This window comes from Geotrypetes seraphini, chromosome 13 (assembly GCF_902459505.1).
Source record: "Geotrypetes seraphini chromosome 13, aGeoSer1.1, whole genome shotgun sequence".
Lineage (NCBI taxonomy): Eukaryota > Metazoa > Chordata > Amphibia > Gymnophiona > Dermophiidae > Geotrypetes > Geotrypetes seraphini.
Window position 1 is genome coordinate 56,559,096 of NC_047096.1, and position 542,927 is coordinate 57,102,022.

At 44.3% G+C, this 542,927-nt stretch overlaps 2 protein-coding genes across 15 annotated transcripts; one reads left to right on the forward strand and one right to left on the reverse strand.

Annotated features, from left to right (window-relative positions):
- Positions 1-32,431: 32,431 nt before the first annotated feature.
- EZH1 (enhancer of zeste 1 polycomb repressive complex 2 subunit) lies at positions 32,432-268,409 on the reverse strand. 11 transcript variants are annotated; one of them, XM_033918305.1, is made up of 25 exons: positions 268,327-268,409; positions 267,600-267,688; positions 263,299-263,354; positions 233,124-233,192; positions 218,574-218,697; positions 209,048-209,176; positions 202,304-202,423; positions 196,432-196,552; positions 189,758-189,868; positions 171,145-171,306; positions 169,467-169,562; positions 156,600-156,702; positions 144,560-144,723; positions 134,336-134,427; positions 121,034-121,214; positions 118,578-118,774; positions 104,619-104,710; positions 101,976-102,016; positions 101,457-101,582; positions 85,211-85,389; positions 82,817-82,912; positions 74,689-74,770; positions 73,731-73,811; positions 57,865-57,949; positions 32,432-34,477 (listed from the first exon to the last, which is right to left on the reverse strand). In XM_033918305.1, exons 4-25 carry the CDS (start codon positions 233,162-233,164, stop codon positions 34,417-34,419), a joined length of 2,484 nt encoding a protein of 827 aa, XP_033774196.1. In that variant the 5' UTR covers positions 233,165-233,192; positions 263,299-263,354; positions 267,600-267,688; positions 268,327-268,409; the 3' UTR covers positions 32,432-34,416. The 11 variants fall into 11 exon arrangements, with proteins under 11 accessions (XP_033774196.1, XP_033774199.1, XP_033774200.1 ...); XM_033918308.1 differs by lacking the exon at positions 268,327-268,409 and adding an exon at positions 268,185-268,231; XM_033918309.1 differs by lacking the exon at positions 268,327-268,409 and adding an exon at positions 268,191-268,220.
- Positions 268,410-291,119: 22,710 nt separating this feature from the next.
- Positions 291,120-379,144, forward strand: RAMP2 (receptor activity modifying protein 2). 4 transcript variants are annotated; one of them, XM_033917503.1, is made up of 4 exons: positions 291,120-291,211; positions 361,994-362,128; positions 364,849-364,951; positions 378,139-379,144. In XM_033917503.1, exons 1-4 carry the CDS (start codon positions 291,124-291,126, stop codon positions 378,386-378,388), a joined length of 576 nt encoding a protein of 191 aa, XP_033773394.1. In that variant the 5' UTR covers positions 291,120-291,123; the 3' UTR covers positions 378,389-379,144. The 4 variants fall into 4 exon arrangements, with proteins under 4 accessions (XP_033773394.1, XP_033773396.1, XP_033773395.1 ...); XM_033917505.1 differs by lacking the exon at positions 291,120-291,211 and adding an exon at positions 332,565-332,689; XM_033917504.1 differs by lacking the exon at positions 291,120-291,211 and adding an exon at positions 334,283-334,531.
- Positions 379,145-542,927: the final 163,783 nt, after the last annotated feature.

Consider the following 542,927-nt stretch of genomic DNA (forward strand, 5'->3'; position numbering starts at 1 on the left):
TTCCAGAGAGCGTAATAGGGCAGAGTACGGTACTGGGGTTCAAGAAAGGATTGGACAATTTCCTGCTGGAAAACGGGATAGAGGGGTATAGATAGAGGATTACTGTACAGGTCCTGGACCTGTTGGGCTGCCGCGTGAGCGGACTGCTGGGCACGATAGACCTTAGGTCGGACCCAGCGGAGGCATTGCTTATGTTCTTATGATCATTGCAGCAGCATCCCTAAGAGTTTTTTTCCAGAGGAATACTACCACCACCCTCATCACTTCTGCTAGCTTTTTACTCCCCATTCTGTCCCCTTGAGCCACCCAGCATTCAACAGAAATCTTTTGCTTCGTCCGTCTCTGGCCATGCCCCTCTCGGGACAATGGAAACGCAAATAAGGACTCCCTCTCGCTTCGTGCCCCTGGCACGTCTCACACACACATTTACAGAGTGCTCACAGAATGTATTCAACACCCACCAAGGTAATACTAAAATAGCCCGAATTTCTTACCTTGGCCCATGCGCCTAAATTGCTGGGTGGTCACATGACTAGGGCTCCCACTTACTTTATCAAAGCCTCTCCTTACAAAAAAAACCCCTCTTGGACTGCTTGTCAGTACATTGCTGGACCCCATGTCGGGAACTGTGAGACCGCTGAACTCAACGGGACGCGTCTCCCCGCTGCTCTACAACGCTGTCCCAGGCAACAATGATGTCATCCTGGTTACGAGCCTCCAAGCTGTGAGAAAAGGCACTGTTCACAAGATAAGAGAGACTTTGAGCAAAGTAAGCAATATAATTTATTTACACTTTGGGCCCAAAATGGGTGCCCTGTGCACAGTAATTGGCAAGATGGACACACCTGGCACAGTTCATTCATTGAATATATAGTCTGTACAATCTTTAATTAGCCCCTCCTGCCTTTCTGCTCATTGGCTAAAGCAGTACAGTTCACAAACTCCCAAATCCTTCCCACCTATTTCCTATCTCTCCACACCTTATTCTTCAGACCCTGGCCATATTTAGAGCTGCCCATAGTTGGGCACTGTTCCCTCTTTTCACATACTCGCCCCTCACATGACATGCTTAGACAATTTTTTTAAAATAATATACGGTAGTCCTTATGGCAAATTCTGCTGATACCTCAATACACTGTTCATTTGACTGTAGGCATTGTAGTCAGTGTCCCAGGAATGGCCCCCTCCCATCTTTAGAGTCAGCAATACTTCTTACTGCACAATGTTAGACAAACTCCTTCTGGAATTTTACCAGTATTTCATTTAGTTTCCATTACCATTTTATTAATATATTCTTTATAATATTACCTCTTTAGTGACCCCTGCCTTATTCAAAATATATATATGTTATATCTTTATAGTTTCTCTGTAGTTATTTAACAATACCTGATTATATGCAAGTGTTATACAATGAAGTGTTCACCTCCTCTATGTTATTCTGCAATAATTAACATCATTAGAAAATATTAGTATTTTCATTTCTCACACTACTGAGGAAGGAACCACCTGCTAAGGACTCAATAACAAAAAGACACAGAAAGCCGTACCTAACTGAAAGAGACAGATTACCTTCTCTCTAGAGGAGGTCTCCAGAGGGAGTGATGCAGAAAGCTACATGGCAGAGCTGCACACTGATGGCGCAGCATTCAGAATCTACTGCAAAAATATACAGTGGCTAGACCAGGGGTGGGCAAACTTTTTGACTCGTGGACCACAATGGGATCTTAAATTTGACAGAAGGGCTAGGTGACCGGAGGGGGGGGGGGAGGCGGGGGATCTGATGCTGCAGGAGGAAACAGCACTCCTGTGGCTGTCAGATGCTGAATCCTCGTGAATATACACAAATCCTAAATATAACATATTCCAGTTAATACGTTCATAATAAAACACTTTTTTCTACCTTGGTGTCTGGACATTTTGTTTTTACATCATCTTGGTCCCAGTTTCTCTTTCTGCTTTTTGTCTGTCTTCTACCAACTCTCTTTCCAGTGTGTACTGTCCATTTTTTTCTTCTCTCTTGCTCCATTTCCCTCACTATGCCTGTCTCCAACATATTGATTTTTTTCCCTTTCCCATGGGTTCAACTCTCTTCCTCTTTCCTTATGGTCCAACATTTTGCTCCCTCTTTTCTATTGTTGTTGTTCTTCCCTTCCCCCTTAATGCTGAACAATGGGTTGGAGGGAAAGAGAGATGTTGCATCTCTCTCTCCCTTCCATCCCCAGACCTAACATTTCTCCCTCTCTCCCTTCTTTCCATCCCCAGATCCACCATCTCTCCCTTTCTCTTCCCAGCTAGCCTTCCCCTATCTTTCCCTCCCTCCCCAGGTTCACACTCTCCCTTTCTCTTCCCAAGTCCTCTCTTCAAGTATCTTTCCCCTTCACTCCACCCCAGATCCAACTTCTCTTTCTCTTCTCTCCATTCAGATCACTTTCCACCATCTCTCTCTCCCCCTCCTTCCTTCCATCCATCCTCTGTTTCCAGTACCATAAGCTCTTCCCCCCTTTATCTACTCCTACACTCAGTCTGCCACTTCTTTTAACTCACTCCCCTTCCCCGTTTCCACTTAAAAAAATTACAGCTAGTAACGGGGATTTCCTCACTCGTATGTCTTCCTCCTTCTATCCACACCAGAAGAGTCCTTATAGCGTTTGCATCTGGAAATCACGAAATCAATTTCTGCCTTTATTACCTTCCATCGCTGACAAATCCATTTTTGCTGCAGGGGACTTTCAGCCTTGGCAGCCAATCTGAAACGCTGCTTACAGCTCCCCTCCCTGCTTTCCTTCTGCCACGGTCCATCCCCAATGACGCAATTTCTGGTTTCCGCCTGGGAGGACCAGGGCAAAAGAAAGCAGGGAAGGGAAGCTTAGGCAGCTGTTCAGATTGGATGCCGTGGCTGGAGACCTGCAACAAAAATGGATTTGTCAGCAACGGAAGGTAAGGACAGCATCAAATCAGTGCAGATAGTTCTAACGCCAGCCCTGCTCACGCGACAGCTAAAAGTTTACAGTAGGTGCTTTGTTCAGCGGTAAAAGAAAGGGCTGCAGACATGGGCAAACTACAGCTGCCTCCGACGCCACGGGCTGGATTAAAAAAACTAAATGGGCCGGATATGTCCCACGGGGCGTAGTTTGCCCATGTCTTGGCTAGACAATAGTGAAAAACATGTTGGATATGTTTGTGGGCATTGCTCCTGTCTCTTGAATGTGTGCCATGGGGGGTCTTGGGGCAATCAGGGGAGCGGGAGGGTACCACTAGAAAGCAGGACATTTTTAAAATGTTGGCAGTAGAGGGATCAGGTTGGGGGAAAAGCGAGGGGGGGGGATTTTGGATCCAATGCAGAAAGCTATGCTGGGAAGCAGGGAGGTTAAGTAGGGGAGGGGCTCTCCTTATTCTTCTTTGTTGCTCCAGACCTGGTGGTATATTTCTCATATTGAACTTCCTTGGAAACGCCTCTGTATTATTGTGGTTTTATTAATGGCCTCCTTAGCATACAGTGTATGCTGAAATCTACAATGGGAGTAAACTCTGGTGCTGAATCTCGATTTGAATCATACAGCTGCTATCATGTCTAGATTGCCCTTGAATTGCACATTTTGCATATAGTAGCTTTTTGCTTCAGCCACACAGAGAGTAAAGCTCTGAAAGGAACTCTCATAGGGAGACAGTCCATAAAGAGAACTGGCAGAGACCTGTACGTTTTGAAACCTTTTTTTCTGCTTTACCTCTGCCTGTCTACAGTCACTAATAAGTATTAGCCCAAGTTTTGCCTGAAGGATCCAAATTAAAGTAAGCTCTTTTGATTCAGAACTAAAATACTGGCTTGTATTATTCAGAAGAAGGAAAGTGCTGAATGAGCAGCTTTACTATGTGACTTGGCCTCCCAGCTCAACCTGTCCTGGCCCTGACCCACCCCTTACAAACTATTCAGATACCCTTCCCACTCCTCCCCTCGCCATTTGCGTGCCCCCTTCCCTTCCCACGTACCTTTAATTGTTCAACATGCTCCTCATGACCGTGCTGTCTCTCCCGCTGACATCACTTCTGGGTGCCATGCATGTTATTATCCATCCACTCCCTGATCTTATCCATACAAACTATCAATTTAGTCTGCACCTGATTGATTCCCATTTCGACTGTAAAGAAAAAACAGGTGTCGTCTGCATAAATTCAATAGTGGACATCTAAGTCCTTCAAAACCTGTCCTAACAAAGCAATGTAGACATTGAACAGCATGGGTTCAGCCAAGGGAGGTCTTGCTTCACCAGTTTGCTCGACTTCTTTGAAAGTGTGAATAAACATGTGGATAATGGTAAGCTGGTTGATGTAGTATATCTAGATTGTCAGAAAGCTTTTGACAAATTTCTTCTTGAGAGGCTTCTGGGAAAACTAAAGAGTCATGGGATAGAAGGCAATGTTCAGTTGAGGATTAGGAACTGGATATTGGCTAGAAAACAGAGGGTAGGAGTTCCTCAAGGCTCCCCCCTATCACCTTCCCTATTAAATATCTACATAGCTTCACTGGGACACATGCTATCTGCCCGAAAGCTGAAATCCTATATTTATGTAGATGACATTACAATTGCCATCCCCATCTCCTCACTGTCACAAGAAACAGAACAGCACATCTCTTCAGTACTCACCATGGTCGAACACTGGACCACCCGGTTCAAACTAAAACTAAATCCAGAAAAGACTAAACTCTTCCTTGCAAGTCCCAACCACAAATTAACTACTACCACCCTACAACTCAACGGTCTAACCTACCCTATCAACCCCACCATCAAAATCCTTGGAGTCATCCTAGACCGCTGCCTGACCTTCGAAGACTACATCAACGCTCAGGTCAAAAAATGCTTTTACACCCTCTGGAAACTCCGTACCATCAAACATTACTTTGACTTCCCCTCCTTCAGACTGCTGGTCCAATCCCTAATCTTAAGCACCCTGGATTACTGTAATATCATATATTTGGGCTCCTACAAGAAAACCATCAAACGTCTGAGACTCATTCAAAACATCGCCGTCCGCCTAATCTATGGCCTCAAAATAGTCAATTCTGGAGTATGATGAGTGCGGAGGGGAGTAGAAAGTATAAATACCATTGCATAAATACCAATTCAATTTGGATGTTTACTTGAAAATCATGTTGCTTTGTCTTATGATACTATTCTGTTTGTCATGGCTATGAGGAAAAAAAAGTCAAATTTCATCTTATAATAACAAACTTCTATTAATAATGACAGGGATGGCAATTCAGCACATTACGGCTAATTGGAAAAATTATACAAATCTTAATTATTCTTTTTGGTGGAATTCACTTTGTCACATTTTTAAAATGGAAAGAGCAATTGCTGTACAGAAAGGTAATTATAACAACTTTATAAAGATCTGGGGGCCATTAGAGAATTATTGTAATGAATGAACATCGTTTTCCTTTCTGATGGATACATGTATTTTATTGGGGGGAAGGGGGAAATTGGATGATTAATATTTTTATTTAATGATTGGATTTATGTTGAAGAATTGTTGGGTGGGGGGAAAGGGTTATAATTTCTACTTTAATGGATTATATGTATAAGAATGTCAAGTGCTGTATATTTTATTAGTAATGTAATGTTTTAATATTAATCACTTGTTTGTCAGTTTTTAAATGAATAAAGAATTTATAAAAAAGAAAAAAAAAGAAAATATAAATACTATCCCTTGGATATAGGAGTCTTCACAGATCCAACATTTTTGTTCGAGACTTGAGATCTTGTATACCACACCAGGTCTTGGTTTGTCTATAAGTAAAGTGAGATTTCTTATCTCGCTTCAGATCTAAGATTTTATTGAAGTTACCACCAAGGATGCAGGGAGTATTTCCAAGTGAAGATATCAGATCTGTGATCATATGGAAGAAGGTGGGGTCATCAATATTTGGAGCGTAAATGTTGATAGCTGTAATCAGAAAATAGTCAATGGACAAATCAACTTTAATCCACCGTCCCATGTTATCTATGGTGTGTGTTAATATCTTGATGTCAGGGCGTCTTCTAACCAGTATTACAACTCCATTGTTTTGTGTTTTTTTTTACCAATGGCAGGTGAAAAAAGGGGCGGATATGCCCATTTGAGATGTATCTTGGTAGATTCTGATGCTGACAGATGAGATTCTTGGTAGACTACAAGGTCAGGGTGAAACTGTTCTGTATATTGAAGTATTTTGCAATGTTTGATTGGGTTATTGAAACCTTTTACATTCAAAGAGAAGCAGGTAAATGTCATAGCAACTTAATCGTGAGATGTATCCAGAGGCACTTGAATGCAATTGGGTTTGCGTTATTTCTAACTGTTGTCCCCACAATAATAAAAGTACAGCAGACAAATACAGGGGGATATAACAGTGGAATAAATTCATATTCCGTCAGTAGTGTAAATGTATGAGGTACCCAAATGCATAGTAGTATAGGTAGGGACAGGGGATATCGGCATAGCATAACTCTGAAATATATGTGATAGGAGATTATCAAAACGTGATGTACTCGGGTGCTTAATAATACAGGTGTTTTGGTGTTACTTATAAATCTTGAATCTTCCATATGAAAAGTACTCAAGGCATTAACAAGCAAATTGTGATGTGCACAAGTATATCAGTAGCTTGATTATGTGATGTACCCAAATGCCTGTTAAAACAGGAGGGGACAGGAAATAGAAATACAGCATGTCTCTCGTATATGTGCAGTATAAGGTGTGATGTACCCTGATGTACTAGTATACAAGTGGTATAATACATAAATTTATGTTGACAGTATTTGTAGGTGGGATCCAATAATTCCTATCTCTGTACCAACATAATGGGGTATAATCACGATACAAATAACAGAAAATAACATGTACTGTATAGAGTGCATCAATATAAGCACATAGGGCTCCTTTTTCTAAGTTGCAATAGCGGTTATAGCACACGCTAGACGCTAACGCCAGCATTGAGCTGGCGTTAGTTCTAGCTGCGTAGCGTGGGTTTAGCACACGCGGCAATTCTGCATGCGCTAAAAATGCTATTGCAGCTTAGTAAAAGGAGCCCATAGTAAAATCAATGGTGGCCATGCAAGCAATAAAAGGCTAAGCCAATGTGGGAGATAGCTAGAGTATCATAGGTTTGAGCATTGATAATGTAAAATAGTGAGAACAAAGTTAAGAGTCCTGTGCAACAGCATGCTATAACATAAATTGATAGCAATATAAATATGCTCAAATTTAGTAACTGATGGTATTTGTAGAGAGAAACCTCCAGTATTCAAAAGCGATTTGATATAGTGATATGGCGCATATCCAGTATGCAGAATCTCCTAAGTACCAGGTAGCAGTTGGAGAAACAGGGCAATGTAGACATACATCGTGATAGGGTGAGGCAGAGTAAGGATATTATATGAATAGAACAGCTGGGATGCATTGAAATTGAAGTACGCAGTGTTAGGGTATTTACAGGAAAGAAACCAATGGCATACCCAATGTTACACAGCATTCCTGCAAGAAAGAAAATGTTAGCGTGGGAATACCACTGACAACACTCCATGGGTTAGTGAGCAGGGAAGGGAGGATGCGGAGATGACTAGAAACCAGTATTACTATACTCATTATATGAAAAAAACAACAACACAGAATTCAACCGTAGTAAACACAGCAAAGAGAAATAATAATAATAATAATAACTTTATTCTTGTATACCGCATTACCATGGAAGTTGTGCTTGACACAGTCAATATTTGCTAATAACATTACCAAATCCTGTGACCCATAATTTCGGGGAAGCCACAGCACTTGAAGAAATGTATAGCCTGGAAAAAATAAAGGTAGAGTCAAGTTTTGCCTACAGAGATCGGGTGAACACTTTCGATAAAGTCAGCCAACTCAGTAGGGTTGGTATAATCACACATCCGGGCAGGATAAAGCATGCCATGTTTGGCACCCATCACAGTAAGTTTGGGCCTGTAGGATAGTAATTGTTTTCTTTTCTTGGCAGATTCCTTAGAAAGGTCAGGAACTATCAGAAGCTTACTGCCCTCAAAAGTGATCGGTGAATGCATTTTCGCCTTCTACATGATGAGCTGAATTTGAGATTGCCTCAGTAAGGTAACGATGATTGGTCTCGGGAATCGATTATGGCGCACCATGTGTTGAGGAACCCTGTACGTGGTATCAAAATCAAGCTTTGTTTCTGCAGGTATTTTAAGGAGTTTGGGCAATAAAGCCGCCAGAATGTCAGTAAGATCGCATGCTTTTCTGCCCTCAGATAATCCGAAGAGGCGAAAACGGTTGCGTTTTGCCCAGTTGTTAGCATCTTCCAGGGCGTGTTCAAGCTTGCAATACGTGAGGTTTGTTTGAAAAGAAGTTTAATAGAATCTTCCGATGCTTGTGCTTTTACCTCTAACGTATCTGTACGTTGTTTTACATTAATGAATTCTTCTCGAAGATTAGCGAAATCCTCCCTCATTTCGGAGATATCGTGCTTCGTATCCAGTATTAAATTACGGATCGACTAGAGTTCTTCCATGATGGAGGCTGCTGAGGCTTCTTCAGATTTTCCATCCAGATTTTTCTGCGGTGAAGAAGGTTCAGTGCTTTTGTGCTTGCTGAGGACATATTCTCATATCTTAGGTGTTCAGAAGATCCAAGAGAATTATCAGTATAATGTGTTTTTTCTCGAGTTGCTTAAGGTTAGTGCTGGAGCCCGATCACCATGCGTCCATCTTAGCCAGTGCACACTAGTGCCCCCTCTGGTGGAAATTTAAGTGTGAACTTGACACACCACACTTGAGTACACCTACGCTTTGCCTACCACATACCCGGTAGTTAGTCTGAAATAGTTTATGGTATGGCATAGAATGGGGTATAGTATTAGTTAGGCCTATTTTTAATAGTAACTCTCAAGCAACCAGAAACTACATTTATCTGGCATCTATCAATCCCCAAGGGTGCTGATTAACTGAGAGTCTACTGTATCTTTTTTGAGATGTGTGACCAGGATTGCATATTTATTTAAAGATTTCTAATCTGCTTAAACCTAAGCGATTTACAAAATGCAAACATAATTATCATATTACAAATATACAAATAGATAAGCCAGATTCATCTGAAGTATTGACAATGGGATCATAACTCAGTTAGGAAAAGCCCTCCAAAAACAAAGTTGTTTTCAATATTTTCTTAAATTTTTGAATATCAGGAAGCAACCCCAGCTGTCCTGTCAGATTATTCCATAACTAGTGTTTAAGCCTGTTACATTAACAGGTGCTCGAATAGATGTGTCTGTCTTTCTTTCTGTCTCTCTCTCTTTGGCTGCTGTCTGTCTGTCTTATTTCTTTCTTTCTGTCTCTCTCCTTGGCTGCTGTCTGTCTGTATTTCTTTCTGTCTCTCTCTCTCCTTGGCTGCTGTCTTTCTGTCTCTCTCTCTCTCTTTCCTTGGCCGCTGTCTGTCTTTCTTTTTTCCTGTCTATCTCTCTCTCCTTGGCTGTTGTCTTTCTTTCTTTCTGTCGCTTTCTCTCCTTTGCCGCTGTCTTTCTTTCTGTCTCTCTCCTTTGCCGCTGTCTTTCTTTCTTCCCGTCTCTCTCTCTCCTTGGCTGCTGTCTTTCTTTCTGTCTGTCTCTCTCTTCTTGGCCGCTGTCTGTCTCTCTCTCTTCTTGGCCACTGTCTGTCTTTCTTTCTTTATGTCTCTCTGTCTCCTTGGCCGCTGTCTGTATTTCTTTATGGCTCTCTCAATCCTTGGCCGCTGTCTGTCTTTCTTTCTGTCTCTTTTCTTGGCCGTTGTCTGTTTGTCTTTCTTTCTTTGTTTCTCTGTCTCCTTGGCCGCTGTCTGTCTTTATTTATTTCTGTCTCTCTCTCTCATTGGCCGCTGTCTGTCTTTCTTTCTTTCTCTCTCCCTGGCCCCCTGTCTTTCTGTGTATCGGTCTGTATTTCTCGCTGCCCCCTGCCTGTCTGTTTCTCATGTGCTGAGACGCTTCAGCTCCAGCCCCCTTCTCCTACCTACCTTGTAAAAATCAAGCAGCTCTGGCAGGGTCCGACGCAGGGAAACCGCGGCACACAAACCGCCACAGGTTCCAGCTGGAAGAAGTTTGAGGAAACTGCTGCTCGCGCCGCTAAATGCCACAGGCTCCACCGCCACACGCTGTACTGCACATGCAGCATCACAGAAGAACAAATCACGGAGGCAGGGATCATGCCGTTTGAAGTGCGCATGCGCGCTTAGGGTTTTATTATGATAGATAGTGCACCTGCAACTGAAATTATAGATGCTCTCATATTAGCATAGTGTAGTTTAGATCAGAGTTCTTCAACCTTTTTACACCTATGGACCAGTGGAAATAAAATAATTATTTTGTGAACCAGCAAACTTCTAAGACTGAAATAAAAGCCCCCGTCTTTGCCCCATCCCCATAAACCATCAGATCCCATCCGCACAAGCCTTAAATAGTAATGATTTTAAATTGAACGTATTTTATTAAAGTATAAAAAGAGACAATATTCTGTACAATTGTCAGTTTTTTGTTGTTTAAATATTTTTATTGAAAAGTTTTCATATAATCAAGCATTTCCAAAAACAACCAAAGTACACATTACAAATACAGCATCACCCCACCCTCCCAGTCACCCCACAACCCCCTCCCCCATCCAAATACCCCACACAAGCATAACAATCCATCTTCCAGAATGCATGGCTACTTATGGGTTCAATAAATGACTGCGAGTTTTACGAGTCAATGTGAGCCAAAAGGGCTCCCAAATGGAACAAAACAAACGTCCCTATGGTGTGTCCAAAGATGTCAAAGAGAGACGCTTCACAGAACCTTGATGTATCATGAGAGTACGCCAGTGAGACAAAGTGGGGGAATCCTGTACAATCCAGCAATGCAATATATTTTTTTCCCCAGCAAAATGGCTCATTCCAAAAACCCCCAGAACCCCTTCGGGGAGTACAATTGTCATTTTACAAATACAAATAATATAGAGCAAGGATCAACAAAACCTCTGTCTCCCCTCCCCTTCACATATATCCCCTCTACTATCAAAAAAACTCAATAAGCCAAATTATTACAGAATGCTACACAGAAATATCATGCTAACAGAATACCGCAGTCACACATGACAGTTACAGTGTTAGGGAAGTGCAACTAGGGCACAAAATAGAAATAAAATTCTTTTTTCTGCCTTTTGTCATCTCTGGTTTCTGCTTTCATCTTCTTTTCACTCTCTTCCTTCCAGCGTCTACCCTTTCTGTCTCTTTAATCCAGCATCTGGCCCTTCCATCCACTGTCTGCTCTCTCCCCCCTCCATATGATATCTGCCTTCTTTCTATGCCCCTCTCCCTTTTCCATCCAGCTTGCGCCTCTCTCTCCTTTTTACATGATTCATTCTCTCTTCATTTTTATTGCTCCTACACCAGATCTAGTATCTTTGTCCCTCTCTCCTTATTTCTCTGCTGACCTCCTTCCCAGCATCAATCTCTCTCTACTTTCTCCATTCCACCCTGACCCCTTCCCCTCCTCTAATCTCTTTCTTTTTTCCTCCTCCCCTGTCCAGTAGCTATTCTCTTCCCTTCCCTTCTCCCCTCCCAGCAGCATCTCTCCTTCTCCCTCCAGGTCAAGTAGCAGCTCTCCCTTTATTTTCCCTTGTCCAGCAGCTTCCCAGCCTCCAACAGTGGCTTCCTCCCCTTCCCTCCGCTCCCCTCCCAGCAGCTCTCAGTACTTGCCTGCAGCAGTGCAGCAATTCACTTAGGCAGCCTTGGGTCCTTTGATGGGTTGCACCCGCCTCTGAGGAAAGAGGAAGTTGCATCATCAGAGGTGGGCTGCGACTCACCAAAAGCTCCAGGGCTGCCTAAGTGAATTGCTGCGCTGCTGTAGGCAAGTACTGAATCAGGCCCCCCTGATCTCACTGGCCGTGCACGGACCGGCAGGAAATTTCTGTGCACTGATCTCGCCGGCCCTGCATGGACTGGCAGAAAATTTCTGCAGACTGGCACCGGTCCACGAACCAGCGGTTGAAGAACATTGGTTTAGATAATTCATCTCATGATAATCACAAAATGACCTAGCAGGCTGTTAAAGTTTCATCATTTGTGTCAAGTACCAGGGAATCTTATATAGTGATATAACAACTTAAGATGTGTGGTCTCACCATGAAACAATGCAGAGGCATTATGATATTCTCAATGTGCATCGCTTTGCACTTGTCCACATTAAGTAGCAATTGTCCTTTGGATGCCCAGGCTTCAGCCTCCCAAGGTTTTCCTGCAATTTCACAGCATTGAATAGGTTTCTCATCTGCAAATTTTATCACCTCACTCATTATTCCCTGTTCCAGATCACTTATAAATATGTTTAAAAAATGCTATTCAAATTTATTGTGTAGGAGTAAGCTTAATGTTAACAAACATTTCCTGTGCTGAGGTTATTCAGCAAAGATTTCCTGTGCGGAGGTTATTCTGCAAAGAAATTACCTGTTCCTTTTCAATAACACCATAAGGAGACAGAAAAATACAACAAATAGAGTTTTTCATAAGTGATTTACTTTATTTCAACAAAATATTACAAGCCACAGTTATGTTTAAAGTGCATTGTACTCACTGGTACTAAAACCACAACAGATACATTTCCAAAGTTTGCAGCAGACTAACAGGAAGAACCAGCAGCTGAAGATTTATTTTACAAGAAGGGATGGGTAGGAATGGCAATAAACAGGATGGTACTTCAGCTGCAGGTAGCCTTGATTTTAATTTGCAACAAAGCTGTTTTACAGTAACTTACAATACTGTCAATCCCAATCCCTCACTCACTTCAGCATTTGATTGCTACTCAATCTAACCTTACAACTGGATGATTGGTTATGGGACAGGCCATCCTGAGAATATTCAGTCTAGCGAAATTGCTTACTTTCTAATGGGGCTTTGCAATGGACTGCAGGGCATGGAGCCACAGGTCTGGGCCAACTTCTTCCTTGTATCTCCTGCTTTGAATCGCACACTCTCCTAAATTACATACCAGGAGTTCCTGTACTGCCAACAACCGCCACCCTGCCTCAGTTGATAATATCTTATATGCAAGATTAGGAACAGCGAGTTTGTGGGGTTCCATTTCTCTGCTGTTCACAAAACCCCCACTCCCCCAAACCAATCAAACCCACAATTATTAGCAAGCAACTGTCCTTTCTGTGAACAAGCAGGAAGATGGAGCCACAGGTCTGGTTGATTTCAGAGCTGAGGGTTGCTGGTTTTAGGTGAACTGGAATGTCAGTTGAGTGATGTGGCTAAGCAAGAAGGATATACAGATTGTCCCAAAACATTGGTCATACTTGGATATGAAGAAGAGTTCAAGCAGTGGTGTCATGTGAAAGTGTGGATGATCACATTGCTGCTTGCAAATCTATGTGATAAGAGCTTGATCTAAGGTTAGCAATTCTTGCCACTTTATACCAGAATCAGTGAATGTGTCTTGGAGGAGATTCCATGGCTCGGGCATAGGTTAAAGCAATACAGTCCAGTTGGGTCACTCAAAGACTTATTGTTTGGGTTGTAGGAGTGAAATAATTGGCAATCCTTTCTGATGCTCTGATTACCTTTCAGACAATACAGCAAAGCAAGTTTGCAGTTCAGTGAGTGTAAAACAGTTTTGAATGGATGGAAGTGAGGCTTGGGAAAGATGACTGGAAGAAAAATGAATCTCGGGCAAAAAGAGCCAGTGAACTACAAGCCCTTGTCTACTATTTCCCCTACAGCCATCACTTAGATAAAAAGCTGGGTATTAAGAGACCTAGCGTCGATGATTCGGAAGAAGGTATCACGTGATGATACTAAGGGAATGCAAGGCTTGGAAGAAACAAAGGACAAATTACAGGAGTCGACTAACCCAGAAGAAGTGGTTAGAAGGAGTGTACCAAAAGAGAAGACACTAAAGACCGAAACACAGGGAAAGGAAATGAAGACACTTAAATGCTAGGATCTAAACTGCATATATACTAATGCAAGGAGCCTAGGAAACAAAATGGGGGAATTAGAAGCCGTGGCCAATGCAGAAGACTTAGACATCATTGGAATCTCTGAAACATGGTGGAATGAGGAAAGCAAATGGGATACAGCACTGCTGGGATTTAAGCTCTATCGCCAGGACAGGTCAGGACAGAAAGGAGGTGGAATAGCCCTATACATAAAAGAAACCATACAATCGACAAGAATAGACACAGCGGAGACGACCAACAAGCTGGAATCGCTATGGGTTAAAATACCAGGAAGAAAGGGACATGAAATAAAAATGGGCCTATACTATCGCCCACCCGGGCAAACCGGAGATATCGATAAGGAAATGGAAACCGAGATGAAACAAGAATGCAAAAACGGTTGCACAGTTATTATGGGAGATTTCAACTACCCCGGGATAGACTGGAGTCTTGGAAACTCAAAATGCGCTAGGGAAACAGAATTCCTGGAGGCTACACAAGATTGCTTCATGGAGCAGCTTGTTAGAGAACCGACGAGAGGAAATGCCACTTTGGATCTAATCCTAAATGGGTTAATGGGACCAGCAAAGGAATTGGAAGTAGTGGGACCGTTGGGAAACAGTGACCATAACATGATCAAGTTCAAGGATGAAGCAGGAATACCAAAAGGAAAGAGAACCATGGCGACAACTTTCAACTTCAGAAAAGGAAACTATGAAGCAATGAGGAATATGGTAAGGAATAAACTTAGGAACACTTCCAAGAAATGGAGGATGGTAGAACAGGCCTGGTCTTTTTTCAAAGACATGGTGAGCGAGGCGCAAAATCTTTACATCCCCAGATTCAGAAAGGGGAGCAAAAAGAGTCGAATAAAGGACCAGATATGGATGACTAAAATAGTGAAGGAAGCAATAAGTAATAAGAAAAATTAATTCAGGAGATGGAAAAAGGACAAAACTGAAGGAAACTGGATAGAGCACCGGAAGTATCAAAAAGAATGTCACCGTGTGGTTCGAAAAGCTAAAAGAGAGTATGAAGAGAAGTTAGCCAGGGAGACTCGTAATTTCAAACTGTTCTTCAGATATGTTAAAGGGAAACAGCCAGCTAGGGAGGAGGTGGGACCGCTGAATGATGGAGTCAGGAAGGGAGTAGTGAAGGAGGAGAAAGAAGTCGCGGAAAGACTGAACATGTTCTTTTCGTCTGTATTTACAAACGAAGACACAACCAACATACCGGAACCTGAGCAATTCTTCAATGGAAATCAAGCAGAAAAATTAACATTCATGGAAGTGAGCCTTGAAGATGTGCGCAGGCAGATAGATAAACTAAAAATAGACAAATCTCCAGGTCCGGACGGAATCCATCCAAGGGTTCTGAAGGAACTAAAGGAGGAGATAGCAGAACTACTGCAGCAAATATGCAATCTATCCCTGAAAACAGGCGTGATCCCGGAGGATTGGAAGACGGCCAACATCACGCCCATCTTTAAAAAGGGATCAAGAGGTGACCCGGGAAACTACAGACCAGTGAGTCTGACCTCGGTTCCCGGAAAAATGGCGGAAGCACTGATAAAAGAAAGCATCGATGATCACTTGGAAAGAAACAAACTTCTGATAACCAGCCAACATGGTTTCTGCAGGGGGAGATCGTGCCTAACCAACTTACTACACTTCTTCGAAGGAATTAACAAACAGATGGACAGAAGTGACCCCATAGACATCATATACCTTGATTTCCAAAAAGCCTTTGACAAGGTGCCCCATGAACGATTACTCCGGAAACTGAAGAACCATGGGGTGGAAGGAGACGTACATAGATGGATCAGAAACTGGTTGGCAGGTAGGAAACAAAGGGTAGGGTTGAAGGGACACTACTCTGACTGGAGGAGGGTCACGAGTGGTGTTCCGCAGGGCTCGGTGCTCGGGCCGCTGTTATTTAATATATTCATAAATGATCTAGAAACAGGGACGAAGTGTGAGATAATAAAATTTGCAGATGTGACACCAAACTATTTAGGGAAGCTCGGACTAAAGAGGACTGTGAGGAATTGCAAAGGGACTTGAACAAACTAGGAGAATGGGCGACAAAATGGCAAATGAAGTTCAACGTTGAGAAATGTAAAGTATTGCATGTGGGAAGCAGAAACCCGAGGTACAACTATACGATGGGAGGGATGTCATTGAATGAGAGTACCCAAGAGAGGGAGTTGGGGGTAATGGTGGACAGGTCAATGAAGCCGACGGCACAGTGCGCAGCGGCCGCTAAGAGAGCGAATAGAATGCTAGGTATAATCAAGAAGGGTATTACAGCCAGGACGAAAGAAGTTATCCTGCCGCTGTATCGGGCGATGGTGCGCCCACACCTGGAATACTGTGTCCAGTTTTGGTCGCCATACCTTAAGAAGGATATGGCGTTACTCGAGAGAGTTCAGAGAAGAGCGACACGTCTGATAAAAGGGATGGAAAACCTTTCATACGCTGAGAGATTGGAGAAACTGGGTCTCTTTTCCCTGGAGAAGAGGAGACTTAGAGGGGATATGATAGAGACTTATAAGATCATGAGGGGCATAGAGAGAGTAGAGAGGGACAGATTCTTCAAACTTTCAAAAAATAAAAGAACAAGAGGCCATTCGGAAAAGTTGAAAGGGGACAGATTCAATACAAATGCCAGGAAGTTCTTCTTTACCCAACGTGTGGTGGACACTTGGAATGCGCTTCCAGAGGACGTTATAGGGCAGAATACAGTACTGGGATTTAAGAGAGGATTGGACATTTTCCTGCTGGAAAAGGGAATAGAAGGGTATAAATAGAGGATTACTGCTCAGGTCCTAGACCTGTTGGGCCGCCGCGTGAGCGGACTGCTGGGCAAGATGGACCTCAGGTCTGACCCAGCAGAGGCATTGCTTATGTTCTTATGTTCTGTTGGGAGTATTGCTTAGCCTAGAAGTCTAAAGAGGGATTTAATGAATTAGGTAAGGACAATATTGAAGTCCCAAGGGGAAGCAGCTGACAGATAGATGCTCTGACGTAGCGGACATCTTGTATGAATTGAGATTCAGAGGTATGGATGGATGTTCATTTTTCATTTACCAGTTCATGAAAGGTCGCAGTTGAAGAGAGATGCATACATACTAAATTGGTCTCAAGACTGGAATTCAATAGATGTAGGAGCTAGTCCAGATTGAGAGGGATAGGGTTGATGGGGTTTGGGAGTTTTCAGTAGACCAGGTAGCAACGTGCTTCATAAGAAAATAAGAAGTTGCCTCCGCTGAGGCAGACCAGAGGTCCATCTCGCCCAGCAGTCCGCTCCCACGGCAGCCCATCAGGCCCATTGCCTGAGCAGTGGTCCTTGACTAGCTCTATAACCTATCTCCACTCCTATCCCTATACTTGCCTCTTCTCCTATCCCTATATCCTACCTCTACACCTATCTATACCCCTCAATCCCTTTGTCTTCTAGGAACCTATCCAAACCTTCTTTGAAGCCCTGTAACATGCTCCTGTCTACCACAGCCTCTGGAAGCGCGTTCCATGTATCCACCACCCTCTGGGTGAAAAAGAACTTCCTGGCGTTTGTTCTAAAACTTTCCCCTTTCAATTTCTCTGAGTGACCCCTTGTACTTGTGGTTCCCCATAATTTGAAAAATCTGTCCCTGTCTACTTTTTCTATGCCCTTCAGGATCTTGAAGGTTTCTATCATATCTCCTCTAAGTAGGAATGATAGGATTTCATGGTCGATTGCTTCCTAGAGACTAAGAGGATTTCTAACAAGATCTGTGACACTGGCAGGGAGGAAATCTTTTACCTTTTGATACCTATGTTGTTGAAACTGTTTTTATTGAAGGAATAAAGTAAACATCAAAAGAATATATTAAAATATACAATATTAACAAAAACAATCATACTAAGTAAAGCCTAACTACACATCTTTCAAAATAAGTTTTTTAAGTTTAATACAACCTATCCCCCCTTATCTTCCAAACTCTCCACCCCCCCCCCCCCCCGGATGAAAGGTGACTTAGTCTTGGGAAACGATGAAATGATTAAAAAAAAAAAATCAACTTAAATCATTAAGAATCAAACTCCAAGCTCTAGGTGAGTTTTTTTGAATGTAGGGATCCCAAATGTGCATAAAAAGATGAGTACGCCTGGGAGAGCGACGAACCTCCCAAACCTCAAACAAAAGTATATGATGAAATTGATTCCTTCAATGCCAAATGTTTGGAGATTCTTTCTGTAACTAGTATTGCATAATACATTTTGTCCCACCATACAGGCCTTCTGAAATAAATGGCTAAGCCCCTGACCATAAACCCCGCATGCAGCTGCCTTTCCAAATATCACACCCCTTGGGGAACCCACCACTTTTCTATCCCACAAAGAACCTAAATATGATAGTATGTCAGACCAAAAAGACTTAGGGCCCCTTTTACGAAGGTGCGCTAGCGGTCTTAGCGCACGCACCGGATTAGCGCATGCCGGATTAGCTGAAAATCTACCACCTGCTCAAAAGGAGATGGTAATGGCTAGCACACGCTATTCTGCACGTTAAGGCCCTAGAGCACCTTTGTAAAAGGAGCCCTTAATGAAAGGACAATTCCAAAAAGCATATGAGAATGTGTCGAGATCTTGAGCACATTTAATACAAGTTGGAGAAGGCACTAAACCTGTATGAAAAGCTTATACTTGCGTGAAATAGGCCCTATGTAATACTCTATATGTACACTCCCTCCATATGTAATGTAATGTAATTTATTTCTTGTATACCGCTACATCCGTTAGGTTCTAAGCGGTTTTAAGAAAATATACATTTAAAATTGAAAGTAAGAAGTAAGAAAGGTGCTTAATAAATTCCCTTACTGTCCCGAAGGCTCACAATCTAACTAAAGCACCTGAAAGTTGATAAAGAACCTGTGAGAATTTTAGGTACAACAGAGCCTTGAGGGTGGGTGAAGGAGGTCACTCTCTTGTTCTATCAATAGAGAGGGGTTGAGATTCAAGGTGAAAAGGTCATTGGTAAAAATATATCCAAAAGGAAATATACAATTGAGGATAAATCAAATCCCACAGTCAAAATCCAAATCAAAGACCAGAGGATCCAAAAATATGTACCACAAAAGAAACATAATTAAAAACAAAAATATTATATTTGACCACATAAATATTGCAGAAATTGCTAAAGGTCAATTCCCAATATCACAGCCCTGAGGATACTATGTTAAACATGGGAACATACTGGAGGAGTGTTTGACACCAGCTCAGTCTTAGGACCTTTTTAAAGTACTGTTATGAAGGTTCATGCAGCTATATTTTAGTGATACTATGGAATGAGTGTCTTTGGGATGAACATTCTTCATCATCATCATTATTACACATTGGGATTGGACTATATTCAACATAATATGCTGTGAGATTGGGAAGTGATCTTTAGCAACTGCAAAATATTTTAGTAGTCAGTAGTCTGAGCGCATATATACATTTTTTTCTATATATTTTTTGTTTTAATTATGTTTTTGTTGCAATATATATTCTCTGAGGACAAACAGGCCTTCTCACAGTTGGGCAATGTCATCTGACAAAGCCTGGAATGAAGCTTCCTAGCATAAACGTATGCCGAAGTTTCTAGCAGTGCCATACCATGCATGGGCGGGTATATATACGCAAGCCATAGGTCCCTCAATCTTCATTTTTTTGCAGAGCAGAGAGGATATGTTTGGGTGTTCTCTTACCTCAGCTTTTTGCATGCAAACTTGTGCCTTCTCATACAGGTTTTTTATCTTTTTCAATTTCCTTCATTTTTTATTTTAAACTCAGCTTTCCACCTATTCTGTATATTCTTTTAATTTTTTTGTGGCCCTTCTAAGTTTTCTTTCTTTTTCGTGGTGTTAGGTCTACACTTAGACCAGAGCCTCGACCTTGAGTGTGCCCACTTTGCTTCATAATTGAGTAATTTAATTTAGCCTTGATACTTTTTTCAATGTCAAAGATGAACCTCAGTGGCTTCCAGATATGTGTCCAATGTAATTGGGTGATCTCGGCTACGGACCCGCACAATTGGTGCATCAGGTGCTTTTGACCTGCCCTTGACTCTAATACTTGTTTTTTATGTCTGCAAATGCAGCTGACACAAAGTGAGGCAAATTCAACAGAAGCTGTTTGGCTTCTCGAAGGCCAGTCCATCGACTTTGACATCAGAAGCATCATCCATGGCTGCCTAGACATCGGGAAACACTGGGAGCATACCGGCATTGAGTGGGGTCTCTATCTCACTTGATTTCAGGTGCTGTGGACCCTGGGACCAGTCTGTTTTAAGCCCAACATAGAGGATGTGTACAGGTTCAACGTCATCCTCCTTGGCACCGGCAGACCATGATGCTGAGCATCAGGAGAAACCCAAGAAGCACAAGCATTGGTCCTCCTTAATGCACAGTGCTGAGAGTGCCAGGGCATCGGAGATCTGATACCCGAGAAGTGTCGGCATCGAGAGGAAAGCTCCCCCTCTTTAGTGGAGGTGCCAGTGTGCACGTTTATGGGCAGCTAGGTTCCCACTTCCAATTCAGCACCTATGCCTTCTCAAGCTGTTGATCTACCAGCTCCCCTTTGCTGATGCCCATCTCTGATGAGCAGTACCCAAGCTATTCTCAAGCAGCAGCCAGTGCAGATCTGCAACTCAATCAAGCATTGAAGGCACTTGCATCAGTTGAAGCTCAGCCCTTGCTTCCCCTTGAAGCTTACTAGGAGCCTCAACATCAGTACCTTGAGGGGTGCTGGCTTCAGCACTGGTGCATAGAGTACTACCTTGAACATCAGGGGAGGAAGCTTCGCTGGAGTCCAATGATAGGACTTAACCTCTGTGTCATTCAAGGCATGGGCATCAACCCACTGAGCTGAGGCAAGCTGATGCCCTCTCATTGCATTCAGACTTGGGAGAGGGGGCTTCATTGGGCATGGCTTTGGGTCTCATGCCAAAAGGTTTCAAATATCCAGAGTCATGGGGTGCTAACCATCCTTCTTGCAGTCCATTTTAACCCTGAGGGACAGAATTGCAGTGCTCTTCAACATATTTATAAACGACCTGGAAATTGGTACGATGAGTGAGGTGATTAAATTTGCAGATGATACAAAGTTATTCAGAGTAGTGAAGACATGGGAGGATTGCGAAGACTTGCAGCGTGACATGAACACGCTCGAGAAATGGGCTGCGACATGGCAAATGAGGTTTAATGTGGATAAGTGTAAGGTGATGCATGTCGATTACAAAAATCTTATACACGAATACAGGATGTCCGGTGCGGTACTTGGAGAGACCCCCCAGGAAAGAGACTTGGGAGTACTGGTTGACAAATCAATGAGGCCATCCGCGCAATGTGCGGAGGTGGCAAAAAGGAGATCACGAACAGATCAGAGAGGGTTATCAAGCCGCTGTACCAGGCCATGGTACACCCTTATCTGGAGTACTGCGTCCAGCACTGGTCGCCGTACATGAAGGACACAATGCTACTCGAAAGGGTCCAGAGAAGAGCGACCAAAATGGTTAAGGGGCTGGAGGAGTTGCCTTACAGTGAGAGGTTAGAGAAACTGGGCTTCTTCTCCCTTGAAAAGAGGAGACAGAGGGGAAATGATTGAAACGTTCAAGATAATGAAGGGAACAGACTTAGTAGATAAAGACAGATTGTTCACCTTCTCCAAGGTGAAGAGAACGAGAGGACACTCTCTAAAGTTAAAAGGGAATAGATTTCGCACAAATGTAAGGAAGTTCTTCTTCACCCAGAGAGTGGTAGAAAAATGGAACGCTCTTCCAGAGGCTGTTATTATGGAAAACACCCTCCAGGGATTCAAGACAAAGTTGGATAAGTTTCTGCTGAACCAGAACATACGCAGGTGAGGCTAGACTCAGGGCACTGGTCTTTGACCTAGGGGCCGCCGTGGGAGCAGACTGCTGGGCATGATGGACCACTGGTCTGACCCAGCAGCGGCAATTCTTATGTTCTTAAGGTAGAGAACAGAGTGTCCGCAGAAATGTTTGCACAATGAAGAACTGCTGTGGATGCTAGTTTAAGTCCCTTAGGTGGGCAACAATATTAAAGCTTGTCCCTTGTGGGATTTACCTGCTTCCAATTACTTTAAGAACTTTTTGTCTCTTTTGCTTTTTTTCCACCTAGAGATTATGCTAGTCAGTCATCTATTAGGACCTGACAGATGTTGCCGAGGCAGAACAGTGGCCACTGGCAGTATGGAACTCCAATGTATGAGCAGGAGGCCTCTCCTGAACATCATGAAAGCAAGCAGTCCAAAGCAGGCACCTAGACTTATGCCTCCATCTCCCTGCTTGCACACAGTAAAATACTGCATTACACAAGAATGCAACCATTTTCACCATGGTCCGAAACAGAAGCCTGTAGCAAGGGCAGCAGTTGCATGCCTATGCCTCAGGGGTCATACAGGAACTGCCTTGGTAAGCACTGTTAGTAAGAAAAAGAGCAGCAAATCAGTACTCACTCCAGGTCACAGTGAATCAGTTTGTGAGAAATGTATAAAACATCTCCTCCCCTCCCAGCACATTGTTCTAGATGTGCCCCCCCATCCCCTTCAATTGCAGCACACAGTTTGGGCGTTTATTGGACCAAAGTGGCTTTGATGTCACTTAGGGGTCCTTTTATTAATGTGCGCTAACCAATTTAGTGTGCACTAAATGCTAAGACATCCATTATATTCCTATGGGCATCTTAGAATTTAGTGAGTGCTAAATTGGTTAGCACACCTTAATAAAAGGACCCCTTAATATCCTGAACAGCAATACTTTCAAAGTAGAATTTGAATATTGGTATAGTATTAGTACTTTGCATCAGCACTCTTGAAATACTGCAGCACATTTTTATAGTCTTTTTTTTTTCCAAGTGTACAAATCCTAAATCCAAGTCTTACTCTTTTAAAGACAAAAATATGGGGAGTGCAGTAAACCTAACTGGATAACTTATGCAATATTTCCAAGTAGAAACAAAGTACTAACATTTCTTTATTTAAAAAAAGAGATTACTGTTTGTGGGTGATTTTATAACAGGGCATCTAGGCAGGAAAGGCAGCTATGTGTATCTTTCTAAAACGAACCCAGTGACATCAAACAGATTTTTAAAATGTATTTATTCAGCTAAAAATAACATGGACATGAACACAAATTTCTATAGCCAATCAGGTTTTATATCATCACATCCATGTTGTTTTTAGGTACAAAATTAGGGGTTCTTTTACAAAGCTGTAGTAAGCATTAACACATGCTCACCGCAGGCTATAAAATCCACTATCGCAGGACGACTTAGGTGTCCCACAATACTACTGGCTTCTGGGGGGGTTGGGGGATGCCCAGCGCTAATCGGTTAGCACAGCTACATCCTCACATGCTGATTAGCATATAAGCCCATAACACAACAAAATAGGTGTAGTTAAGGGCTCATGTGCTAACAAGATTAGCATGCTGCCATTATTGCATAAATAGAAATTACAGTCATTTTACAGCCGTGCTAAAACTGACCTCAGTGCATTGGAAACCCACCCACATATCAGAGCATAGGCCACTTTTTAGTGTGGCTTTGTAAAAGGGTCCTTCAGTATTTTATAACACACATATATTACTGCTAATCCTGTCCCAACTTAACTTATTTTCTGTCCCCAGAAACGTCTACATATATAATTGCTCATATTAGTGTATATATTTGTGCATGCAGACCTTTGTGCATTTTTTAAGAGGTACTTATGCATTTCTAGAAAGCTCTTCTACACACATAGGCTGCTTATAAATCATGACCCTCTTTCTGTTCAGAAACAAACCCAGTCCCCTTTTCCAGAGGATGCAGCCTTAGATGGATAAATTTTAAAAACTCACCACAAAAAACTCTAAAAAATTGCAAGTACTGTCGGAAAGAATGTACACACTGCCAAATTTAAGCCCTGAGCTAAGCTAAGTTTGAAACAGAACAAGATTTTTGTCGATGCAAACTTTTTTTTAACTTTTTCGAGATTTTAAAATGTTTTTTTACTTTGGATTCTTTTGGGGAAAAAACTAACATTTTTGTTGTTGCTCATTATAAAGAACGTGACAGAAATATATGCTGCTTTCATTCCTCTAATTCTAAAGATTTTTTTTTATCCAAAGAGCCTCCAACTAATGATGATATAGTAATCAGGGTGGGAGATTTTTTCATTTTAAAAATAGGTATAGAACAATGCTAAAATATAAACACGTCAAAATTATTTTTTTTCTGCTTACAGGAATATTAAATTATTTTTTCTGCCACTATGTTCCCTTTTCTTCAAATTCACTGAGTTTTGGAACAACCTCCCTGCCCCGCTGCGGAACCTAGGCTCATTCCAATTATTCCGAAAGCATCTGAAAACCTGGCTTTTCTCCAAAACATAAAGCTATCTATTTAAAATGTAAAGCTAGCTATCCTCTTCATAACTTCTAATTTCTTATTATGTCCTTCCCTCATTTATTGAATTTACCTGTAAACCGTGTCGAGCTCTATCTTTATGGAGCTCTATCTTTAAGGTTTAGTTTAGTTTAGTTTACAGGAATATTAAATTGATAACAAATACATTTCCCCCCAAAGCAAAGCATAAACCTTGTTTAAAAAAATATACAAAACTTTCACTTAGTCCAGACTCAATTTTTTGTTTTGTGCATTTAGTTTAAGTGCGGGAAGGTTTTGTTAAAATATTGTTAGTCATTTTGTAGTATAAAGTAACTGAGCCCTACATACTAAAATACTATTACTTTAAGTTACAATACTGTTAACCTAATTTCAATCTGATATAGCCCATATATATTTATTTCATTTGATATTATACTTTATTCAAAAACAAAGGAGAATGCAAGACAGCAGTGGATTTCTGTATTGTGCCAAAGTAATTTAGGGCTTCTTTTACTAAGCTGTGATAGCATTTTTAGCGCGTGCACGCTAAACCCATGCTTCGCAGCTAGAACTAACGCCAGTGTCTAGTGCATGCGGCAATTTAGCGTGCGCTAAAACCACTAGCACAGCTTAGTAAAAGGAGCCCTTAAATTTTTATTTACATAAAAGCTAGATTTGAACTGAAAGACACGAAACACTGAGACGGCAGATTATATGAATCTTATGCCCCAGGGTGATTCTACTTGTTGTAACTCGGGAACTTAGAAACATGATGGCAGATAAAGGCCAAATGGCCCATCCAGTCTGCCCATCCGCAGTAACCATTATCTCTTTCTCTCTCCGAGAGACCCCACGTGCCTATCCCAGGCCCTCTTGAATTCAGACACAGCCTTTCCACCATCTCTTCCGGGAGACTGTTCCACGCATCTACCACCCTTTCCGTAAAAAAGTATTTCCTTAGATTACTCTGGAGCCTATCGCCTCTTAACTTCATCCAATGCCCTCTCATTGCCGAATTTCCTTTCAAATGAAAGAGACTCGACTCATGCGCATTTATATTATGTAGGTATTTAAACGTCTCTATCATATCTCCCCTCCAAAGTACACAGATTGAGATCTTTAAGTCTGTCCCCAAACACCTTATGATGAAGACCACTTTAGTAGCCTTCTTCTGGACAGACTCCATCCTTGCAACAAGTTCATCTGTTGCTACAGCCGATGGTGGCCATCATTTCACAGTCTTATAACTGTTTCATCAGAGCACTGCACATAAGCAAGACAATGTTCTTTCTTTAGACAGAAATCCAGAAAAGCACTGCACTACTTCAAAAGTAAACTGGATATGTGACAACAACTAGAGAAGACTGATCCCTGGCGGAACTCCACTAAGATAAACACTTTTCTACACTTTTTTGTTAAACAGTGTGTTCAACATTTATGCTTAAAATATTCACTTAAAATACACACTTGAAGAAAAGGAGGTTTCTTGCAGTCAGTGATAGAAGTGTGCAGGGGAGCTAGTGCGTTCACCAAGCGAGACTCTCCTTCACAGCCTTGCGGCTTCTGAAGCATATTTCCTACTTATGGATCAAGCGCTTATTCTAGGTAGGAAACATTAAGGTATTATGCTCAGCATTAATTAAGGGGGCTTTGGACTGTATGATTGTATTTCCTAGTACTCCAGTTCCTCCACCTTTTTGTAAATTGGGTTAATGGATGTATTTCATCTAAATGTTCTGTTTTCAGAGGGATCTGATAGGCCTGCCCCTCCTTTTGCCCCTTGATAATCTGATTAGAGAACCCTATGCAAATTCTGAGATTATGGGGGTGTGGGTGGGAGGTCATAAACCTAAACTGGTAGCTTTTGCAGATGATCTTCTCATGCATCTTACCAACCCCAGGAAAATCATTAATGATTCTCATAGAGAGTTTCACGGACTATGTAGAATTCTCAGGTTACAAATTAAATTGGCTTAAATTGGAGGTTCCTACCTTGGATGCCTCTCTTAAATCAGAATGGGGAGATTCTTTTCCACTATGTTGGGCTCTAGACTCATTCAGATACCTGGGACGGATTAAAAGGTAGGCCAGGTAGCACGTGCCTTGGGCCCGAAAACATCAGGGGGGCCCACCAGTGTTAGGGGAAGGCAAAGAAGGCAGCTGTCTGGGCATCTTTTCCTCTTCCCCTCACCTTCGTGGCAACCAGAAGGGCACTCACCCACAAAGCTTCCCCTCTGACGCGATCTTGCAAAAACTGAAAATTGCATCAGAGGAAAAGCTTCGGGAGAGCTGCGTGCATGCATTTTATTTTAAATGTGCTTTTCTCGAGTGACTGGAAATGTAGACGGTGGGATAGTTCCTGTTCAGTTTGCTGGAGTGTGGTCCGGGACTTTGCTTTCCATGGCGGTGATGGCTGAGGGGGGGTGTTGGTTGGGGTTCAGTTCGGCAGCCGCTCACTTCCTGTCGCTAGCAATTATACCGGTCTCCGCAGCACAGGTGGACAGAGCCCGAGCTGACGCTGGGAGGAGAGACTTGGAATGGGCCAGGGATATTCGAGATCTAGTTCTGACCTCCTCACCATGCTCCCCACCACTAACCCACTACTTATCAATGGCTTCCCCTTCTCAGTGCAGGTCTAAGAGAAAACTTTGCTTTTAGAAAGCTTCTGCGAAGGTGAGGGGAAAGGAGGGAGATGGCCCAATAACAGGATAAGGTGCTTTAGGTTTAGGAGGACAGACACTGAATGGAAGGGGGGAGTAGGTGAGAGAGGGGCACAGACACTGAATGGAAGTGTGTGTGTGAGGGGCTGAGAGAGGGGCACAGATGCTGAATGGAAGTGTGGGGGTGAGAGAGGGGTACAGATGCTGAATGAAAGTGTGGGGGGGGGAGGTGAGAAAGGGGCGCAGATGCTGAATGGAAGTGGGGGAAGACATTGAATGGAAGGGGGTTGAGAGAGGGGAACAGATGCTGGAAGGAAGTGAGAACGAGAAAGAAAAAAGGCACATGCTGGATTGGGAGAAGAGGATAGTTAGATACTGGAAGAGATGAGGGAAAGAGGTAGCAAGTTATAGGTAGACACAATGAAAGAGGGAAATTGGGAAATTGAGGACTGAATAGTAAGAAAGAATTTAGACAGAGGCAGAAAATAAATTGAGAAGGAAGACCAGGGAAGAAAAGGAGGAAGGGAGAGGAAAGAGAGATGCCAGAGCACAGGGGGAGTGGGAGAAGGATACCAGACCTGGGATGAGGAAAGGAGAAAGAAGACAGATGCCATATCTGAGAGGAAGAAAGGAGGAGAGAGAGATGCTAAATCTGCTGGAAGGGATGGATAGAAGGGAAGAACACAGATGCCACACCATTGGGGAAGTGGAGAGAAGTAGATGGATACCAGACCAGTGAGGGTGGGGGGGGGGGGGGGGTGGGGAGGAGGGAGAGATAGAAGGAAGAAGCAGTCAGTTTCTGGAAGAGGCATAGAAAGAGAGCAGATACCATATGGAAGAGGCAGAGAGAGGGCAGACAGTGGATGGAAGGAAGAGAATGATGAGAAGATGAGGAAAGCAGAAACCAGACAACAAAGGTAGAAAAAAAATTATATTTGTTTTATTTATTTTTTTACTTTAGGATAAAGTATTATTGTAGCTGTGCTGATTGTTTATAAATAGAAAATGGAAATAAGGTGATCCTTTTTATTGGACTAATTTTAATACTTTTTTTTAAACTAATTCAGAGACCAAAACTCCCTTCCTTAGGTCAGGACAGGGATACTGTAACAGCAGTATAGTTTACTGACCTGAAGAAAGAGGTTTTAACTAGAGAATGACACGGTGAAAAAATTGGTCCCCGTCACCGCCCCGTCCCCGTCTCACCATCCCCGTCACCGCCCCGTCCCCGTCTCACCATCCCCGTCACCGCCCCATCCCCGTCTCACCATCCTCTTCACCGCCCCGTCACCGCCACTGCCACCCCATTCACTTTTCTTTATTTACGTATAAAGGAAACATTCTTTAAAACTTTAAAACTTAGTTAAATATTAGTTAATAACTATACAAAAACAAAACACGCAGAGAAAAAATTAATTAATATAAATTCTCAAAACTGACACATTTTGATCACTAAATTTAAAATAGTTATTTTTCATACAGTTTTTCAATCACTAATCTTCCACCACCCCTGGGGCTAGCAATGCAAAAACAAACACGACATGTACTTTAAATGCTGCCGTGATTAGCATAGTGATCGCGGCTACGGCTGCAAGTCTCCCCTCCCCCCAGCGATCACGGCAGGAGGGCACCCAACCCCTCCTGTAGACCCCCCCAACGGCCCTCCCGACAATCGCAGCAGAAGGGTACCCAACCCCTCCTGCCGGTCCTCCCAATGGCCTCCCCTAAGATCGCCGGCAGGAGGGTACCCAACCCCTCCTGCTGGACCCCCCCCCAACGAACCCTCCCACCCCGTAACCCCCTTAGTCTTACTTTCCAAGTTGGACCGGACGGCTCCTCACACGTATGGCCAGCAGGCTTGCCTCCGTCCAAATGAGGCGGGCCCGCCCCTACCCTGCCCAACCCACAGGATCCTAGGGCCTGATTGGTCTAGGCACCTAAAGCCACTCTCGCTATAGGAGGGGCCTTAGGTGCTTGGGCCAATCAGGCCCTAGGATCCTGTGGGTTAGGCAGGGGAGGGGAGGGGAGGGGCGGGCCCGCCTCATTTGGACGGAGACAGGCCTGCTGGCCAGACGAGCGAGGAGCTGTCCGGTCCAACTTGGAAAGTAAGACTAAGGGGGTTCCGGGGTGGGAGGGTTCGTTGGGGGGGGGGTCCAGCAGGAGGGGTTGGGTACCCTCCTGCCGGCGATCTTAGGGGAGGCCATTGGGAGGCAGGGGAGGGTAGGGGCGGACCCGCCTCATTTGGACGGAGGCAGGCCTGCTGGCCAGACGAGCGAGGAGCTGTCCGGTCCAACTTGGAAAGTAAGACTAAGGGGGTTCCGGGGTGGGAGGGTTCGTTGGGGGGGGTCCAGCAGGAGGGGTTGGGTACCCTCCTGCCGGCGATCTTAGGGGAGGCCATTGGGAGGACCGGCAGGAGGGGTTGGGTACCCTTCTGCTGCGATTGGCAGGAAGGGTTGATCTGACAAATGAGGAGCACGGTGAAACACAGGTAAATAGCGGTTCCTAGAAGGGGGTACATTGGCCCGCGGGGACAAACCTGTTCACCGTTTCCGCGGTCGGTGAATGGCCTTGTCCCCGTCACCGCAGCGACTGCTAGTTTTCTTCCCCGTTTTCGGCGGTGACCCGCGGCTTAAATGCGGTGGCCGCGGGTAAACCGTCACCGTGTCATTCTCTAGTTTTAACCTCTGAAAGCTAATTGAGAAATGTATTAGTCCAATAAAATGGTGGGCACTAAATTTTCTTCCCGCCATGTTTCCTACCCAAATGTAAAATATAAATTGGTGGGCTTCCCAAAGCCCCGCCAGCTGACGATCTCTTCCTCTAGGAAGGGGGGATTTGTTCAGAGATGTTTGAAGGTTGCATAGAATAAAACTGTGTGTGTGTGTGTCTGTCTGTCTAGAGGCCCTCGATGAATTAATCCTGCCCTGGGTATTGCTTTCAACTTCAATGCCCACCATATACTCTGGTGGTCCTGTCCCATTTTGAGGAAAAAAAATAAATGGTCACCTTATTAAGGTGACCATAAGTCCCGTTTTGAATGGGACTGTCCCCTTTTTAGATCCCCTGTCCCGTTGTCCCTACGCACAGCTTCAGGATGCTGAAATGTCCCGTTTTCAGGGACAACGTCCCAAAGTTGTCCCTGGGGACAATGGGACAGGCGATTGCTTCCCCTCCCTCCAGCGCTGAAGCCTGCCCCTCCCCACTGGTCCCCGCTGCTGCTGCCTACCGCCACTTCAAACACTCCCCCAGTCCGCCGCTGCTTCCGACCGCCACAACTAAAGCAGTAAGGTTCAGGCACTGGCCCACAAACTTTCTCTCCGACATCAATTCTGATGTCGCAGAGGAAGTTCTGGGCCAGAATTGACGTTGGGAAGAAGGTTTATGGGCCGGCACCTGGACCTTACTGCTTTAGTTGCGGCGGTCGGCGGCGGACTGGGGGGGGTTTGTTTGAAAGGGTGGTAGGCAGCAGCAGCGGGGAACGGTCGGGGGGCAGGCTTCAGCGCTGGAGGGAGGGAGGTAGGCTGGATAGCTTCGGGGGAGGGGGTGGAACAAAGGCTGGAAAGCAGTGAGGGGGACATATGAAGGAGCACTGGGGGCACTAAGGACATGGGAAGGAGGCACCGGAGGCACTAAGTACATAGGAAGGGGTACTAAGGACATAGGAAGGAAGGAAAGAGAGAGGGAACAGAAAGGAACAATTATTGTGCCTGAGTACAGAAAGAAAGAAAGAAATGAAAGAAAGGATGAACAGTCAGAAGGAAACACAACCAGAGACTCATGAAATCACCAGACAGCATAGGTAGGAAAAATGATTTTATTTTCAATTTAGTGATCAAAATGTGTCAGTTTTGAGAATTTATATCTGCTGTCTATATTTTGCACTATATTTGTTTATTTTGCTATAGTTACTGAGGTGACATTGCATATTTTAAAGTCATCTGCCTTGACATTTTTGAAACCCCGCAATATAAATGATAATTAATATTTTCTGTGTTTAGTGTGCTTTGTAGTTTTTAAAATTTTATGGTTACCATTATGAATTAATAAGATATGTGTACATGAAAAATGAATGGAAGAAATTTGGGGTGGGATTGGGGGCAGGGCTGACAATTAATAGATGTCCCATTTTGATGAAAAAAATAAATGGTCACTTTAGTGTTACTACACTAAAATTGGTTTAAAACGGCATTACCAGCACAATCTCATGCATGCTTCTGAAAGAGCTTGTGAAGGTAAAAATGCAGTTTCAGACAGGAATATAGATTCTTTTCCCCCTCTGTACATTTTCACAGCAACATACCATAGTTCAGACTAGCTAAAACAAACCTGAAATTAATCAATAAAAAGAAAATCCAGCCAAATCCAACAGTTTGTGCTGACAAGAGGCATGGTTGCCAAGAATAATCACACAATGCAAGGTTTTCCCACAAGTAAAATACGAAAAGCCTTGCTGAATCAGAGCAAGGTCCATCTAATGCAGCATCCTGTCCTTACTAGTGGTCAATCTACAAGTACATTTCTGCAAGTATCCAGAGATCCTAAAAATTTCCTCAAATGTCTCACAGCTTTTGCATAAAACCATGGCTTTCTCAGCTCTACCTAGCTAATAATATTTTAATGCTGTTTGAAGGGATAAACAACTGTTTTCAAGTTAACCCACTTCTATCAGATCCTCTGTCATCTCTTTTCTAAGCTGAAGCGCCCTAATCCGTTTAGCTTTTCATCATTAATGGAGTATTGTAACCAAGGTCTACACAGGAGCCAATCCATGGCCAGATCTTGCACCTTTCAAATCCCTTTGACTGATATGAATTTGAGGAAGAACCAAACCAGAGAGAGGGGAGAAAACTCAGTGGCCCATATTATATGCAACACATCCATGTCGCTTCTATTTGAACATTAGTAACTACAAGTTGCACAAGCTACAAGGATCTTTCTGCTTCACACCTGCTACTTTGTGGACAGCCAAGCCAGGGCAAAATATGCTCTTTAACTCACACAACCTATCCTATGAACACCTGTTTAAGAAGAGCAATTTTCAGTCAGACCATTAGGCAGGTCAATGAACAGGTACCTGGGTGAATGGCTTTGAATTAACTATCCTTAAAAAATAAAAATAAAAAAAACGCTCAACCATTAAGTGGAAAAAAAAATCCCATCATCTTAATTAATATTCCTCCATGATAAAAATGGGTAAACTCTAGCCATTGAACTGAACTAATGTTAAAAATAGTAGAATACACCATATATTCTATGTTTTTATGAACAGCAAAATGCACTGACCACATTTTCCCACTGTAATCTAGCTTAAAGTTTTTACTAAGTTAACGGCACATAAAGTTTTTACTAAGTTAATGGCACATAAAGTTTTTACTAAGTTAACGGCACATGTATACTGGAACATACATCGTTATTTATTTATTTGTTTAGATTTCTATCCCGTTCTCCTGGGAGCTTAGAACGGGTTACAATTGACATTCACAATAAAATTACAGAACAATAAAATTATAGGCATTCAAAGAGGAGACAGGTGAGAAAACATAGAGAGAGAAGGGGAGGGGGAGTATGGGAAGGGAGGAGGGAAGAGGTGGGGAGCAAGGAGTTAAAGGAAGGGGAGCAGGGAACAAGAGAGTAGGAGGAGAAAGGAGAAAGGAAGGGGAGCTAGGAGAAGGTTGTCGGTTAGCATCATAGTCTCTTCCTGCCCCTCATCTGACTTATTGCCTTTTTCTGACTGCTTTAGTCTTGAATATGACTAGGAAACAAGGTTCAAGTTTATAATACACAGTAACACAGTAAATGACGGCAAAAAAGACCTTCATGGTCCATCCAGTCTACCCAACAAGGTGACCACAGCCCTGCCCACCTTACAATAACATTTGATTAAAGGTATCTTAAATTTCTAGAGGCATTAAATTCTCTTCTGATGGTTTTCCATCCCTGTGAGGAAGACTAATATTAAAGCTTCTCTCCACTGCTCCTTAGATTCAGCATCATAAGCTAACTGATGCAAAGCGTCGAAGGCTGCTTACAAAGTGAACTAGGAAGAAGTTTTAAAGTGAACTCAGAGGCATATACTCGTATGTAGATAAAAGTGCCTTTTTTATGACAGCTGCATATTTTTGCAGACATGCCACCTACATTTCTGCAAATGGAATCATTTAAGATTGACTGTTTCACACTTGACATCTTACACCTTCCCATCTGAGGAATCCCAATGCCCACAAAGCCAGGACCCAAGCTATGCTCCCTGTGACAACAGCAGGTGAAATACTATACTAGACACACTTCAGTTTTGCACCCTGTACTAATTTTGCCACTATCTACAGTTGCATTAATTTTGAAGATCATAGCATTATGCAGGACTCAATTAGGAAAACATTACAGGAAAATAAAGTATTTAAACAGAGGCAGCATAACATACACATTTAGTAGAATTATCACACATCAAACTATTTTCAGCTGAAGACATAGAAGCTGCATAGGGTGAGGGAGGGGTCATTTTTACTTCCCAAAGCTGGTGCATAGGACATGGATTTCCCAAACAAGAGGAGTACAGTGTTTTCAAACTTTTTGTTTCAACAGTTAAAAACTTAACGTCAGTTTGCTATTCTCACTATCTGCTGCCTTTTCAATTCAATTAGATGGTCCCACATGATTTCACTAGCTCTTGTTTGTAGAATCCTTGACTCGAGCATCAATTATGAGACCTTTTGCTGTTTCAATACAGTTCATGACAGTCTCAGTCCAAGTACAAATATTTAGTTAAAAGGTTGTGGTTTAAAAAAAAATAAATAAAAGGTTAAGAAAATTTTCTTGGTGCCACACACCATCTATAATCAGCTGCAGAGTCCATCCACACAGCTCTCTGAAAAGTGTTCCTGACAGGTTCTAACTCAATTAAAACAATGCTTACCTCCTAAAGCTGTAGCACTATGTAATAGTGCTGCACACATGCAGCTGACTATGGTCTACTAAAGTGCAAGAAACTGCTGCTTTTACTCTGTGCCTCAGGTGCTGTTTAATTTTTATTTAAAAATATATTTAAAATAAAGAGCAGCACAGGCTTTTCTCATCTCTTTTTTGATTCTCAAATTATTTTACATAACTGCTCATTCCTCAAACTGTTCCTTCTGAAATAAAACACCCTTGTTTTCCTTCAATACATTCAGAATTTCCTCATGGTGAAACATTACAATATAATGCACCCTTGGCGCATGCATAGTGTGTGTGTGTGTATGTAAATGCATTTATTACACACATTCACATATGTACAAATACACAAAAATACTCACAATGTGAAGGACATTTTAGCAGCAATGACTACAGCATTAAAGCAAATACAGCAAAGTGCTTGGAAATCTACCACGTAAAAGGGCGATTACATAATATCTGTCTCTCTTTCTATTCCGACATACTTAAGGGCATCAGCTTGGCTGTACCTGCAAAAGAAAAGAATCTCTCTGTAAAGTGGACTTAACTGATTTGGTATTCCAATAACATGCATCGTCAGCAAATTAAAATCTTTTTGTCATTTGAACTGATCCACATTAGTACATGTCTGTAAACTGTTTTAACCATCTTGATCAAGGAGAAATTAGGCTTTACCTGCTAATTTTCTTTCCTCAAGTACTCCAGACTAGACTGGACAAGATGCATAATTATACCTTCCCTTACCATCAGACCTCCAGACTGAATGGCATCACTCCATACAGAGACCTGGGCAGTCCTCAGCTAGTCAGTATTTCATCAACAAAGCCATGAGAGACAAACCCTCCAGACCGGGGGCAAGAGACAACAGTCAAAAAGCCATTATCCTTCTTGAAATGATGATAACTCTGCAGAATGAAGATACCAAACTGACTATAGGGATTTCTTGCCCAGATTAGTTGTTCTCCCCTGTGAAATATACTGTATAGGCAATTTCTGGACTGGTCTGAAGAATTCAATGAAATTTGCAAGTAAAGTATAATTTCTCCTTCCTCATTGTCCCTCTAGATCAGTCCAGATTCATGAGAAGTACCAAAGCAATATCTTCACAGAAAGGAAAACAACAGCAACTATTGACTACATGTTTGAAAACCATGTCTTGTCATGTCTGCATATCCCACCCAAAATGCTTTTTTTTAAATTGAAGTTTTCATATTATATAATTAAACATGGTAAACAGAAACTCAAGGGAATAGGAATATTATTATACTAAATTTAACCTTCAATATGAAATATGATGTTAAATGTCAATTATTAAAGTCAAATAAACACTCAATTAGTCTAAAATGGTTCGTTTTATTTAAACATACAAACTGTAAAATGTGAAATTGTCTAACAGTGAATAGAGACTATGCAAGCAAAATATGATGCTTAAAAATGCATAGAGACTAAACTTGAAAAGGTAAAAAAAATGTTAGAAAGTTAAAATCTCAGGTTGTGTGCAATTCCACAAAGAAAATCATATGAAGCTCTATTAGAAAAAATTGAAAGTAAAGCAATCTTCTCGCAGTTTTTCACTGAGTTTATGTTTCTGTCACAGCTCTCCTCTGATAATATACTCGATTCGGCTTTCTGTAATTCTGTTATGAGTTTGAAAACACCAACATGAGCAGCTCCAATGAGTGATCCTAGCCTTCTGTGCCAACGTTTGACGCAGTTCTGGGTTTGTGGTAGTCCAAGATCAACCTAAAAATATCAAGCTTGAATTTTCAGGCTTTTCGTTCAAAGGTACATCTAATTCATGCACTTTTACTATCCGAAAAGCTAGATGTTCTAACCATACTGGAGGCTTGGTTATACCCAAGGGATGAGGGTCTGCTCTAACAGGCCTGTCCCCCATTATTCAGTCTTCTACCGCCATTGCTTTCAAAGAAAGGAGGGGGGTGACCTTCTAATCTTTCTATCTAGCTCAGTTATTACTAAGGAGGATTATTGCCCCCTCTCATTCGGCAATTGAATATCTTGCTTTAAAAATTTCATTACCTTCTGAAATGTTACTTCTCTTGATCTATATTCAACTTCCCATAACTCGTTCAACAGTATAGCAGCTTCTTGATCTCATCTCTTCCTATTCTCTTTCTACCTTCTCACTTCTCATTTCTCATTCTAGGAGAGCTAAACATCCATCTTGACAACTCCTCTAATTACTTCTCGAAGGAATTTCTGACTTTTCTTCAGGATTGCTCTCTCTCACAGTTGGTCTCTGGTTCTACTCACTCTACAGACCCATTGCCAACATTCCCTTCTTCCTCAAAATCATGGAAGGCCTTGTCAACCGGGACCTCATGTCATACCTCGAGAAGTTCGACATCCTTCATGACTCCCAGTCTGGATTCCGCTCTAACTACAGCACGGAAACCGTCCTAGCGTCTCTAACCGACTACCTCCTCCAACTATTCTCCCAGGGAAACAGCGCTCTGCTACTCCAGTTTGATCTCAGTAGTGCCTTTGACCTGGTAGACCATGACATTCTGCTCAGTTGCCTCGATTCCATAGGCATTTCGGGACAGGTACTAACTTGGATCACAGGCTTCCTAAAAAACTGCACCTACCAAGTCCACAATGAGGGAACCTACTCCCATACCTAGTCAAACCCCTGTGGAGTTCCACAAGGCTCCCCCCTATCACCTTCCCTATTCAATATCTACATGGCTTCACTGGGACACATGTTATCTGCCCGAAAGCTGAAATCCTAAATTTATGCAGATGACATTACAATTGTCATCCCCATCTCCTCACTGTCACAAGAAACAGAACAGCACATCTCTTCAGTACTCACCATGGTCGAACACTGGACCACCCGGTTGTTGCCTTATTGTTCTGTATATTAAAAATTTCTCAATAAAGATGATTGAACTAAAAAAAAACTAAATCCAGAAAAGACTAAACTCTTCCTTGCAAGTCCCAACCACAAATTAACAACCACCACCCTACAACTCAACGGTCTAACCTACCCTATCAACCCCACCATCAAAATCCTTGGAGTCATCCTAGACCGCTGCCTGACCTTCGAAGACTACATCAACGCTCAGGTCAAAAAATGCTTTTACACCCTCTGGAAACTCCGTACCATCAAACATTACTTTGACTTCCCCTCCTTCAGACTGCTGGTCCAATCCCTAATCTTAAGCACCCTGGATTACTGTAATATCATATATTTGGGCTCCTACAAGAAAACCATCAAACGTCTGAGACTCATTCAAAACACCGCCATCCGACTAATCTATGGCCTCAAAAAGTCAGACCATATCAACCCTTACTACAGAAAACTTCACTGGTTGCCAATAGAAGCGAGAGTCATCTTCAAATTCGCCTGCCTCTGCTTCAAAACCTTATCTGGCTCATCCCCGATATATCTGTATCACCACTTTGCGTTCCCAGGCACCAGTCGAACGCGCAATGCCTATCTGTTTACTTACCCATCCCCAAAGGGATGCACCTACAAAAGATTCCTTAATAGAACTCTCTCATTCCAAGCTGGCAGATGGACAGATTGCCTGACCACCCTCATCTCATCTGCCCCATCGTACTCTTCCTTCAGGAAATCTCTCAAATCTTACCTCTTTGATAAATTTCTCGAACCCCTCCAAATAACCAAACTCTACGATCTCTCCTTGCATAGTAATCCACTTCAACCGCATTATACAGTCTCTTGCATCATATCTTGTTCTTAAGTCGCTCGCACTGTATTTTCATTGAATAAATATCTCCGCTGTAAATGTACAGGCTCTTGCATTGTAAATCTGCATTGTTCTTCGCTGTATAAACACCCATGCTGAATATGTACAGTCCCCTGCATTGTAAACTGTGCTCAACTGCATATTACATTCCCTTGCATTGTATCTTCGCTGTATATGTACAGTCTCTCTTACATTGTAAACCGCCCTGAACGGTTTGTGGTATTGTGGTATACAAAAATAAAGTTATTATTATTATTATTACTGGTCATTTGCTCGATGTGGTTATTGCTATATTAAGTTCTGGTATTTCTCTCCTTCAAACTATGCCTGTGCCTTGGTCTGATCACTTTCTCATTCAATTTTCTCTCTCCATTGGAATTTCAACTGCTCCGCTTGTTTCTAGTCAAACTTTGGCTAAATATGTTTGAAGCTTTCAAACTCTTACTGCAGAAAATTTATTTCATAAGTGTGCACCATTCCCCAACAATTATTCTGACCTTGGGTTATCGGACCAGAAAAAAATTTGGGATACTACTTTCGATCTCTTTGCTTCTCTTAAACCAATTACTCTAAGGCGTCATCTGTCTCAACCCTGGTTTCAGGCAGGCCTTTCACTTATGCGACATCAATTACATAGTGCTGAATGCCTATGGAGGAAGAATCCTTCTGTCTCTTCCGAAACACGCTTTAAATCTCTCTCAAGGTTTTATTCCATTTCCTTAAAGAAAGTCAAACAGAATTATTTACATAAGATTCTGCAACGTGACTTGAATAACTCTCAATTGAACTGTCTTTTCTATTCCCTTTAAGGGGAATAGCACTGTGTCTCAACCTCAGAACTAATTAACTGCTGATAACTTTGCAAAGGGTTTTTCTGATAAGGTCTCCACCTTAAGGAGCTCATTAGGGACAACTCCTCTTCCACTTTCTAGAAATGATTCATCCGCTGCCATGGTTTCTGTTTCTGATCTCTCTGCTTTTAATCAGCCACCTGCTTCTCTAGTAAGGAAGGTCATTTCTTCATCTTGAGTTACATCCTCTCCAAATTATTCATTTCCATCTTTTCTTGTTAAAAGATTTTTGGATTATCTTTTGCAATCCCTGCTAGCTATGGTCTCCAATAGTCTTAATTCTGGGATATTCCCTGCACCATGGAAACAATCAATAATCACTCCTGTTCTTAAATCTTTGTAGTATGACCCAGCCGAGGTTATTAATTACAGGCCGATTTCTAACTTACCTTTTCTTTCTAAAATACTAGAGAAAGTAGTTGCTGCGCAATTGTCTGAATATCTTGACCAAATACATGCTGGGTTGAATCCAGAGAAGCTTTGTCAGCCGAAAGCCCAAGGTGGTAATGCTGCTATACATCATGGTGAGACCACATCTGGAATACTGTGTACAATTTTGGAGGCCACACTATGGGAAGGATGTGCTAAGAATGGAATCGGTTCAACGATTGGCCACCAAGATGGTCTCAAGGCTCAAGGATGTCCCTTATGAAGAATGACTAGGTAAGTTGCACCTTTACTCTCTCGAGGAACACAGAGAGAGGGATGACATGATAGAGACGTTCAAATACGTCACTGGCCGTATTGAGGTGGAAGAAGACATCTTCTTCCTTACAGGCCCTATGGCGACAAGAGGGTATTCGCTAAAAATCAGGGATGGGAAATTCCATAGTGACACTAGGAAGTACTTCTTCACCGAAAGGGTGGTTGCCCGTTGGAATGATCTTCCACTTCAGGTAGTTGAGGCCAGTAACGTGACTGATTTAAGAACAAATGGGATCAACACGTGGGCTCACCTCAAAGAAGAACTTAGAGGGGAGGGTTATTTGAGTGGGCAGACTTGTTGGGCCAAAGTTCCTTTTCTTCCGTCATATTATATGTTTCTATGTTTATATTCGCACCAGACAGGCTTCCATCGATATCATTCCATGGAGCACTCTCTCCTTGGATTAACTAATTATGTGCGTTCAGTCTTAGATGGCAATCGTCGATGCCGCTCTGGAGAGCCAGTGTTGGTACTGCAGGACCTGATGGCCTTATGTTCAGGCTGGGTCGGTACTGAAAGGTCGGTACCGAAGGAGTGAATGTTGGGGTAAGGAGTTTAAACATATCACTCACTTGGAAAAGCTCATTGAGCTTTTTACGGAATGAAAGCACCGGTACCTTTGGCCTTTCTACTGGTACCATCGGTGCTGCCTTTTGCCTTGGCGAGGGTGACCTTGAAGAGGATGCACACCTCCATGTAGCAAAGGCAAGTTGCAAGAAAGGTTGTCGCTTGGTCGGCATCAAGGGACTCGATGCAAGGGTGACCTGCAACACCTGTTGGGAAGCTGGCTGCTTCTTAGCTGGCTTACCAGATGGAGCGATGTCTTCCGACATCGGTGTCGATGTCGGTACCTTTGACTTCAACGACTTCTTCTCTGTGTCCATGCCAGTACCAAACAATTTTTCTTGTTGAAGTTTCCGGCTCTTGATGGAACGTTTCTGCAGGGTAGAACATCGAGCACACGATTTTACACGGTGCTCCGGGCCAAGGCACTGCAAGCACAAACTGTAGGGGTCAGTGATGGAAATTTGCCTTTGGCACCAGCAGCACTTTTTAAAACCCATTAATGGCTGAGACATCGATGGAAAGAGCGCCTCAGCCAAACTGAACTCAAAGGCTGAAGAAAAGAAAAGGCCTTGTTTGGCGAAGCCCGCGTGGCGAAAAGAGAGGAAAAACATTCCCCACTTATTCTTTTTTTATTCTTTTTTAAATTAAGTAAACTTCAAAATTAAAAGAAAAAGAAAAGAAGAATAAAGCATGAGTGGGAAGGCAAAATACACAAAATTTGAACTGCATTCAAAAACACGACTTCTTAGCTCTGCGGAAAACTAAGAACTGAGGTACCGCGAGCCTGTGTCGGGTGGGATGGAACTCGCGCATGCGAGGTGCGGGCAGTTCGAACTTTCTTAAGTTCTTAAAGTGGTGATGCACCTTTAAAGCTGTTCGTACCGGAGCTCTGTGGATGATGTCACCCACATGTGAGAATATCCAGCCTGCTTGTCCTGGGATAACTGCGCTTCGCTTAATTTATGAACATTGGAAACTGTAGTAAACAGGAGGACTTTATCAGAACTGACATCTGTATTTTTCACAAGAAAAATCTCACCATTTAGAGTCTCCGTGAATTTATGAGGAATAATCAATTCATCCAAGTAATGCGGTTCAGTATAATCTTCTCTGCGAACTAGTTTGGCTGTTTACTTCAGTGATGTTGTTTTCAGAAGGTAAGGACGTACTGCCTAGTTCATCGTTGAAATTGCAGACTGGACAATTTGCACCAGCTTGTCATTGGTTTGCACTGCGCTTCTTTTAATTGCAGCCTTCACTCGAGCAACTTCTGGTCGGAACACCTCTACAGCGTGGGATGGATGATCTCTGAATTTCTGTAGTAAGTGCTTGCCACCCTGGACTATTGTAATTGCTGACTCTTTACAGTTTCTGGTTTCACATCTCCAATAGTAGGCGATTTCTCTAGTAGTTTTCCTCATAACTTTTTGTTGCAAGCATAGTAGATAACCTCTGGCAACAAAAGATTAGGTTCTTACCTTTGCTAATCTTCTTTCTTGTAAATCCTCGCTTGATTATGGGACCAGTGGATTGTTTACCTCCTCCTGCCAGGGATCTGTAGGAAACCTCAAACATTTGAAGCTTTTACCACTCCCTCTCACCACTGAGCATGCTCCTCTGGACTCCAGTCAGTTTTAAGCCACCAGGAATATCTGTAGGGGATAACAAACAAAAGAGAGAAGGGAACTCCCCAACAAGCAAATTAATTCTGCTCAAATAAACAAATGCAATAACAATGCAAAACGAAATGAAACATTGAAAACCTGAATGACAAAACAGTCCTAAGAGGAGAGACAGCCTGCACTGTCAGAAGGAGAGGTGCCTAAACTAGGGAACTCCCCCAGTCTAAGTGCAATAGTAGCCTTAAAGGCTGCCTACCTGTGCGGGCAGGACCCGCTAAAACAAACAGGTGGTCAGAGAGACAAAACTTGTTGGTAACTTCCAAATACTGCAACAAAAGCCTGCGCACCTCTAGGATCAGAGCACCCAGTTCTGGTCCTTTGAACCAGAGAAAGGAAACGCAGGAAGCCGGACTTCCTGATTCACATGGAAGCAAGAAACCACCTTCGGAAGAAAGGAAGCATCAACGCGGAATCCATAAAACGCATGAAGGGATCCCTGCAAAAAAGAGCCTGAAGCTCCAAGATTCTCCAAGCTGAAGTAATAGCCACAAGGAAGACCATCTGGACTGTGAGATCCATCAAAGATGCCTGCTCTAAAGGCTCAAACGGTGGAATAGCTACAGAGTAGAGAGTTGCGCAGGGACAGAAATCCCACCCGTCCCCTCAAAAATGTCAAAAGTGACCAGTGGAGTACCACAGGGGTCAGTCTTGGGCCCAATGCTATTTAATATCTTTGTAGGGGATCTGACTCAGGGACTTTGAGGCAAAATTACATTATTTGCTGATGACACTAAACTATGCAATATTGTGGGCAGGGCAACAGAACCTGACAGCGCAACCAGGCCCAACACTATGGAGCAGGACCTGCTTGTATTGGAAAAATGGTCCAGTACTTGGCAACTAAATTTTAATGCCAAGAAATGTAAAGTAATGCACCTTGGGAGCAGAAATCCATGCAAAACATACACCTTGAACGGTGAAAACTTAACAAGAACTACTGCAGAAAGGGACTTGGGAGTTCTCATCCGGGAAGATATGAAAGCTGCTAATCAGGTGGAGAAAGCTTCAGCAAAGGCCAGACAAATGCTGGGTTGCATCAGAAGGAGCTTTATCAGCCGAAAGCCGGAAGTCATACTACCGTTATACAGATACATGGTGAGACCTCACCTGGAGTACTGTGTCCAATTTTAGAGGCCACATTATCAAAAGGATGTGAAGAGAATGGAGTCGATACAGAGAATGGCCACTAGGATGGTCTCAGGATTTAAAGACATCCCATATGAAGAATGTCTGATCAGACTGCGCTTATATTCTCTCAAGGAGCGCAGAGAAAGGGGGGACATGATAGAAACATTCAAATACATCATGGGTCACATCAAAATGGAGGAGGAAATCTTTTTTCTAAAGGGTCCCACGGCGACAAGAGGGCATCCACTAAAACTTAAGGAAGGAAGATTTCATGGCGACACCAGGAAATACTTCTTCACCGAACGGGTGATTGATCGATGGAATGATCTTCCACGCCAGGTGGTCGAGGCCAGTAGCATGCTCGACTTCAAGAGTCGATGGGACAAACAGGTGGGAGTAGTACAGAGTAATGCTCAAACGATAGATACTCCAGGGAGGAAGGGTTCTTGAGTAGGCAGATTAGTTGGGAGGGAGGGTTCTTGAGTGGGAGGGAGGGATCTTGAGTGGGCAGACTTGTTGGGCCGTCTGCTTTTTTCTGCCGTCATACTCTATGTTTTTATGTCCCCTACGAGTAATCCCCCTCTGTCCCCACCCGTCCCCGTGAGGAATCCCCTCCATCCCCAAAAACTTCAGAAATAGTTATTTCATTTAATTATGCTACTAAATTAAAGGCTCTGGTAGAGACCCATTTACAAATAAGCAAACCACTTTATTAATTTGGAAATATTAATTGGGAAGAATACATACTTTGTAAACAAATTTCTACCAGAGCTGTCAGCTGAGGACTACCTTTGCAGCTGGCTGGGGGGTCCCTTTTGCCAAGCTTGGTAGGCAGCAGTAGCATCCCTGAGTCACAGGTGCTGGCACCTCAGTGGCTTATGGATATTGCCAGCAACTTCTGTGCTTGGTGGAGGGGAGTTCTGGCCATCTCTAGAGGAGGTCCTCTGCTGGAGGTGCTTGGGGATCCCCACCAGTCACAGCAAGGGTCAGCAAGTACTTCAACACTGTAGAAATAAAACCAGAAATGCATCTGCTATATACATTTCCCAAAGCTAACATATTTTAGTCAATAAATTCCGTTTTTTACCTTTGTTTGGAGACTTATTTTTCCATAAAGTTGGTCCCAGTTTCTTTTCTGCACTTTCCCATCTTCTGTAAATTCTTCTGTTGCTGTCCATTGGTTCCTCCTACCATGGTCCAGCATTTATCCCTTTCGCATCTTTCGCCCATGTCCACCAGCCCCATGCCCAACATTTATCCTTCTATTACCCCTCTCCAGCACCATGCCACATCTCTCCCTCCTTTCCCTTCACCACTATGTCCAACATTCCTCCCTCTTTCATCCATTTCAATCTGTCCCACAGTTCCCTTTCCACCACACTATTTCTCCCTCTCATCTGTACCTCACTCTCTCCCTCCCTATGATCAAAAATTCAACTTTCTTCCATTCCCCGTGTACACAACCATCTCTTTCCTTCTCACTGACACACTCAAGCCCAATTCTCCCTTTCTATTTCCTCCCCCACCTCAGCATCTCTTTCCCTCCCTTCCTCTCTCCCAAGTTCATGCCTTCTGTGTCCAAAAACGCATTTCCTCCCCCACCTCAGCATCTCTTTTCCTCCCTTCCTCCATCCTCTCTCCCAAGTTCATGCCTTGTGTCCAAAAATGCACTCACTTCCCCCTTTTGTGTTCCGCGTTTGCCTCCCATGTTCAACCTCCTTCTGTCCAGCATTTGCCTCCCACGTTCAACCCCTTCTGTGTCCTGCGTTTGCCTCCGACGTTCGTGTCCAGCCCTCATCTGCCAGCAACCTTATCAGCAACTTTCTCATCTAAATGGAGCTCTAAGAGGTAGCTGGAACTGCGAGGTTCCTCTTCTATTTCCTGCCTGCCCTGCAGTAGCACACATAGCCAACCGGAAGTCTTCTCCGATGTCAGTGCTGACATCAGAGGGAGGGATGGCTTTGCTTAAGCACTCCCTCCAACGTCAGCGCTGATATCGGGGAAGACTTCCGGTCGGCTATGTGTGCTGCTGCAGGGCAGGTAGGAAAAGAAGATGAGCCTCGTGGCTCGAGTTGCATCGTACCCTGCGGGATCCCCTAGACCACGAGGGGCATCCCCATGGGATCCCCGCGACCCAAGGGGGCATCCCCACAGGATCCCCGTGACCCGAAGGGGGAACCCGCGGGATTCCCATTGTCCCCATTCCCATGCAGCTCTCTACCACAGAGCGTAGAACCAGATATAGGTTCCAAGGTGGACAGGGAAGGCGCCAAGGAGACCCTAGTCATAATGCGCCTCTTAGAAACTGGACCACATGCTGGAGGTACAGCCAAGGAGCCCCTCAGTGTAGGAGGGCCCATACATGAAAGACCAAAAAGATGGCCCTGGAGTGAAGCCACAGCAAGACCCTTCTTCAGGCTGTCCTATAGATACTCCAGGACCCAAGGAATCAAAAGAAGATAATGTTCCTCCGGTCTAGGAGCTTGGTAACACCTCCAAGCCTTCACATAGGCCGCCACCACGGACTTCCAATTACGATGGAAGCATGTGGCATCACTACCGAAGATGAGCCCCAGCCCATCAAGATCACGCACCCAAGAGCCACACCTGAAGACCAAAGCGATCCGCATTCTGCAGAGCAATTGGCCCCTGAATAAGGAGGCAAAAGGGACAAGGCAACCAGAGCCTCCTGCTCCTGCTGGAGCCAAATCAGGTCAGCATATCTCGGCCACCTCAGCTAATCAGAAGCCACCAGGATCCCTGGCCCCTCATAGACTGTTAGCCGTCTCAACAGACGCCTTACCATGGCCCACGGAGGGAAGACATAATAAAACAAAACAAACATAAGACCCTCTTGGGACCAGGGCTGAACAAGAACATCCAGGCCTACACTGCTGGCCTCTCGACAATGACTTTAGAACCGATCGGCCTTCTAGTTCACCACAGTCGCCATGAGAGTTAGTTTATTAGATATACTGCTTTTCTTAACAATTATTGTCAAATCAAGGCAGTTAAAGTTAAAAACAATGGGTACAAAATAATAAAGACTAAGCTTTTATGACCGGGATCAAGTGGTCCTGTGTTGGAGGATCGCGCCTCTTTGATTGTTGGTGCCTGACAGGTTGCTGCAGGGTGGTGCAGTGGAGGACAGACCAGTAGTGATGTCGGTGGGAGATCGCTGCTCCTTCAGGTGGCTCATTTGGGCAACAAGGGCAGCACATCTTGGGGGATGCTGGGCTGGGATGAACTGGAGCTGCACAGCGGTGGAGATCTAGTGCTTCGGCTGATGCTAACTGATATTTTATGCCGGCCGAGGATCAGCTCCGAACCTGGCAATGATAAGCTTCTACTTTGGATTGATTCCTTGCTGTGCCGTGGAGTCTGTAGCTATTGTCCAGCCATCAGAATCTGCTGTCTTTAATTTCCTTGGACAGGGGCCTAGACTGTAACACTTCGGCCCTTCTTGCCAGTGTCAGGTTTGGTATGCCACTCCCCTGTAGTTGGAGATCTTGACGCTGCCAGCCAGACTTTTTGAATCCTGCCTTTTCTTCACCTCATTGTCCATCTGACTGGTCTGTCTTGCTGGGGATTATTATTATTTTTTTCCTTTTCTATTTTCCTTTTTCTATTTTGGTTGATTGTAATTTTTGTATTTATTTTGTTATTTTTCATTCTATTCTTATGTAATCTTTTTCTTTTTTTGCTTTCTCTGGGGTTTCTTCTTCTGTCCCTCCTTTTCCTAATTTATCTTTTACAAAAGCATTGTTTTCCTTCCATGCACTTAGTTTAGATTGTGAGTCCAACTGGGACAGAGAGGTAGTTTTAATGTGCCTATTATTTTAACTTTGTTAACCACATTGATCTGACAAAAATTGTTAAGAAAAGCGGTCTATCAAATAAACTAATAATAACAACTAACTAAAAAAAAAAAAAAAAAAGCAGACAGGTGGAAATACTGGGAAATAAGTATCACTAGATGCTTAGAACTTCCCTGTCTGTCCAAAAGGCTCACAATCTAACTAAAGCACCCGAATAAACATTTAACATACTAAAGATATAACAGGATAGAAAATAAAATTCTTAATCAATAAAATAGCAGAAAATTGAAATGAAAAAAAAATAAAAAATCAATAAAATTAAATTAAAAAGAAATAAGAAAAAGTACAATCTAAAAAAAAAAAAAAAGTAATATCAGTCCTGTCCTCAGGATACAGCTGTAGTCCTCTAGGAAACATGGCACAGCAGGCCAAAGACAGAGGGCCGAAGAGAGAAGGAAAGTCACAGTACCAATCCACCATTGGCAATCACAAGCCACACAGACTCCATCCCTGACTCCCAATGGCTCAGCAGTCAGGCGCATAACAACCCCACCAGCATGAGAGGGAACTGCGCCGAAACTGGAGCTCTGCCTCTGCTGATTAAAAAAAAAGCCACAGGCTCTCGCACTGGGTACCCCCACTAATGCACTATGCAAGTGAGTGCAAAAGAGAGACCACTCTCTGGGGACCAATGTCTGACGATTGCGAAAGACTGCATGAACGTCATCCACACCTGCACACAAAAAGAGCAGCTGAGTCTCAACGCTCAGAGAGGGACTCTTTGTGCCCCCCTTATGATGGATGAAAGCCACTGTGGAGGCCTTGTCCAAGAACACATGATTGAGACGACATTGGAGCTGGAGAAGAGCCAGCCAAATCACTCTCAGTTCTAGGCGACTGATCGACCACTTGCGTTCTGAAGGCACCCATTGTCCCCCATATGCACATTGCTCCCCAGCCCTTGAGATGCATCCGTCAACAGGATCACCCAATACGAGATCTGGAGTGGAAGGTCCCTGGACAGCGAGAGGGGACACAACCGCCAGGCTAGGGCACACCACCACCGGTCAGGGCAGGGGTGCATGTAACGAATCCTGCTGTGGATTCCAGTGTGAAAGCAGAGCTTCCAGCAGCAGACACAGACAAACTTAGACCCATGGGACCAACTCGATCATTGTTATCATGGTCCCCAGAACCAGGAGATATTGCCATGTCATCAGGAACTGAGTGGCCAGAAGGCCTCCAACAACCTATTGTAGCTTCTCCTACACAGGTAGAAACACAGCATTTTGACCCGTGTGAAACTGAACTCCCTGGTACTTCAAGTCCTAGGCGGGTTTGAGGTGACTCTTCCTGAAATTGCTCACCCAGATGTTGCAGCAATTGCACCACCTGTTGGACAGCCAGAAGCCCCTCAAATAGCGAGGAAGCTCTGATCAACTAGTCATCCAGATACAGATGAACCGGGACACCCAGGGAGCGAAGACAGGCCACTACCACCATCACTGTGGTGAAGGTCCGGAGTGCTGCCGCCAAACCAAAAGGGAGAGCCGTAACCTAAAATGTCACCCCAAGACATGGAACCGCAGATATTTCCGATGGTCCATAAAAAATGAGAATGTAGAGATAGGCCTCTGTCAGATCTAGGGAGGCTAGAAGCTCCCCCCAGTTCCACCAATGCTAGCACTGATTGTACTGTTTCCATGCGGAAGCGGAATACTTTCAGCGCTACATTGACTGCCTTGAGGTCCAGTCGTCGGATCCTTTTGTTGGAACGATGAAGTAAATCGAGTTATCTCTCAGGTCATGGGTTCAATTGCAGCAAAATCCAAAAGTCTGCGGACCGTGGCCTGCACCCAAACCACCTTTTCTGAGCCGCCCACAGGGGAAACCAGAAAATACTCAGCAGAGGAAATAGAAACTCTAATTTGTGGCCATATCAGAGGACCTCCAGAATCCAGAAGTCAGAGGTGATGGTCTCCCATTCTGCCAGAAAGGCCAACAACGTCCCCCAAATGCATGGAGACGGTGGCCTGGCGTCAGAACTATTTACTAGCGGAAGTCGCCACTTGTCTTGTTGCAGACTGCTGATTGCTAGACCCACAGAAGCATGGTCTGGCAGATGAAGAGGACTGCTGTTCGGAGGAAGAATCTGAGTACGGATGGGAACGTCAAAAGGGATGAAAATTAGAATGTCCTGAACTCCTAGCAGGACAGGACTGGCTCCAGGCAACACCTTGGAAACAATCCTGAACACCAACCATAAGGTCATCCAGACTCTGGCTGAACAGAAGCAGGCCCTTAAATGACAACCTGCTCAATGTGGCCTTAGAAGATGAATCACCAGACCACTACCGATCCAGAGAATCCTGCGAGCTGAGACTGAATAGGTGCCCAGCTTGGCAAACACTTTCAAGATGTCATACAAGGCATGGTAGGGTGATAGGGATGAGGTACATCGATTTGTGCAATACTTAAACCAATGTAATCCGCACCTTGTTTTCTCAGAGTCTATTCATGCTTGTCAAATAAATTTCTTAGATATTATTGTAAAATATGAACAAGGGAGATTTGATACCTCTATTTACCGTAAAAATACAGATAGAAATATCCTGCTTCATTATAAAAGTTATCATCCAAAGAATTTGAAGCAGAATATTCCGGTAGGGCAGATGTTAAGATTAAAGAGATTATGTTCTTCCGATCAAGAATTTAAACATCAAACTTATGTGATGATTGACAAATTTAAAGAAAGTGGTTACCCTGACAAATGCTTAAAGAGGGCATACAAACGGGCATCCAATGTACATCGTGAATAGTTGAATTGTAAACCTCAACAAGAAAAGCAGGGAGCTCTTATTTGTGTTCTCCCTTATTCTATGAAACCCTGCAGTTACGTGCTGTTATACAGAAACATTGGGACATTTTAAGATATCATCCTAATTTGACAGTTTACCCCGTTTTGCTTATAAACGAGGGTATAATTTGGGGGAACTGGTAAAAAGATCAAAATCTTGCAGTTTGCCTTTATATAAGAGTCGGGGTCATCAACCATGTGGGAGATGTGTTTATTGCCAGCATGCACTAACGACTACCAGTGTACAAATACTTCATGGCAATAAGAAATATGAATTATATGACCGGACTGATTGCACTTCTATGCAGGTAATTTATGCAATTATATGCCCGTGCGGCCTGATGTACATCGGTCAAACTCGTCGGGTAGTTAAGTTGAGGATTGCAGAGCACTTGAGTTGCTTGAGGAACAAGAAGGAAGAAGCGCCATTGGTGGAACATTGGCTAGCCAAATATCATCAGGAGTCTGATTTGAAATTTGTGGTGTTGAGGCAATTTCACGCTACCCATGGAGCAAATATTATTAGACAATTGGTGAATTGTGAACAAAGATTCATCTTTATGTGGGATATAGTGGCCCCCAAAGGACTGAATAAAGCTGTGGAGTGGCCGTTGGGCTGCTAAAGGTAATACACCCAATCAGTTTAAAATACGTCAGAAGTGAACAAGTGTTATAAAGGAAGTAATAAGGACGTTTGATTTAATTTATTGTTTGAAAAAGTTTGCTAGCAGTAATGCCGCTATGAAGCCCTGTGTGGGGTTTTATTCCAATAATAGGCCGTATGCTGTTTGAGAAGTTGTAAGTAACAAAGGATTTTTGAAATGAATTTTATTTTTATGGTTTAAATTTATACTGATATATGGCTGCTTTTTCTAGAGTGCTGCAAACATCTTCCTCTTGATAACGCGAATAGGGAAACATGAATTGTGTCAGCTCACCGGAGACCATATACCATATACCAGGAGGAGTGTTTGGCGCAGTGGTTGGATCTACAGCCTCAGCACCCTGGGGTTGTGGGTTCAAACCCCGCACTGCTCCTTGTGACCCTGGGCAAGTCACTCAGTCCTTCATAGCCCCAGGTACGTTAGATAGATTGTGAGCCCACCGGGACAGATAGGGAAAATGCTTGAGTATCTGATTGTAAAAAACCGCTTAGATAACGTTGATAGACGGTATATAAAATCCTAATAAAAACTTGAAAAAAAAACAACAAAACTTGATATATTGTGTCGAGGAAGCTCTGGATTTAACAGATGAACTGATTGAATTGATAAATTATAACTGGTTGAATAAACTTTGAAATGAATGAACTTGAACATTTATTGTGATTTTTGTATTTTGATTTTTACTTTTGTTTTTGATTCAATGGGGAGCACTGTGCACTTTTGGATCTGCAGCTGAGCCCAGGAGGATACAACAATTCTAATGGAGATAAGTACTCCTCTACTCTTATTTATTTACTGCTGGTTTTTACCTACTTTATTTATTGGTAGGGAGGGAGGAGTGCAATGATGGCTTAAGCTTGATGAATTAATAGAACCCTGCACTCACGTATTGTATAGTTCACTTTGGCTTTTACTGTGCACGATTATTTATAAGATCTATGTTACAGATTTTTGTTATATTGTAAATTAGCAAATTCTCTATTTTGTGTAGATGCATTAACTTGTTGGAGAGAATTAGATATATAATTTTTTTATACTTCCATTTATAGTGAGAGTGTTGATACAAGGCATCAGCCATATAATCCACTCCGGAGAAGAAAAAAATTCAAAGCATGCAGCAACACGGCTCAGTGTTTACGAGAACTCTGTAGGAATTAAGAATGGAGTCCAGAGGAGCATGCTCAGTGGTAAGGTGTGACAGGGAGGGGGGTAAAAGCTTCAAATGTTTGAGGCTTCCTACAGATCCCTGGCAGGAGGAGGTCAATAACCCAGAATAAATTGGGATTGTACAAGAAAGTACAGTTACTTACCATAACAGGTGTTATCCAGGGACAGCAGGCAGATATTCTCACATGTGGTGACGCTATCCACGGAGCCCCGATGTGGACAGCCTCGCAAGCTGATTTGCTTGCAGAACTTAGAAAGTTTGCGACTGCCGCACCACTCCTTGTATAGAGTGAGAAGACTGAGCTCGAGGTGCAGCCAAGGACTCGACTCCTTGTGATATTGCTGAGTGCTCAGGCTGGACTGCAGGAAGCAGAGTCGAGGCAGTAGCATGTTTGGCAAGAATATTGCTCAGCTGATGATCCAAAATGGTCTGGATCAGAGCCTTCAAGTAGGACTCCGAGATTGGAGGATCCAGTACTGCTGGTGGAGGAATGGTCTCCTGAGAACATAAGAACATAAGCAATGCCTCCGCTGGGTCAGACCTGAGGTCCATCGTGCCCAGCAGTCCGATCATGCGGCGGCCCAATAGGTTCAGGACCTGTGCAGTAATCCTCTATCTATACCCCTCTATCCCCTTTTCCAGCAGGAAATTGTCCAGTACCATACTCTGCCCTATTATGTCCTCTGGAAGTGCATTCCAGGTGTCCACCACACATTGGGTAAAGAAGAACTTCCTAGCATTCGTTTTGAATCTGTCCCCTTTCAACTTTTCCGAATGCCCTCTTGTTCTTTTATTTTTTGAAAGTTTGAAGTATCTGTCCCTCTCTACTCTCTCTATGCCCTTCATGATATTGTAAGTCTCTATCATATCCCCTCTAAGTCTCCTCTTCTCCAGGGAAAAGAGACCCAGTTTCTCCAATCTCTCAGCGTATGAAAGGTTTTCCATCCCTTTTATCAGAAGTGTCGCTCTCCTCTGAACCCTCTCAAGTAACGCCATATCCTTCTTAAGGTACGGCGACCAGTACTGGATGCAGTACTCCAGATGTGGGCGCACCATCGCCCGATACAATGGCAGGATAACTTCTTTCTTCTGCTTGTAATACCCTTCTTGATTATACCTAGCATTCTATTCGCTCTCTTAGCGGCCGCTGCACACTGTGCTGTCCACCATTAGCCCCAAGTCCCTTTCTTGGGTACTCTCATTCAATAAGATCCCTCCCATCGCATAGTTGTACCTCGGATTTCTGCTTCCCACATGAAATACTTTACATTTCTCAATGTTGAACTTCATCTGCCATCTCATCGCCCATTTCCCTAGTTCGTTCAAGCCCCTTAGCAATTCTTCGCAGTCCTCTTTAGTCCGAGCTCCACTAAATAGTTTGGTGTCGTCCACAAATTTTATTATCTCACACTTCGTCCCTGTTTCTAGATCATTTATGAATATATTAAATAGCAGCGGCCCGAGCACTGAGCCCTGCGGGACACCACTCGTGACCCTCCTCCAGTCTGAGTAGTGGCCCTTCACTCCTACCCTCTGTTTCCTATCTGCCAACCAGTTTCTAATCCATGTACGTCTCCTTCCACCCCATGGTTCTTCAGTTTCCGGAGTAGACGTTCATGAAGCACCTTGTCAAAGAGGAGGAAGAATGGCCCTTCAACTTGGAGATATGCTTCTTAGGTAGCTTGCCGGCACCTGACCTGAGGTAGGCAGCGAGGCAAGCGTCTTATCAGGAGAAGACTTAGCAGATTTTCCCTAGGACGAGGACGCTCCGAACGAGTCAGGCTTAATCAATGAGGTTGAGTATGAGGTAGAAGGCGGAATACTGGTGAGAGACTTGACTGGATGGAAGGTTGAGGTCGAGACAAGTGGATCCATACTGAAAAGTTTCTCCACCTGAACTTGACGTCGCTTGCAGGCTCGAGGTTGAAGGGTAGCATAGCGAGTACACAACTCCAGACGATGGTCAGGTCCCAAACATGAATACACCACTTATGTGGGTCAGTGAGGGAGATTGTGCGCTGGCAATGGCTACACTTCTTGAAGCCTGTGGCCGGCTTGGACATAGACGGAGAGATGGCTTCAGCAAAGTCGAAATCCGCCGGCAGAGGTTGCAAAGCAGGCCCTGCGTAACAGAAAAAGAAAATCAAACTCTTTAATTTTTTTTTTTTTTAAAAGAAAAGACACAAAAACACAGTGACCCTTAAAAATAACAAAACACGAGCCGCAGTGAGAGAAGGCACGAAGTTTAGAACAGTCTAGTGCAGAGCGTTGAAAAACAAGATTTCTCAGCTCCGCAGAAAACTGAGAACTGAGGAGAGACATGCCCTACGCTGGGCGGGAAGGCATTCGCGCATGCGCAGTGCAGCAGTCATGAACTTTCTAAGTTCTGCAAGCAAATCAGCTTGCAAAGCTGTCCGCATTGGGGCCCATGGATGATGTCACCCACATATGAGAATATGCTGCCTGCTTGTCCTGGGATAAAGAGGCAAGTAGAGAATGTCTCTGATGTGGATTCTGTCACTCATCCATCCCCTACTCTCCGAGGGAATTTCTAAAACTTCCCAGTTTTATCTGATATTTTGGAGGAAAGGGAGATGACAGTTGATGAGGCTGATGATCCTATAGCAGTCAGGATTTTTCATAAGGAAAAACTATCTGCTTTTATCACTAAAACTTTGGAAATATTTAACATTTTATTCTCCCGCTTCTAATCCTGTGATGGCAAGCATTAAGAAGCCTCCCAAACTTTTCCTGTCCATAAGCTATGCAGGAGTTTATTTCTGCCCAGTGGTCCATCCTCAGAGTGGCCAGGGATATGTCATATCTGTATCCCATCTAACATAGAAACATAGAAATAGACGGCAGATAAGGGCCACGGCCCATCCAGTCTGCCCACCCCAAAGACCCTCCCCTATCTTTCTCTGTGAATAGATCCCACGTGTCTGTCCCATTTGGCCTTAAAATCAGGCACACTGCTGGCCTCAATAACCTGAAGTGGAAGACTATTCCAGCAATCAACCACCCTTTCAGTGAAAAAGAATTTCCTGGTGTCCCTATGCAGTTTCCCGCCCCTATTTTTCCACGGATGCCCCCTTGTTGCCGCTGGACCCTTGAAGAAGAAGATATCTTCTTCCACCTCGATGCGGCCCGTGAGATACTTGAATGTCTCGATCATGTCGCCCCTCTCTCTGCGCTCCTCGAGTGAGTATAGCTGTAATTTATCCAGCCGTTCTTCGTACGGGAGATCCTTGAGTCCTGAGACCATCCGGGTGGTCATTCTCTGGACCGACTCCAGTCTCAGCACATCCTTGCGATAATGCGGCCTCCAGAATTGCACACAGTATTCCAGGTGGGGCCTCACCATGGATCTATACAATGGCATAATGACTTCTGGCTTACGGCTGACGAAACCCCTGCGTATGCAACCTATGATTTGTCTTGCCTTGGATGAAGCTTGCTCCACTTGATTGGCAGCCTTCATATCCTCACTGACGATCACCCCTAAGTCTCGTTCTGCTACCGTTCTAGTTAGGATCTCGCTATTAAGGGTGTAAGTCTTGCATGGATTATGGCTGCCCAGGTGCATAGCTTTTCATTTTTTGGTATTGAAGCTGAGTTGCCAGTTCCTAGACCAGCGCTCACTACATTGCCCAGTTTGGCGTCATCGGCGAATAATGTCATTTTATCTCTCAGCCCTTCTGCTAAGTCTCTTATAAAGATGTTGAATAGGATCGGGCCCAGGACCGAGCCTTGCGGCACCCCACTGATCACCTCCGTCATTTCTGAGGGAGTGCCGTTCACCACCACCCTCTGAAGCCTACCTCCAAGCCAGTTCCCAACCCATTTCGTCAATGTATCGCCCAAACCCATAGAACTCATCTTGCTTAGTAACCTGCGGTGTGGTACGCTATCGAATGCTTTGCTGAAGTCCAGGTACACGATATCCAGGGACTCCCCAACATCCAGCTTCCCCGTCACCCAGTCAAAGAAGCTGATCAGGTTGGATTGGCATGATCTCCCCTTAGTAAATCCATGTTGACGGGGATCCCATAGATTCTCCTCATCTAGGATCGTATCCAATTGGCGTTTGATTAGAGTTTCCATTAGTTTGCTCACTATTGATGTGAGACTCTGTAGTTTGCCGTCTCCATCTTGGAGCCTTTCTTGTGGAGTGGAATAACGTTAGCCGTCTTCCAGTCCAACGGGACACTGCCTGTACTGAGGGAGAGGTTGAAGAGTGCGGACAGTGGCTCCGCCAAGACCTCACTCAACTCCCTAAGCACCCTGGGGTGTAGGTTGTCAGGCCCCATTGCCTTGTTAACCTTGAGCTTTGACAGCTCACCGTAGACACTGCTGGGCATAAACTCGAAGTTACTAAACGGTCAATTGAGTCAACCCTTGTCTGTAGCTGAGGGCCAAGCCCTGGTGCTTCTCAGGTGAATACTGAGCAGAAGTATTCATTTAACAGATGGGCTTTATCCAAATCCTTTTCCACATAGTCTCCGTCTGATTTCCTAAGACGTACAATCCCGCCTGAGTTTTTACTTCTGTCACTGATATATCTGAAGAAGGATTTATCTCCCTTCTGGATGTTCTTAGCCAGAGATTCCTCCATGTGGAATTTAACCTCCCTGACTGCTGTTTTGACGGCTTTTGACTTGGTCAGGTAGTCTGCTCTAGAGTCCTGTTTCCCTGATTGTTTGTAAGAGATGAATGCTTTTTTCTTCTCCTTGATAAGGTCTACTGATAAGCTAGAGGAGTTAAAGTTGCCAAAGATGGATGCTTTAATAACCATAGTAATTAAGAAGACAACCCTCCCTGTGGAGGGAAATATAGCTCTTAAAGATGTTCAGATTAGGAAATTAGTCTGCCTTTAAACTTTTTTTGAAGTCTCTGCCTTATCTCTTCAAGCATCATTTTGTAGTTTTTATGTAGCCAGAGCTTATCTTAGTTGGGTTCAGCATGTGACTATCTAATTCTGCAATCAGGTTTACTTTGAATTGCCTACTATGAAAAACAGGCTTGGCATATTCGGAAGACTCAACATATGATCTTATCAGAGTTTTAGCTGAGCAGATAACCTTAGCAGTTACAGCTAGGCATTTATCTTGGCTCCAAATTGGGCAGCAGATGCTGTTTCCAAGCAGTGTCTTACAAAGCTACCTTCTCAAGGAAAACTCCTCCTCGGAGAGGATCTGGAAAAGTTAGTCAAGTATTTAGGGCAGTGGTTCCCAACCCTGTCCTGGAGGACCATAAGAACATAAGAATTGCCACTGCTGTGTCAGACCAGTGGTCCATCGTGCCCAGCAGTATGCTCCCATGGCGGCCCTTAGGTCAAAGACCAGTGCCCTGTGTCTAGCCTTACCCGCGTACGTTCTAGTTCAGCAGGAACTTGTCTAACTTTGTCTTGAATCCCTGGATGGTGTTTTCCCCTATAACAGCCTCTGGAAGAGAATTCCAGATTTCTATCCCCTTTTAAATTTAGATAGTGCTCTCTCGTTCTCTCTACCTTGGATAGGGTGAACAATCTGTCTTTATCTACTAAGTCTATTCCCTTCATTATCTTGAATGTTTTGATCATGTCCTCTCTCACTCTCCTCTTTTTAAGGGAGAAGAGGCCCAGTTTCTCTAATCTCTCACTGTACGGCAACTCCTCCAGCCCCTTAATCATTTTAATCGCTCTTCTCTGGACCCTTTCGAGTAGTACAATGTCCTTCTTCATGTACGGCGACCAGTGCTGGACGCAGTATTCCAGGTAGGGGTGTACCATGGCCCGGAACAGCAGCATGATAACCTTCTCCAATCTGTTTGTGATCCCCTTCTTAATCATTCCTAGTATTCTGTTCGCCCTTTTTGCCACCACCGCGCATTGCACAGACAGCTTCATTGACTTGTCTACCAGTATTCCCAAGTCTCTTTCCTGAGGTGTCTCTCCAAGTACTGCCCTGGACATCCTGTATTCAGGTATAAGATTTTTGTTATCGACATGCATCACCTTACACTTATCAACGTTAAACCTCATTTGCCTTGTCGCGGCCCATTTCTCGAGCCAGGTTCTCAGGATAGATCCAATGAATATGCATGGGACAGATTTGCATGCCTGTCACTTCCATTATATGCAAATTCCTCTCATGCTGGTGGTCCTCCAGGACAGGGTTGGGAACCACTGATTTAGGGGATTCCAAGACTAGTGTTTACCTAAGGACAAGCCTAAAGGTTCCTTTAGGTTGAGTCAATTTCATTCTAGTCTTTTGGACATGAAAATATACAGTCCTGGATGTGCTCCTTTCTTTCAGATACAAGATATTGGCAGAAGCAGTCCTTTTCATCTGACAAATGGAATTCTACCTGATCTTCCAGATCTTCACTTGCCTCTCACTGTTCACAATGATGGTGTTCTGGTCTACTCTTCACAAGTGGTGATGTTAGGTTGTCTGTCCAACTTTTACGAAGAGCAGACCAAGATTATGTCTCTTTAGCATATTCTGCACTTACACAATGAAGGGAACAACGCTGGAAAACCAGCCACAGCTATATAAAGCTAGTCCAAAAAAACATCTCACCTATAAATTGTTACTTGACAGACTTCAATCATGCTTTAGGAAGAAAGAGAGGAAGGTAACACAATGCATTTCTAAGGTATAGTCACTCTGGAAGTCCTTCCCTTTCTTTATTCCCCCTCCCTCCCAGGCCAAAATGGAGAAATTGTTTCTTCACCTGTAGTCAAAGAAGAGCTCCTCGCCTGCTTGAATTGCCCGTTTGGCAAAGATTCCTATTCGATGATCTCCATTCACCATTACAACTGCAAAAAGAAAACAATCCACTGATTATAGTGGTTCTCTAGAGAAAACACTCATCATAAGCACTAAGACAATATCTTCAAAATATCTAGCTGGGTTTCAACTCAATGCCTTTCTCATACTTCATACCTGGCATAGCTGCAAAGTGCACCAAATTTTCTAAGTGAAAACATTCACACCTCATACATTGTTCCTTTGAAAGCTCCAAAAGTGGCTGAAGAGATATATATCTACTCTTTTCTGACCAAAACAATGTGCATCCTTTTGAAAATCCAAACGCATGTGGCCTATCTCTGCTCTAGGACTGTCTCAACTACAATGCAGGTAAAAGTATATGCATTGTGGAACTATGCTCATACCATTACCTGCATATCCTGCATACCTGCTGCCTGATTTGCTGATTCACATTTGTGAATTGATTTGAATCAATTTGCTTTCTAAAAAAAAGTCAGACTCAATGAATGAGTCAGTCCTGACACCTCTGGGTCTCCAAAAGCAGCAGCAGCAGCAGTGGTTGGCGGGAAGAGGCAGTACTCTGAACAGGCTATTCTTGGCCTGCCCCACCTGGTCCTTTGGTGCACCACTGATGTTGTGGCAGAGGGAAGCCCTAGCGGGGCAAGCCAGAAGAAGCCTGTTCCAAGCACTGCCTCTTTCCGCCAGCCACCATCACCGCTGCTTTGGGAGGCCCATATGTCAGATCTTACAGTGGAGGGTGTCAGTTGGGAGGTGGATAGGAGGGAGAGATGGAAAGCTACTGCACAGAGTGATGGGAGGGAGGAATGGAAAGCTGTTGCACAGTGGGACAGGAGAGATAGAAAGCTACTGTGCATGGGGGGAGAGAGGATAGAGGAAGAATTGTTGAACATGGGGTGGAGGAGAGGAAGGGAGAGATGCAACAAAGAGGTAGAAAGGGATGAGAGAGAAAATCCTGCATATGGTAGAGGGGAGGGAGACATGCATGGAGAAGAGAGAGAGGAAGAAATGTTGGACATAAGGTGGAGGGCAGGGAGAGATGGTGCATGGAGAAAGAATATTGCATATGATAATGGAGGGGAGGGGAGGAAAGGAGAGATGCTGCATACAGGGGAATAGAGAGGTTTGACCCAGGGCACAAGGCAGGGTGAGAGAGAGAGAGAGAGAGAGATGGTAGACAGTGAAAGAAACAGAAATATTTGGATATGGCAGGGAAGGTACAGGGATGGAAGATGGATGGTGAGCACAGAGAAGGAAATGTCATATGGGCAGGAGACCCTGGCGACCAAGTTAACAGAAGACAAACAGAACCAGAGCCTGGGACCAACATGATTTGAATAATAAAATGACCAGACAACAAAAGGTAGAAAAAATAATTTTATTTTCTATTTTGTGATTACAGTATGTCAGATTTGAAATGTGTATCCTGCCAGAACTGGGGTTAGACAGTGAGCGTGAGCTAGGACCTAACAGAGAGAGGAAAAGTCTTTTTTGTTCATTTTGTTTACACCATAGCGCCGGCATGGGGTTGGAGAGGGCAAAGAAGGGTGGGGTGAGTGAAGAGGCTACAAAATAAACCCGCCGGGACATTTGGGGGGGGGAAAAACACCCGATTGGGCAGGAAAAGTGAATCAAATTGAATCGAAAAATTAATTCAATAGGCCAAATCGAATTGAATCGAATCCAAAAATGTTTCCCTGAATCGAGCAGCACTAGCCAGGAGCTAGTTGGATCAGCACTAGATAATGACACAGGGACAAATTTTCCCCCGTCCCCCCGGGAACTTATTTTTTAGTCCTGTCTAAGCAAATTCTTTTCCTGTCCCTTCCCCATTCCTGCAAGCTCTGTCCTCATCTGCACAAGCCTCAAACACTTTAAGATCATAAGTGTTCGAGGCTTGTGCGGTTAAGGCAGAGCTTATAGGAATGGAACAGGGATAGCAACAGCAACAAAACTCACAGGGATGGGGAAATTGAATTCCTGTGGGAACAGGGACAAATTTGTCCCTGTGTCATTCTCTAATCAGCACCAAATGGGAGTTGCGCATACCATCCACTGGAGATATTTTTTTAAAATAATTCTTTATTCATTTTCAAATTTAACAAGTGCACAAAATAATATAATTCAACAAGTTATTACACAATAGCACTTTGATATCTACTACATAAAAATCTAATGATACATTTAACCTCCCCTACCTCCCAACCTTCATCTATATTTTCAATCAGAATATACACATATTATAGAACATATTATAACATATTATGTAAGATTGTTCCCAACACCCTCCAAAAGAAGAAAAAGAAAAGAAGAAAGGAAGAAGTGATGACTATTCACTACAATATTTTGTCAATGGCCCTCATATTTTTATAAATTTAGTATAAGTCCCTCTTTGTATTGCTATTGCTCGTTCCATTTTAAATGTATGATATAATGTATTCCACCAAAATGTATAACTAAGGTTTCTGTGATTCTTCCAATTGTTGGTAATATCTTGAATGGCAACCCCTGTCATGACTAATAAAAGCTTGTTATTCTCTGATGATATTTGACTTTTTTTCCTCATCATCATGCCAAATAGCACTGTGTCATAAGAGAGTACCACATGATTTTTCCAATAATACGTTTATTTGAGGCCATATTGAATTCCAAAATATCTTAATATAGGGACAATAATAAAGTAAATGATCTAATGTCCTAGGCTCCAGATTACAATGCCAGCATCTATTGGACTTAGAACTATCTAATTTTTGCAAACGTACAGGGGTCCAAAACACTCTATGTAACAAAAATAACCAAGTTTGTCTCATAGATGCTGATACTGTACATCTCATTCTCCAAGACCAAATTCGTGGCCATTGAGATGCAGAAATTTGGTGCTTGATCTCAATGCTCCAAATGTCTCTCAGACCACTCTTTGGTTTTTTATTCAAGTATCCAGATAATAATTTATTCTACAATGCAGCTTGATGCCCTAGGAAGTCTGCTTGGAAGCATAAGAACTCTAAACTATATTGATTATTCAATGTTTTCCATTCAGGGAACCCAACCTGAATGGCCTGCTTTAACTGCAACCATTTAAAGCTTTGTGTTTTACTAAGACCAAATCTATGTTGCAGTTGTGAAAATTCAAGCAGTTTACCATCTGAAATAACATCCTTTAGAGTTCTAATGCCTGCAATAATCCAGTTCTTCCATAATCTTCGGTGGACATATTAAAAAAATGAACCTTCTAGGGCTGCACATTGTCCTTAAGGGGCAAATCACACAAAACTACTTTATTTTTATGTTTCTGTCTGCTGATGGGTGTACACAACAATCCCATTGGTCTGGACTGGTCTCTCAGGAAAAAAAATGGAAGTTTAGAATTATGATAGGTCCTCATTATCCATAAGGTAGAGATCGGAAGAAGAAACCACAGCAAAGGGAACAGTTTTGGAGCTTTCATTTGAACATGGTCCAGCCACAGGCTTTGAATGCCACGATGGATTGGTTCTATTTCTACAACTGATTGGATATTCCTGTTGTTTAGACCAGTGTTTCCCAACCCTGTCCTGGAGGACCACCAGCCAATCGGGTTTTTGGGATAACTCTAATGAATATGCATGAGACAGATCTGCATATAATGGAGGTGACAGGCATGCAAATCTGTTCCATGCAAATTCATTAGGGCTATCCTGAAAACCTGACTGGCTGGTGGTCCTCCAGGACAGGGTTGGGAACCACTAGAACACCATGCTGCCCTATTGGAGTGCTCAAGAAATGAAGTCTCTGTCAGATAAAGGAGTGGCCTAGTGGGTTAGAGCTACAGCCTCAGCACCCTGAAGTTGTGGGTTCATATCCCACACTGCTCTCTTGACCCTGGGCAAGTCACTTAATCCCCCCCCCCATTGCCCCAGGTACATTAGATAGATTGTGAGCCCACCAGGACAGATAGGGAAAAATGCTCAGATAACCTTGATAGATAAATAAATGAGTTTTTCTGATATTTTTGTGCATTTGAGTCCCTATGACCGATTGTGCATTTTTGCATTACAGTATACCGTGTTTGGTCTGTGACATTCCTTGATGTAGCAGTATCAAGTAACTGCGAAACGCTGGATGGATTATTGTGAGGGCATGAAGATAAGTCACTTTTTGATTACAAGCATTGGTGTTTTGCAGTGTTGTAAAGGAGGTTTATCCTAGGACAAGCAGGCAGCATATTCTCATATATAGGTGATGTCATCCATGGAGCCCGGTATGGACAGTTTGACAAGTGAAGTTGAAAAGCTTTGCGACTGCTTGCACCACGCATGCGCGAGTGCCTTCCTGCCTGACGCCAGCTCAAGCTCCTCAGTTCTTAGTTTTCCACGGAACAAAGAAGTTTGTTTTCACTGAACTTTGTTCAGTTTTTGTTGCCTTCCCGCTTCGCATCTTATTTTCTATTCTATGTTTTTCTTTCATGTTTAGTAATTCGGTTTTATTTTTGACAGGTTTTCTCTAAAAAAAAAAGAAGAAGAGAACTTTTCTGTCAAAGACCTCTTTCATCCATGGTGACGGCTTGTGCAGAGGTAGTTACATTTTTTTGTTGCTGGCCTTTCCCAAAGGTTAACAGCTTTCTTCTGTAACACCTCTTTAATTTACTTATTTAAAATAATCTCTTTCTTCCACACCCTTTTTTTCTGTCAAGAACAGTTCTTCGGCGCATGGATGATGCCAGGTCTTTGCAGCCTTTGATGTCGAAAGCATCAACATCACAGGATATTCCGGCATCAGGGAAGCTAGCTAAGAAGCCATCCATTTCCCAACAAGCGTCACAGATCTCTACAGCATCAAGTCACTTGATGCAGACCAAACGATGCCGCCACCACTCCTTAGCTTCATAGGTTGTCTCTTCTTCACAGTGTGCATCCTCACTGAGGTCACCAATACCGAGACAGCCTGCTGCACCAATGGTACCGGCTGTGGAGCCTATAGTACTGGTGAATACTTCTCTACAGCATCAAGTCAGTCGATGCAGACTACACATCGACACCATCACTCCCCAGCTTCACAGGTTGTCTCTCCTTCATGGTGTACATCAAGTTTCATGGTGTGCATCAAGGTCGACCATTCCAGCTTTGCAGGTTCTCTCTCCTCCATAGTGTGCATCGAGGTCAACCATTCTGTGACAACCTGCTGCACCGATGGTACCGGCTGTGGAGCCTTTGGTATTGGTGCATACTTCAAGGTGTTGAAGGTCTCACCAGCATCGACTCTTCATGTAGACAATACAGGAATAAATGGGTCACAGAAACATCCACCTTCACAAATATTACCTCTACAGAATTCCTTCGCTCCACTAGTGCACTGCGATACTCAGAAGGAAGGTGGGACTGGAACCAACGAAGGTAACTCAAGAGAACAAGCGCACCCTACGCACAAATAAAAAAGCCAAAAACAGAAAACTATTACTATTGGGAGATTCCATCATCAGAGGCATTAACCTTGGAACACAAGGCGAGGAGACCAAAATAGTAAAATGTCTTCCAGGATCCTCAGCTATCAGGAGTTCCAGGCAAATACAGAATATAATTAAGGAAGAAACTACGGATTTTAACACTGATGTTGTTATCCATCTGAGAACAAATGACCTGGCAACAACTCCTTGCAGCACAGAAAGCTTTTGGGGAGCTTGGTGAGGGCTTGAAACCTTTTGAAAAGACTTTAGCTTTTTCTGAAATACTGCCTGCATATGGAAAGGGAGAGCAAAGAGTGAAAAACACAGAGGACTTTAATAGATGGCTCAAAGCCTGGTGTCATCAAGAAGGCTTCAGGTATATAGGAGGATGGGGAAATACATGGAAGGACTGATGCACTGATGGGCTACATATTACTACAGCAGGAAAAAGAAACCTTGCAGAGAAATTTAGACAATATGTTTCTAGGCATTTAAACTAGAAGGTGGGGGTAGTGTATATATGAAGAACAATTATAGAGACCACCCCCGGCAAAAGAAAAGATGTGATAGTAGTAAAGATTGCAACATAAACAATATCAGCAACTCATTTCTTAGTATTGCAACGGAAAGTGAAACAAAACAAAAATCTATACGAAAAAGGAGATTACCACTGAAAAATAGCTGGAAAGCGATGACCACAAATGCTCGCAGTCTAAGCAACGAAGTTCATGATCTGCAAGCCTTGATATTAGAGGCAGATCTAGATATTGTTGCTATCACAGAGACATGGTTCAGTGAAATCACATGGATGGGATGCAAACATACTGGGATATAATCTTTTTAGGAAGGACAGAGATGGTCAAAAAGGTGGAGGTGTAGCTCTCTATGTAAAGATCAATATCCAAGCGACCGAAATGCAAGGAACCTGGGGAGAGGAAGAAGCAATATGGATCGCTCTGAAAAGAGAAGATGGAACTTCTATCTACGTGGGTGTAGTCTACAGACCTCCGACTCAATCGCAGCAAATTGATAAGGATCTGATTATGGATATCCAAAAGTTTGGAAGGAAAGAGGAGGTGCTGCTATTGGGAGATTTCAACCTGCCGGATGCAGACTGGAATGTTCCGTCTGCGGAATCAGAAAGAAGTAGGGAGATTGTGGATGCCTTTCAAGAGGCTCTGCTCAGACAAATGGTGATGGAACCCATGAGGGAAAAAGCGATATTGGATCTGGTCCTCACAAATGGAGAGAGTATCTCTAATGTTTGAGTGGGTGCTCACCTGGGAAGTAGAGATCATCAAACGGTTTGGTTTGATATAACGGTTAAAGTGGAGAGCGGCTGCACGATACTTAAAGTCCTAGATTTCAAACGTACGGACTTTAATGCAATGGGAGAGTACAGCTGTTAGGATGGGAGGACATAAGAGAAGTGGAAAGACAGTGGTCTTAGCTGAAAGGAGCGATAAAAATGGCTACGGACCTTTATGTGAAGAAAATAAATAAAAACAAGAGAAAAAGGAAGCCGATATGGTTCTCCAAACTAGTGGCGGATAAAATAAAGGCGAAAGAGTTGGCATTCATGAAATATATAAAAAACCCAAGAAGAGAAGTGCAGAAAGGTCTACAGGGTGAAACTGAAAGAAGCCAAGAGAGAGATACGTCTGGGGAAAGCACAGGCAGAAGAACAGGCTAAAAATGTGAAAAAGGGAGACAAACATTTTTTCAGATATATTAGTGAAAGGAGGAAGATGAAAAATGGAATTGCTAAACTAAGAGATGTTGGGAACAGATATGTGGAGAGTGATGAGGAAAAAGCAAATGTGCTAAACAAATATTTCTGTTCTGTGTTTACAGAAGAAAATCCTGGAGAAGGACCGAGATTGTCTGGCAAAGTTACATGAGAAAATGGAGTAGATTCTGCGTCGTTCATGGAGGACAGTGTTTATGAGCAACTTGAAAAATGGAAGGTGGACAAAGTGATGGGACCAGACGGGATCCATCCCAGTATACTAAAGGAGCTCAGAGAGGTTCTGGCGAGTCCTATTAAAGACTTGTTCAACAAATATTTGGAGACGGGAGTGGTTCCTGGGGATTGGAGGAGAGCGGATGTGGTCCCTATTCACAAAAGTGGTCACAGGGATGAAGCAGGAAACTACAGGCCGGTGAGCCTCACTTCGGTTGTTGGAAAAATAATGGAAGTGTTGCTGAAAGAAAGGATAGTGTACTTCTTTGAATCTAGTGGGTTACAGGATCCGAGGCAACATGGCTTTACAAAAGGTAAATCGTGCCAAACGAACCTGATTGAATTTTTTGATTGGGTGACCAGAGAGCTGGATCGAGGACATATGCTAGATGTAATTTACCTAGATTTCAGCAAAGCCTTTGATATGGTTCCTCATAGGAGGGTGTTGAACAAACTTGAAGGGCTGAAGTTAGGACCCAAAGTGGTGAACTGGGTTAAAAACTGGCTGTTGGACAGATGCCAGAGGGTGTGGTTAATGGAAGTCACTCGGAGGAAGGAAAGGTGAGTAGTGGAGTCCCTCAGGGTTCGGTGCTGGGGCCGATCCTGTTCAATATGTTTGTGAGTGACATTGCTGAAGGGTTAGAAGGAAAAGTGTGCCTTTTTGCAGATGATACCAAGATTTGTAACAGAGTAGACACCGGAGAGGGAGTGGAAAATATGAAAAAGGATCTGCAAACGTTAGAGGAATGGTCTAATGTCTGGCAACTAAAATTCAATGCAAAGAAATGCAGAGTAATGCATTTGGGGATTAATAATCGGAAGGAACCGTATATGCTGGGAGGTGAGAAGTTGATATGCACAAAAGGGAGAGGGCCTTGGTGTGATAGTGTCTGAAGATCTAAAAGCAAAAAAACAGTGTGGCAAGGCAGTGGCTGCTGCCAGAAGGATGCTGGGCTGTATAAAGAGATGCGTAGCCAGTAGAAGGAATAAGGTATTGATTCCCCTGTACAGGTCGTTGGTGAGGCTCCACTTGGAGTATTGTGTTCAGTTTTGGAGACCGTATCTGGCGAAGGACGTAAGAAGACTTGAAGCGGTCCAGAGGAGGGCGACGAAAATGATAGGAGGCTTGCGCCAGAAGACGTATGAGGAGAGACTGGAAGCCCTGAATATGTATACCCTAGAGGAAAGGAGGGACAGGGGAGATATGATTCAAACGTTCAAATACTTGAAGGGTATTAACATAGAACAAAATCTTTTCCAGAGAAAGGAAAATGGTAAAACCAGAGGACATAATTTGAGGTTGAGGGGTGGTAGATTCAAGAGCAATGTTAGGAAATTCTACTTTACGGAGAGGGTGGTGGATGCCTGGAATGCGCTCTCGAGAGAGGTGGTGGAGAGGAAAATGGTGACTGAGTTCAAAGAAGCGTGGAATGAACACAGAGGATCTAGAATCAGAAAATAATATTAAATATTGAACTAAGGCAAGTACTGGGCAGACTTGCACGGTCTGTGTCTGTATATGGCCGTTTGGGGGAGGATGGGCTGAAGAGGGCTTCAATAGCTGGGAGGGTTTAGATGGGATGGAGTAGGTTTTAACGGAGATTTCGGCAGTTGGAACCCAAACACAGTACCGGGTAGAACTTTGGATTCTTGCCCAGAAATAGCTAAGAAGAAAAAATGTAAAAAAAATTTAAATTGAATCAGGTTGGGCAGACTGTATGGACCGTATCTGCTGTCATCTACTATGTTACTATACATCGATGCCATTGTGACCAAGCTTCACAGGTTGACTTTTCTCTTCAGTATTATTTATTGTTTATTCAAAGTATTTGATTAAATGCTTATCCAGCAGTACAAAGCGTTGAACAAAATTTAAAAATTACAGGAAGACAAACGTGTCTGCAATGTAAAACATATATATATTAAATTATTGGACAAACCAGGACTAAACAGACAAACTCAAATCTTTAAAACAATAGGAAAAAGGGGCTGGAATACAATTTTTATAGAAAGAATATATAAAAGGAAAATACAACAGGAGAAGGGAGATAAAATAAAAAAATGATTAAGAAATTAATGGCATGGGAATAAAAAACAGTTGAATTTGTTAAGGTAGGTAGATAACTCATTAGCAATTATATGCATCCTTAAAGAGAAAACACTTTAAACCACTCTTAAATTTCTGCAAGTTACATTCTGCTCTTAAATATAAAGAAAGAGAGTTCCAGGTCAAAGGGGCGGTTACTGAAAAAATAAGGGTACGACGAGTGCCAATTATCTTCAGAGATGGAACATTGAGGGTATGCTGGGAAGCTGATTTTAAGGCTCTAGGGGGATCATAAGGGATCAAGAGTCTGTCCATAAATACCAGGGCATTTGTTTGTAGAGTTTTAAAAGTCAAGAGGGCGATTTTATATGTTATTCTGTGTAAAACGGGCAACCAATGTGCTTTTTGTAATAATGGAGTGACGTGTTCAAATTTATTTGAACCCGAAATAATTTTTATAGCCGTATTTTGAATGAGTTGGAGACGTTTTATATCTTTTAGACATATACCCTTTTAATAGTGAATTACAATAATCTATTTTGGATATTACGAGCGAATGATATTACGAGCGTCAAGGAGAGGAACTAAAGATCTAATCATCCTTAGTTTGTGAAAACAGTTTTTTACCAGTGCACTAATTTGGAGACGGAATGAAAGTTTATTATCAATTAAAATACATAGTATTTTTATTGTGGTAGTTTGTTTAAGAGGAACAATATCGATGGAAATTGGAGCTATTAACTGTAACCCATCTTTCCATGGAAAGAGCACTGTACTGGTTTTAGTGATGCTTAAAGAAAGCATATTGGCATTTAGCCAATCATGAATTTTGGTTAATTTGAGATTGATGATGGAAATATCGTTTTGGCAGGTGGGGTCGAGGGTATGCAGAAGTTGTAGATCATCAGCGTAAGCGTATACTGTAAATCCTATTGATTGGCAGAGGGTTAATAGCGGGGCTAAATAGACATTAAAAAGTAGAGGGGATAATATAGAACCTTGTGGAATTCCGAAATTCGAATTGAAAGACTTAGAGATTGAGTTGTTAAAATGTACAGAGGAACATCGATCAGAAAAACACGATTTGAACCATTGAAGGACTTGATCTGATATACCAATCGATGCGAGTCGTTGAAGACAATGATGATTTATTGTGTCGAAAGCGGCAGCGAGATCTAATGAGATCAGTAGGACAGTCTTATGTTGATCGAGGTAGTAATGTATAGTTGTGGTTAGTCCTAGAAGAGAGTGTTCTGTGGAATGGTTTTTGCGAAAACCAGCTTGATTAGGATGTAAAACCTGTGTTTTGTCACTGAAATCTGAGAACTGTTGATAAACAATTTTTTCTGTTAATTTGGCTAAAAATGGTAAATTAGCAATTGGGTGGTAATTAGAACTGTCGTTTAAGGTATTTTTTGGATCTTTAGTAATAGGGTGGAGGATTGAGTGTTTCCAGTCAGCTGGAAAGGTTGCGGTAGAAAGACTTTTGTGAATCATTTGAAGAATATAAACATAGAAACATAGAGAAGAGGGCCGGCAGCCCAACAAGTCTGCCCACTTAAGAACCCTCCCTCCCTAGTGTACCCCTCTTTCATGCATAACTTTGTAGCACTCCCATCTGTTTGTCCCATCGACTTTTGAAGTCAGGTACACTACTGGCCTCGACCACCTGGCGTTGAAGTTTATTCCATCGATCAATCACCCGTTCGGTGAAGAAGTATTTCCTAGTATCACTATGAAATCTTCCCCCCTTAAGGTTTAGCAGATGCCCTCTTGTCACTGTGGGATCTGTAAGAAAAAAGATTTCTTCCTCCACCTCAATTCGACCAGTGATGTATTTGAATGTTTCTATCATGTCTCCCCTTTCTCTGCGCTCCTCGAGAGAATATAAGCGTGGTCTGGTCAGACGTTCTTCATATGGGGTCCTGAGACCATCCTAGTGGCCATTCTCTGGATCAACTCCATTCTCTTCACATCCTTTTGATAATATGGCCTCTAAAACTGGACACAGTACTCCAGGTGAGGTCTCACCATGGATCTGTACAACGGTAGTATGACTTCAGACTTTCGGCTGATAAAGCTCCTTCTGATGCAACCCAGCATTTGTCTTGCCTTTGCTGAAGCTTTCTCCATCTGATTGGCAGCTTTCATATCTTCCCAGATGAGAACTCCCAAGTCCCTTTCTGCAGTGGTTCTTGCTAAGTTTTCACCGTTCAAGATGTATGTTCTGCATGGGTTTCCGCTTCCAAGATGCATCACTTTACATTTTTTGGCATTAAAGTTTAGTTGCCAAGTACTGGACCCGAATACAGAGAAGTATCGTTTTAAAAGAAAGGGAAGAAGAGGCTCAGCTTTAGATGTCTTAATGTTAATAGAGTGAAGCATATTTTCAATTTCCTTTAATGAGGGTAACAAGAAATTGGAACATTTAGCTGTTAGGGAGTTATTCATAATTTCTTCCTTATTGTTGTTGTTGGAGCACTTAGCACCAGGGGAATTAGTAACTTTACTGACAATGTTTGATCTTATTAAATTAATTTTTGTCTGAAAAAAATCAGCTAGACTTTGAGCTGAAGGGGCTTCTTCCATAGAGGTGGCTGGTTTATGTTTAAAATAAGTTAGTTGTTTGAGAATTATGAAAAGAGCTGATGAATTCCTTACTTTTGAGATTTTTTTGATATAAAATTGTTTCTTTATTGCATTTATCGATTGACGATAAAATTGGGATTGTTTCTTGTAATATTCTAAATTGTTTGGGGTAGGTTTGGAATGACATTTGCGTTCAGCAGAATGCAATTGTCGTTTTAATAGTAGGAGAGAAGAATTAAATCAAGGGCTGCATTGTTTTTTTGGGGAAATTGTTTGAGTAGTTATTGGTGCTATTTTATCCAAAAGGGACTTATATGTGGATCGGGGGGGGGGGGGGTTGGATTTCTATTAATAATATATATGAATGATAAGATATTATATTCATGTGGTATATTTTTTGTTGTATATGGAAGTGGGAGGGGATGGGGGTATATCTTTTTGTTGTATGATATGGTAGATTTTCAAGTGATATTGTATTCTAATTGTTTGATATTTACTGTACACTTGTGAATTATAAAATGAATAAAGAATTAAAAACAAAACAAAACACAAAAGGGACTGGCAAGTGTTGTTCCAGATAATTATTTGTTCATTTAGAGCAGCTTCGTTGAATTCTTTGGGATCGATTGAAAATGTGGCAGAGATAAGGGAGTCATTGAGGAGACAGTTTTGGATAATTCTGAAGTGACTGATGGAGACTGCAATGTATAACTTGTTTGAATAAAACTATGGTCAGACCAGGGAACCTTCTGTATGATAGGTTGTGTAAAATTTAAAAGCGATTCACTGGGGACAAAAATCGTGTCTAGGGTGTGACCCTTTATGTGAGTAGGGCCAGAATTTAATGCTACAAAATTGAGATCAATAACATGGGTTATGAATTCGGATGTAAATGGGTTAAGAACCTTATCGAAATGAAGATTGAAATCCCCAAGAAAAAGAGGAAATTGTGAAGTAGTAGAGAAGTCAGAGATAATAGCTGGGTAACTGTGGACTTGTTGTTAGGTGGAGGGATATACAATAAAAATAGGTCAATGATTGGGTTCGTTTTAATTTTAAGTTGAATATGTTCAATGAGACTTTTAGTTTGGTTGATTTCTACGACTACGGATAAGGAAGATTTGTAAATTATGGCAAGGCCGCCTCCTTTCTTAAAAGTGTGATGATTAAAACAGAAGTTAAAGCCTGGAGGGCTAGCTTAAGTAAGGTAAGCCTCATTGCCTTCGGAAAGCCAGGTTTCTACGATACAAAGAAGATCCAATGAATGATTGGTTATAAGGTCTTTAATGGCATGATGTTTGCTACGTAGAGATCTAGCGTTGATGAGACCTAAATTAAGTGTATTTGACGAAAGGGGAATTGAAGAATTATAGACTTCCCCAGAAGAATTAGGGAATAACTTAATTAAATTGGAAGGATTAGAAACAACTGAAATAGGTTTGGGGGTATGTCTATGGCCCCATAAAACTGGGATATGAGGTGGGGCAGATTCCATTAAGAAATGATTATGTCCAAGTAGCAGAAAGTGCAGTATTAAACAGGTAAAAGTTTTGGTGTAAGTTTTACCAAAAGACAGTTGAAAAGTAGTTTTAAGAGGAATTAATAATAAAGAGGAACAAGAGAAAAACCAAAAGAGTGTACAAAGTTGTGCACAAAGGAGCGAATTAAGGAGCAGGACCTGCTCCTTAATTGCGCTCCTTTGGCGCGCGCCTTTGTGGCGTGTGCCGCAAGTGGAAGAGTATTTATCGGCATACACCAGCTGATAGGTAGGTGTGTCCAGCAGACCGCTGCTTTGCGGCGGCGATTCAAGATGGAGGGGAGAGACTGAGGGAACCAGAAACAAATAATAAATTAATCAGATGAAAACCAGCTATTAGGTAACAGATATGCTAACCACATGCAGTAAAACAGTTAATAAAAGACTTGTAGCACAATAATTAATTAATTAAAAAACATTTAAAAGTGTATAATAAAACTATTAAAAAGGAAAGAAAGACAAAATATAGAAAAAGAATTAGGTCAATAAAAACAAAGGTTAAGATTATTTACATTATATCGATAAACTAATTAAACGTTACGGGAAAGTAAGTGAAAGTGTTAGAGGAAACTAAGTCTATGGCGATTTAAAGTTAAAACAATTGATTAAATGTTTGAGGTGATACAAAGCTAAAATCCTTAGCATGTATCCTTATTGAACTCATCCACTCTGAATCAACCTGCTGTACCAACCCCACCTGTGCAGTCATTAGTACTGGTGCATACTTCAGACTCCAGTTACTTGATGCAGACCACTCAACACCACTACTGTTTCTTCAGCTTTCTATGTGCATCAAGACATCCTTCTGCACTGATGGTACCGAATATCTGCTTACTGATACTGGTACATGTTTCAGGACAAGACTTCATGAGTCCTTCAGAAGGAAGTTTGGTACCCCATGCTGAAGTTAGCATATTATAGGATGCCTCTTCTCAGGGATGTTTTCAGACATTTAAGTTTGTAGTTAGCTTTTTGACATCTCAGCTTTAATCCACTTAACCACTGCAATTCATAACAGCCCTGCTCGACATAATTATACTCAGGGCCTTCCTACTTCAGCAACGGCAGGACCACCTGTTTCAACTTTCCACTCAAGTCTTTCATCTTCTGTCTATCTCAGCTAGACAACTGATGGCATTCTTGGATCACAAGGCGCTTTCAGTCATATTACTCTCTTCACGAGACTTCATTTTGAACTGCCCAGTTTTCAACCCTTTTTCACAGCCACTTTCATTACTGTGCTACTCTCTTTAGTAGGGGATGACTTTGTCCACTCTTTCCAAATAGCTGCAGCCAATTCTGACCACATACTCCTCCAAGTATTCTTGTGAACCACACCTGGACAGTATTAACACACAAGCCTGCTCTGCCAAGAGCAGATGTTTATATACATATGTCAAGATTTAAGCGAGTTGGAATACTCTCAAGTTTTTCATCACAGTATATGAGCAATCAACTTGCGTTCTACTGCATAATCAAGCATGACAGTATCAATTTTTTGATTTTTATCTCAGAAAGCTAAGAGGATTTGGAACTACTCAATTACTTGACACATTTCTAAACCTCCCTCCATCTTGACACTATGGTTACTTTGGCCAATTATTATTCTTTTATCTGGCCAACTCTCTCTCCATCCCATTACAGTAAGCTAGGGAGTCTCATATGTGAGAATATGCAGACTGCAGACTGCTTAGCCCTATGATAAAGCAAAGTTACTTACCATAACAGGTGTTATCCGGGGACAGCAGGCAGATATTCTTACATCCCATCCACCTCTCCTGGTTGGCTTCTTAGCTTGCTTATGAAACTGAAGGGCTTGCGCTGGTGTCGGGTGGGAAGGCAACTGTGCATGTGTGGTGTGGGCAGTTGCAAAGTTTTTCAACTTAAAGTGACAGTTCACTTGTCAAACTGTCCGTATCGGGCTCCATGGATGATGTCACCCATATGTAAGAATATCTGCCTGCTGTCCATAGATAACACCTGTTACAGTAAGTAACTGTGCTTTTTATGCCAATAATATGACACCTGAGCACCATCAGTTCCATTGTGGGATCTGAGACTTTTCCTCAGATTCAGGAGAGTTGGTTTTGATTATTAGATTAATATTTTAGGTTCTAGTTCTCATTTTTGTTTCATAACATCCTCATTAGGCCTACAAAAAGAGAGATGGAAAGGCTGGAAAACAAAAAAGGCAAACAGAAAAAAACTGTAGTTAACCCTGGACAGTAAACATTTTAAAATAAATAACTGACCTTTGGCATAGCAGTTTGGATTCACAGAGTGGTTTGCAAAGCGAATTTTGTTTCCTTTCCGAGTTGCATCAACAACAAAGTCTATTAGAAACCAAACAAACAAAGTTATCAAGATTGCATATTTCTCCTTCAGGACCCTGAATCTGCATACCTTATAGATATAGTATTACAGCCCCTGGGAAGTAAATATAAATATGCCATCCTGACAATGTGGCAATATTCTTGTTTCTTTATTCTAATAAATTACAGGAGGAGCAAACTTGTGGTTACTGTTCAAATCTCACTTTCAGGACCATGTGATCTTGGGTAAGTCGCTTCATCTACCCACTGAGACTATAATCTCTTTGTATCGGAATGCTAAAAATGTTATGACGCATCATGAGTAGAATCTGGGAAAAGTAGGCTAAAATCCAAGCATTATTAAAGCATTCCAAGTCAAGTCCTCACCTACTGAGGGAAAGCAGCTGAACAAATGCATAGTTAGGAGGTAGTTCTATAACTTGGTACTTTCAATTAGGTGCCCAAAGGGAATGCAGTAGGAGCCTATTTCATAACAGAGCCTAGATTTGTTTATAGAACACTAATGTAATCAGCCATCAAAACACCTAAACTTTAGATGCTCTGATGTCCACCAGCCACAGAGCAGGTATAGCATTCTTTAAGTTACATGTGTTAAGTAACAGCCCTGCCTATATTCCACTTCTGTGTATGCTCCCCTTGTAAATATGTGCCATGTAAGCTAAGCGTCCATTTGCAGAACAGCATTTAGGTACCATGCAAACATTTACATTCTAAGTGTGCACATATATACACGAATGCTAGTATTCTAAATATTTATGTGCCTAGGTTATACAGTTGTCCTTTTAATACCTGATTGGGACACAATGTTGTATATTTTCCACAACATCCCACCCCAATGTGTGCAATTTGGAAAGAGAAAGCCCAGAGGACCATGTACCATTGTTCAAATTGAAGAGGAAGCTGGACATGTACTTGTCATACACCTTCCCTCGACGATCTGCCTCGTCTTGTGAGATGAGCTGTAAAATGGACAGATTTCAAAAGTAAGAGTAGAGCGTTTTCATCAGGGAAGAACAGTGCTTCATTCCTCTCACACGTGACCCTTGAAAGATAAACACGCAAGAAGCAGGCTTTAGATTAATGTAGAGATTAACTGAGGAGATAAGTAAACACTACACTCAAAAGTACTAGAAGGAAGCCATCCTACAGCAACATAGCAAGCATGGACATATTTCAAAATTGAATAAAGGTTGGTCAAGCTTATTCTTCTTACAGACGTCTAGCAGCCTAATGCAAAAGAATAATAATAATAATAATAATTTTATTTTTTGTATACCGCCATACCCAGGGAGTTCTAGGCGGTTCACAACAGTTAGATGAATTACATACAGTGTGGAAGAAATTGAAGAACATAACAAAGCAATCATAGAGTCAAACTAGTTTACGTTTACAATTTAGGTGAGGGAAGGACTATATATATACAGAGCACATGGTAAGAGAATACATTGAATTTAAGAGAAGGGAACAAAACATAAAAGTTGAATGGAGGGAGCAACAATCTTAGAAGACAGTCTTCCATTCAGACTACTGATAAAGCACAGTTACTTACCGTAACAAGTGTTATCCAGGGACAGCAGGCAGATATTCTCTACATGTGGGTGACGTCACCGACGGAGCCCCCTAGCGGATGTTTTTGCAAGCAGACTTGCTCAAAGACCTTCAGGTTTGCGATTGGCCTGCGCATGCGCACGTGCCCCTCCCACCCTGCCTAGGGCATGCATCTCCTCAGCGTGTCCTCAGTTCAGATAGCAAGCAAAGAAGCCAACCATGGGGAGGTGGGTGGGTTGCAAAAATATCTGCCTGCTGTCCCTGGATAACACCTGTTACGGTAAGTAACTGTGCTTTATCCCAGGACAAGCAGGCAGCATATTCTCTACATGTGGGAGACCTCCAAGCTAACTAAAAAGGGACAGAGGGAGAGTTGGCAAATTTAGGAGAAAAGAATTTGCAAAACAGATTGGCCGAAATGACCATCACACCTGGAGAAAGCATCCAGACAGTAATGCGAGGTGAACGTATGAACCGAGGACCAAGTGGCAGCTTTATAGATTTCCTTGATGGGAGTCAAGCAACAGATGCCGCCATCGCTCGGACCTTGTGGCCTGTAACTCAACCCGGCAGGGAGAGACCAGCCTGAGCATAACAGAAAGAGATACAAGCGGCCAAACAGTTAGTAATGGTCCACTTAGAAACAGAGTTTCCCATGCGATTAGGATTGAAAGAGAGGAACTGCTGGGGAGCAGAACGATGAGGAGTGGTGCGCTTCAAGTAGAAGGCCAGCGCATGCTTACAATCAAGAGAATGCAGAGCCACCTCTCCAGGGTGAGAATGGAGCTTCGGAAAAAACATAGGAAGGACAATGGATTGGTTGATGTGAAACTCAGACACAACCTTAGGCAAGAACTTAGGATGGGTACAGAGGACCACCTTATCGTGATGGAAGACCGTGAAAGGTGGGTCCACAACCAAGGCCTGAAGCTCACTGACCCGATGGACAGAAGTGAGAGCAATAAGTAACACCACTTTCCAAGTAAGAAACTTCAATTGAGCTCGCGCCAGCGGCTCGAAGGGGAGTTTCATCAATTGGGCAAGAACCACGTTAAGATCCCAAACCACCGGAGGAGGTTTAAGGGGTGGATGAATGTGGAAAAGGCCTTTCATGAAGCGGGAAACCACAGAATGAAACAAGATGGGCTTCCCATTAATCGGCTGATGAAAAGCTGCGATAGCACTGAGGCGGACTCGAACCGAAGAGGACTTGAGGCCGGTTCCAGACAAGTGCAACAGATAATCCAGGACAGCAGATAAGGAGGCGGACAGAGGCTCCAGCTGTCGAGTAGTACACCAGGAAGAAAAGCGGGTCCACTTCTGATGGTAACAATAGCGAGTGGACTTCTTCCGAGACGCCTCCAGGACATCCAGAACAGGCCGGGAGAGCTCGAGGAACCAAGCTGTTAAGTGCAGAGACTGGAGGTTGGGATGAAGCAGAGAACCCTGACTCTGTGTAAGCAGAGAAGGAAAAATAGGCAGAGGAAGAGGCTCCCTGGAACTGAGTTGCAACAGAAGGGAGAACCAAGGTTGTCGGGGCCACTGAGGAGCTATCAGAATCATGGTGGCATGCAAAGACTTGAGCCTGACGAGAGTCTTCAGGATTAGAGGGAACGGAGGGAACGCATACAGGAACTCGTTCGTCCAATCCAGAAGGAAGGCATCCGCTTCGATCCTGAGAGGGGTGTAAACCCTGGAGCAGAAGCGGGGTAACTTGTGATTGAGGGGGGACGTGAACAGATCGACATCTGGAGTCCCCCAACGAGCAAACACCTGACGCAGGGTTACGGAGTGGAGAAACCACTCGTGAGGCTGCAGAAGACGACTTAACTTGTCCGGCAGACAATTCTGCTGACCCTGAATGTAGACCGCATGAAGGAATATGTTGCGGCGGATAGCCCAATCCCAGAGACGTAGCGCCTCCTGGGACAGGGATCCCGTTCCCCCCTGTTTGTTGATATAATACATGGCGACCTGGTTGTCTGTGCGGACCAGTACCACTTGGTCGCAAAGCAGGTGACAAAAAGCTTTCAGGGTGAGGAAGATCGCTCGAAGCTCCAGCAAATTGATGTGACAAAGTCTGTCGGCACTGGATCAGAGACCCTGAGTGCGAAGGCCGTCCAGATGAGCCCCCCAAGTGTAGGCCGACGAGTCCGTCATGAGGACCTTTTGCAGAGGAGGAGCATGGAATAGAAAACCTCTGGAAAGATTGGAGGAGAGCATCCACCAACGGAGAGACTGCTTCAACAAAGGAGTTACGACAATGAGTCGAGAGACAGGATCCCGATCCTGGTTCCATTGGGATGCCAGAGTCCATTGAGGAATATGGAGGTGAAGTCTGGCAAAAGGAGTCACTTGAACCGTGGAGGCCATGTGACCTAGGAGGACCATCATGAACCGAGCCGGAACCGAGGACAGATGGGTCAGCCTCCGACACAAACGGACAAGGGCCTCCTGACAAGGCCGAGGAAAGAAAGAGTGGAGACGAACCGTGTCCAGGACCGCTCCGATGAACTCGAGAGACTGGGACAGGCAGAGGTGGGACTTGGGAAAGTTCACCTCGAAGCTGAGGCTCTGAAGGAGCAAGATTGTTTGAGTCGTCGCTCGCAGGACTTCGTGGCGAGTTGACGCTTTGATCAGCTAGTCGTCGAGGTAGGGAAACAGCTGCAGGCCGCGGAGACGCAGGGCAGCAGCTACCACCACAAGACACTTCATGAAGACCCTCGGCGAGGCCGCCAGGCTGAAGGGAAGAACATGATACTAGAGATGGAGATCCCCCACCCGGAATCTCAAATACCGGCGAGAGGCCGGGTGTATAAGAATATGCGTGTACGCCTCTTTGAGGTCTAGCGAGCACAGCCAGTCCCCCTCGTCCAGGAGGGGGTACAACGTAGGAAGGGTGAGCATTCTGAACCGTTCCCTGACCAGAAACTTGTTCAGAGCACGGAGGTCCAGGATCGGGCGCAGATCTCTCATCTTCTTGGGTACCAGAAAGTACCAGGAATAAAAAACAGTGTTCCTCTGGTCTGGCGGAATCTCCTTGACCGCCCGGAGGCGAAGAAGGGCTCGAGCCTCCTGAAGAAGGAGAGGCAGCCAAGACTGAGCAGCAGGAGGCATGTCCAGGGGCACTTGACTGAAGTGAAGGGTGTACCCCTCCCAGATGATAGACAGCACCCAACTGTCAGTGGTAAGACTCTGCCACTGGGAATAGAAATGATGGAGGCAATCCATGATGGGGAGGGGGGAAGGCCCCATGAGGAAGGGAGCCCCAAGGCTCGTACTGGGATTGTCCAAAAGACAGCCCGGGCTTAGCCGGGGCCAGCGGCTGGACCTTAGCCTGACGTTGCTGCTGTTGCTGCGGCTGCTCTGAAGGAGGCCGAGAAAAGGCAGGGATGGACTTTTGTGGATACCTCTGGAGAGAAATTTTATAATGTCGAGCTAGAGGAAGCTTCGGTTTAAGTTTCACTAGAGAGGCGAAGGACTGCTCGTGGTCCGAGAGGCGCTTTGTGGCGGCTTCGATGGAATCATCGAAGAGCTCATGACCCACACACGGGAGATTGGCAAGACGATTCTGCAGATTCGGATCCATATCCACAATCCGGAGCTAAGCGAGGTGATGCATGGCAATCGCAAAGGCTGTAACTCTCAAGGATAACTCAAAGGCGGCGTAAGAGGCCTGAAACATGTACAGGCGGAGCTGGGAGAGGGTCTCCTCAAGGAGACAAAACTCTGACACCGAGGCTCTGGCACGACCTCTCGAAACGAATGGAGGGCATCCACACAGAACCGGAGGTAGGATGTGAAGATAAAATTGTAGTTAAGGACACGGTTCGCCGTCATCGAATTCTGATAAAGGTGGCAACCAAATTTGTCCATTGTACGGCCCTCCATGCCTGGGGGGGACGGCAGCATAAACCTTCGAGGGGTTAGGCTTCTTCAAGGAAGACTCAACCACCAAGGATTGGTAGGAAAGCTGAGCACTTTCAAACCCTTTCACTGGGATTGTTCAGTAACGGGACTCCAACTGGAGGGAATATGGTGACCGCATATGGTGTCTCCAGGTTCCGGCGAAATGTCTGCCGGAGAACCTGATGCCAAGGAAGGCGAAGCGCCTCACGAGGCGGACAGTCAACTCCCATTTCCGCCAGGTATTCCTGGGTAAAGCGGGAGTCGGACTGAAGATCCAAGTTCAAAACTCTGCCCATGTCAGAGATGAAACGAGAAAAGGAGGAGGTCCGAGAAAAAGATTCATCTTCCGGGGGAGACTCCGACCGGGACCTGGGTTCGGCCGAGAAAGAGGGAGAAACCTCCCTGGAATAGTAAGCCGGGGCCTCAGAGTTCCGTGAACGGGAGACCGAAGAGGTTTGACTAAGGCGTTTAGGGGGCATCGAGGAATGGCCCCGTGCCAGATTGACCGGGGAAGACCCCGGGATCCGAGGGATCTGCTGGCGAAGCCCCGGAGAAGAAGGGGTAAAGGAGAATTCCCCAACCGGCTTCAAAGCAGGCATCTTAGAGGCTGGCAATCGCCTCGATGGGGAACATACACTAGAGTCCAACTCGAGGACAAGCGTGTGTCTGGATGGCCTTGAGGTTGGAGACCTGCCCTGACAGGGCGGGGAAGACCAGGGTCTTTTAGAAGAGGCGACTCTCGCCACAATAGAGGGGGAAAAACAGGCCCCTGGCCTGGACCACCGAAAGGTCACCGGCGACTCAGGGGACGAAGAATCACTCGAGGGAACCGATGAGCTTTACGGGTGAGGCCTCGAGAGACGAGGGGACGTTCAGGCTCGTCAGACCGCGACTGGGTCAAGACCGAAGTCAAAGGCGTCGAAGTCTGGACTAATTGGCTCACCACCGAGGAAAGCTGTGTGGTAATAATAGCCATAAGCATGTCCTCAAACATAGGCACCGAGACCATAGGTAGGTGAGTCGGAGGTGCAGCAGTGTGCTCCTTCGGGGTCGACCTCGAGGAAGAGTATTTCCTACATGAGGAGGCACGCTTAGAGTGATGTCTCGAAGATGCCGATGAGGCGGCGCTGACATGAGACTCCGAGGTAGGCTTCTTTGCCGGCACACCTGAGGAGGAAAGAGGAGACTTACCCGAGGCCGGAGTAGCAGGAGGGGCCGAGGACTTCGAGGCTGAGGCACCCAACGAGGGCGCCGAGGCCAAGCTCGAGGCCTGTCCCGCAGGATCCATGGGGTCAAAGAGTTGAAGAATCTTAGCCACCCTGCGATGAAAGGCCCGCGGTTGCAAAGTCGCAAAATGGGGACACGACTCGGCACGGTGCTCAGCACCCAGGAACTCCACACACCAACGATGAGGATCGGTGATGGAAATAACCCGGTTGCACTTAGTACAGTTTTTAAAGCCGGAACAAGGCCAGGACATAAGAAAACAAGACGGCCCCGTGAGGCCAGGCGGCAAGAGAAAGACCGGGAACCCGGTCAAAATTATACGAACTGGAAACAATGAAAATAAATGAAATAAAGATGCGAGCACAGCGACTCAACAGGAACTAACCAAACAAGCCGCGGTGCTAGAGGGACAACAATATCGCGTGAAGCAAGGGAGCAGTGTTTCTGGCTCCGCAGAAAACATAGAACTGAGGACATGCTGAGAAGACGCGTGCCCTAGGTAGGGCGGGAGGGGCACGGGCCAATCGCAAGCCTGAAGGTCTTCAAGCAAGTCTGCTTGTGAAAATGTCCATTAGGGGGCTCCGTCGGTGACGACACCCACATGTAGAGAATATACTGCCTGCTTGTCCTGGGATAATAGAAGCTACTGTATAAGAAAACCATCTCATTAACATGACATCTGAGGAACAGGTTTACAAGGTCCTAAAACATGGAATAATGATTTGGAGCAGAGTGCCAACCCCCCCCCCCCCCCCCCCCCCCCAACATCTACTTGTAAGACCCTGAACATTGGCCCAAAAGAAGGGATGATAGGAAGGAGGAAAAGATTAGAGTTTCTCTCCCACAACTCTCAATCTTTCACCACCAACTGGCCTATCTAGTCTCCCAATTGCCTTCTTCACTTGTTCTCTACCACTATAGGTGAGCACATGCATTCCTGTACTTAAACCAAAACCAGGTTCCTATCCAACTTTTTCTGAACCTATCCTCTCAACTCTGTTCTTATCATTATTAGTCTTAAGAATGTTTAAATCCCCTCCCAGTGCTGGCTTCTAGCATCTCTATACAGTGCCCCTATTACAGGTCACCTAAAATTAGGTACCAAAGGGCAGGCTCAATATAGTCCGCCTAAAAATTCATCACCAACTAGTACGGCGCTAAGCGCAATTCTATAACGGCTAAGCACACTGTATGGTGTCACAATGTCTAAGTGCACCCTATTTATACAAAGGTTCTGTTGGCCTAAATGTCAACACCTGTCAAAAACAGGCACCTAACTCCAAAACATTTCCACTAACTATAGAATTGTGTTTTTCAATTAAGTCCAATTAACGTCAATTATCAACACCAATTAAGCCTATTAACCAATTAAGTTAGGCACACCGATGTAGGCATCTAACTTTAGGCAAACTATATAGAACCTGCTCCCAATCGCTATAGAATACTGTACTAGTAAACATGAAACTGTTACACGGACCTGCTAGCTGCATGCTCACAAATGCAAGGGAGCATAGGCGGGGCCAACATTTAACGCGCTTAATTTACAGAATACTGTAAGTTCTGTGCATAATTGCTGCCTGGCCTAATTCTAGGTATGGAGGTAATGGCTTACACTAGTATTCTGTATGAGCACTTATACATGTAGAACAGGTTCACAGCATATATAATTCGGACACCTAAAATGAGCACCCTGTTACAGAATTGCCCAAAATGCAGTTCCATAACTTGTCATCTATCGCTTTGGTTCTTACAAGTATCACACTTAAATACCTTCATTTTCACTGCCAGTCTCATGCCAGGGGAAGAGGCATCACCTAACAATTATCTCTCAGTCCACCTTCTTTCCCACTCTGTGAAGGACTTTCTTTTAAGGAGACACATATTGGTTGCATAGTTCTGCCTGGGCTGGCCCTGAAGCACTGCTCTCATTCAGCTGATGAAATGGGGCAAACTCAAGAACAGCAGTGTATGCTTCTGGTGTAGAGCAAAGATAGAACCAGGTTGGCACCTCCCTTAAGGTAGAGCTCTAGTTTTAAGCAGCAGATAGCCTGCTCAGTCAAATGTTTCACTTGTCAGGTACATCATTTTTTTAAGGCCCATTAGCGATGTCTCAAAATGTACAAAGACTCATAAGACCAACTGCATGCATGGTATTAATTAGAATATCTTACTCACGTAATAATTAACTAGAATATTACAAAACCTCTCACCTTTTATTTAAAAGATTGTTAATACGATCAGTTATAAACAATTAACTTGACACTATTATTGCCATATTTTGAGCTTGAATCAATTTATTCAAAGTTAACAAATCAACTGACCTCACCACAGTATTCAGAAATAAATTCATTCTTCTGCACAGATTCCTTAATGAAGGTTCCCCATCCAGCCACATCTGAAGGAGCCAGTAGCAAATGCTAAATAGGGGAAGAATTTTAAACTCCTTTTGTAATAAACACATTGTGAATGGAAACTGCAAAGAGGATGGAAAAAAGCAGCTCTGGCAAAGATCAACTATTCTGGTTTAAAACAACATACATCTGTCTAATACATATATTTCTAATACTGTATCATGTTACTCCTTAGGATTCAATTTAACATCCCCAGGCTTATCTCCTCCATTGCCCCAGCTACAAAAAAAGTACCTGTACATATGGAAACCGCTTTGAATGTGTAACCACAAGTCCCATTCCCTTTCCCCCTTATCTCATTGATTGTACTTATGCTTATGTTTAATCACTTCATAAGCATAGAGAGACCTCCCAGGAAAGGGACTTGGGCGTTATGAGCAACAAGTCAATGAAGCTGTCCACTAGTGCTGCCTGATTCACGATTCGAATTGGTTCACCGATTCACTTTGGGTGAATCAATTTGAATCGGTTCAAAACAAAACAACAACAAAAAATCGGCTTCCCGATTCGCCTGACCCTCCCCCCTCGCCCCCTAAAGCAGGAGCGGCAGCGCTACTCTTGCTGGCCAGCCGCTGCCGCACCTGCTTTAGAGGGCGAGGGGGGAGGGTCAGTCGGGATGTGCTGCTGTCGGCTTCCCCCTCCCTGGCCTCCCTGCACTGTTTACCTTCGAGGAACAGCCTGCAAACAAGATCGCGGTGCTAGCGATCTTTGTACTTCTTCAAAGATGTTTCCTCCGTCGCAGTCCCATCCCTCCTCTGACGTCAGGACACACATTTCAAATCTGACATATTATAATTCCAAAATAGAAAATATATTATTTTTCCTACCTTTTGTTGCCTGGTCATTTTATTATTCACATCGTTAGTCCCAGGCTCTAGTTTCTATTTGTCTTCTGTTAACTCAGTCGCCAGGGTCTCCTGCCCATTTGACATTTTCTTCTTTCTCCATGTTCACCATCCATCTTCCATCTCTGGACCTTCCCTTCCACTGCCATAGCCAACATCTCTTTACCACTGTCTACCATCTCTCTTCCTTCTTTCTCTCTCTCTCTCTCTCTCCTTGGGTTAAACCTTCTATTCCTTCCTTCCTTCTTTCTCTCTCTGGGTTAAACCTTTCTATTCGCCTCCATTCAGCATCTCTCCCTTCCTTCCTTCCATTATCATGTGCAACATTTCTCTCTCATCATGCACCATCTCTCCCTGCCCTCCACCTATACCTAACATTTCTCCCTCTCTCTTCTCCATATATGTCTTCCTCCCCTCCACCATATGCAGGATTTCTCCTTCTCACCCCTTTTTACCTCTTTGTTGCATTTCTCTTTTACTCTGCCCCACCCCATGTCCAAAAAGTCTTCCTCTATATTCTATCTCCTCCCTGTGCAGCAGCTTTCTATTAGAGAATGACACAAGGACATATTTTTCCCTGTCCCCACGGGAACTCCTTTTTGCATCCCACGCTGGCAAGTTCTTTTCCTGCCTCTGCCCCATTCCTTTAAAATCATAAGTGTTTGAGGCTTGTGCAGTTAAAGCAGAGCTTACAGGAATTGGGCAGGAACAGGATCGTGACAAAACTCACGGGGACGGGGAAATTGAGTTCCTGCAGGACGGGGAAAATTTTGTCCCCATGTCATTCTCTACTTTCTATTCCTCCCTCCCATCCCCCCGTACAGCAGCTTTCCATCCCTCCTATCCCCTGTGCAGCACCTCCCAACTGACACCCACCTCCCGAAGCGATCTGAAATACAGGCCTCCCAAAGCAGCGGTGGCAGTGGCTGGTGGAAAGAGGCACTGCTCAGAACAGGCTGCTTCTGGCCTGCCCCGCCAGGGCTTCCCTCTGCCACATTATCAGTGATGTCATTGGTGACGTGGCAGAGGGAAGATCCCAGAGAGGTAGGCCAGGAGAGGCTGTCCCAAGTGCTGCTTCTTCCTGTTGGCCACTGCCATTACTGTTTTGCTTTTGGAGACCCACTGAATCAGTGAGTCCGGTTTTTTTAGAAAGTGAATCGGGCAGCACTACTGTACACTGCCTTGGGTGAATCTCTTCATAAAGATTGTTAATAAATCGTAATAAATAAAATTACAATTCAATTTTAAGAGACTCAGAGGCATTGTTCAGAATACTGGAAGAAGCTAGATGAAACACCATTATTTCTACAGAGGATCATTCACAAGTTTCATGGAGCAAAAACTGAAAGGAGAAAGGCATTGGGGATAATGCTCTGTATCTTACTTTCAGCCCTGTGAAGTTTGAGTTTTCTGCCAAATTTTTCTAGTTCTGAAGGTGTTCCCTGTTTAACACAGATACCTTTTTGAGACCCCGTTGAATGCTGCAGTTCTTACAGGAGACGACCTTACAGTCCCAATGCTCAGAAGCCCCACATGTCAGACAGAGATCAGGGTCACATTCTCGCACTGCCAAATAGCATGGGCACTGCTTAGTGTTGCACTGTGTCTTACAGCGGCAGCCTGGGAAACGATTCTGGCCTGTAGAAAAGACAGAGAGTTGCAGCTTTACAGCCACCTTTGATAGCCAATTAATAAGGGCACTAAGGGCCTGTTTTACAAAGCCGCGCTAGCGGCACCGAAACCCATAGAGATTTAAAGGGCTTCAGGGCTGTTGATGCGCAGCAGCTGCTAGTGTGACTTTGTAAAACAGGCCCTAAATGAACAACCTTTGCCAAACTCCCCCATTTGCCCATGATGGAATACCCTAAAAAACATTTTTCTTTTTTTAATGTGCAGAATTCTTTCAAGAGTAATGTAATAATACATCATGAGGTCTGGTCTCTCCCTCCTCCACTACTCTCTACTTTCTAACCATTTGCTCAATTCAAATACCTTCCAACTCCACAAAACTGAAGTAGTTTAGTTTAGTTAAAATCTTGCTATTCTACTCTCCCCCCTTTTATTTATTTTTTTTGTAAAAGCCAAAGTGGTTAAAGGAGAAATTAGGTCTTACCTGCTAATTTTTTTTTAGTCCCTCCAGGCTGGCACAGATGGATGGGTTTACGCTCCTCTGACAGCAGGTGTAGAAGACTGAGAACACACTGAATTCTAGCAATATTACAAGTGGGCTATGCAGTCCCCCCTAGAATCAATTTACAAATAGTCAAGCAGAAACCTTATGAACTTGTAGAACAGAAGCTATGAACCTATGAACTTGTAGAACAGAAGCTCCAAATCCTATTTCTTTATTTTTGGGTTTGTTTTTTTTACACAACTGTTAGAGAAGAATTAGAACAGTCCCCACAGTTTGCCAGCTAAACCAGATGCCGCTGCTCCTCATTAAATAAGTACACTCCCCAAAAAGTCAAAACCAAAAGGACAAAATCAACATTCAACATTCCCAAGAAAAAGAACAGATTCTTTGCAACATCAAGAAAAAACACTGGGTGGGTTCTATGCCAGTGTGGAGGGACTAAAAGAAAGAAAATTAGCAGCTAAGACTTAATTTCTCCTTCTTTAGCGTCCTTATAGACCGATGAGACATATCAAAGCAACACCCATCATGGATGGGACCCCTGAAGGTCTGCAACAAGAAATTCGCATACAGCAGCATTTCACGGCGCCTGAACATCAACCTGGTAATGAGGAACAAAGGAATGTAGAGATGACCAAACTGCAGCCTTACAGATGTCCACTGGGGACGCCAGAGAAACTCAGGTACCGATGCCTTCTGAAGAAGACATGCTGTTGAAATAACTTCCTTAATCCAGCATGCAATTGAAGCCTTAGAAGCACTTTCACCCTTATGCCTGCCTGCCAGTAAGACAAAAAGACAATCTGTCTGCTTGAACTCTTGAGTCCTTTTCATGTAGGTGTGGAGAACTCTGCGGACATCCAACTTGTACAACTGCTTCTGCTCCAAGGACCCTTTCCGAAAGATCGGGTTGTTCCCCTTCACTGAACTGGAGGGCAGAATCGTCTTCGGTGAGAAGCCCTGCCCCCCTAGAGCCGTCTTCCCACCTTGGTCCACTTTCAGCCCTCTTAAGGGCTCAGCGGATTAGGCCACCTCCAGACCCAGCCCAGTGAAGAGGCTGTTATATTGTGCCTCCGGTTCCAGTTTAACTCTTCTTACAATTCTTTCCTCAATCACTGTTAGATTTGAATTTGCAGTTTCTCCCAGCTTTCATCATGAAACCACCATTTTGGCTCCTTCTTCTCTTACTCTATGCATCTTTCAATACCACTCACTGTACAAAATCTCCATCTCCCAATGTATTTGGCTCTACTAGTGATAGTGAGACCTGCCCTGATCTCAGAATCCCCGTACTGGTGCACCCAGAAATGATTCCTCTAAAAAATCTCCTCAGGTTGTCAATCACGCTTCTTTAAAACCTGTACCAATCACCAACTTGCCCAGCCCTGCCTCTCTCACCCCAATCCTGCTATTATATTGTAATGCTAGATCAGCAGGCAACAAGATTCAAATATTAAATGATTTACTAGGGGACTTCAATCCGAACTTCCTGTGCATTACCGATTCCTGGATTGCAAAAGATGATTTATTTACACAAAATGAGCTTTGTTCCCATGGTTATCAAGGCCTTTTCTCTTCCAGAAATTACCGGATAGGAGGCCTGGCCCTTCTCTATAAATCATTTTTTGATGTACAGCTTCTTGAAAAGGGTAGTGACACATCATTAGAATATATGCTAGCTTCTGTCAATTATGAATTCCACCGTCACCCATTGGGTATTCTGGTACTATATCATCCCCCAATTCCTTGGAATAAATCTTCCGAACTTGTCTTTGAGATTATAACAAGCGCTTTTCTAAAATTTCAAAGATTACTGTTTATTGGTGATATTAACCTCCATCTAGATCAGGAGTGTCAAAGTTCCTCCTTGAGGGTCGCAATCCAGTCGGGTTTTCAGAGATCTATTTGCATGCACTGCTTTCATTGTATGCTAATAGATCTCATGCATATTCATTGGGGAAATCCTGAAACCCAACTGGATTGCAGCCCTCGAGGAGGGACTTTGACACCCCTGATCTAGATGATAACACTAGTAAGGATGTAATTGAATTCAGCAGTTTTCTTACTTCTCTGGGCTTTCCCTCTCTTATGACCTCTCCAACCCATGAAAAGGGGCACTCTCTTAATATCATCAGCTTTCTCGACCTTACTGATTATAAAACTTTAGTTGAAGATGTTCACTGGGAACATACTTTTTAGGTGCTTTCTGTCTTCCTGTTTTCATATCCCAACTTGGGGTTCAATCCTGTGCCTCAAAACCAATTACTTTCCACAAGAAAATTGCAAGTGAACAGCTCTGGACCCAATTTCTTGAGCAGTTCACTCTCTGTCCTAAGCCCGACATCTCAGATGTCAACTGGCATAAATGGGTAATCCTCTCCAAATCTACTTACTGCTCTCTTGCCTCCCTATCTACTAACACTGTTTCTATTCCTATAAGGCCCCCCTGGTACCTTCCTTACCACAGAGAACTGAAGCAGATAAGCCGAGTACTGGAGCGGAAATGGAAAAAAATCCAAATCTCCTGCGGATAGACAGTCTTGGAAGGACAGTATCAGGTTCTATAATATAGTACTAAAAAAAAGCTAGAAAAATTTTTTATGGTGACAAAATTAACAGATCCAATAATCAAAGTAGTACTCTATTTAGCATCTGGCACTCCTTAACGTCTAACAACGATTCATCTTCGTGCGCAACTGGATGGCGTTCTGGGGAAAAAGCAAGTACTACAGAAGGGACGGACTACACCTCAACAAGGAAGGAGCAAGAGTTTTGGCAGGCAACATGAAGAAGGCAATCGAGAAGGCTTTAAACTGAAAGATAGGGGAAAGCCGACAGTCGACCACCGGTCGATGGCACGGATAGCAGGATGCCCCGACGAAGAAGCCAAGGACTACTACTCCTACACAAGAGAAGACGACCTCACAGCAAATAAGGGAGAAAAGGCAGGAAGGGACAACTCAGACACAGGAGGGGACGACCACACAGCAAACAAGGGTGATAACACAGGAGCAGTAAAGGATACCGTAATTGAAACTATAGGGACGGCCAAGAGTAGAAGGTCCAAAAAGGTAACACGAAGGGAACTTAGATGTATGTATACGAATGCTAGAAGTCTAGGTAACAAAATGGGGGAACTAGAGACAATAGCAAGACATGACATATTGGATATCATTAGCATAACAGAAACATGGTGGAATGAAGAAAACAAATGGGACACAGTACTACAGGGATACAAACTGTATAGAAGAGATCGAGTAGGGCAGAAAGGTGGAGGTATTGCTCTATATGTTAAGGAGGGAATAGATTCTGTTGAAATGGTTACAACAGAAATGAAAGAGAAGCTTGAGTCACTCTGGATCAAAATTCCTGGTCAATATGGCGCAGATACAAAAATTGGCCTTTACTATCGTCCCCCAGGACAGGCGGAGGAAACTGACTCAGAAATGATGGAGGAAATCAAACAAGAATGCAAGACAGGCAATGTAATTATATTGGGAGACTTCAATTTCCCAGGGATAGACTGGAAACTAGCAACCTCCAACTGCGGCAAGGAGGCCAAGTTCCTGGAGGTGCTAGGGGATTGCTTCCTGGAACAAATGGTAAAAGAGCCGACAAGAGGCAACGCCACCTTGGACTTGGTCCTAAATGGCCTCACGGGACCGATAACAGAAGTGGAAGTCATGGTTCCACTGGGAACGAGTGATCACAATGTAATCAACTTTAAACTTGACATCGGGAAAGGGAAACATGCCAAAACCTTAACCACCACCTTAAACTTTAAAAAGGGTAAATACGATCGCATGAGAGCCATGGTAGAAAAACGACTCGAGAAGATGGTGGACAAACTTGAAACGGTAGACCAGGCATGGTCCCTACTGAAAAATACTATCACAGAAGCACAAGATCTCTACATTCCGAGGATTTCCAAAGATCGGAGAACAAAGAGCAAAAGAGAACCGGCATGGCTTACCATACAGGTGAAGGAAGCCATAAAAGAAAAGAAGGACTCTTTCAAAAAATGGAAATGCATAAAGACAACCGAAGCTTGGAACAAACATAAAGATGATCAGAAGAAATGTCACAAGGCGGTGAGGGATGCCAAACAGGAATATGAGGAAAAAATAGCCCAGGAGGCCAAAAACTTCAAGCCCTTCTTTAGATACGTGAAAGGGAAAAAACCTGCAAAAGAGGCAGTGGGACCCCTGGACGACCAGGGAAGAAAAGGGTACATCAAGGAAGATAAACAAATCGCAGACAAACTAAATTCCTTCTTTGCGTCCGTCTTTACGAAGGAGGACACCTCAACAATACCTGAAGCGGAGAAAGTGTTTGCAGGAGAAATAGAAGACAGCCTCACCACAGTTGAAGTGGACTTAGACCAGATATACTATCAGATCGACAAACTTAAAAGTGACAAATCCCCTGGACCGGATGGAATTCACCCGAGAGTCTTAAAGGAATTGAAGGTTGAAATCGGAGAGTTATTGCAAAAACTTGCAAACCTGACAATCAGAACTGGACAGATACCGGACGACTGGAGGATAGCGAACGTCACGCCAATTTTCAAAAAAGGATCGAGAGGGGAACCGGGCAACTATAGGCCTGTGAGTCTTACGTCGGTCCCCGGCAAGATGGTTGAAGCACTGATCAAGGATAGCATAGTCCGGCACTTGGACGCACACGACTTGATGAAACCCAGTCAACATGGATTCAGGAAAGGGAAATCATGTTTGACGAATTTACTCCAATTTTTTGAGACCGTGAACGAGCAAATTGATAGTGGGAAGCCGGTAGACATAATATACTTGGACTTCCAGAAAGCGTTCGACAAAGTTCCACACGAAAGACTTCTCAGGAAACTACAAAGCCATGGCATAGAGGGAGATATACAAAGATGGATAGGCAAATGGCTGGAAAACCGAAAGCAGAGAGTGGGCATAAATGGGAAGTTCTCCGACTGGGAGAAAGTGACTAGTGGTGTACCCCAGGGTTCGGTACTTGGGCCGATCCTTTTTAATATTTATATCAATGACCTGGAAGAAGGAACATCCAGTGAGATCATCAAGTTTGCAGACGATACAAAACTATGCCGGGCAATCAAATCGCAGGAGGATAGAGAGAAACTCCAGAGCGACTTGTGTCGGTTAGAAACATGGGCGGAGAAATGGCAGATGAAGTTCAATGTGGAGAAATGCAAGGTAATGCATTTAGGCAATAAGAATAAGGAATACGAGTATACAATGTCAGGTGCAACTCTGGGGAAGAGTGAACAAGAAAAGGACCTGGGTGTACTGATAGATAGGACCCTGAAGCCGTCGGCACAATGCGCGGCAGCGGCAAAGAAGGCAAATAGAATGTTGGGCATGATAAAGAAAGGAATCTCGAGTAGATCGGAGAAAGTTATAATGCCGCTTTATAGGGCAATGGTCAGACCACACTTGGAATACTGCGTCCAACATTGGTCTCCCTACCTAAAGAAGGATAAAAAACTGCTGGAGAGGGTGCAGAGACGAGCAACAAAACTGGTGAAGGGTATGGAGAAACTGGAATACGAGGATAGACTTATAACACTAGGATTGTTCTCCCTTGAGAAAAGGAGACTGCGTGGGGATATGATAGAGACCTTCAAAATACTGAAAGGAATCGACAAAATAGAGCAGAGAAGATTATTTACATTGTCCAATTTGACACGGACTAGAGGACATGTAATGAAGCTAAGGGGGGACAGGTTCAGGACTAATGTCAGGAAGTTCTGCTTCACTCAGAGAGTGGTTGACGCCTGGAATGCCCTCCCAGAGGAGATTATTGCGGAATCGACCGTCCTGGGCTTCAAGAGCAAACTAGATGCATATCTCCCTAAGAGAGGCATATAAAGATATGGTGGACTATAAATTACGCCAGGTGTACACCTGGCAGGGCCTCCGCGTATGCGGATCGCCGGACTTGATGGACCGAAGGTCTGATCCGGAGATGGCAGTTCTTATGTTCTTATGTTATGTTCTTATCTATACATCCTTCCTCCCCAGTAGCGGATGATCTAGTAAAATTTTTTAACGACAAGGTTGCGACTATAAGAAACTTTTTCATTATTTTTTTTTTTTTTTAAGTTCAATAATTTTTATTAAGTATTTTAAAGGATACAAGAATCATTTAAAGTACATAGAAACAAAATAAAGCTTTCTGTATATAAAATATATAAATCTATGTTTAACTGTATAGGAGCAAAGGCTCCAATTATTAAAAATGTATGTAAGGGATATATAAGATAAAGATGAGAGAGAGCAGTAAAGAAAAAGGAAAGAAAAATGAAAGAGAGAAGAGAGGAGAAGAAAAGGATAACAGGAGTGTCTAAGAAGATGAGCGTACATAGGAATCTAAGAATGACCATGGAGATTTGTTGTATTTCAAGTTCATGCAGGTTCGGAATGTAACTCTCTTCTCATATGCGTAGGATTCAAATCTATGATACATACTCAGAGAGTTCCACCAAAAGGTATAATCTAATAGCGAGGGTGATTTCCAATTTTTTAGAATGTGCATGAGGGCAGTCACCAACATGGTATCAATGAGTTTGGGTGGACAATTTGATTGTGTGAAACATGGGTGTTGAGAGCGAAGGATTACAATGTCTATAGAGATTTCTTCTGAGCAGTTAGTAATAGATTGTATGGTGTTCCAGACGTAGGTCCAAAAAGAGCGGACTAGAGTACAATGAAATAACATATGATCAAGAGTTCCTTCCTCTTTCAAACAGTTCCAGCAAACAGAGTCTTGCTTTAAGTTAGCTTTCCACATGCGAAGTGGGGTCCATATTGCCTGCCACATAAGGAAGTACATTGATTGTGATACTCTAGAAGATAAGAGCGGGCGATTTGTTGATGACCAGAAAAGCTCCCAATCAATGTCAGAAAGCGGAGTGGTGCTTCATAGAGTGAGGTGAAAAAGTGAAGGAGTGATCTCTTAAAATATTGTAGAAGGATGATATCGCCTTGCCTTTTAATAGAGACAGAGAAGACCAGTTGTAAATAGTATTTTTGGAAGTCATATAGTCAAATCGTATATGTAAAGACGGCAACACTCCAGTGAGAGAACGCCATTGTGAATAAGTAGAAGGAGGCAGCGAGTATGTAGAGCACAGTATATCGAATGGAATTAACGAGTTGAGGGTAGACAATTGATGGACAAACCATATACCTGCCCGCTGCCACCTTTTCCATGATAGAGATTTGTCGTGATTTTGAATTTTGGGATTGTTCCAAAGGGACATGAGTGGACTAACCTTAACTGAGATTTCAGTCAATGTATCTATAAGATAAAGAGCATGCTGCGTTGCACCCAATAAAGAGTATCTCTTTAAGTGCCTTGGTATTGACACCGTTAGTAAGCATGAGATGTGTAAAGGCGTACATAAAAAACATTCCATTTCAAACCAGGCAGGAAGATCTTGAGTGGGAAGATTTTGAGTGGAGGAGTTAGTGAGCCAGTAAGCTCCATATTTGGCTAATGAAGCAATATAATAGTGATAGAAATCAGGAAAGTTGAGACCACCGTTGATCTTAGAGGCTTTCAATTTGGCGAGAGCAATTCGAGGTTTTTTCTTGTTCCAAATGAATTCAGATATTTTCATATTTAGCCAATGAAATAATGATTTCCGGCATAACAGAGGGAGCATAGAAAGGATATAATTAATTTGAGGGGCCAGAGTCATTTTGATGGTTTCTTATGACTCTCTGGTGTCCAGCGACACCACTTCCACCCTAGTAGACAGATCCTGGACTACCTTCGAGTATGTATCTGAGGCTCAGGTTTCAAAACTGTGTCACAAATTAAGATCTTGTAAATGCATCTTGGATCCATTTCCCTCATACCTACATGAGAAAAATTCACACTCAGGCTATCTCATCGTTCATCATACTTATAAATTCTGTCTTACTGTCAGGCCTATTTTCTGAAGAGATGGGCCACATTGTTCTGTCCCCACTACTGAAAAAAATTGACTTAGACCCTTCCTCACCATCTAACTACCAACCCATAGCAACATTCCCTTCCTGACCAAAATGTAAGAGTCTTATCATATCTGCTCAACTTTCATCATATTTAGAGAGATTTTCCATTCTGTTACCTTGCCAATATGGTTTCAGACCCAACTTCAGTACCGAATCTCTATTGGTCTCACTAACCTCAAAGATTCAGCAACTACACTCTTGTAATAAGTTTGCTATTCTATTACAATTTGACCTATCTGCGGTCTTTGACATCGTTCACCATGACATTCTGATCTACCAACTTTCTGAGATAGGTATTGATTCTACTATCTTAGACTGGTTCTCAAAATTCTTACGATCTCGCTCATACACTGTTAATATGAATGGCACCAGATCATCACCCTGGAAGCCGTTATGCAGCGTTCCACAGGGATCACTTCTGTCCCTATTCTTTTCAATATCTATATGTCCACCTTGAGGCTTTTTCATCTCTCCCCCTTTGAAACACTGTATACATATGCAGATGACATCTTCGTCCTTCTCGAGATAGATTTGAATCTTACTAACCTCACCAAGAGTATTATAGAATGCATAACGAAACCTCAATCTTGGGCCCTTACTGTACAAATGAAGCTAAATGAGTCCAAAACAAAATTACTTTGGCTTGACCCAAAGTTAGATCAACTATCTCCATTCATTCCACTGCTTCCTGGACCTTCACTGCAGATTGAATTCTCAAGCAAAGTTTTGGGCATCATTATAGACTCAACACTTTCATTTACTGATCATCTTAACTCTCTACTAAAAAAATGCTTTTTTAGCCTCCATATATTGAGGAAAGTGAGATCCTGTTTCCACCAATAATAATTTGCTGTCCTTGTTCAATCAATCATTCTTTCAAGGCTGGACCTACTGCAACTTGGTTTATTTAAGTCTTACCAAGAAAAGTCTTCAAAGACTTCAGCAGATCCAGAATATTGCAGCTAGGTTGATCTTTGCAAAGAGCAAATTTGACCATGTTTACCACTCTTGCTTCAACTCCACTGGCTCCCAGTAATTTCCAGGGTCTACTTTAAATGTGCCTGCCTAACTTTCAAGATCCTGCATGGCATTCTTCCCCCTTTAATTCCTCTATCTTGGAATGCTGTGAGACCTGACATCACCAGATCTATCCAAAAGCTCAAATTATCTTTCCCCTCACTAAAAGGTGTTATCTACATTGAAAAACTAGGGAAATCTCTTCACTTCAAAACTACAGAGCTTTGGAATAACTTCCCTGCCCAGCTGCACAACCTGGGCTCTTTCCAACTATTCTGAAGATACCTGAAAACTTGGCTATTTCTGCTGCCCCCTACCACCAACTCCCACTATACTTCCCTTTTAATTTTTGTAAACCATGTCAAGCTCTATATTTATAGAGAAGATGCGTTATATAAGCTTAAGGTTTAATTTAGTTTAGTTTGCCCAAGACTGGGAGAGAAACAGTCTGTAAAGAGGACCGGGCAAGGCTCTCTCAAGTTTATCTTGCAAAAAATCCAAGATGAGAGGAAAAGACACACGAAGGAGAACCACTACCTGAGCAGAACACCACTCCTCAAAGAGGCGCCAGATGAGCACATAACCATGGGACATCAAGAATCTTCTAGATCCCAAGAGAATAGAGACCACTTTTTTTTTTTTTTTCAAATTCTTTATTCAATTTTTCATCTTACAAGTACACAATATTACATCATTTAAAACTTTTACACATCACTTGAATTTCTTTCTATTGTCATCGTAAATACATAAATTTATTCCCTCCCCACCCTTCCCTCAAATATTTCAATCAAAAATATCATATAAATATTGCATTCTTATTTATTGATTAACCTTTAAATAGAACTTTATGCCATCCCCCCTATGTATAAATATACTGTCAGTGGAAAATGATGTCTAATCATTACAATAATTTGCCAATGGCCCCCAGATCTTTTTAAAATTATTATAATTCCCTTTCTGCAAAGCAATTATTCTTTCCATTTTGTAAATGTGGCACAACGAATTCCACCAGAATGTATAACTAAGATTATTGTAATTTTTCCAATTACTGGTGATATGTTGCATGGCGACTCCTGTCACAATAGAAGTTTGTTATTGCTTGATGAAATTTGACTTTTTGTTCTCATTGACATACATAACAGAATAGTATCATATGATAAAGCTACATGGTTTTCTAATAAACAATTTATTTGAGACCACCTTATCTGAATATCCATTCTTGCTTAGGCACTCCCTTTCTAAAGCCAAGCCGTTAAGACAAAAGGGACCCGTTTTTAACATGGGAATGGGATCCTGAGTCAGAAGGTTGTTCGACAGGGGGCAGAGGAAGGGGCTCTGCAACAAGGAGATGAACCAGATCCCCATACCATGGGTGTCTTGGCCAATCTGGAGCCACTAATGCCTACCAGAGGCCACAGAGGAATGACATATAGCAGACCATCAATTGGCCAATACAGTGGTGCCTCGCATAAAGAACGCCTCGCACAGCGAACGCTGCACACAACGAACTTCATGTCATGATTCATACAACGAACTTCGTTTCACACAACGAAGTCGCCCGAGCTTCCACGATCGCTGCCGATGTATTGCATCCTTCCGCGCAGGCACTGCAGGCAGTCGTTAGTCACTGCGCTTAACGCGTTTCACATAACGAACTTTTCGCATAACAAACTTGCTCCTGGAACGAATTAAGTTCGTTGTGTGAGGCACCACTGTACTACACCAGAGCATCCATTCCCTCGGCCTGACAATCTCTGCACCAACTGAAGAACCTCTGCACCTTGGAGTAGAAATGCATGGCCATGAGATCTATCATCGGCCGACTCCACAACTTAACATCAGATCAAAGGCTTCTATCCCCAGACATCACTTACCGGGATCCAGCACATGTCGACTGAGGAAATCTGCCTGGACATTGTCCACCCCAACTATATGGGATGCTGAGATGTTGTGCAGGTGGATCTCTGCCCACTCCATGGGAAGCACCGATCCCTGTGTTACCAGATGAATCTGCTGATTTGCATAGGCCACCGCCATGGCATTGTTTGAAGAGCACCCAAACTGCTTTGCCCACCAGGAGGGACTGGAAGGCTGCAAGCACCAAAACAATAGCCCTTGTCTTTAGCAGGTTGCTCGACCACAAAGCCTTCTCTGGAGACCAGCTGCCCTGAGCAGACACTGGGCTCCCCTGCCGAGGAGACTGGCATCTGTAAGAAATGTCCACTGAGGCTGATCTAGATCCAGATCCATTCCCTGGACCAGATTGTGGGATCAAAGCCACCAACACAGATTGTGGCGAACTAGTCAGCAAAGCAGAACCTGTGTTTCCAAATCATGGGACTGATGAGACCTCATTTGAAGAAGGGGATGCATGTGAGTACACATCCACTGAACCATGTCCAATGAGGCCACCATTGAGTCCAAGACCTGAAGAAATTCCTGTGTCTGGGGTCAATGAGAGCCCAAAAGAGAAAAAATCTGCGACTGCAACTTCTACATCCGGGCCTCGGGAAGGAACACCCTCCCCAGACCGGGGTCAAAGAGAAGTTTGAGATACTCCAAGTGTTGAGACGGAGTCAATAGACTCTTGGAAAGGTTGGCTATCCAGCCCAAGTACTGCGGCTACCCAGCCCAAGTACTCCAACAACTCTATTACACGGACCATAATTAACGTGACCATTTATTTTTTTTCATCAAAACGGGACATCTATTAATTTTCAGTCCTGCCCCCATTCCCACCCTAGCCCCGCCCCAGCCCCGTCCCCAATATCTTCCATTCATAATGGTAACCATTAAAAAAACCCCACAAAGCACACTGTACGCAGAGAAAATATTAATTATCATTTATATTCCGGGTTTTTTTCCAAAGATGTCAAGGCAGATGACTTTAAAATATGCAAATATGTACCTCAGTAACTATAAAAAAAATAGACAAATGTAGTGCAAAATATAGACAGCAGATATACATTACCTTTGTTGTTTGGTGATTTCATAAGTCTCTGGTTGCACTTCCTTCTGACTGTGCATCCAATACATGCATACATACATCTTTCTTTCTTTCACAATCCAGCCCCATCCCCTTTGGGTCCAGGTCTCTCTCTCTTTTCCCTCTGTTACCCTACCCAGATCTAGTGTCAGTTCTCCTTTGTACCTTTGTTCCAGATCTCCCTCTCTGTTATGATCTTGCATCTCTCTGTTCTTCCTCAGGGTCTCTCCCCCTCTGCCTGCACCTCCCATAGTCCTGAATCTGCCTGCTGTCTTCCTCCTTTGGTCCAGACCTTTCTCTCTCTAGTCTTTCTTCTGCTTACAACCCCCCTTCTCTGCCTCTTTCTCTCCTTCCTTCCTCCCTTCCTCCTTCCTATGTCCCCCTTACTGCCTTCCAGCCTTTGTCCCACCCACTCTCCCGAAGCAAGCCAGTCAGCCTTCCTCCCTCCCTACTGCGTTAAAGCCAGCCTGCCTGCTTGTCTGCCTCCCTCCCTCCAGCACCGAAGCCTGGCCTACCTCCTCCTGCTTATAACCCCTCCAGGTCTGCTGCCACTACCTGCCACCCGTTGATGCTTACCACCTGCCGCTGTAACTGCCAGAAGGGAAGGGCCAGGCACCGGCCCACAAGCCTTCGTCCGAAGTCAATTCTGACGTTGGAGAGGAAGTTCTGGGCCAGCCAATCGGGGAGGCTTGTGTGTCGGTGAATGGCCCTTCCCTTCCGGCAGTTGCAGTGGCGGTAGGTGGTTTAGAGAGATTGTAGGCTCCACTATCCCCTGTCCCGTTGTCCCCATGCACAGCTTCGGGATGCTGTCTCTGAAAAATGGACATTTCGGCGTCCCGAAGCTGTGCGTGGGGACAACAGGACAGGGGATCTAAAATCAGGACATATGGTCACATTAGCCATAATGCATGTGCTCTCCTGGAAGGACTTTGCTCAAATCAATCAGTAATCCAGGTATGAATCAACCAAAATGCCCTCCTTGGGTAAGGCTGCTGCCACCACTACCATAATCTTGGAGAAGAGATGGAGAGTCATGGCCAGACCAAATAGAAGAGCACAAAACTGATGGTGCTGTCCCAAAATCGCAAGTGAAGGAACCGCTGATGAGACTCCTGGATTGATCAAACAGGACTGCACAGGCTTACCATCTCCACCTGCTGGAGACTGAAACTAATCTATCATACAAAAAAATTTGACCATGTTACTCTTCTCCTCCGTAAAGCACACTGACTGCCCATCACACATCGTCTTACATATAAAATACTACTACTTAATTTTAAAACAAAACATTCCCACCAACCAGCTTTCATTGATAAACTTCTAATTCCATATGCATCTTATAGGACTCTTTGATTTAGTAATCAAAATCTACTTATCATCCCCTCGATAAGAGAACTCTTCTACAACACTACTCGCGAATCCATATTCTCTTTTACAGCTCCCACCTTGTGGAATGCCCTTCCTGCCGACCTTTGTTTAAAATACTCTTTAGATAAATTTAAAATCAAACTCAAAACTTTCCTTTTTAAAGACGTCTAAACCTTGTTATGTAAGCCCTGATTTCCACAACTATTGTTCCTCTTTTGTAGAACCTCTTTGACAATCAAAACGCTTCTTTTCAAGTGACCCTTCCCTATCCAAATGTACTTCCCTTTCTATTTTGCTTCCCTTTATTTTTATTTTCCATTTCGATGTATTTAATAATTCTCCTCTCCCTATTGCTTCCCTCCTTTTAGTTTAGCCATGTTTTTTATTTTTATTTTTTTTTTATATTCTATTTTATTGTTAACTGTTTAGATACCTGTATGATAAACGGTATATCAAAAATAAAGAAACTTGAAACAGATAGATTCTAAAGGGGACTGCACAGCTCACTTGTACTACTGCTAGAATTCAGTGTGTTCTCAGTCTCCTTCTGCTGGCAGAGGAGCATAAACCCATCCATCTATGCTGTTCTGGAGGGACGTTAAAAAATTATCTTTAGATGTAGGTTGAATGCCCGATGTGAACTTTAAAATAATTCCTCTTTAAATCATTTTATTTTCAAATGTTTCTATTGGTTTTAAAGAGATATACTTCCAACAAACCCATTTAAAAATTAAAACATGCTTGCATTTGGAGGAGACTTGGCCTAATCATTAATGCAAATGACAGCATAAATATTAGAGCAGGTTACAACCAACAGACCCATCTACGAGGTATGATTAAAAAAAAATACAGTGAATGCTGCTGCTGAGTGGCATCCAATGGAAAGGCAGGGATCTTCAATATGAGAGATGCAGCGTGTCAAACCTTATTTTATTTAATTATTTAAAAATTTGTATCCCGCTTAGAGCTAAGTAGTTCAAATTATACATACACAATCAATATAATAATATGAAAACCAAACAGCATTCACCTAAAATTCTTCAAAACACAATAAAATTTCATAAAAAAGCCTCTGTAAATAGAGTTGTCTTTTTTCATACTCCTAAATTTCTGAATATCAGAAAGCATTCTTAGCGATCCTGTTAGATTATTCCAAAAAAGTACTCCTGCCACAGTGAACATTGAGGCCCTCATCTTTGCATAGTGAACATTACTAAGACCATCACTGACCAAACTCACACTCCTCTCTGATCTTAATGGTCTACTTGGTTGATACACTTTCAGCACTTGAGTCAAATACCAAGGTATCGCATAATGTAATACTTTGAATATCAACACCAAAACTTTGTACACAATCTGATATTTGATTGGTAGCCAGTGAAGTTGTTTCAATAATGGTGTCACATGATCAAATCTCCAACTTGTTCAGTGCAGTCGGTTGTGAGCTAAGAAACACACAAAATGTTAAAATTAGTTTATGGTGATGCTGCAGTGACCATGAAGATGGCTTACAAGTGGTTTGAGCGATTTCATAATGGTTGTGAATCAGTTGAAGACTAGGAGAGATCAGGATGTCCTTCAACATTAAAAACCCAAGAAAATGTTGAAAGACTAAGCAAAATGATTCGATCAAACAAGTGATTGACTATAAGGGAAATTTCTGAGGATCTGAACATCTCTTATGGTTCCATTCAAAACATTTTAACAACAGATTTGAACATGAGGTGAGTGAGTGTAACCTGAGAAATGGTCAAACAGTTTCATTCTCCATCATGACAACATTCCATGTCACGCATTGTTTCTGGTACAGCAATTTCTGTCAAATAAAACCATTATGGTGTGTCCTCATCCACTTTATTCACCAGATCTGGCACCATGCAACTTCCAGCTCTTCCCAAAGTCAAAATGACCATGAAAGAAAAATGTTTTGAATCAATTCAGGATATTGAAGCAGCCATGACAGCGCAACTAAAGACATTCACGAAAGAGGACTTCAAGAACAGATTCAGAAAGCAGCAAGAATAATGGAATAAGTGTGTTTGAAGCGAGGGGAGTATTTTGAGGGAGATTAATGGCAATGTGCCTTTTACTGTAATAATATATATATATTTTTTTAACATTCACTGTATTTTTTTTTTAATCACACCTTGTAGTTTGCCTACACAGGAATGAAACTAGGTTTGCTGCTTACAGTCTGGGTTGCACTGGCAGAACTTTTCACAGAAATTCTGGGTCATGATGCAGGGGCATGTGCTGTCACATGGGTGATCAGGGTGATCACATGGCTGATAGTTGTACACTTGGTTGGCTGAATTATCTGAAAAAAGGGAAGGAGAACAAAATCCATGGAGATTAAACTGTTTGTACAAATATATTAAAACTATGTCTGTACACACACATACTGTATATACCAAGGCAATTACATGCATGATAAAAAGAAGAAATCAAAGCAAAAACTCAAAAAGTACATTGAAGTATAAATTTCAAACATCTAATAATTTCAAGATACAACTGCTATTGTGTACAAAGAAGTCTTCCAATGAGCCAATTCAATCTTTTTTTTACAGTTAGTATTAAGTAGATGTAACAGGAAAAAGGTGGTGATTGATTTACTTGTAGAAAATCTAATAGTTGAGCAAACTGAACAGCTTAGTCTGCATTTTTTTTATCTGAGTACATCATCTGAACTAGCTTCTGGGTACAGTTTTACCTTTCTTTAGTTGAATTTTTCGGCAGTGAGCAGCCCATAGTCTGAAACACAAACACAGAAAGATGGGTTCTCTAAAAAACTGCTATTTTCCTGCTTGGTATAGTATAGGCAGCATTTTTATTGCCATAACCCAATGTTATCTGCACTTCTTTTTTTTTTTTTTTTTTTTTAATTTTTTATTCAGTTTTAACTCTTGCAACAAGTGTACAAAATTCAATCAGATAATTCATACAAATCACTTGACATTCTAACAATTATTGTCAAATGCATATAAAAAGACCCCTCCCACACCCATCCCATTCATCAGGAATAAACCCATTAAATCACATAACATACCTCCCCATCCCCACATTAAATATAGTCCTATGTAATAAAAAGGTGTCCAAGGTGTCTAATCATTAGAATATGCAATCAATGGCCCCCAAATCTTTTTGAAACTATTATAATTTCCTTGTTGTATAGCAAGCACTCTCTCCATTTTATAAATATGACAAACTAAATTCCACCAAAAGGTATAATTAAGTTTAGTATAATCCTTCCAATTTCCAGTAATATGTTGAATGGCAACCCCCGTCAGTATTAACAAAAGTTTATTGTTATTTGCTGAAATTTGACTCTTGAATCTCATAGGTCTCACCATGGATCTGTATAATGGTAGTATGACTTCTGTCGAGTCATAGAATAGCATGAGTTAATTGCAGTGGTTATCAAAGTGGGCTACTGTTAAGGCATTCTATTCTACAATTAACTCATGCTATTTAAGTAAAAGTCCCATTTTATACAATTAGACCTAGATACATTTTAACAATAGCCCACACCGATAACTTCCCCCTCAGCTTCGTAAATGTATTCAGGAGAATCAACAAAAGGTTAACTATCCATTATTTCCCCTTGTGTACAGTTTCACCCAAGAGTAGATAGTTAACTTTGAGTTAAAAAATGTGATTATACTACCATTCTACAGATAAAACAGCGGTTTTCACTAAAAACAAAGATAAAATTGAAAATTGCAAAATAAAAACAACAAAGCCCTTCAAAATTACAATGTGAAAAAATGCCAAATCCCATATGTATGCCAAAAAGCAGCACTCAGAGCTCACAGAGAATCCACCAGTATTTCCTAGGGCACTCAAATGCACAATGGCTAACGTGACCATTAATTTTTTTCATCAAAATGGGACATCTATTAATTGTCAACCCCGCCCCCAATCCCGCCCTAGCCCCACTCCAATCCCACCCCCGATCACACCCCCAATTTCTTCCATTCATTTTTCATGTACACATATCTTATCCTCTATAATAAAACATTAAGCGCGCATGCGCACTTAGGAGACCGTGATCCCTGCTGCCGTGCTATGTGCTTTCGTGGCCGTATTCAATTTGCGGCGTGTGTGGCATGCGTTGGCTTGTGGTGCATGCGGCAATTTGAGCACGCCAAGAGCAACAGCATGAGGGTGTCCTTCGGCCTGGACGAAGCAGACAGGGTGCAGGTGCTGTGAGGCGTCCGGCTGCTATTGCTGCACAGGGAAATGGAGGAGGAGAGGGAAAGGGAGCTGCTTTGGGGGGAGGGGTGTGCTGGAGGGCAGGCAGCAATCTTGGCTTGCTCCGAGGGGGGAAGACAGAAAGGGGCCACGGAGAAACAGGCAGGCATGACACAACAGAGAGAGATAGGCAGGCAGGGGGCCAGGGAGAGAGACAGACAAACAGAAAGAAAGACAAATAAACAGGGGGCCAGAGAGAGACAGAAAGAAAGACAGAAAGAAAGCAGCCAAGGAGAGAGAGAGAAAGAAAGAAAGACAGACACATCAATTCTAGCACCCGAGTTAATTAATAATGGTAACTATAAAATTTAAAAAACCACAAAGCACACTATACACAGAGAAAATGTTAATTATCATTTATATTTGGGGGGTTTCAAAGATGTCAAGGCAGATGACTTTAAAATATGCAATGTCACCTCAGTAACTATAGAAAAATAGACAAATATAGTGCAAAATATAGACGGCAGATATAAATTCTCAAAACTGACACATTTTGATCACGAAATTGAAAATAAAATCATTTTTCCTACCTGCTTGGCTGGTCCGAACTTCCTCTCCGATGTCAGATTTGACGTCAGGAAGAAGGCTTCTGGGCAGCAAGAAGAAGGAGCAGTGGCGGCGGGCGAACGGGGGTTTGATTCAGCGCTGGAGGGAGGGGAAGCGATCACTTATCCCGTAGTCCTCACACACAGCTTTGGGACGCTGTCCCTGAAAACTGGACATTTCAGCGTCCCAAAGCGGTGGGTCAGGACAACGGGACATATGGTCACCTTAACAATGGTTCAAGCAGGAAAGATACCCTACCTGCAGCAATGAGAACACAGTGCTGCACTCGTGTGCCACTACAAACCAGTTGTACAGCAGGGCCAAAGATAAGATGGATGATGAGATCACAAGAACTGAATGAAGCAAAAAATTTTTTTTCTTTTTCTAGTGACACCTGAAACCGTATGCTGTCCAGATCCTAATACTTGATGAAAGCAGCAACCACCAGCATTGCTTCCACCAAGATAAGGAGGAAAATGAAATAAAGAAAAAAAGGTATAAACGTGTGTGGAATCTTACATTACCATAGGAATGAAAGACCTTGCAAATCACTTGCCTGTGTTTCCTTTTTTTCTTCTGAGATGTATTCATGAACTCCTTTACTGGAACTTTCAGTATAAGAGAGTCTTTAACTGCAAACTGAAAGACCTACACAATAAGAAGGGATAAAAAGGTAACAGCTCCATCCTTTGATCTTTAGAGAAAAAGAAAAGTGAAGTTACTTATTTGCGGCAGGTATTCCCTGAGGACAGCAGGCCAATATTCTCACATGTGGGTGACATCCACAGATCCTGATATGGAAACACTGCCCATCATACTGTCTCTTTAAGAGCTTAAGGAAGTGCTCTCGCCATGCATGCTTTCCTGCCCAATTTATGACCACGGGACCAGCAGTACAATAAAATAGATTGTATAGATTAAGTGAACTTGGTATACGAGGTATGGTATGCAAATGGTTTGCTGAATTTTTGCAAAAGAGTACATATGAAAGGGAGTCATTGTCAAAAGGGATTATTTGGTTCATTCCCTTTTCTTTGGAAGGAAGATGGGATTAAGTACTTAGGGATTTGGATTCATAATACACTGGATGAGTCAATTAAAATTAACGAAAAGAAACTATTGATGAAGGTCACGGAAATGTGTGAGCAATGGAACCCTTTACATTTGTCTTGGTGGGGGAAGAGTCCATACAGTTAAAATGATGATTTTGCTTGTAGTTTGTTACCAAATGGGAATGTTGCCAGTATATTTTCAGAGGTCCTTTTATAAAAAGTTAAATAGTATTCTCACTAAATTTATTTGGCTAGGGAAAAAAGCAAGAATTGCTCTAGTATCTACAAAAATCAATTGCGGAGGGTGGGGTAAATTTTCCAAATTTCTATAGGTATCATCAAGCCTATATTATGCGGCAAGATATGTATTGGATCCTCCCTGAGCTCATGGAAACTCTGCCTGATTGGTTATGGTTGGAATGGCAACTCCTGTCGCCACTGAGATTATATCATGTTATGAGTATTAAGATGCCTAGATTATATAAGGACAATAGAATTTTATTAGATACTTGGGAAACTATAAAATTTGTAGATAATTTACCACTTATTCCTACATATATTAAATCTACGTCTCAGACTATATGGCTGAACTCCAAGATTAAAATTGGTGGATTTTTTTTTTTTTTTTTAATTCTTTATTCATTTTCAAATTGAACAACAAGTGCACAAAAGAATATACTATACAAGTTATTTCACAATAGCACATTAATCTCTACCACATAATATTCTAGTGATATAATAACCCCCCCAACCACCCATCCTTTCTCACATTTTCAGTAAGAATAAACATACATATTATATAGCATATTTTAACATATTATGTATAAATTATTCCCAACTCCCTCCCCCCTTTAGTGTGCTAACAAGAAAAGGAAAAGAGAAGAATCGATGACTAATCACCACAATATATTGCCAATGGCCCCCATATTTTTATAAAATTAGTATATGTCCCTCTTTATACTGCTATTGCTCGTTCCATTTTAAATATATGGCATAATGAATTCCACCAAAATGTATAACTAAGATTTCTGTGATTTTTCCAATTATTGGTTATATGTTGGATGGCAACCCCTGTCATAACTAATAAAAGCTTGTTGTTATAGGATGATATTTGACTCTTTTTCCTCATCATCATGCCAAATAACACTGTATCGTAAGAAAGTGCAACATGATTTTCCAATAATAAGTTCACTTGAGACCAGATTGAATTCCAATATATATATATATATATATATATATATATATTTTTTTTTTTTATGCAAAAATTGGCGGATTTAAGATCATCTGGAAATATTGGATGATTAAAGGCTTACGCACTTTAGATGATGTTATTTCTGATGGTAAGCGGCTTGATTTTTCACAATTACAACATAAATTTGGTCTTAATAAAACACAAAATTATAGATGGTTGCAGTTGAAGCAAGAAGGGTTCCCTGAATGGGAAAATTTGGAGGTTCAAAATAGTCTGCCGGTCTTATGTTTTCAGGTAGACTTCCTGGGTCCTGCTCAGTGATATAAATTAATATCTGGATTTTTGAATAAGAAACCAAAAAATGGTTTGCGTGACATTTGGAGCATTGAGATAAAGCATCAAATTACTGCATCTCAATGGCCATGAATTTGGTTTTGGAGGCTGAGATGTACAATGTCTGCATCTATGAGACAAACATGGTTTTTTAAATTACATAGAGTATTTTGGACCCCAGTTCGGTTGCATAGAGTAGATAGTTCTAAATCTAATAGATGTTGGCATTGTCATCTGGAAGTTGGGACGTTAGATCATTTACTATACTATTGTCCTTTGATACTAAAATTCTGGAGATCGATTTGGGATCAGGTTAATAATTTATTAGAAAATCCAGTGGCACTATCATATGATACTATTTTATTTGGAACATCTATGAGGGCGAAGTCAAATTTCGACAAAAAATAACAAACTTTTGTTTATAATGATGGGAGTTGCCGTGCAGCTTATTTTAAAGAATTGGAAAAATAGGGATAGATTAAATTATTCATTCTGGTGGGAATCCCTATGTTATATCTTTAAAATGGAAAAGTTTATGGCCATTCAGAAGGGTTATTATAAAAAATTTATGGAAGTTTGGGAGCCATTAACTAAATACTGTAAAGATTGATTTATTTGTATAAACTGAGAGAAACATGCACATCTGGGGAGGGAGATATGTTTTGGCATTTGTTAAGAAATATAGAAGGGTTGATTACAAGTATTTTTATGATGTGTTTGTAAATTGGAAAGTGGGTGGGAGAAAATAAGTCTTGTTTTTATTCTATTACGTATATTGTGCTGTAATGATAATAATTTATGTAAATGCATCTTCTTTTGTGCACAATTGATGTTCTAAAAATGAATAAAGAATTAAATTTAAAAAAAAAGAAAGGGGGTCCTTGTAAATCACAGCCTTGGGGATCACTCTGTGGTGTTCCCCAGGGTTCGCCACTGTCTCCCTCCTTATTCAACGTCTATTTAAGGGCTTTAGGTAGTATGTTTACCCACCCAGATACCTTCATTTATTCATATGCAGATGATATTTTATTTACTGTGTCTTGCAAAAGTTATCTTTGAAGATACATTAGATTTTTTTGAAAGGTTTAGTTGAAGATTTGAGTTTATGGGCCCGTGCTAATTTCCTAAAACTGAATAAATCAAGAGAGTGGTTTGGCACTTATGATAGGTTACCGAGAAAAGAACAGATATTGTCATGTGGGAAAAAATTGCAAATAGAAAATACCTCTAAAGTACTGGGGGTTACTGTCGAGTCTAATCTTATTTTCGAGTAACATGCCTTGGTGGAAAAAAAATGTTTTTCAGGATGAGGCAACTGAGAGCAATGGGCTCTATTTTATGTCATCAAGGTCATAAGGTGTTGCTCAAGCTATCTTGCCTTCTTACCTTGACTACTGCAACTCTATTGTGGAATAACTGAGAAATTATATATATACTAGTCTTATAGCCCGTTAAATTAACGGGTGCTAGAATATGTGTGTGTGTCTGTCTTTATTTCTTTTTCTCTCTCCTTAGCCGCTTTCTGTATTTCTATCTTTCTTTCTTTTTTTTCCTTGGCTGTCCACCACCACCCCTTGTCTGCTCCCCCCTGTTCATTCTCTCTTCCTTTTATCTCCCCTGTGTCCTCCCCCACCCCATCACTGCTCACCTTATCCAACAGCAGCCCTTCTCCCTTTATTTTACCTCACCCCTCTTCCTGCTCCCTCGTCCATCAGCACCTCTTCCTGCTCCCCCTGTCCAGCAGTAGGCCTCCCTTCATTCCCCCCCCTGTCCATCAGCACCTCTTCCTGCTCCCCCTGTCCAGCAATATGCAGTTCAAAACCAGAGAAAGAGAAAAAACACTATACACTTTGGAATATAAAAAGAAAGCAGTGCAAATTTACAGTAAAACTGCATTTTCTGTTAATGAAATTTCTACTTTTATTGTCTGGCCATTTTATTCATGTTTATCTCAGTTTCTGCTCTCTTCTCTCAATTTTCTTACCAGGGTTTGCATTCTATTTGGCTCTTCTCTCATTCCTGTCTTCACTTCCTCTCCTACATCCATCTCAGACTTTAACCTTATCTTTCAGTTTTCCTCCATTTATTTTTCTGCATCTCTATCTTCTTCTATTTCTCCAGTTGTTTGTTTTTTTGGGAGGTTTTTTTTTTGCTAACTCCTCCCTTCCAGCATCTTCTCTTTCTCTCTCTTCCCCCTTTATTTTCAGTCTTCTAACCAGTATCTGTCTTGCTCCCTCCATCCAGCATATCCTCTCCCCTTTGAGTCGCGGGTCAGGCCTGAGATATGAGGCTGGAAGCCGATTACTCCCGGAAGCAGTCCTCCATGTTGTTTGCCGGCCGCTGAAAGGAGGGGGGAGTGCCGCCGCTGCCGCTCCTGTTCAAAGCGGCCTGCTTAGGTTCATGGGCGGCTGTTTTGAACATCGCAGGCCGCTCTCCATATATGGTAGCATGTTCCTTCTGACGCGATTGCGTCAGAGGGAACGTGCTTCATGTGGAGAGCGGCCTGCGAGGTTCGCTACAGCCGGCTGCGAACCTCATCAGGCCGCTTCAAACAGGAGCGGCAGCGGTTGGTGCGGGAGGGGGGAGTCGTCGACTTGTTCCGCGCTGTGGAGGCGATCGTTGGCTGTGTAGGGCGGAAGCGGGAGGCGGGTCCTCAGCACCGGCCGGGCGGCTCTCGCCGCCGGCCCCCAGGAGCTCAAGGCCGGCGGCGGACATGGCTGGCGTGGCAAGGTGGAGGAGGAACAGAGTTCGGTGACGTAAAACCCGCGCATGCGCAATCGTGTTTCCGCGATGGGATCAGGGAACACGATTTTTTAGTGCGCATGCGCGTCCTACCATTTTATTATATTAGATATATATATTTTTTTTAAATTCTTTATTCATTTTATAATTCACAACAAGTGTACAGTAAATATCAAACAATTAGAATACAATATAACTTGAAAATCTACCATATCATACAACAAAAAGATATAACCCCCACCCCCTTCCACTTCCATATACAACAAAAAATTTAAGGATGTGTGGGGGCCATTTTTAAATTATTATAATGAATAATTTACACTTTTCCCAATTTTTAATTTTTACATGTGGATCAGCGGGGAGGGGGGGATGGATTTCTATTAATAATATATATGAATGATAAGATATTATATTCATTTTTTAAATATAATTTCTCAGTATACAACAAAAAATTGTATACTGAGAAATTATATTTAAAAAAATACAGTTATTACAAAATATAGCAGCAAGGTTCATTTTTGGTTGGGTAAGTTTGAGAAAGAAACTCCATTACTGATGAGTTGCAATAGCTCCCAGTAAGGATGAGACTTAAGAGAATGGCACGGTGACAGAATTTATCATCGTCTCTGTCCCAACCAATAAGTGCGGGAAATCATCCCCATGTCATTCTTTAAGGAGAGAGGGCAGAATAAGAGTATGAATGGGCACAGCCACTGACTCTCAAGCCTTGCATTGAAGAATGCTGGTGTAGAAGGACTGGCCAATCGGAAGAAATCGACCGGGACCTGGAGACGGAACTGCGGCAGGTATGCAAGAATGGAAGTGTGGTGGTGAGGGGGGACTTCAACTACCCTGGGATAGACTGGAGTATTGGGCACTCAAGTTGCGAGAGAGAGACCAAATTCCTGGAAGCCACGAGGGACTGCTTCCTGGAACAGCTGGTCACTGAACCTACACGAGGAGAAGCTGCTCTTGATCTAATCTTCAGTGGACTGGGGGGACCTGCAAAGGAAGTAGCGGTATTAGACCCACTGGGGAACAGCGATCACAACATGATCCAGTGCAGACTAGAACTGGGATCATCCAGGGTGAAAAGAACCACAACAACAGCGCTCAACTTCAGAAAAGGGAATTATGATGCAATGAGGAAAATGGTGGGGAAGAAACTCAACGGCAGCACAAGGAAGATAGAGTCCGTAGAAAGCGCCTGGACCCTGCTCAAGCGTACGGTGCACGAAGCACAGAACCTGTACGTCCCCAGGTTCAGAAAAGAGTGCAAGAAAAATCGAATAAAGATCCCAGCATGGATAACGGCAGCTGTAAAAAAGGCGATCAGTAACAAGAAAGCATCGTTCAAAAAATGGAAACAGGACCAAACGCAGGCTAACCAAAAGGAACACAAGGAAAGCCAGAAGGAGTGCCACCGAGTGGTTAGGAGAGCAAAGAGGGAATATGAAGAGAGACTAGCGGGAGAGGCAAAAAATTTCAAATCATTCTTCAGGTACGTAAAGGGAAAGCAACCAGCGAGGGAGGAAGTGGGGCCCTTGGATGATGGGGATAGAAAGGGAGTAGTGAGGGAGGAAAAAGAAATAGCTGACAAGTTAAATGACTTCTTTACGTCGGTCTTCACGAGGGAGGACACATCCAACATTCCAGAACCAGAGGAAATAGAAAATGGAGATCAAGATAGCAAGCTGGTCCAATTAGAGGTGAGCCAGGAGGATGTCCTCAGGCAGATAGACAAGCTAAAGAGCGACAAGTCGCCAGGTCCAGACGGCATTCACCCAAGGGTGCTCAAGGAATTAAGGAATGAAATAGCAGAGACACTTCAGCAAATATGCAACCTATCCCTAAAAACTGGAGAGATCCCGGAGGACTGGAAAATAGCTAATGTCACGCCCATCTTCAAGAAGGGTTCGAGGGGCGACCCGGGAAACTATAGGCCGGTAAGCCTCACATCGGTCCCGGGAAAGATGATGGAGGCACTGATTAAGGACAGCATCTGTGACCATATCGAAAAAAATGGACAGCTAAGGTCGAGCCAGCATGGGTTCTGCAAGGGTAGGTCGTGCCTCACAAACTTGTTGTACTTCTTTGAGGGGGTAAATAACCAGGTGGACAAAGGTGAACCCATAGACATAATTTACCTAGACTTCCAGAAAGCCTTCGATAAGGTACCACATGAGCGGTTGCTCAGGAAGCTATGGAATCATGGGGTGCGCGGGGAGGTCCACCGATGGATCAAAAACTGGCTGGCAGACAGGAAGCAGAGGGTTGGTGTAAAGGGCCATTACTCGGACTGGCAAGGGGTCACGAGCGGGGTTCCTCAAGGATCGGTGCTGGGACCGCTCCTGTTTAACATATTCATTGACGACCTGGAGGCGGGAACAAAATGCGAGGTCATCAAATTCGCAGATGACACCAAACTATTCAGCAAGGTTGAAACCACGGTTGACTGCGAGAATCTCCAAAGGGATCTTACAACATTGGAAGAATGGGCGAAAAAGTGGCAAATGAGCTTCAATGTAGGGAAATGCAAGGTCATGCATATAGGGAGAAGGAACCCGATGTTCACTTACAAAATGGGGGGATCAATGCTAGGGGTCAGTAATCTGGAAAGAGACTTGGGAGTGATGGTAGACACGACATTGAAGGCGTCAGCACAATGCGCCACAGCCTCGAGGAAAGCAAACCAAATGTTAGGTATCATTAAGAAAGGTATCTCGACCAGAACGAAGGAAGTCATCCTGCCACTGTACCGGGCTATGGTGCGCCCGCATCTGGAATACTGTGTACAGTACTGGTCACCGTACCTCAAAAAGGACATGGCAATGCTTGAGGGAGTCCAGAGAAGAGCAACTAAACTGATTAAGGGTATGGAAAACCTTACATACACTGACAGACTGAAGAAGCTGGGGCTGTTCTCCCTGGAAAAGCGGAGACTCAGAGGAGATATGATAGAGACCTTCAAGATCCTGAGGGGCATCGAAAAGGTTGACAAAGACAGATTTTTCAATTTGAAAGAAACCACAAGAACAAGGGGTCACTCGATGAAATTGAAGGGGGACAGGTTTAAAACAAACGCAAGGAAGTTCTTTTTCACACAGAGGGTGGTGGACACATGGAACACCCTTCCGGAGGCCGTGATAAGAAATAGCACAGTACAGGGTTTCAAGAATGACCTGGATAGGTTCCTGGAAGACAAAGGGATTGAGGGGTACAGATAAGAGCAGTGGAAGGTTTAGAGATAAGTGTAGAGGTAGGCATAAAAATAGTCAGGGACCGCTGATCAGGCAATATGCCTGATGGGCCGCCGCGTGAGCGGACCGCTGGGCTGGATGGACCTCTGGTCTGCCCCGGCGGAGGCGACTACTTATGTACTTACTACTACTTATGTACTTATGTACACACTAAAGAATGATACGAGATGATTTCCTGTAGTTATCTGCAGGGACAGAGACGATGACAAATTCTGTCACCGTGACATTGAGAGTACAGTTCAAGATAGCTTGTTTGGCTTATAAGGCCATATATCATCTTTATTCTTATGGACTGGTTCATGCTTTGAATGTTTCAAATGTATTTCTCTCTGCTACAGCATTTCAAATTGAATTTCCCCTCTATTAGCATATATATCATATATACTTTGCATATCAGGGGGCTAAAATTTGGAATAGTCTACCACTAAAAGTAAGATGACTGAACTTCATCTTTTTTCATAAGGCGTTGAAGCCTTATTTGATAATGCTTTTTGTTTCTATTGTATCTGTTATTAAGCGTTTTTAATCATACTCTCCTAGGATGAAGAATCATCTGCTTTGTGATTCACACTGAATCTATGGAATATAAGTAATATAGTGTAGAAATTAAACAAAATACAACAACAAACTTGAAGGATTGTTTGACCAAACTGTCTGTCTCATTGGATATTCTGTTTAAGGTAATAGTGGGATGTGAATGTGTGGAATGAAGACCACATTGCAGTCTTGAAAATCTCTTCAATGGAGGCTGAACTTAAGTGGGCCACTGATGCTGCCATGGCTCCGACACTGTGAGCCTTGACATGTCTCTCCAGAGTTAACTCAGCCTAGGCATAAGCAAAAGAGATAAGAACATAAGAACAGAAGCAATGCCTCCACTGGGTCAGACCCGAAGTCCATCGTGCCCAGCAGTCCGCTCACGCGGCGGCCCAACAGGTCCAGGACCTGTGCAGTAATCCTCTATCTATACCCCTCTATCCCTTTTTCCAGCAGGAAATTGTCCAATCCTTTCTTGAACTCCAGTACCGCACTCTGTCCTATTACGTCCTCTGGAAGCGCATTCCAGGTGTCCACCACACGCTGGGTAAAGAAAAACTTCCTAGCATTCGTTTTGAATCTGTCTCCTTCCAGCTTTTCTGAATGCCCTATTGTTCTTTTATGTTTTGAAAGTTTGAAAATCTGTCCCTCTCTACTCTCTCTATGCCCTTCATGATCTTGTAGGTCTCTATCATGTCTCCTCTGAGTCTCCACTTTTCCAGGGAGAAGAGCCCCAATCTCTCCAATCTTTCAGTGTATGAAAGGTTTTGTAATATGGTAGCCAACTGGAAAAAATGTGTTGGGATCAAAAAGCTGGGTGGACTGTCTGTAGGACCTAGTCCACTCCAGATAGAAGGGCAATGCTCATTTGCAGTCTAAGATGTGCAGTGTGCTTTCTGCAAAACGGGCATGAGATTTGGGAAATATATTGGCAGGACAATTGGCTGGTTCAGATGGAACTCTGACATCATATTGGGAAGGAACTTAGGGTGAATGCAGAGAACCACTCTGTTCTGATGAAATTTAGTGTAAGGTGGAGCCACTACCAGGGCTTGAAGCTCACTGAACAAAGGGGATCCTCTGCAGCACCAAAAAGTCTTGCAAACGGTAGTGAAAAAGACTGAGTTTAAAATTAAAATAAACACGAGCAGAAAAGACAAGCTCCTACTGTCTCTTTTGTAGGAAGACAATTGAGGAGTAGACAGCCCAGATGTAAGGGATGGAGGAGCAAAATAAAATACATAAGAAGCTCCCTACAAGAGCTCTCATGAGCAGAAGGGTTCAGGAATAGAGTGTCGGTCGTACTAGAAATACCATAAGAATAGCCATACTGGGTCAGACCAATGGTCCATCTAGCATAAGAACATAAGAATTGCCACTGCTGAGTCAGACCACTGGTCCATCATGCCCAGCAGTCCGCTCACGCGGCAGCCCTCTGGTCTAAGACCAGCACCCTAACTGAGACTAGCCCTACCAGCACACGTTCTTGTTCAGCAGAAACTTGTCTAACTTTGTCTTGAATCCTTGGATGGTGTTTTCCCCTATAACAGCCTCTTGAAGAGCGTTTCAGCTTTCTACCACACTCTGGGTGAAGAAGAACTTCCTTACGTTTGTACGGAATATATCCCCTTTCAACTTTAGAGAGTGCCCTCTTGTTCTCCCTACCTTGTCCTTATCTACTAAGTCTATCCCCTTCAATACCTTGAATGTTTCGATCATGTCTCCTCTCAATCTCCTCTGTTCAGGGAGAAGAGGCCCAGTTTCTCTAATCTTTCGCTGTACGGCAGCTTCTCCAGCCCCTTAACCGTCTTAGTCGCTCTTCTCTGGACCCTTTCGAGTAGTACCGTGTCCGTCTTCATGTACGGCGATCAGTGCTGGATGCAGTACTCCAGGTGAGGGCACACCATGGCCCGGTACAGCGGCATGATAACCTTCTCTGATCTGTTCGTGATCCCCTTCTTTATCATTCCTAGCATTGTTTGCCCTTTTTGCTGCCGCCGCACATTGTGTGGACGGCTTCATCGACTTGTCGATCAGAACTCCCAAGTCCCTTTCCTGGGAGGTCTCTCCAAGTACCACCCCAGATATTCTGTATTCGTGCATGAGATTTTTGTTACCGACATGCATCACTTTACACTTATCCACGTTGAACCTCATCTGCCATGTCAATGCCCATTCCTCAAGCTTGATTATGTCACGTTGTAGATCTTCGCAATCCCCCTGCATCTTTACTACTCTGAATAACTTTGTATCATCCGCAAATTTAATCACCTTGCTCGTCGTACCTATGTCCAGATCATTTATAAAGATGTTAAAGAGCACGGGTCCAAGCACCGAGCCCTGTGGCACCCCACTGGTGATGATCTTCCAGTCCGAGTATTGTCCATTTACCCCCACTCTCTGTTTCCTATGCTCCAGCCAGTTTTTAATCCAAGTGAGTATTTCACCCTCAATTCCATGGCTTGCAATTTTCCGAGGTAGTCGTTCATGCAGAACCTTGTCGAACGCCTTCTGAAAATCCAGATATACAATGTCGACCGGATCGCCCTTGTCTATCTGTCTGTTTACTCCCTCAAAGAAGTGTAGCAAGTTCGTCAAACACAATCTGCCTTTGCTAAAACCGTGCTGACTGGTCCTCATCAGCCCGTGTCCATCAAGGTGATCAATGATGCTGTCCTTTATCAGTGACTCTACCATCTTTCCCGGTACCGAGGTCAGACTCACCGGTCTGTAGTTCCCCAGATCTCCCCTCGAACCTTTCTTGAAGATCGGTGTAACATTCGCCACCTTCCAGTCTTCCGGAATCTTTCCCGATTTGATCGACAGATTGGCTATTAGTTGAAGCAGTTCAGCTATGGTCCCTTTCAGTTCCTTGATGACCCTTGGATGGATGCCATCCGGTCCTGGGGATTTATCGCTCTTAAGCCTATCAATCTGCCTACATATCTTCTCTAGACTGACCGTCATTCCTGTCAGCTTTCCATCTTCGTTTCCAGCATATAGCCTGATGGGTTCCGGTATGCTGTGTACATCTTCTTTGGTAAATACAGATGCAAAAAATGTGTTCAGTTTGTCAGCGATTGCTTTGTCCTCCTTTAGCGCTCCCTTTATTCCATAGTCATCCAACGGTCCCACCACTTCCTTTGCGGGTCGTTTCCCTTTAATATATCGAAAGAACGGCTTGAAGTTCTTCGCCTCCTTGGCTATTTTTTCCTCGTAGTCTCTTTTGACCCCTTTTACCGCCTTATGTCACCTGCGTTGATGTTGTTTGTGCTTGTTCCAGTTTTCATCCGTTTTTGACCTTTTCCATTCCTTAAATGAAGTTTTCTTGTCTCTGATCGCTTCCTTCACATCTACAGTGAGCCACGCCGGTTCTTTGTTCTTTTTCTCTTGGATCCCTTGTTGATACGCAGTATATATAGATTTTGCGCCTCGGTGACTGTGTCCTTAAAAAGGGACCAAGCTTGCTCTAGCGTTTTTACAGTGCTTATCCTCTTCTTAATCTTCTTCCCTACCATGAGTCTCATCCCTTCGTAATTCCCTTTTCAGAAGTTCAGTGCCGTGGCTGTCGTTTTGGACCGATGTTTCTCCCCTGCGTCCAGATCAAAGCGGATCATATTGTGATCGCTGCTTCCCAGTGTCCCTTCTACTTCTACATCTTGTGCTGGTCCTCGCAGGCCATTTAGAATTAAGTCCAGAATTGCATTTCCTCTAGTATTTTCCTTGACAAGTTGTTCCAGGAAGCAATCGCCTACAGCATCCAAGAACTTGGTCTCTCCAATGCAGCTGGAGGTGCCTAGATTCCAGTCTATTCCCGGATGGTTGAAGTCACCCATGATAACTGTATTGCCTCCCTTGCAGTTGCGTTTAATCTCGTCTGTCATTTCTCCATCAATTTCTTTGGACTGCCCTGGGGGTCGGTAGTAGATGCCGATCTTCATTTCCAGGCCATTTGTTCCTGGAATTTTGACCCATAGAGATTCTAACTTATCCATCAGTTGTGGCGTGTTCTCTCCAGCAGATTCAATTTCCTCTTTGACGTATATGACAACTGATTCCAAAAAAAGAATTGCCAACGAAACTTAAGAGAATCCAACAATGAGGCAAAAAATGGTCAAAAGGCCTCATTGTTGGATTCTTTGACGTATATGGCAACACCCCCACCTTTTTGAGCCACTCTGTCTCTGCGGTATAGTTTGTATCCCAGTAGCACAGTGCCCTAGACGTTTTCCTCAGTCCACCATGTTTCCGTGATGCCTATGATGTCAATGTTATCTTTTTGTGCTATGGCTTCTAATTCACCCATCTTATTTGTAAGGCTCTTTGCGTTTGTGTACATACACTTGAGTTTGCAGCTTTTTCCTTTCTTGCATTTCCTACCCTCGTGTCCTTTTCGATCTCTCTTGCCTGTAATCCGGTGAGTCTTTCCCTCTATCTTCTTGCACGGTATTCTCTGGGTATACCGGTTCCCGAACCATCGACTCTCTCTCTCTGTCGACTGTCGGCTTTCCCCTTCTTCCTAGTTTAAAACTTGTCCACTTCTCTCTTGATGTTGCTTGCAAGTAGCCTCGTTCCTTTTCCAACAGTAGCTAAGAATCTGGCAGAAACCCAAATAGTAGCATGATTCCATGATACTGATCCCAGGGCAAGAAGTGGCTTCCTCCATGTCTATCTCAATATCAGACTACAGATTTTTCCTCCAGGAACTTGTCCAAACTTTTAAAACCCAGTTTCACTAACTGCTGTTACCACATCCTCTGGCAACGAGTTCCAGAACTTATCAGTTATAAATGTCAGCCCAGAGACAGTCTAATTGCACTGAGAGCAGCACGTAAAGCCACTGGGAACCTTAGCTGACATGGAAGAGAAAATAGCCACAGCACTCAATGGTGAGCGCAAAAAGGGGCAACTGCTCATTTTAAAACAAGGGCAATTCCCATGCAATGCTCGAGCCTAAGAGGGCCCCAAAAGCTGAAAAAAATCAAGGAAACTTAAAAGAAGGGAAAACCAAAACTAGAGACTAAGGGATAAACTGAAAGGAAAAAAAATATCCTGAAGGAACTACACACAAAAAATCCTGTGAGAAAGTCACCCAACTCACTTTTAAAATGGTGACGTGAGGAGCCGCTAAAAATGTATCTTCCACTTACCATAGATCAAAGGAAACTGTTGGTCTCACACTTGTGATTTGGGCAACAAGGCACCTGTGCATGCAAGGTGGGAGCACTTTAAGGCATTAACCTCTTAAAGAGTGAAGGGCAACGTTTCCATACCAGGCTAGGCAGCATTTCCGCACTGAGCTCTTTGGATGATGTCACCCACATGAGAATATCTTGGCCTACTTGTCCTTGGAGAGAAGACACTATCAGATCACTAGCTATTTTTGCCTTAATTCATACCTGCTTGCAGGTTTTAGTCCCCATCAGCCTGGCAATCGAACAGAAGTTGTTGAAATAGGTCCCATGGAAGACTCGGAAGAGGGATTCCTCAGCCCCTGACCACTCTACAGGCTCAGTCGGCTCCTCCACCACGGAGAGATCAGAGGTTACACTGCTGACTCTCTGCTTTGTGGGCGTCTGGCAGCGGGAGTTTGCTTCTGTAAAAGATTACAACAACCACCAAAGAAAACAGTTTCTGTAATGGTTTTTTGACAAAAAAACTAGGCCGACTCAGTTTAGGGGCTCTAGTGCAGTTCAAATTCCAATCTCATCACTATTAATTAAATAACTGAGATGTTAGCTGCTCCTTCCAAGCTCATAAGCAGGCAGTATATTTTTCATGTAAGGACTATCTGTGCCTCTTAAAAAGAATGGTGAGAACTATGAAGGGAGATGGCCAGAGCCCTCAGCATGGGCAATCGGCATTCCAAGAATATTTTACCTGCAAAAAAAGGGCTCTAAACACTTCCTATCTTCTGTGCAGATATATTGTTTGCAGCAGTTCTACAGGCAGGGTTAGATTAGTAGGGATTGAAAAACACAGAGTTTTTACATTTTGAAAACTACATGAATTTGTCTGGCTGAAAAAAGTACAAGCTGAAAAAGCAGCAGGTTTAATCTCAGTAGGTCCTTTTACTGAGATAACAATAAAGTTAAATCTACTAAGTTTTCCTTTCATCACTGGTGCAAAATCCATAGGTATAAACTACCCTTGGAGTTTACAATGAGCATAAGATTAGCCATAATGGGTCAGACCAATGGTCCATCTAGCCCAGTCTCTTGTTTCCACAGTGGCCCTTGCAGCACCAAATAGTAGCAACATTGCACGTTACCGATCCCAGGGCAAGCAGTGGCTTCCCCCATGTATGTCTCAATAGCAGACTATGGACTTTTCATTCAGGAACTTTTCTTTTAATTATTTTTTATTGAACGTTTAACAATTACATATGCCGTGAACATACTAACGCCAATAGTATCACAATGTAAAAGGCGCATGTGGTTTCTTCAGTGCACCTATTCTATATACAGAAAAATCCCACCATGGTTAGAACATCCCCAACCCCTCCCCCTCCCTAATACAACCCAAACTGTACCCACCTCTAAAATCCCCCAAACATGCTATCCCCCATCCTATTTAACCTATTCATGAGCTTACTCGGGCACATCAAGCTAGAAGATGAAACCATACTGTCCTATGCCGACGACATTCTACTCCTCATTCCCATAACCTATAACCAACCAGAGGACACCAAAAAAATATCAAATAATATAACAAAAATCTAAAACTGGGCAATCATAAACAAGCTAAAGCTAAATGCCACCAAAACCATGGCAGCAACCATAGTGGTGGTTCCCTGGGTGAAGCTCATATGCATCCACTACATTCCCGCAGACAGAACCCCTTCAGATGCAGTTGGCCTAGATGGAGGAAGCACGGCACAGCTTGCATTGGTGGCTTCGGCCAGTCTCCATTGAGGGGCAGGCCCTTCCAGATAGCATCATGGATGATACTGACCACAGATGCCAGTTTTACGGCTGGGGGCCCATTGCAATGGCTATCTGATTCAAGGATGATGGACTTCCTCTCAAAGGAAATGGTCGTTAGACAGGAACAGAGAGCCATACGGTTGGCATTGCAGACCCTGGGGAGATCCTGGCCGACTCGAAAAACTTGTACCTAGCCTCCCGCCTCCCCCATGTACTTTTAAAATTCCTGGTGGTCCAGCAGAAATCCGAGACAGGTGGAATCCCTCCCGCCTCTTGTTCTGGCCGACTGTACCTTCCTTTACCTCTCTCCCACCTCCTCCAGGTAATTTTACAATCCCCAGTGGTCCAACAGTGAACCAGAGCAGGAGCGGCCTTCCCGCGCTCCTGCCCCGTGGAGAGCCGCTAGTGATTGGCTGCCGTGAGATCCCACATGCCTCAGGTTCACCGCTGGACCACAAAGGATTGTAAAAGGTACCCGGAGGAGGCAGGAGAGAGGTAAAGGAAGGTATAGTCGGCTGGGACAGGAGGGATCCCTCCTTTCCCAGCCCACTACTGGCCCACCAGGTCTTACAGCAGGCCCAGCAGAGGCCTGCAATAGGTCTGAGAAGGGGGCGGGGGGCACTGATCCAAATAAAAGCAGAGACCCTCAATATTGGGGAACAAAATCTCTGCTTATATTCAAATATATACGGTAAACTGAACTCTAAGAAAGGAAATGTATTCTTTACTTTACACAAGACATCCTCTTTCCCTCAACAGCAGCATTACCATTCCAATAAGGCATGGAGTTGAGAGGCCAGAATCCAACCCCTAAGCCTGCATTAGAAACTTATAGATACCAAGTGTTAATTCCTAGTCCTATCAACCTCCTTTCTTAAATAAGCTACCCACTAACACCCCCATCCCTCCCCAAATAAAAACACTCTTACCTGATGAGCTTGAAGCCCATTCATTGCCCGTGTCTCTGTCACTGTCTCCTTCCTTTGTTTCAGTGGTGGCAGATGCTGAGGTGCTTGAACAAGGAGTACCAATGATCTGCTTCCTCTTGCGTCGTCGGCCAGAACATTTGGATCTTGGATTGTTAAGCATCGCATACTCTTTGGCTCCATCCTGGGATTGAAACATATGCAAAGATGAAATCTACATTAAAAGTTCTTACATTAATAAAGGGAAAGATCCAAGAGGTGAAATCCCAATTTGCACACCAGGTCTAGGTAGAGTTTGGGAAGTCCAGGTTGGGACATTCACTATTCCCACCAGTATTTTATGGCAGGCTCCACTGAACAGTATCAATGCAAACTGATGGACAATGGTTATTAAGGTCTTTTCTTCCATTTTTCTGGAATATAATTTGGAGCCATTTTAATACTAGATAGTAGCAAAATAGCTATATAAACATCTCATATTTCTCATCAGTAACATATGCTGCAAGATCCAGTTTGGGTTTCATTATCATCCTTTTTATACAAAAGGTGCAAAGAAACACATTCTCAAGGCACGTGTCAAGCCATGCCATACCATAGAGAAAAAAAAAAAATTTAATGGAAGGATTGCTTGTTTCTCTAGGACTTCCTAGTGCTACAAGATACATTTTAATATCACACTAAAGTTATAAAGAGGAATAAACTATATAATCTTACTAGCAAAGCCTAAAAAATATAGAGAGTATAACCAGAAAACAGGCTAAGCACATTACCGAGGTGAAAGTTATTGATGATGTTCTTTTGGTATACGAGTCATTAACTATCTTAGGTGTAAGGCTTGACTCTGGCCTAATAATGAAGCTCCAAGTAACTAAGACCATACAGGCATGCTTTGCACAAATGCATTTGTTATACCGATTAAAACCAGTGCTGGTACCACATGATTTTCGAACGGTTGTTCAGGCCATGGTCTTGTCGAGAATTGATTACTGCAATACCCTGTACCTTGAAATAACAAAAGCAAGATGCAGAGCATTGCAGGTCATACAAAATGCAGCAGCTCGTTTGATTACAGGTTTGTCAAAATATGATCATATCTCACCATATCTCCAAAAATTACATTGGCTTCCAGTCGCCTTCAGAGTATAGTATAAAGCATTGATGATTTGACATCAATTTTAGCATGGAAACATCCCAGAATTGCTTAAAAGTAATATATTCAGTAATACACCAAAAAGATCTTTGCGTTCTGAGAATTTAGCTTTACTGAAGACATCTGTGAACCCAAGACTTGTTGAGACCAGTAAAATGACTTTCTGCTGTGCAGGAGTTAAGTTATGGAACTCCTTGGTGGGTCAGATATGAAATTGCTGTGAAAAAGGCAAGTTTAGAAAATTCCTTAAGATGCAGCTATTCGTAGATGCCTTTTTTTTTTTTTTTTTTTAGCTATTTCTGGTAAAGTTGACACTAACATTAGCGATCTTATGCAGGCTGATGAAATGAGGTAAATTGAGGCCAGGGGGAACACGCAGGCCTTCCGGAGGAGATGGGGGGGGTTGTACAAGCCTTCAGGAGGGACAGGCAGGCCTTAGATGCAGGCTTTCAGTGGGGACAGGCAGGCCTTGGATGCAGGCCTTCAGGGGGGAACAGGCAGGCCTTGGATGCAGGCCTTCAGTGCGGACAGGCAGGCCTTGGAAGCAGGCCTTCAGTGGGGACAGGCAGGCCTTGGATGCAGGCCTTTAGTGGGGACAGGCAGGCCTTGGATGCAGGCCTTCAGTGGGGACAGGCAGGACTTGGATGCAGGCCTTCAGTGGGGACAGGCAGGCCTTGGATGCATGTCTTCAGGGGGGACAGACAGGCCTTGGATGCAGGCCTTCAGGGGGGACAGGCAGGCCTTGGATGCAGGCCTTCAGAGGTGGGGTGCAGGCCTTCAGGAGGGATAGGCACACCTTGGGTGCAGGCCTTCAGGGGGGGCAGGCAGGCCTTCAGAGGAGAGACAGACCTTCAGGGGAATGAGCCCTGGTGTGGAAGTACACGGAGGGAGGGAAGGGGGGGGGGGGGTTCAAAGAGACGTGCATATACTGTACTTTGGGAGGAAGAAATAATGGGACTAAAAATAGAGGAGAGGGAGAGAGATGATGGGCAATGGGATTTAGGGAGGGAAGGAATAGAAAGGGAGAGAAGTTGGGCACAAGGAATGGTGTGGAGGGGGGATAGAGATACTGGAAAGGAGGGTATTTGGGAAAAGAAAGGAAGAGACGGTGGACCCTGGGGTGGTAGGGAAGGAGGGAGAGATGCTGAATGAAAGGGTAGTTGAGAAAAGGTGGATCTGTGGATGAAGACAAAAAAAAGAAAAGATGCCAGACCTCCGGGGGAGGGGGGGGGGAGGAGGGAAGGGGAAGGGGAGGACAGAGATGGATGGTTAGCATGGAGAAAGAAGGAGACCCCGGCAAGCAAGTTATCAGAAGACAACCAGAGCCTGGGACCAACAAGATTGGAATAAGGACCAGACAACAAAAGGTAGAAAAAATCATTTTATTTTCTGTTTTGTGATTACAATATGTCAGATTTGAAACATGTATCCCGCCAGAGCTTGTGTTAGACTGCAAATGTGAGCTAGGATTTAACAGAGAGAGGAAAAGTCTTTTTTGTTTGTTTACACCAAAGTGCCACTGTGGTTAGGAGAAGGCAAAGGGGATGAAGAGGCTATAAAAAGGGTGAAGAGGTTATAAAATAAACCCACCAGGATGTTTAAAAAAAAAAAAAAAAAAACACAAAATACCCAATTGGGCAGGAAAATCGAATCGAATAGGAAAATCGATTCAATAGGCTGAATCAAATCGAAATTTTTTTTCCTGAATCGGGCAGCACTAGTGTGTATTAAGTCCTTTTCTCCTGAAGAAACGGAATGGAGTGAAACAAGGCTCTTGTAGAGGAAGGGATTTGTTTTGAATTTTTTGGCTTCTTGCCAGAAGTACAGATGGAAGCTGCACATGAGCCTCGGGACTGAGTGATTTGTTTAAGGAGGAGATGTGTGCCCTCAGTGGTTTGAAGCCTTTCAGGGATCTGTGAACTTTGAATTTGTGTGTGGAGATTTGCAACTGTGAACTGTGAACTATGATGAAGAGGAGATTCAGTGTTTGCAGATCTGCTGTGTGAAAACTTTGTTTTTGTTGAGGTCCCGGGACTGAGCAGCTAATACTTGGCTTGTCTGTGTGTTTGTTTTGTTAAGTGTTTGTTCTTTGTATTACCACACCCTTAGACACTGGGGAGTTTAGTGCTTTTGGTTTGATTTTGTCTCTACAGCTAGCAATACCTTAGTTTTTTTTTTTCTCCCATGGGTGGAGTTTTTTCCTGGGTAAGTGCTGGCTGTAAGAGGAGCTGATGATTATAGCAGGTCAGCTGTATAGCTGAATACAGAGGCTCTGGTGTTCCTGGCAGGGCCTGTAGCTCTGAGGCTCGTTTTGGATAAAAGGATTGTTTAACTTAGGTGAAGCCTACTCTCCCGGGTGTCTAAGTTATTTTGTCAGAGTAGGTTTTTGATGTAATTTATTTAGCTGACATAAAGTTACCTTGTGTGTTGTGCAAGAAAGTTGATGAATTATCCATGCTCTTTATTGTCCACATCATGGTATATTTCTGAGGATTGTTTGTATGTCAATTTTATCACATATCTATTTTATTATGATTTGTTTATCAAGTGTTTATTTTAAATATTACGTATGTAAATTATGTAAACCGTTTAGTGTTAAATGGTATATAAATTTTTTAAATAAATAAATATCAATAGATACTGCACTAGTTTCAAATAGTGGAGAAAACCCCCCTCAAGATATCTTGTTCCAACAAGTTTCAACTTGATGAGACTAAATATATCTTATATATAGAAGCTTCTTCAGTCATTGGTCAAAAAAACTCCACTGCATGTCACTCAAGCAGTCTTCAAAAAAATTGCAAAATGTGTTTTTAAGCACAGTTTTCGTAGACACGATCCCATATCATTCATAACTCACAACCATAACAGTTAAAAAAAAGCAAAGTCTAGCTGTCTTTATCTCGCATTCACAAAAAAGCCCATAATGGCCCTGTTTTGCCTCCAGCTTTCACCAAACACAAAATTCTTCACCCTCACTATGGGATTGCACCAAACGGCTCAAAACACAGAAGAAACTTTGCTAGTAACATTTTAATAACAGACATCCTGGGGAAATATTTCAGTCTCAGGCAACTGTTCAGGTTTGCAAGTCTGAAGAACCAGAAATCTTCAGGATATAACAATAAACTTCTGCTCTCAATTTCCTATAGCTGCTCAAAAGAAAGGAACAGGGAATCCTGATTAAAAGCACTGGCACAAACAGGAGGGAGTGGGCATTCCTCCTGCTTTTATTTTTTTTTTGGGGGGGAGGGGGGAAGGGTAGGGTAGGGGATGTATTTATGTTATTTTTGCATCCTTATTTTATTTATTTTTAACATTTTAGATTATTTTTTTCTTATTCTTTTAATTTAGTCTGATTTTTTATCATTATTTATTCATTTTATGTCCCTAACCATAACACCCATTCTTGGCTGCATTCTACAACCTACTCACCGCTGTGGTTCAATTCAGGTCATTCCCTTAATGTTCATGAGGTCTGCGGTGGGATAGATGAGAGCGGCGAGAAATTAGGGTGGCAGCAGGAGATCTCCACTCATCTGTGCTATTGGCCTTGTCATCAGGTCCTGCTCTTGATGTCGGGCGGGGCCTGCTTCAATGGCGGCCCGCTGGCTTGTTCTAATGCCGGAGCATCTGATGTCAGATCGCTGTGGAGTTGCATTCCAGAGGATCGGCCTTAATGGAAGCAGATGGTTGTGTGTCCCTAAGACTTCCCCTCTGTTGGCAACACTGGACTGCATCGTCGTCTTGAGTCCTCCTTCTGCTGATGGTGGTTTGACGGCGAGAGATCATCTGGGGCCTGCCCTTATATCTTTGGCCTGCCAGCTGTGCTGGATGGACTCGGTGTGTTTGTCAGCTGTGTCATCCTACCCCCGATTGCCTTTTATTGAACTAAGCTGAACTATTGAGTTTTATTTTAATTTCAGTAACACTCTTGCTTTCTTTACTATTCCATTTTTCTCTTCTTTTCAGTGATTTTAATACTGTTTTATTCTTCTATTCTCCTACCATTTACTGTTTAGACCACTAAGTATAGACGGTGATCCCGTTTGGGACAGAGAGGGAATATCTACGTGCCGTGGTATGGTTGAACCAGTCTTCAATGCTAACAATTTTTCCTTAAGGAGAGAGAAGAGAGAAGAGATATTAAGGGGTAGCAGAATGAACACACTTGTAGGTCAGCAATAAGAGATTGAACTGTATGCAAAGGCAGATAGGGAGCCAGTGAAGTGATTTAAGGATAGGGGGTAACATGAATGTAGCGAGGCCAGTAGAAGATGAGTTGTACAGCAGAGTTTTGCACAGATTGCAGAGGTGGGGGGGGGGAGGTGGAACTCTGGGAGACCAGTTAGAAGTACATTGCAGTAATCTAAACGTGAGGTTACGAGAGTGTGGACAAGGGTCCAGGGAGTGTGCTCACAGAGGAAGCGGCAAATTTTGCTGATATTATGGAGGTAGAAGTGACAGGCCTTAGCAGTTTGTTGGATATGCGTAGAAAATGAGAGGTCGGAATCGAAGACTCCAAGATTGCAAGCAGAGGAGACTGGAACGATGACAGTGTTATTTACCGAGATGGAAAATGAAGGAAGAGGAGCAGCTCAGTCTTGGACATGTTTAGTTTCAGATGATGGCAAGACATCCAGGCAGCAATGTCAGCCAAACAGGCAGAGACTTTTTCTTGGATTTTAGGTGAAATTTTGAGTGTAGATAGGTAGATCTGGGAGTTGTCAACAAATAGGTGATACTGGAAGCCATTGGAGGAGATCAGGGAACCGAGGGAAAACATGTAGAGAGAGAAAAGAAGAGGTCCTAAGACAGAACCCTGGGGTATGCCAACCGCTAGTGGGGTAGCAGCAGAAGAGGACCCACCAACACATACACTAAACGTGTGATGGGAGAGGTAGGAGGCAAACCAGGAGAGGACAGATTCACGAAATCCAAGCAAGGACATTATATCATGGAGTAAGCTGTGATTAACAGATCAAAGGCAGCAGTCAAGGAAGATGAGGATTGAGTAAAAGGCCCTTAGATCTGGCCATGAACAGTTCACTGCAGACTTTGGTGAGGGCAGTCTCTGTGGAATGTTGGGGGTGAAAGCCTGATTGTAGAGGATCAAGAATCTGTCGAGTTGAATGGAAGTCCAGGCAATGACAAGAGGACAGCACAGCACACTTAAATAGCTTGGATAGGAATAGAAGAAGGGAGACAGGACAATAGTTGGAAGGGCAGCTGGGGTCCAGCAAAGGGGTTTTTTTGAGAAGCAGCTTAACTACCACATGTTTGAAGGCAGCAGGGACAGTTGCAGTGGAAACGGATAGGTTGAGAATATGGGAGATGAGAGGGATAACAATATGTGAGATGGAGTAAAGTAGAGGGGTGGGAACAGGGTCTGAGGAGCATGTAGTATACTGCTGACAGAAGTTGCACAGCTTCTTCCTCTGTGATTTCAGAGAAGGAAGAAAAGTCAGTGGTAGTTGTTGGAGGATCAAGAGGGTGGAACCAGGCAAGAGGAGCTTCCTGTTTGGGTGAAGAATGAAGGGGTGGTGTGAGTTTGAAGGTCAGGAGAGTGGATGGTGGATAGGGGAGAAGGATGTGACTTTGTAGCGAATTCAAGGATGATTTTGTGGACCTTGTCTTGGAAGTAATCAGCTATAGTCTGGGGAGAGAGAAAAGGAGGTGTCGGAGGTGGGGGCACTTTGAGGAGGGAGTTCAGCATGGTAAAGAGACAAAGGGGGCTGGAAGAAAGGGAGTTAGTTACTTGGATGTAGTAGTCTTGCTTGACCCATGTAAATGCAGAATTAAAGGATGTCAGCATAAATTTAAAGTGAAGAAAGTCAGCATGTGTGTGAGATTTTTGAGCCAAAGGTGCTTGACACAGTGAGTACAGGAATGTAAGTAGCAGATACTGGGAGTGAGCCAAGATTGAGGTTTGGTTAAGACTGACAGAGAGGGAACAGGGGGAGCAAGGGTGTCCAGAGCAGAGGAAAGAATAAAGTTGTACAACAAGACAACCTTGTAGACAGACTTGAATAACATAGCGGAGACAAGGAGAGGTGAAACAGTGGTTGAGAGTGTGGAAGGATCGAGAGCTTGAAGATTTTGAAACCTGTTGGTGACGACTGGGTGTGGCTGTGGGGGAGGGGGAGTAATTGTGAAGGTTATCAGATGATGATCAGAGATGGGGAGTAGTGAGGTAGATACATTAGAGAGAGAGCAGTGGCCATCCCGGTGAGTGGGGGTAGTGGAGCACCTGGAATGACCTCACTGAAACGACCAGAACAGAAATCAACTACACCACATTCCGGAAAAAAATGAAAACCTACCTCTTTGATACTTGAAGAACTCAGATCTTCCCCTGCCCAATGTATCTCCCCCTTTCTCTCTTCCCTGCCTCTCTCCACTTCCTCTCACTTCTCTTTGTAAGTCGCCTTGAGCCTGCATAGGTATGCGCGACGCAGATATAGAAGATTAGATTAGATTAGACCCTCAAGGTAGTCATCCCTGTTCAGCTTGAGGCTCAGTTCATCAGTTGGCCCACCAACCAGTTCAGAAGCTGCATGATTTACTCATCACCATTTACTAGAGAAAGAGAAATATTGAAGAAACAAGATTGCATGGTGCGCTTATAGGGCAGCTGTTTCCATCTCTGGTTGGCAGGCAGTAACCACAGGTTCTGGACTAGGCTGATGCAGATACTAAGGAAACTACTTTTAGAAAATGTATTTGTTATTGAAACCCAAATTAATCCCCCCAATTAAATAGGTGCCTTTAATGAATGTTCCCTCCTACTCAGTCACCACTAGGAATCATAGGAGACAATTTTTCCAAAATGATTGGGGGTGCCGCACACAACACAAATGAATGCTCCCTCAAAGTATTGGAATTTGCTCAATACGGGGAGTACTGAAGCACCAATACCCATAGAGCTTGCTCCAGTGCTAGGAATCAAAGCAAATCAGTGTTTGGGGGAAGGGTGAGAAGAATAAGAGAGATATGTCTGAGTTAATTTTTTTATCAAAACCATATACAGAACACAGACAACTGGGGAACAGACAATCTTTCTAGTACTCCCCTCACCTAAAATGGCTCATTATGAATCAACTCATAATTCTGCATTTTTCTTTTTATCCCCATTCTTAGGAAAAATAATATCCCACAAGTTAATCATAATGAACTTTTATTTCCTAAATTTAAGTCTTTGTTGAAAACGAATTTTTTTAATCTGGCATTCAATCCGGCTTAGTAACATAGTAACATAGTAGATGACGGCAGATAAAGACCTAAATGGTCCATCCAGTCTACCCAACCTGATTCAATTTAAATTTTTTAATTTTTTTCTTCTTAGCTATTTCTGGGCAAGAATCCAAAGCTTTACCCTGTACTGTGCTTGGGTTCCAACTGCCGAAATCTCTGTTAAGACTTACTCCAGCCCATCTAAGCCCTCCCAGCCATTGAAGCCCTCCCCAGCCCATCTCCCCCCAAACGGCCATATACAGACACAGACCGTGCAAGTCTGCCCAGTACTGGCCTTAGTTCAATATTTTATATTATTTTCTGATTCTAAATCCTCTGTGTTCATCCCACGCTTCTTTGAACTCAGTCACAGTTTTACTCTTCACCACCTCTCTCGGGAACGCATTCCAGGCATCCACTAACCTCTCCGTAAAGTAGAATTTCCTAACATTACCCCTGAATCTACCACCCCTCAACCTCAAATTATGTCCTCTGGTTTTACCATTTTCCTTTTTCTGGAAAAGATTTTGCTCTACGTCAATACCCTTCAAGTATTTGAACGTCTGAATCATATCTCCCCTGTCTCTCCTTTCCTCTAGGGTATACATATTCAGGGCTTCCAGTCTCTCCTCATACGTCTTCTGGCACAAGCCTCCTATCATTTTCGTCGCCCTCCTCTGGACTGCCTCAATTCTTCTTACGTCCTTCGCGAGATACGGTCTCCAAAACTGAACACAATACTCCAAGTGGGGCCTTACCAATGACCTGTACAGGGGAATCAACACCTTCTTCCTTCTACTGACTACACCTCTCTTTATACAGCCCAGCATACTTCTGGCAGCAGCCACTGCCTTGTCACACTGTTTTTTCACCTTTAGATCTTCGGACACTATCACCCCAAAGTCCCTCTCCCCGTCCGTGCATATCAGCTTCTCTCCTCCCAGTTTAATTTTTAACCTTATTCCTGTTGAAGATGGCTGTTTCCGGAGACAACATCAAAAGGGGATTGGGGGGAAGGGTTATTTTTACTTTTAATATGGCGTTATTTTCTTGGTTTTATTTGAGCGTTTTTAATGTTTTATAAACTGCATGTATCTACTGTAAATTGCAGAATATCAAATTTTAATAAACCTAATGGACAGCAACAGTCATAACAAGTTATGCATATCTTTTATCAAATTAAACTCCAAGACACTCCACTTGTATAAGTATTAAAGGAAGAGGTAATAATATCACATAAGCTTCCAATATATATGGTTGTAAACCATATACATATACACCTCTTTCATTTCCAAAATTACCAATTCACTCGATCCTCAGCGAGGCCACCTCCCCACTCAGCATACCCTCATGGTGGGCGGCTTTATGCCTCAACTCGTCATTGGATCCTTCTTATAATTTTACTTTTTTTGACTTTTTATCTAAAAAACATTTTCTTTTACTTATTACTTTTTAAATATCTATTAAGGATAATTCACTTAGCTTTATAGCTCAGCTTCTGATCGCTATTCACAGAACGGGGGATAACCGACATGTTTCACCCATGTGATTTACCACGGTTTTCTCAAGGCTATCACTCCATCCTGAACAGACCAGTTCACTCTCCAAAGATCTCTGGAGAGTGAACTGGTCAGTTCGGGATGAAGTGATAGCCTTGAGAAAACCGTGGTAAATCACATGGGTGAAACATGTCGGTAGGATGTCTAAGTCTGACATTGGATATTCCCTGCAAGACGTCCAAACAAGTTGGAGGCAGAAAAATGGCCATTTTTGAAACTGGCAAAACCACTAGACGTCCACATTATTAAAAAACCACCTTAGACGTCTTGGCTGCTAGGATGTCCAACTTTGTTAGCAATTTTCGACGACAAAAACATCCAAGTTCAAAATGTCCAAATCCAAACCATTTGGACGTAGAAGGGGCCAGCATTGTAAAAGACTGGCCACACAGACATGCCAATAGAGCAGTGGGGCACTGCTGTGGACTTTTCATAAAGGGTGCCAGAAGTACATCTCACCATAACCCCATTCAAATGTATGGTAAGCTCTCCAAAACTCCCCCTAAACCTATTAAACCCACATGTTTACTACCCCTAATAGCCCTTATGACTGCAGGTGGCACCTATATGGCAGTATAGTAGGATTTTGGTAAGCTCACTCTTTCCACCATAAATGTTGGTTAAAGTGGCTTATGGGTCTAGGTCCTCCTCAGTATGGCTCACTGGCTCACTCACCAGGCTACTGAAGACACCTGTATGATGCTCTACTAGGATTTCCCATACTAAGTGCTGCTGTTCTACAGACAGGTATGTACTATTTCATTCTGATTTTGGGGGTGGGCGGGAGGGGGCTAATGACCACTGGGGGGGTATGGGAATGTCATAACTTAATCCCTTCAGTGGTTATCTGGTCAGTTTGGGTACCTTTTGGCACTTAGATGCTTTTAAAACAGGTCTAGCACAGAATGTCTAAGTTCCGACCAGGACATCTTGGGAAGGTTTGATTAGGAATACTATGAGTGTCGGAGCATTTAGCGCTCTGGGTCGTGGTAGAAACCTCTACCACGGCTTAGTAAAAGAGGGCCTTAATTGGTAAGATGTCCCTGGTATTAGCAGCAACTTTGAATATGCATTAACCTGCAAAAGCTTTACGCTCATGATGTTCCCCCTTTTCATGTGATTTATTTAGAGCAGGAGTGTCCAACCTTTTGGCTTCCCAGGGCCGCATTGGCCGAAAAAATTTTTTCTGGGGCCGCACAAATGCTGCAGCACGACAGACGAGGGAGCCGGCAAAACGGTAAACATCCGGGGGCAGCAAAGGAAAACACTGCATCGCCATACAAAATACTTCACGGGGCCGCAGGTTGGACACCCCTGATTTAGAGGAATGGAGAAGTTCTGTTTTTTAGGTAACAGGTCTTCAGTGGTGGAATCTGCTCCCAGAATAGCTTTCACTCAGAGAATAGTTAAGCTCTGGAATGCGTTGCCAGAGGATGTGGTAAGAGTAGATAGCTTAGCTGGCTTTAAGAAGGTTCAGACAAATCTTGGAGGAAAAGTCCATAGTCTGTTATTGAGAAAGACATGGGGGAAGCCACTGCTTGCCCTGTATTGGTAGCATGGAATATTGCTACACCTTGGGTTTTGGCCAGGTACTAGTGACCTGGATTGGCTACCATGAGAACGGGCTATTGGGCTTGATGGACCATTGGTCTGACCCAATAAGGCTATTCTTATGAAGTATTTAATTGCTGTTATTTTGGATTTCATCTATCCTAAATTAATCTTTCGGTTTTCTGTATCCTATATTAATGTTTCAGTTTTAAGTATTGTTGCTTTTTTGGGGATGATGAAATTGAATTTTTTTTAAAGATATGATGATATTGTTTTCTGAAATATGTATGTTAATATGTAAATTGCTTAGAAACTAATTGAAAGGGCAGAAAGTAAATAAATAAATAAATAAATAAATAAATAAGAAAGATACAACCTGAAGGTATTCCTTCAATAGCAGAAGAAAAGTGGAAATCCCATGGTGTGCATTCTGAGCTGTATGGGGTAAAACTGAGACCTATCTTTGTAATTATCTCTGTAGTGTTTTATGCTGTGTGAGAACTAGTGTTGTTATGTTGCAAAAATAAATTCCTTCTTGTGTTTTCAAGCTTTTTTTTTTTAAGTTTCAGGCTTAAAAATGTAACACTCTGAGCTAAAACCAGAGGACATAATTTGAGGTTGAGGGGTGGTAGATTCAGGGGCAATGTTAGGAAATTCTACTTTACGGAGAGGGTAGTGGATGCCTGGAATGCGCTCCCGAGAGAGGTGGTGGAGAGTAAAACTGTGACTGAGTTCAAAGAAGCGTGGGATGAACACAGAAGATTTAGAATCAGAAAATAATATATAAATATTGAACTAAGGCCAGTTACTGGGCAGACTTGCACGGTCTGTGTCTGTGTATGGCCGTTTGGTAGAGGATGGGCAGGGGAGGGCTTCAATGGCTGGGAGGGTGTAGATGGGCTGGAGTAAGTCTTAACAGAGATTTCGGCAGGTGGAACCCAAGCATAGTACCGGGTAAAGCTTTGGATTCTTGCCCAGAAATAGCTAAGAAGAAAAAAAAATAAAAAAATAAAAAATTTTTAAATTGAATCAGGTTGGGCAGACTGGATGGACCATTCGGGTCTTTATCTGCCGTCATCTACTATGTTACTATGTTATGTTACTATGTTACTGATGGCTGTACCAGATTCAAGGAAATCCATGCACCACCATCCATGACCCAAAAAATTATACCGCAATTCTTCCTCCAGATGGCAGTGTTTTGAATTTTTTTCTTTGCAGGTGAATTTTTGTGATGATACTCCACAGATTGGCACTTTGTTTCTGGCTCACAACGATGAGCCCATATTTCATCAACTGTCACAATCTTGCAAAGAAATTTCTCACCTTCATTCTCATATTGAGATAACAACCAAGTTTTGCCCATTGCATGCTTCTACCTCTCGAGTGATAACAAAACAGCCTCTTCACATAGACACTATTTGTCAACTGAGGTGAAGGAAGAGATTTCAAAGAAAAATTGACACATTTAACACATCAGTGTTGCCATCTGTTGATGTATTATGGATGTGGAGGCCTTACTTTTCATTCAACCATATAGCCAAATTAAAGAGATCTAGAAATAATATTTCAAAAGGTAGCATATGAGTGAAGATGCAGACATGTGAGTATATATATTTGTAGAAGTGAAAACACTTATTACTATATTTTTACCAAGGTTATATATCTCATGACAGGAGGAAGCCATCATTTATTGTAGGCTACCTAAAATGTCTGAAAATCTCCCAATTAGGATGTTAACTGGTACAATCCATGGAGCATTCTTCCTTCATATGATTGACAGGTAAAAATTTAAGTTTCATATAGACCTACCAGCCACAAGAAACAGTGTGTTCCACAGGGTTCAGTCTCAATTTTTATTTCTTTGTTGCTCCGCCTGTATACATTAGGACTGGCATGAAAGGCTAAAAAAAAAACAACCAAAAAACAAGAAAAAGCTGAGGAAACAAACAGGTTGCAACACAGCCATGATTTCATATTTTTGATTATTTGGTATGATCAAGGCAGCAAGCATATAGCCAAATATAGTAATAGATCAATCATTCAGGTTCTTACCGAGTATACAGTATATCACTCGGGATACTAGAATATTGTTGAGTATTCTTGTGTTAAGGAATAGTGGATCTGTCCCCCCAAATGTCCTAACCCAGGAAGCTGTACCTACAAGGAGACTTTCTTGATTCAGCACCAGCTCTTGTTTGGATTGGTGGCAACAAACCTTTTAACAGAAAACCCAACACCTTGGTTTTTTTCCCATCTAAATCCAACAAAACACCACAGAGCCAGAACAGCCAAGTTAAATTTTAAGCCAGTAAAATAAAGCCTGTATGGAGACTCTTTTCCTTATTCTATAATCTGGTGCCTAAATTTATTACCAACTGAACATGTGGAACAGCATAATAATAATAATAATAAACATCCTAGTCACCCAAAGTCAGAAACATCCAAAGTCCATTCTCGAAAAATATGTCCAAAATATTTTTGGGGGGAGAATCGTCTACTTGTACGTCCAGCCATTTGATCAGCCAAACTGCTAAGTCATCTACATAGCAGGAGATATAGAAATTGTAATTTAGTACTCTGTTCGCCAACATGGCATTTTGTTACAGGCGACGACCAAATTTGTCCATAGTGCACCCTTCACATGGCACAGACAGACTCTTGATGGAGTAGATTTTTTCAAAGTCAACTCCACCACTAATGACTGGTGCTGAAGCTGTGGTTTGTCAAAACCCGGTGAAGAAATTATTTTATACAAAGAGTCCAATTTTCTGGGAGCCACTGTAATGGTGAGGGGTGTTTCCCAATTCTTATCAAGTTTCAAGTTTTATTAAAATTTTGATGTATCGCAATATCATTAATTTAAAGTGATTTACAATTTATGAAGAGTCTCTTTGAGAATACCATGTAATGGTTGTCTGAGAAGTTCTTTAGGAGGCTCATCATAATCTAAGACCTCCAAGTATTCAGCACTGTAGGAACAGTCAACTTCTAGCTTGACTGGTAGCTCTTTTCCTAACTGCCTAATAAATTTAGTGAAAGAAAGTCTTTCAGTAGGAGATTTAGCCCTTGGGGGAGACTTTTGTGGAGATTTTTCCGAGGGAGTATCATAAGCCTCTGTTGTAGAGTCAGAGAAGTTCTCAGCTTAATCAGACTGTAAGTTAGAATCATAAAAGGGCTTTGGTGAAGGAATGCGTCAAGAAGATTGATGCTTAGATTGAGTCTGGTGCCAATCTGATGATGATGAGGTATGAAGTGAAGCTCTTTATCTTCAAAGAACGTGAGAGAAAACAATGTTTTCTTTTTGAAGCATGTGAAGAACGATGCTTACTAAACTTAGAGCATCGAGAGGGGGAGGAGGAACGACGATATCTCGATGAGCTGGATCAGTGTCTCGACAGAGATCGATGACTAGGCATGGAGCGTCGATGCCGTTCCGGAGTGCCAATTGCAGTACCACTGGATCTGATAGCTTTATGCTGAGGCTGGGCCAGTACAAAGGGAGTCAATACTGGGGTAAGCAATTTGAACGTAGCAACCAACTCCGCTTAGAAAAGCACATCAAGCTTTTCACAAAAAAGAAAGCATCGGTACCTCAGGCTTATCTGCCGGTACCATTGGTGCAAACGCTTGCCTTAGAGAAGGTGGCCTCGATGAGGATGCACACCTTGATGTTGAGGCAAGCCGCAAAAGTGATCGTCGCTGCTTGGTTGGCATCAAGGGACTTGATGCAAGATCGACCTGCAACGCCGGTTGGGAAGCTGACAGCTTCTTAGCTAGCTTACCGGACAGAGTGAGGTCTCCTGACACCGGTGTCGATGTCTTCGATGTGATGTCTTTTTGGTGTCCATGCTGGTCCCAAACAACTTCTCCTGTTGGAAGTTTCCAACTCTTGATGGAACGTTTCTGCAGGGTAGAATACTGAGCGCAGGATTGCATCTGATGTTCAGGCCCAAGGCACTGCAAGCACCAACTGTGTGGGTCAGTGATAGAAATTGGCCTTTGGCACCTGCAGCACTTTTTGAAGCCTGTTACTGGCCTGGACATGGATGGGAAGACCGTGTCAGCCAAGTCAAGCTCAAAGGCTGAGAGAAAAAACGAAGTCCTTGATGACAAAAAGCTGTGAGGAAAAAGAGAGAGAGAGAAAAAAAAAAAGATTCCTCTCTTTCTTTTTTTAACTAATGAAGATGTTTTAAAAGAAATATATTAAAAGAAAAAACGTAAGAGCGGGAAGGCAACACGAAAAAACTGAACAGTGTTCAGAAATACAACTTCTTAGCTCCACGGAAAACTAAGAACTGAGGTACTACAAGCCTACGTCAGGCAGGAAAGCAATTGCACATGTGCGGTGCAGACAGTTCGCACACTTTCTCAAGATCTTAAAGTGGCGATGCACTTTTAAAGCTGTCCATATCGGGGCTCCGTGGATGACATCACCCACATCTGAGAATATGCTGCCTGCTTGTCCTGGATAAAAGAATGTATCGATGCCCCTGTATAAGGCTCTGGTGAGACCTCATTTAGAATATTGTTTATAATTCTGGAGATCACATCTTCAAAAAGATATAAACGGTATTCCCTGGAAGTAGTTACAGAAAGGATAACTTTATTGGTAACGTTTGCCTTGGAGCATGACAGAGACTTTGTATTTAAACTTTACTTCAGACACATGAATGATAAGTTCTTTGGATCAGCAATCCGGATTTTCTCAAGTGACACAGAAGAGACGGAAAGAATGTAGGCTCCAGTGGTAAGAACATAAGAGCCTTACTGGATCGGAGGCCAATCCAGGTCCCTAGTACCTGTCAAAAACCCAAGTAGCATTCCATGCCACCGATCCAGGGCAAGCAGCGGCTTCTCCCATCTCTGTCTCAACAGCAGTTTCTGGACTTTTCCTCCAGGAATTTGTTCAAACCTTTTTTAAAATAAGCTATATTAACCGCTCTTACTACATCCTCTGGCAACGCATTCCAGAGCTTAACTATTCTCTGAGTGAAAAAACATTTCCTCCCATTGGTTTTAAAAGTATTACTCTGTAACTTCATCAAGTGTCCCCTAGTCTTTGTAAATCTTGATGCAGTAAAAAATTTGATCCACTTGTACCCATTCTACACCACTCAGGAATTTGTAGACTTCAATCATATCTCCCCTCATTCGTCTCTTTTGTATGCTGAAGAGCCCTAACCTCTTTAGTCTTTCCTCGTACGAGGACTTCCATCCCTTTAATCATCTTGGTTGTTCTTCTTTGAACTTTTATAGTGCTGCTATTTCTTTTTTGAGATAAAGAGACCAGAACTGAATTCAATACTCAAGGTGAGATCGCACCATTGAGCGATAGAGGCATTATAACATTCTTAGTCTTGTTTACCATCCCTTTTTTAATAATTCCTAGCATTTTGTTTGCTTTCTTGGATGCTGCTGTACATTGGGCGTAAGGTTTCAGTATACTGTCCATGTTAGTGCTGCTCGATTCAGAGAAAAATATTTCGATTCGATTTGTTTCACTGTTACTGACACAGCTTTTTTTTTTTTTTTTAAATTTATAAATTTAATAATTAACAATATTAAATGATATCAAGGATATAAAGGTTTCTAACACAAAGTTTAACAATACTTATACAACACAAAAATCCTTTTCAAGCCCACAATAATGGGGAGACATGCTTCTTACAAACTAACAAATTTAAAGGAAAACTAAGAAATTGTTCTTGATTCATATGAATCTTAACCATTCCCTACTATTTGGGACTCTAACATCCTACCATTTTCTCAGTAATGAATCATTTAAAGGCAAAAAAGAACTAATAAAGGACACATTGGAGAAGCGAGAGTTCCCACGGAGGATCTCTACGGACTTTCTTTTGCAGTTGGCCCGGTGGGTCATAAATTTAAATTATTTTGAATTCCAGGGTCAGTTTTTTAACCAGATCCAGGGGGTGTCCATGGGGGCCACCCTGGCACCCTCGGTGGCGACCCTATTCATGGCGAATTATGAAGATCAATTTGTGTATTCTTCCAGTTATTTTAAAGATGTCCTCTTTTGGACTAGATTTCTGGATGATATTTTTCTGATATGGAGGGGATCTGAGAAGGGGTTAATGGAGTTTATAGAGTATTTAAACTCGAGGGACCCTCAGATTAGGTTCAATTATTCTTACCATCACAATAAAATTGAATTTTTGGACCTTTCAATAAGACACACATTAGAGGGGTTTACCACCACAGTTTATCGGAAACCCATGTCTCGTAATACCCTGCTCCATTTTTCTAGTCACCATCCAGAAAAATTAAAATTGAATTTGCCCATCAGCCAGTACTTTAGAATTCGGAGGAATTGCTCCGAACTTCCAGAATTTAAACGTCAGGCTGCAGTACTTGAGGATAGGTTTTTGAGTAGGGGATACCCGAAGGGCACCCTGAGGAAGGCTTACCTGAGATCACGGTACGCCGATAGGGATTTAATGATCATGGAACGGGAAAATAAAGATGAGCAAGATCGTCTCATATGTGTATTGCCTTTTTCAGGGGCTACCAAGGTGCTTATTGAAATTATGAGGAAGCATTGGCATATATTGAGCCTGCATAATTGTTTGCAGGAGTTCCCCATGATAGCTTTTCAGCGGGGTAGAACTATTGGACAAATATTAAATTTTTAAAAATATCATGAGTATGTGACAACGGAAGTTGGATACCATCAAGCCTGTGGTAAATGCCAATGGTGTAAAAACACTATTGAGGGGCATAGTTGGGAAGCTCCGGGCAAACACACAAAGATTGATTCTAGATCCATCACTGACTGTAACAGTAGAGGGGTGGTTTATATAATAATATGCCCTTGCGAATTATTGTACGTAGGGAGAACCACCAGACCAGTGAAAGTTCGCTTAAACGAGCACAAATCTCGTATATTGAACAGAAAAATTGAGGCTCCAATGGTTCAACATATGATAAATGAAAAACATGAAGTATATGAACTGAAGTGGAGAGTGATTGATAGTGTGAGTGAAGGGAGGGTGGGTGGAAACAGAGAGGCGGCTTTGAATGTGAAAGAACAACGGTGGATTCACCGTCTTAACACAGTGTTCCCTGGGGGTTTAAACATGGACATAGAATGGCAAACGTTATTTTAAAAGGGTTTGGGGTTGGTTCCTCCTTAAAATGGGTAGTACAAGCTGAGAGGAGAAAGAGAGGATATAGGGGGCGTGGTCTGTTGTAACAAGCCCTTTAAATAAAGATATTCAAGCCGCCACCGCCATCTTTGCGATTTAAAATTAGAGCGGGGTGGACGCTAGCGGTTTGGTGAGTAGAGAGTTGGGGTGTGATTTCAGAGTAGGACATTAATGTTGTACAATAGCATTGATTAATGTGGTTTTTTTATACACAGCTTGGATCCCTGACGAAGCGACTGCGAAACATGTCGGGTCCTGCCGCTGTACAAATGAGAAAGCTAAGTACAAATTGAAGCGTATATAAAAAGTAGATATATAAAAATTAACAAAGTGGTAAAAAATTGCTAAAATTTGTGAGTAATTACTATGGGCCAGTGAGGACAATACACCTGAGAAGCTCCCCGTTTTAGAGCACGAAAATAACGGTTGGAGGAGGTGGTTCTGAGGTCCAAAGTAACCAAATATTAAAGCAAGCAAATATTAAAGTATAATATGAAGGTCTGAAATGATGTGACTTACTAATAAAAGGAAGAAGAGTTACTTGGAAGAGGGTGCAGTGAGATTTGTTATGTTCCAAGTTTAAAGTTATTAGCCTTCATTTGCTGGTATTACAGCACATAGAGATAAGCCATGAGGATGTCCTCAAACAGATAGATAGGTTGAAAAGCGACAAATCACCAGGCCCGGACGGAATCCACCCAAGAGTACTAAAAGAACTAAGAAACAAGATAGCAGAAACACTCCGACAAATTTGTAACCTATCCTTGAAAACTGAGGAGATCCCGGAGGACTGGAAAATTGCAAACATCACACCTATTTTCAAAAAGGGATCGAGGGGTAACCTGTGGAACTACAGGCCGGTAAGCTTGACTTCAGTTTCAGGCAAGATGGTAAAAGCACTGATAAAAGACAGCATCAGTGAGCACATAGAAAAAAATGGACAACTGAAAGTGAGCCAGCATGGCTTCTGCAAAGGAAGATCGTGCCAAACAAACTTACTGCACTTCTTTGAAGGGATAAACAGCCAGATGGACAAAGGGGAACCCATAGACATCATTTATCTCGACTTCCAAAAAGCCTTTGACAAGGTACCTCATGAGCGGCTACTTAGGAAGCTGTGGAACCACGGGGTGGAAGGGGACATATACAGATGGATTAAGCACTGGTTGGCAGGCAGAAAGCAGGCAGAAAGGCACTGGTTGGTGTGAAGGGCCACTACTCGGACTGGAGGAGGGTCACGAGTGGTGTCCCGCAGGGGTTGGTGCTCGGACCGCTGCTGTTCAATGTTTTTATAAACGACCTAGAAACGGGGACAAAGTGTGGTGAAGTCCTAAAATTTGCTGATGACATGAAACTATCTATGTAGCAGGGTTAGAACCGCGGAATATTGTGAAGACCTACAAAGGGACCTAAAAAAACTAAAAGAGTGGGCAAAAAAATGGCAAATGAGCTTCAATATAGAGAAATGCAAGGTCATGCATATAGGGAAAAAGAACCCGATGTTCAGCTACAAAATGGGGGGATCAGTGCTAGGGGAAAGTACCCTTGAAAAAGACCTGGGTGTGCTGGTGGACACAACAATGAAATCAACAGCACAATGTGCGGCAGCCTCAAAGAAAGCAAACCGAATGTTGGGTATTATTAAGAAGGGTATTACAACAAGGACGAAGGAAGTCATCCTGCCGCCGTATCGCGTGATGGTGCGCCCACATCTGGACTACTGTGTCCAGTATTGGTCACCGCACCTCAAGAAAGACATGGCGATACTTGAGAGGGTTCAGAGAAGAGCAACAAAAATGATAAAAGGTATGGAAAACCTTTTATATGCAGACAGGTTAGAAAGGCTGGGGCTCTTCTCCCTGGAAAAGCGGAGACTCAGAGGAGACATGATAGAGACCTTCAAGATCATGAAGGGCATAGAGAAGGTAGAAAGGGACAAATTCTTTAGCCTACTGGGAACCACTAGAACAAGGGAGCACTCAGAAAAATTGAAAGGGGACAGGTTTAGAACCAATGCTAGGAAATTCTTTTTCACTCAGAGGATGGTGGACACCTGGAATGCGCTTCCGGAGGTTGTGATAGGACAGAGTACACTACCGGGTTTCAAGGAAGGATTGGATAAGTTCCTGAAAGATAAGGGGATTGAGGGATACAGATAGAGGTAGAGATAGGCTATGATAGGGCATAGACAGAAGGACAGGGGGGCTTAAATGATTTAAACATGGATCACTGCTGCTGGGCACGATGGACCTCTGGTCTGACCCAGCAGAGGCAACTTCTTATGTTTTTAGACTATTCTTCCCAATGTGCATTACTTTGCATTTGTCCACATTAAATTTCATCTGCAACTTGGACACCTTGTCTTCCAATTTTCTAAGGTCTTGCTGCAGTGTTTCACAGCCTGCATGCGTTTTAACAACTTTGAACAGTATAGTGGAGAGCGACCCGATGATGATGTCTGGCGTATCTTGGAGGATCTGGCTGATGTTTGGTCCGAAGATGTTTGGATGAGGATTAGCTCTGGGAGTCTGTGTCCCGTTATCTGCTGCCTTCAGTTGCCCCTGACCAGGGCCCTTCTTGGCAGTGTCTGGCATGGTATGCTGCTCCCCTGTATTTGGAGATCCTGATGCTTCTGGCTGGACTTTTTGAATCCTGCCTTTTCTCCACCTCAACTGTGCTTCGGACTGCTTTGTTTGATTCTTAGTGAATTTTTTTTATCTTTTACCTTTATACTTTAATTTTCTACTTTGATTGATTGGAATTTATGTATTTATTTTGTTATTCTATTCTTATGAAAAAAAATTTTTTTCTTTATATACTGGGTTCTATATAATTATAACATATCCTTTTTCTGGGGGTTCTTTTTCTTTCTTTTTCCTAAACTATTCTCAAAGGCACTTAGGGCCTCTTCTCTCAAACTGCACTAGTAGTTTTTAGTGCAGAGAGCCGCGCTCTCCCGACGTTCATAGGAACTCTATGAGCATCGGGAGCAGCTCGGCTCACTGCGCTACAAACTGCTAGTGCAGTTTGACAGAAAAGGCCCTTAGTTTAGATTGTGAGCCAACTGGGACAGAAAGTGAAGTTTTAATGTGCCTATTATTTTAAATTTGTTAACCTTATCAATTCTTGCATTGTAAACCGCTTAGGTCAGTGACATGCTGGAGCAGTATATCAAATCTTAATAAACAAACATAGCATCATCTGCAAATCTAATCACCTCACTCGTAGTTCTAATTTCCAGATCATTTATAAATAAGTTAAATAGCACCAGTCCCAGTACAGATCCCTGCAGCACACCCCTATTAACCCTCCTCTATTGAGAAAAATGGCCATTTAACCCTACCCTTTGGTTTGGGGTTTTTTTTTTTCCTTTAATTCTTTATTTAATTTTAACAATTGGCAATCTAAAAAAAAAAAGTCAAGAAGCAATAACAGTCTGTATATCAAAAGAATATCACTACAAAATATTTCATATTACAGGAAATAATGAGAAATTATACAGATTGTAGTTAGTCCACCATACATATAGTGAAGAAGCTGAAATAAAATGAAGACATAAATATTAAAGGAAAACTCAAGATGAGGCGATACAGATCCTAAACCTTTCTTTCTTTTGAGCTAACATACTGGAATAACTCAGGAAGCTTCTACAAGTTGTACTTTAGAGGAAATAAATTTGGATAATTGCTGTGGCTCATAAAATCTATTCCCATTAAATACCATAAAAACACTTGCAGGGATATCTCAAAACAAAGGTTGCTCTCAACTGAATCCCTACCCTTTGTTTTGTTTTCTTTCCAATAACAAATTCTTAATCCACAATTGAACATTGATTTCTATCTCATAACTCTAATTTTCTCAGGAGCCTTTCATAAGGAACTTTTATCAAAAGTTTTCTGGAAACTTAGATACACTACATCAACTTGCTCACCTTTATCCATATGTTTATTCACACCTTCAAAGAAGTCAAGCAAATTGGTGAGGCATGATCTCCCTCGGCTGAACCCATGCTGACTCTGTCTCATTAAATCATATTTGTCTACATGTTCCACAATTTTAGATTTTATAATTGTTTAGACTATTTTGCCCAGCACGGAGGTCAGGCTTACTGGTCTGTAATTCCCCGGATCTCCCCTGGAACCCTTTTTTAAAAATACCGGTGTCTTCTCCGCTCCATGGAAAAAAAAGAACTGATGGTCCTGCGAGCTGGCAGCGGGTGGAAAGGCACTCGTGCACCTACAGTACAGGCAGATCAAGATTTTTTCATTTTAAAAGTAACAGATATTTGCACTGTCCGTACCGGGCTCTATAGATGATGTCACCCACATGTAAGAATATGCTGCCTGCTTGTTCTTGGATAATTGTATAAATCTGTGCACATATTCTATGCATACTTTAATATATTTTATAAAATACATAAACTCACAGTAACTCTGCCTCTACTCTCTTCAAACTATGCCCCCATGAATTCCTTGTGCATATACAGCTGCATAATTTTATAAAAGCCCTTTTTTCTATGTGAAACATGGAAACCCCTTAACAAAATTATCTCCTTTGTGCCAAAAACTGATCTACTAATCAAATATTTTCCAAAATATTTTATTGGCAAAGTTTCTGATTACAAACACTGGGTATTTCACCAAACATAAGCTTTCATTGTAGGGGAAGACAGCATGGCATATTATGCCCAGTCTTGACCATAGATTTCAAGGAAACATGAAGATAAATGAACCCGAAGACAATACTAGGTACATAGAACAAAACAAATTAATGGTTGGGAGAAGCATGAAGGGGTCATTTATTCCATCCTTTGTACCTCAAGTGTGTTAAAGAAATAAGAGAAAAGGTTTTAAATTTTACAACTCACGGTGCAAAAAGCAGTCATATTTAAAGCATCGCCGACAGAAGAGTGTGTGGAAGGAATGCAATGATTGCTCTCGCTGCACAGATTTTGCACATGGCCCATCAATATTTGGCGTGCACTGTAGGGGCAGTACATTAGGGTCAGTTTCTTCAGTCAGTTCTCTGTACCTGCCAAAATAAGATCGCATTTCAAAGAACTCCACAAAGAAAAAGCAGACTGAGTAAATATTCAAACTCAGCTGAAAGATTTGTAACCCATTCTGAGCTCTTTTGAGAGGATGGGCAAAAAAAAAGTGTAAATAAATAAATACATAAGTTGCCTGTTATTACAGTAGAATCTCAGCTAACCAGCACTCTCACCCAACCGGCAAAAGAATCGTCGGTGAAAAAAAGTCCCCTGAAGCATCAACGGTAGTGGTCCTAAGCCACAAAGCCCCCCTCCCTCCCTCAAGCCACAAAGAGCTTGAAGCGGCGGCAGTCCTGAGCCGCAAACCCCACCTACCTACTGAACCAAAGCACCAGTGCAGCAGCGTCCTGAACCGTAAATCCCACCTTCCTCCCTCAAGCCCCCAAGCAACTGAGACAGGAGCACCCCCCCTTCCCCATCCTGAAGCACCAGCATGGTAATGGTCCTGAGCCACAAAGCCCCCTCAAGCCCTGAAGCGGCAGAAGCAGGTGGCAGTCCTGAGCCATGAACCGCCTCGCTTGCTCCCTCCCTTCCTTATCTGAAGCGCAGCTGGTCAGCAGGAGGCAGCCTCAAAACAGGCTGCTTGCGGCCAGCCCTGGCAGGGCCTTAACTCTTAATGTGTCGACACGTCAGAGGAAAAGCCATGCCAGGGCTGGCCACGAGCCACCTGTTTTGAGGCTGCCTCCTGCTGACTGAATGCGCTTCAGGTAAAGAAGGAAGAGAGGGAACGAGCGAGAGGTTTGTGGCTCAGGACTGCCGCCTGCTTCAGCCACTTTGGGGCTTGAGGGAGGGAGGAGGGCTTTGCGGCTCAGGACTGCTGCCACATTGGTGCTTCGGGGCAAGAGGGAGGGGAGATTACATTACATTAGAGATTTCTATTCCGCCATTACCATGCGGTTCAAGGCGGATTACAAAAGAGTTATAGAAGGAGGGTTACAAAGTAAGATCACAGGTCATTTCCAAAGAGTAGATCGGGTAGTATCAGTGAGTTAGGAAGAGGAAGGGGAGAAGGAAGGTACTCGTGGTATTAGGCTTTTTTCAGGGATTTCTTGAAGAGCATAGTTTTTATTTCCTTTCTGAACATCTTGTAGTCTGGGGTTATCAGTAGATCGGAGATTTAGTTATCTAATTTTGCTGCTTGAGTGGCTAGGAGGCCATCGTATAATTTTTTCCGTAACTTCTTTGATTTGGGGGGGGGGGGGGTGTTTTTCTATGTCTGGTTGAGGTAGTTTGGATGAGGCGGTTGTTTAAGTAGGTTGGGCTGTCTCCGTTGAGATCTGTATTCTAACACAGCACTTTCAATCAACCGGGAAAAAAGATATCCGGCATCCACAATCCCCATGGGTGCTGGATAGCTAAGATTCTACTATAATTAGATTGTAAACTCTATTGAGCTGGGATTGTACATATTTAGTGTACAGCGCTGTGTACGTCTAGCAGTGCTATAGAAATGATAAGTAGTAGCAGTTTATTTTACATGCTACTTCTCCCTTCAAAACCAAGGTTTCAGTATCCGCAGATTCGGTTATTCGCAATTTTTTTTAAAGAAACAATTTCCATTTTTGGGCTATATTTTAGCCGTCTGAGCCTTCCCAGAACCTTACCTGGTGGTCTAGCGGTGAAGCTGGGCAGGAGCAATGTTCCTATGCTCCTACCCTGTGCAGAGCCGTCACCAAAATGTAGAGACTACAATGGGAATTCACGGCAGCCATTTTGGTGACAGCTCTGCAGGGGGCAGGAGCATAGAAACATCGCTCCTGCCCTGCTTCACCGCTAGACCACCAGGTAAGGTTCCGGGGATGCAGGAGGGAGGCGGGGGTGGGTCAGAGCCAGCTGAAAAGTTATTCGCGGTTTTCCACACTTCGCGGTCCGGCTCTGACCCTAACCCCCATGGATACGGAGGGAGAAGTGTACAGTACATCTGTTCAGTGCTCCTGTCTGAACAGGCAGCACAAATGAATCAGTCACACTATAGCTACCATTTCTCTATAGATGGCAGCTTAATAGGCCCACGCTTTCATTCTGGTCACCAACCAGCAAGGATATGTCCAACAGAAGAGAGATTCAGTTACAGTAGCTAGCATAGGAACTTGTGTGCAGTCCCAGTAGCTTTTCCAAAGCTTTCTGACAATCTTTGGAAAACTATTTCGGACAGGCTCCATCCCAATGACATCACCCATTACTGTAGCTGTTACAATCTTCACTGTCCTCAGAGAAAATGAGCTCTTTGTGTTGGCTCTGTCAGTTCTACAAACTCAATCTCAAAATCTTTTCCAAAAGTCAACAGGAATATATATGAAGAGAATAAAAATTTATAAAAGTAAACATCTAGGGGGCAATAATCAGCCATCAGTAGTGAGCATTTTGCTCACCATTGACAGTATTATTCCTAGATATTCAAAGCCGGGACCTGTTTGGGCTTCAGCTTTGAATGTCAGATTATTTTTAAGCCAGCCAACATAATAGTCACTTAAGTCGCCAAGGGTTACTGCATAAAATTAGGACTTTTATGCGATCCCATTTATTCCTTAAACCTGGCTGTTTAAAGGCTGAATATCAGCACTTAAGTGACCAAGTGCTGACTCTACCAACAGAACACCCCAATAGAGCCAGCTTTGTGTTTGGCACTAACTGTATTATTCAGCGGCAGTTAGCCAGTTAAGTGCCACTGAATATTAGCAGCTAGTCCTGACCAAGTGATATAACTGGTCAGCAGCCAGCTAAATCACTTTGAATATTGGGCCCTTAGTGGTTGATATTCATTGGCACTTATTGGGATAGGAGGCAGCTCCAACTGCCCCAGTTCTATCTGGACAGTGCTGGAGTGGGTTGAGGGATGGAGTTAAGGCACAGCTGGGAACTACCCTGTGCAGCAATATTCACTCCACTAACCAGGTAACTATCCGGATACAGTTAAGACAGCAGTTATCTGAGTATCAATCTAAATATCACTGGTACCTAGATAAGTGACAGCAGCTGTTGTGCCCAGATATTCAGGACCACTATTAGATTCTTACCTTTACTAATCTTCTTTCTTGTAAATCCACACTTTATTCCAGGACTGGTGGGTTATTTCCATGTACCCCCCCAGGACTTTGTAGGAAACCTCAAATTTCAGAGACTTAAACCCCTCCCCCTCACACCTCATCACTGTCACTGGTTCTGTAAACATTAGTCAGTAGCAAAGCAGCCAAGAACATCTGTAGAAGATAATAACAAAAGAGAGGGGAACAGGGACACTCCCCAACAAGTAAGTGTATTCTGCTCACAATTAGAAATGTAAAACAGCAACAAATAAACATAATTGAATCAGGATATGAAACATTAATAACCTGAACGATAATAACAGTACTATAAGTACATAAGAATAGCCTTACTGGGTCAGACCAATAGTCCATCAAGCCCAGTAGCCCGTTCTCACAGTGGCCAATCCAGGTCACTAGTACCTGGCCAAAAACTAAGGAGTAGCAACATTCCATGCTACAGATCCAGGGCAAGCAGTAACTTCTCCCATGACTTTCTCAATAACAGACTATGGGCTTTTCCTCCAGATAAGATAAGAAATAGCACAGTACAGGGTTTCAAGAATGACCTGGATAGGTTCCTGGAAGACAAAGGGATTGAGGGGTACAGATAAGAGCAGTGGAAGGTTTAGAGATAAGTGTAGAGGTAGGCATAAAATTAGTCAGGGACCGCTGATCAGGCAATATGCCTGATGGGCTGCCGCGTGAGCGGACCGCTGGGCTGGATGGACCTCTGGTCTGCCCCGGCGGAGGCGACTACTTATGTACTTATGAATTTGTCCAAACCTTTCTTAAAACCAGCTACGCTATCTGCTCTTACCACAACCTCTGGCAATGCGTTGTAGAGCTCTGAGTGAAAAAATATTTCCTCCTATTGGTTTTAAAAGTATTTCCCTATAACTTCATTGAGTACCCTAGTCTTTGTAATTTTTGATGGAGTGAAAAATCGATCCACTTGTACCCATTTTACTCCACTCTGGATTTTGTAAACTTCAATCATATCTCCCCTCAGCTGTTTCTTTTCCAAGCTAAAGAGCCCTAACCTTTTTAGTCTTTCCTCATGTGAGAGGAGTTCCATCCCTTTTATCATCTTGGTCGCTCTTCTTTGAACCTTTTCTAGTGCCGCTATATCTTGAGATAAAGAAACCAGAATTGAGCGTAATACTCCAGATGAGAACATAAGAATTGACGTTGCTGGGTCAGACCAGTGGTCCATCGTGCCCAGCAGTCCGCTCCCACAGCAGCCCCTAGGTCAAGGACCCAAGCCCTAACTGAGTCTAGCCTTATCTGCGTACATTCTGGTCTACCAGGTCACACTATGGAGCGATACAGAGGCATTATAACATTCTCAGTCGTTAACCATCCCTTTTTAAATAATTCCTAGCATCCTGTTTGCTCCTTTGGCTGCCGCCACACATTGAGCGGAAGGTTTCATCGTATTGTCTACAATGACACCCAGATCCTTTTCTTGGGCACTAACCCCCAAGGTGGACCCTAGCATCTGGTAACTGTGATTCAGGTTATTCTTCCCAATGTGCATCACTTTGCATTTGTCCACACTAAATTTCATCTGCCACTTGGACACCCAGTCTTCCAATTTCCTGCCTGCAATTTTTTTATAATCTGCATGCATTTTAACAACTTTGTGAACAGTTTAGTGTCATCTGCAAATTTAATTACTTCACTCATCATTCCAATTTCCAGATCATTTATTAAAAAAAGTTAAACAGTACCGGTCCCAGTATAGACCGTTGTGGCACTCCATTGTTTACTCTCCTCCATTGAGAAAAATGACCATTTAACCCTACCCTCTTTTCAATCCCATAACCAATTCATAATCTACAACGGCGGCGCCGACGACTCCTCCCATAATTCTTTGCTGGTAACTGCCCCTATAAATTTCACTGCCTTGCGGCGCACGCCGCAAAGGCGCGCGCCAAAGGAGCGCACCTAAGGAGCAGGTCCTGCTCCTTTATGCGCTCCTTCATGAAGCTCCTTCATTTACTACTAACTTCACGTTCTAACCCTCTCTTTACTTCATTCTCGTTTGCTCTTCCCTCCCTCCATAGATTGTTTTATTTCACTCTCAACTTATATTTCTTTTTTCTCTTGAATTTTCATAGCTCAGTACTTGATTTCTATATTTTTCCATCCATTACCCCAAATTCCATGTCGTCCATCCCAACTATCTGGGGCCGTCGCCATACTGAACCCATAACTTACAAGCATCAACTCAAACCTCACCTAAGGCAACTTATTTCCATCCCACTTCATCCCCCTTCCAATCCCTGCTCTAATCAACCCCACCACCCCCTGACAATTAATTTTGGCCTCATAAATGTTCGTTCTATAAAAAACAAACATCATCTAATCCATGATATTATTACACAACACAAGCTTCATATTCTATGTCTTACAGAAATCTGGCTAACTCGGGGAGATGATGCTTACATTACTCAGGCCTGTCCACCTAATTATAAAACATTTTTTCAACCCCGTTCTAATAAAAAGGGAGGTGGACTAGCAATTATATATCATGCCTCAATTCCACTTCAGGTCAATACTTCCACCTTCTTTTCTCACTTTCCTATTGAATCTCTCCAATTTTCAATCAAACTCTCCTCCTCTCTTAACTTTCTCCTTATCTATGCACCTCCGCCAATAACTAAAATCTCTCTCTCATCTCTTATCTCCACTATAACTGAATTCAATATTGCATATCCTGAGTCTATAATTCTTGGAGACTTTAATATTCATTTCAACTCCCCTAATCACTATAACACTTCCGAACTCCTAACTCTAATTTCTGATTTATCACTGTCTCCTCTCATTCATACGCCTACACATACCGCAGGAAATATTCTAGACATGATCTTATGCCCAACCACTATGACTGATTCTTTCTATAATTTTGATTTCATTCTAGTACCCTGGTCAGATCACACCTTAATCACTTGGCAATCTAACATACCAACCCATCCAAATATCATCAAACCGATAAACAATTCTTTTATCAACCGTAATTTAAATACCATAACTCTTCCTGCCATTCAATCCTCCTTTGACTTAAATCTCAATGATTTTTCATCACTATCTATCACAGAACAATTTTCTAATTGGGAAACCGCTACAACGTCCCTACTAGACTCATTAGCTCCTAAATCTGTCAAACAAAAAAATAAACCAACTTTCAACTCTACTTCCAAGAAACACCAACCCTGGTTTAATGAAAACTTGATTCTCCTCCGTCGACAGGTACGGTCAGCAGAAAACAAATGGCGAAAACATCATTATAATAGTGACCTTTTGTCATATAAAGATAAAGCTACACACTACAAAAAAATCATTCAACAAACAAAAAAAGACTATTATTCAAACCTTATCTCCAGCACTAGTAACTCATCCACTCTTTTTAGTATTGCACAATCTCTTTCTAAATACTCAAAAAAAAACCTCCCCCCTCCAGATTCATCTCTACCATCTGCCAAGGAACTATCCCTCTTCTTTGACAACAAAGTCACTACTATCCGAACTCACCTCGGACCTTCTCTTCCAGCTTTTTCGCTCCCTACTAATAATGATATAACTTTCTTACCTCTCAGTTCCTTCTCTAATTTCAAACTACCATCTTTAACTCAACTATCCTCTATTTTACATTCTATAAATTCCTCCAATAACTCTATTGAAAGTTTTCCTCCATCTCTTCTCAAAAAATTCTTTTCTTTCTTTGGTCCCTATATAAGGGAAATGATTTCCAAATCTTTTACTGACTGCTGCGTCCCTACTACATGGAAATCAGCTCTAGTTTTCCCTAAACTTAAACAACACAACTCTGATCCCTCTATACCAAATAACTACCGTCCCATAGCCAACTTGCCATTTATCTCCAAAATTGCCGAAAAAATTATCCATTCTCAATTATCAGAATTTTTTGATCAAACACATGCTTTACATCCTTATCAGACTGGTTTTCGAACTTCACATTCCACAGAATTATCTTTACTTGGTCTAATTACAACCATACAATACTCTCACGATCATCTAAAATCAGTAATATTAATTTCCCTAGATTTATCTGCAGCCTTTGACACTATCGATCATTCCCTCCTCTTATCCAGATTAGCTGAATGCAACATTACAGGTCACGCTCTCAAATGGTTCACATCCTATTTTCATCAACGTAGCTTTACAGTTCATGCAAAAAGTCAAACTTCTTCTCCGATAACTCAAACTTTTGGAGTTCCTCAAGGCTCTATTTTGTCGCCACTACTGTTCAATATCTTTCTTTCCCCTCTTCTTTCTCTCGCCCAATCACTAGGATTCTCAATTTTCGCCTATGCTGACGATATACAGTTACTCTTCCCAATAAATACTTCAAACCCTTTAGAAATAAATGATCTAAATACCAAATTAGATATTGTAAGTGATTGGCTTTTTTCTAACAAACTTTCACTAAACATTGATAAATCTTGTGGTATTCTGCTCCCCATCAAAAAATCTGAAACTATACCTGGAACTGTTTATATCAAATCCACACCTTTAGCAATGGATACTAAAGTAAAACTATTAGGAGTAATTATCGATAGAGATCTTTCCTTTCATGACCACATAAGCTCAGTAGTAAAAACCTGTTTCTTTAAATTACGCATCATCCGTTCACTCAGTTCTATTCTAAATAATGATTCAATTAACATCCTCATTCATTCCCTAGTCATTTCGCATTTAGATTACTGTAATTCTTTGTTAAATGGATTACCTCAAAAAGAACTTCGACGGTTGCAACTTATACAAAATACTGCAATAAAACTAGTCTACAAAATAGGTAAATTTGAACATGTCACCCCTCTTCTTAAAGAAGCACATTGGCTCCCAGTCACACATCGCATAACCTATAAAATCTTACTGCTTATCTTCAAAATCAAACAATCTCACTTACCTTTATTCCTCGATAAATTATTAATTCCCCAAAGCTCTCCCCGATCCTTACGATCCACCGATCAAAAACTTCTTTTTGTTCCGTCTCTAAAAGAGTCCTACTATACTAGGAAAACTAACTTTGCTATTACTGCTCCAACCTTATGGAATTCTCTCCCTCAATTTCTTCGTGACGAAAATCATCTACAAAAATTCAAAACCAATCTTAAAACTTTCCTATTCCAAGATGCTTTTACCAAATCCTAATCCTTACTTCATCTATTAAATTTTCAACACTCTCACGATTCTCATCTTCTTCATCAGGGCATCTCATAACATCACGCACAATTACCCTTCATGTTCTTTCCCTCCCCACTATATCATTTCTTCTAATATCATGTAACTTTTCCCCTCCTCCCCATTCATCCTCACGGTCGTGTTTGTCTGTATATGTTTAATATGTTTCCCCTATACTCTTTAATACACTATTAACTAGTTCTTACTCTTTTATTTTAAATTTTTATTGTTAACCGGTCAGATATTTGCTTTATGATCGGGATATGAAAAACTAATAAACTTGAAACTTGAAACTTGAAACTAAACTTTACCATCTATCCCAGGGGTGTCAAACTGAAATCTAAAATGCAGGCTAAGTCGTGGGCCAGATTTTTTATTAAGATACTTGCCCCCTCCTTTCCTGACGTGCAGTGTGAGCCCCAGCACCGGTGGTGGCTCTGATGCTCACAGGACTTCTGTGAGCGTCGGATCAATCGCCGGCGCCGGCACCAAAACCCACTTTGTGCGCCAGCAAAGAAGGGGGTTAGTCTTAGTAGAAGTATAGGGATGCAACCTCTCCAACCCCACGCCAGCTACAAAATAAATAAAAAAGACTTTTCCTCTCTTTCAGGTCCTAGTTCATTCTAGCTGTCTAACATCAGCTCTGACAGGATATATATTGTAATCACAAAATAGAAAATAAAATGATTTTTTTTCTACCTTTTGTTGTCTGGTCATTTTGCTTTTGGTCCCAGTTTCTCTTTCTGATTTTGTCTATCTCCTAATTCTCTTTCCAGTGTCTGCTGTCCATTTTTTTCTCCTCCTCTCTTGCTCCAGTCCCTGTCTCCAACATATTGATTTTTCCCTTTCAACTTTTCTCCTTTTTTCTTTTCTGCCTCTGTCCACACAAATCTTGGCCTCTTTCTCATCCTTCTCCTTTTAAAATTTTCAGCTACCTATCAATTTTCCATCTTCTCTTATTCTGTAGCTCTCCCATTTCCCATCTCACTCCTTTCCCAGCCTATTTCCTTCTATATCTCCTCCTCTCTCCTCTTGGTCCAACGTTTTGCTCTGACTCTTTTCTATTGTTATTCTTCCTTCCCCCCTTGATGCTGAACAATGAGATGGAAGGAAAAAAAAATATTGATGCTGCATCTCTCTCTCCCTTTCACCCCCAGGCCTAACATTTCTCCATCCCTTCCATCTCCAGATTCAACTTCTCTCCCTTTCTCTTCCCAACTGCCCCCATCCCATATCTCCCCCTGTCTGCCTACCTCTTTCCCCCCAGGTCCACCATTTCTCCCTTTCTCTTCCCAACGGTTCTCCCTCTTTCTCCACACTACCCCAGGTCCAACCCCTCTCCCTTCATCTCGCTCTCCTCATAGCCTGTCGTGCCTTTCCCTCAGGCACCAATCTGATGTTGCTGCCGGGCCGGGGAATCTGCCAGCCTTGGCGATTCGGGAGTGCTGTGTATGGCTCCTGCTTTTTGCCTGCCGCGGTCTGTCTCCAATGACGAACAACTTCCTGTTTCCGCCAGGGTGGACTGTGGCGGACAGAGGGCAGGAGGGGGAGCCACGAACAGCACTGCTGTCGCTGCCAAGGCTGGCAGACTTTCCGGCGTGGCGGCATCGGCGCGGCGTGGAGGGGAGGACATGCTGAGATCAAAGGGGAAGATCGGGAACGTTGCTGCGGGCCATATAAAAAGGTCAGGCGTGCCAGATTCGGCCCACGGGCCTTGTGTTTGACACATGTGATCTATACCATGACTCTAATTTTCTCAAGAGCCTCTTATGAGGAACTTTATCCAAAGCTTTCTGAAAATCTAGATACACTACATCAACCGGCACATCTTTATCCACATGTTTATTCACACCTTCAAAGAAGTCAAGCAACTTGGTGAGGCAAGATCTCCCTTGGCTGAACCCATGCTGACTCAGTCTCATTAAATCATGTTTGTCTATGTGTTCCACAATTTTAGTTTTTATAATTGTTTCCACAGCATGCACTGATAGAAGGGGGCGCCTTAACTAGGAACCCCCCAAAACTGAGTGCTAAACCCAAACAGTGCCCTCCTGCAAAAACAGAGATATGCAAAGCGAAACTAGCGCAACAGAGGGCACTATCTGCATACCTGCAAGCACCCCCTAGGGGAGGCAAGAGAAAATACCCTGGACCACAGTTGCAGGGGGTCCCTGTGCCTGGTATAGAGGCCAGTGAAAGGGAGACAGGCAGAGACTATTTTTTTTCTCCTCCTAATTATGCCTGACAAAGCATATCAACAAAATCCAGGGAAAACCCAATCATCTGAAGCCGACCTTGTGCTCCAGTTGGGGACTGTTTGGAGTATTTACCAGGTTTATCTCCTGAGACACGATTGTGTTTCGCCGTAGTGTCGCCTGCTCACTCCCCAGGGCCCCCCCCCCCCTGCCATTTTCATGGGAGTCAAGACAGAAGGTGCTAGAAGACCCTAGAGGTCGAAGGCACCGAATCCAGGCAAGTCTCTCACACCCTGCATGGGCTGCAGCACATGTGGAATACAGCTGCACATCTGACAGCCACCCACTGCAAATGAGGCACAAATCCATGACATCCTGCCCTGGAGAGGTCATCTTTGCGGTTTTCTTTCAAAAATGAAGCTGACAATTATAAAATATAACTTTAAAATCAAATCTGGAAAAATCCAAGATGGCCACTGAATGCCTATTTTGACTAAAAAAAACCCCGAGAAAACCACAGAAAACCCTCAAAAACAACAATTTTAGGATATTGGGGGGGGGGGGGGGAGGTAGGGCATGCAGAAAAACCACCTAAAACTCTCTTTTTAAAGACCTCCCAAAATCTACAATCAAACTGTTAGCTGGTACTCACAGGAAAACACTGCAGTTAAAAGAAGCTCACAGGGAGATCCTCTGCCTCAACTTGCTGGAAAGCTGAACTTTGAATCTTCTGACTGCCCCACCAGCCTAACTTCCATGGCCAGTCACCTCTGCCATCCTTGGACTTGTCACGCAGCACACCTAGTGGAGGAATGCAGTCTAGCTCTGATCCTGGGTGCACCTCCACAAAACCATGCAGCTTGCGCTCGACCTACTAGCAGACGAACCTGGGGTGAGCTAGCTCTCAAGGGAACAGTCCCTGAGCCCTGATCTGCAGGTTGTCCAGAGGGCTTACTGACAAGCAGGGAACCCTGCAAAAATAGACTTTTCCTCAAAGTTGGAGCTTTCCCCATAGGAAACCTCCATAGCACGAGGGCGAAAACCACAAACACAAAGACTGAAATTACACAAAATAAAACATGAGCAGAAAAGACAAGCTCCTACAGCCTGGCTTGTAGGAATAAAGACTGAGGTTTATAAAATATGAGGGGGGGGTTAACTCTCTGAATTTTGAGGCTTCTTACAAAGTCCTGGTGGGTAGACAGAAATAACCCACTGGTCCCAGAATAAAGTGGGATTGTACAAGAATATCCGGTTGTAAACCCCCCCCACAGTGGCCAGTGTTTAAAGAAAAATGTTGGCTGCCACAGGCAGAAGAATATTGTCCCCTTAGGGTTTCATAGCAAGAGAAAAGCTTTTTATGGAGGAATCACAGAACACTCCACTTCAACATATATATCAACATACTTCCCAGAATTAGATCCATACCTTTCTTTCAACTCCTCGGGAAAGCCACTATCAGGGAAGAGAGAAGAAATTGCCTTGAAGATCATGTCATTTGGGAAATGGCTCTTCAAAACATTTTTGTTGCCTAAAAGAAAAAAACGAAGGGAAACATTTTGCCTTACCTGCAAATGTTCTTTCCTTGATTAACATAGTAACATAGTAGATGATGGCAGATAAAGACCCAAATGGTCCATCCAGTCTGCCCAACCTGATTTAATTTAAATTTTTTCTTCTTAGCTATTTCTGGGCAAAGATCCAAAGCTCTACCCGGATTCCTATCATACTACTCCAAATGCACATGTTTTGCCTGCCCCCTCCCTCCGTCCCTCAGCATATAGAGACAGAGAACAAAAGCTTGAAGAACCGACATCATGCAACTTGCAGTTCCTCAGTATTTATGTAACTGAGTAACATCATTGAATCCTCTCCTGGAGTGTAAAGTCAGGGGTCCCAAAGGACCATCCCCATGCTCAAGAAGAATCATCCAGAATGCAATCAAACCATAATAGAACCTGAGAACCTGCCACTATGACACTAAACCAGGGGTGGGCAACTCCGGTCCTCGAGGACTGGCATCCAGTCAGGTTTTCAGGATTTCCCAAATGAATATGCATGAGATCTATTTGCATGCACTGCTTTCTATGCATATTCATTGAGGAAATCCTAAAAACCCGAATGGATTTCAGCCCTTGAGGACCGGAGTTGCCCACCCCTACACGAAACATTACAGAAACAGGTGATCCCCCAACTAGTCTGGAAGGAAAGAAAATGAGCAGGACAGACCATATTTTTCCTTTCTTCTTATCCTATCAAGCCAGTACAGACACACAGAATGTTAAAGAAAAACCTTCATTGCCTTTAGCATGCCTACTCCAAAGCCAGTGTCTCTCCTGACTTGAATATCCAAATAGCACTGCTTCATAAAAGATTGCAAGAATGATCATGTAGCTGCCCTTCATATATCAGCAGGAGAAATGGAGTGCAATTAAGTCCAAAAGATCAATTGGGCTCTGGCTAATGGCCCCTCATCCCTTTAAGAACTTCCAGTACTTCAGAATACAAGTCAAAGAGACTGTCTCCTTCAGTCATTGAGCAATTATGGCCTTTGCTGCTGCCGCCACTTTCTTCATTCTCTCAAACAGCACAGATAAATTATTGATCTTCTGAAAATTATTCATCACCTCCAAGTACCAAATTCAGACTCTGTAAATATTACATTCTGAATTATATTCTGCCAAAGCTCTTATGACAGATAACAATATATTTCTATTACTAGGATCAAACCCAGTAAAAGATAATGCAATGACAAATATTCAAATACAATGGAATGACGATTATCTGGACTAACCTCGGCACAGAGTAGTCCGGATAATTGGATGTTAATTTTTTTTCTTTTGGTTTTAATTTTAAAAAAATACCTTCATTGCACTCCCCTCCTTCCCTGAAGAGGCACCACCAACCCCCTTGCGGATCCACAGGAAAGACCCCAGGCCTACCTTGTTTCCCTTGCGAGACTGCCCTTGGAAGCTATTTTTGTTGCTGACAGAGCATGATCAAGTAGGATCGCTCCTGCCCCAGCGCTGCCGCTAGACCACCAGTGAAATAAGGTAGGCCTGGAATCTTTCCTGTGGGTCCAGGAGGGGTTGGTGGTGCCTGCTCAGGGAGGGAGGGGGCATGCTACATTTTCTTGTCCGGGGGGGGGGGGTGCACTGAAGGCATTTTTTAAATTAAAAACAAAAGAAAAAAATAACTTCCAATCATTGCAGGGGGGTGCTGATGGTGGGGGAAAGTCTCCTGGTTCGTGGGGTGCTCAGCTGGGCTGATGGTAGCAGCGGCTGAACCAGAGAAGGAGCACTAGTGGCAGGGAGAGAGATAGGAATAGTACTCTGGGAGGAACTCAAATATAAACTGAGACCCCATCACCGAAACAATCTGGATAATTGGAGTTCGGATAATTGGCATTCCACTGTAGAACATTAACAGTAGAAGATGATAAATTTCAATCTAAAATTTTTTAAAACAAGAATGTCTTTAAAAATTTTCTAAAAACAGTATATTGGGACTTGTATACTGCCTTTTTGTAGTCTTACAAACACATTCAAAGCGGTTTACATACAAGTACTTCAAGTATTTTTCCTATCTGTCTCTTTGGGCTCACAATCTATCTAATGTACCTGGGAGTGGAGGATTAAGTGACTTGCCCAGGTTCATAAGGAACAGCACAGGGTTTGAACCCACAACCCTCAGGGTGTTGAGGCTGTAGCTCTAACCACTAAGCCACACTCTCCTCTATATTGGCCTAATGATCTTATTAAAATAGGGAGATCATTTCAAATTAAAGGAGCCTGATAAAAGAAGAATGCCTTCTATTGAACAAATGATTTCTTTGGTGAGGGAAATTGAAAATAGAATTGCTTCCATACAATATGATTTGATCTTCCTACTAATAATGAAATCAATTCCACTAACTAATAAGGCACTTGGCCATATAGACTATTAAAAATCATAATACAAAGTTTAAAATAAATCCTTGCATTTACTGGCAACCAAAGTAATTTAAATACAGTATTCTTTCATATTTAGAGATGGGAAAAATAATCCTCACCGCAGTATTCTGCACAGTCTGTAATCTTTTCAACAAACCTTTAGTACATCCTAAATAAACAATATTACAGTATAATCGATTGAACCATAAGTGCAAAAACTGACTTATCAAAATATTTCTGAACTACCCATAATTTCCTTAAAAGAAAAAATGATTTTTTACTTAACCAGATTAACTTGATGAGGAACTCAAAGTACTCCCTATGACAGGAACAGTATGAAACAAGACCACTGTGTGTCTTTGCTTTCATGTGATATCCCTGCGGAATAAGAAACCAATTCCTGGACATCAGTAAGAACATAAGAATAGCCTTACAGCAAGATGGCGAATGATTGGTTAGCTGAGCGCTTCGCTTCAGAGTGCTTGCCTACTATCATTTTTTTTCTCTTCAATAAAATAACCTGCAGCTTGCCGAAGCGGAGGGGCTGTAGCACCGCTGGAGCCTCGCGGTGTTCGGGCCCGGCCGATCTCGGCAACATTAACGAGCTTTTGCGCTGAATGCAGGACATCACGGGAGAGTCGGCACGCCCGCTGGAGACGTGCCAGGGCGAGACAGAGGCGTTCTCCCTGGGCTTGGAAACCACCATGAGTCCCAACGCCAAAGTGCCTCCTCCTCCTCTTCCTCAGACTACCAGCTCCCCGCGGGTGGAGGAGCCATCGTAAGGCGGTGAAGGACTCTCCCTGGAGGCCAATGGGAACACAGAGGGGAGCATGGAGCTCATCGCTGTTTGGAAAAAACAATGTTGATGCCCTCCTTCATCGGGCCCCCCTGACCATTTTGGGCCCTAGGCACGTGCCTACTTGGCCTATTGGTTAATCCTGCCCTGCATAGATTATTCCGGAGCCTATCACCTCTTAACTACATCCTATGCCCTCTCATTGCAGAGCTTCCTTTCAAATGAAAGAGACTCGACTCATGCGCATTTACATCATGTAGGTATATAAACATCTCTATCATATCTCCCTTGCATCTACAAGGGATCCCTTGCATCTACAAGGGACTCCTTCAGAACCTGAGGATTTGCCAACATCACGGTTTATCCCTGAGCATGAGAGCCGCAGCCAGGAGGGAGCTCCAGTTGGTGAGAATATTGATTCTTCTAAAAAACTTTCCTTTACACTAAAAAAACCCCAAGAGGTACCTCTTGAGGCCATTTAGGACCTTGTGCCGGATCTCGCTAAAACAATTAATCCCCAACTGTCTCAGCTAGAGCTTAAGGTTAATACTCAAGAAAATGAAATTAAGAATATTAAAGTTGACCTACAAGATTTGAAAAATTCAACACTGAATTCTTCCCAAAAAATTAAAGTTTCTAAACAAATTACAGAAACACTGGTGAGAGATAATATAAATTTAAGGAGAAAATTGGAGTCTTTAGAACATTTTTCCTGTAACAATAATTTCAGGCTTTTCAGCAAATTGTAGCTCTATCCTTCCCCCCTTTCTCTCCCCCCTTCTACACATAAGTTCATGTAATCCTTTTTCTTCTTCTCTACCCACTATTTTAAGTTCTTGTAAACCGTGTCGAGCTCCATTCTCATGGAGATGATGCGGTATATAAACTTAAGGTTTAGATTAGATTAGATTAGATTAATTAATTTTCCTAGAGTTGCGGCAGTAACTCCTAGAAACATGTTGAAATGTTATATGATGGAGGTGTTAGAAATTACTGAGGAACTGTTACCGCCATTGACCCAAGTGTATTATTTACCTATTAAAAGGGAAGAAAAACTAAAGGAAGATGACCAACAATTGCTTATTTCTACAATGCTGGAACTTTCAGACAGGGAAGTCACAATGCTGGCAACACTTCTTCTTACAGTTGCCTTAGCACCAGATAAGAATTGGCTATTAAGACTTTTCTTCAAAAATAAACAGAAAGAATTTCTTGGGTTCAAAATACAAATGTTTCCAGATATGTCACAAGATATACAAAAACGTCGATGTGAATTTTTGTTGTTAAAGCCAGATGTTATCGCTCTTGGGGCGACATTTTTCCTTCGTCACCCATGTAAATGTGTGATATTGTATCAAATGCAAAAATATGTGTTCTTTGATCCCAGCCAATTGACAACCTTCTTGTCAGCAGCTCGCCTGAAAAAAGGAGGGGAATATGAGCACTCTTAGATTGTTTGATTTCCTTTCTCAGCTAACATAATTGCTAGTTTTTGCTTTTATTTCTTTGTTATATTCTCATAGGGGTGAGGGGGTCTTTCCTGGGGGGGGGGGCATCTTTCAGAATGGATATTACACCTGGGGAATAGAGGACCCACCTATGGGGCTTAGATGCTGCCCCTTTAAGAGATGGCCCAGAAGCACTGAGCTATGGCTTTGCAGCCCGATGCTCTTGGGCTGTATGCAAGGTGGCTCGCAAGCAGCATTCATTCATTACCATGGGAGTCAGTAACTTTTGTATAGAGATATTGCAGGTTGCTAACTTAAGTGGTAAATCAAGGTGTAGCAAATGTACTCTTTTTGCCACACCTTCAATAGTTTTTAAAAAATTATTAAAGAAACATCTGTTTGTAAATGCATTTATGTGAGAGAGAAAGGTGCTGGGTAGCAAGGCAGTTAATAGACAGTATTTTTAAATATGTATGTTTTTTTAATAAACTGATTATGTATGTTTCTTGGAAACTGCCTAGATCCCTAGGCTGGGTATACATTTTTAAATAAATAAATGAAATACTTTCAAGTTTATTGGATATTTGATATACCATCTATCAAGATTATCTAAATGCTTTACAATACGATCATTAATAAATATATGAAAACAAAGCTCTATTAAAATTATAGGGGTTTCACAGACATACTGAACTAACATGAGACCAAAAGGAAGGAGGGGAATATACAATTACATTGAGATTAAAAAAAGAGAGAGGAAGGGGAAAAACACAATTGGAGGGGGCTGTACTTATTTAGATTAGATTGTCATCCTTGGAGGGGATAATCAGTGTCACGTGTTGAAAGCATTTTTAAATAAGAATGTTTTGAGTTTTGATTTAAATTTTGTTAACGAAGATTCCAGCCTGAGGTCTAAGGGCAGAGCATTCCACAGCGACGGAGCCATGACTGAAAACATTTTTTTCCGGGTAGTGTCGTAGAATATTTCTCTTATAGAAGGGATTACCAGGAGATTCTGTGCATTAGATTTCAGCATTCTCGTTGACTGATAAGGGATGAGGATTTTGTCTATAAAAGCTGGAGTGTTTGTGATGCTAGTTTTGAAGGTAAGGAGGATTTTATAAGTGGTGTGATGGGCAGCCAGTGAGTGTTACGGAGTATAGGAGTGACATGGTCAAACTGTTTTGCTTTATAGATGTTTTATTGCAGTGTTCTAAAGTATTTGAAGATGATGAATTTCTTTCTGTGTAATACCTTGGTATAGTGAGTTACATTAGTCAAGGTGAGAGACAACCCCTAGTATCTTTCTCCAATATTATGAGGTCACCATCTGCTCCATAGATTCTACCTTCTGCCTGCTCTAACCTGAAGCCATATCTGTAAGAACTATATGAATAATAAAAGTTGAGTGTTTCCCTGCAAATTTCCCTTGATGAGGCAGGTTGTTTACCAGGAGAAGCAACTAATGGCACTGCTGCTGTATTAAACTTGTGTAGGAGCAATTCTCATCATCCATTCCATACCTGATAGCTGATGTCTGGAATGCACTACCTTTCACGCTAAGATCCTGTAGCCACTATCTAAGGCTCAGGAAAAAGTTGAAAGCATTCTTCTTTTGTAAAATCAGTCTATCAGATTATGTAAAATTATAATTTTAAACCAATCCTGAAGATGTCGTTGTAATTCTTGGCTAAACTAGTCCGATCTCTGCCCCAAACTGACAAGGCAGCTGGCAGAATAGAAAACCTGGTAGAATATAACATGACATGTTGCAGATACTCAAGCATTGTCTGCTGCCAGGTACCATGGTAAAATTATGTTCTTACCTGTTAATTTTCTTTCCTTTAGAAGCAGCAGATGAATCCAGAGACTAGTGGGTATAGCTCACATCGACCAGCAGGTGGAGATAGAGAACTGATTAACAGTTGGCCTTATAGCCTGGTGTTCCTCCTGTTGATTCAGTTATGCACCTTGCCCAAGCATCCCGAAAGGAGAATGAGCATCCACAAAACTTCATTCCAGTAGTAAATGTGTAACTCAGAAATGTAATAATACAATTACCAACCATACCCCAACTGAAAAATACAAACAAACACACAGACAGACAGTCCACTGGGGAGGGGCTCTGGATTCATCTGCTGCTTCTAAAGGAAAGAAAATTAACAGGTAAGAACATAATTTTACCTTCCTTAGCAAAGCAGCAGATGAATCCAGAGACTAGTGGGATGTAGCAAAGCAAACTCAAACTGGGTGGGAAGCCAATGCCGCCTCTGCCAGCACTGAAGCGCCAAAACATGCCTCCGTACGGGCCACTACGTCTAAACGGTAATTCTTCGAAAAGGTATTCCCAGACGACCAAGTGGCCGCCCGGCAAATTTCCTCCAAAGACATACCCCCGGACTCCGCCCAAGACGTAGCCAATGCTCGAGTTGAATGAGCACGAAGGTGCTCCGGTACTTGCTTCCCCGTCAACAAATAAGCCAAAGCAATAGCCTCTTTGACCCAATGAGCAATGGATGCTTTAGACGCAGCCATACCCTTGTTTTTGTCCGCGAATAACACGAAGAGATGATCCGACCGACGAAAATCGTTAGTCACTCCCAAATAATGTAGAATCATCCGTCGTACATCCAGTAGACGCAAGGACGAAAATCATTTTCCCCAATCCTCCTTCCGGAAGGATGGGAGGAACAAACTCTGGTTCACATGGAATGAAGAGATCACCTTAGGAAGGAAGGACGGCACAGTCCGCACCGACACTCCAGCCTCCGAAAAACGTAAAAAGGGTTCCTTGCAAGAAAGCGCCTGTAGTTCCGATACACGTCTTGCAGAAGCCATAGCCACCAAAAACACTGTTTTCAACATGACATCCTTCAACGTTGCCGCCGACAGAGGCTCAAAAGGCGCCGTCTGCAACCTCCCAAGGACAAGTTTAAGATTCCATGTTGGACATATTCGCTTTACCGGAGGGCGGATATGGTGAACCCCCTTGAGGAAACGGACCACGTCAGGCTGTGAAGCGAGCGTCGAGCGAGATACCCGGCCCCTGTAACAGGCAATGGCCGCCACCTGAACTTTTAGAGAGTTATAGGCTAACCCTTTAGCTACACCCTCCTGCAGAAAAGCAAGAATAGCCGACAGAGATGCTTGGAAGGGCGCAATCCCCTGCCGTCCGCACCATGACTCAAAAATTCTCCAGACTCTCGCATAGGAGGCAGAAGTCGAAATTTTCTTAGCTTGAAGTAGAGTGGCAATAACCTGTTCCGAATAGCCCCTCTTTCTCAGCCTCGACCGTTCAATAGCCAGGCCGTAAGACCAAATTGGGCCGGATCTTCCATCGAGATTGGACCCTGAGTCAGTAAGTCCGGAGTCACCTGGAACGTTACCCATCGCCTGCTGATAGCTGAATCAGATCCGCGTACCATGGCCGACACGGCCAATCCGGAGCCACCAGAATCACTCTGCCCTGAAAGAGAGAGATGCGTTGTAACACTCGACCTATCATGGGCCAAGGCGGAAATACATAAAGAAGGGAATTTGGAGGCCACGGGAGAGCTAACGCGTCCACCCCCTCCGAGCCCCTCTCCTTGCGTCTGCTGAAGAACCGAGGCAGCTTTGCATTGCATGATGAGGCCATGAGATCCATCTCTGGCAGCCCCCAACGAAGGACTAGCAGGTCGAAAGCTCGAGCAGACAACTCCCATTTGCCTGGATCTAGAAGATTTCTGCTGAGGAAGTCCGCTTGCACGTTTTCGTGACCCGCAATGTGTGCCGCTGACAGCAGCGGAACATGCACCTCCGCCCACCGAAACAGCATCATTGCCTCTTCGGCCAACTGAGGACTCCGGGTACCCCCCTGACGATTGATATATGCCACCGCCGTGACACTGTCCGAAAAGATCCTGGTCGGACGGTCCTGAATCAGGGACTGAAAAGCCCGCAGCGCAAGTCTGATCGCTCTTAACTCCAGCAAATTGATTGACCACTGGGCCTCCTCCGAGGACCACACCCCCTGCACTGAAGCTTGCAGGCACTGGGCCCCCCAGCCCAGAAGACTGGCATCCGTTGTAATCACTACCCATTCCGGCGTAGCTAACGGCATGCCCCGCCAAAGATGCAACTCGTGTAGCCACCACTGCATGCTGCGAGCCGCCCGAGGACTCCATTGGAGACGCAAATTGTAGTCCAGAGATGCTGGGGACCAACGAGAAAGAAGAGACTGTTGTAAGGGCCTCATGTGGAACCGAGCCCAGGGAACCACCTCCAGAGTCGCCACCATTGAGCCCAGAACCTGTACATAATCCCAAACCCGAGGTCTGGGCGACCCGAGAAGTAGCCGAATCTGAGACTGCAATTTCTCTCCCCGGTCTCGGGGTAGAAACACTTTCCCCAGACAAGTGTCGAACCTGACCCCCAGATGCACCAAAGACTGTGACGGGGACAGAAAACTCTTGGGAAAGTTGACAATCCACTCCAACGACTGAAGGAGAGAGATTACTCTCTGAGTTACCGACAAACTCTCCTGTCTGGAAGAGGCGCGGATCAACCAGTCGTCTAAGTAAGGGTGTACCCGAATTCCTTCCTTGCGTAGAAAAGCTGCCACAACCACCATCACTTTGGAAAAGGTGCGGGGAGCCGTTGCAAGGCCAAAGGGCATTGCCCGAAATTGATAATGCTGGCCGAGAATCGCAAACCGCAGATACCGCTGATGCGGAGGCCAGATCGGAATATGGAGGTACGCCTCCTTGAGATCGAGGGACGTGAGGAACTCTCCCGGCCTTACTGCCGCAATGACTGAGCGAACCGTCTCCATACGGAAATGGCGAACACTGAGAAATCTGTTGACCCCTTTGAGATCCAGCACTGGTCTGAATGACCCCCCCTTTTTTGGTACAATGAAGTAAAGGGAATATATACCGCGCCCCACCTCTTCCGGGGGCACCGGTACCACCGCCCCCAGATCCAGAAGCACCTGAAGAGTTATGCGGACCGAGTCTCCCTTGGCCGCCCCATTGCACGGGGACACCAAGAAAGAATCTACGATGGGAGAGGCGAACTCTAACTTGTACCCTTCTTGAATAATGCCCAAAACCCACTGATCTGACGTGATTTTGGCCCACTCCGCCAAGAACGCCGACAGCCGTCCCCCTAAGGGAAAGGCGGAGGGAGCCAAGACCCCGTCATTGTGGAGTGCGACTTGCTGGGGCACGTGCTGGCTGCCCTGAAGAGGGTTTCGTCGTACGAAAGGAACTTTTCTGCTGAAACCTAGGTCTCGAAGAAAGAAAGAACCAGATGCGGATCTGAAGAATGGTTTACCGGACCTGTATCTCCTAACATCCCTGAAGCGTGTTCTAGACGACGAGGACTTCACAGGGGGCCTAGCCCTATCTTCCAATAATCGCTGTGTTTTGGTATCCCCAAAATCCTTCACCAATCTATCTAAATCTTCCCCAAACAATAAACCCCCTTTAAAAGGGAGTTTCACAAGCCGAAGCTTGGATGCTGCATCTGCCGCCCAATGACGGAGCCATAAAGATCTGCGAGAAACAACTGAAAGAGACATCTGCTTCGCAGAAGCCCGAATAATATCATATAAGGAGTCTGCCAAATAAGCCAAACCCGACTCCAAATCCGCCAGTTCCGAAGGGACAGAACCCCCGGACTCCATTAAATTATCCGCCATGCCTTGCGACCACTGCAGACACGCTCGCGCCGCATAAGAGCTGCAAATTGCGGCCTGTAAGGTAACCGCAGCTACTTCAAAGGACATTTTCAGTGAAGATTCAATCTTCCTATCCTGTGCATCCTTCAGCGTAACTCCCCCTTCCACCGGCAAGGTAGTCTTTTTAGTCACCGCTGCCACCAATGCGTCCACCCTGGGCAACCTAAACTTCTCGAGTTCGGTCGGATCAACCGGATACAAGAGCCGCATGGCCTTTGCCAATCTTAGACTGGCCTCCGGCGTATCCCATTGCGCCGAGATCAGCTCCTGCATGGCTTCATGCACCGGAAAGGACTTAGGTGGCCTACGTGTTCCTGCCATAAGGGGGTTACCCAACACCTTAGCATCTTCCTAAGAGATGTTTAAACCCTGCAATGCCTTTGAAATTAAGGAAGAAAGTTCTTCTCTATGAAAAAGACGGAGAGCGGAAGGGTCATCCACTTCCCTACCCGGGGGATCCTCTGCTTCCCAATCCAAGACCTCACCTTCCTCCAAAGATTCAGGAAGAGAAAAAGGGGACATTGGAAAATTATCCTCCGCGTCCGCGAGTCTGCGTTTCTTCGCTACCTGCGACCGCCCTGGAGATACCACATTACCCGCAGTCGGTCTGGCATTATTACAATTCAAAAAAGAAGAGGTAGAAGGCACAGGAAGGGACGGACAGGTCACAGGCACCGGCTGAGCAGGCTGCGAGCCCTGCAACATGAATGCCCGGTGCAACAGCATAATAAATTCAGGTGAGAACGAGCCCAACCTAAGTGACGCTGAACCGACCTGATCCACGCCTGGGAGCGGAGCCACGACTTCTCCTAGCGCTCCCGACTCCCCGACTGCCGCCGAACTCCCCTCAGCCGTGGAAGAGCCCTGCAGCAAAACCGAGTCGACCTCGAGAACCGGGGACTTCGAACGTGCCTCCCTGACACGGGAAATGGCGACATCACATGCCTGCAGAAAAGCATCTTCTGCCGGTGTGTCAGAACAACCGGCAGAGCAGAAGCCCGATAGTGTTCTGCGCTTCCCACAGCGCGAACACCGCTGACTAGCCTCTGCTGCCATCCCTCGTTCCAGCAAACAAAACTTTTTTTTTTTTCACACGTGGAGAAAGCCGCCGACCGCCAACGCCGCCCACCAACTAAACCGGCACTCGGGAACGAAACACAGTACAACGAACGATCAAAGAGTAAGCAGAAATCACTCACCACCAAATTCTTCAACCGCCCCACCGGAAGCCAGGTTACAGCTGGTAATTGTACTGAAAGCCAACTCAAAAACGGCACGGCTCAGCACAAGCAGGAAGTCTTTTTTTTTTTTTTTTTACTGGAATGAAGAAAAAAACTCCCGCAGCGTCCAAGGCAACCCCTCAATCAACCGGAGGGGAGGGTGGAGAAGGGACCTGGGAGGGCCCAGGTGTAGCTCCCAAAGCCGGCACCGCTCAGCCAGGCACCCCTGTCCTGCTGAAGAGAGCTAGTCTCAACAGAGGAATACAAAGGAACACCAATTTACCCGGCACAAGCCAGAATCCAGGAGCTAGAGAGCTAGCTCAACCCCTGCTGGGAGATAGAGCAAAACTGAATCAACAGGAGGAACACCAGGCTATAAGGCCAACTGTTAATCAGTTCTCTATCTCCACCTCCTGGTCGATGTGAGCTATACCCACTAGTCTCTGGATTCATCTGCTGCTTTGCTAAGGAATTTTTGTTTTTTGCCTCTTGTACCATTGATGATGATGTTGTTTGCTTTTGTTCAGATAGCATGAGTGCTGCTTTCCCTTTTTGTTAATGTAACTTTTACATACCAACCCAGGCTATAAATATACTTTAAAGACAGGATGCCCAGGAGCTCCCATGATAGCTGATTATCATGCGACTCCCACTCCCTGCTTTTACATTTGATCCCTTATTCTCCTTTTTATGCTCGCTGCTTTTAATCATTTCTCATTAATAAATGAAACTCCCAGATCTTTTATTTGTCCTGGTTCAATGCATTCTGCAGTGTGTGCTTATTCCAGGCTTTTCTACAGCTCTGTATATAGAACAGGTCCTATAAACTTGTATTCTTGATCTCAGTAAAACCCCTGCATCTCAGCTGGTCTGGTGGAACAATAATGAAAAAACTCAAAAACAAAGTTATGCAGAAGGGACAATGAAAAGTGTCTTCTCAAGCTGCAATCTTTACTGAATCATTGTGTGCTATACACACATGTTCACAAATTATACTTGTGTAATAGAAACTGATTAAAATCCACAAACAGGAGAGGATCATTTCTCTCTTGATCAAATTCACCTTAATGTAAGTTAAAGGGGTGATTTTCAAATTGTCGACACCAAGAAAACAGAAAAAAGGGTAGGATCCTATCCATCCCAGTCATCTCTCCCTCCTCTGGTCTTCTTTTCTTACCTCCACTTTGGCTGGAACCAGGTACCTTCTCTTTTCCCCCTGGAAGTCCTTTTGGGGAATTCAGATCAACTCCAGTGATTATGTGGGTATCGACAGCTGATATGGAAAGAGAATTAACAAGCAAAATCATTTACACAATTAATTTACCACAATTGAGGAATCTCTTAGCTTATTTAAAGATATACTGTGTGACTGTAAATAGATGCTTAAGGGCTCCTTTTACAAAGGTATGCTAGCGTTTTTAGCGCACGCACAAGATCAGTGTGCGCTAGCCGAAAAACTACCGCATGCTTAAAAGGAGCCTTTGTAAAAGGAGCCCTAAGTGTTTTTATTATATTTTTATTACATTTTTCTGTGTTTTGTTGCCATTGGATTGTTTGTTTGTCTTTCACTGATTTTGAATGTTTTTACTATTCCTCGCTTAGATTTGTAGATAGGTGGGTTACAAATAATTTTTAAATAAATAAATTTCATATGCTGATTTGAAATCTTTTAAGCATACGTGTTTGTATTACACTCGTCATCACCCAGTCTATGTAATATTTCTACTTATTAAATTTTAGGCTGTATTAGATATGATTAATTGCCTAGAGTCAGACTTTCAAGGTGAAGTAGAAACAAACATATCAATAAAATAAGAGGTAAACATGTAGAAGGGGTGTTCAATAATTTATGTACCTCAATAAGAAAAAGTTTAAAAAAAATTTTGTTCTATTTTTCAATATAGACCCCTGATAGCTCCATACACTTCATCCACTTTTTCTGCAGTGACTTTTAAGCCCTTTGAAAATAATTCTTCTGTTTGACCTTCAAACCAGGACATCACAGCTTCCTTGACATCTTCATCACTTGAAAACCGCTGTCCACAGAGAGATTTCTTCAAAACTCAGAACAGGAAATAATCCAAGGGAGCCAGGTCAGAACTGTAGGGTGGATGGTTCAGCTGCTGAAACCCATATTCTCGGATGGTGGCCTGTGATTCTTGCGACATGTGCTCCAGCGTATTGACATGAAGAAGCAGCATGCCTGCTGTGAGTTTTCCTCATCTTTTCTCCTTGACTCCTGCAAAGCGATCATTGTGTAGGTGTAACTCACCACTGTTATGGTTGTCTTGTGTAGCATGAACTCCAGAAGATAAAGTCCTTCATAATCCCACAAGACAGTTGCCATAAGTTCGATTGCAGATTTTTCTGCCTTGAACTTTTTGGGGGTGGGGGATGACTTGTGCTTCCACTGCATTGACTCCATTTTGGACTCAGGATCTCTGTGATTGATCCAAGTCTCTTCTCCAGTCACCAAATGTTGAAAAAAAATTCACTTAGTCTTCACAGAGCATCTCCAAGTTCTCCTAACAGCACTGGAGCTTCATGTCCTTCTGTCCAGGGATTCAAGACAAAGTTAGACAATTTCCTACTGAACAAGGACGTACGCGGTAGGACTAGTCTCAGTTAGAGCATTGGTCTTTGACCAAAAGGGCTGCCGCGTGAGTGGACTGCTGGGCATGATGAACCACTAGTCTGACCCAGCAGCGGCAACTCTTATGTTCTTATGTTTGCCCTTACAGAGAGTAATGCAATTTTTTCTATCAGTGCTCCCTTCCTTCTTTTCTCTTATTTGCATCTTAAGCTATCCTTTCTGTAAAAAGCTCCCTTTTATACCCCAGTGCCATAAACCCTACCTTCTACAGCAATTCGTTTCCTCTTCCGAGTGACAGGTCCTTCTTTCACTTCTTCTTCTCTACTCTCTTTTGAATCATGGTGATCATCCTGCTCTTCATCAGAGTACTGGTTCAGAGAATCTACCAGCTCCACGAAAGTAGCATCATCAAGCAAACCAGTCCCTATAACAAAGTCAAAAATATATTTCTTAGATCAGAAATTTTCTCCAGAGTCTACAAGAATATCACCAATGGCTGAAGATCTGAACAGTTTGCTAAAGTAGGTGATATAATTGTCTTTCTTTTTAACTTTTTTTAGTTCAGTACTCTGCCTTTTCAGCAAAGTAAGTTTAGACAATAGTGTAGACTTTAGAGACTTTTAGGATTTTATATAAAAAGTGTTTGTCTAGATTAGTATTGTACGTTGCTGTTAAGGAAATTCTCTGTTTAGTTTTTTAAATATTAGTTTAAAGTACAGCTAGAAAAAGTAGCCCAACACAGTACATTTTTTTTGCAAAGGTCTTTCAGTTAGAAACTGCTCTAATGTTCAGTTATCTTCCAGTTACACAATAGTGCCTGATTAAAGAGAAAAGCTAAAAAGGCAGGGTAAGTGCAGAGTGACACACCCAGGAGGTGTAGCTGATATCACTTTCAGGTTAGAGGCACTTCTAGAAAATGTTAATCTAGAACTCAATTGCTCCTTGATCTGAAGAGGTGCTGAGTGAGGATCTACTAAGGGGAAAAAAATCTCAATTAGAATATCCTACCTGCTGGCATTCAGACTTGGGAAAAGGTAAACTTGGGCTTCAGTAGGTTATACGATTCTCTTTCTTTTTAACTTGTTTGGGTCAGTACTCTGCTTTTTCACCAAAGTCAGTTTAGACAATAGTGTAGTCTTTTTAGAAGCTCTTTTATGGTTTTAGATAAAAAGTTACAGTGTTTTAGTCTAGATCAGGGGTAGGCAATTCCAGTCCTCAAGAGCCACAGGCAGGTCAGGTTTTCAGGATATCCACAATTAATATATATGCAATAGATTTGCATGCACTGCCTCCTTGAGATGTAAATCTCTCTCATGCATATTTCTTGTGGATATCCTGAAAACCTGACCTGCCAATGGCTCTTGAGGAACGGAATTGCCTACCCCTGGTCTAGATTATCATCTTAAGAACATAAGAAATTAAGAATTGCAATACTGGGACAGACCAAAGTTCCATCAAGCTCAGTATCCTGTTTCCAACAGTGATCAACCCAGGCTTCAGTTGAGGAAAGATTCTGTTTAGTGTTTAATTCTCTCCCACGCCCCCACCTACCCCAAGGTTGATCTTTTGAGGATATTGCTTTGGTAGGATTTTTTTTCTGCTTTCTCTTTTTTTCCTTCATCAGGTGTGAGCACTTCTGCAACCACAGTATGGTTGAGAAACATCATGTTGCCAAACCTGTTGTCCAGGTTATAGTTTCTGTGCAGACAGAAAATGTAACCCAAGCAGAGGGGATGGTTCCATGTGTAAGCTGTCTTCAGCTTGAATCCTTCATGAAGGATGTGATCATAGAAACATGATGGCAGATAAAGGTCAAATGTCCCATCTAGTCTGTCCATCCGCAGTAACCATTATCTCTTTCTCTCTCTCAGAGATTCCACGTGCCCATCCCAGGCCCTTTTGAATTCAGACACAGTCTCTGTCTTCACCACCTTTTCCGAGAGACTGTTCCATGCTCTACCACCTTTTCCGTAAAAAAGTATTTCCTTAGATTACTCTGGAGACTATCACCTCTTAACTTCATCCTATGTCCTCTCATTGCAGAATTTCCTTTCAAATGAAAGAGACTCAACTCATGCGCATTTACATTACATAGGTATTTAAACGTATTGTATTCTAAATGAGGTCTCACCAAAGTCTTATACAGAGGCATCAATACCTCCTTTCTCCTTTTAGCCATATCTGCAATCTAGCATCCTTCTAGCTTTTGCCATCACCTTTTCAAACTGTTTGGTCACTTTAAGATCATCACATACAATCACACCCAAGTCCCGCTCTTCTGTCGTGCACATAAATTCTTCACCCCCTAAACTGTACCGTTCCCTCGGGTTTTTGCAGCCCAAATGCATGACCTTGCATTTCTTAGCATTAAATTTTAGCTGCCAAATTTCAGACCGTTCAAGGTTCGCCAGGTCTTTCTTCATGTTATTCACACCATCCACTCTATTGCAGATTTTGATATCATCCGCAAAGAGGCAAATCTTACCCGACAACCCTTCAGCAATATCGGTTATAAAAATGTTAAAAAGAACAGAACCTTAAGGCACACCACTGGTAACAACCCTTTCCTCAGAGCAATCTCCATTGATCACTACCCTCTGTGCCTTCCACTCAACCAGTTTTTGACCCAGCCCGTCACTTTGGGACCCATCCCGAGGGCACTCAGTTTATTTATTAGATATCTGTGTGGAACACTGTCAAAGACTTTCTTAAAATCTAAATACACCACATCTAGCACACATCTTCTATCCAATTCTCTAGTCACCCAGTCAACAAAATTGATCAGCTTTGTCTGACAAGACCTACCTCTAGTGAATCCATGTTGTCTCCGGTCCTGTAATCCATAGGATTACAGAAATTTGACCATTTTCTGTTTTAGTAGGCTGTCCATACAGACCTCCCAGCAGAGCAGTGGGGTACCTCTGCGGTGAACTACACATAAAAGGTTCCAGGTACACACCTCACCATAACCTCATTATACTGTATGATGAGCCTTCCAAAACCCTACCAAATGCCTACTGTTCCCAACTATACATCACACAACAGATCTAGCATCAAATGTCCAAATTGTGCCCTTAATCCATACTAGTGGTATGTATAATCTCCTTACTCACAGTCATTATTACAATACATTAGTGATTTTTATTTCGCCATTACCTTGCGGTTCAAGGCGGATTACAGAAGAGGATTTCTGGACATGTCCAGAGGTAGAGCGGGTTGCTTCAGAGGATTGAAATGTTTCATACAGTGTTAGTTAGTCTTCATGGATTTCTATCCCGTTCTAATTCACATACCACATTTTGTTCTTGTTTTGAAGGTCAATAATGTCATATCATTCCCAACTGTATTTAGTTTAGTAATATATTTTCACAAGGCATCTGTTTCCAGATATTATTTAACTTCATCCTTCGTTTGTCTTTTTTTCAGGATTCACACACCATTATGCCTTAGAGCATAACTTAGCTTTGTGGTAATCAGCATCCGGTATGTTTTCATCCATATGTTTTGGTACATAACTCTTCACCTATTTTCTCCAACGTTCTCTTTATTTATATTTCAGCATTTTATATACCACTGCATGTTTTCATGCATAATTATATCTCATACATATAATCTTTTCTAGTTAGCTGCTCATTCTATTTTTGTATCTCACAATTTCACATTTGTATCCTGTTATTCTTCCACATATCTATTATTACTTATAGTTGAAACATAACAAATCCATTAACAAACATATTTACATTGATGATTCGCCATCCACTTACATAAACTGATAATCAATCCTTCATATTTCATTCTTATATACTCTATTCATTTACAATATCTCATTTTGGCTACTATCTTATAGGGAAATACCAAGCAGCTGTCTGTATTCTACTTCTCCTGCTGTTTCTCTCTCTCTCTTTACTCTTGAACTCCTGGATGTTAATGCCATTGGATAATTCACTCCGTGTTGCTATATCAACTCATCGCTTTAAATCATAAATGGAACCATTCAATTTCTGCATTACAGTTCCATTTCATCTACTTCATTTTATCTATAACATTTTATCTACAACATTTATTTATTTAAAAAATTTCTTCCCCGCTTATCGCCTATGCAGGTTACAGTAGAAAACATACATATTCGGGACATACTCAAACATTATAATATATGCATCCTATCCTATTCTTCCAAATATAATAGCTAAAACTAGCATAATGGTAATAAAAATGTTCATCCTGTATGAACTATAAAATACAATATTCTTTAGAGCAGGGGTGCCCAATAGGTCGACCGCGATCGACTGGTAGCTCACCAAGGCAAAGTGAATCGATCCCAGGACTCACTTTGCCTTGGCGATCTATTGAGCCGATCAATCTTCCTCTCCCCGACGTCAATTCTGCCGTCGGAGAGGAAGTTCGGGCCAGCCAATCGCTGCCTGGTTGGGCGGAACTTCCTCTCCGACGGCAGAATTGACGTCGGGAAGAGGAAGATTGATCGCCCGAAGCAGAGAGAGCATGGTGTGGCGTCGGCATCGGGGCCTGTTATCCATTGGTGGCGTTTGGGTCCTGTTCCCCGATGGCAGCGGCAGTGGCTTGGGGAAGGGCAGGCAGAAAGAAAGAAAGGGGGCAGGCAGGGAGACAGAAGGAAAGAAGAGAAACAGAAAAAAAGAAAGGGGGCATGACGAAAGAAAGAAAGGTCAGGGAGAGAGGAAGAAAAAGCTGAGGGAGGGAATGAGGTGTGGAGGAGAGGAAGCATACAGGCTGAAAGAAAGATTGGATGCACAGTCAGAAGAAGAAAGTCCAACCAGAGACTCATGAAATTACCAGACAAGGTAGGAAAAATGATTTTATTTTAAATTTAGTGATCAAAATGTGTCTGAATTTATATCTGCTGTCTATATTTTACAATATGGTCCCCTTTTACTAAACAGCAATAGTGGTTTTTAGCGCAGGGAGCCTCTGAGCGTCGAGAGCAGCGCTGGGCATTCAGCGCAGCTCCCTGCGCTAAAAAATGCTATTGTGGTTTAGTAAAAAGGGAGGGGGGTGGGTATTTGTCTATTTTTGTATGGTTGTTACTGAGGTGACAGTGCATAGAGTCATCTGCTTTAATCTCTTTGAAAAAACCCCGGAATAGGAATGATAATTAACAATTCTATGCGTACAGTGTGCGTTGCGTTTTTTTAAAAATTTTATTGTTGGTAGATCATTTTGACTTGGTCATTTTAAAAGTAGCTCGCGAGTCAAAAAAGTGTGGGCACCCCTGCTTTAGAGTTAATAGAAAGCTTTAACAAATAAAAAAAGTTTTCAACTGCCTCTTAAATGACATTTTCTCTCTACATAAGTGTTTTCCTATTAAGTTTGATCCTTCACTTTCCATAGACATTTTACATCCATCTCTCATTTTCATTCACATCTTTTTTCTCTCAATTAATTTATACACACATATATACAAAAACAGTACATATATATATATACTAGTGTTTTAGCCCGTTACATTTGTTACAGTAACGGGTGCTAGAATAGCCCCACCTATACCCTGACCTTGACTCTGACCCCCACCCATGCCCCGCCTCTATCATGCCCAGACCCTGTTTCCCACTGATCCCAGTCCCACCACCTCACCTTTCACCATTTCCTTTGTACCTTTTTGGCCCTCCTGACAGGGTCTTTTCTTACCCGAGGCAGCAGCAGCAGTCCTGATGAAACAACCTTTTCTCCCTCAGTGCCCCAAAGCAGCAGTGGTCCTACCATTTCCATCTCTCCCTTTCCCCCTTTCACACCCTCTACCATCTCTCTCTGACCCTGTTTCACCTCTTTTGCCATCTTTCCCTTTCCTGTCCCCCTCTGTCCTTCCCAATAAGAAGGAGCACGATGCAAAACCCATTTTCCCAATATAATTTTCTTAGCCACTAATCCAGCCTTCCACAAAAATAACCGACCTACTCCAGGGGGAAAGTGAAAAGCTTCATATTTATCTAAAAGAAACCCCGCTAGAGTGAGAGGTATACAGCAGCCTAACAAAAGCTCCAAATAGCGAATCACCTGTCTCCAAAAAGCTCGAACCGCAGGGCAGCTCCAAAAAGCATGGAAAAAGGACTTAGGAACAATAGTGCATTTCTCACATTGCTTCGACTCTGCTAAACCTGAATGAAATAGTTGAACTCGCATAAAATAAGAACGATGCAACACCCGAAATTGACATTCCCGGAGCTCAGCCAAAACCGAAAGGGTCAGGATACGCTTAATAAGACATGCCATATCCAAATCAGTAGGCTGCAAGCCTAAGTCCGGAGCCCAACAAGCACACAGGGAGTCCCATAACCTGGGCAGGGCAATACAGTACGCCTTATGCAACACCAAGACAGACAGGCCATCCTCTGAAAAGGGATCAAAAAAGGCAAGGAGCATACCTCCCAAACCCAACTGTAGACCCTCCACCTCTAAAGAGCGCACATAACGATCCAATTGTAAGTAAGCAAAAAAAATTCAGCTCCGCAAATCTCATCGCGGAGCTGAAAAGTGTGCCATGGTGGAAGCGTGCCTTCTGAGGTAAGGATGTGCTCCAACACAGTTAAACCCAAGTGGGTCCAGCGTCTGAAGGGGGCAGGTGTCCGGCCAGGCAAGAACTGAAGATTCCCCTGAAGAGGCAGCAAATCAGACACTCCCGAGTTCCCCCCCAAGCTGATTACCAAAACCTCTCCAACAGTCACGTAAAGAACCCAGTAGATGACTAGGTCTCAAGTGGGTAGGGAGAGAAGATCGAGGAGCATGTAACAAAGAAGATAAACACCATGGATGATAGAAAGCCTATTCATAATTATAACAGGTATAATCGTGTTGCTCCAAGATCTAAACTCCCAAGTAGCAAAGTAAGCAGGCCTGATTATATTTCCGCAGATCTGGAACCCCCATGCTTCCCCTCGACCAGGATCCCAGCAAGTAACAAAAACCCAAAGAAACCGAGAGACAAGCTGATACAGCGCATGGAGATCTTTCTGTAGGAGACGAATGGGCAGCACCTGTAGGACGTAAAGCCATTTAGGAAAAATTACCATATTAAAAAAGTGAATATGGGGAGCTGCTTCAGTTATCTAGCCGGGACGTTGGAGGAGACTTTGTATTGCCGCCCCGTGTCTCCCGCAGCAGCAGCAGGGCTCAGTGGTGAAATAGGGCAGGCACTGCAAGAGATGGACCTCTGACGTCATTGGGTCCGTCTCTACTGACTAATTTTCATTAAATTGATACTGCTGATGCTGTTGCGGCCGCAGCCGCGCGGCCAAAGGGCATGCCCTAAGGGGCAGGTCTCGCCCCTTGAAGCAACGAGGAGCCGGGGAGCGGGAATTCAGGTCGTATAACATTAATCTGTCATATCATGGGAAAAAGGAAAATTAAGCCTAAGAGTTCAACACCTGCTGTATCTGGTCCCATGGACAGGCATTTGACTTTTGCTACAGATAATCCACCACAACTTGATATGAACTCTCCCATATCGGGTGCATCAATGAGCCCCCTAGAAAAGACTCCCCCCCTTCACCCAATATCAAGTGATAGCAAGAAAATTACCCCCACTATTTCTACTGAATATGTGGTATCCTCTACTCAAATAAGTAAATTAACCTTTACTGAAATACCTAAACCACTTGAATTTTTAGGTGTAGTAGAGGATCAACCACTAGCAGTGGAAAAACAAGATATTACCCTTAAAGATTTGTGGTTAAGTATTTCTAGAGTTGAAGGGTTTCTCAGAGAATCAGTGAAACAAACATTGGACTATTCACAATCTGTGTCTCAAAAATTTGAAAATGTGGACTCCAATTTAAATTGTTTGGACAAAAGATTAAGTATGGCTGAAACTCAAAGTAATACACTGCAAGCTGTCTCAATATCTGCTGTTAAGGATTCTACGATGTTACATTCCAAAATGGAAATGATGGAAAATATGCATAGAGCGAGGAATTTCTGCTTGGTTAATTTCCCAGTGACTCATCTGTTATCTCCTGAAATTTTGTAAAAAAAATTTTTTAAAGAAATACTGGGATTACCCAATGCGGAAAATTTCCCAATAAATAATTATTATTATATTCCGCAAAGGAAAATACAATCCGCCCAGGAGGTGGAACATCTGGTTACAAATGAAATAAATTTGACAGAATTTTTGGAAGATAGTTTCAAGTTTTATTCATTATTTGATCAATCGCCTATCAATAATTACTAAGCGATGTACATAAAATATTAATATTGGGTAAACAAGAACAAAATTGAGTAAAAAGATAAAATCTTTAAACATAGACAAAATACATAGAAACATAGAAACATAGAAATAGACGGCAGATAAGGGCCTACGGCCCATCTAGTCTGCCCACCTTAATGTCCCTCCCCTACCTTTGCCCTGTGAATAGATCCCATGTGCCGATCCCATTTGGCCTTAAAATCAGGCACGCTGCTGGCCTCAATCACCTGTAGTGGAAGACTATTCCAACGATCAACCACTCTTTCAGTGAAAAAGAATTTCCTGGTGTCACCTCGTAGTTTCCCGCCCCTGATTTTCAACGGATGCCCTCTTGTTGTCGTGGGACCCTTGAAAAAGAAGATATCTTCCTCCGCCTCGATGCGGCCCGTAAGATACTTGAACGTCTCAATCATGTCTCCCCTCTCTCTGCGCTCCTCGAGCGAGTATAGCTGTAATTTGTCAAGCCGTTTTTCGTATGGTAGATCCTTGAGTCCCGAGACCATCCGGGTGGCCATTCTTTGCACCGACTCCAGTCTCAGCACATCCTTGCGATAATGCGGCCTCCAGAATTGCACACAGTATTCCAGGTGGGGCCTCACCATGGATCTATACAATGGCATAATGACTTCCGCCTTACGACTGACGAAACCCCTTCGTATGCAGCCCATGATTTGTCTTGCCTTGGACGAAGCCTGCTCCACTTGATTGGCAGACTTCATGTCCTCACTGACGATTACCCCCAAGTCTCGTTCTGCTACCGTTTTTGCTAGGATCTCGCCATTAAGGGTATAAGACTTGCATGGATTCTGGCTGCCCAGGTGCATAACTTTGCATTTTTTGGCATTGAAGTTGAGTTGCCATGTCCTAGACCATCGCTCCAGTAGGAGTAGGTCGTGCATCATGTTGTCAGGCATTGAATCTTCGTCTGTTGTGCATTTGCCCACTACATTACTCAGTTTGGCGTCATCGGCGAATAATGTTATTTTACCTCGAAGCCCTTCTGCCAAGTCTCTTATAAAGATGTTGAATAGGATTGGGCCCAAGACTGAGCCCTGTGGTACTCCACTAATCACCTCCGTCATTTCGGAGGGGGTGCCGTTCACCACCACCCTTTGGAGCCTACCTCCAAGCCAGCTCCCAACCCATTTCGTCAATGTGTTACCTAATCCTATAGAACTCATCTTGCTCAGTAACCTGCGGTGTGGTACGCTATCGAATGCTTTGCTAAAGTCCAGGTACACGATGTCCAGGGACTCCCCAATATCCAGCTTCCCTGTCACCCAATCAAAGAAGCTGATCAGGTTGGATTGGCAGGATCTCCCCTTAGTAAATCCATGTTGTCGGGGATCCCGTAGATTCTCCTCCTCCAGGATCTTATCTAATTGGTGTTTGATTAGAGTTTCCATTAGTTTGCTCACTATCGATGTTAGACTCACTGGTCTGTAGTTTGCTGTCTCCATCTTTGAGCCTTTCTTGTGCAGTGGAATGACGTTAGCCGTCCTCCAGTCCAACGGGACGCTGCCTGTACTAAGGGAGAGGTTGAAGAGCGCGGACAGTGGCTCCGCCAAGACATCACTCAGCTCCCTAAGCACCCTGGGGTGCAGGTTGTCCGGCCCCATTGCTTTGTTAACCTTGAGCTTTGACAGCTCACCGTAGACACTGCTGGGCGTAAACTCAAAGTTACTAAACGGGTCAACTGAGCCAACCCTTGCCTGTAGCTGAGGGCCGAGCCCTGGTGCTTCTCGGGTGAAGACTGAGCAGAAGTATTCATTTAATAGTTGGGCTTTTTCCGAATCCTTTTCCACATAGTCTCCATCTGGAGTCCTAAGACGTACAATCCCGCCTGAGTTTTTTCTTCTATCACAACATGAAACATTAGGATGGAGGGGAAAGAACTACATTGTCTGATAGAAAAGCAAGAACAATTAAGGGTAATATACAAAGGGTAAGGGTAACCAAATTAGTTTATTGGGAGTAGAATACACAATTGAGTAGTATGGATTACTACTATAAAGAGCAATTGGCTTTTCAATTAAACATTGAAAGCGTCTTTAAAAAGAAAGCTCTTGAGTTGGCTTTTAAATTTATCAAGGTTTTTCTCCTGTCGTAAGTATAGCGGGAGGGAGTTCCATGTTTGTGGTGCTGTAACTGTAAAAATGAATTGCCTTTGTGTATTGATCATTTTAAGGGTAGGAATAACCAATAGAAGTTGTTCGTTTGATCTTAAGGTTTTTTGAGAGGAATATGGGATTAAAACTTTATGAATAAATGAAGGGGTTTTATATAGCAATGATTTAAAGGTGAGTAAAGATAGTTTATAGAGAATGCGATGTGCCACAGGTAACCAATGTGCTTTTAGAAGTAACGGGGTGACATGATCAAACTTTTTTGCCCAGAGTAGGTCCACTATGGTAATAACATGCATGAGTGAGATAGATAAAATGCTAATAATGAAACTTTATTTTAAAAATAGGTTGACAAAATTTTGTGGAGATTTGGTTAGAATTTTTCCCGATGTTTCAAGAGCTACACAATTAAGAAGGAAAGAATTTTTGAAATTAAGAACAAGAGTTTTAGCTCTTGAGGCATCGTTTTATTTAAAATTTCCTTGTAAATGTCTTGTTAAATTACAGGACACTGAATATATATTTTGGGATCCCATTCAATTGCAACAGTTTCTAATAGCTCGAGAACAGAAATGAGTTTTCTTTTTAAATGTTTCACTACTGAGAAAATTGGAGGATTTAAGAATCCCAAATAGTAGGGAATGGTCAAAGATTCATATGAATCAAGAACCAATTCTTAGTTTTCTTCTTATTTTTGTTAGTTGAAAATGTAGCGCGTCTCCCCATTGTTGTGGGCTTGAAGAGGAATTTTGTGTTGTATGTATAAATATAGTTAAAATTTGGTGTAAGAATCCTTTTTTTCTTGGCATCATCTGATATTGTAATTATTAAATGTGTATATTTAAAAAAAAAAAAGGTGAATATGACCGTGCACCGAAAGGGGAAAAAACTTCTAACCATTCAAGCTGCGACGTTTTGTTTCAAAAAGCAAATGCAAATTAGCCTGTTTAATGGAAGAAACTGAAGGAGTCAATTGGATGTCAAGATAACGGAAGGCCCTGTCAACCCATTTCAGCAGGAATACCATCGGCCAGGTGTCCCTAAGCTCTGGAATTGTAGGAAAGGTCAAGGACTTCTCTAGATTCAGCCGAAAACTCGAAAAGTCCCCATATTCAGCTATTACCATCAAAAGAGTAGCCAATACCTGGACAGAATGGTAAGATGAAGCAGGAGATCATTCGCAAACGCCGATAATTTGAATTCCACCGTACCAATGGTCACCCCATGAATGTCCAGATTTTGCAAAACATCTCGCACTAAAGGATCCAAGGTAAGAACAAACAGCAGGGGGGACAAAGGGCAACTCTGACTAGTACTCTGCTGAATGGCAAAGGGGTCAGAAAGCAGCCCATTAACCCAAATAGCCGCCAAAGGCAAAGCATAAAGAGCAGAGATAGCGTCAAGAAAAAATCCAGCAAAACCATAATAACGTAACATAGCAAACAAAAATGTCCAGGAGACGCTATCAAAGGCCTTCTCTGCATCAAAGCTAACCAGCAGAGAAGGCAGATGACAATGAGCCATGGATTCCATAGAGGTTAAAATGCGGCGAATGTTGCTTGCCACCCGATGGTTGCGGACAAATCCTATCTGAGGGTCACCGATAAGATCAGGAAGATCACGTGTCATCCAGTTAGCCAGGATCTTAGCGAAAAATTTAGCCTCAGTATTAAGAAGAGATATAGGCCGATAAGAACTAGGCAAGGTGGGATCCCGGCCCGGTTTCAAAAGCACCATAATATGCACATCCTGTAAAGACTGTGATAAAGACCCTCTCACAATATACTCATTGAAGGTGGAAGTCAGCACCGGTGTAATTTCCATGGAGAGCAATTTCCTCTCTCGCTTTTAATGACCAGATAAATTCCTTAGCAAAGAAATGTTTCTTTAGTTTGCGCATGCTGAGGAAAGTCAGGGCATTATTTTATCAAGAACATTATTTATTACTGTGTTGGCCCAGTTGGACTACTGTAATTCTATTTATTTGGGTATTAAACAGGGCAGTTTAGATCATCTCCAGTTAATACAAAATACAGCGGCCAAACTTATTTTTGGAAAGAGAAAGTACGACCATGTTTCCCTATTGCTGAGAACTCCATTGGCTTCTGGTCCATCATAGGATACAGTTCAAGTGTGCATGTGTGGTTTTCAAACTCCTTTATGGGATATTTACATAAGAACATAAGAATTATCAATAATTTACTATGCTTTCAGGCAGACTTCTTGGGTCACCAAGCTGCGCAGTGGTATAAATTATTATCTGGCTATGTAAATAAGAAACCAAAAACTGGACTTAAGAGATATTTGGAGCATTGAAATTAAGCATCAAATTAATGCATCTCAGTGGCCACGTATTTGGTCCTGGAGGTTGAAGTGTTCAATGACTGTTTCTATGAGGCAAACATGGTTTTTCCTGTTGCATAGAGCACTCTGGACGCCTGTTCGTTTACAAAAATTGGATTGCTCTAGGTCTAATAGATGTTGGCATTGTAACCTTGATGCTGGAACTTTAGATCACTTGTTGTTTTATTGTCCATTCATTAAAAATTTTTGGATCTCTATTTGGGATCAAATAAATCATTTAATGGAAAATTATGTAGCATTATCATACAACACAATTTTATTTGGCATGCTGATGAGAGCTAAGCCTCAAATATCTGCTAATAATAATAAGCTTTTGATGATATTGACAGGAGTTGCCATTCAACAAATAATGTAAAACTGGAAAGATTGTACAAGGTTGAATTATTGTTTCTGGTGGAATTCAGTATGTCATGTGTTTAAAATGGAAAGAGCGTTGGAGGTTCAAAAAGGTTACTATAATAAATTTAAGGATGTGTGGAGACCATTTTTAAATTATTATAATGAATAATTTACACTTTTCCCAATTTTAATTCTTACCTGTGGATCGGGGGGGGGGGTTTGGATTTCTATTAATAATAATAATAATAATAATAAAATAATAATAATAATAACTTTATTTTTCTATACCGCCCTAGTCAGGCGACTTCTAGGCGGTTTACATTGTAAGAAGGCTGGACATTCAGCGAATAACAAAAGGTCTTAATACAATAAGTCTATTTACAATACCGAACAATGAGTCTCAATACAATACAATACATTACTATGAGTCTAAATACAATACAATACAGTAAGTCTAAGTACAATACCATACAATGAGTCTAAATATTAAACAATAATCTAAAAGGGAAACTTACGTATTAATTGGAGTTCTATGGATAGTGAGTACCTGAATGCTTTGGTACTAACATATTAAGTGGAGTTCTACGGGTAGAGAATACCTAAATATATGAAAGGAGCTTCTTGAGAGAAAGAAAAGGCGTTTACAGCGGGGAAGTCCTAGTGGGGGAGGGGACAGTTTTAGTCAATGAATTTGGTGAAGAGGGCGGTTTTGATCGCTTTTCGGAATGCACTGTATGTCAGATTGGGTCCGTTTATGTAGTTTTTCAGCCAAACTTGCTGTCTGTTCGCTTGGAACTTAAAGGTTCTGTCCAGGTATGATTTGTATCTGCAGCCTGTAATCTTTGGGTATGCAAAGATGTTTTTGTTTCTGGTTGTACGGGTGGGGTTGTGTAGGATGAAGTGAGATTGTAGGTAGGAGGGTGCTAGTCCCCAGGCTTGCCTGAAACAGGTGCAAGCAAATTTGAATAATATTCGAGCTTCTATTGGTAGCCAATGCAGCTTTTTATAGTAGGGGCTGATGTGGTCACTTTTTCTTAGTCCGAAAATTAGGCGAACGGCGGTGTTTTGTATTAGTTTCAGTTTTTTTATTGTTTTTTGTGGGATACCCAGGTAGATGATGTTGCAGTAGTCCAGGATGGATAGGATCAGTGCCTGTACCAGCAGCCTGAATGATGTTGGATCAAAGTATTTTTTTATGGTCCTTAGTTTCCATAGCGTGAAAAAACATTTTTTCACTAGTGAGTTTGTGTGGTCAGTCATAGTTAGGTGTGTGTCTAGAGTGATACCGAGTATTTTTATGTTTTTGGATATTGGGTATTCGTGATTGTTTATTTTTATCGATGTTCTCGTAATTTTGTCATTAGGACTAGCCAGAAAGACTTTTGTTTTCTCTGCGTTTAGTTTCAGTTTGAAATTGGTGGTCCATTTATCGATTTCGGTCATTATGTTTGAGAGGTTGTCTACAATTTCTTTTGTGATGTCGTTTAAGGGGATTAGAATGGATATGTCGTCTGCGTAAATGTAATGTATTAAGTTTAGTTTTTGTAAGAGGTGGCCTAAGGAGGCGATATAGATATTGAAAAGGGTGGGCGATAGTGGGGAACCTTGAGGCACGCCTGACAGGTTTTTCCATGGTTTGGAGTAGTTTCCATTGCTGATTACTCGGTAGGATCTGTTTGTTAGGAATTCTTGGAACCATTTCTTTGCCTTTCCAGAAATTCCCATTACTTCAAGGCACAGTAGCATGATTTCATGGTCTACCAGGTCGAACGCGCTGCTGAGGTCTAATTGTAGAATCAGTGCGCTTTTGCCTTTGCTAAAGAGCTCATAGAGGTGGTTCAGTAAGGAGGCTAAGACAGTTTCTGTGTTGTATCCTTTCCTGAATCCTGATTGGTGTTCACTAAGGATGTTAAATTTGTCCAGGTAGTTTACTAGTTGAAGGTTGACCAATCCTTCCTGTATCTTTGTGAAAAGGGGAATGCTTGCTATGGGTCTGAAATTGGATGTCAGTGCTGAAGAGGTTTTCTGATCTTTAGGGATTGGAGTGATTAGTATGTGACCCATTTTTTTGTTTAATGTTCCGCTTGTAAGGGCGGTTGTTAGCCATGCGAATAGTTCCTTTTTAAATTCTGGAGGGGCAACTGTCATAATTTTATATATAATAATATATATGAATAAGATATTATATTCATGTGGTATACACCTACGCAGACGACATCCTTGTCCTTCTCGAGACCGATTCTAACCTCACCAACCTCTCTGATAACCTCTCTTGTATAACGAATCTCCAATCCTGGGCGCTCACCGTTCAAATGAAACTAAACGAGACCAAAACAAAACTACTCTGGCTCGGTCCAAAATTAGATCATCTACCCACCCTCATCCCACTATCCTCTGGCACCAAACTGCAGCTTGAGCACTCAAGCAAAGTTCTGGGAATCATCATTGACTCTACACTGTTCTTCAATGATCACCTAAACTCCTTTTTCAATCTTCACATGTTAAGGAAAGTAAGATCCTGCTTCCACCAACAACACTTCGCTGTCCTCGTTCAATCCATTATTCTATCCAGACTGGATTACTGCAACTCCATCTAATTAAGCCTAACAAAGAAAAGTCTTCACAGACTTCAGCGGATTCAGAACACCGCGGCTAAACTAATCTTCGCTAAGAGCAAATTCGACCACGTCTCCCCGCTTTTGTCTAAGCTTCACTGGCTCCCAGTTATCCTCAGGGATCACTACAAATGCGCCTGTCTAGCCTTCAAATCTCTACACGGCATCCTTCCTCCCCTCTTTCCTCTATCTTGGCTCTCCTCGAATCCTACCTCCACCAGATCCACTCAAAAATTCAAAATATCCTTCCCCTCTTTAAAAGGCATATCCCATACAGGAAAACTTGGGACATCCCTCCTCTTCAGGATCACCGAGCTGTGGAACAGCTTCACTGCCTCTCTTCGGAGTTCGACCTCCCTCCAACGCTTCCGAAAACATTTGAAAACTTGGCTTTTCGCTAAAATGTAACTACTCCCTCCCTCTCCATTATACTAAGTCCCCTCTTTCTTTCTCCATTATACTAAGCCCTTCTCCTTTCCATTGGAGTTCCTTTCTATATTAATTCCTGTAAACCGTGTCGAGCTCCACTTTTGTGGAGATGATGCGGTATATAAACTTAAGGTTTAGTTTAGTTTATATTTTTTGTTGTATATGGAAGTGGGAGGGGGTGGGGGTTATATCTTTTTGTTGTATGATATGGTAGATTTTCAAGTGATATTGTATTCTAATTGTTTGATATTTACTGTACACTTGTTGTGAATTATAAAATGAATAAAGAATTAAAAAAAAAAAAAAAGAACATAAGAATTGCTGCTGTTGGGTCAGACCAGTGGTCCATCATGCCCAGCAGTCCGCTCACATGGCGGCCCTCTGGTCGAAGACTAGCACCCTATCAGAGACAAACCCTACCAGCGCACGTTCTTGTTCAGCAGAAACTTGTCTAACTTTGTCTTGAATCCTTAGAGGGTGTTTTCCCCTATAACAGCCTCTGGAAGAGCGTTCCAGCTTTCTACCACTCTCTGGGTGAAGAAGAACTTCCTTACGTTTGTACGGAATCTATCCCCTTTCAACTTTAGAGAGTGCCCTCTTGTTCTCCTACCTTGGAGAGGGTGAACAACCTGTCCTTATCTACTAAGTCTATCCCCTTCAACACCTTGAATGTTTTGATCATGTCTCCTCTCAATCTCATCTGTTCGAGGGAGAAGAGGTCCAGTTTCTCTAATTTTTCGCTGTACGGCAGCTCCTCCAACCCCTTAACCATCTTAGTTGCTCTTCTCTGGACCCTTTTGAGTAGTACTGTGTCCTTCTTCATGTACAGCGACCAGTGCTGGATGCAGTACTCCAGGTGAGGGTGCACCATGGCCCAGTACAGCGGCATGATAACCTTCTCTGATCTGTTTGTGATCCCCTTCTTTATCATTCCTAGAATTCTGTTTGCCCTTTTTGCTGCTGCCGCACATTGCATGAACGGCTTCATCGACTTGTCGATCAGAACTCCCAAGTCCCTTTCCTGGGAGGTCTCGTCAAGTACCACCCCGGACATCCTGTATTCGTGCATGAGATTTTTGTTACCGACATGCATCACTTTACACTTATCCACGTTGAACCTCATCTGCCATGTCGATGCCCATTCCTCGAGCCTGATTATGTCACGTTGCAGATCTTCGCAATCCCCCTGCGTCTTCACTACTCTGAATAACTTTGTATCGTCCGCAAATTTAATCACCTTGCTCATCGTACCTATATCCAGATCGTTTATAAAGATGTTAAAGAGCACAGGTCCAAGCACCGAGCCCTGCGGCACCCCACTGGTGACGCTCTTCCAGTCCGAGTATTGTCCATTTATCCCCACTCTCTGTTTCCTATGCTCCAGCCAGTTTTTAATCCACGTGAGTATTTCACCCTTGATTCCATGGCTCGCAATTTGACTCTTTAATTCCCCTTAGTGGGAATTCCTTTAGATCCTGCTATTCAAGAATTACAACAATTCACAAATTAGCATTTCCTTCTCTGAAAGGTATTAAATGCACTGGGAAGCTTAGTAAATCGTTTACTTTTAAATTGGTAAGAATTTGGAATGGACTTCCAGATTCTCTAAGACTGGTAGATCAATTATTTCAATTTAGAAAAAGTTTAAAAACCTGGTTGTTTTCACAATAGTTAATTTGATTCTAGCTGTCATATAGTAATTTTAAGCAATTCAACATACTTTTTTATAACTTTTTCCATCCATCTAATCTAACCAATTTCTGTTTTTATCCCACAGTTTTTACTTGTTATGTTTCATTTTTTAACGAACTGTAAATCAAGTCGAGCTCCTTAGGGAGTAGATTTGGTATATAAAATAAAGATTAGATTAGATAGAACTCAGCATGAAAACCGTCGGGTCCCGGGACTTTCCAAAGGGCACTAGACTGGATCACCAAAGTAACCTCCTCAGCCGAGATAGAAGCATTAAACTTCTGTTGATGAAGAGCAGACACTCGAGGAGTTTGGATATTGTCGAGATACAACTCGCTTGGCATCTCCAGTGCTACAGAACGAGCATACAACTTCTGACAGAACTGACGAAAAACCTTCGCAATCGCCTCATCAGAACAAAATGGCCCCACCCCCTCCTCCAGCACTTGGAGTATCCAGATACGATTGAAGTTTATAAAATCCTGAGTGGTGTAGAATGGGCACAAGTGGATCGATTTTTTTACTGCATCAAGATTTAAAAAGACTAGGGGACACTTGAAGTTAAAGAGTAATACTTTTAAAATCAATAGGAGGAAATATTTTTTCACACAGAGAATAATTAAGTCTGGAATGTGTTGCCAGAGGATGTGGTAAGAGCAGTTAATGTAGCTGGTTTTAAAAAGGTTTGGACAAGTTCCTGGAGGAAAAAGGTTTGGACAAGTTCCTGTTGAGACAGACATGGGTCATAGCATGGAATGCTGCTATTATTTGGTTTTTTGCCAGGTACTTGTGACTTAGATTGGCCTCTGCAAAGACGGGATACTGGGCTAGATGGACCATTGGTCTGACTCAGTAAGGTGATTCTTAAGTTCTTACCTCAACTCCACAGTTTTCTTGCTTTTAGCTCTCCCTTGGTATTCTGTGGAACTTGTTGGTGCTTTTTTTGTCCAAGACAACTAACACCTGTTCTCTTGGTACAGAACATTAACTGCATGTGGGAGAATACTCGAGGGGGTGGGAAATGGACATGGTACATAAATGCTCTCACTAATGACAGTCAGATCCCCTGTTTAAAAAAAATTACAAAGCAGTTACCTAATTTCAAGTCACAGTTTCTCCCAACAGAGAATGATTGTCCAAATTTGAAGACTCGCTCCTGATCATTTACTCGTGCACCTGGTGATGCAGGTAGTGGAGGATCCAGCTCTGTGAAGAGGTAAAAAGTGCAATCATAATGAAACAGCAATCAACTACTAATTTCCAAGTCAGAAAACAATTTACTTGTATTTTATTTATTTTAGTATTTATAGACCACTTACAGCCTAAGTGGTTTACATTCAGGTACTCAAGTATTTCTCCCTATCTGTCCCGGTGGGCTCACAATCTGACTAACATACCTGGGGCAATTAGAGCCCATTTACAAATAAAGGTTTATAAGTGTGCTCTATAGCGCACACCACTTAAATAAAGAGAAGGGAATTTGTCTTCACTTTTTTTCTCTCTCATTTATACAGATTTTATTTACATACTTTTTTATTCAGATGAAATATTTGTACCCTACTGGAAGTGGAAATTCATCATATAAAAATCAAAACCAAATACAACACTGTTGATTTCATGAAAGGCTCACACAGAAGAAAGGATTAGGTTCTTACCTCAATAATCCTCTTTCCTGTAGAACAGCATACGATTCCTTACAGATGAGTTATGCAACCCAACTCGCAAGTTGCTTGCAAAAGATATCAATCATTTTCTTCTCTCTGCCCCCTCGTCTCTCTGGGAATGCCCCCTCTCCTCAGTCTATTCCAAAGCAAGTGAGAACCCTAGGAGAGGAAATACAGACAAGGGGTGGAGGGAACTTGGGGAGCTATGTTCCTCTGGTGATCTTCTTCTTGTAGTTCCCTTTTTACGACTGGTCCAGCTAGAAACTTATAGACGATCTCTCTTTAGTGTCATAGGACCTAAACTTTGGAACGCTATGCCTTCAACTCTCTATACATTTCCCAGCTTTGGATCTTTCATAAAAAAAAAAAAGTTCAAGACTACCATATATACTCGAATATAAACTGGGATTTTGGGGCCAAAAAAACTGGCCCAAAAATGGGGGTCCTGGTTTATATTCGGGTCAATGCCCCCTCCCAGAATTTTTTAAGGCCGCCGCCACCAGGTTCTGCCCCCTCCTCCTCCCTGGAGGAGGGGAGGAAGGAAGGGTGCTGGGTGCAGAGCCTGACAGGACCACTCCCCCTTCACTAGGCAAAGAAGTTCTCTTAGTAACTTGTGCCACCTGAAAATCCACTTTAGGCATTGCAAACAATTGCTGGAAAGCAGAAGCCATGGGATATAATTTCACCATCACCCTGGCCCCCAACAGAGGACTCGTTATCATCCTGGTAATCTCTGGATATGAAGGATAGAATGTATGCTGTGACTTAGTACTGCTTACAGTGAGAGCTGAGCAGCAGAACTTTGCGGGGACTCTAAATCCTGCTCCCGCAGATAGACTGTAATAAACTTAGTTAGAGCCGCCAGTTTAAATAGACTGCACAATGTCGGATCCTCTCCCTGGTCTAGGGCTATCACCGACCCCTGGTCGCCTGTCCCAAACTGAAATCCAGAATCTTCCAAGGATACAAAATGGGAGAATAGCAGAATCGCATCAGACCCCAAATCTTCTCAGTCCTTTTCCAATTGGACCTCTGGCTCCTGCAGCTCTAACAGCTACTGCAAAACCTCGCTCTGAGCACTGACTGGTTGACTCACAGACTGAGCAGACAACTCTTTATGCTTCTGGTATGCTGCATACATACAAGACACAAAATCCGGGTCAAAGACCTGACTTGGAACCTCCGGAGACCTCTGTCAGTCTATTACGTCTCCTTTCTGGGTTAGGGACATCTGCACAAAAGCGCTCTGCTAGTGACGCCGAGCCATAGTTTAGAGGCTCTAACAGGCTTTATGAACCAGATCTCGAGCTTTCTGCCCCTCAAAAATTGATTACTACAACTCATTATACAAAGGAATATTTCTGAAAGAAATTAGATGCCTTCAGCTAATTCAAAACACAGCCATTAAAATCATCACTAATTCTAAGAAATACAATCAGGACACTCCACTTTTAAAGAATTCCCATTGGCTACCGATACCACAGAAAATCTTATAAAATTGGTATGTTAATATTCAAAACCCATAAAACCAAGGAACCAGCCTTTATTGATAGACTTCTCATTCCGTATGAGCCTCCTAGAACTCTAAGATCTACCACCCACATCTATTCTTCGTGCCTTCATTAAAGATTATTAGCACATGCTGGGCCACAACTTTCTCAGTAACTGTTCCCATGATCTAGAACTCATTGCCAACTAATATTAGAGAAGAGCAAAATCTGGATAAATTCAAAGGTGCATTAAAATGTTTTCTTTTTAAAGACGCCTTTGAACACTGGCCTTTCCTTTTCTGATTTTCAGGTGCCCAACAGTAAACAAGTTACTCCCTTCGTTCCTTTTGATTTTTCCTTCAATGTTTTCTTTTCTATAACTTATCATAGTTCTCCCCCTTACCTCTTATTTAATTGTACGTTGATTCTATGTCTTGATTATATAAGTCCATTGTTTAATTTTTGTCCTCTCCTTTTATTATTGTAAAACGCCTAGAATTTCGGATAGGTGTTTAATCGAATTTTAAATAAAACTTGAAACTTGGCATGAACAGAGGGAGCTAGGCCCATGGCTTCCACCTCCCCCCTCCGCATGCCCCATGGGACAAGGATGTTCCTCAGCTGATCATCCAGCACAAAGCTGGCATGATATGGGGTCTAAACCAGTGTTTTTCAACCTTTTTATACCTATGGACCGGCAGAAATAAAAGAATTATTTTGTGGACCAGCATCGGTCCGCGGACCGGCTGTTGAAGAACACTGGGCTAAGTCGTGGGCAAGACCCCGCCCATCTCTACCCAATCTCCACCCCAGACCTCGCCCCATAATAGTACTTTTTCCATTCATTTTTAATAGCTACACACAATATAATCTTATTAACAACACATAATAATAACTTTAATAATAACTTTATTCTTATATACCGCCAATAATCTTGCGACTTCTAGGCGGTTTACAATGAGGTGAAACTGTACAGACAGCGAATTACAGAGTATAACAGTGAACATCTGATATTAACAACATTAATAATAACAACAGTTTATATACTGCCGGAACGGGAAGTTCCGTGCTATTTACAATGAGTTAGAAAAGTTTCATAAATTGATTGGAACATTCATAGTTTAGAGATTAGAGGTTAACAGTTTGCAAGATCAGATGTGGGTGGAATTACGAAGGGGGCTATTGACCTTATTCGTTACCTATGTAATTCAAGAACAGGTATGTTTTTAGGTGTTTCCTAAATTCGCTATAGTTGTTTGAGTGTGTGATTAGTTTTCCTAGGTCTTTGCCCCATAAGGCTGCTTGGTACGATAGAAGTTGTTGGTGATGTCTCTTATATCTGCATCCTCTAGCCGGTGGGGAAACAAATTTCAGGTGTGTGCTTCTCTCATGTCTGTTAGTTGGGAATGAGAAGAGGTCTATTATATATTTAGGGGCTAGGCCTGATAATACCTTAAAACAGAGACATCCTAGCTTGAACTTCGTGCGAGCCTCCATAATGGTTAACCACAAAATTAAACTACACAAAGCACACTGACAGCAGATGTAAATTCTCAAAATTGACATAATTCAATCACTAAATTCAAAAATAAAATCATTCCCCCCTACCTTTGTTGTCTCCCTCCTTCCATGCTATGCCTTACCTTCTGGCCTGCTCCCGCCTGGCCATTTTATGCCGCCACCGGTGTTATCTTCAGGCCAGCTCCCTCTTCCTCACTGATGCAGTGGCTCCTTGCGCATCCCATGCCTAATCTGGAAGCCAAGGCTTCCGGTACAGACGCAAGACGCGCATATGAGCCACTGCCCGTGGCTTTGTTCACTGAATCAGTGAGGAAGAGGGAGCTGGCTCCAAGATAACGCCGCATCGATCACACCATGGACCGGCAGTTGAAGAACACTGTTTTGGGCCTGATGCACGTGCCGGTACCTATGGACCGGCAGGAAATTTCTGTGGACCGGCACCGGTCCACAGACCAGTGGTTGAAGAACACTGGTCTAAACCACCTAAGGAGTCCATAAAAATTGATTTTTACCAAAATCAAGGCAAATTGAGACAGAAGGAAGCTTTGAAAATAATAATCGGGAAATCCAAGTTGATTGCTCCTGCAGCGTTCTGGTGCCAAAAAAATGGTCCATGGAAGCAAAACCAAAAGTTCAAAAATACTCAAAATAGGATTTTAGGGTGACCCTTGGGACAATCCTAGAAACCTTTGGTGTTTCCTTAATTCATACCCACCCTGATTTTCCCATAGACAGTAATGAGCATTTTTTGCCATCGCGCCAACTTTATGGAACTCTTTACATTATATTACACTACATTAGTGACTTTTATTCCGCCATTACCTTGCAGTTCAAGGCGGATTACATTAGAGGTTATCTGGACATTTCCAGACGAGTTGAGTGGGTTACTTTGAAGGATTGAAATGTTTCCTGTGGAGTTAGTTTGTCTTCATAGATTTCTTGAATAGCAGGGTTTTTATTTCATTTCTGAAAGTTTTGTAGTCTGGTGTCGTGATCAGTAGATTGGCTAGTTGGTGATCAAGTTTCGCTGCCTGCGTGTATATTTTTTTGCATTTGACGTGTCTGATTGGGAGATGCGTGAATGGTGTATGGGTTCTCCTTTGCCTGGTTGTGGTAGTTCAGATAAGGTGGTTGTTGAGGTAGGCTGGGATGTCTCCATTCATGGCTTTAAATAGTAGACAGTAAAATTTGAATCATATTCTTGCTTGCATTGGGAGCCAGTGTGAGTCGAGGTATGCAGCTGTGATGTGGTTGTATTTCTTCAGCGAATAGATCAATCTCAGGGCTGTATTTTGTATTGTTTGTAGTTGTTTTATCATGACTGTGGGCAAGGGAGATAGAGGATGTTGCAGTAGTCTAGAAGTCCTAGGACTAGGGATTGGACCATGAGCTGGAATTGTTTTCTGTCGAAGAATTTTCGGATTTGCCTTAAGTTTCTCATGACCATGAATGATTTCTGTATTGTTTTGTTGATTTGTGGTTGCATGGTACAACATCTATCATCACTCCCAGAAATTTTAGGGTGGGTTGAATGGGGTATGCAATTGAGTTTATTACTAAGTTTGTTATGGTTGGAGTTTTGGTTTTTTTGAGACGTATAAATTTTGTTTTGTCTGGGTTCAGTTTTAATTTGTGTTCTTTCATCCATGTAGCCACTGTTTCTAGTGTTCTATGTAGTGTGTGTCTGTCATGGAGTGTGTTAGTTGATCAAAAGGAAGGAGGATGGTGATGTCGTCTGCATAGCTATAAGAAGTTAAGCCTAATTTGTCTAGGCAGGTGCCGAGGGATACAATGTAGAGATTTTTACATTTGGAATCTTCATATGCTCAGTTTCATGTACTATTGAAGACTTATCTCTTTGATGAGCTTTTTCTTAACAGTGGAAATTAGTAGAGAGCAAATTTTGCAGTGATGGACTGTGAATGTTTTTATGTTTTCTGTATGAAAGTAGTGTACTATCCCATTTTAATAGTGTCCTTTTTTTTTCCTTTTTCTATTTTTTTTTTATAGATGTATTTCTGAAACTAAGGTGGTATATCAAGTTTAATAAACAATAAACGATGTGTTGTGCTTGCATCAGCTTCTTACTGCAGCTGGAAATGGGTACAGAATTTCTGCCTCAGACAAGCAAGGGCTGTTCCAGCAGTTTGTCACTTTGGGCTGACTTTTTTTTCAGATTCCAAAAATGTGAAACCCTCGATCCCTCACGATTCTTTGGTTGGGGGGAAGGCAGGATGCAACCAACCTCCACCAAGCCTCCCATCCAGATGCAAGATCAAATCAACCTGCACTCAAGCGCCTGACTCCACAGGGCAAGCACCATTCCCAGGGGGCCTAACCCCAAGCTCCCAAGTGTTAAGGCAGGCTGGCCAAGCAGATACTCTTTTAAAAGTGTGGTCCTCCTGGCTGCAGACCCCAACGTCCGACCCTTCTCCTAGACAGAGCTGTCCTAGGACTCCTGGGAGCCTCTTAGCACAGGGAAGCCTCAAGAAGACTGAATTAAAATGTGAAAATGGAAAAGTATTGTAATGAGTAGACATCATTTTTTAAGGGAGATTATATTTACACATTGGGGGGGGTGGAGGACGATATAATTTTTATTTGAAAGTTTGTTTTACTTACTTTAAGAAGGGTGGGAAGGAGGGGATTTCTATTTTTGTTTTTGAGGATTTGATTAAGAATTTTAAGTGCTGTATTGAAATTATAATGGATATATTTATGTACATTTATTGTCTGTTTTAAAATGACTCAAGAAATTTAGTTACTTTAAGAAGGGTGGGGGTGGGGATGTATATTTTTGTTCTAGATGATATGATTAAGAATTTCAAGTGTTATATTGAAAGTTTAATGGATATTTTATTGTACACTTGTTTAAGATTTAAAATGAATAAAGAATTTAAAACTAGAAAATAAAAAATCTAGTGCAGAGCAGATGAAAGGACATCTACTCAACTCGCTTGCAGAGTTAAATCTGAGGAAAAACTTGGAAACTTGTGCTGCTCAGAGAGACAAGGTGGCAGAAAGTAGAAATCGTACGCTGTTTACACAAGAAATGAAGTTGAGGAATAGGGTGACCACTGAAAAGGAAACTTACCTTCTTCACCATGAACCTTCCCATCATAGTTGTTAATAAGTTCTTCAATGAAGGTTTCATCTTCCTCTCGTACTTCATCTCCCATATATGGGATGTTGCATAAAACTGTTTCATCTTCCACCTACAAGGAAGAGATATGTCAGAAACACAGTGCACAAATGAACTGAAAGATTCTGGAAGAGATGTTTCAGCTTGTCTTGTCTTGAGATGTGGTTTAGTGGTTAAAGAAATGGGCAGAGAACCAAGGTTCAAACTGCACACCACCCCCACCCCACTCTATAATGCCAAAGGAGAAATTAGGTTCTTTTTTGTAAATCTTTATTAAATTTCCAAACTACCATAGTGCAAACAAACAATTTCAATATATATAAGTTTATACTTAAGTTTATAGGTCCTTACCTGCTAATTTTCTTTCTTTTAGTCCCTCCAGACCGGCACAGAATGGATGGGTATACGCTCCTCTGTCAGCAGGTGGAGACCAAAACATAAGGACTTTTAGCAGTAGTACAAGTGGGCTTTGCAGTCCCATTTACAATCAGTCTGATGAATAGCCAAGCAGAAACTAACTAGGCTGAAAACGCACAAACATACCAACTCCACTCTCACATGGAAAAGACAAAGTAAGAGTCTGGATCGGACCTGGAAAACACTGTTGGATACTGATTAGAACAAGAACCTTCAAAAACTTCCCCACAGTTCGCCAGCTAAACCAAACAAACCAAATGCTGCTATCCTTATTATATTTCCCAACAACCAAGACCAAGACCAAACCATACTCTTTGCGCAAAAACACCAAACAACTGTGCCAGTCTGGAAGGATTAAAAGAAAGAAAATTAGAAGATAAGAACCTAATTTCTTCTTCTTTAGCATCTCATCAGACCAGCACAGAACGGATGGGACGTATCAAAGCAGTACCCATCATAGGTAAGACCCCGGAAGGACCGCCACAAGAACACTCCCCGAACACCACATCCTGACACCCCTGAACGTCCACACAGTAGTGAGGAACAAAGGAATGGAGAGAAGACCAAACCGTCACTTTACAGATATCCACTGGAAGCATAAGTGAACTCTCAGCCCAAGAGGCCTCCTGACCCCAAGCAGAATGAGCTTTGAGAAAATCCGGAACAGGCTTCTTCTGAAGAAGGTATGCTGACGCAATAGCCTCCTTGATCCAGCGTGCAATTGTAGTCTTAGAAGTAAAGTCCCCCTTACGAGAACCCACTAAAAGGACAAAAAGACAATCCAACTGACGGAACTCATGGGTCTGCTGGACATAAGCGCAAAGGACCCTACAGAAATCCAACTTGCAAAACTGTCTCTTCTCCAAAGAGCCTCCCGGCTACCCAAGAACAGAAGGACAACAGACTAGTTAACATGGAAAAGCGAAACCACCTTTGGAAGAAAGGAGAGAACCGGCTGCAGCATGACCCACTCCCTGGAGAACTACAAGAAGGGAGGCCTACACAAAAAGGAAGTAATGTCTCACGGAAGTAATGGCCACCAGGAATACTGCCTTAAGAATAAGGTCCTTCAACATGCAAGAGCCAAAAGGCTCAAAAGGAGAACGAACATAGAAAGAACCAGATTGAGATCCCAAGCTGGAACCAAAGGATGAACTGGTAGCCGGAGCAATTTTGCCACTCTCAAGAAGCGAACCACATCTGGAGAAAAGGCAAACGCTGACCATGCAAAAGACCATGAAAGGAAGACAAAGCCGCAACTTGTACCCTGAGGGAGGACCATGCAAGGCCCCACTCCAGGCCATCCTGCAAAAACTCCAAGATATGCGGCAAGGACTCGTGAAGGGGAACCACATCACGCATGGAACACCATTCCTCAAAAAGACACCAAGGCCCTGATTCTACAAAGTGCGTCCCGATTTTAGGCAGCTGTAGGCGTCCTACAGCTGTCTAATCAACCAATCGGGATGCACGTTTTTTAAAAAAATGCTCCCCAGGCAGGCCACCTATATTGAAGGCGCCTCCGGGAGCCTAGGGAGGCCCGCAAGATGCCTAAGCTCGCCTAAAGGCCTTAGGCGGGCCTTAGGCGAACCTAGGCGGCCCTAAGCGTCTCCCTAGTAGAGGAAGAGACGCTTAAAATGTAGGCCAGCAAAATGCTGGTCTACATTGTAAGTAGACACGGCCGCTATACTGATCGCGGCAAGGGATCTCCCTGCAGCAATAAGTATAGCGGCCGCGGCCGCCTGTCCCATCACCAGCAGGAGGATGCCCAACTCCTCCTGTCGGAACCCCGAACCCCCCCTCCCCCCCAAACTGGTAATCGCCGACAGGAGGATGCCCAACTCCTCCTGTCGGAACCCCAAACCCCCCCTTCCCCCCAAACTGGTAATCGCCGACAGGAGGATGCCCAACTCCTCCTGTCGGAACCCCGAACCCCCCTCCCCCCAAACTCGTAATCGCCGACAGGAGGATGCCCAACTCCTCCTGCCGGAAAGCCCGACGACCCCCCCCCCCAACTAATCTCCCTCCCCCAACTAACCTTTAAATGTTGGTCGGCTGGACGGGTCTTGCTGCCGTCCAGCCGACAGGCCCGCCTCGTGGAAATGAGATGGGCCCGCCCCTTCCCGGCACATCCCCACTAAATCTAAGGCCTGATTGGCCCAGGCTCTAGAAGCCTGGACCAATCAGGCCTTAGGCATAGCGAGCCCACCCATCCCCACTAATCCTAAGGCCTGATTGGCCCAGGCTAGGCACCTGGGCCAATCAGGTGCCTAGCCTGAAATGGGAATTTACTGAGTTTAGACTTAGAGGTCTCGTCCGCTGACCAACCCCGGGTACGGTAAGTTGATACACCGAGGGCCACGGACTTCGCTGATGCCCTCAAAACATCATAGAAACATAGAAAATGACGGCAGAAAAGGGCCACGGCCCATCAAGTCTGGCCACTCTAATGACCCACCCCCCTAACTTCTTTCCCTAAGAGATCCCACATACCTATCCCATTATTTTCTTAAAATCTGGCATGCTGCTGGCCTCAATTACCTGCAGTGGAAGATCATTCTAATGATCACCCACCCTTTCGGTGCCGAAATACTTCCTGGTGTCACCATAAAATTTCCCGCCCCTGATTTTCAGCGGATGCCCTCTTGTGGCCGTGGGTCCTTTAAGAAAAAAGATATCATCTTCCACCCCGATACGGCCCGTGTTATATTTGAACATCTCAATCATGTCACCCCTCTCTCTATGTTCCTCGAGTGAGTATAGCTGCAATTTACTCAGCCTTTCCTCATACGGGAGATCCTTGAGTCCTGAGACCATCCTGGTGGCCATTCGCTGAACCGATTCAGCTCTCAACACATCTTTTTGGTAATGTGGCCTCCAGAATTGTACACAATATTCCAGATGAGGTCTCACCATGGATCTGTACAACGGCATTATGACTTCGGGCTTCCGGCTGACGAAACTTCTACGGATACAACCCATCATTTGTCTAACCTTGGATGAAGCTTTCTCCACTTGATTGGCAGTTTTCATGTCTTCACTAATGATCACTACTAAGTCTCGTTCTGCTGCAGTCCTAGCTAAGGTCTCACCATTTAGGGTGTAAGTTCTGCATCAGAGAGATAAGAAGTGCCAAGCTCAATTTAGCCAGTTCCTAATCCACCAAAGACCAGTCAGCAGAATCCCGGTCAAGAACCTGCTCAGATCACCGGAAACAAGCCCAGGCCACAAGACTGCCACATATCACCACCTGGACAGCCAAGGCAGCCACATCAAAACTCTGCTTAAGGAAAGCTTCCAATAAAAAATATAAATAAATAGCGAGCGTGGCTTGGCAACGCATCAAAATGGTCGGGTGAGTGTTGAGCTCCTCACTGACAGGCATCATTAGTACTAAGTATAAGTTACTAAGTAAATTTTTTCTCTTAAAAATGAGTAGTTTTGATTCATAATGGCTACTGGGAGGCAAGCAAAAATCGATTCGGCTTTTGCGGCCGTTACAGGCAGTGCAAAACGCTCAAAAACCGAGCCAGCTATCCCTTCAAAAGTTCCACTGCCTACGGATCCCCATGATAACAACGAAGTTTTAGTTGAACTTCGGGGGATAAGAGAAATTGTACTGGACAACACACAAAAACTGAAGGAAGTAAAAGAAGAGGTTGCTAACCTCACAAACCAACTGCAGATCGCTAACTTGAAAGTGGAACAGCTGGAGAAGAGAGTTGAAGTAACTGAAACGGAGATGCTTCAATATAAGCTGGATCGTAAGAGAACTGAAGTCCTGACAAGGGATTTGGAAGATTGTGCCAACAGGGAAAGAAGAAATAATTTGAGGATTTTGGGATTTGGCAGAAGGGATTGAGGGGAGAAATCCAATATCGTTTTTGGAAAACCTTTTGCCCAAAATTCTGCCTCTCAACACTAAATATCCTCCAGAGTTTGAGCAGGATTCCAGCAAGTGATGTAAGTTTTTAAGCTGAAGTGAAGTGGGAATGCACTGCTGAAGAAAAAAGCAGAGGAAGCAGAAATCGGCAAGGTCGAGGGCCAGACACTGCAAGAAGCTGCGGTGGATGGCGGTGACCACAAGTGCCCGAGCACAGCAACAGTCCATGTTGAGAACAATCGACGGGAGGGACAGTAACGGTAAGACAGCCATAGGAAAAACAAACTTTAGGGTGATCCATAAAGGCCCGCCAAACCCAAGCCCACAAAAGTAACTATAAACTCTTTTTCGGGGGGGGGGTTACTAAAATGGAAAAAGAAAAGAGAACTGACTGAAAAGTCAGAAGCCGCGAGAATGGGAAGGCGACTTAGCTCTGCGGAAACTAAGAAACTGAGGGACCACATGCCCTACGTCGGGCACTCGCGCATGCATCGGTGACCTCACCCATACGTGAGAATATGCTGCCTGCTTGTCCTGGGATAAACATATTTAATTTAATAGGAATCTGGTTCCAGTTACTCCATCAATCACGCCTGAAAAGACCCACCTGCTCCTCTAGCTTCTCCTCATGCTCTCTCAGCTTTATGTACCCACAAAAAAATAAAATTCCATACTGGAATTAAATTCCACAACCAAAACTATGTGCTTTCAGACTCTCCTGCACATGCCCATAGGTAAAAATCAACTTGATTTCTTTCCTAATTTATGAATTAATGGATTTCATTTTCTCCTATATAGTCTGTAAACTGCTCTGTACGTTCCTAGTTTGGGCAGTAGATTAAAAACTTAACAAACATTATAACTCCCCAAATCTAACCTTATGCAAGCTGCCAAAATGTGGTTGAGATGTCATGTATATGAATATACCAGAAGCAAAAGAGAAACAGTCAGAATGTGCACAGCACAATTAAGCACCAACATTCAAAGTCCAAAGTGGCCAGGAAGCAACCTACGTGCAAGAAGATACAGAGCACTGCTGCCACCATAAACTCTAGTAGTAACAGAAGAAATCCAAACTGCTTACACTAGGGGAGAACACCCACTTCTGTATCTGAGAACCATTTATACACAAGGAGGGTGAAGAGTGTGCTGGGTGGAGAAGAACAAAGTTGAGATAAGCCTGGTGAAGATGAGAGAGTACTAGAGTCTAAATAGGAGTAGGGAGCATGGGGCAGGAAATGCTGCAGGATGCTTCTTTTATCTCCGATTTCTGATGGGCAATTTCACAAGTCCAATTTATATTCATTTATATTGCCTAAGTGTATAACAAGGCTACTTGTAAAGGTTTCAAGTGGCACCTAAGTTATGAAAATCAGTACAGTGATTGCAGAAAGCCCACAATGCCCACATTCCTGCCTACTTAGTTTAATTTCTAAAAAGACATTGTCAAGATTTTCTTTCTTTTGTCACATCCCACCATTAAGAATCCCAGAAAAAGGTTGTGGAAAAAATGTATACTATTACCATGAAATTTTGCTGAAGAGGAGACCAAGAGTACATAATAGGCACCAAGGCAACAGTGTTCAGGGAGCGCATAACTGTAGATTGACTTGCAAATCCTGGGAAGATGCTCTCAACAGTGCACTGGGAGCAGAATCAAAAGAATACAAGCGTCAAACATAACAGTACAGCCTTGTCTTTTATGGTGACATGCCTGGCTAACACTATGGGGCTGATTTTCAAAGCATTAAGACACACAAAGTACTATACGGCCATGAGTTTGTAAGTCTTGTAAGGTTGCCATGTGAACTCGGGGCAGCCATTTTTACTGAGACTACACGGGCAGGAGCATAGGAGGATTACTCCTGCCCTGACTCACTGCTAGATCACCAGAATTTAAGGTATGCACAGGGAAAGGCCTGCGCTGGGTCCAGGAGGGGAGCACAAAGGGTGCAGAGCTGGCCAGGCCAGCACCCAACATCTCATCTAGGGGGAAGGAGGGATCGCTCCTGTCCTGGCTCAGCATTGGACTACCAAGGCTTAGGGTAGGCCCAGGAAGAGGCCTGCACTGAGTCTGGAAGGAGACTCGAACATAAACTTGAGACCCCCCTGGATGTTGTACTTTTCCTTGATTGCAATAAAAAGATTTTAAATAAACTTGAGAGCTCCATTTCTGGGCCATTTTTTTGTCCAAAAATCTCTGTTTATATTCAAGCATATATGCTAACAATCCTACATATTTTTATAGAACAAATGGGTGAATAAGATGTTTAAACAAATGTTTTCAACTGGTTTTCCTCAATGTTTTGCTTATAAACACAAAAAACTTGCTAATTAACCCAATTCCATCATCTAATTGAAATACTGTTTTTAAACACTATTCACTTTCATAATACCACATAAAACTTTCCTTTGAGCACTATACTTATACTGAGAATGTATTGGGAAATCAGATCATAGGATCTCTTATGATCTATATATCATTCCAAGTCCACTTCCTGTGTTTTTGTTTCCATAATTATTTATGCTCAGCCACAGGATGTGTGTAGGAGCCACTGCCTGTGGCTTTGTGCAGAGAAACGACTGTGGCTGGAAGGAGGGAGCTAGCCGCGGGAGGGAGGCACGTACTTGGGGAACAAAATAGAGGGAGGGAGGGAGAGAGGGGCACACTGGAACTCGGCAGGGGAGAATTGGGACTTGTGAGGGGCGTGTTGGGACACCGAAGGTAGAGCAGGATCCCCGTTTGTAAGCGGCTACCGTGCAGCAAAACCCCCAAAGCCCTTTAAATCCCTATGGGCTTTGGGGCAGTTACTGCAGCGGCAGCCGCTAGTGCAGCTTTGTAAAAGGGAGCATAGGTGAAGGCTCTTTGTTTTCTCTAGTATAACTGAATGAAAACACTAAATTGCACTGAAATTCTGAAGAATAATTAGCAGACAAATTGTTTAAATGTTGTCAAATAAACTTACAGTATTTGCTAATTTTGTGTGCAGAATTTGGATTTTTTTGCATATAATTCTGCCAGGAATGAGATTAGTTTAATAGATCTAAACAACTTGTTATAAAAGCATGGATCAATTTTATCAGATTATCTTTAGACAGCAAAGGCTTTAACTGGCACACAGCTTCATGTGAAAAATTACCATCCTGATCCCCCTTTTTCTCAAATCTATGTTGTTGCTGTTAGGTGCCATCGACTCATGCTTGAGTCCTAGCGACTTGATGAATTGCAGATCTAAAAGGAAATCGATTTTGTGCTAGTCCGGAAAGGTCCTCCAGCATCATCCCCATGGTTGTTTTCAATGTGTCCAGCCATCTGATTGCAGGTCGCCCTCTTTGCCTGGTTCCTTCGATCTTCCTAAAAATGTCCTTCTCCAGTGATCTTTCTTCTGATGGTGTGACTAAAATAAGACAAGTCGTAACTTTATCATTTGGACTTTGAGTGATGTAGCAGGCTTGATCTCTTCCAGAATCAATTTGTTAGTTCTTCTGACGGTCCATGGCACACCAAAAATCCTTCTCCAGTACCAACTATAGAGGGATTCACAGGGTTATCTCATAAGAAGAAAAGAGCGTTCATCATCTACAAACAATCAGGGAAGCGAGAATCCAAGGAAGACTATCTGGCCAAGTCAAAAGCAGTCAAAATGGCAGTCAGGGAGGCCAAACACCGAATGGAGGAGAATCTTGCGAAGAACATCAAGAAGGGCGATAAATCCTTCTTCCGGTATATTAGTGACAGAAAAAGAAACACAGATGGGATAGTATGCCTTAGGAAACCTGACGGGAACTATGTAGAATCGGACTCCGACAAAGCCAAACTTTTTTTTATTTTTTTTATTCTTTATTTATATAATTTTACATTTTCATCAAGCATTACAATCTTGACAAAAGATCAGAATATACATAGGAAATAAAAATTAATATATGTATATGCACAAATGTATATGAAATACAAAACAATTATTTAGTCCACAAATAATGGATTCAAGACATGGAAATAAAAAATAATATATGTATATGGACAAATGTATATGAAATACAAAACAATTATTTAGTCCACAAATAATGGATTCAAGACATGGAAATAAAAAATAATACATTTCACTGTAATAAGAAAATTAACCTAAATAGAGTAACAGCTCTGGTTATCAACGCTACAGCCGACGGTCAGATCATAAATCAATGGAATAAGCAGACCCCTTCCTTTGGTCCCAAAAAATCTATTAATTGTTTAGACTAAAAAAAAAAGAAAATTTTTATTTTGATAGGATATAAAACATTTCGCTGGAAACTTTAACAAAAAAGTAGCTCCGAGGGCTAGGGTTCTAGGCCGCAAGGCCAAGAACTCCTTCCTACACCTCTGAGTTTTTTGTGATAGATCAGGAAAAATCCTAACATTTGAACCCAAAAATGTATCATTTAAATGACGAAGGTATAAACGTAATATATATTCCCTATCACTTTCCAGAGCTAGAGTCAGCAAAAGAGTAGATCTATCTGTAACTACCTCAAGAGAACTTTCCAAAAATAAAGACAAATCTATATTATCCTTAGATATTTCCTTAGGGGTCGACTCCCCTTGAGGTCTCTTTATATCCAGGTAATAAGCCCTAACTATTGGAGGTAAATTTTCCACCGGAATGGCTAGGATTTCACGAAAATATTTTCTTGCCATCTCCACTGGGGATATGAATGGACATTTGGGAAAATTCAAGAGTCTCAAATTATTTTTTCTAAGTGAATTTTCAAAGTTCTCCAATTTACGTGAAATAAATGATTTTTCCTTTACCAATTCCAACTGGACAGTCTTTACTTCATTCATATTTTCTTCCTGTTTCTCCAATTTTTCAGTTAATTTAGATAGACATAAACCTTGCTGTTCCACTTTGGAATAGATAGTTCCATAATCATTTTTAATTGTTGAAAGACTCAATTTCAGGTTAGCGTCCATTATAGATATGGCCTGCCACAGCGCTTCCATATCTATCTTTGCAGGTCTTTTCAATTCCCCAAAGCCTATGTTGTTCTCACTGGAAGTTCCTCTCACCTCTACTTCACTGGCGGTGGGGGTTAATTGATCTTCCAAGCCAACACCATCCTCCTGAGTTCTTAGGGTTGGCTTCCCTCCTCTACTGGAATCCAGACTCCTCTCTTCGGACTGCTGGGCTCCTGCAGCTCCCTGCACCACCAAACTTCCGGGCTGGGGAGGAGTTGACCTTTGCTCCGGACTCAGAATTGTCCGGAGTACTCCAGCGCCGAGGTCTCCCGACAGCTCCGGGCTCGCCTCCGAAGTAGCATGTGTCTCCACACCTGAGCGGGCAAAGGCAGCCAAAATCGTTTGCTGACTTGTCATCTGCGGGGCAACAGATGCCGGAGGGTTAGGACGAACTGTCCCCTTCCTTTTCCCCATTGCGGGTCAGTCTTTATTGAGGTAAATAACCGAGAAAAAAGTCAGCGATTCTCTGCCTCCCAATCAAGCGTCCGTCCTCGACGCCATCTTGAATCCTTATCCTAAAGCCAAACTTTTAAATGAATACTTCTGCTCGGTCTTCACTTGCGAGGTGACGGGATCCGGCCCTCAGCTGCCGACGAGGGAAAACTTGGAAGACCCATTTTGAAATTTTGAGTTTACGCCCAGCAGTGTCTACGAGGAGCTATCAAGACTCAAGGTGAACAAAGCTATGGGACCGGACAAATTACACCCCAGGGTGCTCAGGGAGTTGAGTGACGTCCTGGCGGAACCGTTATCCACGCTCTTCAATCTTTCCCTAAGTACAGGAAGAGTCCCATTGGATTGGAAATGGCTAATGTCATTCCACTCCACAAAAAGGGATGCAAGACGGAGGCTGAGAATTACAGACCGGTGAGTCTCGCATCGATAGTGAGTAAACTTATGGAAACACTAATCAAACGTCAATTGGATACGATCCTGAACGAGGAGAATCTACGAGATCCCCATCAACATGGTTTTACGAAGGGAAGGTCCTGCCAATCAAATCTGATCAGCTTCTTTCGCTGGGTAACAAGAAAGCTGGATATAGGGGATTCCCTGGACATCGTGTACTTGGACTTCAGCAAAGCGTTTGATAGCGTCCCAAACCGCAGGTTATTGAGCAAGATGGGTTAGATGGGACTGGGTGAAATATTAACCGCATGGGTTAGGGACTGGCTTAGAGGTAGACTTCAGAGGGTAGTGGTAAATGGTACCCTCTCCGATACGACGGAGGTGATCAGCGGAGTGCCGCAGGGCTCGGTCTTGGACCCGATCCTATTTAACATCTTCGTAAGAGACTTGGCTGAGGGACTTCAAGGTAAAATTACATTATTCGCCGATGACGCCAAACTATGCAATATGGTAGGCAACCGCACAACAGATGAAAGCACAATGCCCAACAAAAGCTCAATGCCCGACAGTATGACGCAGGACCTACTCCTGCTGGAGCATTGGTCAAAGACTTGGCAACTAAGTTTCAATGCCAAAAAATGCAAGGTCATGTATCTTGGCGGCAAAAATCCATGCAGGACTTACACCCTAAATGGTGAGATCCTAGCAAGGACTGTAGCAGAACGTGACTTGGAGGTGATCATTAGCGAAGACATGAAGACTGCCAAACAAGTGGAGAAAGCTTCATCCAGGGCTAGACAAATCATGGGCTGTATCCGTAGAAGTTTCGTCAGCCGTAAGCCCGAGGTCATAATGCTGTTGTACAGATCCATGGTGAGACCCCATCTGGAATATTGTGTACAATTCTGGAGGCCACATTATCAAAAAGACGTGCCGAGAGTTGAATCGGTTCAGCGAATGGCCACCAGGATGGTCTCAGGACTCAAGGATCTCCATATGAGGAACACCTGGGTAAGTTGCAGCTATACTCACTCGAGGAACGCAGAGAGAGGGGAGACATGACAGAGACGTTCAAATATGTCACGGGCCGTATCGAGGTGGAAGAAGATCTCTTTTTTCTCAAAGGACCCATGGCAACAAGAGGGCATCTGTTGAAAATCAGGGGAGGGAAATTTCATGGCGACACCAGATATTTCTTCACCGAAAGGGTGGTTGATCGCTGGAATAATCTTCCACTACAGGTAATTGAGGCCAGCAGCATGCCAGATTTTAAGAAAAGATGGGATTGGTATGTGGGATCTCTTCATCGAGGAAGTTAGGAGGTGGGTCATTAGTGTGGGCAGACTAGATGGGCCGTGGCCCTTTTCTGCCATCATTTTTTATGTTTCTATGTTTCTTAAGACGCTTAAGTCGCGTCCAGCTAACTCACATCTATTTAATGTCCCAAAATAGACCTGGTTTTGCAACGCCTACATTTTAGGTGACAATGTAGACACGTAAGGATGCTGAGCAGCATGCGATTCTGTAAATGGACGTCCATATAAAAGCCACACCCACACCTATCCCGTTAGGCGTGGCTTTTTCCAGTGGGTGTCTACAAAATCGGATGCCTATTTTGTGAATCGTGCACAGCCTTTGGACGTCTAACTTTAAATTATTGCTTGTTAAAGTCGTTAATTGGGCTTATTATCCAGTTTATTTGGACGCCTAATTCACTGGACATCCATATTGTGAATTTGCCCCCAATAGTGCAATTTTTGGGCTTATGAGATTTTTCCTCCTGATTGTTAAGTCTACTAAGATTGAAACAATTTTGGACAAGACTGAATAAAGTTGGTATGTTGCGAGAAGACTTATTACATACAATCATGACTCTAGAACACTGCAAAGCTGGATGGCAACATCCTGCTCGTTGGTGTGCATTTCAACTGATCTGGGAACCATTGAGGGCGCTTTGACTCACAGGCCATGAAGTTGGATTTTGAATTGTTGATTGTTCTGTTTTTCTCCACATTTGGACCTTATTCCTGCTGTGCTTCTCCGGACTTGGATAAGAAACCACTGAGACCAGTGGTCATCCAAGTCCAGAGTTCTTTTTGTTTAGTTTGCAGGGGAGAGGAAGAAAAAAAAAGAGGGGGTGTTTGGGAGGATTGGGATTATGTTCAACAATGTGGTGGGGTTTTACGATTCTTGGAATGTTTCTTCTTCCTGCGTTTTTGAATAAATATTATTTTGCATATAAAAAAAATGCTGGGATAGAAATGTTAACAATAATTGTATTTACTTTAGTCATCATACTTTTACTTAAAAAGTACTATATTAGGCAATAATGTCTTTACTTTCGCTTAAGTTAATTCTTTAATGTATTCTTCCCTGTACTTTTACTGTGTTACAACAAGCAATTTTACTTCAACCACCACTACCTTTTTAATGAAGTGATGCCCATTGCTGGGTTTCATCAATGGAATTGGCTGAATTCGAAGTTTCTGCCAGTCCTCATTTAAAATTTTCGTTCTTTCTTGGACTTTGGCAAAACTGACCATGTATAGCGTCTAGAAAACAAAAGAGCAAATGTGAAAAACAAATAATCTTGAGTTGAGAAGGCACTGTTAATGGTCAATGGTTAAAAGATAACATGCTGGCACTAAATCCATCTAAATCTTCAATGATGTTCCTACCATGGAAAAAGGACATTACATTTGCAGCACAAACTTTTTTGGACAATTTTCCACTACAAAAAGTGACAACGACTAAAATATTGGGAATATTATTGGACCATGAACTATCATATCATGATCAGATCATGTAGTTAAAAGTTGTTTCTATAAACTACGCCTCATCAGATCCTTAGCCAAAGTCTTAGAACCAAAAGCTCTTAATGTCCTAATTCACTCTTTGATAATTTCTAAGCTAGATTATTGTAATACATTATACCAAAGCATAACACAGAAAGAAATACGAAGACTACAAATTATACAAAACACAGCAATAAAAATTATTACTAACTCTAAAAAATATGATCACGTCACTCTTCTTTTGCAAGAAGCACACTGGCTACCTATTTCACATAGAATAACATATAAAATCGCATTGTTAACATTCAAAATTCAGAAAATTAATACTCCAATATTCTTATATCGATATTTAATACCCTACTCCCCAGTTAGATCTCTTAGATCAGGGGTGCCCAATACATCGATCGCGATTGACCAGTAGCTCAGGAAGGCAACGTGAGTCGATCGCGGAGCCCATCCCGGGCTCCATGATAGACTCGTGTTGCCATCCTGATCTACGGGCCAATCAGCCTTCCTCTCCAGTGTTCTCCCTAGGGCCTTTTAGCTGGGCGGTCCGCCCAGCTGTCATCTGCCGCTGCTGAACATTAAAAAAACCAAAAAAAACCAGGCTTGGAGATTTCAGCCCATAGCGAACTTATGCTCCGGGTTCTAACGTGTGCGTGCTGGCTTCTCTTCTCTTCCCTCCGAAACCAGAAGTTATTTCCGGGGGGGGGGGGGGGGGAGAAGGGAAGCCGGCACGCATATGTTGAGAGCCCTGAAGCAAGTGTTCGCTACGGGCTAATGCGGGAGACAAGTTAGTGATGCATTTGTTATCATTCTTATTCCAGGGTTTTTCAAAGAGGTCAAAGCAGATGACTCTATGCACGATCACCTCAGTAACAACCATACAAAAATAGACAAATATACCCCCCTCCCTTTTTACTAAACCACGATAGCAGTTTTTAGCACAGGGAGCTGCGCTGAATGTCCAGCGCTGCTCTCGACACTCATAGGCTCCCTGCGCTAAAAACCTCTTGTGGTTTAGTAAAAGGGGACCTTAGTGTAAAATATAGACAGCAGATATAAATTCAGACACATTTTGATCACTAAATTTAAAATAAAATCATTTTTCCTACTTTGGCTGGTGATTTCATGAGTCTCTGGTTGCACTTTCTTCTTCTGACTGTGCATCCAATCTTTCTTCCCTTCTTTTAGCCTGTATGCTTCCTCTCCTCCAGACCTCATTCCCTCCCCCAACTTTTCCTTCCTCTCTCCCTGCCCTTTCTTTCTCTCTGCCTCCCTTTCTTTTTTTTCTGTTTCTCTTCTTTCCTTCTGTCTCCCTGCCTGCCCTTTTTCTTTCTTTCTCCCTGCCCTCCCCCAAGCCACTGCCACTGCCATTGCCATCGGGGACCAGGACCTAAACGCCACCAATAACAGGCCCCAAGCTCTCCCTGCTTTGGCCAACCAGCATTCCTCCCCCCAACATCAATTCTGCCGTCGGGAAGAGGAAGGCTGATCAGCCCAAGATCATGATCAACCTATTGGGGGAAATGCTGCCGGGTCCTGCCTTCGCGGAAACAGAAAGTAGGCAGGACCCGGCAGGAAGAAGAATTAACATTTTCTATGCGTACAGTGTGCTTTGTGTTTTTTTTTAATTTTATTGTTGGTAGATCATTTTGACTTGGTCATTTAAAAAGTAGCTCGCAAGCCCAAAAAGTGTGGGCACCCCTGTCTTAGATCAACAGATCAGTATTTGTTGACCATTCCATCATTGAAAGTAATTGGCACCAGAAGAACCAAAATTTTTTCTATTTTATGGACCTCAGCTTTGGAACAAACTTCCAATCTATTTGCGCGCTGAAACCTCCTTAGAAAAATTTAAAAGTAATCTAAAAAGCTATCTTTATAAAGATGCTTATGAATCTTAGATCAGACAATCCTTTTGATTCTCCTATTCACTTTTAGATCAGGTCTCTCCTTAACAATTACTCTTAGACTAAGTCTTCATAAAAAATTGTTCTTCCCTAATTTTTATTCTATTTTAATTGTTTATTTTAAATCAAATGTAATTTAACCTCTAATTCTTTTACGTATCTTTAATGTAATTTTTAACTGAATGGTATTAATTTGTTACCCACTTAGTAGATAAGTGGGATAGAAATTTTTAAAATAAATAAATAGATTTGCTTTTCAAACAACAAACTGGTACTACTATGTTCTTCAAAAATAACAATGCTTCTGATATTTAAACCCAGCCTTTAGTGGCACTATCCAGATAGCCATGATGACTACAGGTGTCACAAAGATGATTCATTTAAAAACAGACCAGACATGGACATGTTTCATATGTCAGGAGACCCATCATAAAGCATAACAAATGGAAGAAAAAATAGCTGAAATGGTAAAACGGGGAAACAAGACATTTTATAGATATATTAGTGATAGGAAGAAGTGCAAAAGTGGCACTGTGAGACTCAAAGGTGAAGGGGAGGAATATGTAGATGCTGATAAAGAAAAGGCTGAATTGCTTAACAAATATTTCTGCTCTGAGTTCATGGCTGAAGCGCTGGGAGTGGGACCACAGAAGACGAACATGAATAGGGATGGAGGAGAATGGTAAACCCTGATCAATTTTCAGAGGGTCGTGTTTGTGAGGAGCTAGCTAAAATAAAAGTAGACAAAGCGATGGGGTCGGATGGTGTACACCCTAGGGCAGCGATGGCGAACCTATGGCACGCATGCCAGCTGTGGCACGCGAAGGCCTTGCAGCTGGCACGCAGGAAGGTCCGCAATTAAGATATGCGGCGCGGCGGGAGGCGAGTGTGCCGGTGTCTGCTTTGCAGCTCACCTGGCAACAGGGCCGGACTGGCCATTGGGAGGACCGGGCATTGTCCCGGTGGGCCGCGGCCCATCCTCCTGTGCTGGCTGCAGTCCTGTGAGTGGATGTTTAGCCTGCCTGTCTTCCCCTTAGTATCCTATGAGCCAGGCAGTGTGTGAGGGGAAGTGGGGGGAGGAAGAGAAGCTTCACACTGAGTCTGTCACAGGAACTCAGTGAGGCTGTAGTGTGACTCCACATGTGACATCTGTAATCAGGAACAGTTCCTAGTGCTCCCATGCTAGAGAGGTGAGGATATGGGGGGATGTTAATGTGTCTAATAATGTGCTCCTCTGTAAAAACCTCTGTATCTTCCATGGGGGACATGCTAAATTCGAGGAAATAAAAAAGCTGCTTATGATGATTGCATAGAGAAGGTCAGTAAGCTGAGAGGAGGGCTGGGCTCTGTGTGAACAACCAACACACTGATCCTCTGCGCTGTACCTTATGGAAAACTCAATATAGCAAAAAACAGTAAAGTGTATATGTGGCCCTTCACAGTGCTTTTGTAAACATCATAATAAAATAACAAAGGCTCCAATAATGAAAAATAAAAGTCCTTTTCCCATACACTCAGGTCACCTCTTAATTAGTTGTTATTGTCATTAATGCGATTAACCGCCCAGGTACTCGCCTACAGCACCGAGCGTTCTTCTGTCACACCCTCCCACCCTGGCGGGAGACTTGAGGAGAACAGGAGACGCAATCTGCATTCTACATCATTTATTATTAGGTAAACTTCTACTTTGCCCTACCTGTGCTGCCTAAGTTTAATTGGACCAATAATACTAATGTTAATTATAAATTTACCTGGGCTCCTTTTTAAAAACCTATTAAATTATCTGGCTATTTGTCTAGGTGTCCAGGTTAGGGTTGCACAAGTCCGGTTTTCACCCGGACAGTATATTTTTTTACCAAAACGGATGTCTACAATTAGTAAAATTCCCCAATCACATATTTTTTTAAGGGGACGGATTTGTATACAGCACTTCATTAGATTTTTTTTTATTATACAAATTTTATCTTTTTGTAGACTTGAAGTCTTGAACAAAGAAAATGAGTACAGCAAAAAAAGCAAAAACAGATAGTGGAAGACCATTCCAAGAGGCCTGGACAGAGACATATGGAGTGATTGAACGCAGTGGGAAAGCATTGTGTATTTTGTGTAATGAAAGTGTTGTGTCTCGCACATCAAGTGTCAAACGTCACTTTGAGACCAACCATAACAGTGTTGCTGAACTTGGTTTAGCTCAAAGAAAAGAGTTCCTTGTAAGAAAATTAAAGAAATATCACTCCCAGTCTCTTAGTTTTAGCAACTATCTTTCAAAAACTAATCATCTTACAGTTGCCAGCTTTCAAATTTCACTGTGCATGGCAAAACATGGTAAGCCCCTCTCTGATGGAGATTTTATCAAAAAGGCAATTTTGGCTGGGAGTAATTCACTCTTCCATGATTTCCAAAACAAGGATAAAATTGTGCAGCGCATCTCTGAGATGCCGCCAAGCAGAAATACTGCAAAAGATAGGGTTCTGCGAATGGCTGCTGATGTTAGTCAACAGCTTACTTGCGACTTACAAAAAGCACCCTTCTACTCCATGTGCTTGGATGAAAGTACAGATTTTACTAACCATGCAAGACTAGCGCTCATTTTGCGTTATGCTACTGGTGACATCATGAGAGAAGAGCTGGTAAAACTGCTGTCTTTGCCTGGAAGAACACAAGGGATAGATATCCACAATGCTGTGATGGAGGCTTTTTCATCACTAGACATAAGTCCAGAAAAAGTGGTTTCAGTTACTAGCGATGGAGCACCTAGCATGGTGGGGACAACATCAGGATTCATTCATTTCTTTGCTAAGGAAGTAAAACATCCACTGATTCAATTTCACTGCATAATACATCAAGAGGCTCTCTGCGCCAAAGAAAGCAGCAAAAAACTTGACAATGTCCTCAAAGATGTAACAAAAATGGTGAACTTCATCATGGCGCGTGCTCTTAATTTTTGACAATTTCAAGCCCTTCTTGATGAGGTTCAGGCACAATATAACACTTTACTGATGTACAATAATGTCCGGTGGCTGAGTAGAGGACGAGTGTTAGAGAGATTTGTGGCCTGCTTGGAAGAAGTTAGTCTATTTATGAACGAAAAGGGGGAAGACTATCCTCAACTCACCAACATGGCCTGGCTTACCAACCTCATGTTCTTTACAGATTTTACTAACCACTTTAATGTACTAAACAAAAAATTACAAGGCATGGGAAAAACAGCAGAAAGCATGTTTAGTGACATCAAAGCTTTTGAGAGAAAATTGCATGTTTTTGAAAAAGACCTTGAGAGTGGACAGCTAAAATATTTTCCCAACCTAAAAATACATTTGGATAATTCTACAACATTTGTGGAGTCATAAAAAACACCAGGATATCCAGAAAGCATATTCCACCATTGTAGCCGAAGCAAAGGAGAATTTTAGTAAAAGATTTTCTCAGTTCCGTAAGATGGAGACAACCTTTTCATTTATAACTTCCCCAGAAAAGTCCACATTTGAAGATCTTGATCTTTCCTGCTTACAGTGGTTGGATATTCAAAATTTGGAAATGGAGCTACTGGAATTTCAAGAAAGCTCTATCTGGAAAAGTAAATTCAATGACCTGCGTGCGGCTCTTGAACGTATTGAGTGTGAAAGGGTGACAAATGAAATCACTGCTAGCAGTTCTGAAAATGAAATCCTAAAAGTGTGTAATTCTCTGCCAGACAATTTTAAGTCCATGAAAGCACTTGGGATTGCTCTTCTTACTTTGTTTGGGTCATCCTATGCTTGTGAGCAGCTGTTTTCGGCTTTGAATCATATAAAATCTGATGCTAGAAACAGATTAACGGATGACATGAGTGCTGCATGTGTTGCTCTGAAATTAACGCACTATGAGCCAAGGATTGACAAGTTATCAGCATGCATGCAACAACAAAAATCACATTAATTTTTTTCAGAGCATGCCCAATGCATATGTTTACATGAAGCAGTGTTTTCAGTTTGCAGTTAAGACACTTTCTAAGTTATTTAAATATTATTTAAAGATGTTATTTAAAAAAGGGACTTTACATGGCCCTGTTGTATTCCAATCTGGAATTTCCAATAAAAACGGTTGGTTTAATTGAAAGCTCTTTTGTTTTCTTTACATCATATTATTAGAAATGTAATGATTTAACTATTTTCTAATTTGATTGTAAATTTTACAAAAAAACATGTATAGACTCTTTGGGAATACACACCGAGTCTTGACACAGTTAACAGTTTTAAGAAGTTTATCTTTTTTTTTACTCAGGATACATTTGACATGTTATGTGAATAATACATTTAAAATATATTGTGTAACTGAATCAAATTCTTCCTAAATTCATTAAATTGAATGAAATCATTAAAACATTATAAATTGCCAATAAATTGAAATGAAAACCAAAGGATTGTGAATCAAATTGATTCTCTGACAATACAAAGATTCCAACCTTTAAAAATGATGTTACATAGTTCAGGCAACTTTATAAAGAGTTTTTAGATACTAAAATCTTGTTATTAAAGTTTAATTGATGTGCTGGCACTTTGAGGAAATTCTTTGGTTTTGTGCGGCAGTTTGGGCACTCGGGCTCAAAAAGGTTAGCCATCACTGCCATAGGGCGATGAAGGAACTTAGGGAAGTTTTGGTAGTTCCGCTGACTGACCTTTTCAACAAGTCTCTAGAGTCAGGAGTGGTACCGGAGGACTGGAGAAGGGCTGATGTGGTCCCTCTCCACAAAAGTGGAAGTAAGGAATTACAGGCCAGTAAGTCTGACTTCTGTGGTAAGTAAATTAATGGAGATGCTTTTAAAACAGCATGTTCAAGTAGCTTGGATAAGAAGGCAAGGAGGGAGATGGGGCAATAGGTGGAAGGGCAGGTAGGGTCAAGCGAAGGGTTTTTTTGAGAGCACTGTAATAATGGCATGTTTGAAGGCATCGAGCACAGTTGCAGTGAAGAGTGATAGGTTGAGGATTGGAAGATTAGGTTCTGACCTGGATAATCTTCTTTCTGAAAAAGGATATAGGAATTTGGACTCTAGGTGATCAACCCATGAGTTGCTTCCCATGAGCTCCTCCTCCATCCCCAGTAGGCTGTAATGCCACATTCAGTTTCTACCAAAGCAGTCGATACTCACTACAATAAAGGAAATCAAAAGTTATGGATCACAAACAAAAATGAACAGACCTTTAAATCTCTTGTTTCCTTCCTTTGGAGTAACAATCAGCTTTGCCACCCTGTCCTTGGATAAACGGCAGGGTAGACTGAATCTCCCCGATATTCGATTGTACAATATCACTTCCCTGATGCGCTTTGTCCATGAGGACATCTCAGGTCATTATAAATACTCCCTCCCTGGCTGGTTAACCGAGTGGTGCGCACCTCATTCCTTCGTATCCTTACTGCATGTGTACCCACGGACTTCGCCAGGGGCTGCTTTCCGATTTCATTTTCTGAAACCCCTTTGCCAGGCATGGTGGTGGTGGCGGAGGAAACAGCAGCGCACTCCCCAGTCATCTCCATTCTTGCCCTTGGTGGGTAATGTAGACTTCCTCCCAGGGATGGGTTCCAATTGTGGGAGTCCCAGGGCTATGTCAGCCTGCGGCATCTTTACACAACTACAGTCCTGTTGGGAGCTCCCTACTACACAGTTTTGGGCATATTTGCAGGTGCGACATTATTATCTTTCCTTATCACACAGGTGGGGCGAGCAGTGGTCTTTTGGATGGCCGAATGCCCATCTGGCTTTGTTACCCGTCCAGATGAATACCTTAGCCACTTGGTACCAGATCCTTAAGACTACTCTCCCCACCCCTTATTTGGCCCGGATTGTAGCCCAATGGTCCCGAGACCTGGCTCTTGACTATACCAGCACGCAATTCTTGGACCTTTTTGCTAACCTTATTCAATTAATGGGATCTACGGATCTCAGGGAGATGCAATTTAAGATCATACACCGCGCTCACATCTCCAGGGCCCGGGGCAAAGTCATGGAAGTCGAGGCCGTCCCCGAAGCCAAGGTCGAGACCCTCTCAGCAGACTGCTCCATAGTGCCAAACAGGGCTGTGGAGTCAGAGTCGAGGAGTCGGAGTCAGAGATACAAAAAACTGAGGAGTCGGAGTCGGAACATTTATCTACCAACTCCATTTTTGAACTTGTCATACCAATCACGAGCGATTCTTTCAGCTATAGCACACACTATATACACAGCACAAATGTTGCAAGCAGCTTCTGCGGTCTTAGAACCTTGATTAAAAGCAAAAAGAAGATGGTGTCGAAAATGCTCATTTCTTTCAACTTGACATTCCATTTTAACGATCTGAAAATTAACCAGTGCTGTGGAGTCGGAGTTGGAGTCGAGGAGTCGGAGTCAATTTTGGGTACCTGGAGTCAGAGTCGGAGTCGGAACATTTATCTACTGACTCCACAGCCCTGGTGCCAAATAGTTGAAGAATTTTAGCACGGCGTCTGCGAAGAGCTCGAGGTTGAAGAGTAGCACAGCACGAATAAGTGTCAGGACAATATTCGGGACCCTGGCAAACAATACACCAACGATGAAGGTCGGTGATTGAAATGACCCTGCCGCACTGGCTACACTTTTTGAACCAGGAAGAGGCCGGGACATAGAAAAAAAGAGAGACCGGTGAAAGAACGAGGTTCAGGGGCCTGGCCTAGGCCCAAAGGCCGCCGGCCGAAAAAAAGGCAAAATAAAAACTTTTTTTTTAAAGAAGAAAAAAGATAAAATACATGCGGGCACAGCGACTAAAAGAAAATAACAAAGCGACGGTGCGAGAAGGCAACGAAGAAGTGCAGAGCTGAAGTGAACAAGACTTCTCGGCTCCACAGAAAACGCTGAACTGAGGTACTTCACAGGAGACGCATGCTCTAACTCAGGCAGGAAGGCACTCGTGCATGCGCGGTGCAGCACTCATAAGCTCTTAAAAGATCTTCAAGCAAGTCTGCTTGCGAGGCTGTTCGCTGCGGGGCTCCATTGGTGACGTCACCCACATGTTGAGAATATGCTGCCTGCTTGTCCTGGGATAAATATAGATTTAAAAACAAGCTAAAGAACTACAACCAGAAAGTTAAACTGAAGTCAAACAGGAAATTCAAGGCTCAGTTTGAAGTGCCTTCTTTTTTGCTCTAATAAAGGTCAGCATGAAGACAATGTATTATGATGCATTTAGCTAAAAGGGAAGAAATACGATTATTATCTGAGGTTATCAAAAGCCATGCAGAAACTTTTCTACCTTTGCTCCAAGGCTAGCTTGAAATCGCCTGAGCTGCCGAACACGCATGTATTCTGATTTAACTCTCTTTTTCCAGCAAATCATACTTCTTGTGGTTGGAGGATTTGGCACATCCACTGTGCCGCTATTAAAGAGAAAAGCAGTGTTCTGAAATTCTTTTACTATTGTTCATGCAAAATATACAGTCAATATTCAGTGGCATGGCTGCCATTCAGCTTTAAATGTCTAATTTACCCTTCTTCCCAGCCCCCCACCCCACACACTCTTTTTACTAAGCCATGGAAAAGGTTTCTACCTTAACCCGGAACACAAAATGCTCCAACACTGCTCTGATGGCTCACAGAATTCCTATGAGCTTTGGAGCACTTCATGCCCCAGGCTGCAATAGAAACCTCTACCACAGCTTAGTAAAAAAAAAAAAAAAAAGGGAGGGGAGAGGGGATGTAAATGTTTAAGTTGCACATATTTTCAGTGACACTATTCATATTAATTGCTGGTTTTGAAAACCCATATACAGTGGTACCTTGGTTTACGAGCATAATTCGTTCCAGAAGCATGCTCGTAAGCCAAAATACTTGTATATCAAAGCGAGTTTCCCCATAGGAAATAATGGAAACTCGCTTTGATACGTTCCCCCCCCCCCGAGGCCAGCGGCGCTGCTCTATCCCCCCCCCCCCCCGAGAACCGGCATTGCTCACCCCGAAGGCCCCCCCCTCCCCCCGCGATCCGGAACCCTCCCCCTGCGATCTGAAGTCCCCCAGACCCACCCAAACCCGCTTCTTACTTTCATCTCAGCCTCGGCACCGGCATGTCCTGTGCGTTGGTGCTGGTGCCCAAAGATCGGCCTCCTCTTCTATGCTGGAGCCTTGAGCATCTGCACATGCTCAAGGCCTGCGAGTTCATGCTCTCTCCGAGATTCTCAGAGATCTCAGAGAGAACATGAACTCGCAGGCCTTGAGCATGCGCAGATGCTCAAGGCCCCAGCATAGAAGAGGAGGCCGATCTTTGGGCACCAGCACCAACGCACATGACATGCCGGTGCCGAGATGAAAGTAAGAAGCTGTTTCGGGTGGGTCTGGGGGGACTTCAGATTGCGGCGGGGGGGGGGGCCCAGATCGCAGCGGGGGGTGCCGGATCGTGGGGGGGGGAAGGGTGCCAGTTCGTGAGGGGGGGGGGGGGCGCTTGTAAATCGAGGCACGCTCGGTTTCCGAGGTGCTGATTTTGCAAATGTTTTGCTCGTCTTGCAAAACACTCACAAACCGGTGCACTTGTAAACCGAGGCACCACTGTATATATCTTTAAATATTCAGAATTATTATTGCTGTTTACCCGACACTTCCCACAGGTAAGTTACACATTCAGCAACTGAACATGGTAAAATTATGGTCTTACCTGTTAATTTTCTTTCCTTTAGAAGCAGCAGATGAATCCAGACTAGTGGGTATAGCTCACATCGACCAGCAGGTGGAGATAGAGAACTGATTAACAGTTGGCCTTAAAGCCTGGTGTTCCTTCTGTTGATTCAATTATGCACTCTGCCCAAGCATCCCGAAAGGAGAATGAGCCGCCACAAAACTCCATTCCAGTAGAAAATGTGTCTTTCTCTTCTTATCCTTATCATATGTTTCTCTTTTGTTCTTTTTTTTATTTTTATTTTTTTCAGTAATGAAATAATACACTTACCAACTATAGCCCCAACTAACCCAATCAACTAAACACCCTACACACAACCAGTGCCTTTGGGGAGGGGCTCTGGATTCATTTGCTGCTTCTAAAGGAAAGAAAATTAACAGGTAAGACCATAATTTTACCTTCCATAGCAAAGCAGCAGATGAATCCAGACTAGTGGGATGTAGCAAAGCAAACTCAAACTGGGTGGGACGCCAATGCCGCCTCTGTCAGCACTGCCGCGCCAAAACTCGCCTCTGACCGGGCCGCCACATCCAAACGATAATGCTGTGAAAAAGTATTTGTCGACGACCAAGTGGCCGCTCGGCAAATCTCCTCTAAAGACATCCCCCCGGACTCCGCCCAAGAGGTCGCCAAAGCCCGAGTGGAATGAGCATGAAGGTGCTCCGGTACCTTCTTCCCCGACAACACATACGCCGAAGCAATAGTGTCCTTGACCCAACGCGCAATGGACGCTTTAGACGCCGCCATCCCTCTGTTTTTACCCGCGAAAGCGACAAAGAGATGGTCCGACCGACGAAAATCATTCGTCACTTCCAAATAATGGAGAAGCATATGGCGTACATCTAGCAGCCGTAAAGACAAAAATCGTGACCCCCAATCCTCCCTACGAAAGGATGGAAGGAACAAACTCTGGTTCACATGAAAGGAAGAAATAACCTTCGGCAGGAAGGATGGCACCGTACGCACCGACACCCCAGTCTCCGAAAAACGCAAAAAGGGTTCTCTGCAAGAAAGCGCCTGCAGCTCCGATACTCGCCTTGCTGAAGCCATTGCCACCAAAAAAACTGTTTTCAGCGTGACATCTTTCAACGTGGCCGCTGCCAGGGGCTCAAAAGGTGCCCCCTGCAACTTCCCAAGGACGAGTTTAAGATTCCACGTTGGACAAATACGCTTAACCGGCGGGCGGATATGGTTCACCCCTTTGAGGAAACGGACCACGTCCGGCTGCGACGCGAGAGCCGAGCGATCCACCCGGCCCCTGTAACAGGCAATGGCCGCCACCTGAACCTTTAAAGAGTTATAGGCTAACCCTTTCTCTACGCCCTCCTGCAGGAAAGCAAGAATAGCCGGCAGAGAAGCCTTGAAGGGCGCCACTCCCTGGCGACCGCACCATGCCTCAAAAATCTTCCAGACTCTCGCATAGGAGGCTGACGTCGAAAGTTTCTTGGCTTTAAGCAGAGTGGCGATCACCCTCTCTGAATAGCCCTTCTTTTTTAGCCTTGACCGCTCAATAGCCAGGCCGTAAGACCAAAGCGGGCCGGATCTTCTATCCATATTGGACCCTGAGTCAGTAAGTCCGGCGTTACCTGGAATGTCACCCGCTCGCCTACCGAAAGCTGAATCAGATCTGCGTACCACGGCCGACGCGGCCAATCCGGAGCCACCAGGATGACTCTGCCGCGAAAGCGAGAGATGCGCTGTAACACTCGCCCTATCATGGGCCACGGCGGGAACACATACAGAAGGGAATTCGGAGGCCATGGGAGAGCTAACGCGTCCACCCCCTCCGAACCCTCTTCCTTGCGTCTGCTGAAGAACCGAGGCAACTTCGCATTGCGGGACGAGGCCATGAGATCCATCTCCGGCAAGCCCCACCGACGGACTAGCCGGCTGAACGCTCGAGGAGACAACTCCCACTCTCCCGGATCCAGAAGATTCCTGCTGAGAAAGTCCGCTTGCACGTTTTCGTGACCTGCAATGTATGCCGCCGACAGAAGCGGCACATGCCTCTCCGCCCATCGAAACAAATTTCTTGCCTCTTCTGCTAACTGCGGACTCCGGGTACCCCCCTGCCGATTGACATAGGCGACCGCCGTGACACTGTCCGAAAAGACTCTGGTCGGCTTGTCCTGAATCAGTGACTGAAAAGCCAGCAGCGCCAGCCTGACCGCTTTTAATTCCAACAAATTGATGGGCCCCTGGGCCTCCTGGAAGGACCACATCCCCTGCACTGACGCCTGCAGGCATTGGGCCCCCCAACCCCGCAGACTGGCATCCGTGGTGACCACTACCCAGTCCGGCGTGGCCAACGGCATGCCCTTCCACAGATGCAACTCGTGGAGCCACCACTGCATGCTGTGAGCTGCTCGACGACTCCATGGGAGACGCACATTGTAGTTCAGAGAAGCTGGGGACCAGCGAGAGAGCAGAGACTGTTGTAAGGGCCTCATGTGGCTCCGCGCCCAGGGGACCACCTCCAGAGTCGCCACCATGGAACCCAGCACCTGTACATAATCCCAAACTCGCGGTCTGGCCGTCCCGAGAAGTAGGCGAATTTGAGCCTGTAATTTCTCCCCCCGGTCTCGGGGTAGAAACACCTTCCCCAGAGCCGTGTCGAACCGCACCCCCAGATGCAGCAACGACTGCGACGGGGACAGAAAACTTTTGGGAAAGTTGACAATCCACCCCAACGACTGTAGGAGAGAAATCACTCGCTGAGTAACCGCCACACTCTCCTGTCTGGACGAGGCGCGGATTAACCAGTCGTCTAGGTAAGGGTGTACCCGAATCCCTTCCTTGCGGAGGAAGGCGGCTACCACCACCATGACCTTGGAAAAGGTGCGGGGGGCCGTTGCCAAGCCGAAGGGCATTGCCCGAAACTGATAATGCTGGCCTAGAATCGCAAACCGCAGATACCGCTGATGCGGAGGCCAGATCGGAATATGGAGGTATGCCTCCTTGAGATCGAGGGACGTGAGGAACTCTCCCGGTCGTACAGCCGCAATCACCGAGCGCACCGTCTCCATCCGGAAATGGCGAACACTGAGAAATCTGTTGACTCTTTTGAGATCCAGCACCGGCCTGAAGGACCCCCCCTTCTTTGGCACAATGAAGTAAAGGGAATATATACCTGTGCCTACCTCTTCCGGGGGCACCGGTACCACTGCCCCTAGCTCGAGCAGCCCCTGAAGAGTCATCCGGACCGCGTCTCCCTTGGCCGCCCCATTGCACGGGGACACCAAGAAAGAATCTACGACGGGAGAGGCGAACTCTAACTTGTACCCTTCTTGAACAATGTCCAACACCCACTGATCTGACGTGATCGTGGCCCACTCCGCCCGGAACTCCGAAAGCCGGCCCCCTAAGGGAAAGGCGGAGGGAGCCACGCCCCCGTCATTGTGGAGTGCGAGTGGCTGGGGTACGTGTGGACTGCCCCGACGAGGGTCTCGTCGTACGAAAGGACCCCCTCTGCTGAAACCTTGGTCTCGAAGCCGAGGACAAACCAGCAGCCGATCTGAAGAAAGGCTTACCAGACCTGGATCTCCGAACATCCCTGAAGCGCGGTCTCGACGATGAGGGCCTCACCGAGGGCCTAGCCCTATCCTCCGGTAAACGCTGAGTTTTGGTATCCCCAAAATCCTTCACCAGTTTATCTAAATCTTCTCCAAACAATAAACCCCCTTTAAAAGGGAGCCTAACCAGCCGAAGCTTAGAAGCAGCATCGGCCGCCCAATGCCGTAGCCATAGGGATCTGCGAGATACCACTGAAAGAGACATCTGCTTCGCAGACGCCCTAATAATATCATATAAGGAGTCTGCCAAATAAGCCAAGCCGGACTCCAAATCTGCCAGCTCCGAATGGACAGCACCTCCAGACTCCATTAAATTATCTGACATCACCTGCGACCACTGCAGACATGCTCGTGCCGCATAAGAACTGCAGATGGCTGCCTGCAAGGTAACTGCCGCGACCTCAAAGGACATTTTTAAGGAAGATTCAATCTTCCTATCCTGCGCATCCTTCAATGTCACTCCCCCCTCCACCGGTAAGGTAGTCCGTTTGGTTACCGCGGCCACCAAAGCATCCACCCTGGGCAATCTAAACTTATCCAGTTCCGCCGGGTCAACCGGATACAAGAGCCGCATGGCTTTTGCCACCCTTAAACTGGCTTCCGGCGTATCCCATTGCGCCGAGATCAGCTCCTGCATGGCTTCATGCACCGGAAAAGACTTAGGTGGTCTACGCGTGCCAGCCATCAGGGGATTACCTGATACCGCAGTATCAGCCTGAGAAATATTCAGCCCCTGTAAAGCTTTCGAAATTAAGGAAGACAGTTCTTCTCTATGAAATAACCGTAGAGCGGACGGGTCATCCACTTCTTGACCCGGGGGATCCACAGCATCCCAATCCAAGACCTCCCCCTCCTCCAACGATTCCGGCAGAGAAAAAGGAGATCTAGTCAGAATATCCTCTGCTTCCACGGTCGCGAGCCTGCGCTTCTTTGCACCCAGCGCCCTCGCTGGCGACCCCACCGTGCCCTCAGCCGGTTTGCCTGTCTCCCCAGGCACCACCGCCGACGTCGAGGGCACCGGAAGGGACACATCGACCACCGGCACCGGCGGGGCGGGCTGCCCACCCTGTAACAAAAATGCCCGGTGCAGCAGCATCACAAATTCCGGCGAAAATGAACCCCACTGAAGGGCCGCTGAACCACCTTGCTCCGGGCCGGGGAGCGGGGCCGCGACTTCCGCAATTGCTCCCGCCTCCCCCACCGCCGCTGAACTCCCCACTGCTATGGTAGAGCCTCGCAGCTCTGACTCACCCTTGCGTGCCGGGGACATGTCCCGTGCCTCTGTGACCCGGGCAATCGCCTGCTCACAAGCCTGCAACAAGGCACCTTCAGCCAGTGCAAGCTCACACTCGGCCGAGCAAAGGCCCGACGGTGTTCTGCGCGCTCCACAGCGCGAACACCTCTGACCGGCCTCCGTTGCCATGCCGCGTTTCTTTTTTTTTTCTTTTTTTTTTCACACGCGGCAAACGCCGCCGACTGCCGACTCCGCCCCCCAACCACCCCTACCGTCGGCAACGCGACACCCAAGCCCCGAGGCAGGGAATACACTCACCCCTCTGCTCCCGCGAACCCAGACGCCAGGACACAGCTGGTAAGTGTACTGCAAGCAAATGCACAGATTGCAGAGCTCAGCACAAAACAGGAAGTCGATTCTTTTTTTTTTTTTTTTTTTTACTGGAATGAAGAAAGAAGACTCCTGCAGGACAAACAAACCCTCAATCACCCGGAGGGGAGGGTGGAGTAGGGACCTGGGGGGGCCCAGGTGTAACTCCTAAAGCCGGCACCACTCAGCCAGGCACCCCTATCCTACTGAAGAGACATAGTCTCAACAGAGGAAGTCCACCGAACACCAATATCTCCGGCAGCATCCAGAATCCAAGAGCTAGAGGGCTAGCTCAGTCCCTGCTGGGAGATAGAGCAAAACTGAATCAACAGAAGGAACACCAGGCTTTAAGGCCAACTGTTAATCAGTTCTCTATCTCCACCTGCTGGTCGATGTGAGCTATACCCACTAGTCTGGATTCATCTGCTGCTTTGCTATGGAAATAAACTTTATCCACTACCACTGCCCTGCCCCAAACCATACGCCTTTTCTGGATGGATACATTTTGGCTGATCTACACATAACAAGGTCAAATTCGTCTGTAGAACTATTGCACATTTACCTTGAGACTCATTCATACAGTCAACACTACTGTTAATCCCACAATAACTTCTGAATATCAACTACATTTTTAGATAGCCTCTATGATTTGTAAGAAATTAAAAAATGAATCTCAGAGAGAGCGAGAACTAGAAGGCCTTGAGCATGCGCAGATGCTCAAGGTCCAGCACAAGGAAGAGAGCAGAACTTCGGGCATCGGCATGTCCTCTGTGTTGGTGCTGGTGCCAGATGGGGTAAGACAATGTGTTTGGGTAGGTGGGTGAGTGAGTGGGGGATGCCAGATCGTTGGGGGGGGGGGGGTGCGACACGAACAGGGGGGGATGCCGGATTGCGGGGGGCGCTCATAAATCGAATCAAGCTCGGTTTCTGAGGCGCCGATTTTGCGAATGTTTTGCTCATCTTGCAAAACACTCGTAAACCGAGGTTTGACTGTATTTGGGAAGAGTGAACAAGCGATTCACATCTATCCTTTCCACACCACTCAGTATTTTATAGACCTCTAACATCTAGTTTCAAGTTTATTAGGTTTTTTATACCGCCTATCAAGGTTATCTAAGCGTTTTTTTACAATCATATATTCAAGCATTTTTCCCTATCTGTCCTGGTGGGCTCACAATCTATCTAACGTACCTGGGGCTATGGAGGACTGAGTGACTTGCCCAGGGTCACAAGGAGCAGCGCGGGGTTTGAACCTACAACCCAGGGTGCTGAGGCTGTAGCTCCAACCACTGTGCCACACACTCCTTCCCTGAGCTGTCTCTTCTTCAAGTTGTAGAGCCCTAAGTGCTTTAGCCTTTCCTTATAGGGAAGTCATCCCAACCCTTTTATCATTTGTGTCATCCTTCTCTGTACCTTTTCTAATTCCGCTATATCTTTTTTTGAGGTACGGCGACCAAAAAGCACAGTTACTTACCGTAACAGGTGTTATCCAGGGACAGCAGGCAGATATTCTTAACACATGGGTGACGTCACCGACGGAGCCCTCGGTACGGACCTTTTTAACTAGAAGTTTCTAGTTGGCCGCACCGCGCGTGCGCGAGTGCCTTCCCGCCCGACGGAGGAGTGCGTGGTCCCCAGTTAGGATAAGCCAGCTAAGAAGCCAACCCGGGGAGGAGGGTGGGACGTAAGAATATCTGCCTGCTGTCCCTGGATAACACCTGTTACGGTAAGTAACTGTGCTTTATCCCAGGACAAGCAGGCAGCATATTCTTAACACATGGGTGACCTCCAAGCTAACAAAGAGGGAGGTGGGATGGTTGGCCATTAGGAAAATAAATTTTGTAACACAGATTGGCCGAAGTGTCCATCCCGTCTGGAGAACGCATCCAGACAGTAGTGAGTAGTGAACGTGTGAACTGAGGACCAAGTGGCCGCCTTGCAGATTTCCTCGATGGGCGTGGAGCGGAGGAAAGCCACAGAAGCAGCCATAGCTCGGACTCTGTGGGCCGTGACAGTTCCTTCCAGTGAGAGACCGGCCCGAGCGTAGCAAAAAGCAATACAGGCAGCAAGCCAATTTGAAAGTGTCCGTTTGGAGACAGGACGACCCAAACGGTTGGGGTCGAAAGACAAAAAGAGCTGAGGGGCTGTTCGGTGAGCTCTGGTATGATCAAGATAGTAAGCAAGGGCACGCTTACAATCCAGCGTGTGCAACGCCTGTTCCCCAGGATGCGAGTGAGGCTTAGGGAAGAAGACGGGCAGCACAATGGACTGGTTGAGGTGAAAAGCTGAGACCACCTTGGGGAGGAATTTAGGGTGGGTACGCAGAACAACCTTGTCATGGTGAAAAACAGTGAAAGGTGGGTCGGCAACCAGTGCATGCAGTTCGCTAACCCTCCTGGCAGAGGTGATGGCAATTAGGAAAAGCACCTTCCAGGTAAGGAGCCTGAGAGAAGTTGTGGCAAGAGGCTCAAACGGAGGTTTCATGAGAGCTGAGAGAACCACATTCAGGTCCCAGACGACAGGAGGAGGCTTGAGAGGCGGTTTGATGTTGAAGAGTCCTCTCATGAATCTGGAAACCAGAGGATGAGCCGTGAGGGGTTTTCCGAGAATAGGCTCATGAAACGCAGTGATGGCACTGAGGTGGACTCTGATGGAGGTAGTTTTGAGGCCAGCGTTGGACAGAGAGAGCAAATATTCCAAGACAGTTTCCACCGCTAAGGAGGTGGGTTCTTGATGATGCCGGAGACACCAGGAGGAAAATCTGGTCCACTTCTGATGGTAACATTGGAGAGTGGCCGGTTTCCTGGAAGCATCCAAAATGAGGCGGACCGGTTGAGATAGATTCTCCGGAGAGGTCAGCCCGAGAGAAACCAAGCTGTCAGGTGGAGCGAAGACAGATTGGGATGTAGCAGAGACTGATGCTGTTGTGTAAGTAGAGTAGGAAACACAGGAAGTAGAATGGGTTCCCTGGAGCTGAGCTGGAGCAGGAGTGAGAACCAATGTTGGCGAGGCCACCGAGGTGCGATAAGAATCATGGTGGCGTGGTCTTTGCGGAGTTTGGACAAGGTCCGCAACATCAGAGGAAGTGGAGGGAAGGCATACAGGAACCGATCCCTCCAATCGAGCAGGAATGCATCCGGGGCCAGACGGTGAGGAGAGAAGAGTCTGGAGCAGAATTGGGGCAGCTGATGATTGTGAGGTGCTGCAAAGAGGTCCACCTGAGGAGTGCCCCATCGAGCAAAGATGGAGAGCAGAGTCGGAGGGTCCAACGTCCACTCGTGGGGTTGAAGGATGCGACTGAGATTGTCGGCCAGAGAGTTCTGTTCGCCCTGGATATAGACCGCCCTGAGAAAAAGATTGCGGTCCGTGGCCCAGGTCCAGATGCGCAGAGCCTCCAAACAAAGGGGGCGAGATCCGGTGCCGCCTTGCTTGTTTATGTAGTACATGGCGACTTGATTGTCCGTGCACAGGAGGAGGACTTGAGGGCAGAGAAGATGTTGGAAAGCCTTGAGGGCATAGAACATGGCTCTGAGTTCCAGGAAATTGATGTGATGACGACGCTCTTGTGGGGTCCAAAGTCCCTGGGTGCGTAGATCTCCTAGGTGAGCTCCCCACGCGTAGGGGGACGCATCTGTGGTGATGATCATAGAGTGGGGGGGCAGATGAAAGAGCAGACCCCTGGAAAGATTTGAGGAGTTCAACCACCATTGGAGAGATTGCTGAAGAGATGATGTCACAGAGATGGGATGAGAAAGAAGATCCGTAGTCTGTGACCACTGGTTGGCGAGAGTCCACTGAGGCGTACGAAGGTGGAGACGTGCCAGAGGAAGGACATGCACCGTCGAGGCCATGTGACCCAGGAGGACCATCATCTGTCGGGCAGGAATGGAGGGATGCATGAGCACCTGACGACAGAGGTGGAGCAGGGTCCGCTGACGATCGGAGGGGAGAAAAGCCCTCATTAGTGTGGTGTCCAGGACTGCTCCAATGAATTGAAGTCGCTGGGTGGGAAGCAGATGCGACTTGGGGTAGTTGATCTCGAACCCCAGGAGGTGGAGGAGAGAGATGGTGTGATGAGTAGCCTGTAGCACAAGTTGAGACGTAGGTGCTTTCACCAACCAATCGTCCAAATAGGGGAACACCTGGAGGTTGTGAGACCTGAGGAAGGCCGCTACCACTATAAGGCACTTGGTGAAGACCCTGGGTGAGGAAGCGAGGCCGAACGGTAGCACCTTGTACTGATAGTGATGGTGCAGTACCTGGAACCGCAGGTAGCGGCGAGAATTGTGATTGATGGAGATGTGAGTGTAGGCCTCTTTGAGGTCCAGGGAACATAGCCAGTCGTGTTGAGAAAGAAGAGGGTAGAGCGTGGCAAGGGAGAGCATTCTGAACTTCTCCTTGACCAGACATTTGTTGAGGTCCCTGAGATCGAGAATGGGACGGAGGTCTCCCGTCTTTTTGGGTACCAGGAAGTAGCGGGAGTAGAATCCCTGCCCCCTTTGATCTGGAGGTACTTCTTCGATGGCATTGAGAAGGAGGAGGGATTGAACCTCCCTCAGGAGGAGGGGGGTTTGAGATGAGTTTGAAGCAGACTCTACGGGAAGGTTGTCCGGAGGTAGAGTCTGGAAGTTGAGAGAGTAGCCGTGGCGGATGATGTTGAGGACCCACTGGTCCGATGTGATGATTTCCCAACGGCTGGAGAAAATGGTGAGACGACCTCCGATGGGTTGTGGAAGAGGTAGCAAGGGTGGATGACTGGCTATGCCCTGGAGAGAAGAGTCAAAAGGGCTGAGTTTGTTTAGTAGGCTGAGGAGGCTTAGAGGGTTGAGAGGCCTGAGATCGAGCCTGAGCGTGATGTTGCTGTTGACGGGGCCGCCTAGATTGCTGGGGAGGCGGATTGAGTGGCCTGGCTGAGAACCTCCGTTGATAAGATGTTTGTGGCCGATAAGGTCGGGTAGGCGGTGCCTTCTTTTTCGGCTTGATCAGGGTGTCCCACCTGGTCTCATGGGCAGAGAGTTTCTGGGTGGTGGAATCCAGTGACTCTCCAAAAAGCTCATCCCCGAGACAGGGGGCGTTGGCCAGACGGTCCTGGTGGTTGATGTCCAGGTCGGAGACTCTGAGCCAGGCCAAGCGACGCATGGCTACAGCCATGGCAGAGGCCCGAGAGGTGAGCTCGAAGGAGTCGTATATCGAGCGGACCATATATTTGCGCATTTGGAGAAGGCCAGAGATGTGCTGTTGGAATAGCGGGACCTTGCGCTCAGGTAGGTACTTCTGGAGGGCAGACAGCTGCTGGACCAAGTGTTTGAGATAGAAGGAAAAATGGAAGGAATAGTTGTTTGCCCTGTTGGCAAGCATGGCATTTTGGTAAAGCCTCTTGCCAAACTTGTCCATGGTCTTACCTTCTCTGCCAGGAGGGGTAGAGGCATAGACACTGGAGCCCTGAGTCTTTTTTAAGGTGGATTCCACCAGAAGGGACTCATGGGGCAATTGAGATTTGTCGAATCCAGGAATAGGGATGACACGGTAAAGGTTGTCCAGTTTACGGGGAGCTCCCGGTACCGTGAGGGGATTTTCCAAGTTTTTGTAGAATGTCTCCCGTAGGATGTCATGCACGGGAAGCTTGAGAAACTCCTTAGGAGGTTGCTCAAAGTCTAAGGCTTCTAAAAAGGCTTGAGACTTTTTGGAGTCAGATTCCAGGGGAAGGGACAGAGCAGCAGACATTTCCCTCAGAAATTTAGAAAAAGAGGACTGTTCAGGTTTAGAGGTGGCATCAGGTGCCGATGGTTCCTCATCAGATGAGGAGGGATCCTCCTCGGTACCGAGAGGAGTCTCCTCCCATAAATCAGGATCCCTGACCTCTGGTGCATGTCGGGACACCGGGGTGGAGGGTGCGGTGTGGCGAGTCTTGGACAAAGATTTACCAGAGCGCACCGAAACGGTACCAGGGGAGGACGATCGGCGTCGTTCTCGGTCCCGAGAAGAGTGCCGTACCGCCTGGTGCCGAGGAGGATCCACTGTGGGTTGAGAATGAACCACTGGATCATCATGAAGTTGTTGGGCCGAAAGGATCGGCATCGAGGTGTTTACCGGTACCGAAGGAGTGGACACCGGGGGCTCGGTGCGGGGCTCGGGCTGGTCTGGTACCGGAAGGAGCGGTGCCAGGATAGAGGGTAGCAGTTGTTCAAGTTGTTTCTTCAACTGCTCCTGAAGCTGAGTTTGTAGAATGGCCGAGATACGGTCATCTAGGGGTGGCATCGGAACCGCTTTCTTTTTCTTCGGTTCCTTGGATGCCGCTCCACGCCCCGGCGATGAGGAGGCCGATGACGAGGCACTCACCGATATCGGGGCGGAGCGTTTACGGGACCGGTGCGATGCCGGTAGGGACGGTGTCGCCACCGTAGCAGGAGGGCGCTCGAGGGAAGAGGAAGGCTTCTTAGCCGGCTTACCTGGCGCCAGTGGCGCCGATGCGGGGTCGGTCGGTGTCGAGCTTGACGGTGCCGATTTTTGCGGTACCGCCGTTGAAGGTGAGGAATCCATCGCCGACTCGGTGCCGAAGAGAAGGGTTTGCTGGATTCTTCGGTTTTTAAGAGTTCGTTTTTGCAAAGTGGCACAGCGGGTGCAGGAGTCCGCCCGATGCTCCGGACCCAGGCACTGCAAACACCAATTGTGTGGGTCAGAAACGGAGATCGGGCGTGCACACCGCTGGCACTTCTTAAAACCGACCTGCGGGGGCATGAAGGGGAAGATAGCCTCCGCAAAATCGAAGTCCGAGGCCTGTATAATGGCAACAGGCCCCGCCGGGGCAAAAACGAAAGAAACAGGAAAAAATCAAAGTTTTTTTTTTTTTTTTTTGCAATTCAAATAAAAAGGAAACCCGAAGGTAGAGGGAGAAAAATTTAGAACAAAAGCGCGAGCGGGAAGGCAAAAAGTGATTTCAACGGCCGTTGAAAAAATACACGCGTCTTCTTCGCTCTGCGGAAACGAAGAAACTGGGGACCACGCACTCCTCCGTCGGGCGGGAAGGCACTCGCGCACGCGCGGTGCGGCCAACTAGAAACTTCTAGTTAAAAAGGTCCGTACCGAGGGCTCCGTCGGTGACGTCACCCATGTGTTAAGAATATGCTGCCTGCTTGTCCTGGGATAACTGCACACAATATTCAAGATGCGGCTGTATCATAGAGCAATACAAGGGCATTATAACATTTTCATCTTTGTTGTCCATCCCTTTCCTGATAATTCCTAACATTCTATTTGCTTTCTTAGCCACCACCACACATTGAGCTGAGGATTTCAACGTATCCTCAACAATGACATCTAGATTCTTTTCCTGGGCAGCGATTACAAACATAGAACTCGGCATTATGTAGCATAGTTCGAGTTCCTCTTTTCCACATGCACTTGCTTACATTAAATGTCATATGCCATTTTGACACCCCATCTCCTAGTCTCACAAGGTCCTCTTGCAATTTTTCACAATCCTCTTGTGATTTAACAACTTTGTGTCATCAGCAAATTTAATTATCTCACTAGTTATTCCCATCTCTAGATCACTGATAAATATGTTAAAAAGCACAGACCCCTGGTGAACCCCATTATTTACCCTTCTCCATGGAGAATATTGACCATTTCAACCTACTCTGTTTTCTGTCTTTCAACCAGTTCTTAATTTATAATAGGACATTATCTCCTATCCCATGACTTTCTAATTTCTTCAGAAGTCTTTCATGAAGTACTTTGTCAAATGCCATTTGAAAATCCAAATACACAGCATCAACCAGTTCACCTTTATCCACATGGTCATTCACCCCTTCAAAGAAAGGCAGCAGATTGGTGAGGCAAGATTTTCCTTGACTAAATCCTTGTTAGTTTTCTCTTATTAATCCATGCTTCTGTATGTTCTGTCATTTTGTTCTTTATAATAGTCTCTACCATTTTGGCTGGCACTGACATCAGACTCACCTTTTGGTAGTGGCACCTTGTTTTGACACTACACACCTCATTTCTTTACTGAAGGAGTGGAACTTCAATCTGTACAAAATTCAACAGCCAGAAAATAAAACTAATTTAGTGCAAGAGTAAAATATGCAGATTTTAAAAAATATATATATCTTACAATAGTTCAGTGTAAAAAAAAAAAGACTTGTTGCCCGGAAAAAACCCCCTTCCCCATTAAATACATAGAGCATACTTAACAGTAACACCAAGAAGCTAACCTCACAAGTAGGTGCTACCATCAGAATGGGAATATCTATCAGGATCTAAGAAAATAGCTTCATCAGGCCAAAAACGTCCCTGTGCGGTGCAGAGCAGTTAAATATAGTGACATTCACTAGACAGTGATATTTCACACTTTGGGGGCAAAACATTATAATGTAGTGTGGTTGCTATGTTAATCCATTTGAATGTAAAGAAATACAAATAAACAAAAAGGAATATCTTTGATTGGACTAAAATATTTTTTGGCTACATTTTGGGAGCTAATCTCCCTTTGAGTCAGAACAAAGTACCGTATTTTTCGCTCCATAAGATGCACTTTTTCACCCCAAAAAAGTGGGTGGAAATAAGGGTGTGTCTTATGAAGCAAATATACCACATACACACACACACATCCCTGGGCGGTACCTTTAAATTGTGGAGGTCGGTGGATGGCTGCCTGCTGACTGTCGAGACCCGCAGAGCGTGCTAATGCCTGGACCCGCGACACTTCCTAATTGTGCCGGTCGCTGGTGCTTCGCTGGACAGCTGCTTGCTGTTTACCGGCATGTTTGGGACAGCAGCGTACAAGCGCGCTGCTGCGTGGGTGCGCGCCACTTTTGAATGGCTGCCTCAGTTCTCGCTAGCTCCTCACGAGAACTGAGGCAGCCATTCTGACTCAAAGGGAGATTAGCTCCCAAAATGTAGCCAAAAAATATTTTAGTCCAATCAGGCAGCCGACCACCGACCTCCACAATTTAAAAGTACTGCCGGGGGGCTGTGACGGAATTTAAAGGTGCTGGGGGGTATGTAAAAGTGATGATTGATTGGGGGGGGGGGTGGCTGGGACGAAATTTAAAGGAGCTGGGGGTATATAAAAGTGATGATTGATTGGGGGGGCTGGGACGGAATTTAAAGGTGTCGGGTATATATTAGTATACAATTTGGTTCAGAATGGTTTTTTTTCTTGTTTTTCTTCTCTAAATCTGGGGTGCGCCTTATGGAGCAAAAAATACGCTAGTTTGATTGCTGTGTTAGCCCACTTTAAAGTTTAATAAATACAATTAAAACAAAAAAGGAAAAAAAGAAAATTACAGTTTTATTACTGGATTAATATAATAAATTTTCATTTTTTTTTTACTAACTTTCAAAAGTCAAAGCTACCTTCTTCAGACAGAATGAGCAAAAGTTAACTATATCAGAATAAGCAGGGGTCACGTGATGCATCTGACCTGAGCAGACGCATGCTCTCGAGCTCTCCGACCCACGGTCTCCAAAAATCGGCTTAGCTTCCTGCAAAATACCGGGAGACCGGTCCTGCTGCTCTCGGAGTCTTCCGTACGGAGCTGGGAGGGAGCGCTGCTATCTGCACACCTGTTTCGGCGAGGAATGCCGGTACGATCGGCAAAAACGCCGAAACATAAGCTCACTCTTCCTGTGGCCAAAATGGCGGCATCGCCGAATAATGCTGCTGCGGTCCCAGCGCAGTGGGGAGAATGGGCCCAGGAAATTTCCCGCATGGTAACAGCTGCCCTGGAAGTCCGTCTACACAAACTGCAGTCGGCTGTGGACTGTATCCATGAGCGCTTTGAAGCACATGCTGGCAGGATCGCGGCGGTGGAGCAGTGTGTATCAGATGGTGAGGACGCGGCCCAGCAAGATCGCACCAGCGTGGCCACATTACAAGCTCAGGTGGCTGCCTTGACCAACCGGCTAGATGACCAGGAGAACCGCCAGCGCCGGAATAATTTAAGAGTGGTGGGACTTACGGAGCTGCGGGCGGACCAAGACCTTTACCATTTCTTTCAGGTCTGGCTCCCATCCCGGCTTGGCCTTGAAATACCGGCAGCTGGCATTATATGTGAAAGAGCGCATCGTTTGGGTCCGCGTTTGGAGGATAATAATCGATCCCGAGCAGCAATAGCACGCTACATCAATTGGAAGGAAAAGGAGCGCATCATGCAAGCCTTTTGGAAATCAGGGCAGTTGGACTAGAGAATGACACGGGGAAAAAATCTGTCCCCGTCACCGCCCCGTCACCGGCCCACCATCCTCTGCACCGCCCCGTCACCGCCGATCCCTTCACCGCCCCGTCACCGTCACCGCCATCCCTTTCACCGCCCCGTCACCGCCACTGCCGTCCCATTCACCGCCCCGTCACCGTCCCCGCTGCATCCATATAAGCCTTTTTCCTTTCACTCCCTCCTTCCAATTTGAGCCGGGAACACTAGCGATCGCACGGTCCCCGCGGCCACTACCTGCCTGCCCGGTCGATCCTGGTGTTTGGCCGGCTCTCTCCCTTCTCCTCACCTTGGTTTGTGGGTTTTCTTTTTCGGCAACCTGCGCGCTTTCCCAGGGAGCCGCACACGCGCGGCTGCTCAGTGTTCGATCTTCTGCTCTGCTGCAACTTCCTGTTTCCGGTTGCGTCAGAGCAGAAGATCGAGGCTGAGCAGCGGCGGGTGTGCGCGGCTCTCTGGTAGCGTGCGGGTCGCCGAGGAGGAGGATCTGCGGACTGGGGTGAGGAAAGGGGAGAGAGCTGGCTGGACACTGGAATCGATTGGGCGGGCGGGTGTGAGCTGCGGGGACCGCGCGATCCTTCATGCCTCACTGCGGGGGACAAGACCATTCACCGCCCCGCGGGCGGTGAATGGCCTTGTCCCCGTCGCCGCAGCGACTGCTAGTTTTCTTCCCCATTTTCGGCGGGTGACCCGCGGCTAAAATGCGGTGGCCGCGGGTAAACCGCCACCGTGTCATTCTCTAAGTTGGACTATGAGGGGAAAAAGCTGTTGCTGTTCAACGATTACTCCCTGCACGTGGCTTCCCTTCGTAAGGAGATGGCGCCTCTTTGTACCACGCTCCATTGGCGGGGAGTACGGTTTGCGCTCGAAGGGGAAAGCAGAAATCCAAACGGTTGATCAAGCATGGTCCCTACTGAAAAACACCATCACAGAAGCACAGAATCTTTACATACCGCAGATATCCAAAGGAAGGCGAAAAAAGATCAAAGGAGAACCAGCTTGGTTATCTAAAGAGGTGAAGGATGCAGTGAGGGATAAGAGGAATTCGTTTAAAAAATGGAAACAGGAAAAAACAACGGAGGCCTGGAACTGTCACAAAATCGATCAGAAAAAGTGTCATAAAGCGGTAAGAGAAGCCAAAAAGGTCTATGAGGAAAAGATAGCGCAAGAAGCCAAAAACTTCAAGCCCTTTTTTAGATATATAAAAGGAAAGAAACCAGCAAGAGAGGCAGTAGGCCCTCTCGACGACCAAGGAAGAAAAGGGTGCATTAGGGATGAAAAACAGATTGCTGATAGGTTAAATTCATTCTTTGCCTCTGTCTTCACAAATGAGGACACTTCAACAATGCCAGAAACAGGGACGATATTCAACGGAGGCATAGAGGAAAGCCTCGCAACATTAAATGTGGAGTTGGACATGATATACCTTCAGATTGATAAACTAAAAAGTGACAAATCCCCTGGACCGGATGGAATTCACCCGAGAGCTATTAAAGGAGCTTAAGGTAGAAATTAGGGAACTATTACAAACCTTAGCTAACATGGCAATTAGAACCGGGCAAATACCAGATGACTGGAAGATAGCAAATGTCATTCCAATTTTCAAAAAAGGATCCAGAGGAGAACCAGGAAACTACAGATATGTGAGTCTCACATCGGTTCCTGGGAAGTTGGTTGAAGCACTAATTAAAGATATCATTGTGCAACACCTGGAAAATCACAACCTAATAAGAGCTAGTCAACACGGCTTCAGGAAGGGGAAGTCATGTTTGACAAATTTACTTCAATTCTTTGAGAAGGTGAACAAACAAATTGATAGTGGAGATCCAGTGGACATAGTTTATTTGGACTTCCAGAAAGCGTTTGACAAGGTCCCTAAAGCAAGGCTTATGAGGAAATTACTAACTCATGGAATAGGAGGAGATGTACACAGATGGATCGGCAAATGGCTAGAGAACAGAATGCAGAGGGTATGCATAAATGGGAATTTCTCGGACTTGGAGAAGATGACTAGCGGCGTGCCCCAGGGCTCGGTTCTTGGGCCCATCTTGTTCAATATTTTTATAAATGACCTGGAAGAGGAAACAACAAGCAATATAATCAAGTTTGCAGATGACACGAAACTATGTCAGGCGGGTTGGCTCTGAAAGGGAGTGCAAGGAGCTTCAGAAGGATCTGAACCAGCTGGAGAAGTGGGCGAAAAAATGGCAGATGAATTTTAACATCGACAAATGCAAGGTGATGCATCTGGGTAGGAAAAACAAGGAACATGAATATAGTATATTGGGTGTGACTTTTAAGCAAATACGAACAAGAAAGGGACTTGGGGGTACTGATAGACAGGACCCTAAAATCATCGGCTCAATGCGCGGCGGCGGCGGCAAAGAAAGCAAACAGGATGTTGGGGATGATAAAGAAGGGGATCACGAGTAAATCGGAGGACGTTATAATGCCGCTTTACAGAGCAATGGTCAGACCACACTTGGAATACTGTGTCCAACACTGGTCTCCATACCTTAAGAAAGATATATCTCTGCTGGAGAGGGTGCAGAGGCGAGCCACAAAACTGGTCCAAGGTATGTAGAATTTGAGCTACAAGGATCGCCTAAGAAAACTGAGACTGTTCACCCTCGAAAAGAGAAGACTGCGAGGGGATATGATAGAGACTTTTAAAATATTAAAAGGATTTGACAAAATAGACCAGGAAGCATTATTACTGACTTTTTCAGATGTGAAATGGACAAGAGGTCATAGCCTGAAACTGAGTGGCAGCAGGTTCAGGACAAATGTTAGGAAGTTATGTTTCGCACAGAGAGTGGTGGACGCTTGGAATGCTCTCCCGGAGGAGGTTGTGACAGAGACTACTGTTCTGGGTTTCAAGCACAAGTTGGATGCACACCTTCTTGCAAATCATATCGAGAGATATGGGAAATCCGGGTCTCCAATAAGGAGCACCTAATTGGGCCTCCGCGTGCGCGGATCGCCGGACTAGATAGACCTAGGTGTGATCCGGTGAAGGTGTTTATGTTCTTATGTTCTTGTATATCCAGCGTATCTGGAGAGAAGGGAAGCCCCACACTTTCACCGACAGGGTAGCTGCACAGCATTTTCTGGACTCTCTGCCAGCGATAACGGACGGTGGAGCACCGGCGGCTGATCCAGCTGTTTAACTCTGCCATTTGCCCTCCCTGCTTATTCAATGGAAGTCTTCTCCTATTGGTGCCCCTTCTTGGATATCTTGGAGTGTTGAGGACAGCTCTGCCCGGATCCTGTTCACCTGAGTGGGGGTGAGTTGCTCTGTTCGGGATGTTCCGGGCCTGGTATTCTGCCCAGTGCCAATGGTCTGCTTCTGGTCCTCAGGGGTGGACTATCTGCTTCTGGCCGCACCGCTTTTTCTTCCAGCCTTATGCAAATTTCTCAATGTTGGTGCCCTTTTGGACTGGACTGCTGGCGTGAGACTGTTGGGCCCAGGAGAGGGCAGACTTCCCCATAATACTAGCAGTAGTGGTCTTTGTGGGAGACTGTGGGGCCCCGAGAGTTCGGACCTCGATTTTAGGTTGCTCCAGTCTTTGGGAGCAGTTTTTTGTTTTATTTTTTTCTGTTGGGGGTTGGGGTTGTGGGGGGGCCTCCGGAGATGGTTCTCTCTGGGGAAGGGGGTGGGGTTGGTTGGAACTGTGGGGAGGAGGGGTTAGGGAGTGGGGAGGGGGGGCGGTGCTTGATGTATGTGCATGTTGGTATGTGTGGTGGGTGTGTATGTTGATAGAGGGGAGGGATGGATGTGTTATGGTGCAGCCTACCTGGGAGGAATTTGCTCTGCTTCGGAGACACCTGAACTCTTTTGGGGTTCTACTGGCCCTGAAATTTTGGCTGGGAGGCCTAGCTGGGGGGTCTTCCTTTTGCTCTACTGTTTTTTTACCGACTATTACATCCAGGGGACTGTTTCCTATATGACTAAGCTAACTATAGGTACTTTAAATGTAGACGGGATCCACTCTCCTGTTAAGAGGAAGAAAGTATTAACTTGGTTCCGGAGGAGGGGGACGGATGTTGCTTTTGTGCAGGAAACCCATCTCTCTCCGGCTGAACATCTCAAGCTTCGTAGAGATTGGGTGGGCAAGGTCTGTTTTTCCTCCTTTGGAACCCGTAAGCGAGGGGTTGCAATACTTATTCACAAACAACTGCTCTTCCACATTCATAAGGTCCTCCAAGACCAAGAGGGACGTTATGTTATAGTGTTGGGGGAATTATGGGGGCACAACTGGTTATTATGCAATCTGTATGCTTCTAATGTGTATAACCATAATTTTTTTTCAGCTTTGCTTGCCAAGATAGCCATGTATCCCAATTACCAACCCCTAGTGGGAGGGGACTTTAACATCACTGTGGATCCTACATTGAACTGTAGTCCAGCAAACGAAGGGGCAAGGGATCATGGAGCCAAGGGGGTAAATTTTTTGCTTAGCCAGTTGCAGTTATTGGATACCTGGAGGATTTTGCATCCTTCGGAACGCACCTATACCTTCTAGTCCCATCTCCATAATGTATATGCCCGGTTGGATTACCTGTTGGTCTCGCCTTCTCTGCTCCCTAGCGTGTCTGTGATAGACATTGAAGAGGTCCCCTTATCGGATCACTCGCCAGTTGTCATGGAAATTCAGTTTACGCCGGAGTCCGGTGAGAGGCACTGGAAATTCCCCTGCTATCTATACAGAGATCTCGACTTTCATAAATATCTTTGGGAGCAATGGTTGGAGTATAGTCATCATAATAAAACTGCTGACGTTCACACGGTGACATTTTGGGAGGCCTCCAAGGCGGTTCTGCGGGGGTTCATTATTGCTTATCTTTCTCGCAAGCGGAAGCAATTGGATGCTGATTTATTGGCTCTATCCGGGGAGCTTCGCCAATTGAGAGTGCGCCATTGCATTTCCCTTACTGTGGACGATAAACTCAGCCTGGTGGCGGTGCGGCGACAGATTGATACCATTTTAGCGCAGAGGGCTTCCCATGATATTTATTTTCAACGGTATAAATTGTATTCCTGGGGGGGTAAGTCGGGCCGTCTATTGGCCAATCTGGTCCGACCTCTGCGTACTCACCAGGTTATTTTGTCTATTCAAGACCAGAAGGGTAATCGTTTCACTCAGGCGCAGCAGATTCAACAACAATTTGTTCACTTTTATGAATCTCTCTATGCTAACTGACCATTCTCGGACTCTGCTAGAGATGCTTTCTTCCAGGGGCTCATACAGCAATGTTACTTACCGTAACAGTTGTTATCCAGGGACAGCAGGCAGCTATTCTCACTAGTGGGTGATGTCATCCGACAGAGCCCCGATACGGACATCTTGAAAGCATGTCTTGCTTGAAGAAACTTAGAAGTTTCGAGATGCCCGCACCGCGCATGCGCCAGTGCCTTCCCGCCCGATGTACCGGGCGTGTCTCCTCAGTTCAGGTAGCTAGCCTGAGAAGCCAACCCAGGGGAGGTGGGTGGGACGTGAGAATAGCTGCCTGCTGTCCCTGGATAACAACTGTTACGGTAAGTAACATTGCTTTATCCCAGGACAAGCAGGCAGGTATTCTCACTAGTGGGTGACCTCCAAGCTAACCCCAATGGGATGGAGGGAGAGTTGGCAACTTAAGAAAACAAATTTTGTAATACAGTTTGGCCAAACTGTCCATCCCGTCTGGAGAAAGTATCCAGACAATAATGAGAGGTGAAGGTATGAACCGAGGACCAAGTGGCAGCCTTACAAATCTCCTCAATCGGTGTCGATCTGAGGAAGGCTACAGAGGCTGCCATTGCTCTGACCTTGTGGGCTGTGACCTTACAGGGAAGGGATAATCCAGCCTGGGCATAGCAGGAAGAGATACAAGCCGTCATCCAGTTAGAGATGGTGCGCTTCGATACAGGTCGTCCCAACTTGTTTGGATCAAAGGAGACAAAAAGTTGAGGTGCAGTTCTGTGTGGCTTTGTGCGATCCAAGTAGAAAGCCAGAGCACGTTTACAGTCCAGAGTGTGCAAAGCAGATTCCCCAGGATGAGAATGAGGCTTTGGAAAAAACACTGGAAGCACGATGGATTGATTGATGTGAAATTCAGAGACCACTTTAGGTAAGAATTTTGGATGAGTACGGAGAACCACCTTGTCATGATGGAATACAGTGAAGGGTGGATCTGCCACTAGGGCCTGAAGCTCACTGACTCGGCGAGCTGACGTGAGGGCCACCAGGAAAACCACCTTCCAGGTGAGATACTTAAGGGGAGCCGTTTTGAGAGGTTCAAACGGAGGCTTCATAAGATGAGACAGGACAACATTGAGATCCCAAACCACAGGAGGAGGTTTGATAGGAGGATTGACATGAAAAAGTCCTTTCATAAATTTGGAAACCACAGGATGAGCAGACAAAGGTTTCCCCTGTAGAGGCTGATGGAAAGCCGCAATAGCACTCAGGTGGACTCGTATAGAAGTAGACTTGAGACCAGACTGGGACAGGTGTAGAAGATAGTCCAATACAGACGATAGAGAAGCTTTCTGAGGTTCTGTAGCATTGGAAATACACCAGGTCGAGAATCTCGTCCATTTTTGGGAATAGCATTGTCGAGTAGCAGGCTTCCTGGAAGCCTCCAAGACCTCCCTCACAGCCTGAGAGAACTGGTGAGGGGTTATGTTGAAAGGAACCAAGCTGTCAGGTGGAGAGACTGCAGGTTGGGATGAAGCAGTGAACCTTGATGTTGAGTAAGCAGTGAAGGAAACACTGGAAGAAGTATTGGTTCCCTGCTGCTGAGTTGAAGTAGAAGGGAGAACCAAGGTTGTCTGGGCCACCGAGGAGCAATCAGGATCATGGTGGCACGGTCTGATCTTAACTTGACCAGAGTCTTCTGAATGAGAGGAAAGGGAGGAAACGCATAAAGGAAGCGATTCCCCCACTCCAGTAGAAAGGCGTCTGCCTCGAGGCGGAGAGGAGTGTAGATCCTGGAGCAAAACTGAGGCAGCTTGAAGTTGTGGGGGGCTGCAAAGAGGTCTATCTGAGGTGTCCCCCATTGTGCAAATATCTGATGAAGGGGTTTGGAATTGAGCGTCCATTCGTGAGGTTGGAGAAGACGGCTTAATTTGTCTGCCAAGACATTGTCCTTCCCCTGAATGTAGACAGCCCTGAGGAAGGTGTTGTGGCGGACCGCCCAATCCAAGACTCGAAGAGCTTCCTGGCAAAGGGAGGCCGAGCCCGTGCCTCCTTGCTTGTTTACATAATACATGGCGACCTGATTGTCGGTGCGAATAAGGACCACCATGTCGTGAAGGAGATGTTGAAAAGCCTGAAGAGCATTGAAGATGGCTCTGAGCTCCAGAAGATTGATTTGATGGAGTCGTTCCGCACTGGTCCAGAACCCCTGAGTGCGAAGACCATCCAGATGAGCTCCCCATGCATAGTTCGATGAATCGGTCGTGAGAACCTTCTGGTGGGGAGGAGAGTGAAACAGCAAACCTCTGGATAGATTCGAAGAGGTCATCCACCAAAGAAGAGACTGCCGTAGAGCAGGAGTGACTACAATGTGTCGGGACAATGGGTCGGAGACCTGAGTCCACTGAGATGCCAAGGTCCATTGAGGAATTCTGAGATGTAGTCTGGCAAAAGGCGTCACATGAACTGTGGATGCCATGTGACCCAAGAGGACCATCATGTGTCTCGCTGAGATGGACGGGCGAGAAGACACCGACTGGCAGAGTAGAAGAAGAGCGTCCATGCGCTGAGGAGGGAGGAACGCTCGAAGTTGGATGGTATCCAGGACCACCCCGATGAAGGGGAGAGTCTGGGTGGGCTGAAGATGTGACTTGGGAAAGTTGATCTCGAAGCCCAAGCTCTGCAGAAAACAAATCGTGGTCAAGGTCGCCGAAATGACCTCTGGGGCCGACGGGGCCTTGATGAGCCAGTCGTCGAGGTATGGAAACACCTGAAGACCCATGTTCCGGAGTGCAGCGGCCACCACCACCAGACACTTCGTGAAGACTCTGGGCGAAGAGGAAAGGCCAAATGGGAGCACTCAATACTGCAGATGTAGATGTCCCACCCGAAATCTGAGGAACTTGCGGGAGGCCGGATGAATCGGGATGTGAGTGTAGGCCTCCTTGAGGTCCAGAGAGCATAACCAATCGTTCTGCTCGAGTAGGGGGTAGAGAGAGGCAAGGGTCAGCATGCGGAACCGCTCCTTGACCAAAAACTTGTTGAGGACTCAAAGGTCCAAAATGGGACGCAGATCGCCCGTCTTCTTCGGAACCAAGAAATACCGGGAGTAGAACCCCCGGTTTTGCTGATCTACTGGCACCGGCTCGACGGCTCGAAGCCGAAGCAGAGCCTGCGCCTCCTGTAGAAGAAGAGCGGACTGCATCGAGTTGGAAGGATACTCTCTTGGAGGGTGGTCCGGGGGGACCCGTTGGAAATGAAGAGAGTATCCCTCTCTTACGATGGTAAGGACCCAAAGGTCCGAGGTGATCAACTCCCATTGATGATAAAAATGGTGGAGTCGACCCCCGATGGGAAAAACAAGGGAAGACAGAACGTCGGTTATGCTCCCTGGAAGAGAGTCAAAAGGGCTGAGTGGCCTTGGGTGCAGCCGGCATCTGAGGCTTCTGCTGAGACTTCTGTGGAGGCTGCCTCTTCGCAGGCTGTCTCGCTAGGGGAGCCTGTCTTGGTTGATAACGCCTCTGGTAGATTTGAGGCGGTCTAGATGGACGAGACTGTTGAGGCTTAGGCTTAGGATGCAGAATGGATTGAAAAGACTTCTCGTGGTCCGAAAGCTTTTTAGTGACAGTCTCGATAGACTCATCGAATAGATCCGCTCCCGCACAAGGCACATTAGCCAATCTGTCTTGGAGGTTCGGATCCATATCAATAGTGCGAAGCCAGGCCAGGCGACGCATGGCGACTGAGCAGGCCGCAGCACGTGCCGAGAGCTCGAAGGCATCGTAGGAGGATTGCATCAGCTGCAGCCGCAACTGGGACAGGGTTGCCACCACCTCCTCAAACTGGAAACGAGCTTCAGCATCGATGAAAGGGACGAACTTGCGGAGGACCGGCAAGAAGAAATCCAAATAAGAAGAGAAGAAGAAATTGTAATTGAGCACTCGAGTCGCCATCATCGAATTTTGGTAAACTCGTCTACCAAACTTGTCCATCGTTCTCCCCTCCCTGCCCGGAGGCACAGAAGCATAGACCTGGGAAGGGTGAGAACGCTTGAGAGAAGACTCGACCAGCAGAGACTGATGAGAAAGTTGAGCTCCCTCAAACCCCTTGTGGTGAACGATGCGGTATCGAGCATCCAGCTTGCTGGGAACCGCAGGGATAGAATACGGTGTCTCAAAACAGCGCATGAAAGTCTGGTCCAGCAATTTATGCAAAGGAAGCCGAAGAGTCTCCGCCGGAGGGTGAGGCAAATGCATCGTATCCAAATACTCTTTAGAATATTTAGATCCAGTATCCAAAGTCACATCTAAGTCATCCGCCATCTGTCGGAGAAAAGATGAGAAAGACAATTGATCCGCCAAGGCCGGCCGCCGAGACGGACTAGACGAAGTGGAAGCCTCCGGGTCTAGGGAGAGCTGAGACCGGCATGGAGAATAAGAGGTAGATGGTTCCTCATACTCTGGTCCCTCCGGTTGGGAAACATCGGACGATGAGTATCCCAAACGTTGCATCTTTTTCTGTGGGGACACTTCCGAATGACGTGAGGAGTGTCGAGATGAATGACGAGAACGATGCCCCTCCCGGTGCCGGGATGGGGAGCGAGAACTTCTGTGCATCGCACGATCCCCCGAAGCCTCTAAGGAATGGATGGGGCTCGAAGCGGTGGATCGCAGAGGTGGCAAGGACACGGACTCACGCAGCGCCACCCAAGTCTGGTATGGAGTGCGGAAGAACTCTTCCTGCGATGCAGTATGCCCAGGACTCCGAATATCAGGGACCGTCCCAGCGCCCTGTTGCCTTGGAGGAGTAATGGGCTCTAAAGGTGGCATATCAGGAAGGGAAGCCCTCCTGGAGGCATCCGCCGCCCTCCGCCGATCCCCCTCGTCGAGCAGCGAGATCGAGCGGCGAGGGGGAGGGGGAGGGGGCGGACCGCCCTCAGGGACCGGTGCTCGGACTTCACCCTGAATGTTGGCGATAAGCCGGGGTCCCATAGTTTGCATAAGCTCGACAAACTGAGCTTCCAGCAGGGATCGAAGCGAAGCCGATATGGAGGGATCCGCACCGAAAGGGGGTCCTCCTGCACGGTCTTCGCGCTCCTTCGCGGCCAAGTGCTTCTGCTTAGTAGCTTTGGGCACCTTGATGACCACAGGAGGGACAGTGGAAGGCGGTACCTGAACCGAAGAGACAGAGGCAGGCGCCGCAGCGGAACTGGAAGCCGCAGCTGGTGTAAACGATGCTGGCTTCACGATGCCGGATGCGGAAGTCGTCGATGCAGGTTTCGAGCGAATCGGTGAAACCTCAGCAGATGTAGAAGCAGACAGATCCTTGGCAGTCTCCATCTTGAACATCGACTCCCAAAGTAAGCAACGCCGCTTAAACGAGCGCGCAGTGAGCGTGGAACAAGGCCTGCACGATTTCGGAACGTGGTCCGGACCAAGACACTGAAGGCAGCGTCGATGCGGGTCCGTCAACGAAATCGCACGCTGGCACTTGCTGCACTTTTTAAAACCGGTGATTGGCCGTGACATAGGCCGGAAAATCGACGCTGCAATGTCGAAAGAGGTAGGCCGCAGCCACGAGGCCGGGCCAGCCGAACCGCCGGAAGAAATAATTTTGAACTTTTTTTTTTTTTTTTTTTAAATAAAGTAAAGTAAAGTGAATTCAAAGAAATAAACCAAAACGCAGGTCAAAGAAGGCAAAGAAAAACTGAAATTCAGTCAGCGCAGATTGAAGATAACTTCTCAGCTCCGCGGAAAGAAAAGAACTGAGGAGACACGCCCGGTACATCGGGCGGGAAGGCACTGGCGCATGCGCGGTGCGGGCATCTCGAAACTTCTAAGTTTCTTCAAGCAAGACATGCTTTCAAGATGTCCGTATCGGGGCTCTGTCGGATGACATCACCCACTAGTGAGAATACCTGCCTGCTTGTCCTGGGATAATTCCTAAACTGACGGGTGAGCAGTTGGAGCAATTGAATGTACCCATTACGTCTGGGGAGGTACAGGTTGGTATTAAGAAGCTCAAATTAACTAAAGCGCCGGGTCCTGATGGGTTTGGCTCTGAGTACTATAAAATCTTGTCGGATCAGGGTCTACCCTGCTTTGACAGAGGCGTTTAATGCGCTTTCCGAGGAGAGCGGTTTGGGGAACCCTAATATGGCACACGTTGTGCTTTTGCCTAAGCCCGGCAAGGATCCGGCTCAGGTGGGGTCTTATCGGCCTATTTCTCTTCTTAACCAGGATGCTAAGCTTTTTGCCGCGATTTTGGCCCATAGATTGAATGCCTTTTTGCCGTTCTTGATACATGAGGACCAAGCCGGCTTTGTGCCGGGACGCTATGCGTCGATGAATCTAGCACGTGCTCTGATGGCCCTTCATTCCAGACGTGGATTGGTGGGAGACTCGGCTATTGTAGGATTGGACATGGAAAAGGCATTTGACAGCATATCCTGGCAATATCTCTTCTGGGTTTTGCGGCAATTTGGCACTGAAAGCACTATTCATCGCTGGATTTGTAGCTTATATAAGCGACCGCAAGCCCAGCTTTTAGTAAATGGTCAGTTCACTGATCCGTTTGACTTGGGCAGGGGGACACGACAGGGATGCCCGTTGTCTCCATTACTTTTTGTGTTAGCCATTGAACCATTGGCCGCTAGGATCCGTGGCGACCCAGTTCTTCAGGGCATCCGCCTGGGGGACAAGGAGAGTCGCATTAATCTTTTGCAGATGATATTCTCCTTTATCTCGACCAACCTCGCCGGGATCTGGGGAGGGTCCTTGATCTTGTTCGCTCCTTTGGAGATCTCTGGCCTGCGAGTTAATTGTGATAAATCTGAACTGCTATCGTTACGATCCTCTAAGGTAGAGCCCTGGCATGCGGGTCTAGAGATTCCCCCAGTGAAGGGACCGATGCGTTATCTTGGTGTGTATTTAAGTCCCTATCTCAATATAATGTGACGCGCCATTTGGAAGCGATTCAGCGTTTGTGTGAGAAATGGAAGGATCTTCCGCTGGGCGTTTGGGGCCGTGTGGCACTGGCTAAGATGGTTCTTCTCCCTAAGATTCTGTTATCGCTTGCAAACTATTCCCCTTTGGGTTACTGATAAAGAAGTACGCTTGTTTCATTCTACAATTTCCTCTTTCATTTGGCATCATAAGAGATCTAGGATTAGCTATGCCATTTTGGCTTTGGATAAATCTAGGGGCGGTTTGAACCTTCCTGATCTTCGATATTATAATGTCGCAGCTTTATTTCGTTTTATCCATGAAGGATGGTCAGGTTGTTATAAATTTTCTTCCCGGGGCTGGGTGGAAGCATGGTGTGCCCCTCATTCAGTTCTGTCCCTTCTTCATATTCTGCTGTCTGTTATACCAGGAGGGGGGGGGCAAAGTTTGCGTTTCTTTTACCCTTGCGCCGTGCGTGGAGGTGGTGGCGGCGTCGGCAGGGGAAAGTTCCGGCAGCCTCCCTTCTGCTACAACTGTATGGGAATGTTGATTTTCCACCGGGAATGGGTAATTCTTGGTTTCAACAGTGGGAGCAGAGGGGGTGTAGAACTCTTTAGGATCTCCTACACGTGTGTGTGTGAGGGGGGGGGGGTCAGTTCCCTACTTTTGCTCAACTGAAAGACCGCTGGCACTTGCCCCAGAATCACTTCTGGACCTACCTTCAAGCCCGGCATTATTATTTATCCCTTGGTCGTAAATGGGGGGATGCTTGGCTCTGTGGTCCCTTGGATGTTCAGTTTTTTCAGGTGCCATCTGCTTTCAATAAATTAGCCACCTGGTATCGGATTCTGAAGAATGCTTCGGATTTGGGGCCCATGGATTGCTTGGCTTCCCAGTTGCAATCGGAACTTGGTCTTGCATTGGACCGCAGGGCCTTTCTTGATCTTTTTGCCGCTGTGCAGGCCTTGGGGGGGCTCCACGGATTTTAGGGAAATGCAATTTAAAATTCTGCATCGAGCTTATATCTCCAGGGCACAGGGGGCACGCATGGGCCTCTGGGAGGAAGCAGTCTGTACCAAATGTAATCGCTCTTTAGGTACTCTTCTGCATCATTTTCTGGAATGCCCGTCTTCCGCTATATGGTTGCGAGTTCTTCCATTCTTGGAGCACATTCTTCAGCGAACTGTGCCCTGGACCTATGGCTTCTTGCTATTGGGAGATCAACGCGCTTTGATTGAGGGAGGGCTTACGCTACCTCAGCGCAGGGTTCTTTACATAGCTGTCTTGGTGGTGAAAAAGTTCTTGTTGCAACATTGGGTGGCTGAGTCAGTAGGCTCTTTCCCGCAGTGGATTGCTCATTTTACCGAGGTGGGGGCGATATGAACTTCAACCCATTCCCAAGCCTGGGACTCTTGCCCTCCGGTGTTATTCCGATTTATGGAAGCGGGCTTTAAATTTATGTCCCAGTTCGGAGTTGGAGGACATGAACCTGAGTACTTGATTTTTCTCGGATGGAGGCCGCGTCCTCTCTATGCTACCTCCCGGGGTGTCTGCATGGGTGGGTGTTCGTGTGTGTTAGGTGTGGTGGTTGTTTGGTGGTATGCTTGTGGGATGTTTGTTGTATGATTGTTGCGGCTTGCAGCCGGGTGTTTGAGGCTTGTGTGTGTTTGTTGGGGGGTTTTGTATATTAAGCACAAAATGTCAATAGTGTTTGACATCCGGCCGCTTGGTTTTGATACTGTGAACTATTTGATGTCACCGTTCTCCATTGCTGTTTCACTACTTGTTCTGTTTTTATGCTTTCTTCACTACTGGTTGTATGTTCAATTCCCAATTGCTAATAAAGACATATTAAAAAAAAAAAAGAAGAACCAAGACGCAAGGTATTTCAATAGGAAAGGTAAGGGGGGAATACTTAGAGAGATGTATGAGTGGTCAGGTGAATAAGCAGCATCATTTTCAAGTTTCAAGTTTATTAGTTATTTATATAGGGGAAAATTCTATAAACCGCGTCCCAATTGTAGGCAGCGGAATGCGTCCTACCGCTGTCCAACCAACCAATCAGGATGCACGTTTTCTACAAAAAAAACCAAAAAACCCAAGGCAGGCGCCCACACTGTAGGCGTTTATCACGGCTAAGGGAGATGCATCGGGCTTTAAACTGATAACAAGGGGAAAGCCGATAGTCGATCTGACCTCGACACATCGGACCACAGTATCAAGCAAGGATACTGAATCAGGAAATGGCAATAGAGGGCTCGAGACTGTGTGGATATTTTCTGGACTAAAACCCAAAGACGCCTTGCAGGGATCAAAGGAACTTAAGGAATTAAAGAGCGACAAAATGAAGAAACAGCCGGAAACAGAGGGCTATCCAAAGTCGAAGAAGCGGACGGAGGACGGGATAGACACACCACAGGAGGAAGGTGAACAGAACGAGGCTCGGGGACTGGCAGACCGTGAGGGGATCGACAGGAGCACCAAACCACGAGGAGAACCAAATGAGAAGGTAACCAACCGGGACTTAATTTGCCTATATACAAATGCCAGGAGCCTAAGGACAAAAATGGGAGAGCTAGAAGTTATAGCCAGTAAAGAGGACTTGGACATAATAGGAGTCACAGAGACATGGTGGTCCGAGGACAACAAATGGGATGTGGCCCTGCCAGGGTACAAACTCTATAGGAGGGACAGGACACACAAGAAGGGTGGAGGAGTAGCACTGTATATAAAGGACTCCATTCCTTCAACCAGGATGGAAATGACAGTAAGGGCGGACAGCTTGGAATCAATATGGGTTAAACTGACAGGAGGAAATGGAGCAGACATCAAATTGGGACTGTACTATCGCCCACCAGGACAGCCAGAAACAAACGACCAGGACCTGGAGGACGAATTGAGGCAGGTATGCAAACTTGGAAGTGTGGTGGTTATGGGGGATTTCAACTACCCTGGAATAGACTGGAACACTGGACACTCCAATTGCACGAGAGAAACTAAATTCCTAGAGGCAACGAGGGACTGTTACATGGAACAGCTGGTCACGGAACCAACGCGAGGGGATGCCACTCTGGACCTAATCCTCAATGGGCTAGGGGGACCCGCAAAGGAGGTGGTAGTACTAGCACCATTAGGAAACAGCGATCACAACATGATACAGTACAAACTAAACATAGGAACACAAAAGGTGAAAAGAACCACAACGACAGCACTCAACTACAGAAAAGGAAATTACGAGGCCATGAGGAAAATGGTGGGAAAAAAGCTCAGCAACAGCTCAATGAAGATGGAGACCGTAGAGGAAGCCTGGGCCCTACTCAAGGGCACGGTGCACGAGGCACAAGACCTGTACATCCCAAGATTTAGGAAAGGGTGCAAAAAGAATCGAGCTCAAAACCCGGCGTGGATAAACAATGCAGTAAAAAAAGGCGATAAGTGACAAGAAATCATCTTTCAGAAAATGGAAAAAAGACCCAACAAGGGACAACCAGAAGGAGCACAAAAGGCACCAGAAAGAATGTCACCGAGAGGTTAGGAAAGCAAAAAGAGAGTATGAGGAAAGACTGGAGGGGGAAGCAAGAAACTTCAAACCATTCTTCAGGTATGTGAAGGGGAAGCAACCAGCCAGGTAGGAAGTGGGACCATTGGACGACGGAGACAGGAAAGGAGTGGTAACAGAGGAAAAAGAGATAGCTGACAGATTAAACAAGTTCTTCTCGTCAGTCTTCACGAGAGAGGACATATCCAATATCCCAGAACCTGAAGAGATCATAAATGGACACCACGATGAAAAGCTGGTCCAATTAGAGGCGAGCCGAGAGGATGTCCTCCGACAGATAGACAGACTGAAGAGCGACAAATCACCGGGCCCGGACGGCATCCACCCAAGGGTAATAAAGGAACAGAGAAACGAGATAGCGGAAACACTTTGCCAAATATGTAATCTATCCTTGAAAACTGGGGAGATCCCAGAGGACTGGAAAATAGCAAATGTCACGCCCATCTTTAAGAAGGGATCAAGAGGAGATCCGGGAAACTACAGGCCGGTGAGCTTGACCTCGGTCCCGGGAAAGATGATGGAAGCACTGGTCAAGGACACAATCTGCGAGCACATAGAAAAAAATGGACAACTGAAGGCGAGCCAGCACGGCTTCTGCAAGGGTAGGTCGTGCCTCACGAACTTACTGTACTTCTTTGAGGGAATAAACAGCCAGATGGACAAGGGGGAAGCCATAGACATCATCTACCTCGACTTCCAAAAAGCCTTCGACAAGGTACCTCACGAAAGGCTGCTTAAGAAGCTGTGGAATCACGGGGTGCAAGGGGATATACACAGATGGATTAGACACTGGCTGGCGGGCAGAAAACAGAGGGTTGGAGTAAAAGGGCATTACTCAGACTGGCAATGGGTCACGAGCGGAGTCCCTCAGGGATCGGTGTTGGGTCCACTCCTGTTCAATATATTTATCAACGACCTGGAGACGGGGACGAAATGTGAGGTCATTAAATTTGCTGATGACACCAAACTCTGTAGCAGGGTCAAAACCAAGGAGGATTATGAAGACCTGCAGAGGGACCTGACGAGACTAGAGGAGTGGGCAAAAAAATGGCAAATGAGTTTCAATGTGGACAAATGCAAGGTCATGCATGTAGGGAAAAAGAACCCGATGTTCAGCTATAAAATGGGGGGAATATTGCTAGGGGTGAGCGACCTTGAAAAAGACCTGGGGGTGATGGTGGACGCAACATTGAAGCCATCGGCGCAGTGTGCAACAGCCTCAAAGAAAGCAAACAGAATGCTGGGCATCATCAAAAAGGGTATCACAACCAGGACGAAAGAAGTCATCATGCCACTGTATCGTGCAATGGTGCGCCCGCACCTGGAATACTGTGTCCAGTACTGGTCGCCGTACCTCAAGAAAGACATGGCAGTACTCGAGGGAGTCCAGAGAAGAGCGACAAAACTGATAAGAGGTATGGAAAATTTTTCATACGCTGACAGGTTAAAAATGCTGGGGCTGTTCTCCCTGGAGAAGAGGAGACTTAGAGGGGACATGATAGAAACCTTCAAAATCCTGAAGGGCATAGAGAAAGTGGACAAGGACAGATTCTTCAAACGGTGGGGAACCACAAGCACTAGGGGTCACTCGGAGAAATTGAAAGGGGACAGGTTCAGAACAAATGCTAGGAAGTTCTTTTTTACCCAGAGGGTGGTAGATGCATGGAATGCTCTTCCAGAGGTTGTGATAGGCCAGACCACAGTACAGGGATTCAAGGAAGGTTTGGATAGGTTCCTAAAGGATAAAGAGATTGAGGGGTACAGATAGAAGCAGAGGTAGGATATAAAAATGGTCAAATCACTTCACAGGTCAAAGGACCTGGTGGGCCACCGCGGGAGCGGACCACTGGTCTGACCCAGTGGAGGCAACTTCTTATGTTCTTATGACACTTAAGCTCACCCAAAGCTGGGCATGGTTTCACCTGGACGTGGCATTGGGTGAGCTTAAGCAGCCCTAGGCATCCCCCGAGGGCCACGACAGACGCCTGAAATGTAGGCCAGCAAAATGCTGGCCTACATTTCAAATAGATGCAGCTTCTGAGCTGATTGCGGCAAGGAAATAACTTTGCCATGATCAGCTGACTGTGACTGTGGCAAGGACCCCCCCCCCCCCGGTAACATCAGCCGGTAGGAGGGCCCCGAACCCACCCTCACAAGAAGTCCCCTGGCAGGAGGTATGCCCACTCCTTACCGCTGCCACCCCACCCGGAACTCACCCCAACACTCCTAAGCCTACCCCAACAACCTCCCCCCCCCAACCCCAGTACCTGTACCAGCCAAAAAGATGTTTACACCCTCCGGCCAATAGGCAAGCCACTCCAAAATGGCTGGCCTTCACCTTCCTGGTGCATTCTGGGATGTGCCAGGGAGGGGCCTAAGGCTCTGATTGGCTAAGATGCCTAAGGCCCCTCCCATAGGAGGGACCTTAGGCAGCTGTGCCAACCAGAGTCTTAGGCCTCCTTCTCAGTGCATTCTGGGAAGATATCTGTCTGGCTGGACTTTATTTGTACAGGTACAGGGGTTGGGGAGAGATTATCAGGGCAGACTTAGGTCCTGCGTCGGGGGTGGGGGAGAGGCTGTTGGGGTAGACTTAAGTGTATCGCGGGGGGGTTTCAGAATTGAAGATTTTCAAATTGCCAGGTGGCTGGACACCGACTGTACCTCCGCCGCCATGCAATCAAGGGCAGGAAACCAGCCTGTGCCCTGAAACCTGGGCAAGTTTCACTCCACTCATACATCCTGCACTTAAACCCCTGACAAAGTCAGCGGGCAAGCAAACTCCCAGGGGAATGGACCCCAAGTCCATGAAAGGTGGCACATGGCAGGCTGGCTCCACAGATCCATCAAAGATTCTCCGTAAAGCAGCAGTCCATCACCTTGGGACTGTGTCCTTTCCTCAGACAGAGGACCTCTGCAAAGGGGTCTCAAGGCACTGAAGCTACCGAAAAAGAAACAGAGCAATTCAAAAGACTTCTGCACGGATTGCTTGCAGAAATTGAAACCGTCCATGGCTGTAGCTCTCAGTCTAAGGGGGAGGAGCATGTGCTCAGAAAAGTGTTGGATTTCTGCAACTCCTAGATTGCGGGTTGGGGAAGGGACTTAACAGAATCCACATTGTCCATCACTAGCTGGGGACAGGCATCTATGTCTGCAGAGTGCACACTGTGCAATCTCGTGTGACAGGCACACACCACAAAAGAAGATGATATCTGAAGAAGCCACTTCAAAAATTTGCGATTCTGGGAGTCCTTTAGCACTACTCCCCCAATACTAGGGAGGGCTGTGCTTCTGGTAACCTGCGCTATGGCGGAATCCAATTTAGGATGCCCAAACACTGCTGAAAATCAGGAGCCAGGGGATAAAGGTTTAGAGAGCTGGAAAGAGCTTTCTGGGATATCCCATTGTTCTGTAACCAGACCAAGAAGCTGAGGATGGGATGGAAAAAAAGGAGGACAGCACATTAGAACGGTCCATGACTGAACATTGAGATGTGGAAGGTGGAGATTCCAATTTGAAATCTTTCAGAATCTCAGCAATAAAATGGTGGACAAAACCAAGCTTAAAAAGTCTGTGGACGGAGGGATCTTCATCCAAATCGACTCTCAGAGCGACCGCATTGACTAGTCCCAGCAAGGTTATCAGCTAGATCCAAAACAAAAGCAGTGTCAGGAGACACAAGAGGCATAGTATCCACATAGCAACCAATGCAATTGAGCTCTGCCATATCTCTGCCACTGGTGAAACCAGCAGAGAAGAAACAGAAGCACCCACAGGCTGCATTAAATGAGCTGGATCTGAAAAATGCGCTTTCCAGAGGAGCCAAATAACGTCCAGTGAAAATTCATACTCCTTGTCCATTGGAGGGTCTTGCTGAGGCGCCTGCACCAAACCAAAAGAGTCCCCATCCTAAAGCAATACTTCCCGATTTTTGGTCCATTCATTCTTAAACTAATAAACAAAAGCCTCAACACATCTACAATGCCCACAGCCTAGAAATACTCTATTATCTACCCTACAATTAAAAACAACAAAGAAAGTATTCAAGATTGCTCCAATTACAGTGGAACTTCAGTTTGCGAGTAACACGGTTTGCAAGTGTTTTGCAAGACGAGAAAAACACTCAGCAAACTTTTTGTCTCGCAAACTGAGCACCGCCCCAATAAATGAGCACTTACACTTCAGGAAGCGCCGCTTCAGAGGGATTCCTCTTCCGTCCGCCAGCCAGCTTTCCACACCGGGTGCCTTCCGCATGTTGGAGAGCCTCTATCAGCCTGCACAGCCGAGTGCCGTCCCACCTGCACGTTGCATATGATCACGAACAACGTCAATCATCGACGTTGTGCGTGTCAACGTGCAGGTGGGACGGCACTCAGCTGCGTAGGCTAAGATAAAGGCTTTCCAACATGCGGAAGGCACCCTGTGTGGAAGGCTGGCTGGCGGATGAAAGAGACATCTCTCCGAAGCGGCACTGCGGGGTTTTTCAGCGGATGACAAACGGAGGCGGTGGATGGAGGAGACGATGCTGCAGCACCCGGCAGGCACAGACCCCTGGGCCACCTTTTGGGTTATGTAACGAATCGTCTACATTGCCACTATTTTCTATGGGGCACTTTGCTTTGATATACGAGTACTCTAGATTACGAGCATGCTTCTGGAACAAATTATGCTTGTAAACCATGGTACCACTGTATAGGCCAATCTCAAACCTCCCATTCCTCGCAAAATTAACAGAAAAAAATTGTATTTAACCAAATCTCAGATTTTTTTGACAAAACTCAAGCTCTTCACCCTAATCAAACTGGCTTCCGCAAAAATCCTTCTACGAAACAGGCACTAGAAGGTTTAACCACTTCCATACAATACTTTCTGGATCAGCATAAATCAGTTATTCTTGTTTCTCTGGATCTTTCAGTGGCTTTTGACACAATAGACTATCAACTTCTACTACAAAGATTAGCTACGGTAGGGATCTCCGAACAAGTCCTTGAATGGTTTACTTCTTATCTCTCAAACCGCACTTCCGTCATCTCCTTCAATAACCACATCAACAGCAATCCAAAATAACTTTGGCATCCCTCAAGGATCCATACTGTCTCCCCTACTCTTTAATATTTATCTGGCCCCTTTACTGACATTATGCCAGTCTATTGGTCTCACCGCCTTTGCCTACGCAGACAATATACAGATTATCCACTCTATCGATGCTTCCAGCCCCACGGACATTAATCTCATTAATTTGAAATTAGACAAGATTAGTCATTGGCTAAGTGAAAATATGCTTTCACTTAACATTTCCAAAACCAACTGTCTGCTGTTCCCTTGGAAAGAAAATATACAACTTACATCTCCTATATCCATTAACAATGCACCAATCAATTCCGTTAGTTCAACCAAAATACTGGAAGTAATAATAGATAGTAAATTGTCCTACCGTCCACAGATCGTGCAGTAATAAAGAATTGTTTTTTTTCAAACTTAGAATGATAAGATCTTTAGCAAATATTCTGGACCCTCAATCTCTTAACATTCTAATCCAGTGATCCCCAACCCTGTCCCAGAGGACCACCAGGCCAATCGGGTTTTCAGGCTAGCCCTAATGAATATGCATGAGAGAGATTTGCATATAATGGAAGTGAGAGGCATGCAAATCTGCTCCATTCATATTCATTAGGGCTTTCCTGAAAATCCGATTGGCCTGGTGGTCCTCCAGGACAGCTGGGGACCATTATTCTAATCCACTCCCTTATCATACACAAATTTGACTACTGTAATTCATTGTATAAAGGAATCTGCCAAAAAGACATTTGACGCCCCCAACTGATACAAAACACAGCCATCAAAATTATTACAAACATGAAGAAATTTGATCGCATCACCCCCCTACTAAAAATTTCACATTGACTGCCTATACCACATCAAATCTTATATAAAATAGCTATATTTTCAATCAAAACCCAAAATACCAAAGAACCTGCTTTCATTCATAAGCTCTTCATTTCACACGATCCCCTAGAGCCCCAAGATCCTCCTCTCAGCATCTCCTTCACATACCATCCTTAAAAATCATTAGTACGCGTCGGGCCTCTTCATTCGCAATTATGGCTCCCATAGTTTGGAACTCTTTACCATACTATATTAGGGCTGAACAAAACTTAGATAAATTTAAAGGAAATTTTAAATGCTTCCTTTTTAAAGATGCATATGAATGCTGATTTGGTTATATGGTTGCCTTGGTCATTTAATAATCTGATCTCCTATACCTCCCTTCTGTTATTTACTTTCTATTTCTTCTTTTCTTTCAAACTGTAGTTCTCCCCGCTTTCCTTTTGTTTCTTCGTCTATCAAGTTTGTCCAGTCTATATTTAGTCTGTTAAATGTTTCCCCCTTTTTTATTGTAAAACACTTATAATTTATGATTAGCATTTTATCAAAATTTTAATAAACTTGGAAACCCAGACTCGTAATGCCGGCATTTGGCGCCAGACTCCAGAACAGACTCTGGGTGGCATTTTTTCCTGAAATCATGGACCCAGCCCTGGAATCCCCAAAGGAGGCAAAACCCGAAGCTTCCGCACCCTCCTCCACCATGCCGTGGCACACAGTACATGGTCATGGAGCCAATTCAGCACAATCACTGCACACATTCGACAGATTAGGGGCTGGGGAGTCCATCCCAAATGATTTTTAATCAAATTAAGGAGTTCTGAGGCTACTATCTATATCCTCTTATCCCTATATAGTTAGTAAACTGTCCCCTTGTATGCTTCTATTGGTATCCTCTCATCCTTTTATAGATCTTTTGTCCTCTGTAGTCCCTGTCTTTAGCTTCATGTCCTCTTCCTACACTGTGAATGTCCTTTTGTAACCCGTTCTGAGCTGCTAGGAGGACAGGATAGAAATCTAAATAAATAAATAAAATTTTGGAAAAAAGCACAATAAAAATCCAAGAGGGCCGCCGCCAGCGAATTCACACCAAATATGGCAAAAATAAAGAAAATCCAAAAATATAAAATAGCGGTTTGGGGAGGTAGAAGGCCTGAACCCTACCCTCAGAAACTCTCAAAAATTAGTTTTAGAGAGTTTCACAGACCACCCTGAAGTTCCCTTAGGAAATAATGGAAGTGTACTCACAGTCTCCGAGGTGTTGTCAGCTCTGTAAATTACAGCTGAATCGACAAAAGGGATTTTCTGCTTCAGAACAGCTCCAAAATAACCAGACTTGAAGATCTTCGGACTGTCAGTTGGACAGACACCGATTGTAACCTCCACCACCACAGATCCTCTCCATGCAACCGGAGGCGGGAAACGCAGCCTGCACTGTGGAGCCCGGATGATTTTTTTTTACTCGGAACACATACAGCCTGCGCTTAAACCCCTGACAAGATCAAAGGGCAAGCGAGCTTCCAGAGGAATAGACCCTGAGTCCAGGAAGGGTAGCACACAACAGGAAGGCTTCACAGATCCACTGAAGTTTCTCAATGAAGAAACAGTCTGGCTCTGCGGGACTGCATCCTTTCCTCCGACAGAAGACCACAGTAAAGAGGTCTCAAGTCACTCAAGCCACCAAAAAAGACCAACTTTAAGTGAAAAAATTAGAAAAAGATGCAGATCAGAAGAATTCTGCAAGGGCTCCAGGGGAGATCCAGGAAATTACAGACCGGTAAGCCTCACTTCAGTGCTGGGCAAAATGGTAGGAACGATTATAAAAAATAAAATTGTGAAACCCAGAGACAAACATGATTTAATAAGACGGAGTCAGCATGGGTTCAGCTGAGGGAGATCTTGCCTCACAAATTTGCTTGACTTTTCTGAAGATGTGAATAAACATGTGGATAAAGGTGAGCTGGTTGATATAGTGTATCTAGATTTTCAGAAAGCTTTTGATAATGTTCCTCACGAGAGACTCATATGAAAATTAGTGTCATGGGATAGGTGGCAAAGTTCAGTTGTGGATTAGAAATTGGTTATCGGATAGAAAACAGAGGGTAGGGTTAAATGGTAATTTTTTTCAGTGGAGGAGAGTAAATAGTGGAGTGCCACAGGGGTCTGTACTGGGACCGGTGCTATTTAACTTATTTATAAATGATCTAGAAATTGGAATGACAAGTGAGGTGATTAAATTTGCAGCGGAGCAAGCTTTTTCTGTCCATTTGGGCCTCTTATTTGGATACTTTGCCCCCAGTGATCAAAAGCCAGGTGGTCAATCGGTTGCGGAAGCCAGCAGTTCATGTATTGCCAGTGGATTGAGGGGTTTTTTTTTTGTTTTTTGTTTTTTGGGGTTGGGTTGGGGTGGGGGGGCGGGATGCTTTTGGGATGGAATTTGGGGAGTCCCAGGCTAGCAGAACACAGGCCTGGACTTTCAATGTTTCTAGGGATTCATGTTGGGTGTTGGAATTTGGTTATGTACCGAAAATTGTGATTCTTATGTTATGCGTGTCTTTCAATGCTCTTGTGAATAAACAGTTTATACAAAAAAAAAATTTGCAGATAACACTTTGACCAATTCTAACATACTAATGTATCCTCAAAAAGCTTTGTTATATCGCTGCTTGTATACAGTCTCTTCCTTTGTAAACCACTTTGAACTGTTTGTGGTATAGCAGTATATAGAAATAAAGTTATTATTATTATTATTATTATTATTAAACTGTTCAAAGTTGCTGAAACACATGCGGATTGTGAAAAATTGTAGGCGGTCCTTAGGAAATTGGAAGACTGGGCATCCAAATGGCAGATGAAATTTAATGTGGACAAATGCAAAATGAGGCACATTGGTAAGAATAACCTGAATCACAGTTAACGGATGCTAGGGTCCACCTTGGGGGTTAGCACCCAAGAAAAGGATCTGGGTATCATTGTAGACAATACAATGAAACCTTCTGCCCAATGTGTGGTGGCGGCCAAAAAAAAAGGATGCTGGGAATTATTAAAAAAGGGATGGTTAACAAGACTAAGAATGTCATAATGCCCCTGTACCACTCCATGCTGCGACATCATCTGGAGTGTTGTGTTCAATTCTGGTCTCCTTATCGCAAGAAAGATATAGTGGTGCTAGAAAAGGTTCAAAGATGAGCGACTAAGATAGTAAAGAGAATAGAACTCCTCTCGTATGAAGAAAGACTAAAACGGTTAGGGCTCTTCAGCTTGGAAAAGAGACGGCTGAGGGGAATATGATTAAAGTCTACAAAATGCTGAGTGGAGTAGAACGGGTACAAGTGGATCGATTTTTCACTCAGTCAAAAATTACAAAGACTAGGGGACACTCGATGAAATTACAGGGAAATACTTTTAAAACCAATAGGAAAAAAATTTTTTTCACTCAGAATATTTAAGCTCTGGAACGCATTGCCAGAGGATATGGTAAGAGCAGATAGCATAGCTGGTTTTAAGAAAGGTTTGGACAAGTTCCTGGATGAAAAGTCCATTGTCTGTTATTGAGAAAGACTGGGGAAAGCCACTGCTTGTCTTGTATTGGTAGTATGGAATGTTGCTACGCCTTGGTTTTTGGCCAGGTACTAGTGACCTGGATTGGTCACCGTGGGAACAGGCTACTGGGCTTGATGGACCATTGGTCTGACCCAACAAGGCTATTCTTATGTTCTTATGATTTCTTGCAGAAATTGAAAACTATAGGGACTCTTAACTCTCTAAGGTGAGAGGAGCATGTGCTCAGAAAATTGTTAGGATTTTTGCAACGCCTGGATTGCGGGAAGGAACTGAACACCAAGCATACTGAATCCGGAAGGAACATAACAGAATGAGGCTTCTTACAAGAAATCTCACGAGATGGGACTGATTACCCAAGTGTTCAGAAATAGAGTGGGTTTTGTACAAGAAAGAATGCTAATGATGTGAGGTTAATTCGCTGTGTTGTAGAGTTCTTACTTTTTATTGGAAACCACACTAAACCATGAGGTATTCTGGTATATAAATAAATTTATTATTATTATTACAAGAATTCTCACGAGAAGGGATTCACTACCCAGATTCAGGAATAGAATGTCTGTTGCACTAAAAGTATGAGCTTCTTTAAATATGGCTATTCTTGCTTAGGAAGTGTTTTCATAAGATTTTTTGACTGTTTAGTATAATTTGTGCGAGTTCTTCAGTTTCCTATATTATGTGTTGTCTGAGAGCTGTCCATGTCCTTCTTGAATATATTTTTGGTATCCATGATCACTACAGAGCCTCCTTTGTCTGCAGGTCTGCTGACAATGTTTTTGATTATTTTGTAAGCTTTTTATGGCGGAGAAAGGTTGTACAGAATTTTCTTCTGTTTGCTGGAAAGTAGTGCTTGAAACCAGTATTTTTGTTAGCCATAGGAGAAAAACTGCACTGGCACAGTCAAAATGCTAAAGAAAGCTGTACATGATCTTGGCAAGAAAAACCCTAAAGGCTCAAACTGAGGTAAGGAATCCTTCCTGTGGTCCTAACTGTACTGCTGAAAAAGATAAATTGATTGGCATGCACTAATGCAAGGGTTTTAATACTAATTCCTTTGGGCAGGAATTCACACACACACATAAAAGTTTCTTCTAGAAACTTCTTGCTTGGAATCCTCTCTCCAGCTGGCTCTGTCGTCATGTGATCGAACTATCAACAGAGAATTTATGCCACAGAGGTATCTCCCCTTTTCTGCCTTTCTTCTAAAGTATACAAATTGAGATCTTTAAGTCTGTCCTCATGCACTTTATGAGTAACACCACTTATCATTTTAGTAGTTGTCCTCTGGACTGACTCCATCCTGTTTATGGGCTCCTTTTACTAAGCTGCGATAGCGGTTTTAGAGCGCGCTTAATTGTTGCACATACTAGACCTTAACGCCAGCATTGAGCTAGGTTCTTTTTATTAAGCTTTGGTAAAAAGCAGCCTTAGAACACCCTTACGCAAGTTCTTCCTGCATGCTAAGGTCATTTTTACCACAGCCATAAAATGGCCGATTTTCTATTTTTTGTATTAATGGCCATGTGCATTAATGTCGTGAGCATTTACTGCCACCGATTTTGTAGGCAGCACCTGTTTGTGTCCTATTCTTGCACTAACCAGTTAGCACACGCTAATGTAGAGGTTACTGCAGGAATGCCCATTCTCCACCTCCTAACACACTCCTCAAAAAACAATTTTCTTTTTTGCATGCAGTTAGCACACACTCATGTGGCAGTAACCACAGGACGCCTGAGCGCATCCCATGGTATGCCATTTTAAGCTGTTGGCATCTAACACAGCTTTGTAAAAGGGCCCCTAAATGAGTCACTGGAGACCTTAAAAAGACAAGAGGCATTATTGCCTCCTTCTTCCTGCTGGCTATTTTCCCTATGCATCTTTCTGGCTTTTGCCATCGCTTTTCTACTTATTTTGTCACCTTAGGATCATCTCATATAATCACCCCTAAGTCCCACTCCACTTTCATTCACAGCACAGTACTTCATCCCTACCTCATCTTTTTGGAGCCCAAATGCATGGCTCTGCATTTTTTAGCATCGAGTCCTAGTTGCTAAATTTTCTATCATTCTTCAAGCTTTGCTAGGTCCCTCTTCATGTCATTCACACCATTAAGGGTGTCTACCATATTGCAGATATTGGTATCACACACAAAGAGGAAAACCTTACCAGACAGACTTTTGGCAAAATTGCTTACAAAAATGTTAAAAAGAACCGGACCAAGAATCAAATCTTAAAGCACAGAACTGATAACATCATTTTCTTCAGAGTGCTCTCCATTTCCCACTACCCTTTTGTTGCCTTCCCTATTCCAGTCACTTTAGGCCCATACCGAGGGTACTTAGTTTATTTATTAGTTGACTAAGAGGAACCATGTCAAAGGCTTTCCTAAAATCTAAGTACACCACATCCAGCACTCTCCCTCGATTCAACTCCAGTGAAAGACATTAATCATATTTGATAAGACCCATCTCTAATAAAACCAAGCTGCCTCAGGTCCTGCGATCCATTGGATTCTAGAAAACTCACTATTCTCCGTTTTTGAAGCATTTCCATTAATTTACTTACCAAAGAAGTCAGACTAACTGGCCTATAGTTTCCAACCTCCTCCTTACTTTTACTTTTGTCCACCCTTCTTCACTCCTAACTCTAGATAAGCATTAAAAAGGTCAGAAAGAAGACCCACTAGACCTTCCCTAAGTGCTTTCAGTACCCTATGATGTATGCCATCCAGCCCCATCACTAGTTTAGCTAGCTCCTCTCAAATGTAGTCCTCTGAAAATTGTTCAGTCTTACCACATGTCCATTCCTATTTGTATTTGTCTTCTGTGGTTCTACTCACATCCCTCCATCTGTGAACACAGAACAAAAATATTTTTTAAACAATTCTGTCTTATTCTCGTCAGCTTCTACATAGTCCACCCCCTTCACTCTCGAGTCTCACAATGCCACTTGGCATTTCCTCCTACCACTAACATATCTAAAAAAAATTCTTGTTCTCTTCCATTCCCATTTTACTGTAATTGCTATTTTCCTCTTGCATTTGCATATTTGCTTTCCTGACTAGTTTACCAGCTCTTTTAGTTTTTCCAAATGTTGTTGCCCTTCTTCCTCTTTCTGCACTTTCTTGTGGTTTATAAATGTTAACCTCTTTTGCCTTTATTTACTTTCTTTATGAAAAAGCTTGTTGCCCTTAAAATATCTCCTTTCAATTTTGCCTATTGCTTTCTTACTTCTTCCAGATGTTCCCATTCAGCTAACAATTCCTTGAGGTATTCCCCCATCTCAATAAAGCTAGTATTTTTGAAGCCTTAAACCTTCATTTTTGAATGGACCCTCTCCACATATGTCTTAACACTGAATCACACCATCTGATGATCACCCACAATAATGATAAAAACATTAACCACTATAGAAATGTTAATTTGAACATTAAGTTGGTGATCATGTATTAATTTGTGTGGCTGTTAGGCAAACTGGATGGACCATTCAGGTCTTTATCTGCCATCATGTACTTCCCATTTGTAACCACTAAGTCCAATATGGCCCTATCCTGAATGGGTTCCATTGCCAACTGCTGAAATAATTCTCCCTAAAGAAAATCCAGGATGTTCCTAGTTCTACCAGAGGCCGCTGAAAAGTTCTCAGCCCAACCAAGAAGAGAATGATTTGGAGTCGTGAAACTTACAAGTTATTCTTTTTTTTCCGAATAAAAGCTTTTTATTTAGACATGTAAAAAATGTCATCAACAGCAAAAACACATAACAGCATAGAAAAAGTACCGGAGGTACCAACAGAATAATGGACAATAGCAATATCCCAAACTAGACAAGCAAAAGCTATATAACCACCCACAACACAGCAAAATCCCCTCCCCCCCTCCCCCTCCCCCCCCCCACAGGGACAAATCACAGATCCCAAGCCACAAAGAAGGATAAAAGGGTCTCCAGACACCAACCTAATAAAAAGAAGGGGTAAAAGAACACCCAGGCTCAAAGCCCCCCAAGCCCCAAACTCAACTCCCAACTCCAACCCCATTAAAAGCCCTTACAAAGTAGACTCCTGGAAGCGGCGCCAAATACAAGCATAGCCATGCTGTTTACCATGCTGCATAGCCGTCAGCTGGTAAAGAAGCTGCCAGTTAAGCAAGCGCTGCTCCAAACTTACAAGTTATTCCACCCTTTTCTTGACACTTTTCATTTAATTTCATATCACTGAAACGAAAAGTATCAAGAAAAGTGTGGCATAACTTGTAAGTTTCATGGCTCCACATCATTCTCTTCTTGGCTGGGCTGAGAAATTTTCAGTGGCCTCTCACAGATGACCCCGCAAAACAGATGCCCCAATCAACATCTGGCATTTCTCCTCATTTGAAGGGGTAAGAGGCAAAACCCCCTCGCAAATAAGAAAAAAATTGACAAATAACTTTAGGGCCAACTTAACAACCCCCGCCTCCTTCCCATCCCCCAGACCTCTCCAAACCTTACTTTTAAAGCCTGATGGTCTAGCAATGAAACAGGGCAGGAGCGATCTTCCTACGCTTCTGCCCTGTGCAGAGCCACGAACAAAAGTGATTGCTGTGAGTTCCCACTTTAGTACAGCTAGACCACCAGGCTTTAAAAGTAAGGTGTGGAGAGGTCTAGGAGGCGGGGTGGTTTAGAGACTCACAAATATCCAAATTTGCAAATATATGGAGAGGGGAGTGTATTAGTAGTGCTTCACCTTTCATAGTTATATTTTGAATACCTTCAATTAAATCAATGTCCATTTTAGGGCTATATTGGATTTTAGGGCATTTGATTTGGTTCGTCTTGAACAGAGCACTGAATACATGATTCGTATTCTCCAAATAATGATTTAAATTCAAATATGAATATTCTAGGGCTCTTCAGTGCTAAACCCTACTGAAATAAACGCTTGATCTCTGATTTCACATTGCTTCTTTTATTATTATGTTTTTAATTATTAGTATTCAGCTGAATAGAAAAATATGCTATTTAGTACAGCTCTAATCCATTTCTTCAGGCTGAGGATGCCTATACATCAAACCAATATAAACAGACTTTCCTTTTCTTCTTTCCAGATTATCCCACAAATATATCTAGCTTACTCTCAAGTCCTGCAATTCTAACACTTTAATATTATAGTTAACGTTACTTGCCCTCACTCCTCCTCCCCCAACCCTGTCCTTCCTGAATAGATTATAACCTGGTATTAGGGCTGCCCAATTCGCCGATTCGAATAGATTCATTATCTGAAAAAAATCGGACCGATTCAGAAAAAAACAACCCCCCTCTCTCCCGGTGAGGCCCAACATATCTCCAGGTCTCCTAAAGTAGCAGCGGTGGTGGCAGGTCAGCAGAGGCAGCACTCTCAATGGACTGCTCACAACCTGCCCTCCACTGGGGCCTTCCCTCTGCTGCATCACTGATGATGTCACTGATGATGCAGCAGAAGGAAGCCCTGGTGAGGCAGGACGCAATCAGCCTGTTGACAGCACTGCCTCTTCAAGACTGGCCACCACCACACTGCTGCTTTAGGAGGCCCGGAGGTATGTCGGTATGTGGGAGGGTTGGTGGGGTGCTGCTGCACAGGGGGATGGAAAACTACTGCACAGGAGGATAGGAGGGAAGGATGGAAAGCTGCTGCACAGGGGGAGGGGGGGAGAGAAGGAAAGCTGATGCTCAGGGGGGATGGGAGGGGAGGAAAGCTGCTGTACATGGGGGGGAGAGAGAAAGAATAGTTGGGGTGGATGAGAGGAAGGGATAGATGAAACAAAGAGGTAGAAAGGGGTGAGAGGGAGAAATCCTGCATATGGTAGAGGGGATGGAGCATACACGGAGAAGAGAGTGAGAACTGTTGGATATAGGACAAGAAGAGATGGTGCATAGGGAGAGAGAAAGAAATATTGCACATAATGGAGGGAAAGATGCTGCATGGAGGGAAACAGAGAGGTTTGACCCAAGGCACAAGGTGGAAAGAAAGAGAGAGAAATGGTAGACAGTGGGAAAGAAACAAATGTTGGATATGACAGTGGAAGGTAGAAAAAAATAATTTTCTATTTTGTGATTACAATACATCAGATTTGAGATGTATGTTTACATCACAGCACTGGCGTGGGGTTGGAGAGGGAAGCTCAATACGATTTTGCAACTCAGCTTTACCGCTTGGATGTAAGGCGTTATTTCGAAACGTCAAAACAGGGATCCTTGTTGGGACTCTTAACCTTTGTTCATTTTAATAAAGACTTTTTTTTTTTTTGAAAATCATGTTTATTAAGGAGTCAACAAGAGAAATAAGTACATTATAGAAATAGAATAGGCAACAAATGAAAAAGAATACATGTCCAACAGTAAAAACCCAGAGCGCACCAAGAAGCCACAAAGATAACCTGAAGGAAGAACAAGTCTTTTCCCCCATCAGCTCCATATATTTTTTCAATTGGTTGATTTAGATATCCACCTTTTCTTTTTTTGTTGTACAAAATAAACCCACCAAGATATTTGAATTAAAAAATGCCCGACTGGGTGAGAAAATTGAATAATAAAAATAAAATTTAAAAAAAAAAAAAAAAAATCAATAGGCCAAATCGAATCAAATTGAAAAATGTTTCCCTGAATCAGGCAGCACTATCTTGTATACTACCTTGTACCAGCTCACTACATACTACCAGCTCATTCTTAGTGTTATCCTTCTCCTCCACTGCCAATTCAAGACTTCATTCCTTTCATCTAGCTGCCCCATATGCTTGGAATAAATTACCCGAGTTTGTTCGTCAAGCCCCTTCCCTTGTTCCCACCTTTTTGATATAGCTTTCAATACAGCCTGCTGATTAACTGTTCCCCCTAACTGTATCCATGACATCTTATTTATCTGTCTGTTTAGACTGTAAGCTCTTTAGAGCAGGGACTGTTTTCTTACTCTTTGTGACTCTGTGCAGCACTGCTGTGTGTCTGGTAGTGCTATAGAAATAATTAATAGCAGTAGTATTATACTGGTGTATTTTCAGGGAAGTGGGTGGGAATCAAAACAGAGATACACAGTTTCATTTTCTTGTTACCATCATTTCGGCACAGCTTTTACATTTTGCAACTCACCAATGAGCGCAGGATTTCTTTAGTGATCTATTCCTTATGATCAGCAGATGGGTTTCATACAGCTGGGAGGTAAAGACATTTTCTTTAACCTTAGCATAAGAAAAACAAGAAACATCTAAATCAGTGGTACCCTTGCCTTTTCAACAGATGAGGTCAAGTACGACATTGTGGTTAAAAGGAAACTAAATGGCAGGTTAGCACCAGCAGCTCCATGTGACATCCCTCCCATCCACCAGAGACACATAAACACAGCAACCGGGTCACACCAGCAGGAGGGGGCGGGAGGAGAGAGCGATTTGCCCCAACCTTCTTTTGGGCTGAATCAGAACACCCGCGGAAAGTGGGGGGGGGGGGGGATGGGGGCTGTAAATATCAGCCTCATGCGGAGGTAGGAAGAGTCAGACCCTCCTCCCCCCCTCAAATTCCCGAATCCGTCATCTTAAACCGCTGCTCCTCTCCCCCGCTACACCAAATACTCACCAGCCACGCCTACTACACCCCCTTTAATCCTGTCAGAACTCGTCTTTGAACCACTACCTCCACTTCCCCCACTCCCCACCGTAAGTGTTTATTATCTGCCCTTACACACACCCCTCGCTTTCAGTGGGAGGGGTCGGTTCCCGGCAGTGTATGAGGGGAGGGGCTCCGGGCCCTGCCTGTTTATGGCACCCCCGGGGAACTCTGGGACTATGCGCGCGCATAACTGCGGGAAATCGCCGAATTTTACCTGAGCTTGGGCACCCGACGCCGCAGGACGCCCTACCACAGAGCATAGAGAGCAGGCAAGACAGAGCGGTAGATCATAGAGAACGACTGTGCAGCTGGACGCTGCACGAGCAGGCACAAGCGATTGGCTGTTAGCCTGAGCCAATCAGTTTGCTGCGCTTGCTGTCGCAAGAACGGCTGAAAGAGAAGCACGTGGAAGGATGTTGCTGCTTGCTGAGCTTCCCTGGCTACGGTACAGAGACTCGTGGAGCGCCCCGCGGAGGAGATGCTTAGATGCTAGTTCTGTGGGTGTGTTTGAACAGTCCAGTACTGGATAATCCTGATTTTGGTTTGCATTGAAACCAAACTGAAATTTTGACTGTTAGATCAATTATGGTAGAAAATATTTAATTCAGACATCTCAAAAATGAAAGCAAAACACATACTCCTAGGAATGGTATTGACACTATGTTTGTGATTCCTGATTGATCTAATTCTGATCACCATGTAGGATTTCTATTTTGCAGGATTTTTGATATATTTATATATATCCCACGTCATAGCTAGCTATTGGAACCAACTGCTATCTTCCCATAAATAGCACCTGTGTAAATTAACTGAAGAAAACAACTGTGTTAACTTAAAATGATCAGATTGTATGCTAACTTTGACTCTGTATATGTCAAATCAAGACGACCTAAGACTACTGTACACATGTAAATTCACAATCTGTTTGTCTATGCATTATGTAACCTTGTAACCCGTTCTGAGCTAGTTGGGGAGGAGGGATAATAAATAAATTTGCACCGAGCTGAGCACACTAATTTTTTGGGGAGAAAAGCAACATACAGTCGACTGCTTAATCCCTTTGGACCGGATTGCCATGTTTGCTTAAACCAGGGGTGTCCAATGTCGGTCCTCGAGGGCCGCAATCCAGTCGGGTTTTCAGGATTTCCCCACTGAATATGCATTGAAAGCAGTGCAAGCACATAGATCTCATGCATATTCATTGGGGAAATCCTAAAAACCCGACTGGATTGCGGCCCTCGAGGACCGACATTGGACACCCCTGGCTTAAACAGAGTGTGCGCTTGATAGGAGTACCACTTTTTTTTTTTTCTTAGTAAATATTTTATTTTCTAATACAGTAATTTTAAAATTGAATATCTAAAAGTATTGAGAGTTGCTAAAATTGTATTCTTTAAAATAAAAAATACCAAAATGCAAAAGGTTAATTAGTACTGCTGCCACCCTTAAGTAAAGGAGATGAACTTGCAGTTGGGGAAGAATAGTTTTAAGTGGATAACTTACCCATTTAAAATTAGGAGTACCACTTTTAGTCATGAAAAATTACAGTACACTGTAGTCAAATGCAATAAAACTTTTATTCAACCAAAAACACACCGAATACAATGTAATACAGTACAGTTAGAAGGAACAGTACTGTTCGGTCTAATGCCATAAAACTTTTTTAAACTAAAAACACACTACAGTACAGTAGTTGTCAACCGTCCCAACATTCTACATTTTACTAAAATAATCAGTCATTGTTTTCTGCATGCAGATTGCATGATTCAGAGTGTGCTTCTGAAAGACTGTCCATAGTCGTGACAGCCATTTATCTCCAGATAACAACGCAGTGTGTGTAGGGACTTTAGCGCATCCAGGAAGAAAACAATCTCTGCAAGTGGTTCATTAGTCATGATGACAGCAGCAGCATCTCTGTCATCATCAGACTCTTGGTTGTCTGCAGCATACTTAATGACTGTACAGATATCGGAATTAGAGCTATCAGATGATGTGGGCAGATTGTTGTCAACAGCAACATACAGCTCAAATTCTTGTGACGAGAGTCCAACTGGGAGTTCAATGGGCGAAGTGTCTGCTTCAGTTGTCTCATCAGATGCATGAACGAAGCTCGCCTATCGATAGCAATTTGAAATCATTGATGATGAGACTCAACTCCATGTCTCCCGTACCATATGAAGAGAGTTGAATACCATCATTTTTCTTGGCAGCTCGAAGTCTGGATTCCATGCTTGCATCAATCACTGCCATTACATATCGTAAGACGAGTGACCTGTAATGATGTTTGAAGTTTGTGATTATCCCTTGGTCCATCAGCTGGATCAAAGAGGTCATGTTTGGCAGCAGAAACACAAGTTTAATGTTGGTTAGTCTTATGTCATTGCTGTGTACTGCACAGTTATCACACAGCATTACAATGTGCCTCCTACGCCTTCTCATCAGATTGTCACGCTTCTGTAACCATTCAATCCACAATGTCACTGTCATCCATGCGTTTTTGTTGCTTTCAAATTGAACAGGCAGGTGTTTAATGTTTTTGAAGCACTGAGGATTTCAATTCTTCCCAATTACCAGTAGCTCAAGCTTTTCACTACCGTCCATATTGAGCAGCAATGTCAATTGTTCCTTTGGCACTTTGAACAGCTTTGCTGCATTTGAAAGCCAATGTTCCATCAGGGATGGCACCCCAGTAGAGGCCCATCTCGTCGGCATTATACACGTCACATAGTTCATATCTACCAATGACTGATGGCAACACTTCCATGACCCATCTTTCAGCACCAAATTCATCTGCATCTTTTCGACATGTGCTTCTTAAATTTTATGCCATTACAAACTTTCGAACTCTCTAACATCTGTTTGTCGGTTTGAAGTCTTCTATGCCCAGTTCTTCAGATAACTGTGCTGCTTTCTCCATCAGCAGAGGTCCACTGATTGGCAGTTGTCATCTTCTAGCTTCCGCAAACTATTGCAGCAACGCCTGTTCAATGTCTCCAGCCTTCCCAATTCTTTTACGTTTTCTAGTAGGATTGCTGTTATTTTGCCAGTCTTTCATTATTGCTTCCTTTTTTTGTAAATCCAAAAAATCTGGCTAGGATGAATTCTGTAATGTTTTGCAATAAAGACCTGACTCTCCATTTAGTCAAGTCTCTTTAATACATCAACATGTTCAGCCAAAGACAATGATTTTTGCCCACACGGCGCCATGGTACAGTAATGTAGTTCCAAAAGTTTGAACACCTAGCTAGGCCTATGCTGTAGTTCTGAAACACATGGCTCATCCAATATGTACGAACGTGTGCATGTGTGCAAGGGCGGATTGTGTGCTTATCAGAAGTGCAAATATCTGGAGTTTATGTCCATTTAATGTAAAAATAATAGGACTGTGCAGGTCACGTGCAGATAACCAAAGCATGCGCTTAGGTGGAGTTGACTGTAGTTTGAGGTATTTGCTGAGTCCATTTTCTTCTCTGAGCAGTTCCCCGTGAGACTTTTTTTCTTATGCTCTTCTCCTACGTAGATGCATTTTTCTACTTAGTTCCAATATTGTGGAACAATTTACCAGTAGAGTTAAGAAAGGAAGAATCATTTCAAAATTTTAAGAGACATCTAAAAGCACATTTTTTTCAAATGGCTCTCCCGAATTGAATAATGGAATGGGGACCGCAATCTGCATTAATTTGTACTAATTTGTGTTGATTTGGATTTATTTATTTCATTTAACAGTTTTAGTGACTATGTTTTAGAAATGTTAGTTTCTTTGATGCTCTCAAGCTCTGCCAGTGACGGATCTGTGAAGTATGCTGTGCCAGGAGTTGTATTAAGATTTGCACTAAAATATGACTGTTTGCTATCAGGCTGCTTCAGAGACTTTTCTATCTCTTAAATTTGTTTTATTTTATTTTTAATTTTTATTTAATTTTTAATTTTTTTATCTTCTTTCATTATTTCTATTTTCTATTTGTTTGATTTTTTGATCTTGGAAATGTATTATATGTTGTTGTTACATATTTTTAGTTTATCAGGTACTTTAGCTAGATTGTGAGCCTTCAGGACAGATAGGGTAGTTTTTCTCAAGTACCTAATTTCATTTTAGTTTGATACATTGTAAACCGCTTAGGTCAGTAAAATGCAGGAGCGGTAGATCAAATTTTAAATAAACATAAACATAATGGCTGTCTGCATCAATGGTCCTGGAAGGAAAACAGTGTCTCCAAAGAAGAAAGGAGAGAGAGTACATGAGAAAGAAGGGGGCCCCTTGATTAAGGTTGGCTCCAGAAAAAAAAAGAGGACGGATTAAGACATCCGGGTTTTATTTCCATTGCTTTCCATATGCCCTTTTCAAAGGAATCTCCTTAAGTGAAATAAAACGATTACAGATCATTCAAAACGCTTCCATTAAACTTATAACCAAAACTAAGAAATTTGATCACGTAACACCTCTTTTAAAAGACGCACACTGGCTCCCAGTCTCCCACCGGATAACATATAAACTATGCACACTCACCTTCAAAACCCTTCTTAATAAAACTCCAGTGTTTATTTACAAATTATTGATACCATATTCTCCAATCAGAACCCTTAGATCTAATGAACAGAATTTATTAACTATTCCATCCCTTAAGGTCATCAATACAAGACGACAATTTATTTTTTCTGTTACGGCACCTCAGTTATGGAACGCCCTTCCAATTTATTTAAGGGAAGAGAAGAATCTTGAGAAATTCAAAAGTAACTTAAAAACATTTCTCTTTAAAGACGCTTTTGATAATTGACGAAACTTACTGCAGCTTAGAATATTTTATTGTATTATATTACACTGTTTTTTTGTTATTCATTTTGTATTTTTCCTTTTTTGTTCTACTTTCCTATAATGATTTGTATTTCATCTCCCTCCTTTCCTTGTGTTTTTAAGTTTGTTATCGTAATTTTTTTTTTTTTTTAATATTGTAAGTTAATATGTATTGTTCTGTTTGTATTATTCCCCAGAAATTGTAATTTTAAATTGTTCATCGCTTTGAAATACGATTAAGCGATTAATCAAAACAACTATTAAACTTGAAACTCTCCATCCTCCTTTTTCTGGAGCCATATGGTAACTCTTTGATAAGATACCATAAGAATAGCCATACTGGGTCAGATCAATGGTCCATCTAGCCCAGCTCCCTGTTTCCAACAGTGGCCAATCCAGGTCACAAGTACCTGGCAGAAACCCAAATAGCTGCATTCTATGCTACTGACCCCAGAGCAAGCAGTGGCTTCCCCATGTCTGTTTTAATAGATGATTGACTTTTCCCTCCAGAAACTTGGCCAAACCTTTTTTAAACCCAGAGTTAGGACAAGGTAAATGCTATAATAGGCTCCAACAAATGTAGTTTGGGGTTTTTATCCTGGGCTCCCATTTCCTTTTGTCATCCACCCCAACTGCATCACATTCACTCTGACCCTGAGTTTGCTGTCGAGGGCCTACCCCACATCAACCACACCTCACTTCTCCAGAACAAGCATGGAAAAACTGGAGGAACTAGTTCTGAGTGTGGAGGCCATAGCAAGTTATGAGTGGCCATGGACACTCTGTCCAAACATGCAACATTTGGAGTAGGCCTAGTGGACAGAGCAGTGTCTCAAACACTCTAGCACAGTAAATGAAGCAAATGATTTTCACTGCACATTATAATTGACATGAAATTTCAAAACCAACAAAAATTTAAATTTGAGAGTTATTTAAAGTTCTTTAAGCTATGTATGGGCAATTGTAACAGTGGTGTAATCAATGCAATGAATGTGCTTGTTTTTTTAGTGCAAATTAACTCAAAACACGGCTCAGTAGTTGCCAAGCAAACATGCATTTCATCATCCACCATCTGCAGTTGTTCTCTTTTTTTCAACTGAATTAACTGTCAGAGCTGAAAATCCAAGTTCACAAAGATAACAGTAATAAAGCCTTGATGGCTTTGCTGCTCAAGGGCTAGATTCACTAAGCTAACCGATCGTATACCAATCGGTTTGCGACCCCTTAGCGACCTGTTTTCCCTCCGGCCCGATTCACTTACCTCTCCTGCATCTTCCAATCCATGCATCACTAAACAAATTTCCCGATCCGACTGGGCTGGCCGATCAACCCAAAAAGCGACTGCTGGGGCCCATTTGAAAATGTCTTTTTGACTCTCCAGCTCCATTAAAAAGCCCTGCTCTCTGCTGCCCCGAATCTCTCCTGCCCTTACCTGCACTGTGAGCCTGTGGTTTTAACTTACGGGTTAAAACTACGGGCTCCCTGGCCTAAATGTAAAAAAGTTTAAATTTTAAAAAAACTTTAAAAATGCCCCTCCCCCGCGCTGATGCCCCACAAAAGGCAGGAGGGATGCCAACAATTCCCTCCTGCCATGTGAAACTCCTCCTCACAGGCGGGCCAGGCCGACCTCCCTCCCTGTACCTTAACCTCGGCTGGGCCAGGCCCACCCCCTTTCCTTACCTTAGTATATCGTTGGGTGCTCAGTCCCTCCTGCTCCAGGCCTCCTCTGAGGCTGACTGGATGACTGGGCAAGGCCCACCCCCTCTCCGGACCTTAGTAGATCGTTGGGAGCAGGAGGAGTGCTCAGTCCCTCCTGCTCCACGCTTCCTCCGCCACAAGTGTGGCCTTAGGCCATGCCAAAACAATTGCCAATAAAGGACTTCCCTAGACTTCTCCCTAAGGAAGTCCCTGATTGATTGAGGCGTCCCAGGCCCCTCCAAAGGGAGGAGCCTGAGGCACCTCAGCCAATCAGGACCTTAGGCCCCTCCCCGTGCATCTGATATCTGATGATGCATCAGGGCGTGGCCTAAGGCCGCACTTGTGGCGGATGAGGCGTGGAGCGGGAGGGACTGAGCACTCTTCCTGCTTCCAACGATCTACTAAGTTATGGGGAGGGGGTGGGCCTTGCCCGGTCAGCTGGGTGGCCTCGGAGGAGGCCTGGAGCAGGAGGGACTGAGCACCTCTCCTGCTCCTGAAGATATTGGTACGGGGAGCAGGTGGGCCCGGCGGGAGGGCTGTGCCGGTCAGGGAGGGATGGGGTGTGTGCGGGTTCGGGTTAGCATGTGTGGGGTGTGCGCAGCACAGAAGAGGCTTTTTTTTTTTTTTTAAATAGACCTGATATTTTGCGGCCTATTAAAAAAAGAAAAAAAAAAAAAAAAGCGGGCAGAGCCCTGACAGTAGTGACAGGAGGTGGCTTCTTCTGTCACTACTGTCAGGGCTCAATCCGATCCGTGCAGTCGATTAGGGGCGTGCCTCCGATCGCCCCCATTTGCATGCAGATGGTTGGTGAATCGGTCGGCCTGCCTCCAATCGCACACAGAGCGGATATGGATCGAATCCTGGCCCAAGTTAGGATAACTACTGCATAAAAAATAAGTTTACTTGCTGTTAGTTTTCAAGGACCAATTACATCAAAGAATGATGCCTGTCTGGGCATCCTTATGCACACAGATGCTCATAACATTGACAAACTCTTGCGTATGTGATGTATATGTTGTATATTCTAGTGTATACTTTTGAAAGGAATTTTTAAAAATAAAGCAAATTCTGGAATTTCTCGTGGCACACCTAGAATCTCTTTGGGACACACAGTTTGAGAGACACTGGGATAGAGCTATAGGTGAGAACTAGAGAAGCTAGAAAAGTCATTTTCACTCTGCCAAGGACATACTGTCTCAGCGAGATTTACAGGCAATTCCCCATAATTCTATAAAGTTGAGTGCAAAGTTGCACACACAAGTTATGGAATAGTGCCAGCTATCTACATAATTGTTCAATTACAGTAGCTGCTAATTGACATTAACAGCCAATAATTGGTGCTGACACTAATTTTCAATTACCTGTGTAACTGACCTGACTTGGCATTCTACAAACTGAGCACCCAAAATCTATGCAACCACAAGAGCAGCATGGACCTGGGTTATGTGCCTAGTTTATAGATTATTTTCAAGCTTATTAAAATTTGATTATCACCTATCGCAATTTCTAGGCGATATACACTAAAAAAAGGAATACATGTAATCGACAAGAAAACATAACAGTAACTGTCAAGACATTAACAGACAGTACTCTAAACAAAGTAGGATGAGGTAGAACTACAATATTTCCAGAAAAGCAGCTATAAAAGGCAAAAACAATAGGACGGGGCGGAAAGTTTCAGCCGTTAGCCAAGAAAAAATAAGAGCAGGAAAACTGGAGAGGCTGAAAAAAGCCTAGGACTTGAAAGCTTCTTGAATTTGTCTAGGTTTTTTTCCACCCTTAAGTGGATGGCTAAAGAATTCCATATAAGAGGAGCCGTTACTGAAAAAATGGTTGTACAACGGGTGCAGATGACCTTTAGGGAGGGCACGAATAGTAGGTTTTGTCCAGTGGATCTAAGTGATCTGGATGGTAAATGAGGAATGAGAATATTGTCAAGAAAACTAGGGGCCTTTGAAATCTGGTTTTGAAAGTTATGCACTTGACAACAGTTAGGTGCAAGCATTTACTGTACATTAGTTATTGAACTAGTGTAAGTGCTTTTCTCTAACTCTGGCTGAGTAACTATGGACTGAAGCTAGTATTCTATAATGGCAATTACATACATATATGTAGTTGCTATTATAGAATTTACACTTAGCATACCTAATCCTGGCACCTAACTGTAGGTAACTTGTAGAGAATTACCCCCAATATGTCTGCAGTATAAATCTAGAAAAACGTAAATGTCAATAAGGCTTCATGAATGAAAGAAGCATCAGAAAATGACATTCAAAGATACTGCTACTATTTATCATTTCTGTAGTACTACCAGACATACGCAGCCCTGGAAAGAGCTTACAATATAGTTAAGACAAACTGGACAAAAAGGTGCATTTATATAGACAGAAGAGTTTTGAGTTCAGAGAATGAGTACGTTCCCTTGAGGCTAGAGTAGCAGACTTGGAGGAGCTGAGGGAGACAGAGGAGACCTACAGGGATGCTGTAGAGAAGTCCCACGTCCAGTCTGGTAGCCCCTGTGCTGCCTTAGAGGAGAGAGGTCTCCTAAAAGGAGAGCATCACCCTGGTAAAGCACAGTTACTTACTGTAACAGGTGTTATCCAGGGACAGCAGGCAGATATTCTCACTGATGGGTGACGGCACTGACGGAGCCCCAGTACAGACAATTTAGAGTGAATTGCACTCTAAGAACTTAGAAAGTTCTGGCTAGCCTACACCGCGCATGCGCGATTGCTTTCCCGCCCGACATAGGCGCGCGGTCCCTCAGTTAAGATAAGCCAGCTAAGAAGCCAACCAGGGGAGGCGAATGGGTTGTGAGAATATCTGCCTGCTATCCCTGGATAACACCTGTTACGGTAAGTAACTGCTTTATCCCAGGACAAGCAGGCATTGATGGGTGACCTCCAAGCTAACAGAATGGGATGGTGGGAAGGTTGGCCATTAGGAAAATAAATTTTGTAATACAGATTGGCCGAAATGCCCATCCCGCTTGGAGAAAGACTCCAGACAGTAGTGAGAAGTGAAGGTATGAACTGAGGACCAGGTGGCAGCTTTACAAATTTCCTCAATAGGAGTAGATCTGAGGAAAGCCACAGAAGCTGCCAAAGCTCTAACTTTATGGGCAGTGACACAGCTCTCCAGAGCCAGTCCGGTCTCAGCATAGCAGAATGAGATGCAGGTGGCAAGCCAGTTGGAAATTGTTCTCTTGGAAACAGGATGCCCCAATTTGTTTGGATCAAATGAGATGAAGAGTTGGGGAGAAGTTCTGTGAGGCTTTGTGCAATCAAGGTAGTAAGCCAAAGCTCGTTTACAATCTAAAGTATACAAGGCTGCTTCTCCATGATGAGAATGAGGCTTAGGGAAAAAACTGGTAAGACAATCGACTGATTGAGATGAAAGTCAGAGACAAGTTTTGGCAGAAACTTTGGATGTGTGCACAGAACCACCTTATCATGATGGAAAACTGTGAATGGTGGATCTGCTACTAGTGCTTGTAACTCACTGACCCTCCTAGCAGAGGTGAGAGCAATAAGAAAGACCACTTTCCAGGTAAGAAACTTGAGATGAGCTGTGGCGATTGGTTCAAATGGTGGCTTCATCAAACTGGAAAGAACCACATTAAGATCCCAGACTACAGGTGGAGGCTTGAGAGGTGGTTTCACATTGAAAAGCCCCTTCATGAATCTGGATACCAATGTAAAATGTTTTCCCTGTTCATGATAAGCAGTAATAGCACTGAGATGGACTCTAATGGATGTAGATTTAAGATCAGAGTCAGACAAAAACAGTAGATAATCCAACACCAATTCCACTGCCAAGGAAGTTGGATCATGATGATGAAGAAAACACCAGGAAGAAAACCGAGTCCACTTTTGTTGGTAACATTGCTGTGTGGCCGGTTTCCTAGAGGCATCAATAATTTGACGAACAGGCTGAGAGAGGATAAATTGAGAGGAACTCAGCCCGAGAGAAACCAAGCTGTCAGGTGTAGAGACTGCAGGTTGGGATGTAGAAGCGATTCCTGAATCTGAGTAAACAGAGTAGGAAAGATTGGCAGAAGTATGGGTTCCCTGGAACTGAGTTGAAGTAGAAGGGAGAACCAATGTTGTCTGGGCCACCGTGGTGCAATGAGAATCATGGTGGCTGCTTCTCTCTTGAGCTTGAACAGAGTTCTCAACATGAGAGGAAGTAGAGGGAAGGCATAGAAACTGACCCGTCCAATCCAGAAGAAAAGCATCCGCCGCTAGACGGAGAGGAGAGTGAAGTTTGGAGCAAAATTGGGGCAACTGGTGATTGTGAGGGGCTGCAAATAAGTCCATCTGTGGAGTGCCCCATTGAGCAAATATGGACTGGAAAGTTACAGAGTCGAGAGTCCATTCGTGAAGTTGAAGGATTCTGCTGAGGTTATCCGCTAGTGAATTCTCTCCTTGAATGTAGACAGCCTTCAAGAACAGATTGCGAGCTGTTGCCCAAGTCCAAATATTTTGAGCCTCCTGACACAACAGGAGAGAACCCGTGCTTCCTTGCTTGTTGATGTAGTACATTGCTACTTGATTGTCTGTGCAAAGGAGGAGGACTTGGGGACAGAGAAGATGTTGAAACACCTTGAGGGCATAAAACATTGCTCTGAGTTCCAGGAAATTGATGTGAAATTTGCGCTCCCTAGCAGTCCAAAGACCTTGAGTCTGCAGATCGTCTATGTGTGCTCCCCATGCATAAGGAGACGTGTCTGTCGTGATGATTTTATGATGAGGAGGTAAATGAAAAAGAAGACCTCTGGAAAGATTGGATGAGGTCAACCACCATCGAAGTGACTGCAGAAGAGACGATGTCACAGATATGTGTTGTGAAAGACGATCCGTTGCCTGAGACCACTGAGAGGCCAGAGTCCACTGAGGAGTATGCAGATGGAGTCTTGCCAATGGTGTGACATGAACTGTGGAAGCCATGTGGCCTAGAAGAACCATCATGTGTCTGGCAGAGATGGTCTGAAGTGGAAGCACTTGTTGACAGAGACGGATGAGAGTCTGAAGACGATCTGGTGGGAGGAACGCTCTCATGAGAGTGGTGTCCAGGATTGCCCCAATGAATTGAAAATGCTGAGTTGGAATGAGATGCGATTTGGGGAAGTTGACTTCGAATCTCAGAAGCTGAAGAAAAGAAATGGTGTGAGATGTTGCATTGACCACTTCCTGAGATGAGGGAGCCTTGATTAACCAGTCATCCAGGTAAGGAAAGACCTGGAGGCTGTGAGAACGGAGAGATGTAGCCACTACAATCAGGCACTTCGTGAATACTCTGGGAGAGGATGCCAGACCGAAGGGGAGTACCTTGTATTGGTAATAACAACGATTGATCTGAAACCTGAGGTATTGCCTGGAAGCCGGATGAATATGTGTATAGGCTTCCTTGAGATCTAGGCAGCATAGCCAGTCGTTCTGATTGAGGAGAGGATATAGCAGGGTGAGGGATAGCATTCTGAATTTCTCCTTCACCAGAAATTTGTTGAGATCTCTGAGAGCCAGGATGGGTCTCAGTCCTCCGGTCTTCTTGAAAACCAAGAAGTAACGGGAGTAGAATCCCTGACCTCACTGATCGAGAGGAACTTCCTTGATGGCATTCAGCAGAAGCAGAGATTGCACCTCCCACAGAAGATGGGAGGACTGTGCAGGGTGTAAAGCAGACTCTTTTGGAAGACTGTTTGGTGGAAGAATCTGAAAGTTGAGAGAGTAACCCTGACGAATGATGTTGAGGACCCAAAGGTTTGAGATGATGAGTTCCCAACGATTGATGAACCACTGAAGACGACCCATGATGGACTGAGGGCAAGGTGAAGAAATGAGAAGACTGGCTATGCCCCGTAGAAACATGTCAAAAAGGCTGTGCCGCTTTGGGTTGCACAACTTGCTTGATCTGTTGCTGCTGACGTGGTTGCTGCTGCTGTTGTTGCCTTTGTCTACGAGGTTGAGGCTGAGAGGTCTGTAGAGGACGCGCAGTGAAACGCCTCTGATAGGAAGACTGTGGTTTGAAAGGGTGAGCAGGTGAAGGCTTTTTCTTGTTTTTAATCAAAGTGTCCCACCTGGTCTCATGAGCTGATAACTTCTGAGTAGTGGTATCTAAAGATTCCCCAAAAAGCTCATCACCCAAACAAGGAGCATTGGCTAAGCGATCTTGGTGGTTAACATCCAGCTCGCAGACTCGAAGCCAAGCTAAGCGCCTCATAACCACAGCCATGGCAGTGGCGCGAGATGTAAGTTCAAAGGTATCATAAATGGAGCGTACCAAAAACTTTCGCAGTTGTAATAAACTGGAAGTATATTGTTGCAAAAGAGGTACCTTGCGCTCAGGAAGATACTTCTGTAGAGCAGAGACTTGCTGAACCAAGTGCTTGAGATAAAAGGAGAAATGGAAAGCATAATTGCCAGACCGGTTGGCAAGCATGACATTTTGATATAAACGCTTGCCAAAGTGGTCCATGGTCTTACCCTCACTGCCAGGAGGGACAGAAGCATATACACTGGCCCCCGCAGACTTCTTCAGAGTGGACTGCACCAGGAGGGACTCATGAGTAAGCTGAGGCTTGTCAAAGCCTGGAATAAAAATTACTCTAGAAAGGGCGTCAAGTTTACGAGGAGCACCAGGAACAGTCAAAGTAGTTTCCAGATTTTTATAAAAAGTCTCCCGTAAAATATGAAGAGGGAGCTTGAGAAACTCTTCAGGTGGTTGATCAAAATCTAATGCATCCAAAAATGCTTTAGATTTTTTGGAATCAGACTCTAGAGGGATAGAAAGTGTCTCTGACATTTCCCTCAAAAACTTTGAGAAAGAAGTCTATTCTGGTTTAGGAATAGGTTCTTGGGAGGAACGATCTTCATCCGAGAAGGCCTCATCATCTGAGACAAGTGGCTCTTCAGAATCTTCCCAAAGATCCGAGTCCCGCACCGGTGGGAGATGATCCCGAGAACCCGGCGTCGAGGACTTAATATGTTTGGTCTTCCGCACCGATTTTCCTGATCTGACCGACATCGTGTCAGGAGAGGTATGGGCAGAAGAACGATGTCGAACTGTCTCCAACATCGACTCTAGAGCGTGCGTTACCGAAAAAACCCTTTGTTGAGGGACAACTGTAGACACCGGTTCCATAAACATCGGTGTCGGGGCCGGAGCCAAAAAGATCTGGATCGATACCACAGAGGTAGAGGTTATTGGTACCGCCAGGGTCGCTGCCGATAACACGGGCTCAGACCGGACCGGCACAGGGGGAGCCGGTGGCAGCAAGGCAGGTAGAATGAGCTGCAACTGCTCTCGAAGTTGGACTTGCATTACCGCTGCAATTTTATCGTCCAATTCGCTGGTACCTTCGGTGCCGCTCTGCGCTCTGGAGATGAGGAGGCCGATGACGAGGCACTCACCTCAATAGGAGCCGAGCGTTTTTTGGGGCGCCTCGAAGTCTGCAGGACTTGGCTCACTGCTGGAGTGACCTGAGGGCCCGAAGGAGTAGGGGAAGGCTTCTTAGCCGGCTTACCTACTGTGTGCAACACTGATGAAGAATCTTGCGATGTCGAAGGATGTGACACCGATTTCGGCGTGGAAGCCGATATCGGAGCCGATGTCGAATCACCCTCCATACCGGAGCCGAATAGTAACCGCTGCTGAATCTGACGGTTTTTGAGGGTCCTCTTCTGGAGAAGAACAACGGGTGCAGGAATCAGCCCTATGATCTGGACCCAAGCACTGGAGGCACCAGCGATGCGGATCCGTGAGGGAAATAGGGCGAGCACACCGTTGACACTTCTTAAAACCCGATTGTGGACAGGACATGAAGGGAAACATGGCCTCAGCAAAATCAAAGGTCGAGGCCTGAATCGTAGCAACAGGCCCTACCGGGCCGCAGCCGTGAAAAACAGCTAAGTTGGGTTTTTTTTAAATGAACCAAAAAGAATCCAAAGAAAATGAAAAAAAAATGAAGAAAAAAAATGCCGCGCAATCGGGAAGTCAGTGAGTAAAGCTCAACAGCCATTGAAACGCGACTTCTTAGCTCTGCGGAAACTAAGAAACTGAGGGACCGCGCGCCTATGTCAGGTGGGAAGGCACTCGCGCATGCGCGTGCAGGCTAGCCAGAACTTTCTAAGTTCTTAGAGTGCAATTCCACTCTAAATTGTCCGTACCGGGGCTCCGTCGGTGCTGTCACCCATCAGTGAGAATATGCTGCCTGCTTGTCCTGGGATAAAGTAGGAAATAATCCTGTAGCTTGGACCTGCCCACCAGAGGATGCAATATCCTCTCGCACTGAGAATGTATCTCCAGGGGCTTCTACCCAGGAGGGAAGGGTTAGGACAACTGTTGTAGTTGGTGATTCGATCATTAGGCATGTAGATGGCTGGTGGGCGTGAAGATTGCCTGGTCACTTGCCTGCCTGGTTTGAAGGTGGAGGACCTCACGCGTCACATAGATAGGATTTTAGATAGTGCTGGGGAGGAGCCAGCTGTCTTGGTACACGTAGGTACCAATGACATAGAAAAATGTGGGAGGGATGTTCTGAAGACAGGGCTGGATAAAACATAAACGGATGTAGTTTGGCCATTTGATTTTTTTTTAATAAAAAAGAGATAGAGCAGCTTTTAAACAGATGCGGAGGAAAGCTGACAGTAGCCCAGGAGCAGATGGTTCGGTGTGAGGTATCCTTGAAAGATGCTATTGAAACAAGATATTTAGTGAGTCCCAGTAGAGAGGTTTCAATAATGGTGAAAGAAAGCCAGGCAGGTTTAAGAGGAAGGCAGAATAAAAGACTCAAATTTTCCCTGTCTTCTCAGCAGCCTGTAGTTACAAAGAAAAAACACAATTTGAAGTGTCTGTATAGAAATGCTAAAAGCCTAAAAAGTAAAATAGGAGAGTTTAGAGTATATAGCACTGAATAATAAGGTAGATATACGGTAATAGGCATCTCAGAACTTGGTGGAATGAGGGCAATCAATGGGACACTCTGTCACCTGGGTACAAATTATATCACAAAGATAGAGTGGATCAAACTGGGGGGGGGGGAGAGGGGGTTGCATTATACATTAAAGAGGGAATTGAACCGTCTATTACATGTCAAATGTATAGCACTGCTTATGCCTTTTAGTGCTAAAGAAATGATAAATAGAATAGTAGTAACGCCAGCATTCATCCTTTTCAAAGTTCGCTCTTAGGAGTTCCTGTCTAATCTAATCTAATCTAAACCTTAAGTTTATATATCGCATCATCTCCATGAGTATGGAGCTCGACACGGTTTACAAGAACTTAAAATAGTAGGTAGAGAGGAAGAAAAAAAAGGATTACATGAATTTATATGAAGAAGGGGGGAGGAAAAGGGGGTGAAGGATAGAGTTACAATTTGCTGAAAAGCCAGGTTTTCAGTTGTTTGCGGAATAACTGAAGGGAGCTCAGGTTCCGCAACGGGGAGGTGAGGTCGTTCCAAAGACCTGTGATTTTGAAGAGAAGGGATTTTCCCAGTTTGCCGGCATAGTGGATGCCGCGTAGGGAGGGGAAGGCTAGTTTATACCTTTGGGCAGTTCTGGAGGAGTCGGGACTGGAGGAGTTGAAAGACAGTGGGATAAGAGGAGGGAGGATGCCATGAATGATCTTAAAAGCCAGGCAGGAACATTTGAAATGGATTCTGGGGATTATTGGGAGCCAGTGAAGTTTGGCAAGGAGTGGGGAGGCATGGTCAGATTTGCGTTTTGAGAAGATCAGTTTGGCTGCAGTATTCTGGATTAGCTGGAGTCTTAGAAGACTTTTTTTGATAGATTTAAGTAGATGGCGTTGCAATAATCTAGTTTGGAGAGGATGATGGATTGGACAAGGATGGCAAAGTGTTGTTGGCTGAAGTAGGATCTAGCTTGCCTCAGCATGTGGAGGCTGAAAAAGCATGATTTTGCCAAGGAGTTGAGGTGGTCATTAAGGGAGAGGGAGGAATCGATAATGATACCAAGGACCTTGCATGAGAATTCGAGCTGGAGTGTATCGCCTGTGGGTAGTGCGAAAAGGGTGGGCAGGTGTTCGAATTTTGGGCCGAGCCAAAGTAGTTTTGTTTTTGATTTGTTTAGTTTCATCTGTACCGAGAGGGACCAGGCACGGAGTCTCATTATGCAAGCTGTAATGTTTTCATGGAGGTTTGTGAGGTTCTGGTCAGTCTCAAGGAGGACAAGGATGTCATCTGCGTAAGTGTAGATTGTTTCCAGGGGGGATAGTTGAAAGAGTTTCAGGGAGGACACTCCCTCACTTGTCTTTCTGTGCTCCGGATCTTGTCTGCAAGCTCCTATTTCTCTCGGTGTGAGATCAGCTCCTGCTCGGAGTGAGATTTGCTCCAGAATTGATCGGTGATATGAGGGTCCGCGGGGACCAAGGTACTGGTAGACCCAAGCAACCAGTAGTGTCCAGAAGAGACCCAAGTGACCGGTGGTAGCCTGAAGAGACCTGAGTGAACGGTGTTGACTAGAAAAAACTACAGACCAGAGATGCCGAAGTGACCAGTCGGCAGTCTCTGCCAACATCAACAAAGTGACCACTTGACAATCACCAGACCACAATAGTCCTAGTGGAGCTTTACCAATGACCTGTACAGGGGCATCAACACCTCCTTTCTTCTACTGGTTATGCCTCTCTCTATACAGCCTAGCATCCTTCTGGCTACAGCCACTGCTTTATCACACTGTTTCTGTACCTTCAGATCCTCAGACACTATCACTTCAAAGTCCCTCTCCTCTTCAGTGCATATTAGCCTCTCAGCTCTCACCTCCCAGCACATATGGCTTCTTTGGATTTCTACTCCCCAAATGCATCACTCTGCACTACTTTGCATTAAATTTTAGTTACCAGACCTTAAACCCTTCTAAGTTTTGCAGATCCTTTTTCATGTTTTCCACTCCTTCTGAGGTGTCCACCCTGTTACAAATCTTGATATCTGCAAAAAGGCAAACTTTGCCTTCTAACCCTTCAGCAATGTCACTCACAAACATATTAAACAAAATCCCTGAGGCACTCCACTACTCACCCTTCCTTCCTCTGAACGAATTCCCTCTGATGTCTGTCTGTCAACCAGTTTCTAATCCAGTTCACAACTTTGGGTCCTAAATTCAACCCGTCAAGTTTATTCAGGAGCCTTCTTGTGAGGAACCATGACAAAGGCTTTACTGAAATCTAAGTTAATTACTTCTAGTGCATGTCCTCTATCCAGTTCTCTGGTCACCCATTCAAAGAATTCAATCAGATTTATTTGGCATAGTTTACCTTTAGTAAACCCATGTTGCCGGTAGAGTGGCTATTCTGAAAATATTTGCAGAATACACTATTTAAAATTACCAAAACTCTGGTTATATTTCTGTGTATACTTCCAATGGTCTCAGGGGGAGGGGGTTGAATAAAATTCAATGATGAACTACAGGATGCCCACCCCTGTGTTAATAGAGCATTAAAAGGTTATCATGCAACTGGATGTACAGGACAATGCTACAGTAGTTGCATCTGGTGTAATCCCCATGTCTGACACTAGAAGGCAGCAACATGTCAGAATAATTTTTTGGGATAGAACTTAGGCATCCCTACCAGCTATATGCAGTGCTTGCAACATTGTAATATACCATAATAGATAATAGCAGATAAAGACCTACATGGTCCATCTAGTCTGCAACACTTAGAGGTATATAAAATAAAAATAATTTTAAAAAAGGCAAACAAACAACAAATAAAGAGGGAAGGTTAAAACAGGAGAACCGACTAGAAGATCTGAAATGTGTGAGTTATATTTATTTATTTGTTTAAAACATTTATAGCCTGCATATCAAACATCTATGCAGATAACACCATTACATGCATAATAAAACTTAAATAGAACAAAGTAAATCATCACGATATAGTATGCAATTAAAAAACTTCAAATCAGTAACTCTAAATAATAATCACATTATAAAATTCATTTGGTGAATGATGAAGGACAGATCAAATCCTTTGCCCAACTATGTGAGGAGTTTGCTCTTCCTCCTACCGATGGCTTTGCTTATATGCAAATCCATCATTATATTTCATCTTTGCCTCGTAGCCACCTAACGACTTCCCGTAGGGAGTTGCTGTCTACAGCATTTACATTTGGCTCCCAACTGCCTGTACCTCTGAAATTCCACCATAGGCATTTGAAAGATGAGTCCCCCTTGCTTGATTCTGTCTGATTACGAGATGCTTGGGCTCATGATCTTAATGTGGAATTATCTGAGGATGTGATATTGAAAGCTATAAAAAAATTGCCGATTTATGGCAAATATACCGTATTCTGGGAACAACACTACAAATTGGTTCTCCGCTTGTATATCTCTCCTAAGCGAGCTCACCTAGTGGGGCTTCGCCCAACAGCAGCCTGTCAGTGTTGCAACACTCCTGAAGCTGGCCTAGGCCACATGTTCTGGACTTGTCCTTCTATGCAATCTTTCTGGGACTCTATTTTCCTCTTTGTGGATCGCACCTGGAACATTACTGTTCAGCGCTCATCTCTAGTGTTATTTGGTGCTTCTCCTCATTTTTATCCTCGTCGACCTGAGGCAGCAGCTTTTATATGATGGACTGTTTTGACGGCTATAAAGTGTATCCTGATTAAGTGGATGGAATTGGAGGCTCCGAACTACTCCCTCTGGCGATGTCGCCTGATCATGCTAATGTCGTGGGAACGCAGAGGAGTACAGGATATCTCTTCTTTGCCTGGACTGGCTTTACAGTGAACTTGGGAACCCTTCTGGACCACGATGGCACCGGCTGCCATATTGATGGCACTTATTGAACTGTTAGACTTGTCAGTTTTGTAGCTTGGGCTTGGTCATTGTCTATGCTTGGCTGGTTGGTGTTTTCTTTTGTTTGGGTACTCCTTTATGAGCGTGAGGGAGGACTGGGAGGGAGGGGGGTGGACATGGGGGGTGGGGTGTTTCTGGGTGAAATTTTGAGCCAGTTTTGCTGTAAATTTGTGCCTTTGTTTCTGGTTGTTTTTGTTGTGCTCAATAAAATACATTTGACAATAAATGGAGTTCCTTTCTAGCATTTATGTCAATCTAGATATTTTTAGATTGTATGCTGCCTTGATGCAATTGCCAAAGGTAGTATACCAAATCTGGATCAAAGATATTTTGGTGCCCTGAACCATCTTGCTTATGTGTGTTCCCCCTAACCCCACACCCTGCATTGCCTCCATCCCCACCTGGCAAGTTGGGCTTCTTTCCCTCCCTCCCTTTGTTCAAATCTCTTTCCTTCTCTGCCCCACTTGGACTGGTCTCTCTGTCCCTCTGCTGACCCCCACCCCACAAGTCCAAAATCACCTCCCACTCACCATGGTGCTGTAAACTCACCCACCATGGTGCTGTAAACTTTACTTGGTTGCCAGCAACAGCAGCAGTGTGAAGACAAGCTATTCCAGACAACCTTTGAGTTTTCCCATCTCATCTGATATCATTTCTTGTTGGTGGAATGTGGCATAGGGAAAACCCAGAGGCTGTCATGATGCAGCTTGTCTTCATGTATAATGTTTACAGGACCACAGGGGGGGGGGGGAGGGAAAGAGGGGAGTGATGCCAGACTTGCAGGGAGGAGGGCAGCAGAAGAGAGAGGGAGTGAGGAGAAAGATGTTGGACCAAGAAAAAGAAGGGAGACCATGAAGGGGGGGGGGAGAGGTGAGGCACTGGCATTGGCATTAGAGACTGGGACATTTGGAACCCTGAGCCAGTGTTTATCTGGTACAGTGGTTAAGCCACTCCTATACCCCTGCTTTTCTCTATTTTCATTTCTGAATTATCTGAAAATTGATTACAGGTGCCATAATAAGGAATGGATATGGTTCACTTCCTGATCACCTGAAGCATACGCCCTAGAGCTTAGAAATATGCATCAGTGATCTACAATTGCATTTGTTTAACTGCCTCTCACCAAAGCTATTATGATGGTTTGCATGAAAAAAATACAGAGCTCGATATTCAGACACACTTATCCGGATAACAGCACCTGCTCTCTGGATAAATACCGCTGATTGGGGTCCTCTGTTGATTTTTAGTGGCACTACCTAGAGAACATTTTTAAAAATGTAGAACTTTTCTTGAAGGCAGGAGTGACAAATGTCCTATCTGGAACAGGAGAGCTTGCAACACCACTCAGTCTCACTAGCACCCTAAACTGCCTTTAACTGCATCATCTAAAGCCCACACAGAAGGGATGGAGAAGCCTGGCCAGAGATTAACTACTGGACAAGGACACAGAAGAGTTTCCAAAAATTCTGAAACAAACAATTATTTCTGTTTCTAAGACTCTGCATATGCAGGACTCCTAGTGGTCCCTCTGGGTCTTTGATTACCTCACAGTCTTTTGTTATGTAATGCTGAGAACAGATAATAGTAAACACATGGCAATAGAGCACAAATTCAATCAATTCAGAAATATAAGTAAGCTTTAAATCATACATTGATGTCAGGAAAATTCTAAAAGGCAATTATCAACTGAAATACACCTTAGCGTAAGAAGGCATTGGCAAATAATTGAGTTTTCAGCATTTTCTTAAAATTCATCCTCCCCCATACCCAAGCTTAATGGTCAGCTGCATAGCTAAGATTTTACTGTCAGACTACTGGATTATGAAGAGTCTATATAGGATTACAAGGGAGGAATGATTGAGCTTCATGAATGTTCGGGTTTTTTACATTTCATGCTTAACTTGTATTTTCTTACATTCATTGTTCCTCTCAGGCTTACTAATGTTTTATCGATGAAGCCGTCTGCACAATGTGCTGCGGCAGCGAAAAGGGCAAACAGAATGCTAGGAATGATAAAGAAGGCGATCACAAACGGATCGGAGAAGGTTATCATGCTGCTGTACCGGGGCATGGTGCGCCCTCACCTGGAGTACTGCATCCAGCACTGGTCGCCGTACATGAAGAAAGACACTGTACTACTCGAAAGGGTCCAGAGAAGAGCGCCTAAAATAGTTAAGGGGTTGGAGGAGTTGCCGTACAGTGAGAGATTGGAGAAGCTGGGCCTCTTCTCCCTTGAAAAGAAGAGACTGAGAGGAGACATAATCGAAACATTCAAAATACTGAAGGGAATAGACTTAGTAGATAAAGACAGACTGTTCACACTCTCCAAGGTAGGGAGAAAGAGAGGGCACTCTTTAAAGTTGAAAGGGTACAAACATAAGGAAGTTCTTCTTCACCCAGAGAGTGGTGGAGAGCTGGAACGCTCTTCTGGAGTCTGTTGTAGGGGAAAACACCCTCCAGGGTTTCAAAACTAAACTGGACAAGTTCCTGCTAAACTGGGACGTACACAGGTGAGGCTGGACTCATTTTAGAGCACTGTTTTTTGACCTGGGAGCCGCCGCGTGAGCAGACTGCTGGGCACGATGGACCACTGGTCTGACCCAGCAGTGGCAATTCTTATGTTCTTATTACTGTTTCTTCAGTGATTCTTTTAAATTCATCTGAGCAGATCAGACACCTGGTTCAAAAATGCATGGGATAAACACAAAGGATCCCTAAACAGAAAGAGGAGTTTTGACACAAAACTCGAAGATCAAAAACTGTATCTTCAATTATGATGGAGTGGTGCTTAACTAGAAGCCCATCATCGGAGAAGGAAGATGATATCGGATGGACTTCTATAGTCTGTGTCCTGTATATGGCAAGATGAATCGGTTGGGGGAAGGGCCGGAGTTAGCTGTTACAACAATTGCAGTGTGGGGCAGCGTAGCCAATGTCGGACAGACTTCTACAGTCTCCGGTCCATATGTGTCAAAAAGGATCAAGAGAAATTATAAGTATTTTATACCACATTCGAATCATCTGAGTACAGGTCTTACCTATCTCAGTGGGGGATAGAGGGAATCATCTTATACTGAAACTTAGCGATTAAAATAAATAATTACTGGTTTGTTGCCTTGAGAATGAATGTGACTGTTGGGCAGACTGGATGGATCACATATGTCTTTATCTGCTGTCATTTATTATGTTACTATGGTTTTGGGGAATTCCCCATATCTCTCCTTCTCCTGTCTTCTTCTATAGGGCTGTTGCCGTTTTGGGGATGAACTGAAGGAGGCAGCAGAGACCATGGAGAAGGAGGAGTTGAAAAGCTGTGATTGACATCTGCAGTATGCTCGTGAGTACAGATGGACAACCCTATGGTTCAGCATACCATCCCTATCTACTGGAAAAGATATTATCAAGGTAAGAACCTAATCTCTTTTTACACACTAATGTGACATTATTAATTGAGAATTCATAAAGGTGTTTTTCAAGATATAGGGAGATATTTTGATAGTTGGAATACAGTCTGATTACTGCATATTTGGAATTGAGCTCTGGCAACAATCCTAACAATAAGAGAAACTTAAGGCATCTTGTCTCTTTCCTTATGTGAACTGCAGGCCATAATTTTCTGGGTTGTTCAGTCTTGTTTCCAACTGAGTAGAAAAACAAAAGGAAATCCTGTCTCCTTCCTGTGCGTGGAAGACTCTGGGAACTGATGGTGTTGCTGAAACTGAAGGGAAGGGGGCTGCTCTGCACCTCTGAAGATAAAGCTGAGTGTGTTCCACTTGCTGAGGAAACAAAAGGTACTGAGACTCCACTAGCATAGGAGGAAATTAGGTCAAAGAAATAGAAAAGGTCTATTTTTATCTCTCTGGATCTGAAAGAGCAGGCTTAATTAGCTGTTTTGGCTCTAGGCCATTCCTATAGTTGCTGTTAACATAAGAACAGCCATACTGGGTCAGATCAATGGTCCATCTAGCCCAGTTTCCTGTTTCTAACAGTTGCCAATCCAGATCACAAGTACCTGGTAAGATCCCAAAAGAGTAGTAATCCTAGAAATAAGCAGTGAATTTTCCTGTCCATCTTAATATTGGCTTATGGACTTTTCTTTTAGGAAAGTATCCAAACTTTTTTTTAAACCACACTAAGCTAACTACTTTCATCATATTCTCTGGTAATGAACTCCAGAGTTTAAGTGAAGAAATATTTGTTTGTTTTAAATCCACTATTTAGTGGCTTCATTGTATGCCCCCTAGTCCTAGTATTTTTGTAAAGGGTAAACAAGTGATTCACATCTACTCAGTATTTTATAGTTCTATCATATCTCCCCTAAGCCATCTCTTCTCCAAGCTGAAGAGCCCTAGCTGCTTCAGCCTTTCCATATGGTGAAGTCATCCCATCCCCTTTATCATTTTCATCGCTTTTATCTGTACCTTTTCTAGTTCCACTATGGGGCGCATTTCCTTTTTTTTTTTTTTAAGTAAATTTTTATTGTAAAAATAGCTGTTTAAGTTCTACCCTGTTTATGTCTTACTAGTAGCAATTGGGTGCTAAGTTTTCAACTGACTTAAGTTTTTCCTCCGATTGTCTTACTAGAAGCAATTAGGTGCTAGGTCTTCTTTCAAGTTTTATCTTACTAGATTCAAGTCTTACCAGAAGCAATTGTCTTTTAGGTCAATATGTTCTTACTAGAAGCAATTGGGTGCTAAATTTTCATCTGATTTAGTTTGTACCTCCGTTTTGTCTTACTAGAAGCAATTAGGTGCAAAGTTACTAGAAGCAATTAGCTGCTAAGTTTTACCTCCGCTCATGTCTTACTAGAAGCAATTGTGTGCCAAGTTTTTCATTCTGATTTAAGATTTTACCTCCATTTAAGTTTACCTGATTTAAGTTTTAACCTCCGTTCTTTCTTTCTAGGAGCAATCAGGTGCTAAGTTTTCATCTGTTTTAAGCCACTATTCAGAGAATCAAACAAGTCCTAAGACATCTACCATCAAATACCCAACAAGAACCATACCTCTAATTCCAGATCCCCACACAATAAATAAACAGGTTCTGCCTTCAGCCCTCTTATTGGTTCTCCTAGATCTCACCATGAAGCCACCTTCCTGGCTCCTTCTTCTCGTACTCTGCTCATTTACCAACACTACTCACTGCCTGAAACCTCTCCCCCCCCAATTTACCCGACTCCACAAATGTCAGTAATACTTGCCCTGGCCCTAGTGCACACCAGAAATCACCCCTTCAAAAAAACCCCCCCGAGGAGTTAACTACTCCTCTTTAAAGCCCGTTCCTCCTGCCAATTTACTCAACCTCACCTCTGACTCTCTCACCCCAGTCCCAATACTCTACTGTAATGCCAGATCAGCTTGCAACAAGACCCAAATACTAAAGAACCTACTTGGAGACTTCGATCCCGGATTTCTGTGCATCACAGAATCATGGATCAAAACGATGATATATTCACACAAAATGAACTCTGCTCCTATGGTTACCTTGGCCTCTTCTCTCCCAGATTAAATCAAAAAGGAGGAGGCCTGGCACTCCTCTATAAATCATTCTTCTACGTTCAGCTCCTCAAAAAGGGTAGCTACACTTCACTAGAATATATGCTAGCTTCAGTCAAAGACGAACTCCACCCCTACCCATTAGGTATCCTATTACTATACCGGCCACCAACCCCCTGGAATAAATCCTCCGAACTAAAATTTCAGAGACTACTGATCATTGGCGATATTAATCTCCACCTAGATGATAACACCAGCAAGGATGCAACCGAATTCAACAACTTCCTCACTTCTCTAGGTTTCCCCTCCCCTGCGTCCTCCCCAACCCACGAAAAGGGGCACACACTAGACATCATCAGCTTTCTCGACCTGACCGAGCACAAAACTTCTGCTGAAGATGCTCGTTGGGAACATATCCCTTGGTCCGATCACTTTTTAGGTTCTTTCTGCCTCCCCATTTTCATGTCCCACCTTTGATCTCCATCCCGTGCCACAAATCCTATTACCTTCCTCAAAAAAATCGCAAGCGAACTGTTCTGGACTCAATTTCTTAACCAACTTCCCTCATGTCCTAAGCCTGTTGACCCAGAATCCAACTGGCGCAACTGGGTAAACCTGTCAGACTACCTATTGTTCTCTTGCCCCTTTATCTACTAAATCTATCTCCTACTCCCATAAGGCCCCTTGGTATCTTCCGTACCACAGAGAACTGAAGCAGAAATGTTGAGCACTGGAGTGTAAATGGAAAAAAAATCCAAATCCCCTTCAGACAGACAATCCTGGAGGGACAATATCAAGTTCTATAACTCAGTACTAAAAAAAGCAAGGAAGAACTTCTATGCTAATAAAATTTCCAGATCCAACATCTGGCGCACTTTAACTTCTAAAAACGATTCCACCATTCCCCCCTCCTCCCCATCAGCAGACGACCCAGCAAAATTCTTCAACGAAAAGATCACTACCATAAGGAGCTCCTTCCCTCCAGCAGTCTCTTACAATTCTCTGGCCCCCAACGACTCTAACCCTATCCCAGCAGACAGATCCTGGACTGCTTTTGAACTCGTATCCAAACCCCAGATCTCTAAACTCTGTCTCAAACTGAAATCCTGCAAATGTGCCCTGGATCCATTCCCTTCCTACCTGTACATTCAATATTTGGCTAATACTCTTCTCTACTTTGATGAGGAAAAATGTAACACACCTTCTAATTATTATATCCTCATTAACCCATACTATCAGAACTTCTTTAATATAAGTAATCTTCTAAGTCTTCTGGTATACTATAATTTTCTGGTATATTGTGATAATTATTTCCTTTCATATATCATTTTCTCTAGCTTTCATTATTTTTCTGTTCATACATTGTTCTATTCTTGGGATATGGCCTCAGTGGCTACTTCTGTACAGAATAAATCTGTTGAAAGTACAGAATTTCAATGTAGCTAGCCTCCTCATTGGCCTAATCCTCCTGCCTTCTATTCAGATCTATTTCTTTATCATTTTATAAATACTTTAAATATTTTAACTAGCTTAATAAATAGTTTAATGTATAACTTAGCTTAAAGTGCTTGAAATATTTCCCGTTGAGATGAGTCCCGTTTTAATATCTCTACTAATTGTCATTTTTCTAGGTACTTTAGTTAGATTGTGAGCCTTCGGGACAGTAAGGGAATATCTAAGTACCTATTTTACTTATAATTTTAATGCACCCTATTGTTTATTTTTTCTGTAAACCGCTTAGAATCCTAACGGAGTTTAGCGGTATATAAGAAATAAATTACATTACATTACATTACATTTACATTACTTATATTAAAGAAGTTCTGATAGTATGGGTTGAGGATATAATAATTAGAAGGCAAGAATATTCCCATGCAGGCCATCTCATCCCTTACCAGACTTATAAACTCTGCTTTTACTATTGGGCTTATTCTCCGCAGAAATGGGACATATTGCCTTGTCCCCATTACTGAAAAAAGCTGATCTTGATCCTTCCTCACCTTCTAACTACCGTCCCATAGCAAATATCCCTCTCTTGACTAAAATGCTAGAGGCCATCATTTACATCCAGCTCTCATCTTATCTAGAGAGATTCTCCATTCTCTTACCTTACCAATATGGCTTCAGACCCAACTTCAGCACCGAATCCCTACTGGTCTCATTAATTTCAAAGGTGCAACAATTACACTCTCGAAATAAGTTTGCTGTCCTATTATAATTCAATCTCTCTGCAACTTTTGAAGTCGTCCACCACGATATTCTAATTTATCAACTTTCCGAAATAGGCATTGACTCCACAGTCTTAGAGTGGTTTTCGAACTTCTTACATTCCCACTCCTACACTGTCAACACAAATGGCACCACATCCGCTCCTTGGAAACCAACTTGTCCCACAAGGATCACCCCTATCCCCTATTCTCTTCAACATCTACATGTCTTCCCTGAAACTTTTCCATCTATCTTCCCTTGAAACAATCTATACATATGCTGATAACATCCTTGTCCTTCTCGAGACAGACTCAAACCTTACCAATCTCTCTGAGAACATAACAGCTTGCATAACGAAACTCCAATCCTGGTCCCTCTCAGTTCAAATGAAACTGAACGAATCCAAAACGAAACTACTCTGGCTCGGTCCAAAATTAGAACAGCTGCCCACCCTCTTCGCATTGCCCTCTGGCACCACACTGCAGCTTGAGTTCTCAAGCAAAGTTTTAGGCATCATCATCAACGCTTTTCTCTTTCCTTCAACGACCACCTCAACCCCTTGGTAAAATCATGCTTTTTTAGCCTCCACATGCTGGGGAAAGTGAGATCCTGCTTCCGCCAACAACATTTTGCCGTCCTTATTCAATCCATCATCCTCTAGACTATTGTAATTTCATCTACCTAAGTCTAACTTTAAAAAAGTCTTCAACTAATTCAGAACACTGCAGCCAAGCTGATCTTCACAAAATGCAAATTTTATCATGTTTCCCCACTTTTGTCCAAACTCAACTGGTTCCCAATAATTTCTAGGGTTCATTTTAAATGCGCCTGCCTAGCTTTTAAGATCCTACACGACATCCTCCCTCCCCTAATCCCACTATCTTGGAACTCCTCGAGTCATGACACCACCAGGCCCACCCAAAAACTTAAACTATCCTACCCCTCACTAAAAGGTATCCTTTATGTGGGAAAATTGGGAAAATGTCTCTTCTTCAGAATCACAGGGCTTTTGAATAATCTTACTGCCTCACTACGGAAACAGGGCTCCTTCCAACTATTCCGTAAGCACCTGAAAACTAGGCTTTTCACAAAAATGTAATGCTCTTCTCCCCCCTGTACTCAACCTCCAAACCCAATATGATATTCCTTCCTATATTAAGCTCTTGTAAACCGTGCCGAGCTCTATAATTATGGAGAGGATGTGGTATATAAACTTAAGGTTTAGTTTTTGAAGAGGATAAACACTGTACAGACGCTAGAGCAAGCATGGTCCATTTTTAAGGACACGGTCACCGAGGCGCAAAATCTGAATATACCGCGTATCAACAAAGGATCCAAGAGGAAAAAGAACATGGAACCAGCGTGGCTCACTGTAGCGGTGAAGGAAGCGATCAGAGACAAAAAGACTTCGTTTAAGGAATGGAAAAGGTCAAAAACGGACGAAAACTGGAAAAAAAGCACAAACAGCATCAAAGCAGATGCCATAAGGTGGTAAGAGGGGCCAAAAAGACTACGAGGACAAAATAGCCAAGGAGGCAAAAAACTTCAAGCCGTTCTTTCGATATATTAAGGGGAAACGACCCGCGAAGGAAGCGGTGGGACTGTTGGATGACCATTGAATAAAGGGAGTGCTAAAGGAGGACAAAGCTATCGCCGACAAACTGAACACATTTATGCATCTGTGTGTGCCGAAGAGGATATACACAACATACCTGAAGCCGACAGGCTATACCCGGGAAACAAAGATGGGAAACTGACAGGGTTGACGGTCAGTCTAGAAGAGGTATGCAGGCAGATTGATAGGCTTAAAAATGATAAATCCCCTGGACCGGATGGCATCCATCCGAGGGTAATCAAGGAACTGAAAGGGGCTATAGCTGAACTGCTTCAACTAATAGCCAATCTGTCGATCAAATTGGGGAGGATTCCGGAAGACTGGAAGATGGCGAATGTTACGCCGATCTTCAAGAAAGGTTCGAGGGGTGATATGGGAAACTACAGACCAGTGAGTCTGACCTTAGTGCCGGGAAAGATGGTAGAGGTGCTGATAAAGGACAACATCATTGAGCATCTTGACGGACACAATCTGATGAGGACCAGCCTGCATGGCTTCAACAAAGGAAGATCTTGCTTGCCGAACTTGCTGTACTTCTTCGAGGGAGTAAACAGGCAGATAGACAAGGGTGACCTAGTCGACATTATATATCTGGACTTTCAGAAGGTGTTCAACAAGGTTCCGCATGAATGACTACTTCGAAAAATTCCAAGCCATGGAATCGAGGGTGAAGTACTCACGTAGATTAAAAACTGGCTGGCGGATAGGAAACAGAGAGGGGGTAAATGGACAATACTCGGACTGGAAAAGCGTCACCAGGGGAGTTCCGCAGGGTTCGGTGCTTGGACCTGTGCTCTTCAAAATATTTATAACCGATCTGGAAATTGGTATGACGAGTGAGGTGATTAAATTTGCGGATGATACAAAGTTATCCAGAGTAGTGAAGATGCAGGAAGACTGTGAAGATATGAAACTTGACATAAACACGCTCAGGAAATGGGCCGCGACATGGCAAATGAGGTTCAACGTGGATAAGTGTAAGGTGATGCATGTCGGTAACAAAAATCTTATACACGAATACAGGATGTCCGGGGCGGTACTTGGAGAGACCCCCCAAGGAGAGATACTTGGGAGTACTGGTCGACAAGTCGATGAAGCCGTCTGTGCAATGTGCGGCGGCAGCAAAAAGGATGAACAGAATGCTAGGAATGATTAAGAAGGGGATCACGAACAGATCGGAGAAGGTTATCATGCTGCTGACCGGGCCATGGTACGCCCTCACCTAGAATACAGAACTGGTCACTGTACATGAAGAAGGGTCCAGAGAAGAGCGACAAAAATGGTAAAGGGGCTAGAGGAGTTGCCGTACAGTGAGAGATTAGAGAAACTGGGTCTCTTCTCCCTTGAAAAGAGGAGACTGAGAGGGGACATGATAGAAACATTTAAGATACTGAAGGGAATAATAGATAATGACAGATTGTTCACCCTCTCCATGGTAGGGAGAACAAGAGGGCACTCTCTAAAGTTAAAAGGGGATAGATTCCATACAAACGTAAGGAAGTTCTTCTTCACCCAGAGAGTGGTGGAAAACTAAAACACTCTTCCGGAGGCTGTTATAGGGGAAAACACCCTCCAAGGATTCAAGACAAAGTTAGACAAGTTCCTGCTGAACTGGAGCGAACATAGGTAGGGCTGGTCTCAGTTAGGGCACTGGTCTTTGACCTGGGGGCTGCTGTGGGAGCAGACTGCATGGTCTGACCCAGCAGCGGCAATTCTTATGTTCTTAATTCATCAGACCTGCAACACAGAGGTTAGAACTGCAGCCTCTGCACCCTGAGGTTGTGGGTTCAAACCCATGCTGTTCCTTGTGACCACAGCAAGTCACCTAATCCCTCCATTGCCCCAGGTACATTAGATAGATTGTGAGCCCACCAGGACAGACAGAAAAAAAATGCTTAAGTTCCTGAATAAATTCAGGTAACCATTCTGAGCTTCCCTGGAAGAACGGTATAGAAAATTGAACAAATGAATAACTAATTAAATGCCTTCATAAAACATCATTTCCATTAGTGGCAGCAAGAGGTGACATTTTATGAAGACGATTCATTGCAGCTGTTTCATTGCGAGATGTTTTAGCTCAGCTGCCATAAAACAGTCGCGATGAATCATTCCCTTCCGGTGGGAGTGCTTGTTTTGGAAGTTGACTTTTTAAGGGCTCTACTGTATTTTCCATGTGTTACTCGATCAGAATAGGAGAAAATCTTTACTAAATAAATTGTAGTGAAAGGAAATAAATGTAAAATAAGAGGGGGGAAGAGAGTGTGACCTCTCTTCATGTAGGCTTTGATGGATAAGACTATGCCTGCCCAGGTCAGAAACTCAGAATGGCTTAGGGTTGTGTAATATCCCTCTCAAAGCTATTACATGGTTAATGAAACTAATAAATCAAATTTTGTTGAAGGGTTATTTCTCTCATGATATGGGTCATAGTCTTAACCTCTTTGTTGAAAGGGCCAGATTTGGACCTACAGTTACATCGCATTATCATCCAATAGCGAACATACCTATATTGACAAAGAAAGTTGAATCTATTGTTGCCAAACAACTTTCAACATATTTAGATAAATTTTCAATTCTATTGTCTCATCAGCACGGATTCTGCCCTAACTTTAGCACTGAAACCTTATTGATTTCCTTAATCTCTAATATCCAAAGTATACTCACTCAGAATTAAATTTGCAGATGACACCAAACTCTGCAGTAGGTTAGAACCACGGAAGACTGTGAAGACCTGCAAAGGGACCTTGCGAGACTGGAAGAATGGGCAAAAAAGTGGCAAATGAGCTTCAATGTAGTGAAATGCAAGGTCATGCATGTAGGGAAAAAGAACCTGATGTTCAGCTACAAAATGGGGGGATCACTGCTAGGGGTAAGTAACCTTGAAAGAGACCTAGGTGTGTTGGTGCATACAACAATGAAAGCATCGGCACAATGTGCAGCAGCCTCCAAGAAAGCAAACAGAATGCTGGGTATCATCAAAAAGGGTATCATGACCAGGACAAAGGAAGTCATCATGCCGCTGTATCGGGCAATGGTGCGCCCGCATCTGGAGTACTGTGTCCAGTACTGGTTGCCGTACCTCAGGAAGGACATGGCGGTACTTGAGGGAGTCCAGAGAAGGGCAACTAAATTGATAAAAGGTATGGAAAACCTTTCATATGCTGACAGGTTGGAAAAGCTGGGGCTCTTCTCCCTGGAGAAGCAGAGACTTAGAGGAGATATGATAGAAACAGTGGCGTACCTAGGGTATGTGGCACCCGGGGCCCATCATTTTTTGACACCCCCCCCCCCCCCCCCCCATGTAAAATTTTTTTTTTTTTTTTGCAATAACCATGAAATGGAATAAATGGTCAGAATAGAAACAGGCAGTGAAAATTTTCTTTTATTGAACCTCATATATGTAACCATTATTCCAAACATAACACAACATAAATTATGTCTAAATTGTCATGACATTAGAAGTACATATGGAGTAGTTGCAGGTGATGCTTGGGACAGTTCTGATTGTGTTAGTTCGGTTTTATGTGTTTTTTGAATAGAAGAGTTTTTATTTCTTTTTGAAGGTTTTGCAGTCTGTGGTTGATATCAATTGGTTGTAGAGTTGGGGGTCGAGTGTTGCAGCTCGAATGGCTAGGAGGTTGTCGAACAGTTTTTTTCTTTTGACGTTTTTGGTTGGAGGGTGTGTGAATGGTGCACAAGTTCTCCTATGTCTGTTTGAAGTGGATTGAATTATTTAGCTGAAGAAATTAGTTACCCCCCCATTCCACACACATTAATTCTCTTCCATTATTGTTCCCATTATAAAAAAACACTGATAAGTTCCCAGGAAAAAAATACATTAAAATAAGAAGTGAAAACAAAGGCCCCTACAGATGAGAACATAACATAAGAATAGCCTAACTGGGTCACACCAATGGTCCATCATGCCCAGTAGCCCATTCTCATGGTAGCCAATAGTGCTGCTCGATTCAGAGAAAAATATTTCATTCGATTCGATTCACCCTGTTGAATCGATTTTTCGATTCGATTCACTGTTAATGACACCGCTTTTTAAGCTTAAACAAAGTACAACAATAAATTTCACAACAACAATAAATTTCACAAAGTACTTAAAAAAAAAATCACATTTTTCCATTAAAGCAGTTCTGGAGACATTTGCTTGAACAGTCTTTTTTCCCAGTCCATAAGCAAGCAATATGAAAAAGATTTCCTTAATTATCTACTCAAACATTTTTGCTATTTACTTTCATTGTACCTAGACTATTATTCAGTAGAAAAAATTTAGTTTGTTCAATCAAGCAGAACATTCACTCATAGAAGTCCAATGTCCACACAGGATTTGATTGAACAAACCAAATTTTTTCTACTGAATAATAGTTTAGGTATACTGAATAGCAAAAATGTTAAAGCCACACAGAAAAGCAGTAAAAGTCAATAGGTTCTCCAAGTGGGAACAACCTGATGTCTCAGCACTTGAGGAAAAGACCACGTAATAATGTTTATAAGATAAATCATATAAATGATTATACTGAAGCAGGGTGTCCTCAGCGTGAGAGGTAAGCGAGAGGAGAGAATTCTCCAGCGCTTTACACAATAAGGCACAGGTTAATCACCCTCTGCCTGCAGTGCACACCGTCATAGGACACCTCAGGTGTGCTCAAATTAATCAATGTGATAAATTAAACAGTAATAAACAATTGGTCAATCACAAGAGTGCAAGATCAAACAGGTTGTTCCCACTCAGAGAACCTATTGACTTTACTGCTTTTCTGTGTGAGTAGATAATTAAGCAAATTTCTGATAGCCTACAGAACTGATTCTCACCTTCCATCCCCAGCCCCCAAGACTTACCAGACCCCCCCCTGCCGATGTATTTACTTACTGCCTGAACTGGATATTAAATCGTGGGGAAGAGAGGAGAAATGCGGGGAAAGAGCCAGCCAAAACTAGTATTTGTTGCTGCTGAGTGCACCAATCCAGGGCAAGCAGACGCTTCTCCCATGTCTTAATAACAGACAATGGACTTTTCCTCCAGGAATTTGTCCAAACCTTTCTTAAAACCAGCTACGCTATCTACTTTTAACATAACTTCTGGCCACTTCATTTTTAAGCTTAGATCTTTCCTTCCAAACAGAGACCTTGCTAGATGTCAAATACAGCACAAGGTAACTTCACACGGACTTAACTGTGCAGGAAATGAATCTCCTCATACACCCACCATATAGTGCAAAAATGTGCAAAGGTCTGTTTTTTTTCTTTCGATCACTACATAGCCTAATGCCACACAAGCAGCGCTGTTACAAACATATTCTGAAGGTCAATGCTAAGGTTGACAAAGTTTCCTTCCTTGGACCAGAAGGAGATACTGACAAACCACTGGAAGAGATTCTAAAACAACTACCCAGAAATAACACCCAAAGACCCACTCAGTGTGTGATCCAGTTGAGTGGAGTGGACTAACTGGGGGTGGAAATGGGCCCAGAGTTTGCTCAGCAGAATTTCCCAGACTACCTCTTCCTCTCAACACACTGACATGCTACCACCACCACCAACACTAGGAACACCTCACCGAGTATGCCAGCAATGCTTATAAACTTTATAAAACACATTATTATATTTTCTTATAAAGCATATATTTTAACTGAACTCAGCCTTGCCATTCACAAAAATAGAAAAGTTCCCATTTCAAGCTGTCTCATGTACACTTTTCAAATCTAACATATTGTAATCACAAAACAGAAAATAAAATTATTTTTTCTACCTTTTGTTCTCTGGTCAATATTCAAATCTTGTTGGTCCCAGGCTCTTGTTGTCTTGCTTGCCAGGGTCTCCTTTCTCCGTGCTAACCATCCGTCTGCCATCTCTGTCCTCCCCTTCCGTTTCCCTTCCCTCTCCCGGAGATCTGGCATCTTTCCTTTTTTTGTCTCGATCCACAGATTCACCTTTTCTCAACTCCCCACCACCCCAGGATCCACCATCTCTCCCTTTCTGTTCCCAACTATCCTCCTATCCAGTATCTCTATCCCCCCTCCACACCATCCTCTGTTTCCAAGTTCTCTCCCTTTCTGTTCCTTCCCTCCCTAAATCCCATTATGCACCATCTCTCTCCCACTCCTCTGTTTTTAGACCCATTATTTCTAACCCACAAAGTCTGGCATATGCACGTATCTTTGAACCCCCCCTTCCCTCTCTCCCTCTGTGTACTTTTACACCAGGACCCCCCTCCCCCGAAGGTCTGTCCCCCCTCCGAAGGGCTACACCCCACCCCTGAAGGCCTGCACCCCACTGAAGGCCTGCACCCCCCTGAAGGCCTGCACCCCCCCTGAAGGTCTGCACCCCCCCACCCAAAGATCTGTCCCCCCCTGAAAGCCTACACCCCCCCGAAGGTCTGTACCTCCTGAAGGCCTGCACCCCACTGAAGGCCTGCACCCCCCTGAAGGCCTGCACCCCCCCTGAAGGTCTGCACCCCCCCACCCAAAGATCTGTCCCCCCTGAAAGCCTACACCCCCCCGAAGGTCTGTACCTCCTGAAGGCCTGCACCCCACTGAAGGCCTGCACCCCCCTGAAGGCCTGCACCCCCCCTGGAGGCCTGCACCCCCCCTGAAGGTCTGTACCTCCTGAAGGCCTGCACCCCACTGAAGGCCTGCACCCCCCTGAAGGCCTGCACCCCCCCTGAAGGCCTGCACCCCCCCACCCAAAGATCTGTCCCCCCCTGAAAGCCTACACCCCCCGAAGGTCTGTACCTCCTGAAGGCCTGCACCCCACTGAAGGCCTGCACCCCCCTGAAGGCCTGCACCCCCCCTGAAGGCCTGCACCCCCCCACCCAAAGATCTGTCCCCCCCTAAAATGCCTACACCCCCCCGAAGGTCTGTACCTCCTGAAGGCCTGCACCCCACTGAAGGTCTGCACCCCCCTGAAGGCCTGCACCCCCCTGGAGGGCTGCACCCCCCCTGAAGGCCTGCACCCCACTGAAGGCCTGCACCCCCCTGAAGGCCTGCACCCCCCCTGAAGGCCTGCACCCCCCCACCCGAAGATCTGTCCCCCCCTGAAAGCCTACACCCCCCCGAAGGTCTTTACCTCCCACCCAAAGGTCTGTCCCCCCCCCTTAAGGCCTACACCTCCCTCTTAAGGCCTACACCCCACCCCTTAAGGCTTACACCCCCCATCTAGTACTGTCTAATGCAATTAGGTACGGGTCAGGAGGCCAGAGGGGAAGCAGGACATTGCAGCAATTCCCAACTGACCCTCCCCCCTCGCCCTCTAAAGCAGGAGCAGGCTAGCAAGAGGAAATTGCCGATCCTGCTTTAGGGGGGGAGGGTCAGTTGATGATTCGGGAGGCCGATTTTGGGCTTTTTAAAAAATTGATTCGGGCAGAAATAAAATAACAATAAAACCACCACCAAGCAGCCCAGCGATACTCACCCTCAGTTCCTGCCTTAATTGCAGTGTCCCACGCGGCTCGGGCTCCCTTTCTTGCTTCCACCCAGCCGGAAACCGGAAGTTGCTGATCAAGCTCCGACGGCGACGGGGGGTGTGGCCGTGGGTGAATGGAATTTGAGAGAGGGCTCAGGCAGGATCACTTCGGGGACTCGCGGAAGCCTTGGAGTCGGGCCATAGCAGGGAAGTTCCCGGGCCATGACTCCAAGGCTCGAGCACCCCTAATGAGCTGGTACCCGGGGCGGCCCGCCCCCCCCCTAGGTACGCCACTGGATAGAAACCTTCAAAATCCTGAAAGGCATAGAGAAGGTAGACAGGGACAGATTCTTCAGACTGTGGGGAACCACAAGTACAAGGGGGCACTCTGAGAAATTGAAAGGGGACAGGTTTAGAACGAATGCTAGGAAGTTCTTCTTTACCCAGAGGGTGGTGGACACATGGAATGTGCTCCCGGAGGTTGTGATAGGGCAGGGCACGCTACGGGGGTTCAAGGAAGGTTTAGATAAATTCCTGAAGGATAAGGGGATTGAGGGATACAGATAGAATTAGAGGGTACAGATAGATTTAGAGATAGGTTATAGGAAAAGGCAGGAACCACCTAACAGGTCGTGGACCTGATGGGCTGCTGCGTGTGCAGACTGCTGGGCGCGATGGACCTCTGGTCTGACCCAGCGGAGGCAACTCTTATGTTCTTAATTGTTGTGCAATACTACTACAATTTGATCTATCAGCAGCTTTTGACGTGGTTCATGATACAATTGCTGTCTGATATTAGTTTAGAGCCCATTAAGTATTGAGTTGGTTTAAAGGTTTTCTAATCACGAGAGCTTATCGGGTACATGCTGAGGGTAATTTTTCCTTTGTATGGAAATCAATTTGTGGTGTTCTGCAGGGATCCCCTTTGTCCCCTCTTCTTTTAAATATATATATGATTACTTTAAAGAAACTTAAGTTAACAAGCTCCGAAACAATTTACACATATTTAGATGATATCTTCATCTTACTGGAGGTAGACCCAGCATTGACTAACTTAATATCTGTCAATTCATGTATTTTGAGACTTCAAGACTGGGCTACCTCTGTTCAGATGAAGCTTAATGCTGCAAAGACCAAATTACTGTGGCTTGGTCATAAACCAGATTTTCTCCCTCCCTATTGTCTGGAGACCACTTGACAATTGAATTTTCCTCTAAAATATTAGGTTTTGTGCTTGATTCTTCACTTTCATTACAATCTCAGGTCAATAATTTAGTTAAAAAATGCTTTTTCAATCTTCATATGTTGAAAAGGGTATGACATTTTGTCTACCAACATCATTTTGCTGCATTGGTGCAGGCGATAATATTGGCACAGTTGGATTGTTGCAACTCTTTATATGCTTGTCTGAGCAAGGGTAATTTAAAGAGATTGCAATTAGTCCAGAACAAGGCAGCAAGATTGATCTTTGGAAAAAAGAAATTTGAGCATGTTTCTCCTTTACTAAAAAACTAAAAAACTAAAACTAAACCTTAGGTTTGTATACCGCACCATCTCCGCGTGCGCAGAGCTCGGCACGGTTTACAGAGTTTGAAAGGAAAGGAACTACAAAGAAGGATATAGGAGAGGGACTGAGGAGATAGAGGGGGACAGGATACTAAAGCACGGGAGGTGATTAGATTTTTGAAAAGAGCCAAGTTTTCTCCTTTATTGAAAGCGCTCCATTGGTTGCCAGTTCATTTCAGAATTAAATTCAAATGCACCAGTATAATTTTTAAAATAACACATGGGATCTTTAAACCACTGGTAACTGTTTCTCTGAATTCTTCACAACCTGTAACTTCAAGACTGCCTTGCCCAAATGAGGGCCATTAATAAATTATTGTAATGAATAGATATCATTTTTCCCTGATTAACATAAATGAAAGAATGGGGAGGGGGATGGGTTTTTGATTTTCATTATTTGTTATGAAGGGAAGGAAAGAATTTATTATATGTATTATTTGATATTAGAATGGTGGGTGGGAAGGGGCTAAATCTTATTTAATGAGAAAATTTGTGGAATTTCAAGTGATGTATTACGTTAAAATGTTGTTACTTTCTGTGCACTTGATGTAAAATATAAAATGAATAAAGAATTAAAAAAATAAAAAAAAGAGCGCCCCAAATATTTAAGCTTTCTTTCCCTTCTGTCATGGGTGTTAAAACCATGGGATATATTTCTCGATCCTTTACATATATTTTTTGCGACTATTTGGAATGCATTTCCTTATGAAATTAGATCTTTTGTATCACTTAATTTATTTAGGAAATCAGTGAAAACTTATTTTTCCAACAAGCCTTAGATGACTATAAAACTGATCTTATCTAGTATTATGGTAACATAGTAACATAGTAGATGACGGCAGATAAAGACCCGAATGGTCCATCCAGTCTGCCCAACCTGATTCAATTTAAATTATTATTATTATTTTTTTTCTTCTTAGCTATTTCTGGGCGAGAATCCAAAGCTTTACCCGGTACTGTGCTTGGGTTCCAACTGCCGAAATCTCTGTTAAGACTTACTCCAGCCCATCTACACCCTCCCAGCCATTGAAGTCCTCCCCTGCCCATCCTCCTCCAAACGGCCATGCACAGACACAGACCGTACAAGTCTGCCCAGTAACTGGCCTAGTTCAATCTTTAATATTATTTTCTGATTCTAAATCTTCTGTGTTCATCCCACGCTTCTTTGAACTCAGTCACAGTTTTACTCTCCACCACCTCTCTCGGGAGCGCATTCCAGGCATCCACCACCCTCTTCGTAAAGTAGAATTTCCTAACATTGCCCCTGAATCTACCACCCCTCAACCTCAAATTATGTCCTCTGGTTTTACCATTTTCCTTTCTCTGGAAAAGATTTTGTTCTACGTTAATACCCTTTAAGTATTTGAACGTCTGAATCATATCTCCCCTGTCTCTCCTTTCCTCTAGGGTATACATATTCAGGGCTTCCAGTCTCTCCTCATACGTCTTCTGGCGCAAGCCTCCTATCATTTTCGTCGCCCTCCTCTGGACCGCCTCAAGTCTTCTTACGTCTTTCGCCAGATACGGTCTCCAAAACTGAACACAATACTCCAAGTGGGGCCTCACCAATGACCTGTACAGGGGCATCAACACCTTCTTCCTTCTACTGACTACGCCTCTCTTTATACAGCCCAGAATCCTTCTGGCAGCAGCCACTGCCTTGTCACACTGTTTTTTCGCCTTTAGATCTTCGGACACTATCACCCCAAGGTCCCTCTCCCCGTCCGTGCATATCAGCTTCTCTCCTCCCAGCATATACGGTTCCTTCCTATTATTAATCCCCAAATGCATTACTCTGCATTTCTTTGCATTGAATTTTAGTTGCCAGGCATTAGACCATTCCTCTAACTTTTGCAGATCCTTTTTCATATTTTCCACTCCCTCTTCGGTGTCTACTCTGTTACAAATCTTGGTATCATCTGCAAAAAGGCACACTTTTCCTTCTAACCCTTCAGCAATGTCACTTACATACATATTGAACAGGATTGGCCCCAGCACCGAACCCTGAGGGACTCCACTAGTCACCTTTCCTTCCTTCGAGCGACTTCCATTAACCACCACCCTCTGGCGTCTGTCCGACAGCCAGTTTCTGACCCAGTTCACCACTTTGGGTCCTAACTTCAGCCCTTCAAGTTTGTTCAACAGCCTCTTATGAGGAACTGTATCAAAGGCTTTGCTGAAATCCAAGTAAATTACATCTAGCATATGTCCTCGATCCAGCTCTCTGGTCACCCAATCAAAAAATTAAATCAGGTTCGTTTGGCACGATTTACCTTTTGTAAAGCCATGTTGCCTCGGATCCTGTAACCCATTAGATTCAAGGAAATACACTATCCTTTCTTTCAGCAACACTTCCATTATTTTTCCAACAACTGAAGTGAGGCTCACCGGCCTGTAGTTTCCTGCTTCATCCCTGTGACCACTTTTATGAATAGGGACCACATCCGCTCTCCTCCAATCCCCAGGAATCACTCCCGTCTCCAGAGATTTGTTGAACAAGTCTTTAATTGGACTCGCCAGAACTTCTCTGAGCTCCCTTAGTATCCTGGGATGGATCCCATCTGGTCCCATCGCTTTGTCCACCTTCAGTTTTTCAAGTTGCTCATAAACACCCTCCTCCGTGAACGGCGCAGAATCTACTCCATTTTCTCGTGTAACTTTGCCAGACAATCTCGGTCCTTCTCCAGGATTTTCTTCTGTGAACACAGAACAGAAGTATTTGTTTAGCACATTTGCTTTCTCCTCATCACTCTCCACATATTTGTTCCCAGCATCTTTCAGCCTAGCAATTCCATTTTTTATCTTCCTCCTTTCACTAATATATCTGAAAAAATTTTTATCTCCCTGTTTTACATTTTTAGCCATTTGTTCTTCCGCCTGTGCCTTCGCCAAACGTATCTCTCTCTTGGCTTCTTTCAGTTTCACCCTGTAGTCCTTTCTGCTCTCCTCTTCTTGGGTTTTTTTATATTTCATGAACGCCAACTCTTTCGCCTTTATTTTCTCAGCCACTAGGTTGGAGAACCATATCGGCTTCCTTTTTCTCTTGTTTTTATTGATTTTCTTCACATAAAGGTCTGTAGCCATTTTTATCGCTCCTTTCAGCTTAGACCACTGTCTTTCCACTTCTCTTATGTCCTCCCATCCTAACAGCTCTTTCTTCAGGTACTTTCCCATTGTATTAAAGTCCGTACGTCCGTCCGCTCTTATGATGAGTAAATAGATTTGATTTCTTCTATGTCCTATTGTCCTTTTATAATATAATGTAAACCAAATTAAGCCCCAAATTTTGGGGATGACTCAGTATACAAACTTAAAGATTTGATTGGATTGGAGAGATACATCACTTGCAGTGTGCAAGGATTAAATTGCTTTTTCCTATAATATTAGCTTTTTGAACATACACTGCAATCCCAGCGGGCCTCACAGAGGTCTTATTTGGGCAGGATTAATGCATAGGCAAACTAGGCAGATGTCTAATATCCAAAATCAACAGAGGCCGGCAGACCTGCCAAGTCTTCAGCATAAGAACAGTAAGTTCCTCACAGATGTGCAAAACTTGGAACCAGAGGAAAACCACAACTAATTAAGGAAGACCAGTGGCTAGAAGAATTAAACAGTATCTAGCAGTAGACATGCTCTATTGTCCTGTTCCCCTGTCTAAGACTACAGTCCCTCCCCAAGCTCCTGGCTCCATATTTTCCCAGCCTATCTCCCTCCTCTCTTGTGCAGACCCCCACTCCCTCCTCTGGCTTCCTGCCTTCACACCCTGTTTCAAGCTGCCAAGGGGCTGGTCCTGAATAAGGCAGTAGGTTGTGAGTACAATCAGTGGTGCACTCACAGAATGCATAGTAGCCCTTCCTGTACCTGCTATTGTGTGGAAGTCAGGACCTGCGATCTTAGTCCCAATGCTCATTCACAATCTACTGCTGTTGCCACCCAACCAGCCCTAACCCAAGCCTCAGCCTTTCTACTTTCCCCCAAGCCAGTGCAGGAGAGATGGTCTGGGGGAAGGACAGCAGACAATGGATCAGAGATCCCAGGAGGGGGAAGTATAAAATGAATGAGGCCCATAAATGTCTCTCTGCCTAGGACCCAGTAGCAGAAATGTGGCCCCGAGTCTAATATTCAGGAATCCTGCAGTGAGTAATCAGATTTTTTTTCACTCAGAGAATAGTTAAGCACTGGAATGCATTGCCAGAGGTTGTGGAAAGAGCAGATTGCGTAGCTGGTTTTAAGAAGGGTTGGACAATTTCCTGGAGGAAAATTCCATAGTCTTATTGAGAAAGACATGGGGGAAGCCTCTGCTTGCCCTGAAATGGATTTTGGCCGGGAACTAGGGAACTAGGCTACTGGGTTTGATGGACCATTGGTCTGACCCAGTATGGCTGTTCTTATGCTCTTATGTGTGCCAAGTTTAGGACAATCAGTAACATCATTGATGAGGTTGGCTCTGAGGCACTGCGGAATGAGGCATTATGACATCACAGTCTCAGCTCCGGAATCTTGCTATTCTTTGAGATGCTGGAATGCTGATACTCCTTGGGTTTTGGCCAGGCACTAGTGACCTGGATTGGCCACCGTGAGAACGGGCTACTGGGCTTGATGGACCATTGGTCTGACTCAGTAAGGCTATTCTTATGTAATCATGCTTTAGGTCTTAGAACAAAGTTAACCTGAAAAGCAGATGTGAGGGAAGCAAAGGGAGAAGAAAGAGAGGCTCTAGGATGGGGCAGGGAACCACTGGCTTGGAAAACAACACTGCTAGAGCTCTTCAGTGTGCTAAAGCCTGAGCTCTGTGGGTTACATCAGTGGGTGTTCCTCTAAAAGGAAGCGCCAGCTGCTCAGCTCCAGCTGTCCAGTGTAACAGAGTCATAACACACCCGGAGGCCCTGCCTCTTCACTGGCTTCCTCACTATAGTATACACACAATCTCTGGCCCCCATCCAGTCTGCTGCAGGGACTGTACAAAGAAAGGCTCAGCAAAATCTGTTTTCATATTCAACCAAATTCCCTAGCACTTTACAACTAATCTAAGACCTTTGGAGGATTTTTTTTGCAAATGAATTTAGCACTTATGAAAGATGCAGCATCGACTATTAGAAATAATAATAAATAATAATAATAACTTTATTCTTGCATACCGCATTACCATGAAAGTTCTATGCGGTTAACAGAAGAAGAGACTGTACAATTACAGCGAAGATACAATTTCGTTAGAGTTACATTAACATTTTAGACTATGCATTTTTCAATCAAATTTGATTTACATTTTAGGCGATACATTTACGGAGAAGTTAATTTTTGCAGGTAGGTAGTATATTCGGAGTAGTTATGTTTGCTATGAGTTATATACAGCAGAGTTACAAATAGAAGTGTTACATACGGCGGAAAAGAGTCTGGGGAGGGTCGAGGTCAGAGGAGGGGGAGGGAGGGGAGGGGAACGTTTAGAGGAATTTGTCAAAAAGGTAGGTTTTAGTTAATTTCCTGAAAGTTTGATAGGGGGGGAATTGGAGATGAGAATGGAGTCCTCGATCCACAGCACTTATAGCAGGGGCAGCCAGGGCTGGCGTTAGGGGTGGGCCTCAAACCTGCCTGAAGTTGAAAGAAGGACAACCTGCAAACATGCTTTGAGGGCCCCCTCCCTAGTGTCCGCCCTGGGCTCCATCACTTCTAGTACCGGCCTTGGGGGTAGCAGTAGTGTAAACTATCCAACTACACTACTGGCACAGTGCATGCAGTGGCGTCACAAGCTTCCCACAAATACACAGGTTTGGTCCTAGCAATGAGTTTCTCCCACTGTCCAGCTTTTCATTCTCTACTTCCTTGGCCTTATATCCATCTGAATTCCCCACAGGCCACACATGCATCCCGGGCAACACGGCAGGCCATCTTTTCCTGTCTTGGGGCTCTAGGACCAGAAAACGTTGAAGGTCCCCATTGTAACATCAATGAGATAAAGGAGGAGGGGTGGAAGGAAACATAGAAACATGATGGCAGATAAAGGCCAAATGGCCCACCTGCAGTAACCATTTTCCTCTCTCTAAGAGATCCCATGTGCCTATCCCAGGCCCTTTTGAATTCAGGCACAGTCTCTGTCTTCACCACCAACTCCGGGAGACTGTTCCATGCATCTACCACCCTTTCTGTTAAAAGTATTTCCTTAGATTACTCCAGAGCCTATCTCCTCTTAACTTTATCCTATGCCCTCTCATTGCAGTTTCCTTTCAAATGAAAGAAACTCGACTCATGCGCATTTACATTACGTAGGTATTTAAATGTCTCTATCATATCTCCCCTCTCCCGCCTTTCCTCCAAAGTATACAGATTGAGATCTTTAAATCTGTCCCCATACGCCTTATGACGAAGACCACACACCATTTTAGTAGCCTTCCTCTGGACAAATTCCATCCTTTTTATATCCTAATGCCCTAGTGACACCCTGTGCAGAGGGAGAAACCCTTACTCCTAGGCAAAGGAGGCTTCCCCCTTGGAGAATTAAGGATGAACAGGGCAACCAGGACTGCTATAATCCCACCTTAGCAGAGAGTAAAAGAAAAGCATGGTGTTTGCCCTTTTCTCCCCTTACAACTCCATTATCTTGGAAGCCTTTAAGAGATGCTGGTAAACGCAAGCTGGCTCCCAGACCCTGTGCTGGTTTTACTTATGCTGCTCCTGTTGTTCAGATCTCTCTGGAAAATGGATTTTGGTGTCTTGGTTGAGATCAAGAAGTGCAGCAAAGATGGACTGTAGGAAAATAACCAAGGGGAGTTTTTCAAATTATTCCCCTAGTCTACCCCTCTGCCTTCCCCCAGATCCCCACTTTCTCTTCTTTGCATGGGGCATCTCTTGCCCACCTCCCACCCACTCAATCCCCAGTCTCACAGACTGGTGCTCAGAACCTAATGCTGGTGTCAGAGCCAATTAGCGCCAGCATTAAGCTGCCCAGAATGTTCAGAAGACATTAGTGCTGAAAACAACCCACCTACCAAAAATTAGTGCTAATCGTATTTAAATGTAGACAAACGGATACAACAGAGGTCCTTAGGTATTTCCTTCCAAGGATCAGAGGAACAGTGCACAGAAACCCATTGCCCTACCACCAGCTCCAAGGTGGTGTTAGGCTGATAAAAATGTCCTATAACCGAAACCGACAGGAAGGAAGGGTGGTTTCACAGACCTGGGACAACCTTCAGCTTCTATAAAACCGTGATTGGATTTGTTGATTTAACTGCAAAATTCATTTTGTCTTTAGTCTGCCTTTTGTCTGAGAGAACTAGCTGCTTTTTGCAAATTCCTTGGTGCCTACGACAAGGTTCTTACTTACTATCAACAACTTGTATTCTCTTCTCATCCTCTCCTTTTGTTTCAATATGTTTTTGTTAGGTTAGTTCTAAGTGTTTGTTCTGTTTCCCCCTAAAATTTTGTAATTTTATTGATTTGTACATCGCTTAGAATTTTGAATAAACAATTAATCAAATTTATAATAAACTTGAAACTTGAGTTGGATCAAGATGAGATGAGCCCTGGCATGTGAATAATTCCTTGAATAAGGAAGAGATTTTACCATATGAACAGGAGGAACAGGACCAACCACAGCTGACATAGAAACAGAGAAACATGATGGCAGATAAAAGTCAAATGGCCCATCCAGTCTGCATACCTTTAGTATCCACCATCTCCTCCTCTCCCTAAGAGATCCCAAATGCCTGAACTACACTTTCTTGAATTCAGACACAGTCTCTGTCTCCACCACCTCTACCCGGAGACTATTCCACACATTTACAATCCTTTCAGTAAAAAAGCATTTCCTTGGATTACTCCTGAGCCTATCACCTCTTAACCTCATCCTATGCCCTCTCATTTCAGAGCTTCCTTTCAAATGAAAGAGACTCAACTCATGCGCATTTATGCCATGTAGGTATTTAAATGTCTTTATCTTATCTCCCCTCTCCCGCCTTTCCTCCAAAGTATCTTTAAGTCTGTCCCCATACACATTATGATGAAGACCACCGACCATTTTAGTAACCTTCCTCTGGACCATCTTCATCCTTTTTATATCTTTTTGAAGGTGTGGACTCCAGAATTGTACACAATATTCTAAATGAGGTCTCACCAAAGTCTTATACAAGGGCATCAATACCTCCTTTTTCCTACTGGCCATACCTCTCCCTATGCACCCTAACATCCTTCTAGCTTTCGCCGTCACCTTTTCAACCTGTTTGCCCACCTTAAGATCATCACATACAATCGCACCCAAATCTCGCTCTTCTGTTGTGCACTTAAGTTCTTCACCCCTAAACTCTACCGTTCCTTCAGGTTTTTGCAGCCCAAATGCATGACCTTGCATTTCATAGCATTAAATTTTAGCTGCCAAATTTCAGACTATTCTTCAAGCTTCACTAGTTCTTTCTTCATGTTATTCGCACCATCCAGGGTGTCTACTCTATTGCAGATTTTGGTATCAGCAGAAGACAGCCCTTCAGCAATATCGCTTATAAAAAGTTAAAAAGAATAGGCCCAAGACCCGAAACTTGAGGCACACCACTGCTAACATCCCTTTCCTCAAAGTGATCTCCATTAACTACTATCCTCTGTCGTCTTCCACTCAACCAGTTCCTGACTCAGCCCATTACTTTGGGGCCCATCCCAAGAGCACTCAGTTTATTTATTGGATTGTGATTGGGTGTTCCTCCCCCCATTTGTGTTCCAGCGCTGTTCCTGTGGTATTGGATGGGTGCTGTCTGCTCTAGTACTGGAGTTCTGAGCATCGGCCCAATTTGCACTCTCTTACCCTTTCCCTGGATCAATACTCTCCTCTTTCCACCCCGGCGTCTCTGTCCCCCATTTAATTTCCTGATTCCTATTTGCTCCTGCAGTTACTGAATATCCAGAATGGGACAATTCATTACGGCCTTTTCAATGCGGGTTGTTTCATCATGACCGCACTGAATCATCCCCTCCACTTCACTGTCAGTTCCCCTTCTCCTCTCCGCTCCAGTGGTGTAGAAGAGGGGGGGGGGATGGAATGCCCGCCTCAGGTGCCATCTTGCTAGGGGCACTGGTGCTTCTCCTCTCCGCCCCACTGTAACTGTTGAAATGTTTGCTGGCGCGAACAGCACCTTACACCCTGTGCTTACACCAGCCATGGCTCCCTTCTGACATTACTTCCTAGTCACGGGCCTAAAATGTTATCACCCTGAGTGGTCCAAATAGACACTATAACATAACATATAATCAGTGGCGTACCTAGGGTATGTGGCACCCGGGGCCCATCATTTTTTGACACCCCCCCCCCCCCCCCCCCTCATGTAAAATTTTTTTTTTTTTTTTTTTTTTTGCAATAACCATGAAATGGAATAAATGGTCAGAATAGAAACAGGCAGTGAAAATTTTCTTTTTTTTTTTTTTTTTTTTTCCAAAGTATTTTTATTGAGAATGGCAAAAGGTCCAGACAAGCAACCATGGTCTGTACAGAAACTTATACATTATCAAAAAGAACACAGAATGAGAGTAACAGCAACAACAAGCATGAACAAGCCTCTCCCAAGAGAAAATTGCCAATGAGAGGCATAGCAATACACAACAAAAGGCCAAAACTTGGGGCAAGCAAACAAATCCCACCCCAGAACCCACAAGAATAATAAGCCGGACTAGACCCTCAGCCATATTTTATAATGAAAAAAACCCCCACAAGCAACAACACCCAGACCGCTCACCAGACACACCAATCCGCACAACAAGCACCCAAGAAACACCCAGCCACCACCCAGACAAAACTACCAGACACACCTACCCCACCAAGCCCAGACCCAACCCCCCCTCCCCAGAGAGTGCAAGCGCAAAGTGGACCGTGAAAAGGGCAGCTGCAGAAGTGGAAAGCCCCAGATAAGTAGGTTAGCTAAAGAAAGCCCACAGATAGAAGAAATCAGGATAACAGAAGTTCCAACAAATGCTCCCACAGAAAATTTTCTTTTATTGAACCTCATTTATGTAACCATTATTCCAAACATAACATAACATAAATTATGTCTGAATTGTCATGACATCAGAAGTACATATGGAGTAGTTGCAGGTGATGCTTGGGACAGTTCTGATTATGTTAGTTTGGTTTTATGTGTTTTTTTAATAGAAGGGTTTTTATTTCTTTTTTTAAGGTTTTGTAGTTTGTGGTCGAGGTCAATAGGTTGTAGAGTTGGGGGTCAAGTGTTGCAGCTCGAATGGCTAGGAGGTTGTCGAACAGTTTTTTTCTTTTGACGTTTTTGGTTGGAGGGTATGTGAATGGTGCGTGAGTTCTCCTATGTCTGTTTGAAGTGGATTGAATTATTTAGCTGAAGAAATTAGTTACCCCCCCCCCATTCCACACACATTAATTCTCTTCCATTTTTGTTCCCATTATAAAAAAACACTGATAAGTTCCCAGGAAAAAAATACATTAAAATAAGAAGTGAAAACAAAGGCCCCTACAGATGAGAACATAACATAAGAATAGCCTAACTGGGTCACACCAATGGTCCATCATGCCCAGTAGCCCATTCTCATGGTAGCCAATAGTGCTGCCCGATTCAGAGAAAAATATTTCATTCGATCCGATTCACCCTGTTGAATCGATTTTTCGATTAGATTCACTGTTAATGACACCGCTTTTTAAGTTTAAACAAAGTATAACAATAAATTTCACAACAACAATAAATTTCACAAAGTACTTAAAAAAAAAAATCACATTTTTCCATTAAAGCAGTTCTGGAGACATTTGCTTGAACAGTCTTTTTTCCCAGTCCATAAGCAAGCAATATGAAAAAGATTTCCTTAATTATCTACTCAAACATTTTTGCTATTTACTTTCATTGTACCTATACTATTATTCAGTAGAAAAAATGGACTTAACTGTGCAGGAAATGAATCTCCTCATACACCCACCATATAGTGCAAAAATGTGCAAAGGTCTGTTTTTTTCTTTCGATCACTACATAGCCTAATGCCACACAAGCAGCGCTGTTACAAACATATTCTGAAGGTCAATGCTAAGGTTGACAAAGTTTCCTTCCTTGGACCAGAAGGAGATACTGACAAACCACTGGAAGAGATTCTAAAACAACTACCCAGAAATAACACCCAAAGACCCACTCAGTGTGTGAACCAGTTGAGTGGAGTGGACTAACTGGGGGTGGAAATGGGCCCAGAGTTTGCTCAGCAGAATTTCCCAGACTACCTCTTCCTCTCAACACACTGACATGCTACCACCACCACCAACACTAGGAACACCTCACCGAGTATGCCAGCAATGCTTATAAACTTTATAAAACACATTATTATATTTTCTTATAAAGCATATATTTTAACTGAACTCAGCCTTGCCATTCACAAAAATAGAAAAGTTCCCATTTCAAGCTGTCTCATGTACACTTTTCAAATCTAACATATTGTAATCACAAAACAGAAAATAAAATTATTTTTTCTACCTTTTGTTCTCTGATCAATATTCAAATCTTGTTGGTCCCAGGCTCTTGTTGTCTTGCTTGCCAGGGTCTCCTTTCTCCGTGCTAACCATCCGTCTGCCATCTCTGTTCTCCCCTTCCGTTTCCCTTCCCTCTCCCGGAGATCTGGCATCTTTCCTTTTTTTTGTCTCCATCCACAGATTCACCTTTTCTCAACTCCCCACCACCCCAGGATCCACCATCTCTCCCTTTCTGTTCCCAACTATCCTCCTATCCAGTATCTCTATCCCCCCTCCACACCATCCCCTGTTTCCAAGTTCTCTCCCTTTCTGTTCCTTCCCTCCCTAAATCCCATTATGCACCATCTCTCTCCCACTCCTCTGTTTTTAGACCCATTATTTCTAACCCCCACAGTCTGGCATATGCATGTATCTTTGAACCCCCCCTTCCCTCTCTCCCTCTGTGTACTTTTACACCAGGACCCCCCTCCCCCGAAGGTCTGTCCCCCCTCCGAAGGGCTACACCCCACCCCTGAAGACCTGCACCCCCCGAAGGACTTTACCTCCCACCCGAAGGTCTGTCCCCCTCTGAAGGCCTAAACCCCACCCCTGAAGGACTGCACCCCCCCCCCGAAGGCCTGCACTCCCTTGAAGGTCTGCACCCCCCCGAAGGCCTGTCCCCCCCTTGAAGGCCTGTCCCACCCCCTTGTAGGCCTGTCCCCCCTTTAAGGCCTGCCTGCCTGCCTTTCCCCCCCTTGAAGGCCTGTCTCCCCCTTGAAGGCCTGCACCCCCCTTGAAGGCCTGCACCCCCCCTTGAAGGCCTGCACCCCCCCTTGAAGGCCTGTCCCCCCCCTTGTAGGCCTGTCCCCCCCCCTTGTAGGCCTGTCCCCCCCCCCTTGTAGGCCTGTCCCCCCCTTGAAGGCCTGCCTGCCTTTCCCCCCTTGAAGGCCTTTCCCCCCTTGAAGGCCTGCACCCCCCCTTGAAGGCCTGCACCCCCCCTTGAAGGCCTGCCTGCCTTTCCCCCCTTGAAGGCCTGCACCCCCTTGAAGGTCTGCACCCCCCCCAAAGGCCTACACCCCCCCCCCCGAAGGTCTGCACCCCCCTGAAGGCCTGCCTGCCCCCCTTGAAGGCCTGCACCCCTTGAATGTCTGCACCCCCCCCCCCCCGAAGGCCTGTCCCCCCTTGAAGGCCTGCCTGCCTGCCTGTCACCCCCTCCCCCTTGAAAGCCTGCTTGCCTGCCCGCCCGCCCCACCCTGAAGGCCTGATGCCCCGACCCACCCCGAAGGACCGCTCGCCCCCCTGGCCTCCCCGCACCACCTATGAACAGCCGCAGCAGGATCGCGAAGTCAGCGTCGGGTACCAGCCCTAAGGGGGTGTTCCCGGCCTTGCCGTTCAGTCCCCCGCCACCCCCGAAGGACCGCTCGCCCCCCTGGCCTCCCCGCACCACCTATGAACAGCCGCAGCAGGATCGCGAAGTCAGCGTCAGCGATCCCTGCTGCTTCCTGCGCCACGGTCCCGCCCCTCCTCTGACGTCAGAGGAGGGGCGGGATCGCGTCGTAGGAAGCAGCGCAGGGATGCTGACGCTGACTTCGCGATCCTGCTGCGGCTGTTCATAGGTGGTGCGGGGAGGCCAGGGGGGCGAGCGGTCCTTCGGGGGTGGCGGGGGACTGAACGGCAAGGCCGGGAACACCCCCTTAGGGCTGGTACCCGGGGCGGCCCGCCCCCCCCGCCCCCCCCTAGGTACGCCACTGCATATAATATATACCACTCAATATAGGAGGTGCATCAAAGGTGTTCTATTCCATACAATAACTGCTGTCTATTCAGGATAAAGGCCTCAGAATTGGAGCCTACGCACAGTCTTATCATAGACTGAACAATCAGCGTAGTTTTTTCTGCTCCATGCTCCAGTCATTGGCCAAAAAACTTGAAATTTATATTACTTCTTAGTACTTTAATTCTTACTTTTTTATATTTTTTTAATATATTTTTTAAATATTTTATATAACTTAAACCATACTTTAAAATACCATCTATCACTTAAGGTCACCAAAGATACATTGCTCCCTTAGTTTGAAAAATAATTGACAGTTAATCACTTATCTCAGTCAAGTTGTTCAGTATTTTTCCATTATTTGTTTGTTAGATGCTGCTGCTTTATAATGCCTGTATAATGCCGACGCAACCAACATTTTGCGGTTTTATTTTTTATCCACTGCTTCAGGGCCAATATCAAAGCATCAAGACATTTTCCCGCTACCAACTGCCAATGATTCTTAAACATCGCCGCTGGCCGCATCGGCATTATACAGGCATTATAAATATTAAAAAAAAAAAAAAAATGGCACTGCGTACACACAACCTCATTCTTGCCCTCATACTAATTGCCACATTTATAGCAAAATGGAAAACCACAGGCCACCAAATACAAACCATCCCTATCCTAACAACAACACACAGACCTGTTCAACATACCAGAAAACTGCATACCACTAGAACACTAACTCCATGCCCACTATCCAGCCAAGCCAGCATCCCCACCATCTGGGGAAAAAGACCCCCACCAAAACCTAACTCAAACACACAAAAATACCAAACCTCACCAAGAACTATCATCAATACAACCACTACACCAACCACAAAATACACTACAATTGCTTGCGCATATATGAACATCAGATCCGTCAGCCCAAAGGCAGAATTAATCAAAGATTGGCTGACCAAAGACAATCTAGGCTGTCTCTTCCTAACCGAAACATGGCTCACCTCTGAGTCAGATCCAAGCATCACAGAATTCTGCCCCAAAGGATATAAACTTGAAGTAGTATGTCGAGAAAACAGAAGAGGAGGAGGTCTAGCAATCATAACAAAAATCAATCTCAACATCGACGTACTAACCAAGCACTCCACCCCTTATCTTGATCTGCTAGCCTGCCAAATATCTGACAAATCACTCAATGGAAACCTGAACTGTCTTATTTGCTACATTACACCAGGTAAATGGAACACTTCAAAACAAGAACTTGAAGAATTCATCTTCCAGAACTCACTCTCCTCCACACATAACTTGATCCTCGGAGACTTAAATCTCCACTTAGAAGATCAATCATCCAAACAAACAACAGATATACTCTCATACCTCAACACTTTATCCTATCAAATTCTCAACCCAGAACCCACACACGAAAAAGGTCATCAACTTGATATAGCAGCTTACTCATCTCCAAATCAAAACACACAAAACATCTACATCTCAAACGGGTCCTGGCACCCTACTCTATGGTCAGACCATTTCAAATATTCATTCACCATCAATTGGGCTCAAAATAACAACAAACCCATCCCAAAGAAAACACTCATCAAATTCAGACCGAAAATCGAACCTCACACATTCTGGAACACAGTCGACCCCGAAATCGACCCCAACAACCCCAAAGAATTCATAAACAGCTGGTGGACCCTCAGTGAATCTACACTAAACGAACTTGCTCCAATAAAAAACAAAAACAAAATAGACAGACCATCTAATAAATGGTTCGACGACGAACTTCTACAACTAAAAAGAAAATGCAGACAATTAGAAAGGTCATGGAAAAAACAAAAACACAACCACATCAAAGATGAATGGAAAATCCTAATCAAACAATACAATACCAAACTGAAGGAAAAACGAAAAAACTACTACTCCAAACTCATCAGCACCGAAAAACCAGACACAAGAATACTTTTTGACATCTTAAGAAATCTCACCGATACCAAACCATTTCTCGCCACCCAAGGAAACCAAACTCCCACAGCCACCCAATTAGCGGATCACTTCAAACACAAAATCATCACAACCAGATCCACATTCAACAATTCAAGAATCAACATAGAAGAAATACGAATCAATCCCAAAACAGATGAAGCAATCCCAGCAGACAGGATATGGACAAACTTCCCAAAGATACAATGGTCAGACTTGAACAGGCTTTACAAAAAATACAGCAAATCCTCATGTGACTTGAACAACTGTCCCTCATACTTACTAGCAACAGCTTCCACCAAATTTAAAGCTAGCCTCACACTATGGCTTCAAACAACACTAAGTGAAGGTCATTTCCCACCGGAATTAGGAGAAATCATAATTACACCTATCCTAAAAGATCCCAAAGGTCCTATAGATAATCCTGCAAACTATAGACCAATCGCTTCAATCCCTCTATACATTAAAATAACAGAAGGCCTTGTCGCACAACACCTCTCCAACTACCTTGAAGACCATCACATACTACATCCATCACAATCTGGATTCAGATCCAACCATAGCACAGAAACTCTACTGGTATCACTATTAGACATTGCCCGACAACACCTCAGCAAAGGAAACAAGCTGCTTCTCAATCAACTCGATCTTTCTGCGGCATTCGACCTAGTTGACCATCACACACTACTCCAGATATTAGACGCAATAGGAATCTCAGGTAATGTTCACAAATGGTTCCAAAGCTTCCTCAAAACACGAACATACAAAGTCAAATCAAAAGAGCACATATCCGACCCATGGTCAAACCCATGTGGAGTACCACAAGGATCACCATTATCACCCATATTATTTAACCTCTTCATAGCATCCCTAGGCATAACCCTAGACGCCCTAAACACAGTATCATTCAGCTACGCAGATGATATAACTATCCTCCTCCCCTTTAATATTCAAGACCCCTTATCCACAAACCACCTGAAAATGATAATGGAAACGGTAGAAAAATGGATGTCAAGTCATAAACTAAAACTGAACTCGGAAAAAACTAAATTCCTACTACTGGAAAGGGAAAAAAAACCATCTCTCACAGAACTAGAAGTAAATACAATCAAGTACCCAATGCAAAGCACACTCAAGATCCTGGGAATCCTACTAGACAGAAACTGCACAATGCAGTCGCAAATCCACAAAATCATCCAAAGAGCATTCTTCACAATACGTAACCTAAGAAAAATAAGAAAATTCTTCAACAAAGATCAATACAAGATATTAGTACAATCCCTAGTACTGAGTATTGTAGATTACTGTAACAGCCTATACCTATCATGCCCAAATTACATGATAAAACAATTACAGACAGTTCAGAACACAGCCCTCAGAATCATCTACTTACTAGGCAAATATGACCACATCACCAAAGCATACTTAGACTCACACTGGCTACCAATAAAAGCAAGATCCCAGTTCAAATTCTACTGTCTACTATACAAAGTAATACATGGAACAGCACCCAGCTACCTAAACAACAGACTACACCGTAACCTCTCACACAGATTAAGGAGAACCCAGAGCCTATTCACTCACCCCCCTCTCAAAGGAACACGACGAAAGAAACTATATGACAGCCTTTTAGCGACACAGGCAGCAAAGATCGATACTACCATCACCAATCTACTGACCAAATCAATAGACATTAAAGCATTCCGAAAAGAAATCAAAACTCATCTCTTCAAAAAACACTTCCCATCATCATAACCTCACAAAAGTATTAGAAAATGCTCTCATGACTACCCAAACACCACCACCAGCAACACCCGAATCCGGACAGTATTATCTCTACTCGTCTAAACAACAGAATCCGGACAATATTATCTCTATTCGTCTAAACAACCTATCACTATCTACTATCTACTACCAATTTATCCTGGAAAAGTCCAGAACAACAATTGTAACTTAACGCATTCTTGATTATATGTACTGCAATGCTACTGGAAATGTCCAGTCTTCTAACTTGTAATCCGCTTAGAACCGCAAGGCACAAGCGGAATAGAAATCACTAATGTAATGTAATGTAATGTAATAAAGCAGCAGCATATAACAAACAAACGATGGAAAAATACTGAACAACTTGACTGAGATAAGTGATTAACTGTCAATTATTTTTCAAACTAAGGGAGCAATGTATCTTTGGTGACCTTAAGTGATAGATGGTATTTTAAAGTATGGTTTAAGTTATATAAAATATTTAAAAATATTAAAAAAAATATATAAAAAAGAAAAAAGTAAGAATAATTAAAGTACTAAGAAGTAATATAAATTTCAGGTTTTTTGGCCAATGACTGGAGCATGGAGCAGAAAAAACTACGCTGATTGTTCAGTCTATGATAAGACTGTGCGTAGGCTCCAATTTTGAGGCCTTTTTCCTGAATAGACAGCAGTTATTGTATGGAATATAACACTGTTGATGCACCTCCTATATTGAGTGGTATATATTATACGTTATGTTATAGTTCCTAGTCACGGGACCAAGACATCATGTCAGAGGGGAGCCGAGGCAGGAGGAGGAAGATGCTTTTCGCACCAGTGAACTCTTCAAAATATGCAGCGGCAGTGGTGGCGGTCACTCAAGTGGTGGGGAACAGTAAGGGGGCATCCCTAGTTTGGGGGTGGGTGGGTGATGCTTTACCCCCAAACAAGGTCAGGTACTGCTATGATGCACCTGAGCAGTCGGGTGTAGGAAGATTTATTGTGGCTGATTCGGCGCTGAACAGCCTAGACCAGTGGTCTCAAACTCGCGGCCCGGGGGCCACATGTGGCCCGCCAGGTACTATTTTGCAGCCCGTGGTCTGTACTAGTGCTGCCCACTCTTTGCAGTGTCCTCCGACTTCCCCCCTGGCCTCCCACTCTTAACTTCAGATTATTACCGCAGCCTACAGAGAGGATTGTCGGTGCTGTAGCGATCCTTGCAGGCTGCCGTCATCCTCAGCAGCACGTTCCCTCTGCCACGATCCTGTCCCTGACGTCAGAGGAGGGGCAGGATCGCGACAGAGGGAACATGCTGCGGAGGTCGATGGCAGCCTGCAAGGAATGCTACAGCACCAGTGATCCTCTCTGCAGGCTGCGATAATTAGCAGAAACTAAGACTGGAAGGCCAGGGGGAAGCTGGAGGACGCTGCAAAGAAGAGGGGAACATGCAGGCCTTCGAGGGGGTAGTGGGAGAGAAGATTTATAAACTATAAAGAGTTCTACCTCATGCAAAATTGTGATTTCTTTAATAAGATGTTAACTATTTTTTCTGCGGCCCTCCAAGTACCTACAGATCCAAAATGTGGCCCTGCAAAGGGTTTGAGTTTGAGACCACTGGTCTAGACCCCTGAATATCTGCTCTTTCCCACTGTATCCTCCCCTAGCTGCTCTTCGCTATCCTCTCCCTCAGTCAGTCCCTCTCTCCCCCTCCCCTATCCCTGAGTTCCCACTCAGGATCTTGTTTTCTTCCCCACCTGCTCCTCACTTTTGGGTCTAGGACAATTCCGCGTGGCCAATTTTAAGCATTTCAGTGCTGAATCGGCCACAATTAATTTTCTTACATCCGGCTGTCAGCTCAGGGGCATCATAGCAGCCCTGACCTCATTTGGGGGACAATGCCCCCCCAACACCTCCAAACTAGGGATGCCCTCTTCCCCACTGCTCGAGTGCCCCCTCCCCCTGCTGCTGCCACCACAAACCTCTTGAAAAGTTTGCATCTTCCTTCCCTCTGACATGACGTCCTGGTCCCCTGACTAGGATGTGATGTCAGACGGGAGCCATGGAACAAGGGGTGGAAGATGCTGCTTGTGCCAGCAAACTTTTCAAGAGGTATGTGGGGGTGGAGAGACACTGATGCCCCTGGCAAGATGGCACATGGAGGGGGAGCACGGTCCACACACCCCTATCCCCCTTACTATGCCATTGAGGAAGAGAGACACTGACAGTGAAGAGTATGATTCAGCGCAGCTGCGATGAATTCTCCCTTTCCCTCTTTTATCTCAGTCTCCTTCTCTTCCCATCATCCAGGCCCTTTCTAACACCTTTTTCCTTCATCAGCCTAAATTCCACAGCCCCAGCTTACCCCTCCCTATTCTCAGCCCTCTCCCCAGTAATTTCACATCCTAAACCCACCAATGATCCTCAGACACAGATCACCCTTCCTTCTTTTCATGTTACATTACATTAAAATACATTTCTAGACCGCAATACCTTCCAGATTGATGTGGTTTACATCATCAAGAGAATGTACATCACAGTGAAATACAAGAGAAATATCTTCTTCCTTACTTTCCTAACAATTTTACAAAAAGAGATGTCTTTAATAGTTTTCGGAAATGCATATATGAAATCGAAGAAGCAAACAAAATACGCAGTTCTGAATCCCAACTAGCAGCCTGATATACAATTGTTCAATGCAAAAATTTCTTTTAAAGACATCCATCACTGTGGCCCAAATAAAAAGCTTATTCCTTCCACCCAAGCCATTTTATCTCTTTCAGATAGTGTGAATCAAGGGGGTGTCCAACTCCCATATTGTTTTCAAAGTCTCAAATTCTCAGAGCTCTGTGGTGTCTGCTGGGAAACACCACATAAGCAATTGGCGGCTCTTCTGTTTTGGGCCTGCTACTGCCAGGGCAAGATTAATTCTTTGAGTGCCCCTAGGCACACAAGTACACTGGGCTCCCCTGGCCTTGCTCCGCCCCTGCCCTACCCCCATTTATCTATTTTCTTATTTACTTCTTTATTTCCACTTGTATTTCTTTCTTTTTTTAAATTCAAAACAAGCAAAGGTTAGCATACCAGTGCACAGTTTTCTTCTATGCCACCCCCAAACATCTCTGAACAAATTCCCCTTCCTTCCCTTCCCACCTACTTACCCAGTACTTTAACTCTGAACCCTTTCCATACATATATAAAAGTGTTCAAATATATTGTAAAGCAGTAATATTATCCAAAATATAAGTCTATATTAATAACCATTTTACAACGCCTCACTCTATGTCAACCAACTGTAACCCATATGTATGTATAAACAACCAAATTTGTAACTCCTCTAGTACGTTCCACTTCATGTATGTTAACTTGTAATGAAACAACAGGCAAGCGGTCCACCAAAGAATCCAACATGAATCAAAAGAAGATGGGTAGAAAAAAAAGGAGATTCAAATTAGGTTTATTCAAGGTATTCCCAAGAACCATGCCTGATGCATTTCATCAAATAAGGCTAGTCAACGCTAACAGAAAACCCTTAGAGCCCCTGCCGCTCCAGCAACCGCGGATCACCGAACGCAGACCGACTTCTGAGTCGGACTTTTTCTTCAGCCCTTGAGGGCCACCGAAAGCCTCCCCCACCCAGCGACTTCCTAGGCAGAGGAAGGAGGAAGTTTCTGCCATCTTGTCCCTCCTTCCTCCGCCCGACGCCGTGCAAGCAGGAGGACTCTGCTCTCCCTTAGAGCCCCTGCCGCTCCAGCAACCGCGGATCACCGAACGCAGACCGACTTCTGAGTCGGACTTTTTCTTCAGCCCTTGAGGGCCACCGAAAGCCTCCCCCACCCAGCGACTTCCTAGGCAGAGGAAGGAGGAAGTTTCTGCCATCTTGTCCCTCCTTCCTCCGCCCGACGCCGTGCAAGCAGGAGGACTCTGCTCTCCCTTAGAGCCCCTGCCGCTCCAGCAACCGCGGATCACCGAACGCAGACCGACTTCTGAGTCGGACTTTTTCTTCAGCCCTTGAGGGCCACCGAAAGCCTCCCCCACCCAGCGACTTCCTAGGCAGAGGAAGGAGGAAGTTTCTGCCATCTTGTCCCTCCTTCCTCCGCCCGACGCCGTGCAAGCAGGAGGACTCAGCTCTCTCTTAGAGCCCCTGCCTCTCAAACCACCTCTCCAGCGAATTCTGAACACAACCCATACATCCACTCTCACAACCAACTCAAATAACTACCAAACCGCAATCCTCACAAATTTAAAAAAAAAAAAAATAAAAAAAAAAAAATAATGGCACTGCGTACACACAACCTCATTCTTGCCCTCATACTAATTGCCACATTTATAGCAAAATGGAAAACCACAGGCTACCAAATACAAACCATCCCTATCCTAACAACAACACACAGACCTGTTCAACATACCAGAAAACTGCACACCACTAGAACACTAACTCCATGCCCACTATCCAGCCAAGCCAGCATCCCCACCATCTGGGGAAAAAGACCCCCACCAAAACCTAACTCAAACACACAAAAATACCAAACCTCACCAAGAACTATCATCAATACAACCACTACACCAACCACAAAATACACTACAATTGCTTGCGCATATATGAACATCAGATCCGTAAGCCCAAAGGCAGAATTAATCAAAGATTGGCTGACCAAAGACAATCTAGGCTGTCTCTTCCTAACCGAAACATGGCTCACCTCTGAGTCAGATCCAAGCATCACAGAATTCTGCCCCAAAGGATATAAACTTGAAGTAGTATGTCGAGAAAACAGAAGAGGAGGAGGTCTAGCAATCATAACAAAAAACAATCTCAACATCGACGTACTAACCAAGCACTCCACCCCTTATCTTGATCTGCTAGCCTGCCAAATATCTGACAAATCACTCAATGGAAATCTGAACTGTCTTATTTGCTACATTACACCAGGTAAATGGAATACTTCAAAACAAGAACTTGAAGAATTCATCTTCCAGAACTCACTCTCCTCCACACATAACTTGATCCTCGGAGACTTAAATCTCCACTTAGAAGATCAATCATCCAAACAAACAACAGATATACTCTCATACCTCAACACTTTATCCTATCAAATTCTCAACCCAGAACCCACACACGAAAAAGGTCATCAACTTGATATAGCAGCTTACTCATCTCCAAATCAAAACACACAAAACATCTACATCTCAAACGGGTCCTGGCACCCTACTCTATGGTCAGACCATTTCAAATATTCATTCACTATCAATTGGGCTCAAAATAACAACAAACCCACCCCAAAGAAAACACTCATCAAATTCAGACCGAAAATAGAACCTCACACATTCTGGAACACAGTCGACCCCGAAATCGACCCCAACAACCCCAAAGAATTCATAAACAGCTGGAGGACCCTCAGTGAATCCACACTAAACGAACTTGCTCCAATAAAAAACAAAAACAAAATAGACAGACCATCTAATAAATGGTTCGACAACGAACTTCTACAACTAAAAAGAAAATGCAGACAATTAGAAAGGTCATGGAAAAAACAAAAACACAACAACATCAAAGATGAATGGAAAATCCTAATCAAACAATACAATACCAAACTGAAGGAAAAACGAAAAAACTACTACTCCAAACTCATCAGCACAGAAAAACCAGACACAAGAATACTTTTTGACATCTTAAGAAATCTCACCGATACCAAACCATTTCTCGCCACCCAAGGAAACCAAACACCCACAGCCACCCAATTAGCGGATCACTTCAAACGCAAAATCATCACAACCAGATCCACATTCAACAATTCAAGAATCAACATAGAAGAAATACGAATTAATCCCAAAACAGATGAAGCAATCCCAGCAGACAGGATATGGACAAACTTCCCAAAGATACAATGGTCAGACTTGAACAGGCTTTACAAAAAATACAGCAAATCCTCATGTGACTTGAACAACTGTCCCTCATACTTACTAGCAACAGCTTCCACCAAATTTAAAGCTTGCCTCACACTATGGCTTCAAACAACACTAAGTGAAGGTCATTTCCCACCGGAATTAGGAGAAATCATAATTACACCTATCCTAAAAGATCCCAAAGGTCCTATAGATAATCCTGCAAACTATAGACCAATCGCTTCAATCCCTCTATACATTAAAATAACAGAAGGCCTTGTCGCACAACACCTCTCCAACTACCTTGAAGACCATCACATACTACATCCATCACAATCTGGATTCAGATCCAACCACAGCACAGAAACTCTATTGGTATCACTATTAGACATTGCCCGACAACACCTCAGCAAAGGAAACAAGCTGCTTCTCATTCAACTCGATCTCTCTGCGGCATTCGACCTAGTTGACCATCACACACTACTCCAGATATTAGACGCAATAGGAATTTCAGGTAATGTTCACAAATGGTTCCAAAGCTTCCTCAAAACACGAACATACAAAGTCAAATCAAAAGAGCACATATCCGACCCATGGTCAAACCCATGTGGAGTACCACAAGGATCACCATTATCACCCATATTATTTAACCTCTTCATAGCATCCCTAGGCATAACCCTAGACGCCCTAAACACAGTATCATTCAGCTACGCAGATGATATAACTATCCTCCTCCCCTTTAATATTCAAGACCCCTTATCCACAAACTACCTGAAAATGATAATGGAAACGGTAGAAAAATGGATGTCAAGTCATAAACTAAAACTGAACTCGGAGAAAACTAAATTCCTACTACTGGAAAGGGAAAAAAAACCTTCTCTCACAGAACTAGAAGTAAACACAATCAAGTACCCAATGCAAAGCACACTCAAAATCCTGGGAATCCTACTAGACAGAAATTGCACAATGCAGTCTCAAATCCACAAAATCATCCAAAGAGCATTCTTCACAATACGTAACCTAAGAAAAATAAGAAAATTCTTCAACAAAGATCAATACAAGATATTAGTACAATCCCTAGTACTGAGTATTGTAGACTACTGTAACAGCCTATACCTACCATGCCCAAATTACATGATAAAACAACTGCAGACAGTTCAGAACACGGCCCTCAGAATCATCTACTCACTGGGCAAATACGACCACATCACCAAAGCATACTTAGACTCACACTGGCTACCAATAAAAGCAAGATCTCAGTTCAAATTCTACTGTCTACTATACAAGGTAATACATGGAACAGCACCCAGCTACCTAAACAACAGACTACACCGTAACCTCTCACACAGATCAAGGAGAACCCAGAGCCTATTCACTCACCCCCCTCTCAAAGGAACACGACGAAAGAAACTATATGACAGCCTTTTAGCGACACAGGCAGCAAAGATCGATACTACCATCACCAATCTACTGACCAAATCAATAGACATTAAAGCATTCCGAAAAGAAATCAAAACTCATCTCTTCAAAAAACACTTCCCATCATCATAACCTCACAAAAGTTTAAGATAATGCTCTCATGACTACCCAAACACCACCACCAGCAACACCCAAATCCGAACAGTATTATCTCTACTCGTCTAAACAACAGGATCCGGACAATATTATCTCTATTCGTCTAAACAACCTATCACTATCTACTATCTACTACCAATTTATCCTGGAAAAGTCCAGAACAACAATTGTAACTTAACGCATTCTTGTTTATATGTACTGCAATGCTACTGGAAATGTCCAGTCTTCTAACATGTAATCCGCTTAGAACCGCAAGGCACAAGCGGAATAGAAATCACTTATGTAATGTAATGTAATACACATGAAATATAGATACACCCCCACCCAGTATGGAATAAGTAATCACAAACCAAAAATAGAAATATGTAGATAAAGGTTAAACTGAACCACCAAGAAGCCAATCTGCAAACAGTGAAACACCACAGAAACAATGACACATAGCCCCCTAATACTCTGCAAAATATAAATATAGCAGATGTAAATTTGAAGAAACTGACACATTTTGATAGCTGTTGAAAATAAAATCATTTTTCCTTCCTTTGTTGTCTGGTAATTGCATGAGTCTCTGGTTGCACTTCCTTCTGACTGTGCATCCTTTCTTTCTTCCTCCTACATGCTTCCTCTCCTCCAGACCTCATCCCAACCAACATCTCTCTCTGTCCCTCCATGAGTCCAACTTTTTCTTCCTCTCTCCCTGTCCCCTTTCTTTCTTTCAGGCTTTCTTTCTTCCTGCACCTCCCCTTTCTTTCTCTCTCCGCCGCTGCTGCTGCTGCTGATTTCACCAAGCCACCGCCCTCTATTTCCTCCTGCTTCCCTGATGCGACGGGCCCACAAGCCTTCCTGCCCGACGTCGGAGAGGAAGTTCTGGGCCAGCCAATCACTGCCTGATTGGCCCAGAACTTCAGAATTGACGTCGGGGGGGGGGGGGGGAAGGAGGGGGAGGAGAGGAAGAAGGCTTGTGGGCCCACCGCGTCGGGGAAGCAGGGGGAAAGCAGACGACCATTGCGGCTCAAAAGAGAAGGCAAGGGCCCGGGGCAGCTGCTCTCCTTGCTCCCCCCTAATGCCGGCCCTGCCTTGGGGGGGGGGAGATGAGGCATTCTGACAGTACGGGGGGAGGAGGAAGCGAGGCAAGAGATCGCTTCTCTCCTGCAGCCAAAATTGTCCTTTTCAGATGGGCCCCGACATGGCAGTTGTTCTCACAAGCTGCTGGCAGCTGCCCAAAGTTTTCCCTCTGCCGCAACTTCCCGTTTCCGACAGGGCAGATCACGGCAGAGGGAAAACTTCGGGGCAGCCGCCAGCAGCTTGTGAGAACAGCTGCTGTGTCAGGGTCCCTCTGAAAAGGACAATGTAGGAGGTAAATCAAGAAGTTTGGACCGCAGGGCCCACTGGATCTGTTGGGCTCAGTTTGCTCCCCCCTAACGCCGGCCCTAGGGCCCCCCTGACAATTCCAGGCCCTAGGCACGTGCCTCCTGTGCCTATCCTTTAATCCCGCCCTGGCTACTGCTGCTGCAGCACAGTGAGGGAGAGAAATTTTGCTGGATCCCTAAACAAGCAATGTCATTGCCTAGAAACAAACTGGCAACAGCAGTGCCAAGCTGGGAGAGGTCAAAGATTGATTGAGTCCAGTATTCTGTTTCTAACAGTGGACAATCCAGATCCCAAAGAGTACATCCATTTCTTAGTGCTCACCCTAGGGATAAGTAGTGACTTTCTGTATACTGCCTTTTTTGTAGTTATGCAATGACACTCAGAGCAGTTTACTAACAAGTACTTCCAGCATTTACCTGTCTGTCTCTGTGAACTCACAATCTATCTAATATACCAGGGGCAGTGGAGGATTAAGTGACTTGCCCAGGGTCACAGGGAGCAGTGCAGGAATTTCAACCCACAACCTCTTCTGGAATTTTTTCCTTAAATCCAGTCATGCTAGATAGATGCTTTCTCTCATGCTGTAGCAATGAATTCTGTAGTTTAATCTCCCACACACACATAATTCATCCTTATTACAGAACAGGTACACTAAAAGAAGCAACAGGAGAACATCAGTTAATTGGTCCACCTATGATAACTTGGAAGCAGTAGAGCTTAGACTGTCAATGACAGAAAGCATTATACATTTACACCCCACATGACTGCAGAAAAAAAGGAGGAAAGCAGAGCAAGTAAACCCCAGATGTCTCAATCTGCCCTCCTTTTTCTGGAGCAATATGGTAACCGTAGTTTTATCTCCTGTTGATGGCCCCTCGTACCGGAGCATATAAGTACTACTATTAATCATTTTAATAGCACTGCTAGACATCAGAACACAGGAAAGAGAGTCCCTGCTCCGAAGAGCTTACAGTCTAGTCAAGAGAGACGTACTGGACAAGAAAGTGCATCAGGTGGTGGGTTGGAGTTTGGATTTGAAAGCAATTTGCCCGTGTTTTCTTTCACTACTCAACCGCAGCACAAGCTTCCCTCTCCTCCCCTCCCCTTCCCAGGTAAGCCCAAGTCAGTTGTGCTGCGAGGGAGCTGAGAGCTGCTTCCTGTCCTTCTCCATTCATCGCCCTTCAGGGATGGCGCTGCGGCTTTTCGGCTTGCTCGTGTGCTGGGGTAAGTGTCGCTTTTCGGTGCTTAAGCTCTTCCTGGAACCGTCTTCTCTTTTCAGCGGGGAAACATTTGGTTTGCAGCGGACTCTTCAAGTCTTCTTTGAAACCCTCTCGCTGCCCTGATCAGACAGAAACTGCGAAATGTGGGGGCTGCTTCTCAAAATGACTTTTTCACCTCTCAAAAGGGAAGGGGATAGTTGTCCACTAATGGATCCAATGCGTTACTTAAGAACAGCCTTTCTGGGTCAGTAACTGGGAAAACCCCAAATAGCAGCAACAGTGGATCCAGGCTAAGCACTGGCTTCCCCCATGTCTGTCTCAACAGCAGACTATGGACTTTTCCTCCAGGAACTTGTACAACCTTTTTTTTTTTTATATATATATATAAATTAGCTACATTAACCTCTCTCACTTCATCCTCTGGCAACCTATTCCAGAACTTAACTATTCTCTGAGTGAAAAATATTTCCTCCTATTGATTTTAAAAGTATTACTCTGTTACTTTGAGTGTCCCCTAGTCTTTCTAAATCTTGATGCGTTAAAAATCGATCCTTTTGGTTTTGGACTCCTCAGTTTGTGCATGAGCTTTTCCTGACTTAATTCTTGCTTTTCCTTCTCTAAGATTTGGCAAAATCCACTCACTGTTCATTATTTAGTTATACTGTACCTTACCCTAGAACATTGATCTCAAACTCAAACCCTTTGCAGGACCACATTTTGGATTTATAGGTACTTGGAGGGCCGCAGAAAAAATAGTTAATGTCTTATTAAAGAAATGACAATTTTGCATGAGATAAAACTCTTTATAGTTTATAAATCTACCCCCCCCTCCCCCGGAAGGCCTGCATTTTTCCCCCTTCTTTGCAGCATCCTCCGGCTTCCCCCCGGCCTCCCGGTCTTAGTTTAAGCTGATTACCGCAGCCTGCAGAGAGGTTCGCTGGTGCTTTAGCGTTCCTTGCAGGCTGCCATCGGCCTCCGCAACACGTTCCCTCTACCACAGTCCCACTCCTCCTCTGATGTCAGGGGCAGGATTGCAGCAGAGGGAAAGTTCTGCTGAGGTCAGGGGGGAAGCTGCTCCTGCCCATGTTCTTTCAGCGACAAAAAGAGCTGCCAAGAGTTCCAGGGGCAGTCTCATGAGGCTATGAGTAGCCCCGTGAGACTGCCGCTGGAAATCTCGGCAGCTATTTACATCGCTGAAAAAGCATGGGTAATAGGGAGTAGAAATCACTCCTGCCCCAGCATGCCACTAGACCATTAAGGAAACATGGTAGGCCTGGGGTCCTTCCACTGGGTCTGAGAAGGGGGTTGATGATGTCTGTTCAAGGAGAGAGGTGGAACGCTCTCTTTTCATGTAGGGGGCGTGCTGATGGTGGGGAAAAATCTCCCTGTTCATAGGGGGGGAGGGGGGGAACTGGGCTGGGCTGGGCTGATAGCAACGGTGGCAGAAACAGAGAAGGAACATTAGTGGGAGGGAGAAAGATAGGAATGACACTTCGGGGGGAACTCATATATAAACTGAGACCTTGAAACACTGAACATAATTGAACATCCAGATAATCAGCATTCAGATAATTGGCATTTTACTATATATAAATATATATACAGGGTGTCCACAAAAACACTCAGATTTTAAATGGTTACAAAACCAAAATTTATTGGAATATTCTTTCACCTTTGAAGCCACAGTTTCATCAACTCATAAAGTTTTATATGGTGTCTGTTACTCGGCAAACATTGACGTGATAATCGAGCTTGGACTGGACTCTCCGAAGCATATCCAGCATGATCGCGTTTATAGCTTCAGTGATGCGTTTCTGCAGATCATCCATAGTTGCAGGTAGTGGAGGTACGTACACTCTGTCTTTTGCGTATCCCCAATGGAAAAAGTCACAAACAGTAAAGTCCGGTAATCTCGGGGACCACTTGAGGAACACCAGGTCATTTTGTCGCATTGCATTGTCTGAAGGTTGTAACTTCTGTACCAATTGCAGCTTATAAGGGTAAAAGTGCAAGCGATTGTGTAAGATCTTGCTAACCGTGCTTTTTTGGGACTTGTATTTGCTGTCATCTTATTTATAAACATATTCCAATAAGTTTTGATTTTTTAACCATTTTAAATCAAGGAGTGTTTTTGTGGCCACCCTGTATATAAATACAGACATGTAAATATGGGACCCTCCCTGTAAGAAACAAGGACTTTTTAAAGACCTGTATGTGCTGCTCAGCAGATGTAAAACCAGTGTGGACCTTTACTGATATCTTGTAAAGAAGATAGGAACACAGTGTTTTATTCTTAAATGTATTCCACAATTAATATGTAAGAGATAAGAGATAAGCCTGCATATCCCATGGCCCTCAAACTACACCAATTCATCTTATACAGATTCATTGTGGATATCTTGAAAACCAGACAACAGCCCTGCCCTATATCCTTCCTGCTAGGTGGGGTGCCTTGAGTTTGATGTCCTGTGTCTGTTGGATGCCCTTAATCTGACCTTGTATGACATTCACTCTGGCCGGACGTTCCTGCTCTTCCTGTTCCAATTGCTGAATCAGTTTATATATCACATTTGCAACCCCTGAATCAACAATTTAGAGAATAATTCAGGAATTGCAAAAAAGCATCTTAGCAGTTTAATGGGGGGAGAGGTAGGGTTACCATATTTGAGAAGTCAAAAAAAGGGAAACATGGCCCTGCCCCACCTCTGCCCCTGGCATCATCCCTGCCTCCCACCAGTCTTACTCCTGCCCCGTCCCACACCCCCATCCTTCACCCATTTTCTTAGTCTCCCTTCCCACCCTCTGTACCCTTATTGTGCTGTCTTTCTCTCCACCCCCTCCCCCTTTGGGGGAGTTAAAGCTACAGCCTCAGCACCCCGAGGTTGTGAGTTCAAACACACACTGCTCTTTGTGACCCTGGGCAAGTCACTTAATCCCTTCATTGCCCCAGGTACATTAGATAGCTCACCAGGACAGACAGGGAAAAATGTTTTGAGTACCTGAATAAATTCATGTAAACCGTTCTGAGCTCCTCTGGGAGAACAGTATAGAAAATTAAAGAAATTTCTCGCTCCCCCCCCCCCCCATTCCAGCAGTATCCAGGGCTCTCTTTGTCCAGCCTTTATCCCCCACCTACCTCCTCTGTTGAAATTTTCAATCTTTGGGCAGACTGAAGTCAGCGAGGTGAGCCTGTTGCCATCAGCCTGCCCCAGTAGCTTTCTGCAGCTGCCCAATGACTGAAAATGTCAGCAGAGAAGGTAGGTGGGGGACGGTTGAGGCATACCCAGACAAACTCCTCCAAAGTTATCAAACCGTCTGGATACCTGGACATGTCCAGGGAGAAGGAGTCTAAGAAAAGATAGAAGTTCTAATCTAAAGAGTACGGTAGTTGCCTTGTTTTACAAACCGTCACCTTAAGTGCTACCAGTTACGTAGTGAAGCAGCAATTTTAAAGTAGTTTTCTCAAAAGGGGATGAGATTTGATGTCTTGCCTTTCTGTGGTTACAGTCAAAGCAGTTTACATATTTTATACAAGTACTTATTTTGCACTTGGGGCAATGGAGAGTTAAGTGATTTGTAGTGGGAACTGAACCCAGTTCTCCTGGTTGTCAGGTCCCCTATACTTGCTATTAGGCTACTTCTCCACTACATGGGATTAAAGAGCAGGACCCCCTCAAACCCTTGGCTAAAACAAGCACATTTTAAAAACCTAAACATGCTGCTGAGCAGATGTGAAAGCCGACATGTATTAAAATCAAGGCATGCAAATCTCCATTTCACAAAGGAAATAGATCAGTGGTTCAACTCGAACCCTTTGCAGGGCCACATTTGGGATTTGATGGTACTTGGAGGGCCTCAGAAAAAATAGTTAATGTCTTATGAAAGAAATGACAATTTTGCATGAGGCTCTTTATAGTTTATAAATCTTCCCTTTTGGCTAAGTCTTAATAAGAATCTTGTCATTTATAGCTAACGAGACATATGATCAAGAAACTGTTTCATTTTACTTTTGTGATTATGATAAACATACCGAGGGCCTCAAAACAGTACCTGGCGGGCCGTGTTAAGGGGAACGGTTAATGTGCTGGCTGGGTTGGAGGGCAGGGGGGGAGAAAAGGGCAATCAAGCCATTGTGACATCACTGATGAGGTTGGCTCTTATTGGTGGAATAAGGCATTATGACATCACAATCTTGATTCTGCTTCCCAAAGACAAACAGGATGTCATGGATACAGTTAAACCAAAAATAACTTCAAAAAGCCTGCCAAAGAAACTTAACAAGATACCAAAAAGGAGGCAGTAAAGATCAAACGGTTCTCGGAGAGAATGCTTGCTGACCAAACATTTGTGAGCACACAAATAGTAAGAAATCAAGATATAATTAATATAATTTGATAGTGGAGTGCTCTCAGTGTGACAAGGCAGCGAAGGGAGCAATACTCCTACGCTTCACATCAAGAGACAAGGACCAACCAGTCCCTGCCCCACACCATCATGGGGTACTTCCAAGGTGTGTGAAATAAATCAAAAACGTGAAAAGTGCAAAATAAAGCACAAAGCAGTAACACAAGTGAGGTCAATCAAGCAGTCTCTCAGAGAACCTTCCCCAGAGAACTCCCAATAGAATCAAAAAGCAGACTTAGCTGAAAATGAAGGCAGGTGATAAAGCGGTCTCCCGAAAGCGGCCCTGCAATAATTAGGGAATGTATTAGTATTTTGAGAGATGATGACAGATAAAGACCTATACGGCCCATCATACTTATGCTATGGGTTTATGGTTTTATATTGTTATTATTAATAATAAACCATAAACTCATAGCATAAGTGTGCGATGTGATATTACATATGCATACTTGATCTTGATTTGTCCTTGCCATTTTCTCAGCAGACTGTAGAAGTCTGCTATGCTCTACTCTTGTTCTCCAACTACTGAGGCTGCCATTGAAGCCCCCTCTGGCCCTTCTAGATCTCTCCAGCCATAACCGGGACACAGACTGTAGAAAGTCTGGCTGGCACTGACTTTGCTTGCGTGGTTCTGTGTATGGTTTCTTCCTCTGTCACACAACACCATAATAGAGTAAATTTCAAAAGAAATATCATACATAAAATAAATAAATGTCAGCACAACACCAATAAAACACTTAATAATCACACATTAGAATATTAAATAACATAGATATGATGCTGATGCTTTTCTACAGTACATAAGACTAGCGATACTGGGTCAGACTAATGGTCCATCTAGCCCAGTTTCCTGTTTCCACAGTGGCCAATCCCAAATAGTAGCAAGATTCTGGAACCCCAAAGAGTAGCAACATTTCAGGCAGAATCTGAAACAATATTCCGTGTAGAATCCCAAAGAGTAGGAACTTTCCATGCTACCGATCCCAGCATAAGCAGTGGCTTCTCCTAAGTCTGTCTCAATAGCAGACTATGGACTTTTCCTCCAGGAATCTGTCCAAACCTTTTTATTTATTCAATTTTCTATACCGTTCTCCCAGTGGAGCTCAGAATGGTTTATATTAATTTATTCAGGTACTCGAGCATAATTCCCTGTCTGTCCTAGTGGCTTCACAGTCTACCTAATGTACCTGGGGGGGCGAAGGGTGAGTAGTTGACCTGCCCAGGGTCACAAGGAGCAGCATGGGCCTGCACACACAACCTCAGGGTGCTCCAAACACGGTGCTGCACTCTCAGACATAGTATGGCAACACTATTTGATAAATTCATTTCTTAACTGAAGTCTCATAACAATACTTTCAATCTGCCTGTACTTTAAATAATATGCTGTACTTCTTTTCTCAATACTTTGTACTTCGCTGATTGACCAGTTTCTCTTCTGTGTAAACTGCCTAGAAGTCATTTGATTGTTGGCGGTATAGAAGAATAAAGTTATTATTATTATAGCATTGCAACTTTAGACAAGATATAACAGCATGGTAAAAACATAATATGGTAAAACATGAAACACTGAGACATAATATGGCGAGTATGGTTCTGCAAAACAGCATGGCAAACAGATTTACAAAGCGTGGTTAATGGCTTGGCAAATTGGTAAGGCAAGCGTGCATAACAGACATAGCATGGAAGACATGGAATGGCAAACATTGTGCGGCAACCATGGCTTGAGAGATTGTAGCATAGCAGACAGTGTGGCAGATACAGTATGGTAAATATGGCGTATAGTATGGTATAGGAGGACAGTGACGAAACAGTTTGACACCATGTGGTAGAACATTGTATGGTAGAATGCGGTTTGGTCAGACATAGGATGGAGCACATCAGCTTGCAAGACTCGAGATAGTGAAGCATTTGGGGCCCTTTGTCAGAGGGTCCAGGGGATTTGGATTGGCACAAAGTCATCTGCATTAACCGCTGATACCACATCCTCTGACAAGTGTTTAAGTCAAGTTTATTACATTTGATATACTGCCTAATTAAATCCAAGGCAGTTTACATAATAAAACAATTTTTACAAATACAGGGGGGTACTTATATAGACTCAAAAAACCCAAATACAATAAGAGATATCACTAGACACAAAAGGGAAAACAGAAAAAGGATACATCCATATGAAAAACAAAGGAAATGGCAAAGGAAAAAACCAGGAGGGTGGGAAAAACGAGAGAAAGAAGGAAAAAGCCTGTTCTAGAGCTTAACAATTTTTTGAGTGAAAAAATATTTCCTCCTATTGGTTTTAAAAGTATCTCCCTGTAACCAGTGGTGTAGCAAGGGTGAGAGGCTCCTGCCCCGCTCCTCCTTCCCCGCACATGCCCCCCTTCCTTTCTCTTGTACCTTTAGTTCAGGGCTGCCCAAGTCCGGTCCTCGAGATCTACTGGCAGTACAGGTTTTCAGGATATCCACAATGAGCATGCATGAGAGAGATTTGCTTACTAAGAAGGCAGTGCAATCAAATCTCTCTCATGCATATTCATTGTGGATATCCTGAAAACCTGGCCTGCCAATAGATCTTGAGGACTGGACTTGGGCAGCCCTGCTCTAGTTGTTCACTGCCGTGAGCAACAATGACTTCAGTGTGCTTCTCACAACCCCGTCGGCTCTCCCTGTGACGTCAGTGGGAGAGAGAACACGGTTATGAGGAGCACATTGAAGTTGTTGCTCAAGGCGGTGAATGACTAGAGCAGGGGTAGGCAATTCTGGTCCTCGAGAGCTGGAGCCAGGTCAGGTTTTCAGGATATCCACAATGAATATGTATGAGATGGATTTGCATGCTCTGCCTCCTTGAGATGCAAATCTACCTCATGCATATTTAGTGTGGATATCCTGAAAACCTGACCTGGCTCCGGCTCTCGAGGACCGGAATTGCCTACCCCTGGACTAAAGCAGGGCTGCCCAAATCCGGTCCTCGAGATCTACTGGCAGGCCAGGTTTTCAGGATATCCACAATGAATATGCATGAGAAAGATTTTCCTGCACTGCCTTCTTGGTATGCAAATCTCTCTCATACATATTCATTGTAGATATCCTGAAAACCTGGCCTGCCAGTAGATCTTGAGGACCGGATTTGGGCAGCCCTGGACTAAATGTACAGAGGAAGGGAAGGGGGGAGGTAGGCGAGGGGAGTAGTGGGAAGAAGTGGGAAGGAGGGGTGCAAGCAGGGCTGGCGGACCGCCAGCACCTGTAACTTCTTTGAGTGTCCCCCTAGTCTTTGTAATTTTTGAAGTAGTCGAGGGCCCAAGTGCACATATATAAACGTGGACCAGATAGGTAGTATAAAGTCAATTGGGATAAATAGAGGGATGGCTAAACTCAAGGCAAGTTAATTAACTGGATGAAGTCTTTTGCTGGACCTTTTCCCTTTCCCTTTCTAAGTTTATCTAGGCAGCCATGTGGACTGAATAATCCTACTAGCTGAGGAACTAGGAAGTCCTCACAAGCCCTGTTCCTGAACCATACTCATATTACCCAAATAGTGCAGGGGCTTTCAAAGGATTTTCAGTGGCCTCAGTGTTTATTAATGCTTGATATATTGCCTTTCACAATAAATAATCAAGGAGGTCTAGAGTAGAGAATGACACGGTGACTGTTACCCATGGGTAGCTGCAGGTAACCCGCAGGAACGGGGGCGAAAGATTGACTGCCACAGGTACAGGGACAAGGCCATTCACCGCCCCGTGGAACAGTGAATGGCCTTGTCCTCATAGTGAAGTATCTGCCGCAAGTTGCCTCTGTGCCATCACGGGTGCAGCAGCAGCCCCCCCTCACGAGTCCAACAGCCCCCCACCCTCACACCTTCCCAATGGCAGACAGCAAAATAAAACAAAAAAAATCTCCCTGCGAGTGTGACTCCTGGGTCAGCCCCTTCGCGCCTCCTGGGGTGGGCATACCAGCCTGTTGGAACGGAAGCATCCTGCTTCTAGTCGGAAGTTACATTGGAAGGAGGGACTTAGTGGCAAGAAGGTTCAGTCCAAGCAGCCCTGTGTGCAGGAAGCTTCTGTTCCCACAGGCTAGTGTGCCCGCCCCAGGAGGCACAAAGGGGCCAACCCAGAAGTCTCACTTGCAGGTTTGTTTGGGGAGGTTTTAGGGGGGTTGCCATCGGGAGGTTATGAGGGTTGGGGGAGCTGTTGGATTGGCGATAGGGAGGGAAGGAGGGGAGCTGCTGGACTCACAAGGGGGGGCTGCTGCTGCACCCATGAAGTGGGGAGGGAGTTGCTTGGGCTACTGGATGTGGACTGGCTGGAGTTGAAGGGAAGGGAGACAGTTGCTGGATCTAGTCTAGGGATTGGGAAGGGAAACAGGTGGTGGGTGGAGTGGAGCTGGGGGGAAGAGAGAGGTGCCAGAACCACATCTGGGCACTGAAGGGAGGGGATAGAAGTGGTGGACCCAAGGGAAGGGGGCTAGAGGAAAGGGAAAGAGCTGCAGGGAGGAAGAGAGAGAAGCAATGGGAAAGAGAAAAGCTGAACCAAGGGGATGAAGGAAAAATAAGTGAAATATTGAACATAGCAGAGGGAGGGAGGGAAGAGAGTGTGTGAGAAACACATTGGTCTTAGGGAGTAAGAGAGAAGAGAAGCTGGACACAGGGAGATATACAAAAAGAGGGAAAATGGGCATGAATGGGAGCATAGGGACAAAAAGGGGAATGCTGCATCTGCATGGGGGTGGTATATGGAAATAGAGGGATAATGCTAGACATGGGAGAATATATGGACAAAGAGAGAAAATGGCTAGACATAGGGGAGAATAAGAATGCAGAAGGAATATGCTGGACAGGTGGGGCATAGGGATATAGAGGAGTGATATTGTACACAGGAGGAGGGTATCATAGAATGGTGAGATGATGAAGGCAGGGAGATGGGTACAGGGGAAATGCTAGAAAGGGAATTATAGGAGACATAGAAGGGGAACATGGGGGGAAAAACATACACAGAGATGAAAGATGAATGGTGAGCATGGAGAAAGAAGACATGTCAAATGGTCAGGAGACCCTGGCAAGTGAGTTAAGAGTAGACAGAAGGAAACAGAAACCAGAGCCTGAGACCAATGTGATGTGAAGAATAAAATGACCAGACAACAAAAGGTAGAAAAAAAAATTATTTTCTATTTTGTGATTACAATATTTCAGATTTGAAATATGTATCCTGCTAGAGCTGGTATTAGTCATATCTGGGGACTATAAAGCCCAGGCTGTGTTGTTTTAGCTTCCAGGTGGCTTTGGGCTCTCTCTGACTGGGGGTAGTTGCCCTAGTTGCACTCTCCTAACACTATTCCTGTCATGTGTGACTGTGGTATTCTGTTAGCATGATTTTTCTGTGTAGCATTCTATAATAATTTGATTTATTCTGTTTACTTGATAGTGGAGGGGATATTTGTGAAGGGGAGGGGAAACAGGGTTTTTGTTGATCCTTGCTCTGTATTATTTGTGTTTATGAAATGACAATTGTACAGAATATTGTTTCTTTTTATACTTTAATAAAATAAGTTCAATATAAAATTATAACTATTTGAGTCTTGTGCAGAAGGGATGACGGTTTGCGGGGACGGGGCAGGAACGGGGACCAAGCTCACGGGGATAGGGATTGAGCTGATGGGGACAAATTTTTTCCCTATGTCATTCTCTAGTCTAGAGTATTAACTTATTAGAGTCGTACGATGGAGATCTTGAGAACATCATTTTGGTCACCTTGGACATAGATGCGTTTTATACTAATATTCTGCAATTGGAATCTCTCAGTATTGAAGAAATGGGATACATATAAAAGAGTCCCTAATCTTTTTATTCTAACACTGGCAACCATTGCATTAACAAACAATTATTTTGGCTTTCAAGGGAAATTTTTTCAGCAGATATGTGACATGGCCATGGGGTCATCCAATGGCACCTAATCTTGCCAACCTTTACATAGCAGAATTCAAAGAGATCCACCTAGAGAACAATCCCTTTGCGGATGAAATAGCAATGTACAGAAGATATATAGATGATATTTTCATCTTATAGAGAGGCAACGAAGAATGATGGAAGATGTTCCATTCATGGTTGAATTTGTGTGATACCAATTTGAGATTTAAAATGCAGTTTGACAATATGGAAATTTCCTATTTGGGTATCAAAATCAAAAAGACGAGATACCGGTTTGAAACCACTATTTGCAAAAAAGAGACTGATAGTGTAGTGTAAATATGTATTCTGTGTCGCCTTCTAGACCAGTACAGTTCTTTACTGATGGGTAATAGCTCATCATGACCAGCAGGTGGAGACTGAGACCAAAACTTTGGTATAGTACATAATAGCTGACCCTCCCTATATACCTCAGTTTTCTCTCAGTCTCCAGCAGGTGTGAGCTGTACCCATCTTCCTTTGGTAGGGCTGTTGGAATTTGTTTAGGGCTCCTAGTCCCTGTTTTGGAGCCGGACTGAGCTTGGGTGTGCCCTGTTTGGGGGTCCATTTGACCTCGGGGGTGTCACACCTAGCGGGTCTCATGCTGGGTCCTTCCCCCCCCCCTTTCCTCCACATCCCCAAATATTTTGTAGAGGTGCCTCAGCAGTAAGCCTTGCCACCAATACAGGCAAGGCATAGAAACATAGAAGATGACGGCAGATAAGGGCCATAGCACATCAGGTCTGCCTACTCTACTGACCCACCCCCAAATCTACTATCCTAGGGATCCCACTCCTGGTGACAGGTTCCCTTGGCTTAACCCTCTAAGGGATCCCACTGGGCATCCCATTTGCTCTTAAATTCTTGCACACTGTTTGCCTCGATCACCTGCACTGGGAGCTCGTTCCAAGGATCAACCACTCTCTTGGTGAAGAAATATTTCCTGGTGTCGCCATGAAATTTCCCGCCCCTGAGTTTGAGCGGATTCCCTTTTGTGGCTGAGGGTCCTTTGAGAAAGAGAATCTCTTCTTCCATCTCGAAACGGCCGGTAATATACTTAACGTCTCGATCATGTCTCCTCTCTCCCTACGTTCCTCGAGTGAGTACAGCCGCAAATTTTTCAGCCTTTCCTCGTACGATAGATCTTTGAGCCCCGTGACCATCCTGGTGGCCATCCGTTGCACCAACTCTACTCTCAGCACATCTTTTCGGTAGTGTGGCCTCCAGAATTGCACACAGTATTCCAAATGAGGCTTCACCATGGTTCTGTATAATGGCATTATGACTTCAGGCTTCCGGCTGACGAAACTCCTGCGGATGCAACCTAACAATTGTCTTGCCTTAGATGAAACCTTCTCCACATGATCAGCAGTTTTCATGTCTGCGCTGATGATCACTCGCAAGTCTCGTTCTGTTGAAGTTCTAGCTAAGGTCTCACCATTCAGGGTGTAAGATCTGTACGGATTTCTGCTGCCGAGATGCATGATCTTGCATTTCTTAGCGTTGAAGCCCAGCTGCCAGGTCGAGGACCAAAGCTCCAACAAATGTAGGTCCTGTGTCATACTATCGGGTAAATTGCCATTTCTCACTATATTGCATAGTTTGGCGTCGTCAGCGAATAACGTTACCTTACCTTGAAGCCCCTGAGTTAAGTCACCTATGAATATGTTGAAAAGGAGCGGGCCCAAGACTGAGCCCTGCGGTACTCCACTGGTCACCTCCGATGTTTTAGAGAGGGTACCGTTAACTACCACCCTCTGAAGTATGCCAGTCATTGACCCATGTAGTTAGTTTTCTCCCAGCCCCATTGATTTCATCTTGCTCAACAGCCTGCGATGCGGGACACTACTGAAAGCTTTGCTGAAGTCTAGGTATACAACGTCCACAGATTCTCCCAAGTCTAACTGTTTTGTTACCCAGTCAAAGAAGCTGATGAGATTGGATTAGCAGGACCTACCCTTGATGAATCCGTGTTGACTGGGATCCCGTAGATTCTCCTCATCCAAGATTGCGTCTAATTTACGTTTGATTAGTGTTTCCATGAGTTTGCATACTATTGATGTGAGACTCACCGGTCTGTAATTTGCAGCCTCTGCCCTGCAACCCTTTTTGTGCAGTGGAACGACGTTAGCTGTTTTCCAGTCTATGGGGACTCTCCCCGAACTTGGAGAGCCAGTGGAGTCTGTTCTGTAAAAAATAAATAAATCCTGAGGCAGTGCTGTATTTTACTGTATTTTTCATCTAACTGGCACTTTCTTTCAGTTAGGTCACGTGTGGAGCAATGAGCACTTTGCAGGAGGAAAAGTGCTCCAGACGCGAGGTACTCGCGGTCGGCCTGTGCAAGCGCAGTGCAGGCTGGAGCAGTGGGGGATCCTTGTCGGCATAGAGTCCTAATCATAAGAAAGAAATTGAGCATCACAGGTCACCTTTTCTGTTTTTCTTGTGTCTACCATGTGAAGGTAGGATCTCTTATTTTGGTATGGTCCTGGTGAGCAGCATTTATCTAACTAGAAGCCACTGACCCGACAATTTATAATGTCATGTGGCGTCCCTCCAGCCAACCAAACTTCAAATCCTTTGCAGATGTTGAGAGAGTGACTTTAAAGCATAGCTAATCCCCTGCATCAGCACAATTTGGCTTGGGCTCCTGAGCCCTGAGCTCTACCGAAGTAGAAACTGTTTGTTTTTCTACTTAAGTTTCAAAAGAGTTTGCAGAAAGGACAGGGAGCTCCAGGGCTGCTGAACTCAGGGGTTTCATTAAGGATTTATGTGTTTCCTTCTCATACATACAGCACAGATAGATGAGCCCCACCAGGGAGGGTTTAACAGGAACCCCACAAGTTACGAAATGCAGCTTGCAGTATGGAAGTAATTACAGTAGTCCAGCTTCTGATGTTATCAGAGGACACATTATAATATGGAAGTTATTATACACAAGCCAAACCAATAATAAAAAAAAAGCTTTGTGGACATTAGACTCCAGGGTCACAAGTCACCGGGGGGAGGGAGGGGTGGCACCTGAAAGCGTCCCAGTTAAAAATGGCACAGTGATGAAGTGTGCATACTGAACCTTTTGTTTTACCAAGAAGAGCAGATCTGGGACAGATCTCCAGATGTTAAGTAAGGTTAGTTTAGTTGGGTGTAGGCCACTCCAGCATGATCGTGGCCCTTTCAGCACAACTTTTTCAATGCTGCTGTTTCAAAGCAGCCTATTTCATTGTGGCTGTTTGATTGTGACCATTTCAGCAGGGGCCCCTTAAGTCTGCTGTTGGTCCATTTACCGGTACCTCTTGTTTAGAGTGCCAGGTGTTGAGAAACGGAGTCTAGTACATCTGATGACTGACTGGGGGACGCTCTGCCCCCACTCAATTCCCCCCATACATCCAGTAACTAGATTGATCAGCTACTCATGACTGGGGTGAGACATATTTTACAGCACCTTTACCTTCCCCACTGAAGCCATCATTAACACATAAAGGAGCGAAATTTGTCAACAGACAGACATAGCAACCAATTTCCTTTTCCTTAGACCATCCCCCCATATCTTTCTCATACATCCATTTACTGGAGTCTAATATATCCGATGACTGGGGGTTTGGGGCTCTGCTCACCTAACTCCTATAAAATCGCTGAGTGGATTGAATGCAATGATGCTGAGGTCTATGTCATCCCAATGAGATCAGGCACTCATGACTGAGGGATGGGGCTTGGCTGAGACACAATTGACATCTTTACCCTCCCCATTGATGCCTTCATTTAACACGAAAGGAGTGAAACAGTCACAGCAACCAACAGGTTGCTTCAGTGAGTTGGAAAGCATTTAATTGCAATAAAAATTCCAGCAAAAATGCTTGCTCTGTCTCTTAAATGCTTGAACAGTCACAGCAACCGACCCAGCGCTGAAACGGTCATGCAGCCGACCCATATCTTGCTTAAATGAAATGGCCGCAATGATGATGATGGGGCTCTGCTGAACTGGCCACACTGAATTGTCCCATTCCAAGTTCAGTTTTCCCTATCCTGAATCGTCTCAGGCAAAGGCTTGCTAATTCTTTTTTTTATCCCTCCCTTCTTTCCTATCGAAGATTGTAGTTCTACTCCTTTCTCCTCCTGGTCATGTCTTGACTATCACACCCTTCTCCTCTCTAGAATTATAAGCTGCTTAGACATATCCCATGAAAGGTGGAATAACAAATCTGAAATAACCTTGGAAACTTAGAACCCTCCTCCTAATTAGGAAATTTTTCCTTGTGTCCACCCTAGAAAAATTTCACCTACTTTTATTCAACTGTACATATAATTTGCCCTCAATCTGTAAGCCTACTTATTTATCACATGTTGCCTTTGTCTTACACATCTTCCCCCCAGATTCTATATTAAAAATTGCACACATAAATTTGAGTGCACGCCCAGTTTGCAGGCAAATTTTAGGCTCCAGTTAGGATTTGCATGCGCATCTTACTAAGCAAGTTCTATGAGGTTGCATGTACAGATCCTTGTGTGCAACTGATAAGGGGGCATGGGCGGGCCAGGGGCATTTACTAAAGATGCATGCAGTATGAAAGAATTCAGGGGATCCACACCTAACATATGTATATGCCAGGATTTACACCAGGTTTCAGTTTATGTAAATCCAATGAGCTATTTAATAAATGGTGCCCAACTCAGAGCTTAGATACTGATCCCACAGAGACTCTTCAAACAGAAATTTCTGACGTGGTCATATTTGCTTTTGCAGCAGGATATTTGACTGATAAAGAGAGAGATTTTCTTATTACGAAGACACCTGTCATTCCCAAAAATTCATAAATCCATGCTTAAGCTATCTGGGAGGCCTATAGTCTCTGGTAACAGTTTGGTGTTGGAACCCCTCTCTATATTTGTGGATTTTTTTTTAAGACCATATATCCCTCAGATGCAGTCTTATGTAAGAGATTCGTCACATTTTATTAATTTGCTAAATGACTATAAAGGTGACCTATCCAACATCCGTCTTGTCACATTAGATATAGTATCATTGTACACTAATATTCCTCAATTAGAAGCTCTCATTGTTATAGAGAACACAATTAGGAATAGAAATACATCCCGTAGGATCACTAACCGTTTGGTGCTCACCATAGCACTATAGCACTCACCAAGAATTATTTTATGTTCCAAGATCAAATATATCAACAGATCAAGGGTACTGCCATGGGTGCCACGATGGCACCCAATATTGCCAATTTGTATGTTGCTAATTTTGAATCTATTTATCTACAAGATCACCCTTTTAAAGAGAATGTCCAATTCTATAGAAGATATATAGATGACATTTTTATGTTGTGGAAGGGTGATATTGATACCTTGGAGGCATTTCTGGTCTGGTTAAACACACGTGATTCTAATCTCAAGTTTCAAATGCAACATGATTCCCTTTCAATTTCCTTTTTAGATTTGATGATTAAGAAAGGAGACCATGGATTCACTATTTCTTTGTAAAGGAAACCAACACAGAAATGCTTTCCTTCATTATGAAAGTTTTCATAATCAATCTTTAAAGAAAAATGTACCCTTTTCTCAGTTTTTAAGGTTGAAGATTTGCTCTGACAATGAAGACTATACACGGCAGTCTATCACTCTCCACGAGAGATTCAAAAATAGGGGTTACCCAGATAAATGTATAAAAGAGGGTTTTAAGAAAGAAAATACATATCATCGGGAAGATTTGCTTACATCACGAGCACCAAAAGCACCACCAGACATTGTTTGTACATTGAAATTTTCGCATTTGGCAAATGACATTCAGAAGATTATTAGACAGTATTGGCATGACATTCAGAAGATTATTAGACAGTATTGGCACATTCTGGAAGGACATACTTGTTTTAGAGATAAGCATACTCCAGACAAAAGAACTTGAAGGAACATCTAGTTCCATCTTTGTTGCCAACTCTAGAAGTTAATACTTTGACCCCCTCGGGGCCATCGCAAATGCGGTAGATGTACTGTCTGCAGACATTGTTTAGAGATCTCAGAATTTGTACATCCTAAAACTAGGAAAGTTTTTATCCTTAGACATAGTTCAGAGATTGCAATACTGCTCAGGTGATCTATCAAGTTTCAAGTTTTATTTTAATTTGATGAGTCACTTAATTTAATTTTTACTAAGCGAGTTACAACTTAGAAAGAAATAACATTTATTTTAACATAATGTTAAAAAAATTTTAAAACTATGTCATTTTATGTCCCTGCAATCTTTTGTATATAGGAAAAACAAAACGGTTAGTCAAGACCCGCCTGATTGTACATCGTAGCTGCATACTAAACTAAACTAAACTAAACCTTAAGTTTAAGTTTTGAATCTCACTTTGGCCGACATCGCTGGACCCAGGAGCAGGCAGGGAGGCTTGCCAGTGTGGGAGCGCACTTCGCCCCTCCTCCCCACCCGACGGGACTACGCTGAACCAATAAAAGATTCAGCGCCTAACAGCACGCTGTCTAAGACGCTCATAGCACCTTTGTGAAGCGACCAAGAAGCGATCCACCCCCACAACACTACCAAACGTAAAACCAACCGAAAAACAGCAGCCAAACCACCAAAGACCCTTCTACCACCTTTCACCAACCACCAACCACCAAACAAACAAACAAACAAAAACCCCAAAATGAAGCTAACCTCACGAGCCCAGCACTTCATACTGTTAATCCTTCTTTTAAACAGCAGGAAGATAGCAGCAAATAACCTCCTCCCTACACCCGCTACAGATATAAATAAATCTCTCTTCCAAAATAGGAGAACATCAAGTGTCAGAAACTCAAACCTACAATCTAACACTCTACACTCCATTACCACAGCATGGGGAAGAAGACCAAATCACACTAAGACTAAACCACACCGGCAAATCACTTATATATCCAAACACAACCCACAACTATCACACAGAGATATCCACACTCAAATGCGCCTACTTAAATATCAGAGCGCTAGGTCCAAAAACAGAGCTTATAAAAACCTGGATAACACAAGAAAACCTGGACTGTCTTTTCCTCACAGAAACCTGGCTAACCTCTGACTCAGACCCCAGAATAACTGAAGTCTGTCCACAAGGATACAAAATTACAGTGGTCTGCAGAGAAAAAAAAAGAGGCGGAGGCCTAGCAATCTTAATCAAACAAGATCTAACCCTTAATATAATTGAGAAAACATCTAACCCATACATGGACCTTTTAGCTTGCCAACTTTCAAGCACCACACTAAAAGACTCACTAAACTGCATGCTCTGCTACGTAGCGCCGGGAAACTGGTCTTTAGCAAGAACCGAAGTGGAAGACTTCATATACCAAAACTCACTAATAGCAACCTACAACCTACTCCTAGGAGACCTAAATCTACACCTAGATGATCAATCATCCAAACAAGTAGACAACTTTCTCTCATTTCTCAAAGCCTTATCCTTCCAAATGCTAAATCCACAAACAACTCATGAAAAAGGCCACCGATTTGATATTGCAGCCTTCATGACCCACCAACCATCCTTAACAGAAATTCATACATCTAATGGAACATGGTCCAGATCCATCTGGTCAGACCACTACATCTACACTTTCAACATCAACTGGACCAAAAACAACAAAAAAACTATAACAAAACTCAATAAAGTAACATACACCTCACGCAAACACATCGAAACCCTCCATATTCTGGTCTAAAATAGATGAAACTATTCTAGAAAACAACCCCGAGGACTTCATCTTACATTGGGAAAGACTTTGCTCCAACACCCTTGATGATTTAGCCCCACTGCAAACCAAATCCAGACCCAGCAGGAGATCAGATAAATGGTTCGACTCCGAACTGCTACAACTCAAAAGACAATGTAGACTAGAGAGAAAATGGAGAAAGTCGAACTCGGATCATACAAAATCCGCCTGGAAAAAAATCAACAAACAATACAAATCACAATTAAAGGACAAGAGAAAAGCACACTACACCAACCTAATAGGCACTGAAACCCAAGACACCAAAAAAACTATTCCAAATTCTAAAAACCCTAACCGACACCAAACCCTACCTGACCACTAACAATACTACCCCACCTCAGCCACTCTATTAGCAGAACACTTCCAAAATAAAATTACCAATGCAAGAGCTACCCTCAATGACACCTCTACCCATCCTAACGAATTCACAATTCTCCCCATAGATAGAGATTCTACTGCAGCAGATAGAATATGGTCTCAATTCCCCAACATACAATGGCCAGATTCAACAAATACTACAAAAAATACAGCCATGCATCCTGTGACCTCAACAACTGTCCACCATATCTCCTAAAAACATCCAGCACAAAATTCCGCACTCTTCTTCTAAACTGGATACAAATCTCGCTAATAAACGGCCACTACCCTACCAACTTCAGTGAAATCATCATCACCCCGATCCTCAAAGACCCCAAAGGACCGATAGACCAAACAGACAACTACAGACCCATTGCCTCTATTCCACTCTACGTCAAGATAATAGAAGGACTAATTGCCAAATTCCTCTCCAATTACCTAGAAAACCATAACATACTCCATTCCACACAATCCGGCTTCAGAAACAACTTCAGCACGGAAACACTACTAGGATCTCTCTTGGACACAGCCAGACAACATCTCAGCACAGGAAAAAAAATGATGCTCATACAACTAGACCTTACCGCTGCATTTGACTTGGTGGACCATAACATTCTACTACAAATCCTGGATACAATAGGTATCACAGATAAAGTATACACATGGTTTGAAGGATTCCTTAAATCAAGAACCTATAGAGTAAAATCAGACAAACAAAAATCTGAACCTTGCTCAAACCCCTGCGGAGTTCCCCAAGGATCCCCTCTATCCCCGACTCTTCAATCTCTATACAGCCTCCCTCAGCTCTCACCTGGACAAACAAGGCATAACCTCCTACAGCTATGCCGATGACATTACCATTCTCATACCCTTCGATCAACCTGAACTCTCCATGACGAACACAATATACCAAACACCAAAATCAATAGCAACCTGGATGAAAGATCACAAACTGAAATTGAACCCAGATAAAACGAAATTCATCCTCCTAGAAAACAACAAAATACCAACCATAACCAACATTGAAATCAACGCAATCAACTACCCCATACAAACCACTCTAAAACTGATAGGAATAACTATCGACAGATGCTGCACCATGCAACCGCAAATCAATAAAACAATACAAAAGTCATTCTTAGTCATGAGAAACTTAAGACAAGTTCGGAAATTCTTCGAGAAAACTCAATTCCAGCTCATAGTTCAGTCCTTAATACTAGGCCTACTTGACTACTGTAATATCCTCTACCTCCCATGTCCTACAACCATAACAAAACAACTACAAACTATCCAAATCACAGCACTAAGACTCATCTACTCATTAAAGAAACATGATCACATTACAGAAGCATATCTTCAATCGTACTGGCTTCTGATCCCAGCAAGAATACAATTTAAATTCTACTGCCTACTATTTAAGACTTTATATGGAGACAGTCCAAACTACCTGAACAACCGCCTCATCCACAACACCGCAACCAGACATAGGAAAACTCACACCCCATTCTCATACCTATCAAGTCCACAGCAATGGAATCTTCTCCCATCAATGGCGTAATTCCTGTGGAGTCCCACAAGGCTCCCCACTCTCCCCCTCCCTCTTTAACATCTACTTGGCACCTCTAGCACGTACACTAGCTGATTTAAACCTTAAATCATTCATCTACGCTGATGACATCACCATCATCATCCCCTTAACTTCACTCACCCTACAGACGGAACAACTCACATCCTCCATCCTCACCAAATTAGAACAATGGACCTCACAATTTAAATTAAAATTGAACACCGAAAAAACCAAAATCTTCCTAGCAAGCCCTTCCCACAAAATAACAAACACCTCCATAAAACTAAACGGCCTAGATTATCCTATCAACCCCTCCATAAAAATACTCGGAGTCATCCTAGATAGATGCTTAACATTAGAAGACCATACCAATGCCCAGGTCAAAAAATGCTTCTGTACCCTCTGGAAACTCCGCACTTTTAAACACCACTTCGACCACCTCTCCTTCCGCTTACTGGTCCAATCATTAATCTTAAGCACATTGGACTACTGTAATATCATATATCTAGGAGCCTACAAAAACGCCATCAAACGCCTAAGAATAGTACAAAATGCCGCCGTCTACCTCATCTTCGGCCTCAAAAAATATGACCACGTCAGCCCCTATTATGCTAAACTCCACTGGCTGCCGGTGGAGGCAAGAATCACCTTTAAATTCGCCTGCCTCTGCTTCAAAACCTTAGCAGGCTCCTCACCAATCTACCTATCCGAACACCTTGAAATTGCACGCCCCTCTCGCACACGAAACACCTACCTGTTCTCCTTCCCCTCCATGAAGGGCTGCCTCTACAAAAAATTCCTCGACTGATCTCTAGCATTCCAAGCGGGCAAATGGAACAAATGCCTCTCTACCCTCATCTCCAATTCCCCCCACTATCAAACATTCCAGAAGTTAACCAAAACCTACCTCTTTGACAAATTCCTCTGATCAACCCTCCCTCCTCCCCCCTCCCCTCCTGACCTCTCCCCCTAAACCCTTACCACCTCATGCAACACTGCAATCTGTAACGCTGCTGTATCTAACTATAGCAATTGTAACCGTTCTGAACATATAACCTAGCTGCTAAAATAACTTCACAAAATAACTTCACAGTATATTTATTGTCAAAAAATGTAAAGGTAACCTGACCAAATTTGTATCGTCCAAAATTGTAAATCTAACCTTAACGAAATTGTAACATCGCTGTAAATGTACAGTCTCTTCTTCTGTTAACCGCATAGAACTTCTATGGTAATGCGGTGTACAAGAATAAAGTTATTATTATTATTATTACCCCCCAATTAAGGAGGTAAAACGGAAAAAACTATATGATGGCCTCCTGGCCACTCAAGCAGCCAAACTAGACAACCAAATCGCCAATCTACTGACAGGATCCCTCAACTACAAGACTTTTATAAAAGAAATAAAGACCATACTCTTCAAGAAAACTCTGAAAAAAGAAATAATACCGCAAGTCTCGAACTCCACCTCTCACTAAAGCCAACTACCCCAAACAAATAACCTTACCCATTTCTTACTCTTTTTGAAAATGACCAATTTTTTTTTTTTGTAAGTTCTTGTTGTAATACATCTTGGATAATTCTTTTCTAATCCACCTTGAACTGCAAGGTAATGGTGGAATAGAAATCCCTAATGTAATGTAATGTAATATATACTGCATCATCTCCACGGATGTGGAGCTCGGCACGGTTTACAAGAACTTAAAATATAGGAAGAGAAGCAAAAAAAAAAAGGTTTACATGAACTTATATATAGAAGAGAAGAGGTAAGGGGGGATAGAATTACATTTTTAGTGAAAAGCATAAATCAAAATATACAGACAGCACCATTAGTGGAACATTGGGTTAAGGAAGGGCACACCATAGAGGACATTAAGTTTTTTGTACTTAAAGTTATTAACAGTAGTAGCAGAGGAGGTGATTTGAATAATATACTTTGCAAGGAGGAACAAAAATGTATTTTTCAATTTGATACAGTAATCCCTCATGGACTTAATTTAGAACTTGATTTTCATCCGTTTCTTTAAGACTTCTCCCCTTTTTTCTTTTCATTTTTTTTCTCTCTAGCTTTTCCTTTTCTTTTGTTTTCACCCCCCTTTTTCCCTTTGTTCATGTGGAGGGGCATAATCGAAAGGGACGTCTAAGTCCGTTTATGTCCATCTTGCAAGTCGTCCAAAGTTAAAAAGAGCTACAAATTCTGAAAGAAAGAGTTAAGGGGAATACATTGGGTATTTTGTATTTTGCATAATACCATTGGCGTAGTCAGTAACGCCAAATTTAATATGTATTGGAGAAGAGAAAAGTTTTCAAATCCAATTTAAACCTATCGACCGAGGTTAGTGATCGAAGAGATATTGATAAAGAATTCCATAACTTTGGGGCACTAACTGAAAAGATAGTTTCTCTAACATGCTGATGGCTGTGGTAGAAAGAAAAGCTGGACTAAAAAATATTGAGAGAGCTGGAAACCCTCATATGGGATCCAGTTCATCCCAAAGAGGCTGATTCATTCCTGTTGATTTTTGGCCTGCATGCTTGAAGATGTAGTTTCGGTTTCCTGAACAAAAGCACAGAACCACAACTCCTGGCATGCAAAGAAGCAAAAGTGGGACTAGCAGAGCTACATGAACTGGTGATGCAGCACAGGGTTATTGCAAAGAGCATTAGGGGGTCCTTAAAAAAAAAAAAAAAAAAGTTCATGCAGTTCCAGGAGATGCTCCGTAAGTCAAGTCAGTCTGTAAAGTGTACAATGTAGCATGCTTGGCAAAAGCTTTTTATTATTGGGAAATTAAAAAAATAAGTCCCTTCGAAAGCCAAGTCAGAGTTTTATTAAGTCAGCAAAATTTGTGCTTGGCCGGCTCTGGTTCCCAGCCCTGTTCTGGAGGCTAAGAAAGGAGAATGAAACAGTTATGTCTCTCAGGGAAGGGATGAGGGCCTAATCCTTTTAACTAATACTGTGTTTGGTCCTACAATATGATGGGAACAAACAGTGGTACTTGCCAGTAGCTGCAGAATTATTTATTTATTCAATTTTCTATACCGTTCTCTCAGGGAAGCTCAGAACCGTTTACATGAATTTATTGAGGTATTCAATCATTCTTCCCTGTCCCGTGAGCTCACAATCTAATGTACCTGAGGGAATGGGGGGATTAAGTGACTTGCTCAGGGTCCCAAGGAGCAGTGTGGGTTTGAACCCACAACCTCAGGGTGCTGAGGCTGTAGCTTTAACCACTGCACCTCTCTAGAAATCAAAATGTAGTAGAAGTGAGCCAAGTATAGGACAATCAAGCTATTGTGACATCACTGATGAGGTTGCCTCTTAGGCATTGGTGGAATGAGGCATTATGGCATCATAATACCAGCTCTGGCTATTAGAGGCTGAAACTTTTCACACTATTTATTCAGTTTTCTATACCTTTCTCCCAGGGGAGCTCAAAACTGTTTATATGAATTTATTCAGGTACTTCAAGCATTTTTCTCTTTCTTTCCTAGTGGACTCATAATCTATGTAAAGTATATGGGGCAAAGGGGGGAAATATTTTTTCACTCAGAATAGTTAAGCTCTGGAACATGTTGCCATAGGATGTGGTAAGAGCAGATAGCGTAGCTGGTTTGAAGAAAGATTTGAAGAAACTACTAAGACATGGAATAGGAGGGGAAGTGCACAGATGGATCGGTAAATGGCTGGAGAACAGAATGCAGAGGACTGGGTGAAAGTGACTAGCGGCGTGCCCCAGGGCTCGGTTCTTGGGCCTATCTTGTTCAATATTTTTATAAACGACCTGGAAGAGGAAATAACATGCAATATAATAAAGTTCGCCGATGATACAAAACTATGTCGGGCGGTTGGCTCTCAAAGGGACTGCGAGGATCTCCAGAAGGATCTGAGACAGCTGGAGGCGTGGGCGACTAAGTGGCAGATGAATTTTAACATAAATAAATGCAAAGTGATGCATCTGGGAAAGAAGAACAAAGAACACGAGTATAGAATGTTGGGGGTGACATTGGCAAAATGCGATCAGGAAAGGGATTTGGGGGTTCTGATTGATAGAACCCTAAAGCCATCGGTGAAATGTGCGGCGGCGGCGACGAAGAAAGCAAACAGGATGTTGGGCATGATTAAGAAGGGGATCACGAGTAGATCGGAAGATGTCATAATGCCGCTTTATAGAGCAATGGTTAGACCGCATTTGGAATACTGTGTCCAACACTGGTCTCCTTACCTCAAGAAGGACATAACTCTGATGGAGAGGGTGCAGAGGCGAGCCACGAAACTTGTCAAAGGAATGGAAACTTTGAGCTACAAAGAACGCCTCAGGAAACTGGGACTGTTTACACTCAAGAAGAGAAGATTGAGAGGGGATTTGATAGAGACTTTTAAAATATTAAAAGGATTTGATAAAATAGACCAAGAAGCAGCATTACTAACATTTTCAGATGTGACAAGGACAAGAGGTCACAGCCTGAAACTGAGTGGCAGCAGGTTCAGGATAAATGTCAGAAAGTTTTATTTCACACAGCGAGTTGTGGGCGCTTGGAATTCTCTGCCGGTGGATGTTGTGGCGGAGACTACTGTTCTGGGTTTCAAGCGCAAGTTGGATGCACACCTTCTTGCAAATCATATTGAGGGATACGGCAATTTCAGGTCTCCATAAAGGAGTACCTAAATGGGCCGCCGCTTGTGCGGATCGCCGGACTAGATGGACCTTGGTCTGATCCAGTGAAGGCATTTCTTATGTTCTTAAGTTCCTGGAGGAAAAGTCCATAGTCTGTTATTGAGAAAGACGTGGAGGAAGCCACTGCTTGCCCTGTATCGGTAGCATGGAATATTGCTACACCTTGAGTTTAGGCCAGGTACTAGTGACCTGGATTGGCCACCTTGAGAACGGGCTACTGGGCTTGATGGACCATTGGTCTGACCCAGTAAGGCTATTCTTACGTTCTTAAGTGACTTACCTAGGATCACAAGGAGCAGCGTGGCTTTGAACCCACAACTCAGGGTGCTGCTGAGGCTGTAGCTTTAACCACCGTCCCACACAGTCCCCAGATTAAACTGTTCCAGCAGGTCAATGTTGCCTCTTCCTCTCATTCAGTAAGACCAGGCCTCCCTGAGCCTGTCCTGGGGACCATTTAGGACGTCCTGATAGAGACCATGCCACATTCTGTTACGGCAGAGCTACCAAGTTACCAAGACTGAAATAGAAATCCAAGAGCAACCCAAATCTTTAATTCCTACCCTTTTCAAATACTGTAGAAGGGCAGAAGTTCTCAACCCGGTCCTTAGAAATCCACAGTGAACATGCATGAGACAGATTTGTATACAACAGAGGCAGCGCATTCATGTTTATTTCATGCATATTCATTGTGGATATTCTGAAAATATGATTTGCTAGGCGTGTCTTGAAGACTGGGTTGAGAACCCTTGCCCTGGCCTAGTCAGGTTTTCAAGTCCCCCCTCCTCCCCTTCCCTCTCAGCACTGACCAGGACTGTGCCTTATCGCTGCAGCTGAAGGTCCTTGAGCAGAAGGGAGGTGGTGCCTGCGAAGAAGAATGGTTCTTCAGGCAGCCTGTTCTGTCCTCCCTCATAGGCACCACCTGAGGCAGATCATATCTCCCTTCTGCCCAAGGATCCTGGCTGCAAAGAGCCATCGCAGTCCTGCTCCTGATGAATACCAGAGGTTGGTGCTGGTGCTGGGGCTGAGGGTGGGGGGGGGGGAACTGGGAGGAAGGAGAAGTAGAGAACCTTTGCCTGCGCTGTATCCAGATTTCTAGCCACCCAAAATTATTGCGGCCTTAAGTTCTGCGCCATTTTGGAAGTGCTGAAATGGCACCGCCAAAATGGCAACACTGAAAAGCCCTGATTTGAAAATGCAAGGGAAGATCATGCCTAACGAACTTATTGCACTTCTTCAAAGGAATAAACAAACGGATGGACAAAGGATACTCCATAGACATCATGTACTTAGATTTCCAAAAAACCTTTGACAAGGTACCCCATGAACGCCTACTACGGAAACTGAAGAACCATGGGGTGGAAGGAGACGTACATAGATGGATCAAAAATTGGTTGGCGGGCAGAAAGCAAAGGGTAGGAGTGAAGGGCCACTACTCTGACTGGAGGAGGGTCACGAGTGGTATTCTGCAGGGGTCGGTACTCATACTGTTGCTGTTCAATGTATTTATAAACAATCTAGAAACAGGGACGAAGTGCGAAGTAATAAAATTTGCCGACAACACCTAACTATTTAATGGAGTTCGGACAAAAGAGGACTGTGAAGACTTACAAAGGGACCTGAACAAACTAGGAGAGTGGGTGAAAAGATGGCAGATGAAGTTTAATGTAGAGAAATGTAAAGTCCCTCATGTAGGAAACAGAAAACCGAGGTACAGCTATACGATGGGAGGGCTGGTAATGGGTGAAAGTACCCAAGAAAAGGACTTGGGGGTAATAGTGGACAAGACAATGAAGCTGTCGGCACAGTGCACAGTGGCCTCTAAGAAGGCGAATAGAATGCTAGGTACTATCAAGAAAGGTATTACAACCAGAATGAAAGAAGTTGTCCTGCCGTTGTATCGGGTGATGGTGCGCCCGCATCTGGAGTACTGCGCCCAATATTGGTCGCCGTACCTTAAGAAGGATATGACGATACTCGAGAGGGTTTAGAAAAGAGCAACACGATTGATAAAAGGTATGGAAAACCTTTCATATCCTGAAAGATTAGAGAAACTGGGGCTCTTTTCCCTGGAAAATCAGAGACTTAGAGGGGACATGATAGAGACTTACAAGATCATGAAGGGCGTAGAGAAAGTGGAGGGAGACAGATTCTTCAAACTTTCGAAAACTGCAAGAACGAGAGGGCATTCAGAAAAGTTAAGAGGGGACAGATTCAGAACCAATGCTAGGAAGTTCTTCTTTACCCAAAAGGTGGTGGATACCTGGAATGCACTTCCAGAGGGTGTGATAGGACAAAGTACGGTATTGGGGTTCATGAAGGGATTAGACAATTTCCTGAAGGAAAAGGGGATAGAAGGGTATAGATAGAGGAGTATTATACAGGTCCTGGACCTGATGGGCTGCCGCATGAGCGGACTGCTGGGCATGATGGAACTCTGGTCTGACCCAGCAGAGGCACTGCTTATATTATGTTCTTTTGCTAATTCAACTCCTTTTTGTGTCTGTTAATGTATCCAGTGGGCATCTTCATAAAGCTTTTCTGTGTGTATGCCATATAAAAAAGTGACCCAGCTTTTACGAGCAATCCAAAAGGAGTATAGTTATGGAAGGAGTATGGGTGGATCGGTGTGTGTGTGTGGGGGGGGGGGGGGGGGAGTGCTCCCAGAAGTTAAGTGCAATGCTATAAAATAATGTCATATCTGCATTGATAAGTTGGGTGCTGGTTTACACTGGGTTGCAGTAAGTGTAAATCCAGCACTATTTAGTCATGAGCTCCATGCTAAGCTAATATTCTGCAAAGGGTGAGTGCCATGTGTTAAATACTAGTTTAGTGTGGGACTTTTGGGGCATCTAACTTTGGGTGCCATTTTCTGAATCTGACCCAGAATATCTAGGGTCCACAAAAAAAAAAAAATATTTTTTTTTAAGTCAGAAAGAATAAAAATGAAGTAAAAGTTATTTATTTTCATGTCTGGCCTTTCAGCCTTGAAAATATACACACTAAATAGAACAAATACATAAAAAGAAATAAAGGTAGGGTTACCAGATGTCCAGATTTCCTTTTGAGGACATGTCCGGGGGTCCAGATGGCTTTTCAAAACCTATCACTTTGGGTTTTGAAAAGCTTCCCAACATAATCACATTGGGAAGAGGCATCAGTGCAAATGCAATGCAGTGACGACATGCCCGTGCATGTGCGGATGCCGTCTGGGGCGGGGCTGGAGGCAGAACTGGGTGGTCCTGGGGGTGTGGCCATGGGTCCGGATTTTCCCAAAGGAAAATCTAGTAACCCTAAATAAAGGCCTGGATTATCTAAATGGTGCTGTTGTCAGTGGCTGCCTTAAAAGAATTGTACTGTGGTGCTGTTTAGAGAATTATACCTCCTGGAAAGGTAGGCGCCAGAAATGTAGGCCAGGGTTTTCAAGGCCTACTTTTCCAGGGTCTATTTTTGACATGAATTTTCCACACCTAAGTAGCGTTAGATGCCAGTAGGTGCCTCCGGAGGTGCAATTCTGGTGCTGTTTGTTTAGGCACCTTGAAATTTTATTGAAGTAGCATTTCAAATGGTGTTTCCCCCTTTAGGTGCTGGTAGGGCACCTACTGGTGTCTGAGTTATAGAATTTCAAATTAAACGCAACTGAGGGAGACCCATGAAGGCAAAAGTGCCTTTGCCTCCCCCCCCCAATCACTTTGTCAGGAGATCTGTAATAATTTACATATAGTGGGTCTGTAATACAAGAAGTCACTTCTCACGTGTATCCTGAAAACCCAACTGGCTGCGAGGTCCCTAGGACAGGATTAGGAATTCCCAGAGTTTCAGAATTTGTGGGGAGTTAGTATAACTCTGGTGCAGAAGAGAGCAGCATTGCATCTCTCCCCTCTTTTCCTCCACTCTGTTGAGCTCACCTGCCACTGCTCCTACCTGCACCCTACCTCTTCTCAACCCAAAGCTGCAAGGGCACTGAATGCTGCTGCATCCTACCCATCTCTGACTCAGATTTTCTTTTGGGAGGGGGGGGAGGAAGCAGCAGCGTTTGCTGAAAAGCCCCAAGCAGTGCTCAATTCCCTTCTAGCTTTGGGTGCAGGATGAGGCAGAGCCACAGTGGCAGCAGCAGAGGGACCTGCTGTGAAGAAGGGGAAATACTGGATGCAAGACAGGGTTAAGGAAGGGGAGATGCTGGCCTTGTCCTCTTTCTCTGCCTACTCCTGGACACTTTGGGGGAGGGAAAGGTAGGGGAAATACTGAATAACAGGGAAGAGAAGGATAGCCTTGAGGGGTGGATGTGGCTGAAGGCTTGTCTGGTTCTGGAAACTCTTGTTCCAGCAGTCTCATTCACTGTATGGAAGAATGAAGGTTTTGTCTGCACCCCCAAAACTATATTTCTATAGGAGTGAAATGTTTTATTACATAATACGACGAGTCTAGGACAGGGAGGGTGGAAGGTTCTATCTCCTTATAATTGAGAGAGATGTATGATGGGGCATAACTTGCCAATCTCCTCTCCCCAAAATAAGTGCAAAAAGCCTGTAAGGTCTGAGGTCATCTGTTTAAACATTATTTTATATTGGACTCAACTGATGTGACTTAAGTCCTTGATTTGAGGTAGTTTTATTTGTTCTCTCTGTGCAGCGGTTCTTAAGAAGGATTCGTATTTTGTGACAGCTGAGCTGATAAATCCAGTTAATGACTCTGGAGAGAAAGGACAGCCTTATGTTTCTGCATACCAGGCCACCTCTCTACTCAACCGTACTAAAGAGGACATAGGTAAGTGGGCATAATGAAGAACTAGATGCTGTGCAACAACTCACATGAGATCTTGTTATGTTAGTCTGCATCCCTTCTGTTATCTCCTGCTTCCTTGCGATGCCAGCTCAGTTGGAACTAGGTGCTAAGGCCTGGAGTTAGGAGTCTTCATTTGCAATGATGATTTCCCTTAGGTTCTATCCCGCTCCCAACCCACTAGACTTAGTTCTTGTTGTGACAGTCTTTGGCTATGAGCCATGTACCAATAATCCTGCAATTGTGGGCCCTAGGTGTCACCAGTGTATGAGGATGGAGGCTTTCTCCTGTCCAGGGCATGGCATGACCTGCCTGGGATGAGAAGTCAAAGCCAGGCCTTCGGCATAACAGTCCTTGCCTTTGGGCTATGCACCAGGGTTTCCTTCCAGAACCCTGCAATTGTAGGCTGTAAGCCGGCCACTAAGTGTCACCAGTTCATAAGGACTGAAGCTACCTTCTCTCCAGGGCCTGGAATGTTACGTATATTCTGTTATGTTAGACATTTATAACCCACTTTATCCCTGTAAACAGATTGAGAGTGGGATAACACTGATAAAAATTACAAAAGTAAAATATAAATTACAGTTCATTTTACGAAAAGTTTCCTAAACAAATGATCTGTCTGGACTGGGAAGTCAAAGCCAGTCATCACCAGGGTGATGCTCTCCTTTAAGAAGACCTCCAAGGTGGCATTGGCTGCCAGACTGAAGGTGGGACTTCTCTACAACTTCTTTGTAGATCTTCTCTATGTACTTCTCTGTCTCCCTCAGCTGTTCCAAGTCTGCTACTCTAGCCTCATGAGATCCGATCTGTTCCCTGAGTGCTAGAAGCTCTTTGCACCAAGTACACACATATGACCTCTCACCAACTGGAAGATAATCAAACATGTGACACTCAGTGTAAAAGACTGGATAGCCCCCATCTTGCTGCTAGACTGCTGCCTGCATCTTAATATTGGTGATTGCTTTGTTAAGTTGCTACAGGAGTTGGAAAATGTACACTAAGGTCCCCTAAGATTGCTAGTTACATGTTAGGCTATGGTAATATTTAGTTTATACTATTATTTTGTATTGTTATTGGTAGATTCCCCTCTAAAGATCTTGTAGACTATATTTTTAAGAGCTAATTACTTGCTAATAGAGATGCTAATTACCTTTATAACTTTCTGATTGGTTCCATTTAAATCTAGCATCTACATTCTATAGTTGTTTCTGCAAAGAGGGCATTAACATGAGAGTGGCATGGGCAGGTCAGGCACTTATGCATTACGTTTATAGAATACTGTAAGTAACACATGGAACTGAATGTACTTGTGTACGAGTATTTACATCAGCATTTGACATGCCATAAATGCTCATGCCTAATGTTATGCGCTCAAATACCCACTTGCACTAGTATTCCATGATGGCTTCAGTACCCAAATTTGCTGTTATAGAATACTTGTTTAGCGCACCTAACCTTTGGCATCCATTCTTGAATCTATCCTGGATGTATAGTAGCACTTCAGTACTAAAGGATTCTGGGGCAGCGTTGAATTTGTTCCAAGGCTCTCGGAGCAAACCTGATCTCAACTCTTTGGGTATTATGGACTAGTTTTGTGTGTTTGAACCCCACACCTCATTTTGAGCATTCCATGCCAAACCTTTGAGTAACATTTTGGAAGGCTGCTAAATAGTTTCTTAAGCCTAAAAATATCACCGATGTCTTAAAAACAAATTTGAGCAGGATTTGCCTGCCCCAAGTATGGCCCATTCTGGTGCAACGTTGGGGCATATGTTCTGGGCTTGCCCTCAGGTGCAATTTTTCTGGACTCAGGTGTGGACTTATCTAGGTGTGGACTTATCTTGTGTCTTCCTTACCTGTCTGTTCCCTGCAGCTAGCTCTTTTTTATGTTGCCAGTACTTTGGGGGGGGGGGTCTGTCTGTGGGGCATTGTCTTTTTGTGTTTAAGGCTTTATTGTTTGCTAAACGGGCAATTTTGGTGTACTGGTGGGTGGCTGCTACTCCATTGGTGGGTCAATGGAAACAGTTTATTTTTGAACTGGCTCTGCTAGAACTTAGAGCGGTTTCGGGTAGGGTGCCTCGAGGCTGGGATCGGTTTCAGGATATTTGGGAAGTGTACTGGGCCGCCTTGCCTCATAGGATGAGAAGTCTGCTGCTTAACTCCTAGTAGGGGCCGGGGTACATTTACTTTTTGGGGGGCTCCTCTTCCTTTTTCATTCTCTTTTTCTTCTCCTTTTCGCTCTTTTTTAATTTTTCTTATTATTATTCCTTTTTCTTTCTTTGTTTCTTTGCATATCTTGTCTTTTGTTTTTGATACAAGTGTAGCTCACACACTCACCATTCCTGTGCACTTTTCTGTGCATGTATGTGCATCTTTTTCTTGGTGTTATCTGCTCGAGGGAAGGGGGATTGGTTTTGGGTTGGGTTGGGTTGGGGATGGTGGGGGGAAAACATTGAAAAATTTGTTACTGGGCATTTGGTATATTGTTATATGTTTCTGTTTTGCACTCAATCCTGTTTGCCTTGTTTGTATGCAGGTTTGCTGTTTGCGTATTTGTATATTGCTGCTGAGTGCTCTTTTGTATGATGTTCGCCTTCTGCTCAATAAAGAGATTTAAAAAAAACCCAACAAATTTGACAGATGAAGATGAATACTACTAGTATTAAGTTTAACCTTTCTCTCTCCCATTTATCTCTCCTCAGAAAACTGGTACAGCTCGCAAGTAGTGAACTGTTGGAATGGTTTCAGCCAGCTAATGAACCATATAGCAAGTAGAGACTTGTGTAACTGGGAAATGATAAGCAGGTAGGACTGGTGTGATGGTATTAAGGTGATTAAACTTCTCTGTTTAGGCACCGACTGTATAGTTTGTCAATTGCTTTCTCCACAAAGACCAAAGTTTCACTTTGACAAGTAGGTTAGGCCATAGATCCAACTTGCTCACAGTCTTGCCTCTCTCAGCGGCACACAGCGAGGGCTTAGAGAAACTGCCGATAGAGACGGGCATCTGCTGTTACAAGGATGCCTTCAACCTGGGGTGTAGTCACTTATTTAGTCTGTAATGCACTATGACCTCTTGAGATCTGTGAGGTAAGAAGGCGAGCTAAGTCAAGTTTGTGAGACTCCACATCCTTTCAAAGGAAAATCCATACCCTGATAATTTGGCACCCATAGCGGAGACAAAATTAGTCTCTTAACTCCTAAAGCAGGGTCCTGCAAACTTTCTGAAGCCACGGCACAGTAAACTCAGTGCCGTGGCTGGAGGGCATTTGGAAATGTTTGGATGTCAACATGACGATGTCACAAGCATGTGTGATGTCATCACGTCAACATCTGCGCATGCGCAGAGCCTGCTATTAGTATGCAGGTGGGAGGGGGTGCTGGAGGATAGAAGTGTGGCGAGGAGGAGAGGCGCTGGCTGATTGCTTACAGGACGTGCCTCTCGCTGCGAGAGGCACATCCCGTAAGCCAGTATCTCTCAAACTTTCTCGAGCCGGGGTACACTAAAGGTAGTGGCCACGGCTCAAGGCACCCAGAAGTGTGCGGACGTCACCGTGATGACATCATGTTGACATCCACGCATGCACAGAGGCCCTGCAGACAGGCCTTGAAATGCCAGTAGGGCGTGCCAGCAGGGAAGTCTAACAAATATCAACTGAGTACAAGTTCCACCCTGGACCCACCCAAGCTCTTATTTTTTTTTTCTCAAATTATATTTATTAGCATTGGCAACACAGACTGTACAATCAACCATTAATACAGTTATAAATTCCACTGTACATAAAGGGACCGGCTTAAAGCAAGAATCGCCTAATACAAACAAAATCTAATTATAGTCAACCACAGTCCTGTCACCATCGTCAATTTTTGTAATAGACCCCACACCTCCTCCTGCCAACAACACAATCTACATACATACCATCCAAGTCACATCATCCACCACCCATTCATACTACCCTAAGCTCACACTCACCCATCTATCCACTGCAAGAAGGCCCCCCCCCCCAGGCCCGCGAAAGAGATCAGAAAGGGCTAAGTTTGCTGATGCTGGTCACTAGGGCAGAGTGCCAGGAAGTTCTTCCAAAGAGCCACATAGCATTTATTTTCGATCCTCCCCTCCTTGGGTGTCCTCTGAATCTCAAACCGTGCCACTTCAGCAATTCAGTTAACTCAGTGAAAAAAAGAGGAAACCCGATTCGATACCCAATATTGCAGTACAGTAAATAGCTTTTTGACTACCAAGACAGCCATGCAGATCACCTTCCGTTTCAGGAGGGAGAACCCCGCCTTCATCAAGGCCCGCTGGTCTCCTAACAGTAACATAGCAAAGTCCCATGGAATAGCGCATTGCATTAGATCTCCAAGAAAGGGAGAACCTTCAACCAAAGTTTAGTTGTGGGGCATTCCAGGAAATGATGAATAAGGGTACCTGGAGCTCGGTTACATTTAGAGCAAGACTCCCCCCTCTCACAATTCCATGCGGGCCCCCTGCACCCTCGAAACATAGGCCCGATGCAGAATCATAAATTGCATCTCCTTATGGCCTGTGGAGCCTCTCATGGAATGAACATTATCAAACGGATCTAAAAATGCTTTCTGATCGCATTAGATATTCGGTTCTCCCCGCCAAATAGAAGCTACATTATCCACAGGACCCAAAGGAGAGGCACCATTCAATACCCTGTACCAGGTAGAGAGTGTATTCATGTCAGGGGACACTTGGAAAAATTGAGTGTCCAACGGACCACAGAGCCAGGTCTCCCCCCATTTTTGTTGTAAAGAGGTGTAATAATGACGGGCCTGAAGGAACGCCCAAAAATGATTTGAAGGCAGTGCCCACTTAACCTGGATCTGAGCAAATGTAGGAAACACTCCGGCTCCCACATCCCATAGATCTTTCAAGGTCCTACACCCAGTGGCGTACTAAGGGGGGGGGGGGGGGGGGCGGTCCGCCCCGGGTGCCAGCCATGAGGGGGTGTTCCCGGCCTTGCCGTTCATTCCCCCCCCACCACCCCCGAAGGACCGCTCGCCCCACTGACCTTCCTGCACCACCTGTGAAGCAGCCCGCAGCAGGATCGCAATTTCAGCGAAACCTGAGCTGCTTGGGCGCTGCTTCCTGCGCCGCGGTCCCGCCCCTCCTCTGACGTCAGAGGAGGGGCGGGAACGCGGCGCAGGAAGCAGCGCCTAAGCAGCGCAGAGATCGCTGACGTCGGGATCCTGCTGCGGCTGCTTCATAGGTGGTGCAGGAAGGTCAGTGGGGCGAGCGGTCCTTCGGGGGTGGGGGGGGGACTGAACGGCAAGGCCGGGAGCATAGGTAGTGCTGCTTCATAGTGGTGCGGGGAGGCCAGGGGGCGAGCGGTCTTTCGGGGTGGGGCGGGCAGGCAGGCAGGCTTTCAAGGAGGAGGGGGGGGGGTGACAGACAGGCAGGAAGGCCTTCAAGGGGGGGGACAGGCCTTTGGGGGTGTGTGCAGACCTTCAAGGGGGAGGGACAGGCCTTCAAGGGGGGGCAGGCAGGCCTTCAAGGGGGGGGACAGGCCTACAAGGGGGTGGGACAGGCCTACAAGGGGGTGGGACAGGCCTTCAAGGGGGGGAACAGGCCTTGGGGGGGGTGCAGGCCTTTGGGGGGGTGCAGGCCTTCAAGGGGGGGACAGGCCTTGGGGGGGGGCAGGCCTTCGGGGGGGTGCAGACCTTCAAGGGGGGACAAGGCCTTCAAGGGGGGGACAGGCAGGCAGGCCTTCAAGGGGGGGACAGGCCTACAAGGGGGGGCAGGCCTTTAAGGAGGTGGGACAGGCCTTCAAGGGGGGTGCAGGCCTTCAAGGGGGGACAGGCCTTTGGGGGGGACCCTGGTTTAGAAGTACACGGAGAGAAGGGGGTGTTCAAAGAGACGTGCATATGCCAAACTTAGGGGGGGAGGAAGAAATAATGGATCTGAAAATAGAGGAGAGGGAGAGAGATGATGGACCATGGGATTTAGAGAGGGAAGGAACAGAAAGGGAGAGAAATTGGACAAAAGGGATGGTGTGGAGGAGGGATAGAGATACTGGATAGGAGGGTAATTGGGAAAAGAAAGGGAGAGATGGTGGACTCGGGTGGTGGGGAAAGAGGGAGAGATGCCGGATGAAAGGGTAGTTAAGAAAATGTGGATCTGTGGAGGGAGATGAAAAAAAGGAAAGATACTAGACTTCCTGGGGAGGGAAGGGAAATGGAAAGGGAGGACAGAGTTAGCAGATGGATGGTTAGCATGCAGAAAGAAGAAAGAAGGAGACCCCAAGTTATCAGAAGAAAACCAGAGCCTTGGACCAACAAGATTTGAAATATAACCAGACAACAAAAGGTAGAAAAATTAATTTTATTTTCTGTTTTGTGATTATAATATGTCAGATTTGAAATGTGTATCCTGCCAGAGCTGGTGTTGGACTGCAAACGTGAGCTAGGATTTAACAGAGAGAGGAAAAGTCCTTTTTGTTTCTTTATTTTATTTACACCATAGCGCCAGTATGGTTAGGAGAAGCCATAGGGGGTGAAAAAGCTATAAAACCCACCAGGAGTTTTGAAAAAAATCACCCAACTGGGCAGGAAAATCAAATTTAAAAACCAATTCAATAGGCTGAATCGAATCGAAACTTTTTTTTCCTGAATCTGGCAGCATTAGTTTGCGCTACTGTCTTAGACTTTAGGACCTGGGATTGGGGAGAGATGGCATCCTCAGTACTTTATAATGCAAGTGAAACGAGGATTTGGTCAGACTTTTGAAGGGTCTGCAGAAAAAAAAATATTGTATAGGCCGGGGACATGAGACAGCAGGAAATGGGAACTTTTCTTCCTTCTATTTTTGTGAATGGAAAGGCTGAGGATGTCAGAGAGTTCAGTTAAAATATGTGCTTTATAAGAAAATATAATAATGTGTTTTATAAAGTTTATAGCATAGCTGGCCTACCCAGTGAGGTGTTCCTAGTGGTGGTGGTGGCAGCGTGTCAATGTGTTGAGAGGAAGAGGTGGTCTGGGAAATTCTGCTGAGCAAACTCCAGGCCCATTTCCACCCCCCAGTTAGTCCACTCCACTCAACTGGTTCACACACTGAGTGGGTCTTTGGGTGTTGTTTTGGGATCTCTTCCAGTGGTTTATCTCCTTCTGGTCCAAGGAAGGAAACTTTGTTATCCTTAGCATTGACCTACAGAATATGTTTGTAACAGTGCTGCTTGTGTGGCATTAGGCTATGTAGTGATCGAAAGAAAAAAACAGACCTTTGCACATTTTTGCACTATATGGTGGGTGTATGAGGAGATTCACATTTCTTGCACAGCTAAGTCCATGTGAAGTTACCTTGTGCTGTATTTGACATCTAGCAAGGTCTCTGTTTGAAAGGAAAGATCTAAACTTAAAAATGAAGTGGCCAGAAGTTATGGTAAAAGCAGATAGTGTAGCTGGTTTTAAGAAAGATTTGGACAAATTCCTGGAGGAAAAGTCCATAATCTGTTATTAAGACATGGGGGAAATGTCTGCTTGCCCTGGATCGGTAGCATGGAATGTTGCTACTCTTTGGGTTTTGACCAGGTATTAGTGTCCTGGATTGGCTACCATGAGAATGGGCTACTGGGCATGATGGACCATTGGTCTGACCCAGTTAGGCTATTCTTATGTTATGTTCTCATCTGTAGGGGCCTTTGTTTTCACTTCTTATTTTAATGTATTTTTTTTCTGGGAACTTATCAGTGTTTTTTATAATGGGAACAAAAATGGAAGAGAATTAATGTGTGTGGGATGAGGGGGTAACTAATTTCTTCAGCTAAATAATTCAATCCACCTCAACCAGACATAGGAGAACTCACGCACCATTCACACACCCTCCAACCAAAAACGTCAAAAGAAAAAAACAGTTCGACAATCTCCTAACACTCGACCCCCAACTCTACAACCTATTGACCTCGACCACAAACTACAAAACCTTCAAAAAAGAAATAAAACCCTTCTATTAAAAAAACACATAAAACCGAACTAACACAATCAGAACTGTCCCAAGCATCACCTGCAACTACTCCATATGTACTGCTGATGTCATGACAATTCAGACATAATTTATGTTATGTTATGTTTGGAATATAAGAAAATTTTCACTGCCTGTTTCTATTCTGACCATTTATTCCGTTTCATGGTCATTACAAAAAAATATTTTTTTACATGGGGGGGGGGGGGTGTCAAAAAATGATGGGCCCCGGGTGCCACATACCCTAGGTACGCCACTGCCTACACCCCCTCTGTTCCCACAGCCAAAACCAAGATGGTCCCATCCCCAAAGGGAAATTAATGCTGCCACACAGCGGCAACAACAAGGAGGCATCTGGGGTTCTCCGCTGTCATCTCCACCATCTCCATGCCAACCCAAAAGGCTGCAAAAGGGACATCACCAGGAACCCTCCCCGGGAGGATCAAAGGTTTCATATGGAATAGGGTCAAGATCGAGTGTGGCGAGCACCAAGAGGTAAGCTATCCCTTCGGAGAATATTTAAAGTGATCAGTCCACCCCTCATGTAGAAACCTGAGCAAAGCGGCAATATTATAGAATCTAAGGTCCGGGAGATTCAAGCCTCCACGCCGGGGCTTCAGCACCAATTTCGAATAGCTAATTCTAGCTCGTTTGTTGCGCCATATAAAGGAAGATAAAATGGAATGAAACAGCTTTTCATCTTTGTTAGTAATCCATATGGGGAGGGTCTGCAAGGGATACAAGAGCTTTGGTTTTAATCCAGATCAGAATCTGCCGTGATATTGAAATCTCCCCCCACTACAGGTTGGTAGTTCCATAGCAAAGCAGCAGATGAATCCAGACTAGTGGGTATAGCTCACATCGACCAGCAGGTGGAGATAGAGAACTGATTAACAGTTGGCCTTAAAGCCTGGTGTTCCTTCTGTTGATTCAGTTTTGCTCTATCTCCCAGCAGGGACTGAGCTAGCCCTCTAGCTCTTGGATTCTGGATGCTGCCGGAGATATTGGTGTTCGGTGGACTTCCTCTGTTGAGACTATGTCTCTTCAGTAGGATAGGGGTGCCTGGCTGAGTGGTGCCGGCTTTAGGAGTTACACCTGGGCCCCCCCAGGTCCCTACTCCACCCTCCCCTCCGGGTGATTGAGGGTTTGTTTGTCCTGCAGGAGTCTTCTTTCTTCATTCCAGTAAAAAAAAAAAAAAAAAAGAATCGACTTCCTGTTTTGTGCTGAGCTCTGCAATCTGTGCATTTGCTTGCAGTACACTTACCAGCTGTGTCCTGGCGTCTGGGTTCGTGGGAGCAGAGGGGTGAGTGTATTCCCTGCCTCGGGGCTTGGGTGTCGCGTTGCCGACGGTAGGGGTGGTTGGGGGTGGAGTCGGCAGTCGGCGGCGTTTGCCGCATGTGAAAAAAAAAAAAAAAGAAACGCGGCATGGCAACGGAGGCCGGTCAGAGGTGTTCGCGCTGTGGAGCGCGCAGAACACCGTCGGGCCTTTGCTCGGCCGAGTGTGAGCTTGCACTGGCTGAAGGTGCCTTGTTGCAGGCTTGTGAGCAGGCGATTGCCCGGGTCACAGAGGCACGGGACATGTCCCCGGCACGCAAGGGTGAGTCAGAGCTGCGAGGCTCTACCATAGCAGTGGGGAGTTCAGCGGCGGTGGGGGAGGCGGGAGCAATTGCGGAAGTCGCGGCCCCGCTCCCCGGCCCGGAGCAAGGCGGTTCAGCGGCCCTTCAGTGGGGTTCATTTTCGCCGGAATTTGTGATGCTGCTGCACCGGGCATTTTTGTTACAGGGTGCGCAGCCCGCCCCGCCGGTGCCGGTGGTCGATGTGTCCCTTCCGGTGCCCTCGACGTCGGCGGTGGTGCCTGGGGAGACAGGCAAACCGGCTGAGGGCACGGTGGGGTCGCCAGCGAGGGCGCTGGGTGCAAAGAAGTGCAGGCTCGCGACCGTGGAAGCAGAGGATATTCTGACTAGATCCCCTTTTTCTCTGCCGGAATCGTTGGAGGAGGGGGAGGTCTTGGATTGGGATGCTGTGGATCCCCCGGGTCAAGAAGTGGATGACCCGTCCGCTCTACGGTTATTTCATAGAGAAGAACTGTCTTCCTTAATTTCGAAAGCTTTACAGGGGCTGAATATTTCTCAGGCTGATACTGCGGTATCAGGTAATCCCCTGATGGCTGGCACGCGTAGACCACCTAAGTCTTTTCCGGTGCATGAAGCCATGCAGGAGCTGATCTCGGCGCAATGGGATACGCCGGAAGCCAGTTTAAGGGTGGCAAAAGCCATGCGGCTCTTGTATCCGGTTGACCCGGCGGAACTGGATAAGTTTAGATTGCCCAGGGTGGATGCTTTGGTGGCCGCGGTAACCAAACGGACTACCTTACCGGTGGAGGGGGGAGTGACGTTGAAGGATGCGCAGGATAGGAAGATTGAATCTTCCTTAAAAATGTCCTTTGAGGTCGCGGCAGTTACCTTGCAGGCAGCCATCTGCAGTTCTTATGCGGCACGAGCATGTCTGCAGTGGTCACAGGTGATGTCAGATAATTTAATGGAGTCTGGAGGTGCTGTCCATTCGGAGCTGGCAGATTTGGAGTCCGGCTTGGCTTATTTGGCAGACTCCTTATATGATATTATTAGGGCGTCTGCGAAGCAGATGTCTCTTTCAGTGGTATCTCGCAGATCCCTATGGCTACGGCATTGGGCGGCCGATGCTGCTTCTAAGCTTCGGCTGGTTAGGCTCCCTTTTAAAGGGGGTTTATTGTTTGGAGAAGATTTAGATAAACTGGTGAAGGATTTTGGGGATACCAAAACTCAGCGTTTACCGGAGGATAGGGCTAGGCCCTCGGTGAGGCCCTCATCGTCGAGACCGCGCTTCAGGGATGTTCGGAGATCCAGGTCTGGTAAGCCTTTCTTCAGATCGGTTGCTGGTTCGTCCTCGGCTTCGAGACCAAGGTTTCAGCAGAGGGGGTCCTTTCGTACGACGAGACCCTCGTCGGGGCAGTCCACACGTACCCCAGCCACTCGCACTCCACAATGACGGGGGCGTGGCTCCCTCCGCCTTTCCCTTAGGGGGCCGGCTTTCGGAGTTCCGGGCGGAGTGGGCCACGATCACGTCAGATCAGTGGGTGTTGGACATTGTTCAAGAAGGGTACAAGTTAGAGTTCGCCTCTCCCGTCGTAGATTCTTTCTTGGTGTCCCCGTGCAATGGGGCGGCCAAGGGAGACGCAGTCCGGATGACTCTTCAGGGGCTGCTCGAGCTAGGGGCAGTGGTACCGGTGCCCCCGGAAGAGGTAGGCACAGGTATATATTCCCTTTACTTCATTGTGCCAAAGAAGGGGGGGTCCTTCAGGCCGGTGCTGGATCTCAAAAGAGTCAACAGATTTCTCAGTGTTCGCCATTTCCGGATGGAGACGGTGCGCTCGGTTATTGCGGCTGTACGACCGGGAGAGTTCCTCACGTCCCTCGATCTCAAGGAGGCATACCTCCATATTCCGATCTGGCCTCCGCATCAGCGGTATCTGCGGTTTGCGATTCTAGGCCAGCATTATCAGTTTCGGGCAATGCCCTTCGGCTTGGCAACGGCCCCCCGCACCTTTTCCAAGGTCATGGTGGTGGTAGCCGCCTTCCTCCGCAAGGAAGGGATTCGGGTACACCCTTACCTAGACGACTGGTTAATCCGCGCCTCGTCCAGACAGGAGAGTGTGGCGGTTACTCAGCGAGTGATTTCTCTCCTACAGTCGTTGGGGTGGATTGTCAACTTTCCCAAAAGTTTTCTGTCCCCGTCGCAGTCGTTGCTGCATCTGGGGGTGCGGTTCGACACGGCTCTGGGGAAGGTGTTTCTACCCCGAGACCGGGGGGAGAAATTACAGGTTCAAATTCGCCTACTTCTCGGGACGGCCAGACCGCGAGTTTGGGATTATGTACAGGTGCTGGGTTCCATGGTGGCGACTCTGGAGGTGGTCCCCTGGGCGCGGAGCCACATGAGGCCCTTACAACAGTCTCTGCTCTCTCGCTGGTCCCCAGCTTCTCTGAACTACAATGTGCGTCTCCCATGGAGTTGTCGAGCAGCTCACAGCATGCAGTGGTGGCTCCACGAGTTGCATCTGTGGAAGGGCATGCCGTTGGCCACGCCGGACTGGGTAGTGGTCACCACGGATGCCAGTCTGCGGGGTTGGGGGGCCCAGTGCCTGCAGGCGTCAGTGCAGGGGATGTGGTCCTTCCAGGAGGCCCAGTGGCCCATCAATTTGTTGGAATTAAAAGCGGTCAGGCTGGCGCTGCTGGCTTTTCAGTCACTGATTCAGGACAAGCCGACCAGAGTCTTTTCGGACAGTGTCACGGCGGTCGCCTATGTCAATCGGCAGGGGGGTACCCGGAGTCCGCAGTTAGCAGAAGAGGCAAGAAATTTGTTTCGATGGGCGGAGAGGCATGTGCCGCTTCTGTCGGCGGCATACATTGCAGGTCACGAAAACGTGCAAGCGGACTTTCTCAGCAGGAATCTTCTGGATCCGGGAGAGTGGGAGTTGTCTCCTCGAGCGTTCAGCCGGCTAGTCCGTCGGTGGGGCTTGCCGGAGATGGATCTCATGGCCTCGTCCCGCAATGCGAAGTTGCCTCGGTTCTTCAGCAGACGCAAGGAAGAGGGTTCGGAGGGGGTGGACGCGTTAGCTCTCCCATGGCCTCCGAATTCCCTTCTGTATGTGTTCCCGCCGTGGCCCATGATAGGGCAAGTGTTACAGCGCATCTCTCGCTTTCGCGGCAGAGTCATCCTGGTGGCTCCGTATTGGCCGCGTCGGCCGTGGTACGCAGATCTGATTCAGCTTTCGGTAGGCGAGCGGGTGACATTCCAGGTAACGCCGGACTTACTGACTCAGGGTCCAATATGGATAGAAGATCCGGCCCGCTTTGGTCTTACGGCCTGGCTATTGAGCGGTCAAGGCTAAAAAAGAAGGGCTATTCAGAGAGGGTGATCGCCACTCTGCTTAAAGCCAAGAAACTTTCGACGTCAGCCTCCTATGCGAGAGTCTGGAAGATTTTTGAGGCATGGTGCGGTCGCCAGGGAGTGGCGCCCTTCAAGGCTTCTCTGCCGGCTATTCTTGCTTTCCTGCAGGAGGGCGTAGAGAAAGGGTTAGCCTATAACTCTTTAAAGGTTCAGGTGGCGGCCATTGCCTGTTACAGGGGCCGGGTGGATCGCTCGGCTCTCGCGTCGCAGCCGGACGTGGTCCGTTTCCTCAAAGGGGTGAACCATATCCGCCCGCCGGTTAAGCGTATTTGTCCAACGTGGAATCTTAAACTCGTCCTTGGGAAGTTGCAGGGGGCACCTTTTGAGCCCCTGGCAGCGGCCACGTTGAAAGATGTCACGCTGAAAACAGTTTTTTTGGTGGCAATGGCTTCAGCAAGGCGAGTATCGGAGCTGCAGGCGCTTTCTTGCAGAGAACCCTTTTTGCGTTTTTCGGAGACTGGGGTGTCGGTGCGTACGGTGCCGTCCTTCCTGCCGAAGGTTATTTCTTCCTTTCATGTGAACCAGAGTTTGTTCCTTCCATCCTTTCGGAGGGAGGATTGGGGGTCACGATTTTTGTCTTTACGGCTGCTAGATGTACGCCGTATGCTTCTCCATTATTTGGAAGTGACGAATGATTTTCGTCGGTCGGACCATCTCTTTGTCGCTTTCGCGGGTAAAAACAGAGGGATGGCGGCGTCTAAAGCGTCCATTGCGCGTTGGGTCAAGGACACTATTGCTTCGGCGTATGTGTTGTCGGGGAAGAAGGTACCAGAGCACCTTCATGCTCATTCCACTCGGGCTTTGGCGACCTCTTGGGCGGAGTCCGGGGGGATGTCTTTAGAGGAGATTTGCCGAGCGGCCACTTGGTCGTCGACAAATACTTTTTCACAGCATTATCGTTTGGATGTGGCGGCCCGGTCAGAGGCGAGTTTTGGCGCGGCAGTGCTGACAGAGGCGGCATTGGCGTCCCACCCAGTTTGAGTTTGCTTTGCTACATCCCACTAGTCTGGATTCATCTGCTGCTTTGCTATGGAAGGTAAAATTATGGTCTTACCTGTTAATTTTCTTTCCTTTAGAAGCAGCAGATGAATCCAGAGCCCCTCCCCAAAGGCACTGGTTGTGTGTAGGGTGTTTAGTTGATTGGGTTAGTTGGGGCTATAGTTGGTAAGTGTATTATTTCATTACTGGAAAAAAAAAAAAGAACAAAAGAGAAACATATGATAAGGATAAGAAGAGAAAGACACATTTTCTACTGGAATGGAGTTTTGTGGCGGCTCATTCTCCTTTCGGGATGCTTGGGCAGAGTGCATAACTGAATCAACAGAAGGAACACCAGGCTTTAAGGCCAACTGTTAATCAGTTCTCTATCTCCACCTGCTGGTCGATGTGAGCTATACCCACTAGTCTGGATTCGTCTGCTGCTTCTAAAGGAAAGAAAATTAACAGGTAAGACCATAATTTTACCTTCGGGTACATGGCTATCTTGGCTAGTAGGTCAGAAAAGAAATGATTGCTGTACACATTGGGAGCATACAGATTACAAAACAACCATTTTTGTCCCCACAATTCCCCTAGAACAATCACATATCTCCCCTCTTTATCTTGCAGAACCTTATGGATATTTAAAGGCAGTTGTTTGTAAAACAGAATTGCTACACCTCTTTCTAGTAGTAAAGGAAGAGGAGCATACCTCACCCACCCATTCTCTGCGCAGTTTAGCATGTTCAACTAGTGAAAGATGGGTTTTTTGAAGGTAGGCTACATCAACCTGTTCCTTCTTGAACCAATTAAGTATTTTTTTTTTCTTTGGATGGGTGAATGTATCCCATCCACATTGATATTTGAGCTTAACCATTGTCAAAAATAATCCAATATGAATATGCACAAAACTTGTAAAAAAATGTAAGCAAGTGGGCAACCCCCCAGCTAGGCCCCCCCACTACTACCCCTACCTCTCCTATAGAGAAAACTTAATCCAAGGTCTCTTCCCCCCGCATCCTAAACCCTGGCACCAAGAAAAATACAGCACCATGCATGTGGATAGTGGTACATCCCATTCATACCTCTCCCTTTCCAACCTTCCCACCCCCAGCCTCTCTCGCACCCATGTACACCATTCATACCATACACACCAAACATGTACTCCCCGAGATGCTTCCCCTCCACCCCCACCCTACAGACACCATCCCCAAGATGATCTCCCTAGACCAAACTTCAAAAGAAAGAAAAACAGAAGAAAAAACACTGCTCCCCACAAAGAGAGCGTTGTAGAAAAAACACAGGGGGAGGGGAGGTTGAGATGGTGCACAGAGAGAGAGAGCATGTTGGAGTGGAAAGGAGGGATGCCTCTCGAGGGATAAGGCAAGGACAGAGAGAAAGCGTGCAGGAGGCAGAAAGTGTTGGACTCATGGAGAGGGTGAGATGGATAGGGAGGAAAGAAAAGAGGGAAAGAGAAATGTTACACTCTGGGGAAGGGGGACAGAGCAGACAGTGAAAAGTTGGACTCATGGAGGGAGAAAGAGAGAGAAAAAGAAAAAAAGAGAGATAGAGAGAGATAGATAGATAGATAGATGTTGGTTGGGGAAGGGAAGGAGGACCAGAGAAGAAGCATGCAAGAGGAAGAGAGAAAAAAAGTTATACTGGTGGAAAGGAGGGAGAAATTTGGATTGGGAGAGGGCCAGAAAGATGACTAAAGGAAGGGAGAGTTCAGACCAGGGAATGGAAGGAAAGGAGGGAAGTCTGGTAGTAGTAGTAGTAGAGAGAGATGCCAGATTATGTGAGAAGGAGATGAGAGAGATGCCAGAACTATTCTTTGGTTTGGTTTGTTTCGGGTTTTTTTGTTAATGTAGTCTTTCTAATAAATTAGTGATAGATAAGTGGCATCTTTGAGCCATCCTTTTCCTGCTTCAAAAATAGGGTCTGTTATCTGTTGTCTGCAGGCAGAGGCACAAGTAGTTGTAGATCTTACTTTGATTTTTTTAAGTTAAATATTCCTCAGCTAAATTTCACATTTTTTTTCTAGGCCGTATAGCATTTTCCAGCAGTGCCTTGAAGAGTTGGCTGATGAAGAAGGATACTATTACCCTAACAAATATGCTGAAATTTACATTAAAATGGGCCATAAAACCTACTTCTCCAACTGCACTTCTCAATATCTGATTGACCCCCCAGATGATATTCTGCTGCCCATCATCTTTGCTCCCATCTGCATCATTCCTTTCCTGGTGACGCTGGTGGTGTGGAAAAGCAAAAATGGGAAACCTCAAATATAATTGATCCAGCTTCACTGGGCTTTTTGGAGGCTTCGAAACCTTTTTGGAATCACTTTACCATGAATGCTACCCCAAGGTGACAATGGACATGGATATCAAGACCACATGGATGCAATGAAAGATGTCCCAGCTTGCAAAAACTATGGTTTTCTCCAGGACCAACGCAGCTACTGGAACTCTCCATTTGTCATGAACAGTGTTAAAGGGCACACCCACTGTGTTACTGTAAGTTGTGCAGAGATTATGGAAGTGTTTCACTGGCAGCACTGGGCACTACGGTGTGGGAGATCCAGGCTTCAGTCCTGAAGCCAGCTTCTGCTCCTTAGGCCAACTGGAACTTGAGGCTTCTCACAAGGTTGTGGGTGGGGGAGTGGGGAGAGGGAGTCTAACCCAGTGATTCCCAAACCTGTCCTAGGGAAACTCCAGACAGTCAGGTTTTCAGGATATCCACAATGAATATTCATGCAATTGATTTGTATTCACTGCCTCCTCAGTATGCAAATCTATCTCATGCATATTTATTTTTCATATTCTAAAAACCTGACTGGCTGGGGTTCCCCCAGGATAAGCTTGGAGACTTCTGTTCCATCATTGCTCAGCAGTAACACCACTTAGCACAGAGATAGACAGCCACAGTCCTTGAGGGCCACAGCCCAGATAGGTTTTCAAGATTTCCACAATGAATATGCATAAGATTAATTTGCATTCAATGCAAGCAGTACATGCAAATCTGTCAAAAATTACAAAGACTATGGAACACTCGATGAAGTTACAGAGTAATACTTTTAAAACCAATAGGAGGAAATTTTTTTCACTCGGAGAATAGTTAAGCTCTGGAATGCATTGCCAGAGGTTGTGGTAAGAGCGTAGCTGGTTTTAAGAAAGGTTTAGACAATTTCCTGGAGGAAAAGTCCATAGTCTGTTTTTGAGAAAGACACGGGGGAAGCCACTGCTTGCCCTGGATTGGTAGCACAAAATGCTGCTTCTGTTTGGGGCTCCAGAATCTTGCTATTCTTTGAGATTCTGCATGGAATCTTGATACCCTTTGGGGTTCTAGAGTCTTTTGTTACTCTTTGGGATTCTGGAATGTTGCTACTCTGGGTTTTTACTAGATACTAGTGACCTGGATTGGCCGTTGTGAAGATGGGCTACTGGGCTAGATGCACCATTGGTCTGGCTCAATAAGCCTGTTCTTATGGTTTCTGGCCCTCAAGGATTCTGATTGATCGCCTGACCTAGCAGGACTTGGGATGCACATGTTTCAGAGGGAATGCTGTGGTTTCTCTGTCATGTCTGAGGGTTATATCTGTACTGGATGGGCAATATAGTTGAAAGGTGCAATTCTTTAGGATCCCTCTGTAGGGGGAATGAACAACGTCTGTGCTTCCTTTCCATGCTAGAGGTGGACAACCTTGGATCTCAAGGGCTTGCGACCTAGTCATTCATTGGGGGAATCTTGAAAGATTATGCATGAGATCTATTTGCATATACATTAACTGTATGCAAAAAGATCTCATGCATCTTCATTGGAGAAATCTGACTGGGTTGTGGACCTCGAGGACTGAAGTTACCCACCCCTCACTGCTAAATTCTAATGTGTCTGTTACAGCTGTAACAATAAAGCAGAGGCATTGGGGATGGGAGAGCTTTGGAGTGGTTTATAAACACCTAAATTTGTTTTTATAAGTTCTGAAAACATTTAAAGATATACAGTGTTCCCCTGCGAATTCGCGGTATTTTCTGACTGCCTCTTCCGGTCAAAAAATACAGGGAATGAGTCTGCTAATCAGCCTTCTGCACAGCCGATTCCTCCTCCTCTCCCCCCAGAGCATGCTGGCTATGATTTACTGCACCCGCCAGCGCCCCAGCTGCCCTCTCCTGCCTTTGTACAGACTCAAAACCGCATTTGCGGTTTTTTGAAATTCGTGAGTGTTCCTGGAACGGAACCCCCGCAGATTTGGGGGGAGTACTGTATGGGTTAAAAATTTTTCCACAGATGCAAAGGTGCATATAACACTTGATAACTTTTCCAAAGCAAATATATATTTTTTTCTCTCTCTCTCTCTTCCCGTTATATTAATATATTAATCCACTGTTCTAGGATTTAAGGGTAAACTAGAAGCACATCTCCTTAAGAGTGGCATAGAGTGATACGGGTAAGGGTAAATTAGATGCACATCTCCCTTGAGAAGCATACAGTGATATGGGGGACTAAAACTATGCCAGGGTACACCTGGCGGGGCCTCCGCGTGTGCGGATCACTGGACTTGATGGACCCAGGGTCTGATCCGGAGATGGCAATTCTTATGTTCTTATATAGAAAAACAATGGAGATATATGTATAAGATAAAACAAATTCACTATTAACCAGTCTCTACCATAACACTGTGAACCTTATTTCCTCTAAACACTGTTTATAAGCCAAACAAAAAGCAAACCCTCCTTTCTGTCATGGCCTGGGCTTGAGAGTGGAGACATAGGGAGACCCTCAGTCATGTAGGACATGAATGGGATTTGCTAAGAGAGCTTTTCTGCTGGTTGAATCCTAACATTGGCTACGAGGGAGTGTTGAAAAGTTCTCAGCCCAACTTAGGGTAACCATACATCTAGGAAAACCCGTATATGTCCTCTTTTTAGAGGACTGTCCGGGTGCCCCGAGGGATTTCCAAAACCTAGCAGTTTTTTTGGGTTTTGGAAATCCTGAGCTCAGAGGCCGCATCTGGAAGCCTTTGCGTATGTGTGGACGTCGATGCAATGACGTCGCATATGCACTCATGCGTATGATGTCATCATGGTGACAGCCGCATCGGGAAGCCTTTGCGTATGCGTGGACATCAACGCAATGATGTCGCACACATACGCTCATGCATATGATATCATCATGGTGACAGCCGCATCGGGAAGCCTTTGCGTATGCGTGGACATTGACGCAATGACGTCGCACACATACGCTCATGCATATGATGTCATCATGGTGACAGTTGCATCGGGAATCTTTTGCGCATGAGCGGACGTTGACGCAATGATGTCACACACATGCGTGCATGTGTATGATGTCGTCATGGTGCCAGCCACATCTAGAAGCCTTTGTGCATGTGTGGACGTCATATGAACACGCGCATGTGTGGCATCTTTGTGTTGACGTCCACGCGTGCACGAAGGCTTCCAAATGTGGCCTCCGAGGTCGGGGATGTTCGTGAGGGGGTGGGACTGGGGAAGGAACAGGATGTAGCCAAAGGTAGAACGTGGTGGGGCCAGGCATCCTCTTTTTTTCAAAGAGCAAATCTGGCAACCCTAGCCCAACTGAACAACTTAATTTTGAGCATTATTTTGCCACTGAAGCTGAAGATGTTACCTTATTTCGTTAAGTATCAATTTCCGGAAACAAAATTCTTTGTTTTGATGTTGTTACAGATCATTGACTGAACCATGTCCATGTCATTCTCTTCTTGGTTGGGCTGAAAATATTTCGTACATGAACAGTGGAGGAAACTGGAACACTGCAAAATTCAAATATCAAAATAATTTTTTGTTGGTTTAAGTCAACACACAAACTAAGTTCCTAAATTTGTGTCCGGTTTTCCGCTGAAAATTCTTCATAATTTAGGAATTTAAAAGTTATGCTTATAATTTAGGTCTATCCTAAGTGATGAGAAAGCACTTAAATTATGCTGGCAGGATGAAGAACCATATTTAAACTATCATAAATTCCCCAGCTTAACAATAATCTTAGGCCCCCTTTAATCAAGCCACATTAGATTTTTTTTAAATCACTGGCCGCTGTGGTAAAAGCTCTGATGCTCGTAGGAATTCCCATGTGGGTGGGAGCATTTACCGTAGCGGTCTACGATAAAAACCCTTAGCTTGATAAAAGGGGGCCTTAGTATCTTAAGGCCCCTTTTATCAAGCTGCTTTTAGAGGTTTTTAGCACAAGCCAGCATGGCAAATGCTCTGCATCAGAACACTTACCCCACCAGCCCATGCTAAAAACCTCTAGCGCAGCTTGATAAAGGGTGGGGGGTGTTAGTGCATAGGAGGGCCTCGCATAAGAGCATGCTAAGGCCACTCTTTACTGCTGCTTTTTAAAAGGGCACCTAAGTTGAGACATAAATCCTTATTATTGGGCCCATAATTTTCAAGAGGGTTTTAAGTATCATAAAATGAGTTCTTCCATCTTTAACTAGATTACTGAAGATTTCTACTGACAGTCAAACCAATGGGCACCCTGAGAGATGGGGGTCTAGTGCAAATCATTTCACCAGGGCAATCTGTTTGGTTTTGGGTTTTACAACCCAATAGATGTTGGAAAGAAATTATACATAAGAGATTGAGAATGTCTGTCTTGGGGGAGGAATAAACTTTTTAAAAGTATAATCCAATACTTTTCAACCTTCTTCTGGAGGCATACCTAGCCAGTTGGGTTTTCTGGATTGCCACAATGAATGTGCATGAGATAGCTCTGCAGGCATTAGAGACCCTTATGCATGTTCATTGTGGTAATACTGCAAACCTAATTGGCTAGACGTAATGGATTGGGACTGAATTTAGTAAGGCAGAAAAACCAGTGATGAGACACTGAGACACACACACTCTCACTCACACACACAGTCCCTATCTCACCCCTCCCCCATTGCTGCCACACCCTTGTACCTGATGGGCTGTCTCTTTGACATGTGTTTCATTTTCTTTTTGTAAATTCTACTGTGAAACCTACTGACTGAACCATATAGTTTTCTTAATGGTTGCTATTTCTACTGCCATATGACAATGATACCCTGTGGTTAAACTATAAGATCCATCCTTTGAAATCTGTTCACAGTGACGCCATGTTTGGTTTATTTTATTATTCTTTCCAAACCATAATCTCCTTACTCCCCTCACACACCTGCTCTAGCAGGACTACAAAAGGATGATTTGGTCTCCCCTACCTGTGCAGCCATTGTCCAATATCCTCTCTACCAAGATAGCTAATAGTGGGATCAGTTATTGGCAAACTGCACTTTTGTGCTCAGTGATTGCAACTTTCACTTTAACCACTTAACGGAGGACTTCCTGACAATTTGTTAACCCACCAGTAATTTCTAACCAAGATGGACTGAGGATGATTTTCTAGTGAAGCCATAACAGGTGTTAGCCTTCAAGATAGTTAGATTACTATTACTCATTTGTGTAGTGCTACAAGGTATATTCGGCACATAACGAACTGTATCTACTCCTTGGAAATTTCTGTGAAGTCAACACAGACTGACAAGAGACATGACAAAAATAAGAGACTTTGAGTCTGAGGATGATGGTGATTAGTAAAAAATAACCTCAGTCCACTTGTTGGCTATACGTTTTATATTATTTATTTCTTTCATGTTTCATGTTAGCATGTGTAAAAATTCATTTTTTTAAACTGAAGTTCCTATTGCATTGTGGGAAACTTTCTCCTGGTCAGTCAAGCATTGATACAGCTGTGCTTTGCCATTGGTCTCTGCCCTAAAAGTTTTGAGAGAGCTGCCTTTTTACTGACTGCTACAAGTGATTAGAGTAAGCAAGAAAATATGTAGATAAAAAGGTCACCCATAGAAGGCCTGTATTTGACTTGCTTTTATTTAGAATAATACTACTGTAATTTTGTAATGGAAGTCCACATCTCATTGAAACATTTTAAAAATGCTTCAGCTAAGAAATCTTATTCAATAAAAATATAAAATTTGTTACAACTTGTGTCATTTCATGAAAAAAAAAATACAGTGGCATAACATTCAGTTAATGAGGTGGTTTGTGCTGGTGATTACAGAAGAGGCACAACCATGTAATCTGGCTCATCTGCTCTTCTGCCTTGGCCTAGTGCCAGCTAGGGGTAGCATCTCACCCTTTAAAGTGTTTCAGGCTTGTGCAGATGAGGACAGAGCTTTCAGAGATGGGGCAGGGAGGAGACTGGATCAAATTTGTCCCCGTATCTCTACTTTTAGGTCGGTACGAGATTTATAGCAACACCATCCTGGTACAATATGGGACTCACAATGTTGATTTTAATGAATGGGGTAGAATTGAGTTAGAAATGCCTCAATGGTTCGGAATGCATGTTCAAAAACACTCCCTTCTAGAGCTGGGTAACTTGGCAGCTCTGTAGATGTCATGTTTCCAGCACTCTTTTTAATCTTCTTGGTTTTGGTAAGGATCCAAATGTTTTACTTTTCTCACTGTTCTTCAATTGGCTAAGAAGGGACAGTCCTCGGCTCATAGCTCTGACCAGTGACGTAGTAAGGGAGGGTGGTCTGCCCCGGGTGCCATGTTAGTAGGGCACTGGTACCCCTCCTCCTCTCTGCCCCTGCCTCTTCCCCTCGCCATGCACGTGCCCCCTTCCCCTCCCCTATACCTCTAGTTGTTCACCGCCATGAGCAACAACTTTAACAAACTCCTCGAGACCATGTCGTTTCTCCCTCTGACATCACATAAGAACATTATGGGGTCCCGCAGGGCTCTATTCTATCCCCTTTACTATTCAATATCTTTATGTCACCTCTCCTCACTCTAGCCCAATCTATTGGATTCACAATCTTCGCCTATGCGGATGACATTCAACTACTACACCCTGTCAATAGCTCAAATACTACAGAAATACAAGAAATTAACAATAAACTAGATAAAATAAGCGACTGGCTTCATACAAATAAACTCTCTCTTAACATCGACAAATCATGCAGTCTCCTATTCCCAACAAAAGTAATGAATCTTTATTGGGGAAGATTTTTATCAAATCCTCCCCAATAAAAATCGAAACAAAAATAAAATTACTGGGAGTAATCATCGACAAAGATCTTACCTTCCACGATCATATCAGCTCAGTGGTTAAAACCTGTTTTTATAAGCTTCGCCTCATTCATTCTCTTACCTCTATTCTAGATACGGATGCAATCTCAACTCTGGTTCACTCTTTAGTCATCTCACATCTTGACTACTGTACTGTAATATTTATCTGGCCCCCCTCTTAACCCTATGTCAATCTATAGGATTTACAGTGTATGCCTACGCGGATGATTTTCAACTTTTACACCCCATAGATTCTTCAAGTTCCCAGGATATATTCGAAATCAACAGTAAGCTGGCCAAAGTTCACGATTGGTTGAACAATAATCAACTTTCTTTAAGTATCAATAAATCTACATCTATGCTTTTTTCAGGGAAAGAAGGTGTACAACTCATCAACCCAATCTTAATAGATAACAAACCTCTATACCTCACTACCAATACTAAAATCTTAGGCGTCATTTTAGACAATAATCTTTCTTTCAGATTACACATCAGTGCTTTGGTGAAAAATTGTTTCTATAAACTAAGAATGATCCGTTCATTGGTTCCCCTTCTCGATTCATTTTCGCTCAATACTTTAATTCATTCTCTAGTGATTTCAAAACTAGACTACTGCAATTCCCTGTTAAAGGGGGCATATCTTAAGGATATAAGGCGCCTCCAAATCATACAAAACACTGCAATAAAGGTAATCTCAGGTTCAAAAAAATTCGATCATGTTACACCTCTGCTTCAAAACGCTCACTGGCTACCAATTTCATATAGAATTACTTATAAAATAGCACTATTAGTCTTTAAGACATTAAGAAATAATACTCCTGCATTTATAGATAGGCTTCTGATTCCTTATAGCCCGTCAAGAGTTCTCAGATCATCCTCACAAGCGTCCCTATATGTTCCCTCTTTAAAAATCATCGGTACTCGCCGTGACCTGATTTTTTCGGTTACAGCCCCTACTATTTGGAACTCACTCCCTCTTTATTTAAGACTTGAACAAGATTTGAATAAATTCAAAAATAGTTTAAAATGTTTTCTTTTTAAAGAAGCCTTTAACTAAAAGTTTATTTTTTGGTTGTTTCCTAATCTCATCGTTTTGTATTAAACTCTGATTATATATCCCCTTTTTTTTTTAGATTTTCAAGTTTGCTAATTTTTTTTTTTTTTTTCTCTCTTATTATCCTTATGTTCTAACCCAATCTGATTAACACATTTTTTTTTTTTTATTGTATTTTTTCTTATCCCTCCTTTCCTACTGTTCCATGTGTTTGTTACCCCAGTTCGTTTTTTAATTTTTAAGTAATTATTTTTATTTACGATGTATTTGTGATTTAAGAAATCCAATTTTATTTCTTTGTAAAACGCTTTGTATCCCGAAAAGCGTTTAATCAAATAATTTAATAAACTTGAAACTTGAAACTTGAACTCTCTATATAACGGAATTCCTCAAAAAGAAATTGGACATCTACAGTTAATCCAAAACACAGCTATCAAACTCATCTTTAAATCAGGGAAATATGACCAGGTTACCCCCCTCCTGAAAGAAGCCCATTGGCTTCCCATTACCCACCATGTTACTTATAAAACAATCATGTTGACCTTTAAAATTCTACTTTCCCATTAACCTTCCTACCTTGATAGGCTCCTCATTCCACAACGCCCTACACGGATGCTTAGATCTGCAGAACAGAACTTCCTTTCCATTACCTCCATAAAGGATTTCTTCTACACTAGGAAATCAAACTTTTCAGTAGTTGTCCCTACCTTATGGAATGCTTTACCATCTCATCTCCGTCACGAAAAACAGCTCGATAGATTTAAGATAAGCTTGAAGACTTTCTTATTTCAAGATGCTTTCAACTGCTCTTGAATTATCTCTTTCCCATTCAACCAACTGCTTCTATGAAGCAATCCCATTCCTAATGTTTTATCCTCTCCCTCCATTTTTCATTCAATCTTTTTTTTTTTTCTTTCCCTCCTTTCTTCCTCATCTATTATGTAACTTTACCCCTCCCCTTCTCCTTTATCCTCACTCTCAAGTATGTCCTGTCTATGTCATTAATTGTACACCTCTACTACTTCTCTTTATAAGTGCTACAATCTTTTATTTCTATTTTTAATATTTTATTGTAAACCGGCTAGATACCAGTTGAGGGTCGGTATATTAAAAATTAATAAACTTGAAACTTGAAACATAAGAATTGCCGCTGCTGGGTCAGACCAGTGGTCCATCGTGCCCAGCAGTCCGCTCCTGCGGTGGCCCTTAGGTCAAAGACCAGTGCCCTAACTGAGACTAGCCTTATCTGCGTACGTTCTGGTTCAGCAAGAACTTGTCTAACTTTGTCTTGAATCCCTGGAGGGTGTTTCCCCCTATAACAGCCTCTGGAAGAGCGTTCCAGTTTTCTACCACTCTCTGGATGAAGAATTTCCCTACATTTGTACGGAATCTATCCCCTTTCAACTTTAGAGAGTGTCCTCTCGTTCTCCCTACCTTGGAGAGGGTGAATAACCTATCTCAATCTACTAAGTCTATTCCCTTCATATTCTTGAATGTTTTGATCATGTCCTCTCTTTTCAAGGGAGAAGAGGACCAGTTTCTCTAATCTCTCGCTGTACGACAACTCCTCTAGCCCCTTAACCATTTTAGTCGCTCTTCTCTGGACCCTTTCAAGTAGCACTATGTCCTTTTTCATGTACAGTGACCAGTGTTGGACGCAGTACTCCAGGTGGGGGGTGTACCAAGGCCCAGTACAGTGGCATGATAACCTTCTCCAATCTGTTCGTGATCTCCTTCTTAATCATTCCTAGCATTCTGTTTGTTCTTTTCACTGCTGTCGCGGATGGCTTCATTGACTTGCCTACCAGTACTCCCAAGTCTCTTTCCTGGGGAGTCTCTGCGAGTACTGCACCAGACATCCTGTAAGAACATAAGAAGTTGCCTCCGCTGGGTCAGACCAGAGGTCCATCACGCCCAGCAGCCCGCTCCCGCGGTGGCCCATCAGGTCCATGACCTGTAAAGTGATCCTTTGTCTGAATACCCTTCATTCCCCTTTTTCCTTCTATCTATTAACCTTTCATAGTCCTATCTCTACCCTTATCTGTATCCCTCAATCCCTGAATCCTTCAGGAATTTATCTAATCCCTCTTTGAAACCCCGTAATGTACTTTGTCCTATCACAACCTCTGGAAGCGTATTCCAGGTGTCCACCACCCTCTGTGTGAAAAAGAATTTCCTAGCATTGGTTCTGAACCTGTCCCCTTTCAATTTCTCCGAGTGCCCCCTTGTTCTTGTGGTTCCCAATAGGCTGAAGAATCTGTCCCTCTCCACCTTCTCTATGCCTTTCATGATCTTGTATGTCTCTATCATGTCTCCTCTGAGTCTCCGCTTCTCCAGGGAGAAGAGCCCCAGCCTTTCCAACCTGTCTGCGTATGAAAGGTTTTCCATACCTTTTATCATTCTTGTTATTCTTCTCTGAACCCTCTCAAGTATCGCCATGTCCTTCTTTAGGTACGGTGATCAATATTGGAAACAGTACTCCAGATGTGGGCGCACCATCACATGATAAAGCGGTATGATGACTTCCTTCGTTCTGGTTGTGACACTCTTCTTAATAATACCCAACATTCTGTTTGCTTTCTTTGAGGCTGCTGCGCATTGTACCGTTGACTTCATTGTTGTATCCACCAGCACACCCAAGTCTTTTTCAAGGTTACTTTCCCCTAGTACTAATCCCCCCCATTTTGTAGCTGAACATCGGGTTCTTTTTCCCTATATGCATGACCTTGCATTTCTCTACATTGAAGTTCATCTGCCCTTTATTCGCCCACTCCTCCAGTTTGTTTAGGTCCCTTTGTAGGTCTTCACATTCCTCCACGGTTCTAACCCTGCTACAGAGTTTAGTGTCATCCGCAAATTTTATTATTTCACACTTTGTCCCTGTTTCCAGGTCATTTATAAATACATTGAACAACAGCGGTCCGAGTACCGACCCCTGAGGAACACCACTCGTGACCCTCCTCCAGTCTGAGTAGTGTCCCTTCACTCCAACCCTCTGCTTCCTGCCTGCCAACCAGTGTTTAACCCATCTGTGTACGTCCCCTTCCACCCCGTGGTTCCACAGCTTCCTGAGTAGCCGCTCATGGGGTACCTTGTCAAAGGCTTTTTGGAAGTCGAGATATATGATGTCTATGGGTTCCCCTTTGTCCATCTGGCTGTTTATCCCTTCAAAGAAGTGCAGTAAGTTCGTTTGGAACGATCTTCCCTTGCAGAAGCCATGCTGGCTCGCTTTCATTAATCCATTTTTTTCTATGTGCTCACAGATGCTGTCTTTTATCAGTGCTTCTAACATCTTGCCCGGAACTGAAGTCAAGCTTACCAGCTTGTAGTTTCCCAGGTCACCTCTCGATCCCTTTTTAAAGATAGGTGTAACATTTGCTATTTTCCAGTCCTCTGGGATCTCCCCAGTTTTTAAGGATAGGTTGCAAACTCGTTGGAGTATTTCCACTATTTCGTTTCTTAGTTCTTTTAATACCCTTGGGTGGATTCCGTCCGGGCCCGGTGATTTGTCGCTTTTCAGTCTATCTATTTGTTGGAGGACATCCTCATGGTTTACTTCTATTGTTGACAGTTTTTCTTCTTGGTCTCCACTGAAGATCTCTTTGGGTTCTGGTACATTGGATGTGTCCTCGTTTGTGAAGACTGACGAGAAGAACTTGTTTAACTTATCAGCTACCTCTTTTTCCTCCTTTACAACTCCCTTACTGTCTCCATCATCCAACGGTCCTACTTCCTCCATCGCCGGCTGCTTCCCTTTAATGTATCTGAAGAACGATTTGAAATTTCTTGCTTCCCTGGCCAGTCTCTCTTCGTATTTTCTTTTCGCTCTCCTGACCACTTTTCACTCTCCTGACATTCTTTTTAATGTTTCCTGTGTTCCTTCCAGTTTTCCCCGGTTTGCTTCTTTTTCCATTTTCGGAATGATTTTTTCTTATCTCCTATCACCTTCTTCACTTCATTGGTTATCCATACCGGGTCTTTTGTTTGATTTTTTTTGCACCCTTTTCTAAAACTGGGGATGTACAGATTCTGTTCTTCTTGTACCATGTCCTTGAATAGGGACCAGGCTTTCTCCATGGTCTCTGTTTTTCTCGAGCTGTTTCTGAGTTTCTTTCTCACCATTGTTCTCATAGCATCATAGTTCCCTTTCTTGAAGTTGAGCGTTGTCGCTGTGGTTCTCTTCCCTTTTGATGTTCTTACTTCTAATTTGTACTGGATCATGTTGTGGTCGCTGTTTCCTAGTGGTCCTACTACTTCCACTTCCTTTACAGGTCCCCCTAGCCCGCTGAGGATTAGGTTGAGAGTGGCATTCCCTCTCGTTGGTTCCTTGATGAGCTGTTCCATGAAGCAGTCCCTCACAGCCTCTAGGAATTCTGTTTCCCTCGCGCAGTTTGAGTTTTCAATACTCCAGTCTATCCTGGGGAAGTTAAAGTCTCACTAATACATATACTCTCAGGAAAAGGGTCAGTTAAACTCCAATAATATTACCTCTAAATCAGAACCCCATATGGACAACAAACCTCCCCTCTGCAGCACTAAGAGGCTTTAATTTCATACACACACAAGCCAATCAAACAACAGGTAGTAACAGGGAAAAAGAAAGGTGGAGAAAAAGCCTCAGTTCAGCTTCATCTGGCAAAAAACTCCACCTTTCAAGGCTAACCCTGTACTCCAAAATATAGAACCAGTAGAAAAAGCTCTATGGTAACCTGCAGGGAGATGTTACAAAACACACCGGGACACACAGCCCTCAGTTGTGAAAAAATGGGTAAATCAGCACTGTAGCAAAGTAGTCCAGGATTCAGCGTGGAACACAGCAAAAAAAAGAGAACAACTTAGCTGCTTCGGCATCCAGGATCTCTCAGTCCTTCACCTCCTGGGCCCTGCAGCCACTGACCCGACGGGGAACCCTCTGTTTCGCTCTGGTTGCTGCATCAGGGGTTTCAACTTCACTGCTTCTCATACGCTCTATCCAGACCCACTAAGCTCTTCAGGCTCTCACACCACTTCACAGAACAATACCGGTGCTAAGACACTCCACAGCCTCCAGCTAGAAATTGCACACAAGTTCCACCTCCAGACACGATCCACCAATCACAGGCATTCAAACACCAAAGAAGGCCGTCCACTCAATCCGGGCATTCAGTCCCACAGGCTGAACAGATTGCAGAGTGAAATTTCATTTTTGCTCTTTCTGCCAGAGTAAACGTCTCCAATTCCCCCGGCAAGCAGGGTAAGCAATGTGTTCAATTATTGTGCAACGTAGAGCCCCAAATTCATGATTAGCTTCCAAACAGTGTGTCACCAATGGCTCCTCCAACCTCCGAGTGTGCAGACAGGACCTGTGCTCAATTATTCTGGTCTTAAATTGACGATAAGTGTGTCCCACATAGATCATAGAACAGGGACACACTATAATATAAACCACCCCCTCTGTTCTACATGAAGTGGTACTTCGTAGTTTATAAACTTTACCAGTCTTAGGGTGCACAAACCTGTCAGACTCAATCATTACAGGACACACTGAACACTGACCACAACTTCTGTGGCCCCCCTGTAGTCCCCATGTCCAGAACAGACAAAGCAGGTCTCAAAACATTAGGGCTAAGTATATCACTAAGGTTCTGATTACGCCCATAAAAAAATAAAATCTGAAGATGTTGTAGGCTCGGATGTACCCTTAAGATGTTGGAGTGTCGGCGAATGACCCGCTGTGAACTTCTGGACATAGGATTAAATCTGGAGACAAAGGGGACCATGTCTTGGAACCATTGCCCCTGACGATATTCAAATAAGGCCTCTCTATGGTTATATAGGGCCCTTTTCCTGGCCCTCGCTACCACATGGGTGGGATAACCCATGTTAACAAATCTCTCCTGTAGTAGGGCAGATTGGTGTCGAAATTCTTCATTAGTGCTGCAGATGCGTCTGTAGTGCAAAAATTGGGCAAATGGGATGCTGGTCTTCATGGCATATGGGTGCATGCTGCTAAATTGCAATAGAGAATTACGATCAGTTTCCTTAACATGTACAGTGGTATGTATCAAGCCACCCTCAATTTCCACAGTAATGTCCAAAAACGCTATCCTTGTGCAATGGAAATTCATCTCAAATTTCAGCGCAGGATGGCAAGCATTGATATAGTCTCTGAATGAGAACAACTCTTCCAAAGATCCACGCCAGAGACAGAAAATATCATCAGGGTTAAAATCATGGAAGACTGCGAAGATCTCCAAAAGGATCTAACGACACTGGAAGAGTGGGCCAAAAAGTGGCAAATGAGCTTCAACATAGGGAAATGCAAGGTCATGCATGTGGAGGAAAAAGAACCCGATGTTCAGCTACAAAATGGGGGGATCACTACTAGGGGTAAGTAACCTTGAAAGAGACCTGGGAGTGATGATAGACACAACACTGAAGGCGTCGGTGCAGTGCGCCACAGCCTCAAGGAAAGCAAACAAAATGTTGGGTATCATTAAAAAGGGTATCACGACCAGGATGAAGGAAGTCATCCTGCCGCTGTATCGTGCAACGGTGCGGCCGCATTTGGAATACTGTGTCCAGTACTGGTCACCGTACCTCAAGAAGGACATGGCAGTACTTGAGGGAGTCCAGAGAAGAGCAACTAAGCTGATAAAGGGTATGGAAAATCTCTCATATACTGACAGATTGAAACAGTTAGGACTGTTCTCCCTGGAGAAGCGGAGACTTAGGGGAGACATGATAGAAACCTTCAAGATCCTGAAAGGCATAGAGAAAGTAGACAGGGACAGATTTTTCAAATTAAGGGGAACCACAAGTACAAGGGGGCACTCGGAGAAATTGAAAGGGGACAGGTTTAGAACAAACACTAGGAAGTTCTTTTTCACCCAGAGGGTGGTGGATCCATGGAATGTGCTTCCAGAGGCTGTGGTAGACAGGAGCACTGTACAGGGCTTCAAAGAAGGTTTGGATAGGTTCCTAGAGGACAAAGGGATTGAGGGGTATAGATAGGTGTAGAGATGGGTTATAGGGATAGGAGTAGAGGTAAGTTATAGGAATAGGAGTAGAGATAGGTTATAGAGCTAGTCAGGGACCACTGCTCAGGCAGTGGGCCTGATGGGCCGCCGCGGGAGCGGACCGCTGGGAGAGATGGACCTCTGGTCTGCCTCAGCGGAGGCAACTTCTTATGTTCTTAATAAAGCGGGTCCAACCCACCATCGCTTGACAAAATCTAGAGGGGTAAATAAACCGATCTTCAAAGTATCCCATAAACAGATTGGCTATAGTAGGGGCAAAAGTGGCACCCATAGCAACCCCCGAGAGTTGCATGTAGAACTGACCCTCGAACAAAAAATAGTTCTTCTTCATAGCTAGAGCTATAAGCCCCAACGGAAAATCAAGTTAAAGCCTCCCATTACCATCACATTTCCATTTTTGCATTCTCGCCTCAATTCTGCTTCCAGCTCTTTGTCGTTTGCTTCTGTTTGTCCAGGTGGACGATAGTACAGTTCCAATTTGTGTATAGGATTTTTGTTTCCAACATACATCACTTTACACTTATCCACGTTAAACCTCATTTGCCATGTCGTGGCCCATTCCTCGAGCATATTTGTCACGTTGCAGGTCTTCGCAATCCTTCTGTGTCTTCATTACTCTGAATAACTTTGTATCGTGTACAAATTTAATCACCTTGCTTGTCGTACCAATTTCCAGGTCATTTATAAATATGTTGAAAAGCACAGGCCCGAGCACCGAACTCTGTGGCACTACTACTAGTCGCTTCATCACATGTTCCCTAGTCTTAATATTTATGGAATCAGTGAACAAGTGATTCACATCTACCCTTTCCACTCCACTCATTATTTTATAGACCTCTATCGTATCACCCCTGAGCTGTCTCTTCTCCAAGCTGTAGAGTCCTAGGTGCTTTAGCCTTTCCTCATGGTGACGTCGACTCATCTGTTTTATCTCTGTATGCTTTCTAATTACACTATATCTTTTTTGAGATATGGCGACCAGAATTGCACACAGCATTTGAGGCGTGGCCATACCATAGAGCGATACAAAGGCTTTATGACATTTTCATCTTTGTTTTCCATTCCTTTCCTGATAATTCCTAACATTCTATTTGCTTTCTTAGCAGCTGCCACACATTAAGCTGAGGTTTCAACGTATCCTAAACAATGACACCTAGATCCTTTTCCTGGACAGTGACTCCCAACACAGAACCCTGCATCACATAGCTATAGTTTGGGTTCCTCTTTCCCACAAGTATTACTTTACACTTGCTCACATTAAACATCATCTTCCATTTTGATGCCCAGTCTTCCAGTCTTACAAGGTTCTCTTGCAGTTTTTCACAATCTTCTTGTGATTTAACAACTTTGAACAATTTTAATTATCTCACTAGTTCTAGATCATTGATAAATATGTTAAAGAGCAGCTATTCTAAGAGGACTGGTCATAACATCTAAAGCTGTGATACAGGCTGGTATGTACTGTTCTTTCACATTTTTGGGGGGTGGGAGGGGTTCAATGACCAGTGTAGGAGAAAGGGGGTCCATGCCCTCATGCCTTCAGTGGTCATCTGGTCAGTCTAATGGTCAGTCTAACTATTAATTACTTATTAATTACTGAAACAGGTCTAGCCTCAAATGTCCAAGTTTTGCCCCGATTCTCTAGCTGGTACTTAGCGCTGGTTAGAGACCTTTGCAGATGCGGCCAGCTGAGCTGATTGCAACATGAATCCATGATCAGCCGAGCCAGCAGGACTCCCTGAAACCATGGCTTTGGATAGTCCTGTCACCTCAGCTGATCGGGGGAGGGGGGAGGAGGAATACGCCTGCCATGAACAGCTGAGCTGGCTGTGGCAGAGGACCCCCTGACAGCATCTGCAAAATTGGCAGGAGGAATGCCGACACCCCACTATTGAAGATTGGCAGGAGGGATGTCCACTTCCTCCTTTTGACACCCCCGAACCCCCAACACCCCTCCCCCATTGAAGATTGGCAGGAGGGATGCCCAGTCGATCTTGCTGCCGGCCCCTCTGGACTGCTGACACCCACCAACCCCCGAACCTCAACATCCTGCCGACAGCCCTCCCCCATACCTTTTTAAAGAAAGGCCGGCCAGAGGAATGCTTACTCCCTCCAGCCAGCAGGCCCACCTCTTCAAAATGGCAGGATTCTCCTCTGATTGGGCCAACTACCTTTTAAAAAAAGAATCACAGTTCTGGCTTTCTGTGTAATACCTAAACAGAGTACAAATAGCATGCTGTATAACACGCTGGACTCTTCCTTCCATGTTCAAACAAGACACATCTGCAATGCTTGTTTTGATTCTGTTGGTGGAGGTAGGGGGGAGGGAGATTGCTGTTTCCATAACAAATGATTTTCCACAAGCTCTGACCTTACAGCATCTTATCAGATGATGAAACCTTTAGGAACAGGTCTAACCAGAACTGACAACCCTGACCCAGGCCTGCACACTTTTTGTTTAATTTCATATAATTGAAACAAAAAGTGTTAAGAAAAGTGTGGCATAACTTGTAAGTTTCATGGCTCCACATCATTCTCTTCTTGGTTGGGCTGAGAATTTTTCAGTGGCCCCTCATATTGTGATGTCATAGTGCCTAAGAGCCAACATCATTGGTGATGTCACAATGGCTTGGTTTCTCTATACTTGTGCCCATTTACTAGATGCAGTTGCCTCATTAAAATGAAAAGTGTCATTTTCTTCTTGGTTGGATTGAGAACTTTTCATTGGTTCCTTGGTATCACCAGGTCAGAGCTAATGTATCATATCAAACAAAAGAGAAAAACAGTTTAGCTGTTTACACACCGAGGATTAAAATTTGCCCTGTCTTTACTAAACTGATCTGTCTGTATTACTCCATATTGAACTTCAAAGTGTCCTACTGATAAAGGCAGGGAGGGCCAAATTTAAGATTTGAAGCATTGCCTCTGATTCTTTGACTTCCTCATTTCCCCAAGGAACCTTTCATGAGGAACTTTTATGAATTTTCTTCTGAAAATCTAGATATACATATCAACTAACTTGTCCATTCCACATTCCCTTTAACCAAACTGTGGTAAAAAGTGACCTTAGCACAATGCACATCCACATGTGGGTCATTTCTGCGTGCTAAGGTCAAATTTACCATATGGATAAAATGGCTGCTTGTTCTGTTTTTGTTTTTTTTTAATTAATGACCATGTGCTGATTTTCCCATTAGCATGTGAGCTCCTGCTGCCACCTATTGTTTAGGCAATAAAGCCTGGACTCTAGAAAGTAGGGACAGGGGAGATATGATTCAGACATTCAAATACTTGAAAGGTATTAACATAGAACAAAATCTATTCCAGAGAAAGGAAAATGGTAAAACCAGAGGACCTAATTTGAGGGGTGGTTGATTCAAGAGTAATGTTAGGTAATTCTTCTTTATGGAGAGGGTGGTTGATGCGTGGAATGCACTCCCGAGGGAAGTGGTGGAGAAGAAAACAGACCGTTCAAACAAGCGTGGGATGAATTCAGAGGATCTCTAATCAGAAAATAATGGGTATACATTGAAGGAACTAAGGCCATTACTGGGCAGATTTGCACGGTCTGTGTCCTGTATATGGACATTCAGTTGAGGATGGGCTTTGGAGGGCTTCGATGCCTGGGATGGGCTAGAGTGAGCTTTGATGGAGACTCCAGTAGATAGAACCTAAGTACACTACTGAGCAGGGCTTTGGATTTCTAGCTCAGAAATATCTAAGAAAAAGGACCTTTTAAATTAATTATGGAGCATGTATGGTTGGGCAGACTGGATGGACCATTCAACACAGTTACTTACCGTAACAGGTGTTATCCAGGGACAGCAGGCAGCTATTCTCACATATGGGTGACATCATCGACGGAGCCCCGATGCAGAAGCCTCGCAAGCAGACTTGCTTGTAGAAACTAGAAGTTTCGAGTCAGCCACACCGCGCATGCGCGAGTGCCTTCCCACCAAGCACAGGGCGGGAAGCCAACCAGGGGAGGTGGGTGGGTTATGAGAATAGCTGCCTGCTGTCCCTGGATAACACCTGTTACGGTAAGTAACTGTGCTTTATCCCAGGACAAGCAGGCAGCCTATTCTCACATATGGGTGACCTCCAAACTAACCAGAATGGGATGGTAGGAGCGTTGGCAATTTAGGAGAATAAATTTTGTAATACTCTCTGGCCAAAATGGCCATCCCGTCTGGAGAAAACATCCAGACAATAGTGAGAAGTGAAAGTATGAACCGAGGACCAAGTAGCAGCCTTGCAAATTTCCTCAATAGGTGTAGATCTGTGGAAAGCTACTAAAGCTGCCATTGCTCTGACCTTATGGGCTGTGACTCTACTCTGTAGGGGGTAATCCAGCCTGGGCATAGCAGAAGGAGATACAAGCAGCCATCCAGTTGGAGATGGTACGCTTAGAGGTAGGATGTCCCAACTTATTTGGATCGAAGGAGACAAAAAGTTGAGGAGCAGTTCTGTGTGGTTTGGTACGTTCCAAATAGAAGGCCAAAGCACGTTTACAGTCCAGAGTATGCAAGACAGGCAATGTAATTATATTGGGAGACTTCAATTTCCCAGGGATAGACTGGAAACTAGCAACCTCCAACTGCGGCAAGGAAGCCAAGTTCCTGGAGGTGCTAGGGGATTGCTTCCTGGAACAAATGGTAAAAGAGCCGACAAGAGGCAACGCCACCTTGGACTTGGTCCTAAATGGCCTCACGGGACCGATAACAGAAGTGGAAGTCATGGTTCCACTGGGAACGAGTGATCACAATGTAATCAACTTTAAACTTGACATCGGGAAAGGGAAACATGCCAAAACCTTAACCACCACCTTGAACTTTAAAAAGGGTAAATACGATAGCTTGAGAGACATGGTAGAAAAACGACTCGAGAAGATGGTGGACAAACTTGAAACGGTTGATCAGGCATGGACCCTACTGAAAAATACTATCACAGAAGCACAAGATCTCTACATTCCGAGGATTTCCAAAGATCGGAGAACAAAGAGCAAAAGAGAACCGGCATGGCTTACCATACAGGTGAAGGAAGCCATAAAAGAAAAGAAGGACTCTTTCAAAAAATGGAAATGCATAAAGACAACCGAAGCCTGGAACAAACATAAAGATGATCAGAAGAAATGTCACAAGGCGGTGAGGGATGCAAAACAGGAATATGAGGAAAAAATAGCCCAGGAGGCCAAAAACTTCAAGCCCTTCTTTAGATACGTGAAAGGGAAAAAACCTGCAAAAGAGGCAGTGGGACCCCTGGACGACCAGGGAAGAAAAGGGTACATCAAGGAAGATAAACAAATCGCAGACAAACTAAATTCCTTCTTTGCGTCCGTCTTTACGAAGGAGAACACCTCAACAATACCTGAAGCGGAGAAAGTGTTTGCAGGAGAAATAGAAGACAGCCTCACCACAGTTGAAGTGGACTTAGACCAGATATACTATCAGATCGACAAACTTAAAAGTGACAAATCCCCTGGACCGGATGGGATTCATCCGAGAGTCTTAAAGGAATTGAAGGTTGAAATCGGAGAGTTATTGCAAAAACTTGCAAACCTGACAATCAGAACTGGACAGATACCGGACGACTGGAGGATAGCGAACGTCACCCCAATTTTCAAAAAAGGATCGAGAGGGGAACCGGGCAACTATAGACCTGTGAGTCTTACGTCTGTCCCTGGCAAGATGGTTGAAGCACTGATCAAGGATAGCATAGTCCGGCACTTGGACGCACATGACTTGATGAAACCCAGTCAACATGGATTCAGGAAAGGGAAATCGTGTTTGACGAATTTGCTCCAATTTTTTGAGACCGTGAACGAGCAAATTGATAGTGGGAAGCCGGTGGACGTAGTATACTTGGACTTCCAGAAGGCGTTCGACAAGGTTCCACACGAAAGACTTCTCGGGAAACTGCAAAGCCATGGCATAGAGGGGGATATACAAAGGTGGATAGGCAAATGGCTGGAAAACCGAAAGCAGAGAGTGGGCATAAATGGGAAGTTCTCCGACTGGGAGAAGGTGACTAGTGGTGTACCCCAGGGCTCGGTACTTGGGCCGATCCTTTTTAATATTTATATCAATGACCTGGAGGAAGGAACATCCAGTGAGATCATCAAGTTTGCAGACGATACAAAACTATGCCGGGCGATCAGATCGCAGGATGATAGAGAGAAACTCCAGAGCGACTTGTGTCGGTTAGAAACATGGGCGGAGAAATGGCAGATGAAGTTCAATGTGGAGAAATGCAAGGTAATGCATTTAGGCAATAAGAATAAGGAATACGAGTATACAATGTCAGGTGCAACTCTGGGGAAGAGTGAACAAGAAAAGGACCTGGGTGTACTGATAGATAGGACCCTGAAGCCGTCGGCACAATGCGCGGCAGCGGCAAAGAAGGCAAATAGAATGTTGGGCATGATAAAGAAAGGAATCTCGAGTAGATCGGAGAAAGTTATAATGCCGCTTTATAGGGCAATGGTCAGACCACACTTGGAATACTGCGTCCAACATTGGTCTCCCTACCTAAAGAAAGATATAAAACTGCTGGAGAGGGTGCAGAGACGAGCAACAAAACTGGTGAAGGGTATGGAGAAACTGGAATACGAGGACAGACTTATAACACTAGGATTGTTCTCCCTTGAGAAAAGGAGACTGCGTGGGGATATGATCGAGACCTTCAAAATACTGAAAGGAATCGACAAAATAGAGCAGAGAAGATTATTTACATTGTCCAATTTGACACGGACTAGAGGACATGTAATGAAGCTAAGGGGGGACAGGTTCAGGACTAATGTCAGGAAGTTCTGCTTCACTCAGAGAGTGGTTGACACCTGGAATGCCCTCCCAGAGGAGATTATGACGGAATCGACCGTCCTAGGCTTCAAGAGCAAACTAGATGCATATCTCCTTAAGAGAGGCATATAAGGATATGGTGGACTATAAATTAAGCCAGGTGTACACCTGGCAGGGCCTCCGCGTGTGCGGATCGCCGGACTTGATGGACCGAAGGTCTGATCCGGAGAAGGCAGTTCTTATGTTCTTATGTATGAAGAGCTGATTCTCCAGGATGAGAATGAGGCTTTGGAAAGAACACTGGAAGAATAATGGATTGGTTGAGATGAAATTCTGAAACCACTTTAGGTAGGAATTTAGGATGAGTACGGAGAACCACCTTGTCACACAGTGAAAGGTGGATCAGCAACTAAAGCTTGCAGCTCACTGATTCTTCGAGCAGAAGTGAGGGCCATGAGAAACACCACTTTCCAAGTGAGATATTTCAGATGAGCCATAGACATTGGTTCAAATGGAGGCTTCATCAATTGAGCAAGAACAACATTGAGGTTCCAACCCACTGGAGATGGTTTGAGAGGAGGTTTGAGATTGAAAAGTCCTTTCATGAATCTGGAAACCACCGGATGAGCAGAAAGGGGTTTTCCTTCAATAGGCTGATAGAAAGCAGCAATTGCACTGAGATGGACTCGGATCGATGTTGAGGCCAGAGGTGGATAAGTGCAAAAGGTAATCTAAAACAGAAGATAAGGAGGAATGTTGAGGCTCCTTATCATGAGAAAAACACCATGTAGAAAATCTAGTCCATTTTTGGTGATAGCATTGTCTAGTGGTAGGTTTCCTAGAAGCCTCTAAAATATCTCTTACAAATTGAGAAAACTGAAGAGAAGTTATGTTGAGAGGTACCAAGCTGTCAGGTGTAGAGACTTCAGGTTTGGATGAAGCAGAGATCCCTGACACTGTGTAAGCAGAGATGGAAAAACTGGTAGAAGGTATGGCTCCCTGTTGCTGAGTTGAAGTAGAAGGGAGTACCAAGGTTGTCTCGGCCACCGAGGAACAATCAGAATCATGGTGGCATGGTCGTTCTTTAACTTGACAAGAGTCTTGAGAAAGAGATGGAATGAAGGGAATGCATACAGGAAGAGATTCGCCAATTCCAGAAGAAAAGCATCTGCCTCGAGGCGATGAGGAGAATAGATCCTGAAGCAGAACTGAGGCAGTTTGTAGTTGTGGGAGCTGCAAAGAGATCTATCTGAGGCGTTCCCCACTGTGAAAAAATGTGATGGAGAGGTGAGGAATGGAGTGTCCATTCGTGAGGTTGCAGAAGACAACACAAGCTGTCAGTCAAGCAATTTTTCGCCCCTTGGATGTAGACAGCTTTGAGGAAGGTGTTGTGGTGGATTGCCCAGTCCCAAACCTTCAGAGCTTCTTGACAAAGGGAGGAATATCCCGTCCCTCCCTGTTTGTTGACATAATACATTGCGACTTGGTTGTCCGTCCGAATGAGGACTACCTGATCGTGAAGATGTTGAAAGGCTTTGAGAGCCTTGAAAATCGCTCTGAGTTCCAACAGATTGATGTGACACTGACGATCTGTACTGGTCCAGTGGCCTTGAGTACAGAGACCATCGAGATGAGCGCCCCAAGCGTAGGTCGAGGAATTTGTTGTGAGGACATTCTGATGAGGGGGCGTTTGAAAAAGCAAGCCTCTAGAGAGATTGGAAGAGAGCATCCACCAGCAGAGAGACTGTCTCAATGAAGGAGTGATTGCAATGTGTCGAAAGTGTGTCGCAAACCTGCGTCCACTGAGATGACAGGGTCAACTGAGGAATTCTGATGTGAAGTCTGGCAAAAGGAGTCACATGTACTGTCGAGGCCATGTGACCCAGGAGTACCATCATGTATCTCGCTGATATGGAGGAGAGGGAAGACACTGTATGACAGAGTTGAAGGAGGACATCCAGACATTGTTGCGGAAGGAATGCTCTGAGTTGGAAAGTATCCAGAACAGCTCCAATGAATTGTAGATTCTGAGAGGGTTGAAGTTGGGATTTGGGAAAGTTGATTTTGAATCCCAAACTCTGTAGGAACCACGTAGTCCGTTGGGTCGCTACAATAACCCCTTGAGATGTTGAATCTTTGATGAGCCAGTCGTCCAGGTAGGAAAATACCTGAAGACCATGGTTTCTGAGAGCTGCAGCTACCACTACCAGGCATTTGGTGAACACTCTGGGAGATGAAGCCAGGCCAAAGGGCAGCACTCTGTATTGATAATGCAGATTCCCCACCCGAAATCTGAGATTAGCGGTAGGCCGGATGAATGGGAATATGAGTATAAGCCTCCTTGAGATCCAGAGAGCATAACCAGTCGTTCTGATCTAGGAGGGGATAAAGGGATGCCAGGGATAACATGCAAAAATTTTCTTTGACTAAAAATTTGTTGAGAGCCCTGTCCAGAATGGGCTGCAGATCACCCGTCTTTTTCGGAACATGGAAGTAACAGGAGTAAAACCCCCTGTTCTGCTGTTCCAAAGGAACTGGTTCGATGGCACGGAAACAAAGCAGAGCTTGAGCTTCCTGAAGAAGAAGGACAGTCTGGGATGGACTGGAAGGGTACTCTCTTGGAGGAAGCTCTGGTGGAGCCTGAGTGAAATGAAGAGAGTATCCTTCCCTGATGATTGACAGCACCCAGAGGTCGGATGTGATTGTCTCCCATCGGTGATAAAAATGATGGCGACGACCTCCAATAGGGGGAAGATAGTTCAGAGACAGAACGGTGGAGGTTATGCTCTGTTTTAAACAGTCAAAACGGCTGCGTAGCCTTAGGTGCAGCAGAAAGTTGAGATTTCTGTTGCTTCTGATTCTGCTGTTTCTTGGGAGGAGGGCGAGTATAAGGAGCCGCTCTCGGAGCAAAACGCCTCTGGTAAATAGGAGGAGGGCGTGTAGACTTGGCAGGAGCTGCCTTTGGCTTAGGTCTGACAATAGAAGCAAAGGAATTTTCATGCTCAGACAATTTCTTGGTAGCTGCCTCAATAGATTCATCGAAGAGGTCATTGCCTGCACAAGGAATATTAGCCAAGTGGTCCTGAAGATTAGGATCCATGTCAATGGTACGAAGCCAGGCAAGGCGGCGCATTGCTATAGAATAAGCAGCCGCCCTGGCAGACAACTCAAAGGCATCGTAAGAAGACTGAAGTAGATGTAATCTGTGTTGTGATAGAGAAGCTATGACTTCTTGAAATTCAAAGTGCTTTTGAGTATCTAAATAACTGAGAAATTTAGGCAAAAGAGCAATGAGGAACTCAAAATAAGTGATAAAATGGAAATTGTAATTAAGGACTTTAGAGGACATCATGGCATTTTGATAGATGCGACGTCCGAATTTGTCCATAGTTTTCCCTTCCTTTCCAGGAGGAATGGTAGCATTAACCTTGAAAGGATGGGACTTTTTCAAGGATGACTCCACAAGTAGGGATTGGTGAGATAACTGTGAATTCTCAAATCCTTTGCAATGGAGAGTTTTATATCTGGAGTCTAATTTGCCTGGAACAGCTGGAATTGCATAAGGAGTCTCCAGGCATTTGGTAAAAGTCTGAGACAAAAGGACTCAAGGTCGACGAGGCAGCCTGGGTCAAAGATGAAGCTTCGGCATGAAAAAAGGCATCAAAAGAATAGGGAGACTTGGACGAAGCAATCGAAACCGCTGAGTCCTCGAGGTGTGGAAGTGGAGACCTCGATTGAGGAGTTGGTGGTCTAGTAGAACTGGAAGGTGTAGATCGAGGCTTAGTTGAAGAAGGACGCTGTTTGGAAGAAGAGCTATGCCTGGAAGTATGCCTCGAGGAAGGCCTCGATCATCGGTGAGAATGGTGCTTGGAAGCAGATCTTGAAGATCGAGTAGACTTCGCCCCGGAGATGGAAGCAGTCAATGCCACCAAGGAATGGATAGGGCTGGAAGCTGTGGATCGAAGCTCCAGAGGCTTGATGGAGGAACCTTGATGCACTCACAAAGACTTTGCTCCTTGTATAGAGTGTGAGGATTCCTGTCAAGGCACTTGCAAAGAATCTGCTCCTTGCTTCACGTGCATAAATGCCAGACTAGACACTCGCAGAGACTCTGCTCCCTGCATAGAGTGTGTAAGCTCAGACTGAGGCATAGGAAGAGGCTCGACCTCACAGGAGTCTGCAGAATGCCCATGCTGGATTATAGTAACAAGCTTCAGTCCCATATTAGTGAGGAACTGAATGAATTGCTTCTCTAACATGATCTGGAAAGAAGCTGGCAAGGATGGATCCGCGTCTGAAACTGGACCACCTGCTATGGCTGGAGGTTCCACAGAGGCAGTGGAAATGTGCTTCGACTTGGAAGTCTTAGGCACCTTAACTTGGCCCCTCAACTGTGGAACTCACTACCACTGTACATTAGAGAAGAAAAAGATCTTACTTTATTTAAAAAACTTCTAAAAACTTATCTTTTTAACGACGCTTTTAATCTTTCCTCTTTTGACCTATAATCAGTTACATTAAGTTCTGATTTTTACCCTCCCTTTCGTTTTTTCCCTTTTTGTTTTTTTGTTTTTTCCCTTTAACGAATTGTAACTTTTTCCCCCTTTCCGCCCGACTCATGTCTGTCTTGGATTCGTAAGTCTGAAGTTACTTTGTTAGTCCTCACATCTTTGTTTTTTATGAAGTTGTACATCGCTTAGCAAACCAAATAAACAATTCATCAAATATTAATAAAAACTTGAAAACTTGAAAACTTAAGCACCATAGAAACATAGAAATTGACGGCAGAAAAGGGTCACGGCCCATCTAGTCTGCCCACACCAATGACCCACCCTTACCTACCTCTATGAAAAGATCCTACGTGCCAATCCCATTTTTTCTTAAAATCTGGCACGCTGCTGGTCTCAACTTCCTGCAGTGGAAGATCATTCCAGCGATCAATCACTCTTTCGGTGAAGAAATATTTTCTGGTGTCACCATGAAATTTCCCACCCCTGAGTTTCAGCGGATGCTCTCTCGTTGCTGTGGGCCCCCTGAGAAAAAAGATATCTTCTTCCATCTCGATACAGCCCGTGACATATTTGAACATCTCGATCATGTCTCCCCTCTCTCTGCGTTCCTCGAGTGAGTATAGCTGCAATTTATCCAGCCATTCCTCATACGGGAGATCCTTGAGTCCTGAGACCATCCAGGTGTCCATTCGCTGAACCGACTCAACTCTCAGCACATCTTTGCGGTAATGTGGATATGTACCACGCTGGAACTTTCTGCTGAGCTATCTGACCTGAGGATACAGGGGAAGATACAGCAGACGTCATTGAGGAAAGAGCCGCTGCAAACGAAGAAGGTCTGATGAGGCTCGAGGTCGAAGCAGTGGAGGCAGGAGGACACTCGGTCGAAGGTGAGACCGAGATTGGCATTGGAATCGAGGAAGTAGTCGAATCCATCCCGAAGAGCTTCTCCACTGAAAGTAGACGACGTTTAAGGGCTCGAGGTTGAAGAATAGCACAGCGCTCGCATGACTTCGGGTGATGGTCTGGCCCAAGGCACTTAAGGCACCTACTGTGTGGGACTTTGAGAGAAATCGCACGTTGACACTGGCTACACTTCTTGAAGCCTGTTGCTGGCCGGAACATAGGAGGAAAATCAGCTGCCGCAAAGTCGAAGCCCCTGGGATGCGGCTGAGTGGCCTGTTCCGGCAGCCAAACGGAAGAAAAAAAAAATATATATATATATATTAAATGTAATGTAATGTAATGTAATTTATTTCTTATATACCGCTACATCCGTTAGGTTCTAAATCTAGAAATAAAAGAAATACAGCGATTCGTGAAGAAAAAGAACACAAAACGCGGTGAGAAAAGGCACGAAGTAAGTAAGTTGAACGCAGAGAGTCAAAGAGGGACTTCTCAGCTCCGTGGAAAACTGAGAACTGAGGAGATGCACCCTGTGTTGGGTGGGAAGGCGCTCACGCATGCGCGGTGTGGCTGACTTGAAACTTCTAGTTTCTACAAACAAGTCTGCTTGTGAGGCTTCCACATTGGGGCTCTGTCGATGATATCACCCATATGTGAGAATAGCTGCCTGCTTGTCCTGGGATAAAGGTCTTTATCTGCTGTCTTTTACTATGTTACTGCCATTTAACTTAATTGTTTTAATTGGCAAGATAATTGACCATGCTATTAAAAAAACCCAAATAATTAAAAGCTTATTTAAAAAAACAAAAGTAGGTGCTGGAATCACATCTAAGCATGGTGCCTAACAGTGCCTAAGGTCAAAGTGCAAGTTACAAGTTTATTGACTTTCTTTACCACTGTCTCACTTAAAAAGGAATAAAAGCGGTATACAATGTTAAAAATCAAAAGAATAATTAGAAAAGGAAATACATTAATAAAACAGGACAGCCCCTTCCCAAAGTCACCCAAAGAAAAGACAGCTATAAAAAAACCCGGTATCAATTAAAAACAATTCATAGCCAAAAAAAAAGTCATACTTTTCAAAAAGGCAACTAACTTTTAGTAAAACCCCATAGGCTTGTTTTTAAAAAACCATGCTTTCAGTAGTTTCCTACATCTGGGAAATTAGAGTTTTTTCTGTTAGATCTAATGGTAAAGAATTCCATATGGATAGTCCAACAAAAGAGAATGCCCTCTCATGGGCGTAATTAGGGGGGCAGAGATGACCTTAGGTGCCATTAGCCGAGATGCTCCATCAGACTTAGGCTCTGGAACGGATGGCATCCATCCGAGGGTAATCAAGGAACTGAAAGGGGTTATAGCTGAACTACTTCAACTAATAACCAATCTGTCGATCAAACCAGGAAGGATTCTGGAAGACTGGAAAGTAGAGAATGTTACGCCGATCTTCAAGAAAGGTTCGAGGGGAGATCTGGAAAACTACAGACCGGTGAATCTGACCTCAGTACTAGGAAAGATGGTAGAGGCACTGATAAGGACCGCATTGACCACCTTGATGGACACAATCTGATGAGGAAAGGAAGATCTTGCTTGACGAACTTGCTGCACTTCTTTGAGGGAGTTAACAGGCAGACAGACCCGGTCGAAATTGTATATCTGGATTTTCAGAAGGCGTTCGACAAGGTCCCGCATGAACAACTACTTCAAAAAATTGTGAGCCATGGAATCGAGGGTGAAATACTCACGTGGATTAAAAACTGGTTGATGGATAGCAAGCAGAGAGTGGGGGTAAATGGACAATACTAGGACTGGAAAAGCATCACGAGTGGAGTGCCACAGGATTCGGTGCTTTGATGCGTGCTTTTCAACATATTTATAAACAACCTGGAAATTGGTACGATGAGTGAGGTGATAAAATTTGTAGACGATACGAAGTTATTCAGAGTAGTGAACACACAGAAAGATTGCGAAGACCTGCAACGTGACATAAACACACTCAAGAAATGGGCCATGACATGGAGAATGAGGTTTAACATGGATAAGTGTAAGGTGATGCATGTCAATAACAAAAATCAAATACACAAATACAGGATGTCCGGTGCAGTACTCAGAAAGACCCCCAGAAAAGAGACTTGGGAGTACTGGTCGACAAGTCGATAAAGCTGTCCGCTAAATGTGCGGGAGCGGCAAAAAGGAATGATTAAGAAGGGGATCATGAACAGATCGGAGAAGGTTATCATGCCGCTGTTCCGGGCCATGGTACGACCCCACCTGGAATACTGCATCCAGCACTGGTCACCGTACTTGAAGAAGGACACAGTACTACTCGAAAGGGTCCAGAGAAGAGCGACTAAAATGGTTAAGGGGCTGGAGGAGTTGTCATACAGTGAAAGATTAGAGAAACTGGGCCTCTTTTCCCTTGAAAAGAGGAGACTGTGAGGGGATATGATCAAAACATTCAAGATAATGAAGAGAATAGACTTAGTAGATAAAGAAAGGTTGTTCACCCTCTCCAAGGTAGAGAGAACAAGAGAGAACTCTCTAAAGTTAAAAGGGGATAGATTCCGTACAAACGTATGGAAGTTCTTCATCCAAGGAGTGGTAGAAAACTGGAACGCTCTTCCGGAGGCTGTTCTAGGGGAAAACACCCTCCAGGGATTCAAGACGAAGTTAGACAAGTTCCTGCTGAACCAGATCATATGCAGGTAAGGCTAGACTCAGTTAGGGCACTGGTCTTTGACCTAAGGGCCGCTACGGAAGTGCTTGTAGAAACCAGAATTCTAGGAAAATACTCAGAGATCAATCTCAGATGAAAAAGTGTCAAAACAGCCGACGGGCCCTCAGTGGCCCTTTTCCCCTCACAGTGAGGGAATTTCCAAGAGTTACTTCAACATTCACCAATGTCCCAAGTTCTAAAGGTTCCCAAAACGGCACAAAAGATATGCTTTCGAACAGCAGTTCTCTCCATATGCAAGTTTCAAGTTTAAAATTTATACTGCCTACCATCAGGCTTCTAGGTGGTGTACAATACTAATAATACATATAAAAGATACATTAAAACCAAATTATAAAATTAATGAAGCTGGACAATACTAGGGATTGTTTGTTTAACGAATTTCTTGACTAACAGACCTACACAGACATAAGGCGAAGGGCAAGAACTACAAACTACAACAAATTTCTAAGCAAAGTAGCTCATCTTCATTCAGAAGTAGAAATCATTCCAACAATGGTAGGTCTCAGGGAATTAGATGAGGTCCTTAGTATGGGATGGGATGCTCCTGCCACCTCACACATAGCTTCCCTGACTTGCTACTACCACCCACTGGCAGAGCTTTGAATTCTCACCCTAATATTAAGGAATTTATCATGACCTAGCCTCAGACCCAGATGTCTGTCCGAAGGTGGTTTTTCTACATTAATTTTTCTGGAGATATATCACCTCACATGATAAAATATATATGCTATGCCATACTGTGTACAGGTTGTAGGCCCAAGAGCTTATTTGTTAATCACATGCTAATCAGTTAGTTGCCTATTCATCACTCTAACTTGCCACTAGCACTATGCTTTAGCTTATGAAAAGCACATACAAACCACAAAATTATCATAGGACACACCAGCACACCCAACAGTAAGATCCCTTTGCTGCACTAAACACCCTTTAATACGGTACTTACTGCAGAACATTTGTGTTCTGCATTGCCTGACCAAGGCTAGGTGTTCTGGTAGAAGTGAATGGCCAGAAGAGTTATTGGCATCATGGCTCCCAAGTAGAAAGATATTTGTCAGCTCTCCTTCACTTATAGCAGTTCTCACTTACAAATTAGTGAAGACCACTTCCTAGATCATTATCCTCCTGAGTTCTGCTCATCTAATTTTTCAGCTAAGCCCTCTTACAGGCTTGCTTATTATTTTAAATACTTGAAGATGTTTGTATCAGTATCATTTTGTCTCTTGGATAAGTTTTTCCTGAAGTTTCCTCATGGCATTGATGCTTTATTTATGATTTATACCTAGCTTTCTGATCTTTCTTAGGAAGACTTTATTTCTACTTTTTGGCCATGCACATACAGCTTGTCTCTGCATCCAGTAACAGGGAGCGGAAAAACCATCATTGCTTCCCATCTGATCGGTTCTCTGCCAGTCTTAAATCCATTGTACGTATAACTGGGGCAAAGGGGGAAGGGAAAGGAAAACCAGTCTACTCTAGTAGCCAGTGCTTGGTTTCCTGAGCCAAAAGAACATAAAGTCACAAATCAAAACATGAGCCCCATTGTTTTGCACAATGGATGTTTCAGATAACACTGTTTATTTTTACGGCCATTCTTCATCAGTTCATTTCTGGCTGTAATGCTAAAGGTTTACCTTGGATCTCAATCTGTTCCACCCCCAACAGCGACACAGCAACCAAGTTCCAGACCAGCAGTGCAATCTGCTTTTTTGGCTATAAGGTCCTATGTGTTTTCTCTCTCTGGCTTATTGATGAATAAACCTGAAAAAAAAACTGCTGAACTGGGTCAGAAAAGTGGTCCATAACCTGTCTTTGACAGTGACTAGTCTAGCTCATTTTGGAGTACCCAGTGTTGTTATCAGAGCCTATTATCGATGCTGTGTACATTCCTTTGGATAAGTCGGTGCCTCCTTCCCTCATTATCTTGCTGATAAGGCAACAAGTTCAAAAGGGTATATGTATAACCAACAAATCCTTTGTCAGATGAAACACAGGCTTTCATGTGTTGCATATAGAGGATCATTTTGACAGAGCCAGGGCAAGGGCATTAGAGGCCCTAATAAACCTTTCTGCTAGAGAATGGCACGGGGACAAATTTCTCCCCTTCCCCAAAGGAACTCAATTTCCCCGCCCTGTGAGTTTTATCGCTGTTCCTGTCCTTGTCCCATTCCTGTAAGCTCAGCCTTAACCACGCAAGCCTCGAACACTTATGATTTTGAAATGTTTGAAGCTTGTGCAGATGAGGACAGCTTGTTTGAAGCTTGTGCAGATGAGCTTGCAGGAATAGGGCAAGGACAGGAACAGCGACAAAACTCGCAGGGACGGGGTGCGGAAATTGAGTTCCTGTGGGGACAGGGACAAATTTGTCCCCATGTCATTCTCTACTTTCAGTCCTGTGCGCCCCTCAATTAACCTTCAGGCCCCTGTGACAGTGGGATACCCCTTCTCCCCCGCTGATTTTGATAACGAATCATAATAACCCCAATGCCATCCCTCCCAGAGCAATCCCGTAAAAATGCATAACTGGCATCATACTTTAAATTATTATTATTATCATTATTTTTAAACGTTAACTCTGCTCACACATTTTTCAATTATACAGTGACACAGTAAATGACAGCAGAGAAGACCAGCACTGTCTGTCCAATAAGGAAGCCAGAGCCGCACCTGCCACCATGTGTATGTTACAGCCATTCATGATGAAATACGTCATGCCAACAGCCTACAGACAGTTACTACTACTAATAAGAATTATTTCTATAGCGCTACCAGATGCATGCAATGCTGCTCAGAGTCACATAGAAGACAGTCCCTGCTCAAAGAGCTTACAATCTAAACAGCCAATACAGACAAACAGGATGTCATGGATACAGTTAAGGGGAATGGTTAATCAGCTGGCTGGGTTGGAGGGCAGAGGAGTAGGGTTAAGGATTGAAGGCTATATCAAAAAGGTGGTTTTTCAGTCTGCTTTTAAACAAGGGAAGGGAAGAGACTTTGCGGACAAACTCTGGTAATTTCATTCCAGGCATAAGGGGCAGCTAGATGAAAGGAATGAAGTCTGGAATTGGCAGTGGAGGAGAAGGGTAAAGCTAAGAGTGGCTTATCTGAGGAACAGAGTTCTCTGGGAGGTGCACAGAAGAATATGTAAGAGATCTACCTGAACCAGAAATGGTTTTCAAGGGTGATGATGCAGAGGAACTGAAAGAAAACTCGGTGAATCTGGAAGATGTAGTAAGCCAAATCGACAAAGTTAAAAAGTGATAAATTGCCAGGATCAGATGGTATACATCCCATGGTACTAAAAGAACTCAAACATGAAATTGCTGACTTGCTGTTAGTGATCTGTAACCTGTCGCTAAAATCATCTGTAGTACCTGAAGATTGGAGGGTGGATATTGTTACGTCGATTTTTTAAAAGGGCTCCAGGGGAGATTCGGGAAATTACAGACCAGTAAGCCTCACTTCAGTGCCGGGCAAAATGGTAGAAACAATTATAAAAAATAAAATTGTGGACACGAAGACAAACATGATTTAATGAGACAGAGTCAGCATGAGTTCAGCCTTACAAATTTGCTTGACTTCTTTGAAGGTGTGAATAAACATAGAAACATAGAAACATAGAAGATGACGGCAGAAAAGGGCTACAGCCCATCAAATCTGCCCACTCTGGTTACCCACCCTCTGTCTATGCCCTAATGACCCAATTTCCTTATCTTGACCCTCATAGGGATCCCACATGGGTATCCCATTTATTCTTAAAGTCTGGCACGCTGTCTGCCTCGATCACCTGCTCTGGAAGCTTGTTCCAATGATCAACCACTCTCTCTGTGAAGAAATACTTTCTGGTGTCGCCATGAAATTTTCCGCCCTTGAGTTTGAGTGGGTGCCCTCTTGTGGCCGAGGGTCCCTTGAGACAGAAAATATCATCTTCCACTTCGACACGACCCGTGAGGTACTTAAACATGTGGATAAAGGTGAGCCGGTTGATATAGTGTATCTAGAATTTCAGAAAGCTGTTGATAAAGTTCCTCACGAGAGGCTCCTGAGAAAATTAAAGTGTCATGGGATAGGTGGCAAAGTTCAGTTGTGGATTAGAAATTGGTTATCGGATAGAAAACAGAGGGTAGGGTTAAATGGTCATTTTTCTCAATGGAGAAGAGTAAACAGTGGAGTGCCGCAGGGGTATGAATTGGGACTGGTGCTATTTAACTTATTTATAAATGATCTGGAAGTTGGAACAACGAGTGAGGTGATTAAATTTGCAGATGATACTAAACTGTCCAAAGTTGTTAAAACGCATGCAGATTGTGAAAAATTGCAGGCGGACCTTAGGAAATTGGAAGACTGGGCGTCCAAATGGCAGATGAAATTTAATGTGGACAAATGCAAAGTGATTCTAAAAATATTTCTAAAAGTATTTCTCTGTAACTTCATTGAGTTTTTGTAAATCTTGATGCAGTAAAAAAATCAATCCACCTCTACCTATTCTATACCACTCAGGAGTTTGTAGACTTCAATCATATCTCCCCTCAGCTGTCTCTTTAGTCTCTCCTCATACCAGAGGAATTCCATGCTTGTTTGGGGCTAACCAGTCATTTTTAGCAGTATTTAACCAGTTAGTGTCGCTGAAAATGTCCAATTAGCAAGGCAAAACCAGCTATTTTAGGGGTGTTCCAGGGCGGAGTCAGCACTTGGCTGGGTAAGTGCCGATATTCAGCACTTAACTGACCACAGTAACCACATAAACATGACCACATAAAAGTCAGTCCTCTCTGAGTATCACACTTCACTGGCTGTGGTTTAGCCAGCTCTGGAAACCTGGAAATTCGATGCCAGAGCCCAGACATGGCCCGGTATTCAATTTCTGGCCATAACACCAGTGGTGGTTAGAAAAATGCTGAGAGCCACTGGCTCTCCCATAGGAAAAGGCCCCTTTGATCATAATGTGGCTTGTATTATTTAATGTGTGCTAAATGACATTAACATTAAAGAAAGCCCTAAGTGCTGCTTGATCCAATACTTTGACTGACCTTTCCACAGTAGAATGAAAAAATGTGAATACAATCTAAATTCTGTTTGAATATTCATCCTGATCCCTACTCTCCTCCCCTTCTCAAAAAGCAGGTCCCTCCCTTTCCTCTCTCCACTGATCTCTTTCATCGGCACAGGATGCTGGGGTCTGGCAGCATTTTAAGAACAATGGGAGCAGTAGTGAAAGATGGGGAAACAAGGGCAGGGATCCCTCCTCCCTTTTTCTCCTCTTTCCACTGTTATGCTGCTGAGCTGGTCTCTGCCATGTTGTGGTTTTCAGAAGTAGCCTAGGAGAAACTCCCCACTATCCAAAATTAACAACAGCACTGTAAGAAAAAGAACATTCTTTGATTTGGACTAGCTGCTTCCTCTTCTGGTTCCTTTGATTTTCCTACCAGAGCTATATATGTATGAACTTTGCTTAACAAGGAAAAGGGATTGGGACTTATATACCGCCTTTTGTAAGAACATAAGAATAGTCTTACTGGTTCAAACCAATGGTCCATCTAGCCCAGTAGCCTGTTCTCACTGTGGTCAATCCAAGTTCAAGTATCTAGCAAAAACCCAAATAGTGCAACCCTAACCGCACTGATTTAAAACCCAAATAGTAGCAGCATTCCATGCCACCGATCCAGGGCAAGAAGTGGCTCCCCCATGTCTGTCTCAACAGCAAACTATGGACTTTTCCTCCAGGGAACCGAGGCCGGCAGAAAATCTAGTCCATTTCTGATTGTAGCATTGTCTAGTGGTAGGCTTCCTAGAAGCCTCTAAAATGTCCTGTACAGACTGAGAAAACTGTAGAGTGGCAGTTAAGTTGAGAGGTACCAAGCTGTCAGGTGTAGAGACTGCAGGTTGGGATGAAGGAGAGACCCCTGCCTCTGTGTAAGCAGAGAGGGAAAAATTAGAAACATAGAAATAGACGGCAGATAAGAGCCACAGCCCATCCAGTCTGCCCACCCTAATGACCCTCCCCTGCCTTTACCCTGTGAATAGATCCCACGTGTCGATCCCATTTGGCCTTAAAATCAGGCACGCTGCTGGCCTCAATCACCTGAAGTGGAAGACCATTCCAGCGATCAACCACCCTTTCAGTGAAAAAGAATTTCCTGGTGTCCCCACGCAGTTTCCCGCCTCTGATTTTCTACGGATGCCCTCTTGTTGCATCCGTGGAAAATCAGAGGCGGGGACACCAGGAAATTCTTTTTCACTGAAAGGGTGGTTGATCGCTGGAATGGTAGAAGTATTGGCTCCTTGCTGCTGAGTTGACGTAGAAGGGAGTACCAAGGTTGCCTGGGCCACCGAGGAGCTATCAGAATCATGGTGGCATGGTCCTGTTTGAGTTTGACAAGTGTCTTGGGTATGAGAGGGAATGGAGGGAACGCATAGAGAAACTGATTCACCCATTCCAGTAGAAAAGCATCTGCCTCCATTCAGTGAGGGGAGTATATCCTGGAGCAGAACTGAGGCTGTTTGTTGTTGTGGGGAGAGGTGAAGAGATCTATTTGAGGAGTCCCCCACTGAGAAAAAATATGATGAAGAGGCAAGGAATTGAGTGTCCATTCGTGAGGTTAGAGAAGACGCCAGACAGTTTTCTCTTCTTGAAAGTAGACAGCTTTCAGGAAGGTGTTGTGAAGGATTGCCCAATTCCAAACCTTCAGAGCTTCCTGGCAAAGAGGAAGAGATCCTGTTCCTCCCTGCTTGTTGACATAGTACATGGCGACTTGGTTGTCTGTCCGAATGAGGACTACCTGGTCGTGAATAAGATGCTGAAAAGCTTTGAGAGCATTGAAAATTGCTCTGAGTTCCAACAGATTGATGTGATACTGACGATCCGTGCTGGACCAATGGCCTTGAGTACGGAGACCATCGAGATGAGCCCCCCGAAGCGTAGGTCGAACAATCTGTCATGAGGACCTTCTGATGAGGGGGTGTTTGAAACAGTAAACCTCTGGAGAGATTGGAAGAGAGCATCCACCAGTGGAGAGACTGTCTCAACGAAGGAGTCACTTTGATGTGTTGAGAGAGTTGGTCGAAAGCCTGAGCCCACTGAGATGCCAGGGTTCACTGAGGGATTCTGAGGTGAAGTCTGGCAAAAGGAGTCATGTGAACTGTAGAAGCCATGTGACCTAGGAGAAACATCATATGTCTCGCTGACAGTTTAGTGAGGGATGACACTATGTGACAAAGGTGAATGAGAGCATCCTGACGCTGCTGAGGAAGGAATGCTATGAGTTGTATAGTGTCCAAGACAGCTCCGATTAACTGTAGAATTTGAGAGGGCTGTAGCTGGGACTTGGGAAAGTTGATTTTGAGCCCCAATCTTTAAAGGAAACAAATAGTCCGTTGGGTCGCTAGAATAACCCCTTGAGATGTTGAATCTTTGATGAGTCAGTCATCCAAGTATGGGAACACCTGTAGACCATGGTTCCGCTGATCTGCTGCTACTACAACTAGGCACTTGGTGAAGGCTCTTGGAGATGATGCCAGGCAGAAGGGTAGCACTCTGTATTGGAAATGCAGATTTCCCACCCAAAATCTGAAGAACAGTTGAGAGACTGGATGAATGAAAATCTAGAGAACATAACCAATCGTTCTGATCTAAAAGGGGATATAAGGATGCCAGAGACAACATGCAGAATTTTTCTTTGACTAAAAATTTGTTGAACTTCCGGCGGAAGCATGGGGCTGTGAGCAGGACGGGCTCGTGGCTCCGGTGCGCCCGCTGCAGAATCGATTGATAATCTGCACTGAGGATATCAGTTTCCGGTGTCGGCGTGTGGGGGAGTGCGGTCGGGCGTTCCTGCGGTGATCTCGCGGCTGTCGGGGGGATGGCCGCGCGTCAGGGAGCCACGGACCGTCAGCGCCGAAAGCAGCCAGATTCCAAGATGGCGGCGCACGTGGCATCGGCATCGCCGGAGTCGCCTGAAACTCCCAGCTCTTTGTGGGTCGCAGAGGTCACTGCTGAGGTGCAGGCCGCACTGGAGGGCACGCTGGGAGCTAAACTGCAGCGTATCCTCGACAAGCTAGACACATTGGACCAGAGGTTTGCAGCCCTGACCTCGGAGGTTCGGGAGACGCAGCAGAGGGTCAGTTCTGCGGAGGATGCAGTGCAGAGGATCTCGCAGGAGCAGGTGGACCACTCTACTTCTCTGGCGGTGCTCTGGGCCAAGGTGGAGGACCTGGAGAACAGGTCCCGCCGGAATAACCTGAGGTTCGTGGGCTTGCCTGAGTCTCTGGGGGACGCTGATTTGGGGGACTTCCTGCAGAGCTGGCTGCTGGAATCTTTGGCCCTTCCGCAACAATTGGGTCCCATCTATATTGAAAGGGCGCATCGTCTAGGGTCCCGGCGGGATAGAGTGGAGCGTCCGCGGGTGGTTATCTGCCGCCTGCTCAACTATCGCCACAAGATTGCAGTCCTGCGGGCGCTACGCCAGGGGAAGAAGCTGCTCTACAACAACAAACAGGTCCTCTGTTTCCAGGATTACTCAGCGGAGGTTTTGCAGGCTCGACGCAAATTTTCTCCCCTTTGTTCCAGTCTTGCCCGGCGCAATATTCCTTTCTCTCTTCAATACCCTGCACGGTTGCGGGTGTTGCACTCCGGCAGGCCGCACCATTTTGACACTCCAGAGGAGGCTCAGCGGTTTGTGGAGGAGCAGTTCCCGGAGGTGGCGCTGTGATCTTCCGCTGAGCTTCGATGGGAGAGTTGTCCCCGCTGGGAGTTGGATGCTGTGATCCTGGGCTTCAAGAGTGCTGCACTGTCTCCTTCGAGGGCCTTCCTCCATGGATGGGGGGGCTTTTGCTGATTTCCCCCATGTTGCCCCCTGTTTTTCACTTGTTGGGGTTTCTGCATTCTGAGTTTGTTTTTCTTTGCTGTGTGAGTGTGTGTGTGTGTGTGTGGGGGGGGGGGGTTGTGTGTTTGGTGTCCTGATGCATGTGGGTGGGGGTTGGAGGGGCAGTGGATGGTGGGGGGTGTGTTCTTTTGCGTGCAGGACGGGTCTGGGTCGGGTCTTGCGGTGTGGTTGTGGGGAGTTCAGTTTGATCGCCTGTAGGGGGGTGGGTGGGTGTTCTGTTTGCTTGTTGGATGCCTGGGGTGCGGGTGGAGGCAATTTTTGTCTGGGGATCCTGGTCTCAGGCTCGGTTCTTGTTTTTGGGGTGGAGCATGGCTTGTCAGTTACGGGGTGTGTCTGGGGGCTGAAGTGTTCTGTGGGGGGCCTGCAGTGGGCGTGCCTGCTTTCTGGAAGTGGCACCACTTAGGGTGCGGTATATGGTTTGGTGTGGGATACCGGGGGGGTGGGGGGGCGGGGGAGGGGGGGACAGGGGGGAGGGGGTGGGGGGATCGGGGGGGTATGGGGATCCTTTTGGGTTCGACAGGTAGGGGATTGGCTGTGTTTTTTGTGTGTGTGGTTAGAGGGGTGGTGGCTGGGATGCTCCTCTGGCCTTTTCAGATGGGATATTTTGTATCTGCTTTTGGTTCTTTTTTTAGTCTTTTCTGGAACCTAATTTGATATCTTGGAATGTGGGGGGGATACACTCACCGATTAAACGGTATAAAATTTTGCAAGCCTTGAATCGTAGGAGGGCCTCTATTGCTTTTCTCCAGGAGACCCGGTTGTCATCTGTGGAGCATGCTAAGCTCTGTTCTTGGTGGGTGGGTACACACTTGGAGGCTCCGGCTCTGGGGGGGAAGGGAGGGGTGGTGATACTTTTTCGCAAGGGCCTTCACCTCCAGACTCGCAAGGTGCTTCGGGATCCTGAAGGTCGGTACCTTATTGCTTCGGTCTCTCTCAACAATAAACCCTTATTGCTCTGTAATCTGTATGCTCCGAACAATCCCTCTGCCAAATTTTTTCAGAAGTTGCGAAACCTTTTGTTGCAGTTTGGGGATATTCCTTTGATTCTCGGGGGTGACTTCAACGAGGTCCCTGATCCGCGGCTAGATCGTTCTACTTCGGTGGGACGAGAGTCATTGAGGGCCTGTACTGGGGCTAGCATGCTTGCTTCCTCTTTGAATTTATTGGATGTTTGGAGGGTTCTTCACCCGGTGGAGCGGGATTATTCTCATCTGTCTCGCGCACATGGGACGCTTTCACGCATTGATCTTATTCTCCTTTCCAGGGATCTCCTTCCTATGGTTCGGGAGGCCATCTTGGGTCCGATTGAGATCTCGGATCATGCATGGGTGGGCTTGCGTTGGCTTTGGGGTGCGCCTCGGAGGGGAGGTGTTTCGTGGCGGTTCCCCTGTCATTTATATCGTAATACCCGCTTTCACGACTTTCTGTTGGCCAAATGGAGGGATTTTCAAACTACAAATCTGCAGCATCGAGAGGATCCCATCCTCTATTGGGAGGCTGCGAAGGCCGTGTTGCGTGGGGAAATCATGTCGTTTGTTGCCTTTGAGGCTAGAGCGCGTCATAGAGAGATTCTGGCCTGGGAGCATAGGGTTCGGATTCTGCGGCGCCGTTTTGCTCGCGCCGCCACTTTGGCGCTTAAGATGCAGCTTTTGGAGGCGCAACAGGCCTTGAACGAACTTCTGCATAGGGGGGCTCAGAGATCCCGGGAACATTATCATTTTCAGCTTTTCCGGTTTGCCAATAAAAGTAGCAGGATGTTGGCGCGTTTAGCTCGTTCCTCTCGTAGGTCTGCGGGGGTCACGGCTTTGCGCGATGCTCAGGGCACACTTCACCATAAGACTGAGGATCTTAGTCGGATTTTGCGGGACTTTTTCGCTGACTTGTATGCTTCGCCGGGCCCGGATGATCTTGCTGGGGAGGTCTATTTGGACAGCTTGGATTTGCCCCATCTCTCTCCTGCTGACGCGGCGTTGCTGGAGCGCCCGGTGGAGGCGGAGGAAGTGGCGTGGGTGATTCGTGCTAGCCCGTTGGGCAAGGCTCCAGGACCCGATGGTTACCGTGGTGAATTTTATAAGTTGCTGGTGGATGAGGTCGCTCCGTTGTTGTCTGAAATCTTTAATTTGAATGTGGCTAAGGGGTTTTTGCCCCGTTACTTGAATTCAGCTGAGATCATTGTTCTTCCTAAGCCGGGTAGGGACCCCACTATGCCGGACTCCTATAGACCCATTTCCCTGCTGAACTTTGAGACAAAATTGATGGCTAAGGTGTTGGCGAATCGCTTGGCCCGTGTGTTGCCTTCCTTAGTGTCGGACCAGCAGGTAGGGTTTGTGAGTGCTCGGCCGGTATCTAAGAACCTTCGTCGTATTTTGCTGGCACTGGAGAAGTCTGGAGTGGATGGCACCCCCGCTTTACTTGTGATTTTTGATGCCGAAAAGGCTTTTGACCGGGTGCGGTGGGGGTTCCTCTTTGCTACGCTGCGGGCATATGGTTTTGGCCCTTTTTTTCTTAACGCCCTTTTAGCGCTTTATAGTGATCCAGTGGCAAGGATTTCGGTGAATGGGGGCTTGTCGGAGCCCTTTTCTATTAATAGAGGGACCCGTCAGGGCTGTCCCCTGTCGCCGTTGTTGTTCGTGCTTTCCTTGGATCCCTTGATCAGGGAGCTGCAATCCAATGTAGATATTAGTGGTCTTTATCTGGGGGCCTCTCATTTTAAGATTGCGGCCTTCGCCGATGATCTTTTGGTCTTTCTGACTGACCCGCAGAATTCGTTATCTACTCTCTTGGAGAGTGTTCGGGAGTATGGGGATTTTTCCGGGTTCAACTTAAATTTAAAGAAATCGGAAGCGTTGGCCTCTGACGAAACTCTGCGGCGTTCTTGGAGGGGGGCCTTTCCCTTGCACTGGGCGGATTCCTCCTTTCGCTATTTGGGCGTTCAGCTGTCTATGGATGTTCGGGAGCTTTACCGGTTGAACGTCGCTCGTTTGCTCTCCACTACAGGTTCCGTGTTGGCCGCCTGGCGTAATCTGCCTCTTTCTTTGATGGGGAGGGTGCAACTTTTTCGGATGGTTTTATTCCCTAAGTGGCTTTATGTTTTACAGACTTTACCTTTGTTTCTCTTGCGTAAGGATATCCGGGCTCTCTCCTCCTTGTTGTCCCAGTTCTTTTGGGGAGGTCGGAGACCTAAGTTGCGGTGGCAGTTTCTGGTGGGCTCCTGGGGCCGGGGCGGTTTTGGGGTGCCGGATATTGCTCTTTATAATCAGGCGTGTCTTTTACGCCACGTAAGGGACTGGGTCATGGGTACTGCCCTTTATACTGATGTTTTCTTGGAGCGAGATTATTTTTATCCTTCTCATCTTCTCTCTCTATTGCATTCTCGATTGGCGGCTCTGCCGGTTTGCTATCGCCGTAGTGTTTTGTTTCGCCCCCTTTGGGAAGTGTGGCGACGGGTGCTGCCTTTTTGGCGGCAGGATCCTCATGTTAGTGTGCTCTTGCCTCTGACCGGTAATCTTTCCTTTCTTCCAGGGCTCCTTCCCTCTGTCTTCGGGCGCTGGCGAGCTCACGGGTTTGAGTTTCTTTTTCATATGATGCGGGATGATGGGACATTGCTCTCTTGCGATGAGTTGCTGCGTTGTGGTTTGCCTTCTTCGGGTCTTCTGTTTGCTCATTGTCAACTCCGGCATTATGTACAGTCCCTTCCGCGGAGTTCTCTTTCTTTGGATTTTGGAATTAATTTTCGCGCCTTTTTGGAGGGGGGGGAGGACTCTGTCTCGGGGATCTCGGTCTCCTTATATCATAAACAGCTTGGGGCTCTTGGGCCTCTGAGGGATTTTACCTTGGTGCTGAGGGCTTGGCAGAGGGATTTGGGGCGGGAGCTCGGGGTGGGTTTTTTGCTTCGGGCTGTTCGCCGTACTCCTATTTTGGTGTATAGTGCGGAGCTTCGAGAGTGCCACTTCAGGACCTTGTTGAGAGCGTATGCCTCCCAGAGCCGGGCCTACCATATGGGATGTGTTGATACCCAATACTGTCTCACCTGTCATGTGGAGGTGAACTCTTATTTTCATGGTCTCTGGGAGTGTGAGGGTATTCAAAGCTTTTGGGGGGCTATGGCTTCCTTTCTTCAGGGTCTCCTACAGGTTTCTGTTCCTGTCTCTGCATTCCATATGCTGTTCGCTCATTTCTCTCTGTTTTCTGTGTATACCTCTGCGGAAAAACTGTTTTTGAGCAAATGCTATATTTTGGGGAAAAAGTGTATATTGAATTTCTGGCTGGCGGAAGTCCCTCCCTCCTTCTGGTACTGGAGGAATAAATTACATGCTCTTCTGGAATGGGAGACCGCGCTGGCTTCTTCCTCCCGCCGACGGAGCAGAGACTTTGTTCATGTTTGGACTCCTTATTTGGACAGTTTGTCTCCCCGGGTTCGTAGTCGTATCTTGAATAGACTGCAGTTGTATTCCCTTTTACCTGTCTGAGCTGGGGGGTGGGGGGGTTTGGGGGGCTGGGGGGGTGTTGGGAGGGGGCTGCTTTTGGGGGGGCATAGGGGGGTGGGGTGTTTTGTAACCTGAGAGGACATAAGAGTCCAGTCCTCTTGGGGAGGGGAGCCCTGTTTTTTACGTATGACTTTGCTTGCTGTTTGTACCTGTTGTGGTTTGTTGCTTAATAAAAAACAGATTTCACCTAAAAAATTTGTTGAGTGCTCTGAGATCCAAGATAGGGTGCTGATCGCCAGTCTTCTTCGGAACTAGGAAGTAACAGGAGTAAAAACCCCTGCTCTGCTGTTCCAAGGGAACTTTGTCGATGGCACGGAGATGAAGCAGAGCTTGAGCTTCCTGAAGAAGAAGGGCAGTCTGCGATGGATTTGAAGGATACTCTCTTGGAGGAAGATCTGGTGGAATCTGAAGGAAACGAAGAGAGTATCCTTCCTTGAGGATAGACAGCACCCACAGGTCTGATGTAATCATCTCCCAGCAGTGGTAAAAATGATGGAGACGACCTCCAATGGGAAGGGGAGAGGACAGAGGCAGAACGATAGAGATTATGCTCTGTATTAGATGGTCAAAAAGGTTGAGAGGCCTTAGGTGCAGCAGGAGTCAGAGATTTTTGCTGCTCTTGTGGTTGTTTCTTAGGAGGCGCTCGTGTATACGTAGCTGCTCTCTGTTGAAAACGCCTCTGGTAATATGGAAGAGGCCAGAAGCCTTTGGAGGTAGAAGGCTTAGGCTTAGGACGAATGATGGAAGCAAACAATTTCTCATGTTCAGACAAGCATTTAGTAGCTGTCTTGATGGACTCATCATACAAAATTCATTGCCCTGGCAAGGGATGTTCGCCAGACGATCTTGAAGATTGAGGTCCATGTCTACAGTAGAGGTCTGCACGGGAACGGGGATCGCGGGGATCCCGCGGGTCCCGCGGGGATCCCGCGGGTTCCCCCCCTGGCCCACGGGACTCCCACGGGGACGCCCCCTGGCCCACGGGACTCCCACGGGGATGCCCCCCTGACCCACGGGACTCCCACGGGGACGCCCCCTTGCCCACGGGACTCCCACGGGGATGAAAACAACCTACCTAAATTCTGGCGATGCAAGTCTGGCGTCGCGTCGGGAAATAGCCATGTTGAGCAGTGAGCTCAGCACGTACACAGATGAAAGCCTTGCTTGCTGATTGGTCCGGCGGCCCCGCCCCACCGTGCCGCCGGACCAATCAGCAAGCAAGGCTTTCATCTGTGTACGTGCTGAGCTCACTGCTCAACATGGCTATTTCCCGACGCGGGCATTAGGCTGTTTTTTGTCATTTCGGGTGGGGGATGGTAGCGGCAGCAGCAGCCTGAAAAAGAAATCATCCTGGCCGGGTTCGGTGTCATGCTCCGGAGCTTCTACAGCCTTCCTATCTCCCTCTCCCTTCTACCTGCGGCTCTCTTCGGCAACTTAGCAGCAACGATCGACACAAGCTTCTGGCGTCGGGGCCTACCCTCTGCGAGTCCCGCTTGTTTCAACTTCCTTTTTCCACAAAGGTGGGACTCGTAGAGGGAAGGCCTCGATGTCGGCAGCTTGTCTTGATCACCGCTGCTGACGAGTTGCTTAAGAGAGCAGGGGGGTGTTGCCAGGTGCAGGTAGAAGGGAGAGGGCCAGATGCAGGACTCGTGGGTGAGGGAGGAGAAGAGAGAGGGGAGAGAAACAAAAGGAAATATTTCATACTGGGCTGGGCCGGAGTGGAGAGAGGGTGGAAAGATTCTGGCTACAGGGTGCATTAACAAAGGAAAAAGGGGGAAAGCTGAAAATGGAGATAGTGACACAAAGAAGAGAAAGGGTAAGCAGGACCTTCTGACTAAGGATAGAGATACAGAGGGGACATGAAGAGGAGGTGAAATAGAGACATAGAAGTAATGCTGAAAAAGTGTGTGTGGGGGGGGGAGATAAAGACATTGAAAGGGCAAATGGTGAATATGGGGTAAAGACAAGGACAGAGACAAATGAAGATTCTGAAAAAGTGGTGAGATAGGGATATAGGTGAGATGGACACAAAGAAGGGTGATGCTGGAAAATAGGTGGAATGGTAATTCTGACAGACACAGAAGGGAAATGCTGGATCAAGGAGAGATGGGGCTCAGGCTGGATGGAATGAGGAGAAATGCCTTGTTGGCCCGGAACTTCCTCTCCTACGTCAGAATTGACGTCAGGGAGCGGAATGCTGGTCAGCGCGACGCTTCTGCAGGGAAAGCTTGGGACAGCGGTGGCTTGGGGACTATTCCCCGATGGCGGTGGCAGCAAACCGAGTGGCTTGGGGGAGGGCACGGAGAAAGAAAGAAAGGGGGCAGACAGAGAGACAGAAAGAAGGGGGAACAGGGAGACAGAAAGAAAAAGTTGGGGGAGAGAATGAGGTCTGGAGGAGAGGAAACATACAGGAGGCTGAAAGAAAGGAAGAAAGATTGGATGCACAGTCAGAAGAAGAAAGTGCAACCAGAGACTCATGAAATCACCAAACAGCAAAGGTAGGAAAAATGATTTTATTTTCAATTTAGTGATCAAAATGTGTCTGTTTTGAGAATTTATATCTGTTGTCTATATTTTGCACTATGGCTCCCTTTTACTAAACCGCAATATTGTTTTTTAGCGCAGGGAGCCTATGAGCATTGAGAGCAGCGCGAGGCATTCAGCGTAACTCCCTGTGCTAAAACCTACTATTGTGGTTTAGTAAAAAGGGAGGGGGTGTATTTGTCTATTTTTGTATTTTGTTACCGAGGTGACATTGCATAGAGTCATCTGCCTTGGGAAATGTATATGGCAGATATCTTTGTTTTGTGTTCAAAAGAAAAGGAAATGCATTTCTGGTTTTATTTCTACAGTGTTGAAGTACTTGTTGGCCCTTGCTGTGACTGGTGGGGATCCCCAAGCACCGCCAGCAGAGGACCTCCTCTAGAGATGGTCAGAACTCCCCTCCACCAAGCGCAGCAGTCGCTGGCAGCATCCATGAGCCACTGAGGTGCCAGCATCTGTGACTCAGGGACGCTACTGCTGCCTGCCAAGCTTGGCAAAAGGGACCCCAGGCCAACTGCAAAGGAAGTCCTCAGCTGACAGTTTGTGGGTTCTCATCAGCTGAGTATTTATATTTTATATTTACATTAGAGGTTCTGGTAGAAACCCATTTACAAAGTATGTATTCTTCCCAATTAATATTTCCAAATTAATAGTCTCTTTGCTTATTTGTAAATGGGTCTCTACCAGAGCCTTTAATTCAGTAGCATAATTAAATAAAATAACTATTTCTGAAGTTTATAGGGAAGGATGGTGACGGAGGGGATTCCTCGCGGGGACGGGTGGGGACGGAGGGGATTCCTCGCGGGGACGGGTGGGGACGGAGGGGATTCCTCGCGGGGACGGGTGGGGACGGAGGGATTCCTCACGGGGACGGGTGGGGACGGAGGGATTCCTCACGGGGACGGGTGGGGATGGGTGGGATTTTGGCGGGGACGGGTGGGGACGGGTGGTATTTCTGTCCCCGCGCAACTCTCTAGTCTACAGTGCAGAGCCAGGCAAGCCGGCGCATTGCCACTGAGAATGCAGTGACCCTCGAGGAAAGTTCAAATACATCATAGGAAGACTGCAGGAGATGCATGCGGAGTTGAACAGAGTGGTAATCACATGCTGAAACCCTGGAAGACGGTGTTGAGGAATATATTTGAAATATTCAGGTAGTGTGTCAAGCAAATGCTTGAAATAAGAAATGAAAACAAAACTGTAATTCAAAACTCTAGTTGTCATAAGAGAATTTTGATACAGACGTCTACCAAACTTGTCCATGGAGGGACAGTGGCATAAACTTTGGCAGGATTGGTCCTTTTCAGGGAAGACTTCATGAGAAGGAACTGATGGGATAACTGAGATTTCTCGAAGCCCTTGCAGTGGACCATCCTGTAATGAGATTCCAGCTTTCCTAGTACAGCAGGAATGGAATAAGGTGTTTCAAGATTCCGCTTGAAAGTTTGAGAAAGAAGTCTATTAATGGGCAATTTAAGAGACTCCGCAGGAGGATGAGACATACCCATTTCCTCTAAATACTCTGTAGAGTATTTGGAATCAGAGTCCAAAGTAATATTGAGGTCCTTACTCATTTGACGTAGGAAAGAAGAAAAAGATATCTGCCTCAAGGAAGGTTGACCTCGAGGGGAAAGTGACCACGAGGTGCCTCGCAAGGCAGAGAATGAAGGTGAAGCTTCTCTGGAGTACTGATACCTGAGATCTGAATATGTAGGTATAGATGACTTACTGAGAGAATGGATAGAATCCCTCATAGGAGAAGAATTATAGGTGTAAGGCTCTGGAGGTGGTGTCTTTGACTTCGGAGTTGGAGGCCTCGAAGAGACTTGAGGCCTGGAGAAATGAGGCTTGTCTCGAGAAGAGGATCTGTGCCTCGATGGATGCCTTGACTGATGTGGAGAACTGTGCCTTGAACCAGGCAGGTCTTGCTGAGAGGAACGTCGAGGAGTCTTCACCCTATGCCTCGGAAAGGGCAACGCCTTATGTGAGGAAGGAGGGCTGGAACCTGGAGATCGAGATTGAGACACCAAAAGGCATTGAATTCCTTGTGTCGAGGTATCTCGAGGCACTGACAAGGACTGGACTCCTTGAGTAACGTGCTCATGCTCCAGACAAGACACTCGCAAAGACTCGACTCCTTGCATAGAGTGTGTAGAATCCTGTCGAAGCACCCCCAAGGACTCGACTCCTTGTATAGAGTGAGAAGATTCAGCTTGAGGCACAGCCAAGGACTCGACTCCATGTGATACTGCTAAGTGCTCAGACTGGACTGCAGGACGCAGAGTCGAGGCAGGAGTATGTTTGGCGAGCATATTTCAAAACTGACGATCCAAAATGGGCTGGATCATAGCCTCCAAATGTTACACTGAGACTTGAGGATCTGGTACATTTGGTGTGGCTATAGTCTCTGAGGAAGAATGTCTCTTTGACTTTGAGACATGTTTCTTGGGTAGCTTGATAACCACTGCTGGTGCCTGACCTGAGGGAGGCAGTGAGACAAGCGTCTCGTCAGGAGAAGACTTAGCAGATTTGCTCGAGGACGAGGACCTGCCGAATGAGGAGGGTTTGATTAAGGTCGAGGCCGAGGTCAAGGCAGAAGGCGGAACTCCGGTGAGAAGCTTGACCGGATTCAAGATCAAGGTCGAGATCGGGGAAAGTGGATCCATACCACCAAAGAGTTTTTCCACCTGAACTCGACGACGTTTGAGGGCTCAAGGTTAAAGGGTACATGACTCCAGATGATGGTCAGGCCCCATACACTGAACACACCACCTATGTGAGTCAGCGAGGGAGATCGTGCGCTGGCAACAGCTAAACTTCTTGAAGCCTGTGACCGGCCGGGACATAAACAAAAAAATAGCCTCAGCAAAATCGAAGCCCGCAGGCTGAGGCTGCGAGGCAGGCCCCGCCGTGACAAAAAGAAAAATTAAATTAAGTTAAAAAATAAAAAAATAAAACGCGCAAGAAAAGCACAGCGACCCTGTAAAGAAATAAAACATGAGCCACGGTGAGAGAAGACATGAAGTAGAACTGAGTCTAGTGCAGAGCATCGAAATAGGACTTACCAGCGCTGGTGCAAGCAACAGGTTGGAGTTGCTGCTCGTACCAGTGAAGCACTAGAGGTGCAATAGGAGAAGTGAAGGTGCATGTGTGGCAGAAGGAGGAGTGGGAAACAGCAGGGGAGAGCAGAGAGGAAGAGGGTTGCTGGCGCCCCCACCAAGATAACGCCTGGGGTGGACTGCCTCCTTCACTTACTACGTTACTGCCCATAGCATACCGCCCTCCAGCCGACTCCCTATTCCTCAGTCGGGTTCCTGGGTTCCTGAAGAAGGGCTCCTCCCCGAAACCAGCGCGGTTGAACCTGTTTGCCTGGCTCGCTTCAATTTTGCGCTTCAGCGATGTCATTTTTCAGCTAAGTTTATTAACTTTTTGATTTTCATTTTTCTTTTTCATTTTGATTTATTTTGATTTATTTTTGTTGGGGTCTTGGCTGGCAAGGTTCGTTTAGGGGTCGCTCAGGTTTCACCTGTTAACTCACCTGTTTTGATTTATTGGTTTAGATTGGTGGATATTTTCACTTTTATTTACAGCACACTCAGGGTGCTCAATGATGGTGTGCGGGTGGGGGTATATTACCTCTACCTAATTCGTGAAGTGTTGGAGCCTGACTCCTATCGCTGCTTGTTCATGAGAGCACCCTTTAATCTGGTATTATCCATGATAGTTTGTACGCGGTTTGCGTGGTGTGCACAGTCTTGGTCCTGAGCGCCCCCTTAGTGAACCCTGGTGTGACTATCTCTGCCTTTTTTGTTGTAACTAGTTTAGGTTTTTGGCAGTTTTTTGGAGTGTATTTTGTGTTTGCATAGCATAATGATAGCATTATCACCTGTTTAGTGCAAAATTAGTAGCTGATTTTAAGGGGAAAATGGAATTCATTGACTTTGAGCAACCCCAGGGTGGGCCTTAAATGTACATAAAATATTTTGTGATCAAGCACATACAAATTCATGGGAAAAATGTTCAATTAGCAGAGTTTCTCCAACTTTAGGTTTTTCTGGACAACCCCACCAGCACCTTTATAAACCCAATATCAGATAAGTGTAAGTTCACTTTAATTTAAAGCAGTGTTTGAGTTTTGCTGTGGTCTTTTTATCAATGTATCATTGCTGAGTGTGAAAACATAAAAATTATAGCTATAATACCAAGAAATTTGCTCCATTAAGCAAAAGTACAGCAATAACAAATCTTAAGAAAAATGGAGCTTTATGTCATCAGTGGTTTTGAGTGACCCCCCAGGATGGGCTTTTAAAAGTTTGTTAAAATTATTTTCTGATCAAGCACAATCAGATTAATGGGAAAAACTTCAATTTGCATGGTTTTTCCAACTTTAGGTTGGTTTTTCTGTACAACCCTAATGTGGGATATGTAGATTTGTTAGAGCTCTGCTGACCTCTAGTGTACAATCCCCACCAAAGCAGGTTTGATAGACCAGTGCAAAATACAGTAAAACCTTGGATTGCAAGTAACTTAGTATGCAAGTGTTTTGCTTGTTTTGTAAGACAAGCAAAACATTTTATTAAATTTTAACTTGATAAAAAGCAAGGTCTTGCAATACAAGTACATATAGTATTTTGTATTAAAGCTTTTGGGTTGTGAAACAAATCATCTGAGTTTCCATTATTTCTTATGGGGAAATTCTCTTTGATATACAATTGTTTTGGATTACAAGCATGATTTCAGAACGAATTATGCTCACAAACCAAGGTTTTACTGTATAGGCCTAGATACAGGCCCCCTGATATTCAGTGCTATTTAACTGGTCAAAAACAGCCACTGACTGCTTAGTTTTAACTAACTAACTGCAAATATTCAGCGGGAGGAGATAATCAGTTATCTCCACTGAATATTCTCAGTTAGCACATAGGGGCTGATTCTGGAAGTGGCACTTGCTGTGGCAAGCACCTACAAAACAGGCGCCTGCCGCATATCAATTACTGACAGGTGCCATTTCCAATTCCGGGAACAAGTGGACTGGAAATGAAGATTGGCATCTACTACTGACCCCCAGGGCAGTACGAAGAAATTGATGGAGAAATGACTGATGAGATTAAAAGCAACTGCAAGGGAGGCAACGCAGTTATCATGGCTGACTTCAACTATTTGGGGATAGACTGGAACCTAGGCACCTCCGGCTGCGTTAGGGAGACCAAGTTCCTGGATGCTGTAGACAATTGTTTCCTGGAACAACTTGTAAAAGAAAATACAAGAGGAAATGCAATTCTGGACTTAATTATACATGGACTGCGAGGACCGGCACAAGGTGTAGAAGTAGAAGGGACGCTGGGAAGCAGCGATCACAATATGATCCGCTTCGACTTGGATGCAGGGGAGAAACATTGGTCCAGAATGACGGCCACTGCGATGAACTTCCGAAAAGGGAATTACGAAGGGATGAGACTCATGGTGGGGAAGAAGATTAAGAAGAGGATATGCACTGTAAAAATGCTAGAGCAAGCTTGGTCCCTTTTTAAGGAAGTGTAGAACAAGAGAACAGATTAACCAGTATTAACAAGATCCCCCAAAAAAGCTAATCTACCGAAAACTATAAACCATTAAATATAATGGTAGTTTTACAAATGAAGGAAAGATCTCAGAGTTGCCACTCCCAGGATAATATTATTATTGTCCAAGAGGAAATTGTGGCTTGTGGTATCTTTCATTGATCAACCTTCATTGTTAATTTATAGTAATTGAATTATTCTTTAAATCCACTTTAAAAATTGTTAATTATTAAATATTACCACTCTTAAACTATTTACTTATATTCTTTAAGGAGTATTTATCCTATATATTTTTTTCTTGGTTTTATTCTTAATTTTTGTGCAAAAATGCAAGTATTTCCTAAAGTGACTAGTGCAAATCTAGCTTATTTATCTAAATATGCTGTGCAAAATAGCAAAATAGCAAGGATAGAACATCATGAAAGAGGTCTTAAGACTGGCACTTATCTGTTAAACATGATGTATCAGAAAAACGGCACATTCTTCTGGCCGTAGGAAACCCGTGTATCCCAACCAACGGGAACCAGTTTCGCCGCGCTTGAGAAGCTTCCTCAGGGTAATATAAGGCAAACGGGCTAAGAGCAGCTCTCGGAAATCCGCGTTTTAAGCCAAAACTCGCGGGCTAAATTTTGCTGCTCCTTCCCTTGCAACGTCACAACCCGCTCTGGCGCCATTACCGCGTATCAAAAAAGGATCCAAGAGGAAAAAGAACAAAGAACCGGTGTGGCTCACTGTAGAGGTGAAAGAAGCGATCAGAGACAAGAAAACTTTTTTTAAGGAATGGAAAAGGTAAAAAACGGATGAAAACTGGAATAAGCACAAACAACATCAACACAGTTGCTATAAGGCGGTAAACGGGGCCAAAAGACACTATGAGGAAAAAATAGCCAAGGAGGCAAAAAACGTCAAGCTGTTCTTTCAATATATTAAGGGGAAACGACCCGCGAAGGAAGCGGTGGGACCGTTGGATGACCATGTAATAAAGGGAGTGCTAGAGGACAAAGAAATCGCAGACAAACTGACCACATTTTTTGCATTTGTATTTACCGAAGAGGATATACACAGCATACCGGAACCCATCAGGCTATATGCTGGAAATGAAGACGGGAAACTGACAAGATTGATGGTCAGTCTAGAAGAGGTATTCAGGGAGATTGATAGGCTTAAGTGCAATAAATCCCTGGGACTGGATGGTATCCATCCGAGGGTCATCAAGGACCTGAAAGGGACTATAGCTAAACTGCTTCAACTAATAGCCAATCTGTCAATCAAATTGGGAAAGATTCTGGACAACTGGAAAGTGGCGAATGTTACGCCGATCTTCAAAAAAGGTTCGAGGGGAGATCCAGGAAACTACAAACTGGTGAGTCTGACCTCGGTACCGGGAAAGATGATAGAGGCGCTGATAAAGGACTGCATCATTGATCACCTTGACGGACACGGTTTAATGAGGACCAGCCAGCATGGTTTCAGCAAAGGCAGATTTTGCCTGACAAACTTGCTGCACATCTTCGAGGGAGTATACAGGCGGATAGACAAGGGTGACCCGGTCGACATAGTATATCTGGATTTTCAGAAGGCGTTCAACAAGGTGGATTATTTTGGTTTTGTGGTTGATCTGTTTCTCTCTAATGAAGAGCCTGGAAAAAGATGTATTGGGGGGGGGGGAGGTGAAGGGAAGGGAAGAGAATTTTTATCCAACTGCAATGAAATTGAGAATAATTTTTCTTCTGGGTGGTGGTGAAACTTGACAGTTTCCTTCTGCTCTTTTGCGCTTCCAGCTCAGTCAGAATTAGAACTGGGTTCTGGAACCATGTCTTCATTCACAGCTACCGAGAGATTTTCCCTAATTTTATATTCCACCCCCCACCCCCACAAACCTAGTCTGGACATTGCAGCATTAGTTCTAGGTCAGAGGCTAGGTACTAAGCTATATTCTGTGAACCTTCAAAAGAGTTTCGACACAGTCCCTGGTTTTGACACAGTCCCTGGAATATCTTGGGGTCTTATTCAACATGGCGGAAGGCAAAGTCTTTCTTTCAGAAGCATGCAAAATGAAGCTTCATGGTCAGATTCCTGACCTGTTGAGCAAGCCAGAACCTACTGCGTGAATTGACTTTTAAGTCCTTGGGTTGATGGAGGCCACAATAGAGGTGGTGCCTTGGGCAAAGGCACATATGCACACCTCCAGGACATCTTGTTGTCTTGCTGGTTTTCTCAGAGAGACTCCATACAAATTCCACTCCCTTGGACAGAAGCAGCCAAGCACAGCATGTGCTGGTGGCTCTGTCCACAGTCTCTGATGAAGGGGATCCTGCTTCAGATCAACTCCTGGGTTATCCATGACATATGCCAGCTTGTTCAACTTGGGGGCTCATTGCAACAGTCACCCAGTTCAAGGCCAATGGACTCTGTCATAGCAAAAGTGGTCTATCGACAGGCTGGAACTATGAGCAGTTTGTCTAGTACTGCTCTGACTGCAGTCTTTGCTGGAGGACAAAGTAGTCAGAGTCTTCTCTGACAATGCCACAGCAGTGGCTTTGGTCAACAGGCAGGGAGACACCAGGACCACTCTGCTCTGATAGGAGGCAAAAGAATTGTTCGGTTGGGCAGAAATACACCTGCAGGCAATCTCTGCAGTGCACGTGGCCAGAATGAACAATGTTCAAGCGAATTATCTCAGCAGATCCATGAGCGTGGATGTTGTCCCTGAAAGCGTTCCAGGCCATTCTGATGTTTGACCTCATAGCGACAGCAAAGCACAAAAACATAGATTGGTTTTTCAGTTAAAGATACGAACCCAGAAATGCAGGGCTAGATGCCCTAGTTCAACCATGGCCAGAGACTGGGCTACTGTACTTGATTCCCTCGACCCATGATAGGTCGAGTGATCCACCGCATAGCTCATCACATGGGAACTGACTGTAGTTCTTGTAGCTCCAGATTGGTCCAGGAGTCCGTGGTACGCGGATCTCATCCAACTGCTAAAGGAGCAACGTCTCAGACTCAAAGTACATCTAGACTTACTCTTGCAGGGGGCCAAATGTCCTAGAAGATTCGGGATGTTTTGGTCTTACTGCATGGCTCTTGAGCGTGCAATGTTAGTCCAAAAAGGATACTCAGAAGTAGTCATTCCTACTCTACTTAGAGCCAAAAAGCTGATGACGGTTTCAGTGTATGCTAAGGCCTAGAAGACGTTTCAGCATTGGTACAGCCCAAAGGTGATTTTCAGGGAGGCTTTTCAAAACCTGGACAAAGTGCCAGGTTTTGAAAAGCCATCCGGGGAAATCTGGACATCTGGTAACCCTAAGGGCAGGCACTACAACTCCCACACTACTTAGGGATGTGCATTCCAAATTAGGACTGACCAAACAGTTTTCAGCCTGGAACTGGGTAACTTAGCTTCTCTGCAATGTGGACAATCCAGGACTAGATTAACCTCTTCAGATGACTTCAGGTGATCAGGTAGCAACCCTATTTCAAATCTTTTCTGATGCCCCTGCAGCAGGCAGGATTTTAGGATATCCATAGTGAAGGCATGATAAATGTACATGCACTGGAGTTACAATATTCACAAATTTATGACCTGTGTATTCATTGTGGATATTCTGAAAACCTGACTGGGTATGGGGTCATAAGAACATAAGAATAGCCTTACTGGGTCAGACCAATGGTCCATCAAGCCCAATAGCCCATTCTCATGGTGGCCAATCCAGGTCATTAGTACCTGTCCAAAACCCAAGGAGTAGCAATATTCCATGTTACCAATACAGGAAAGGTTTGAAAAACTGCTCTATGGTGTGTCTCACGTACGTAGCTGTTCTGCAGGGTCTATGAATCCATTACTACACCAGGGGGCAGCATCAGCCCTAAGATTTGGAACATCAAGGAAGGTAGTAAGACATCAATGGAGAGCAAAGGACCAAAAGAGGCAGCTTTTGTAAATCAGTCTTTCCTCCTCTTTTTAGCAGAGTGAAGTTGATTTACTATAAGCAAAGATATCAAGTTACCCAGTTCCATGCTGGAGATTTGGGGACGGTTCTGGATTTCTGACCACCCCATCAGGGTGCATTATAGCACTTGCAGCATTGATTTCAATGAGCAGCATCAGACACTACAAATCTCACACTGTTTTGGGATGCGAGTTCAAAACCAGGGCTGCTTCAAAATCTCCAGCCTGGAACTGGGTTACTTCACATCTCTGTATGGGGCAGGCACAAAGGGGGAAATTCTATAACCAGTGCCTAAATTTAGGCATTGATAGGCACCCTGCTGATGCCTAAGTAAATGAAAAAGGAAGTCAGGGTTGACGTGCCTACTGATGCCTAAATAAAAGGTGGCTGAAATGGCCACTAGAATTGAGGCTAGGTAGCCACTTTAGGCTGCGGAATGCCACAGAAAGCGTGGCCAATACCCAAAGTGGCATCGGGTGATCTAAAGCAGCTACTCAGCTGTGAATCATGCCAAGATAGGCGGCTGAAATGTAGGCCTGGAAAACTATATTTCAGCCACCTATCATAGGGGGTGCGGCAGCAGTCCACCCCATGTGCCATGTTGGTGGGGGCGCCAGTACCTCTCCTCCTTTCTGCCCCACCTCTTCCCATTCCTCCCCTCACCATGTGTGTTCCCCCTTCCCTTCCCCCATGCCTCTAGTTGTTCCCCGGAATGAGCAACAACTTTAATGTACTCCTTGAGACTGCATCATCTCTCCCGCTGATATCACTTCTGGGTGCCATACTTAGAAAATGATGTCAGCGGGAGAGATGACGGGGTTGCGAGGAGCACGTTGAAGTTCATGTTGTTTGTGGTGGTGAACAACTAAAGGTATGGGGGAAGGGAAGGGGGCGTGCGTGTGGCAGTGAGGATCGGAGGAGCGGGGAAGGGGGCCAAAGATGAGGGCAGGGGAGGGGCGCCACTGTCCTGGGCACCTCTCACCTTTGCCACTGTGGGCCCCTTTTATCAAGCAGCAACAGAGCGTTTTAGCACTGGCTGGTAAGGTAAATGCTCCAATGCTCATTCAATTCCTATGAGAGACAACTGGCCCTGTCGCGCCCTCAAAACAGAATCAGCCCGCAGGCACACCTACTTGCATTTCATTCCTAAACTATGGAGCCCTTTCCCCCATATTTTAAAGCACAAGATGGTCTATGGAGCTTCAGAAAGACCGTGAAAACTTTCCTTTTTATGAATCCAGGTCCTCAAACATCCTCCGGTTATGCTAATCATTTAGATCCTTATTAAACCAACATATGAGTTGTGCCTGCAATACTCTTTTGCCAAATTATATACTTATCTTGTCTTCCCTGACCTATACTGTGCATTTACTGTAACTCTTGGTGTTTGTATTACTTGTTAGCAAATTATTAAGTGCCCAGCTGCTCAAGCATCTTACTGTTACTGCAACAGATTCATGCATCAAGGAGCATTTCCAACACTTAATAGACACGTGTTTTCCTGTTCATCAATTACACAGTTTAGGCTCTCTTCTACACCTATGTCTGAAAAGACAATCCAGTTACCTTCCCAGCTGATGTAAAAACACAGACAACTGAATCTTTGGGAAGGTTGTGCCAAAAGCAGATCGAAATGGAAGGCTCTATTTGTGATTTATAAACAGTTGTACAGAATATTGTCCCTTTTATACTCTAATAAAAAAGATTTAAATATAAAATTATAAGTGTTTAAGGCTTCTGCAAATAAAGAAAGAGTCCACGGGGGAACAGGATCAGAGTTCACAGGGATGGGGTGGAGAGGGGGACAAACTTTGTCCCCTTGTCATTCTCTAGTCCTGAGAACCACCCAAGCTTAAATAACTTGGCGTTCTGAGCTGAATGAGGGGACGAAAGATGAGAATGTATATATATTTTTTATTGCAACTGTATTGTTGGTTGTACACCACTTTGGATTTTTCCTTGAAGCAGGTAAGTGGTATAGAAGTATCTTATAAATATATTAAACAAAGAACCATCATAGCATAATTTTATCCGAGGCTAGGTAAATTTTAAATAAATGGTTTTGGTAACTGCCCTCATTATGTATGTATGTATGTATGTATGTATGAAACAAAGTTTAAGATTTAATATATAAAAGAATGATATCCAATTTTGTATTTGTATAGGTTTGTTTTGGGAAGAGTGGTGTTTGTTGGGGGTGATCATAAATGTATCAAATTCATACTTAATGGAGATGGATTCCATGGTGCCTGAATAGTTACAATATAATTTGCCAGTTAACAACTGTGTTTGTCTGTCCAAGTTAGATTATAAGCTCTTCTGAGTAGGGACCATCTATTAAATGTCAAAATGTACAGCACTGCACACACCTTTCAGCGCTATATAAGTGATAAATAGTAGTAGTAGTAGAACAGAAATATCTATAACAATATAAGTAACATCTATTTCACTTAGATAAAAAGGCAGAGGCTTTGAAAAATCAGCATAGCCAAAGCTTTAGAAAAAATCTGATTTGTTTTTGAGACTTAAACCATCTCTGACTTGCATTGTAACTATGGCCTCCCCTTCCACCTGGACATTCCTCTGAGGACATTTTCCCGCTGGGAGCAGACGAGGGGAAACCTCCACCTGTCAGCCCTGACTAGGCAATCCAGCCCACATCCTCCAGTTTCTGGTATTCTGGCCTCCCTCAGGACCCTAGTATGTTGACCTTCATAGAGGTCACACACAGACATGAATTACATATGTTGGAAAACCTTCCATTGTTGTTGAATTGTGATGCCAGGTTCCTTTGCACTTTCTCTTTGGACAAGTTTAAGATTTATTGTGTAACTGGGCTTTGGAGTGAAGAGGGGAGGAGGGGGATTCTAAATTGCTCCATATGGCAAAAAACACAGATTGTACATGGCCACCCAAAAGATTGAGAAAAAGGAAAGTAGAGATAGGGAAATGAAATATCATTAAAAGAAAACCTCTTGGTTCTCTGTGGTTCACATGTTAAAAAAAACAACCACCCCTTTTCAATTGCTGTGGCTCATCATTCTGGTCATTTTTCTGCTACTATTTGCCTCTCTACCCAAGCTCATGACAGAAAGAGGCGCTTCATCTACTTGACCTTTTTGACTGTCAAAAGAACTATATTGCATCACTGGACACAGGCTGGGGACATCCCCCAAGAGAGCTGGCTGAGACAGATGTCTGAATTGGCCCGTTTTGAGCTCTGCTATTACAAGCACTCGTTTAATCCTGAGGTGTTGGCATATCTGGCACTATGGAAAGTGTTTCTGCAGTTACCTTTGGTCGCACGGTACAGGGGTGGGATCGGGGGGGGGGGAGTGAATGGGGTGTGTGTTTTTGATTGTGGGGTGTCTGTATGTTTGGCTGGAGGGTTGATTGGGATGTTTGTGTGCTTTGTACAACCAAAAATGTAAAGGGTCGGCTGGGTGACAGGGAATGTCCTTTTCATCTCCACTTTCCACCATAGGGGGATTGTGGGGCCTGTTGTCTTTTTTCTACCTTTTATGTGGTACTGGGGATGCCCCTCTACTACCTCTTTGTTCTAGCTATCTTCGTGCCTTAGCTCGCTGGGGGGTATCGGTCTCTTTTGTTGCTTTGTTGCTCCGTGCTACCTGTCTTACTCCGGTACCTACAGCAGAGAGTGTATTTTTATTGTATTTTTTACTGCTTATATGTATTTGAGCCTCTGGCTTTTCTGTTCTTCATGTTGCCCTGTTGTTGTACCCTTTCTAATAAAAATGATTACAAAAAAAAAAAAAAAGAAAGAAAGAGGAAAGTGGATGGGAGGAAAAGCCACATGCTTGAAGAAGGCATTTCTCTGTTTTACTACTTGGGATCTAGCTAGATACTTGGGACCATGGTTGGTCACTGTTGGAAATAGGATACTGGGCTTGATGGACCTTAGGTTTGTCCCAGGATGGCAACTCCTATTCTTGTTTCTCAGCAGATGAAGAAAATGCATTTGGAAATGCTTACCTCCTTCAGGATATACACAGTAAAAGGTTTGAAGATAGGCTGGTGGGGTAGATGTCATTGACACATGCAGGTCAACAGTGTCACAGCCTCTCATGGGAAGATAGTTGGTGGCTCTCCTTCAGTTCATTTGGATCCAAAATGGCTCGAGCTTATAAATTAATAAAGACCACTGCCCTAAGGGCACTGGAAATGGCACCAAAAATTGGACTCTTACGAGCCCTGTCTTTTATAATCCAAACAAATGACAAAGAAGGGAGATGTGTTATACAACCAATATGAGACCTTTATTGTGAAAATGTCCTAACAAGGATACAAGTTTCAGCATCAACTATGCCTTCATCAGGGGACATTGAGAAGTAAACTCCTGTGCATATATGGATCGAGGACACAGCAGTGCTGCAGACTAGAGGTCTGCACAGGAACGGGGATCGTGGGAATCCCGTGGTTCCCGCGGGAATCCCACCTAACCCATGGGACTCCCAAAGGGACCCGCCTCTGGCCCATGGGACTCCCACGGGGACCCCCCTCTAGCAAACGGGACTCCCACAGGGATGGAAGGCTTTGGAAGCAGGGTTCGTCCATATAATATAATGGACACGTCAGCCTTAGTAAAAGAGGAGATTTATAAGTTAATTACCTGAACAGAAAACAAAAAAAGGGTTCCACCAAAGAGATTCCACAAGGAAAACAGCAGCGCAAACACAAAAGAAACTGTGGAATTGATGATCCTGTCAGAAGTAATTACTGCTTTTTATGGGGACGGGCGGGGATGAAGGTAATTCCTTGCGAAGATGGGTGGGGATGGAGAGGATCCTGACGGGGACGGGTGGGGATGGAGAGGATCCTGGTGGGGACGGAGAGGATCCTGACGGGGATGGGCGGGGATGGGTGGGATTTCTGTCCCCGTGCAACTCTCTACTGCAGACTAAGTTCGTCGGCATGCACAAACTTTTGTTTGCTTCCTCTCACAAAGCAAGCACTCTCTGTTCTGTTTTATAATCCAAAGTCAGTTTCGAGTAGGGTAACAGCACAGATCTACTTGTAACCAGGTAGGTCCTGACTGTGAACTAAGCAAAAGCTCTAACTGTTAACAAAATACTGCTCATATATTAGATCACGTAATCTCCTTTGTTGATAAGATACCACTGGCTTCCAGTAAAATATCAGATTCAATTTGAAGTTATGTCTCTGACTTTCCAGGCCTTACATTCTGGAACCCCACAATATCTTGTTTCCTTAACCATACCGGGACGGTACTTGGAGAGACCTCCCAGGAAAGAGACTTGGGAGTTCTGATCGACAAGTCGATGAAGCTGTCTGTACAATGTGCAGCGGTGGCAAAAAGTGTGAACAGAATGCTAGGAATGATTAAGAAGGGGATCACGAACAGATTGGAGAGGTTTATCATGCCGCTGTACTGGGCCATGGTGTGCCTTCACCTGGAGTACTACATCCAGCACTGGTCACTGTACATGAAGAAGGACACGGTACTACTCGAAAGGGTCCAGAGAAGAGTGACTAAAATGGTTAAGGGGCTGGAGGAGTTGCCATACAATGAGAGACTGGAGAAACTGGGCCTCTTCTCCCTTGAAAAGAGGAGACTGAGAGGGGACTTGATCTAAACGTTCAAACTACCGAAGGGAATAGACTTAGTAGATAAAGACAGACTGTTCACCCTCTCCAAGGTAGGGAGAACGATTTGATAAAAACTGGATGGACTTGTGCAATAGTCCAGTTTTTCCTTACAATCTTTGCCACTGCATTGCCATGAGCTGAATTTCTAAGGACACAAGTTTGTACATTTGTGTCATGTTCTTGCCTGTTTATGTTGACATCCAACAACATGATAGAAACATTTAAATAATAATAATAATAATAACAACTTTATTTTTGTATACCGCAGTACCATAACAGTTCAGAGTGGTTAACAGAGAAAGAGACTGTACATATACAGTGATGTTACAAATAAGTCAATTAGCATAGCTTAGCGAGTAGGGAGTGGTCAGGAAATCCGGAGGTATGTCGGAGATACAAGGCAGGGTTACAAGGCTGAGAAGTCTTAGGCGCAGCAGAAATCTGAGGTTTTTGCTGCCTTTGTTGCTGTTGCTGTTGAGGTTTCTTAGGAGGCGCCCTGGTATAAGGAGCCGCCCTCTGTGAGAAACGGCGCTGGTAAGATGGTAGAGGCCTGAAACCCTTGGAGGTGGAAGGCTTAGGCTTAGGACGAATGATGGAAGCAAATGACTTCTCATCTTCAGACAACTTCTTAGTGGCTTCCTCAATGGAATCATCAAACAAGTCATTGCCCTGACAAGGAATGTTAGCCAGGCGATCTTGTAGATTAGAGTCCATGTTGACAGTGCGAAGCCAGGCAATCCAGTGCATGGCCACTGAGAAGGCGGTGACCCTCGAGGAAAGCTCAAAAGCATCATAGGAAGATTGAAGGAGATGCATGCGGAGTTGGTTCAGAGTAGTAATGACATTCTGAAAACCTGTAAGACGGTGTTGAGGAACATACTTGAAATATGCAGTCAGTATGTCAACCAAATGCTTGAAGTAAGAGATGAATATAAAGTTGTAATTCAGAACTCTGGTTGTCATCAGGGAATTCTGATACAAACAGCTTCCAAACTTGTCCATGGTCCTGCCTTCTCTTCCAGGTGGGACAGTGGCATAAACTTTGGAAGGGTTGTTCCTTTTCACAGAGAACTCGATGAGAAGTGACTGATGTGATAATTGAGACTTCTTGAAACCCTTGCAATGGATCATTCTATAATGTGATTCCAGCTTGCTCGGAACAGCAGGAATGGAATAAGGTGTTTCAAGGTTCCTTTTGAAAGTTTGAGAAAGGAGTTTGTTCATGGGTATTTTGAGAGACTCTGCAGGAGGTCGAGACATACCCATCTCCTCTAAATACTCAGTAGTGTATTTTGAATCATAGCCTAAAGTAATGTTGAGCTCCTTACTCATTTGACGTAGAAAAGTCGAGAAGGAGATCTGTTCCAATGTAGGTTGACTTGGAGGGGAAGGTGACCTCAAAGAGCAAAGAATGAGGGCGAGGCTTCCCTGGAGTACTCACACCTGAGGCCTGAATAAGCAGGGATAGATGACTCACTGGGAGAAGAATCCCTTGATGGAGGAGGCATCCTCGACTTCGTAGTAGAAACCCTCGAAGAGCCTCAATGTATAGAGAGACAAGGCGTGTCTCGAGAAGAGGATCCATGCCTCAATGGATGCCTTGACTGGTGTGGAGAACTGTGCCTCGAACCAGGCAGGTCTCGCTGTCAAGGAGTCTTTGCCCTATGCCTCGGGAAGGGCGAAGCCTTATGCGAGGAATGAGGGCTGGAGATCGAGATCGAGACACTACCAAAGATTGAACTCCTGGTGTCGAGGCATCTCGAGGCACTGTCAAGGACTTGACTCCTTGAATAGCGTGCTCATGCTCCAAACGAGACACTCGCAAAGAATCGACTCCTTGTATTTTGAGTGTAGAATCTTGACGAGGCACTCCCAAGGATTCAACTCCTTGTATTGATGGAGTGGCTTCAGCTCGAGGCCCAGCCAAGGACTCGACATCAGGTGTAACTGCTGAGTGCTCAGGCTGGACTGCAGGAAGCAGAGTCGAGGCAGCAGGAAGTTTGGCAAGGATATTGCTGAACTGGTGATCCAAAATGGTCTGGATCATAGCCTCCATGCATGACTCTGAGACTGGAGGGTCTGGAACTCTTCGTGGAGGAGTGGTCTCCAAGAAAGAAGAAGAAGAATGAGTCTTCGAATTGGAACCATGCTTCTTAGGCAGGTTGATACCTACTGCTGGTACCTGACCTGAGGGAGGCAGCGAAGCAAGCGTCTCGTCAGGAGAAAACTTAGCCGATTTGCCCAAGGATGAGGAAGCTCTGAAAGAGGCAGACTTGATCAAAGGTAAAGCCGAGGTTGAGGCAGAAGGCGGAACCCCCTTGAAAGGCTTGATCGGGTTTTGCGAGGCTGAGGTTGAGACCAAGGGAAGGGGATCCATACCGCCAAAAAGTTTCTCCACTTGAACTCGACAACGTTTGTGGGCTCAAAGTTGAAGGGTAGCACAGCGAGTGCACGACTCTGGATGATGGTCAGGCCCAAGATGCTGAACACATTGACACCTATGTGGGTCAGTGAGGGAGATCGCGCGTGGCAACAGCTACACTTTTTGAAGCCTGTGACCTGCCTGGACATAGGCGGGAAGATGGCCCCAGTAAAATTGAAACCCAGCGGTGCGGGCCGCAAAGCAGGCCCTGCCATGATAAGAAATAAAAATTAAAGTTGTATTTTGTTTTGTTTTTTTACTAAATAAAGGAAAAAACGCGCAAGAAACACAGCGACCCTGTAATAAAACAAGAAAAACTCGAGCCGCGGTGAGAGAAGGCATGAAGTAGAACTGAGTCTAGCGCAGAGCGTTGAATACACAACTTCTCGGAAAACTGAGAACTGAGGAGAGATGTGCCCTACACTGGGCAGGAAGGCACTCATGCATGCGCGGTGTAGCAGTCGCAAACTTTTTTAAGTTTTGCAAGCAAATCAGCTTGCAAAGCTGTCCGCATCCGGGCTCCATGGATGACATCACCCACATGTTGAGAATATGCTGCCTGCTTGTCCTGGAATAAAATAGTTAATGTCTTATTAAATAAATGACAATTTTGCATGAGGTAAAACTCTTCATAGTTTTTAAATCTTTCCTTTTGGCTAAGTCTTAATAATAATATTGTAATTTATAGCTAAAGAGACATATGAATAGGAAACTGTTTTATTTTACTTTTGTGATTATGATAAACATACCGAGGGACTGAGTAGGGGAGTTTGCATGCAAATGATTTGTACCTCCATGCACATCATTTGCATGCAAAAAAGATAGTGAATCAATTGCTGTTTAAAAATTGGCCAGTAATCTGGCCAACAGCGATTGAATCGCTATCTTTAGTGAATCTGGGCCTGAAACTGTTCACACAACAGGGGGTGCTGAAAAGTTAGCCCAAGCAAGAAGAGAATGATGTAGATATACAGTAGTTCAATCAATAACCTGAAACAATGTAAAAACAGAATTTCATTTCTTCCAATTGACACACAAAGATAACACTTTTTTCAGTTACAGTGGCAAAATAGCACTCAGAATTTAGGAAGTTGGTTGGTTGGGCTGAGATCTTTTCAGCACTTCCTCATATATTAACATATTGTTTTTGTTCAGATTCTTTGTTCAAACTTCAAACAAATATTTTGTGGTCTATTAGTCTAATAAGAACATAAGCAATGCCTCTGCTGGGTCAGACCTTAGGTCCATTGTGCCCGGCAGTCCGCTCACGCGGCGGCCCAACAGGTCCAGGACCTGTGCAGTAATCCTCTTAGATTTACTATACATAATAGGAGTTGAAGTTGAAAGTTTGGAGTACCAATTTCCCAGCCCTGATGAATTCTGGTTTAACTCCTGGTCTCAGGTGGAATAAAATTCCCAGAGTTAAAAAAAGCGTATTAACTTACAACAGAGCAAACTTCTCTGTATTGAGGTGTAATAATATGTTATTTGAATTCTATGCTAATGAAATCATTAGATAATGTGCGAGCATAATTCTGGGTGCACTTTTATATGCAAAAGTGCTGCGTGAACCAGGTGCTCAGCTTTGCACAGAAAAACACCAGGCTGGGCAACCCCATGCTTCACACCCCTTAAATACATTGGCTCAGCAATAAAACCAGCTTCAAATACTGTGATATTGTCTTGCTGAGAGCTTTGAATAGTACCACTGGCAATGACACCACATTTCTGGGTCCAAACCCATAACTATGCCATGTCCATGAATCTACAAGGCAACAAGGGGAGAATGTGTTGCAGTAGTTAAAGCTACAGTTTCAGCATCCTGAGGTTGTAGGTTCAAACCCACACTGCTCCTTGTGACCCCAGACAGGTCACTTAATCCCCCCATTGCCCTAGATAGATTGTTAGCCTTCCAGGACATGCTTGAATACCTGAATAAATTCATGTAAACTGTTCTGAGTTCCCCTAGGAGAACAGTAAAGAAAATTGAATAAATAAATATGATGTGGAGCCATGAAACTTAAGAGTTATTCCACATTTTTTTTGACACTTTTCATTTTAATTTAGCAAATGCATCCAGTAAATGGGCATAAGTATAGGGAAGCCAAGCCATTGTGATATCACCGATGAGGTTGGCTCAAGGCATTGGAGGAATGAGACATTATGACATCACAATACGAGTTGCTGCTGAAAAGTTCTCAGCCTAACAAAGAAGCAAATGGGGAGAGTGTGGTGCAGTGGTTAAAACTGCAGCCTCAGCACCATGAGGTTGTGGGTTCAAACCCACACTGCTTCTTGTGACCCTGGCAAGTCACTTACCCTCCCCCCTCCCCCTTTTACTAAACCGCAATAATGGTTATTTGCGCAGGGAGCTATGCTGAATGCTCTGCGCTCATAGAGCATTCAATGCAGCTCCCTGCATTAATAATCGCTATCACGGTTTATTAAAAAGGGGGGGTGTTATTCCCCCCTTTACCCCACGCACATTAGATATATTGTGAGCCCACGAAGGCAGATAGGGAAAATGGTTGAGTACCTGAATAAATTCATGTAAACTGTTCTGAGCTCCCCTGGGAGAACGGTTTAGAAAACTAAATGAATGAATGAATCAATAAAATACCAAGAGTATGAGAGGTATGAGCCCAGTGCAAAGCCACCCAAAGAATCATTGGCAGCATGTCTAGGAAAGCACTGAAAAGCACTGCAACATCTGATTTCTATTCCTTGCCCCTAAGGGAGTCTGTTTACTGTACATCTCCAGACTAACATGACGTTTCTGACTGAAGACGCTTGGCAGAGCAGGTCCGTGTACTCTACCGGCTAATCCTCCGAGGACTCTTTAATGAAGACAGCAGAACAAATGGAATATACTGGGGGAGAAACAAAAAGGAATTGTGTGTCCTGTTTCCTTCTTGGTGTTAACCCAGACCAGTGCTTCTCAACACAGTCCTTGAGGTGCATCCAGCCAGTTGGGGGTTCAGGATCTCCACAAAGAATATTCGTGAGATAGGCATGCCTTGCCTCCTTGGTATACAAATCTACTTCATGCATATTCATTGTAGAGATCCTGAAATCAGAACACCACTGACGTCACTTGCTAGGTGTGGGTCTTGGAAGTGACAGCAGAGGAAGAGCTGATGCTGGTGCAACAGCAGCTTGGGGGTTGTTGCTTGCGCCAGGAATGTTACAGAGGTACGGGGGAAGGGAAGCGGTGCGATGTGCAGCATTGGGGTGGGGTGGGTGGGGAAGGAGCAGGGGTGTGTGGAAGAAGAAAGAAGAGAAACAAAAGAGGCGACCTTGGTGCTCAATTATTTTATTCATTCAAGACCCGACATGTACGTGTTTCGGCCTTATGGCATGCCTCAGGGGTCTTATCCTCAATGAGAAGCACTTTGTTTTGAAATCTCTTCTTATAGTGAAACAATCTAAATGTAAATAAACAAATGGTGGTTTGAATGGATGACCTTTAAAAGCTAATCAGCTGTGCATGAGACCAATGCCTATCTCTACTAAACAGAAAGTGGAAGAAGGACAGGTGTCTGCTCCCTCACCATGACGGCGCCTGGGGCAGACTGCCCCCCCCCCTTATTATGCCATTGTACTTGGCCATTTGAAAAGCCCAGAAGCACACTGACACAGAGCATAGAGATTTATAGGCTTCCTGTGCTCACTGATATGCAAATGCGTGTGACCCAGGGCTAGAAATCTTCTTCCAAGGAGAAAAAGCTTCTTGAAAGATCCACGGGAGTGTGCTGTATCCAGTAGTGTAACAAAGGGGGCGGGCGGGGGCGATCCACCCCGAGTGCAAGCCCTGAGGGGGTGCTCCAGGCCTTGAAGCCGTTGGCATCCGGTTCCCTCCCTGATGTCCGGATTCTCCCCCGGGCCCCCCCCCCCCCCGCACCGTTTGTGGTGGAGAAACAGCCTACAGCGGGATCACAATGCCAGCGATCCCTGCGCTGCTTCAGCGTTGCTTCCTCTGCCGCGGTCCCGCCCCTCCTCTGATGTCAGAGGAGGGGCGGGACCGCGGCGGAGGAAGCAGCGCCGAAGTAGCACAGGGATCGCTGGCATCGCGATCTTGCTGCGGGCTGCTTCTTTACCGTAGGTGATGCAGGTATGTAAAATGGTACAATAGCATGAAACAAGAGAGTAACAACAGAACAAACAGTAAGTCATCAAAGTTTCAACCCAACCTCCCCTTTTCCCCCAAAAAAACCCTCCCCAAACACCCACCAACTCGTCCCCTAGAAGAGAAAAAGAGAAGCCATAAGAAACTTACACTCTTTGCACCTCATGCCAATATCAAGCCTAGAACACCTGCCCTACAGAACCCTTCCCCCCCCCAACAAGTAAGCTCTGCCTTAATTGCACAAGCCTCAAACACTTATGATTTTAAACTGTTTGAGGCTTGTGCAGATGAGGACAGAGCTTACAACCTCATCAGCACCAAACAAGACTAAACACAATAAACTCCCAGGGAAATAGACCCACGGAACCACAGTTCACCCTTTTGCTACCATGGAACCAAATATACAGATTATCACTAGTTTAATGACTGTTACAGACTCTATCTACCTAATGGCATCTTTCATCAAAACATATTAGGTATCTTGCTGTATGTAATCCTCCCCAAAGGGTTCATTTAATGTTCTTCCCGTAACTCCTATAAGCTGTACCAAATTGCCTCTTTAAATGGACGGTACGACAATCTCTAACTCAAAGAATCCCAAAAGTCTTGTAATGTGTACTGCAATTGTATCTCTAGGCATCCTTGCTCTGTATTAATCTGTTCTCAACAAACTGTACTGTAAATCGCCTTGAACCTTTGCAGGCATAGCGTGGCTCATAAATCCCAGATTAGATTAGATTTGAATTCTTGGGGCTGATTAAACCATTTCAGTTAGGCACCTAGATCATCTAGGTGTGCCGATCTAGATGCCTAATTTTAAACTAAAATCTAAACTACAACTTAATTTTGTATACCGGATCATCACCAAACAAGAAGCTCGACTCGGTTAACAGCATTAAAAAAAAAAATACAGGATGATAATAGAAAGAAAGAGCCAATAGGTCAAAGAGAAAAAGGCTAAGAATGATTTCCAAAATGATTTGCAAACAGAATTTTTTTAGAGATTTGTGAAAAAATTGAAAGGAGCTAGAGACCCTTAAAGTAAGGGGGATTCCATTTCATAATTCTGTTCATTTGAAAATAAAAGATTGACTAAGTTTCCTAGATGCTTTTAGTCCCTTGGCTGATGGAAAGAAAAGCTTAAATCGTTGGGTGCTTTTCACAAAACAAGATCAATAAGCGTTCCAAGATAGAGGGACAAGAAGAACAAAGATTCGTAGAGGATCTTGAAAGTAATATAGACACTTTTGAAATGAATCCTGAGGTGGACAGGAAGCCAATGAAGATTTAGAAGCAGAGGAGACACATGATCAAACTTACTTTTTCCAAAGATCAACTTAGTGGCGGTATTCTGTAGCAGTTGAAGTCTTTGCAGGGAGGTCATAGAAACATAGAAACATAGAAATAGAAGGCAGATAAGGGCCACGGCCCATCAAGTCTGCCCACTACAATGACCCTCCCTATCTATCTTTGCGGATAGATCCCACATGTTTGTCCCATTTGGCCTTAAAATCTGGCACGCTTCTGGCCTCAATAACCTGAAGTGGAAGACTATTCCAGCGATCAACCACCCTTTCGGTGAAGAAGAACTTCCTAGTGTCACCGTGCAGTTTCCCGCCCCTGATTTTCCACTGATGCCCCCTTGTTGCTGCGGGACCCTTGAAAAAGAAGATATCCTCTTCCACCTCGATGCGACCTGTGAGGTACTTGAATGTCTCGATCATATCTCCCCTCTCTCTACGTTCCTCTAGTGAGTAGAGCTGCAACTTCCCTAACCGCTCCTCGTATGGGAGCTCCTTGAGTCCCGAGACCATCCTGGTGGCCATTCTCTGGACCGATTCCAGTCTCAGCACATCCTTGCGGTAATGCGGCTTCCAAAATTGCACACATTACTCCAGGTGCGGTCTCACCATGGATCTATACAGTGGCATAATGACTTCAGGTTTACGGCTGACAAAACTCCTGCGTATGCAACCTATGATTTGCCTTGCTTTGGATGAAGCTTGCTCAACTTGATTTGCAGACTTCATGTCTTCCCTGACAATCACCCCTAAGTCTCTTTCTGCTTCAGTTTTTGTCAAGATCTCGCCATTTAGGGTGTAAATCTTGCATGGATTTCGGCTTCCCAGGTGCATGACTTTGCATTTTTTGGCATTGAAACTGAATTGCCAGGACCTAGACCAGTGCTCCAGTAGAAATAGGTCATGCATCATATCATCTGCCATTGAATTATTGTCTGTTGTGCTCTTGTTCACTACATTGCTTAGCTTTGCATCATCAGCGAATAATGTTATTCTTCCTCGGAGCCCTTCTGTCAAGTCTCTTATGTAGATGTTGAACAAGATCGGGCCCAGGACGGAGCCCTGTGGCACTCCACTTATCACCTCTGACATTTCGGAGGGGGTGCCATTCACCACTACCCTCTGAAGCCTACCTCCAAGCCAGTTCCCAACTCAATTTGTCAATGTGTCGCCCAAACCTAAAGAACTCATCTTGCTTAGCAACCTGCGGTGTGGTACGCTATCAAATGCTTTTCTGAAATCCAGGTAGACGATGTCCAGGGACTCACCAGCATCCAGCTTCCTCGTCACCCAGTCAAAGAAGCTGATCAGGTTGGATTGGCAGGATCTCCCCTTAGTAAATCCATGTTGGCGGGGATCCCGTAGTTTCTCCTCGTCCATGATTCTATCCAATTGGTGTTTGATTAGGGTTTCCATTAGTTTGCTCACTATCGATGTGAGACTCACTGGTCTGTAATTTGCCATCTCCATCTTGGAGCCTTTCTTGTGGAGTGGGGTGACGTTAGCTGTCTTCCAGTCCATCGGGACGTTACCTGTACTAAGGGAGAGATTGAAGAGCGCGGTTAGCGGTTCCGCTAGGACATCACCCAACTCCCTGAGCACCCTAGGGTGTAGGTTGTCAGGCCCCATTGCCTTGTTGACCTTGATTTTTGACAGCTCGCAATAGACGCTGCTGGGTGTAAACTTGAAATTACTAAACAGGTCAACTGATTTAACCCTTGTCTGTGGCTGAGGGCCGATTCCCGGCACCTCGCGGGTGAAGACTGAGCAGAAGTATTTATTTAACAGTTGGGCTTTTTCCGAGTCCGTTTCTACAAAGTCTCCGTCTGGTTTTCTGAGACGTACTATCCCGCCCGAGTTCTTATTTCTGTCACTGATATACCTGAAGAAAGATTTATCTCCTTTCTGGATGTTCTTTGCTAGAGACTCCTCCATGCGGAATTTGGCCTCCCTAACTGCTGCTTTGATGGCCCTTGACTTGGCCAGATATTTTACTCTAGAGTCCTGTGTCCCTGATTGTTTGTAAGAGATGAATGCTTTTTTCTTCTCTTTGATGATGTCCAAGATCTCCGTAGAGAACCACTGTGGCTTGTTGTTCCTACTCCGTTTGCTTACTGATTTAACATAGCGGTTTGTTGCTTCCTGTATGGTGGCTTTCAGAGTTGACCACATTTCTTCCACGCTGACGGTGTCTGCTTGGCTTTGTAGCACCTGGTGAACGAAGTCTCTCATGTCTTGGAAGTTTGTGTCTTTGAATTTGAGAACCTTGGTCATTGTGGTAGATTTCGTGAAACCTTTCCTGAGATTGAACCATATCATATTGTGGTCACTGGAGGCCAAAGTTTCACCCACCAAGACCTCTGTGATACTTTCCCCGTTGGTAAGTACTAGGTCCAGTATTGCCTGATCCCTTGTGGTTCATATACCAGTTGCCTGACTTGCTCCATTCAAAGAGTTTAATAGCTTCCTGCTGTTGCCGGAAGCAGAGGAAAGTGTGACCCAATCCACATCAGGCATGTTGAAGTCACCTACCAATACTGTATCACCCCGCAAGGTGATATTCTCTATATCTCCGATTAATTCCTTATCTAGGTCATCTTGATGTCTTGGGGGTCTGTATACTACGCCAAGATACAGGCATTTGTCCTTCCCTCTGGCCAAATTTACCCAAAGGGATTCCCCAGTGTACTGTACATCTGTGATTCTGGTGACCTTAATGTCCTCTCTAGTATATAATGCTACACCACCTCCCATTTTACCCTCCCTGTCCCGGCGAAGCAAGTTGTAACCTGGTATGACCATGTCCCCTGGTATGACCAGGTCTTAGTTAAATTCAGATAAACTGCATTGCGTTAATCCAACCGAGCTATTATAATAGACTGAACCAGAACAGAAAAATGATGTTGGTGGAAAAGACCCCTAACTTTCCTCAACATAACATAAGAACATAAGCATTACCATCTCCAGATCAGACCCTGGGTCCATCAAGTCCGGTGATCCGCACACGTGGAGGCCCCGCCAGGTGTGCCCTGGCATGGATTAAGTCCCCATGTCACTGTATGCTTCCCAAGGGAGATGTGCACCTAATATACCCTTACCCATGTCACTCTATGCCGCTCCTATGTCACTCTATGCCACTCCTACGAAGGCTGAAAAAGCACTTCTTAACAAGACAGTTTATTTGATCCTTGAAAGTAAGCGAGGATTCTATGAGAACACTTTAGGCATCATTTATAGAATTGGGGCTGTTATTATTTCCATTGTTCTTAGTTAAACTTTTACTTACTTATTACAGACGGTCTATGGAGCTCTGTGCATTTCCACTTCTGACACTGCCTAATGTTTCAGTCCAATATGGGTAGTACTGACACTCATACGGCCATCTGTGTATATAAGTTGCCCATCCCTAGGTTAAATTAATTCCATAAAGCCTTTTTGAACAGTGAAAGGCAGAGGTGTCAAAGTTCCTCCTCGAGGGCCACAATCCAGTCGGGATTTCAGGATTTCCCCAATGAATATGCATGAGATCTATTAGCATACAATGAAAGCAGTGCATGCAAATAGATCTCATGCATATTCATTGGGGAAATCCTGAAAACCCGACTGGATTGCAGCCCTCAAGGAGGAACTTTTACACCCCTGGTGTAAGGGATTCTTCAGCTCTTGGGATCCCTGCAGCTTGAATAGACAAATGGTCCGCTTTGGTTTACGCTGGGAAACCTCTGAGGGATCCTGCACAGCAACTGAAAATCGACGGTGCGGAACTGTCTTGTGAAGAACGAAGCTGATGAACTGTGGCAGGACACTAGGAAGGCTGGGGAGGGTCTTTTAAACTGCAAAGCTTCATCCACCACCCCTTCAGATCAGGCAAAGTTGAGAGGAAGTTTGGGGAAATAATTACTTGGGGGGGGAGAGATACCAGATGATTTTAATTTTCTGAACGAGCAAAGATATATGCACAGTTTTTGAAGAAAAAAATACAGTGGAGAGGAAAGAGCTCAGTTTTTTAAATTTTGTATTCTTAGTTTTCCACATCCTCTGAGATGTGGAGAAATTACCTGCTTTACCCTTCAGATCTATGCGGTTTAAATAAAATGGAAAACTGCTACAAACACAATATAAAATAAAAATTCAGTCTTTCAAAAATGTCCTAAATAAATAAGTCTTTAACAATTTCTTAAAGTTTTGATATGAAGTAAATGTAAAAACTAACTGTCGAAAGTCTGCATTCCAAATACTATAATTGCGTAAAATGACAGTAATCAGTTGTAATATATTTTATGATGGCAGCCTTTTGGCGATGAAAAATCAAAAAATGTACGGTAGTTATTCGAGTGGAACATCTGTGAGGAGAGAAAATTAATTGATCTACTAAATAGGCTGTTGCCATACCAGATATCACTGTATAGCACAGACAACCAAACTTAAACTGCACTTTTGCTTCCAAAGGGAGCCAGTGGAGCTCCCTATAATAGGGCACTATAAAGTCCGATTTTTTCCATTTAAAAATCAGATGGATTGCTGTGTTTTGCAATTAGTCAAAGTTGAGCCAAATTTTTTGGTTACTAGCCAGATGAACAATATTGCAATAGTCCAGAGTATTTAAAACAAAGGACTGAACTAATCTAATTTTTGTACCTGAGGTAATGGAGGGTTAAGTGATTTGCTCAAGGTTACAAGGAGCAGTCATGGGATTTGAAACCCCAATTCCTTGGTTCTCAGTCCTCTGCTCTTACCACTATGCTGGTCTACTATAGTGCACTGGTTTTGCAGCCATATTGACCCTGGAGAAAACTGGATTCCTTGCAGGCTGTGACATTTCTTACCAGAGCAGTATAAGAATTATCTTATTGTAAAGGTTTGGCATTCTCTCTAGGCCCCAGTCACTGTCCAATTCATTCAGCTGCACAGCCATGGCCCTCTTAGATACAATTTTAACACCGTGAAAGTGTTAAACATCTTCTAGGTAGTGAAAAGTATGAAGCTCCATCTCTCCACAGTCATTTCTACACTGGGAGCCACAGAAATCATAGGCTCCTTGTGCCCGATCACTTATCAGAGTGACTTTAAGCAGAGAGGCCTCTGACTCAGCTTCTTGGAAGAAAGAGGTTATTTGTGCTTCACTTGACCCCCATGTACTCCTGCAGCCTGAGGAAGGGCAGAGGGGTGAGAAGGGAAGGGTTTGTTCCTGGGATGTTGAACTCGCCTCCCTATATAGGAATCTGGGCTGTAGGAATCCTTATAATTGCAGAACTGTACTTGAAACTCATTCTCATCTGTTCCCTTCCCCCCAGCTCCAGGCAGATCTAGAGATGGGCTCTTATTAATGCCATACCATGCCATACCATACCATACCATATAGTTTTGTATATCCTGCAGTTTTCAGCAAAGAATCATTGCGGCTTATAATAAAACTTGGATCAGTTATTACATTAGAATTAGGTTCTTTGACTCCTTCACCACCCAGATATTACATATTGCTAAAACCTGCTGCTTCTTCCTCTATAATATTTCCAAATTCCGAGCCTTACTTTGAGCACACTGCCAAAACACATATCCATGCCGTCATCATCTCACGCTTAGACTACTGCAATTCGCTACTCTCAAGCCTTCCGATTAGCCATCTCGCTCCCTTCCAATCTGTCCAGAATTTGGCTACATGACTCATATTCTGGGAGAACCACTTTACTCACGTTACCCCTCTCCTACAGTCACTTCATTGGCTTCCCGTTTCCAAATACAATTCAAACTCCTCTTACTGACCTACAAATGCACTTACTCAGCTGCCCCTCACTATCTCTCTTCACTTATGTCCCCCTAAGATCCCACCCTCCCCATGATCTCTGCTCAGCTGGTAAGTCCCTCTTATCTGTGCCCTTCTCTTCAACTGCCAACTCCAGACTCCATCCCTTCTGCCTTACTGCACCGTATGCTTGGAACGAACTACCAGAATCACTACGGCGGGCTCCGTCTCAGGCAGTATTCAAGGCCCAGTTAAAATCCGACCTCTTCAAGAGTACTTTCGACTCCTAACTCCTCTCACCTTGGGTTCTGCATCCCCAACCCTATATATCATGTCTGTCTGTCCAAGTAAGATTGTAAGCTCTTCAGAGCAGGAACCATCTATAAATGTCAAAATGTACAGCGGTAAAAGAGGCCAAAAGAGACTACGAGGAAAAAATAGCCAAGGAGGCAAAAAACATCAAGCCATTCTTTCGATATATTAAGGGAAAATGACTCATGAAGGAAGAGGTGGGACCGTTGGATGACCAAGGAATAAAGGGAGTGATAAAGGAGGACAAAGAAATTGCAGACAAACTGAACACATTTTTTGCATCTGTATTTACCGAAGAGGATATACATAGCATACTGGAACCCATGAGTCTATATGCTGGAAACGAAGATGGGAAACTGACTGGGTTGACGGTCAGTCTAGAAGAGGTAGGCAGGCAGAATGATAGGCTTAAGAGCGATAAATCCCTGGGACCGGATGGCATCCATCTGAGGGTCATCATTGATCACCTCGACGGACACGGTTTAATGAGGACCAACCAGCATGGTTTCAGCAAAGGCAGATCTTACCTGACGAACTTGCTGCACTTCTTCGAGGCAGTAAACAGGCGGATAGAAAAGGGCGACCCAGTCAACATTGTATATGTGGATTTTAAGAAGGCGTTCGACAAGGTTCCCCATGAATGACTACTTCATAAAATTGCAAGCCATGGACTCAAGGGTGAAATACTCACGTGGATTAAAAACTGGCTGGAGCACAGGAAACAGAGAGTGGGGGTAAATGGACAATTCTCGGACTGGAAGATTGTCACCAGCGGGGTGCCGCAGGGCTCGGTGCTTGGATCCGTGTTCTTCAACATCTTTATAAACGATCTGGACATTGGAACGATGAGTGAGGTGATTAAATTTGCAGACGATACAAAGTTATTCAGAGTAGTGAAGACACAGGGGGATCGCAAAGATCTACAAAGTGACATAATCAAGCTCGAGAAATGGGCATCGACATGGCAAATGAGGTTCAACGTGGATAAGTGCAAAGTGATGCATGTCAGTAACAAAAATCTCATGCATGAATACAGGATGTCCGGGGCGGTACTTGGAGAGACCTCCCAGGAAAGAGACTTGGAAGTTCTGATCGACAAGTCGATGAAGCCGTCTGCAGAATGTGCTGCGGCGGCAAAAAGGGCAAACAGAATGCTAGGAATGATAAAGAAGGGGATCATGAACTGATTGGAGATGGTTATCATGCCACTGTACTGGGCCATGGTGCGGCCTCACCTGGAGTACTGCGTCCAGCACTGGTCGCCGTATATGAAGAAGGACACGGTACTACTCGAAAGGGTCTAGAGAAGAGCGACTAAAATGGTTAAGGGGCTGGAGGAGTTGCCGTACAGTGAGAGATTGGAGAAACTGGGCCTCTTCTTCCTTGAAAAGAGGAGACATGATCGAAACATTCAAAATACTGAAGGGAATAAACCTAGTAGATAAAGACAGACTGTTTACACTCTCCAAGATAAGGAGAACGAGAGGGCACTCTCTAAAGTTGAAAGGGGATAAATTCCGTACAAACGTAAGGAAGTTCTTCTTCACCCAAAGAATGGTGGAGAGCTGTAACGCTCTTCCGGAGTCTGTTGTAGGGGAAAACACCCTCCAGGGTTTCAAGACTAAGCTGGAAAAGTTCCTGCTAAACTGGGACGTGAGGCTGGACTCATTTAGAGCTTTGGTCTTTGACCTGGGGGCTGCCACGTGAGCGGACTGCTGGGCATGATGGACCACTGGTCTGACCCAGCAGCGGCAATTCTTATGTTCTGCGTACACCTTTCAGTACTATATAAGTGATAAGTAGTAGTAGCAGCAGTGGTAGGTTCTAGGAAACTTATTGGATAGAGATCTGTCAACTATAGGAGAAGATTGGGATCAGTTTTTACAGTTAGCAATTAGATTCTAGAGAGTGTATTGGATAGGGATCATTCATTATAAGGAGAAGAGATAAGTCTTTAATATTCTCCGGAAGCTGTAATTAATGTGTGATCATGACTTGTATACTACTTACCAGATGTATGCAAGAATGTACAGAGACTCATAGAGATTCATTTTATAACAAGGCATATATGTTGCTGTGCCATTATAAAGGAGGCTCTCAAAAAGCTTCAATTGATGTTCTCGAACAGGAATAAATTTGTACATATATGTGCCAGTATGAATCAGCACTCAGGCATGTCTTTTATAACATACATTCTGCTCTGCCCTGCAAACCTTTAAGGTCTAATTCTCAAAAATGTACATCCCGATGGCAGATGGTGATAGGCATTCTACCGCTGTCTGTCAGCCAATTGGGATGTACATTTAAAAAAAAACAACTCACATTTGTAGGCCTCTGGAGCGTGTTTACATTGATGCGCAGCGCGTGTACGTAGATGTGTAGCACCACTTAATCATGCCCAAGGTGGGGCGTGGGCATGGCTTCACCCAGAAATGGCCTTGGGCTTAAGAGTCGCTATTTGTGTACGCTGACGTGAGACAGACACCTTCAATGTAGGCCTGCAAAATGCTGGCCTGCATTTTGGGTATCTGACCGGGACTGAAGACGTGATTCCCTTTAATGCATTGTAAACTGCTTTGGGTGAATCTCTTCATGAAAAAGGTAGTTAATACATAAATAAGTACCTACATGAGAATGTACAATGCTGTTCTTTGTATTCAATCATTGATAAAATTAACCTCATTATGGTCAGTTCAGTGTATAAACTTCAAAGCTGATTGGAAACCAGTTTCCAGTCCTGGTGTGAGCAATCATCTTGTCTGCTGACTTTCAACTCTTCATAGGGTACAGGACTCATAACCTAAAAAAGTGATCTCAAAAAATGTATCCAGGTGTACCTTCTTGAGTAATTCTGTTTGAGCACTAAAAGATGTCGCAGCCTACAGAGGATTCCGTCTTCTTGGGTCAGTGCAGCTTGCCAGAACCAGCTGAGATATGGCTTGGAGAGGCTCCAGCTTTCAGGCTACTGAGCCAAGAGGTCAGATGAGTTGGTCCAAGTCCACTCGAGCCAAATTGCTCAGCTGCCGAGGGGGAGACATTTTCTCAGTACAGCCCTCCCTGTCCCTAGACACCCATATTCCAGGATACTGAGTCACATCATTCTTATCCCATTCTCCTTTTTGCTGCCTCCTTCTTAAATCTAGTTTTCAAATAATTTTTACTAACAGAGTATAAGCAGACACAGAACATCAAAATAACTATCAAGTAAAGCTTGTCTAAAGTACAATATAAGGTCCACAATTTCACAATCATATCCATTAAGAGGTCAGCCTGTACAGATCTCATATCTATAATAAAAAATGTGGAAAGCTATTAAGATATAGATATTTCTACTTTATATTCATTGCTGTGACATTTGTGGGGCCAGCAGTTTAATTTGTATGGCTGCATTTTATCCAAGCTAACCAAATTGTACTAGGCACCATGTCAAGATATCTGTCCCACATCCGACTGCCATCAGCAGTAGGCCTGCATGTACAGAAATGGCAATGGAGCTTCTTTCCATGAATAAAGCACACACAAAGGACATGCTTACTGTAAACCCCCGCCCCAAAAAAGCAAAAGGTGGATATTGTCACCTTCAAAGGAAGCTGCTGTCATAATTCACAGCTCAGAGGGCAAAGTTACACATGCCATATAAGTGATTTTGATAGGGCAAAAGAAAATCTGAAACTGAGTTGTTTTGGGTGGGGGGAAAGAGCATAGAACAGAGGCATGTAGAAGTGGGAATAAGTGTTTGTGTGCACAGGCCCGGGTTTGCCTTATTTCTTTTTTCTGGTGTTTTTTGTTTTTTGAGGTAAAAGTTCATCTTACCCTAGGCGCTGTGGAATCATATTGGGTAGACAGCACCCCACTGCTCCTTCTGTTTACCTCTGCTCAGGCCGGTGTGATTAATGAGGCCAGGACACATCCTCTCTCCCTGGGATATAGGGAGAGGCCCAGCTGTACAAATAACCCTCTCGCACTCTTCTGGCCAGGCCACTGGGAAATAAAATTACAGGTAGCTCATCGACAACGCCAAACTTATTGGTCTGTTCTAAGATGTCTTCACCAAGTAACTTAACCTTAGAAAAGCTGGGCAGAAAACTCAGTGTGAAAGGGAGTATAATATATGAATTGCCAGCTTCTGTTTTTTCACCAACCCTGATATGTGACCTTAAGCAGGTCACTTTATCTCTCTTTACTTCAGTTTAGTTAACCGTGACTGGTTGAAAATAAAATTTACTTTGATTTCTTCTCCCCTGGTCATATTAGAAAATGTTATCAACCCCAAAAGTGGTCACTTACATGTTTCTTAAATTAGCTGCCGAGAGGTGGGAAGTTGTTTGGATTAAAACTGCTGCAAAAATCCAAAATGATCTCATTTGAGTCTGCAGTGCAGGCTGAAAGTATTCTCCCAGAAGGGCCTAGATTGATGTAGGCCAGCGATTTGGATTATTTATAAGCCATCTTTATCTAGGGCGGGGAACAAGCAAAACATACATAATCATAGATACAAACAATAGAAATATTAAAACAACAAATAATTCACAAAAACCAGAATGGAAACCAGTGACGTAACAAGGGTAGGAGGCACCCAGGGTGGTGGCGCCCCCCTCCTCCCCGCCCCCCCAACTCTTTCCGCACCCCCATACCACACTCGCGCCCTCCTTTTCCACTTCCCTACCAATTTAAATCTTTGCCAGCTCGAGCAGTTTGTCTGACCTGCTGCTTATGCTGGTTTCCTGGCCCCGTGACACATAAGTGATTTCAGAGGGACCCAGGCCTGCATGAGCAGCAGGCTATAGTAGTTGCACTGGCGAAGATTTTAAAGAGGTACGGCAGTGGGGAAGGGAAGCTGCGAGTGTGACATGGGGAGGACAGAGAGGTGCTGGCAATCTCGGTATACCGACAAATCCGTCCATGACAAATGCACTCCAACAAATGTGCCCCGACAATTGCGCGCATGGACAAGTGCGTGCACGAGTATTGCAGCCTGTTGGATTTCTCAGTGTACCATCTGGAAGACCCTGATTTGCTCAGACTCAGGCCCCGTCCCTTGGGAGGGGCTTGAGGTGCCTCAGGGACGGGGCCTGAGGAGTCTGAGCAAATCAAAGCCTTCCAGATATCCACTAAAAGGGTTCCCATAATCATGATTAAAACCTAACCTAACCCTAATGTTTTGAAAGTAGTGTAGTGTCAAAAAGACAAAATAGTATCCTAATTGTCGGGTCACCTCCCATTCAGTGTGCGCATTTGTCCATGCATGCAAATGTTGGCGCGCAGTTGTCCTACGTACATTTGATGGGTCACCGGCAACCTCAGTCCTCAAGTACCACAACCTAGTTGGGTTTCCAGGGTTTCCCCAATGCATATCAATAAGATCTATTTGTATACAATGGTGGCAGTGCATGCAAATCAATTTCTTGCATATTCAATGGGGAAATCCTGAAACCCCAACTGGGTTGCAGCACTTGAGGACTGAGATTGCCCACCCCTGATGAAGGCGGATGTGGTGCATGAGTGGTGAAGAACTGGCGGTGATCAGTTGTCCTACGTACATTTGATGGGTCACCGGCAACCTCAGTCCTCAAGTACCACAACCTAGTTGGGTTTCCAGGGTTTCCCCAATGCATATCAATAAGATCTATTTGTATACAATGGTGGCAGTGCATGCAAATCAATTTCTTGCATATTCAATGGGGAAATCCTGAAACCCCAACTGGGTTGCAGCACTTGAGGACTGAGATTGCCCACCCCTGATGAAGGCGGATGTGGTGCATGAGTGGTGAAGAACTGGCGGTGATCAGGAGACCCCCATATTGTATTTCATGTGCAAATCTCCCATGTCAGTATTTAAATTCAAGGGTTTCACACACACATATCCACATACATCTGTAACCAAATTATGCTTGGCATGCAGGAGCAGAGCAATGACAATCAGAATAGAACCCAACCATGCCCTATTCCAAATAAAATGAAAACCCTTCTCTTCGATAACTGAACCCTACATGAACCTTCAAATATATTCTGCCTAGTATGACTAGGTCCCTCTTCTCCTTTTCTCCTATTAATTCTCTTCCTTCCCCACTTCAAAACCCTTCTGTGACCCAAAATACCCTTTTTTCCCACTGTAAAGTCACCTTGAGCCTGTATAGTTATTGCGCGACACACAAATATCAGATTAGATTAGATTAGATTAGGTTGTATCTTCCTGGATCATCAGAAGTGCACCAATGTCTGGACCCAGCACCCACAGCCTACTGCAATCTTCAAAATCAGTAGGGATGCTTGGGAGGTGGTATGGCTGCTGCCAAAATCCCCCGATTTTTTGCATCATCCACTGATGTTTTCTTGCCTTCGTTCAACATCTGAGTCCTCAGTGTTGGTCCCGATGCAACTGAATCCTTTATAGCCTCTATTAATGTTTGTTCTCAAGAAGAACCAACGGATCATAGTAATGTTTATTTGTTTATTTTACGACAGTCATTTCATAAATAATGCACACTATTTTTAAAAATTTACGTTTAGTTTTTTCAAGTATTTCTTTACAATCCTTCAATATAGTCTCCCTGCTTTCCAATTATCGAGTCCCAACACCCAGGAAGCTTCATTATTCCATCCAAGACACCATTTTTGTTCAGTTGCCGAATGGCTTGGGTAATGGCGGAAGAAAGCTCTTCCAGAGATGCATAATGATGTCCACGGATAGGTTGTTTCAACTCTGGAAAAAGGTTGAAGCCTGGTGGACTCATGTCTGGACTATAGGGAGCATGAGGTAACACCTCCCAGCCGTATTTGTGTAGTTTTTCATTTATGACATTCCCTAAGTGCAGGCGAGCGTTGTTATGAAGAATGAGTGGCCCAGCTAAGAGCAACTGAAGTCGGGTTTTATGCATTTTTCTGTGCATTTTTTTTGCAAAAAATCACAATAATACACTGTTGTGACACTTCTTCCACACGGAACTTTGTCTGTGATGATGATGCCTTCATGAACATAAGCATAAGCAAAAATCATCATTTGTTTGACTTTTGATTGAGCTCGTCAAAATGTTTTTGGTGGATCACGTGATGCAGCCTACCTGAACGGTCGTGGGAGAGGAAAGCTCTGTCCCGACCCCACTGAAATCTGCTCTTTTCTCTGCAATTTCCCTCCCCTCAGCTCTGAGACTTCTTTGGAGAGCAGTGCTACGAGTCCCGCTCCGTTCCTGCTACAGTCGGGCGGTGCGTTACCTTTGGGCATGCCCATCCGAGCCACAAAATCATCTCGGGATCGGCCTCCTTCTCTCGCAGTCAAAATGGTGGCGGAGCCCGCTTCCTTTACCATCCCTGCGGGCAATTGGATCCAGGAAATCACCCGCTCCGTGATGGCTGCTCTAGCGGACCGCCTCAACAAGGTGCAATTGGCGGTAGATGAAGTCCACGAAAAATTTTATGCACAGCAGCAATGACTCGCCGCAGTAGAGCAGCGTGTGTCAGGCCAGGAGGACACGTGCGCTGCCTTGGAGGCGCAGATGTCAGCGCTCCGCAAACAAAATGCTGACATGCAGGATCAGCTGGAGGAGCTTGAGAATCGCAGCCGGCGTAACAACCTTCGGCTGGTAGGTCTGCCCGAGTCGGTTGGGAATGGCGATCTGTACTGGATTTTCAGCACCTGATTGCCGGAGAAATTGGGTTTGTCTGGGTCAGGCCTGCAGTTTGAGTGCGAACGAGCCCATCGTATTGGCCCCAAAGCGGGGGAAGGCAGGCGGGCGTGCACAGCTATTGCACGTTACTGCAATTGGAGAGGCAAGGAGGCGATCCTAAGGGCCTATCGCAAGGCGGGTGCCCTGGAGTTTGAGGGGGCGAAAGTGCTTGTCTTCAATGACTACTCGGTGCATGTCGCCGCTCAATGCAAGTTGATGTCACCTTTTTGCACCGAGCTCCACAATAAAGGCATCCAGTTTGCCCTGGTTTTCCCCGCTAAATTGTGGGTCTGGAGGAATGATGCTTCGGTGAATCTAGCCACGGTGGAGGAGGCTCGCATGTATGTGAGCAATCTGGTAGCTTGATATCTTCTCTGAATTTTGTCTGCAGGGTCTTCTGTGCGCCATGTACATCTGGGCCATTGTTTGTCTCAGCCGCTGGACTGCTGTAGGTGCCCTGAAGATCTGATCCACGGCACGTGGCTGGCTCCGGGGAAGCAGCCCGTCTCTGTTCTGCTTGTTCCTGACGGTGCACTGTTTAGGACTCCTGCCTGGACTTGGGGATCGGCTTGGGATGATTCTACCCATCTTACTTTGGACTGTCCTTGGACCCGAGCCCTTTGTTGCTAGGGCTCTGGCACTGCTTCTGGGCATGACTTTGTTTTGATTTTGCACTGTTCCAGCCAGATAGTTTCTTTCTGGTTGCTATGGTTGTCTTTTGGGGTTGATTGCTGGTGGGAAGGGGTGAAGGTGGGGTTCTCCTTTGGGTAGGCAGTGGGCTTGTTTGGGTTTGTGTGCTGGAAACACGGCATGGGGCATAAGGGGGATGGTGGGTTCGGGGTATGGGGGGTTTGGGGGGGGGAGGGTTGCTGTGGTGGTTTGTATGTTGGTGTGTTTGTGATAGGGTTGTGGCTTGGAATTCAGTGGGGGGAGGTTTCTGGGGGATGCAAGCTTGCTATGTACTTGTTGCCATGCCACTGGGTCCAGCAGCTGGGAGGCCTGGTAGTGGCTGTTGCTGTTTCTTTCCTGTCCAGTTCCCCTACCTCTAGAGTTGACCCTGGCTGACCTCAGGGTGATTACTTTCAATGTGGATGGCATCAAGTTCCCAATTAAACGCTCTTGAGTGCTGTCCTGCCTCCGCAAGTTGGGCACGGATATTGCCTTCCTACAAGAAACGCATCTCTCTCGGCTAGAACATGCCAAACTTCAACGTGGCTTTGTGGGGGAGGTGTTCTCCTCGGCTTTTATGGGTTGTCAGCGGGGGGTGGCTATTCTCCTTCATAAGAATCTCCCTTTCCATCTTCATAAACAAATTCAGGACTCGGAGGGGCGCTTTGTAATGGTGCTAGGAGAGCTTTGGGGTCTTAAGTTACTGCTGTACAATTTGTATGCTCCCAATGTATACTGTCATAAGTTCTTCATTTTTGTGCTGGCCCACATTTCTCAGCACTCTGATTATCACTTGATTTTGGGTGGGGACCTTAATATCACTGCGAACCCCGGTGTGGACTGTAAGCCGTCCCGGGCACGGACCAGGGACCATGATCGGCGAGGAGTGGGTTTTCTTGCCCAGCACTTGAATCTAGTGGATGTTTGGCGCACTTTGCACCCCTATGACACTGATGTTACCTTTTACTCCCATGCTCACCAGGTGTATGCTAGGCTGGATTATATCCTCCTTGATAAACGTCTTTTCTCCATGGCCACTCATTCCGAAATCTATGAGAGCATGCTATCTGGCCATGCACCGGTGGGACTCCGATTGAGCGTGGTGCCTACGGGTCGGACCTCCTCTTGGAGGTTGCCCCCTTATTTATATCAGGACCCAGAGTTCCGCACTTTCTTGAGGGTGCGCTGGGTAGACTACCAACTTACGAATGACACGCCGGACGTGGGCTCCGTCACTTTCTGGTATGCTTCTAAGCAGTGTTCTGCGGGCACATCATCGCTTACATTGCAGGTAAATGAAAGCAAAAGGAAGGGGAACTCTTACGGTTGTCTGGCCGATTCCATGACCTTAGGCAATCCCATATTTCTACATTGTCGGATACGGCTCGGATGGAGATGCGGGAGGTCCGGGGCCAGCTTGAGGAGCTCCTCAATAAGCGTACGGAGAGCTCCCTTTACTACCAGAGATACCAGCTTTATCGCTTGGGAAGTAAAACGAGTAAGCTCCTGTCCAATCTGATTCGACCACATAAAAAAAGACAGGTTATCACCTCTATCAAGGATCCCAGGGGTGTCCGTCATGTGAGGGAAAGCTACATAGCTTCCCATTTTGTTCAATTTTATCAGGTCCTATATGGCCGTCGACCTCTGGATTCCAATGCCATGGCTCGTTTTTTGCTGATCTGCAGTTGCTCTAGTTGACTAAGACCCAGGCCTCGACTCTTAATGCGCCCTTGACAGCGGATGAGATTTCTACCATGATAGGCTCCCTCACCTTGGCCAAAGCGCCGGGGCCGGACAGTTTGGGCCCGGAATACTATCGGATATTGCGGGACTTGGTGGCCCTTCCGCTTAACCAGATGTGTAATGCAGTAGCGGGAGGTGCCGGCTCCTTTCCTGATAACTTGGCCCATATAGTGTTGCTGCCCAAGCCTGGGAAGGATCCTGATTTAGTGTGCTCTTTCCGACCTATTTCTCTCTTAGATCAGGATATTAAGGTGCTGGCTATGACGCTGGCGCGGCGTCTTAATTGTTTTTTGCCGGACCTGATTCACCCGGCTTTGTACCGGGTCGCTACGCGTCCATGAACTTGTTGATGGGGCTATTCATGAGCATAGGGGCAGGGGGGGACTCTCAGCTGTGGCGGGCTTGGACATGGAGAAAGCGTTTGATAGTGTTTCGTGAGAATACCTATTTCAGGTTTTGGAGGGCTTTGGTTTTACGGGAAGCTTTCTGGATTGGATTAGGGCCTTGTATACCAACCCCTGGACTCGACTATTCATCAATGGGAGTTTGACAGACGCATTTGATCTGCAAGGGGAACTAGGCAGGGTTGCCCGTTATCCCCTCTGTTGTTTCTGTTGGCTATTGAGCCTTTGGCCATTAAGATACGCCAGGCCCCTAGTGTTCAGGGTATCAGGGTGGGGGTCAGGAATGTAAAATTAGCATGTTTGCAGACGACATTTTACTTTATTTGGATCAGGCCCCTATCCATTGGCGATTGTTCAGGAATTTGGGGCGTTATCGGGCCTGATGGTTAACTGTAGTAAATCTGAACTCTTGCTTTTGGCAGGCGGCCCTGTGGAATCATAGCATGCTTTACTTCCTATTCCGCCTTCGCCTAATCTGGTCTGCTACCTGGGTATTTATTTGAGCACCAACTCGGTCACGTTTTATTCCATGAATGTCCTCCGTCACCTTGATGCCATTGGGAAGTTGTGCCAACAGTGGCAGGATCTTCCTTTGGGTTTACTGGGCAGGGTGGCCTTGGTGAAAATGGTCCTACTTCCTAAATTGCTTTACCCACTCCAAACGGTGCCGCTTTGGCTCTGTCGCCAGTATGTTCTCCGCTTTCACTCCCTGATTTCTCAGTTTATTTGGCGGTCCAAGGCCCCTCGTATAGCCTTGGTGAAGATGATGTTGGCCAGGGGAGAGGGAGGCTTAAATGTTCCTGAGCTATGTTTGTACAATGTTGCGGCCCTCCTACATTGGATCTATGAGGGTCATACAGGTTCTGCGTGTTACTGCCCCCAGGGATGGGCTGAGCACTGGAGTCAGCCTTTTCAGTTCTTTAATTTACTTCACTATCAACCGGAACATGCTGTTTGGTCGCGTTCCTGTTCCCCTTTCGGAGGGTTTGGCAGTGGTGGCGGCGCTGACAGGGTCTTTCGGTTGCGGTTTCTCCCTTCATGACATTTGAGGGCAACTCGGGATTTCTACCTGGTTGGGGGAGGACGACGTTCCGAGAATGGGCACAATGCGGCTGCCGCACTATGTCACACCTATTGGCCTTATCGGAGGGCTCCTTTCCCTCGTTCCAACAGGTCCAGACGAAATGGGCTTTCCCTCATAGGATTTGTTTTCCTTTCTTCAACTCCGTCATTATTAGGCAGCTACCCAACCGACTCACACACGGGGCTGGGATGCAGGGCCTATGGACCGGATTTTCGAAGCTACTCCACCTGCGCTCAATCGGCTGTCCCACTGGTATGGTGCTCTGTGGCTCTCTACTCGAGTTTCTGGGATGAGTGCCCTACGGGAGAGCTGGGAGGGGGATTTGGGTTGGAGTTTTTCTGGGCCACAGTTCCTGGATTGCTTCTGGACTCTACATCTTTTTTCTAAATCGTCTGATTATCAGGAAATGCAGAATAAAATTTTGCATAGAGCCTATATTACTAGGCAGAGGGGGGCCCAGATAGGGCTCTGGGCTAGCGATTTATGTAGTAAGTGTAAATGCAAGCCTGGTACGTATCTTCATTCTTTTCTTGAGTGCACAGGCTTACCATTCGGACGGGGCTTCTGGGCCTTCTCCACACTGTTCTTCGTAGCTCTGTCGAGTGGGATTACAGTACCCTCCTTCTGGGCTTTTAGGGGTCCCTACATGAGCAGGGTTTCTCTCCCCCACAATGCAGATTCCTTTATAATGCCATTCTGGTGGTGAAAAAACTGATTTTGACCTATTGGGTTTCAGAAAACCCCCCCTCCCCCCCCCCCCCCCCCCGACAGCCCAATGGCGGCCCAAGCTGAGAGAGATGGCACAATTTGAGATACGATCTTATGCTAACTCTAGTAGACCGGACCTGAGGCACTATGTCGCTCTGTGGGAGGGTATGCTGGTGCTTCTCACACACTAATTCTCCTTCTCTGCGGGCTACCTTTTGTCTACCTGCAACTCTGGGGTTCTCTAATTCTGTTGCTGTCCTCTTTTTACTTACCTACTTTTTGCTTGCATTCCAAGGGGGGTGGGGGGGATGGGCATGGCGGGGTAGGTGTGACTGGTTAGATCGTACGCGTGGCAGTTGGGTGAATGTTGGGTGTTTGTTGTATGGGTTGGAATGTCTGGTATGCGGTTTGGGTGCCTCTGTTTGTGGGAGTTTTTATATTTCAAAAATTTATGACTGGGGGTCTAGTTGGGCTTTGTATTCCTTGTGGGCATTGGGGGCGGGGACTGCTTGGTTTCTGTTTTTCTTCATGTTGAGCGATGCCCTGCCTCTTGTTGGCCTTTCTCGTAATGGGAAGGCTTGTTACTGCTTGTTTTTTACTGCTCTCCTCCTTCTTTGTGTTCCTTTTGTATTGCGAGTGTTATTTTGCTGATTGTACTTGCTTGTCTGGACCGTTTGTCATTTTCAATAAACAAATATTTTTTTTTTTTTAATGTTTTTGGGCGTGGGGAAGATGGAGCATGACTATGATTTCAGCTCCGGCTCAAAGTATGACACACGTTTCATCAATAGCAACAATGCGATTCAAGAATGCCTGATCTTCAACGTTGAATCTTTGTTTCAACACGGTTACATTGTCTAGGTGTCTCTGCTGCTGTTCAGCGGTCCTGAAGTGGTGGACCCATCGCACAGAAATTTTTCTCTTTTTTAAATCATTTGTCAGAATTCAGTATTCTGATGTCAGTGGAATCCCTGTGGTTTCAGAAAGTTCCTCGTAGGTCGCATGACGATCTTGTTCAAGAGCATCAGCCACGAGTTTCACACATCATTCATTGGTTGTTGATTTCAGCCTTCCTGGTCTTGCATCATCATCTATGCTCACACTACCATTCCGAAAATGAGTTGCCCACCGAGAAACTGTACTACGGTCCACTGTTAACTCACCACAAACTTCACGTAACGCATTGTGGATTTCTTTCGGATTTTTGCCACGTACAGTTTCAATCTTAATGTACGACCTCTGATCGTTAACAGACACAGCCTCCATTTCCCACACTTGTCACAGCCAGACTATGTACACTATAGAGCTCCTAAGCACATGTCCTGCTGCTTCAAGCACTGAAGTGAAAGTGAAACAAGGTTTACTGCAATTGCATCATCCACTCCCCAATGTTGCCAACCTATACATTATTTATGAACTGACCCTCATATCTTTTTCCACCTAAAAACTGAGCAGAGCACAGAATAACGTACACAGTAAAATATAAGAAATAAATGTAATGTGGCAAATGATGACAGGTGAAGACCTGAACAGACTGTCCAGTCTGCCCAACAGTCAGGCTCATTATCAATTCATGGTGAAACAGTCTCCTCAGTGTTGATGCATCGCCAGCAACAGATACAGCTTCAGAGTCCCTGGGGGTTCTAATGCACTTTGGGTCAGTCTTTGATGAGCCAAAGGTATTCTTCTTGCACACTTCACAGCCATGAAGACTCCTAGGTGTCATCTATTAGCAAGTAGCAAAGGTAGAGATATTTTATTTAGCTGTCCTCCATCAGTGGGGTTCTTCTGCTTCTAGAACATCAGAACCAAAGTAGCCAATACAAAATTAAACAGCTCAGTGAACTTACATATCACTCACTACACCATTGTGGACTGTGGCTGTGAAATAAATTATGGAAATTTCAACAACTGAAATCCCTAAATAAGGAATGGTGGAAAGGAGAAAATATGAAACTAAGGCAATGGGGTAGTTTTTAATATGTTCATAACTATAGAAAAGTTGGAGAGAAAACTTCAAGTCCAGTGTGCTCTGTGGGATAACTGGAGCTGAGATGGCCCCACCTGACAGCATTGAAATGGGAAATCCTAGATGTCTATGGTGCATTGCTCTAGAAAAGTGTTTCACAACTCGGTCCTGGAGTAACCCCTTGCCAAGTTTTCAGGAAGTCCATAATAAATATGCATGACATTGATTTGTATACACTGCCCCCATTATATGTAAATTTCATTCATGCATATTAATTGCGGATATCCTGAAAACCTGACTGGCAAGGGGCTACTCTAGAACCAAGTTGAGGAATACTGCTCAAGAACAGGGGTGAGCAACTATGGGCCTCAAGGGCCACAACACAGTCAGATTTCCAAAATTTTCACAATGAATATGCACGAGATCTATTTGCATACAGTGGAAGCAGTGCATGCAAATCAATTTCATGCATTTCATTGTGGACAACCCCTCTGGATTGTGGCTTTTAAGGTCCGTGGTTGCCCATCCGTACTCTAGAAAGTTCCATAAGTGTTGTTTATATATATCTGGCCCAGGTTCCATCAGATGAAACCATTCAGTCTTGAGGGCTGCATTTTCTGCATGGAAAATCACACAATATTTCTCGGAGTCGGACTTTGCCCAACTACTATATGCTTTAGTCCTCTCCCATATGGACTATTGCAACATGCTCCTAAAAATGCTTACTAAAAAAGACACCCATCAACTACAACGAGTACAAAATGCCACCATCTAACTCCTGAAGGACATTCACATATGAGACCCGATCTTCCCGGCGCTGTTCACTTCCCACTGGCTGCTGATCGACAAACGATATATATTCAAAAGCCTAGTGATGGCCTACATGAACAAACTACTACACTACTATGTTCGCAAGAAGAAAACTAATTATATGCACCCTTGGGACGCACCCTCCACCTTGAGACCACACAAAAAGATTGGGGGGGGAGGAAAAGGCTTGTGAGCCTGGCGTTTGTGCAGTGGCTGCATGGGCCTGGCTTTTGCTGCATCGGGGAAGCAGGGAGAAATCTGTGGCGACAGCGGTGGCTTGGGGGGCAAGGCGAGAAAAAGAAAGAAGGGGGCAGGGAGAGAGAGAGAGAGAGAAAGAAAGAAAGGGGAGGGGGGAGCAAAGAGGGCAGCTGCCATGGCCCCATGGCTTCAAGGGACCCCCTTGCCTTTTATTTTGGACCCTCACCTCACCCGACGGCGTCGGCAACAACAGCACCTGTGGCTGCAGTGGTCATCAGCTTGCACATGCCAGCAGTGCATCAGAAATTAATTTAATTGTGCCAGCGTCAGTAATTCACACTGGGATGCATTGCTGGGGCCGGCACAATTAAATTCATTTCTGAAGCACTTCTGGCATGTGCAAGCCGATGACCACACCAGCAGTGTGAACTTGCAGTAACTCTCCACGTCTGCCAGTCCACCCCCCTCCAACGTTACCTCCAGAGCAGAGCCAGATGTAGTCATTACGGGACCTTCCTCCACCTCAGCACGGCTGCTGACTCTGCTCCAGAATAAGTACGTCGGAGGGGGTAGATCGGCAGCCGGCTGTGGCAGTCATTGTGGGTGGGACCTTGCTGCATGGAGGGAGAGAAAGGAGCATGACTGCTGGTATGGAAGAGTGATGGAGGGAGAGAAAGGGGGTATAGTGCTGATGGAATTGGTGTGCTGGGAAAGGGGAGAGAGACATAAGGGGGAAGGATACTGGATGGAATTGGGTTGGAGGGAAAGAAAGGGGGCAGATGCTGATAGAAGTGGGGGGAAGGGAGAGCCAAGGGGTAGATTCTGATTGAAGAGGGGTGGATGGAGAGAGAAAGGGAAAACATTGGATGTTAATAGGGAGGGTAGAGGGGGAGCCTATGCTGGATGGAAGTGCGGATAGGAAAGATAAGGGAGTAGATGCAGGAAGGAAGTTGGAAGGAGAGAAAGAGAGAGCAAGCGCTGGATGGAAGTAGACAGAGAGGAGAAGGTACTGGATGGAAGGGGTAGAGAAAGAGGGCACATGATGGAAGGAGGAGATAAAAAAGGAGGGCACATGATGGGGGGAAGAAGATTGAGTTAGTGAAATACTGGAGGGGGTGAGGGAAAGAGGTGAAGAGCTGTAGGTAGACAGTGAAAAAGGAAATTGATGACAGGATAGTAAGAACGTAATCTAGACAGATGCAGAAAATAAATTGAAAAGGAAAATGAGGGGAAAAAAAGGAAAGGGAAAGGGATTGGAGAGGAGAGGTGTGGGAGAGAGATGCCAGACCAATGGGGGTGAAGGGAGAGATGGAAGGGGGAAGCATACAGTTTCTGGAAGGGGCATAGAAGGAGAGAAGATGCCATATAGAAGGGGCAGAGAGAGGGTAGACAGTGGATGAAAGGAAGAGAGTGACAAGAAGATGAGGAAAGCAGAAACCAGAGAAGACAAAGGTATAAAAAATTTTCTATTTATTTATTTATTTTCCTTTAAGGGACATGCATCGCTGTTTCTGTGGTATTGCATTGTATGCAGAGTCTAGCTTCTTGATGGTTCAATTTAACCTTTGTCTACGTATTTCTATTTTATCCCCGCCTTTTACAAAACTGTAGAGCATTTTTTAGCGTCAGCCGTGGTAGTAACAGCTCAGATGCTCAGAATTCTATGAGCATCTGAGCTGTTATCACCATGGCTAAAAAACACTACAGTTTTGTAAAAGGGGAAGGGGTTAGTTTGTGATTACATATTCTATACTAGGCGAAGGTGTTTTCTGTGTTCTGTGTGTTTGAAAGACATGGTTTTGTGTTAGGATTGACTGTGCAGGATTGATCTGTACTAGTCTGGCTTGTTTAGTTTTACAATGGGTGTATTGATGTTGTACTGCTCATTGCAGTATGTAAGATGCTGCCTTTTCCTAGGTACACTCTTGTGTGATGTGTGGATTGTTACTAAAAATCATGTTTTTCATACAGAAGGGGGAGGGGGGTGTCAAAAAATGATGGGGCCCGATTGTCACATATGTATGAAAAAGTTATTTAAAATTGTTTTATGCATATATGGTAGTAATGGTGGTTATGGAAATTGGGAAAGGGGCCTACCTCCTTAATTTCTGCCCTGGAACCCAGAATGTCTAAAACCGGCCCTGAGGGGGGAAGGGAGAGAGGAAGAAAAAGTTGGGGGAGGGAATGGAGCCTCCGCGTGTGCGGATCACCGGACTGGATGGACCCCCAGGTCTGATCCGGTGCAGGCATTTCTTATGTGTCGGGTGGCAGGGGGTGGGAAACACATCCGAAGGCAGGGGAGGGGCACCTCTCACCCTTGCTATGCCACTGGTTAGTAAGATCATTGGAAAAACTCTTGACATCAGAAAACTTTTGTACAGAAATACAATCATGCTCCATTTTGGCTATTATAATTCCTTATCAAAAAGTTACCTCTGTATAGTAAATATGCTATTTTTTGGGAACAACACTACAAATTGACTCTTTGCCTGTATATCTCTCCTCGGAGAGCTTTTCTGGTGGGGCTCTGCCCGACAGCGGACTGCCGACGTTGTGATGCTCCGGACACCGGTCTTGGCCACATGTTTTGGTCTTGTCCATCCATTCAGACCTTTTGGGATGCTGTTTTTCTTTTTATTGATGACATCTGGAACATTACAGTTCAGAGATCTGCCTTGGTGTTATTTGGAGCCTCCTTTCACTTCCAACCCCGTAGGCCCGGGGCCTCCGCATTCCTGCGTTGGACGGTAGTGATTGCTATCAAATGCATTTTGCTTAAGTGGATGGAAGCGGAGGCACCTGACTATTCCCTTTGGCGTAGTCACATGATTACGTTGCTTTCCTGGGAACGGAGAGGAGTCCAAGACATTTCTTCCTTGCCCGGACGAGCCTTTCAATGAATTTGGGAGCCCTTTTGGACCACATTGTCTCCGGTGGCCCGTAGCCGCCTTTTGAACTGCTAGCCCCTTGGTATTTGTCTTTCTTCTTTAGTTTATCATGTGTTTGTTTTTTTTGTTGTTTTTTTTTTTTGGCATCAGTGAGAGTGGGTGGGGGGAGGAATGGGTTGTGGGTTGGGTTGGTGGGGTGGGTTTGTTGGTTTATGGAGTGAAATTTCGAGCTGCCTTGTTGATCTTTGACCTTGTTGTTTTTCTTGGTGCTCAATAAAATATATTTGACAATAAATGATCTGGACATTGGTACGATGAGTGAGGTGATTAAATTTGTGGATGATATCAAGTTTCAAGTTTCAAGTTTATTGGTTTTTGATATCCCGATCATAAAATAAATATCTGACCGGTTAACAATAAAAATAAATATTTTAAAATAAGAGTAAAAACTGTTATGGGGGTGTAGAAATTTCTTGGAAAACATATTAGACATATACAGACAGACGTGACTGTGGGGTTAAAAGAAGAAGGAGGGAAAAAGTTACATAAGATAAAAAGAAATGGGATAGAGGGAAGGAATGAACATAAGGACGAGGGTGCTTGGTGTGAGTGGTATCCACAAGAAAAATTGGAATAAGAAAAGCAAGAAGTAAGATTTTTGGTGGCAAGAAGTAGGAATGTTGGTATGAGGAATAAGTTTATGGTTAAAAAAGATTAGGATTTATTAAAGGCATCTTGAAATAGGAAATATGAAGTTATTCAGGGAAGTGAAGACACAGGGGGGGATTGCAAAGATCTGCAATGTGGCATAATCAAGTTCAAGTAATGGGCATCAACATGGCAAATGAGTTTCAACGTGGATAAGTGTAAAGTGATGCATGTCAGTAAAAAAAATCTCATATCCGAATACAGGATGTCCGGGGTGGTACTTGGAGAGACCTCCCAGGAAAGAGACTTGGGAGTTCTGATCGACAAGTCGATGAAGCTGTCTGTGCGGCGGCAGCGAAAAGGGTGAACAGAATGCTAGGAATGATAAAGAAGGGGATCACAAACAGATCGGAGAAGGTTATCATGCTGATGTACCAGGCCATGGTGCGCCCTCACCTGGAGTACTGTGTCCAGCACTGGTCACCATACATGAAGAAGAACACGGTACTACTCGAAAGCGTCCAGACAAGAGCGACTAAAATGGTTAAGGGGCTGGAGGAGTTGCCGTACAATGAGAGACAGGAGAAACTGGGCCTCTTCTCCCTTGAAAAGAGGAGACTGAGAGGGGACATGATCGAAACATTCAAAATACTGAAGGGAATAGACTTATCAGATAAAGAGATTGTTCACCCTCACCAAGGTAGGGAGAACGAGAGGGCACTCTCTAAAGTTGAAAGGGGATAGATTTCGTACAAACGTAAGGAAGTTTTTCTTCACCCAGAGAGTGGTAGAAAACTGGAATGCTCTTCTGTTATAGGGGAAAATACCCTCCAGGGATTCAAGACAAAGTTGGACAAGTTCCTACTAAACTGGAACATAAGCAGATGAGGCTGGACTCATTTAGAGCACTGGTGTTTAACCTGGGGGCAAGAGGGCACACCCTTGTCTGGTCCCTCTTGCCAGTGAGAAACTATCAGTATATCATCCATTAATGCGAAGAGCCACCAATGGCTTCGCATATAAAATTTGAATCCAAGTAAAAAATTGCCCTCCAATGCCCTTAGCCGACAGTGCTTAGTAAAAAAGGCCAAGATACCCTGTCGAACGCCTTTTCTGCATCGACACCCAGCATGAGAGCTGGCTCATCCCTCTGCTGAACATACCAAACCAGATAATAATAATAAATAATAATAATAACTTTATTCTTGTATACCGCCATACCCAGAGAGTTCTAGGCGGTTCACATAGGTTAAACATGGATTACATGCAGTTAAGAGTTGGTTGAACAGATTTACATAAATTAAGTATAGTTACGTGCATCGTTACATGCGGTTCACATAAATTAAACATAGTTACATGCAGTTAATTAATAGTTGAACAGAGTTGCGTGGAGTTAGGTGTTGAAAGGAGCAGGGATGCAGGCAGGGGAGAAGATAAAATTGGGGAGAAGGAAAAGGTGGGTCGGGGGAGGAGGGGCGAGATAGAGGGGGGGAGGGGGGATCTATGAGGAGGGGGGCCATTAAGTGTCGTGGCTTTGGAAGAGGTGTGTTTTGAGTAGTTTTCTAAAGCTGGGGTAGGTTGGAGCCTCGAGGATTAATTGGGCTATCCATGGGTTTAGCTTGGCAGCCTGGAAGGTGAGGGTTTTGTCGAAGAATTTGTTGGAGTGACAGAGTTTTAGGGAGGGGAAAGCAAATAACTGGATTCTGCGGGGGTTCTTGACTCTGTTATTCAGGATGAAGTGTGGGTTGATGTAGTTTGGGGTTAGGCCGAATACTGTTTTGTAGCAGAAACAAGCGAATTTAAATAGTACTCTGGATTCCAATGGCAGCCAATGAAGTTTGTGGTAGAAAGAGGTAACATGGTCCCATTTTTTCAAGCCGAATATAAGGCGGACAGCGGTGTTTTGGATCATTCTGAGTCTTCTGGTGTTTTTCTTCGTGGAGCTCAGGTAAATGATATTACAATAGTCTAGTATGCTAAGAATGGAGGATTGGACTAGAAGGCGGAATGACGTGTCGTCGAAATATTTTTTTATGGTGCGTAATTTCCAGAGCGCCGAGAAGCTTTTCCTGACTGTATTGTCGGTGTGCTTCTCCAGGGTTAGGTGTTTGTCCGGTGTGACTCCTAGTATTTTTAGGGTTTGTTCGAGGGGAAAAATTTTGTTTTGTCAGGGTTTAGTTTCAGTCTGTAGGATTGCATCCAGAGTTCTATCTGGTTGAGTGTATTTGAGAGGGAGGTGAGGAATTCTGGTGTGAAGCTGGATAGCGGGATAACTATAGTGATGTCATCTGCGTATATGAAGAATTTGAGTCTGTGGCTCTGCAGAAGATTACCCAGGGAGGCAAGGTAGACATTGAACAGGGTGGGGGACAGGGGGGAGCCCTGCGGAACACCACAGGAGTTGTCCCAGCTGTATGAAAAGGAGTCATTTTTGAATACTCGGTATGATCTGTTTCTTAGGAATCCCTGGAACCAGTTGAGGACCTGGCTGGAGATGCTGATGAGTGCAAGGCAGTCTAAAAGAATGTTGTGGTCGACTAAATCGAAAGCACTGCTCAGGTCGAGTTGCACGATCAATGCGCTGGAGCCCTGGCTGAAGAGTGTGTGTAAATTGTCTAGAAGAGAGGCTATGATGGTTTCGGTACTGTGGTCAGCGCGGAAACCTGATTGATTTTCGTTTAGGATGTTGAATTTTTCCAGATATGTGGTTAGCTCGGTATTTACCACCCCTTCAGTTATTTTGGTGAATAGTGGTAGAAAGAGGTAACATGGTCCCATTTTTTCAAGCTGAATATAAGGCGGACAGCGGTGTTTTGGATCATTCTGAGTCTTCTGGTGTTTTTCTTCGTGGAGCATAAGCAATGCCTCCACTGGGTCAGACCCGAGGTCCATCGTGCCCAGCAGTCCGCTCACGTGGCAGCCCAACAGGTCCAGGACCTGTGCAGTAGCCCTCTATCTATACCCCTCTATCCCTTTTTTCAGTAGGAAATTGTCCAATCCTTTCTTGAACTCCAGTACCGTACTCTGTCCTATTACGTCCTCTGGAAGCGCATTCCAGGTGTCCACCACACGCTGGGTAAAGAAAAACTTCCTAGCATTCGTTCTGAATCTGTCTCCTTCCAACTTTTCCAAATGCCCTCTTGTTCTTTTATGTTTTGAAAGTTTGAAGAATTTGTCCCTCTCTACCCTCTCTAAGCCCTTCATGATCTTATAGGTCTCTATCATGTCTCCTCTGAGTCTCCGCTTTTCCAGGGAGAAGAGCCCCAGTCTCTCCAATCTTTCATTGTATGAAAGGTTTTCCATGCCCTTAATCATTCGTGTCGCTCTCCTCTGGACCCTCTCAAGTATTGCCATATCCTTCTTAAGGTACGGTGACCAATACTGAACACAGTACTCCAGGTGCGGGCGCACCATTGCCCGATACAACGGCAGTATGACTTCTTTCGTTCTGGTCGTAATACCCTTCTTAATAATACCCAACATTCTGTTTGCCTTCTTCGCTGCTGCTGCGCATTGTGCTGTTGACTTCGTTGTTGTGTCCACCAGTACACCCAAATCTCTTTCAAGGTTACTTCTCTCTAACACTAATCCCCTCATTTGGTAGCTGAACATTGGGTTCTTTCTCCCTAAATGCATGACCTTGCATTTCCCTACATTGAAGTTCATCTGCCATTTATTCGCCCACTCCTCCAGTTTGCTTAGGTCCCTTTGTAGGTCCTCACACTCTTCCGCATTTCTAACCCTTCTACAGAGTTTAGTGTCATCCGCAAATTTGATAACTTCACACTTCGCCCCATTTCAAGGTCATTGATAAATACATTGAACAGCAGCACTCCGAGTACAGACCCCTGTGGAACTCCGCTCGTGACCTTCCTCCAGTCCGAGTAGTGACCCTTCACTCCAACCCTCTGCCTTCTGCCTGCCAACCAGTGTTTGACCCATCTGTGCATGTCCCCTTCCACCCCGTGGTTCCACAGCTTCCTAAGTAGCCGCTCATGGGGTACTTTGTCAAAGACCTTTTTGAAGTCGAGGTAAATGATGTCTACGGGTTCCCCTTTGTCCAACTGACTGTTTACCCCCTCAAAGAAGTGCAGTAAGTTTGTTTGGCACAATATTCCCTTGCAGAAGCCATGTTGGCTCGCTTTCATCAGCCCATTTTTTTCGATGTGCTCACAGATGCTGTCCTTTATCAGTGCTTCTACCATCTTGCCCGCAACCGATGTCAAACTGACCGGCCTATAGTTTTCCGGGTCTCCTCTTGACCCCTTTTTAAAGATAGGTGTAACATTTGCTATCTTCCAGTCCTCCGGGATCTCTCCAGTTTTCAAGGATAGGTTGCAAACTCGTTGGAGTATTCCTGCTATCTCATTTCTTAGTTCTTTTAGTACCCTAGGGTGGATACCATCCGGGCCTGGTGATTTGTCGCTTTTCAATCTATCTATCTGTTGGAGGACATCCTCATGGCTCACCTCTATTGTTGATAGTTTTTCTTCCTGGTCTCCATGGAAGATCACGTCGGGTTCTGGTACACTGGATGTGTCCTCGCTTGTGAAGACTGATGTGAAAAATTTGTTTAACCTGTCGGCTACCTCTTTTTCCTCCTTTATCATTCCCTTTCTGTCTCCATCAAAAGTCTGCCTGCCTTCTATAGAACCCAATTGGTCATCCCAGACCAAGCGGGTCATATAACGCTGTAATCTATTAGCCAAAATCTTAGTAAATAGCTTATAATCGGTGTTGAGCAAAGAGATTGGACGATATGAGCCACATTGAGAAGGGTCCTTATACGATTTCAAAATTAACCTCCAAGAATAAGGGAGCTCTCCACCCGGGCCCAAACTATTAAATACCTTAGTAAGAGAACCAACCAACAGATGTTTGAAGCATTTATAGAATCGATTAGTAAACCTGTCTAATCCAGGCGCTTTCCCATAAGCCAATGATGAAATAGCCCAAAGAGTTTCCTCTTCCAAAACAGGAGCGGAAAGATCCTCTGCTTCTTCCCGAATCAAACTAAATAAATGAGCTTGGGCAAGATAAGTATCAATATGACCTGCGACACACGCTTCTCTAGGGTATTCAAATCGCAATAGAAGGTAAGAAAAGCTATATGATCCGGAGAATAACACAGAGAACCATCCACTGCACGTACCATAGTTATCATATTCCTTAATTTCCTCTTTTTAAATTTATTCGCTAACAACCATCCAGCCCGATTGCCATACTCAAAGTGCTTCTGTTGGAGAGATTGCAATTGCTCAGCCCACTCATCTACCTGCAAGTCCTTATGGACTCTATCCATTCGAGCCAATAAAGATGCAGAAGTAGAGTTCCGCTTATGTGCCAGCTCCAAATAACATAATTGTTGATGTAATGCCTCGTGTTCAGTTTAACTAATTGTAATTGAGTTACTACATACCATTTGACACCAGCTCCTATAGCCTACCAAGAATTATAAAAGTGGACTTTTCACTGAACTCTCTCTTTGGATTTGCTTGTTGAACTCTCTCTGGACTCTCACCAAACCCCTTGCTGGACTCTCTGGACCTTCGCTCGATTCTTCATCTGCACCTAAGATAAGACCTTCTCCATATTTCACTCCCAACTACTCTGCAAATAGATTTCTCTTTCAGCAAGGATCACCTTAAGCGACTCTATGTAGGTATAAGACCTCCTTCACTACTCCAACCAGAAGCAAAAGAAAGAACACATTTGGGCCTTAATAAGAGTGAGTTCCTACCAATCCAGCATAATTAATTATTCAGATTTTCTAACAATATTTATCTTGTGGCACATTTCCCTTATATATGATCCCTAAAATTGCTGCATTACCTGTTTTGTACTATAAATAATCTTGTTCTGTACCTATGAATAAAATTCTAGTCTTTCCTAGACAAACAAAAGAGCTGCCATACTGGGACAGACCCCAGGCCTTTCAAGCCAAGTATCCTGTATCCAACAGTGGCTAACCCAGGCCACAAGTACCTGGCAAGATCCTGAGTCTATTTCATTACAGTTCTGGTAGTGCTATTCCCCAAATTAGCAAATATCTATCTATCTATCACATTATAAGTACAACATCAGCTGGCAGGTGGAGACGGAAGGTAATAGATAGAGAAGTTCCAGAGGTCAACAGTTGGCAGAAAATCGGCACTTACACTGGCTTCCCCTATGTAAAACTGACCAGCCAGTTCCTCCATTAATTAATCAAGTTACTTGCTGATCCTACCTGCTCTACCTCAACTTGTTTTAAATCTGAGAAGATGACTTGGAGCAGGCAATGCAGGATCAAGATTCAATTCATGGACTCACGGGACTCCCACTCTATCTGTGAAACACTTGCAAAAAGAATTTGAATGTCAAAGAGGTTAAATCAGTTCAAACTTTCTTTCCTAAGAGTCCAATCTGTTGCCCAGCCGGTACCAAGTCAATTAGCAGGCCCAGAAGCAGCTGCTGGGTCACTGGCTCAGAGTTCCTAGAAGGGTTAATTGGCAGATGTTTTCCAAATTCATTGTGGGTGTGGAAAGAAAGCTGAGGTATGTGGGTTAGCCCTCTGGAAGACAGGGTGACCAATCTGAACAAGGTGTTCCTGAAAGGTCAGATATCTGATAGAGGTGGCTATGTGTGTGTGTGTGGTGGGGGAAGGGAGGCATGATACAGTGTCAACATATGTCCCATGTGGCGGACAGACTAGGAAGCCCTTGGGACAGACAGTAATTTACATGGGCAATTACTGAAGCAATGCTATCTGTTAAAATGCTTACACTGTGACACCACTGTCACAGAAACATTTTGCGATGCTGCACGCCTCTCTCTCTGACAGGGCTACTGTTTCCTGCCTAATGCCACTGAAACAAGAGTTGCTCCACACACTAGTCTATAGCCTCCAAAAGGGCTCAGAATGTTCTGATTCTTACTGTTTCTCCCTTACTGTAAATTCCCTCACCGGCCTCCAACAGTCTTCAATGGGGTTTTGAGAACACTTACTCTCATTTGTCAACTTGTGGCCAAGAAATTAAATGTGGAATTTTCTCACAGATAAGAACATAAGCAATGCCTCTGCTGGATCAGACCTGAGGTACATCATGCCCAGCAGTCCGCTCACGCGGCGGCTCAACAGGTCCAGGACTTGTGCAGTAATCCTCTATCTGTACCCCTCTATCCCATTTTCCAGCAGGAAATTGTTCAATCCTTTCTTGAACCCCAGTACTGTACTCTGCCCTATTACACCCTCTGGAAGCGCATTCCAGGTGTCCACCACACGTTGGGTAAAGGAGAACTTCCTAGCATTCGTTTTGAATCTGTCCCCTTTCAACTTTTCCGAATGCCCTCTTGTACTTTTATTTTTCGAAAGTTTGAAGAATTTGTCCCTCTCTATTCTCTCTATGCTCTTCATGATCTTGTAAGTCTCTATCATATCCCCTCTAAGTCTCCTCTTCTCCAGGGAAAAGAGTCCCAGTTTTCCCAGTCTCTCGGCGTATGAAAGGTTTTCCAAATCTTTTATCAGATGTGTCGCTCTCCTCTGAACCCTCTCGAGTATCGCCATATCCTTCTTAAGGTATGGCGACCAATATTGGACGCAGTACTCCAGATGCACCATCGCCCGGTACAACGGCAGGATAACTTCTTTCGTTCTGGTTGTAATACCCTTCTTGATTATGCCTAGCATTCTGTTTGCCTTCTTTGCGGCCGCTGCGCACTGTGCCGTCGGCTTCATTGTCATGTCCACCATTACCCCCAAGTCCCTTTCTTGGGTACTCTCATTCAATAACATCCCTCCCATCGTATAGTTGTACCTCATGTACCACATGTAATACTTTACATTTCTCAACGTTGAATTTCATCTGCCATCTCGTTGCCCATTCTCCTACGTAACCATTAGAGAATGACAACCATCCCTATGTCATTCTTTAAGGTTCCACAATCTCTAGTACTGAAGGACACAATGCAGGCTTTGGAAGGGGATTGGTAGTGATGTCAAGACTGGTAGAGAATCATGCAGTGAAATAAGTTCATTCTAATGAAAGGGTTTTCTTCATTTCCCAAAAGAATATGCGATGTTTACAATTAATGCAAAATGCAGCGGTCAGACTAATCTTCGGGTTAAAGAAATTTGATCACGTGACACCCTACTACCAGCAGTTGCATTGGCTACCGATGGAAGCACGCGTAAAGTTTAAGTTCGCCTGCCTCTGCTTTAAAGTACTATACGGACTAGCCCCTAAATACATAACTGACCTTTTCTCCTTCTCAGCCAACAAACACAAGAGAAGCTCACTTTCGAACTTCATTTCCCCCCTAGTTAGAGGTTGTAAACTGAAAAAACACCATGAACACCTTCTCTCACATCAAGCAGCATTATGGGGTAAAGATCTAGAACAATTGCTTTCGCCCACTACTTATGAGGAATTCAGGAAGCATTTAAAAACATACCTGTTCCTGAAGTATCTAGACAACTGACCCGTACATCTCTCTCTCCTCAATAATGGTTTTCTTGACCTATTATTCACTTTCTTCCACCTCTCTTAAGTTCAGTCAATTTGTACCTTCGTTTAATCTTTTGTAAACCGCATAGAACTTCACGGTACTGCAGTATATAAACTATTATTATTATTATTATTAAGACAAGAGTGAGCAACCTGTGGAAAACCATTGAATTTTATTTGGCCTCTGAGACTATACCCAGAAAACATCATTAACCAATCCCCGGGATCCATTAAGGAATATAAAGTTGGCAGAGTGAGCATTCGAAATTTCTCTTTGACTAGATATTTGTTGAAAGCTCTGAGATCCAGGATCGGTCGCAAATCCCCAGTCTTTTTGGGAACTAGAAAATAACGGGAGTAGAATCCCAAGTTCGCAGACGAAGCAGAGCCCGAGCTTCTTGAAGAAGAAGGGGAAAGTGCGACTGATTGGAAGGACACTCTCTTGGATGGCGATCTGGAGGCACCTGAAGGAACCGAAGAGAGTATCCCTCTCGTAGGATGGTAAGCACCCAGAGATCTGATGTAATGAGCTCCCACTGGTGATAAAACTGGGGGAGGGGAGAATTTAGAAACAGAGAAATTGGAATGCTCAGGCTGAGACTGTCAAAAAGACTGAGCTGGTTTGGTGGCAGCGGGAGTCTGAGACTTTTGCTAGCGCTGTTGTTGCGGAGGACGACGAGGAGGAGGCCTGGAAAAAGCAGAAGTCGTTTTCTGAGGATAACGACGTGGAGTCTGTTTAAAACCTCTAGTTGGTGTAGGTTTAGGTTTTGGTCTGATGAGGGAAGCAAAAGAGCGTTCATGTTCTGAAAGACGCTTAGTAGCTGCTTCAATAGAATCATCAAACAATTCGTTCCTCTGACAAGGAAGATTTACCAATCGATCTTGAAGATTGGGATCCATGTCAACAATGCGTAACCATGCTAAACGATGCATGGCTACAGCAAAGGCAGAGACACGAGAAGAGAGTTCAAATGCATCATAGGAAGCTTGTAACATGAAGAGTCGTAATTGAGAAAGAGTCTTGAGAATGAGTTTGAATTCAGACAGACGAGTTGTGGAGATATCCGGGTAAAAAGATGGTAATATCTTCAGAAAGTGGTTGAAGTAAGATGTAAAAATGTAGCTATAATTGAGAACTCTATTTGCCATCATAGAGTTCTGGTATAAACGGCGACCAAACTTATCCATGGTATGACCTTCTCTGCCGGGAGGAACGGAAGCGTAGATTTTAGAAGGATGTGCTTTCTTCAAAGATGATTCAACTACCAGGGATTGATGAGAAAGTTGAGATTTTTCATAACCTTTACATGGAACTGTTCGATAACGGGATTCCAATTTAGATGGAATGGCAGTGATGGAATGAGGAGTCTCCATGTTACGAACAAAGGTTTGTTTGAGAACAGGAGTCATTGGTAAACGTAGTGACTCTTTAGGTGGATGAGGAAGCTCCATATCTGCTAAATATTCAGGAGTGTATTTTGAATCTGAATGGAGATCTAGTTTGAGAGCTTGTCCCATATCAAATATAAATTTGGCAAATGAAATGGATTTGGAATCAGATGCTTCCTCAGGAGACACACTGCGAGATTTAGGAAGTGCTGAGTAGGAAGGAGAAGCCTCTCTGAAATATGGTGAGAGTGGTTCTGATTCAAGACGTAGAGTTACAGAAGAAGCTGTACTGTGTGGTGGAGTAAGAGAATGTTTTCTCTTAAGAGTCCTGGAGGGAGAATTACCAGTTGTACGTGGTACCGAATGGGTCGAAGTCTGAGGAGAAGTGTCTTGACGAGTGGTCTTCGACGGTGGAGTCTTCGGTCGAGAAGTACTTCGAGTCGATGCTCGGTGGTGTCGAGATCCTTGCTTCGATTTCGAAGAACGAGGCAGTGAAGTCTCAGTGTCAAATGCAGAAGACTCCCTTCGAAGCTTGGAAGCAAGATGTTTCGAATGCTTCGAGCGATGCTTCGGAGGAGGTGATTCCGGAGAAGAATCCGAGGAAGGTGTTCTCTTCGGAGTCCGTGATCGGCCTCGAGACACTGGAAGCTGTGGTTGGGTGACAGGCTGATCCACCCGAGGCAAGGTCGAGGACAGAACCAATTGAGCCACCAATGAGGAAATCTGAGTGGTCAAGATAGACTTTAGCATGTCCTCCAGCATCGGCACCGAGACAGAAGGTTCTGGTCTCGTAGGTGCAGCAGTACGCTCCGAAGAGGGCGACCTCGAAGATGAGTATTCCCTTATCTTGGAGGTACGCTTGGAAGATGGACGTGAAGAGGACTCTGGTGGCTTCTTAGGTACGGCACCTGAAATAGAACCAGGAGACTTACCCCCTATGGAAGATTTCACCGATGTCGCTGTCTTCGAGGGCACCGAAGGAGGCAAGGTCAAGTTTCAAGTTTCAAGTTTTATTTCACATTTGATGAATCACCTATTTCAGAGTTCTAGGCGATGTACATAATATAATAAAGAAACTTTAACCTAATTACAATAAAATCAAATTGTGACTCACATGAGAGATAGGAAAGGAGGGTAAAGTTACAATGGGGAAAAGGAAAAAAAACAAAAAACCAGGGAAGAACGAAAGGTTAGGGTAAAAATTTATTCAAAGCACTTCTTGCATATTTGTTTGAGCCAAATCAACAATTTAGAGGATTAAAATTTAGTTAATGGTGTCCATAAGTTAAATTATAGATCGAAGGCGTCCTTAAATAAATGGGATTTTAAAAGCTTTTTGAATATTAGGATATCACTTTCTATTCTAATATAATGGGGAAGGGAATTCCACCATTGTGGGCCTGCAACAGTAAACATATCAGCTCTTCTCGTTCCAATGATTTTTAAAGAAGGCACAGTTAGTAAATTTTGGTTGGATGAGCGCAAAGATCTTTGGGGTTTGTATGGGATAAGTGATTTTAAAATAAATTGTGGTTCACTGAATGCGAGGGACTTAAAGATTAGGAACATCAGTTTGTAGAGGATCCTATGGTTAATTGGTAACCAATGCGCGTCTATTAACAATGGGGAGACGTGATCGAATTTTTTTGCATTATAGATTAGTTTTATGGCTGTGTTCTGAATGATTTGGAGTCTTCTTTTTTCTTTTTGGCTGATATTTAAAAATAGGGCATTACAGTAGTCGATTTTGGCTATGATGAATGAATGGATTAAAATCTTTAAAGAAGAAGGATTGAGAAATTTGGAAATAGATCTTATCTGCCGAAGTTTGAAGAAACATTGTTTAACAATGGAGGAGATGTGTTCATGATAAGATAAATTATTATCAAATAGTACCCCAAGAATTTTAACTATGGGTTCCGTGCTGATAGGTATATTATTAATAAGAAATGGTTTTATAAGTGAAATATCTTTTTTCCATTTAAATAGGATGGATTTGGTCTTGTTAATATTCAGAGCTAGTTTGTTTGAGTTCAACCAGTTATGTATTAGTTCTAATTTTTGATTAATAGAGAAGATGTCGGTGTCGCTTTCTGGATCTACAGGATGAATCAATTGAATATCATCCGCGTATGAAAATGGGATAAAACCTGTTGCCTGACAAATTTCTAGTAGTGGTGATAGAAAAATGTTAAATAGTAAGGGAGACAGAATGGATCCTTGTGGGATTCCAAAAGTTGAGGTAAAGGTAGAAGAATCTTCGTTATTAAATCTGACGGATGAGGTTCGATTGTTGAAATAGGATTTAAACCATTTTAAGACATTCCCGGTTATTCCTTTTTCTTCAAGTCTATTTAGAAGTAGGTCGTGGTCAATTGTGTCAAAGGTCGAGGCTTTCGAGACCGAGGCTCCAGCCGGAACCAGGGTCGAAGCCTTCGAGACCGTGGACGTCGATGTTGTCGGAGTCGAAGCCTTCGAGACCGGGGCAGCCGCCGCGGTTGAGGCCGGATCCGAAGATTGCTCCATATCTCCAAAAAGTTGAAAAAATTGGGCGCACCGGCGTCAAAAGGCCCGTGGAGTGAGAGTGAAGCAACGATGACAATCTTCTGGGGAATGGGTCGGACCCAGGCAGTGGGGATCGGTAGACAGCGGCAGTGGGGATCGGTGACCGAAATCACACGATTGCACTGACGACAATGTTTAAACCCGGTAAGGGGCCGGGACATAGAAAAAATAAAGTCCGTGACGAACGGAAGGAGCAATTGGGCCTAGGCCCAAAGCTCACCGGCCGGACAAGAAAGAAAAGAAACAAAAAATTTGTGTGTTTTTTTTTTTTTTGAAAAGGAGAAATAGAAGAGCACAGCGACCGAACTTATTGGAAAAAAAGAAACAGCCGCGGTGAAGAGAAGGCAATTTGCTGCAAAGATGAAGAAAAACGTGTCTTCTTGTCTCCACGGAATTAAACGAACTGAGGATCCTCACAGGAGATGCGTCCCCTAGTTCGGGCGGGAAGGCACGCGCGCATGTTTGCTTTTGAGGCTGTCCGCTGCGGGGCTCCGTCGGTGACGTCACCCATGTGTGGGAATATGCTGCCTGCTTGTCCTGGGATAATGACAAATTTGTCCCCGTTCCCGCAGGACCTTAATTTCCCGTCCTGTCCCCTTGAGTTTTGTCGCTGTCGCTGTCCCTGTCCCATTCCTGTAAGCTCTGCCTTAACCGCACAAGCCTTGAACACTTATGATTTTAAAATGTTTGAGGCTTGTGCAGATGAGGACAGAGGTTGCAGGAATGGAGCAGGGACAGGAAAAAAAACTCACGGGGATGGGATGGGAAAATGAGTTCCTGCGGGGACGAGGAAAAATGTGTTCCTTTCTCATTCTCTATATTCAAGTACTCAAGTATTTCTTGATAGGCATGGGCCTGCCTGCTGTATTATATTGTATTGATGCAGTGTGTATGTCCCTTGCCATGTTAATATTCATTTATTGTACTTTTATATACTAGAACCAATAAAATTTTTGAACTGAAAAAAAGTAATTCTCCCTATCTGTCCTGGTGGGCTCACAATCTGACTAATGTACTGGGGCAATGGAGTGATAAGTGACTTGCCCAGGTTCACAAGGAGCAGTACTGGGCTTGAACCTGCAACTTTAAGGTGCTGAGAATGCAGCCCTAACTTCTATCCCAAATTTAGGGCTCCTTTTACGAAGCCGCATTAGTGGTTTAACGCGCATAATAGCGCGCGCTAATTTGCCGGCCATGCTAGCCACTACTGCCTCCTCTTGAGAAGGCAGCAGTTTTTTGGCTAGCGTGGGGGTTAGCACGCGCTAAAAATGTACGTGCGATAAAGCCCTAACACGGCTTCATAAAAGGAGCCCTTAGTTTTATCCTTATTTAATTTTTATTTAAATGCTACTGCCCAAGATTCTAATGTGTCTCACTGCCAGTATGTTACTGATATCATTTGCAAAAGGAATATATAAGATAAACTTACGGCCTCTTTTACAAAGCCACGCTAGCGACTGCACTGCACTAACGGCTCTGAAGCCCATAGAGATTTCAAGGGCTTCGGGGCTGTTGCTGTGCGGCTTTGTAAAAGAGGCCGTTAGAGATGGCAAATTGAATCTTAGTAATAGGACTAACATGATACAGTACCAGAAATATAAATATTTAACAACAATTAGAACAATCATGTAATATAAATATGATAAATGTCAACAGAACACAAATGACACTATAATAGGCAGCAAGGAAAAAAGATTCAAATAACATACATTGGTTATAGGTTAACATACATATTATATAGTTAACAGGTTACAATATGCCATAGTTACAGTACAAGTTGGATTTGGTTGTTTTTTTTTCTGGTACAAGTTTTTATTCTAACTCACCACATTAGAGATCTAATACCAATATCTGTAATATACAGTTTACAGATTAAATTTATTTATTTATTTATTCATTCATTTTTATAGCCCAGAACAGGTTACAAGGTTACATACACAAATGGCCTCTTTTACAAAGCTGCGCTAGTGGCTGTGCTGCGCCCAAAGAGATTTAAAGGGCTTCGGGGAACAGAGATACGTACATTACAGAGTCAATAAATGCTACAGGATCAGAACACAAAGATATAGAATCAATAACTTACAACGTATAGAAAGTTTGACTAAGAACATTTAAACATCTCTATCATATCTCCCTTTTCCTGTCTTTCTTCTAAAGAAAAAAAAATATTTTACATTCTATCAAGCATTTCTAGAAGCAAAGCTTCTAGAAATGCTGGGCGCGATGAACCTCTGGTCTGACCCAGCGGAGGCAACTCTTATGTTATTATGTTATTAAAATATTTGTCTAAAATAAAAGGGTTAGGTTTTTTTGGGGGGGGGTTTTAATCAGGCTTTGATATTTATAAGGAAACCTTATAATGGGGAGGATGGGATAAAAAACGAATTAACTAACTTATTAAATAAATACAGTGCTGAGTGCCAGTTGCTGATTACTAGCCTAGCAGAGATTTCACGCCTGATTTTGGGCATCAGTATTTGTTTGTTGAAACCTGGTGTAAATGCTGGTGCCCAATTTTCAGCAATTGGATGTGCATTTTGGGCTTAAAAAATATCCCTTATTATTTAAAGCTCCACTGGTTGCCATTCGAGGCTAGAGTTTTGTTTAAATTTGGTGTATCTATTTTAAAGTTTTATTTGGATTGACTCCAACCTAACTCTCGTCCCACTTTGAATTTTATAATTCAAATAAGAATACACAAAGAACCTGTTGGTTTATGTTCCCATTGGTAAAAGCATGTTGCATCAAGAGATTCTTAGGAAAAACTTTTGCATTTCAGGCTAGTGCAATGAATTCATGTTGGAACGCTCTTATTCCCCAAGCTCAGTCTTATTATCTATTTCGAAAAATTCTTAAAACTTACCTGTTTGATAAATACGTGACTTAATTGCAATTTGTATTTTCTGAGAAACATTTGATGCTCATGTATGTAATTCACAGTTTGTTCAGCTTCTTCTTGTTGTGAACCGCCTTGAACTGATGGTTTGGTGGTATGTAAGAATAAAATTATTATTATTATGATTCTTATGGCATCAGCATAATACAAACGAAACAGTTCAAGAGGCAGCACCTTAGAACATTCAAATAACAGATAAAATTCTACTGCTGTTTGCACAACACAAAACAATTGAACAGTTTATTAGGAAGCTGAGGGGATGGTTGGATAGGCTGGAGAGAGCTTGGATGGCAACTTCAGCAGTTGGAACCTAGGACAATACCAGGTGGACTTTAGTCTGTGGCTCAGAAATATCAAAGAAGAAACAAGTTAATCTAATCATGTATTTTTTAAATGGGTATAACTAATGGTCAGACTGGATGGACTGTTCAGGTCTTTATCTGCCTTCATTTACTATGTCACTATGAGCCCAGAACATTATGTTGTATCCATCAGCCCTCAGCCTGCAATCCTCCAGTCTGGCTGATGCCCTAGAGGATTGCAGGATTGACAGGATTGACAGCCCTCTGCTCATAAATCTGCACCCCTTAGAGTCACACTTCTTCCCAGCTTAAGAACATAAGAATTGCCACTGCTGGGTCAGACCAGTGGTCCATCGTGCCCAGCAGTCCGCTACGCGGCAGCCCCCCAGGTCTGTGACCTGTAAGTGGTCCTTAACCTAAATTCTTTATTCCCTATTCATTTAGTACATGGATAGTTACCCTCTATCTGTACCCTTCAATCCCCTTCTCCTTCAGGAAGCCATCCAATCCCTTTTTGAACCCCAGTATTGTACTCTGTCCTATCACCTCTCCTGGAAGCGCATTCCAGGTGTCCACCACCCTCTGAGTGAAGAAGAACTTCCTAGCATTCGTTTTGAATCTATCTCCTTTCAATTTTTCTGAGTGCCCTCTTGTTTTTGTTGGCCCGGTTAGTCTGAAGAATCTGTCCTTCTCCACCTTCTCTATGCCTTTCATGATTTTATAAGTCCCTATCATGTCCCCTCTAAATCTCCGCTTTTCCAGGGTAAAGAGCCCCAGCCTCTCCAACCTTTCAGCATATGAAAGGTTTTCCATGCCCTTAATCATCCTTGTCACTCTTCTCTGGACCCTCTCGAGTATCGCCATATCCTTCTTTAGGTAGGGCGACCAGTATTGGACACAGTACTCCAGATGTGGGCGCACTATCGCTCGATACAGCGGTAGAATAACTTCCTTCGTTCTGGTAGTGATACCCTTTTTGATTATGCCCAACATTCTGTTTGCTTTCTTTGAGGCCGCTGCACATTGCGCACTGACCATCCACCACTTGATAACTGAACCCCTCTCTGGTGTGACCATATGGGATTACATTTTAATGGCTAGAAACTCTGTCAGTTCCCGAGCTGCAAGCCATGACCAAGATTCCAAGGTCCATCCTTGCCTAGTTGAGGGTGGAAGCAGAAATGGAAAAGAGGCTGAACTACCTGGCTCACATCCTTTTAACCTCTACCTGCTTCCCACCTCCTGCCTGGTCGGGTCTACTCTTGTCCTCCCTGGTCCAGTTGCCCAACAGGCGATGAGGAGCCACCATTACCCTTTGTTACAATAGAACAGTATTCTTCAATGCAAGGCCTGCAAGCCAATGGTGGCCCTTGAAGACCTCTTGGGTGACCCACAGCTTGCCTGTCTGTAATTCCACCCCCTCCCCCAGTGGGATCCAGTACCTTTCATACCTTTCTTGCTCCTAGCAGCGCTGCACTTTTTCACTTTTTGGGCCACGGAAAGCATGAATGAAGTAAGCATGTTGCCTTCAGCAGCCCCAGAAGCTTTCCCTCTGCTTCAACTTCCTGTCTCCACATAGGCAGTACGCTGCAGCAAAGGAAAAGCTTCCAGGGCCGCTGATGGCAGTGTGTTTACTTCACTTCACTCACATTGCCTGTGGCCCAAAGAGTGAATGAGTACAGTGCTGCTGAGAGCAAGAAGGATATGAAAGGTGGTGGTGGGGTGTGTGTGTGTGTGGGGGGGGGGGGGGAGGGGTGTAGGTGGAAACTTAGCTATTTTCAAAAATGTAAATTTCCGCTTCTCCCTACCACCAACTCCCACTGTAATTCCTGAAGAACTGATATGCTGTCCTGGAAGTGGAGGAGATGAGAGCATCCCAAGGAGAGGAAGGACCAAAGCTTGAAATCCCCAAAATTACTGTAGTCAGTCAGCCGGCACTCCTCCTTCTCCTCACCTTTTCTTCTGCAGTAATCCCCCCGGCCCCACCAGTGGTAATAGGAGGCTCAGGGCTTTGGCTGAAGGATATCCTCACATGTGTGGATGTCGCTATGATGACATCATGCATGCACATGACATCATCATGTCAAGTCCGCACATTTCCGGGTGTCCTCCAGCTGCAGCCCCAAGATTAGTGTGCCGCAGCTTAAAAAGTTTGCAACACACTGCCCTAGAGGAAAGGAGGGATAGGGGAAAAATTATACAGACATTTAAATATATGAAAAGTATTAATAGGCATACAAAACTTTTCCAGAGATAGAAAAGCAGTAGAACTGGAGGACATTAATTGATGTTGCAAGGGGGCCGACTCAGGAATAACATCAGGAAGTACTTTTTCATGGAGTGGATGGTCGATAGCTGGAATACTGTCTCTGGGAAGTATTGGACATGAAAATGGTAACAGAATTCAAAAACGTGTGTGATAAACTTAAAGGAATTCTATATGGAAAGAGAATGGAATCATAACAAATTTAGTAGTGCTTAGATGGTGGAAAATGATGCCAATGCCAGGTAGATATCTATGGTTTGTGCTCCAATCATGGCTGGACAGATCTAGATGGGCTGGAATGGGCTTCAATGGCATTCCAGTCATTGGAAAATAAGGCCAGTACCAGGCAAACTTCTATGCTCTGTGCTCCGAAAATGACAAGGATAGAAAAGATCAGGTATGCGTATGTAATATTCCATCATACCACATGCAATGAATTTATCTTGTTGGGCAAAGTGGATGGACCATGCAGGTTTTTATCTGACACCGTCTACTATGCTACTACGTTACAGTATTTTGACGGGGTATATATTCCATCAAGAAGGACCCCTGATCTGCAACCCTCAAGGAAAGACAGTATACTAAGGGCTAGATTCACTAAGCTTACCAATCGTGTTCTGACCACTTTGTAATCCCAACCCGATTCACTAACCTTCCTCCCGCTCTGATCCGCACCCGATCCAATCCGCGCATGCATATGAGGGAAATGGCATGCAAATGTAGGAAGGCAGCAATCAAAAAAGAAGCAACTGCTGAGGACCAGTCACTTTATTATAATTGCCGATTCTCCTGCCTAGAAATACCCGTATCAAGGTTACAAGCCCATATAAAACCACCATTACAATTATATATATATATATATATATATATATATATATATATATATATATATATATAAAATAAAACTGTAAAATAACTTTACATAAGCGTAAGAATTCATTCTTGTTTTATATTTTTTCCAATGCGCATTGCGAGCCTGGGTTAAAACTGTATGTTAAAATCCCAGGCTCGCAATGCACATTGGACAGAATTATAAAACAAGTGTGTCCAGTTCGATAAAAAATTGTATGGCTACAACAAAAAAATTCACTGCGTTGGTCACAAAAATCTTTCCTTTTAGGGCCAGCAATGTAAACTATAGCCATCCCTCCCCCTTTCTTTAGAGCTCGCTTGGCACGTGTATATGATGTCACGGGGGTCGCATTGTTTGCTTCGTGCTTCACGGCCCAAGAAGCCTCAGAGCCTCATGGGATTCCGATGCTGTATATATGACCGCATGATCCCAGCGTTGTTAACTGGAGGGTCTGCTGGTAACATTACATTTGTTTCCAAAGAGTGAAATGGACGGCGGTTGTCGGCTCCACTATCTTCTTCTTTTAGAAAATGAGTATGACAATGGAGATGAAGATAGAGAACGGAGAAGGCGAGTACCTCCCTGCCCTCGTGTGTTTCGTGTGCGAATTGTCCTGGATGAGATGTCCGACCAGAAGGTAATGAATGATTACCATCTTAGCAGGGCTGCGATTTTACATCTTTATGGTGAAATCAGAACTGACATCGATCCAAAAACATCTCGTTCACATGCAATACCAGGTCTAGTGAAGCTGCTTGCCATTCTGCATTTTCTTGCCACCGGATCCTTTCAGCATGTCATCGGGTGTACAAGTGGTGTGGCCCAGCCATCAGTGTGCAGATCTTTGGGACAACTTCTTTGAGCTATCAAAAAACGTGCAAGACAGTACATCAGCTTTCCTGAGGTTGTGGAGGAAGAACATCAAATTAAAAATGACTTTTTTCAGATTGCAGGAATGCCTAGTGTATTGGGTGCTAATGACTGTACACATGTACTGTTTGCTCCCCCTTTAGAGAGGAAATTATATACTGGAACCGTAAGATGGGACACTCATTGAATGTACAAGTAATATGTGATGCCAACCTATGGATCCTTGATATTGTTTCCAAGTTCCCTGGTAGCTGCCATGATTCATACAAACTCTAAAACTCCACCATTGGACAGAAATTTGCAGAAGGCAAATTTGGACAATCATGGCTACTGGGTAAGTTGGATTTATGTTGGGTTTGTCCTACAACATGTAAATTAAAAAAAACAACCCAATTATAGCCTGGCACTGCTAACCCCTTCCAGATACAAGATAGAACAAATACAAAGCAACCCAGGAAACTACTGACTTACCTGCGTATGATGGAGAAGACCATCCATGAAACATGTGCGCTGGATGCCAAGAACCACTGGTATCTTGTACACCTGGAAAGGAGAAATTACAATGATGAATGGTGTACACACATACTTACCATGTATGATAGTGCTCGAAGAGAATGGATGTGCCATAGTGGGGGACGCAAGGGGAGCCCTAGGGGCTGCTGCAGGTGTAGCTAAACTATACACATTGTTCAAACCTGTGGAGATAAAGCAGTGAACAGATTAGTATCTTGCACACCTGAAAAGGAGAAACACAATGATGAATGGTGTACACATATGCTGAAGGAGGGTGGGACATCTTGCACATGGAGGATACTTACCATATATGATAGGGTTTGAAGATACTATAAGTACCATAGAGGGAGCCATAGGGGGTTCCACAGGTGGAGCCGAACCATACACATGGTTCAAATCTGTGGAGATAAAGCAGTGCACAAATTGTTATCATAGCCTGACCCCTGAGCTAAATATGAAACATATACAAAAGTATACCAATGCAATTACCTACCAACTGAACCTTGTGGAATACAAAGGGTGGCCACAGTTCGGGACAGCATCATGATCTGCTGCATCAGGGTCTGCAAAACCTCACCATGTCTAATTGCCTCCTTCATCATTCCCTGGTTCTGCCTCTGGAGATCCATAATCACATTATTCTGCTCATGGTTCTGCCTCTGGAGGTCCATAACAACATTATTCAGCTCATGGTTTTGCCTATGGAGATCCGTCATAGCATTAGTCTGTATAAGCATCTCCTGGCTGTTTGGCTGCATCACTGTGATCAGGTTAGCAAAATTCTGAGACATTGCATGTGCATCCTCCCCAATGTTTTTCAAAGATATTCTGCACATCATTGTTCCATCTCTCTTGATCAGCCACAACCGACTGCAGAATATGCAGACATGCGTCCTTAGCTCACCTGTTCCCATGGGTGTTCACACGCCCTCTACCTAGGACCAGCCTCTCCCTCGATGGGATACCTGGCTCAGAAGGTCAAGGAGACACTAGGCCGATTGCTGTGTGAACATTGTCTCTTCCACTGTCTCATCTTCAGCGACATCTTATATTGTTGACGGAATTTGATCCATCAATTGAGAAGTATCCACAGGGTAGGATATTGGAGAACATTCTAAAAATGAACAAAATTAAGTTAAAAAATGAACAAACAAATATTCACCCTCCACTCACACCATGCATATAGCATGCAAACTCACCTGCCTCTGCATAAAGGTCCGGCGACGCAAGATGATGGTCTCCCAAGCAGATCCTGTACAGTTAAAGCAACACCCAATGTCCCCTCCTCTGTATGCTCTGAAGTAAGAAAAACAAAGAAGTTATTTTAGATTATAGACTTCTATATGTACTGTACAAGAAAACATCCCATCCTCCAGAAATCACAACTCACCATCTTCAAGATTCATAAGTGTCGTAGCTGAAACTTGTTCAACTGCACTCAATCTTCTTTGGTGGCCTCTTCCCACACCCAATGTCGCCTCCTGTGCATCCTCTAAAGGAAGAAAAACAAAGCAGTTATTTTAGATGACAGACATGTGTACTATACAAGAAAACATCCCACCCTCCTGAAATCCCAACTCACCATCTTCTGCATTCCTCAGCGTTGGAGGTGCAACTTGTTCAACTGGACACAATCTTCTTTTATGTCTTCTTCCCATGGGCAACGCTGATGGGTCTTGGGTGCCTTCAACCCCTGCCTGGCCATTAGACACTGCGGTATGTGTTTCTACTGGAAGATAAAACACAAATCAGTTGGAACAACAGCATAAAAGATGGAACATAGAACAGTGAACTAAAAAAATAACAGACACCCAACTCACCATGTTCATCATCGATGGGCAGTACCCTTTCCATGCTTGTATATCTTGCTAGACTTGGCCTTTACTGTGCCATGGATGTCCTGTCAACAGTGCTTGCATTGTGGGACAGTGTGTTTACAAACACCAAGGGTGCTGACATCAGAAGCTATTTTGGACCAAGAGGAAAGCCTTGTGTTCTGGAAAAGATCTTTGAACTTTTCAACCACACCACCTACAAGAACATCAAGCTCTTTCTCTGTGAATCTGCATGCTCTGACCTTGGTGTTCAACACTCCCTGTGCCTCCATATCTCCTGGAATTGAAAAGAACAGCCATGTTAGAATAACCAACCAACCCCCCCCCAATCCAAGAGTACTCTCAGTATTGTCATACCATCCCCCCCTTAATCGTGAGCAAACAGTTAAATTTATTCCCTTTAAAGGTTTAGAAACAAAAATGCCCGTATATGTCATGGAAAGAACAGCCAGGTTACACCTAATAACCAACCTCCCCATAGCCGAGAGTACTATATTGAGTACAGAATCGACTGAACCTATAGGTCTCCTCACACCCTCCCCCCTCAACTGCGAGCAAACGGTGTACAATCATCCCCTTCAAAGAAAATATCAGTGTGTCTTCAACAGCTTACCAAAGAAAGATAATAAAATTGAGAGAAAAAGTTGTAAAGCTGCTTTGAAGCACGCCCTCCAAGACTTCGAGATCATTCTGTAAAAAAACTCCAAATTCGAAGAATTCCTCCACCAGCAGCTCCAATCACAGCTTCAACATCTTGCTCAAAAACCTCCGATGAGATCACTCCTTACAAAACCTCAAACTCTAAAATATCCAAAAGCTACGGTTTCAGCTTCTACAGCTTGCAACAGAACTTCCGAAAAGAAGAGATAGCTTTATGCTACGGTTCTTTATATTGCATTTTTTACGACAACAATTCTTTGCAGGCGGCGCATTCGCCACCTGCCATTGATGTGCGCGATTAAACCCCGCCCTGTAACTACGCAGTAAAGTCCAAAGAGCTAGTGCCTGCGTAAATTGCTTCAAAACCAAGAAGGATACTGTGTGCATGCGTTTCGATCGCTCTTACAATGATCCGTGCGATCGCTTGTGGGTGTGCGTCCGATCAAATCATTTGCATGTACAAGCTGTAGTGAATTGGTCGGCCTGAAAGACTCGGTCACGGATCGGACCCGGATCGGATTGGTGAGTTTAGAGAATCTAGCCTTAAGACCAGCTGGGTTTGAGTCGGACCCATAAGGCAAAGAGAAGAAAATTCTAATTTGTATGTCATTTACATAAGATGTAAAACAGGGAAAGATGTGACTGGAGAAGAGAAAAGAAACTTATATGGACTCAAGCCTTAGTACAGTGAAGGATGGAAGTGGTCCTTGAATGTATTCCGGCCAGGAGAGGATCCACCGAAGTAATCTTACCCCAAGCCAGTTGGGAATCCTTTCACAAGACTTCTGGACAAAGCAAGACCAGAAGGGAAGTTCTAAGAAACAAGGATTCCTATGGGTAGCTCTTGATAGATGCATGCAGGCACCAGCCTAATCCCCAGTAAGCCCAAATCTTACCATTGAGGCTAGAGCATGACCAAAGACACAAACCTTACCATTGTGCTCAGAGGAGACCAGCAATGATCTCCCCCCCCCCACTCAAGTGACCAGAATGATCCTAGAAAAAACTCAAAACAATAGAAAGAATCACCCAAAAAGAAGACTCAACCAATAAACCATCCACAAATATGTAATACCAAGGAATAATTCAGGAGATTGAGAGAAGCTTCTCAGTGTTGGTGGCAGGTGCAAAAGGATGATGTAGGGGAAAAGAACTGGGGACCAGTAGGAAAGAAGAGTACACTTCTTAAAAACATAAGAAGTTGCCTCCGCTGAGTCAGACCAGAGGTCCATCCTGCCCAGCGGTCCGCTCCCGCGGCGGCCCATCAGGCCTAATTGCCTGAAAAGTGTCCATGACTAATTTTGTAACTGTCTCTAATCCTCTAATCCTATCCCTATTACCTACTTCTACTCCTATCTGTACCCCTCAATCCCTTTGTCCTCCAGGTACCTGTCCAGACCCTCTTTGAAGCCCTGTAGCGTGCTTCTACTTATCACATCCTCTGGTAGCGCGTTCCATGTATCCACCACCCTCTGAGTGAAAAAGAACTTTCTGGCGTTTGTTCTAAACCTTTCCCCTTTCTTCCTCGGTATTCGTGGGGATTAGGTGCAGACCCACCCCCGCCTTCCTCCTGCGTCCCTGGAACCTTACCTGGTGGTCTAGCAGTGAAGCGGGGCAGGAACGATCTTCCTATGCTCCTGCCCTGTGCAGAGCCGTCATCAGAATGGCTGCCGGAAGTTCCCGTTGTAGTCTCGAGACTACAACGAGAACTCCCAGCAGCCATTCTGATGATGGCTCTGCACGGGGCAGGAACATAGGAAGATTGCTCCTGTCCTGCTTCACTGCTAGACCACCAGATAAGGTTCCAGGGAGGCTTGGACGGCTTAAAAATAGGCAAAAAAATGAAGATAGGTTGTTTGTAAAAAAAAAAATCGTAAATAACCAAATCCGCGGAAACTGAAACCGCAGATTTGGAGGGAGAAGTGTATTACAAAAATGTTATGAGGTGTGATAAAAAACAACAACAGTGAATGCTGCTGTCGAGCACCATCCAACAAAAAGGCAGGGATCTTCATTATGGGAAGTGGCGCATCAAACCTTAGTAATAGTGTGTAACAAGTTTCAACTTGTTCGGTGCAGTCAGTTGTGAGCTATGGTTAAGAGAAAGTGTGTTTTAAGTGTGTCATAAATCATGGATCACGAACAAGAAATTTTGTTTCAAACTGCAAAAAAGTATTAAAGAAATACATGAAATGTTAAAATTAGTTTATGGTGATGCTATAGCAACCATGAAGATGGTTTACAAATGGTTCAAGTGATTTCATAATGGTTGTGAATCAGTTGAAAACAAGGAGAGATTGGGACATCTTTCAACATCAAAAACTCAAGAGAATGTTGAAAAAGTAAGCAAAATGATTTGATCAAACAGGCAATTGACTATTAGGGAAATTTCTGAGGATCTGAATATCTCTTACGGTTCCATTCAAAACATTTTAGCAACAGATTTGAACATGAGGTGATTGAGTACAACCTGAGAAATGGGCAAATGGTTTCATCCTCTTATCATGACAACGCTCTGGTAGGGCAATTTCTGTCACATAAAAACATTTTGTGGATGTGGCACCTTGTGACCTCTGGCTCTTCCACAAAGTCATAATGACCATGAAAGGTAAACATTTTGAATCAATTCAGACATCGAGGCAGCCACAACAGTGCAACTAAAGACATTCACGAAAGAGGACTTCCAGAACTCAGTGATGTAGTGAGGGTAGGAGGTGTCCATGGTGGTGGCATCCCCCACGCCCTCTTCTCACTCCTTCCATGCCCCTCTGCTCCTTCCCTGCCCCATGCCACAATCGCGCCCTCCCTTTCTTGTACCTCTTTAAATCTTCACCAGTGCGAGTAGCTTCTCCAGCCTGCTGCTCACACTGGCATTGGCTTTCCCTCTGACATCATTTCCTGCCCCCACAACTCAGGTGTGATTTCATAGGAGAGCCAGGCCGGTGCAAGCAGCAAACTGGAGAAGTTGCTTGCAATGGCGAAGATTTAAAGAGATATAGAGAAGAGGGCACGAATGTGGCATGTGGGTGTGGCAAAGTGCCGGCACCCCCACCAAGATTGCACCTGGGGCGGTCTGCCTCCCCGCCCCCACACCCTCCTTACTACGCCACTGTCGGAACTGTTTCAAAAAGTGGCAAGAATGATTGGATAAGTGCTTTCAAAGCGAGGGGGAGTATTTTGGGGGGGATTCATGACAATGTGTCTTTTACTGTAATAATGTTTAAAAAAATTTTAACATTCAGTGTATTTTTTTTAATCACACCTCATATTACAGAAAACCTGAAAATAATTCAAAACTGATTTCATTTATATTCATGTTGAACTTGACTTCAAAGGTGTGAAGAGACTGTTGTAGTAAAAAAAAAATGATAGTGTTTGACCTCACTACTTGCTTTTCTCTGTGGATTTTGTTGAAACTGAACCCTTTCTAAAAAACAGAACACAAAAAAAATGTTGATTTAAACTCTCCTGTGGAAAGGTTTGAAGAAAATTATTGAAGGCGCTTGGAATCAGGGAATGCTGAGGTCACACTGTGTGGCCCACCACCTTGGGATGGAGTGCAAGGTTTCTGAGCGACTGGAAATAAATAGCATCTGACGTTTTTCCTTAAAGACCCTAAAGCCTGCTAACATGAGCCAGCTGAGGGAACACAAACAAGAGGTGGGCAGAGCAAGCACAAACCCCAACTTCCTCTGAAATTTCCAAACCTCTGTTTTCCTGTCACATTCCAGATGGATGAAATTTTCCTGGCACGTGGCCCATTGCTGGCAGCATCTCTCATCTGGATGGGCTGTAAATTAGGAGGTTGGGGTTAAACTATGAGATTTACCTGTTTGCCATACATCTCCTCCATCTACCCCCTGCTGACCTCAGATATAAGAATTAGGGGGTTGGGGAGGTGTGAGGACAAAAATGGCAAGAATGGCAGCCTGCTAGGCTTGTGAGTTGGGGGGGGGGGGGTGGAGTGAGAGGGAAAGCAGATTACTTTGCCAAGCGTTTGCGGAGAGAGTCTTGCTGCAGAAAACAATCAGGACCCTCAGTCTTTTACTCCGAGCAAGGGACAGAGCACAATACCTCCCTTTTCCTTGTACAACAAAATCCACTCAGAAACCGGTTTCCAGAAGTCTGAAGGTATTCTAACTGAGTGCTTCTAATCTAGACCCACTCCTCAAGGCACACCCATCCAGTCTGGTTTTCAAGATATCCTCAATAAATATGTATAGAAATTCAATACAAAAAGAGCTATGCATTCAATCCATTAAATTGTTTAAATAAATATTTTTTTATTATTTAATCATCTTTATTACACCATATACCTTAAAAAAATTCAATTAAATAACATATTTCATACACTCCATGCACACCAAAACAGTACTCATGAAGTCTACCCTAATAATCCCAAAGTTTCATAAAAAGTTCATCCACTACATGAAGTACAGTGCTCCCCTGAAAATTTGCAGTTCACAATCCCAGTCATTCGCTGTATTTTCCGACTGCGAAAGGGAGGCAGGAGAGGGCAGCTGGAGAGGCAGGAGAGGGCAGGCGGAGTGCCGGCGAGTGAAGAAAATCACTCACTGTATGCTCCGACTGCCTCTTCCTGTACTAAAGTCAGGCCTTACCAATCAGGAGCTGCGTGTGTAGCAACTGTGGTCTCTTTTTTTTTTTTTTTTTAACAGAGAAGGGAAAGAAGAAAAAATTGAGACCCAGTCAGACCCTCTAGCAATGGAGGGAGGGTGAGGCAGGGACCTGGGGGGGCCCAGGTGTAACCCCTAAAGCCGGCACCATTCAGCCGGACACCCTGTCTCACGGAAGAGAAAATCTCAACAGGAGAAATAGCATTGCCAGCTCACTGAAGAGAAACCTCAACAGGAGAAACAGAATGGCAGTCTCACTGAAGAGAAACCTCAACAGGAGAAAATAATTTTCCAGTTACAGCCAGAATTCAGGAGCTAGTTGAATAGCGACCATTTCCTGCTGGGAGATAGAGAATACTGGAGATACAGGAGGAATGCCAGCCAATAAGACACTTGTTAATCAGTTTCTCTATCTCCGCCTGCTAGTAGATGTGTGCTATCCCATTGGTCTCTGGATTCATCTGCTGCTGTTGCTAGGGAAGCCCAATTGCTCACATTACTTCTATTAAAGCTGTTAAATGTATTTTGCCTTTACTTTTTGATTTACCCTTGATATACTGCTTTCCAGACATTGCCCCATTTTCCCATTTGTTTTGAGGTATTTAGTGATTCACTGACCTGAGGGCTTATACTCACCTGGGGGCTTTGATCACCCTGCCCCAATGATTCTAGTTTAAATCCCGTCTGCTGCTAAAGACACTTCTTCCCTTCTTTGATAGATGCACACTATCCCTGCTCCCTGTACCTATATCAGTGATTCCCAACCCTGTCCTGGAGGAACACCAGGCCAATCGGGTTTTCAGGCTAGCCCTAATGAATATGCATGAGAGAGATTTGCATATGATGGAAGTGATAGGCATGCAAATTTGCTTCTTGCATATTCATTAGGGCTAGCCTGAAAACCCAATTGGCCTGATGTTCCTCCAGGACAGGGTTGGGAACCACTGACCTATATGACTCTAGATCAGGGGTAGGGAACTCTGGTCCTCGAGAGTCGTATTCCAGTCAGGTTTTCAAGATTTCCCCAATGAATATGCATTGAAAGCAGTGCATGCAAATAGATCTCATGCATATTCATTGCGGAAATCCTGAAAACCCGACTGGAATACGGCTTTCGAGGACCGGAGTTCCCTACCCCTGCTCTAGATAAAGGAGGACGGATACAGACATCCGGGTTTTACTTCTACTGAAAACAATGGAAGAAAGACAGATAGAGGCATCTGGACTTTGCCTCCATTGAAAACAATGGAAATAAAACCCAGATGTCTCAATTCATCCTCCTTTTTCTGGAGCCATATGGTAACCCTACCAGTACCTGAAGATTAAAGGGGTTTCTGGGATGGTACAGGCAGTAGTGTAGTGAGGGAAGTTGATGCCTGGGGGGACTCCTGAATGTATTCTTCCTCCCATACGTCTTCTAGATGTCACTGGCAATGAGAAGGGTCTTCTCCCCACTGCTTGCGTCAGCTGAGCCTACCTTCTGATATCACTTCCTGGTCCTGGGAACAGGAAGTGTCATCAGAGGGAGGGCTGAAGACTGTGTGAGCAGTGTGGAGGAGATGCTGCTTGCTGCCAGTGACATCTAGAAGAGTTAAGTTTCAAGTTTCTTTATCTTTGATATACCATCTATCAAACAAGTGTTTAACGGTGTACAATAAAATGAGATTAAAAAAAAAAGAAATAAAAAGAGGCAAATTAAAAGAAATATCTTCTCAAAAGTTAAAAACACTGGTCAAGTTCACACTGACATACATGGAACAAAAGGGAAGTAAGGGAGGGGAAGTTTTTAAATACATTGAAGTAAAATTTTTTTTTAAAAAAGGAGGGAAGTACTAGAGACTGGAGCCACATTAGGGCAGTACAGGTGAAGAATGCATTTTAGAGATCCCCCAATGCTGGGGTGAGGGGGGAAGGAAAGATGCCAGTGCCCTTGCCAAGTTGGTGCTGATACCTTACTATGTCACTGGGTAAAGGGGCTGCAGACTGGTGGGTTTGATGTCAGTACTGGACAGAATGACAGAAACTAGTGTGGAGAACGAGAGTGTAGAACAGGGGTGTGCAATTAATTTTCCCTAAGCGCCACATGAGAAACTGGGACCATTATGGAGGGCCGGACCAATAGGCTGAACTCGATTCTGCTCCACATTAATTTTCTCTCTTTATAAAAAGTAGTAAATTGTATGGTTTTGTTTAGCTACTACTGGTAGATGTTATGATTAGGCTATGAATATATTTATTTATTTATTTATTTGGATTTTTATCCCGTCCTCCCAGTAGCTCAGAACGGTTTACAAATGAAACAGGTATATGGATATGCGAAGGACAGCTGACAGGTGACTGTCAGTAAGAGAGGATTTGTTAGTTCATCAATGAGAATGTTTATTCAACTATGTAGGTAGATCCAAAGACAGCCACTGTCTTCTAAGCATGCTTCCTTAGGGTTACCAGACGTCTGGATATCCCCGGAAATGTTCTCCTTTATGACGACATGTCCAGGGGTCCAGACAGCTTTTCAAAACCCGGCACTCGGCTACGTGGGCTCAGGGGTTCTCCAACGTTGTGTGGAAGGCTGGCAGACAGAAGAGGCAACTCCCTGAAGCGGTGCTGCCTGCAGCTGTACAGGGACCCCGATGGTTCGCGCGGCTGGCCACCTACAAACTGCAGATTGTAGAATAGCTTGAAAATCCTTGCTATCCAGCACCCTGGGCTACCCCTCATCACTTCCTCCTAGTTCCTTAGAACCTTTTGGGTTGTGGAACGAATTGTCTGCGTTGCCATTTTTTTCTATGGGGAACTTTGATTTGATATACGAGTACTTTGGATTACGAGCATGCTTCTAGAATGAATTATGCTTGTAAGCTGAGGTTCCACTGTATTTTCCTGCAATTTCATCGAGTGTCCCCAAGTCTTTATAATTTTTGACAGAGTGACAAATCGATCCACTTGTACCCATTCTACTCCACTCAGGATTTTGTAGACTTCAATCATATCTCCCCTCAGCTGTCTCTTTTCCAAGCTGAAGAGCCCTAACCTTTTTAGTCTTTCCTCATATGAGAGGAGTTCCATCCCCCTTTATCATCTATGTACAGTCTCTTGGTGTATCACACACAGGTCTAAGAGAACACACTGAATAAGCAAAAATGCCTGTGAATATCAAAAATGGGTTCCACTTTATTTTGTGTGAATAATCAAATCCGTGAATACAGAACATGCAGATAGCAAGAACGTACTGTATTTAAAAGTTTAAGACCTCCACAAGCTGCATACATGCAGACTCACAGAGGGCTGCAGCATTTACACTGCACATATGATTTTTTGTTACAGTTGCTGACTGGCTCCAGATTTGCTTTACAAATATGTCCGTTCCTGGTTTTATCCTACTGCCTGCCCTGTGGGCCGGGATGCCCTTCCCTTCTCCCCACTCTCATGTTTTAAAATGCAAAGGGGTCACCTGTATGGACTTTCCTATAGAAAGCAAAACTGCAAATCCATAGGCACTGAGGCAAAACCAGGACTGGATCTGACTATCTGGAGAAGTTTGGCAGCTCTAGTTTCAGCAGGGGCATGAACTTGGACTTTGTTTCTTCTCACATGTGCATGTCTTCATGGCTGCTTGGCTTACCCTCAGTAGCTTTGCAAAATAGAAACCAGGTCATGCAGTAAGACAGGAAATGATGGAGTCCCACTGGCTCCCAGACATTTACAAAGCAGTGAACATCCACACATCCCCTAAAAAAAACATCAGGGCAAGCTCTGGCCCAGGGCCAGTGGGTAAAAGTAGCTTTAATTATGGCAGTCTTAGCTTCGTAATATAATTACAGCATAGATTTCCTTTCCCTCTGTTAAATAAACCCCAAAACACAGCAGCACATGTGAGGAACGAGAGTGCTGTCCTGGATCAGGGTAGTGACACGACACAATATGGAGTGGCAACATTTCACTTGAAGCCAAGAAGTGGCTAGGAGCCTTCCGGACTTCATTAAGACCAGGTGCGCTGCAGGTGTTGTGGAGCTACGTAGACACTGTGAAGGCATGTGGTCAAACAGGAAGTCCATCTGTCTGGCTGAGAAGCTCACATGCGCTAGTAATTATGTGGGAGATAAGTAATCAGATGCCATAAAGTAAATATGGGGAGGGCTATGAAGAAAGAGGTAGCTTCCACTTCAGATTTCTACACATTAGACATACAGTTAAACCTTGGTTTGTGAGCATAATTCGTTCCAGAAGCATGTTTGTAATCCAAAGCACTCGTATATCAAAGCGAATTTCCTTGTAGGAAATAATGGAAACTCAGACGATTCGTTCCACAACCCAAAAATTTTAAAACAAAATACTATACGTACTCGTATTGCAAGACCTCACTCATTTAGAACAGTCACTACACTCTTGCAATGTCAGAGAGAGAAGAACCATCGGCTCAGCTGTGATGATGTGACACGTGTATACTGTATGTACTCGTATTGCAAGACTTTGCTTGTTTAGAACAGTCACTACACTCTTGCAGTGTCAGAGCTCAGCTGTGATGTGTGTATACTGTATGTACTTGTATTGCAAGACATTGCTTGTATATCAACATATTACTAATAATTGGAAAGATCATACTAGGTTAAACTTTAATTTTTGGTGGAATTCATTATGCCACATATATAGAATGGAAAGATCAATAGCGATACAAAATGGAAATTATAATAATTTTATTAAAATTTGGGAGCCATTAACGTCTTTTTGTCATGATTAAATGCCATTTTCCTATTAGTCAGACATCATATAGTAATAGGAGGGGGGAGGGATTCAAATATAGGTTTCTTTACATGAATGAAGGGATTTGAGGGAGGATGGGGAGAGGGTTACATTTATATGTTTAGATTATAATGATAAGTTATGCAAGTGCTCTGATTTATTGTGTTTATTATGATTATTGTACACTTGATGAAAGATTTTTAAAATGAATAAAGAATTTAAAAAAAAAAAAAATTAATAAAATGTTTTGCTTGTCTTGCAAAACACTTGCAAACCAAGTTACTTGCAATCCAAGGTTTTAACTGTATACACATACAGGGCTGGTGTTAGACATGCTGGGGCCCAGGCCAGAAATTAAGGAGGACCCCCCTCCCAATTCCCCTCCTCTCTGCCCCCTCCCCCAATTTCCCCACCCACTAAATGCACTCCCATCCAGAATCCTTCCCTTCATTTAAAAATCAGCTGCTCCAGGAGACTCCTGTGGGCTGGGATGTCCTTCCCTTCTCCCCACTCTCTTTGAAGTCCCCCCTCCCCCTCATGTTTGGTTTTGGTTGTTTTTTTAAAGAATAATTTATATTCTGCATATATCCTGCAATTCTATACAGATTACAAATTATTCAGGTACTCAAGCATTTTCCCTAACTGTCTCGGTGGGCTCCCACTCTATCTAAAATACAAGGGGTCACCTGTATGGCAGCAATTCTCTAGTGCTGTTTGTGGATTCCTCAAGGCTGTTCCCCTATTGCGGTCCAGTTTCCGCTTGGGCGGACCATGGTGGGGGAACAGTAGCGAGAAATCTGCACCCAGCACTAGAAAATCGTGGCTGCGCTGGTGACCCCTTTGCATTTTAAAATGTGAAGGGGGCTTGGAATGGGGTGGGGAGAAAAGAAGGACATTCCAGCCCACGGGGGCCTCCTGGAGCTGTGAGGTCCAGGGCAGTTGCCCTGTTTGCCACCCTGTAATGCTGGCCCTGCACACCTAAATACAGTACATGTTAGATATTCAAAGCAATTTAAACAGCTAGAAACAGCTTCTGGCCCTTTAAATCATTTGTCTGGGGTTATCTGGGCATTTTCAGTGGCTCATAACTGGATAGAACATAAGCCAAAACTAGTGAGCACTTACCCAATATGTGGAGAAAGTGTGGTGCAGTGGTTAAATCTACAGCCTCAGCACCCTGAGGTTGTGAGTTCAAACTCATGTTGCTCCTTGTGACCCTGGGCAAGTCACTTAATCCCCCCCATTACCCCAGGTACATTAGATAGTGAGCCCCTCAGGACAGACAGGGAAAATCATTTGAGTACCTGAATAAATTCATATAAACCGTTCTGAGTTTCCGTGGGAGAAGAGTATAGAACACTGAATAAATAAAATGATATTCAGCCCTTATGGAAAATCCAAAACAGAGTGGGAATGACTAGACAGATATTCCAAGAGAAATACTGACATACAATCCCAGCATTTGCATAAAGATAGAGCAGCAAAAGGCTGAATATCAACACATATACCCAAATATTCAATGCTGAGAGCCACACATGCCTCAACATTGAATACCTGGAGTAGTTCAGCCAACAGCTGTGAGCAGATTACAAGCCACTTTCTGCCATGGGCTGAATATTCCTCTCTTTGAGGAGCATCCTATGAAAGGCCCTAAAATTATGGCATTAGAAAAGATCAGCACAGAGTACTGTTTAAGTTTGCGTACCATTAACAGTATAGCACTTAGAAACCTTTTCTATGCTGAAACTTGGGTTAAATGTTGCATTTTGGCATGTAAATGGAGCTATTCTATAAGCATGCAACTTTTAGGAATGCCCTTGTCACTCTCCTGGCAACACTCCCTTTCGAGTTGCACACCAAGGGAGTTAGATGCACAAGGTTATAGAATAGGGTATGGGGAGATGCGCATGCTGAACTTCCGAAAAGGGAGTTACGAAGGGATGAGACTCATGGTGGGGAAGAAGATCAAGAAGAGGATAAGCACTGGTCCCTTTTTAAGGATACAGTCACCGAGGCGCAAAATCTATATATACCGTGTATCAACAAGGGATCCAAGTGGAAAAAGAACAAGGAACCGGCATGGCTCACTGTAGGGGTGAAGGAAGCGATCAGGGACAAAACGACTTCATTTAAGAACATAAGAATTGCCGCTGCTGGATCTGACCAGTGGTCCATCGTGCCCAGCAGTCCGCTCTCGCAGCGGCCCTCTTGTCAAAGACTAGTGCCCTAACTGAGACCAGCCCTACCTGTGTACATTCCGGTTCAGCAGGAACTTGTCTAACTTTGTCTTGAATCCCTGTAGGGTGTTTTCCCCTATAACAGCCTCCGGAAGAGTGTTCCAGTTTTCCACCACTCTCTGGGTGAAGAAGAACTTCCTTACGTTTGTAAGGAATCTATTCCCTTTTAAGTTTAGAGAGTGCCCTCTCATTCTCCCTATCTTGGAGAGGGTGGACAACCTGTCTTTATCTACTAAGCCAATTCCCTTCATTATCTTGAATGTTTCCATCATGTCCCCTCTCAGTCTCCTCTTTTCAAGGGAGAAGAGGTCCAGTTTCTCTAATCTCTTGCAGTACGGCAACGTCTCCAGCCCCTTAACCATTTTAGTCGCTCTTCTCTGGCCCTTTTCGAGTTGTACCGTATCATTCTTCATGTATGGCGACCAGTGCTGGATGCAGTATTCTAGGTGGGGGCATACCATGGCCCGGTACAGCGGCATAATGACCTTCTCCGATCTGTTCGTGATCCCCCTTCTTAATCATTCCTAGCATTCTGTTTGCCTTTTTAGCCGCTGCCGCACATTGCGCGGACGGCTTTATCAACTTGTCGACCAGTACTCCCAAGTCTCTTTCCCGGGGTGTCTCTCCAAGTACCGCACCAGACATCCTGTATTCATGTATAAGATTTTTGTTACCAACATGCATCACCTTACACTTATCCACGTTAAACCTCATTTGCCATGTCGCGGCCCATTTCTTGAATGTGTTTATGTCCCGTTGCAGGTCTTCGCAATCCTTCTGCATCTTCACTACTCTGAATAGCTTAGTATCATCTGCAAATTGCGTTTATAGGAAAATGGTTAGTACAAAGGGCTGTTTAGTTCTCAGTCATTACATTTACAGCCACTGCAGCGACCTGGCGAATTTTACCGGTGAGTTATGAGAATCCAGCCCTGAGTCTTAATTGATTTCGCTCTGACTAATTTCTCTGTGCCTATGGAATGTACTTGTAAAGAAAACATTTATCTTAATCTGACCATTATCATTTCTCTGACACTGAGCTACAGAGTTGTTTATACGATACTTTAAGGGAAATTACATTCCTTAGCACCTAAATCACACAAGTGAACGTAAGTGAACGTGTCTCAGTTAATGCTGGAGAGTAGATCATGTTCCTTCCTCTGTATTAGCCACAACATGAGATCAGTGCAAGTCAAGAGTTGCTTAAATAAAACGCAAAGACTAGAATCCAGACTGCTTTATAGTGATGGGGGGGATGAGGTCTCTAGCAATATCTTTTTAGTTAAAAGCCCACCTCTTTAAGAGTGCTTTCGACGCCTAACTCCTCTCACCTTTGGTTCTACATCCTCTACCCTCTATGTCATGGCTGTCTGCCCAAGTTGGATTGTAAGCTCTTCCCAGAAGGGACTGTCTATAAATGTCAGAATATACAGCAGAGTGTACGCCTTTCAGCGCTATTCAAGTTTCAAGTTTATTAGGATTTTATATACCGCCTATCAAGGTTATCTAAGCTATACGAGGGCCGTTCTAAAAATATCAGACCTTTATGCATAAAAAATACTGATATTCAGGTACAACAATCTTATACTAATCTTCTTCAAAGTAGTCCTCCTTGGGCTGCCACACTTCTTCCAACGGTCCTGCCACTGTCTGAGGCAGCACTGGAATGACTCTTTTGAGATTGCTTGCAACTGGTCCATCACATTCTGCATGATGTCTTCTCTTGACTGAAATATGGTCCATTTCAGGGGAATTTTCAGCTTGGGGAAAAACCAGAAGTCATGTCAGAAGAGTTGGGAGCCTGAGGAATCACAGATGTGTTGTGTTTGGCTAGGAAACTAAGAACATAAGAATTGCCACTGCTGAGTCAGACCAGTGGTCCATCATGCCCAGCAGTCCGCTCACGCGGCGGCCCTCTGGTCTAAGACCACCAGCACCCTAACTGAGACTAGCCCTACCAGCGCACGTTCTTGTTCAGCAGAAACTTGTCTAACTTTGTCTTGAATCCTTGGAGGGTGTTTTCCCCTATAACAGCCTCTGGAAGAGCGTTCCAGCTTTCTACCACTCTCTGGGTGAAGAAGAACTTCCTTACGTTTAAACAGAATCTATCCCCTTTCAACTTTAGAGAGTGCCCTCTTGTTCTCCCTAACTTGGAGAGGGTGAACAACTGTCCTTATCTACTAAATCTATCCCCTTCAGTACCTTGAATGTTTCGATCATGTCCCCTCTCAATCTCCTCTGTTCGAGGAAGAAGAGGCCCAGTTTCTCTAATCTTTTGCTGTACGGCAGCTCCTCCAGCCCCTTAACCATCTTAGTCGCTCTTCTCTGGACCCTTTCGAATAGTACCATGTCCTTCTTCATGTACGGCGACCAGTGCTGGACGCAGTACTCCAGGTGAGGGCGTACCATGGCTCGGTACAGCGGCATGATAACCTTCTCTAATCTGTTTGTGATCACCTTCTTTATTATTCCTAGCATTCTGTTTGCCCTTTTTGCTGCCGCCGCACATTGTGTGGATGGCTTCATCGACTTGTCGATCAGAACTCCCAAGTCCCTTTTCTGGGAGGTCTCTCCAAGTACCGCCCCGGACATCCTATATTCGTGCATCAGATTTTTGTTACTGACATGCATCACTTTACACTTATCCACATTGAACCTCATCTGCCATGTCGATGCCCATTCCTCGAGCTTGATTATGTCACGTTACAAATTTTCGCAATCCCCCTGCGTCTTTACTACTCTTCATATCATCCGCAAATTTAATCACCTCGCTTGTCGTACCTATGTCCAGATCATTTATAAAGATGTTAAAGAGCACGGGTCCAAGCACCGAGCCCTGCGGCACCCCACTGGTGACGCTCTTCCAGTACGAGTATTCTCCATTTACCCCCACTCTCTGTTTCCTATGCTCCAGCCAGTTTTTAATCCATGTGAGTATTTCACCCTCAGTTCCATGGCTTGCAATTTTCCGATGTAGTTGTTCATGCGGAACCTTGTCGAACGCCTTCTGAAAATCCAGATATACGATGTCGACCGGATCGCCCTTGTCTATCTGTCTGTTTACTCCCTCAAAGAAGTGCAGCAAGTTCATCAAACACGATCTGCCTTTGCTAAAACCGTGCTGACTGGTCCTCATCAGCCCATGTCCATCAAGGTGATCAATGATGCTGTCTTTTATCAGTGACTCTACCATTTTTCCCGGTACCGAGGTCAGGCTCACCGGTCTGTAGTTCCCTGGATCTCCCCTCGAACCTTTCTTGAAGATCGCTGTAACATTCGCCACCTTCCAGTCTTCCGGAATCTTTCCCGATTTGATCGACAGATTGGCTATTAGTTGAAGCAGTTCATCTATGGTCCCTTTCAGTTCCTTGATGACCCTCGGATGGATGCCATCCGGTCCCGGGGATTTATCGATCTTAAGCCTATCAATCTGCCTATATACCTCCTCTAGACTGACCATCAATCCTGTCAGCTTTCCGTCTTCGTTTCCAGCATATAGCCTGATGGGTTCCAGTATACTGTGTACATCTTCTTCGGTAAATACAGATGCAAAAAATGTGTTCAGTTTGTCAGCGATTGCTTTGTCCTCCTTTAGCGCTCCCTTTATTCCATGGTCATCCAACGGTCCCACCACTTCTTTTGCGGGTCGTTTCCCCTTAATATATCGAAAGAACGGCTTGAAGTTCTTCGCCTCCTTGGCTATTTTTTCCTCGTAGTCTCTTTTGGCCCCTTTTACCGCCTTATGGCACCTGCTTTGATGTTGTTTGTGCTTGTTCCAGTTTTCATCCGTTTTTGACCTTTTCCATTCCTTAAATGAAGTTTTCTTGTCTCTGATCGCTTCTTTCACATCTACAGTGAGCCACGCCGGTTCTTTGTTCTTTTTCCTCTTGGATCCCTTGTTGATACGCTGTATATATAGATTTTGCGCCTCGGTGACTGTGTCCTTAAAAAGGGACCAAGCTTGCTCTAGCATTTTTACAGTGCTTATCCTCTTCTTAATCTTCTTCCCTACCATGAGTCTCATCCCTTCGTAATTCCCTTTTCAGAAGTTCAGTGCCATGGCTGTCGTTTTGGACCGATGTTTCTCCCCTGCGTCCAGATCAAAGCAGATTATATTGTGATCACTGCTTCCCAGCGTCCCTTCTGCTTCTACATCTTGTGCTGGTCCTTGCAGGCCATTTAGAATTAAGTCCAGAATTGCATTTTCTCTAGTATTTTCCTTGACAAGTTGTTCCAGACAAGCTGGTCTCTCTAATGCAGCCGGAGGTGCCTAGGTTCCAGTCTATTCCCAGATAGTTGAAGTCACCCATGATAACTGTGTTGCCTCCCTTGCAGTTGCGTTTAATCTCATCTGTCATTTCTCCATCAATTTCTTTGGACTGCCCTGTGGGTCGGTAGTAGATGCCAATCTTCGTTTCCAGGCCATTTGTTCCTGGAATTTTGACCCATAAAGACTGTAACTTATCCGTCAGTTGTGGTGTGTTCTCTCCAGCAGATTCAATTTCCTCTTTGACGTATATGGCAACGCCCCCACCTTTTTGAGCCACTCTGTTTCTGCGGTATAGTTTGTATCCTGGTAGCACAGTGTCCCAGACGTTTTCCTCAGTCCACCATGTTTCCGTGATGCCTATAATGTCAACGTTATCTTTTTGTGCTATGGCTTCTAATTCACCCATCTTATTTGTAAGGCTCCTTGCGTTTGTGTACATAACTTGAGTTTGCAGCTTTTTCCTTTCTTGCATTTCCTTCCTTCTTGTGTGAAGAATGGGCAGGTGCGTTATCATGATGGAGCTGCCAGTTGCCCACTGCCCACAGGTCCAGCCATTTGTATCTCACAGCATTATGAAGGTGATGCAGAACCTCTTGGTAGTACCCCTTGGTGATGGTTGTACTGTGTAGTGCGTACTCATGATGAACCACACCACTGGAGTCAAAGAAGACGGTCAGCATGACTTTGACACTGCTGTGGATCTGCTTTCCTTTTTTTGGCTTCGGAGATGTTGAATGCTTCCATTGTGATGACATCAACTTGGTTTCTGGGTCATACCCATAAACCTAGGACTCATCGCCAGTGATCACTGAGCTGAGGAAGTTATCACTGTTCACAGTCTGCAGCATGTCCTGTGAGATCTCCAAATGGAATTGATTCTGCTCGATCGTTAGCAGCTTTGGCATGAACTTCACTGAAAATTTCCTGAAGCCAAAATCCTCAGTCAAAATGGAATGAACAGATCCGACACTGATGCTCGCCTCATCTGCAAGTTCTTTGATCATGATTTGATGATCCTGCATCAACAGGGTCCTCACTTGGTCAATGTCGATCTCATTTCTGGATGTTGAGGGCCTACCATCACTCTCCACTGATTTGCAGCCATCTCTGAAGCGGTTGTACCACTCCTTTATCTGTGTGGTGCCCATTGCTTCATCCCCGAAGGCCTGTTGAATCTTGCGGATCATTTCCACTTGGGAATTGCCAAGCTATACACAAAATTTAATGCAGTAGTGTTGTTAAACTTTTTCTGTCATTTTGTCAAAAATGAAAATCCGACGGCGCTCACTTACACTTCCTCGCTCATTGGTGGTCTTCCAGCGACTGACAGCTTCTATAGGCAGGAAAAAATTCAAGCTTGCGCATTAGGGTCACTTACATAAGTGCACCAAACCACACCTCCCTAGCTTTATTTGTTTACGCAAGAAAAATTAAGGTCAGATACTTTTTGAATGGCCCTCGTATAAGTGATAAGTAGTAGTACTAGGGAAGAAGGTGGGGAAAATCTGGCTTCCAATTTAGCAGCAAAAGAACATCTGCAAGCCGGTGAGGGGATACTCAAACCGTCCTGTCTCTCTGCTGAGGAATAATGAATGCGGTCTTGCAACCTGATGTACAGCCTCAGTTGTGGACAGTGGCGTAGCGAGGATGGAAGGCACCCCCCCTGCTCCTTCCCTGCCCCCCCCACACACATGTGCCCCTTCCCTTCCCCCGTACCTCTTTAGCTTCCCCGACACAAGCAACAACTTCAACTTGCTGCCTGCACCGGTGTTGGCGCTCCCTCAGACGTCACTTCCTAGTCACGGAACCCAGAAATGGCATTAAAGGGAGCACCGACGCTGGCTCGGGCAACAAGTTAGAGGTGCCTCTTGTGCCGGCAAAGAGCTAGAGGTACAGTGGGGGGGGGGAGGGGAGGGAGGGGGAATGAAGGTGTGCGTGTGGCAGGGGAGGAATGTGAAAGAGCAGGGGGGAGCAGAGGTGCTAGCACCCCCACCAAGATGGCGCCCCGGGACGGTCCTCCCCCCCACCTTACTACGTTATTGGTTGTGGATAAGGATAAATCTATTAGTTTCATTAAAACAAAACAACAAAGCTTGCTAATATTCAGTCTTCTCTAGGACCAGAACTGTGCTCCCATAGCCACCTTGTGGCCTAAACTGGGAAGACTGCAGTCAAAACACCATTCTCTTGGTTATTGGCTATTGGTTGAGTCACAGTTGAGTCATCATGGCTGAGTCATAGTTTATCCCTGCTTATATCCACTAGAGAACAGTGGTTTCCGTCCAAGTGCTCCCGAGTCTTTTGCTATTTTTTGCTACATTAGATCAAAGGAGAAGATTGATAGTAGCTGTATTTTGAATTATTTTTTGGTTCAGCATCTGAAGAGGACTTTAGCATAATCCTTGGCTGCTCATGAATAGATAGCTGTATTTTTATGATCTAATTCTTGGCAGGCTGCAATAAACAGAGTGCATCGTCTCAGTTACAAAAAAATATTCTTTGGCTGTTAGTATGAAAGGCCTACAAAACTGTTTGCAGACTTACACTGGTAAATCTGAAGATGATCTTCTGTTATCGTGTAACAAAATATGAGAAACTGAGAGAACATGGATCAAGCACATCTATAAAACTTTTGGTTTAACAAAGAGGGTGCTCATAAACCTGAGAACTCTGCCCATGGTTGAGGATAGCAGAGCAGCGGCTGCAGAGGCCCAGCAGAGGAAATCTGTAAAGTGGATAGGAAGCCATTTGTCTGTCACCTGCTGAGGCAGTTTATCCTCAAGCTACAAAGGGAGCAGGAAGGTAGTCTTTAAGATCACAGTAAGCAGAAGAGATCTGAAGGTCACCCTCTCTTTCTCCCACGCTGCTGCTGACCGTGTTGACATGTTATTCTAGACTGGCTTTATCTACTCCTACTCTAGCTGAGGAACAGAACCAAGCACCTTGCGGACCTCACGTGCAACTTTCTTTAAATTAGTCTCCTTATTTTCTAATGCCGGTTACTCTACCTTATCTGTCTATATGTTCCTTCCAAGGGTTACCAGACATCCGGATTTACCTGAACATGTCCTCTTTTTAGAGGACATGTCCGGACAGCTTTCCAAAACCCAGCACTTTGTTCGGTCAGCAGCAGCCAGCCTATTCTGGGGACATATATGGAAAAAGGAACTTTTGAGATAAATGAGGGGGTTGGGGGGAGAGGTGAACCTGGGGATGGAGGAAAGAGGAGAGAGAAGGGGAGATGTTGGTTTAGGGAGGTAGAGAGGTTTTGGGCCTGGGAAAGGGAGGGAGGGAGGCAGAAATGTTGAACCCGGTAATGGGGGAAGGGGCAGAGATGGTGCACCTTGGGGAGAGAGAAAGAATGAGAGGGAGAGATGTTGCATCTGGGGGGTGGGGAAGGGAGGAGAAGAAAAATGTTTGAATTGGAGAAGGGGAGAGAGATGTTGGATCTGGGGAGGGGATAGAGATGTTGGATTGGGAGGGGGAAGAAATAAGAGGTATGAGATCAGGGGAGGGGTCCATGATCCGTATTTGCCAGGGGCCCAGACCCTGTCAGTCCACCCCTTGGGAAGTGAATACATAGAATGTAAAGGGAGGACTTAGTAAGTCTTTTTATATGGGAGCCAAAATGAAGGGGAGCCTTGGCGAAAAGAGAATGAGCAAGTATGCAAATCACTTTAGCTCACTTATATCCAATTTCAATGGCAGAGCACTGGTGAGAAAGCACTGCTATCTTTAAAACCAGAGATGAGTAAGGAGGATGCCATGAATGATGAAATTTGGCTTCTTGGGGTTGCATTGTCAATTCTCTTTTACCCAGTCCATCCTTCAGTTATCTCTGTATGCAGCTCTGTCTCAGGTGGCAAACTCATTAGTCAAAAAAGTCAAAATCAGCAGTACAACGATTAAGATTTTTTTTGAGAGCCATACCCCGTGCCCACTTGCGCTATGATGGTTACATCAACCCGACTGACACCCCGCTCACCTGCACGTAGTCGAAACCATTTCATGGCAGAGCCTAGAGAATGACACGGGGAAAAAATTTGTCTCTGTCCCCGCCCCGTCCCCATGAGCTCGATCCCCATCCCTGCAAATCACCTGATCCCATCCACACAAGCCTCAAAAAGTTTTATACTGAACTAATTATATTAAAGTATATAAAGAAACGATATTCTGTACAATTGTCAATTTATAAATCAGCGTCTTCTCCCCACTCTCTCTTCCCCATTTCCCTTCAGCGTCCTCAGCCCACTCTCTCTCCACTTCCCTTCAGCGCATGCACATAAAAACAAGCAAGCAATTTTATATCATTTTCATTCTATTCATTCATAGAAATTAAAGTCTAAATAATGCCAGTCACATAACAAAACATGATTTTACAAAAATAATTCCCTGCACAATCAAGGATTACTAGATGTCTTTCAGCAGCTCCCCTCCCTCCTCCCCCTCCCCCTTTACCATCGTGGCCAAGTCAAAATGATCTAAAATTAAAAAAAACACAAAGCACGCTGTACGCAGAGAAAATGTTAATTATTTATATTCTGGAGGTTTTTCAAAGAGGTCAAGGCAGATGACTTTATGCAATGTCACCTCAGTAACAACTATACAAAAATAGACAAATATAACCCCTCCCTTTTTTCTAAACCACGATAGCAGGTTTTAGTGCAGGGAGCTGCGCTGAATGCCCTGCGATGCTCTCGATGCTCATAGGCTCCCTGCGCTAAAAAAATGCTATTGCGGTTTAGTAAAAGGGAGCCATAGTGCAAAATATAGACAGCAGATATAAATTCTCAAAATAGACACATTTTGATCACTAAATTGAAAATAAAATCATTTTTCCTACATTTGTTGTCTGGTGATTTCATGAGTCTCTAGTTGCACTTTCTTCTTCTGACTTTGCATCCAATATTCTTCCCTTCTTTCAGCCTCCTGTATGCTTCCTCTCCTCCAGACCTCATTCCCTCCTCCTTCTTTCACCTTGCTCCCTTCTTTCTTTCTCTCTCCATGCCCCCTTTCTGTCTGTCTCCCATCTCCCTTCTTTCTTTCTGTCTCCCTGTCCCCCCTTTCTTTCTTTCTCCCTGCCCTCCCCGCTGCCACCGCCGCAGGGGAATAGGCTGCCACCGCTGCCATCGGGGAACAGGTCGCCACTAAGTTCTGAGCTCTCCCTGCTTCCCTTCCCCGTAAAGAGGAGCGCGGGGCCGACCAACTCTCGCCCCCGATGTCAATTCTAACGTCAGAGAGGAAGTTCTGGGCAAGCCAGGCAGCGATTGGCTGGCCCAGAACTTCCTCTCTGACGTCAGAATTGACATCAGGTGGCAAAAGTTGATCGGCCCCGTGCTCCTCTTTAAGGGGAAGGGAAGCAGGGAGAGCTCAGAACTTGGCGCCGGCCTGTTCCTCGATGGCGGCTGTGGCAGCCTATTCCCCTGTGGTGGTGGCGGCCTGTTCCCCAATGGCAGTGGCTTGGGGGAGGGCAGTGAGAACGGAAGGGAAGCAGGTTGGTCAACCCTGCTCTAGACGAGCCGCGAGCCGCACTCAAGTGGCTAAAGAGCCGCAGTTTGCCGACCACTGCTCTAGATAAACCAGCTGTTAAAGTTTGTTTAAAAAAAAAAAAAAAAAAAGGTACATGTCTGAATCTAAAGATTTAAAAAAAGGTCCCTTTCCAGTTAAATTAAAACAGCATGGCTCTATGTGAGAATAATATCTGGTGAAAGGAGGGGGGAGGGATGTTATTATGATGTCTCTGAGGGGTCAACACCTGCCTTACAACAGACACCCTTCTCTGCATCTCTGCGCCTTCTCATAACTCACAAGAGGCCCTTGAAAAGCGATAGCCTCAAGAGGGAATTACCTTACAGTCATGTTCCAGGAAGGCTTCAGAGTCCGGCTGAGTTGGCTTTCCTTACCCATAGAGACAGAAAATGTATTTCTGCTTTATTCCTTTTCAGAATTTCTGTAGATACCCCACAGCTGCAGTTCTATATCTGAGGGAATGGATTGGATTTGTCCAGTTTTATAAAGTTACTGAAATTAGCACCTATGTGCTCGGTCACTTGTAGACCAGGGTGCCCATCTCCTGGATATGAGCATGAAGAAGGTAAACCTGAGACAGATTGTATCATCACCACCTATTAAATACTTGTTGCTGGCTATCTCCTGCTGAATATCCCGGTCAGTGGGATAGGACAGTCACTGACTATGTCACATGACATAGCTGATTAGTGCCAATATTCCTTGGCTGACCTGCTAAGTCTACATAGGTAGAAACATAGAAATATGATGGCAGATAAAGGCCGAATGACCCATCCAGTCTGCCCATCCGCAGTAACCATTATCTCCTTCTCTCCCTATTGGCTAAGGTTCTTTACACCTGCATTGTGATGTCATAGAACTTTCTGATTATAGAAACATGATGTCAGATAAAGGTCAAATGGCCCATCTAGTCTGCCCATCCGCAACATCCACTATCTCTCCTCTCCCTATTGGCTAAGGCTCTTTACACCTGTATTGTGATGTCATAGTAACATAGTAAATGACGGCAGATAAAGACCTGAACGGTCCATCCGGTCTGCCCATTAGTTATACCCATTAAAAATACATGATTAAATTAACTTGTCTCTTATTTGATATTTCTGGGTCATGGGCTATACAGTCCATCTGGTATTGGCCTAGGTTCCAAATGCTGAAGTTGCTGTCCAAGCTCACTCTAGCCCAGTGGTCTCAAACCCGCGGCCCGGGGGGCCACATGCGGCCCGCCAGGTACTATTTTGAGGCCCTCTGTATGTTTATCATAATCACAAAGGTAAAATAAAACAGTTTCTTGATCATATCTCTCTTTAGCTATAAATGACAATATTATTATTAAGACTTGGCCAAAAGGAAAGATTTATAAACTATGAAGAATTTTACCTCATGCAAAATTGTCATTTCTTTAATAAGACATTAACTATTTTTTTCTGCGGCCCTCCAAGTACCTACAAATACAAAATGTGGCCCTGCAAAGGGTTTGAGTTTGAGACCACTGCTCTAGCCTATCCAACCATCCTGTTTGCAGGATATCTACCATAAAGTCTGGCTAGTAACATCCTCATTTTCCAACTTAGTTGAGTTCCCATTGATGCCCTCCCCAGCCCAATCCTACACCAAATCACCACATATGGGACACAGGCTGTGCAAGTCTGTCCAGTACTGGCCTTAGCTCTTTAATTTACATTCTTCGTTTTATTTTATTTATTTATTTATGTTCTTTTTAAGCCATAAATAAGTGCAACATATTATACAATCATATTACACTATAAAAGCACTTAAAATCAATCAAAATTGTAATCTATGACAAATAGATATATCACCCCCATACTCATATTCAAAAATTGCACTCAAATAAAAAAATTAAAAATATTTTCCAAATCCCCCTTCGCTTTCTAATTAGAGATCCTCTATGTTTATCCCACGATTTTTGAATTCCATCACCGTTTTCCTCTCCACCACTTCCCTCAGGAGGGCATTCCAGGCATCTACTACCACCCTCTCCGTGAAAAATGCCTGGAATGCCCTCCCGAGGGAAGTGGTGGAGAGGAAAACTGTGATGGAATTTAAAAAAAAACCTTTCTGATTATAGAAACATAGAAATATGATGATAATAATAATAATAATAACAACTTTATTCTTTTATACCACCATAACCAAAAGTTCTAGGCGGTTTACACTAAGAGCTGAACAATCAGCAAAATACAGAAATAATGTAAAAATACAAACATTCAATAAAAATACAAGTTGTAAACTTTAAAAACACAATTTCAGTAATAATGGGCCATGTTAAGAAATAACTTTATCGAAGAGTGCTGTCTTAATTATTTTCCAAAAAGAACTATAAGATGGCATAGCTTGATGAATACAATTGCCTAGCCAAGATTGCTGTTTACCTGCTTGAAACGCTAGGGTCTTATCTAAGAAAGTCTTGTATCTACAACCATTAATTTTTGGATAAGCAAATAAGTGCAAGCTTCTGGTTTCCCTTGTTGGTCTATACAACATGAAATGTGGAAAAAGGTAAACTGGAGACAGTCCCTTGATCAACTTAAAACAGGTACAATGCCAAATAGCCCATCCAGTCTGCCTATCCGCAACATCCACTATCTCCTCCTCTCTCTATTGGCTAAGGCTCTTTACACCTGCATTGTGATGTCATAGAACTTTCTGATTATAGAAACAGAGAAACATGATGGCAGATAAAGGCCAAAGGGCCTATCCAGTCTGCCCATCCATAGTAACCATTATCTCTTCCTCTCTCTAAGAAGAGATCCCACGTGCCTATCCCATGCCTTCAAGTGGTCAGATAGATCCGCCTACAAAGCAAGTCTATCTTTGGCCGCTATGTCTTAGCTGGCCAGTTGATGAATATTAGTTCAGCTGGCTAGGTCCATGGCAGCTGCACTTAACCTGGAAATTCAATGCCATTAGTCAGATACGGCCCCAGTATTAAATATCTGGGTTTGCTGCTGACCGTAGGAGGTAGCTTGGTCTGAATATTGGCCCTATAGTAAATGATGGCAGATAAAGAATTGAATGGTTCATCCAGTCTGCCTAGTTGTCACACTCATTATCAATTCATGATTAAACTAACAACGAATGTAATATAAAATACTTTCCATGGCATTTCTGGGATATAGACTGTAAAAGTCTGTCTGGCACTGCTCTTAGGTTCCAGCTACTGGAAATGGCTGGTTAAATTGCCTGTTTTGGGGTAACCAAACATTTTCAATGGCACTTAACTGGTTTGTGATCCTGAAAATGTCCAGTTAGCATTATTTGGGGGGTGTTCTGGGGTGGAGTCAACACTTGGTCAGTTAAGTGCCAATATTCAGGTCAAAGTAACCTCATAAATAAGACCACATAAAAGTCAGTCCTATCTTTATGCAATAGCTCATAGCTGGTTAAGTGCTGAATATCTAGGGTTAACAGACATCTGGGAAAACCTGGACATGTTGCTGGGACATCCAAGTGCTGATAATTGAAATGGCCTTTCTGAATGTCTAGTGAGGCATCCTGGCCTCTGTGCATCCAGAGTCTAGTTTGGCTGCTTGAGTGGCCAGGAGGCCATCATATAGTTTTTTCCATTTGACCTACTTAATGGGGGGTATGAGAATGGGGTGTGAGTTTTCCTATGTCTGGTTGCGGTGTTGTGGATGAGGCGTTAATTCAGGTAGTTTGGACTGTCTCCGTATAAAGTCTTAAATAGTAGGCAGTAGAATTTAAATTGTATTCTTGCTGGGATCGGAAGCCAGTGCGATTGGAGATATGCTTCTGTAATGTGATCATGTTTCTTTAATGAGTAGATGAGTCTTAGTGCTGTGTTTTGGATAGTTTGTAGTTGTTTTGTTATGGTTGTAGGGCATGGGAGGTAGAGGATATTACAGTAGTCAAGTAGGCCTAGTATTAAGGACTGAACTATGAGCTGGAATTAAGTTTTCTCGAAGAATTTCCGAACTTGTCTTAAGTTTCTCATGACTAAGAATGACTTTTGTATTGTTTTATTGATTTGCGGTTGCATGGTGCAGCATCTGTCGATAGTTATTCCTAGCAGTTTTAGGGTGATTTGTATGGGGTAGTTGATTGCATTGATTTCAATGTTGGTTATGGTTGGTATTTTGTTGTTTTCTAGGAGGATGAATTTCGTTTTATCGTTTTATATGTAGACCAAAGTTAAACTGAACCACCAAGAAGCTGGACTCTGTATACAATGCAACACCACAGAAACAGTGATGCATGTCCCCTAATATTGTACAAAATATAAAGACAGCAGATATATATTTGAGAAAAGAGAAATAACAAACACATTACAAATTAACAAATAAAAACAAAACAAAACATGGAAAATAAGATAATACCATTTTATTGGACATTTTTCAATTAGCTTTCAGAGGTCAAAATCTCTTTCCTCAAGTCAGTAAAGTATACTGCTGTTACAGTATCCTGTCCTGACATGAACAAGGGGGATTTGGTCTCTGAAAGCTAGTCAAAATTGCATTAAAATTAGTCTAATAAAAAGATCACCTTATTTCCATTTCTGTTTATAAATGTTTATCAACACAGTTACAAATAATACTTTATCCTAACGCAAAGAAATAAATGCTTTTTCTACCCTTTGTTGTTTAATTTCTGCTTTGCTCATCTTGTCATTCTCTTCCTTTCATCCACTGTCTGCCCTCTCTCTGACTCTTCTGTATGGCATCTGCTCTCTTCCTGTGCCCCTTCCAGAAACTGTGTGTGTCTCCCCAGAATTGGTCTGACATTCATCTTCTTTCCTCCGATCCCCCCATAGAATCTCTGTCTCCTTCCCTCCCATCTCTCCTTCCCTCCGCCACCCAAACTGGTCTGTCATCCATCTTCTTCCCTCCGTACCTCCCATGGTCTGGCATCTCTATCTCCTCCCCCACCTGTGGTTTTTAGTGTCTCTCTCTTCTCATCTTGAGGGCCGCAATCCAGTCGGGTTTTCAGAATTTCCTCACTGAATATGCATGAGATCTATTAGCATACAATGAAAGCAGTGCATGCAAATAGATCTCATGCATATTCAGTGGGGAAATCCTTAAAACCCGACTGGATTGTGGCCCTCGAGGAGGGACTTTGACACCCCTGGTCTAGATTAAATTCTTTCTTACTATCTAGTCCTCAATTTCCCTCTTTTCACTGTGTCTACCTACAGCTTGCCACCAGGGCAGGATTAACCAATAGGCCAAGTAGGTACATGCCTAGGGCCCAAAATGGTCAGGGGGGCCCGATGAAGGAGGGCATCAACATTGTTTGTTCCAAACGGCGATGGGCCCCTCCAGCATCGATCGGCAATGTGCCCCCCCCCCCAATCGACAGAAAATGAAACAAGTAAGCAACACGGGTAAGAAAGGCAATGGGAACTATAATTGTGCAAGCGGTGCTGCTTGCCCAAAGCTTCCCTCTGACGCAACTTCCTGTTTCCGCCTGGGCACATGGTGGGGTGGGGCCCAGTGTACCTAGATGCCCTCGATGAATTAATCCTGCCCTGCTTGCCACCCCTTTCCTTCACCTCAACCAGTATTTCACTAACTCTTATCCTCTTCCCCACCCCCATCCAGCATGTTGCCTTTTTTCTTTATCCATTCCTGCTTTCCAGTAAATGCCCTCTTTCTCCACTTCCATTCAGCTCTCCCCTCCCCACTGACATCCAATGTCTGCCCTCTTTTCTCTCTCCCTTTATTCCACTTCCACCATCTGCCCCATCTCCTTCCACACCAATTCCATGGAGTATCCTGCCCCTCCTTCTCCCTTCACTCCAATTCCATCGAGTATCCTGCCCTTCCTTCTCCCTTCACCCCAATTCCATCAAGAATCCTGCCCTTCCTTCTCCCTTCACCCCAATTCCATGGAGTATCCTGCCCTTCCTTCTCCCTTCACCCCAATTCCATGGAGTATCCTGCCCTTCCTTCTCCCTTCACCCCAATTCCATCGAGTATCCTGCCTTTCCTTCTCCCTTCACCCCAATTCCATGGAGTATCCTGCCCTTCCTTCTCCCTTCACCCCAATTCCATGGAGTATCCTGCCCTTCCTTCTCCCTTCACCCCAATTCCATGGAGTATCCTGCCCTTCCTTCTCCCTTCACCCCAATTCCATGGAGTATCCTGCCCTTCCTTCTCCCTTCACCCCAATTCCATGGAGTATCCTGCCCTTCCTTCTCCCTTCGCCCCAATTCCATGGAGTATCCTGCCCTTCCTTCTTCCTTCTCCCTTCACCCCAATTCCATCGAGTATCCTGCCTTTCCTTCTCCCTTCACCCCAATTCCATCGAGTATCCTGCCTTTCCTTCTCCCTTCACCCCAATTCCATGGAGTATCCTGCCCTTCCTTCTCCCTTCACCCCAATTCCATGGAGTATCCTGCCCTTCCTTCTCCCTTCACCCCAATTCCATCCCCTCACCGCTGCTGCTGCTTTCTCACACGCACCTGATGGAGCATAATAAAGCTCCAGCGCCACTTATCCTCTCCCCCCTCTTCCCCTCACCTTCGCGGTCGCCTTTCCAAAGCACGGTTTCTTTTCTCAGCGGGGTCTCAGCGTAACTGCCGTTTTCCCAAAAGTGGCGCGTGCCTGCCCGGACCGAAGCTTTCCCTCAACGCAATACGCCCAGGCGGGAAATGGGAAGTTGCGTCAGAGGGGAAGCTTGGGCCGGGCAGTCGCGCGCCTCTTCGGAAAACGGCAGTTGGGCTGAGGCCCAGCTGAGAAAGGAAACCGCGAAGGGGAGGGGAACAGATGCCCGGGCTGTGGGGCCCAGTGCAGCTGCCCTGCTTGCTACTCCCTAAGGCCTGCCCTGGACTCAGAAGTTGGTTTTTTTTTATATGTAAATTAAATGATTTAAGGGAGGTGGGATTTTTTTGATGGGACTATTAAGATTATGCATGGGCAAGTAGTGGCTATGTTTTGTGTAACGTTTCATGTTTGGTTTGTTTTCATTTCTACTTTTATGGCAGAATATAAATGAATAAACCTAAACTCATCCCCAGTCATGCCGTTGGCCCTCCCTAGGTTTACTGTAGGTGCATCTAGAGTACAATGATTGCTGTCCAGCATAGCAAATCATCTCAGGAAAAATAGCTATGGCATAGCTGGAGGTTGCTTACTCTTCTTATATTTAAATGATTAAGCTGGATTTTGCTAATTCCTCTTAGGCTTACATCATTATGATACAAAATGCTGGTTACTCCTGTACTTAAATCGTTAATCTTGACATTTACTCCTTCTATACTTAAATTGTTTAGGTAGAAGAAGTTGTTTACTCCTCCTATATTCATTAAGCTGGATGTTGCTTACTCATATACTTAAACTGTTAACTTAAGCAGGATGCTGGTTATTGTTTATTGAAAGCTATACCGCTGATCCACCCAAGGGTTCTGAAAGAACTAAGACAAGAAATAGCGGGCACAATCCAGCATGTTTGCAACCTATCCTTGAAAACTGGAGAGGTACCAGAGGACTGGAAATTGGCGAATGTCACACCTATCTTCAAGAAGGGATCGAGGGGTGACCCCGGAAACTACAGGCCGGTGAGCCTGACTTCAATTATAGGGAAGATGGTGGAAGCTATGATCAAGGACGGTATTTGCGAGCACATCGAGAGATATGGCCTACTGAGAACAAGCCAGCATGGATTCTGTAAGGGAAGGTCATGCTTAACGAACCTTCTGTACTTCTTTGAGGGAATAAGCAGTCGGGTGGACAATGGGGAACCTATAGACATCATTTACCTTGATTTTCAAAAGGCTTTCGACAAGGTGCCACATGAAAGGCTGCTTAGGAAGCTGTGGAACCACGGGGTGGGAGGGGATGTGCACAGATGGATCGAGCACTGGTTGTCGGGTAGACTGCAGAGGGTTGGAGTAAAGGGACAATACTCTGACTGGCGGGGAGTCACGAGCGGTGTGCCACAGGGATCGGTGCTGGGGCCGTTACTCTTCAACATATTTATCAATGACCTGGAAAAGGAGGCAAAGTGCGAGGTTATAAAATTTGCAGACGATACCAAACTGTGCGGCAGAGTTAGGTCCAGGGAGGAGTGTGAGGACCTACAAAGGGACCTGGACAAGCTGGAAGACTGGGCAAACAAATGGCAAATGCGATTTAACGTGGAAAAATGCAAGGTCATGCATATAGGGAAAAAGAACCCGTTGTTCGACTACAAATTGGGGGGGGCATCGTTGGGAGACAGCAGTCTTGAGAGAGACTTGGGTGTGCTGGTGGATGCATCACTGAAGCCATCTGCACAGTGCGCAGCAGCCTCGAAAAAAGCCAACAGGATGCTGGGCATCATAAAGAGGGGCATAACAACCAGGACGCGGGAAGTCATCATGCCATTGTATCGAGCGATGGTGCGTCCGCATCTGGAATACTGCGTTCAATATTGGTCGCCGTACCTCAAGAAGGACATGGCGGTACTTGAGAGAGTCCAGAGGAGAGCAACGAAACTGGTAAGAGGGCTGGAACACTGCCCATACGCCGAGAGGTTGGATAGGCTGGGGCTCTTCTCTCTGGAAAAGAGGAGGCTCAGGGGAGATATGATAGAGACCTTCAAGATCATGAGGGGCATAGAGAGGGTGGATAGGGACAGATTCTTCAGGCTGAAGAGGTCAACAGGCACGAGGGGGCATTCGGAGAAACTGAAGGGAGATAGGTTCAGAACAAATGCAAGGAAGTTTTTTTTCACCCAAAGGGTCGTGGACACTTGGAATGCGCTACCGGAGGAAGTGATAAGGCAGAGTACGGTACAAGGGTTCAAACAGGGATTGGACGGATTCCTGAGGGATAGGGGGATCGTGGGATACTGAGAGAGGTTCTGGGATGTAACACAGGTATAGAAAGCTAACCAGGAAATAAGTATAGAAATCCAACCAGGTCGTGGATGTGCAAGACCGGAGGGTTAGGACTTCGATGGGAAGATAGGACTCAATGGGAAGGCAAGGGGGCCCCTTCTGGTGACTCAGACAGGCCGTGACCTGTTCGGGCCGCCGCGGGAGCGGACTGCTGGGCAGGATGGACCTATGGTCTGACCCGGCGGAGGCACTGCTTATGTTCTTCTTATGTTCTAATGACTGGGGCCTCAATTCAGAGCACTTTACATGAGCTTCTGTGATGGTGTTACAATACAGAGTTAGCATTTTCTGAAATGGTTTTCAATACAGACAAAATTATACCATAATCAATTATCCTACACTAGTCTTATAGCCCATTACATTAACGGGTGCTAGAATATATATGTGTGTGTGTCTGTCTATTTCTTTCTCTCTCTCCTTAGCCGCTTTCTGTCTTTCTTTTTCCTTGGCTGTCCACCCATTCTCCCTTCCTTTTACCGTCACTGTGTCCACCACCACCCCTTCACTGCTCCCCTTATCCAGCAGCAGCCCTACTCCCTTTTTTTAATCTCCCCCCTGTCCAACAGCACCTCTTTCCTGTTCCCCCTGTCCAGCAGTAGGCCTGCCTTCCTTTTTCTCCCCTCCATCTTGTCCCCTGTCCATCAGCACCTCTTTCCTGCTCCCCCCCGTCCAGCAGTAGGCCTCCCTTCATTTTTCTTCCCCCCTAGCACCTCCTTCCTGCTCCCCCGTCCAGCAGTAGGCCTCCTTCCTTTCCCCCCGTCTCTTCTCCTGTCCAGCAGCACCCCTTACCTCGCGTCTGCCCTCCGCCGACAGCCGCCTGAAGTTGCCACGGCCTGCAGACGCCGACAGCCGCAGTGGTCTGCAGACGCCGACAGCCTCTGTGCCGCCTGAAATTGACATCCGCCTAGAGAGAGAGAGATGCGTGGAAGCGCGCATGCGCACTCCTACCTGCGGGGACCTAAAGCGCACGGAAAATGGGAACACGCTGGTAAGAGTGCACATGCGTGCTTAGGCTTTTATTATATTAGATATATGCACGCATATATACTATAATCAGATTTCTTCTATACATAAAACATAAAGCTGGAAGTACAGCTCCTACACTCCAAAATTGTTAAGCTGGATGTTGCTTACTCCTCCTAGACTTATATCATTAATACATCCTTTTATAAAGCCACACAGCAATGACACCAAAGCCCATTAATTCCCAATGTATTTTGGCATGATTACCATAGGCCGCTGCGGTAATCAGCTATGTAAAAGAGGGCCTAGTCTGGATGTTGTTTACTCCTCCTATACTTAAACATCAAGCTAAAGGTTACTGATTCCTCCTGTACTTAAATTGTTGTGGCACTGGAAGTTGCTTACTCCTGTACTTGCCAACACCATTGATAAAGTGGGAAGCATTTTTTCCAGCCACAGAACAGAATACTGCGTGGCTGGGGAAAAAAACCTGGTCTGCTCCCTGTTTTGCTCCCAGCCTTCAGTAAATGACTTGTCCACACGGAGAATGTTAATTGTGCCCATATGTTGTATATTAACCTTTGCACTCCTTACCAAAACATTCAGGTTAGCCTGTCACACTATCAGGTATATGCAACGAAAGGTTGTGCTTTTGAAACTGCACCAGGGATAGACCGTTGCTGTAGTAGTTGAGCCGGGTCCCCAGCTGGGAAATCATCGGCATACTTAGCAATAAGCATGATCTCATTCTGTTTCTGTACAACAATCACATACAGCCAGAATGACTCACTTATTAGACAGTGTCAGGTGAAATTGGTTTGGAGAGTTCGCTTATGCAAGAATAAGCAGTTTCTCTTGCACGGCAAGGGCACCGACTGTCTGTTTCTCTTACCTCTACCCACAGAATTTCTTTTTTTGGCTGCAGTCATTTCCTCCTGCTTCTCTGAGCTTCAGCTCCATGGGGATCAGTATCTGTTGAACCATGGTGTCTTCATCCTTCATTCAAAATAATCTGGAGTTCTTTCCCCCCTATTTTATAACCTTTTCTAGCCCAAACATTGTAGTGATGGTCCTTGTCTGGGGACCACAGACCATAGCTCTGTAACCTAAAACACGTGCACTCTTCTGGCCAATAGATATCACCATTGTACCAGGGCTGAGACCCCCTCCATTATTTTTTTTTTACAGTATTTCCACCTCCAGCAGATTTGGGGATCAAACCTAAATCTCTCATCGCAGGACACTTCATTGCCATTAAGACATTGGTTTAACATCTAGGAGACCATTCAACCAACAGTTTTCAGGATCACATTTGTACCTCCTTCACATCTATAGGCATTAGAACTTGCAAAGAATCTAACTTTCCCCTGAGCTAATGCAGGGACCAGAATTGTAGCTAATTCATGAAGGCCTTTCTGCTATTCTGTGCCTGTGGGAAAAGACCTTGATCAATAAGGCCCTCAATGGGCCTTTTTTTGGGAGCAGTGAGGAGGATCTAGTTTAAGAACATAAGAACATAAGTAATGCCTCTGCTGGGTCAGACTTGAGGTCCATCGCGCCCAGCGGTCCGCTCATGCGGCGGCCCAACAGGTCCAGGACCTGTGCAGTAATCCTCTATCTATACCCCTCTATCCCCTTTTCCAGTAGGAAATTGTCCAAACCTTTCTTAAACCCCAGTACCACACTCTGCCCTATTACGTCCTCTGGAAGCACATTCCAGGTGTCCACCACACATTGGGTAAAAAAGAACTTCCTAGTATTCGTTTTAAATCTGTCCCCTATCAGCTTTTCCAAGTGCCCTCTTGTTCTTTTATTATTTGAAAGTTTGAAGAATCTGTCCCTCTCTACTCTCTCTACGCCCTTCATGATCTTTTAAGTCTCTATCATATCCCCTCTAAGTCTCCTGTTCTCCAGAGAAAAGAGACCCAGTTTCTCCAATCTCTCAGGGTATGACAGGTTTTCCATACCTTTTATCAGATGTGTCGCTCTCCTCTGAACCCTCTTGAGTAACGCCATATCCTTCTTAAGGTACGGCGACCAATATTGGACGCAGTACTCCAAATGTGGGCGTACCATCGTCCAATACAACGGCAGGATAACTTCTTTCGTTCTGGCTGTAATACCCTTCTTGATTACACCTAGCATTCTATTCGCTCTCTTAGCGGCCGCTGCGCACTGTGCCATTGGCTTCATTGTCATATCCACCATTACCCCCAAGTCCCTTTCCTGGGTACTCTTATTCAATAATATCCCTCCCATCGTATAGTTGTACCTCAGGTTTCTGCTTCCCACATGTAATACTTTACATTTCTCAGTGTTGAACTTCATCTGCCATCTCGTCGCCCATTCTCCTAGTTTGTTCAAGTCCCTTTGCAATTCTTCACAGTCCTCTTTAGTTTCCTTTTGCTCCTTTGAGATTCCAGTTCAGTTTGAGCCAGCCTCTTGTTGGGCTACAATGTGTCAGGGCTTACCCTGTTGAGGAGGTACTTATGTCCTGTATTGCTAGCACACCTGAAAGGGCTAGGTGCTGGGAGTTATGAAGTGGAGCTAGGCAACGAACAGGAGCCAGGAGATCACTGGATCAAACTTGGTGCAAGTCAGCAACCAGAAGTCACTGGAATGAGCAGGAACTAGAATAGGAATCATTCTAGCAATTAGGAACTGGAAACTGGAGCAATGGCTAGAGGATGAGTGTATGCACATGACGAACCCACCAGAAAAAAGGATGTGACCTCCTGGCCTTATGTTTGGTTTCTGATCAAGACCAAACTCTGTGCTCACCCAAAGGGGTCCTTTAGGTATATGTCTTTCCTTCTGCTACCCAGAAGATAATTCTTCACTGGCTTCTGTCTTAGCTGTGTGGCTCTTTTGGCCCCTGCCGCATGTCTCTATTCTCCACTACAGACCATCACAGGTTTATCCCACTGTGGATTATTCCCATGTCAGTGTTATCTTTATTTACAACTTTCCAGAGTTGTTAACTCCATTTTATATCTCTTCCCAACTTAGCCCAACCTGTGATTCATGCTGGAAATGAGGTATTACAGACGCTAACTCTGGCATGCAGTGAGGGCTTTCAGGGGAATCAGTGAATCCCCAGCTCTACAGCCCTAATTTTTTATTTTTTTGTTTATTTTTTGCTTGATGTAGTTTGATTTGTTGAGTAGGCAGCCTGCTCCACCAATCAAACTGCATCAAACAAAAAGTAACACCCCCCCCCATCAAAAAGCAGGACTCTTGGGCTGGGGATTCTCCGAACCCCCTGAAGGCCCTGATAGTATTGAACTGAATTTGATTGGCTGAGCAGCATCTGCTTATTGCCTGCTCGACCAATCAAATAAGCAGTGTTCTCAGGGACTTTAGAGGGTGGGGTAAAGGCCCTGACCATACACATAAATGTAGGCACAGGAATTAATACTGTTTTATATAGGATACTCAGCTCACAGCATCCTTTAGCGCTGGGTGCTGTTTTTTCTTGGCACTCAAACTTGGGTGTCATTTATTGAATTTGGCTCTTAGGGCCAGATTCTATAAACGGTGCCCTAGGTAAGCGTTGCTAGGTGCCCTAATTGCAGACACCTAGCAATGCCTAACTAAAACCTACTTGCACCCAAATTGTTTCAATTAGTATAAATGGTGTGGTAGTTAACCATGCCATTTTAATTAATTGATAAATTAAAAAATATAACCATTTAAGAGTTCCACATAGAACTCAGAGTGGTGTCTAGCGACTCCTATGTCAAGGCCATCTCCAGTGCCTAATGATGCCTACCTGAAAAGTAGGCATGGTTGGGGAGCAGAGAATAGGCGTGGTTGACTTAGGCATCTGAGTTAGGCACCAGTCAATTAAGCCGGGTAAAACCTAAGTCTGCTTAAGCACGATACTATAAGCGGCATCTAATGGTTGATTGACAATCACATGGAGCCAGTGGTGTAGTAAGGGGGAGGGGGGAGGCGGTCCGCCCCAGGCGTCATGTTGGTGAGGGCGCCAGCACCCCTCCTCTTCTCCACCTCCTGCCTCTTCCCACTTCTCCCCTCACTACACGCGCGCCCCTTCCCTTCCCTGTACCTCTAGTTGTTCACTGCCACAAGCAACAAATTCAATGTGATCCTCGTAACCGTGTCGTCTCTCCTGCTGATGTCACTTCTGGGTACTGCGCACAGGGAGAGCCGACGGGTCGCGAGGAGCACGTTGAAGTTCTTGTTGCTCACAGCGTTGAACAACTAGAGTATGGGGGACGGGAAGTTTGGTTCAGGCAGCCATGGCAGTTTGGCAGTTTGGTTCAGGCCTAGTCAAAGTTTGGTTCATAGGCCTCAGTTGCCCAAAAAGTGACACATTGGGGAAACTCCTACAAGAGCACGAGTGTGTCATAAGTGTATCATCTTGTGACATGCACACCTTATAGATTATCAATTGTACGCATTGCATGGTGTACTTAGGTACCAGTTCTGCCTTGAAGTACTTCTAAAACACTTCCAGGAAAAATTTGATTAATCTTACCATGCTAATGTAATTTTGAAAGATTTTTGTAATATCACTGTCTGTTTACAGTCTTTTCCTCTGTAAACCACTCTGAACTGTTTGTGGTATTGCAGTACATAAAAATAAAGTTATTATTATTATAAGTAGCGGAGTACCCCAAGGCTCGGTTCTTGGGCCTATCTTATTTAATATCTTCATAAATGACCTTGAAGAGGAGACAACAAGTAATATAATCAAGTTTGCAGACGACACAAAACTATGTCGGGCAGTTGGGTCACAAAAAGACATTGAAGATCTCCAGAAGGATCTAGACCAACTAGAGAAATGGGCGGACAAGTGGCAGATGAAGTTTAACATAGACAAATGCAAAGTGATGAACCTGGGCAAGAAAAATAAGGAACATGAATACAAAATGTTAGGTGTAACATTAGCCAAAACTGAACAAGAAAGAGACCTGGGGGTACTGATAGACAGAAACCAGAAGCCGTTGACTCAATGCGCGGCAGCGGCGAAGAAAGCAAACAGAATGTTGGGCATGATAAAGAAGGGGATCACAAGTAGATCAGCGGCCATCATAATGCCGCTTTACAGAGCAATGGTCAGACCACACTTGGAATACTGTGTCCAACACTCGTCTCCTTACCTAAAAAAGGATATAGCCTTGCTGGAAAAGGTGCAGAGGCGAGCCACGAAACTAGTAAAAGGTATGGAAAATTTGAGCTACAAAGAACGACTAGGAAGACTGGGACTGTTCACCCTCGAGAAGAGGAGACTGCGAGGGGATATGATTGAGACTTTTAAAATACTGAAAGGATTCGACAAAATAGAGCAAGAATCATCGTTGTTCACATTGTCAAATGTGAAACGGACAAGAGGTCACGGACTAAAGCTGAGGGGCAGCAGGCTCAGGACAAATGTCAGGAAGTTCTATTTCACACAGCGGGTGGTGGACGCTTGGAATGCTCTCCCGGATGAGGTGGTGACGGAGACTACCATTCTGGGTTTCAAGTGTAAGTTGGATGCACACCTTCTTGCAAATCACATTGAGGGATACGGGTAATCAGGGTCTCCATATAGGAGCACCTGGCTTGGCCTCCGCGTGTGTGGGTCGCCGGAATAGATGGACCTAGGGTCTGATCCGGCGTAGGCATTTCTTATGTTCTAAGCACACCTTACTTTTGGTGCACTAATGGGGATTTGGGCTAAAAGTCTATAAAGACTTAGGCTCGTCATTGTGCTGTTCGAAAATTGATGCAACCTTTTGTGATGTCTAAAATGAGGTGCCAGTTTCTAGGACAGCTTCCATAGACAATAAACCCTTCAGGGGTAGGGACCAACCTATTGTACGTGAATGTAATTCACCTTGAGTTGCCACTGAAAAAGTGTGAGCGAAATCTAAATAAATATCTAAAGAATGTCTTTCTGAGAGCTAACATTGATTGTTAACCAGATAGATTAGAGGCAGTCCGGGAGCGGAGTCTGGGCAGAGCCACAACTTAGCTAGTTAGCAGTGATATTTGGTCCTCTAACCAGCTAGGTAAGCACATAAAATTAGCACAGCAAAGAGCTGGCCTAACTTCAGATGCCAAGTTAAGTGGGCACTGGTCTGAATATTGGCTGGGTCAACACACATACTGAATTTAGTGCTGGGAGCCGAGCATGCCTCAGCTTTGAATATATAGGGTTAGTTCAATCCATGGCTCCGAGCGGCTTATAAGCCACTTTACTACCATGGTCTAAATATTATCCTAATATGAATAGTAACAGCATTTCTTTATAACTGTATCACAGCCCTGCTCTTTTCTATTGTCTAAAACCTCAGGGCACATCAGTGTAATTATGTTGTAAGGGAGGTTACAGAGATTGACCTAGGAATAACAGTGAAGAGCTCACAGGAGACCTGAAGCCCATCTATACTGTAAGTTCCCAAAGCATAATGAGAGCACTGAAATCGAACGAAAACAGGGAAAGTGGAAGTGGAAAAACCAAAGTGGGATGAGGAAATGGCAAATGGATGAGACAAGACCTTGGGGGGCTGGGGAGGGGAAGGGGGAGGGTTCCTGGACAGGAAAGAGTCTTGGCGACAAGAGTGGAAAATAAAGGGAACAATAACGCAGGCAGCTGAATAATGCAAACAATTTGCTTTAACACTAAGCGGCTTCATTTGGGGGGTAGCTCACAGCAAAAGAGTGACTTAGCCCCAAACCTTATGTGTGTGGGAGGGGTGCAAGGAAGCCAATTCACTTTGATGTCAACTTCAGTAGTTAGGACATTAGGACAGGCTGGGCGAACTTCTGCAGTCTGTGCCCTGAAATTGGCAAAGAAAGATCAGGTTCCTGTCTTGTCTGTCCAAATTAGATTGCAAGCTCTTCTGAGCAGGGACTGCCTATTGAATGTTAAATGTACAGCACCGTGTATGCCTTTCAGCGCTTTAAAAATGAGAAATAGTAGTAGTAGGATCATTAGGGGAGGATAAGGGATTGGAATTTGTATACTGACTATTTGTAGTTACACAACCACACTCAAAGCAGTTTACTCAAGCATTTTTCCTGATTGTCCCAGTGGGTTTACACTCTATCTAATGTACCTGGGGATAATGGGGGATTAAGTGACTTGGCCAGGGTCATAAGGAGCAGTGTGGGGTTTAAACCCACTACCTCAGGGTGCTGAGGCTGGAGCCCTAACCACTCTGCCTCATTCTCCTCCAATACAATATCAGAAGTGAGCCAAGTATAGAACAATGAAGCCATTATGACATTAGAGAAAGGGATTGGGACTTGTATTCACTGTGATAGGGGATTAACAGACCCATGAATACAGAAATACCGCCAATAACTTTTCATATGTTATTCGCTGTTTTCTATTAAAAACCATGAATAACATGGTGGGAGGCCTGGCCTGTTCCTGAAGGAGAGGCAAAACATGGTGAAGAAAGTGCTGGGAATCAGCGATTTCTCTATGCAAGCTGGCGCAATTTGGAGGGAAGGAGCCAGCAAGCTAAAAACCGTGAATACGGAGGGAGAAGTGTACACCTTTTTGTAGTTTTACAACTACACTCAAAGCAGTTTACATACAGGTACTTCAAGCATTTTCCCTGTCTCTCCAGGTGGGCTCATAATTTAATGTGTCTGGGGCAGTGGAGTGACTTGCCCAGGGTCACAAGGAGCAAGGAAACCTCAGGGTGCTGTAGCTCTACCCAGTATACCACACTCTTTAACCATGACTTGATAATGATTGCGACTGCTGTGCAGACTGGATGGGCTATTCAGGTCTTTATTTGCCATCATCTACTATGGGCCTGATATTCAGACTGTGGCAGGCAGCCCGCCTAAGTCCCACGGTCGGCAGTGAGCCTGGATATTCTTTTTTTTTTTTCATGAAATTCTACTGAAAATTTTATCAAATTACAAAAGAAAACCAAGACAAAAGTAAAAACTTTCCAACAATAGAAACGGACAAAACTCAATACAATCGTATGAAAGTCAGAGACAAACATAATAAATTCTCCAGACCATATAGTGCAACCATCATATAAGAACAAGAATAACAGGAGAATAGGGAGGGGGAGAACTACTCTGAGGCAGAAGAGAAGGGGGAAAATCAGAATAAAACGGAAAGGGGCCCCCCAGAGGCCAATGAGAAAAGAGAGGAGAAAAAGATACTATAAACGAACAGAGTTATAAGCAGAGCTATGAAGAATTTAAAGAGAATCTAAATAAGTTTCGAAAATGGCCCATTTCTTGGTAATTTTGCTGCTCAGAGGCATAGTAGCAGAGATTAATATTTTGCGTTTATGTTGTAATAACACAGATTGCAACCAAAAATGTGCCTTAAGCGAGTTAAAGGATTTCCAATTGGATAAAATTAGTCTTAAAGTAATGATGAGAAGAATATTAAATAGAGCGTGCTAAGACACAGGGATCCTAATAGAAGGAGCCTCTGATTTCAGACTAATTACACTAGCAGATAGATTGGACTCCGCATCACAGACCAAACATCAGTCCAAAAATTCTGTAAACAGGGGCATTCAAAACGCTTATGCAATAAAGTGCCTGGAAGTGATTTACAGTTCCAACATTTGTTGAACGGGAGAAGTCCAGCTATGGGAAGTTTTTGAGGCGTCCAGTTCATTCTGTGGTGCAAGAGAAACATGGATTGCATTGAATTAGCAGAAGGGGATAGTCCTACGAGTTTTAGACCAAATAATAGACCAATATGTGCATGTGAGCTGTCTAAAACAGCAAGTGATCACAAACATTGACTAATGTGTAAGAGGGACTTCTTGAAAAGCCATATTTTCAGACTTTTACAAAACACTGTTACGATAATCAGCAGATCTGCTTATGATATTTATGCATGTAAATTACAGCAGCCTGTAAACTTATGTGCAGAAATGATGGCTCCCGTCTATGGCCAGCCCCTTCCCCGCCCTCTTGCATTATTTTTTATGTGTGAAGCCATATCTGTGCGTAAACTATAGAAGAGTGCATAGTATGCTACTGCCACTCATGTGTGTGGGCAGGGCAGGATTAATTCGTCGAGGGCCCCCTAGGCACACAAATACACTGGGCCCCCTGCCCCACCCCACCCTACCATGCGCCCAGGCAGAAACAGGAAGCTGCGTCAGAGGGAAGCTTTGGGCAAGCAGCACCGTTTGCACAATTACAGTTCCCATTGCCTTTCTTACCCGCGTTGCTTGCTCATCTTACTTTCCATTGATGGAGGCTGTGCTGCCGATCGGGGGGGGCCCACATTGCCGATCGATGCTGGAGGGGCCCATCGCTGTTTGGAAAAAACAATGTTGATGCCCTCCTTCATCGGGCCCCCGTGACCATTTCGGGCCCTAGGCACATGCCTACTTGGCCTATTGGTTAATCCTGCCCTGTGTGTGGGTGGCAGTATTCCAGGGGTAGCCCTATAATGAGGCCAACTGAGGCGGTAGCGTCAGGCGGCACTCTTGAGGGAGCGGCATCTTGCTGCCGGCCACCCTATGTGCTGGTCGGCTCTGTGCCGCTCCCCTTCCCGGCATCTAATGCTTAAAGCCGTCCGGACACGCCCTCTAAAAACAGGACATGTCCAGGTAAATCCAGACGTCTGATAACCCTAATATTATCTAGTAACATTTTAAATGAGTTTGAGCTCTTTTCAAGCAGTTTTAAGATGTCTTTTTAAATGTGGTTTTAAACCACATGGACTTGATTACATCTCAGGACTCTATGGGGTAAATTCTCTATAATACGTCTAAACTTAGGCGTGCTTTAGATGTCCAGAGTAATTGAATAATTACGGCGTTAAGGACCTTAATAAGTGTTAATTGGGACTTAGACGCAGCTAGACGGCAGATAGACGTCCAAAAAAGATAGACGTAAGATAGACGTCTACGGAAGGCATAGGCGCGTCTACATATGTAGACGTGGGCGTGCCATGGGCGTGCCGTGGGCGTGGTGATGGGCAGGCACTATTTAGACGCTACTTAGGCGGCATACCACGTCTAAATATCGTCTATAATGTAGGCGTAAGAAACGTGGATTTACGTGGTCTAACGTGGATTTTGCTTCATTTCAATGCGGTTTCAACTTTCTTAATCCTGGCTCCCCTTTAGACGCGAGTTAGACGTCCTTGGTGCAACAATAATTCCAATAGTGAGTTTGAACATATGGTAATGACTTATCTGAAGCTCCTTGGTGGTGAAGGCTCATCTAGGTAACCGTACCAGAACAACTTAATTTATACTGCAAATAATGATAATAAAGTGCTGTCGAGGATTTTGAGGATGAGCCATCACCATCAAGAAGCTTCAGATAAGTCATTACCATATGTTCATCAGTGGTTTAAAAAGTGTATTATCTGAAAGTTGGTGGTAAGAGACAGTGAATGGCAGCGATGGTCTCAATGGCAACCTGCGCTGTGTTATATCACTTGGCGGTTCGGTTGTGGGTCTGAGCTTTTCACAAAAACACTCAGAAGCATTGTGTATATATAGATTTTATTTGTTGAAGTTATGTATGATATCACTTTACTTTAATAGAGTTTCCCATTTAATATTTGGTTGATCAATGTTAATAAAAAAACATTCTGAAAACTTTTATAGAAGTTTCTTTTTTAAGCCAGTGGATGGAATACAGAGAGAACGGAATGTGCAGCCCCAAGGCAAGTATTCTGACGCTTTTCCCTTCCTTTGTACTTTACCTTTTAGCTGTTACATTTTCCGTGGGTTTGGTTACCTAAATTTAGGCGGCTGCTTAAAGAAATGCATTTTATATTTTTGTATGCCTGAAGCATTCTCTTTTATGGTCATAAGCAACTCAGACCTGACACTGATTTGGAAAGTGGATCTTGGCATCGAGTTAAGACTGATGTCATCGTTTTGTCAGGATTCTTCCACACTGCTGATTATGTATCCCCCTTGTATGTTTGACTCTTGTTAATTGCTTCCCCACATTGTTAAAGACACAATATTTAGCAAGGAATCCACCATCCAAGGTCCTGGTCAAAGTCTTCCTGCTCAGGCGTGCTTGCTTTCATTTCAAGTCTGTTTTTTATTTTGGTGAGTATGTACAGTGCTCACATTTTATCTGCATTAAAGGCTCCTTCGCCTACAATTGACCCTGTCAAAACTAAGACGCATTTGCCCCCACCCTCCCTCCCATTTTGAATCATACTTAGAAATGACTGCTGTGAGTTACGATCCTGCTCAGTAGGGCTGCATTCTCTCTGCCAAAGGTCAGCTATGTGAATGAGAAATCTTGGAGGCCAGAACTCCCCAAGTGACCTCAAGAACCCCTTCCAACGCATCCCATAAGAGATCTGGTCATCAACAAAGATTGACTGATCGGATTTTGAGAATGACATTTTGTCAAAATTCAAACATTCTGAGATACATAGTTACACTGTAGGGGATTAGAAAGCATATGTACTGTATATTCTATGTAATATATGCAACACATTTTTTCATATTTTTTTTTTTTTGTTTCAATCATTTTTTATTAAACACCACAAAGGTAATACATAACGCAACACATCATATTTTCAGAACAGAATACAACTCCAATCCCTACCCTCCCAACCATCCACCCTCCCCCCCTCCCCCCCACCCAGACAGCAGCGGTATCAAGAATCAAATAAAGTAAAGGTAATATAAGTTGTAAACTGATTAATTTTTCCAAATTTGGTTTTGAACGTAAGGAGTGAAAGTCAAACTAAAAGGGTACCAACAGTGATGAAACAATCGTCCAGCTTTGGTCGACATATCCAGCATTTGATGCAACATTAATGCTCTCCATTGAGAGATGGTTGGAGGCTGTGGCGAAAGCCACTGTAGTAGGATACATTTCCTTCCCAGCAACACAGTTTTTCGAAGGAAGGCTGCACAACCAGGTCTAGGTGGGTGAAAACGAATCTGCAAAGTGAAAAGAAAACTGGGGTGTAGTCTCCAAGAGCAATTCCAAAGCCACGCCACCCAAGACACCAAGTGTATCCAAAAGGAAGATACCAGGGGGCAAGTCCAGAACATATGTCCAAAAGATGCCATAGGACAAGCACACTTCCCACAACAATGCCCCGCACTGATCCCCATCACATGCGCTCTCCTTGGTGAGCAAAATGCACGCAACAGGAACTTGTAGTTTCTCTCTCTCTCCACCGAGGACACGACAGAGGCATTTCCCAGACGAATACCTTTACGGATCATATCCGCTGAAATAGGCAGCTGGAGATCTATTGACCACTTCTGAGCCAAAGTGGAAAAGTCCAAGTCACCAGCACGTTCCTTTAACCACTTATGATAAAAGCTGAGCGGTATGGGTTCCTGAGCCGTGAGGGAAATCGCCTCCCGCAATCTGTCCTGCACATCTTCACGTAGCATCGTCGGAGTCAAGGTCTGTAGATAGTGTTGAAGTTGTCGGTACGCAAACCAGTCTGTAGGTAATAGACGAAACTTCGTTTGCAGGTCAGCGAAAGAGACAATATGTTGCACAGCCTGTGACACATATTGCAGGCCCGCATCGGACCAACGCCGGAACACTGTAGAATCCAAGCCAGGTAAGAAGTCCCCGTTGCCAACTATGGGAAGACAAGGTGTTCTGCGTGAAGAAATCTGTAACATCTTACACAACATCTTCCAGGCTTTGCGCAAAGCCGGTAAAAGTGGGTGAGACTGCAACTGGGGCAAGTCTGGCAACTGGTGAGTATGCAGAAGATAACTGAAATGGTATGGCTGAAAATGAAAACATTCGAGCTCAGGCAGTGAAAAATCAGCAGTATTATAAAACCAATCATGAATGTGGCGTAATTGACATGCAAGGTTAAACCTAGATATGCATAAAAGTCCTAACCCCCCCTGAGTAATGGGAAGCATCAACTTGGCCAAAGAAATCCTAGCTCGTTTACCCTGCCACAGATATGCTGATAAATGAGACCTATGTAGTGATAAATGGGACGTAGTTAACATAATAGGCAGCATTTGTAGTATATATAGCCATTGGGGCAGTATCATCATGTTATAAAGAGCTATACGGCCAGAAAGAGATATAGGGAATTTCCGCCAGCCATGTAACAGACTTGAAGTTCGACGGAGCAAGGGCAAGATATTAGCAGTATAGAGCCTATTTAGATTTTGGGGAATAATCACTCCTAAGTATGTCAAATGAGAGGGGGCCCACTGTAAAGGAAACTCTCCAGGCCAAGTCAGTCGCACCTCAGATAAGGTAGGAAGCGCCAAAGACTTCTGCCTATTGAGGACTAGCCCTGAATAAATGTGAAATTCATCCAATATATCTAATGCCCGCGGCAACGATCTATGAGGATTGCCCAATGTAAGCAAGAGGTCGTCTGCAAAGGCTAGTACCCTTAACTGCGAAACCCCCTCAGATAAGCCCATAATCTCATCATCTCTTTGTAAGGTACGTAACAGGGGATCTAAATATAAAAGAAAAAGTAGGGGTGATAGTGGACAGCCCTGTCTTGTCCCCCTACCAATGGAAAAGGAAGAAGATCTCACTCCATTGACCAACACCGAGGCCGTTGGTCCAGTGTATAACGCCTGCACCGATGTCAAATAACTGACGGGAATCCCCACATACTGCAAAACCTGAAACAAGTAATGCCAATGTACCTTATCAAAGGCTTTTGCTGCATCTAACCTAACAAGTAGACCAGGACATTGCTCCAGTTGCGCACGAGAAAAAGCTAAAAGAATCCGTCTAACATTAAGTACTGATTGTCGATTCCGAACAAAACCCACCTGCTCAGGTAAAATAAGAGAAGGCAGAATGGGTGCTAACCGATCGGCCAATATTCTAGCAAATATTTTATTATCAACATTCAGTAATGATATCGGTCGATAGGATTCCATGTCAGCTGGAGGTTTAGATGGTTTCGGAATTAATGTAATCAGGGCGTCATTAGAATAACGGGGGAATACCCCTTGTTCCTGAATAGTCAAATAGTAGTCTAAAAAAGAGCTACCTATGGAGAAGGATAAGATCTTGTAAAACTCCGGGGAGTAACCGTCCGGTCCTGGTGCCGTGCAAGGCCTCAATTTCTGTATTGCCTGTAGCACCTCCTGTAAATGTAAAGGCCTATCTAACATGGATATCTGGGTCGCTGTCAGGCGGGGCAGCCCCGCATCCTCCAGGTAATCACACACATCAGGACCCGTGTAAGGACCTGGGGATACGTAAAAGGCTTCAAAATACTTCCGAAAGCCAGCCGAGATATCCACCGAAGATGTTAAAGTACATTTTTTCATATTTTGAATAACCTATAATTTCTAGGGGCTTCCACAATGATTTATTGGTTCGCCTAAAATTGGCCTTTTTGTATGCTAGAAAACCTTTTCTGAAGAAGTACCTAATTTGGGGAGATCTATCATGACGGAGACATTTTGAAATGGCCTTTATTGAAATCTGCGTATGACGATGGAATGCGCTTCTAGCAAGTAAGTTTCTGATTTTCTGATGCCACTAAAATTCAGAGGTGTGATGAGAGGAACAAAAGCCCTGTGAGATTAGGTCTTATTGAAGGCAATTTTCAAACTATCAACATTAGGAAAAAGACCACACATACTTTCTTTAACTCATGAGCTGTGCACTAGTTCCTTGGAAACTTGTCCCAGATATAGGGTTACCATGCTTTAAGAGAGATTTGTGACATTTTTATAAAGATACTAGAAATCACGGCATTTTACCAATAGACTCCTGAGGCAGGCCCTCTTGGGCCGAAACACGGTCGTGTGGAGTCACGACATATCAATAAAAGATCTTGAGCACCAGAGTCTTCCTTCACTGTCTATTCTTTAGTTTCCGAGTTTTGGGAAGAATTTGTCTCCTGTTTCATTGTGGCCAGATATAGGGTTACTATATGGCTTCAGAAAAAGGAGGACGGATTGAGACATCTGGGTTTTACTTCCAGTGCGTTCAATGGAAGTAAAACCCGGATGTCTCAATTCATCCTCCTTACTTCTGTTGCTTTCAATGGAAGTAAAACTCGGATGTCTCAATCCTTCCTCCTTTTTCTGGAGCCATATGGTAACCCTACCCAGGTATAAAGTGTGTGTAGCCATTTGTACATGCTTTTTCTACAGAAAGAATTTTACTGGAAAAGTAGATGCAAAGATGTCAAGGTGCAGCCTGTATTTGAGCTTTCCTTTTCTCAAAAGTGTCACCTCTAGGTAAAGATAAAAGCCAAAAAGCTGTGAAAGAATGAGCAGAATGAGCATTGTGGGAGGGTAATATTCAGACAGATAATTAAGGTAAATTTTTTTAAAAGGTAAGAGCCTGATATTCAGCCCCGGTAAGCTATGGGCTGAAATAACCCTGGATATTCAATGCTGGGGTATGTCCAACTTTTGGCATTGAATATCTGGGTATCTGCAATCATAGCACCAATACCTAGGGTTAGCAAGCCAGTGCCAAGCCTTAGAGCATTTAATACTGGTCAACTTAAGTCAGGGCAGCCATGAGAGAAAAGGTTTTCTTCTGTACAGGCCTAAGCACCCTTTCATAAAGAAGCTACCTGTACACAAAGGAAGTTCCAGGAAACACATATTAACACAGAAAGCTCTCAGAAAAGGGGTCGTGAAGGAAGAATGACACAATATGCAAGCCAGCAGGCTGTTTCTGTCAAAGCTCCCAGCTCTAGAGAAACAGGAGGTCAGCCATACCTGGTAGGGCAATTAAACAACCAGTGACTCTGAGAGAGGGAGGTTGCACAGATCATTTGGACAGAGGGAAGGTAGGCCAGAAGCGTGTCCCTGTTCCCAGAACTAGCTGAATGAGGAGGCGTGGTGAGTCCAAATATTATGTGAATCCTGTAGTAAGTTGTCCAGAGGGAAAAGCCCTAGAGGAGCAGATGTCTATCTTTTCAGAGGAGAATACCAGAGCTGCTGAAGTGGTAGAGCCCATGGACTCTGAAAGTGCTTATCCTTAAAGCTTAGTGGCAGAAGAAGAAAAGATTTCAAACCCCCAAGTGTTTGAAGGAAATGAAGGTTGCAACTAAGTTTGTGAGTAACAGGCTGCCTAAGCCAAAGCTGTGTTTTAAGCTAAATAGAAGCAAAAGAAATTGGGAATGCCTACATGATATACAGGGGTTCACAAAGAGTATGATATTGGAATGAATTGAGGTATGGTTACCAGATTTCCCTTTGCCGCTTCAGACTCCGCTTGGTTTGGCACATGTGTTAGTGCAGGCTCCTGACCAGACGACAGGTTTCATCTCTCTGCCACTATATGTGTACCCTGGAAGAGAGGGGGAAGGAGGAGATTTGATACAGATACTTGAATGTATAAAATATATTAATGAACTAAAACTTTTTCCAAAATCAGGGAAGCTATAGGACTAGAGGTCAGGGAATACTTTTTGTGGGAGGTGGAGGGGAGGTGAAGGGGATGAGAATCAAGTTTCAAGTTTATTAAAAAATTTGATTAAATCGCTTTTTCGGAATTTCAAAGCGATATACAATAAAGTGGGGGAGACAGACAAAGGTAGACTATAAAAAGGAAAATGGAAAAGAGAACAAAGAAGGAGGAAAACATAAGGTTATAACATTATAAAGCGAAAGCCTTGCATGAATTGAGATTTAAGGCAGAATGGTTATTATTTGAAGGTGTCCCTAAACAGGTGGCTTTGAAATTTCCCTCTGAATTTATCCAGGCTTTTTTCTTCCCTCATCTGAGTTGGTAGATTCCAAATTTGAGGGGCTGTGACTGAAAAGAGGGTGTTATGCCTTGTATTTATGGTTCTCAAAGATGGTATAGTAAAAAGGTTTTTATCCTCCCATCTTAGGGCTCCTTTTACTAAACTGTGGTAGCGTTTTTAGCATGCGCTAACCCCCGTGCTATGCGGAAAAACTAATGCCAGCTCAATGGAGGCGTTAGCGTCTAAAGCATTGCAGCGTGCGCTAAGTGCGTGCTAAAACTGCTACCGCAGCTTAGTAAAAGGAGCCCTTAGTGTACGAAAGGGATTATAAGGGATAATCACTCTATCCAGAAATAGTGGAGCATTAAATAGTTGACAGAATCACTGCCTCAAGGCACCAGTGATAAAGGGCATCATAATTTATAGCCTCTGATGTAACCAGGTCAGTGGCGAAGCAAGGGTGAGAGGTGTCAGGGGTGGTGTC

Bases quoted from the DNA above. Each gene is read 5' to 3' on its own strand.
- EZH1 (XM_033918305.1), bottom strand. From the start codon at position 233,164: ATGAGGTGTGTAGTGTCAAAACAAGGTGCCACTACCAAAAG. The intron at 104,711-118,577 runs GTATGAATTAAG...CTTATTGTGTAG, and splicing joins GGACTAAAACCTGCAAGCAG to GTCTTTCAGTTTGCAGTTAA. The intron at 74,771-82,816 runs GTCAGTTGATTT...TCCATTTTACAG, and splicing joins TTTCTGAATACTGTGGTGAG to CTCATCTCACAAGACGAGGC.
- RAMP2 (XM_033917503.1), top strand. From the start codon at position 291,124: ATGGTGTTGCTGAAACTGAAGGGAAGGGGGCTGCTCTGCACCTCTGAA. The intron at 291,212-361,993 runs GTACTGAGACTC...CTCTCTGTGCAG, and splicing joins ACTTGCTGAGGAAACAAAAG to CGGTTCTTAAGAAGGATTCG. The intron at 364,952-378,138 runs GTAGGACTGGTG...TTTTTTTTCTAG, and splicing joins AACTGGGAAATGATAAGCAG to GCCGTATAGCATTTTCCAGC.